The following is a 576,716-nucleotide window of genomic DNA, read 5'->3' as shown; positions in this document are numbered from 1 at the left end:
AGCAGGGCCACCTTCATCGACAAGGACAAGAACATACCGATAGAGGAGAGGACAGTGGCGGGAGACGCCAGCGAATCAGCCATCTTGAAATTCCTCGAAGCTTTAATTGGAAATGTGGCACAGAAGAGAGAACTAAAACCCAAGGTAACTAAGATGTTATAATTGCTTCTTAAACGTCATACATGACATCCAATAAGCGGTTTACGAGGTAGTGGCGCAGTAAGTAAATCTCTTGAGTGCATAATGATGTCGTTGACAGTGGCCAACTGGTTTTTCATCGTTTATAGGGATGTTACCGAGATCTTGAAATGAACATCTTTCCTTGGTTTATCGATAAGAGTACAAGGTATGAACTGAGTGTCATTTTGATTGTCGTATTCGTGTTTGACAGATGACAGATAGGAGTGAGAGCATAGAATGTTATACTCATTGCCACTTGGATCATAATGAGATACATATTTATTCATGAAAAGCAATGCGGTCCAAACATGTTACTATTTGGTGTGTATTGTGATCTAGGAGAAATCATGGGGTAGATTTTTTTCTAAGACTAGCCAAGTGGGGTTGGGGTTCTAGCAGGAATATGCTACACACCAAAAAATCTGCGTAATATTAGTGGCCTAGCAAACGTTTTTTCAACTTTTCTCCTTCTATTATCATTTTTCCAGATTTGTGAGATACCTTTCAACTCCAACAACAAGTTCCAACTCTCCATTCACAAGCTAGTTGGCGGTAGAAACCTTCTGGTCATCAAAGGGGCTCCCGAAAGGATCATTATGAGGTGCAAGAAATATCTGAGCAACGATAGAACGGTGGAACTCGACGATGACCTTGCAGATGAACTGTTGGAGGCGATTTTGAACCTTGGTAGGAAAGGAGAGAGGGTTTTAGCCTTCGCTGACTATTATTTGCCAGAAACTTATGGTGCCGATTATGTTTTCAATGCGGAAAAGCAGAATTTTCCGGTGGAAGGTAGGTAAAATATCTACGTAATAATGTAGGGTTTTCCAATAGGAATGATACAGTTTAAAATGAAACACTGTGCTTTATTTTTTACATTTCTTATGTTATTCGTGTTCATTAGATTATGGCATTTATGCATGAAAATATACACGCTTCAACAAGGTTTAGAAATGCACGTGCACAAGAAAAGATTGATTTGATATTAGTGATTTAAAAAAAAACATATTCATGGGTTTCATATCGTTCACTACAAATAAATATTCCTCATACAACAACATGGAGAATTTAAACAAAAAATATGATCCGAACGGCTCATCTAGATATGCTAACCGACAACAACGACATCACAATAAATCTCATCTCCCATAAACAGTTCTGCAGTCTTCAACACATTCCCCAAACCATTCCAACGGTTTACAATCGTAACTAATGAAGTAAAATCGTGTCAATTAGCTTAATAAGCCGTAAACTCCCCGTACAGAGCGCATCAAAGCCCGTGCGCATCCTCTTCTTGCCAGTTAATTAAATTTCCATTGTGAATCCTGGCCTGTGGCATTGCGATAATCCTCCGGCCGTTTGGGCATGTCGTAATGAAGACCAAGGCGAAGGAAGAAAACTTTCGACTTCTATGGCCCGACAAAGAAACAGTCTGACCCTACGGTTAGGTGGGGAGAATGAGGGTTACTTTCCACGCGACAAGGGGGTGATTTGTTAAGGGAAGGAAACAGTGGTGGTATGTCGCTAAACTGCTATTTCCAGGTCTTGCGTGAGTTATTTAAAAGCGATGAGAGTGGCGTTGAATCCTCTTGATTTAAAGGAGGGTAGGAAGATGAATGGCTTGAACGACTCCTAGCTCTGTCTGGAGGTCACAGGGTTTGTGTTTCGTGCTTTGGGGTTGAGGAAATGAGTTTGTCTAGTTATCAGAGTATTTTGGTTTTTAGATAGTTCAATTTCATAGACAATTTCGTAGTTATTCGGTAGAATCAAGAATATAATGGGGACAAGGATGCTGCCCTGGGGTATCTCATACAAGATTTCTGTGTATATCGTAATTTATTTTTTAAGCTTCCTTTAACGGTAGCTACATACGAATTTTTATATGATAGTAAAATATTTATAAACGTCTGTTCATAATGTTGAAGTTTTTTTTTGTCCTGCCTTGACGCGGCATAAATTCAAAATGTAAAGTAAAACTTTCGATCATTACTTAAGTTAGTTATCAATGGTATAATTGCAATTATTTTGAGTTGCACTGCCACGAATTGAATACACTTCCTGCTCTCTTCACGAATTTAACACAATTATTTTATCAACGTAGACAAAAGTTTTTTTTTGGGAAGCCGATTAATGAAGATTCGATAAACTGGTATAATCAACACAAAAAAGTAGGACTACAAAAAACACCCTGTTTCTCTAAAACGAAACGTTAGTACATATTTGTAGGACTTTTTTTCTTAAAACTATCCAAGTAGTCTCTCATTTTAGGGAAACCCTTTATATGTAGTAGAATGGTTTAATAAAATCATTCATCATTCTAAAGGTTCACTCTTCACTGAATAAAAGTGCCTAGTTGAGAGAAATTCTCCACATTGAAAGAGGAATTCAAAATTAATGTGTATTTTCATGAAAATCAGTGGTGTAACAACTTCTGCTTTAAAAATGTCTAGTTACGTGCTTGTAAAGACGGCACTGGTAGGTCAAAAACAAAGTGTCCATCAAAAAACTTTCTACCACGCTGAAAATTCGGGGCCAAAAAATTTTATCCAAAGATATTTAGCCGTTTGACAAATATTACAAATCTTTTCACGAATATCTTTGATGGCACAAATTTTGCTTCGATTCTTTATCGTCTCCACTCTGAATATTCTCAAAAAATCACACCATCAAAAACTTCATGGACACTCCACACCCATCTCATATCCCTTTTGAAGGTTACAGATTCGTCGGTTTCCTCTCAATGATGGACCCTCCCAGATTCACCGTACCGGAAGCGGTCCGTATGTGTAAAGAAGCCGGTATCCGGGTGATCATGGTGACCGGCGATCACCCAGTGACAGCCGAAGCTATAGCGAAAAAAGTTGGTATAATATCCGAAGACAGCATCGTCCACACGGACATACTGAAGGGAGACAACGACTCTATGACCAGGGTCAAGCACCACATAATTGCTGGAGTGGTGACCGGAAACGATCTGAGGGAGATGACAGACCACGAGCTGGAGATGGCGCTCGTCAAGTGATTAAGGAAGGTGATTTTGATGAGGACAAGAGGATTAAGTCGGGTTGTTACAGGTACAGAGAGTTGATCTTCGCCAGGACGAGTCCCCAGCAGAAGCTGAAGATTGTGGAGGCTTTGCAGAAGCAGAAACTCATTGTGGCGGTGACTGGTGATGGTGTCAATGATTCTCCTGCCTTGAAGAAGGCTGATATAGGTAAGGTATTCTTCTTTTTTCTTCCATATAGACTTTAAGTATTCCATCGATCATGCCTCTGTTTGGGGCGTAAATTGTTACTACATCTCTTCCTTGTATGGAGGATACTCCTACTTCCTAGAGGTGATCTATCTTTGGCAGCTTTCTAGATTCTATCCTACCCCATTCGATCTTTCTGTTGGTTATCCACTCATTGATGTTTTGCACTTCACACATTCTTTTTAGGTCTTCACTTCTTTCTGTATTGTTCAAAGTTTTTCGGCAATTTTAGGAAGAACTCTCGCTTCCGCTGATTCTAACATACTTCTTGCCTTAGATGTCTCGACCATGTAGGACATGATCTATCGTATGGTGGTCTAATATATTATTGCCTTTGTCTTCATGTTCAGATGTTTATTCCTCCAGATCGTGTTGTTGTGTTGTTCTTGTGATCGGAGAGCTTTATATTCTAGGTATGCCTTCCTTTTTTCTTCGCACTTTGTTTGTATTATTTTTTGAAACCCCGGTTGGTGGTGTGATTTTTTCTCCTGGATCCCAGTGCCTCCCTGGCTGTTTTCTCAACTTTACCTTTGAGCTAATCTCCCAACACTCGTCTATACTACTATATAATGATATTGGGTCTGTAGTGATTTTCTTTGTCAACCTTTGCTGATACAGGTGTTTTGTAGACACAGGTTCACCATCAACTAGTCGTTATCTTTTACTGATGTTTATTGAATCCTTGGTTGAATCCAGGTAAATCAGTTCTCCCTATTCTTGCATTGAAATTCCTATTACAACAGATTCTTCTGCTACTATTTGCTCTAAAAGTTCCGTTTGTTGTCATAGAATTCTTCTCTCTCTTCTTTTGGTTTGCATTCTTCTGGGCAATACAGAGAGATGATGTTGATTTTCTGTGTCCCGTTCTTAGTTTGATTTTAAGGAACAGATAAGTAGTGGAGGTATTTTATGAGTAGATGATGTTGAAGCTGTAGTACTCTGTTAGATAGTTAGTTAGTTAGTTAGTAATCTCCAGGAAATAGCTAAACTAAATTGAATCTTTTTGAAATATAATTGTTTTTAAGGAAACTTTGAAATGAATGGGCTAGCCATGCCAAACCCTGTAGAATAACAGTAAAATAAATCCAATGAGGATTATATTCATTTTCTCCAAAAAGTTCAATGAATCTGTTGGTCAAATACTTTAAGCTTGAATTCTACGTTCGCATATTGACTATCAATGAAACAAATTACCCAGAAAAAAAGCTATTCGAGCGATGTACCCATAAGAACGAAGATCCCCATCTGCGTGGTCCAGTTTAATAGGAATTTATCCTTCGTTTGAGAGCGTAACCGATGCAAATTCATTCGATAAACATAATTCCTTTATTGCCATTTGAAATCCGTGTTATTGTTCGAGTCTAAGCCGCAATCTCTCAATGAATGAGATTGCTATTGCACAGCCTTGCTAGATCGGAAGATACATGTGATGTGTGGGGCCATTCGTTGCAAGAAAAACTAAGCGCTCTTGTAGGATGATTAAGTATAGGAGGTTTTTGTTCGTTATATCGATCTATATCGTTTAAGGTTGTGGATCAGGTTTGGGTTCTTGTTTTTACGCTGACTCGTATGAATTTATATATTATGCTGGTTTTATTGTCGCATCTGATCCTGTTCAACATAAAGAATAATTTCTATGAGAATAGGGTAACCTTGAAAATTTTCAGAACTAATGGGAATAATTGAAGTAGAAAGGATAAAAAAAAATACTCTATTTTAAGTCAAAATTGAGATTAATGATATTTTCAATGAAAGTTGGGAATACAGCTAGGGATTCATCAAACCAAGCAGCTTGATATTTTAACAAACTACTTGACGTGAAAATCAAGCTCGTGAAAAATTACATACTTGAGCTTGACTTGATTTTAGATATTTATTGCTTGACTTGATATCAAGCTAATTGATAATACTTGAGGTTGATATGCACACGTCGCACACAATATATTTCTGCAATCTCGTGCGCGCTTACACTAAATAAGGGGATTCCTCGAGCGCCAAGAGACTGAAGCATTCGCCAGTGTGACTTTATTAGTAGTTTTCTCACATTTCTATGAAATCTATTGGTAGATTTTAGTAGTTTCAGAATAGTTATTTATAAAACAAGTGCAGAAGGCATTGATATTCTTCCACGAGTTCAAAATTCAAAAACGAGCCACGAAGTGGCGAGTTTTGGAATGAATGAGTGGTAGAATGAGCCTTTTGTACGAGTATTATACATTATTTTCTCTAATTCATTGCATTTTAATTGAAATTAATGAAATATTTTCATAAATATCATTTATTGATTTTTGCATTGAAAAATGTTGGTTGGCAGAACTGATTTCTTCAAGGCAAATTGATGAATTGACAGATAAAGCCGTGGCGGAAAGTTCGGAATACCAACATATAATAATGAAATATAACCATGAAAACTGTGCGTTTCTGATATATTCTCGCACGATTTTGTTCTACAAGATGTGGAAGAATGAACGGAATAACCATAGAATTAGAGAAATATTTTTCCGAACTTTATCAAAATGACCAAAGATTTTCTATCAACGCCAACATGTTCAGCTCCTGTTGAAAGACAATTTTCCAGAACTGCTCTTGAGTTACAAAACCCCGCAATAGGTTAGGCGACAAATCTATAAGATGCGTCATGTGTCTTAGATCCAGGATGGAAAATTATGAAATCAAACGAAGCCTGGAGGTTTCTCGATATCAAGAAACTTTATTTTTTTATTACTTTCTATTTTGTTATGATTTATAGTGATTTAATTTATGTTTCTATTTCAAAAAAGTAGATATTTTCAGTTCTTTATACAATAAGTTCAATAAATTAAAGTGTTTTTTGCAAGGTTCCTTCTCATTTCATCATTTTTTTATTGATGTGACACTACACAATAAAACTGCTGAAAATCAAGTACCTTGATATGATTCAAGTACTTGTAAATGAATACTTGACTTGATTTGAGATTGAAAAACTACTACTTGACTTGAGCTTGACTTGAAATCAAGTCAAGCTTAAGCCAAGTAGCTTGAAAATCAAGCCAAGCCGTGAATCCCTAAATACAGCAAAATACCATGTCGTCTGAAACACAAATTAGGAAAGAGTAGATGTATTCATCTATCGTAGAAGGGAATTTTAAAGTCTTGTCCTGAGATACTATAAGAACTTTTAATTTTCATCTCAAAGAGTAGATTGCTCAGAAAATCATCCCTACATTATTAAAACTTCAATATTTTCCATATTTAGGTATAGCAATGGGCATAGCAGGCTCGGACGTGGCCAAAAACGCAGCCGACATGATCCTTCTCGATGACAATTTCTCCTCGATCGTCACAGGCATCGAAGAAGGCCGTTTGATCTTCGACAACCTCAAGAAGAGCATAGCCTACGTGCTGACCTCCAACGTACCAGAGATCGTGCCGTTCATTGTCTTGGTGGGGTTCAATCTGCCACAATCCTTGACTGTTATGGCTATAGTACTCATCGATATTGGTGAGAGAACGAAAAATGTTTGTTGTTTATCTAGAAATTTTGTACAACTTTTGTTTCCGCCGTTTTGCAATAGATGGCTGTAGCGGTAAATGGTAGTCGAGATAAACAGATCGTAGATGTCATACAATAAGCTAAGGTATTTGTTAACATAACACCATCGTAATATAAGTCGATTTGTGTCTGCATCATAAAGTTATTTTCGATTAAACATGTCAGCTTACGAGCCAAATTCTCCTCATTTGCGGGAGGTTTTAATTTTCTGCTGTAATATGGAGAAATCTGCGGCTGAGGCTCATCGAATGTTCTCAAATGTCTATGGTGAAGCCGCTAAAAGTGAAAGAACGTGCCGAGAGTGGTTTCAACGCTTCAAGAACGGTGATTCTGACGTCGAAGACCAGAGAGAAGGAGTTTGAAGAAGCAGAACTGGAGGCATTACTTGATTACGACTCGTGTCGAACGCAACAAGAATTGGCAGGATCATTGGGAGTCTGAACGTCTGAAAGTCATGGGAATGATTCAGAAACAAGGAAGAAGACTGAAGACGAAAAATGGGTTCATTACGATAATCCTAAGCGCAGAAAATCATGGGGATATCCCGGTCATGCTTCCACGTTGACGGCCAAGCCGAATATTCACGGTTCCAAGAGCATGCTCAGTATTTGGTTGGACCAGCACGGCGTAGTGTATTATGAGTAGTGGAAACCGCCTAAAACAATCACAGGCGATCGTTTTCGAACGCAATTAATGCGTTTGAGCCGAGTATTGAAAGACAAACGACCGCAATACAACGAGAGACATGATAAAGTGCTTTTACAGCATGACAATGCTCGACCCCATGTTGCGAAAGTGATCAAGACATACTTGGAAACGTTGAAATGGGAAGTCTTACCCCACCCGCCGTATTCTCCAGACGTTGCTCCTCTGACGATCACTTGTTTCGATCAATGGCACACGACCTGAGTGAACAGCACTTCCGGTCTTATGAAGAAGTAAAAAATTGGATGGATTCGTGGATCGCTTCAAAAGATGACCAATTTTTTTCGACGCGGGATTCGTACAAGCTTTCGCAGTATTCAAACGGTGACAAGCAATAACAATCGAACACGAAGCCACCATAGAATACGACATGAAACGGCACGTCAGAGGTCTATTTATGGCGCACCAGGTATCTGGATTTTCTCCCCGACATATTTATGAATAATTACACTATGAATTTACGAGTTTGAGAATGTAGGTGCACAGCAAACCGTTCGGTAAATTTCTGTCATAATTTACCGGTTTTGACAACCTCTTAATTAATTTCTAGTACGTGGGGTGGTTGAGGAATGTTAAATGGTAGCCACCCTGCGTAAAAATGTTCCTTTTACTGGAAACGCAGGTGAGAGACCTTGATGTAAATGTGGGTGTTTGAATTCCCATCGAAGAAACCCATGAGTGGTGGAATAAATCAGTTAGGATTCGATATGGACGGTGACTTTATGAGAGCAGCCCCTAATTGATCATTTGTAACTATCCCACCCAATACGTCATGAGCACGCCCACTTAGGAACGTATTTCCGCTAACATAAAAGACGATTCCAAGGCATCCTATCATCTGGTATTCTTTAGGTTCCCTCCGCATAACTATAAATTTTGTGCAAATCGTTTTAAAAAACTTCAAGGGCTTCGAAAACAACACGTGTTGCGGGTGTTCCAATTCCCATCAAAGAAACCCATGAGTGAAAGAATTAATCAGACAAAATTCGATATGGTCAGTCTTAATTGATTATTTGTAGCTACACCACCCCATATATCAAAGCCACAACCATTTAGGAAGATGTTTCTACTAATAAAAACGACAGGTCTTAACTAGCCGATACTCGGAAGGTGGTCCTAACGATTGGTGTTATTCAGGGTTCTGTTCTACATTCCGCATAATTATAAATTTTGTGCAGATCGATCTGAAAATAGGTATTTCAAGAAATTTGATTATAAAAGTGGATTTCATGGTTATAATTCTTTCGAAAATGAAGAAATTCATTTGGTTTTTCTTACGCCGATTACCACTGATTTTTTCCTGATATTATATATCGTAGAAAATTGCAAATAATTGCTTAGAGCTTTCATATAAGTCTGCTGGAAGTAATGATGCATGATTAAGTGACGAATAAACTGAAAGAATAAGAGCTTAGATAATCAAATTGAAGCATATCAACGATGTTACGAACACAAAAATTAATATTTTATTAATCAGAGCTCAACTTGTGATGGAAGTGGCTACTGTTCTCCAATTCTGAACTATCTTATGATCAAACGATTCTTCAGATCAGTTTTATTCACAACAAATTCAATAAAATCGTTGATATATCGTAGAATCAGTTAAATTCAAATTGAAAATATGTCGACGACATTATTTGGTGTTTTTTTTAACAGGTACCGATCTATGGCCAGCCATCAGCCTTGCCTACGAAAAACCAGAGGCGGACATCATGAAAAGATGTCCAAGAAACCCAGTGGAAGATCGTCTGATAAACACCCGTCTTATCTACCTTGCATACGGTCAGATAGGCTTCATACAAAGCGTTGGAGCCTTCATCGTATATTTCTTCATCATGGCTCAACACGGCTTCTTTTACGATAGGCTCATCGGTAAGTTCTGCCCGGCATGCGGAGTCCCCCAAGGTACTGATCTTGGTTCGATACACTTCACCTACCCCTCTATTTGCAGGCATACGTGTTCTCTGGGACTCCGAAACAATCAACGACCTCCAAGACTCTTACGGAGAAGAATGGACCTATCCGGAACGTATGTACCTCCAAAGAAAATGCGTTGCCGGCTTCTTCGTTTCCATAGTGATGACCCAGACCACCGACCTGTTGATTTGCAAGACCAGGAAGCTGTCCCTGTTTCAGCAGGGGATGTCGAACAGGCCCCTGAATTACTCCATCTGTTTCGCTATGGCTGTCATGCTGGTTTCCGTGTACTGTCCAGGAGTGAGGGATTTCTTCCAGTTTGAACCTGTGGACTACTGGCCGTATGTCCTCACGTTGCCTTTCGTGTTGATCATTTTCTGCTATGATGAAGGTAGGAAATGGCTTATAAGGAGAAATCCGTACGGGTTTGCAGCCAGAGAAACTTACTACTGATATTTTAAGTCTGGATAGGTTTAATAAAGATTTTTTTATCGGATGTATGCTTTTGCAACTGGCAACAACTTAGAAGTTTCCGAAAACTTTTTTGGTTATCTCTTAAAATATTTCACATTCTATTGGAACACCCTCCGAATGCAGGGGTCTCTTAATTACACTGCTTAACAATTCTCAAGAAAATTGCGTATCATATTGGCAAGTTTGAGAAGGTCCAAGGAAGTCTTCTCTATCAATTAGTGAAGATTTAGAACTGGATTACCCAGAAGTGATAAGAAGATAAGCCAATGCAGTGTAGAAGGTACTAACAAGGCAGTAACCTCTTAATAGGGTCAAAATAACTGGAAGCTTAGCTCATGGCAGCTGCCACGAATCTTGTAGCTTATGCAGGTCCAGATATATTTCTTCCAAATAATGTCTAAGCTTCCATTCCTGAACTACTGCCCTGTATTCTTCTTTCCAAAAACCACATATGGGTTAAGTTCCAGCGACTGTTACCCTTGATGTCCTTTTTGCAAGTTCATCGGCCTCTTCATAGACTTGATAATCATAGCTAATTCACTTTGTTGACTTTACCAAGATGCTTTATGGCACCAAGACACTCTCAGGTTAATAAAATATTTCACAATATAATTCTAAGTACCACAGCGTTGAAATGTGCCTTGAACATCGTTGAATAATTCAATTGTCATAAAACTCTTCCTACATATCTTGATAAAACGACTCGCGAAGCTAGATCCTTATTCATAGTTGATTTAAACATGAAATAAAACATAATGGAGTCTATCTTTTATATCCTGTGAAATTGTTATTGATGTTGGACATAAAAAGCTTACCATATAGAAGAACATCAGAAATGAACCCTTTCATACCTGAAAAGAAAAACGGTATAAGTTTATTTGACAGAATTTTATAAAAGTAAAAATATCGAAAGTACCAACATCTAGATCTTCCTATTTGTAACCGAATTCAGTTGTCTTTATGGCTTGAAGCAATTACTAATCACCAACGCATGGTTAATCGTAATTTGCAAAGAACCTCTGCAAATTAGCATCAAGTACGTTAATTGATCTGTCTCATCCATTAAAATTGCGAGTTTAACAGCATATTCAATCCTCTTGAGTGTGTATTATAATAGAACGATCAACTAGTTAAGTTGTCTGAGATGTGCATTAATGACTGTTATGGAAAAAAGAAGAAAATTGCAAGCTTACACCACGGTTGTTAATAATGGATTAATCTTTGAGAGAGCACAGAGGAAACTTGTTCATTTTCCAAATTGGTTCTCAGCCTTTAAGCTCAAATCTTGATGTTTTAAAAATGAAGTGTTGTGAATATTTATTTGAAACAATCCCTTTTCTTTTACCTCCCTAACCTACCAAATATTCCTCAAGGAGAAAATCGAAAAATAACCCTCCTATATAAGTTGACTACCTGTCGATAGAGTTCACGAATGTTTCTGGAACATCTCATGCCATTCCATATTTCATTTCGTTTCCTTTATAGGACCGTATATAAGCTAGTAAACGGACCCCAAATATAGGGTTCATTTCCTCCCCCTTCACATAAAGGGTGTTGGGCTTTGAGATCAAGGAGTTTTCATCATTTTCCACTTTCCGCTTTCAGGGAAAATCAGAACTTTATTATGATATTGCGCAACAGGACGAAAGAATCGAAAGTACGATTCTTGACGTTTTTATTCTGTGGAAAGTTTGCACGGCCAAGTCTAGGGTTTTCGAATAAACGTGGTAGCCATTTAGGAAAAGCTAGAAATGCCAGGAGATTCAATATATATCAGGTTGAGATTTTGTGTATTTATTTAGGTCAACCATTCCAAGCTTTGTACGAAATTTCGTGTAGATAGCCTCATCAGAACCATGCGAGCAGAATATTGAAAAATACCTAATATTTAAGAAGAATATCGAAAAAAAACCTAGGATTTCAGTGGTAACCGATCCGATCCGGTTGAAAATTTGATTTTTCACAAAGAATAACAATGCCAAGCTTTGTATTGAATATCGTGTAGATAGCGTCATCAAAACCATAAAATATTCAAGTGGAATATCGAAAAAAACAATATTGAACAAAAACATAATATTTCAGTGGTAAAAGATCTGATCTGATTGAAATTCCGCTTGGTCATAAAGACTAACAATGCCAAGCTCAGTACTGAATTTCGTGTAGATAGCGTCATCAAAATCATCGAAAATCCAAGCAGAATATTGAAAAAACCTAATATTTATGCAGAATATCGAAAAACAATCTAATATTTCAGTGGTAACAGATCTGATGTTGAAATTCTGCTTCTCCATAAAGAATAACAATGCCAAGCTTTGTATTGAATTTTGTGTAGATAGTGTCATCAAAACCATAGCAAATTCAAGCAGAATATCGAAAAAAATCAATATTGAAGCAGAATATCGAAAATACAACCTAAAATTTTTGTGAGCACAGCTCCACCTAAATGATGTTTTGCGTGCATATAAAATAACCATTTCAAGCTTTATATGACGTTTTATGTGGATGGTATAATCAGAACCATATAAAATTCAAGCAGAATATGGAAAAACAACCAATATTGAAACAGAATATCGAGAAAAAACCTAATTTTTCAGTTCTAACAGATCCGATTGAGTGAAAATTTTGCGATTATGTATAGAACAACTATTCCAAGCTTTTGTTTGAATGGCATCGTCAGAACTCGAGCAGAATATTGAAAAAAAAGGAAATAACTGAGGAGCTTTTGAGCTTTCGTTCATTCATGTGTTGATTACATATTTAGATACCACATACGCCCTTTGTGGTCTGAAGAGGCACAATTTGTGTATGAATCAACGATCTTTTGAATTCATGTCAGTGCTTCTCTCTGTTTTTTCTGGATTTTTTCGGTTTTGTGGAATTTGTGTGTCAAGCACGATTTTGATGAAACATAGCTAACAAAAAAACCTTTCTTCAGTGTTGAATTATTACCCCATCGATTATAAGAATTATACCCGAAGGTTCTGCAAGCTTTTACAGTCTTCGTCCTTGTCAAAGATACCCCATTATACACCATTTAACACAATTTTCCAAGAAAACCGACCAACAAAATGGCACATCTCACAAACCATCAACATCGTGTTCCAGCCAATTTCTACCCATTCAAAACTGCAGAAGACAGACCTCTGTACGATTTCCTGTTCTGTTCCCAGCCTTATGGCGGTAATGAAAGGGTACACAGACGTGTATGCATATCTTTATGCCCAATGTAATTGCTAGAACGTCGTCAGTGTGAGTGAAGAATTGCGAGATGAAAAGTAAATTCGCGGCGGCCTTCTTTGATGCTATTCAGCTCACCTGAGGGGCCCAGTATGTTCAATTTTCAGTGTAAATGGCCCGAGAAACATGCCTTAATGCTAGAATGACATTCATTATTTCATTGTGGCTCTGTGTGCTCTGGTCCTCCGATTCGGATAGAGTGAAATGTGGTGGGGGAAATGCGTATTCGGTGTTTGTTGGTTGGAAGTATGGAAATTAATGTAGTTTGTAGCGTGATATATATTAGTTAGCCTTTTTATGTTCTGGTTTTTTTAGAATAGGAACTAAATGCCTGTAATTTCCTAGTTTGCGATAAAAAATGAGGAAAGTGGCCACGTGAGCACAGAATTATGGGTATGCAATGAAACAAAATTAATTTTCATGAATTTGTGGAAATTAATTTTGTTTTATCTCAACTGAGGAACCAATATTGACATGTCCCTGTAATAAATCGAAAACAGATGACGCAGATGCCCATCAAAATTCCCAAATGTAGCTATAAAGAGTTGTTGCGGTCCACAACAATAACATTTATTGTTTACCATACAAATTTTTGAGCACCGTTTTACAGTTGGTGAATATTATTGTGAACAGTATTTTGATAGGTACACCTGCTAAACTTCGGTCCACAGATGAACGAAAATTGGATCTCGGTTTGCTCAATGATCTGTGACGATTTTAGGATATTCTAGATCAGTTATGTCTAAGATGTCATGAATTACTGTTGTGGCTATTCAGATAGAACTGACCAGACTTCTTGAAGTACTTGAAGTACTGTTTGGTACTTCACTTCCTCCTCATCGTTTTCTATGGAGCTCACGTCAAATGTCATTCCCGTGGAAATAAAGCAATTTTAGTATTATTTTCTACAGATGTTCCTAAATTGTGGGTACGAAAAAAATGACTGATTCCTCGGATCATTTTAAGAAAAAGTCCTATAAACATGGGCTCGCAAACGCTTTGTTTTCAAGATACAGGATGTTGAAGTTTGATTTTTCTTCTCATAGCCTCTTCCCTTCACAAGATATTTAACTTAAATTCTGCATAGATATTCCAATTTGAAGTTCATCATGAGATATGTTAATTTTTAATGCAAATCTACAGGGTGATATTTTTTCTGGAACAGTGCCCGATTCTCCAGAATTTTTTTTAGGTGGATCACTGGTAGTTTACAAAAAAGTAAGAAGAAACTTAGGTCCAGTACTACACTTTTTGGATTCTTGTCGTGTCTTGATTTTTGATCTTGATCCAAATTATTATAAAGATCCAGTTAGTAAGCTGTAATGGATAAATCAATTACAAGTTTTCGTACTTATTTATCCAATATGTAACGAAAATTAATGAAAATTCGATAAACTGGTATAATCGTCACAAAAATGTAGGGCTACAAGAAACACCCTGTATCTCGAAAACAAAGCGTTTGCGAGCCCATGTTTATGGAACTTTTCTTTCTTAGAATTATCCGAGGTTTCTCCCATTTTCTTTGTACCTCCAATTCAGGGAACACCCTGTATGACAAACCTAAGGAATCGTCTTTGTTGAGGGTGTTTTTTTAGAGCTATAGGACTTTAAATTGCAATAAAACAACGATGGATTATTCGATTGACATGAATTTTATTTATCTGCAAGATAATCTTGTGGCATTACATTTTGAATATGATTTCTGGCATATGACCGCCACGGCTGGCTCGGATGTAGTCCAATCTGGACGTCCAATTTTCGATGACTTTTTCCAACATTTATGGCTGTATATCGACAATAACACGGCGAATGTCTTCCAAATGGTCAAGGGTTTGTGGCTTATCCGCATAGACCAATGACTTTACATAGCCCCACAGAAAGTAGTCTAGCGGTGTTAAATCACAAGATCTTGGAGGCCAATTCACAGGTCCAAATCGTGAAATTAGGCGGTCACCAAACGCGTCTTTAAATAAATCGATTGTGGCACGAGCTGTGTGACATGTTGCGCAGTCTTGTTGGAACCACAGCTCCTGGACATCATGGTTGTTCAATTCAGGAATGAAAAAGTTAGTAATCATGGCTCTATACCGATCACCATTGACTGTAACGTTCTGGCCATCATCGTTTTTGAAGAACTAAGGACCAATGATTCCACCAGCCCATAAAGCGCACCAAACAGTCAGTTTTTCTGGATGTAACGGTGTTTCGACATACACTTGAGGATTAGCTTCACTCCAAATGCGGCAGTTTTGTTTGTTGACGTAGCCATTCAACCAGAAGTGCGCTTCATCACTAAACAAAATAAAATGGACGTAGTGCGCACGTATTCCGCACAGAACCATTATTTTCGAAATAAAATTGCACAATTCGCAAGCGTTGTTCAGGCGTGAGTCTATTCATGATGAATTGCCAAACCAAACTGAGAATAAATCACTTGACAGCTGTTAAATCGGTCTCCATCTTGAACAGTAATGCCAACTTAAAGTTATATACCTCGAAAAAAAACTCCCTATATTTCGAATATTTTTGACCAGAATGTAATAATAAAATATTGTGTAAAATTAGCAGTGTTTCATTAAATAGAGCCACCAATGGACAAAAAAGAAAGTACCGAAAACCCGAGTCTCCAGTATAATCTCAAATTAAATCTAATCAATGGACCCACCAGTAATTTTAGACATCTAATAATAGTCTCAAAAGAATATCTGCTTCGACCAAACCCGTTTAATGAACCCATAGGTACCAAAGCAAAACAATGCTATCATTCCAATTATGAAACACATCGCAGTAACAATCGTACCTAGCTTCTGTTTAATTGCTAGAGGTGGAACACCCTCAAATTAACTGCAAACAGTTCAGATAACAGTACCAGCTGAATTAGAGACAACCATTGTTCTTCAGATAGATATAAAAGAGGTTTGAAACTTTGTGTGTACCTACCTACTTATAGAGGTAAGAACACAGGTTGAGGTGAAGCATCAACTAGGCATGAGAACTTTCGTTTTCATTGGCGATTGTTTTGGAAGAGAAGATATTCGCACAGAAGATGTTGCCTTCAAGAATGGTACGCAATTAGTTTTTGTTTTTGAGAGGTGGTACCTCGAACAGATAGTGTTATGTTTTCTTCAAGATGTCTGGAATTTTCGATGAGGTTCGACTCTCTGAAGACAAATCCTTCTTTATTTCTGAACAAACCAAAATACCTAAAAACTTCAGGATAGGTTTGCATCTCAAATTGATTGATTGAGCTAGTTAATGACATCATCCTCAGAGTAATAAACATAGATAGAGGGAGCGTATGTCATTTCCGGTAAGCAAATTTTGTCCCCAACATGAACTATCAAATTTGACATGAAGCGCGCGGAAATGAAAACATATCAGTGATACGATATTTCACTCAATTCGCGAGTTTCTCCACGAAGAACTCACTTCTTATGTCCAAAAGTGAATCAAAGTTTCATATCAACTCAGAATATATTGAAATAAATACCTAAATATATCAGAAATTCAGGAAACAAACTTCAAGCGCGCCAAACGACGTGAAACAACCGATAACAATAGGGGAGCAAAAGTTGCCAAACCTTGGATTTCAGGAGGTAGATACAGAAAATAATAAATATTCTGCTTATTATAAATTCGACAATTAGGAAGAATATCGGATTTTAAATATTCAAATCTGCATATTTTAACGGGAATCACTCAAATAAATATATTTCATTCAATATAATACACATTCATGATCATATAGTAAAATTTTGAATTTGAAAATATATCACAATCCGACAACGTAATTCAACCATATTGGGGACTTGTGGAAATTTCGTATACTCTCTCTATCTATGTTTATTACTCTATACCAGAATCCGAATAGGGGTCTCGTAAATATGTCGTTTGAAATGTTGTTTTCCTAATAACAAAATCCCATCAAAAGATGGAATTACGCATTTAGAATCAGTATAACAATTTCTGAAGCTTTTTACAAAATTATATCGGAAAAAACTCAAACTTCAATGACACAAGATTAGATCGAGTGAGAAACTCCAAGAAGAATTTCTGAAGAAAAAATTAATATTTTAGTGACAATATGTCTCTTCAAGTTTAATGAAAATTTTAAATTTCATTTAGATATGTAAAATAATTGACTGGACTGCTAATGCTGAATATTTGGAGGATCGTCTGCAATGTCTTCAAGTGCACAATAGGCGCTTAAAAGCTTCGACACAAAGTCCCTGAATCAAAAATTGAAGTATTGATTATTGATTAAAGTTTTGCGATATCTACATCGGCTAAATCACAAATTTATTATTGACGTTATTCTTCATGTAAAGCTCTAAGGTGTTCATCTCTGGACCAATTGGGCCATTCCCTATCGCATGTGGAGTTGGTTAGCATTATGGAAATGGCGAAATTCTTTATGGTTCCATAGAGCCAGCATGCACTGAGTTCACATCAGAACACATGTGAATAACCCGAGTCCATTCTTTTGCTTGTACACACAACCTCCAGTTGGAATTTAGTCAGTTACATGTAGGCGGGATTTGTAAAAGGAACAATTCAGAAGGCATTCCAACGCTTTTATCTCGACTAAACGGTTCAGATCACATTTGGCGACAAACATGCTGTAATTTTCTCAAAAAACTATTTTCTAGAAAGAATATGGTTGATAAAATCTATGGTTTTAATGGCAACACTGTGTATAATTTTTTGACGTTTCTTATGTCATTTGAGTTCAGGAGGTTATGTCATTATGGAAAGATGCACGCTTCAACAATTCATTGAATTGTTTTATAGAAATCAGTGCTCATTTGGGAATATTGAAAATGAGTACTGAGCCATACTTGGTACTACTTTCAAATTTTTCAGCAAAACGACGAATTGTGAGTCAATTTTCTGAATAATGTCGTCCTTGAATTATTCCTAAATTTCTCTCAGTATTCACAAATGAATAATCTTGTTTAAACAATTAAACAATTTCTAAACGTCGTTGAAACTTTCATTTTTCCATGATTAATCTAACCTAACCTACTGAACACAAATGACATTAGAAATGTCAAAAAATCACATTATAACCATTGCAAATTGTATCATTTTAATGGAAAATCCCTTCAGAGAAAATTTACAATCACGTTTAGCCTAACTTATGTCCTATGCTCTAAAGAAATATACAAGAATCATCATACCAATCAAATGTAAACAGTTTAACAACCTCCCAGGATCGAAATTGATTAAATTATGCGCCAAAATACTAAATATATAAATAATACCTTATTATTTCATCAAAGTCGGAGCATCGTCTAAAAATAACTTAAAATCAACTTCTGTCCGTATTATATCTCAATGTTACATCCTTTAATAGTAGCAACATTCATCAAGAAATGACAGACCAGTACAAATTATACATTATTTATGATTAAACGCTATGTATAATTCATTCGTTTTGAAATTATTACCAGCCAAGCATCGTATGGTATCAACACCAGCTTTTATTGAACACATAAAGGATTATGTTGTTATTTTATTCAGGAGTGCAACAATAGAAGATTTATTGGAAGATCTCAACACACAGAGAGAGGTTGTATAAGATTCACGTTTTGTGGAGAAGTTGACGTTGAGAATTGTTTTATGGAATTTGGATTTCATAGACAATATCGCTGTTATTTGGTTGAATTGAGAATATAATGGGGACAAGGATGGTGCCCTGGGGTATCTCATAAAATTCGAAAAATCGGTGACCCCAAATTTCTGTTGGCTGGTTTAATTTATGGGTGTAGTTTTTCTACTAAATTTTGAACCCCTCATCAACCTGTGCATCTAATGAATACCTTCAAAAAACTGTTGTTATTACACGCTGGGAACTTCAACGTTATCTATTATTTCCATTGTTTCAATTCCAACAGACCCAATTGGTACAAAGACTATCCTCTGTACCATCCGATTGCTAACTGCAAAAGCACCGAATCCAACAATTATTGAATTAAAACTTACATACCTCCCAGTTCCTGAAGAGGAGTGGTGTGCTATACTCTCAGGAATCGAGAAACAACGGTACATAGGTAAAGCTGATGATTCGAAAAGCTTATGAATAAGGAATGAAATAATGAGTGTTCGCAGAAGAAGTACCGTTCAGCTTTATCCTCCTATAAGTTGTTTCATAAATCATTCATTGGGAATAGAAATGCGAATTTTGATAGTGCCTTCTTCTGGGTTTCCGTAGCAGGCAGTAGAATTCGCTTAGTGAGTGTTGAATATACATGAAGAAGGATGGGTTCAGTGTGTTTTATTTGTCTGCAGCCAGAAAACTGGAGAATCAAATCTTTTTGTTCTTATAAAGACTGGGTTCAAGTGAAGGACCAAAAAAATTGAGAATCGTATGATTCCAGTATTTTTCAAGATAGTTTCCGGTTGTAATATGGGACTTTTTCAGACTGTATTACATCAAATATGGTTGTCAATTCTTGGTTGAGGGTCTTCCCTGATTCATCTTGTCTTTCTTCATTTTAGTTTCCAGCAAACATTCAAAATCCATCAGTAATATGTTGGCTTGTTTCGTTCGTTGGACATCCATATCGATCCTTTATGATATGTTTGCAGTAGTTTTTCGTTGATCTTGAGTGGCTAGAAGATAATCTTCTATTTCTGGATACATTCCAGTTGATGTGAGCCAATAGGTTGACGCTGCAAAATCTACATGATTCTGATTCACCTCGTTGAAATGTCCCTCATGTAGGGATTTCTCTCCTCCTCTTTGAAGTTTTTCTTTTCTAGAACTAGATACTATCTCAAAAGAACACTGGTCTTTTAGAACACATAATTTTAAGATATACTGACTCTTCTTGAAAAATGCTTACTGTTATCCTTTCAATCTATCGTGTTATAAACCTATTAGCTATCAAAAATACTATTAAAAACACTGTAAGGTAAGATTTTTTTCTGAAAGTTTTGCCCCCCGAGTCTACATCTCGTGTAAGCTTAGAGTAGAATTTTCAGTATCTCAATTTAAAATTTCCGCTCATAAAATTCGTATCAAACCATAGTGAACAATTTTGGTTTTCATGTGTTGTGGAAATACAACTCCCATTACCAGAGTATCTTTCTAATGTTATATTAAATTATTTATCGAATAATTAAGATAAGAGGATACATTCTATTTTGTTTTTTTAATACTAAAATGACAGTTTGTGCTTATCTTACAAACTGTGACGTCACTCGCTCCAAATTGCGTTCAATATTACGTCAACTTGATTATTTTAATTAATGAAATTGCTTTTTAACTGGAAAAACATTCCTGTCGAAATGTTGGCACAACAATTGAAAACCGAAATCGTCGAACTCGAATCCCTGTTCCATTAATACCAACATCTCGAAAAGAAAAATCTATTAGTGAACCAACTTCCTGTACTTCCCCAGCAAATGTAATAGTTTTTTAAATCGAGGTGTCTTGCTTCAGCTAATGGGCCAATTAATTTCAAAAACTCATCAATTATTTCGATGTACATGTGCTCGAGGCGCACTTCAGTATTATTAAAATTAATAGGCGTACTTTTCTTGCTCTCTGATGATTTAACTGTCTGTCTGCCTCACAGGTAAGAGGCCATCTGACGAAGAGAGATTATTCGGTTGTTTTTCGAAGTCAAACGACTAGCGGTATGTTTTTTAAGAGCAGATCAACGCAAAAAAAAGTGGTTCAAAAAACAAGAATTTTTTGCACCAGTGCAAGTTTCATAACTTCATTTTTAGTTATTAACATTTCGAATACTCGAATTTTGACAGATACAATATAGCAAACAATTTTCATACCAAATTTCCCACAAGAAGATCTCAAAAAGTTAGAAGTATTAAAACTTCATAACGGGTTGAAAAAATTCTCGAATTGAATGATTCAAAATGTTTATTACCAAAAATACTGAACCAATACATTGAATCACAAAGTACTTTACAAAATAAATTAACATTTTTCAGTCAATCTGCCCCATATATGGTGAAGAAAATAGGGGTATGTATTTTCGGTGAAGGCAAAGTCAAAACTCAGATAGTTCGTGTTATTTTTGTATATCTCCCTAGCTCAAACATAGTCGGGGGGTAAACAAGAAGAAATGTCAATCTCTTGTGCAAATAACACCCTGGGTCGCTTTGGTTTTCAGGGTTTACGTCACCAAGAATGCACATTTGTTGACCTTAGGGGATATTGAGATTTTTATTTGATCTATTCACACTTCACCAAGCACTTAAGTCGAACAATATGATAGTTTTTGTTCTAAGTATTAATTTATTGTGACTTTTTTCATCTATCGTTTGAATCTCACTAGCTGTATTAGTTTTATATTGTTTATATTAGAATAATTAACCTGCATATTAAAATTTCAACGTCTTTATTTTTTTTCCTTCCTAAAAATCGTTTCTCAGAATCCCTTGATGGGATTGAATCCAAACTTTCTGAATTATATTACAAAATATATCGTTTTAGACCCTCTTCTTTATATCCTAATCCAGGCAGTTTCGTTTTATGTATTTTCAGGCCTATTTCCTGTTTGTTCCTGAAGGATATGCCTTGAGCTATAATCCTGAAAAAATTGGAGGGGTGGAAGTTCACAGGGAGAATTGGTAGTTGATTCATTTCAACGAGGAAATTCAATAACGTCCCTCTGCAAATAACCCAGTTTTTCTATTAGCTTTACGATTTAACTTGAAACGTGATGGTTTTGAAGATGAATTATTAAAAGGAGAAAAGCATTGACTTCTCATAGTAATAAACATAGATAGAGGGTGCATATGTCATTTTCAGTAAGCAAATTTTGTCCCCAATATGAACTATCAAAGTTGACATGAAGCGCGCGGAAATGAAAACATATCAGTGATACGATATTTCACTCGATTCGCGAGTTTCTCCACAAAGAACGCACTTCTTATGTCCCATAGTGAATCAACGTTTCATATTAACTCAAAATACATTGAGATGAATACCTAAATATATAAGAAATTCAGAAAACAAACTTCAAACGCGCGCCAAACGACGTGAAGCAACAGATGACACTAGGAGAGCAAAAGTTGCCAAACATTGGATTTCAGCAGGTAGATACAGAAAATAATAAATATTCTGCTTGTTATTAATTCGACAATTAGGAAAGATATCGGATTCCAAATATTCAAATTTGCATATTTGATTGGAAATCACTCAAATAGATATATTTCATTCAATATAATATACATTCATAACGATATAGTAAAATTGTGGATTTGAAAATATATCACAACCCAACAACGTAATCCAACCATGTTGGGGACAAGTAAAAATTGCGTATACTTCCTCTATCTATGTTTATTACTGTATTTTTCAACCAATTATTCTAGTATTAACATGTTTCGCTCAAGAATCGTTTGTCTGCATATCATTATTAGTCTAATTTCCCGTACGTCCGGTTTTAAAAGCAATATGAACCACATATGTCTTTCAGCATCAACAAATCTATTTTTTTCCTCTTCAAACCTTTATGTTTATTTGTCCAGACCTATTTTTATGTCTTGAACGCCCTAATGTCCCACCGTTTCGAAATATTAACAAATCTTCATGCATTATCTGACCATCAGCAGCTGTATTTCAAGATTTAATTGTAGAAAAAACCAACGCAGAATCAGATAAGGTCAAAGGCATCTTACAATATTCAATAAGCGTGAACAGAAACGTTATTATTACTAGGAACAAAAAACTCATTGATTGATTATGAAATCTGTGAGACGTTACGTTACATGTAACAGAACCTCTAGGATGAATGAGCGATTCTTATCGTCTAAATTATACCCGGTGGCCAAAATACCTCCTCCGAAAAAGGATAGGAGTAATTTATCATAAACTGAAACAGAATTACATAATGAAATTTAGACGATTTTAAATAGTTGATATTGTTTATGTTTGAGGAATTCTTTGGAGTGGAAAAATGAAGCCGGGAGAATATAATTGAATGTTTTGATTTATATGCTGGAGTTATTCAGTGTGCAGTTATTGGTCCAATAAATACTAACTGACGAAGAAACTGCAACACCTAGAAGGAGCTGTTTGAATTTAAATTTTTTTTTGGTGAAACATAATTAGTATAGCAAGGAGTAAATGATTGAATTTGGAGAAAAAAATCGTGAAGGTTTTTTCATGTAAACAATTTTTGTTACTTAAATATTGTAGTCATTTTTTGCAAGTTTTTTTAAATTTTACAACGAGGAGATCCAAAGTCGATGTTTAGTTGTTGTTAAAATACCTAGAGCTAGTGAATTTGAAAGAGGACGAATTATTGGTCTACGAGAGAAGGGGTTGTGTCATTTCGAGAAATCGCTAACCGTACGAACAGAAATCCAACTACTGCTATGAGATGTTGTCAAGCATGGCTTGATAATGCCCAAAATCGAAGAAGAGTTAGCACCGGATGTCGAAGGGGCACAAATGAAGTTCAGGATCAACGTCTAAGACTTATGGCCATTAGAGACCGATTTGCGACAACTCGATCTTTCGCTGATGAGTGGTTAGAAAAACAAGGCCACTCTATAACTGTCCGAACGGTTTACCGCCGGATAAGGTCTTTTGGACCCCATCTTGTGTTACCTCTGAAGGTTGAGCATCGCCGGCAACGATTACAGTGGTGCAGAGAACGTCAACATTGGAATGTGGAATGGCATCAGGTCGTCTTTTCTGATGAATCTCGATTCTCCTTGGGTGCACATGATGGCCGAAGAAGGGTTAGACGACGTCGGGGAGAAGGACGTGAACCTCAGTTTGATGTTGAGCGTCATGTACACCGGACAGTAGGCGTTATGGTATGGGGTGCTATTGCACATGCAAGTAGGTCATCTTTAGACTTCATTCGAGTTAACAGGACAGAACTGCGTTACCTTCTAAAAATAGTGGAGCCATATGTTCTCCCGTACCTTAACCGGTTCGAAAATTCAATATTTCAGCAAGATAATGCCAGACCTCATGTTGCCAGAGTTAGTTTAAACTTTTTTGAAGTGACCCATGTGAATCTTTTGCCATGGCCGCCCAGATATCCCGATCTGTCGCTCATAGAGTATGTTTGGGACATCATGGGTAGAAGGCTCGGAAATTTACCCCAGCCCCCACTTTGACGGCTCTGAGACATTATGTGTAGGTAGCTTGGGATAGCATCCCTCAAGAAGAAATACACCATCTTATTGCATCAATGCCGAGACATGTTGGGGAGTGTATAGATAATCGCGGTGGACAAACACATTATTAACAAATTTATTAAAAAAAAATTGTGAACCCTTCATTTTTGTCTCCAAATTTCATTTACTCATTGCTATACTATCTATGTTTTACCAAAAAAAAAAAATTTAAATTTAAACAGCTTCCTCTGGGCGTTGGAGTTTCTTGGTCAGTCAGCTGGAGTTATTCAGTGTGCAGTTATTGGTCTAATAATATTGTACAGGGACTGGCGCACAGTAGGTTCAAACTCCAGCTGGGTTACAATTATTCACTGAACAATTTAACACTGAACAATATCATATTTTCATCGAACAGCATCCGCAAATGCTCCTGCATCTTTCTAATACACGAATCCCTTGTATTATTGACAATGATTGATAATAATCCCACCTCAACTCCTACAATTCTTTGTTAGAGGCCGTCACGCCAACTTTCATAGGGTTTTCAACAAGTGCCTAGACGGCCTAACACGCCGGTTCGAGTATTTGTTTTATCTTAACATTCTTGTATTCTTCATTCGCAGAATAACGGAGAACCAGTTTCCCAAATGCCATTCGCAACATTGATTTCATCTTGACGACATCTCACGAAAATCCTGATCGGACGACGTTGTTCTTTATCTTCTACAAAAAAAAACATTGTGGCTTGTAAAGGTGGTTTCACATGTGGTGCAACGCACTGAAGACGTCTAGGTTTCAGCTTCAAGCTGCTTTTATACAGTATTATTAGGAATTAGCCAAAGAGACGTAAAATATGTATTGTTCATTAGAAATTATTGTATTGTCTTCAATTTTCTGCCAAAGAAAAAAATTCAGCTATCCTTTTCGAATCCTTGTTCCTTTCTCAGCAAAATGTTCATCAAAATCAAAAAAGGGAGCAAAATATAAGAACAGAATAATAAATATGTAATTCCTTGTAACGGGTGTTTTTTTTTCGGGGTATATCACTTTAAGTTGGCATTACTGTTCAAGATGGAGACCGATTTAACAGCTGTCAAGTGATTTATTCTCAGTTTGGTTTGGCAATTCATCATGAATAGACTCAAGCCTGAACAACGCTTGCGAATAGTGCAATTTTATTTCGAAAATAATGGTTCTGTGCGGAATACGTATCGCGCACTACGTCCATTTTATTTTGTTTAGCGATGAAGCTCACTTCTGGTTGAATGGCTACGTCAACAAACAAAACTGCCGCATTTGGAGTGAAGCTAATCCTCAAGTGTATGTCGACATACCGTTACATCCAGAAAAAATGACTGTTTTGTGCGCTTTATGGGCTGGTGGAATCATTGGTCCGTACTTCTTCAAAAACGATGATGGCCAGAACGTTACAGTCAATGGTGATCGGTATAGAGCCATGATTACTAACCTTTTCATTCCTGAATTGAACAACCATGATGTCCAGGAGCTGTGGTTCCAACAAGACGGCGCAACATGTCACACAGCTCGTGCCACAATCGATTAATTGAAAGACATGTTTGGTGACCGCCCAATTTCACGTTTTGGACCTGTGAATTGGCCTCCAAGATCTTGTGATTTAACACCGCTAGACTAGTTTCTGTGGGGCTATGTAAAATCATTGGTCTATGCGGATATGCCACAAACCCTTGACCACTTGGAAAACAACATTCGCCGTGTTATTGCCGATATACGGCCACAAATGTTGGAAAAAGTAATCGAAAATTGGACGTCCAGATTGGACTACATCGGAGCCAGCCGTGGCGGTCATATGCCAGAAATCATATTTACAATGTAATGCCACAAGATTATCTTGCGGATAAATAAAATTCATGTCAATCGAATAATCCGTCGTTGTTTTATTGCAATTTAAAGTTCTATAGCTCTAAAAAAACACCCTTCATAAGAACAGAATCATAAATATGTAATTCCTTATAGTATCAAGTTGTAGAAGAATAAATCCAAACTCAATTCTCACCCTGATCAAAGAAAACTTCTTAACACTAGATCGTCCATACACAGCATGTCTCTAGATCCACCCCTTTGATATTTAAATAACTTAAGGGGATCATATATTCCTTCGTTGGGTGGATAAATTCATTATTCTGAGAGTAAATCGGATTTGAATTATTCAAGCTGCTGAAAATTAATACACGTTCTTGCTTATCACCATAGAATAGACAGCGTTGATGTGGTTAGAAACACTTCTTGGAGGGAGATCTGTATTTTCAACTCAATCCAAATTGGGAGAAAGATTCATATAATTTTCAAAACGATAAGAGTTTCTTGTGAAATTCATTGGTGGTAACCATAAATGAATCTCGATTCAAAATTCCCTCCTGAATTCACTAATGGTTTCTATAAGCAGCGTGAAGAATCTTAAAAATGACATATAGGTAGCCAGTTCCAGCTCAAGATGACTCATAGATTCTTTAGGTGTTAGTGTTTGGTCTGATACTGTTTTAATGACTTTGGGAAATACCAACAGTGATCTCGAGGTACCTGTTGCATCTTTATCCTTTGTAGAGGGCAATAAACTTATATAATTTGATTGTCTTGGTATTTATTTCACGTAATGGTACATTTTATTCACGAGAATTCTAGCAACTCAGGCTCGACATAGCGAATTTTTCTTTTTTCTTTCTTAAGTTGGCTCCATAGAGTAATAAATATAGATAGAGGAAGTAAAAAAACACCCTTTATTATTTGATAGTGAAGATCTATTTTTGCGTCAGCAGGGTCAGTTGCAATACCACACGAATCAAATGGATACGAATCTAGGTAGTGCAACATAAGTCAGAAATCAATAAACTATAAATTAACGTAATTCTATCTTTCTCTAGTTGGCATTATCTCTCGCTCTGGTGTCCGGTTTCGAACTGAATGCGGCATAGAATTGAAACAAGACCATAACGTGGAATGTCACTCAAATTTCGATGTTCGGTCATGTACAATCGTTCTCGTGATGTTAACAGTCATATTTGCAGTATAATGATTCCCATAATTGGAAACATAATACAATAGACATGAAAATCGAAGTTATTCGATACTTCACGTACAGCTCCATTACGAATTGACTTTATCTGTATCTGAATATGGGATAACCGATTATGCCTGCTGTCTCAATGGGGATATTTTTTCCAAATGTCATTTCACGGAATTATTGATGCTTTTTTCATTGTTTTCGTATGTTGTTTTGAGTCAATTCCTTGCTTGAATGTGAATTCTGATTGTTACGTTTTTTGTTCACAAATTGGCAACAACGCCTAATAGGCTCAAAGCAAACAAAAAAAAACTCGGAAATTTTTGAATACACGAGTATTCTATTCTAAGCACAAGTTATAAGATAATTTATGAATGTATTCGGTAATCTGGTCCCAACAGCTCAAATTTTCACACCAGTTTCAGTATTGCTGATCAGAAAGTGCTTCACGAGGATCCCAAAGTACTTTATATTAGCAGACTGTGACTGCAAAATTTTCAGCACTGAAGCACTCAGTACTGAATTTTAAAAATTTCAATGATTTGTTGAAGCTTCTATTGATCCTTTTGGGAATCGTTTATTTTTTACTTGTCAAAAGTCAAAAAATGCCCAGCTAGCGAGCTATTTAAAATGAAACCTGATTGGAAAATCTTTTAGATGCACTGTAGTATTAGACTAGGGATTCACCAAGCAAGTAGCTTGACATTTTAAAAAAATCGTTATAACTCCTGAATTATTCGTCACAGACCCCTCAAACAAAAATTTTTTTCAAACTTCAAATTCTGATCTAAAACATATTGAGGTAACAAGGGCGTAGCTTACGTCCAGAAGAAGTTGCAGCCTCGGGAACATTATAAATTTTTTTCTCGAAAATTTCAGATTTTTACATTATTTCTGAAATAATGTACTGATCGCCCAACTGCAAGCATTTTCGTTATCTACATAGTCGAATCAATCAATAAAATAATACAATATTTCCATGAAGGAACTTTTATTTTCCAAAAAATTTTACGAAAATTTTTGAACGAAAAATTTTTCAGGTGAGATCGAAATTCGGCTAATCAGAGATCGTCAGTTATGGCACCGCTCACCGATTCTCCGTAGAGCTCCCAGTTTCAAAGAAATTTGAACTCGAAATTTGGGAAAAAATTGAATTTGCCTCTAAAAATCGTTATATCTCCTGGATCATTCGTCACAGACCATTCAAATGAAAACGTTTCCAAACTTCAAGTTCCGCTCTAAAACATAGTGAGGTTTCAAGTGCGTAGCCCATGTCTAGAAGAAGTGGCAGCTTCGGGAAAATTATCAATTTTTTCTTTAAAAATTACAGATTTTTGCCGATAATTTATGTAATAATGTACTGATCGCCCAACTGTAAGCATTTTGGTAATCTACATAGTCGAATCAATCAATAAAATGATATAATATTCCCTTGAAGGAACTTTTATTTTTCAGAAAATTTTCTAAGGGTTAGGTATAGAAAATTTTACGAAAATTTTCGGACAAAAAATTTTTCAGGTGAGATCGAAATTCGGCTAATCAGAGATCGTCAGTTATGGCACCGCTCACCGATTCTTCGTAGAGCTCCCAGTTTCAAAGAAATTTGAACTCGAAATTTGGGAAAAAATTGAATTTGCCTCTAAAAATCGTTATATCTCCTGAATCATTCGTCACAGACCATTCAAATAAAAACGTTTCCAAACTTCAAGTTCCGCTCTAAAACATAGTGAGGTTTCAAGTGCGTAGCCCATGTCTAGAAGAAGTGGCAGCTTCGGGAAAATTATCAATTTTTTCTTTAAAAATGACAGATTTTTGCCGATAATTTATGTAATAATGTACTGATCGCCCAACTGTAAGCATTTTCGTAATCTACATAGTCGAATCAATCAATAAAATGATATAATATTCCCTTGAAGGAACTTTTATTTTTCAGAAAATTTTCTAAGGGTTAGGTATAGAAAATTTTACGAAAATTTTTGGACAAAAAATTTTTCAGGTGAGATCGAAATTCGGCTAATCAGAGATCGTCAATTATGGCACTGCTCACCGATTTTTCGTAGAGCTCCCAGTTTTAAAGAAATTTGAACTCGTAATTTGGGAAAAAATTGAATTTGCCTCTAAAAATCGTTATATCTCCTGAATCATTCGTCACAGACCATTCAAATAAAAACGTTTCCAAACTTCAAGTTCCGCTCTAAAACATAGTGAGGTTTTAAGTGCGTAGCCCATGTCTAGAAGAAGTGGCAGCTTCGGGAAAATTATCAATTTTTTCTTTAAAAATTACAGATTTTTGCCTATAATTTATGTAATAATGTACTGATCGCCCAACTGTAAGCATTTTCGTAATCTACATAGTCGAATCAATCAATAAAATGATATAATATTCTCATGAAGGAACTTTTATTTTTCAGAAAATTTTCTAAGGGTCAGGTATAGAAAATTTTACAAAAATTTTTGGACGAAAAATTTTTCAGGTGAGATCGAAATTCGGCTAATCAGAGATCGTCAATTATGGCACTGCTCACCGATTTTTCGTATAGCCCCCAGTTTTAAAGAAATTTGAACTCGAAATTTGGGAAAAAATTGAATTTGCCTCTAAAAATCGTTATATCTCCTGAATCATTCGTCACAGACCATTCAAATAAAAACGTTTCCAAACTTCAAGTTCCGCTCTAAAACATAGTGAGGTTTTAAGTGCGTAGCCCATGTCTAGAAGAAGTGGCAGCTTCGGGAAAATTATCAATTTTTTCTTTAAAAATTACAGATTTTTGCCTATAATTTATGTAATAATTTACTGATCGCCCAACTGTAAGCATTTTCGTAATCTACATAGTCGAATCAATCAATAAAATGATATAATATTCTCATGAAGGAACTTTTATTTTTCAGAAAATTTTCTAAGGGTCAGGTATAGAAAATTTTACAAAAATTTTTGGACGAAAAATTTTTCAGGTGAGATCGAAATTCGGCTAATCAGAGATCGTCAATTATGGCACTGCTCACCGATTTTTCGTATAGCCCCCAGTTTTAAAGAAATTTGAACTCGAAATTTGGGAAAAAATTGAATTTGCCTCTAAAAATCGTTATATCTCCTGAATCATTCGTCACAAACCATTCAAATAAAAACGTTTCCAAACTTCAAGTTCCGCTCTAAAACATAGTGAGGTTTCGAGTGCGTAGCCCATGTCTAGAAGAAGTGGCAGCTTCGGGAAAATTATCAATTTTTTCTTTAAAAATTACAGATGTTTGCCTATAATTTATGTAATAATGTACCGATCGCCCAACTGTAAGCATTTTCGAAATCTACATAGTCGAATCAATCAATAAAATGATACAATATTCCCTTGAAGGAACTTTTATTTTTCAGAAAATTTTCTAAGGGTTAGGTATAGAAAATTTTACGAAAATTTTTGGACAAAAATTTTTCAGGTGAGATCGAAATTCGGCTAATCAGAGATCGTCAATTATGGCACTGCTCACCGATTTTTCGTAGAGCTCCCAGTTTTAAAGAAATTTGAACTCGAAATTTGGGAAAAAATTGAATTTGCCTCTAAAAATCGTTATATCTCCTGAATCATTCGTCACAGACCATTCAATTAAAGACGTTTCCAAACTTCAAGTTCCGCTCTAAAACATAGTGAGGTTTCAAGTGCGTAGCCCATGTCTAGAAGAAGTGGCAGCTTCGGGAAAATTATCAATTTTTTCTTTAAAAATTACAGATTTTTGCCTATAATTTATGTAATAATGTACTGATCGCCCAACAGTAAGCATTTTCGAAATCTACATAGTCGAATCAATCAATAAAATGATACAATATTCCCTTGAAGGAACTTTTATTTTTCAGAAAATTTTCTAAGGGTTAGGTATAGAAAATTTTACGAAAATTTTTGGACAAAAATTTTTCAGGTGAGATCGAAATTCGGCTAATCAGAGATCGTCAATTATGGCACTGCTCACCGATTTTTCGTAGAGCTCCCAGTTTTAAAGAAATTTGAACTCGAAATTTGGGAAAAAATTGAATTTGCCTCTAAAAATCGTTATATCTCCTGAATCATTCGTCACAGACCATTCAATTAAAAACGTTTCCAAACTTCAAGTTCCGCTCTAAAACATAGTGAGGTTTTAAGGGCGTAGCCCATGTCTAGAAGAAGTGGCAGCTTCGGGAAAATTATCAATTTTTTCTTTAAAAATTACAGATTTTTGCCTATAATTTATGTAATAATTTACTGATCGCCCAACTGTAAGCATTTTCGTAATCTACATAGTCGAATCAATCAATAAAATGATATAATATTCTCATGAAGGAACTTTTATTTTTCAGAAAATTTTCTAAGGGTCAGGTATAGAAAATTTTACAAAAATTTTTGGACGAAAAATTTTTCAGGTGAGATCGAAATTCGGCTAATCAGAGATCGTCAATTATGGCACTGCTCACCGATTTTTCGTATAGCCCCCAGTTTTAAAGAAATTTGAACTCGAAATTTGGGAAAAAATTGAATTTGCCTCTAAAAATCGTTATATCTCCTGGATCATTCGTCACAAACCATTCAAATAAAAACGTTTCCAAACTTCAAGTTCTGCTCTAAAACATAGTGAGGTTTCGAGTGCGTAGCCCATGTCTAGAAGAAGTGGCAGCTTCGGGAAAATTATCAATTTTTTCTTTAAAAATTACAGATGTTTGCCTATAATTTATGTAATAATGTACCGATCGCCCAACTGTAAGCATTTTCGAAATCTACATAGTCGAATCAATCAATAAAATGATACAATATTCCCTTGAAGGAACTTTTATTTTTCAGAAAATTTTCTAAGGGTTAGGTATAGAAAATTTTACGAAAATTTTTGGACAAAAAATTTTTCAGGTGAGATCGAAATTCGGCTAATCAGAGATCGTCAATTATGGCACTGCTCACCGATTTTTCGTAGAGCTCCCAGTTTTAAAGAAATTTGAACTCGAAATTTGGGAAAAAATTGAATTTGCCTCTAAAAATCGTTATATCTCCTGAATCATTCGTCACAGACCATTCAATTAAAGACGTTTCCAAACTTCAAGTTCCGCTCTAAAACATAGTGAGGTTTCAAGTGCGTAGCCCATGTCTAGAAGAAGTGGCAGCTTCGGGAAAATTATCAATTTTTTCTTTAAAAATTACAGATTTTTGCCTATAATTTATGTAATAATGTACTGATCGCCCAACAGTAAGCATTTTCGAAATCTACATAGTCGAATCAATCAATAAAATGATACAATATTGCCTTGAAGGAACTTTTATTTTTCAGAAAATTTTCTAAGGGTTAGGTATAGAAAATTTTACGAAAATTTTTGGACAAAAAATTTTTCAGGTGAGATCGAAATTCGGCTAATCAGAGATCGTCAATTATGGCACTGCTCACCGATTTTTCGTAGAGCTCCCAGTTTTAAAGAAATTTGAACTCGAAATTTGGGAAAAAATTGAATTTGCCTCTAAAAATCGTTATATCTCCTGAATCATTCGTCACAGACCATTCAATTAAAGACGTTTCCAAACTTCAAGTTCCGCTCTAAAACATAGTGAGGTTTCAAGTGCGTAACCCATGTCTAGAAGAAGTGGCAGCTTCGGGAAAATTATAAATTTTTTCTTTAAAAATTACAGATTTTTGCCTATAATTTATGTAATAATGTACTGATCGCCCAACAGTAAGCATTTTCGAAATCTACATAGTCGAATCAATCAATAAAATGATACAATATTGCCTTGAAGGAACTTTTATTTTTCAGAAAATTTTCTAAGGGTTAGGTATAGAAAATTTTACGAAAATTTTTGGACAAAAAAATTTTCAGGTGAGATCGAAATTCGGCTAATCAGAGATCGTCAATTATGGCACTGCTCACCGATTTTTCGTAGAGCTCCCAGTTTTAAAGAAATTTGAACTCGAAATTTGGGAAAAAATTGAATTTGCCTCTAAAAATCGTTATATCTCCTGAATCATTCGTCACAGACCATTCAATTAAAAACGTTTCCAAACTTCAAGTTCCGCTCTAAAACATAGTGAGGTTTCAAGTGCGTAGCCCATGTCTAGAAGAAGTGGCAGCTTCGGGAAAATTATCAATTTTTTCTTTAAAAGTTACAGATTTTTCCCTATAATTTATGTAATAATGTACTGATCGCCGAACTGTAAGCATTTTCGTAATCTACATAGTCGAATCAATCAATAAAATGATACAATATTTCCTTGAGGGAACTTTTATTTTTCAGAAAATTTTCTAAGGGTTAGGTATAGAAAATTTTACGAAAATTTTTGGACAAAAAATTTTTCAGATGAGATCGAAATTCGGCTAATCAGAGATCGTCAATTATGGCACCGCTCACCGATTCTTCGTAGAGCTCCCAGTTTTAAAAGAAATTTGAACTAGAAATTTGGGAAAAAATTGAATTTGCCTCTAAAAATCTTTATATCTCCCGAATTATTCGTCACAGACCCCTCAAATACAAACGTCTTTCAAACTTCAAGTTCCGCTCTGGAACATAGTAAAGTTTCAAGTGCGTAGCCCATGTCCAGAAGAAGCGGCAGCTTCGGGAAAAGTATCAATTTTTTCTTTGAAAATTTCAGGTTTTTGCCTATAATTTATGAAATAATGTACTGATCGCCCAACTGCAAGCATTCTCGTAATCTACATAGTCGAATCAATCAATAAAATGATACAATATTCCCATGAAGAAACTTTTATTTTTCAAAAAATTTTCTAAGGGTTAGGTATGGAAAATTTTACGAAAATTTTTCAGGTAAGATCGAAATTCAACTAATTAGAGATCGTCAATTCTGGCACCGCTCACCGATTCTTCTTAGAGCTCACGGTTGTGAACTCGAAATTTGGGGAAAAATTGAATTGACTTGAAAACAAGTCAAGCTCGAACCAAGTAGCTCGAAAATCAAGTCAAGCCGTGAATCCCTAAATTAAACACTTTTCTTATTAAAATGACCCCCAACAATCAGTATCTCATTCTGAAACACACTGAAAATGGACAAAATGATCCACTCATTAATTGAAAGATAATTCTCCCCCACCAAATATTCAAAAGTTATAACTTTCTCCTCAACATAATTGTTTTCGTTAGACGATGAACATACCGATAAAATTCAGCATCAACATGAAGCTCATACAGGTACCAGTACAATCTAGGTGGTCTGTCAGAACAATTCCCTAAATTATATACGTTTTAATGATTCCCCAGTAAAATATAGTAATCTCCTCTTTCAGAGAGTACTTTTCATTAGATAATAAAATTAAAGACCATCTCACGCGATGAGATTAAAGCGTTTCACTTGAAAAATGTTTTAGGCTTGCAGTGGATGTGAAATTTATATCTTTTACGATAATTGTGTTCCAAGTCTTATAAATACATGAATTACAGTGTTGACAGTTATCAGATTAGGAGTAAGATGCCTCTAAGTTTTTCTCAAAACTTGTCCAAATAAAGTCATGCAGTTTATAACGGTTCTTTGATGAACCTGAATTAGTTGTTTATATGTTGAGTGAAAGATGTAGATTTCGAAATTAAAACAGGATCAAATTAAATTAATATGGTGAGTTTTACTGCTTCTGTAGTCTAGGAATCGCTTTCCTACTAATGAATTTTTTTGAAAACTAGTTTAGATTTAGTTAAGATTGAAACGGTTAAAACTATGAAATTCACATGTTGGTTCATCAGTTTCTGTCATCTTAGAGGATATTTCAAGAAGGGATTCATCAAGTTCTTGAAAAATTACATACTTGAGCTTGACTTGACTTGATTTTAGATGTTTATTGCTTGACTTGATATCAAGCTACTTGATATAACTTGAGCTTGATATGCACGCGTCGCACTGCATATATTTCTGCAATCCCGTGCTAAATAAGGGGATTCCTCGAGCGCCGAGAGACTGAAGCATTCGCCAGTGTGATTTTATTAGTAGTTTTCTCACATTTCTATGAAATCTAATGGAATGGAAGTTTCAGAAATATCTTCCCAAACTTGGACAAAATGTCCAAGGATTTTTTATCAACGCCAGCATCTTCAGCTCCTGTTAAAAGACAATTTTCCAGAGCTGCTCTTCCAGTTACAAAAACTCGCAATAGGTTAGGTGCCAAATCTATAAGATGCCTCATGTGTCTTAGATCCTGGATAAAAAATTGTGGATTCAAACAAAGCCTGGAGGTTTCTCAATATTAAGAAACTTCTTTTTTTTATTATTTTTTATTTCGTTGCGATAAATAGTGATTGAATTTATGTTTATATTTCAAAAAAGGTTTATATTTTCTTGATTTTTGCCCTACAGAGCAAGCTAGAATCATAAACAACAAACTAAAACACATTCTTGATAAGATTGAATTAAAAATCTCCAAGAACTGATCCAATGATCCTGTCAGTCATCAAAATTTTGATTTATTGTATATTTCATCTTTGAAATACTTCCTTATTTGAACACAATGAGCCATCAAGTTGGCAATAAATCTTCTTGCCATTATATGATGTGTGAAAATGGACAAGCTTAACGAGACAAACGCGATTTATTTTGCATATAAATATGCCTAGGAAGGAAGTTGTCATACCCACATGTTTACATGATCTGTTATGTCGGGTATATAGGGTGAAGAATAGAATTATGGGGTCATATCCCGGCTACGTGGGTGAAAGATGAATTATTTCATTATAAGTCTACATTTAATACTATACTACTACGCAAAAAGTAGGGACATGCAAACAGGCAAACTAAAGTGGAACCCCTAGAGTTATAACCATAGATAGAGGGAGTACACGCAATTTTTACATGTCCCCAACATGGTTAGATTACGTTGTCGGTTTGGGATATATTTTCAAATTCACAATTTTACTATATCGTTATGAATGTATATTATATTGAATGAAATATATTTATTTGAAGGATTCCCGATTAAATATGCAAATTTGAATATTTGGAATCCGATATTTCTCCTAATTGTCGAATTTTTAATAAGCAGAATATTTAATATTTTCTGTATCTACCTGCTGAAATCCAAGGTTTGGCAACTTTTGCTCTCCTAGTGTCATCGGTTGTTTCACGTCGTTAATATGAAATGTTGATTCACTATGGGACAAAAGAAATGCGTTCTTTGTGGAGAAACTTACAAATTGAGTGAAATATCGTATCAATGATATGTTTTCTTTTCCGCGCTTCATGTCAAATTTGATAGTTCATGTTGGGGACAAAATTTGCTTACTGAAAACGACATATGCTCCCTCTATCTATGTTTATTACTCTGAGGTGGAACCAAACACTTCTAGAGCATCTTTATCTTGTTTAATTTCTTTCCGAAATATATTAAGACAACAAGTTACTATCCAAAACATAATTTATGAAACAGGAAATAAATAATCCAGCTCCCAAAAAAAGTTGAATCAATTTGTTTCGAATGAAATGATCTTGAGAGAGAATTTATGCTCATTCTGGTTTACCATTTCCGTTTAGATATTTTCATAAGCTATTCCATCAATTATCTAGACGTATCCTGTTCAGAAATAGGTAGTCCAGAAGTAGTTATATCAAGAGGTGTTACTAGACACTGCCGGATAAGTATGAAGCTAATTACACTTGTAGAAGCTACTGGAAAATTGCCTATACCATTAAATTTATGGTAGCGTTTCTGTTGAAGAATTGTATTAACATTATCAATTATATGTATTCTCAGCTCTGATGAAGGGTAATCGAAAGAAGTGAAGGAAATAGACGAACGCCAAGTCCATATATTGCTTGTTTCATACCTTTTCTAAAGGGTGTTTTTTTTAGAGCTATAGAACTTTAAATTGCAATAAAACAACGATGGATTATTCGATTGACATGAATTTTATTTATCAGCAAGATAATCTTGTGGCATTACATTTTAAATATTATTTCTGGAATATGACCGCCACGGCTGGCTCGGATGTAGTCCAATCTGGACGTCCAATTTTCGATGACTTTTTCCAACATTTGTGGCCGTATATCGGCAATAACACGGCGAATGTTGTCTTCCGAATGGTCAAGGGTTTGTGGCTTATCCGCATAGACCAATGACTTTACCTAGCCCCACAGAAAGTAGTCTAGCGGTGTTAAATCACAAGATCTTGGAGGCCAATTCACAGGTCCAAAACGTGAAATTAGGCGGTCAACAAACGTGTCTTTCAATAAATCGATTGTGGCACGAGCTGTGTGACATGTTGCGCCGTCTTGTTGGAACCACAGCTCCTGGACATCATGGTTGTTCAATTCAGGAATGAAAAAGTTAGTAATCATGGCTCTATACCGATCACCATTGACTGTAATGTTCTGGCCATCATCGTTTTTGAAGAAGTACGGACCAATGATTCCACCAGCCCATAAAGCGTACCAAACAGTCAGATTTTCTGGATGTAACGGTGTTTCGACATATACTTGAGGATTAGCTTCACTTCAAATGCGGCAGTTTTGTTTGTTGACGTAGCCATTCAACCAGAAGTGTGCTTCATCGCTAAACAAAATAAAATGAACGTAGTGCGCGATACGTATTCCGCACAGAACCATTATTTTCGAAATGAAATGGCACTATTTGCAAAGCGTTGTTCAGGCGTGAGTCCATTCATGATGAATTGCCAAACCAAACTGAGAATTAATCACTTGACAGCTGTTAAATCGGTCGCATCTTGAACAGTAATGCCAACTTAAAGTTATATACCTCGAAAAAAAAACACCCTTTACTAGTTTTGGTTTCATTCAAAATAAGAAACTTCTCGTTCACCCTTTGTCATAAATCTATGAAAATCATGGTCAAATTGAACGAATTGAGCTTTCAGCTGTTTGACCACCCAGTTTATTCACCGGATCTGGCCCCTATAGTGATTACTCTCAAGAACCTCTTAGGAATGCCCCAGGGATATTTGTCTATAATGAAGAAGGTTCTAAACATAACATAATCACCTGAAAAAGTGACCCCTATATTTGTAAGATCATACTTCATCATTATAAACTGACGTTAATTAAATCGAAAATTTTAGAGGTTTGCGAAAAAAAAACATTTCCAATGCCAAATCAAAAGCACCTCCTCATATCGATAAAAACAATAAATTTGGGATTAATTAAATTAATAAGGAGCCATCACAGATGCCCGATGATTACCAGCTTCCCACTTATCAAGAAAAAAACCTACCAATCTGACCCACTGCTCTCCATATGGCAGTTAATCATGTCCATCAAAGAAATCAAACCAAATATTGACACAAACCTTTTTTTTTTTCAATGCACCAACATCCCAAACCGATAATCAGAGTGCCTCTATTCTCACATTTCTCAATCTATAATGGAGCGATAAATCTTCCTATTCAACTGTATACCATGGCCAACGGATTATTATGCCTTTTGATGGGTAGAAATTTATTTAATCAGGATCTAGAGGCCACTTTGGTAAATTATAGATCTCTAATATTAGTGGATTACTGTGAGATCTTACCCTACAGCCTCGAGAACATCTGAAACCGTTAGAGTGCTGCAGATAGCTGAGCAGTTTGTTTCCGATCTTATCAAATAATGAATTTATGTAGTTTTAAATGGGCAGCAGAGATTCTGGACAATAAAAAAGGGTAAATAGCTTGCCACGGTGATCTTAAGGTCATTTGAGTTTGAGTATTATTCTTGGATGGTTTGAATTATTCACTCCAGCGAATTCCAGTGTAAACTGCAATTTCTGTGATCGATTATGACTTTCGCGCCAAAAAGCTGGTTGACATGTGTCATATTGTGACGTGAATAATCAGCATAGAGTATTAAACATTGATAGAGGGAGTATACGCAAGTTTGACATGTCCCCAACATGGTTAGATTACGTTGTCGGATTGTGATATATTTTCAAATCCACAATTTTACTATATTGTTATGAATGTGTATTATATTGAATGAAATATATTTATTTGAGTGAGTTCCGATAAAATATGCAAATTTGAATATTAAGAATCCGATATTTTTTCTTATTGTCGAATTCATAATAAGCAGAATATATATTATTATCTGTATCTACCTGTTGAAATCCAAGGTTTGGCAACTTTTGCTCTCCTAGTGTCATTTGTTGTTTCACATCGTTTGACGCGCTTGAAGTTTGTTTTCCGAAATTCTGATATAATTAGGTATTTATTTCAATACATTTTGAGTTAATATGAAACGTTGATTCACAATGGGACATAAGAAGTGCGTTCTTTGTGTAGAAACTCGCGAATTGAGTGAAATATCGTATCACTGATATGTTTTCATTTCCGCACGCTTCATCGCTTCATGTCAAATCTGATTGTTCATGAAGGGGACAAAATTTGCTTACCGAAAATGACATATGCTCCCTCTATCTATGTTTATTACTCTGAGAATGAAACAAACGAGATCTCAGTGATTTCCTTTTTTATGGATAAATCAAAATAGTTCAATACTGCATAGTTTCTTTTGTCTCTAGAACACGTTCCACAAATTTCAAAGGTTAAAATGTTAAAAATCTAGATAAGAACATTATAAAACACGTGTTTCTTTCATTATCGAATATTTTATTCTTCAAAGGAAACCTCTGGATATTGGAAAAAATTCCAAATATTATGGCATTAACCCCAGTCTTTAGCATTCCAGACACGTGAAAAACAATGACGTTGGGTATTTTTCGGAGATTTCCTGAAAACCATAGAAGATAATTCAATCACACATTTCTTCGAGGAGGGAGAGAAACCCCTCATTTCTATTGGATAACGAATGACATTTCTGTCTGAAGAGCAAACATTATTATAAGTGGCGCACAACCCTTAGGGTAGAGGGATACCATAAGGTCTTCAATTCTTATCGACATAAATCAATGAGTTAACCTCTCTTTATGAGCCAAGCAAAGTTTTTTATTATAAACGCACGTGACTAAACATGTGACGTTTAATAATTGGCAGATTTCTTGCCTTGAAAATTGATGATACCATAAAGAGTGTTTCAGAATGAGATGCTGATCTTCAAGGGAGAGAATCCAGAGGTGATTAGGAGATTCGAGTTTTTTATTAAGTTCGTCTGAATGCAGATCGTTTACAACGAATTGTTAGATGTTTATTACATATTTATTGAACGAAATTGAATTGTAATTAGTGGCATAATTGTGTAGGAAATGTTTTCATAATTTGATCAAGCCCAGCTTGAAGTAACTTTCATGCTTCGTTCAATTGAAATCTAAAGAGAGTAAAAAGTTCTGTTCTTTTAAAAATAATTTAAATTCGACTTACGACTGCTGAGTGTTCAAGGACACAACTTCTTCAGCTATACAATCTAAAATTATCTCACAAGACGATAAAATAAAATGCGAAGATCGTGTCTGCGAATGTGCCAAAAGTCACTACATATAATGGTCGAATTAACAACTAAATTTGCATTACTATCTAGTTTGAATTAATGTGGAATAAGTTCAATGGGCATTTCTGTAGCATCCAATAACAACTTACAACTAACAAGTAAAAGGCTTTCCAGTAAGAATAACACAATTTGAAATAGCAACAGTGTTTATTTTTCCTTGACATTTCTTATATCAGTTGTGTTCAGTAGGTTAAGTCATTTAATTTTGGAAATATACGCAGTTCAACAGCTCTCAGAAATTGTTGAATTGTTTCATCAAAATTAGTACTCTTTTGTGAATATTTTTTTGGTATATTATTATTCAAAATAAATATTGATGATGCTATACTTGTGATAGAGTGAGCATATATCATTTTCAGTAGGCAAATTTTGTCCCAATATGAACAATCAAATTTGACATGAAGCGCGCGGAAATGAAAATATATCAATGATACGATATTTCACTCAATTCGCGAGTTTCTCCGCGAAGAATGCACTTCTTATGTGCCATGGTGAATCAACGTTTCATATTAACTCAAAATATATTGAGATGAAAACCTCAATATATCAGAAATTCAGAAAACAAACTTAAAGCGCGCCAAACGACGTGAAACAACCGATGACACTAGGAGAGCAAAAATTGCCAAACCTTGGATTTCAGCAGGTAGATACAGAAAATAATAAATATTCTGCTTATTATAAATTCGACAATTAGGAAAAATATCGTATTCCAAATATTCAAATTTGCATATTTAATCGGGAATCACTCAAATAAATATATTTCATTCAATATAATATACATTCATAACGATATAGTAAAATTGTGGAGATGAAAATATATCACAATCCGACAACGTAATCTAATCATGTTGGGGGACATGTAAAAATTGCGCATAGACTGAGTAACAAAGAGGATTCTTCTCTGAACTCAATTATCTTGTATGTATCCTCTTATGGAGCTAAAAAGAAACCAATAGTAGTACTATTTGTCTGCTAAAAGTTAAATAATACAATATTTTGGCTTTAGTCACTTCGAGTCACACCAAAAACCATCAAGAATTATTTATCATCCACCATATCCACCGGACCTAACTCCCATCGACTAATTCGACCTCGAAGATTAATCGTTCAACAAAAAACCATCGACATATCAAAAACAACCCCAAAAAAACGCTAATCACCTCAAACATATGGCTCCAATCGTTCTAATTCCTGAACTCACCAATTCATTGTGCTTTTTTCATAACAACCTCACGCTGTTTTCGAGGAACCACCCCCCTACAAATCATCTCAACATGTGTGAATCACCCTGGACACCGTCTAATAACCTGTGTGTACCCCAAATGTGGATTCGCATTTATTTCCACGTTGGCATTGAACTGCATCGATGCGTGTACGGAACGCAGCCCTATAAGATTACACAGGGGAGGAAGATGATTTGAAGGGCATAGAAATTAATCAGAAGAACAATCCTGACACGTCATAGGGTGCTGGGCGCGTTGAGAGAAAATAGGGATATCCATATATGGGAGAAAAAAGATTTTCCAGAAATTATGCAACTGTGTGTTTAGAGGAAATTCGAACTTGAAATTTGGGATAAAATGAATTTCCCTCCAAAAATCGTTATATCTCCTAAATTATTCGTTACAGACCTCTCAAATTAAAACGTTTTTCAAACATCAAGTTCTGATTTAAAACATATTGAGGTTTCAAGGGCGTAGCTTATGTTCAGAAGAAGTGGCAGCCTCGCGAAAATTATCGAATTTTTTTTTTCTTTTTCAGATTTATACCTATAATTCATTAAATAATGGATTAATCGCACAACCGCAAGCATTTTCGTGATCTACGTAATCGAATGAATAAATAAAAAGGTACAATATTTCCATGAGGGAGTTTTTAACAACACTAGGATAGAATTTCATGAAAAGGGTATTATGATACTATAACTATAGCCATGGCGTTCAGTTGGCTGATATCGTTCTCCATCGTTAATGGTATAGGTACCTTCCTCCTTACAATTAAATAAACATCCAATGATTTAAATTGAAATCATTTTTTTTCATTATTGAAATCAAATTTTTCATTGTAAAACGTTCAAAATAGAAATCACTTAGTTGATAACACTTTAAAATCGTATAAGATTCACTGGAACCAGCTCGTCTCTTACACAGATTTCAAGTTGATTTCAACTAGTTAATCAAGTTTTTAAACGAGCGTAATATCTTACATTTTTTTCCTCATCTGATCACGGTTGTAACGAGAGCAATCGAATACATCTATCCTCTTTTTTCCAAACGGCATTCTACTCGATTGGTATTTTATCGCTTCGAGCGAATTGAGAGCACAGTCATTCTACGTTTTATATACTACCCAAGTGTGTAGCGATTTTTTTGGTCCAAATAGACCAATTTTCCGAGTGAAAATCTACCGGAAACAGCCGTATCAATCAATTTAATTTTGTACGTTTTGATCGTCGCATTAGCTCCGCTAGTTTTTGGGTAGGTTCCAAACAATTCGATTTACTCGATGGAATTGTTAGATAATTTATTACACTGAGGGACATATTCAACTGAAGAAAGCACCAAAAAACTGGACAATTTCCTCAAATTCGATATTAGGCCAATTGAAAACCCCCGGTCTGATGCACAGATGGCGGTGCTAGTATTAAATCCATATGATTTTTAGTTAGTACCAACCTTCAAACGATACGTGTCAAAATTTGACAGCAGTCCGATCATTAGTTTGGGAGATATTGCGTTGTGAGTGTAGCTACTTTTGTTATTTGATAAAAGATGGAAAAAAAGAATTTCGTGTGCTGATAAAATATTGTTTGTTGAAGGGAAAAAATACAGTTAAAGCAACATCTTGGCTTGAAGAAGAGTTTCCGAGGTCTACACCAGGAAAATCAACAATAATTTATTGCTATGCTAAGTTTGAACGTGGTGAAATGAGCACCGAAGACGGCGAACGCAGTGGACGCCCAAAAGAGGCTGTCACCGAAGAAAAAATCAAAAAAGTTCACAAAATAAATTTGAATGACCGTAAAGTGAAGTTGATCGAGATAGCAGACATTTTGAAGATATCATCTGAACGTGTACATCATATCATTCACAAATATTTGTACATGAGAAAGCTGTGTGCAAAATGGGTGCCGCGCGAGCTCACAATCGATCAAAAGCAACAACGTGTTAATGATACTGAGCAGTGTTTGAAGCTGTTTAAGTGCAATGAATTTTTGCGTCGATATGTGACAATGGATGAAACATGGCTCCAACATTTCACTTCGTAGTCCAATCGACAGTCAGCTGAGTGGACTACAAACAATGAACCGAATCCAAAGCGAGGAAAAAAACAAATGGCAAAATTGCATGAAATGGGGGTTCGAATTGTTTTTGCATCCACCGTATTCACCAGATCTGACCCCCAGCGACTTTTCCCTGTTCTCAGACCTCAAAAGAATGTTGCTGGAAAAAAAATTAAGCGCCAATGAAGAAGTAATCACCGAATCTGAGGCCTATTTTGAAGCGAAAGACAAATCGTACTACAAAAATGGTATCGAAAAGTTGGAACATCGCTATAATCGCTGTATCACCCTCGAAGGCAACTATGTTAAATAATAAAATCGAATTTTGCCAAAAAAATGTGTTTCACTATTGTAGACCGGGGACTTTTCAATTGGCCTGTTATGTACGCTGTTGACATTCCACTTGAAATTCTTCAAAACCAGGAAAAAGCATGACAGCATGAAATTCACCTCTATCATCTCATGCATGACTTTCATAATGAATTCAACATTTTTCTTCGTCCCGATTATAGGCTATACGCAGAGTCTCGTGTTCAAAGCTTACACATCAATCAATTTACTATAATTATCATAATACCGCTACCCCAAACGTACAACAATTTACCTAAACGTTCCTTTACCAAAGCTATCAATCAAAGCTACCATCAATAATGAAAGGAATTTTGTGTCTTTATCAAATGGTCAGTAATTACCGATCTACCTGTATGATTTCGATATAAATAGTTGAGTTAGAGGCTAATTGATCGAATAGGAGATTGTTTTTCAATATACATACATGAAACTCACGCCTACGTGTTCGTATACAGAGTTGATCATTTTACACGAATGAGTATAAGAGAACGAGGATAACAATTTTAAATAACAAATTTCCATACAAAGGGTAAAAATTCGTGAAAAATGGTATCCAACAAGGGTCGGTTTGAGGTCCATTTATTTTCGATCTAGGGCCGTCCAAAGCGACCAAAATCGCAAACATCAGCTGGCAAGGTTGTAGCATTCGAATTTCGGGTAGTGCAAGGTATATTGGCTATCATCAACAGTGAATATTTCATATCATCATTGGATCCATTGAGAGCATAAATTAAGAAATAGCCTCCTTAAATGCAAAAGGAAAAATTCTCCTTCACCAAGACAATGCTCCTTGTCACAAATCGATGAAAATTATGGTAATATTGAACGAACTAGGTTATTCTCCAGGTCAGCCATCCAATGATTACTAGCTTTTTGCAGACCTACAGGGAAAAATTTTGGCTCTTATGAAAAAGTGATCACCGAGGTTAGGTTAAGTTAGCCAATTCCGAAAAAAAAGAGGAGTTTTCCTACAGAAAAGGTATTGAAGAGCGTTGTAGTACTTGTATCACAGTTGAAGATGACTATGTAGACGAATAAAGTTGAATGTTTAAGAAAAATGCTTTTTCACTGGCTGGGCCCGGAACTTATTGAACAAAGTGTTAAACGAAGAACTCTAGTGTCAAGAAACTCATAATTATCCAGTATGAGGTGCAGATTCATACTTCAGTCGTATATTCTTTTTCCTCCTTTGATTTTGTTCAGAAATAAACATCTAGACTGAGCATCTTCATTACGTGTTCATTAGTTGCTTTACTATCAATAATGTATGACTGAACGGTAATAAAATGTTAATGAAAAACATTTATTCCCATTCGTAGTATCTATACTTCTTCTTACTATATGTAACTAGGATTTCTTTTTCTTCAGCAGTAATTGATTGAGCTGTCATAATCTCCAGACAACTTCATTAGCTTGGCAGACGAAGGCTTCTTCAAAATTCGAAATGGTATAGAATTATTTCGAAATGGAAGAAGATTAAATAATGTGTGTTTTCGAACTCTGAGTATTTAACTTAAATAGTCAGATAAATCATCAATTTTTAACTAATTACAAGCTGATATTTCTTCATGAATGTGTTTGTTTGTCGAGAAATAACCTCTTTTATATCAATTTTTTAATTGTTGTGGTGTTATTGTTTTTTATGGTTTGATGTTCATTTCTTTGCGTCTGTTTTTTTATGGTTGCGAATATTTTTATCATAATTTGAGTATTTGGCCCTCACCTTGTGAATTATTGTAGTGTAATAAAATCCCAGATAACGGATGTAACTTGAAAACGGTAAGTTCTTTTTTTGGGATCTCTTCATCTGAAGCTTGAAGTGTGCTACGTTCAGGCATCAGGCCTTAAAATCATTGGCATCTGCTCAAATCGAGTTTGCTTGCTTATTTCACGGTCTATATTCTTTTTGTAAGCCTCGCTCAAAATATAATCTTGCCGTCTGACATAATAAGTCATTTTTTTCGGTTCATTCAGCGATGATTTTTTTGTGAAACTATCAGGATAAAAAGTTCTCATTTGTTTCACGATGTCATAGAGATAATTGCAGAAAATTCACGGTTGATCGACTTCTACTGTCGGAGGTTTCTTATGGGTGGTTATTTACTGTTAGGTGCCTATGATTTTGGGACCTACTTTAGGTATGTAGGTCTTCAGGAAGGAGCAGATTTAATCGGAGGATCTTCTCGATAGTTTGAGGCAGAATATAAAAATTTGATATGAATATTGCATAGGGATTCATCAAGCCAAATAAAATTGATATTTTAACTACCTACTTGACTTGAAAATCAAGCTCGTGAAAAATTACATACTTGAGCTTGACTTGACTTGATTTTAGATATTTATTGCTTGACTTGATATCAAGCTACTTGATATTACTTGAGCTTGATATGCACGCGTCGCACGGCATATATTTCTGCAAACTCGTGCTCGCTTAGACTTAATAAGGGGATTCCTCGAGCGCCGAGAGACTGAAGCATTCGCCAGTATGACTTTTTTAGTTTTCTCACATTTCTATGAAATCTATTGGTAGATTTTGGTAGTTTCAGAATAGTTATTTATAATACAAGTGCAGAAGGCATTGATATTCTTCCACGAGTTCAAAATTCAAAAACGAGCCACGAAGTGGCGAGTTTTGGAATGAACGAGTGGTAGAATGAGCCTTCTGTACGAGTATTATACATTATTTTCTCTAATTCATTGCATTTTCATTGAAATTAATGAAATATTTCCATAAATATAATTTAGTACTTTTTGCATTGAAAAATGTTGGTTGGCAGAACTGATTTCTTTAAGGCAAATTGATGAATTGACAGATAAAGCCGTGGCGGAAAGTTCGGTGTGCCAACATAGAATAATAAAATATAACCATGAAAACTGTGCGTTTCTGATATATTCTCGCACGATTTTGTTCTACAAGATGTGGAAGAATGAACGGAATAACCACAGAATTAGAGAAATATCATTCCAAACTTGGCCAAAATGGCCAAGTATTCTTTATCAACGCCAGCATCTTCAGCTCCTGTTGAAAGACAATTTTTCAGAACTGCTCTTACAGTTACAAAAACTGGCAATAGGTTAGGCGACAAATCTATAAGATGCCTCATGTGTCTTCGATCCTGGATGGAAAATTATGAAATCAAACAAAGGCTGGAGGTTTCTCAATATTAGAAAACTTTATTTTTTTATTTTTTTTATCTAGTTATGATTTATAGTGATTTAATTTATGTTTTCATTTCAAAAGGGTTGATATTTTCGGTTTTTTTATACAATAAGTTTAATAAATAAAAGTATTTTTTGCAAGGTTCGTTCTCATTTCATCATTGTTCCTATTGATGTGACAGTACACAATAAAACTGCTTAAAATCAAGTAGCTTGTTATGATTCAAGTACTCGACAAATAAATACTTGAGTTGAGATTGAAAAACCACTACTCAAGTAGCTTGAAAATCAAGCCAAGCAGCGAATCCCCACTACTACTCAATAAATATTCTCAATTGTGCTTGCATTTCTTTATTGTACTGGCTCTTCGCTATCGTTTAAAGAAAAATTCAATTTCTAATTTGTCTACAAAACGACAAAAAGTGAATTGATTAACTGAATAATGTCGTATATGTATTTTTCTCAAATCTCTCAGTTTTCTCAAAAGGGTTCTGGTTTTGACAATTTAACAATTTCTAAACGTTGTTGTAGAGTGTATCTTTCCATGATTAGATTGTATAATCTACCGAACACAAATGACATAAGAAATGTCAAAAAATAATGCCATTTATACTCCTTTAATTCAAAAATAAAACTAACATACTACTGACTGGCCATATTTCATTATTATTTAATCTTTAGAATACTAAAAATTGAAAAGTTCGCCATATCTTTCCCCTGTAATTATTCCATTGTTTCCCTAGTAATTACCCAGCCTTCTTCCATAGCTCGGACTAAGCATTTTCGTCTCGAATTCCAGTGTGAATTCCCCCTAACCACTAAAGGTCTGACCGACCGCTAGATTTTTAGTTTCCCGGCAGTGCAGATCGATAAATATCCAGATACAGTTAATGAATAAATAATGTAAAATGTTTCGAAAACGACAGTCTCTACGGCAAGACCGGTACACAACTAAATTATTTGACGTGCATCGGTGAAAAATAGATAGCAGCGTATGAGAGAAAGAATTGGTTCGAACTTGATCTTCATCTGCCAAGTGTGAATAAATTTTTAGACTCGTTCTGTATAGCGGAAGTCTTTACTGCATGTAGGATGTGTTGAAATACATCCAAGATAGAATCGGATATCGCTTGATCAAGATTATTTTTTATGGTTTTGATGTTTCATCAACAGAAATAATGAGGATGCATTTTTTAAACTTTCGCAATTTTAAACTTCAGAAACGATATGATGGCAACTTTTCGAATTAGTTCACAAAATCACGAGCCCAAAACAAAATATTATGAACGAAATTGTCAAAAAGCAATAAGCTGCAATAAAACCACAAGAAAACTGCAGGAATATATTCGACTACATCAATTCACGATATCAAATGAACATAGCTACCTTGCTTAGTCAATAACAAAGAAAGTAACTTTATTTTATAAGTATTAAATAATGACAGTTGTCAAAATTTTTCCCCTAAAAATAATGGTTTTGCCATAGAGTAATAAACATAGATAGAGGGACTATACGCAATTTTTACATGTCCCCAACATGGTTAGATTACGTTGTCGGATTGTGATATATTTTAAAATCCACAAGTTTACTATATCGTTATGAATGTATATTATATTGAATGAAATATATTTATTTGAGTGATTCCCGATTGAATATGCAAATTTGAATATTTGGAATCCGATATTTTTCCTAATTGTCGAATTTATAATAAGCAGAACATTTATTATTTTCTGTATCTACCTGCTGAAATCCAAGGTTTGGCAACTTTTGCTCTTCTAGTGTCATCGGTTGTTTCACGTCGTTTGGCGCGCTTGAAGTTTGTTTTCTGTATTTCTGATATTTTAAGGTATTTATTTCAATATATTTTGAGTTGATATGAAACTTTGATTCACTATGGTACATAAGAAGTGCGTTCTTTGTGGAGAAACTCGCGAATTGAGTGAAATATCGTATCACTGATATGTTTTCATTTCCGCGCGCTTCATGTCAAATTTGATAGTTCATGTTGGGGACAAAATTTGCTTACTAAAAATGACATATGCTCCTTCTATCTATGTTTATTACTCTGAGGTTTTTGCCAGCATGAGTCTTGCCCCTAAAAAAGTGAGGTTGCTCTAGTTTTTTGCCAATATGAACCACTCGAATAAAATAGTCAACTAAAAGTGAACTGACGTGAATTTTTTTTCTAACACATCAAGTTTCCAACCACATAAGGCATTGCTGAATTCAAACTCTCAACAGGGGTCTTCAGTCAATGTTGAATTCCATCCGAGACCGAATCTGAACAGTCCAAATCTAGTATTCTCCTCAGGTTTTGCAATTTTAGTAATTTTACGTTAGGTTTACAACTTATGCCATTTTGCAGGTTGATCCATCAGCAAACTCATTTTTATGGCAACTGGGTTGTCGCTCCTCGTGTCTTTACAGCTATTACCTTTTTATCCCAGTAATCGACGTCATATAACTTAGTTTTATTTCGAACGTTTATACCGGCATTATATCTTCTACAACCAACATTTACGATCATAAAATTTGAAGAGGATTATATCGAATTATTTGCCAATTCTTCAGGAGATTTGATCTGTTGGACCGTTATGTTGGAGTCGTATAACGATTCTATTGATACTCGATACTAAAAACATGGTAATTTCGAGTGCTTGACTTGTTTGAATAAATTTTTCAGGGAATTATTTTATTAGTCAAGGTTTTTGAACTTTAAATTTCAATTTATACTTTTTCAACCTTTAAAATCGATGGATTGGATGAAGATCAATGTAAGTTGAAGTTCATACGAAAGTTGTTTGAACTAACACAATATTCATTTAGTTTTTGCTGTGAATATTTCAACTCTTTCTTACTGTTATATAAGTCAATAACGAAACAATTAAAAAGTTTGTTCAAGGGTAGTTTCTAATTTTTTTGTCGCATCTTTCTGGCACAACTCTAGGTACTCTATACTCACGCGGAGTTTGTACATCTTCAGTCTAGTTTGTTGATAGTTGTATCAAATTTGTTTTCGCCCAATGAAGCAAAAAATGTTGAAAAATTCCTCGAAAAAAATATTAAAATCGATATATTTTAAAAGAAAATATCATATTTTTTGTTTCATTGACCAATTCTTAGCACTCTTTTTCAAATAGTACTTCAAATGAATTCCATTCTGTTATGTATTATTGTGACTATATCAACAACCTATAAAGTTGAGATTTACAAGCGAATCATAATTTAATTCGATAATGAATGGGGTTACTTCAAAATTACTGTCACTTTGATAGACAGTGAGATGAAGAAAGGGATCTCTGATGCTGTATCAGGTTACGAATTTACGTGATTGTTTCAACGTATACAAACAAGAAAGATGAGCTTTCAATACTAATGTGAGGTCATTGAATTGTAGTTTACGCAACCGAAAATTAAAAAAAAAATGAGAACGTTCAAAATTATGGATGAAATGTGGAATTAGGTGAAAATTATCACAGTAAACTGAAGAAAAATGATGAAAAATTTTAAAAAAGATAAGGAGTTGGTTTACGTTTTTCCTAAAACATGTTACCAACATTTTTTTTGTTTGAACTTCAATATAGATTTGGATGAGTTTTTTATATGATCCTTCATTTTATGATCAATACATGCACTTCTCTATTTATTGAAGACGAAAAATTTTTCATCATTTTGAGAATACATAAGTACATACTTTGAAAATATTTGTTGTAATTTTTCTTCATTTCCATCTTCAACTTTATAACATTTGAAGTCATTTAAAATGGTTTGTTATTATTGTTATTTGATATTCTATGTTGCATAAATAAATGTTTGATACATTGACCTTTCTATAGATGTATTTGAACATCATCTTTTATTGATGATTTTATTCTTCCAACAATTTACGAGTATAACAATGCAGAAACATACAGCTTGAAAATTTGTTCGAAATTTTTATATGAAACAGGGATATGTACCTACATCGATCTATTTCAAAATACCTATATATTTCTGCAATTCAAAGGATACTTAAATTAGGTATTATTGCTTTTGATCTCCTCAACTCCTTTACGCTGTATCTAGATTTTTGTGAAAAAGATTATATCTCTTTGTTTATCATGAATTAAAATAATAATAATATTGACCAAATAGCAAGTAGCTATCGAAATATATATAAAAAATTTTGCCATTCCTGCCAAAACTAAAATTCACACCGAAAATTCGTTTTTACGTAAAATCGAAAAAATTTACCTCGTCATCATCTATTTCTCCACCAGAAACCCTCAGAATCGGAGTCCAACAGTCGAAGAATCCTGTAAAGTCAAGTTCAAGTCGAAAAACAACACCAACACAATTCAAAACTGCGATCGTACTTTTCGCGCCAGGCGACTATACCACCTGATCTGACGATGTTCACTACACGATATTCGAAACGTGAATGTCTAAATTCACCGGCAAAGCTACACCGGGTCCCTAATGCAACTCTGAGAATACGCTTCACACACACTGACATACTCTCAGGACCGTAGTGGCTGGAATTCCACCGCAGGGGCTGAAAAAACTGAACCTGGACCCTCAAGGATGATTCTTTTAGAAGTTTACCGGCTTAATTTTAAGTTTGTCGTCAGACAATGCGAACTACTCCAAAAAAGGATGATAATAACTAATGAAATCTGAAGATATTTGTGTAGTCACATCTTTGAAAGTCTAAAGCTTAATTAATAGCTTCTTATGTGGTTTGAGGTTAGGTTAGGTTAGAATATCGGTTTTTATTGAATTCAATACTTTTCATTTAATCTTTCATGGCAAATCCATCACCTTTTTTGTACCTGAATTAATATGAATACTTAGCACCATTTGTAGAACTTTCAGAAAGGGAGCCAAATAAACCAAAATACCAAATTGAAAATGATTAAATCAATTGCAAGACTTCAACATATGTATCGGCAGCATGAAGCAACGTATCAAAAGCCATATCAATAAGATACTAAAGAAAGAAAACAAACTGCTTAGAGCTGCAGTAAATATGCCTAGGTTTGTAGGAAATCAACGAATCAACAAATACCTAGAATGGCAACATTTCACGCCGAGAAGATTTTTAAAAAAACAAGTCAACATCCGAATGACGAGCTGAAAAGACTAGTTGACTACAACCACGAAGAAGATGTGATAAGGATGCCAAATCAGGATACCATGAATTGAGTAAAACTCAATTTCAAACCAAATTTAAGTGACTCTTTTATGGAACACATAGGTTAACAACAAAACCTCACGATAAAGATCATCGTAGACTTACAAATTGAGATTCACAGCATGGCTTGATTTTCAAGCTACTTGGCTTGACTTGATTTCAAGTCAAGTAGTAGTTTTTCAATCTCAAGTCAAGTATTTGTTTATCAAGTACTTGAATCATATCAAGCCACTTGATTTTCAGAAACTTTGAAAAATACTTTTTTCGGCAACTGTCCGGGAAGTGCTCACTTCCAGGACACTTTTTCTCTGAGAAAGTAGCATTTCCCGGCCTAGTCCGGAAAGTACGTACTTCCCGGACTAGGCCGGAAAAGAATCATAGAATCCATAGCAACCGAGATAACGGCTGACAGTTCATATGAAATTAGTTGTCAAAAATTTGCATGTTTTTTGATCGCAATCGCAATAAAATATGGAAAGCAGCAGCGATAGTGTTATTTTACATGGTTGCCGAAAAAATATTGTACGCAACACGCCCGAAAATGGTTTTTTTGGACTCACAGACTTCCAGGACTCGCTTACGCTCGTCCTGGAATTTAGTCTATTCGTCCAAAAAAAACCGGACTTGTTACGTAAATTACTATTATTTATTGAACTAATTGTAAAAAAGAACCGAAAATATCAACTTTTTTGAAATAGAAATATAAATTAAATCAATATAAATCAACAACAAAATGAGAAATAATAAAAAATGAGGTTTTTTATATTGAGAAACCTCCAGGCTTTGTTTGATCTCAGAATTTTTCATCCAGGATCTAAGACACATGAGGCATCTCATAAATTTGTCGCCTATCCTATCGCGGGTTTTGTAACTTTAAGAGCAGCTGTGGAAAATTGTCTTTCAACAGCAGCTGAAGATGCTGGCATTGATAACAAATCATCAGCCATATCGGCCAAATTTGGAAAGATATTTCTGAAACTACCAAAATCTACCAATAGATTTCATAGAAATGTGAGAAAACTACTAATAAACTCACACTGGCGTATCCTTCACTCTCTCGGCGCTTGAAGAATCCCCTTATTTAGTCTGAGCGCACACGAGAAATATAAGCTGTGCGACGCGTGCATATCAAGCTCAATTAATATCAATTAGCTTGATATCAAGTCAAGCAATAAATATCTAAAATCAAGTCAAGTCAAGCTCAAATATGTAATTTTTCAAGAGCTTGATTTTCAAGTCAAGTAGTTGGTTAAAATGTCAAGCTACTTGGCTTGATGAATCTCTACTCACGACAGAGATCGTGATAGAGTTATAAACAAAAAGAGTCAAAATGTTAATAGGGAAATAGATGCCCGAGACTTTGAAAGCAGCAGGCTAAGTTTAGTCCCAAACTGTTCGTCCTTTCCTAAGGCACTTCATCCATGGGGATCCTCCCTGCTTCACCAACAACAAAAAACCATCCGAGACCAAATCCCTTTTTGAAAAGAAGTCTTCAGCATAGGAATTCCCAAAAGCCACCCCTGCACATCTCGTGTCGACACTCACTACATGCAATATCTTCCCTGTTCGACTCTGTCTAACGCGATTCCATCTCTGTCTCACCGATCTTCCTCCGCATCTTCAGCAAAATAGCACGCTCGTTGAACAGACCGGAAGAAAGGAGAAAACAAACGAAGATCTTGGGTCTAAACCGTTGAGGAACGTGGTACTAATTAGGAGTCTCGTTTGCAATTAATTTTTTCAATTCGTTTTTCCTAACGCACTTTACAAATCGAGCACAGCTTCGGTACTAGATGAAATGGTGCCTGATGCTTGTATTACGTCATTTGGTGGAACCCTAGGCCGACACTTGGATGGTTTGGCTAATGGATAGTTTATGGGCTTGTAGGGAAGTTTCGAGATGATCTGATTAATGGATTGCGAGTTATAGTGGTTATGAGTGACGAGAAACTTTCTATGCTATCACACTGTGGTTTGACACTATTTTTCTCAAAAAAGTCTTAATATGATTTCCAATGTCTATATTCTATCATCACCTTCTAGCTCTATTATATTTAAACCAACCTCAAAACTATCTCAGTCTCTATAGCACAAGATACGCACAGTTGACAGTATAACAGACCAATTGAAAAGTCCCCGGTCTACCATAGTAAAATACATTTTTTGGCAAAATTCGATTTTATTATTCAACATAGTTGCCTTCGAGGGCGATACAGCGATTATAGCGATCTTCCAACTTTTCGATACCATTTTTATAGTACGATTTGTCTTTCGCTTCAAAATAGACATCAGTTTCTGCGATTACTTCTTCATTGGCGCAAATTTTTTTTCCAGCGAGCATTCTTTTGAGGTCTGAGAACAGAAAAAAGTGGCTTGAGGCCAGATCTGGCGAATACGGTGGATGCAGAAGCAATTCGAAGCCCAATTCACGCAATTTTGCCATTGTTTTCATTGATTTGTGACACGGCGCATTGCCTTAATAAAACAGCACCTTTTTTTTCTTCGAATGGGGCCGTTTTTGAACGATTTCATCCTTTAAACCATCCAATAACTCTATATAATAACCGCTGTTGATGGTCTGGCCCTTTTAGAGGTAATCAATGAATATTATAGCTTGCGCATCCAAGAATACTGTTGCCATAACCTTGCCAGCTTACTGTTGTGTTTCTCCTCGCTTTGGATTCGGTTAATCGTGCGCAGTCCACTGTGCTGACTGTCGATTGGACTCCGAAATGAAATTATGGAGCCATGTTTCATCCATTGTCACATATCAACGCAAAAATTTAGGTTTATTGCACTTAAACAGCTCCAAACACTGCTCAGAATCATTAACATGTTGTTGCTTTTCATAGATTGTGAGCTCACGTGGCGCCCATTTTGCACATAGCTTTCTCATGTACAAATATTCGTGAATGATATGATGTACTCGTTCAGATAATATCTTCACACTGTCTGCTATCTCGATCAACTTAACTTTACGGCCATTCAAAATTATTTTGTGAACTTTTTTGCTTTTTTCGTCGGTGACAGCCTCTTTTGGGCGTCCACTGCGTTCGCCTTCTCCGGTGCTAATTTCACCACGTTTAAACTTAGCATACCAATCAATAATGGTTGATTTTTCCTGGTGCAGACCCCGGAAACTCTTGATCAAGTCAAGATTTTGCTTCAACTGTATTTTTTCCCTTCAAAAGGCAATATTTTTTCAGCACACGAAATTTTTTTTCTATCTTTTTTCAAATAATAAAAGTAGCTACACTCACAACGCAATATCTCATAAACTAATGGTAGGACTGCTGTCAAATTTTGACACATATCCTCTGAAGGTTGGTACTAACTAAAAATCATATGGATTTAATACTATCACCGCCATCTGTGCATCAGACCAAGGAACTTTTCAATTGCCCTAATATAGTACAATAATTTACTATTGTCATACTTATTGGAAAACCAATGATGCTATCAATACTGATACTTCAAGAAAACTGAATTCAATGATATTTTCATATTTCATATTCATTTTTTTCATATTCCATATAATAAGGAAAAAACTGATATAAAACAACCAACGGCTGTGCTAAAATGATTCATTGATATTCTCGAATCAAATTGAGATCATTTTCCAGTACTCTACGCATTACCTAAACGAAAATAATTGAAACCAAAATTAGAAACTGTTCATTTATTGAGTCACTATTATGTAAAACAAGTCCTAGTAACTTGTCAGTAAACTTTGCTAGTCAACAGCTGAAATTGAACTGAAAAAAAAATCAACGTGTATACAGCAGAATGAGTATTACTTCTAGCGGAAGACCTCATGAACGGCATCCATCTCCAATCTGAAAAAAACTTGAGAATATCTAGTCTAGTTTTCTTGATGTTCCATAAGCACTAACTCTCACAAACTTTTGGTTTTGGTTCTGACAACTTCGAACATAGAGCACCAGAAAAATCATTCAGGCATCGGTTCTGGATACTTTGATCGAACTCATCGTTGAGGATAATAGTTGGAACGAAACGCAATTTTGGGCTTAAATCATGTGTCCTTTCTCCAAGAGCTGCAAGAAGGTCACCCCCTCTGCTTCCTTCATAGCAAGATGTTAAGGTCTTCCAGTCGTAGCCATTTTGTTCAGCACACTATAAAGAAAGAAGGAGATTTTAGGTAAATGGACAATAATGCCAATAATGTGGAGAATCTTGGAATCATATATCAAGACTTCTCTGTCGTCCTGGGATTGCTATAGTACTATAAAGCAATTGTCTAGAGGCAACAACGTGACTCTCCTGTGAGTGCCAGAGCCCTGTGGTTCCGTTAGCAATGAAAATCCAATAAACTTACACCAAAGCCATCAAGGGTAAGTTTGCTGGACCTGAACCTATCTGTGGGTTTGATGAAGTACACAAGTGAAGGGTGGCAATTCAGCATTGAAAACTGAGAAGCAAATAGACTATCTGGAGCACAACTCCCAGACTTGGCAAGCAAACAGATTTTGTGCAAATTTTTTCTCTCCTATGTCAAGGAGCTTCTGCAGCTGCGATGAGCAGAGCTTCAGTTCTTAATACGACTGCTGACAAGACACTATTGATACAGATATCGTTTGTACCAAATGCACCTGCAGGTTCTGCAAATATGAGGAAGAAACAGACGAGCACGTAGAATTGGCTTGTATAATCACCACACACTCTACGCAAGCCAATTTTTATTCTCACTATGTGATAGCTTAGGCTCCTAAGTGACCTAGACAAAATATTCTTAGGACTGATTGAGCAAGGTACAAAAACTGAAGATCAAAAACGGCTGAGCTCCTGTCAATTGACCACGATAATATAATGTAATCTACCTTTGTGGGTTGTTTGAATTTCTGCCTTGAAGAAGTAAAATTGAAGATATCTACTCATATCAAACAATTCAAGGTTCGAAAGCAACTAGTTTAATCCTTTCTTCTGTACCCTGCTTAATAATTCCCAAGGAGATCATACTGTCAAATCTGGCAATATCTGTTGGTAGCCTTGGCCATCGCTTCTTGAAGAGTTAGAACTGGCTTGCTTGAAAGTTTGCTTTTTGATTCTGGACAAGATATTGCCATGTTCGACTCGCATAGTCAGAAAGTTTCATCTGCAACCTGGCCCATGATAGAGAAACTACTTATACAAACAGTAATCAGAGGAATCACTCAATTCAGAGCTCCCTATGTCGAATTGATGTCATATAGTATTTTTTCCAGGCATTCTGAAAGGTCCATGTTCAGTAGGTGGTACCGTCGATACCTTTGCAAGCTCATCAGCTCACTCATTGCCTTCGATACCACTTTGCCTTGGCATCCATAGCGTAGTCACATTGTTGCCTATAGCCAAATGTTTTATGGTATTATGGCACTACCAGGTCAACAAAGAGCATTGACAATCTTGTTGTTGTAGCTTAAAACGTTAACCAGAGGGTCGCAAATAAAATTTAAAATGAAAATATTTAATTTCCCCATATGGTTATGGAATATGTGAAGGTTGGGCTATGTGTATCGTTAAGCACCATCTACACGATGTATAAGGAAAGAAATCTATAGACTGTGTTGAGGGTAGTTTCAACGCTTTTGAGTTGGCACTCACCGTTTTGATTCCATCGGCGTCTGAAGGGTCTGGAAGAGTCATGGCGCAGTTGACCAATTTAGCGTCATTGTCCTGTCCTTTCCTTTGGCTCAAGGCACACGCTTGGTACTTGTTACCTCTGCATTCGTCTGAACCATGTTGACATCTGAAGCTCCATTCACCTGAAGGAGACTGGGATTGCTGGAAGGAAACCTTCATCTTAATATGATGTCGAAAATTCTATTCAGTCTACTCTTGAGAAGAGAATATAGTTTTTGGAGCTTTTGCTGCCATTCGATAGATGTCATCTCATATTACACGATGTTCACGAGTTCCACACAAATTTTTAATTTATTTCTAACAAAGGAAAGAAGGAATTGATTTCCTTTGTTGGTCTATCATTTTTGTGAGATAACCCACTTCTGAAGGTAAAGACGAATACAAATCTTCGATTGGTTAAATTATTTTATGAGGAAATTCTTTCTTTCAGAACTGGTGTATTGTGAAAAGCCTACGTTTCCAAATATAACACTTTGTCTACTCGATATGCAACAAATAATACAAAGATTGTATCGCCATATAAACTAGGCATCACACAATACAGAAAACGTGTTTTTTGTTTAGTTGGGACCTAATTACAATTATAATTTTAGAACATTTAATGCTATTGTATAAAAAGATCAGAGTGGCTCGGATTACCCATAATCTCACCATTTCAAAGTTTTTTCAAGAAAAAAGCGTCACTTTTTTAAATGATTTCCTGTTCAAAAAAAATTACTCACCGTTGCTTTGCCGTAAGGAACCAAATCCAACAAAATCCTATCCTTGAAGAACTCATAGTTGGGGTACAACTCATTAGCTATAAAATTTATACTATCAGGACAAAGGCTCTCATAATAAACAGAAACTTTGACTTGTTGCTGTAAAAAAAATAAAATTATTTATCACTTCTCTAATAATTATCAAATCGATTTGGAGTCATTATATGGTGATTCATTTGAATTGTTTGATTAATCTAATCACCAAGCTCATAAAAATGGTTCTTAGAAACATAATAATACATCGATAACGATTTCTTGGGTTTTCTGTAGAAATTCACAGTTCAAAAAGTTTATCTCTTTGCATTTGAAATATCAGATATCTTTTCTTACGTAGAAATGCGAATAACACAAAAGATTATGAAGTGTTTTTCTATAATAATACTGAAGTAAATGATGGATCACCATTTGATAAAAATATATCACTATTCCAAGTGGATTTCTCAATTTTGAAAATGAAAAAAATATTCAAAGTTTTTTCAATAATTTCAGAAAAGTACAGAAAGTTCTCTCATCGAAAAATTAGATCTAATCAATTTCAAAAATACAAAAGAAATCGCAAACTCTATAAAACAATATACGCTTCACATAAGAATATACACCTATACAATTATAGCAACATCATTAAAATTTTTGAAAGATATAGTAATAAAAATATCAAGAATCAGGAATCACAAGCGTTTGATAAATGAATAAATATACAGTGTGACTCATAATTCACCGCAAAACATTCCGAGAACAACAAAGACAATACAGGAAGGGTTGGTATTCAAATATTAAAACACGCGAAATCTGCATATACACAATGAACAAAATCAAAACAAACCCAAATCAAATAAATAAAATATTGTCTATACTCACCTTTTGGCAACTGGCACATCCCAAAAATATCACAGCAAAAATCGAACTCAGTAAAAACTTGTTGGAACCCATAATTATTCAAAGTTGAACGTCAAGTCAGAATTTCAAACTAAATTGTCAATTTTGAAAGCGGTAACAAAAAAAATGAACTCATTCAATCTTATCGCCGAATTATATGGATTACTTTCTTAATCTAATAGCACCATAGATAAGGTAGTATGTGGGACTTGTTAATACGGTGCTTAGCAATACGAGTAATGTGAAATTGTTATTGTGAAAGAGATCGTTGAGTTGAAATGGAAAGGATTTCTCTAGATCGAAACCAAATTGCTCGAAATATAAATGTATATATATCTATAACATGAGACTGAGTGTTATCAGGGTTTGAGCATTCCCAAATGCAGCCAAACTCTGATTACAACATAGGCGTATCTAATGAAAGGGTATAAGGTTACAGAAAAAAAACTTATTAGAAAAATCTGCCTAGAATTTTACGAAAGGATGTCATCTAAGTATTCATAACTGCACCAATTAATTAACGTGCATATTTCTCAAAATTTGTTTGCGTTAAATTGGCTTCGAGATCAAATATTAAATACAGAGTTGTTCCGCCACTGTGGTCAGCTGCTGGAAGAGGAAAACCTTGAATGTATAAACAGGTACTCATGGAATGAGTCTGATACCAGCAATTATACATTTCCGATTACTAAATGGGAAAAATTACTTTAAGATATGAAGACGAAGATAAAACCCATTATTAACATACCAACGTTACAATTTTATACCTATGGTTGAATTTTTAATATAAAATTGGTGGATTCACTATGGGGCAGATCTCAAAATATCGCATCCACCAAAAACAACACATATCACTTTTTCACCGAAAATATTGCATATCATCAATGTGGATCTACATACCTCGAAACTGATTCATTTTATCTACTCACAGTACCAGACAAAACCATTAGATGAAAAGAAACATGTGTTTTTTTTCATTTACATCTCATACAACATATTTCATGTCCAGATTCATTCGAAACAACAAATTCAAAAAACCGACTTGTGTTGATTTTTGTGTGTTTTGTTGAGATTTATTTTATGTAAATATGCAGGATTATTTCAGTTCTTTCGGAGCCTTTAATACTAATCTAGTAATTCTCAGTTATATTATGTAAGGATGCTCGAAATTACAACGGAAACAAAAATATATCCCTTTTTTTTTAGAGAAAAGGAATTGTTGCCATGGATCTTCACGATTTTGGTTCTCACTTTCTTTTTAACAGCTTCACTTATGATAGACCAATATTACCGATTTTGGAATCGAAGAGGAGTGAAACAAAAATACACATTCCTATTCACAGATGATATGACAATGAGGTTGCTTAAAAAACAATCTTTCGGTGATATGTTGACAGATATATACTATAGGTTTTCCGGAACAAGGTGAATATAACTCCAAAATCAAATCAAGAAAAAAGAAATGGTAATGCAACCAGTAAAATAAAAGATACTACTACTAGAAAATATTCTAAAGAATTTTAAATGTGATTTTATATTTTTGGCTTCAATTCAATGCTTTATAAAAAGTGTTACATCTTCGACGACAGGCATTAAAAAAAAAATTTACTTTGTCCCCAAAATAATATACCCTTTAAAACACATCAATTGGTCCTAGTCTATACGGTCACGTAGAGCTAGTTGTCTCGATGCTGTGTAGTACACCTTGATGTTTTTCACATCCTCTACCTCCTTATATCAATTAATTTTAGTGTATTACAGGTACATCGGATTTTACCAGTTCCACAAACCGATATTGCTGGTGAAAGATCCGCATCTGATTAGGAATCTATGTATTACAAATTATCGCATTTTTAGAGATCATACAAGGATTTTACCATTCAGATGTGATCCTTTTTGGAACAAGACAATATTCGCTCTTAAAGGTGAACATTTTAGTTTTTTAGTCATTGTCGATACTATCTCTTGTGAATTAGTTTCGATTTTTTATCAGTTAGGAGATAAACAGAAATTATTTCAATGAAAACAAAAAATACGAAAGAATAAATGGTTAGCATCCAATGCGAATGTTTTAAAGGATTTTCTAATAGAAATGTAGAATTTGAAATGATTATAATGGCAATACTATTTATTATTTTATGTTTATCAATTATGGAAAGATACACGCTTCAACAACGTCTTGAGTTCCCCAAACTTTTGAAGAGCAGTATGTATAAAATTAACATTTAACTAAGGAGGTTTCATTTCACTGGTGTGAAATATATAAGTATATGTTTAAAACTGAGAAATAACACAGATTTATTTCTTGCCTTTCTCTTTTCAGGTAAAAAATGGAAAAAAGCCCGTCAACAGCTCATGCCCTTATTCAATGGGAGAAACATGAGAAACATGTACGAAACTACAAGGTCATATGCCTATGACTTCACCAACTCTTTGGTGCCGATTCAAACCAAGGTCCTCGAAGCTGATTTTAAGGAACTTTTCTCAAAGTTTTCAACAGAACTGACTGCTAGGGTGGTCTACGACATACACAACAAGTCGTTCAAAAACGTCAGCACCTCATTTTACACGAAACTTCGAGATTCGAACGAAAATTTTGGTGCCAGGAGGTTCATAAGGATTTTTCTGAGTCAAATGTGCCCCTGCATTGGGAAGGTAATGAAAATTTCAGGAGAAAAAGTCCAAAGACAACTGATCCTGAATACTATATGTTCTTGTTGACTGTTAGCTAACCTTACCAACTGTTGCAGCTCCTGAACGTGAGCATCTTCAGCACAGACCTGAGTATCTTCTTCAGTAAGGTAACCCACAACATCATGCGACACAGAGAGCGTTTTGGAATCGAAAAAATGGACCTGATCTCCCTTCTGATGAATACAAGAAACAGAGAAGGACGCAGGGATTTTATGCGCTTCATTGGCGAGACTGATCCTGAAGAGGTCGAGGAAGATATGACAGAAGCCGATGAAGATTTGACAGAAGAAACCATAGTGGCACACGCCATGACTTTTTTCTATGCCGGGTTTGACGTTATTTCGACAGTGTTGTCATTTTTATTCTATGAACTAGCCTTGAATCCCGATATCCAGAGAAGACTGTTGAAAGACCTGGATGCTTGGAGGAGTGCAGACAACATTGATCCATACAAATCTTTATTTGGTATACAATATCTTAGTATGGTAATATCAGGTAAAGATTTACTATCAAACGGTCAAAATCTACGTTATCGAATCAATTGATAGAATGTTATTAAATTTTCATGTAGGAACTTTTAATTTTTCGTCAAAAAATTTTTTTCAAGGTCTTGGATATGGAAAATTCGTGCATAATTTTTCGATAAAAAAAATTTTTCGGGCAAGATCGAAATTCGGATAATTAGGGATCGTTGATTTAAACATCGCTTACCGATACTTCGTAGATCTCACAGTTTATGAACATTTGAACTAGAATCTCAGTAAAATTTCCAATTTGTAACTCTCTAGAGCATCCGAAACCATTTTAAGAAATCATCCTGAAACACGTCGATTTTTGATTTTAATTCACCGTATTTTAAAATAATTATCTAATATACAGGGTGAATTACTTTCGAGTAATGACGTCACCGTCATTTTTTTTAAATGGAACACCTCCATTTTGTCTCAATTTTCCGATTACTCTAGCTGAGCTGATTCCAAAAATGTATCACATGTTGATTCCATTTGGTACAGGGTGGACAAAAATATAATAGTTTTGTGTGTGCTCATAAAGTAACGCGTAACATTCTTTATTAGTTAATTTAACAATATTATCAAAAAAACTTATTGTCTAACCGCAATTGGTTTGAATGTAACACCCTGTAGTTTGTTACATTTTTAGATTAATAAAAATTAGCTGTTTCCAAACATGTTTGGTACTTGTGGTTTAGCAGACAGAATATGAAAGAATTATTTCTTAGTTTTATACATTTTCATTAATCTAAAAATGTAACAAACTACAGGGTGTTACATTCAAACCAATTGCCGCTAGACAATAAGTATTTTTGATAATATTGTTAATTTAACTAATGAAGAATGTTACTCGTTACTTTATGAGCACACACAAAACTGTTGTATTTTTGTCCACCCTGTACCAATTGGAATCAACATGTGATACATTTTTGGAATCAGCTCAGCTAGAGTAATCGGAAAATTGAGACAAAATGGGGGTGTTCTATTTGAAAAAATGACGGTGACGTCATTACTCTGAAGTAATTCACCCTGTATATTAGATAATTATTTTAAAATACGGTAAATTGAAATCAAAAATCGACGTGTTTCAGGATTTTTTCTTTAAATGGTGTGTTTAGCTAAAAATGAATTTGTTCCATACTTCACGGACACAGTATATACCGTGTATGTATATCTTCATATTCTTCCAGAAACCTTGAGAAAATGGCCACCCTGCTACTTCACAGAGAGATGCTGCAACGAAACTTGGATTATAAAAAAGAGGTGGGCAAACGAGAGAAATGCTTGGTTGCTAGATGGCGACGCTGTATGGATTCCAATCTGGGCAATACACCGCGACCCTAAACACTGGTGGCAACCGGAAGTGTTCGATCCTGAACGTTTTTCCCCTAACAGCCATAAAACCATAGAACCTGGCACCTTCATTCCTTTCGGTGTTGGTCCAAGAACATGCTTGGGAGATAAATACTCGTTAAGTCAGATTAAAATAGTCGTTAGCGAAATTTTGGCACTGTTCGAGGTCGTTCCAACCAACAAAACTCCCAAAACCATAGAGCTGAACCATAGAACCCTGAATTTATCTCCCAAAGATGGCCTCTGGTTGGGACTCAAAAAGAGATTTATGTAAATGGTTGAAAACTATGGTAGTTTTCATTTTATATATTTCGATATATCTTTTATTTTTGTATTTGTTATGTTAGTAGTAAGCTATGAACAATTAATAATCGAGTTGTTGATAATTAAATGGATCATATCTTTGATTTTTTGTTTAATATTTTCCACAGTGCCTACAAGTCTGCAAATTCACGAATTGCATTAAAAATATTATCAACTTCTCATGAACCAAAATAATATTCAAAATCTCATGGTATCAAGAGATTTTCCTACCAAATTCTGAACCTTAAAAAATGAAAGAGGAAATTTGAAAAATTCAAAACCTCATATACACACACACACTGGCTCCCTGGAAAAGCTGAATTTTCTATGGGACACTCTGTGCACCAAAATAATGCCCATACCCATACGTGCTTGAAAAATGATCAAGAATCCGATATTATTTTTTAATTTGCCGATAAAAAAACAACTATTAAAACTAATGAAGGAGCCACCTGACGAGATTTATTTTATAATATCTAAGTAGACTTGACTGCAATCAGAATTTACAAAATTCTGTCATTTATATGATCTTGGATGCTTTACATTTCTGATAAAATACATTTTATGACTTTGGACAATTTTTCAAACGTATGATACTGGAATATTTTTAGGAGCCTTAAAAAGTTCCTTACCTTATCATATTCTTTCTCACCTTCATATTCTATAAAAAAAGTAGAAACATATGTTGAGTAGGTACTCATTTTCAGGATGTTGAACAATTTCTCCTTCAATGACCTCTAATAACAAGTGCCTAATTCATCGATGTTTGTATCGAGAGTATCACTGAAAAAAATCGTTACCTAAGTCTCTCAAAATAATTAAGTAGAATCAGAATATTTTCGAATTCAGTAGAGTTTCTTACATTATCATGTCCATCTTGTTTTTGCCTTCTTCTTATAGTCTCTCAAAAAGGAAGACCAGTAAGAATTCACGACTTCTGTTCCAACATAATACAAATTCTCATCAGCTGTTACTTCTGAAAATTATAAATATTGATAAAAAACTTCTCGAGATTCAATCATTCAATACCAGAATAGTTATTTATAATACAAGTGCAGAAGGCATTGATATTCTTCCACGAGTTCAAAATTCAAAAACGAGCCACGAAGTGGCGAGTTTTGGAATGAACGAGTGGTAGAATGAGCCTTCTGTACGAGTATTATACATTATTTTCTCTAATTCATTGCATTTTCATTGAAATTAATGAAATATTTCCATAAATATAATTTAGTGATTTTTGCATTGAAAAATGTTGGTTGGCAGAACTGATTTCTTTAAGGCAATTTGATGAATTGACAGATAAAGCCGTAGCGGAAAGTTCGGAGTGCCAACATAGAATAATAAAATATAACCATGAAAACTGTGCGTTTCTGATATATTCTCGCACGATTTTGTTCTACAAGATGTGGAAGAATGAACGGAATAACCACAGAATTAGAGAAATACCTATTCATAAAGAAATATTAGTTATTTGCCGGAAACAAAAGAAAAACATCGATATTTGTCAAGAAGATAGTCACAGAGGATTCTATATCCTTTTAGGATGCGCACAGATGTGAAATTTTCCAGCATTAGAAGATTTAGATTAATTTTATTTCAATTTTTACATTCATGTGATATAAATGATGAACAATTCGAGTAAAATTTCCAAATCTCCAAATGTTTAGGTAGAAACTGTCAAATAATCATCAAAGTAGGTAAAAATTTGATATTTTCAATTAATTTCGTGAAGAATAATAAGGAAAATTAACCGAAGAATGTAATTGAGACTAATAAGTATTCGAGTTATATGAAAATAATCACTTATACTTACGTTTTTGTTCGAAAAATCCTCACAATTTACCACAATAATATTCATCACTTGCTTGAAAACAAAGTACAAACTTCTCGATCACAAATTCAAGTAATTCGCGTAAACAAACATCTGATGAGGTAACTTTGCAAGAATCGTTCAAATGCATCCTGATAAAAATTGATCTGGCGAATACGGTGGATGCAGAAACAATTCGAAGCCCAGAATCCACCGTATTCGCCAGATCTGACCTCCAGCGACTTTTTCCTGTTCTCAGAACTCAAAAAAATGTTCGCTGGGAAGAAATTTAGCGCCAATGAAGGAGTAATCGCCGGAACTGAGGCCTGATTTGAAGCGGAAGACAAATCGTATTACAAAAATGGTATCGAAAAGTTCGAAGATCGCTATAATCGCTGTATCGTCCACGAAGGCAACTATGTTGAGTAATAAAATCGAATTTTGCCAAAAAAATGTGTTTTACTATGGTAGACCAGAGACTTTTCAATTGGCCTATAATCTTGAAAATTTCAGAGTTGATTCGAATCTCGAATGTCGAGTTTGATTTCGTTGATAGATGAAATCTAATTATGGGTTCCGTAAATATAAAAAAAAACTTATTTATTCCGCTTTAACAGCTCCTATCATCGTTTATCATCAACTATGCGTTGTTTATTGTGATCAGTGGTAAGTAAGCGCGGCAAAGTTTCCTTATGGACAAATGGACACACAAAATAGTGGATACACTTCATTTTTTGAAGCTTAGTAGGAAAAAGCAAGTGATTATCTTCTCAGAAAACCAATTATAGGAAATAATGAATACTGGTAACAGTTCGTAGATCCCAACACCATGCATAATATTTTTTTCTAACGACATTCCTAATTGCATTAGAATTAGAAATACCCTTGAACCTAATGCTATTCTGCAGTTGAATGTTATTGACACTGACATTAGCTAGTACAATGCACTCTTGCATTATCTAAGCTAGCAGATAAATTTGTAAAAAAAAATCATTAAGTAAATTCAAGTTTCTCTATTTGCTATGGAAAAATTGCTAAAAATTAATCTTCATCAGATTCTGTTTTTTCGCATATCAAAAATTCAACAGTCGTTTTTCTAGGATTCAATGAACTTAAAAATCCTACAACTTGTACGACCTTGTATCTAGCGTTGTAAACAAAATTAGGATGTATTAGTCCTGCATACCCGCTGCATCTGGTAATGTGTCTGATTTGAGATGAAAAAAAAGTATAAATTTTTCCCCTCTTTTCAGAGCAACACCAGTACTCGTTTTTCAGTCCTGTTGTCTAGATGTAGAACACAATTTTATTTGATTTAACTATTTTTGTCTTTTAATTCAGTGAACGGAGAATTTTAGTACTCGTGTTTCTTGTCTTTTTATATTTTATACCTTGATTTGGTGAGTTTTTCGAATGGAAGAATTATTTATTTATCCACTAAGAGATCCATAATTAACAAATGTTACATAGGACATGAATCGATATAAAAAATGTCTTCTTTTTGTGTTTTCATTATTTCTATATATTTTTTTCATTTTATGACACTTTGGTTTTGAATTTTTGGAAATTCATTCATCATAAAATGCTTTTTGAATCTGATACTGATATTCACATTTTTTCATTATAATTCTCTTCTATCTCTCTAATCAATTTATTACACAGGAAAAAATTGATGTTGCCTATAAATTATTTTGAATTTTTCAGCTCTTTTATGAGAAGAACATCACAGAACAAACAAAATGAGTAATGTACCAGTTGCTGTTTCGATTATTTTTTCAACACTCATCCTTTATTATTATAACTACACATATTGGAGAAGAAATCGTGTAAAACAGAGATTTCCTCAGGTTCCTATTTTTGGTGACAATTATCGACATTTTTTCGGAAAAAGCCCTTATCATAAAGTTTTGGAGGCGCTTTATTGGAAATTTCCAACAGCAAGGTAATGTAGTTAGATAAACAGATTATAATATACAATTTGTTAGGCATTTTCGAACGTTATCTTCGTCATTTATTTTGTTAAATGTTAATTTTTTTCCTTATATTTTAGAAGGTTCATTCTTTTTTGTTATTCCGTTTATTTTTTATCTTAACATTTTTGTAGGTGGTGTTTTTGTTTTTGTTTTATCAAATTTCCCTAATTCTCTTTTTTTTGCAGATATACAGGGTTCTACCAGTATATGCAACCTGGTCTGATGATCAGAGATATGAAACTGGTAAGAAAAGTTTGTGTGGAGGATTTTGACACATTCAAGGATCGCAAATCTTTTCTACCTAGATCAGCTGATCCGTTATGGAACAAAAACTTATTTGCTCTCCAAGGTAAGGTATATTTATCCTAGCAATGAAATGACATCATAAAGCTTTTTTCAGCATCGTTGCCAGACGATGTGGATTTTTTCCTAGTTTTACCATAAAAACCAACACAAAAATTTGCACGCTATGAATTTTGTATTTAATTGTATTGAAATTTAATTTTATTGCGTACTGTTATAATTTGAATTACAGACAGAATAACTAATCGACAATGTAGTGAATTGATTGTAATAGTAGAATGAGCAAATATCTCTAGATTTGTGAAATAACAAGAGAATTTTTGGTTGGCACCAAGATCTAACTAGGTGGGGCGTCACTGATATCATTTGTGCCGACTATCCCTTGGCTTATATAAAGACACAGACCCTTGATAGAACACTTCTTAGTTCTCCCGAAGGATATCTAAAAGCTAGGGCTCCTTAGGAGCCTTCAAATATGCCAACACTACAGAAGATCTCCTTAGGACTGATTGGCAGAATATAATATCAAAAATGGTCGGAATTCTGAATGCCTGAACCCTAGCCAACCTACCACGATAATATAATCTAACTTTGTGGTCGATCGTCTAGAAAGCAGTATTTTAGAAATACAGCCAATTTGGTCCTTTGTTTTGCGCCCTTCTTAATAATTACAAAGAAGATCATAATGGCAAAACTGGAAAAATTTATGGCAGCCTTGGTCATCACTTCTTAAGAAGATAGAACTGTCTTCGGGTCATAAATGTGTTCTTCTTGGTTGTGGAATTTGCAAAATACGTGTTAATAAGTATGTTGTACATTCTAAAACTATGAAGCACACTTTATGTACTTCCAGAGCTCCCATAGCAAAATTGATGCCTTGTAGTAATCTTCTGCAGGCTCTCTGAAGCCCATGTTAAGTTGGTGTTACTATCAATCTCTTTTTCGCAAGTTTATCAGCTTGTACATTGCCTTCTTGTCTTGACCTCCATAACAGAGTCACTTTGTTGCCTATAGCCAAAGATTTATGGTATAACGGTACTCCAAATCTATGTTGCTCGAATCATTTTTGTTCACTCGCTATTCGTACATTACAAGATAATTGATTCAACATTATTACTCTTTTTTCGTACCTTACAGGTGATCAATGGAGACAAATGCGTAACACACTGTCATATTCATTCACTGCAAATAATATGGGAGTAATGAGATCTAGTCTACCTTTGTGGTCGATAGTCTAGAAAGCAGTATTTTAGAAATACAGCCAATTTGGTTCTTTGTTTTGCGCCCTTCTTAATAATTCCAAAGAAGATCATAATGGCAAATCTGGAAAAATTTATGGCAGCCTTGCTCATCATCTTAAGAAGATAGAACTGTCTTCAGGTCATAATGTGTTCTTATTAGTTTTGGAATTTGCGAAATACGTGTAAACAAGTATTTCTCATATTTCCAGAACTAAGAAGCACACTTTAATGTGCTTCCAGAGCTCCCAGATCAAAATTGATGCCTTGTAGTAATCTTCTCTAGGCCCTCTGAAGACCATGTACAGTAGGTGTTACTATCGATCTCTTTTTCGCAAGTTCATCAGCTTGTACATTGCCTTCTTGTCTTGACATCCATAACGGAGTCAGTTTGTTGCCTCTAGCCAAAGGTTTTATGCTATAACGGCACTGCAACTCTATGTTGTTCGAATCATCTCTCTTTACTCGCTATTCATACATTACAAGATAATTGATTCAACATTATTACTCCTTTTTCATACCTTATAGGTGACAAATGGAGACAAATGCGCACCACACTGTCATATTCATTCATTGCAAACAATATGGAAGTAATATGGGATCTGGTCTACCTTTGTGGTCGATAGTCTAGAAAGCAGTATTTTAGAAATACAGCCAATTTGGTTCTTTGTTTTGCGCCCTTCTTAATAATTCCAAAGAAGATCATAATGGCGAATCTGGAAAAGTTTATGACAGCCTTGGTCATCACTTCTTGAGAAGATAGAACTGTCTTCAGGTCATAATGTGTTCTTCTTGGTTGTGGAATTTGCAAAATACGTGTTAACAAGTATGTTGTAGATTGCATAACTATGAAGCACACTTTTATGTGCTTCCAGAGCTCCCATAGCAAAATTGATGCCTTGTAGTAATCTTCTCCAGGTTCTCTAAAGCCCATGTAAAGTTGGTGTTACTATCAATCTCTTTTTCGCGAGTTTATCAGCTTGTACATTGCCTTCTTGCCTTGACCTCCATAGCAGAGTCACTTTGTTGCCTATAGCCAAAGGTTTTATGCTATAACGGCACTCCAAATCTATGTTGTTCGAATCATCCTTCTTTACTCGCTATTCATACATTACAAGATAATTGATTCTTACTCTTATTCTTTTTTCGTACCTTACAGGTGACAAATGGAGACAAATGCGCAACACACTGTCATATTCATTCACTGCTAACAATATGGAAGTAATATGGGATCTAGTCAACAATACCGCTGACCGATTCTGCAACCATCTGTTGAGGAATACAGTGAATGACGAAATAGAAGTTAAGTTCAAAGATATCTTCACCAGATTCGCTACTGATGTTATAGGAACCACCGCATTTGGTTATGAAGTGGATTCTATGGGCCATCCCAATAATGAATTTTACAAAAACGGATGCCAGGCAATGTTATCAAACAATTTCTGGAGAAACTTCAAATTGCAACTGTGCTTAATTTTGCCGATTTTAGGAAAAGTGAGTTGAGAATTTTTCATGTTTTCACATTATAGTTCTATACTTTATATTTTATTATTTTTTTCTTTTCATACAAAATAGATAGTGTAGCAAGGAGTAAATGATTGAAATTTGGAGAAAACAACAAAGGGTTTACAATTTTTGATAAAATTTGTTAATAATGTGTTTGTCCACCGCGATTATCTATACACTCCCCCAACACGTCTTGGCATTGATGCAATAAGATAAGATGGTCTATTTCTTCTTGAGGAATACTATCCCAAGCTACCTGTACTTCATGTCTCAGAGCCGCCAGTCCATGGGGGCTGGGGTAAATTTCCAAGCCTTCTACCCATGATGTTCCAAACATACTCTATGGGCGAAAGATTTACATGGGTCGCTTCGAAAAAGTTCAAGCTAACTCTGGCAACATGAGGTCGGGGGGCATTATCTTACTGAAATATTGGATTTTCGAGCCGGTTAAGGGGAGGGAGAACATTTGGCTCCACTATTTCTTGGAGGTTATGCAGCGCTGTCATGTTACCTCGAATAAAGACTAAGGGTAACCTACTTGCGCCTCATACCATAATGCTTACCATCCGGTGTACATGACGCTCAACATCAAACTGAGGTTCACGTCTTTCTCCCAGACGTCGTCTAACCCTTCTTCGGCCATCATGCGCACCCAAGGAGAAACGAGATTCATCAAAAAGGACGACCTAATGACATTCCATATTCCAATTTTGACGTTCTCTGCACCACTGTAATCGTTGCCGAGGTAACACAAGATGGGGTCGATAATTCTTCAGTCCAAAAGACCTAATCCGACGGTAAACCATTCAGATAGTTGCAGGATGGCCTTGATCTCCTAACCATTCTTCAGCCAAAAATCGAGTTGTCGCAAATCGGTCTCTATGTCCATAAGTCTTAGACGCCGATCTTGAACTTCATATGTGCCCCTGCGACGTCCGGTGCCTACTCTTCTTCGATTTTGGACATTATCAAACCACGCTTGACAACATCTCATAACAGTAGTTGGATTTCTGTTCGTACAGTTAGCGATTTCTCGAAATGACAACCCCGCCTCCCATAGACCAATAATTCGACCTCTTTCAAATTCACTTAGCTGGCGATGAATTCCGCGTACACGTGCTCTAGGCATTTCAACAATAACTAAACATTGACTTTGCATCTCCTCGAACAGCTGGTTTGTTGTGAAATTTTAAAAAAATTGAAGAAAACGACTAAAATATTTAAGTAACAAAAAACCTTCATGATTTTTTCTTCAAATTCAATCATTTACTCCTTGCTATACTACCTATGTTTTACCAAAAAAAAAAAAAATAAAATTTGAACAACTCCTTCTGGGTGTTGCAGTTTCTTCGTCAGTTGTTTCTACATCGTTTTCTGTGGAGCTCAAAAGTTTAGGGTACCATTGACCGTGGCTCATCCTGTATATATTTCTCTACCGTATAAATAAAAAAAAATTTCTCAAAGTTTCAATTTCTCTTATTTTGTTGACCACAGAATAAAATTTCTCTGAATTACTAATGTGTCATCTTTCAGATCTTCAAAGCGCACATTTTCGATAAAGAAGTTAGCCGATACTTCAGAAGTCTCATCTGGGGAATAATAGATCGTCGTGAAGAAAATGATATTGAACGAGCGGATATGCTGCAGCTTCTTGTGCGGCGAATACCGGAAACACACTTCGATAATGATGATATAACGTCTCAGGCTCTAGTTTTCTTCTTGGGAGGCTTTGAAACGGTCTCCAGCGCTCTCTGCTTCATGGCATATGAGTTGGCACTCAATCCAGATATACAAGAAAGGCTGTACAAAGAAATAAATGACTTTAGGGAGACCCATAAACGTGAGATAACATATGAAGATACAAAAGGAATGAGGTATCTTGAAATGGTATTCAATGGTGAGTTAGAAACTTTTTATTCTGAGACATTAGAAGAAAAACTCTGACGACAAGTTTTATCATTTTGTGGTGCCAAAAGTAAACGTAAAAAAAACACACTTACAAAGAGAATGTCGATCAAATTTTCATCTCAATATAATGCTAGGATGTGTGGAATACAAAATCATTTCAATGTCCTCCGTGTGATCTCTTATAAGACTTGTGATGTTATTGTATCAACTGAACCTTATAAGGATGTAGATGCAAATCCAGATGCAGAATAAGCCATAACGTGCCGTAAGGGAAGCCCAAATGCTGTGCGCATCGAGAAATTGATAAATTCCAGTCTAACGTGCATTTTGATGATGTATGGGCCGTGAGACATCAGTAACAGATCCATTCTCTTCGAATTTTTTCACTGTCTTCTTTTGTCGTAATGCACGAAATGTACTTGTTACAGAATCATTTTTTTTTTGTTTTTTTGTTACTCTTCAACAGCAGATAAGCGATTCTTATTGTTGAATGGCTAACCTTCAACTAAACATATGACTATTCGGATAACAGTTTATAATCCCAGTTCTTTTTTATTGCGTCGCTTATTGTTGAAAACGTATTTAATTCCTCCTAGTTCAGTTAAGGGTCTATTCGATGGGACAGGCCCTCGGAGTAATAAACATAGATAGAGGAGGCTTATGTAATTTTCAGTAAGCAAATTTTGTCCCCAACATGTCAAATTTGACATGAAGCGCGCGGAAATGAAAACATATCAGTGATACGATATTTCACTCAATCTGCGAGTTTCTCCACAAAGAACGCACTTCTTATATCCCATAGTGAATCAACGTTTCATAGTAACTCAAAATATATTGAAATAAATACCTAAATATATCAGAAATTCAGAAAACAAACTTCAAGTGCGCCAAACGACGTGAAACAACCGATGACACTAGGAGAGCAAAAGTTGCCAAACCTTGGATTTCAGCAGGTAGCTACAGAAAATAATAAATATTCTGCTTATTATAAATTCGAAAATTAGGAAAAATATCTGATTCCAAATATTCAAACTTGAATATTTAATTGAATATTACTCAAATAAATATATTTCATTCAATATAATATACATTCTTAACGATATAGTAAAACTGTGGATTTGAAAATATATCACAAACCGACAACGTAATCTAACCATGTTGGGGACATGTAAAAATTTCGTATACTTCCTTAATTTTAAGTTTATTACTCTATGGACAGGCCCAACATTCTGAACCTTTTCCTGATTACCAATTCATCGCAGAATAGCCTCCTGAATGTTTGACATATCTTCACCAAACAACCTGCCAAACCAAAATTGAAAGTATAACCATCGACTAAAACTTCTCTCTGCTTTACAGAAACCCTAAGAAAATGGCCACCACTGTTGAATATGGATAGAATGTGCGTCGAGCCATACACCATCAAACCCGAAAAACCAGGAGAAGAAACAGTTCACCTAGAAGAGTCTACCCTAATTTGGATCCCGATATGGGCTATACATCATGATCCCGAACACTGGCCTAACCCTGAAGTCTTTGACCCGGAAAGATTCAGAGATAATACTAGAACACCAAACGGTTTCATTCCATTCGGGCTAGGCAATAGGGGATGTCTTGGCTTCAGATTTGCAACTATGGAGATCAAACTCCTCTTCATCCACCTCCTCACATCGTTTAAAATCGAGCGTTCATCCAAAAGCCAAGTCCCTTTTGTACCAGTGGTTCACAGTTTCAGCTTGACCAGCGAAGATGGCTTCTGCTTCAAGCTGGTAAAAAGACAAAAACCGAATGCATCAACTACTTGCCATACCATGGCAAAAAACTATGTACGTAACCGTAACCAAATGTCTTTTGAAACAGGACCTATCTCAGGGAAGTGTTCATTCAAGCTTCCATTTATGAAATTCGACCCCCCAAGGAATTTAAGATTTTTAATGCATATGGCTCCAAATCCAAGTACGATTATTCCTACCCAAAGAGCAGAGACTCAAAAGCCAGCAAAGTCCGAAAACCAATTGCCAAGGCAGGGAGCACTTGACTCGAAGAAAAAGACCGAAACGTTTGAGGATTCTAAGTGCCCAAAGTCAAGTGGGGAGACACAAAGCACTACGAAAAAGACTCAAACGTCGAAGGATTCTGAGTGTCCTAAGTCAAATGGGGAGACACAAAGCATTAGGAAAAAGACTCAAACGTCTGAACGTTCTGAGTGCGCAAAGTCAAGTTGGGATACACAAAGAACTACAAGAGAGACTCAAACGTCGGAGGATTCTGAGTACGCAATGCCAAGAAGGGCGACACTTGACATGGATAAGATTCCAATGCCAGAGATGTCCCAGAACCTAAAAAAGGAGACTGATAAATCAAGCAGCGGGCCCCCAGTGTTAGAAGAAATCGATGATTCCGACGATTGGTCAGAAGAGACCGATTAATATTTGCCTATTTGATGTTTAAAGTTTATATTATTTAGTTTTCATGACTTTTGTGACTGTATTTTTTATAGAAAGGTATTATCTTATCATGTAATATCAAACTGGATTTTGGTATTATGGATAGATATCATTAATAAATAATACTTTCATTGGATGAATTGTTTCATTTTAAAATATATAAAATATTCATATCAATATTGATCAATTTTTTTTCATGAATTAAACTCAATTCAGTATTTCGCTGAAGTCAAAACCTGATCTGTGACAAGCCATGAAAGCGCAGAAAGAAACTGTAACTGATCACTATTTAGAAAATTCCTTATCGAAAAGTTTTCCATCTGAATTTTCTGCAAAATTGCAATATTTTTCGTCAAATTTTATTCTGAATATCTTCTGGCAACTTTTCTTGGCACACAACTCTTGCAGATCTAAGATATCTCCACCATCATTGACCATTGTCACACAATGGTCACTGTACAAGTTTGGATTTTTGAGAATGATCTAGTAATTTTCTCAGGTATTACAGAAAAGAAGTGAATACCACAAGGCTGAACTATGCAGTACCTCTTTCTGAGGGGTATAAAGAGTCTTTTATGTGTACAGGTTCCACCAAATTCTCAACAAAAGACATTCTGTAATATAGTCTTTATTCACTCCTTCGTAACATCAAATTATACAATTCATCTGATCATTAAATTATTTTTATTTAATCTACAATGCTACATAATATATATTATCCATAGAGTTGTCCAAGGGAGTAGCTAAGTCGTTACCAATGTTTGGAAATTCTAGTAGCTAGTTCAAAACATCTGTACATTCCTCATCCAATTCACAGCAAAGAAGCTATTAAAAAAAAAAACCTGAATTAGAATTGTTTCAACGGTTCTAAAATTTTCAACTATAGATAATGACTTTTCTATGGTTCTTCAGAATTGGATGGTATTTTACTCACCTTCTCTTAGAGTTCTCTCCGCTTGAGAAAAACAATTGCCCAAGAAGAATAGTGACCAATGCGATTTTGAGAGTGTCATACCAACAACTACCATTATTTTCGGCATTTTTTATTGTTTTACTTTGCATTCTTTCTTGTGGAGCTGCATTAAAGTTTTTAGTATATTTCCCCAGATTCAAAGATGTTTCTAAAACTCAAAAATTAGCATTCTCTCATCCAAGATATTCAATATCGAATGTACGTACTTCTGTAGTCCCTAAACTGATTAATCGTAGAATCATATCTGCTAACTATACCCTTAATTATAACCTCTTTGTCATTTGTACTTTTATTGGGTGTAGCTATGGATCTTTGGTGACTCAATCTCTCCATTGTCACAAGATACCTATTTCCGTTACCTGAAAAAACTTATATTTGAGTATCAATATAAATCTGCATCTCTATATTCGAAAATATCTTCTGTGAAATGTAAGGAACGTACTCCCTTAACACCCTGTATAGAAAAAATAACCTAGTGTGCATTTCGAGTACTTACTGAAATTCCTTCGGCTGCTAGTCTTGACTAGATTCCTAATATTCTGACCATCTTGAACTTCAAGATCTAAAATCCTATCATTCTGTATTTGTCGTATGTTCTTTACTTTTCTGTCATTAATGTACAATCTTTCTGTGTTTCTCCTAGAAGCAGTTACACTATTTCGTTTGTTTTCCAGCCTGGTCATCGTACTAGAGTTCTGACGCTGTCTACTGTCATTACCAAACTCCCTTAACCTTTCAGAACTTCTTCGATTATTAAGAGACCTGGTTGATGTTGACTTAATTACTGGTTCAGACCTAAGATAAGTAACAGCTCTATAATCTGATCTTGCCTTCGTAACATCGACTGATCTTGTAAAGTGGTTTTCTTCAAGTTTTGGAGCTCGAATACCGTTGAACCTCACATCAGCTTTTGCAACTTGAGGGTCAATTGATCTTAATGCTCTGTTTGTATCAGATCTCAATTGTCTTACATCAATTGATCTAGGGGCACGATTAACATGTATTCTAGAATCTCTTTGATCATCTGCACGATTTATAATAGATCTCACCTTTCTATTTTCAACTGATCTCTCTCGAATTTGGTCTGATCTAGATGAACGTCTATATGCTGATCTTGCAGAATTATTTTCATTAAGCCTTGAAGCTCTAATACCATTGGACCTCACATCGAATCTTGCAACTTCTGGAGAAACTGATCTTACAGCTCTATTTGTGTTAGATCTCATTTCCCTTGTCTCGATTGATCTAGTGTCACGATTGAAGTCTATTATAGAATCTCTTTGATCGTCTGATCTAGCAGCACGATTTACAGTGGATCTTACCATTCGATTTTCAACTGATCTCTCTCGTGTTTGATCTGATCTAGATGAGCGTCTATCTACTGATCTTGCAGAACGATTTTCATTAAGCCTTGATGCTCGAATATCATTGGACCTCGTACCGGATCTTGCAATTTGAGTATCAACTGATTTTACTTCTCTATTTGTATCAGATCTCACTTGTCTTGCATCAGTTGATCTAGTGCCACGATTAAAATTCATTCTAGAATCTCTTTGATCGAATGATCTAGCAGCACGATTTACAGTTGATCTAGCCACTCGATCCTCAACTGATCTCTCTCGAATTTGGTCTGATCTAGATGAACGTCTATCCACTGATCTTGCAGAACGATTTTCATTAAACCTTGAAGCTCGAAGATCATTGGACCTCACATCGGATCTTGCAACTTGTGGATCAACTAATCTTACTACTCTATTCGTATCAGATCTCACTTGTCTTGCATCAATTGATCTAGAGGCACGTTTAAAATTCATTCTAGAATCTCTTTGATCGACTGATCTAGCAGCACGATTTACACTTGATCTAGCCACTCGATCCTCAACTGATCTCCCTCGAGTTTGATCTGATCTAGATGAACGTCTATCAACTGATCTTGCAGAACGATTTTCATTAAACCTTGATGCTCGAATTTCATCGGACCTCACATCGGATCTTGCAACTTGTAGATCAACTGATCTTACTAATCTATTTGTATCAGACCTCACCTGTCTTGCATCAGTTGATCTAGAGGCACGATTAAAATTCATTCTAGAATCTCTTTGATCGACTGATCTAGGAGCACGATTTACAGTTGATCTAGCCACTCGATTATCAACTGATCTCCCTCGAGTTTGATCTGATCTAGATGAACGTCTATCTACTGATCTTGCAGAACGATTTTCATTAAACCTTGAAGCTCGAAGATCATTGGACCTCACATCGGACCTTGCAACTTGTGGATCAACTAATCTTACTTCTCTATTTGTATCAGATCTCACTTGTCTTGCATCAGTTGATCTAGTGCCACGATTAAAATTCATTCTAGAATCTCTTTGATCGAATGATCTAGTAGCACGATTTACACTTGATCTAGCCACTCGATCCTCAACTGATCTCCCTCGAGTTTGATCTGATCTAGATAAACGTCTATCTACTGATCTTGCAGAACGATTTTCATTAAACCTCGAAGCTTGAAGATCATTGGACCTCACATCGGATCTTGCAACTTGTGGATCAACTAATCTTACTTCTCTATTCGTATCAGATCTCACTTGTCTTGCATCAGTTGATCTAGTGCCACGATTAAAATTCATTCTAGAATCTCTTTGATCGACTGATCTAGCAGCACGATTTACAGTTGATCTAGCCACTCGATCCTCAACTGATCTCTCTCGAATTTGGTCTGATCTAGATGAACGTCTATCCACTGATCTTGCAGAACGATTTTCATTAAACCTTGAAGCTCGAAGATCATTGGACCTCACATCGGATCTTGCAACTTGTGGATCAACTAATCTTACTTCTCTATTCGTATCAGATCTCACTTGTCTTGCATTAATTGTTCTAGAGGCACGATTAAAATCCATTCTAGAATCTCTTCGATCGTCTGATCTAGCAGCACGAGTTTCAGTGAATCTCACCAATCGATTTTCAACTGATCGCCTTCGAATATCTTCTGGACTTAGTGCAGACCTGATTTGCTTGGTGTAATCTGATCTTGAGGTACGTCTTTCGCCTAACCTCACAAATCGTTCATCGGACTGTATTACTCTATTTTTATTGGATATTGAATATCTGCTGAGGTCATTCCTAACTTCTCTCATTCTGCTAATATCTCTTGTAATAAATCTTTCGTTACTATTTCGTCTATCCTGAAGAGTTCTTCCAGATTCCTTTGGGTTCTTTTCCAGTCTATTCTGTTGGAGTCTTCTTTCTGGAGTTGCTCCGTCTCGACTAGAATCAATCTTTCGGAGAACATCACAAGTAGATCCAAGCATTTTTTTGCTGCAGGAACCAAAGTTTCCATCATCTTCTGAAATGAAACCTTGACCTTCAGAAAGGACTAATAAGATCATCAGCAATCCAGAGAAACCTTTCACTATCACTTTCGGATACATGGTGGAGGAAACTTAAAAATTTTGCCGTTTTGAAAATGCCTTGTATGGTTCTTCGGTGTAATAATGTTTGCGTGGTGGACAACGAGGCTGTCTGAGGAAACTGAGAGATATTCACGTCTTTTATACCCCTTGTCCGACTTGCAATTTCGCACTTGGGTGGATATAATTGTGCCTGATTCGATTTTAAGATGGCAGTTTGTTACCCATAATTCAATTCCTGGGACATAGTGGAAAGTATCAATGAAAATTGGGATTTATTTCAGAATGAACCGCATACACTTGTCATAAAAATCATTGGACGCTTTTCTGTTCAGTTCAATACCGTTCCAAATGTGAAATTAGGTATAAATACAACTATATATCTCCCAGAACCTGTCTCCATATATCTCTTCTCTATTTTCTCATCCCTCTAATTCTTTATTGTGTTTCTTTTCGAGTTATTGTGCTTCTCATTGAATTTTTGATGTGTTTCATAAATTATGTTCAAAGTGAAACTCATCTAGTAAAGAGCTAAGGATCTAAAAGCTTTGGATCTTCTTTCAATATCCCTAATTTGTTCGGGCAGTATATCCAAGCGTTTCACATAGCTGTGGAGAGTGTCCTAGCTGATAAGAAGTGGCCATTATTCAATAAATAACTAGGTCCTTTGAGGTTCCATTACAGAAAACCTAACTTCGTTTCACACCTCAACTATTTTTGCCTTCATTCATAAAATGTATGACGTCAATAAGGAGAGGAAATCAATACAGTTCCTTCTATTTCCATATGTAAATAAATATGGCAACACTGTGTATTATTTTTTGACAGTTATAATGTCATTTGTGTTCAATAGGTTATGGTATGTGATTATAGAATATGGTTTAGAAATTGTTTATGAATTATTTTATTATAATCAGTGCCCATTTTTTGAATACTGAGAGAAATGTAAAAAAATAATACACATGCCATAAAAATCATCTCAAATTGTATTATTCCTATTGGAAAACCCTGTATATTCAAATATTCTATTGGTAAGAAGATGTTAAAAGTTCCTTTCAGCCAGAAGGTATAAGTTAAATGATCTTTAATATCAATTCTGCAAGTCTAAGACCCTTTCAGAATATGAAATATTACTAGTAGATCTTTCAGTAAGAACTCATTTCAGCTAGGAATGTTACACAAAAATAGGGAAACTTCAGCCACTTCATGCAGTTTTTCATCTTCAACTAAAAAAATCTCATTTACTTTTAGAGAGTACGGAACTTGTAGTTAATAATTCGATACTTTCAGAGGTAATTTTTACATCACTTGCGTCTCTTTATTCACTTATATCTCACATCAGCAGCCTCACCATCAAGGTGAAGCTTATGCATAAGAAATAAAACTCACAGATGTATACAAAACTTTTATTTCGAGTATAAAAACAATCATCAATAATACAATAAATATAAATAGTTCTAAATTACGTGTTTTACTTATCCTCTCACGATTCAAGATAAAAAACTTAAGGTACAGGTTCCAATTCGAACATAAATTATTATCACTAAGCGGAAGAGATCAACAATACAATTTTCCTCGTCAAATCTGCAAAAAACTGTCAGATACTCGGAAAATTTAACAATATGACTAGAATACAACGTAAGGAAATCTCGGTCTATCATTGTAAAGCTCTCAAAGAAGCCAAAATCTGATCCAACTCATTCTTATAAGCGATCAACTGTTGCTGTCTCTCTGCGCACTGTTCACAGTTTCTGTTCATGACGCTTTTTTGCGCCAAACTGTTCACTATAGCTCTCAATCGATGCTCCCTCTCCTCGTACTTCTTCTCCATAGCAGCTAGCTGAAACAAAAAGGTAGGTAAGACAACGCCAAATTATAAAAAAAACACATACTTTCTTCTGCAGTGATCCAACATTAGTGTCTGAAATCACATTCCTTCTACAAAATACTGTTCTGTCGACTGATGTCATTTGGTCATTCAGATGATCTCTTTCGACAGTCACTATAGCTAATTCTTCTTTGGTACAGGCTAGCTGCGTCTGGAGGGTATTTATTGACAACTGCTGAAGCTCTAACTGCTCCCTTAGAGGCTGCAGGTTCTGTATGTATTGCGCTATTTCACGCTCGTGTGCTTCTTGAAGAGCATTGAGCTGTTGAGAAAAATATTCTGTTACAATTACCATAACCAAACCATTGCTAATTTACCGACATCTACAACAACTTAGAAAACATTTTTGGAAGCTCAAATTAACACAAGAAAAGGAGTCTTGGTAGAAATAAAATTAGCTTATAACCTCCACAGAAGTGTGTACTCTTCGTCAGTGAAAGTAATTTGGGAATCAGATGAGTAGTTTTAGAGATAAGTGAAAACATGCAAACACTATTCATTTTGCAATTAGCCAAAAACTAGAGAAGACAAAATACTCACATCGTGTATCCTTTTCTTCTTCAAATTCTGGTAATCCACCTCTATCCGAAAAAGCTGCTGCTTGACCTTATCAAAATCCGTCTTCGTAGAATCAAGGTCATCCTTCGAAGTGATGTCAATGTTAGATTCCGTAGGCGATTTGGTCCTAACTACCACCATCTTTTCGGAAAAATTCCGAAAATCCTTCTTTTCAGTTATGTTCTTCAAGCTTCCCTCTCTTTCTTTCTGCAGCCTTCTGTTGGTCTTCCTTATCTCTTCCATTTCCCTTTGCAACTTCATTATGGCCTTCTCTTTACCAGACAAGTCCGCTTGAAGGCCTCTTATTGTCGCCAACAAGTGGGACTCACTCTTGCCGTCGTTAGCCTTGGCACTCGTCTTCACAGCAATTACTTTTGGAGGTTTTGTAACTACAGTGTCTGTTTGGGTGGACACTGTAGTTGTTTCTTTCTCTGCAACATCTTCGAGAGGAGCGGTCTGCGTATACATATCAAAACTATTGTTCTTCTTCTTCAGCTGATCCTTAAGGTCGTTGACGTGAAGCTCCAGATCTTCGATGTGATTCTCGTATTTGGCTTTCATCTGGTTGAACTTCTCTTGTATGTCAGCGAAGACCTGTGAAGATTCCTTCTCTTTGTTTAGTAGATCCTGCTCCAGGGTTTTTATCCGATCTTCCAGCAGCTTTCTGGCGGTCAGGTTGGTATCACTGGACTCGTTTTTTGCCGCCATTATCAAAGCTGACACAGAATCAGGGTGTTTCCTAGCAATGATCCTCTCCATCTCCTTGATCTGCCGATTCAGATCCTGTATGCACTTGGCATCTGCCTGATTCTGGGTTTTGAGGCTCTTAGTCTGGATCTTCTCTATGTCCAGCAGCTTGTTCAAGCTCATCTCGGTCTCCAGCAGCTTGTCCCTCTGTCTCTGAACGTTGGTCAGCTCGTGTTTGTATTTAGCCAAGGAGGTGTCTACCTCGGCCATTCGCTTTTCCAGATTTTGGTTCTGTTTGAGAAGGTCATCTTGGGAGTTTTTGAGGAGGACGTGCGTTTGGGTGAGAGAGTCTAGTTGGAGTTGTAAGGCTGTGTTTATCTCTTTGGCGTCTTTCAGTTCGTCCAGTGCTTTTTCGAGGTCGACTGCAACGTCTGGGGTTCTCACCGAGGCTGCCAATTTAGTTTCTTTGAGAGCTTGCCTCGTCTTTTCCAGTTCACTCTGAAACAGAAGGAATTTTCGTTACATCAAGAATAAAGGTGGATATCTACTATCGAAAACTAGTTTGATAAGGCCCAAAATTGAAGAATAGTAGGCACCGGACATAGAAGGGGCACAAATGAAGTTCAAGATCGACGTCTAAGACTTATGGCCATTAAAGACCGATTTGCGACAACTCGATCTTGGGCTGATGAGTGGTTAAGGGAACAAGGCCATCCTGTAACTGTCCGAACGGTTGACCGCAGCATTATCGACTCCATCTTGTATTACCTCTGACGGTTGAGCTTCGCCGGCAACGATTACAGTGGTGCAGAGAAAGTCAACACTGGAATGTAAAATGGCATCAGGTCGTCTTTTCTGATGAATCTCGATTCTCCTTGGGTGCACATGATGACCGGAGAAGAGTTAGACGACGTCGGGGAGAAAGGCGTGAACCTCAGTTTGATGTTGAGCGTCATGTACACCGGACAGTAGGCGTTTTGGTATGGGATGCTATTGCACCTGCTAGTAGGTCACCATTAGTCTTTATTCGAGGTAACATGATAGCGCTGCGTTACCTTCATGAAATAGTGGAGCCATATGTTCTCCCTTATCTTAACCGGCTCGAGAATACAAAATTTCAGCAAGATAATGCCCGACCTCATGTTGCCAGAGTTAGTTTGAACTTTTTCGAAGCGACCCATGTGAATTTCTTGCAATGGCCGCCCAGATCCCCCGATCTTTCGCTCATAGAGCATGTTTGGGACATCATGGGTAGAAAGTTTGGAAATTTAACCCACCCTTCACGGATTTTAGCGGTTCTGAGACATGAAGTACAGGTAGCTTGGGATAGTATTCCTCAAAAAGAAATAAACCATCTCATTGCATCAATGCCGAGACGTGTTGGGGAGTGTATAGATAATCGCGGTGGACAAACACATTATTAACAAATATATTGAAAAAATTGTAAACCCTTCGTTTTTCTCTCCAAATTTCAATCATTTACTCCTTGCTATACTATCTATGTTTTACCGAAAAAATTAAAAATTTAAACAGCTCCTTCTGGGTGTTTCAGTTTCTTTGTCAGTTAGTATATTATAGTTGAATCATCTTTGAATGATTGATTTAAAATATTTTCATCAAATGGAATCCCAATTTTTATAGGAATTAATGATGTCTAGAAAAAGTGGAGTAGACAAGTTGAGTTGTAAGACTATTACGCACTTCTTACACACGCGCTCTTTTGCGGCACGTGAGTCTCCTTTTCTTCTTACAATCTGAATCACCTGCTACCTTTTACAATTTGAACAATTCTGCTAATCTACTGATTAAATTTTTTTGTCTTTTCACCGACAGAATTTCATTCTGGATTGAATGAACAGATTAGCGTAAGAAATTCGCATTGGTAGAAACGAACAGCGAATATTCAGATTATGGTCCAAAAACCAGTTTTAAACAAACATATAAATCAACGGGTCGTTCAGAATTAAAAAAAAAACAACGGGAAAAATTTTCTCTTTCCCGTACTGCGTTATGGCGTTCTGTAGATCATAAATAATGCTAAAGGTCCAATTAGGAAGCAACAATATCCTTCTCGAGGATCCATCTGCACGACTTTAACCCAGATCCAGAAATGGACTAAGGGCAAATTCAATATTTTCAACAATTCGATATTTTTTACTCTAAGAACGGCGAATAAAAAAAATTCAAAGAAAACATTAACTTGGCGATCGGAGCTTTTGAGCGTTAATTCATTAATGCGCCTATTGCGCCCTTTGCGACTACAGAACTGTATAAGTGCTGTTCCTTGATTGTTGTTTAGAAAAATCTAAAAAGAAACGTTGGTACAGGACGAAACTTTTTGGTTTCTTGTAGTTTTGTCCTATCTGCTACGGAATTCGAGAAAAAAATTCAAACAATTCCCTAGTCATCCTTAGAGAAATTCAAATTATTATAAAGAAGTCAGTAGGCTGTGATGAATAAATTAATTATAAACTTTGCTACTTATTTACCCAATGTGTAGCGAAGATTAATAAAGATTCGATAAACTGGTACAATCAACACAAAAAGTAGGACTACAAGAAACACCCTGTATCTCGAAAACAAACGTTTGAGGTCTCATGTTTATAGAACTTTTTTCCTTAAAAACATTCAAAGGATCTCTTATTTTATGTCAAGAATATTTTTTGAATAAAAACAAGTTGGAGTATTTAATATTTGGTCCTTCGAGCCGGATCTGAACCAGAATTACTTACCCTGTATATATTTACTGTACCCCTAGTCAAATTTTGCCAAATTACAAATTTTTTCGCAGTAGTCGAGAACCGAACCTACCCTGAAAATTTCAATATTCCAGGTTGTTTCTTTCGAGAGTTATCGTGTTTACGGCCAGACAGAATTGAAATCAATCATTGTTGAATCAAATCTGCACAATCAAAAAAAAAAAAACTAATGATGTGTTATCAGGACGTAATTTTTAAATAACTACCATTCTGAGCAATCCCAATAAGTACGGTCCTGTTTTATAGGTCCAGTTCACAGCTTCATCAGAGCGATATCGATCAATACATCGTGAAAAAAAAACTAGATCGGGAACTTACACCAATACAGATTAACCTCTCATAAACGCCTTCTTGAGAAGATACTTATACATATCCAACTTAAGAACTTTGAATATTTCAGCGACAACAGATGCAATCAATTTAAAATTTTGCACGTAGATTTATAATAAATTATTATATAGAATATAATTTAAAATGCCCGCTTCTCTGCTCCAGAACTTTTTGTGGATCTCTGGTAGTTTACAAAAATGTAAAAAGAAACTTTTGGTCCAGTAATACATTTTTTGGTTTCTTGTAGTTTTGTTGTATCTGCTACCGATTTTGAGAAAAAAATTTCAAACAATTCTCTAGTTATCCTCAGGAAAATTCAAATTATTATAAAGATACAGTTAGTAAGATCTTATAAATGACTTAATTATAAGTTCTAGTACTTATTTCTACTCAATCTGTAGCGAAGATTAATAAAGATTCGATAAGCTGGTATAATCATCACAAAAAAGTAGGACTACAAGAAACACCCTGTAGGTACCTTGAAAACAAAGCGTTTGCGGGCCCATGTTTATAGGACTTTTTTTCTTAATAATCCAAGGAATCTCTCATTTTCCTTTGTACCTTCAATTTAGAAACACCCTGTATAGAAAATGCCAACAAAAAAGTGAAAAAGGCTCTTTAACAAACAAGACTGATCTTATATTCAACATTATGATGATACAATTCCAGCAAAGCCTATTTGCCAGTCAATTTTTTGCCCCACTTCCGATATTTGCATCTTATTCAATCTGAAAACTGTTCTATTTCCATAAAATAAGGAACTCTTAATCTGTGACATCTTTACGACAATACATGACTGAAATAGGGTCGTCAAATAGAACGAAATAAAAAAATTGGATTTAATTTTAAAGCGTTTTGATGTTTTATTGTCAGAATGTGGAGCACGACATGCAATGCAGATAAGGGTTATTTGAGATTCACGCTGTGTAGTTGGTATGCGTGGATTTAATGTATGTGATGAAGCGTGCTCAAGAAATAACGAGAAATTGTTTCTTGAGTCGCGAGTAAATAGACTGAAATTGTATGCAACTTCTTATCGAACAAATTTTTTTATCTGAGGTACAAGAGAACGTCATTAGGTTTCTTTGCAATTTGTCTGGACAAAATATGCGGAGGCAAATGGATTTTGTATTCATCATAAAATATATACAGTTTTTTTCCTAACTATAGTACGAAACTCTGAAAGATGATCCGTTAGATAGTTTTAAATAAAATTCCTATGAATATATGTCTGGAGTTGCTTCGTTTCTGAAGAATTTCTGAGTATCAATGAAATAATATGTTTATTTCATTGTGAAGTGGAAGATATGCCATCAACGATGGTTACGGTTGCAGCACTGTATACTTTTCATGAAATTTGTCATCAACAATTCGCACATTTGTGGCTATATGTCTTTGATAAATTCACGAATTCCATCTTTAAGGTATTTCACGTGGCCCCAAAGAAAAAATTCTGAATTATTCTCAATAATAAACCTTAGAAATCGTTAAACAGAATATCTAACTCCTAAAATTTTCACACTTCAATTCAATTATAGAAAAATTGGCAATGCACTCAGAGTAATAAATATAGATAGACGGAGCATATGTCATTTGCAGTAAGCAAATTTTGTCCCCAACATTAACTATCAAATTTGACATGAAGCGCGCGGAAATGAAAACATATCAGTGATACAAAATTTCACTCAATTCGCGAGTTTCTCCACAAAGAACGCATTTCTTATGCCCATAGTGAATCAACGTTTCATATTAACTCAAAATTTATTGGAATAAATACCTAAATATATCAGAAATTCAGATGACAAACTTCAGGCGCGTTAAACGACGTGAAACAACCGATGACACTAAGAGAGCAAAAATTGCCAAACCTTGGATTTCAGCAGGTAGATACAGAAAAAAATAAATATTCTGCTTATTATAAATTCGACAATTAGGAAAAATGTCGGATTCCAAATATTCAAATTTCTATATTTAATCGGGAATCACTCAAATAAATATATTACATTCAATATAATATACATTCATAACGATATAGTAAAATTGTGGATTTGAAAATATATCACAATCCGGCAACATAATCTAACCATGTTGGGGACATGTAGAAATTGCGTATACTCCCTCTATCTATGTTTATTACTCTATGGCAACGCATTTTCATAAAATCGAGAACATATAGAGCTACGAAAATTCTGAATACAACATTTTTCACCACAGAGTCATTACTGTCAAATTTTCGGTGTTTTGAAGTTTTTTCCGCCTATTAAACAAAATATTTTATTTAAAAATGTGGAAAAACTACTAGCTTGACTTCGCTAAGGTTAAAATTAAGACCTTTATTATTATTAAATGATAATCCAGTGTAAAATTCGGAGTATTTACGAACCTCCAACATTCCAAAATGTGAACTACAAAAATTCAGGGCAATTTAACACATTTTTCCACCAAAAACCCAACTAACAAAAAAAACCAACAGTCATAAAGGAGACCACACACACCACCCCCTTCCTAAAGATCCCCATAGACACCCACACCAACCCGGCCCTACCTTTCCGTACGTCCCTCGTACCGTGCAGCGGTCGAAAAAAAAACAAACAAAAACAACAGCGGTACTACACCCACAAGTACCAGAATCTCCGTGTTCCGTTGGTTTCCCGTTTCCAGGTCAGGACCGCCGCTATAAAAAGCGGAGTCGCACCAACTGCGCCAAAAGTCCAAAGACCGCCGAACAACAATGTGGCGACTGACCTTGACGCTGGCGCTCCTAGCGATTGCGACGCCAGGCGTCCATCCGAGGAACCTTGCCAATCCGGCGTCCCAGCTGCATCCCGACGTCGACCTGTTGATGGACTTCGCCGCCAGACCAACCCCCAAAAGTGTGGACCAGACGATGGACGAAGGACCTTTCGAAAAAGTGACATACAACAATAGCCAGGTCTGGAAGGCTTGCAACGAAGACGACAAATTCCTGGTCGAGCTGAACGGGCTAAGGAGGGAGAACAGTAAGTTTTTGACATATTCCCGGGGTTCCCCATGGGTCTTTTTTGGGTCTCGTACAATTCAACCCTTAAACAAAATCATCCTCTTTTGGGGAAATAACTTTAGTAATCGATAGAATGTTAAATTTCAAGATGAAAATGTCCTATAAATATAGTTCGTCAACCGCTTCGTTACCAAGTTACAGGGTGTTCTAGTTTCCAAGGTTTTTCAATTTTTCTTCAGAAGTGTTGTTGTTTTCGGGATAGAGGGATCAAACTTGAAGCATGTCTTACTCTTTGGTGTCAGAACGGGATGGTAGTCAGAATTGTTGTCAGAACCTAGAGAATGATACCTTTTCCAAGGTTACTATCTTAAAATATTTTTGTTACCATTTTTCAATTTTCAAGAAAAAAATACTTGTGAAAAGAGGTCTGCAAACCTATTGTTCAAACTCTGAATGACTCTAATTCGAACCGAATATCTTGGAGATTATCGAAAAAACGAAGAAAACCAATATCAATAATTTTTCGTATATTTTTTTCAACAAACTTTTGCAGGTAATTGAAATTTTTTCTTTCACAATTCCAAATGTTCATAAACGAAAATAACAAACTATTTTGAGCGTAGAGCACCAACGTTGAGAACATTGAACGAGATTAGTGCTTTTTTCAGTAGCCAAACAAATCACATTTCTTTTACGATAGTAGACTATATTTAATCGCATGATTATGATCTGTTCCAAAAAGTAACGCCAATTTTTCATCACAAAAATAAACGTCATTCTGCATCTACGTTTCTAGTATAGATAATTGAAGGTAGGAAGTTCAATAGATACAAAATACAAACCATTGCTTGGACCTATTTAGCATCAATAAATCTTTCGACCTTACCATGATATGATTTTAATTATACACTAATAATAGTTATTTTGTATCTATTGAGCTCCCTGAAGAACTTAATTAACAATGTGGAAATGTAATTCAATATTGTAACTAGTAATTTGTATAATTGATATCCACAAATTGTTTTAAAATGAAAACAAATATTCTACAAGTCAAGATCACAGTTAATAAGCACCCAAAAATAAGTTCGATTATTTCTAATCCACTGAAACTAATAAAAGTGGGCCAAAATAGCGTAATTTTTTTTTTGATCTGATCTTTAAACTTTTTTTCCACTATTAGTTCCCCATCTACATATGACAAGATAGCACAAACGAAGCTCCTTAGCAGGCATTTCATATTTCCGTATGATTTTTAATTGATCATGGAAAATCCTTGAGAAAATGCTATGTATCTTGAATATAGAAATTTTCTGCTTACTACAAGGCCAGCGTTAGACTAGGACAATATTTGATGTGTAACTGCTTCGTTATACAGCCTGTCATTCACTGAGAATTTCGAAAATTTTCAGGGTAGAGTGCATGAAATTTTTTTCGGGACAATTCTTGAGGTTTATTTTTTCTTAAATATACTGAATATCGAATACCACTCAAGATCATATTTGAAGAGGTAAAATTTTATCACTTGTGGATCCTATTATGTACCTACATAAAAGAATAAATCAAACAAAGCTTTTGTCCACCAAACAGGCTTCAAATTCACTTGACTCAATAATAAATGGTAAAGTTTAATGTAAACATGTTATTTCTAGTGATCGCCATGTGGGGTGGTAATCTAACATGTTTAGACATAATGGTGAGAGCACAACACATCAAAGAGGTGAGTGAATCTTTTGCCAGACACAACGTCGACTACAGAATCCTCATCGAAGACCTACAAAAAGCTATAGACGAAGAAAATCCTCCCCTTGAAACACTAGAGTTGGACAATCGCCAAGGTGAGTTCCCAAAATTCGAATATATCTTTCTTCAATTCGAGAATATTATAGTAATTATTTCGATTTTCATTTTAGTGAAAACTTACTGATTTTCAGGAGAAATATTAAATTCTGACAAGGAGAAGAGAAATGGAAAACTCCTTTACTATTACCCATTCTACTGGGGTTTGTAAATTGTATGTTAATTATCAAAAGAACTATCCTGGGAGAAAATAAATGATTCTTTCTTTCTCAAAAATGCAAACGCTTTGATAACGATATGTCATTTGTTAAGTTGGTATGTCTGTTGAGAAAATCTGGCATGATTTTCATAGCCTATTAGTTTAGAAGTTTATCAGGTTTTTGTTTTATTGTCAGTTTCCTATAACAAAGACCCAAAAGTTCTAACCAAAATTGCCAACTCCAACATAGTAAATACCAACCTAGTAAATGAATATTAAGCGTGTATGTATTTTTGAAAGCTACAGTCTCATTTGTTTTTTGGACAAAGAAGTAAAGCACAATCATTAGGGAAAGCATAAATCCTGTTATTAAAACGCACTCGCAACAAATATTTATAGTTCACTTACTTCAACTAGTCAAATCCTTTGCACAATGAACCCCTTCATAGCTTGTTTTCACTTCCTTTCTAATGGAATCAATAGAGTCTCAACGTCCCTAAGAATATCAAAATGAATATTTTAATGTCTGTTTCATAGCTTGTTTGGATTAGATTTCACCCTGTATGATCTTCAATATTCGAATCGGTACACTCATTACCATATAAAACTTTTCACACTCATTATTATGCAAACAATGTACAAGAACACAATTTGCATACAAAATACCTATATCAACCTCAACACATGTAACCTATATACAACCAGAAAACAACATTGTAAGACTTATCTACACATCTAAATATGACAAAGCATCAATTACGCTTTATTCCAACATTTTCAATTCATAAATAATACAGAATCACAGTCCATTTTTTGTGCCCAACACCACATCCTAACCTTACATAACCCGAAAATCGAAGGATATTTTAAGGAATTTTCTCATCCAGGCCACAGACTGACCTGGCAGGCCTACCACCGCCTCAACGACATCAATGGCTACCTAGATTACCTCGCAGAAACCTATCCACAACTCTGCACTGTCAAGACCATAGGTTTTTCAGTACAACGTAGACCGATCAAACTCCTCAGGATCTCAAACGGTAACCAAGGCAACAAAGCTGTGTGGATAGACGGTGGAGTTCACGCAAGAGAGTGGATATCCCCGGCTACAGTAACCTTCATCATTAACCAGATCGTGCTGAGCTATGATAACGATCCTCTTCTTGAGTCTACCGATTGGTACATCACACCAGTGGTCAATCCAGATGGTTATGAGTACTCCCACAATGTGGATAGGCTATGGAGGAAGAATAGAAGAGGTTCTGGGTATTGCGCAGGCACAGACTTGAATAGAAACTTTGGGTGAGAATATTTTCATTTCACTTTCACATAGCTGACACTTATGTCAGCTACTTCTTAAATAAATGACACTTATGTTACTTTATAATCTCAAGGCATGGATGGGGTGGACAAGGAGCTTCAGGCAATCCTTGTACAGAAACTTACAGAGGACCATCTGCTTTCTCTGAACCAGAAACACAAGCTATAAGAAACTTCATAAGTCAAACTAGGGTACCTTGGAAAGCATACATTTCCTTCCATTCCTACGGCCAATATATTCTATATCCGTGGGGACATGATACATCTTTGCCTACTGACTATAGAGATCTGGATAGAGTGGGACAAAAGGCAGTAGCCGTAAGTATAAAATATTGCCTACAAGACACCAAATTGCTAACACTCAACTTTACAGGCTATCCAACAGGCCGGAGGTCCAAGATACTCTTTAGGATCCTCAGGAAGACTATTATACCCGGCTTCAGGGGGCTCAGATGACTGGGCCAAAGGAAAGATGGGAATAAAATACTCCTACACGTTGGAATTGAGAGATAGCGGAAGATATGGCTTTGTCCTACCTGCTGCTTATATTCAACCAACAGCCAAAGAAGCCTATGCAGCTGTTAGGGCCATAGTATCTGAAGCATGAAATATGTTAAACTGAATTTATAACCCAGGGTTGAATAATTTTTTCATTGGTGATACATAATTTCGTTAAATAGGCATAGTTATTTATTGTTATTTATTATTGTAATTATATATGTAATATTATGTATTAAGAATATCGATATTTGAGAGAATAAATTATCTAAATAATAGTTTAAATTGCTGCTTGTGAAAACAAAAATTAGTATAGAACGAAGTGAGAGAATGGTTAGGTTAGATAGATCAAATCACCATAAAAAATGTTTAAACTTGTCTCACCTTCACATCGTCCATATTTTTTTTAAGTCGACTATTATCGGCCTCCAATACTTGAATGAGGCTATCTTTGAGGTCCATTTGTTTAGTTTCCAATTGTCTTCTTCTCGTCTCAATATCTAGTTGATATTCTACTTCTTTATTCCTATTTAGTGAAAAATTAGTTTCACTTCTGCTTTGTATCAGTTTGTTCGATGCTATCTTAGAAATGGATTCATCATCGTCTTTGATTGTATTTGAAAAGTTTTGACTGGAACTACCAAAGTTTTTGTTGATATTCCTTTCTGAGAAGCTTTGTTTAATGGTTATATTTTGGACGGTAGGTAAAGGTATATTTTGTTCTATTGAAGGAGTAGAATCTGAAGAATCAATTCTGCTGTCATCAGAAAAATCTTCAGTATAAAATACATCTCTCTCATGATTTGAATGTGTTCTCTGCTGATCAATTTCATCAGGATGTGTGTCTAAGGGTAAAGGACTAACACTTTTTGGCGTAGGTGTCGAATTCTGAGAACCAGAAGAAATCTCAGAAATGTTCTGAGACGTCTTGGATCTTTGACTAAGTTGTTCAAAACTCTTTGAACTCTCTATATATATCCTTTCAGCTTCCTTCATCAACTCGTCAACACTTCTTTCTCCCAACTTGGCATCGAAAGGTCCTAACGGACTTTGTGCAGCCACCCTATTAATCTCTTCTATTATACTACCTACGTCCACATCTTCATCATTTGCCTCATTATTTCCTTTAAAACCTTCAGCTTCTCTCTCCAGAATATCCATCAATGAAGTGCTAGATGCATTGAATTCTTCCCCTACATAAACAGATTTATCTGGTTCTTCACCTTGGGCAGTTTTGTCTTTTACCCACCAGAAATTTGATGATTTCATTTCCATAGTGCTATCGATTATACAAGGTGTTGGCAACCCTTGTGATTAACACCTCGGAAAGTTTAATTGAAAAATCATTCAAACGGAATAGCAGAATGTTTGTTTATTTTAACTCTAGGTTTGGTTGCTTGCAATTTGACATTTAGAAGAGTTTTGCGCTACTTGCTACAGTACCTAATTATCACATCGAAGAAATTGTATAAGAAATTTCTGTTTCTCGTGAAATAGTGAAGTAGAATTTTTTTTAAATATTTTATCTCAATATATTCTTGGAATAAAATCGAAATTAAATTATATTTGACGGTAGATGTTGGCCGTGAGTGAGAATAAAAACATATATGGTGTTCTATGAAAATATTGTGTCAAAATCAAATTGACATAGAACATAGAAGTGCACCGAATTTGACACAACACTCAAAATATATATTGTGAAAGTTTTTAGTGAATAATATTTACTACATTGTTTTTAGATTGATTATTTCAATTACTTGTGAGGTATAATGGAATCCGGAAATTCATCTGAAAAATCATTTAAAGAAAAACAAGCTGAAAGACTGAAACGCCTTAAAAATCTACATAAACTTAGACAACAGGCTCGAACACACAATCACCAAGAAGTTGTGGCAGAAGATGCAAGAAACAAGTTGCCGAACAATTGGGAGAGTAGCAAAAAGCGAGCTGAATGGATACTGAATGATGAAAAAGCCAGAGAAGAAGCGAAAGAACGTGGTGAGGATTATGATAGAACAAAATTACTTCAAGTAACTGCTCTGGAAGCTGAAAGACTAGAACGCAAAAAAAAGAAGAAAAACCCAGATCAAGGTTTCTCTGATTTTGAGTCGGCAACCGTAAGACAATATCAGCGGTTGGTGAAAAATTTACCACCCAAAGACATGGAACGTTACGAAGAACAAAAAGAAAAATATGGTGATGCTTTCTATGCTGGCCCTAATACCATAATACAAGGTTTGCAAGAAGATAGACCAGAAGCTATAGACAATATGGTAAAGGATTTAGAAAAACAGATAAATAAAAGGAACAAATACTCCAGAAAGAGGAAACATAATGAAGATGCTGATATTGATTATATTAACGAAAAGAATGCCAAGTTTAATTCGAAATTGGAAAGATTCTATGGAGAGCACACTGCGGAAATTAAGCAGAATTTAGAAAGAGGCACAGCTGTTTGAATGAATTATTTTAGGTTGTGGCCTGTTGAGAATCAACATAAGTTCAGCATCATGAATACTGTATGATCATCTTGTTATAAGAAATGTAAATAAATAATGTAAATATTTTTGAATTGAAGACAATTCAATGAATTTACCAAGTAATGACATTATTAGATTATCAATTTTAAATATTTTTGATTCTACAAAATACAAAGTTTCATTAAACAATTAAAAGGACAGATTTTGTATCAATAAAATGTTTAGAGTATTAACTAGGTTTTAATTTCTTGTTATTATTTTTATACAGGTCATATTTATTTAAATTATATTTCAGATTGTTAGTATTTCCCATCATCTTGGTATATTGAATTTCGTCTTTTCTGATTCATCATTTGTGATAGCTTCAACGATGTCAATTGCAGTCTTAAAGCAGGCGTTCCTATAACAATTGATATATATCCTGAAATATGTATGTGGAGCCCACAACAAGTCTTACAGTGGAACGTTAAGTATATCAAACCTGCCAAAAGAGTTGTTCCTCCATCAACAATAAATCTCTGCTAAAATTTATTAGAAAACCATACCGAGAACGAATGTGCAATCTGTTTGCTTCTAGTTTTTCTTAAAAATTCAAAAAATTAAACTTAGTAGATTTTGCCTGTAAGCCATCTATACACAATTCACTGAACTTATTTTTGGCGCAGCAAACTACGAATAGAATCCTGTGACGTTAGGTCCCTACAAATCATTGGTTGGGGCTACTTTTCCTAGATGGCGCCACATAGTTTATTCCTATAAATATAAATTGGTGTATGTTGTTTATGTAAGCGCATCCGCCCATTAATTATAATAGACTGGATAATGTTACCTATTGATGCAAATTGCACGGTAAGAAGTCCACATATTAATTGAATTATTTGTATATATAACTTATCTTAGTTTATTTCTTTTTTGAATCTTATTGAGAACAACTTACGAAATGAATAATAGAATTACTAACAAATAATCACTAGAGCAAATGTTCCTGTTCTTTTACCGAATAATTCTTATTGGGATATTGTACTTATGTGCTTGAAGATTGAAGAATTACAGCAGCAGATTCTCAATTTTAATTTAAGTTCTCTTGAATTAACAGAACAATGGTACCCTTGGCTGATTTTGCGGCCTGCTGAAGAAATATACATTTTTTTTTCAGAAAACCAATTTATTCACACTAAAAATATAGAAACATAATCTGATGGGAATGTGTACAATTCGGAAATTAATCAAAACAGCCTTCTACCCCTTGACTGTTATTTTATTGCTTTCTTATAAAAAAATTAATATGACATTTGATGGAAAAGTGTTGGTAAAAAGCATATCATGAAACAAAGTTTTAATTCATGATATAAAATGAAACATTTCATATTATGAAATTAAAAATTTTTTCTATAAGTAAGAAATATTCTCTCGACAGTTCTATATCTAATAACAAATCGTCAAATTGAATTAGCATTGATTTTATCATATTCCAATTATCTATTAGCGAAATGTAGATCTGTTTCTGTACTTCCCCTTCTTATATGAAATAACTTTGTTGCAAAACAAATTATATTAATAATAACATTGAAATGAAAAGCAGCAACTCCTCAAGTTTTGCAGAAGTTTGAAGGTTTACCACAACTTCACTTCACCAGTGGCGCATGAAAGAAATGGCTTATATTAAAAAGAGATGGTGGTAAAGGGCCAGTGGCGGCTCGTTAAAGGGTCCAAAGTTTATACAGGTTTCCATACTACCTGATATATTTTCGCCACAAAGTCTGTAATTTTCGGTTTTTGAGCCGTAAATGGTCTCAAACGATGAAGTTCGGCCCACTGATGAACTTGAAACTTTCAGTATTAGTGGCCGTTCAAAATTGTTTTTTCTTTTGTTTATTTCAAAACTGCACGATCGATTGAAGATTATATTTACATTTGAATGTATAACTACGATTTCAAGCCTTCCTTGACCAAAAAATATCAATATCCAGCTTCGTGCAGAATTTCCAGCTGGTCAAATGGTTTTCCTGCTAATTTCAAAACTACTGAATCAGCAGAGATCAAACTGTGCATTTAGATTTAGAATAGGAGTTTCAAGCTTCATGCAATCTTTCATTTCAATCGCATCACCCGAACCATAGAAAAGTCAAAAAGAATATCGAAACACGTAGAAAGCACTGACGTGAAGCGGGATCTTTTGAGCGCTCATTCTTTATACAATATGTGATCTCCAAGGACGCAATTGGCGCATGAATTACGATCAGTGAGTCGGACATTCGATTTCAAAATTCGAAAATTACAGATATCGAGTGGAAGCGAATGTTCAACCTTGATGGGAAATTCCATGTGCCTCCCCTGTCGAGACGTCACTGTTAAGGCGAATGGAGGGAATCGAGCACTCTCTTTCTGATTCTGCAGGTTTCGAACGCAAATTGCTTGAGCTTCCTTCCAGTTGACGGTTGTGTACATATAGGTTGTCTTTGCCAAAAATACATTCTGAAAATGAATAAAATGCTGTTCAGTGTCATTTTTGTGGCTTTCACCATTTCGTATGGTAAGTTTTTGGATAAATATTTACAATTTTGGGTTTCTCGAACGTTTGTTGACTAACAAGAAATAGATAGAAAAGTTAACAATGATGTAAACGCTTTTTTTAAGGCATGATTCATGGGATATTGGAGAAAGATCAATTTTCATTGTTCAGTTCGCTTTTATTTAATTGAATTATTTAATTTGATTTATTTCATTATTATCCCCATGCAAATTGAATCATTTGTAATTGTAAGGTTGATGTAATGTTTTATTGTTGATGTCAAGGATATTATTATGACCTTTCTCACGTGAATTAAGGCCCTTTGGCCTAGGTCAACTTTAAAATCAATATTCCATTCGTTGTGGAAGGGCGTTGAATATTTTTCGAAAAGACAGTCGGAAAATTATCATTTCCCAAATATCAAAGTTGATCCTTACAGAATATCACATGATAAGGAGTTTCAATTAATTTAATTTGGCCTGGTTATTGTTTTTGTTCAAATTAATATCTATCTTCTGTTGGAATTTTGCATTGTTTGTTTCTCATAATAGAAATTAAAATTTTTTATTTGAATATAATTATTTCGGTCATTTCATTGATTATCACTTAGACCATTCAAATATTACTGTATTGATTGAATCATCTTTAATTACACCTGTTGAAGGCTTTCACTTTCAAAACTTGTTTAATAATCATTCATTTCAGGTGAATTTTCTAATTGGTCTTCGCATAAATCCAAGATTGACACTAATAATGATAATCATAACGAACAACAATCTAAGTATTGTCGTAAGCTAGAATTTTTATTCTTTACATAAGAACATTTTCTCTTCATCTGAAATGGTGAAATTAGTTCATCTACGCCTTCTTAAAATTCAATACAGAATGCACGTACAGAAGAAAGCTACACATGTTTACCAAATACTTTTGAAATCAATCCCTGGAATTTCCACTTGTACAGTCATAGTTTATACAAGATTGCAATAACATCAAGATTAATTAATGCAAATGAAGGTTGCTAGAAGGATAATAGGAAATAATTGAATTGATGATATATTTTTTTGACGATTATATAACTCCTTTGTTGCTCTACTCGAATTCTACGTATTGAGTTGAAAATGATCGCGAAAAAATTGGTTAATCACCTTGCCGAACATAGAGTATCGTTAATTGGGAAGTTCACCTTCGATCGTTTGGTCTTCTAGTCTGATTTTATGCACCAATGAAATTTTTATTGTAAACACAATTTTGAGGATGTAATTTCGATGTTTTGCTTTCAGGTAATTGCTTGGAGTGTTATACCTGTGATTCCAGCCAGACTGGCCTCTGCAATTTTGGCATTGCATCCTTTGTGATGCCCACTGTGGATTGTGATAAACAGATAGGGGATAGTAACCCCCTTACAAACTGGATTCCAAAACAGTGTGTGAAACTCACTGCTAAAGGTAATAAAATAATCAAATCCTATGATAAAGTCGCCTTTTTGAAGTGGTAGTTTTGCAAAGAAAATAAAGTCGGCCGGAGCCATATCAGGGAATATGGTGGTCTTCGTAGGATTTGTTGATTTTTGACCAAAATAGTAGTACGAAATAATATTTTTATCCAAGAATCTTGTCTTTTTAAAACAATTACGTAATTTCATCATTTCAACAGACGAAATTCCATTCACAGTGCAAAATTTAGGACAAATTTTGGTTAGGAAGGTAGATACTGTTATAAAAATCTCAAAAGTCACGTTACGAGTCTTAAAAGTACTCATCAGATATTTATTCCATGATTCCTTGTGTAAAATTTATTATTTATTCAGGAAAAACAAAATTCTAAACCAAATTCGATAATGTTTTGAAAAATATAAAAAATTCGAAAACCAACCATCCACAATTTGAGAATCAGTTGCAAAATAGTGGAGCTAAATTTCGTGAAGATCGTAACACTGAGACGAAACAATAAATTTAATGTAAAATTTCGATATCTGAAATCAAACCTTTCAAATATTCATATATGATTTTTCCTTCAGAGTAATAAACATAGATAGAGGGAGCATAATATGTCATTTTCAGTAAGCAAATTTTGTCCCCAACATGAACTATCAAATTTGACACGAAGTGCGCGAAATGAAAACATATCAGTGATACGATATTTTACACAATTCGCGAGTTTCTCCAAAAAGAACGCACTTCTTATGTCGCATTGGGAATCAACGTTTCATATTAACTCAAAATATATTGAGATGAATACCTAAATATAACAAAAATTCAGAAAACAAACTTCAAGAGCGCCAAACGACGTGAAACAACCGATGACACTAGGAGAGCAAAAGTTGCCAAACCTTGGATTTCAGCAGGTGGATACAGATAATAATAAATATTCTGCTGATTATAAATTCAACAATTAGGAAAATATCTAAATATTCAAATTTGTATATTTAATCGGGTATCACTCAAATAAATATATTTCATTCAATATAATATACATTCATAACGATGTAATAAAATTGTGGATTTAATAATATAATCCGACAACGTAATCTAACCATGTGGGGGACATATAAAAATTGCGTATAATCCTTCTATCTACGTTTATTACTTTATGGTTGGGACTATCATGTCACTCTATGTTTTCATGGCATTCCACAGAAAAGGAATATTTTCTTCGAATTTGGGTTCAGACAACTGAATCAAGTACCTACCTCTATTGAAACAAAAATTTCACGAAAAATATTCCATTGAAAAGAATCAACCGCAATTATTATTTTAGATACACTAATATTGTCTTGCTATTGGTAAACTTTGTATTATTACTTGGATATGGAATGACTCATTTTAATTACTGTAACCATGAACGGAACATAACATATTCGTATAGGCTGAAAATAAGTCATTCACTCCACAATACTATTCATTATCAAGAAATGCTTAGCAATCGGAAACATGATACCTATTCAGGATATGATTAATCTTTCTCAAACTTATCACAAATTCGAGACATAGAAATAATTTTTCGTTGGTCATCAAATTTGGTAAAAAACGTTAACAATGTTCTTTTAATCTGCTGAATAAGGATTATGGAACAATGAAACTGTTTCATTTCAAGCTGTTACTTTGCATTGGGTTTTATGAGGTTGTGAAAAACAAACGCTTGATCTTAATATAACATCATTATCTTTCGCTTCTTTTTGATCTTGGAGTGATGAACTAATATACAGGGTCATTCACGAAAGGTTAATCATAACGCGTATCTGATGAACTAAATAGAACACAGTTCTGAAAGTAAACTTTTTGGGTAAAATACAGGGATCTCAAGATTTTGTTCAATAACTTACAGGAACATACTGTATGATTTTTATGAATCGGGTTGTTTGTACGAACAGTTTTTTATGAAAGCAGAAAACGTACGAATTTGAAAATTCCATAGAGTAATAGACGTAGATAGAGAGATATACGTAATTTTTACATGTTCCCAACATAGTTAGATTATGTTGTCGGATTTTGATATATTTTCAAATCACATTTTACTATATCATTATGAATGTATATTATATTGAATGAAATATATTTATTTGAATGATTCCAGATTAAATATGCAAATTTGAATATTTGGAATCCGATATTTTTCCTAATTGTCGAATTTATAATAAGCAGAATATTTATTATTTTCTGTATCTACCTGCTGAAATCCAAGGTTTGGCAACTTTTGCTCTCCTAGTGTCATCGGTTGTTTCACGTCGTTTGGCGCACTTGAAGTGTGTTTTTTGAATTTCTGATATATTTAGGTATTTATTTCAATATATTTTGAGTTAATACGAAACGCACGTCCTATGGGACATAAGAAGTGCGTTCTTTGTAAAGAAACTCTCGAATTGAGTGAAATATCGTATCACTGATATGTTTTCATTTCCGCGCGCTTCTTGTCAAATTTGATAGTTCATGTTGGGGAAAAAATTTGCTTATTGAAAATGACATATATATGCTTCCTCTATCTATGTTTATTACTCTGAGGAAAATTCAAACTCGAATACAAAGCCATCTGTGACGATTCTTGAAAAATTGTTTTTACTAAACTTTTGTATTTTTCACCGTAGAATACTAATCTAAAATAAAAACAGGGTTTCCCCCTTGAAATTTCAAAGTTGAAATTAAATAGGAGAGGTTCTGGATAAGTGTACTTTCCCCTCAAAACATTAAAAAATGTGAAGTTTGGAGTGTTTTTCACATTTTTTTCTCCCTTTTCAGATGCCGAAGGAAAAGAATATGTAGCAAGGGGATGCATTCCTTATTCAGGAGGTGCATGCGATGTCATAATGAGCACTTTGGGATTCTTCAGCAAGATTGGTGGAGGTGCCAAAGACCTACACTGCTACCCCTGCGATGGTGACAAATGCAATTCTTCCATCTCAGTTCAGCCAAGTATTGCTGCAACCCTGATTCTCAGTATTCTTTTCTGCATTTTTAAGCTTTAAACGCCTACTTCCACGTCGTTCATTCGATTCAAGAATATACTCTTTGTTCGAATTATTTTGTATAGCTTCAAGTAGTTTTAAACCTTGATTAAAATGTTTTACTTTGTTAATTTTATGTTTTCGGCGACTTTCGTACTACTCAGTCTTTACTATACTGAAATTTAAGTTTTTTAGGTTAGGTGAGGTTAAGTTATGAAATTCGTTTTGAATGTATTTTTAATAAATGGCTAATGGCAGGTGTAAACACGAAAAATTAATATACATATATCAATGTTAGAGTTCATAATGCTTTTAGTTAAGAAGAGAACGTTTCTATATATCTGTAGTTTTTATACTGTTCATGGAAATTTTATATTTTTAGATTATGTGACTCGGTCTTGCTTCAGGGAAATTCGCCTTTAAATCGAAATTTATGTATTAATAATTTGTCACCATCCTTAGAAGCATGTTTTTTATTTCAACATTGACTAAATGTGTTTTTTGTGAAATCCTTTTCATATACGAATAAAATATAAATATTATCCCCGACTATCTGTATGTTGAATATTTATAAATTTTATGTTAACTTTGTATGCATTTTGAATACTTTAATTAGCTATTGTCAACCTCGATTCCATTTTGTTACCTATTGCGTGAAGATTTCATATTGATTTTTTTCTGAACAGCCAATTTTTTTTTGTAGATACTTCATGTTCGATACCATTTCAGCTGAATTTTGTATCATATGACTTAGGTATCATATCAACTTTTTTTTATGATATAAACAGCACCAACTATTTATTTTTGTATAAATTAATTTTTTCAATAAATGTGATTGTACGAACGATTTTTTTTAATTATTTTCAGGAAAAATGGAAGAACTGAGTTATATTCGATCATTTAAGTTCACTTTCTTTATTTTGTGGACTAAACTGGAAAACTTATAGTAATTTTTATAATAATAATAAAATAAAATTTTATATATAAAATTTATAATAATAATAAAATAAAATAAGAGTTGAAATGTGATAAGCTCAAAAAGCATTTTTACGTGATCCATAAATTTTAAAGGTTGAAATAAATTCTTTATTCAAATGAAAATTCATAACTATATTAGTGTTAGGTCTTTTCGGTAAACAATATTGTATTCAGTATCATCATAGCAATAAATTATTTCAATTTCATGATCATGTATTGCGAAATTTACTAGAAATAGACTACACATTCAAAACTAACAATTTTTGGAGGCTTAAAATTTGTTTGCAGAAATTTAAAACAGGAAATAATAAATTAAAGTGATTGAAGCCGATAATAAGAGTATTTAAAACAAAAACACATTTTTTTTATTTTTGTGTGCTTGAATACGTTAATCTCGGAAACAACTGAACATTTTCGGTTCAGTTTTTGACAGATATTGAGCTCAGCAACATTTAGATATCAGAGGAAAAAAATATTTCTTTCTTTCCTCTGAGATTTGAACTTTGTTTCATTGAAATCCGATCGAAGTGGAAAAAGTTACTATAATTCAAAGACAGTCTTCCTGTTGAACGATATTAGGGGTGAAAACAACTCATAAATAAAACCATAAAGAGTCACATTGGGGTGAGTTTCTAATAAATGAATTCCCTAGGAGCCTTTGGCGCCACAAAGTCCAGGATGACGTAAGCAGCGTCGGTTTCAACAACAAAGGGGGAAGTTTTGTAGGGTAAGAATTCACCATAAAAGTTGATTTGATTGCTGGGAGGTTTTAGGTGGAATCGAACGAAGTAAAAAAAAAATAATTGCATCGGCCGGGAATCGAACCCGGGCCGCCCGCGTGGCAGGCGAGCATTCTACCACTGAACCACCGATGCTACAAATAAATTAGTTTGAAATTTAACACTTCAATGCCTAGGTACAACAACCAAAAATGAAAACAAAGGCAGAAATTTGAAGAGTGATAGAATTCGTAAAAATTCGCATATCAATTTTTGTTAGACTATACTTAATACAGTTTTTCTAACACAAACATCTTAGTCTGTGATATTCTATGAATAAGTATATAGAATGACGTGATATTTTCAACCACAGAACACTAAAAATACACCAGGATCCATAGAATACAATGTGTTTATGAATCTTATTATTTAACACAATGGCATACATCACTTTCTTGGAACAACTTTTTTTAGGAAACGAAAAGCATAAGAAATTGAAGCTTGAAAAGTTCTCTTTAGAAGCCTATAGAATATCTATTAGCGACAGTGTAGAAATCAAGAAAAAAGTCCTTGAATGCATTATTGTGAATTTGGTGGATGCGCATGTTTATTGAGCAAATTCTAAAGTGGTTTAACCGTTTTGGGTGTCATGAATTCGTTGTCTAGTGAGGGGATCTCAGAATCCCCTGATACTAGAAAAATATTCGAATAATTCTTTATATAATCAATGCAAAGTGTATACGATTAATTTTATTAGACATCAAAGGTCCCATACAGAAAGTTCAACCCCTTCGAACATATTGGATGTACAACTTTGCGGCTGAGGCTCATTGAATGCTCTCAAATACCTTTGGTGAGTCCACTTTTAGTGAAAGAACGTGCCGAAAGTAGTTTCAACGCTTCAAGAACGGTAATTTTGACGTCGAAGACCAGTATGGAGAGAGAAGGTTTTAGGAAATGCGGAATTGAAGGCATTACTTGATCAAGACTCGTGTCAAACGCAACTAGAATTGGCAGGATCATTGGGAGTGGCGCAACAAGCCATTTCACAACGCTTGAAAATCATGAGAATGATTCAGAAACAAGGAAATTGGGTGCCATACGTGTTGAAGCCGAGAGATGTCGAACGGCGTTTGTTTGCTTATGAACAGCTGCTTGCAAGGCAAAGATGGAGGGGATTTATGCATAGCATTGTGACTGGAGTCGAGAAATGGGTTCATTACGATAATCCCAAGCGCAGAAAATCATGGGGATATTCCGGCCATACTTCCACGTCGACAGCCAAACCAAATATTCACGGTTCCAAAGTCATGCTCAGTATTTGGTGGGACCAGATTGGCGTAGTGTATTATGAGTTGATAAAACCTACTGAAACAATCACAGGTGAACATTATCGAACGCAATAATGCGTTTGAGCCGAGCAATGAAAGACAAACAGCCTTAATACAATGATAGACATGATAAAGTAATTTTACAGAATGACAATGCTCGACCCCATGTTGCGAAAATGAAGAAGTGAAAAATTGGATCGATTCGTGGATCGCTTCAAAAGATGCCCAGTTTTTCAACGCAGGATTCGTGCACTCCCCAAAAGAGAAAGTAATGGCCAGCGTGGACAATACTTTGAATCATAATTATATAACCAGTTTTTCACAATAAAGCCTCGAATTTCGGAAAAAACGGAGAAAGCATAGTTGCACGCTTATGTAATTAATAACATAAATTAGAACTCTTCTTGAAATAATGGGCTAGATCGAAAACATCATACTGTGAAGTGCTGATTGAAGGACGACGAAGCATAGTATCAAAACCATTGGCAGATGAGCGTTTTCAATTTTCCTCGCAACCTAGCGGAAGCGCTAATTTTTACATTTTCTCCCACTTCCGTTGCTTTTTATTACTTCTAACACGTCTCTGTATTCCTGACCTCCAGTTAAAACTTTTGGCATTTGCAGCTACCTACTCTACCGCGTCCCTGATGATGGTTTTGTTGCTTTTGTTTGTTTTACCGGTTTACGTCACACAATCACTTGACATTGAAATTATTCCCACTTAACTGACCAGGATTATGCTAATGTGTTTTTTTTTTTGGCGTTTGGTTGGACTCATTGAAGCTTATCTTTGGTGGGCGTACGTAACAAGTAGGGATTCATCAAGCCAAGTAGCTTGACATTTTAACCAACTACTTGACTTGAAAATCAAACTCGTGAAAAATTACATACCTGAGCTTGGCTTGATTGGTTTTAGATATTTTTTGCTTGACTTGATATCAAGATACTTGTTTTTACTTGAGCTTGATATGCACGCGTCGCTCGGCATATATTTCTGCATTTTCGTGCGAGCTTAGACTAAATAAGGGGATTCCTCGAGCGCCGAGAGACTGAAGCATTCGCCATTGTGACTTTATTAGTAAATTTTTCACATTTCTATGAAATCTTTTGGTAGTTTCAGAATAGTTATTTATAATACAAGTGCAGAAGGCATTCATATTCTTCCACGAGTTCAAAATTCAAAAACGAGCCACGAAGTGGCGAGTTTTTGAAAGAACGAGTGGTAGAATGAGCCTTCTGTACGAGTATTATACATTATTTTCTCTAATTTATTGCATTTTTATTGAAATCAATGAAATATTTCCATGAATATCATTTAGTGATTTTTGCATTGAAAAATGTTGGTTGGCAGAACTGATTTCTTTGAGGCAAATTGATGAATTGACAGATAAAGCCGTGGCGGAAAGTTCGGAGTACCAACATATAATGATAAAATATAACCATGAAAACTGTGCGTTTCTGATATATTCTCGCACGATTTTGTTCTACAAGATGTGGAAGAATGAACGGAATAACCACAGAATTAGAGAAATATCTTTTCAAACTTGGGCAAAATGGCCAAGGATTTTTTTATCAACGCCAGCATCTTCAGCTCCTGATGAAAGACAATTTTCCAGAGCTGCTCTTACAGTTACAAAAACTCTCAATAGGTTAGGCGACAAATCTGTAAGATGCCTCATGTGTCTTAGATCCGGGATGGAAAATTATGAAATCAAACAAAGCCTGGAGGTTCATCAATATTGAAAAACTTAATTTTTATTATTTTGTTATGATTTATAGTGATTCAATTTATGTTTTTATTTCAAAAAAGTTGATATTTTCGGTTGCTTCCAATTAGTTCAATGGATACAACTGCTTTTTGCAAGGTTCCTTCTCATTTCATCATTTTTTGATTGATGTGACACTACACAATAAAACTGCTTGAAATCAAGTAGCTTGATATGATTCAAGTACTTGATAAATACATACTTGACTTGAGATTGAAAAACCACTTTTTAACTTGAGCTTGACTTGGAATCAAGTCAAGCTCAAGCCAAGTAGCTTGAAAATCAAGCCAAGCCGTGAATCCCTAGTAACAAGCAACTCAATATTTTTCTCGTTAGAACCAAACTTCAAAAGATGTGTGCCGACAGTTCGGAACATATAATATGAATCAAGGTATTGGAGTATGGAAGGTAGAGATAAGGAGAATAATCTCTTGTGGTAAAAGTGTTGAGAAAGTGACAAGCGGATGTGGGCTATTAGAAGCTGCTAGTGTAGCTAAAGCTAAAGGATATATTTTTATTCTGTGGAAAAATCTAACGGTGTTAATATTAATATTTGAATTATCTGAATTTCACAGATTATCATAGATAGACACTTCGTTGATTTATTTGTTGATTCTAATGAAATAGAGGTGCCTGTAGAATGTTTTTGGTTCATGCTAAATAGCACTTGTAATAAAAAAGTTATGGGAACATTTATTTTACGTCATTTGAGCTTATAAGGTTGCGGTTTTCACCAAATTAATTCTCTCAAAACTAAAATGCAGCACCAGCTTTTATTGGCTTTTGTTCAACATCGAATAAGTCTGGACTAAAAGTAAACAGACCGATTAAAAATAAACAGAAATCATTCATAATGACATTAGATAGAAGAGTTCTTTCTCTATGATCAAATGAATTGGAAAGAAGACTGGGCTGAACCATAAATAAATGCCATATAGGAAGTGGCGACAGCAAGTCTGACAAGGGGTGTGCTGAAATCGATAGCACTGGACTACTGGAGTCCTAGGAAATAGGACAGGAGAAGGGAATAATGTTTATGATACTTTCAAAAATACAGGGGAACCCCATAAAAGGAAGCTAATAATTTAAAACTAAAGTTTACCAAAAAATATATATCCAATATAAACATCAAGAATATCAATATTTGATTTAACAAAAAAAAAATTGGAATTTCTTCAAATTATACCCATAAGGAGTTTCAAACTTTCAGGTGCGTATGATTTCAGATATTTTCTTCATGGCTCTTAAAGTTTTTGAGATATTAGATCAAACTTTAACATCGAAGATTCACACCATCTAGTATGCCAAGTAATTGTAAAAATCTGCAGGGAGATATTTTTTCAAAGGTCTTTCAACAATTTATTGCTACGTATAATTTTAAGAAAAAAATTAATGAATATTCAAGCTTGTCGATACTTTATGACTAAAAATCTCGAATTTGGAAAATGTGAACAGGAAAAAGCTTTCAAGGAGATCTCAGAGGAAAATGATTCTAGAATTTCCGATAAATATCCTTGCAATAAGCATTTTTATCTTTCTTATAACGTATCGGCAAGATTATTGTGCTTGTATATATCAACGTTGAATATTTATCAGTTAATTAGCGAATGCGTCTGCCTGGTAAACAAGTGTTCTATAATATAAACCAATTTCTTTGGAATTTTCCTTCAAACTACTTGCCCTAATGAATTGTTTGCATTCGAAGATTTGCAATGAGAAATTCTCATAAAAAACAAAGAAACTTTTTGAATGCATTCGAAATGTACCTTCATGTTTCATATTTACCATCAGAATCTTTTTTGAAAAACTTTCAAGGATTCAATAAGTAGGTACACTTACTTGATATTTCAAAAGTTGGCAAAATCTACTGTTGATTTGATTGCTATTAGGTGTAGTAAAAAGAAATCCATTATTTTTTCAATAGATGGCTTTAGTTATCTGCATCTCGTGTTGTATAAGTCCGATCAGGTTCCACTAGATGGCGTAAGAAAGATGAGATTTCGTACTACAAAAACTTTTTTGACAGTTTTGTGATTAGATGCATCAGTTTAGTTTTAGCGAGCGTCAAATATGCACACTAGCAAAGAGAAAATACGTTATATTTACAGTTTTTTTTTTCGATAAAGGTGAAAATTCAAGCCAGGTGGCTGAAAATGTAAATAGTTTTTATGGTCCTGTTACTGTAACACGCAATTTTGGTTTCGTCGATTCCGTTCCATTAATTTCGTCAAAGATGCACCATGCACTGAAAGGCCAATTGTCGAAAATGTCCATAAAATCATGGACATTGTCGTCATGACCATCATGTAAGCACTGTTTCGATTGCCCAAGAGCTAAAGATTGCACGGAAACCGTTTGGAATCATTTGTATAACGCTTAAGAAGCTCGATGTATAGGTACCACACGAGTTAACTCAAAAAACCTTTCATTCGACCCATTTTTGAAGCGGTTACGACAACGTCAAGCGAAAACGGTCGTGGTCGAAACGCGGTGAGCCAGTGGAAAAGGTGGCCGAGCTAGGATTGACGCCCAGAAAGGTTTTGCTGTGTATTTGGTGGGAAAGGCAGAGAATTATCAATTATGAGCTGCTTCCCTACGGCACAACTGTTAACTCGGAACTGTACTGTCAACAATTGGACCGTCTGAAGGAAGCAATCGCCCAGAGGCCACATACATCGATAGTGACTAGCCAGAAGCTCCGGGAGCTTGTTTGGGAGGTTCTTATGCATCCACCAGTTCTGACCTGGCATCAAGTGATTACCATCTGCTCCTGTTCATGGTGAACAATTTTGCTGGTGAAAAATTCGCTTCAACAGAGGCATGTGGAAATCGACTAGGTACGATGACTTCTATTAGAGAGACATAATGATACATTTGACCTAAATAACAACTAATGAGTTTTGTTCATTCAATGAACAAATATTGGCTTTATGTTGATCAGTTTATTATTTGTTCTGTTTGAAACATTTATTGAATTAATAGTATATTGTTTTATTAGAATTAATAGTGTGATTTTTTGTGGAGGCTGTTTAAGTAATTTTGTTGATAAATATTAGGTTGACATTTACCTATTTGCTCTTAATCTTTTGTGGATTAAAAAAATATTATGGAGACTTTGATAAGTATAATTCAGGCGTCGATTATGAACTTTCCCAATGCCTTTGGCTTAGCAAGTAATCCAGAAAGAAGTCAGCTTCTACACCTTATATTTACCCTTGATGATTTACAATAAGAGTATCATAATTATTTTCCTCACAATTATAGATCACTGCTTGAGTGCTTGGAGACAGTAAAGATCCTAAATCATCGTTCTAATTTCAGGGTTAACTACTCTGTCTACCAAACATTTGGATGCTCAATGACAACAACGCAACATTTTCAATTCACAACTCGTTATTTTTTCCACAAGTTATTCTAGAGAACAATGTAACATCCTCTATACTCTTCGATCCATCTGTTAACCTCCAAGGTCACCTCCCAAAATAAAACAACATAGCATCGGACGAACTTGATCTGTGAATGATCAGTTTTTAAGCGAACATCGACTAGGAAAACGCTACAGCAAGTTTTTTTTATGGTTTCGGTAGCAGATGCCAAAAATTTAACCAATAGATCGAAGATTGGGATCATTTGAAATTCAAGTAAAGTATCGAAAATAAAATAGGAAAGCAATGACATGAAGTTAGGAACTATTGAGCAATTGGAGCCCACATAACTGTACAGGGTGTTCCACCATTGACGCTATGTGTTATTATGGCTATCAATGACTCATCTCATCTTGAACACCTAGAGAGTTTCAGAGATTAATCAAACACTCAGTACTAACCTCTATTCTCCTAATATTCACTTTCAAAATCTCATTAAAATGAATTTATTAATTTCGAAGTTATTAAGTTTTTCCAATTTATGGAAAATTTTGTTTGTCCCTTGTTTTTCTCTGAATGGTTCAAAGTTTCAATATTGCTACCTAGATTTCTTCATTATTATTTCATTCATAATAGGGGTTCTATTGGTCTTCTTGTTTCTTAATAAATAATAAGAAGATTATTCAAAAAAAAGTTCATTATAAATATCTATACTATAATGTAACATTTCGAAATTGATGAAAATATCTATCTGTCCAGCTCCTTATACTTATACTTTTTTATTACTAAAATAAGGAGATAAAATTCAGAAGAATATTTGAAAAATGAATCTAATACAGAAGCACAAATTTTGAATTTTCTGTTTTTATATTGAACTTTAAACTTTATCTACTTCCCAATTCTCATGAAAAGGGTTATATATTTTCGATAATATTTATAATACATTTTTAATTATTTTCTTTGTTCTGTATAGCAATAACGGCTAGATAAATTTCAAGATATGAAGCATCATTTGATCCATCTTAATGATGGGAGTGTCATGAGTTATGGAATTCCAAGACTAGCGGTCGCGAATCAAAAACCAGGGGCGGATTAAGGCCTTTATCATTTGACCTAATGTCGGACACTTCAAAGGATTCAAAAGAAATATCTAGGGTGAATTATGAATTGAAATATTTACTTGAGCCAAAAATAAGGATAGTTTGTCATACAAATGTTTCTGGAATTTTCATCCCCTATCAAGATAGACCCTTTCAAAGGATAGAACAATTCAATATTTTTTATTTTTTTTTTCTCATGAACTAATAGAAGTATCGGGACTAAATTTTGCAGAAATGATAACATTTCTTATGAAGGGTTGAAATCTCTAGATCTTTGCAGTGTTTTCCTCAGAACTTTTCGAAGGATATAGAGATACTAGAACATAGTTGGCACCAGTGCACATCTCGTTTTGTCTCAAATTTTTTAGGTAATGTTCATTTTAGTCCAAAAAGCAATAGATTCCGAGTAAACTCAAAAAGGAATCTTTTTATGAATCACCTTGTATACCAATGTACGCTGTAAAAAAATATTTCGTAAGTAGGTAACAACTTCAAATGTTTAATAACTATATAATAACTAGTAATCAATAAAACTTCTACATACATCAATTAAAAGGAAATTATACCTAATTACAAAACACTGCAATTCTTTCACAATTTCCTCATATCTCAAATTGTCAAATCATTGTAAAAAGCCTCTTCACAAAAAGAAAACAATAGGTTTGGTGTCTATTAGATAAAATTTTCATGTTATATAGGGTTTGGAAAAAAGAATTATAAAAAAATTCAACATTCTGTCACTTTTATCAATATAAAAAGGATTTCTACGAATTTAGGAACGTGAAAATTTCTTAAAATTATTTCCCTAGATTATATCGAAGGTTTCTCATTGATAATAATAGAACAAAGATGATCAAAAATTGAAAAACAAAAAGATTCGTTGAGAAACGGCCAGCGTTGGACCAGGTCAGCATCTGGATAGGTGAACGTTATGATTTCAATATTTTCCGTAGTTCCTTTGTATTCTTCGAACTAAGCAATACCAATAATCTGACTCATATAATCTGAATATATCAGTTACGAAAGGATTCCTTTCAGAGGTCATTATGATTCAACCAGATCAGAACCAATATTGTATATTAATGATAAGGATAGGATTTGAAAACAAAACCTCGTTTGCATTAATAGGTTTTTGGATAAATAAACCAAGTAAGAAAACTACTTATCGATTGAATTGAAACTTAGCAACGGGCTAAAATTGCATCAGTTCTCTTTGAAATGTTCGTACCAACATAAACAATGATTTATTTATGTAACTTTTTTGAGAAAAAACTCCAAGGTGAAAAGTGACAAACGACAAAACTCGAAAATAACTTTGGCATTGGATAGAACAACTCTTTTCATGAAAAAAAATTCCTATGAGCACATATCCTAACATGCTTCGTTTTCGAGATAATGGGTGTTAAAGTTTGAAAAAAAAAACAGTTTTACCTATAACTCTAGTATTATTATATTCATTGTTTTAATTTTTAGGTATTGAAGTCTTGATGTCTTGAAGTGTCTCCTTCCAAACTTTTCTAGTGGCGAAGATATAAGGGATGATCCTATTCTTATTGAAAATCTACACCACTCTTTTTTCTAAAAAATAGTTTCATTTCTGAAATCAAAACAGCTTCATCAAAAATAGTTTTCTTGAAGTATTTTCATAGAATTTACCATTTTCGAGAAAATCGAGAACAAAGCAAATACTATCCACGAAAATCTACAAAAATTAATTGATTTTAAAATTTTCAATGAGAAAAGGACTGTCTCTCCTCTATATCTACGCCACTGGATAATTTTGGTGGAGACAATTACCTAATTAATTTATCGAGACTTCAATAGCTAATTTTTCGACGTATATAACTTTAAGTTGGCATTACTGTTCAAGATGGCGACCGATTTAATAGCTGTCGAGTGATTTATTCTCAGTTTGGTTTGGCAAGTCATTATGAATAGACTCACGCCTGAACAACGCTTGCAAATAGTGCAATTTTATTTCGAAAATAATGGTTCTGTGCGGAATACGTATCGCGCACTACGTCCATTTTATTTTGTTTAGCGATGAAGCGCACTTCTGGTTGAATGGCTACGTCAACAAACAAAACTGCCGCATTTGGAGTGAAGCTAATCCTCAAGTGTATGTCGAAACACCGTTACATCCAGAAAAACTGACTGTTTGGTGCGCTTTATGGGCTGGTGGAATCATTGGTCCGTACTTCTTCAAAAACGATGATGGCCAGAACGTTACATTCAATGGTGATCGGTATAGAGCCATGATTACTAACTTTTTCGTTCCTGAATTGAACAACCATGATGTCCAGGAGCTGTGTTTTCAACAAGACGGCGCAATATGTCACACAGCTCGTGCCACAATTGATTTATTGAAAGACACGTTTGATGACCGCCTAATTTCACGTTTTGGACCTGTGAATTGGCCTCCAAGATCTTGCGATTTAACACCGCTAGACTACTTTCTGTGGGGCTATGTAAAGTCATTGGAGTATGCGGATAAGCCACAAACCCTTGACCATTTGGAAGACAACATTCGCCGTGTAATTGCCGATATACGGCCACAAATGTTGGAAAAAGTCATCGAAAATTGGACGTCCAGATTGGACTACATCCGAGCCAGCCGTGGCGGTCATATGCCAGAAATCATATTTAAAATGTAATGCCACAAGATTATCTTGCGGATAAATAAAATTCATGTCATTCGAATAATCCATCGTTGTTTTATTGCAATTTAAAGTTCTATAGCTTCAAAAAAAACACCCTTCAATACTATCTCAAAAACGAAACTTGTAAGGATATATGTTTATAAGAATTTTTCTCATGTAAAGAGTTGCTCTAACCGACGTCAAAGTTATTGCACTAAAATCTGGACCACCCTGTACAATCCTCGATGTCTTATGAAGTAGGTAACGTCACCTCTAAACATTCGCCAAGTTCTTACATAATTCAGGATGTGACATTTTGCTTTCACACCTTTATTCATCTTGTGCTGAGTCAAAAGTTATTACTCTACTAATCGCCTAGGTAAGCTTCAATTGAAGTAATTCAACCTACTTTGAAATACCAAAATGCATCAATTCAAACACCCAAGAAGTATCCAAGTCTCGACTCACCGAGATAAAATTTTGTTGAATATGTAATTTCATTATTATTGTAACGTAAGCAAGCAATTGTTGTAAATTAGATTTCACCAGTTTCAAGTGAGTTTCACTTGATAAAATCTACAAAAGCAGGTCAGTATGTTGCTGAGTTCTTATTAGGGAAAACCAGATTGGTAATTTTTCAAAATGTAGGTATATTGATACAGAATGTATCTCAAAGATCGAATTTTGTTCATTATTCGGTATATCGATTATTACAGATATATTTGTCAAATCATAAAGAAATATTGTTGTGATCATATAGGGAATATACAGGTCGGTATTGAATATATATAAAGGGTATTGAATATATATAAAGGGTGTTGAATATGAAAAAAATGTTTAGAATTAACACAACTATCACCTAACAAAGTTTCTCATAGAGGTTGTAGAACACTATGGATCTATCCTGATTTTGTACGAAGATATTATTAGACATTAATACAAATATAACGCACTATGACAAACCCGTGATCAAATTCAATTCTGACCGTTCGTTCGTCAGTCCGTCTGTAAACACGATAACTCTCGAATGAAAAACAATTTCAATCTTCATGCAAAATTTCAGGTTGACGCTTATCAGATCCATTTAACATTTAAGTTGAATTTCGAAAATAGATTCTAAATTTACAGTCACAACAGATCTGATCGAGTTAAAATTTTTCTTGTAAAAGAAGCTGTAACAACAATTCCAAATCGAGTTATTAAGAGTAATTGAGTAATTATTTTCGTAACAGAAGATGAGACTAGACTGATATTTAGTTGTACCTATATGCAGGGAAAATATTTACTAAATTTCATCAATAATAATAATGACATCATAATAAGTAACATATCTGTCGACATTGAGAATTAAGGATTATAGGAACTCATAGTAAGTTTTGCTGGCAAATCGTATCAATTATGCACAAATGTTGAATCAGCCAATAATTCAGGAAGAATATTGAATTTATTTATGTTATCAGGAAAACAATAATTTTTCCCATTAACGTACTCAACCGCAGCATTCTAGATCCGAACCTACACTGAAAATTTCAAGAATCTAGAGTCTAGACCTTTCCGTCCTAGAATTATAACTTTAAGGGGTGAACAGGCAGAACGTCATCAGTGACGTCATTAGAGTATCAAATCTCATAATTTGGAACCATCGTCAATTCAAACTTTGAAAAACTACAATTGAAAAGTCCCCGGTCTGATGCACAGATGGTGGTGCTAATATCAAATCCATATGATTTTTAGTTAGTACCAACCTTCAAAAGATACGTATCAAAATTTGACAGCAGTCCCATCATTAGTTTGTGAGATATTGCGTTGTGAGTGTAGCTATTTTTGTTATTTGAAAAAAGATAAAAACAAAAGGATTTCGTGTGCTGATAAAATATTGCTTTTTGAAAGGAAAAAATACAATTGAAGCAGAATCTTGGCTTGATGAAGAGTTTCCGGGGTCTGCACCAGGAAAATCAACCATCATTGATTGGTATGCTAAGTTTAAACGTGGTGAAATGAGCACTGAAAACAGCGAATGCAGCCCGAAAGAGGTTGACACCGACGAAAAAATCAAAAAAGTTTATAAAGTAATTTTGAAGTTGATCGAGAAAGCATACATTGTGAAGATATCATCTAAACGTTTACATCATTTCATTCACGAATATTTGTACATGAAAAAGCTGTGTGAAAATGGGTGCCGCGCGAGTTCACAATCGATCAAAAGCAACAACGTGTTAATGATTCTGAGCATTGTTTGAAGCTGTTTAAGTGCAATAAACCTGAATTTTTGCGGCGATATGTAACAATAGATGAAACATGGCTCCATCATTTCACTCCAGAGCCCAATCGACAGTCAGCTGAGTGGACTGCACACGATGAATCGAATCCAAAGCGAGGAAAAACACAACAGTCTGCTGGCAAGGTTATGGCATCAGTATTCTGGGATGCGCAAGCTATAATATTCATAGGTTACATCCAAAAGGGCCAGACCATCGACAACGATTATTATGTAGCATATTGGATCGTTTGAAGGATGAAATCGTTAAAAAATGACCCATTTGAAGAAAAAAAGATGCTGTTTCATCAAGACAATGCGCGGTGTCCCAAATCAATGAGAACAATGGCAAAAAAACATGAATTGAGCTTCGAATTGCTTCTGCATCCCCCGTATTCACCAGATCTGGCCCCCAGCGGCTTTTTCCTGTTCTCAGACCTCAAAAGAATGCTCGCTGGAAAGGAATTTAGCGCCAATAAAGAAGTAATCGCCGAAACTGAGGCCTATATTGAAGCGAAAGACAAATCGTACTACAAAAATGGTATCGAAAAGTTGGAAGATCGCTATAATCGCTGTATCGCCCTCGAAGGCATCTATGTTGAATAATAAAATCGAATTTTCCAAAAAAATATGTTTTACTATGGTAGACCGGGGGCCTTCAAATTGGCCTTTTACAACGTCACGAAATAACGCTGAGTCTGGGAAACGAGAGCTCTGATCATCGGTTTGTTGGGCTAGATCCGCCACTGGTTCCCCCCACGTCGATTCCCCTCGTTCTCCTTCTCCCTACCAGAACAACAGACTTCCAAGCGAGCTGTTTTGAACACTAAGCGAAGTAGTAACTGTGAATCAAAAGAAGACGCAGTTTTCCTATTTTAAAATCAACAATTAATTCAAAAATGGCCAAATTCTTGTGTGCTTTCGCTGTTTTGGCTCTGTTGGCAGTTACCGGTAAGTGTGGAATTTTTCTTCTTCAAATTTTCATCACTGTGAAATAACAAACACGAAATTTGTGATGCGTTCCAATTTTTTTTTTTTTTCATTCTGAAGGCGATCATTGCATCTCAGTCATTTCATCGTTTTTGAGCAATTTCTTCAAATTATCGTGTTTCTCTTTAGCGTCTGGTTAGGCGGATGACGTGTTGTTTTAAAAATAAACCATGACCGTTGAATTCATTATACATGTTGCCTACATCCCACATTCATCTCAACTTTATGGTTTAACATTTCGAAACTATCGTAGAAACCTGAACTATACAGGTATGGTTAGAAAAATTGATAGTTTCCAAGTATTTCTTTTCTTTTGAGTCGGTTCTTTGTGCCAATTCAAAATTTTGTTTTGCTTTTAGTCGATTTGCACAGTAGTTTCACACCGATAAAACATTAATAGCAAAAAAATTCTGTTCTGCCGTATTAATACGATGCGCCAATTGAAATTTTGTTTTGCCAATAACTCAAAAACAACTCATTTAATCGAAGTGAAACTAAAAAAACTTAAAGAGAATTTTGTGAACGTTCCACCAGAAGATTAAAAAAAAATTTAAAAGTTCGATATCTCAGAAATTATCCACTACATTGAGATGAAATTTTGCGTCAACATACATAGAATGCTTCGGAAAAAATAAACATATCGCATTTTCTATGAACATTTATCTGGTAATCATTGAAACATTTCCCAATTAGATGTCATTTCAACATAAGGAAAATTATAAACCAACAAGTAAATTTGGCATGCTGTATATACAGTGGTTAGCTGCTTCCGCCTGCAATAACAACAGGAAATGTATTTCATATTGAAACTTATTATTATTCTATCTGTTGTACATTATCTACTCGGCAATCACGTGATTATTTTAACCACGCCTGAGGGGTTTTCCCCTTACAACAGACTTCCATAAAAGTAATTCATTTGGTAGGGTGTGCCTTATACTGAATGCCATGTTTTGAACTTTGGTTGATGAACCGTGCCTTTGGAGCCACATGACCTAGTTGGGTTATTAAAAATAACACAATAAAATGAATGGCGTACACTTCGGAATCATTATTTGAAAATAGATACGAATATCGATGGTTTTCTAAACAATCTTACAATTAATTCATTCTAGCCCAAGAATTTTAGGTTTTTACCTAAGACTAAATTATATACGGTTTACCCACCTTATAATTTGCTTGATAACCTTGGGCCTTGGCTATATTTGCAATAATTGCATTTGTTATTTCATGATAATTAAGTACGTCATTTTAAAAATTGTTCAATGTTCAAATTGTTCAAATTGACGGTGTTATATCTTATATCTGTATCTGTATTGAGCTCAAGCGACGCGCCACTGGTTTCTTAGGGGTAAAGAACAATTTGCGTTGTTGTAATTTTTACCTAGAATCAATTTTTGACGAGTTTTCCAATGATTGGTGTTGGTGAAGTATCTGTATAAATGTGTAATTTAGCAGCAATTATTTTGGTATAAAAAACATTTCACTCGATAAGTCTCAGACCTAACCAATAAGAATTCTACTTTTTCATCAACACCTTCAAGAATGATTCATATACTCCAACGCTTCTATAACTTTCCAATACCTTTTTCGTAGAGATTTGTCTTTGCTTTCGAAATGGGCTTTAATCTAGATATTCACTTCTTCATAAGAAATTTTTTTCGTGGACTGCAGTTGTTGATAGAACAGAGTCTGAATAACACTTATTATCAAAAAAGTCTTTTCGAATTTTACTTTATGATTTCAAATTTTTCAAGAAAGATTCATGCGATATAAAGGGTGTTTTTTTTTAGAGCTATAGAACTTTAAATTGCAATAAAACAACGATGGATTATTCGATTGACATGAATTTTATTTATCCGCAAGATAATCTTGTGGCATTACATTTTGAATATGATTTCTGGCATATGACCGCCACGGCTGGCTCGGATGTAGTCCAATCTGGACGTCCAATTTTCGATGACTTTTTCCAACATTTGTGGCCGTATATCGGCAATAACACGGCGAATGTGTCTTCCAAAAGGTCAACGGTTTGTGGCTTATCCGCACAGACCAATGACTTTACATGGCCCCACAGAAAATAGTCTAGAGGTGTTAAATCACAAGATCTTGGAGGCCAATTCACAGGTTCAAAACGTGAAATTAGGCGGTCACCAAACGTGTCTTTCAATAAATCGATTGTGGCACGAGCTGTGTGACATGTTGCGTCGTCTTGTTGGAACCACAGTTCCTGGACATCATGGTTGTTCAATTCAGGAATGAAAAAGTTAGTAATCATGGCTCTATACCAATCATCATTGACTGTAACGTTCTGGCCATCATCGTTTTTGAAGAAGTACGGACCAATGATTCCACCAGCCCATAAAGCGCACCAAACAGTCAGTTTTTCTGGATGTTACAGTGTTTCGACATACACTTGAGGATTAGCTTCACTCCAAATGCGGCAGTTTTGTTTGTTGACATAGCCATTCAACCAGAAGTGCGCTTCATCGCTAAACAAAATAAAATGGACGTAGTGCGTGATACGTATTCCGCACAGAACCATTATTTTCGAAATAAAATTGCACTATTTGCAAGCGTTTTTCAGGCGTGAGTCTATTCATGATGAAATGCCAAACCAAACTGAGAATAAATCACTTGACAGCTGTTAAATCGATCGCCATCTTGAACAGTAATGCCAACTTAAAGTTATATACCTCGAAAAAAAACACCCGTTATAAAAATTTTAATGTTAACTGAAAAATGATCAAGTGTTCCAATTGTTATAACAATAATTATTTAACTAATTCCTTGAACTCATTTTATTAATGAATTATTCATTCGAACCCATATCGGTCAGAATTGAAGAAATAAAACATTTCATTCACTGATCATTAAAAACGTTCAACCGAGTTAAAAGAGGCAACTTTAAAAATAGAACACTATAAACCATTCGTTTCAGTAATAACCAATATTCCGTGTGTTTAACGAAATACCATTCTAAATAAATAGACGGTAAGTTGTTAATTTAACATTTAGAATTTAAACATGAAAAAATCTATTTTACGTCGTCATCCTAATTTACAAAAATTAGTTATGCTTTTTTTCGTTTCCAAGCACAATCATCGCTCGAATATTCGTTCAAGTGATGCATAACCTTCCTACTATAAAAATTGAATGACAACTGTCATCTAATTCACTAAGCCCAGCAAAGTATGCAATTTTTTTAAACAAGAAAATTATACCTTGAAAAACACGAGTTTCCAAATTATATTCAATTACCTAATACAATAATATGTTGTTATTGATGAGTAAATGTTATTTCAATCAATTCTCAAGTGCTTGAATAACAAGGTTTAAGTTTATGTGAAATTCATCGTGACCAACCCAATCGTTTAAGACCATTTTCTGCTCAAAGTTCATTTCATTAGTTCACAACATTTCTTGAATCTTTCCAAATTATTCAGTGTTGGTTTGGAAAACATAAAAATGTTTATTATTTGCTTAAAATTTTCTCAGATAAAGATTCAAATAAAAAAGTGAAATTTAAGAGGCCATCAAAATTCCAACATGGCTTCCGTTACGTCATTTGGATATGTGAGCAATTGAGAGTTTGTTTTATTATGATTCAACTTTTTTTTTCCATTTCTTATTGAATAATAATTTATGATATTGTGAAGATTATTTTCATCTATAACATTCTTAAGTAGGTATATTTTTATTTAAAATGCTTTATGTTGTCATTAACCTTCCAAAGGAATTTATTCAAACTCACAAAGTAACTAGCATATTTTCTTGTAGAAAATGTCGAAATTCATAGGAAAACACTAAAAACAAAGGAACGTAAATGCAAATAACACATGTTATCGAAAAAATGACGTAATCGATAGTTCGTCCGATTCAGTTCCTTTATCATCACGTGATAATAAGTTTGAATTATTCCAGCTTCACTATTGTGTTTTCATTTGTTCTCTTTAAATTCCTAAACAATCTAGTTTTCGTAAAACCTAAAACTTTATGATAAAAAAAAAAAGCTTTTATGCTTTTACGTTCATTCAACGATCATTCTAACATAATCTTTAAAAGAGTTTTCTTGAATCATCTGTGCAGTGGTGTTCAATAAATATATCACAATAGATTACTCATAAAGTTAACTATTTTTCTTCTTCACATCAAATCGTAGTCTTCTAAGTTGTTTCTTGATCTAAGGAGTAGTTTCTGTTCAGTAGGAATTTCGAAAATTCATTCCCCAAAGACGTTTTGGTTTTCGTGATATTATAGGAACCAGTTTTGCACTTTTTTGAAGGCCCATTTCTCAAATGAATAAACGACAAATACGTTTATGATGCGATCTCAGAGTAATAAACATAGATAGAGACAGCATAATGTCATTTTCGAAAGCATATTTTGTCCCCAACATAAACTATCAAATTTGACATGAAGCGCGCGGAAATGAAAACATATCAGTGATACGATATTTCATTCAATTCGCGAGTTTCTCCACAAAGAACGCACTTCTCATGTCCCATAGTGAATCAAAGTTTCATATTAACTCAAAATATTTTGAAATAAATAAGTATATCAGAAATTCAAAAAATAAACTTCAAGCGCGCCAAACGACGTGAAACAACCGATGACATTAGAAGAACAAAAGTTGTCAAACCTTGGATTTCAGCAGGTAGATGCAGAAAATAATAAATATTCTGCATATAATAAATTTGACAATTAGGGAAATATCGGATTCCAAATGTTCAAATTTGCATATTTAATCGGGAATCATTCAAATGAATATATTTCATTCAATATAATATACATTCATAACGATATAGTAAAATTGTGGATTTGAAAATATATCACAATCCGACAACGTAATCTAACCATGTTGGGAACATGTAAAAATTGCTTATACTCCCTCTATCTATGTTCATTACTCTATCGATGCGATCTACAATTGACTATTTGACAATTATGTATTTCCTGAGCTATCTTGAATTTTATAAATGTCAAAATGTTATCATTGAAAAACCAACTTGTTGCTTTTGCTGGCTTGCATGTTTTATCGCTGTAAAACCAGCTTTTGGGAACTTCCTCACTAAAAAAGGAAGTAGGTATTAAAATAGTCTTTCCAATCTGGTTTATGCAAAAAAAAATTATAGCATTGTTTGGCGTAATCATTATAACAGCGGTTGGATTTCAATCTTGTATCTGGAATATTTTTCCGATTTAATTTTAGGCCAGTTTAAATATAAACTGCAGTGTTGCCACGTTGAGCTTGTGAAACTATCGTTAAAACTTAAAACTATGAGAACGAGGAAATTTCGACATTAGACGTTATCAATTTTATACCTCAAGTTTCCTTTAAATACTTGAACTCCTTTACCTAGACTATGAAAGAATCATAGAATTTTTAAATTTCAGCCGAGGCAATCAAATGTTACGAGTGTCCATTGGGGTGCACTGGAGACGATAAGTCCAAATGGAATACTCAAGACTGCGGAAATTCAACACCAGATAACCAGAAAACGTGCCTGAAACAAGTAATCCAACTCCAAGGTAAGAAAAAGAAATCATTTCTATACAAATTCTTCACCATAGAACTTGTACCATAGAACATCAAAAATTGTATATTCTTCTTTAATTAGTTTGGTCGTAGCCCTACAGTTTTTTTACATGATTTGTATAAATTCATTCCCATAAAATCTGAGTTTCTTGGGTGTATAGGAGTATTAGATACAGCTGAAGTCGGGTACAAGTTGTATTCAGCTTTCTCCAATAAGCGCAGTTCATTGAACTTTATTTTATCGATTGAAAGCAGATATCTCCTTGGGCGACAACACTTGCAAAATATTGATTATTTTTCAAGTCATTTAATTATGTCTTCGGAAGAAAAACTCATAGAGTAGTTATTCAGTTTGAATATTACCCAAATTCTTGATATCTTTTCAAATTTTTGAAATATTTTTTTTTAGTAATACTTTTTTGAATAATCTAAATAATTGGATAAAAAATTATTATTGCATTAGGCGTACAACTTCGCTTCAGCCGCTTTTTCCAAGATTCGAGGCTTTATTGTAAAAAAAAACTGGTTAAACATTTATGATTCAAAGTATTGTCCATCGCTGGCCACTACTTTCTCCCATCTTACAGGCAGCGTTCCCGCCATGTAAAAACTGGTCATCTTTTGAATCGATCTAATTTTTACTTATTCATAAGACAGCAAGTGCTGGTCAGCCAGGCCGTGTGCCGCTGATCGAAACAAGTGATAGTCCGAGAGACCAACGTCTGAAGAATACGGCAGGTGGGGTAGGACTTCCTATTTCAACGTCTCCAAGTATGTCTTGACCATTTTCGCAACATGGGGTCGAGCATTGTCATGCTGTAAAATCACTTTATTATGTCTCTCGTTGTGTTGCGGCAGTTTTTCAATGCTCGGCTCAAACGAATTAATTGTGTTCGATAACGATCGCCTGTGAATGTTTCAGTCGGTTTTAATAACTCATAATACACTTCGCCGAGCTGGTCCCACCAAATACTGAGTATGACCTTGGAACCGTGAATATTCGGTTTGGCCATCGATGTGGAAGCATGGCCGGGATATCCCCATGATTTTCTGGGCTTGAGATTATCGTAATGAACCCATTTTTCGTCTCCAGTCACAATGCGATGCAGAAATCCCTTCCATCTTTGTCTTGCAAGCAGCTGTTCCCAACCAAACAAACGCCGTTCAACATCTCTCGGCTTCAGCTCGTATGGCACCCAAGTTCCTTGTTTCTGAATCATTCCCATAACTTTCAGGCGTTTTGAAATGGCCTGTTGCGTCACTGCGAATGATCCTGCTAATTCTTGTTGCGTTTGACAAGAGTCTTCATCAAGTAAGGCCTTCAAATCGCCATTTTTGAAGCGTTTGAAACCACGCTGGCCACTTTATTTCACTAATAGTGGCCTAACCTTAGGTATTTGAGAGCATTCAATGATCCTCAACCGCAGATTCCTTCATATTAAAGCAGAAAATTAAAACATCTCGCAAATGACGAGAATTTGGCTCGTAAGCTGACATGTTTAATCGAGAATAACTTTAAGATGCAGACAAAAATCGACAAATATTTCGATGGCTTTATGTTTACAAATACCTAAGCTTATTGTATGAAAAAACGAGAGCAAAGTTGTACATCTAATATTTAATAAACCAACAAATATTTATAATTTTGTATATTTTTTGAATTATTCAGACTAACAATGGAATAAGTTTTCCATGTATGCATTATATAATCTAATTCGTCAGATTAAATTCTAGAAGTTTTTGGAACACCCTGTATATTCGAAGAACTGTATATTGAAATAAACTTAAAATTGTGTTTTTTTTTTACAGCAGGTGGAACCAGAGTGGTACGCAAGTGTGCCCTTATTCCAGCTGGCAAAAAATACGAATGCGTTGATGCCCCCACAGAAAAAACTACCTCTTGTGAAACCTGCACATCAGACTTGTGTAATTCAGCAGGATCAGTCACCTTCAGCTTCTTGGCGGTGGCCACTGTTGTCCTTCCATTCTTGGCGACAAGATTGTACTAATTTAAGTGTTTCTTTAAACTATATGTAACAAAATTACAAATGTACACAATAAATTTCATTTCAGAAGCTGCTTCAAAATTTGTATGTCTTTCTTTTTCTGTTTACTTATTTATGTATTTGAAATAGGGTTAATAGATTTATATATTAAGTAATTGTTTTGTTATTCTTTGTTGCGTTGAATTTACCTGAATCAAGTCTTCCCACAGGATGAAATTGTGTGCTCATCTGTCAAATCAATGTTATTTCCATGAAGCAGATAAAGACTGAGTTGTTTTCTACGATTTCAATTTATCAATTTTTTGCTGGAAGCACTTTCCTATATAATATTGTTTGGAAATGGCGGAAGCACTAATGATTCTATATATTATTTTCCAACCTGTTCGTTTATGGAGAAAATACTCCAGGAAAAAATTATTTATCCAGCAGCTATAATATCTATTTGCTTGTGATTCCATATAAAAATGTTTTTGAACAATTATGCCTTAGGTTAAAAGATGTGCAAGCCTTCAAAAGCTTCTTCTAATTCATACTAAAATATTGAGTGTCCAAATGATAAAGCGCTCTATTCGAGAACTGTGCGCTAAAAAAATAACAAGATCCCAACTAGAAAGACCAAAATTTTATCTCTGTTGGAAATTATAGACTTTTGGTTTGTTAATAGGATTTGATGACTCAACAGACATACAACCAAAGTTGTTCAGCATGTCTAAAAAGTATTCAAAGAACAAATATTCCATTTCATTGAGGAAATGATCACTAAGACACCTTCTACCTTCTTAAGACGGCGAAGAAATCCCACCAATTTGAATTAGGCAAGTTTAGGGTTTTAGCGCATCCACCATAAAATACAAATGAGCAAATTTTCTCATTCCATTTATTTATATTCAAATATTGACAATTGTGGGGAGAGAAACAAAAAAATATGGCAATAAACTGATTACCATATTCGATGCAGATGATCTAACAAATAAAAAAAATGAGTAAACTAATGGGATAGGTAGAAACTCAGGATACAGTAATGACAATAACTCATTTCTCAATTCTGAAGGTCACAAATTACATAATACAACTAAAATCCAACATGCATATTCTTCCGAAAAATGCATAAATCGTTTCCAAAATGGCTTCTATTCGTACCTCAGAGTAATAAATATAGATAGAGGGAGTATATGTTATTTTCAGTAAGCAAATTTTGTCCCCAACATGATTTGACATGAAGCGCGTGAAAATGAAAACATATCAGTAATACGATATTTCACTCAATTCGCGAGTATCTCTACAAAGAATGCACTTCTTTTCTTATGTCCCATAGTGAATCAACGTTTTATATCAACTCTTCTAAAAACAAACTTCAAGCGCGTCAAACGACGTAAAACAACCGATGACACTAGGAGAGCAAAAGTTGCCAAACCTTGGATTTCAGCAGGTTGATACAGAAAATAATAAATATTCGGATTTCAAATATTCAAATTTGCATTTTTAATCGGAATCACTCAAATAAATATTTCATTCAATATAAAATACATTCCTAACGATATAGGTAAACTGTGGATTTGAAAATATATCACAATCCGACAACGTAATCTCAACATGTTGAGATCATGTAAAAATTGCGTTTACTCCCTCTATCTATGTTTATTACTCTATGATACGTGACAACATTTCGGAACATAGAAATGAGTCTGAATAGAGATATTGGAGTATGGACGTAGAGATACGGAGAATAGTCTATATTTATTACTCTATGATTCGTACGAATCCTTCGGCGCATCCGTCAAAAACAGGGACTTCACCTATTATTATCATTCAGAAAACGTTTTCCAATCGTTGCGCCACTGTCAGCCCTGATAATTCCAATTGTTCTGCTCCTTATAAATCACAATCACTTATTAATACCCTCAAAGCTATAGCCAAGCTCAGGCTAACTCTTCCTTGTCTTTTGCTTGTTAATTCTTCTTAGAGCATCTTCGCACGTATTTAACCCACTGACAAATCTGTTCAATTTTGAATTTTCTGGATTTTAAGGCAAGATTTCGATTGCAATGCCAACTCCTTGTTCTCTCAGACTCTCAGTATGCACCGACTGCCCTATTCCCTTATTTATCCTTGAAACAAACACCAGACTTCCAGGTAAATATCATAAATAATACTTTTTCATTAAAAAAATTCGAAAATATTCCGGAGCGCATCCGCCAATTTTGAATTTAATATTTTTCAGCGGAAACTACTATCACCACCCTGGAATCCCTTCACAAACAATCGTTTACAGTACAGTTCTTATAAATATATCACAAATCGACAACGTAATCTACCCATGTTGGGGACATTTGAAAATTTAATACTCTACGATTCGTACGAATCCTCCGGCGCATCCGCCAAAAACGGGGACTTCACCGATTATCATCCGGAAAACGATCCCCAATCGTTGCGCCACTGTCAGCGCCGATAATTCCAATTGTTCTGCTCCTAATAAATCGGAAATACCGAAACAATCCAAAGCTCATAACGAACACAATCACTTATTAATACCCTCAAAGCTGTAACTTCGTGCAGCATCGTGTGCCACTGGTACAACCAAGACTTATTTTAAGCACAGCATTTCCCCCCACCAACGTCCAGAGCGAATCTGAGCCATGAAGCAGCAGGATAGCTGAGAATTCCCCCTTTTTAAAGCCATTCCTGGCCAAACATCGGAAACCAAGTCTCTCCGAAAGATGACAAGGTAGAAGTCCTTTCTCACCCTAGCTTCCTGGTGTAAAAAAAAAGAGGTGCGCGTCTTGTGCTTCTGCTGACAGTGTTGTGCATCTTACCAGAAGGTATAGCGAAATTTTTTCCTGCCTTACAGACAGATTGACTTTGGTTTTGAGAGCGTGAAAAACGTGTTGAAAGTTGTGACGCTATGTACAACTAAAAATAAGTTGTACATTTAATAATAAACTAGATGGTAGTGATCTGAAACACTATTTTGCCATTAAGCGCACTCTGCATATTGAATTTTTAAAATAGATTCAGCTACCTTGTCACCGGCGCTAGTAAAAAAAACATCCAAGATATTATTGTCCGGTATTTTTCAAAAAAATTCTCATTTTCGATAAAAAAAATGTCTATTTGATTTCAAGTTTTTAGTCCCTTCGAACATCGATTAAAAACTGCTTAGTTTTCTAAAGCTGTAAAAACAACTCGAGCTCAAAATCAAGTAGCCTTTGTTTTTCGTTGCTAAGCAACATAAGATTGAACAGAATGAAACATTCTGGTTCGCGAATTTGTCATAAGTATTTGCTTAAAAATTTAACAACGACAGTAATTCTCAGGTAGATTAATTCACTGAGACAAAAAACTTCGTGAATCTATCATTTTTCAATAACATAATCCCAAATCAATATTTCTGCCACTAAGAAATGTTTGAATCAACCTAATTTCCAAAAATCAATTTTTCTGCCATTAACAAAAGTTTGAATTAATCTAATTTAATCACAACAATATGTTTTGCTACTTGGCAACGAAGAAATAAGGGTTTTCTACTGTTTTTACCTGTTTATCATACACAAAAACACAAGAACTTTTTTCATTGGGTAAACTTTTTCACGAAAACTTTATAGCTTAAAAATATAACGAGTCAACATACCTTAGTATGTTCAAAACGATACATATGTATTATGCAATTATTCCTGAAAGAGTTTAAATTTTTTCGATATCTTGACTTCAAGCCTTTGAAATTGGATTAGGATCTAGAGGTAGAAGATTGTCATTTTCATACAACAAACTCCCAATATGAACACAAGAAATGTTTTCGTAGATTGAATTTCTGTTTATTTATTTTCAAAGTTACATTTCGATAATGTAAGTGTACCCATACCAATTACAAACAACGGTTTATACATAAAAAAAATTATTATAAATCCATATAATAAGTTTCACGGTGTGAGTTTTGAAGCCAAGGAAATTAATTTCTAATTAGATTTTCAATAATTTATAACTATTGCTGCCAAATACAGTTTTTGAGCTAGGGGTATCAATTTTATATATCCAACAATTTATGTGCCGCATTTCTTGTGAACAGCTGTAAGAGTTCACAAAAAAATCACTAAAAAGCAAACGGATATTTATTTTTAATAGATTTTTCTCTTCTTGATATGTATTCCAATTTGTAATCTGCAAAAACTGCAATTTTTCCCTGAACAATTTCAAAAATTCAATACCTAGATACTGAAAATGATCAATCAAATCTCTGAAATCTCGAAAGTTTTCTAAGTAAATACAAGCCCTTCATTGAATCCATTCAATGAAATGGAGTTCAAAATACTCGATGTGTTTGTTATGACATTGGGAATTATGAAAATTGAGGTCTTCTCCTAATTAACACTTGGCATACAGTTTAATTATTAATACAACCAATTAAACTCAGTTTCATAACGAAAATATTCAGGGTTTGGATCATGCTATATTAGAAACTTCATTTTATTCCATTCAATTCATTACATACTGCAACTTTTTCACGTTTTTCACGCATTTTCATTTTAATTTTTGATCTGAGAGTGTAACTGAATTTTTGCATTTTTGATTCATCACAAATTAACCTTTTCTAGTTTTATAATTCATTAATAATGGAGGATAATGTACTGGATGATTACCTGCTGAATTTAGCCAAAAGGTATATGTACAGGACGTTTCTTTCTAAATGTTGCCATTTGAATGAAAAATTGAGGTTTCCAATTTTTTCGATAATTTCAGAATAGAGGAAATACTTCAAACAGGATTTCATTTTTTTGGTGTCTGAGGTAACTTTTTGAAAAATCCCAAAAATACAGGGTGATTCTCCGGTATGGCCTAGTACACGTTTATGGAGAACTCATCATAATTTTGAGCTGAAAATTTGCATATTGGGGTTTGAGACAATAATCTTTCTCCCTAAAATATTTTCAGATCTCTACAACTTCCGGTTATACCGGAAACAGACTACTACTTCCTTATTTCAAATGGTGCACCCAGTATATTATTGCATCATTAGATAGCTTTTTTGACGACAATTTCCGCAATATGCCATACCTTAGGTAAAAACTCAACGGTTCATGAGTGAATGGGATTCTTATGAAAAAAATGGTGTCGATGAGGACTCACATTTTTTTCGAATTTTTCGGTAGAAAAAGCTTTTTTCGAAATTTTTTTTTCTTTTTCGATTTTGCAGATACGTAGTATTAAAAGACTGTTTGCGGTTTGGATTAAAAATGTACAGGGTGTTCACAAGAAGGTCATAAACTTGGAAAACTCAAATTCATCAAAACTCTAGGTTTTCAAATTAAAACCTATATTTTTTGTTATTTCAGTCGATTTTACGTACAAAAATAGTGAGGGGTTACTTGAGCAAACCCTATACCTTATCGAGAGAGAACCTTAAATGAGAAAAAACCGTTGAATCGACTGAAATAATACAAAATATGGGCTCTAATTTGAAAATCTTCAATTTTGATGAATTTGAGTTATCCAAGTTCATGATCTTCTTATAAACACCCTGTAAATTTTTAGTCCAAACCGCAAACATTCTTATAATACTACGTATTTGCAGAATCGAAACAGAAAATTTTTTTTTCGAGAAAAGCTTTTTCTACCGAAAAATTAAAAAAAATGTGAGTCCGCATCGCCACCATTTTTTTCATAAGAATTCCATTAACTCATGAACCATTGAGTTTTTACCCAAGGTAAGACATTTTGCCGAAATTGTCGTCAAAAAGCTATCGTTGTAGAGATCTGAAAATATTTTAGGGAGAAAGATAATTGTCTCAAACCCCAAACTTGCAAATTTTCAGCTCAAAATTATGATTAGTTTTCCATAAACGTCCATTAGGCCATTGCGGTGAATCACCCTGTATTTCTGAAATTATTCTAGATAAGCTATCAATGCTTCAAAAAAATTCGCAAGAAATTTTCGAAAACCAGTTATTTCAAATTATTATCTCAATTCCGAGAGAAATCGTTGATTCGTTAAATATTTTTGTGAATTTGTTAGAAATCCTAAAAATCATCGCATTAACGATTCAAATGGCAAATTATGGGTTGTGCAAAATTTTCTTTGCCATTTTAAACCGTCCTAAGAAACATGAAGTAAGATATAAGAAGTTTTATAGAGTCACATCCATCAATCATGAGAAGACATCATTAATTAAAGTCTTAAAAGTTTAGGGATATAAAGAGTATAAAAAATAGAATTCCTACTAAATTTTTCGAGCAATTTAATTTATTTTATAGGAAAAAAATATCACCAAGTCGAAAAGTATAGCACCTCTTTCAAAATAATTAATCATCACAAATAAATTATCATCATATTTGTTGAACCTTGTTCATCAATTTTTCGAGATAAAAAATTCATATCTGAAAATTCTTACAAACTTCAATTGCTTTGAAAATCACGGAATAAGTGAATATCTATAGATTTCCATATCTTGCGATGTTTTTTTTCAAAATGGTAAGGAAACTATCGCCCCACCCTGTATACATCGAAGGTAAATAATTTTCAGAGCTCAGGCTAACTCTTCCTTGTCTTTTGCTAGTTAATTCTTCTTAGAACATCTTCGCACGTATTTAACCCACTGACAAATCTGTTCAATGTTCAATTTTGAATTTTCTAGATTTTAATTCACGTAATTTCTAGAATTATGGCTCCCATAGCAACAACGATGATTTCCCAACCAACGAATTTTGGTACGAACAGAAAGAGGCAAGATTTCAATTGCAATGCCAACTCCTTGTTGTCTCAGTATGCACCGACTGCCCTATTCCCTTATTTACCCTTGGAACAAACTCCCGACTTCCAGGTAAAGATCATAAATAATAATTTTTCATTAAAAAATTTCGAAAATATTCCAGAGCGCATCCGCCAATTTTGAATTTAATATTTTTCAGCAGAAACTTCTATCACCACCCTGGAATCCCTTTACAAACAATCGTTTCCAGTACAGCCCTTATAACTCCTATTCTAACAACAACAGCGTGCAGGATTCTGTAGCAGATATCAGCGAACAACTTGCAGACTTGAGCATTTTGGACAGAAGACCTTTAAAAAGACCTCCGCCATCTTACCTGTGCCATCTATGTTTCCAAAAGGGACACTACATCAAAGATTGTCCTAAGGTAACTTAATTCAAAATAATTCAACATAATACCGCCCAATTCTCTGGAATAAAAAAACGATTTTATCAAAGTTCAAGAATTTCAATCTCTAAAATATTGATTTATTTTCTTTATCGATTGTGATAATACCTTGTTAAACTTGAAAACATCCATTGATAGGCTGAATGGCTGCATCGTCATCATTCTTGGTATCGTGACCAAATGCGAAGAAATTCTATATCGAAGCGATATTGTCGATATAAACAAATGCAGACAGGACGTTCTGAATTGATAAGACGAAAATTCCACGTTGGTTTTGCCACGTTCTTTCAACGCTGCATTCTTTTCCCATTGACGATTTTTGGAAATACTTCTGTGGTCCGCTCCAATATTTATTTCGACAGTTGGTGAATGGATTCGTTTGAATGCACTCAACTGGATTTATTTATTTCCTAATGTAAACAGAGAACACAACACCACTTCAAATAACATTTCTCATCGTTCAGTTTGATTTATCACCTACAACATCATCGAATAATAAATTAATGCATTCGATTGCCATGATAAAGGGGACATAGAATTTAATTTTCAAAGATTTAATTGACTGACGTTCCATTTAATTCTATTGTTCAATTTGAATAATTATATGGTATTTGGTTGTTCCCTATTCAGAAAATTGTAGGAAAATAAATGCCTAGAAAAAAGAAAGGGACTAAGCGAGTAGAGGTACCTTAAAATCTTCATGAGAATAACTTTGAGCCAGAAATTAAACTTTTGCTTCTTTAGGCCCGACCAAAAGAAGAAGGTAAAACTCCATACCAAGGAAGAAAACGATGTTTTGGAGAATATAAATGTCCGAAATGTAAAAGAAAGTGGATGTCAGGAAATTCCTGGTCAAACATGGGACAAGAATGTATAAAATGTCATATAAACGTATACCCTCATAAGCAAGTGAGTAAAATAATGTTATGTTTCTATGTTAAATAGTTTTCCATGAAATTATTCTTTTTTTTTTTCATTTCCTCCATTTCAAAATCGTTCGTAAGTCACTTCACTACTTGTTAGTTGTTTCTTTTCTTGTAAGCATTTTTTTGAAAACTTCATAATTTACAGAGGCCACTGGAAAAACCTGACGGACTCGACGTTTCTGATCAATCGAAGGTACATCCTCAGCATCTTTGTCAAAAGTGCAAAGAATTAGGTTATTACTGCAGGAAGGTACAATGATGAACGAAATTCTGAAAGTTCCATTCATTCATTAAGTATTATAATCTATTATTTTTTATTTATTCATGTTTCACGCCAAAGTACTTAATTATTTTTATATTTTGTTGGTATTTTATATATATTTTATGTTGTGAATGTTCTGTTGCAACCTAGATATATTGTTTAATTACGTGTCATATTTTTTTAATTTATAATTTTCCTCTTTTTTTTATAAATATGAGAATTTTCAGAGATTTATATATTTTCAGCCGAAGTTTAAGATAGGTTATAGATGTTGTACAAGATGTATATATTAGCTACAGAAATATTACGCTATTTGTTATAATTTTTTTCCTCAAAAAATCCTGTTATGTTATAAATATATACGTATTCGATGATGTAACTATAATAATAAATGAATACAGATGTTTTAGTTCAATTTTATTCATAATGATAGCTGCCCGCCCCAGCTTCCCAAGTTCTGTCAGGCCCCCCAAAATACATGATTTGAAGTGTCAAATCAAATGATTGTTCGTTCGATCGAAGGAAAAAGGAAAGTCGTTTTTCTTTACATAAACTATACAATCTCAATTAAAAAGATGTATTTTAACTATTTAAAAATTTCAGGCATTATTAATAATCACAATATTCGATACGGCAAAAATTTCAGTATTAATATTATGATTGTCCGAAATTACTCCAAGGCCTCAAAATCTAAAATCAATGAAATTAAAATTCTTGTCTATGGTAAGTTATAAATTTCAAATGCTGGCTGCTCACTATGTATAGTAAAGAACACCTAATGCAAAAGAAGATGAAAATTCGACAACCACTGAAAAATCTCGGCTCAAGATTGGTGCATCTGACAGCTTTGGTGGTCACGTGATCTGTCATATTTGACTTTTGTTTTGAATAGTCCATATTCGATTTTTAAATTATAAAACTGAAAAGTGATTGAAAAAATGTCCCTTTCTGAGAGAGGTACTAAATAAATAAGTTCAAATTAGCTTGGCTTTGTAGAATGGGTGTACTTTTACTTTCAGGCCATTGATTGCAGATCATTTTGGCCAAACTTCAAGTAGCATTTTAAAACTATTTATGAAGCTAGATGGAATGAGCTTTAGACATTAAAAATTTTTCTTTGAACTCTCTGTAATCACGTAAAAGTAGTATTAGATTATATTAATTTCCTTCCAAAGTATATGAATTATGTATAACATAACATTTGTAGAGAGTTCAGAGGATGTGGAGTCCCTAGTGAACACATTAAATATTGAAGGAGCAACTTTAACTGAAGGTAATATTTCGTTGACTACAACAGATCTGCAGAGATTAGCTGAATTATCACAAGAGCTCAGTTTTAACAACAGTATGGAAACAGAAGGTTAGTTGAAATTTTTATTCAATAAAAAATGCTGAAATTATAAGGACCTATGCGATTATTGATATAAATATAATTTTAAGATACTGAAGTGATAATTGACGATACAGAACATATTGAGGAAGAGATAGTTGAAACTGAAATAGGAGCAGAAGAAGTTGAGATAGAGACAGAAAGGCAGCCTAGTCCAGAAGAAATTTTACCAGACATTAAAGGCAAAAGTATTGTCCCACCCTTGAGACCTCTAACCATCGCTCCTAAACCCACCAAAATTACTCTCAAACCACTTCAAAGTGGACAGCAATTACTTTTTGTCCAAGGTATTTTATCTAACAAATTGTTTTTTTTTTGAATGAAATAAAAATATAAAATGCTTTTATAGGTCAGAATCTTACAACTAGCTCCGGTCAGACAGTTAAACTATTGTCCCCTCAAGGTCAGGAAATAAATTTAGCCAATCTTCAATTAGGTAGGCCAATAAAGCCTGCAAGTACTTTAAAAACAATTACCGCCACTTCTGCAGGTAACATCTCTGTGGTCCCACAAAAACAGTTATTTGTCAGAAAGGTAGTATCACCAAGTGGTTCAACTAAAAACATAGTTAAACCACTTTACAGTACTAAAACGCAGGAGCAGCATTTTATGGTCGTGCAAAAGGCAGAACCTAACTCGACTACAACACATGTGAGTGTGATATTTCTTGAAAGTCTCTTTTTTGACCCGAATCGAATTATTTCAGGTGAAACTAGTTCCAAATACTTCAAATCTGACTCCCATTGGCCCCACAAAAACCATTACATTACAACAAGCCCAAGAAATGGGGCTTTTAACCAATGCGAAATACGTTCCGCAAACTCCGCCAAAAGCGACCCTGGTTTTGAACAAAGGGGGCACGAAAACTTTGAAACTAGTATCACAGGTGCCTGGACAAACTCATCAGCTGATGACTAATGTGGGTGGTAACGTAAAAGCTCTGACTTTGAGCCCGGTGAGTATACATTATGGTAAGATAAAAATTATTTTGATTCCTGCGAATTATTCAGGTTAAATCTCCCACGAAAATTTTGCCCGCCCAGAAAGGTACACAACATATCATTTACAAGAAACCGAGTGTGGCGCAATCCATCTTGCCTCAAGCGCAAGTCATACAGGTGGCCGGAGCTCAAACCCTGAACGCGGGGCAGCTTCACCAAATCAATATACCAGGAAAAGGGGTAAACTGCTGGACGTTAAGATTGAAACTAATAATATCATCGTTATTTGTTATTTTCTTCAGGTTCAGTACATAAAATTTGTGCCATCGACTACTGTTGCCCCATCGCCTACGACAACTGTCACAGTTAGTACTGCCAACACGAAACCTAATCTTTCCCTGCATACTACCCCGGGAGGAAGTCTTGTCTTCTCAGAATTGGGTGTAAGGCATATTTTCTTGATTTTATGAGTAAAATTAGGGTTCAAGGTTACCAACCTATGAGTGTCACTAAACGATCTAAAAATAATGTGTATGAACACAAATTTTTCAATTAAATCTTAGGAATGGATTCTAAGATATCGAAATCTTCATTAAACTATTTTACAACTGTTTCTATATTCGATTTTGATCAGATGGCTGTTTTTCAATTATTGGAATCAAAAAAAAAAAAATTCATTATTTCAAAATAGTTCAGACAATGCTGTTTTCAGACGTCTTCCAACCATACGAACCAGAAGAATGTTAAGCCTGTGGTTATAAATAAGCCGGTTACAGTTAACACCCAAGTAGTCATGCTGCCTTATTTATCGACCACCCACACCAATGCTGCTCCTGCGAAGTTGGCAATACCGAAACAGAGCCCCAAGTCCTCATCTAATCCTTCTGGTGCTACCTCTGCTTCGGGTTCTGACAGGTAGATAAAAAATTTTATGTGCATAATATTCCATCTGATTCGAGGAGTTTAATAATAGTATATTCTAAAACAAGTTGTAGAATGGACACCTATTCCAACACGAATGCGAAATTCGAAAACGATCAACGAAGGAGTGAGTTTTCGAACGCATGACTGTTGGAATTGCCTTCCGCAACGAGTATTAGACGATATTTTCTCTTTTTCAGTCAAGTTTTGTGAGATATTGTCGAAATTCAATGAAAAATTCAGATCATATATCCTAGTGACTTTTGTATTGTACCTTGGCAGTTGGTGTGACTGTTACGAAAATTGACAGATTACCGAATTTGAATATGAATTGTATGTTTGGAATTTTGACATAATTCACAATCATGCATTAAATTTGTGAATTATGTCTGACGAAATGGATTTAATACCACCAGAATTGAGAGAAATTGCAAATATTGCACTATATCCAAATTATATTAAATTGACGTTTGTTGAAAGGACCCCGCACGTTTTATATGGGAAATGGGTTTCCGTGATCTGGCTGAATTTTTGATATGTTGTAGTTCTTGATAAACTGATCAGAAGTGTTCATAGCCACAAAGCTCAAAAATGGACAGTTTTCGAGACATGGAGCTTTGAAAATGAATGTTTTGCAATTTTTGGGGTTTTTGCTCATCAATCAGGGAGCTCCCATTTCTGGTTGGGATGGAATTTGGATGTTCCGCGGCCAGAACCCGACTGAGAAATGATCTTCCATGGTTATATTAGGCACCGCCATCGATAATTTTTTAATACACTGCTCCACATTGGCTATGAAATGAGATACAAAATCCAAGATCTTCCATACATCTTTTCATGCCACAAGATGACGCCAGAATAATTCACATGACCGAGAAACGACATATTGTGAGATTTTTTTAAGAGAGACCATAATAACTGAATCCTCATATAACTGATGTTCAATAATATCAAATATGTTAGCCAAAATGTTCATAACCAGGCACTTCGAGATGTAATGGGGGAAAATGGGAAAATCATAATCATATATCAGGGATCACAATTGTGATCACTATTGATGTCATTTACATATGATATGTGATTTGTTATGATTATGATTTTCCCATTTTCCCCCATTACATCTCGAAGTGCCTGGTTATGAACATTTTGGCTAACATATTTGATATTATTGAACATCAGTTATATGAGGATTCAGTTATTATGGTCTCTCTTAAAAAAATTTCACAATATGTCGTTTCTCGGTCATGTGAATTATTCTGGCGTCATCTTGTGGCATGAAAAGATGTATGGAAGATCTTGGATTTTGTATCTCATTTCATAGCCAATGTGGAGCAGTGTATAAAAAATTATGGATGGTGGTGCCTAATATAACCATGGAAGATCATTTCTCAGTCGGGTTCTGGCCGCCGAACATCCAAATTCCATCCCAACCAGAAATGAGAGCTCCCTGATTGATGAGCAAAAACCCCGAAAATTGCAAAAAATTCATTTTCAAAGCTCCATATCTCGAAAACTGTCCATTTTTGAGCTTTGTGGCTATGGACACTTCTGATCAGTTTATCTACAACAAGAACTACAACATATAAAAAATTCAGCCAAATTCACGGAAACCCATTTCCCATATAAAACGTCGGGGTCCTTTGATAGGATTAGAAGTATAGACAACCATAAAACGAAAAATATAACTGAAAACTAAGCTGTAATTACAGCATTACTGTAATGAACTAATTACAATACTGAAAAGAGAAAATGATATAACAGTGGATACGGCAAGAATTTTAAAATTGTAATGAGAAAAACCACTTATTTAAAATTTTTATTGTTATCTCTCTTAGATCTCAAAACTCAGGTGATACCCCACCCGACAGTAATGGAATGAGGACTAGAAAGCCTTGCAACTGTACGAAATCTCAATGTTTGAAACTCTACTGCGATTGCTTCGCAAACGGAGAGTTTTGTTATCAATGTAAATGCATGTTCTGTTTCAACAACTTAGAGAACGAAGAATATAGACAAAGAGCTATAAAAGCTTGTTTGGAGAGGAACCCAAATGCTTTCAGGCCGAAAATTGGAAAAGCCAAAGATATGGGGGACGTCTCCATCAGAAAGCACACGAAAGGATGTAACTGCAAAAGGTCTGGTTGTTTAAAGAATTACTGCGAATGCTATGAGGTAGGTTGGGGAGAGACTTGCTACCATTTTATGTTTTAATAATTACATGCACAAATGCATCTATATTGAATAAAAGACTCCAGTTCTCTTTCACTGTGTTTTACACAAAAGTCGATAGGTTATGGGCCCAGAACTCTTCTGAGTTCTGAGGGAAATAAATGTACAGACGATTTTTAATTAAAAGATCCATTTGAAATCTCCCTATGTGTGATCGAAATATTTTTTCAGGCGAAGATAGCATGCTCCAGTAATTGTAAATGCGTAGGCTGTCGCAACATCGAGGAATCCTTGGAAAGGAAGAACTTGAGAAGTGTAATAAATAACGGGGTATCGATGGCTCCAATGGAAAGGATAGTGCCGAAGGTTAATAACACCGTGCCTTTACCGAAACCCAAAAGTTCAAATACAAGGTGAAATACTTTTGAGTCAACCCCTTCAAACTCGTCTTTACAAGTTTTCTATTTCAGTCGGCAAGCAGTGAATTTCATAACAGACGATGTAATTGAGGCAACTTGTCAATGTCTACTTTCGGTCGCTGATAAAGGAACTGAAAATATGCAGGATGTGGAAACGACAACTAGGGAAATTATCCAAGAGTTCGGAAGGTGTCTTAATGAAATAATCGAACATTCGACAAATAGAAGTCCTTGAATTATTGTTAAAACCTCAATAATTTTGTATAGTACAATTGAACTAGTTTTTAAGTGTAAATTGTTTTAAATATAATTTTTCAAAAAAAAAAAAAAGATACAGAACAAGATTTGGACGGATATGTTGAATTATTTTTAATTATAACCCAAATTTTTATCGAAACTTGTTTATATGTATTTTTCTTGCGTTTAAAAGGTGTATTGCAAAAACGGAAATTTTTGGGTGGATTATTTATTATTAAATTGATTTTTTATCTTGATTTTATTTTACTTTTCATTGTAATAATTTTTTTGATTGTCAATGTTTTTATCATATTTGTCTGATATTCCAGAATAAAGTATGTATTTGGAAAGATGTTCATTTTGGTGTGGTTGGTTAGTTAGAAATAAATATTTTCATTTCAAACAAAAAAAATTTCCTATTTCCTTTGGGAAAACATCTATTGAATGAATGGCACAACAAAAACTTTATTACTCATTTTATGATAAAGTATAAAAAGAAAACTTCAATCATACATAAATATATTTTTTCTTCAATTCCTCCAACTTATAAGAAATTAGGGGATATGAACTTTTTCCCATAAAAACAAACTAAAACATCTGTAACAAAAACATCAAATCGTACTTAGTCCTTCTACAGTAGGATAATTTATCAAGCATTCAAGAACAAAGTTTAATCAGAGGCAGTCAATATTTGTCTGATATCTTTCGATTTCAACCGTTTTGGTTCGATCTACGATGCACTCCATTTCTATGACGAATTAAATAAGCTTCTTTTGAGAAACTTTTGGAACATAAATCACACTTGTAAACCAAGTTATTTATGTGAGTTCGAACATGCTTGATAAAATCCGTTCTGCTACTAAATTTTAAACTACTATCACATAAACAAGTAAATAAACCATCATTTTTCTGATAGTGGACCCACTGGTGTGATGTCAAATAACTCTTTGCTGAGAAAGCCTTGTCACACATGCTGCATTGATAAGGTGTCTCTCCTGTATGTTGCCTCTTATGGGTGTTAAGACTAGATTTTTGTGAGAAATATTTTTCACAAATATCACATTTGAAAGGTCTCTCCCCGGTGTGGGTTCTCAGATGTACCTACAAGTTATTTAAAGTCGTTGAGTTAGTTCATCCAAATAGTATCTTAAAGCTCACTTCCAAATAATACTTCCTTGTGAAGTTTGCTCCGCATTCATTGCAAATATAGGGTTTGTTCGAAGAGTGAGACTTCAAATGAACGTATAGGCTTGAAGTGGATGCAAGCATTTTTCCACAATACGAGCAGGTTTTAGATAGTTTCTCTTGTTTGGTATCTGATTGCTCTTTTGTTTTTTTTACATTTTGATATTCATTCACCTAAAAGATATGTTAGAGTTGGAATTTGATTAATTATTTGCCTTCTCACCTCAGTCGATTCAATTTCCTCGTTATATACTTCAATTTCTATAGGATGAACATCTATTTCCTCTTTAATTATAACTTTTCCATTTCTACTCGACCCTTTTTTTGAATTATCTACATAATAATTTGAGCTGATATTTGCATAATGCTGAGACATGATGAAAAACACTTTTGTTTTCAAGAATCTCTCTTTAATTCATTATTAATTATTAATAGAGAGAGATAATAATAAATATTTATAATAAAAAACCTCCGTTGGTATAATTAATTATAAAGTATTAAATCACAGAATAGCTTCTTAAATATCCGAAAATGACACAAGGAAATAACAAGTTATAATCCGAATTTTTCAAATTACTATTCAGTTTTTATAAAATTCAATTTATTATTTAATAATATTAATATTTTCATTTCGTTGATTTCGGATTTAAATTCAAATTCATTCTTTATTTTCCAAATGTTAACGTTTCGTCCTAATTTGTTCTCTTTGAATTTTCAATATTTTTTTGAAAATTAACACGTAAATTCTGCTTATGTTTAAAAAAATTCAAAAATTCTTTTAATATTTAGTGTTGAAGACAATGGTATTTTTACTTTAGGTTGGCAACATTTATCTTTTTATTTCAATTTTATGGCCGGTGATGCGAATGGCGGGAGACGCAACGACTTCATTGTTATTTCTAATAGGACAAATTAATGGAAAGGAGTTCTGAAAAGATTAAAGTGACCTCTTTATAAACTTATAGTTCAGAACTAATTCATATTTGGTGCCATATTTCGACAATATGGGTGACAAGGGGGAAACAGGTTGGTTTTATTTAAGCACAAGAATCACTAATTTATGCATGTATCTATTTTGTTTATGTTAATCTTTTGTCTTTGAAAACGAACAGAAGCGTTTGATGATGCGGTTGAAGAAAGAGTCATAAACGAAGAATACAAAATTTGGAAAAAGAACACTCCATTCCTGTATGATTTGGTAATGACACATGCCTTGGAATGGCCATCATTGACTGCTCAATGGTTACCTGATGTTACAAGACCAGAAGGAAAAGATCATTCAATCCACAGGCTTATTTTGGGCACACATACGTCAGATGAACAGAATCACCTCTTGATAGCTAGCGTGCAGTTGCCAAATGAAGATGCTCAATTTGATGCTGCTCATTATGACAATGAAAAGGGGGAATTTGGTGGTTTTGGCTCAGTTTCTGGTAAAATCGAGATTGAAATCAAAATTAATCATGAAGGAGAAGTGAACAGAGCACGTTTCATGCCCCAAAACCCTTGCGTAATTGCAACAAAAACTCCCTCAAGTGATGTACTAGGTATGATGATATTGCTTCTTCGTTAGCGAGTCGAATTATTTAAATGAGTCATTTTTAGTATTTGACTACACTAAACATCCAAGTAAACCAGATCCCAATGGCGAATGTCACCCTGATTTACGCCTGAGGGGACACCAAAAAGAAGGATATGGTCTTTCGTGGAATCCTAATTTGAATGGTTATTTGCTCTCTGCCAGTGATGATCACACTATTTGTTTATGGGATATTAACGCAACCCCAAAAGAAAACAGAGTTATTGATGCTAAAACCATATTTACTGGACATACGGCTGTTGTAGAGGATGTAGCATGGCATCTATTGCATGAAAGCTTGTTTGGTTCTGTTGCTGATGATCAGAAATTAATGATTTGGGATACTAGAAGCAATCATACAAGTAAACCGAGTCATACCGTAGATGCACATACTGCAGAAGTGAGTTTAATTCTCTTGTTGGTAATTTCTGTTATTTATTACATTTCTTTTAGGTCAACTGTCTGAGTTTCAATCCCTACTCCGAATTTATCCTATCAACAGGAAGCGCAGACAAAACCGTGGCATTGTGGGATCTCCGAAATCTAAAACTGAAATTGCACAGCTTCGAATCGCACAAAGATGAAATTTTCCAAGTCCAGTGGTCCCCGCACAATGAAACAATTCTGGCGTCGTCGGGAACTGACAGAAGGTTACATGTGTGGGATCTTAGCAAAATTGGCGAAGAACAAAGTCCGGAAGACTGTGAGGATGGTCCTCCGGAACTATTGTTCATTCACGGTGGACACACAGCAAAAATTTCTGGTAAGTGTCTTTCCTAAGTTTGAATTAGGTTTTTGGCGAAGTCGTTTCTTAATTTGGTTTTTTTTTTTTTACAGATTTTAGTTGGAATCCTAATGAACCTTGGGTTATTTGTTCTGTATCAGAAGATAACATAATGCAGGTTTGGCAAATGGCGGAAAATATTTATAATGATGAAGAAATGGAGCCCCAAGCTATGGACATGGATGCTCAAGCGATATAAATATGATTTCCAACCATTTTTCTTGTTGATTTTTCACCATGTTTGTATTTTTATGGTTCTAATATTATTTATACTTCAAGTAAATATTTGCGTTAATTTTCCAACGTCTTTTTTATTCGCGGTTTATTTATAATAAGTCTTTAAGAAATGAATTTAAAACCACACTGTGGTTTACATTGAATGTAATGTCTCTGTTTCTTTTCAAACTGTTCTGTCATTTTTTTTTGTTAATATTCTGAAATGAGATAAATCGATTAAAGCAACTTTTGGCTAGTAAGTGTCTTATAATATATTTTATTACACAAAACCAACAGTTTCATTTATTTTGGGCCTGTGAAATTTCTTTTCAATCCTTCCCAGCATTTGTAGTAATCGGCATCCAGTTTTTGGCAAGTTTTTGATCCCCATTCAGTAACGGCTAAACTCAGACAGCTTTCGAACATAAAACCCTACAAAAAGTGATTAGTAGAGGAGAATTATTTTTTTTTTGTGTTCTCACTTGAGATCCTTCGGCAACTCTGGTGGGCTTAAGTTCTTCCTTGCTGGCTTTTTGGAAACAGTTGATATCTGGACCGTGAGGTGTCATAATGCTATGCAATGTAGCGCCCCCTGGAAGAAATCCACCTTCTTTTGCCTCGTATTTTCCATCAATCAACCCCATGAACTCTGACATGCAGTTTCGGTGATAATAAGGCGGTCTGAATGTATTCTCTTGGACAGACCATCGGGGTGGGAAAATTACAAAGTCTGCTATTGCTGTACCTGGTTTATCCGATTGGCAAGTTAGGACTGTGAAAATTGAAGGGTCCTGAAGATAACAAATGCAGAAAATATTCAATCTTCCTCAAAAACAAGGGTAAAACTGTGTTTTTAATGTTTGTCTTATGAAATGTCTGTAATCTGTTACCACACCTGGAGTGTGGTGAAAATCCACTGGATGATTCAGAGATATATGAGTTTTTATCGATAGGAGCCATATCAGAGGAATATGATGATTCCTCAAGGTTTGTTAAATTTTTTGATCAGAAGTGGGGAAAAACCTCTGAAACAAACTAATAGATGATGATCGAACTCTGCATGCGTATAAGGGACAAAAAAATCCATTTGAGCGGGCTTTTTGAGTGATTAATTATTTCAATTCAAACTTTGATATTATAATTAATTAAACTCTATGATTTGGACACAGATCAATCTAAGTCACAGAATATTGGAGCATAGAAACGCTAGGCTCCGATGCAAGCTCAGACATACGTTGAATCGATTTTCAAAAGTAATTTAAAAATGAAAACTTACACAATGATCAAACGAGACCGAATTGATGACCATAAAATTCTTCAAGTCGTATTTGTAAGGCACGTAATTTCCGTGCCATGCTACCACGTCAAAAGGGCTATGGTTTTGAGTACAAACGAATAATTTTCTTTGATATTTGGCCACGATCTCGAATTCTTCTTGAATGTCTTCGTATTTCGCTACAGGTGTGAGGAAGTCTCGGGGGTTTGCCAAACCGTTGGCACCTATGGGACCCAGGTCCGGAAGAGTGAAATGTTTGCCAAACACTTCGAGGATATAGCCTCTGCTGGGTTCAGAAAGCAGAATTTGGAAACGCATTCCCTGTTGGATTACGCATATTTCGTTTGGTGACACTTGTAGCCTTCCAAATTCGGTTTTGATCACCAATTTCCCTTGTTGGGGAACTGAAAACCAAGGAATATAAGAATTCTACGATTTATATATTAGAGTTCTGTGGTTCACACTACAGAATGCTTAAAACAGAAATCTATGATTATTCAACCTAGAAAACAGAATCAAATCTATGACTACTTACTACTTTCTCTGGTTCGAAAAAAATTCTGTTTGAAATCAACCTACCTATCAAAAAATCCCCATCTGAATTATAAAAGGCTCTATTCTTCATGGAAACGTTGCAAGAATAAACGTGGATCGCTAAACCCAATTTCGATTTAGGATTCCCAGCTCCACAAATCGTGTTGATTCCTTCAACGAAATCGGTTTTTTTGGCAGGAAAATCAAACGGCATCCATCGCATCTGAAAATAAATGTACCTTCGTAGAATGGTAATCGAAGAGTAGGTATACAAGTACATTACCTGATTTGGATTTGGTTCTACATCATCCCAATTCGATTCGAAATTTTCCTTATGGAATTTTTTGAATGGTTTGTGTCCTATAGAAGGTAGAATTCGGTAAAGCCAAGTGCGTCTATTTTCAGTCCTAGGCGCTGTGAATGCACTCCCTGAAAGTTGCTCAGCGTAGAGACCGTAAGGGCAGGTTTGAGGGCTATTTTGACCCTTTGGTAAGGAATTTGGGCATCGCGGATCTTCTGTCGAAAATTCGGATCCAAATCCCGACAAATACTTGAAAATATTCAAAATTGAGAATCACAGAAAGAAAAGAGTTGGCGGAATAAATTTGAATTCAATGATTTTGCACAGAAATAATAATTCATAGAATGAGCGCGATTTGTATTCTGTGTACCATACAACCATAGAAGAATAATAAAAAAAATTAAGTATTTCCCCGAAGAAATTTAGGAATACTTACTCTGAATTCGTCCATATCAGAAGACATTCCACAATATTATAATCGAATTTCTGAATTTTGTTTACGGACTAATGATAAATGGTTGCAACACAAGAGCAATAGTTGATATTCGGAAAATATGAACGTATTTATCTATTCGTTTAATGAGTTGATAAATTTCGAAAATACATTGTTATGGCGAAACAGTCTTAGCGCTAGCAATAATAACATATTCTTTAAATCACTTTCATAACAAAGATTGTCTGGAATGAGCCAAGTACGGGGGCTTTTCAATAAATTTTGATCTCAATGTGCGAAGTTATAAAATTTCGTGTAATTTGATACGCGAAGTAAAACCCTATGATGAGGTATATTAATCTAACCTTTTTTTAATCAACTATAAAGAAAATCTGAAAGATCATTCATTAATTTCAAGAAATAACATGTGAATAAATGGCAACTCAAAGTTAAAAACGAAAATTTATGATCACTGAATTTGTTTTATACTTTCAACAGTCTTTATGACTAGATACATTCATATTATTTAAAGTCAAATCAAACTTCGAATTTGAATTAATTAATTTATTTTTTGTCTACAAAAATAACTTCAACTTAAAATTAAATTATCGGGTATTGTACTCAATAAAAAAATTTCAACAAAAATAATTATTCTGGTATGAACAAAACAATTTTTCAGTATTTGTCGATCGATTTATTAAAGAAAAACTGCACTTTTTACAAACAAAGAGTGTTTATAATGTAAAACATCCAGTATTTATATCGGAATCGGTAAATAATGAAAAAGCAGGAGAAATGTGAAAAATTTTTTAATTAATAATTCCACAAACACAATATATGGGGGCTTCGCTCCAAAATTCATCGAAAAAAAAAAAAAAAAAGAACCAGCCTAAGAGATTTAAAATTCACGTCTCTACCACCTCTCATTCCTTTACCAAACTCATTCAACCTTGGAGAGAAGCTAATTTTCAACAAACAGAGCACAGTTAATAAATAATTTTCAACTATTTGGAGACAAAAAATAATAGAGACTATAATCGAGAAATTCGGTTTTTCGATTTTTTTTTTCAAAGGGGAGAGGAGTCAAATTCATCAATAAATCATAGTCTGAAACAAAATAAAAAATTGAAAAAATGCTCTTTATATTGAACACTGAGTATAACTAGAGGGGGTAATACATGCATTTATTCATATGTCCTACCATTTAGTTTACAGCAATTTGGTCACTGTTCGCCAAAAATTTCAGTACAATGGCAATCAAAAAAACAAAATTTTTACCACTTTTCATAAAAACACCGACAAATTCCTCTCAAAAACGGTCAACAGTTTATTTTTTTTTAATAACCGATTCGGTCCAACGATTCAAGGAAAAAACAGATTTATTGTTGTTCTTTACGTTCAATCGTTTTACCGAACCGTTCGTCTATATTTTGAAAGGAAAATGGGGGGTTTGCTGTATCGTTTCAGAAGGCGAGCTAAGCTCATCCTTCTCCAATTTTTTTTTTTTTGTACAATATACTTGTTAACGAATAGGATATACCTAAGCAGCTTAAAATGATATTGCGATTGACAAATACATGAATTACAAGAAATAATCGGGTGTCCTGCGCGTAACGTGGGGCTCTCCGCGTCTTGGGGCTGGATCGAATTGTAAACTGAAAAAGAGACAAAAAAATTTTACTAATCGACAATAATGAAGAATTTTAAAGGTATGCCTTCAAAACACCGCATCTTATTACCTTCTTCTTTCTCTTTTCTTAAGATATAGTCTTGTTTCTATTCATAGTACTTTGAGCATTGAATCTCTTTTACCATTTTAGATAAAATAAATGTAAACCGACAGAAATATTCAACTAGTTGAAGGTTGCAATTTCATTTTTTATTTAAAATAATCTGGCAGCCATGAAAAATTTGAGGTTTTACTTGTTAAAATCAAAATAATCAGATATATTTCTTGAAGATTAAGTCAATTACGATATTGTTTATGGTAGTAATTCTTTAATTTTTGTGTTTTTCTTCGAGTTTTGAAGCTGCCGTTATGTCTAAGTGCTACAAAGTGAAAATTATAGACAACTGAGTGATTTCTAGGTAGCATTATTGGATCATTCCGATTAATTGCTAATCGTCTTAACTGTAACCAATCTTATGTAGTTTGCTGTTATCAAACACGGTGTAGAGAAGTTTCAGAACGTCGTTGAAGATAACAACAGACAAATCTTTGAATAATGGCATTACGACACCAATTCCCGAAAACAAACTCAATATCAGGTTTAGAAATTAAGGACATCCTGTAACCCTTCATATTGGGTGTCCCAAATTTTTTGGTTAATTAGGGGATCTCAGAATCCCTTTGAGCTAAAAAAAAATTAAATGGCGTGAAATTAAAAGTTCTCATAACTTCTTCATTACTGTTGCTATAAACATGTAACAAAAATATTCTACAGGCACTTTTTTCATTGGTGTAATGTAGTTAATTTTATTTATCATTTCATCAATCATTTTGAATTCCCAATCTTTACTCAAGAAAAGTGCTTACTTGAGAGCTTTTTCTCACAAATTGAGTGAATTCAAAATTTAGGTTTACTTTTGAGAAAAGCAGTGGCGTACCAATTTTTTCTTAATAATGTCGTCACATGCTAGTATGTAAGCCACTGGTAGGACAAAAAATACATCTTCCATCCCAAATCTTGCTACTAGGTACGCTTGAAATTGAGGCCTATAAAATTCCATTAAAATATTTCCAACCGTTTGGGAAAAAATTAATAATCTAATTTCTTCTTATCAAATTTTGGGAACGAAGGATTTTCCCAAATTTAGTAAATTTAAACTGCACCACCCTGTATATGCTCACAGTTCTGTGGTCCCCAAGGAAGCAATGAATGAAAGAACGCCCCAAAAGCTCCTGAAGCCAAGTCAGTACTTTTCTTGAATTTTGGTATTTATTTTTCAGTTCCACTTGATCTCTGTCAATTGACCTGAACTTGAATCTCTGTCAATTGACCAAGAACTTGAATTTCTATCAATTGACCAAAACTTGAATCTCTGCCAAATTACCAAAACTTGAATCTCTGTCAATTGACCAAGAACTTGAATCTCTGTCAATTGACCAAAATTTGAATCTGTCAATTAAGCAAAAACTTGAATCTTTATCAATTGAACAAAACTTGAATCTCTGTCAATTGACCAAGAACTTTAATCTCTGTCAATTGCCAAAACTTGAATCTCTGTCAATTGACCAAAATTTGAATCTGTCAATTAAGCAAAAACTTGAATCTTTATCAATTGAACAAAACTTGAATCTCTGTCAATTGACCAAAATTTGAATCTGTAAATTAAGCAAAAACTTCAATCTTTATCAATTAAACAAAACTTGGATCTCTGCCAATTGACCAAAACTTGAATCTCTGTCAATTGACCAAGAACTTGAATCTCTGTATTGACCAAAACTTGAATCTCTGTCAATTGACCAAGAACTTGAATCTCTGTCAATTGCCAAAACTTGAATCTGTCAATTGACTAAAATTTGAATCTGTCAATTAAGCAAAAACTTGAATCTTTATCAATTGAACTAAACTTGAATCTCTGCCAATCGACCAAAACTTGAATCTCTGTCAATTGACCAAGAACTTGAATCTCTTTATTGACCAAAACTTGAATCTGTCAATTGACCAAGAACTTGAATCTCTTTATTGACCAAAACTTGAATCTGTCAATTGACCAAGAACTTGAATCTCTTTATTGACCAAAACTTGAATCTGTCAATTGAAGAACTTGAATCTCTGTATTGACCAAAACTTGAATCTGTCAATTGACCAAAATTTGATTCTGTCAATTAAGCAAGAACTGGAATCTTTGTCAATTGACCTAAACTTGAATCTCTGTCGATCGACCAAGAACTTGAATCTCTGTCAATTGAATTTTTTAGGATGGATTCAGTTCGAATCGAGAAGAAGTATTCAGAATCAAACTCAAATCGGTACTTACAATGAATACTTTAGAGCGTCGTCAAGCTCCATTATGGCAGCTTGGTTACCACACCTATAACAGTAGTTGGGAGCAGAGAAGATGGTGACAACATTCCTGTCGTGACACCAATTGTAACCTTCCATCACCAACTGATGGGCCCTAGACACTAACGTCAATCCATTGGTGTGATTGAACGTCTCCGAGATGTCTTGGCCGAAGGTGTAACCTGCTCCTCTGGGAGAAATGCCCCAGCCGCCGCGATCGTCAGGGTCGGACCATAGAAGATCGCACATAGGGCCCTCGTGAGGAACCTAGGAAAAAAAATATTCCCTACAGAATTTCCAGAATATCAATCTCGAAATTGCGAATATCCCACTCCGTTATCTTCTTTCGGAATCATTGAAGTCTTGAATTTGTATGAATTTCATTAAATATTAAACGCATCACACTCCCGATGGTTATTTTTGCGAATCCAAGTAATTCTTTTTCAAAAGTCTGTAAAACAAACCCATTGAAATAAAACATTTTAAAAATAAGATCTTTTGTTTGAAATCCCCAATATTAGTAACAAATTATCTTTATTTAACAACAAATCGATCACTAGGTCAAACATAAGAAAAATCTCCCAATATACGTCCTATGAGTTTCATTTCTCAATATGAGAATATAATTTATTCATTCAAACAAACAGATAAAAAAGATAAGATTACAATGGTGTTTTTCGATCTAAAAAATTTGATAATGATCACTAAAAGTTCTTCGTGACAAAACTATAAAATTTGAACAAATAATATATAATTTAACTTGGATAATATAAAATTTTCAATCACTAAAACTCAACCAAAAATTAAAATTGTATAACCATAAAAAGAAGTCAATTTTGACATTCAGCCATTAACAGAGAAAGTTAACCTCTAACCAAAACGTTATTTGGTTGCAGTCATCATGTGTATGTTTTAGTACCTAAATACTGAATAAAAATTTAAAATTTGAATTTATCTCTTTTTCGTAACTTTTTGTCGACATTTTTAAAAAATGTAGTTGCTGTAAAAATTAAACGTACTTCTTGTAAACGATCTAACGCCCTAATGTGGTCCAAGGTGTCGATGCTAGGACTTAAACCTCCATGCAAACAGAAAATTTGACTATCAACTAGTGCAGTGAGGGGCAGATAATCGAATAGGTCTGTGAAAAATTTCCAAACATTTGCATTTCCATATTTCCTTAGACACTCATCGTAGAACCCATAAACTTGGGTAATCTGCCTAGATTCGTGATTTCCTCTTAGGATCGTTATCCGTTCCTTATAACGCACTTTAAGGGCCACCAGAAGCGTCACTGTTTCCACTGAATAATAACCACGGTCCACATAGTCACCCATGAACAGGTAATTTGTATCGGGGCTTCTTCCTCCTATTCTGAATAATTCCATCAAATCGTGAAATTGACCATGCACATCTCCACATACTGTAACGGGACATTTTACTTCTTGAACATTTGATTCTTTTGAAAGAATTTCTTTAGCCTGTAAAAAATAATTATTGATATATTAGACATTATCAACAATTAACACAGAAAATTATTCAGAAATAATTGATTCATAGAAAACAATCGAAATTTGGAGTTACAACTGACAATTAACAAGGAAGAAATGTTGGCATTTCGAAATATTTTTAGATTACACGTATATTTTCATTCAAATTATGGAGGGAATTGAGGATTGAGCCTTGTGAAAAAATTCGATAATTTAAATCAACTTGTCATTTGAATATCGAATTGGCAATAACTTACACCATTCCACTGAACCCACAAAATTGGGCCTCTTAGATTAAAAAACTAGTCATAATTCATGGTCAATCATTAACAAAAATTCCTAACTACTATTACTAATCGTGAAGTGAGGATATCAGTTGATCCTGGAACCTTCAAAACGGGTTTCTACGTAATATTCAAAGTGAAAAAGGACGTTAATGACTCACGATTAAAGGTCCACCAAAACGAAAAATCAACTAGGAATCACGAGTATTTTCGATTTTTAGGCTGAATAACAGAAAAATCTACTAATAAAATGATATAAAAATAATTACCTTATCACAAAGTGTTTTTACTTGACTCTCGGATAACTGTTTGCAGTTATTGAGTTGTTCAATCCATTGGTCCAACTCTTTGCATGTCGCTTTCTCGTCCATGATAAGTGATTTCTTGTTCAATATGAAAAATAAGTTACAAATAAATTATGAGGGAACTTTAATATAGTTGGGTGTGTATTTCGACATAGAGGCCGTCTAAGAAATATCTTGAATCACAATACCACAAACACTCCAAAATGGCGGTGATCTAATGGGAGTGTGCGCATGCTTATAGGAAAAACGATGTGTTGTAGAAGTGGGTCAGCGCGGAAATTTCAAATTTCCCTTTTACTCCATTTTCACGCTTCGGGGGTTTTACTTACGTTTATTTCATCTTGATCGGAGATCTCCTTGGTTATTGTGTTGATCGGCGGTCGTAATATTTTTGGGGCTGCCGTCTTCATCTTGAATTCTGACAGAAAACAGATATGACATTCGTGGAATCGCCCCTAATTTTTTTTTTGGTTATTCTTGATAAAAAACCTTGTAGATTCTATTATATTAGTTGAATACTAATTATTTTTTCGTCAGTTATTTATTGAAATTTTTCTCCAAAGTCGATTCAATTCCAGGAATACGAAGGATTTCGAAGTTTTTTGATAGATGTTTTTTATTGTTAGATATTCTGTGATTATTTAATCACACAAGATATATTTTTCTGAATTATGTGATCTTCTGAATCTAGCCGTCGACTTTAGTGAAAGTGTTAAAAAGTTAAATTAAGGAAAGAATTGCTGGAAAATTTCAATTAACCAAAGTTAATAAAGTAGAATCCAGCAATCTTCAATCTTTTGTTAACATTTTTCCAATTACTGCAAATAGTTTCTGAATTCTATGACTTTTCTCAATATTCATAGAAATTTAGTTGTCAGATTTGGGAAACAGCACTTTATAATCAAATTAGGAAATATAGAATGAAATAATGGCTTTTAAAACGTAACTAGAATTTATTTAATAATAATGTTAACATGGGTTTTCACTAACATTAGATTCTTTGTATGTCGACCTTGATGGGGGATGTGTTCTTCGTTTTGCATAATTGTTATCAAGCAATTTCTGTCCAATACTAATATCCCTACCATCTACAGATTCAAACAATTCAATACCAGGGACAGGGGAACCCTCACGATCCTCTAATTGTCTTTTTCCATTAGAGTAGTTCTTTATTTTAGCTCCAAGTTTCTCCCACTGGGCCACATGGGTCCATTCTTCAAAGTTATCCACAGCTTCTTCACTCCACTTGTCTCCAACAGGTTCTATGAATACAAAGTTTAGGAGACAAATGAAAGGAAAAAAGACCAAATGAACTCACCAACACCATCTAAATAACACTCAATAGCCTGAAAATGCAACCTCAAAAAATCTGTCCTCAATTCCATGATATTTCCGAATGACACAAAATCAGTATCTCCATAATCGACATAATGTAATTCAGCTTCTTTCTTGACATTATTGACACTCACAACTTCAGCCCTGTACCTGAATAATAAAAGTTCAGCTTAATTCAATAAAATTCAAAAAATTTTCTGAATTCTACTCACCATTTCTTATCATATTTAAAAATAGCAGCAACTAAGTTGCCTTTTTTAATTGTATTCAAGAAATGCAAAGACTTGTTCTCATAATCGTTGTAAAATTCAGTCATATCTTCAACAAGCCGATCCAATTCTGTTGCTTTGGGGCCAACTATTTGTACCCAAAATTTTGAAGGATCAACTAACGCAGAAACATAAACTTGAAATGGAGTATCTGAAATATATTTCCTGGTAAAAATGCCTTTTTTTTTTTAAATGAACCTACCTACGACATCAGATAAGCTTTCTCTCCTTCCTGTGCCATACTCTGAAGTACCTGTACTTTTGTTTGATGCAGATTTTGGAGGTGCCCTAGGCTCACGTTTCGCTAAGGTCATATCTAATACTTTTTGTAGATCCATCAATTGTTGTATCTTTTCCTGTATGAGACCCTTGGCAGAACATATCTCTTGCAATGTACCTAGAAATATAATAATAAATGTAGTTGTGGCCATTGACCTGATTAGAAATATAATTTATTGTGAAAATTCACTTTGAAATTAAATCAATAATAAAAGTTGAATATTATGCTGGATTTATTTTAGCGGAAGACTCAGTCATACATAGTGTACATATTGATTTCAGAACCAAGAAATTACCTTGTAGTATCACCTTTGAAACTGAGTTGTCACCTGAGTCTTGGCTGATAGTGATTTTTGCACCTGAAATATTTTTTATTTCGTTAATGTTATCCCCATGACGTCCAATAATTTTCGAAGTAACTCCTCTAGGAATGTATATAATTTCTGTTTCAATTGCAGGTTGATTTTCTGAAGAACATTTTAAATGATTAATGTAGGATATTTCTTACAAGTAGGGAAAGTCCCAAAATTGTATTTATGAATATCATACCTATAAATTCCTTGATGATGCTTTTCGCAAAATAGCAGGCCTCAACTGTTCCTCTGATAACACAAATTTTTTCACCTCCACTTTGTCTGAAACTTATCCTAGTTCCTGATGTAAATTCAACTTGCTTGATGTTAGATCCATTTTTACCTATAACATTATTGATCACTTGTCTTGGAATTTGGAACTCCACAGTTGTGAAATTAGCCGTTTTCATTAATGTATCTTCCTCATCCTTGGGCCAATATTTTCGTATAATGTATAGGGAAATTCCACAAAGTGAGAGTCCTAAAACTGTAGCTAAGCTCTTGTAGGTCTGCCTGAAATGCATATATAGATTTGAGTATTTGAACAATTGGCATTTGTAATGGGGGTCATAATTATTTTTAAAACGAATTATGCTATATAATGTATTATGAAATAGGATTAAATAATAACGAATTTAGTGTTAAAACACTCACATATTGAATTTCGTCATTGAAGGAGCTACATTTAGATGTTAAATGATGCTGTTCAGATCTGATTTTTATAGATATCTGTTTTTTAAATTTTTTATTAGATTTTTTTCGTGTAAAAAAACATAACCACAAATCTAGAGTAAGTTTTCTATTTATTTCTCATAGAATTATCTGTTTTATCTGGACAGGATTGTCAAATTGAAGGTTGCGAATTTCAATGAGCTTAATCCTAACTTTAATTTTGGATATAATTTGAGAGCCGGAAAATCAGATTAAACTAATCTTTTTAGCCGCGTATTCAAATTTCACCAGAATTCAATTACATTGTTTTGAAATGTTTTATAATATCAAAAGAAATTTTTAATTCCGTGAAATATATCGATAGGGGTAATTTTTTCAACAATTAATTTCCAAAATATTAGTTATTATTCTCATTTAGAGATAAATTGACCAATCAAAAAACGGAGAAAAACGAGATTGAACTTCGGATAATTCTATGCTTTTGACAAGCTTAAAAATGTTCTATGTTGGTGCCATCTTTCCAAACTCATTTCCCAACCTAGCATCGTGAACATTCTTTCTATTTCGTGTTTGGTTGAAGACGGTTGTCTGCTGTTAAAGGCATAGCTCCCAATTAGGTTTCAAAAATGTCTGAAACTCTTCAGTTGAAAGGTACCCTGTTGGGGCACAGTGGATGGGTTACCCAAATCGCCACAAACCCTAAATATCCCGATATCATCTTGTCTTCGTCAAGAGGTAAGGTTTCTAAATATTTCATATTAATCTCTTAATATTTTATTGATCGCTCATTCTTCGAGCGATAAATGCATGATTTTCATTTGTGTGTACCACCTTTTTCGTTTTCGATCACATAGTTTTGGCGTTTTCTTGGATATCACGTAATTAATGAATATTTTCAGACAAGACTTTGATCGTATGGAAGTTGACACGTGACGAAACTCAATACGGTATCCCCCAGAAGCGTCTTTATGGTCACTCCCATTTCATCTCCGATGTTGTTTTATCCAGTGATGGTAACTACGCTCTTTCTGGCTCATGGGACAAAACTTTGAGGCTGTGGGATTTAGCTGCTGGAAAATCTACAAGAAGATTCGAGGATCACACAAAGGTTGGAAAAGATATTATATTTGATTAGATAGATTAACCTTTCTCTTTAAAACAGCAAGAAGATTTTTTTTTTTTAATAATGTTGGTCATCATGCATCGACTGAAGAATTCCTTTGGCCCCCACGTTAATGATCCTAGGAGATCAGTGTGGATGGCTTAATCCGTATGAGGATTTGGTATGTAGCTAATGACAATTATGATTGATGGAGAAATATTGAAGTGTATGGATGCCTTTAGATTTATCTATGGTGTTAAATGACATTTAGATATTATCATGTTCAATGAACTGTCAGAGTTTTTATGATCTATTTAGAAATAATTGAATTGAGAAATATATAGCGTATTTGACTGGCTGCACCAATACGAATTAATTCGAATTTTTGTAGAGCAAAATGAACTAATTAGCTTGAATTAATTCGCACTGGTGCAGCCAGTCAAGTTCGCTCTTAGATGTATATTTCATGATATTTAGCATTCATTTTCTATGAATTTTTAGAATTGTTTTGGTCCATTTAAAACGTGAATTTAAGATTCCATTGTTGATTTGGACTTTATTGGCTTTCTACCTTTCAAAATTTATAACTCTTTTTTCTATTTTAGGATGTTTTGAGCGTTGCTTTCTCCGTTGACAACAGACAAATTGTCTCCGGTTCACGTGACAAGACCATCAAATTGTGGAACACCCTTGCTGAGTGCAAATACACAATTCAAGAAGATGGTCACTCCGATTGGGTATCCTGTGTTAGATTCTCTCCTAACCACTCCAACCCTATTATTGTATCTGCTGGTTGGGATCGCACTGTTAAGGTAAGCAAATTAGATATAATTTTTTTTAACCCTTCTCAAAAGCACCTGTTTGCGTCTTCTAAATGACTAAATGGGCCGTCAACGAGAAGGAGATTGAGTGGTGAATCCTGGGTGAGAAGCAATCTAGCAACTTCATTTGTTTCCTCAATCTGGTTTCGTACAATAATTATAAAAATTTATCTGCAATTGTCAACAAGACTTAAGGAAAAAAATTTCTTATTCATTTTCATGCATTATTAGTTTCACTTTACTGTTATGTTATGTTAAGGAAAAAAGATATGATTTTGAATTTGAAATTCTCAATTAATATGTTCCTTTTTTTCACATAAAGTGTGATGAACAAACATTGTTTCTAATTCCAAGAGACTTGATTGACTGCTTTGCTAAAAATTATATTCTATGAGAAATGTAAGGTTTTCTATTGAAAAATATGCAATTTAAATTGGTTATAACAACAACTCTATATTTTGTGACATTTCTTATGTCATTTGTGTCCAGAGATATGAAATGTCAAAAAAAGTACAGTGTTGCCATTATAACCAATTTTAATTTAAGTATTTCTTAGTAGTGCCCAAAAGCTTTCAACAATCTGAAAATTTATTTGAACCCTTCTCAAAAGCACCTGTTTTTGTCTTCTAAATGATTTGATGGGCCGTCAACGAGAAGGAGATTGAGTGGTGAATCCTGGGTGAGAAGCAATCTAGCAACTTCATTTGTTTCCTCAATCTGGTTTCGTACAAATTAATTCAGTGTTGCGATTTATTGGATGGACAACCATTGTTTCTACTTCCAAGAAACTTATTTGACTGCATTGCTTAAAATTATATTTTATGAGAAATGTAAGATTTCTATTGAAAAAGAAGCAATTTGAATTGGTTATAATGACAACTCTATGTTGTTTTGTGACATTTCTTATGTCATTTGTGTTAAGAGAGAAGAAATGTCAAAAAAAGTACATTGTTGCCATTCTAAACAATTTGAATTTTAGTATTTTTTAGTAGTGCACAAAAGCTTTCAAAGATCTGAAAATTTATTTGAACCCTTCTCAAAAGCACCTGTTTTTGTCTTCTAAATGACTTGATAGGCCGTCAACGAGAAGGAGATTAAGTGGTGAATCCTGGGTGAGAAGCAATCTAGCAACTTCATTTGTTTCCTCAATCTGGTTTCGTACAAATTAATTCAGTGTTGCCGTTTATTGGTCCAAATCGAAAACTCAACATTTTTAAATGATCGACGATTTGATGATTTTGTCATAAAGCGTAGTTTTCAAAACTTCAATTTGTATTTTTATTGCCTTTAGGTATGGAATTTGACCAACTGCAGGCTAAAGATTAACCATTATGGACACCATGGTTATCTTAACACCGTAACCGTTTCTCCTGATGGTAGCCTTTGCGCTAGCGGTGGTAAAGACTGCAAAGCCATGTTGTGGGATTTGAATGATGGAAAACATTTACATACTTTGGAACACAATGACATCATCACTGCCTTGTGTTTCTCACCTAACAGGTAATTATATTCCATCCTTTTAATTATAATTTCGATAGGTTTCTTAAATGATGTAAACAACTTTAACTTCTTGATATATCTATGAGAGGTTAGCGGATATGGGACTGATTATTCCGTTCAAAACTAATATTTTGTAAGTTTGAAGACTTCGTGGTGTTTATTTTTGATTTTTTTTCTAGATACTGGTTGTGTGCTGCTTACGGTCCATCCATCAAAATCTGGGACTTGGAAAGCAAGGAATTAGTTGAAGAACTGAAACCCGAAGTAGTTTCTCAGACGAGCAAAGCTGAACCCCCTCAATGTTTGTCTTTGGCTTGGTCCACTGACGGACAGACACTCTTTGCTGGTTATTCTGATAATATTATCAGAGTATGGCAAGTCAGCATCTCCCATTAAGTTTGTGATTTTATAAATAAGACCAAATAAAGTGGAGTTTTATTCCATTTACGATTTTTTTCTTGTCAATTTATTTCATTTGAATGTATATATGTAAGAGCTGTGAGTAGAATAAAATGCTATATTTTTTTTAAGAAATCATAAGTTTATTTTGAAAGCTAGACAAAAACTGGAGGTTGACATTTCCAAGTTGTGACTGTTAATGATGGGTTGTCTTGATAATTTGTACAAGCTTTTTCCCATTCAATCTCAGTTGGACAGAATATTGCTTTTGATCGTAGCTTTCCTTTGACTGCTTCAAAATCCTGAATAATTACAGAATTTCACTGTTCCTTTTTAATATCTTGGAAGATAAATGATTTGATTCTTATAAAAATTCATTTTTGAATGAAATAAAGACAAATATAATTACCACTGTCAAGATGTAAAATTTACTTCTAGTTTCCAGTTTTGTCAAAACTATTGTAAATATTAAAATGTGGAAATTAATTTTGTTGTTATTTCATTCAATATCTTGAAACCTTAACATACATTCAATAAGGCCTTGTTTCTCCTCTTTACGTCGGTTATGCTAAATGATTCATCAGTTACCAAATTCACTTTGAATTTTTCATCCTTGCTTGACCTACAATCAGGAAATAAGTAATTGGATAAGATTATGCATTTTTCTTACTTCTGCGTCAAAATTATTTCCACTTTCTCCTCTTGTACTTTAAATTTCCGAATAATTTCCTCGATTTCAGGAAGAGGCATTTTGAATTGAAGTGTTTGTATCCAAAATCCTCAATTTATTTTCTACCGTGGTTTTTAAAATAAATATAGCATTCTATGGTTTGAACACGACGACCCTATCAATTGCGTTTTGATAATAATCGTTATTATGCATTTTTGAATGAATAGAATATGGAATAGTAAATGTGAACTCTTATTTGGCTCATTCACAATTTTATCGCACACATTCTTTCCTTCTTGACTATTTGATATCGCATCTCGATGCTTTATGTCAAATAATTAGGTCAAGTGTCAAAATTATACCCGCGTTTAAAACCTGAAACGAAATTTGAATTTATGTTATGGGCTGATGTTCAGCCAGGATGGCAGGAACTTTTAAGGATTGCGCAACGAAAATTAAGAAACCACCGGAACCAACATGTCCTCTATCATCAGACCCGAAAGTAACCAAGGATCAAATAATATGCTGGCAAAAACTTCACCCCAAGCAGCCCCTAGACTATCATTCCATAGTTTTAGACAGGCCTCTCGATCTTTCTGAACGTCTCGTGAGTTTTTATTTAATATTGAATATATTAAAATGTTTGAAAAAAAACGCCTTACAAAGTTGAATTGAAATAGATCATAGAATAATATGATTTTAATTGTACCGTGGTGATGAAGTTGGCATATATCTTTTCTCTTTCTAAAATTGTCCTTTTCTCGCAAGGATTTCTATCATTTCATTTCTCATTCTTGAGCAACTCACTCTACGGTTTGATCTTTGCCGGTTTTTAACTTACTAGTTATTGCTAGTTTTTTACTAGTTATTGTGTATACATTTTCAATTTCATACAAATCATGTGAGTATAAGTAGGCAGTTTATGGGAAAGTTTATTAAAATTTTCCTTGTTCTTCGCTATTTTATATAATGTAAGCTCTCCATGTGATATTTTATCGGTATCTTGGATCAAGAAAATGGGATATGAAGGTATTCAATAGGAGGAAAGGTGGGCGATATCCATTAGAATTTTCCATCTAAGTACTATTATGTAAGGCAATAGAATCAGGTGATACACGTAACTCAGTAAAAGTAAATACGTGGAAAAATGTGGATTAAACAATATTACGTATAATATATAAGATTAGATATGCAAGTTCTGTATGAGGTCCTATATTGTTGAATTTTAATTTAGAACAGCTGAAAACTGGACCCTTGGTTGACGCCATTTTCTCAGCGCAAACGAGGCCTAACGGAAGTTCACGAATTTTTCCGCCCTTTACGTGAAAATTTCGATTTTCAATAGAAATCCTGAAACGAATACCGGCGTTGCAATAAACAAACAAAAAATTGCGCGTCTATGTTTTAAAATAGATCTGCAAGCTGTCAAGTTCAATGCAGGGGGTTGAAGAAGTTTTTATATAACGTCTTTAAAATTAGAACCTGCGTTCTCTCTACCGGGATCTAGAAGTCGTTGAACCTGTGTCAGACAGTTGCAACGGACGTTGTCAGTTTGATTAGCTATTCACAAAAAGTTAGGTTAAACGTTAAGGTATTTTCTTAATTTGCATGAAATTCGTTCATTAGATAATGGCTCCTCCATCATACTCTGAACTTGGAAAGAGGTCCCGCGATGTTTTTGGTAGAGGCTACCATTTTGGTCTCATTAAATTGGACGTTAAGACCAAAACCGCAGCTGGAGTCGAGTTCAACACTAGTGGGTCATCGAATCAAGAATCTGGTAAGGTCAGTGGATCTCTAGAGACCAAATACAAGGTGAAGGAATATGGTATGACCTTCACTGAAAGATGGAATACAGATAACACTTTGACAACTGGAATTGAAGTTAAAGATCAGATCGCCCAAGGCTTGAAGATCGCTCTAGAAGGAAATTTCTCCCCACAAACTGGGTAAGAATACGTATTTATCGTATTGTGCCAGTTGAGGCTTGAGAAAAAGAATTTTTGGTATTGTCATAGACTAAATTATGTCTGAAATTTTGGATTGTTTTAATCATTTTAAATACCAGATATTCGTACTTCAGGATTTAAAAATGTTGTTTTATAAAATATGAATCATTTTGGATTTCCAGAAGCAAATCTGGCTCCCTAAAGACAGCTTTTCAAAACGATTTTGTCGCTTTGAACACAGACACCGACTTGAATGTAAATGGCCCCATTATTCAAGCTTCTGCCGTCGTTGGACATCAGGGCTGGTTGGCTGGATACCAAACAGCCTTCGATACAGCCAAATCAAAATTGACAAAGAATAACTTTGCTTTAGGATTTTCCACAGCCGATTTCATCCTTCACACAAATGTGTAAGTGCATTTTATTGAATTTCAAGTTTTTCCTCCCCTTTCTTTATCCTAAGAAAATTCCACAATGTTTTTGGGTTTGCTCTTTGAATACCTCCTTTACTTTCGATTGGATTGATAAACTTAACTGTTTATTCTTTGGTTTGCTCTTTTGTCACTTATGAACTCAGTAAAAATATCAGTTCCTCTATTTATTAATAGATGACGCTTTGTACTAAAAATTGGCGTACCCTCTATGAATCAGTTGAAGAATTAATGCATGTTGTCACTGAAAACTTCTCTTTTTCTTTTTACAATGAAGGAGGGTAAAGCAAGTTTTATTTAATTTTTTTCTCGAATTGAATTTAATAACATCTTACAGAAGCCTAAGAGTGTCCCCTAACGTAATTCCCTAGAAACTGACCCAAATTTTTGTTCCCATATTCATATGACAGTGATCACAGTGACGATGGACAAGAATTTGGTGGTGCCATCTACCAGAAGATCAACAATCGTCTTGAGACCGGTGTGAACCTTGCCTGGTCCGCAGGCAGCAATAATACCAAATTTGGCATCGGTGCCAAATACGACCTCGACTTGGACGCCAGTCTTAGGGCTAAGATCAACAACCAAAGCCAAATCGGTCTTGGTTATCAACAAAGATTGCGGGATGGTAAGATTTTTTTATACTATAAATGCTTTTCAGCAGAATTTTCGCGCGTTTGCTCCAAGGGAACAAATTTTGTATAAATACCAGTAATTTTTCGAATTTCGGGCTTTAAATGATTGGGTTGGACTCACTGATGTATAATTTTAGGTCAAAAAAGATTCTCTAGAGACTTGAAAATTTAAGGGAGATTTTAGGGTCAGAATAAGACGTTTAAGTTCGTTTTTGGGCGAAAAATAACACGTGAGACTTGAACAAGCGCTCAAAAGCTCGATGCTTGTGACTGAATCGAAAATATCATTTTCTTGAGTATCTTTTCTTTAATGACTTCAAAAATGAACTGAATAGTTTTTGCATGTACTTTGTCACATTAATTTCCATTTTATGTGTGTTGGCATGGAAATAAAACAGTTATGATCTTTTGCAGGAATTACACTGACATTGTCCACTTTAATTGACGGTAAAAATTTCAATAATGGAGGTCACAAGATTGGTCTAGCCTTAGAGTTGGAAGCCTAAATCTCCTGATTCCATTTAAGATAAAATTTCACCTATATTAAAAAAAAAAAACTGTTAGAATTCACAAAACAGATATATGAGCCTGCTGTATATTGTAGACATATTGTTCCGTTCATCGAACATATTAGTATTAAAGAAGATGGTATGGCATGGATTTTTTCCTTGGTTCTTTCAATAATCATTGAAAATTCTGGATTATTTGTGGCTTTGGACCTCTGTTTTTTTGTTATTCATTGGATTCGGGGTCCGGAATACAACTTTTTTTGGCAAATTTTATTACTTGTCTTCGATAAGCTGCAAGTAGGTATTGGTTGTACATGTATTTTTTTTTAAGTACATTGAAAGAGAGGACGTCTTGAACACTGCAATGTATTGTACTATAAGTGAAAATATATGATTTACTTTTATTGTTTATTTCATTTAACCTTGATCCTTAATTTTAATCATTGAAAGCTAATTTCCTAAATGGACAACCTTGACCTGATAAAATTCAAGGTTACACGTAAAATGTGATAAGTGTGCACTCTGGGATTAAATTGAGTATTAAAATTGAAATATTAAATATAGTTTGTATCAACCAGGTCGACCTTGGCCCATGTACGTTCAGGGTCAAGCAAAATCTAAGATTTTCAGATAATTATGAAAACGATGCAGATTATTTGTTCGATATTTATATTGGATGAAATTTTCTTTATGATTCGGTGGTGCCATCTAGGAGAAGTAGTTCAAACATAGTTATGATGAGAAGGTACAAATCACAGGATTCTATACCAGTTAGGCTGCTGAAATAATTAGTTCAGTAAAATGCGGATAGATGGCTTGCAGCCAATTTCTTGACTGATTTACTCGAAATATCTCAAAACTGAAGTCTTTCAGAAGCAAAATTATTGCAGATTAGAATTCGCCTTTTCAAGCCATTTTCACGAAATTCAGCAAGATTTTTTTCAAAAAAATGAACCGATCGAATTTGAACTTTTTGTTTTTCCGATCAGAAAAATTTCTCTACAAGTTTAAAGCACTATCATTTTACAAAATTCGCAATATCTCAGCTTCTAGAGGTCTTAGGAAAAAATCGAAGGTAGGTTAGTATCCAGTATAAAAACCTCCATGATACTAAATTTTGAAAGTATTCTGCGGCAAATTCCTTATTTTTTGAACGCTAGATATCTTGGTTCACACTTCTACTAGGATTTATCTGAAGACAAATATGTATAAGCGTCGAGATGTCCTCTGATACCAAATTTTGAAGCAAATCTGGCCATAATTTCTCCTAGAAAATTTTTTCAAATCAGATTTTTCAGTCGTGCCATCTAGGAGGAGTAGCCCGAACTCAGTTATGCTGAAAAGTACAAATTACAGGATTCTATACTAGTTGAACCTCGAAAATAATTAGTTCAGTAAAATGCGGATAGATGGCTTGTAGCCGAATTCTCGACTGATTTACTCGAAATATCTCAAAATTGGAACTTTTCAGAAGTGAACTGATTGCAGATTTGTATTCGCCGTGGTCGAATGCTCCTTCTAACAAATTTTCAGTTCAAAAAAATTTTTTGCACGAAATTTATCGACCGATCGAATTTGAACTTTTTATGGTTTATTTAAAGGGTTTCGAGGATGTAGATTCCGATCAGAGAAATTTTCTACACCTTAAAAGCACAGTTTTCACACAACTGGAAAGTCTCAGTTGAGGGGTCGGAATATCATTTTACAAGCCTCAGATTTATGCCACCAGAGGGCATGCCAAACCCTCTTTAAATTTCCCCACCAAATTCGAAATAACTCAGTTTTGGGGGCTTCTAGCGAGGAACTGATTGCAAATATGAATGCAGCATGAAAAATTCTTCATAACATCAAATTTTGAAGTCGATCCGAAGCAAAAACTTTTTTTGGCGAAAAAATATCCAAGGTAATAAATAGTCTTGGTTTTTCCGATAAAATCGACCGATCAAATTCGAACATTTTATGATTGTTTCAGATAGTTTCAAGATCGTAGATGCCGAATTTGGCATCGATTTTCACCAGAAAAATTTTTCTACGCCGCAAAAGCACTTTTTACACACAAATGAAATGTCTTATACCCATTTACAAGCCTCAGAAATTGGGCATCAGAGCAAACCGCCTTGAAAATTCCTTTCACAAAATTCAAAATATTTCGGAATTGAGACGTTTTAGAAGCAAATTATTTGCAGAGAACTAATCGGCATGGTTGAATGCTCCTTACAAATTTTCAGGCCAAAAAATGTTTTCACCAAATTTATCCAAGGTTGTCTTGGTTTTTTCGTAAAAATTGATCGATCGATTTGAACTCCGCGTGAGCCTAGAGCACAGTTGTACCTACGTAACAGCTTTAACAAATTTTGAATATCTCTCCAGGTGGACTTTTTAAACGAAGAATTCTCGCTGCTTTCTTGGTAGTCTGCACATCCTGTACATCGAAGTTTAATATAAAGAAATAGAACGGAACCTCCGTCTCAAAGGGGTAGGTACAATCAAGCACTGAACAGAATGGAAATCGATACAGAAACATTATATTATACTCATCTAATTACTCATATCGAAAGATAACCATGGAAACCCAGATTTCATATAATAATGTCATGCGAAATTTACCGATAAAAAGAATGTCGTGATGCTTGGTAGTTTGGCCAAATTTATAGTATAATTTCGAATGGGTCTCATGTTACAACATTTGCTATTGATAAAGAGGACAATTCCTAGTTGGTTTACCAGTCAAGATGGTGATTCGAAGAAGGAATAAAAGATGCGTTCCGTTCATCTTTGATGAGGGGTGTTATGAGCCACCGTCACCCTGTATCACCAAAGAGGATCTGTGGCACAGGCATCTCAAATCTTCGGAGAGGCTGTTCAATCATCAGACCTTGGCCAGTGCCAGGAAGAGTGTTTACTATGAGCCAGACCCGTGAGTACAATTTGGATTTTTGCGCGCTTGTTTTCTGTCTGTTGTAATTTTCGAAATTTGATGAAGAATCAGAGGTCCAAATCAATTCTGACCGCCAAGAATTGGGTGTCTTAAATTCGTTGTCTATAGTGAAGGGATCTTAGAATCCCTTTGAGCTAGAAAAAAATGAATGACACATTTCAAGGCTCGATTTTTGAGAGTATTAATTTGGTGAAAACCGCAACCTTATAAATTTAACTGTTTTCAAGTTATAGAAAAAAAATGGAATTTGGCTTGAATAAAAAGTTCTCATAACTTTTTTGTTATTGGTGCTATAAGCATGAACCGAAACATTCTACAGGCACTTTTTCTAGTAGAATCAATTTGTGTTTTATTGTAAGTATTTTTAAAATTATAATACAAAACTTGTGTTTTTTTAAACGTGAACAACAAAAATTTCTATGACCAATGAAATCGTTTTTTTCCCTTTTCACAAATATAACATGGTACATAAATGTCTGATTAACCAAGTACCTATCTATGATAATCTGTGAACTTCTTTTAATTCAAATTCGTTGACCACCAAGAGGGGTCTGGATTTAACACCGTTAGATTTTTTCGTTTGGTCACTTTTAAAGAAAAACATTTATCGATTTGAAAATAATGAAGTGTTGAAAAAATCTAACGGTGTTGAATCCGGAGACCTTGGAGCAATGTCAAAAAATAATACAGTGTCGCAGTTTCAACCATTTCAAATAGGGATTCATCAAGCCTAAGCTTGACATTTTAACCAAATAACTAGACTTGAAAATCAAGCTCGTGAAAAATTACATACTTGAGCTTGACTTGACTTAAGATTTTTATTGCTTGACTTAATATCTAGCTACTTGAATTTCTGCAATCTCGTGCGCGTTAAGAATAAATAAGGGGATTCCTTGAGCGCCGAGAGACTGAAGCATTCGCCAGTGTGACTTTATTAGTAGTTTTCCCGCATATTGGTAGATTTTGGGAGTGTCAGAAATATCTTTCCAAACTTGGCCGAAATGGCCAAGCGACTTGGAATCAAGTCAAGCTCAAGCCAAGTAGCTTGAAAATCAAGCTAAGCCGTGAATCCAACCATTTCAAACTGTATCATTCCTATTGAAAACTCCTTTATGTTTTCATGTCATGTCACTTTGTAGGTTGATTGAGTAGTTGCAATATATTCAGTAAGGTTGAAGATTCATCCGATATATCGTGAAACAATTACATGCAAAAAATTTGAACAACCGCCAAAATGCTTATAACTTCACGTCAGTGCCTTCCCCATTTTTTCTCATAAATTTTTGCAGCAATCTGATACCTCGAGATGACTTGGACTATATCTTGGCTTCCACCTATCTGCACAACGAACACTCCTTCACAGAACCTATCGATTCTCTGCTCCAGGCCGAGACTCTGGCCGATGATACCTTCAGGAGGCTGAGAAACACCATAGACATACACCCGCAGCAACAGCTTCAAGACGTGTTCGCTGCCAAGGCTACTTCTGGAAAGTTTCTCACCGCTGGTTCCGCCACTGACGATACCAAAAAACCGGAATGTATACCTTATAAATATCACGAGGTGAGCCTCCATAACCTCAGAACCAAATTATATGATCCATTAAACATCTTGGTACTTTTAACAGCAACCAGAAATGCCTAAAAACGGCAGTGTTGATAGAAGTTGTATTATGATGTCACACCCAGATGGAAAGTTCGTCGCGAAAAAATGCCTTGTCCTATTCTATGATTCGTTAAAGATAGACTCGTCGACAAAAACACGTTGGCATAATCTATGATTCGTGTTTCATCATAGATTTTTTGTGACAATCTATTGGTTTGGATGATGTAACATATAGGTTTTATGTCTCGTTAAAGATTCGAATATCGATTAAAGCTTATATTATAACAAGAATATGCGGTTTTTTGCAATCACTGATTAGTTGGATAGCATAGAATACTGAATAATCCTTTTATAATCTATGATTTATTATAAGCGTATTTTTGCGACGAATTTTCCATTTGGCTGTGACGTCATAACACAAATTTCCCCATTCATTAGTTTTGTACTGATCTGAATGATGAAATTAATGATTTCATCGACTTTTTCGCTGTATATTGATTTCTTTTAGTCTCATCCCGTTCTGATTGGTGGAATAACTAACTATAAACATCCGATGAATATCAAACTGATGAATTCATCTCACCATGCTCCTCAAACCAATGCTGGATACTCAAGGCAAGATGCTGATGGTACTTTCTTCCAGTACTGATTCTTCTTAAAAGCAGTTGTAGAGGTCACCAAGGAATTTTGTGAATATATATTAATATTTTCCTGATTTAAGTAAATATGTAACATGAGAAGTATATACTGCTATAGATGATTTTCTGATCGATTGGAAAATTGTAGATTTTTTCATTGAAATTGTACGATAGATTTTTTTTCTTTCCAATGAATACCGCTTATTTTGGACAATTAGGTATATTGTTGGATGTCTTTATGTCTAAATAAATATATATGAATAGAAGTGTACTTGTTTGCGCAAAATTTTGTTGGTTTTTCAAATTCAAGCTGAAATTTTCCACAAAAAATATTAAATCACTCGCAAGTGGACTTGAAATGAATGTGTCAATTGAGTTTGATAAAGGGCGAAATCGGTCCAATGGTTGAGGGAATGACTACAGGAAATTTTTGATTATTCTGAAAATATCTAAATGATGGAAATGGAACTCAATAGTTAGATGCAAAATGATACTCGTTTATTTATGATTGCTTTAAAGATCTTCGAATTCAAAATTTTCACTCGCAAAATGCGTTCCAGAACATTCCGAATAACCCTTTTTCATGTCTGTCTGTTTGTCAGCAAATCCCTGTAACACCCTTAAGTTATGCTGGGTGTTCCTAAATTGGAAGTACAAACAGGACAGAGTCCTTAGATTATTTTAAGAAAAAAAAAGTTCTATAAAAATTGACCCGCAAAAGCTTTGTTATCAAGATACAGGGTGTTAAAGTTTGTTTTTTTTTCTCATAGCACCTGCCCTCATAAGATTTTCAACTTAAATTTGGCATTGATATTCTCAATCCTACAGTCGATAAATTTTCTCTACTCTATTCCAATTTGAAGATTTCATATTGTGATGAGCTATTTTCGAAAGCAAATCTACAGGGTGATATTATTTTGGAATATTGCCCGCTTCTTTCATACAGCATTTTTTTTTTTTTTTGTTGACCACTGGAAGTTTAGAAAAATTTAAATATGAACTTTGATCCAGTACTATACTTTTTGGTGTCTTGTAGTTTTGTCGCAGTTTGAATGCAAATCTACAGGGTGGTATTTTTTTCTGAAACAGCAGACTTCCTTCTTCCAGAACACTTTTTTTGGTGGGTCAGTGGTAGTTTACAAAAATGTAAAAAGAAACTTTGGTCTAGTACTACACTTTAGGTTTTTTGTAGTTTTGTCGTATCTGCTACCGATTTCGAGAAAAGAATTCAAACATTTCTCTGGTAATCCTCAGGAAAATCCAAATTATTATAAAGATCCAGTTACTAAGCTGTGATGAATAAATTAATTATAAGTTTTGGTACTTATTTACCCAATCTGTAGTGAAGATTAATGAAGATTCGATAAACTGGTATAATCATCACAAAAAAGTAGGAGTACGAGAAACACCCTGTATCTCGAAAACAAAGCGTTTGAAGGCTCTTGTTTGTACGACTTTTTTTCTCAAAATTACCCAAAGAATCTCTCATTTACCTTTGTACCTCCAATTTAGGAACACCCTGTAAAATTCTCAACCGATTTTGATCAAATTTGGTATGGGATATCTGGTTGGGTCATAAATGCTTTTATAGGAGTTTAATTGAAAAAAAGAAGATTTTTTCAAGGTATTGAATGAAACGCTCTCATTTTATCGTCTTTTTATTCACAAAGCTACACATAGGAAATAATATAGCAATAAATAACTTTGATCAGTAATAGCTAATCCATATAAAAATGAAAAACTATGCCAACAACTGGATAGGGGATATGTGATCGAAAATTCAGAAAATACAGACATGTTTTCCAATTTCCATAAGTACTTGTAAATGCATTACATCTGGCCTATATATGATTATAAAACTAACAAAACTGTCGAAATACTAGTTACTGTCCAGGAATATTTACATTCAAAATGGAATGCCAGAATATAACATTCCGATACACTAAATATATAGGCGATGAGAAAAAATCCATTCGCCTTCCAGTAACAGTAGAAAAAACATCGATTGCAGCCAATCGCATCCCTTGCTTAATAGCTAAAATACAAATATATGTATATACTTGTAAAATATATAAGTATAATGTATAAGAGGCTTAATATTAAATTTCGAATATTTGGTTAGGTTGTAAAAATTATAGAAAATATGCTCGGGTTCAGTTTTTTGGCAGTTTACATACACTTTCATACCCTTGAAGGTAATGCAACCATTCATAACAATACCAGATATCATCTATCTATAATACAATGAGCGTTCAGTATATCGATAATTACTACAAAAAAAAAATTACACCAACTATATATGGAAATGAACAATTCGAACCTGCTGCGAGTGAAATATCGAAAACAATCACAAAATCGAAGAGTTGCAATAAATAAATACATTTAAATAAATATAATTCACAATTCAATCTTCAATATATCAAAAATCTATAAATGCACAATAATAAAAAACTTAATAATTAAAGAGAGAGTACCTAATATTCCCACATTGTTGAATTTTCGATTGAGGTATCTCCTAGGCGGAAACAACCGTTTTTGCTGGCGGTTAAGTAACTTCCGCTGGTGTTCTTTATAGCTAGTCTGGTTGGTTCGCGAAGTTCCAAGTAGAAGCCTTCTGGTGTGTCAGAATCTGCGACAACACCTTCGCTGTCAGCGTGCCAATATTTGTTGTTTTGTCCTGGAAAACCAAATTTGAAATTCAATAATAAATTTTTAGGAATGACATGCTTTCTGCGGCTGAGGCTCATCGAATGCTCTCAAATACCTATGGTGAGGCCGATATTAGTGAAAGAACGTGGTTTCAACGCTTCAAGAACGGTGATTTTGACGTCGAAGAAGCATGTCGGTGGGAGAAAGAAGATTTTTGAAGATGCAGAATTGGAGGCATTACTTGATCAAGACTCGTGTCAAACGCAAGAAGAATTGGCAGGATCATTGGGGGTGACGCAAAAAGCCATTTCAAAACGCCTGAAAGTCATGGAAATGATTCAGAAACAAGGAAATTGGGTGCCGTGCCAGTTGAAGCCGAGAAATGTTGAATGGCGTTTGTTTGAGCTGCTTGCAAGGCAAAGACGGAAGGGATTTCTGCATAGCATTGTGACTGGATACGAAAAATGGGTTCATTACGATAATCCCAAGCGTAGAAAATATATTATATATTCACGGTTCCAAGGTCATGCTTAGTATTTGGTGGGAAAAGCTCGGCGTAGTGTATTACGAGTTGTTAAAACCGACTTAATCAATCACAGGTGATTGTTATGAACGCAAATAATGCGTTTGAGCCGAGCATTGAAAAACAAACGGCCGCAATACAACGGGAGACATGATAAAGTGATTTTACAGCATGACAATGTGGTCAAGACATATTTACAACGTTGAAATGGGAAGTCCTACCCCACTCGCCGTATTCTCCAGACGTTTCTCCCTCGGACTATCACTTGTTTCGATCAATGACACACGACCTGGCTGACCAGCACTGTCATATGAAGAAGTAAAAATGGGATCGATTCGTGGATCGCTTCAAAAGATGACCAGTTTTTTCAACGCGGGATTCGTACGCTGCCCGAAAGATGGGAGAAAGTAGTGGCCAGCGATGGACAATACTTTGAATCATTATTGAATAACCAGTTGCGAAAGCAAAGTTGCAGTTCTGGCCACAAAAATCACCGCAGAGTCTAGCAGAAACCCCATATGAGAGAAGTTAAGTTACCTCGCAAGCAACTAGATATAGAAGGAACTGGAAAAATTGAAACAAGAGGCGTAAAGAATAAATTTCGGTCTTCTATTGAGCATAGGCATCTAAATCTTTCATTTATAGTAGGTATATTTTGACATCTCTTCCTTGCAAAAGAGTTTCATAAAGTTTTACCGAAAGATGTGGATCATCAAGACATGGAGTGCTATACACCAGAACAACACCACCAATTGGATCTTCTTGGACACCAAAAGCATCTGAAGTCACCAATCAAGCTCCAGCACAATTCCAGAATTAACAAAGACATCAAACTCACCCTTGAAGTAGATAACTCCCTTCTCTGCTCTCTCGACCTGAATGGTCTCATATGTGGCCTTGTTGCATTCCAACTTGGGGTTGCTGGCAGACTTGTAACCAACGAAGCCTTGCTCACACTTAAGTACAAGAATGGGTCTGTTGACTAGGTAGAAGAAGTACTTGCAGTTGTCGTCCACCACATCTGAAGTGGCGTAGAGATGTCCTGACCTTTTGGTGATGACATATCTGCCATTGTTGGCCCTGAAGGCCACAGACCCATCACCTTGCCAGGCAAGGTCGAAGAGGGCGTTTGAAGACCTTTAAGGGAAGATTAATCAATTATTAAGCTGTCCACATATGATGAGACCTCAATGGTGGTCACCAAAATCTGTACTGTACCTTTTGTCGCCAGCAGCTTGAATTCCACCACCAGCTTCAAGGGTCCAATACTTGTCCTGCATGGTTCTGATGTACCATCTCTTCGTGGTCCAATCGAACTCCAGTTGGAAGGTTTCATGGTCGGATATTTCATCTTGGTTGGCGGTGACATCGACACCTGAAACGTAACAGTGAGAAATTCAATATAAACTCAAGGCACGATCGAAAAAAAAATGATGTATGTTGGGAGATGTAATGTATCAACCTGTTTGGTGTTGATTTTCATTCCTATTTGTGCGTCGTACTTTGAAATGATGATACTCACAACTTGAGTTACCATACCTTTGTTTCCTGTGTCTGTTAATGATTCTGTACACGTTGTAGAAAGGAAGTAAAATTGTTGTGTTGTGAATCCTACGCATTTTTTACGTATGATATATCGTATTGTATTTCAATTAAGAGATTGGATTAGATCATGTTTATAAATTGTTTACTTGATTATAGCTGCAGAATATATTATACATTTTGGCTTCTGGAACTCATTTTTCAGGTTTTTTCGTCATTATGTTTTCATTTAACGCAAGTACTTCACTCTAGGTAATTCCTAAATTAATGGAAACCTTGGATTTTACACCGATAATATTGAAATTTGTCCAGACAAACATACCGATGCAACAAGCAATTGATATTCAATCAGAACTGTTATTTGTGCAAAGGCAACAAAGGATTCGAATGTTGTGTCTACAGAGCGTATACCAGATTGCCAGGGCAATATCCTGGTCAGACCATAACTCGAGTGATTCTTGGAACGCTTTGGTTTGGCCATTATTCATTCAATATCTTATACAGGGTGTCAATTGTCAAATGGTATAGTGAATTGAGAAAACTTCTACGGACGTATCTTGCTTCTAAATTGGTGGTACAAATGAAAATGAATCATTTTAAGAAAACAAAAATCCTAAAAATATGCCTCCCCAGAGGTTTTGTTTTGAAGATACAAGGTGTTGAAGTAAAAATTTGTTATCATATTAACTTCCTTCGCAAGTTATTTAACTTAAATTTGGCATGGATATTCCAATATGAAGTTTTTATCATGTCATATGCTAATTTTGAATGCAAATCACAGGGTGCTATTTTTTCAGGAATTCTTTCACCCAGAACTTTTTTGGTGGACCACTGGTAGTTTATAAAAATGTAAAAAAATTTTTGGTACAGTACATAAAGTAATATACATAGACAGAGGGAGTATACGCAATTTTTACATGTCCCCAACATGGTTAGATTATGTTGTTGGATTGTGATATATTTTCAAATCCACAATTTTACTATATCGTTATGAATGTATATTATATTGAGTGAAATATATATATATATTTGAGTGATTCCCGATTAAATATGCAAATTTGAATATTTGGAAACCGATATTTTTCCTAATTGTCGAATTTATAATAAGCAGAATATTTTATTATTTTATATATCTACTTGCTGAAATCCAAGGTTTGGCAACTTTTGCTCTCCTAGTGTCATCGGTTGTTTCACGTCGTTTGGCGCGCTTGAAGTTTGTTTTCTGAATTTCTGATATATTTGATATGAAACGTTGATTCACTATGGGACATAAGAGTGCGTTCTTCGTGGAGAAACTCGCGAATTGAGTGAAATATCGTATCACTGATATGTTTTAATTTCCGCGCGCTTCATGTCAAATTTGATAGTTCATGTTGGGGACAGAATTTGCTTACTGAAAATGACATATGCTCCCTCTTTCTATGTTTACTACTCTGAGGTCCAGTAATAAATACACTTTTTGATTTCTTGTAATTTTGTTGTTTCTGCTACCGATTTCGAGAAAAAATTTCAATAAATTCTCTAGTAATCCTTAGGAAAATTCAAATTATTATAAAGATCCGGTTAGTAAGCTGTGATTAATGAATTAATTATAAGTTTTGGTACTTATTTACGCAAAATGTAGCGAATATTAATAAAGATTTGATAAACTGGAAGGACTACAAAAAAAAACTCTCCAACACAAAGCGTTTGCGGGCACATGTTTATAAGACATTTTTATTTCTTGAAATTTTTCGAAATTGGGAATCTCTCAATTCCCTTTAACCTACTTCAAATTCAGGAACACCATGTATAATATTTTCAGATAGGTATAGTGAAAATGTCATGAATAAAATGACGTCCGCCAAAAATAGACATACCAACCTAATAAATCGATATTCATAGCAACACCCCAACAAAAAAAAAAAAAAGCATCCCTAATACTTTACGTCTAGCATATAAATATATACATAGTGAGTCCTATCCCTAGGATCTTCGTGTTAAGATACCACACCCCCTATTTTCTATTTTAACTTTCGTTTTCAGTCGGCTGTATTTTGGTAGCTGCGCGCTTGGTCGGCACGTTCGTACGAAGAGGGGGCGGAAACAGTGGCGTGCGGAGGGTTTTATGAATGGGAGTCCTTGCATTTCCATTAACCCTGATCTGTCTGGATCGATATATGTGCGCCCTACAAGGTCTGATTGTTGCAGCGAGCCATAGTAACACCCACACTCTTGCATTTCGGTGGAGCTGGCGGGGTATACCAGTGAACCCAAAAAGTTGGGAGGTATCAACAAATTGGTTTTTAACTCAGAGTGATGCGAAAGACCACAACCTTTTTTTTTCAAACATAACTGCATTGTAATTCTTGTATCATAGAAGCTCTAGGTCAGAACATTACGTCTTCAAAGGTTCCTAGGTAACATCTATTAGACCAATTGAGAAGTCCCCGGTCTGATGCACAAATGGCGGGGCTAGTATTAAATCCATATGATTTCTAGTTAGTACCAACCTTCAGATGATACGTGTTAAAATTTGACAGCAGTCCGACCATTAGTTTGTGAGATATTGCGTTGTGAGTGTAGATAGCTTTTGTTATTTGAAAAAAAAAAGAAAAAAAAAAAAGAATTACGTTTGCTGATAAAATATTGCATTTTTAAGGGAGAAAAATACAGGTGAAGCAAAATCTTGGCTTGATGAAGAGTTTCCGAGGTCTGCACCAGAAAATCATCATTGCTAAGTTTGAACGTGGTGAAATGAGCACCGAAGACGGCGAACACAGTGGACGCCCAAAAGAGGCTGTCACCGACGAAAAAATCAAAAAAGTTCACAAAATAATTTTGAATGAACGTAAAGTGGAGTTAATCGAAAAAACACACATTGTGAAGATAACATCTGAACGTGTACGTCATATCATTCACGAATATTAGTACATGAGAAAGCTGTGTGCAAAATGGGTGCCGCGCGAGCTCACAATCGATCAAAAGCAACAACGCGTTGATGATTCTGAGCACTGTTTGAAGCTGTTTAAGTGCAATAAACCTGAATTTTTGCGTCGATATGTGACAGTGGATGAAAAATGGCTCCATCATTTCACTCCGGAGTCCAATCGACAGTCAGCTGAGTGGAATGGATACGATGAACCAAATCCAAAGCGAGGAAAACACAACAGTCAGCTGGCAAGGTTCTAGCATCAGTATTCTGGGATACGCAAGATATAATACTCATTGATTACCTCCAAAAGAGCCAGACCATCAACAGCAATTATATTATAGCATTATTGTATCGTTTAAAGGATGAAATCGTTAAAAAACGGTCCCATTCGAGGAAAAAAGGTGCTGTTTCATCAAGACAATGCCCAGTACCACAAATCAATGAAAATAATGGCAAAATTGCATGAATTGGGCTTCGACTTGCTTCTGCATCCACCGTATTCACCAGATCTGGCCCCCAGCGACTTTTTCCTGTTCTCAGGCCTCAAAAGAATGGTCGCTGGAAAGAAATTCAGCTCCAATGAAGAAGTAATCACCGAAACTGAGGCCTATTTTGAAGCGAAAGACAAATCGTACTACAAAAATGGTATCGAAAAGTTGTAAGATCGCTATAATCGCTGTATCGCCCTCGAAGGCAACTATGTTGAATAATAAAATCGAATTTTGCCAAAAAAAATGTGTTTCACTATGGTAGACCGGGGACTTTTCAATTGGCTTGTTAGGATCATTTCAAATCGAACAACACTTCATTCTAATCCCATTGAAATTATTAAAAAAGTTTGCAGACATCTGAGCAGATCATATGAGCGTTAAATATTGATGACGGTTTTTAAGCTGAAAATATGCAGTCATTTCTAACCCCCTTAAGAGAATTGAGACAAAACCTTCAAAGCAGAACCCACAACGAAAAAACTGACTGAAAAACCAGCAAACCTACAACTCGTCCAATTAACATTTTTGGGACCGCTGAACCGATGCAAAACCCTCACATCTTTCCACCGGTAACCCCCCCCTCTATTCGCTTTCCGCTAAACGCACATCCGGAACATCCAAGGGCTTAAATTCAATTTCACTTTTGTAAAGCCCGGACTACACACAGCTATAGGAAATGAAATTGTCCAATTTCGTTCTTGTTTTCGTTGAGTGCATCGCTACATGGCAGAGAAATCGTGATTTTTAGTTGCCTCATGCTGTATCTGGAATTGAAGTCGCCCTTTTTTGATTCCCCCTTGATAATAGCTCAATAGATGGCGTATTGGATTTGGTCAGTTTTCTTACTTACTTACCCTCCTAAGGTTTAGACTACATGATGTTATTTTGGATGGGGTGATTCATCAAGTCCCTTCAATTTATTCCCTATTCGATAAATCTGACATAAGTAATGTAAGAATTCTAGTCCAGGCAGAATTAGTTAAATTGTTCGGTTACCACTACCTAATAATGATTTTTTAAAATTTTTGAACCATTCCTGTGCTGTTTTATCATTAGCTTTACAACTTTGCTTCAGCCGTTTTGCAATAGATAGCTGTAGCGGTAAGTGTTAGTCGAAATAAATAGATAGTAAATGTCATACAATAAGCTAAGGTATTTGTAAAAATAAAGCCATCGAAATATTAGTCGATTTGCGTCTACATCATAAAGTTATTTTCGATTAAACATGTCAGCTTACTAGTAAAATTCTCGTAATTTGCGGGAGGTTTTAATTTTCTGATTTAATATGAAGAAATCTGCGGCTGAGGCTCTTCGAATGCTCTCAAATACCTATGGAGAGGTCGCTATTGGTGAAAGAACGCGCCGAGAGTGGTTTCAACGCTTCAAGAACGATGATTTTGACGTCGAAGACCAGCATGGCGGTGGAAGAGAGAAGGTTTTCGAAGATGCAGAATTGGAGGCAATACTTGACCAAGACTTGTGTCAAACGCAACAAGAATTAGCAGAATCATTGGGGGTGACGCAAAAAGCCATTTCGAAACGCCTGAGTGTCATGGAAATGATTCAGAAACAAGGAAATTGGTTACCGTACGAGTTGAGGCCGATAGATATTGAACGGTGTTTGTTTGATACTGAACAGCTGCTTGCAAGGCAAAGACGGCAGGGATTTCTGAATCACATTGTGACTGAAGACAAAAAATGGGGTCATTACGATAATCTCAAGCGCTGAAAATCATGGGGATATATCAGCCATGCTTCCACGTCGAGAGCCAAACCGAATATTCACGGTTCCAAAATTATGCTCAGAATTTGATGGGATCAGCACAGCGTAGTGTATTATGAGTTGTTCAAAAATTGGATCGATTCGTGGATCGCTTCAAAAGAAGACTAGTTTTTTCAACGCCTGATTCGTACGCTGCCCGAAAGATGAGAGAAAGTAGTGGCCAGCGATGGACAATACTTTAAATCATAAATGTAAAACCAGTTTTTTACAATAAAGCCTCACATTTCGGAAAAAAAACGACGGAATCAAAGTATGCCTTTGTATTTACATCATTATCTCCAGATATATGAATAGCTTACTTTAGATGTCATAAATAATTTTTTTTATCTACGATCAACATGTGAAAACTTACAAAGGTTTTATTTCGCTTGTGGGTTTTGCACTTCAAATCCATAAAATATCTTTTCTGTAGAAATATTAGTCTTCACTTCAAAAATAGGCTTCAAAATCGGCAATCACTTCTTCATTGAAGTCAAATTTCCTTCCCTGGAGCATTCTTTTGGTGTCTGCCAAAAACCAGTAATCAATGGGGGTCAGATCTGGATAATAAGCTGGGTATTCAAGCAGTTGGAAGCGCAATTCATTCAATTTGACCATGCTTTGAATCGATTTTTAAGAAGGAGCATTGTATTCGTGAAAGAGAATATTTTTCTTGCATTTGAAGATGTTTTTTCTTAATTGTCAGCATTGGTACCACCTTTTAACTGTTGATTTCGAAGGAGAAGAGTATGAATAACACTTACCAAGTCATTGCTTTGCATGCAAAGTGTTTCTTCCATAAAAATAGCGTTTTTCCCACTTTTCAAACCAAAAATTTACATTCAAAGACAATCACCTAGCTGCCCTATTGTTAGTCAGTCTATCAGATTGTCTATGCAAAACTACCTGTTCCATGAAACAAGTTTTTGAATATTCAACACCGAATTTGAGATGAGCAGGATTTGCTTCTTCCACACAAATACAATTATTCTACGGAGGTATAAAAACCCGACAAATCCAGCAATTATCTTTACAGTTATCATCTCGAGCTAAAAAGTAATCTTCTCGAAACAACAGGAAATGTCAAGTTGCCTATCAATTTATCTCCTCATTACTTTCTCTAATCTCCAGTGAGTTTGAGCGCTGAATATCGATGATAATGACATTATCTACCATATGGTAGTTCAATTGAAACAGCTGCAGAATGGGCTATTCAAGCATGGAAGTGATACGGTTCTCTTATAGTAAGGTCAAGATTAGGACAGTTTTAAAAATCTGGACCGATATGTTGTTCTTATCTTGTGACCACCTATATTGCGCGATCTGACATTTGGGATAATTTATCGTGGATAAATACGCACTTAAAAAGATATAAAATTCGTGTGGTAGGTTTATATTTGGACCACCAAAATACAAGAGGGTGTCTAATAAAATCAATGATCTCCCTTGGTTAAGGCTTGTTAGTTTATTCAAGTGTCAGATGACAGTGTTAGTTTATCTATTGCTTGCCTTATCTCAGTTTCTATATTTACAGGATAAATTAATATTTCAGGGTGATGTGCATGATGTTACTGTTAGATATAGATGTAGATGTTGCTTAGATTCAGATCAGCCATGTTTCAGCGATTTACTTTTAATGCTGTCACAGTTTTTCATAGCGTTCAAATTTTCTTTTAATTACAATTCTTTATACGAATTGAAGATAGAGTTTCACTTATTGAAGTGTTTTTCTAATTCACTTTAGTTAACTATTGTTTATATTTGGCGTTTTTACATTTTTGTAAATATGATTATCAAATACTGCCACTGTGTTATGCAATTCTTCGTTGAATAAACTTGAATTGAATTAACGCCTCTTATACAAGATGTTTCTTATGACTATACAGTAATAATATACGTCCGGAGCTATATACGCTGTTATATATGAGTATATCTCCGAAAGGACGTCAAATCATTTGTAAAATGAAACCAAACGATCTCAATACTCTTCTCGAACGTGTATATAAGTCGTTGGCTCGCCCTGTATCTCCACGGAATCGAGAACAATGCCCACTTTTCTCTCTAGTCTATAGCCGAACAAATAAATACATGCTTCTAAGTCGGTAGGGGATATTCCAGCAACTTGACGTCCGACCATATGGTATCGGCAAGTCTTGAAACGGAGTGCACCCAAGTGTTCAACGTCCCTGGCAGTCTCGGGACCTCTTGTAGTCTGGCTATTGAATTACCAGAGAGCCCGTGACCTTGAGCAAGGAATGAGGTTGACAACCAACTAGGTGAATATCAAGCTGTACCCAACTGGAATTCAACGCTGTTAGAGGATGTGTTTAGGTTTTAAATACGTAGAAATGTCGATAGAGGAAGCTTTGTGATTACTTTTGGGGTGAAAAAACAAAATAGGATTTGAATTGAGCGCTAATTGCGCTAAATATATACCTATAGCGCTTAAAACTCTCCTGACTTCACTCAGTGCTTTCCCAAATTTTTTTTTTAGATATTTGGCTTGAATGTTCTATGGTGTTGATGAATTTATCTTGTACGTATTGTTTTTAGAGTTATTGGAACAACTATATTTTCCAGTTATATTTTAGTAAGATTTCCATAACAAACGGTGAAAATATGACATCTAATATTATTTATAGATTTCGTAACTTCCAATTATAAGAAATCCGTTTAGGTCTTTTAAGTAGCCTTGTGATAAATCCAAGGATAATCGGATTTGTTAACTAATTGACTAATCGACTGTGTGAGAAATAATCTTTACCGAATTTAGAAATACTGTGCAGGCTGTTTACTAGAGGACAATATTTCAATTGGAAAATTGAAAGATTGATAAAACTGATAGAATTTCGATAAAAGCATCGACTTCGAGTAAGGAGTTGAATCGAGCTGTGAACGTAACTTCATATATACAGGGTGATTCACCGCGATAGCCTATTAGATGTTTATGGAGACTAATTATAATTTTGTGCTGAAAATTTGCATATTTTGGTTTGAGACAAACTGAGACTCCCTAAAATATTTTCAGACCTCTACAACTTCCGGTTATACCGGAAACAGACTACTACTTTCTCATTTCAAATGGCTCATCCAGCATATTATTGCAACATTAGTTAGCTTATTTCATGACAATTTTAGTAATACCCATAACTTGGGTAAAAACTCACAATTTGAAAGCAGTCCAACCATTAGTTTGTGAGATATTGCGTTGTGAGTGTAGCTGCTTTTTTAATTGAAGAAAGATGAAAAAAAAAAAAAGAATTTCGTGCGCTGAAAAAATATTGCTTTTTGAAGGGAAAAATACAGTTGAAGCAAAATCTTGGTTTGATGAAGAGTTTCCGGGGTCTGCATCAGGAAAATCAACTATCATTGATTGGTATGCTAAGTTTAAACGGGGTGAAATGAGCACCAAAGACGGCGAACGCAGTGGACTCCCAAAAGAGGCTGTCACCGACGAAAAATCAAAAAAGTTCACAAAATAATTTTGAATGACCGTAAACTGAAGTTGATCGAGATAGCAGACATTGTGAAGATATCATCTGAACGTGTACATCATATCGTTCACGAATATTTGTACATGAGAAAGCAGTGTGTAAAATGGGCGACGCGCGAGCTCACAATCGATCAAAAGCAAGAACGTGTTAATGATTCTGAGCAGTGTTTGGAGCTGTTTAAGTGCATTAAACCTGAATTGAATGTGACAATGGATGAAACATAGCTCCATCATTGCACTCCAGAGACCAATCGACAGTCAGCTGAGTGGACTGCACATGATGAACCGAAATCAAAGCGAGGAGAAGCACAACAGTCTGCTGGCAAGGTTATGGCATAAGTATTCTGGGATGCGCATGGTATAACATTCATTGGTTTCCTCCAAAAGGGCAAGACCATCAACAGCGATTAGTATACAGCATTATTGGATCGTTTAGAGAATGAAATCGTTAAAAAACGGCCCCATTTGAAGGAAAAAAAAGGTGCTGTTTCATCAAGACGATGCGCCGTGTCACAAATCAATGAAAACTATGGCAAAATTGCATGAATTTGTCTTCGAATTGCTTCTGCATCCACCGTATTCAGCCCCCAGCGACTTTTTCCTGTTCTCAGACCTCGAAAGAATGCTCGCTGGAAAGAAATTTAGTTCCAATGATGAAGTAATCGCCGAAGCTTAGGCCTATTTTGAAGCGAAAGACAAATCGTATTACAAAAATGGTATTGAAAAGTTGGAAGATCGCTGTATCGCCCTCGAAGGCAACTATATTGAATAATAAAATCGAATTTTGCTAAAAAAATGTGTTTTACTATTGAAGACCGGGTACTTTTCAATCGGCCTGTTACTAGAGCCAAACGGTTTCTCCCGAAGAATTTATCCAAGCTGTCTCTCGCGGTAAACTCAATCGGCTACGTTCCGTTACCGGCCTCTGAGATGTAAATCGTCCCGAACATAAAGCTCTTCTAGTTCGACCGGCATGGGACAAAAATCATTCCGGCTGCTGTCGCTTTGCAGATGTTGCCCGACCACGTTGCATTTAATTGCTCAGAGCCATATGCAATGCTGTTCTACACATTATGCTCGGCCTGCTCCTCGCTGACGACGCCTTGAAAGGTACCAACCTAGAGGTGCACTTGCGGTTTTTTTAATTGATTAGTTTTTACTGTTAGAATCTTTTCGCGAAAGCGATAGCTGAAAGAAGTATCGCGTTCTAACGTTATTTATGTCTTTGTCTGATTCTTCTTGGTTATTCTTGAATTGGTTCGTGAACAGATTGCTCTAATCGTCAACATAAGAGGCCTATTGACAATTCCACGGTCTACCATAGTGAAACACATTTTTTTTTGGCAAAATTCGATTTTATTATTCGACATAGTTGCCTTCGAGGGCGATACAGCGATTATAGCGATCTTCCAACTTATCGATACCATTTTTGTAGTACGATTTGTCTTTCGCTTCAAAATAGGCCTCAGTTTCGGCGATTACTTCTTCATTGGCGCTGAATTTCTTTTCAGCTAGCATTCTTTTGAGGTCTGAGAACAGGAAAAAGTTGCTGGGGGCCAGATCTGGCGAATACGGTGGATGCAGAAGCAATTCGAAGCCAAATCATGCAATATTGCCATTGTTTTCATTGTTTTGTGACACGACGAATTGTCTTGAAGAAACAGCACCCTTTTGTCATCAAATGGGGCCTATTTCAACGATTTCATTCTTTAAACGATCCAATAACGCTATATAATAATCGCTGTTGATGGTCTGGCCCTTTTGGAGGTAATCAGTGAATATGATCTTGCGTTTCCCAGAATACTGATGCCATAACCTTGGCAGCTGACTGTAGTGTTTTTCCTCGCTTTGGATTCGGTTCATCGTGTGCAGTCCACTCAGCTGACTGTCGATTGGATTCCGGAGTTAAATGATGGAGCCATGTATCATCAATTGTCATATATCGACGCAAAAATCCAGGTTTATTGCACTTAAACATCTTCAAACACTGCTCAGAATCATTAACACGTTGTTGCTTTTGATCGATTGTGAGCTCACGCGGCACCCATTTTGCACGCAGCTTTCTCATGTACATTACAAATCGCAAAGCGATTTTTCCTCACGTGATCATTTCAGCCGGCTCACTTCGTTCCAATAGCTTCAATAATTTTATCATTCGAGAATCAATTTAAAATTGAGAAAATTAAAATTCCGAATCAAATATGTATTCCAAACGTCTAAAAAACACGAATTAAATAAATCAGAAGCTTTTGCAGGATTATTACTGAAGTTATGTCTCTAATTCTCTTGACCCATAGAAAGTGAATCTAACTATCCATTGACTGATGAAGTCACTGTTAGCATTCTTGCAATATAACGGATGTCATTAATCTTTCTTGTTAGTCGTAAAGCTAGGAACGATCGAGAATTTCTACTGAAAAATCGACATTATCCTCAATTTGCAGCGATTAAACCATAAAGCAAGGTGTGTTTTCACAGAATCGATGAATGGCCGATGAAACAACTGAAGAACAGACTTTAGCAGAGTGACGTCGAAGGTTCTCCTTCACACCACAAACAGACGCCGCTTTCGGCAGCTCTACGCTCCATTTTCGGCAATTTTGCGAGAAATAAGGCGTCCATACACTCTCCGATAAACCTTCCGACAAATCCGAGCCTCCACCCTTACCCAATCGATAATTCAAACTTACCCTGTTTAACTGATACGAAGCGGGCGTTGAGAGCAGCTACAAAGCTGGCCTGTGGCAGTGAGTCCTCAAGGCTGAAGAGTTCGTCTTTGGTGACGGTGTTAGAGCGGGTCTTTAGGACGGCTTTGGAGCCAATAGGGCTCAAATAGGCACCGGTTCTATCCCTAAGGGCTAGTTGTCCGCTGTGGTATTCGGCAGAGAAAAGGCAGTCTTGGGTGCAAGAGTCTATCAGTTTACCTGAGAGGGAAATGAGAGAGTATAAGCAAATATTCCAGGAAAAGTTTACCAAATTTTTGCTTATGTTATTGTATTTCCTGATTTGGCTTTACTAAGGCACACAATAGATTTTCGAGTTGAAAATGCAAATTTGTATTGGAATATGTTATTTCACTGTAAGAATAAGTGAAGTCTTATGTTATCCTCAATTCATGCTTATGTTATTTTATTTCACGAATTTGCCTTCAGTGACGTATACCCTGGATTATCAACTCGTAGAATATTGCAAACGTATACATACTTCCATGGGAGTATGATTTTTCACGTCAACTACAGTAAAGCCTTATGTTATTATATTGCATTATTCTTGCTTATTATTATTCTGGCACTAGTGAGTGCCAATTTTCAGTGAATAGTGTGAAGTACATTAAGTTTAATATTATTCTGATTCATGCTTATGTTATTTAATTGAATTTGTATTTAGTGAGAGACACACTAGAGTATCAAGTCGTAAAGCAATGAAAACGTATACTTTCATTGAAATAAGATATTTCACATTAGCAGTAAACTCTGTGTTACTCTATTGCATAACACAGGATGCAGTGAGCGCCAATTTTCAATGGACTCTATTAATGCAGTGCAAAAAAAGCCAAGTACAGTCTTATGTTATTCTCAATTTATGCTTATGTTATTCAACTGCACGATTTTGACTTTTGTGAAATATCTGGCATAATTGAAAACAGCAATTTTCGACCAACTCTGTTATTGCATTGTAAGAAAGTACATTAAAGACTTATGTTATTTTCAATTTATGCTTATTTTATTCTAACTCAGGCCATAATGATTATATTTTATTTCTATGTAGAAAAGCTCAGAATTTCGTTTATTTTATCTTATACTTATGTTATTTTATTGCATTTAATGAGGAATTATCTCATTCTTTGTGATGAAAATGAAATGATTCTGTCACAGCGTCAGCAAGAAAGACAAGTTCAGTTGACTCTTATGCTTATGTTATTTCGATCTTATGCTTATGTCATTCCAAGCCTGTGCTTATTGTATTCTAATTCATGACAAACGATCATCGGGCCTTAATGATCATAGTTTATTTCAATTTAAAAAAATCAAATCACTATTTTGTTAATTTTATCTTATACTTATATTATTTATTTCATTTCATAAGCGATTATCTCGTTATTAAGTATGAAAAAACACCTATTTTCAATTAAATGATTCTGTTACAGCGTCTACAAGATTGAACAAGTTCAGTTAACTCTCACGCTGATGTTACTCCAAGCTTATGCTTATGTTATTCTACCCCTTATCCGCATAAAGCGACACAATTCAAACGAAAAAAATCCTACTTACCAGAAAGTGAGAGGTACTTGTTATTGCACGTGTGGATGGCGTATTTGCCGGATTCCTCTAACCTAAATTCCAGGGTGAAGAGGGTATCCTCTCCCCAGGGGATGTTGGCGTCGACGTGGATTTCGTCGAGGTTTTCTGAGAGGTGAGCGAATCGTTTCCTTCCAACGGATCTCAAGTTCATCTGCAACAAAAACGGGAGATCGTGAGCGAATGTTACGTTTTGAAATCGAAAATGAAGCGCTGCCAATAAACTCAACCGCCTCTCGGTTGTCATTACGGTTCAACGGTTCCACGGAAATAACAAATCTGCACGACGTGTATATCGAACTCTAAAGGGGCCCACACGCGGTGGGGTCAACCGGAGGGTTTGGTCTATCGGTTCTCGAAAAAACGCTGTTAGGAAATGAACAAGGACAATTGTGAGTTAGGGTATTTTCTGGAACCTTTTCAGCTTTATTATTTACGGGTTCATTACTAATAAGTTTCATGAAGAAAAAAATGATTTTTTCAGAAAAAATTCCATAGAGTTTAGTCTCGAATACTAAAAATATCATCATGACAAAGCACGAAGGTTGGCCTTGTAGTATACAGAAAACAGATTATACAGGGTGTTTTTTTCAATTTCAGGCAAACATTTGAAGATACATGGTTATCCATTTTGTGGTTACGAAAATAGAACATACTTTCATTAATTTATTAGGTTAGGTAAGGTTAGGGTGTTTTTCTCAATTTCAGGCAAACATTTGAAGATACATGGTTATCCATTTTGTGGTTACGAAAATAGAACATACTTTCATTAATTTATTAGGTTAGGTAAGGTTAGGGTGTTTTTCTCAATTTCAGGCAAACATTTGAAGATACATGGTTATCCATTTTATGGTTACGAAAATAGAACATACTTTCATTAATTTATTAGGTTAGGTAAGGTTAGGGTGTTTTTCTCAATTTCAGGCAAACATTTGAAGATAATAATAATGGTTATCCATTTTGTGGTTACGAAAATAGAACATACTTTCATTAATTTATTAGGTTAGGTAAGGTTAGGGTGTTTTTCTCAATTTCAGGCAAACATTTGAAGATACATGGTTATCCATTTTGTGGTTACGAAAACAGAACATACTTTCATTAATTCATTAGGTTTACAACTTTGCTTTCGCCGTTTTGCAATAGATGGCTTTAGCGGTAAGTGGTAGTCGAAAAAAGAGATCGTAGATGTCATACAATAAGCTCAGGTATTTTTAAACATAATGCCATCGAAATATTAGTCGATTTGTGTCTGCATCATAAAGTTATACTCGATTGAACATGTCATCTTAAGAGCCAAATTATCGTCATTTTGCGGGAGGTTTTTGCTTTAATATGAAAAACTCTGAGGCTGAGGCTCATCGAATGCTCTAAAATACCTATGGCGAAGCCGCTCTTAGTGAAAGAACGTGCCGAGAGTGGTTTCAACGCTTCAAGAACGATGATTTTGACGTCGAAGACCAGCATGGCGGTGGAAGAGAGAAGGTTTTCGAAGATGCAGAATTGGAGGCATTACTGAATCAAGACTCGTGTCAAACGCAACAACAATTGACAGGATCATTGGGAGTGGCGCAACAAGCCATTTCAAAACGACTGAAAGTTATGGGAATGATTTAGAAACAAGGAAATTGGGTGCCGTACGAGTTGAAGCCGAGAGATGTTGAACGGCGTTTGTTTGCTTGTGAACAGCTGCTTGCAAGGCAAAGACGGAAGGGATTTCTGCATCGCATTGTGACTGGAGACGAGAAATGGGTTCATTACGATAATCCCAAGCGTAGAAAATCATAGGGATATCCCGGCCATGTTTCCACGTCGACTGCCAAACCGAATATTCACGGTTTCAAGGTCATGCTCAGTATTTGGTGGGACCAGCTCGTAGTAGTGTATTATGAGTTGTTGAAATCGACTGAAACAATCAGAGGCGATCGTTATCGAACGCATTTGATGTGTTTGAGTCAAACTTTGAGAGACAAACGGCTGCAATACAACGAGATACATGATAAAGTGATTTTCAGCATGACTTTTCTCGATCACAAGTTGCGTAAGTGGTCAAGACATACTTGGAAACATTGAAATGGGAAGTCTTACCCCACCCCTCGTATTCTCCAGAAGTTGCTCCCTCGGACTATCATTTGTTTCGATCAATGGTACACGGCACACCAGTTTTTTTTTACAACAAAAAACGGCGGAAGCAAAGTTGTATGTCTATGTAACAAAATCGATAGTTATACTAGACTCGACTTCCAAGCTTCGAGAACCCCATCCAAAAAGGTTAAAGGCTAAAATTCAAAGCATCAAATCGAAAAAAAAAATTTCTCCAAAAATTCGACTTTTTTCGAAACTGACCTGAGGTCTTGCCGCTAGGTGGACATGCCAGAATTCGCTCTCTCCAGGAACTTTGGCAGTGCACGTCAACTTGTCTGAGGAGGCCCCCAGGAAGTAACCGCGAACTACGTTCCTCAGGGCCCATCTACCGGTACCATCTTCAGCGACCGTGATCTGGAACTTGCTACCTGGTTCCTTCTCCTCGCTCTCGCAGGTCACGTTGCCAAAGGAATCGACTGCAAGGTATTTGTCCAGGTGGGACCTCAAGTAGATCATGCCTGGAAGAAATATACGATAAGAATATGACAACTCTCATGTGAATTTTTTGAGTAAAGTAACCTAAGCAAAAAAATCGAGTGGTGTTAAATCCGGTAACTTTGCCGGCCAGGGTATAATACCTGCATTAGGTAGGAGTAGGACCAAATTTACTTGAAATCGTCATCAAAGCATCTGCAAGTATTTTTCAGTTCAGTTCAGTGCACTCACATTCCTAATTTCTGATAATGAAAATGATAAATGTGGAAAAATAGGTAGAAAGAAAAGTCAACAACCGTGACTAATAACATTAGTACCTCTGGAATTACCAAAGTATTATCTGGTTTTCTGCGGTTACTCATATCTATTTCATTACAGCTTTCTAGATTGACAGGATGCAAATCAAATCAAATATATTTTCAACCAATAGTCTGTACAAAATTTTATAATTATAATAAACTAAATTAGATTAAAATTTCCATGGACAGGCGAGAATCACCTAGGCAATGCCTGTTTTGTGTCCTTCTCACCCGTCTGTAATGGAGTGAAAATAATAGTACAGACCTGTGCAAAAAACAAAAAGTACTCCTTAGTGCACCCAAAAACATAGTAAACGAGATCATGAACAGCGATGAGGAGGAGACGAACAACAATAACAACATTAAAAAAAAAACAAAAATTCAAATGGGAAGGTGAAAATAACATGTTCAACGGCAAATGCAAACACACCACGACTTCATCTAGTAGATATCAAAATCAGAACCATACTCGCCTATATATTCCTTAATTTTTCTCTTGAATTCTTCGATCCTACTGATATTTTTTAATCGAATTGGGAGTAGATTATAATGCTCGATAATAACCTGAAGATTGACAGTTTTAATTTGTTTGTGTTATTATCACGATGACAAGGATTTCTTGTGGAAAGTGATTGTCAATATCACGAAGACTATTAACGTCAACCACAGTTTCGTTATAAACGGTACAGAATAATTGAAATATAATAAGATGAGTTCATATCTTTTTCATGAGTTATCAGTGAATCCCAAAAACCCTACGACGAATAATATTAGGCCAATTGAAAAGTCCCCGGTCCGATGCACAGATGGCGGTGCTAGTATTAAATCCATATGATTTTTAGTTAGTACCAACCTTCAAACGATACGTGTCAGAATTTGACAACAGTCCGACCATTGGTTTGTGAGATAGTGCGTTGTGAGGGTAGCTACTTTTGTTATTTGAAAAAAGAAGGAAACAAATTTCGTGTGCTGATAAAATATTGCTTTTAGAAGGGAAAATATACAGACGAAGCAAAATCTTGTCTTGATGAAGAGTTTTCGAGGTCAGCACCAGGAAAATCAACCATCATTGATTGGTATGCTAAGTTTGAACGTGGTGAAATGAGCACCGAAGACAGCGAACGCAGTGGACGCCCAAAAGAGGCTGTCACCGACGAAAAACTCAAAAAGTTCACAAAATAATTTTGAATGACCGAAAAATGAAGTTGATCGAGATAGCAGACATTGTGAAGAAATCATCTGAGCGTGTACATCATATCATTCACGAATATTTGTACATGAGAAAGCTGTGCGCAAAATGGGAACCGCCGAGCTCACAATCGATCAAAAGCAACAACGTGTTAATGATTTTGAGCAGTGTTTGAAGCTGTTTAAGTGCAAAAAACCTGAATTTTTGCTTCGATATGTGACAATGGATGAAACATGGCTCCAACATTTCACTCCGGAGTCCAATCGACAGTCAGCTGAGTGGACTGCACACGATGAACCGAAAACATAACAGTCAGCTGGCAAGGTTATGGGATCAGCATTCTGGGATGCGCAAGGTATAATATTAATTGATTACCTCCAAAAGTGCCAGACCATCAACGGCGACTATTATATAGCGTTATTGGATCGTTTAAAGGATGAAATCGTTAAAAAACGGCCCCATTTGAAGAGAAAAAGGGTGCTGTGTCATCAAAACAATGCGCCGTGTCACAAATCAATGAAAACAATGGCAAAATTGCATGAATTGGGCTTCGAATTGCTTCTGCATCCACCGTATTCGCCAGATCTGGCCCCCCAGCGACTTTTTCCTGTTCTCAGACCTCAAAAGAATGCTCGCTGGAAAGAAATTTAGCGCCAATGAAGAAGTAATCGTCGAAACAGTGGTCTATATTGAAGAGAAAGACAAATCATACTAAAAAAATGGTATCGAAAAGTTGGAAGATCGTTATAATCGCTGTATCGCCCTCGAAGGCAACTATGTTGATTAATAATAGAATTTTGCCGAAAAAATGTGTTTTACTATGGTAGACCGGGAACTTTTCAATTGGCCTTTTAAATAATTTCATCAAACCCGAAACAATTTAATCTATTATTGCACCTTAAATTATCTAATTTCGCAGCAATTTTTGCTAACCTTTTCCTTCGCCAATCTTCACGCTAAAGGTTGCATTCTACTGCCGAGATGGAAACCACGAAAGCGTAGCCGTGACATTTATTGCCCTGAATTCACTATTTTCTATTCTGGAGCTGGTCTTCGTGAATTCGAATTACTAATGCCATAAGAAAATAACACGTTCGCGTTGTAAAAGTTAACAATGAATAGGCCACGATGACCTGTTCAACGATTTACAGGAATGCGAAATATCGTAGCTTTTTTTGTTGCAACGGTTGGTAGTCGTGGAATGATGAGTAATCCGTTCAAGAGTGATTGGATTGTTTGTGTACTAACCAAATTCTCTTAATAACACAATTTTAGTATTCACATGTTCCAAAAGTTTCAAAGAGAATCAACGACATGGAAAAATATGTAGCTGATTTACATTTCGCCCAGTGTATGGTAGAATTCAGGGTGTAGATTGTAGATTCAAGGGGAGTTTCATTGATGCACTGCTACTTTTTTTTTTATTATGCCTCCCATCAGAGCTGTTTTCGCCACAAGTCATTGCAGTCTACAGCTATTCTTCCAGTTCCAGTGTTCTGATGAACTCTAGTATCTGGAATGGCTGCAAGGAGCTTACTTGCTCACTTCTACAAGTCTCTTGTCCAAAGCATTTTTTGCGTTAGCTAGCTATGGCGAGGCATTCCGTCACCAGGTGATCCGGAGTTTCTTCTTCTTCCCCACAGAATCTGCACTCGACATTTTCTGCTATACTCATTCTAATGAGGTGCTTCCTTTGGTGGCAAAGCTCTGAAGGTATCCAGTGAGGAGGTGTAACATATTCTTGCTAAGATCCAGATACTTCTTAGATCTTGCAGTATTAAAGTTTCTTTGAAACTTTTTGGAATGATCCAACTCAGGTAGGTTTCGTCAAAGTGTTCCTCTTTTGGTTTTTTCCTTCACCTGAAACTCTTTCTTGTAGATACATTTACTTATACCACAGAAAGGTTCTGGGACAATGAAAGGAGTTCATGCTCCTTTTCCGGCATGTGTGTTGGCCTCTTCATTTCCTTCAATTCCTGAGTGACCGGAAACCCAGATCTTGTTATTCTTGCCTATTTCGTTGAGTTTTTTCAGTACTCCAATAAGAATGCTCTGATTGCATCCTGACCGTCAGAATGTTCTTACTACGTTTATTTCCACTTATCTTTCGATTGTAAGTATCTTTGGAGAGCGGTTTGACCATAGTGAAGGTGTATACAGGGTGTATATGAAGGATCGAATTGGCTAGAAAGCAGTTTTTCAGAATTACAGATCTGACAACGTCTATGAAGGTCTTGGCTATCACTTTGTGAGGATTTAGAACTGGATTGCTCAGACGTGTATTAGTACTAGACATTTGCGCAGTATGTGTTCAGTTGATTCCATGTCCGACCCTTAGAGTCTACAATTTCATCTGTCGAGGTAGTTATACCTACAGTGCCCAATCCTAAGTCCTACAATAATTAGAGTCTTAGATGCTGGTAGTTGCTGAACTTCTTTGTGTAGGTGAAAATTCCTCGAAAATATTTGCTTCAGCAAGTCTTAGTGTGTTCTTGAACAGGGATATTTTGTTTCTGGCCTCCTAACGCTGAATTGCTGCACTATAGTACCTTTTTCAAGCACATAGAGAGGTGCAGGTGTTCTTTATGCAATTTCATTGCCTTCAACACCACTATAACACTGTTGATGGTTTTATCTTCGCCAAGATAGTTAATGAACAATATACCATGCAAGTCTTAAAATACTGATGCCATAGATTTTCCAGCTGAAGTTTGAGATTCTGGACGTTTTGGACGGTTTTCACCAACTGCTTTACATTCAGCTGATGCTCTGTTTGACTCATAAGTGTAGTGATGAATCCAGGCAAGGCTAACCCCAATTCGAGCCTACATACTCTTATGTCTTTGCTTTCCTCTAATTTTAATCCATATGTATGCCAAATGATCGACTTGTTTTCCAGTTGATTAACTAAAGTCCTAGCCTGTCATTAGCAACAGCTTGAAAAGTGTTTCGAAATCAAGTATTGTCAAGATTTTATTAATTATATTTGCATCAATTGGTAGTATATGCATTATTGTGCGGAAATTTTAGCTATTGGCAAAGCGGCACAGCAAAGGCATCACTGTTTAGGTATATTCTGATACTCAATTTGTAAATTTAACAGTACATACATCAGATACAATTGAAGAATAAAGCTAGAATGGAGGAAGGTACTCACTTTCACCATTACTGGTAGGTTCTGGTTCCAGGGTCCATATCTGCTTCTTCTTCAAAGAGGTGCCGTTGGCGTTGATCTTGAAACCGAAAGTTTCAGCTGTCAGGTAGCGAAACTTTGAGTTTATCAGACCAATCGTCCAGCATCCCTTCTGTTGGTTTTGGGTGATGATGTCACCACAACCATTAAATTCTCCGTTTGAATGTCCGTTGGTACCGTTCATTATGGATACGTAGTTGAGCTGGAAAAAACAAAATTGAGATTAATTTTTTTTGCTACAGAACAATTAATGTATTCATATTTTGAGCGGACCTCAAACGATAAGGTTCTAACCACAGCAGACGAATTCGTGATTGAATTTGAAATTGAGCATCCCTAACTATGTTTCCTTGTTATTTTCCCTAGGGGGTGAGCAACAACTCAATGCTAAGTAGATTATTCTTGAAGTAGAAAGTATGTCTATTCATCTTTGCCAATTACTGTAGAAACTTTGGTATAATATTTGATTGCAGATCGAGGTTTTTGGAACACGTATATTGACTTGTAAAGCAGCACTGAGGTTGATAAAACAATTTAACATTTTTTAATAGTGTTTCTTTCAATGATGAATAGCATAACCTACTGAACACAAGTGACATAAGAAATGCCGAAAACAAATACACGGCGTTGCCATAACCATTTTAAATGATATCATTCCTATTGAAAAACCCTAAGAGTAATAAACATAGATAGAGGGAGCATATGTCATTTTCAGTAAGCAAATTTTGTCCCCAACATGAACTATCAAATTTGACATGAAGCGCGCGGAACTGAAAACATATCAGTGATAAGATATTTCACTCAATTCTTGAGTTTCTCCACAAAGAACGCTCTTCTTATGTCCCATAGTGAAGCAAGTTTCATGTTAACTCCAAATATATTGAAATAAATACCTAAATATATCAGAAATTCAGAAAACAAACTTCAAGCGCGCCAAACGACGTGAAACAACCGATGACACTAGGAGAGCAAAAGTTGCCAAACCTTGGATTTTAGCAGGTAGATACAGAAAATAATAAATATTCTGCATACTATAAATTCGACAATTAGGAAAAATATCGGATTCCAAATATTCGAATTTGCATATTAATCCGGAATCTTCCAAATAAATATATTTCATTCAATATAATATACATTCATAACGATATAGTGAAATTGTGGATTTGAAAATATATCACAATCCGACAACGTAATCTAACCATGTTGGGGACATGTAAAAATTGCGTACACGCCCTCTATCTATGTTTATTACTCTATGGAAAAACCCCTTATTTTTGACGCACGAATGAAGAATCTTTGTCGGCAAATTTTAAATTATCTCCTCTTTCTCTCCATTACACCAAAAACAATGGACCACTTATAAAATTCCGCTACATAGCAGGTGCTTTGTAGCTGCTTTAATAATTTTAATTGATTGAAATAGCTTACTGATCGAATATAATAGCAATAATTAATCTAACTGTCGCCAATTCAAATTTTTACCAATTCAGCGCTGAAGTAAAAATTGATGCTTCATTCTAATAGCCATTCAAGAATTTCCCACACAAAGAAGCTCTTAATTAGGTACCTCAATTTTTCCACGAAAATAAACGGAATTACTAACTGAATACAGCCTGACCAAAACAACCTATCAGTGCGAAAGTATATTCAAAAGCCTCGGGAATGTTGGGTATCGAATACTGCTTTGAATTCATCGAGTATAAACTATAAACCAACTGTATCGAATATGGAAAAAGACAACTATAAATCTTGGATTTGAACGTCGGTTTCATTATTCGCATGTCAAGATACAAGTGTAAAATAACGGTATTTGGTGTTCTTTGTCCCAGAGAAATAACGGATCTAAATTTAGAGGAGCCATACGGACAAAATTCAACATCTGCATACCAAAGTTGCGAAGATTCGAATCGAGATACCAAGAGATTCATTTGATAGAATTCGATTGCTTTTTGTGCATCTTCCAATAATATAATTTGGTTAAAAATGTCTCAATTTGCTGGGAGAATAAAACATTTCGAAAATATGAGAACAACTTCTTTGAAAATCTATACAGCAACTATAACTCTATAAAAGGTTAGACTTGTATCTCTTCTCCAACTAGAGATATGAAGCACTGTTGAATATATCGAAAAATAGAAAAAAAGTCTTTCAAAAACCTTTCTATAGATCTAAAAATGCAATAGATTTGTATAGCACAATAGGAAGAATTACAGAAACTATTGGTAGTCAAAAGAAAGGAAAAAATTAAAAAATCTATGCCATGATCTTTTCCAATAAATTCAGTTCTGTAAAAAGCTATCAAAAATTAATTCTGCAATCAGATTACCTTGGATTCGGGGAAAAATATTCTGTTTATCTCGCATACAATCATATTTTTTTCAGGTGATGAAGCGATTTTCACAGACAACAATCTGAATCATAACATTAATGACACCTCTGTCATGAAGACATGGAAGCTTTCAAAGTATAGAATTTCTTCTACTTCATTTCTAATTCTTCTTCTTGATAAAACTCTCAAATTAAATATCATTCTGCAAGGTTCCATCACAAACAATCTAATAACAGAGATGAACAATTTTGATTGAATGAGATGTTTTTAAAATACGAGTGCGTTTTCATGTTTTGACCTACGCTGTGCTTGCAAATCCTTGGATTAATTTATCAATAAACCCATCTCAAAACGCCATCTGCGTCTGGTTTGTAAGCATGTACATGCTCACGTACAAACTAACATTCTTAGAAGATCAATTTATCCTCTCATTCAATCATAAATCATCAGATAGGTTATTAAACTTGCCTCTATCACGAGATTCATTTCTTGTTCATAACAGTACAACCTACACCAACATATTTATGTTTACCAACTTCCATATTTTGATATTAATCGTTGATTCATATGGAAGTTGATAAACTTCTTTCCTTATTTTAGTTTATCAGAAAAGGAGTAACCACTGAGGTTATCTTTGGGAGTGTTGACATTAATGTTATCGTTTCAGTGTTCTTATTGTTGACCAATAATTCTATCAGTTAAATCTATGACTCTTGGCATCGAGTTGCATTGAAGAAAAACCTATAGTTTGAAAGGATTTATCAACTGAACTTTATCATACAATGGCAAACAATGATGAATTGGCTCTGGTTTTTTATTACAGTAAGAACTTTGCAGATTTTACACAAAGGATTATTAACAATTTCAAAATAAGCGTAACATACCGTTGAATAACAGTTACAAGTAACATTTTCTGTTGAATTCTCAGCACTTCATACTTTCGGCGATTCATCCTTTAATTAAAATTATTCATATCGAGCTGTAGTGAAGTATTCTATAGAACTGCTATTATTACAGGGTATAATTTTGTTATTATCATAGAACATTTAACAGTAAACTTTTAGGATAGGTTACTTCAAGTACAAGCGAAGTTGGTGATAATGAGTGACTCAAACATGGAACAATGAACGTAGCAACTACATAAAGAACAATCTATGTACCTAAAATAACTGTTGGAATTGTGGTATATTCAGTTGGACCGGGACGTATCAATAAAATTAACTAGTTGTTGAAGTTTTTTCGTATTAAGTGAGGAGCATGTATTTGAATAATTGATGATTAGCAATTTCTAGAGAGGTTCTGAAAGATTTTGGTACGAAATAATTTGAGATTGGCGATAGAACTCCTATGAAGTATGAAATGACAGGCCAATTGAAAAGTCCCCGATCTACCACAGTAAAGCACATTTTTTTGGCAAAATCCATTTTATTATTCAACCTTCGAGAGCGATACAACGATTATAGCGATCTTCCAACTTTTCGATACCTTTTTTTTAGTACGATTTGTCTTTCGCTTAAAATAGGCCTCAGTTTCGGCGATTACTTCTTCCTTGGCGTTAAATTTCTTTCCAGCGAGCATTCTTTTGAAGACTGAGAACAGGAAAAAGTCGCTGGGGGCCAGATCTGGCGGATACGGTGAGTGCAGAAGCAATTAGAAGCCCAATTCATGCTATTTTGCCCTTGTTTCCATTGATTTGTGACACGGTGCATTGTCTTGATGAAACAGCACCTCTTTTTTCTTCAAATGAGGCCGTTTCCAACGATTTCATCATTTAAACGATCCAATTATGCTATATTATAATCACTGTTGATGGTCTGGCCCTTTTGGAGTTTATCAATGAATATTATACCTTGCGCAACCCAGAATACTGATGCCATAACCTTGCCAGCTGACTGTTGTGTTTTTCCTCGCTTTGAATTCGGTTCATCGTGTGCAGTCCACTCAGCTGGCTGTCGATTGGACTCCGGAGTGAAATAATAAAGCCATGTTTCATCCATTGTCACATATTGACACAAAAATTCAGGTTTAATTACTTAAACAGCTTCAAACACTGCTCAGAATCATTAACACGTTGTTGCTTTTGATCGATTGTGAGCTCACGCGGCGCCCATTTTGCATACAGCTTTCTCATGTCCAAATATTCGTGAATGATTGGATGTACATGTTCAGATGATATCTCCACAATGTCTGGTATCTTGATCAACTTCACTTTACGGTCATTCAAAATTATTTTTCAAACTTTTTGGATTTATTCGTCGGTGACAGCCTCTTTTGGGCGTCCACTGCGTTCGCCGTCTTCGGTGCTCATTTCACCACGTTCAAACTTATCATACTAATCAATTATGGTTCATTTTCCTGGTGCAGACCCCGGAAACTCTTCATCACGCCAAGATTTTGCTTCAACTGTATTTTTTCCCTCCAAAAAGCAATATTTTATCAGCACACGAAATTTTTTTTTTTCATCTTTTTTCAAATAACAAAAGTAGCTACACTCACAACGCAATATCTCACAAACTAATCGTCGGAGTACTGTCAAATTTTGACACTTATCGTTTGAAGGTTGGTACTAACTAAAAATCATATGGATTTAATACTAGCACCGCCATCTGTGCATCAGACCGGGGACTTTCCAATTGGCCTAATACCTCAAGATGTTTGGAAGCAATCTCTAACCTAGATCAGCTTCTTGACCGCATCTTATTAAAACTGATAGCGATTTGCGTTGGTGTGAAAGGATCAGGTTCCGTATTAGAACTAGGCAGATTTCCTGCCTTGTTTTTTCTGCAAGGATGACCATCGCTATTCTACACGAGCTACTACGCTGTGATAAAATCGCAATTAAAATCGCTACAGCGATTCTTCCCTTCACCCATTGGCTCACTTAACGGAAAATCACAAGATCCGTTCGATATTTTGCCGTCCAGTGAATCTCCACATAAATTTTGGTTTTCGTGAATGTGAATGTGCCTTGCACCGATGATTATTGAATCTTTCATTAGGTCTGATCCGATTCTGTGCTCAACGGACCAAGTTTATTGATGTACATATTTTCGTAAATGAATTTGTTATTAGTGGAGAGATTAATTTGGTTTTCAGATAGTTTTTCATTAGTGATTTTCACTGGATTGCTTCCATAAGTAATTTTGATTTGGATCAAATGACCGTGAACTTGAGAACTTACATTGCTGGAAGCATTTCTTTAGATTTAGCATAAAAATATTAGAAAAACACTGACGTGAAATAAGAAACTTCATTCATGCTTCAATTGTGCCTTTGGAGGCTACATAACTTTATATGAGTGAATTATATAGGAAGTTTTTAATGACAAAAATAAAAAACTCCTCACTAATTTTTTTTCGATATTCTGCTTGAATTTCAAAGGTTCTGATGACGCTCTTGAAGTTACACAATATACGAAATCTATAAATAATTATGAATCTATAGATAATATAGCTGTTCCAATAACTCCACAAGCAATAGGTGAAGAGAATACCTAATAATTAGATTAATTTTGTTATCTATCAATCAATATAAATTATGTGTGTTCGGTTTGTTTTATTATCGATATATGAAAATGAACACGAAACTGTCAGGGTAGGTTCAAATTTAGGACTATTTTATATGAAATAACCATTTCAAGCTACGTGCAGAATATCAAGCTGAAAAAAGGAAAAGTTACTTTTGCATAGGCCATTAAATTTGATCTCTACGATTTTTGTTGCTGTAGATATACAATGTAATTTGCGAATACCTTTATATTACGTTTTACTAGCATTCAAAACGAAAGATTTTGCATTTGCTGCACAAAACCATGTAGTATTATACTGGACAGTAGCAGAACACCGTGCAAAATCAATGGCCACAGTTGAGAACATAGAGTAATAAACATAGATAGAAGGAGTATACGCAATTTTTACATGTCCCCAACATGGTTAGGTTAGGTTGTCGGATTGTGGTATATTTTCAAATCCACAATTTTACTATATCGTTATGAATGTATATTATATTGAATGAAATATATTTATTTGAGTGATTCCCGATTAAATATGCAAATATGAATATTTGGAATCCGGTATTTTTTCTAATTCTCGAATTTATAATAAACAGAATATTTATTATTACATATGTGTATCTACCTGCTGAAATCCAAGGTTTGACAACTTTTGCTCTCCAAGTGTCATCAGTTGTTTCACGTCGTTTGGCGCGCTTGAAGTTTGTTTTATGAATTCCTGATATATTTACGTCTTTACTTCAATATATTTTGAGTTAATATGAAACGTTGATTCATTATGGGGCATAAGAAGTGCGTTCTTCGTGGAGAAACTCGCGAATTGAGTGAAATATCGTATCACTGAAATGTTTTCATTTCCGCGCGCTTCAAGTCAAATTTGTAAGTTCATGTTGGGGTCAAAATTTGCTTACTGAAAATGACATATGCTCCCTCTATCTATGTTTATTACTTTGAGGTGCAGAATGATCAGCACAGAAACAGACCAATAAAATTGGAGCTTTGAAAATTCGTTACTATGGAAACGCAGGAAATATACCTACTGTCAACGAATGCCATTTTGAAATTAATCAATTCGACATGCTGCAATTAGAATCAATATCTAGTTAAAGTTCCCAGGAACTAGATGCATAAAATCATGCACAAATCGTTTGACACTGCTTGGAAACGATCAAACAGTTCCTGCGGAACTTCATCTTCCTGCTGTTAACGATTCCCAATTTCGAGAAACGTCACAACTACTTCCTCAAACCTATTAACTACAGCATTTAACAAAATCAGACGCATTTCCCATCGCTTTCACACCAATTATCTCATCGTCTTAACGGATATCCAATCCAGATTTCAAAAAAACATCCAAATTATCACTTTTTCCACTAAAAAGTACGTGAAACGGAAGTAGAGATGAATTTCGTGTAGATTTTCGATATTTTCCGGTTTGTTGAACATACTATATGGCTGCAACTAATGGTGCCATTGATTCCTTGCCGATGACCTTGGATCGGATGTCGTTAACCTTCAGACAGAGACCCTGCATACGTGTAAGGAGACCTAGAGCACATCTCCGAGAGCGATGTAGACCGTCGCTAAATATAGAAAAAACATATTTGGTGCACTTGAAAATTCAGACGAGCTCAGGAGGTCGTTGAGTGTGGCGCCTCTCTTAATGGATGCTGTTGAGTGTTTGAGGGTAGTCGAGATTTTGGATTTTTTACCCTAAGGCTTTTTATTCCGTCTTTTTACGCAAAATTTCAGCTATGTTACATGAAAAAAACCACAATATAGTATTGACCTGATGGAAATTTATTTTTAATAGAAATTGAATGACTCTTCCACTCTTTAATTATTTAATTCACATTTTATTGCTTCACAGTAGCTTCTTCAGATTTAATATTACTAATAACTGATTTTTTGCCTGAATTAATCTCACTTATACAGAGCCTACATAAATTGGAAGTAAACACGAAAATTACAGAGTCCTCGGATCATTTTAAGATAAAAAAGTCCTATAAATATGGGCTTCATTTTCGAGATACAGGGTGTTAAAGTTCGTTTTTTTTCTAATTTTTTTTCTCATGGCATGTTCCCTCCACAAGATATTAAACTCAAATTTGGCATAGATCCAATTTGAAGTTGTCAACATGTGACATGCTAATTTTGAATGCAAATCTACAGGGTGATATTTTTTCTGGAACAATTACCGTTTATTTCCTCCAAAACTATTTTTTTGGTGGATCATTAAAATTTTGTCCCCAACATGAACTATCAAATTTGACATGAAGCTCGCGGAAATAAAAACATATCACTGATACGTTATTCTACTCAATTCGCGAGTCTCCACAAAGAACGCACTTCTTATGTTCCATAGTGAATCAACGTTTCATATTAACTCAAAATATATTGAGATGAATACCTAAATATATCAGAAATTCAGAAAATAAACTTCAAGCGCGCCAAACGAAGTGAAACAACCGATGACACTATGAGAGCAAAAGTTGTCAAACCTTGGATTTCAGCAGATACAGAAAATAATAAATAATCTGCTTGTTATAACATTGACAATTAGGCAAAATATCGGACTCCAAATATTCCAATTTGCATATTTAATCGAGAATCACTCAAAAAAATATATTTTATTCAATATGATATACATTCATGAAGATATAGTAAAATTGTGGATCTGAAAATATATCACAATCCGACAACGGAATCTAACCATGTTGGGGACATGTAAAAATTGCGTATACTCCCTTTATCTATGTTTATTACTCTATGGTATATGAACTCATAAAAATATAATTGAATCAGATGGTTCAGCATCTAACTTGAGGAAATTCTTTAAACTGTTTCTGAAATATCACGCAAAGGCGTAAACTTAGAAACATTTTTTCTCGAGCAGTTCCAAAGAATAATAAACCCAAAAAGGAAGCTCAAAATATGCCATTTCGCATAACTGATGTTCACATGACAGGCAGGAATTTCTCATCTAACGATTCCATTTCAAGCTTGCCAACATTTTTCTTCCTACTGGCTGAGCTCTTGTTTCCCATTTATGGAACGAACAACTTGTATGATGGCTTGTGGTTATAATAGACATTTTCAGCAATACTACATAGCCACGAGAGTGGAAGATAATCAGGTAATCTTAGCAATAGGATGTCTTCAATTGCCTTCGTCAATTCTTTGAGTATACGTTTAGAACAGCAAAATTACATGTTATTGATATGTCATGAGAGAGAACGGTTAACGACTTTTTGTAACTTCATCAGTCTCCATTGGAATGAAATGACGTATGTTAAAAAGTGTTCAATCTATCTCTTGGTATGTTTTATTAAGTCGCCAGTAGTAAGAAACAGCAAATTGCCTATATGGTGAGAAATGAAGGACATCGAGGATGTTTTTAATATTTTTATCTGATTGCGTTCGATAATGATCGCCTGTGATTGTTTCAGTTGGTTTTAACAACTCATAATACAATACGACGAGATGGCCGAGAAGGTGCTTCACGAAGTGCTTTAGTTTTAGGAACTGTGACTGCAACATTTTCATCATTTTTGTAGGGAATTTCAAAGTTGTTGAAGCATGTATCGTCCCACTTTTATCGATGGTGTAGTTTTAACTTATCAAATGTCAAAAGATGACAGCTGCCCAAAATGAAATCTATGGGAAAACTCTTTATACAGATTGTTCTGATTTGTTTCCGACAAACTGAAATGGGTGATAGATCACATCATTTTAAGCAAAAAAGTTCCTATGAACATGAGTCCGGAAATGCTTCGTTTCCGAGATACAGGGTGTCAAAATTGAAAAAATATTTCGCGTTTTCTTTAATATCTTTCGACTGATTCCAAATAATTGCATGAGAGTTGGTACATAGGGTTTTTTAAGGTGAGAAATTCAAATTTGTGGTCGATTTGGTTGTATTTTCTAGAGGGCGCCACTGGCAATAATTTCGTCCCCTTTAAACAGTTGCAACTTTTCTGTGCTACCCTGTACGTCATTCTGGACTGAAAAAATCGATTCCCCTGACTTTTCTAGTTAAAAAAGGTATACCTCATTTAAGTTGCTAGGGGCAACCGTTTAAGAGAAAAACGCATTTAAAGCCAAATCCAAACAACAATTACATAGTATACCACTTTTACTTATTAGTGGGCAATAGAAAATCCGCATGCATTTCGCCTTAGAAATTTTCAAAATGAATTTAAATTAAATATTTGAATAGGAATAATTTCATGAAAGGATTTCGAAGCAGTCAAAACATATTAAAGAAAACGCGAATTATTTTTTCAACTTTAACACCCTGTATCTCGGAAACGAAGCATTTCCGGACCCATGTTCATAGGAACATTTTTGCTTAAAATGATGTGATCTATCACCCATTTCAGTTTGTCGGAAACAAATCAGAACACCCTGTATATTGACTTTATGGTCTGCACTATTCTGAAGAATTGTGATGAACTCAAGAATCTTGGGAGTTGCCCAAAGGTACTCATTATAAGTACTCCGCTGCGTGGTAGATAAGTACTGCAAATAAGAGGAGGAAAACCCATCTTGTTATTATTAATAAGCTATTGTCATTCGTTACACGTGGGTCTGTACCTTTCTCAACTCGAAGAATAAGCAATAAATAACCCCTAGACTGAGACATGTCATGCTCATTGTTCGTATGCTAATCAAGACCATTTCCTGTCTGTACCACACCGGAAACTCTAGCTCCGAAGTGCCAATTTTTAGTGAATAACCCAAGAGGAATAGATTTCTCACGTTAAAATCGAAATTATATCATTCCCGATAATTTTCTACATGAGTAATATATCACAATGGAGAGACTTTTACAGTTTTAATGGTGAATTCTGGCCGTTATTAAGGGCAATCAAGAATTTGGTGTTAATAATTAGACGGTTCGTTATCTATCTTCTGGATCTTATTAATTTCTCACTGATTTTACTGTTTTGAGTGAGAAAATATTCATTCATTTGCGAAGAATTTTCAATCAATTGAATATAAGAATTCAACAAAACGTTGGACACTAAATTAGCATATTATAAACCTTTAAGTCATGCATAAACAGGAGAGCCTTAAAGACACTTGTACACATGTGTCATATGCTATTTTTTATAACTAGGTACCTCACAACTGCAATAACAATTTTGAAAATTCATTTAAGACAAGGATATTATTCCAATTGTTGTTGGCAAGCTTATTTGACAGTTCTCAGAACAAATAATTTCAAGATGATTGTTCTACAAAATGTTGAAGTTAGCCCAAGATACTGAATCGAAATTTTCACCAGAAGAATCCAGAAATTCGTGTTAGGTATATAGAATTATGAATAGTTAATGCCATGGATAGAAAAGAAATCTGGAGTTTCAAAATGAGAAGATGGATTTTTTTGTAACCTAGCAAGACTAGTTTCAATTCATAAAACAAGAATTATTAGGCAGACATGATAAAAACAATAAATTTCAAAGGTTTAGACCGCTACTTGACAACATGACGATATAGAAAGCGAAAAAATTATCCAATAAGTAAAAAGTCGATCCTTTCATGCTTCCTGGTTTACCTGACACTTTTGTTTCATTTTCAATCAAAAATATTTACAGTAAAAAAGTACCATATCAAAATCTGTTCTTCGAGCTCTCCTTTATAGGTACTTTTCAATAGGGTTTTACCAAAACAATGAGGTATCAATCATATGACTTTTTTAAAACATCCTTGAATAAGAAGCAGACTAATTATTTCAATTGATGGTTATCAAATTGGCAATTAAAATAGGCCAGTATATCCACGCCACTGCCAATAATATATACACTAAACAAAAAACAATACATACCGAACGTCAACAAAAATACGAGGTACACATATTGTGGCACCTAGAATGTTTGTATTTCTTGTTATTTTCATAAATTTCTGTATTAGAATTTAGTAATTTGTATTGACTTTTATGTTCATCAAGGGTTTTGCATTTAGTGCACAAATTCATCGTAGTTTTTATCATTTAGGGGGACAATACCTGAAATAATCATTTAAGTAATTGTTGCTTCATACCTGAATTATTTTTTTGCCAGCAATACAAAACAAAGCAATCACGTCATACAAAAATGGGAACTGAAATTTGGTCAGTTATTATTGTATTTACATTTGTTTTGAATGGTTTTCAACTTTTAAAATTGATCTCAGTATCTGTTTCTCTAGTTGAGAGGTTCACTGCAATCGATATTTCATGAAATTTCACTTGAAAAGTTTTCAAAATATCTGGAAAGAGCTTTTACGTACTTCATTGTCCAGGAAGTGTTCAAACTCAATGGGAAACTTGGTAATTTTTCCTTTGATCTATTGTATAGGCTGTTAAAATTGGTGGAAATGATAAGTTTACCAATATCCGGAAATTGTTGACATTCTTTCAAGCCGGCAACCTAACACTTTCAGCGATAAAAGCTGATTCATAGATATCATTCAAAACGGCGCCAGGACCTCATACAGCTTTGGGTTTCCACCCAAAGGAATTCCAAATGAATCACCAGCATCAAGAAAATAGCTCAACTCAAAGGTCCTACCTGTTCGGAAAAATCGATAATTCCTTCGGGATGCACAAAGCCGGCAAATCACAAGTGCTTGGAGAATTCCAGACCACTGAGAAAAACCACAGTTCAGTTCGATAATACGTCGAATTCTTTCCCAAAGAAGACGTCGACTTCCGTTATGTACTCTTCTCGCAATCTTCGATAATTTTTTTTTTGTGGTCGGGCCCGGTTCTATGGTTGGTTGGTACACGACGTCACGGAAACGCGCTTGTCGACTGATAGGATTTGCCGGTGTCTGTGGCTTTTATAGCAGGGTGGGGATGGCGCAGGATTTGAAGTCCCGTTCACACGAGAAAACTGTTGTGTGGGGGTTGAAAATAGGGTTGTTATCGATGGTTCGGCTGTCAGGGACGTAGGTGGAGTTGGAGATGGATAAAGTGAAGGATTTTGAGTGAGAAATTCGAGGCTTTATTGAAGGAATGTTATTGTTTGAGAGGTTTATATTTAATTTTTGAATGAAATGTGTGAAATGTCAAATATATGAAAAATTTTTGAAAACAATCATATCTCATTAACGAATATTACCTGTTGGTATCAATTTATCTTAGAAAAATCGTTGTGATTTTTTTATTAGAGCCTAAATCGAATATTCAAATAGTAAATTTCATTAAGAGTCGAGAAAATAGGCTTTTTTCGTGTAATGAACGATATTTTTTATTGTATTAGTTGTACAACTTTGCTTCAGCCGTTTTGCAATAGATAGCTGTAGCGGTAAGTGGTAGTCGAAATAAATAGATTGTAGATGTCATACAATAAGCTTAGGTATTTGTTAACATAAAGCTATCGAAATTTTAGTCGATTTGTGGACGCATCATAAAGTTATTCTCGATTAAACATGTCAGCTTACGTCCAAATTCTCGTCATTTGCGGGGGGTTTTAATTTTCTGCTTTAAAATGAAGAAATCTGCGGCTGAGGCTCATCGAATGCTCTCAAATACCTATGGTGAGGCCAGTTTTAGTAGAAGAACGTGGCGAGAGTTGTTTAAATGCTTCAAGAACGGTGATTTTGACGTCGAAGACCAGCATGGCGGTGGTAGAGAGAATGTTTTCGAAGATGCAGAATTGGAGGCGTTACTTTATCAAGACTCTTGTCAAACACAACAATAATTGGCAGGATCATTGGGGGTGAAGCAAAAAGCCATTTTAAAAAGCCTAAATCATGGGAATGATTCAGAAACAAGGAAATTGGGTGCCGTACGAGTTGAAGCCGAGATATGTTGAACGGCGTTTGTTTGCTTGTGAACAGCTGCTTGCAAAGCAAAGATGGAAGGGATTTCTGCATCGCATTGTGACTGGAGACGAAAAATAGGTTCATTACGATAATCGCAAGCGTAGAAAATCATGGGGATATCCCGGCCATGCTTCCGCGTCGACGGCCAAACCGAATATTTACGGTTTTAAGGGCATGCAAGGTTAAAACCAACTGAAACAATCTCAGGCGATCGTTATCGAACTCAATCCATGCGTTTGAGCAGTGCATTGAAAGACAAACGGCCGCAATACAACGAGATACATCATAAAGTGATTTCACAGCATGACAATTCTCGACCTTATGTTGCGAAAATGGTCAAGATATACTTGGAAACGTTGAAATGGGAAGTCCTGCCCCATCCACCGTATTCTCCAGACGTTGCTCCTTCGGACTATCACTTGTTTCGATCAATGGCATACGGCCTGGCTGACTAGCACTTCCGGTCTTATGAGGAAGTAAAAAATTAGATCGATTCGTGGATCGCTTCAAAAGATGACCAGTTTTTTCAACGCGGGATTCGTACGCTGCCCGGAAGATGGGAGAAAGTAGTGGCCAGCGATGGACAATACTTTGAAACATAAATGTACAACTAGTTTTTCACAATAAAGCTTCCAATTTTGAAAAAAAAAAGGCGGAAATGGAGTTATACGCATATGTACAAGTAGATAGCTAATTACAGTAGAGATCCTAAAATTTGAGAACGGATTTCGTTATCAGTGAGTTGATCCTTATGGTTTAGGACCATCCCCGGTAGAAATTCATAAAAATAAAGACGAAATGATACCTATATATTATTTTTTTCATGTTTTTCGTGTTGCTTCCATTGACGGTCACATTTGCAATAGGTGGATGCGCTTTTACAATCTAGAATCTAGATAGACGTAGTTCAAACATCAAATCAGCTATCAGCACAAGGAAAAAGACGAAAACCTCATTGGTAAAATTCATGAACATAAAAAACAAATGGAGTACGCCAGAATGAAGGTATCGTTTGTTCTGCAAACTGAATAATTGCCTTTTTATGTAAATTCTGCCAATTCCACATGCAGAAAAAAACAGAGCATGTTGAAGAACCATAATACACCCATGTCTAGCGTTCATCGAAGCATCGATAAATGGTCTGATAAATTCTGAAACAGTTCTTTAACACTTGTAGTGGGAGAGTTGAATTTTAATTTGTTAAAATTGGGATTTATAATTGGGAGTATTAACCGATTTTAAATGGAGAAATTTAATGATTTGCTATCTAGAATCATCATTTTGACTGATGTACCGCTTTCGTTTGATCCAATCAGAAGAATTTTTTTAATGTACACTGGACGAAAATAAATTAGACCGTATTGTAGAGTGCTAGGCCAAAAATGAAGTATTTTGTCAAGGACAAAAAAAGCCGCCTTTGGTAATTAGTACAATTTTTTTATGGTACCTAGTGCTTCGTATATTATTAGTGGAATTGACATTCATTTACACCTCAGAGTAAAAAACATAAATATAGGAAGCATATGTCATTTTCAGTAAGCAAATTTTGTCCCCAACATGAACTATCAAATTTAACATGAAGCGCGCGGAAATGAAAACATATCAGTGATACGATATTTCACTCAATTCGCTTGTTTCTCCACTAAAAACGCACATCTTATGTCCCATAGTGAATCAATTTCATATTAACTCAAAATATATAGAAATAAATACCAAAATATATCAGAAATTCAGAAAACAATCTACAAGCGCGCCAAACGACGTGAAACAACCGATGACACTAGGAGAGCAAAACTTGCCAAACCTTGGATTTCAGCAGGTGGATACAGAAAATAATAAATATTCTGCTCATTATGAATTCGACAATTAGGAAAAATATCGGATTCCAAATATTCAAATTTGCATATTCAATTGGGAATCACTCAAACAAATATATTTCATTCAATAAAATATCCATTCATAACGATATAGTAAAATTGTGGATTCGAAAATATATCACAATCCGACAACGTAATCTAACCATGTTAGGGACATAAAAAAATTGCGTATACTTCCTCTATCTATGTTCATTACTCTATGATCAACACCAAACATAAGTCTGCCAAACTGACGTCTGCCTACTTTCTGCAAATTGGAGATTGCAGATTGGAGCAACATTCAGATTTTTTTTCATTGGAATCGGACGAAAATTCAAACAGTTATTGTCAATTTGTAGTAGAATCTCACGCAGGTGAATTCGCGGGCAAAAATCGCTCAACCCAAACGTTATTAACTCGTTTAAGCGAAAAAATACAAGCATTACATCGCTTCGAACATCCCTTCCATATATACAGTGTTGCCAGACGTCGACCACCCTCCGTACACCGTTGCCACATAGTCGACCACCCAATCGCGGCGTTAAAAACACCAAACAAGTTGACTAAAATTTATTGGGAGGATACCATACATGTTCGTGGATGAAATCAAATATATCGGTACATTTCTTCGTTGTTCCGGTCTAATGCCCAGTTGGCTTCCTTCCTCGGCAATTAACTTCTTCAAGGCATGTTCTCCGCCGCCGCTGACCGAACACGTTCCGCCACTCCTGGCCAGTATCCTGAAGAGAGAGAAATTATGGTTGTTAATTTTTCAAACGCTCATTATCTACGATTGTTAAATTTAATGAGAGGCTTCTGCCGTTGCCCAAACTCCGTACGCCCGTTTTGGAGATGGAATATTGGTTGTAGCGTTCGCCGTGTGGTTGGGGTACGCTTTGCGGCATGTTTGGTGATCTGTTGGAGGTTCAAGAATTGGCCCGAAGACTTTGCCATGGGTTCCGGAGGACATGGAGGCTATTAGGGAAATGGTAATGATGGCCTACTGACAGAACTATTATTGTTAATAGCTTTTTACGGGTAATTAAGAAGAAACATTCATCAAATATATAGAGACAGAGGTAAAATTCTGGTGAGAATAATTTAGAGGATGGTGCTCTGATTTCTAGACAGATGCACTCAAATTTGATTCCTTTATGCTCAACTGTAAGTCCCTTAAGATCCTAAAAAACCTTGGCCTGAGGACCAAGGATAATCTCTGGCTCGTTGAGGATATGAAAGTACTTTAGGTTGGATATTAACTTCATTCTTTTTCTCTTCACTTCAGCCTTTTTCCTTTAGCGTCTCTCCTAGTGAAGATTGTCGATAACCATGACAAATTCGTCCTTCTTTGGGCGGTGTGCACCAACGTTTGAACATTCATCATTGTCCAGTCTCTTTTATTCTTCATCCAGGAGTGTTGTCTCCTTCCTGGTTCTTGGTTTCCCTCTATTTTGCCCTTTATGATCAACTGGGGCAATTGCTACTGATCAGCCCTCAACATGTGTTGGTTTTCTGCCTTTTAAAAGACGTGGCTACCACCTTCGCATTCAACACTTTATCTGTCCATGAAATCTTGAGCATTCTGCGTAACATCCTCATTTCAAATGCTTCGATCCGCCTCAGAGTTGCCAACTTGAATGTCCAGGTTTTCATCCCATAGGAAAGAACAGCATATAAACATTCGATGTCATAGTTTCACGTTACTTGGAAGCCTCTTCATCAGCCCAAATGATGATATGGCATACTCTACTCTTGATCTTATTTCGATGTCTGAGTCTAGTCTGTCCACCATTCCAAGTCTTTGTTTTGTTGACCTGTTCTAAGCCTTGGCCCTCTAGAACCATGGAGGCTTTTGTGTTATTATATATATATCTGCCCATTTTTCGAGTTTTGCATGACGACTGCTTTTGCTATGCCTCCTGCAGACCTGAGAGTTTGAGAAGCTGACAATGAACCTCTTAGCGATTGTGTTACATTTTATGTTCAACTTATACTGAGGTATTAAGTTAGAGACTCTAGGTTTTGATAGTTAGTTTCCAGTAGAACTGTCTCAAGCTTCCTTTGAGTGAAGGTATAACAATGGATGAATAATATCTTGTTACAGCATCTATCATTAGTTTCTTCTCTATTTCCTGACAAATTGTCAAAAGAAGTTTGACAATATTAGTGGTAAGCCCAGAAGGCTTTCAATTGCAAGTTCAGATCTCCAAAATGACATGCCTTAAACATCCGTGTAGATCTTAATAGAGTTTTAAGCCATTTTAAAGAGTTGTTTCAAGTCTTAGAACACGATTGAATCCTTTGTGTGACCATATTCCGTTTTGTTGTTGTCGGTATGAGACCAATATTTGGAATAAATTAGCTCATCTCATGGAAACCTATACTCACTATCATTGATCCCAGTAGAGTTCATACTGTCCAAACAAACTGAAGACGAATCATCAATATCTTTCCTATGAACCGGTAAATTCCTGATTTCTCTCAGAGTTGCGAAAATTTTCCGGTCATTTTCTTCGCTATTATACACACTATCCATCATTTTCGAATGTCTTGACGCTAATCTTGTCATCGCGTTCTTGGTTTCTCTTGGAAAAGTCACTGATTCCCCGTTTAGCAGATTGTGGGATAATGTACCTAAAATTAAGGAAAATTCAGACATCATACAACATGCAACAATTGGAAATTCTGAGACACCTTGTATATCTGATTGAGTAGAGGTATTTATTTACCATGAAAAGTATTATGGGGCCTCTCATATTCGTCCTTTATGTATCTATCGCTTTTACCACCCCTCTGACGATCATGCAGTGTTTCAACTTTTTTTTTATCCAGTAAATTGTCGAACTTTTTCACCTTATCCTTGACAAACTCCGAAGTTATTATGCTCCTGGTTCCAGCCCTGCTCCAAACATCTTCGTTCGCATGATCCAGGTTTTTGCAGACCTGAAAAATGGTGGACGTGGAAATATAAATATTTTTTTCTAGATATAATCTAATGATGTTTGCCCTTACCAAGGTACCATCAGGTCTCTGGACCAGATTCTTCCTATATTCTTCATACGTCCCATGACTTTCCACAGAACACACAGGCAGCTTATTCTTTCCAGAAAGGATCAGTTTGGACTGCTCGATGTTGATCTGATCGAACTTTTTGCTTGTCCTTCTGGCTAACTATAATTCACAGGTAAATTTGGTCTAATTATCTGGACAATAAAACACTTACAGCTTCATCGTACTCCGGCGGCTTGTTCTCAGAGAGAACATTCTGGAAGTTCTTGTGTCGTAAAGAGTCAAACAACTTCTTTTGGTTCCTCATAAGCCCAGATTCATACGAGTGCAACAACTCAGGACTTGTCTTCATTACGTCTCTAACCATCTGCGTTCTGAGATGAAAACTTGGCAACGCCCTTCTAGGCTGTTCCAGTTTTTCGTTTTTGTTTGGTTTTGATCCTAGAGTGTCACGGTAAAGTATTCCAGGGTTTTTTGAAGACGGATTGAGTCTGAATGGTTTCCTCTTGAAACGTTTCAGAGGGTCTCTTTGGACTTGGTGAAGTGGCTCTTCTTCTTTCACCTTTGAAATAGATAACAACTTAGGCTTGGCAGTAGAACTACACTACTCTAGTAGCAGGTTTCTGGTAGGTACCAGAAACTTCAGTGTCTGAAGATGAACTTGTAATAAAACATCTCCAAATACCAAGTTTTTGATAGTAGAAACATAGAAAGTATTTTCACTCACATCATTATCCTTGACCACTCTTTCAACTGTACGGTTGCAATGGTGTACTGGACAATTCTTAATCTCTTCCTCAACCTCCTTTTCATCTTCTTCGTTGATTTTCTCTATGTTCGACCTAGCATAATCCCCACCACTTCTTCCCTCGTTGACGTACAAGAAGGTGGCACCTTCTTTTGTACCACCGGCGGTACCATCATTCCTCCAGGTCCCTACATCAGGAAAAACATCAGAGGAGTCTGTCAAAGATCTTTCACTGCTGTATCTTTCGCTAGGCAGGTAACTTCTTCTAGAGTTTAGACGCTTGTTGGTCATCTCTGGCGCAGAGGAGTATTTCTTGACACCGAGATCTCCGAGAAGGTTCTTCATGAGCGTATGGTCCGGTATGTTCTTGCCAAGGACTATCTCGTTTCTCATCCTCCTTCTTGGTGGAGTTTTTCGGTACTTCTCCCAGTTTTTCTGCATGATGTGAGGATCGTTGATGTAAAGGTTGATGGTGGTTTGGCATGGTTGTGACGGTGTTTGGGGGTTGCCGCTTCCAACTCTGTCCTTGCGATTGCCAGATAAGCTGGAAGAAGAAGATTGACCACTGAGTGAGCAAACATCGAAGTATACTAGAACTTGTCACGCAGAAAGTAGGAACTGTAATAAATGATGACTTCCATTAAATCTACATGAAGATCACATAGTGTTGAGAAACATTTATTTTCGAAGAATAAAGACCAGAAACGTGTAATTATACTGTACTTGTAACTGAAGTTGATAAAGCGAAGGGCAACTATTATCAGAAGTATACAGTTTTTGATTTTCTTGCCCTGTATTGCATTCTGATGCTGGCGATGTTTTAACTGTTCTTGATAGCTGAATAAATTACGTGTAACTTCAATCTTTCTACTTACTGAGTCTTTGGTATGAAAGTTTTGCCTTATATTAGGTGTACAACTTTGCTTCCGCCGTTTTGAAATAGATGGCTGTATCGCTAAGTGATAGTCGAAATAAAAAGATCGTAGCTGTCATATAATAAGCTCAGGATCGCCATCGAAATATCAGTCGATTTGTGTCTGCATCATGAAGTTATTCTGGATTAAACATGTCAGCTTACGAACCAAATTCTCGTCATTTGCGGGAGGTTTTGATTTTCTGCTTTAATATGAAGAAATCTGCGGCTGAGACTCATCGAATGCTCTCAAATACCTATGGTGAGGCCGCTATTAGTGAAAGAACGTGTTGAGAGTGGTTTCAACGCTTCAAGAACGGTAGTTTTGAGGTCGAAGACCAGCATGGCGGTGGAAGAGAGAAGGTTTTCGAAGATGCAGAATTGGAAGGATCATTGGGAGTGATGCAATAAGCCATTTCAAAATGCCTGAAAGTCATGGGAATGATTCAGAAACAAGGAAATTGGGTGCTGTACGAGTTGAAGCCGAGAAATGTTGAACGACGTTTGTCTGCTTGTGAACAGCTGCTTGCAAGGCAAAGACGGGAGGGATTTTTCATCGCATTGTGACTGGGGATGAAAAATAGGTTCTTACGATAAACCCAAGCGCAGAAAATCATGGAGATATCAAGACCATGCTTCCACGTCGACGGCCAAACCGAATATTCACGGTTCTAAGTTCATGCTCAGTATTTGGCAGTACCCGGCAGCGTAGGTTATTATGAGTTGTTAAAACCGACAGAAACATAAATCGAAAGGAAAGGAATCGAAGCCACCAACCATGCTTTTATTATTGTGGAAGCTGTTTCGTTTTGTTAAGGAAATTATTCTGAAATATCGTAAATGACATTTTGTTGAAAATATAGTTCTATGTTTTCATAGCTTATCACTTCAGAGGTTGATTGAGTAACAATTGGATTAGTTGATGCAACATTCTGCAAAAAAAGTTGTATTTGAACAATCACGCAAAAACTTCTTGACTTCACGTGAAATCTAAAATTACGCATTAGTTCAATCTGGGTTAGCATGCTTGAGAGCCTCCGAATTATATTCTTACTTAATATTGATGATATTCTCAATTTCCTCAGACTTCAAACTCCTATAATCAGTGGAAAATCTACGTTCTTTTCCACGAACAAAAGAGGGGTTTCCACCCAAATTTTCAACAATATTTCGACGTTGCAACAATTTTTTTTTGGTCTCGTCCATATTCCTATAAAATAAATTTATGTATTACTGGAATCTTCAAACGAAACCTTGATAGGTAATACCCAATATTGTACATCCTTATGTTTTATCTTTCAAGCCTTCGTGTAAACGATCAAACACATCGAAATTTTTGACATATATTTTTCTTGCCAATTAGAAACTTCAAATTTTCGACTGATGTTAACACAGAATGTTATAGAATGACGTTTGCGCCATAACATAAAATAATATTCTCCAAAAATTAGCTGGTTCACCATAGGATGCTGATGCCAGCACTCTTCGTACTGCAGCTTTGGCCTTGGCTTTTTCTGCTGCTGAATACTGTTGTTCTGTTTGGTCAAATAATGCTCATGTTCATAAAATTGATGCAAAGCTTAACGTTTCTATGAGAATTATCAGTGGAGCTATTAGATCTACACCTTCACATTGGTTACCAATGCTATCACATATACTTCCGCCTCATATTCGTTGACAGGTTGCAGTCAAGACATCTTGAACTTATTTCCAATTGTATCTTACCTCCCAGATACTACAACTCTCAGATTAAAATTAGTAAAGCTTTATGGATTAATGATTAATGAATCTAATGAAAGTGACAAGGAAATTTGGCGTTCGGAATGAAGTTCTTGTACTCTCTTCAGCAAAAGTCTGATCGTTGATCCTTTGGAGAAAGTTCCAGGTTCCAAGCTTCCTAGGAAAATTTGGTGTACTTTAAATCTACTTAGGATTGGTCATGGTCGTTGCAATAGTATGCTCTCAAATGACTTTCTATTGAAAGCCCACAATGTAAGTGTGGAGTAGAGGAAACCATTGACCACTTGGTGAATACTTGTCCAATTTATAAATTTCAAGGTGATTTCCAAGCTATCCATTCAGTTTCAGAAAGGGTCCCTAAATTCAAAACAATATAATGGAAACTATAACACTTATTACTCCTTTTTGGTTGTTTTTTTTATTGTTTTCAGATTTAGTTATAGCAAACGCGTCTTCAACTTATGGTGAAAAGGAAGGATGGAAAAGATTGGATGAAGAAGATACCCTTCAATTTTTTTGTATTTGCTCTTTCTCGAAAGAATATATTTCATTCTCCATCTTGGACTTCTACTGAAGCAATAATCGAGAGTTAAAGGCATTATCGAATTAAGGTCTTGAGAGTGTTTGAACTTGTTCTTTCTCAAGGCTTATGAATTCATTTAAACTGCAAGGAACTGATTTTATTATAACATAGATGTGAATAAATCAATCTTCTTCCTATAATTTATCATCATCATGAACTTGAAGTAAGTGTGGAATTTAGAATTCAGGAAGAATATCATCGTTGCATAGATTCTTTCCTTGGCAGAAATAACACGTTCTAGAATTCTTTCCTCCACAAGGATCAGTACCATTGGTACATCCTCTAAGCCACCAATCTTTAATTATTAATTGATTAAAAACGCCTCTAAGCTTTTCGACGTATAGCCGAGCAAAGCAAGTTTTTCCTCTGCATGTCATTGATGTTGATGATGCAGTTCTACAAGAACTGGAAGAGGAAGTCGATTCACACCATATGCATGTACGTGGTTGATCCGGTGGTGGTATTACTCCCTTTTTTTTACACTTCTTAGATATTCCTATGGAAAATATCAGATTAAATTTTATTTGATTGAGAAATGCACTGTTTGATGTCAAGTGTTTGCTAGCTCATAGTACAGTTACCTTTAGAATCTACACTGAAAATTTAATAAAGTTTTTGAGTTATTCCTTAGGAAAGTTACAAATGCATAAGAGAGTAACACTTCTTGGCTTTCTTTAGCGTCTTGTTTTCAGACAGAAGATCTGCTTTTTTAAGGACATTTATATATACAACTGCAAATCTTTCTGGTGAGGAATAAAGAATGTGAACATCGAAGAAATACTGTTAAATGGTAGAAAGATATACAGAGCATCTAGGACAGGTACCATGTATTCAAGTGTCTTCAAGGCTTAAATACTTGAAATGGAAAGATACAGAAATGTGACATAGCAATCCATTCTGATAGTTAAGCTGTTATTAAAGCAACTAGCTCCTATGTCAAGAGATCAAAGTTGATATGGGAGTGCCGAAGGAAAATCAATTAATAATAAGGCCTTTTTGATCTGGGTTCCTGCTTAATTGAGAACCAAAGGAGAGCAACAGGCTAGTACCTTGTCAGAAAAGATGAACGAAGACCTTAAACTGACCCAGGATCTTTGTGTGGTATAGGAAAATGCAACTTTAAGGTAAAGTATTGGAAGAAGGAGAAAACCAAAGAGATCTCCACTGCAAATTCAACACTGCAAGGTCCAAAAAGTATTTGGATCTCAGTATGATTATGCTACATCTCCACCAGATGGAAGATGGTCTAACAAGAAACTGATGAGTGCAGATGTCCCTTCATTTGCAAACCAAAGCGAAAGAAGGTTTGGACCCTAAATTTGTCATACTTTAACCTACTGGAGCTAAATTTCTGGAACTTGAAGGCGAGTTGTAGAAGATGAAATAATTATGGTGGGCATAGAAGACCTTAAGGTAATGTTACGGATAGTTTTCAAGATGTTGAAGGAATGATTTTTTATGTTTCTCACTATTGAATTTAATCGATGGACTTACCTACATCGATGCAGAATAGTATGACAAAAATCAGCAGTATTGTAGCGGAAAACCTCATTTTTTCATGAAAATTTTTGAGATATGCTTAACTGTCCATACTTATAGACTCGAGCTAATATATCCATTAAAAAAATGCCAATTAAAGCAATTGAAAATAATGAAGAAAGAAGTTGAAGATAAAAGTTTAACTCGTATAATTATTGCAGTAATAAGGATCATATCTTCCCTACTTTCACTAGTTTCCTTTAATGTAGCATTTCGTTTATTGATAAGTGAGGTTGGAACCAGTTGAAATGATTCAATTGGAGAAAACAGTAAACTTATTCATATACCATTTATTATTATTGTTGATGTTCAAATTTCTTAACATTTTTCGGAATCAACTTTTTCTCTAATTGCTAATAAGGTTATTTTGGAAGAAATAACTTATTTACATCAAATTTTCAAGATGGAATTTTGACCATGAGAAATTAATAGTAAGTTGCAAGGGCAATATAATTGCATTTATCCTTGTCATTGCAAGTTCTGCATTCTCTGGCAGGCCTGCCTTCACAAAGATTTTCTGTGGAGTTGGTGCAAGATCTATACCACCAAGCTTTTGGCATATCGTTTCCAAAGATGCCCTTATTGTGTTCGACGTACAGCAAAGCATAGCAAGTTCTCCCTTGACATGACTGATTTATTGACACTCCTCTTCTGCAGTTGCTGTTCTGGTCAGTTGTCGTGCACTTAAGGCAGGTGCGGACGTCATCATCGTCGTCTTCCTCTTCGTCATCTTCCTCGGCATAGCCTTTATGGAACAGTGCCAAAAATTATATTCAAGAATGTCAATCAATATCTCGAAATTTTAGTATCGACTGTTCTAAATAAATAGAATGTATTTTGAGCATCTTGGACTTAGCTGAGATGATTTTGACATCTTCTGTTGAGTGAGGAAGATTGTAGAATCCCTTACTTTCAGGAATAGATAATTCAGATTTGCAATCTAAGATTTTCATTTTCAATCAGTTAATTTTTAGAATTGAGTTGTCTACTGACGGGTGTTTTTTTCGAGGTATATAACTTTAAGTTCGCATTACTGTTCAAGATGTCGGCCGATTTAACAGCTGTCAAGTGATTTATTCTCAGTTTAGTTTGGCAATTCATCATGAATAGACTCACGCCTGAACAACGCTTGCAAATAGTGCAATTTTATTTCGAAAATAATGGTTCTGTGCGGAATACGTATCGCGCACTACGCCCATTTTATTTTGTTTAGCGATGAAGCGCACTTCTGGTTGAATGGCTACGTCAACAAACAAAACTGCCGCATTTGGAGTGAAGCTAATCCTCGAGTGTATGTCGAAACACCGTTACATCCAGAAAAACTGACTGTTTGGTGCGCTTTATGGGCTGGTGGAATCATTGGTCCGTACTTCTTCAAAAACAATGATGGCCAGAACGTTACAGTCAATGGTGATCGGTATAAAGCCAGGATTACTAACTTCTTCATTTCAGAATTGAACAACCATGATGTCCAGGAGCTGTGGTTCCAACAAGACGTCGCAACATGTCACACAGCTCGCCCCACAATCGATTTATTGAAAGACACGTTTGGTGACCGCCTAATTTCACGTTTTGGACCTGTGAATTGGCCTCCAAGATCTTGTGATTTACAACTGATAGACTACTTTCTTTACTTTACTGTGGGGCTATGTAAAGTCATTGGTCTATGCGGATAAGCCACAAACCTTTGACCATTTGGAAGACAAGATTCGCCGTGTTATTGCCGATATACGGCCACAAATGTTGGAAAAAGGCATCGAAAATTGGACGTCCAGATTGGACTACATCCGAGCCAGCCGTGGCGGTCATATGCCAGAAATCATATCTAAAATGTAATGCCACAAGATTATCTTGCGGATGAATAAAATTCATGTCAATCGAATAATCCATCGTTGTTCTATTGCAATTTAAAGTTCTAAAGCTCTAAAAAAACACCCTTTACTATTGTTTGAAATAATAATAGTTGTTGGTTTTGAAATAAATGATTTAAGTTCAGTTATCAATCTTTGTTGGTTTTCCATGTTGATGTTTTATTGATTTTATCAATATGTTGTATTCATTTTCATCATCATTTCCTGATGAGATCAGATTTTGCAAGAAACAAATATTGAAGAAGTAGCGTTATGTATAAATGGACAAAATCATCTCAGCATTCTCATTAAGTATCTACTCAATATTAATGGGTGTTTCCCTAAAATTTCCCCACCCTTTCTTATGTAAAAGCCTAGTGGTGAAGAAAAAAGTTTTTACTCAATATTGATACCAGAGCTGAAGGTAGTAGTGCAATAATTCCCCAGCAAGTTCAAAAATCAACATATTGAAAATTCTGCATTAGTAATTTTCAACATGTCAACATATGCCGATATCATTGAAAATTCATAAAAATCTGAACAACAATTGTGATATATAAACTTTTTTAATACCCAAAATACAACCATCGAATGAAGTTTCAAATATTGACTCACCTTGATATGTGCTGAATATTAGAGCAAAAAGCAAAAATAACGGAAGATATTTCATTTTTAGTGGTAATAGGAGGTATGTATACAATGGGAAATGAACGATATTTATAAGGAAGGAATTAACATATCACCACTCATAAAAAATTGGAAAATGAAGAAAACGATAAAATTATCAGAAATGGCTTTATTTCACATCATAATTAGGATAATTTTTACTGTCCCACATATTTTTTACTTAATGATACCCAACATGAATTATTTATCGATAAGAGGAGTCACATGTTGAGCGAATTTTAACCATCAGAATAATAAAACTTATTCTGTCACATCAAACACAAATTAATTCATATTCTATCTGATTCCATTCTGATTCAATGATCGATTCAGATACCTAAATCGAAATATATTTAAGCAATAGTAATGTTCACTCTCAACAATTGGCATGAAAATATTAACAAAACGACTCAACTCGACGTAACTTTTGACATTTTCAATGATTCATATGTATCTTTCTCTGATCCACTACCCTCCAATAAAGCAAGGATTTCAGCGAAACTCTTTCCCTTAGTTTCAGGTAAGAAAATACTTATAAACACCAAGTGGATAATACCTATACATCCACAAAACCAAAAAACACCACTGAAACCTATAAGCACTTTCAAATGTGGAAACAAGAATGAGAAAAGAAATGCAAAAGAGAAACAACTAACAGTTGTTACTGATGATGCTATAGCTTTAGTTTCGTTCGTGAATAATTCACCTAAAAGAGTCCAAGGTATGGTACACAAACCAAAGTTGTACCCAATGATGAAACCGATAACGCATAAGATTGGTAGGTACCACAAAGCAGAAACATCACCTCCATTGTGCTTTATGTAGAAATAAAAACCTAGAGGGAAAAGAGATAAAGCACATAACGTGTTAGATACCATCAGAAGGATCCTTCTGCCTAACTTATCAGCTAAACAAGAGGATAGCACCACTGACAGTACTTGAATCACTGCTACAATTGTGGTGGAGGTAGATGATGATATTGTACTTCCAGAAGCTATGAAAATGTCATCCATATATGCTAAGATAGCAGATATACCCACAAGTTGTTGTAAAATAACTATGGTTGTGGTTAGTGTTATGGCTCTTCTAAATGCAGTATTGCCAAACAGAGAAGATATAGAAATATCGGTCTTTGATTTGCTCAGAGTTTCTTCGATAAAAGCTAGTTCTTTTTCCTCAAAGGTGTTTCTCAATTTCATCAGGCTCTCTTTGGCTTGAATGTCTCTGCCTTTGGCGAAGTAATAATATGGACTTTCTGGTATGAACATACCGAAAAAAATCAAGAATAGTACTATAGGTACAATCATTATAATACTCAGCGTTTGTAAACTCACAAGAGGACCAACAACATAATTAAACAATAGTCCTAAAGAATAGAATATTCCAATGAAACCAGCCAAAAAGCCGCGTATCGTTGTTTCTGATATTTCACCAACATACATAGGTACTACAGTATATACACCTCCAGCACTTATACCGGTCAAGACTCTTGCTATGTAAAAATGTGAAGTTTCAGTTGCAAATATGATTATCAAATTTGACAGAACCATTGGTAATGCGAATACCATCAATGTTGTCTTCCTTCCTAGCAAGTTTGAACTGAATCCAGCCAGTGGAGGTCCAAATAGGGCGCCCAAGCTGAGCAAAGAGGCAATCAATGATTCTTCCATAGGTGTCACAGCATGATCCAAGGGAGATTCTTCTGGTGTCTTCAGTGTTATCAATGCTGATGAGGACCATGAGTACACGTTGCCAGTAGCAAAGGCTAGTAGGTTAACTGAAAAAAATTAATGAGCAATTGCAAAGGACAACAAAATAAAATAAATTGGGCGAAAGGTAAGGTAATCTCGATGGTGAAATACAAATAAATATAATATAATATAATAATATAATAAATAGATAATATAATAAATAACGGGTGTTTTTTTCGAGGTATATAACTTTAAGTTGGCATTACTGTTCAAGATGGGGACCGATTTAACAGCTGTCAAGTGATTTATTCTCGTTTGGTTTGGCAATTCATCTTGAATAGACTCACGCCTGAACAACGCTTGCAAATAGTGCAATTTTATTTCGAAAATAATGGTTCTGTGCGGAATACGTATCGCGCACTACGTCATTTTATTTTGTTTAGCGATGAAGCGCACTTCTGGTTGAATGGCTACGTCAACAAACAAAACTGCCGCATTTGGAGTGAAGCTAATCCTCAAGATTATGTCGAAATACCGTTACATCCAGAAAAACTGACTGTTTGGTGCGCTTTATGGGCTGGTGGAATCATTGATCCGTACTTCTTCAAAAACGATGATGGCCAGAACGTTACAGTCAATGGTGATCGGTATAGAGCCATGATTACTAACTTTTTCATTCCTGAATTGAACAACCATGATGTCTAGGAGCTGTGGTTCCAACAAGACGGAGCAACATGTCACACAGCTCGTGCCACAATCGATTTATTGAAAGACACGTTTGGTGACCGCCTAATTTCACGTTTTGGATCTGTGAATTGGCCTCCAAGATCTTGTGATTTAACACCGCTAGACTACTTTCTGTGGGGCTATGTAAAGTCATTAGTCTATGCGGATAAGCCACAAACCCTTGACCATTTGGAAGACAACATTCGCCGAGTTATTGCCGATATACGGCCATAAATGTTGGAAAAAGTCATCGAAAATTGGACGTCCAGATTGGACTACATCCGAGCCAGCCGTGGCGGTCGTATGCCAGAAATCATATTTAAAATGTAATGCCACAAGATTATCTTGCGGATAAATAAAATTCATGTCAATCGAATAATCCATTGTTGTTTTATTGCAATTTAACGTTGTATAGCTCTAAAAAAAACACCCTTTACAAATAAATACAAATTGATCAAGCTGACAACAATGACAACATCATTTAAATTATGTACTCACCAGTGCAAACTGCAAGGATTAATCGTAGGTTGAAATTGTTGAACATTTCAACAACTTTAAAAATAAAAAAATCTACGAAAAATTCTACCAAATAAGTCAATGTGTACTTCTATTTCATGAATATGTAGAAGTATGTTAATTCCTCTACTTCTTTTTGTGTTCACTTTGAAGATTAGTTTGTATCATAAATATGGATCAATTTCTTGACCTGTTGATATTATGAGGTTTATGTGAAAATCAAATATTGATATAATTGAACCACTTTTGTCTAAGACTTGAATAAATTGCATTAATGTATTTATTTCGACAGTGATATGTACTGAAGATCAAAGAGATTATAATATACGCTCAGGAGTATTAACTCATTTATTGCATTTTCAGTCCTATTATATACAATGTGATTCAACTTTTAACTAACAAGGTAAGATGGCTTCTTGCTAGCCCGATAGATAGCGTCTTATGCTGCACAATTATCTGAGGAATGGCACTGGTTGGAACATAAATAAAATTACTCTACGGCAGAGTCTCCACTATGGAGATGGAAGGTGTATATGGCAGGAACCATACTGAAAATAAAGAGAAGTCAACCTAAAAAACGAATCTTTGTATTATCTATGAGATTCTACTCAATATTTCATCAAAGAAAATCATTCAATATTATTTATTTTTAATTACCAGTCTTCATCTACGCCTATGTCTTTAACAGGCACTTTGACAGCGACGCCTACTCTAAGGCCTATTGTGTAAAATCGATACAAAATTTTCAACATTTCATCAGACACGTGGTTCAGAAGATAATCTAACCAATATCAATAAATGTTTTCATAATCGAAGATTTATAATTACATGCAGGTAGATTACTAATTTTCATTATTGAGATAATGTTAGAGATGTCTTGTCATAAATTTCGTTGTTTCCCCTTAACTTCATTCGATAAATTTGTTCCATAATAAACACAATACAAAATTCTCATACGATAATAAGATATAATTTCAACATTTTGAGGTGAATAATAAGTTACCTAATTTTTTTATTTTTTGAACAAATTATTAATTTTAGGGAATGATCAGTTAATTTTTCATTGAAATGTTTTAAATCAGAATAAGCTAATTGAATGACGAACTAATTCACAAGAATAATTGCGTCTGACTCATTATTATCATTATCATCATATAAAACAGTAGCATAGCTAAAAAAATTTGTCAACAATAAATATATCCAAAAATATAAAAAATTAATTCTTGAAGGCCCCTACAATCCAATTTCGAAATCAAATATTTGCTTTTTTGATATTTTGATCCCTTTCACGTATTTTCAGGACAAATAGAGACAGTTGGATTAAATAACAATATCATATATTAAGTAGGATGACAATAAATTTCAATGTATGTAATCATTTCGAAATTTTCAAAAATGAGATGAAGGACTGTATTTGCTTGAAAACTGGGTCTTAGTATCACTGTGCTGCCATGGGAATCAAAAATATCAAGCTCATAGTATCAGCATGCACTGGTAAGTAAAAATTTTCATTATGAATAATTTAGAGATAAATTCACTACTACTTATGCAATTTTATCTGTTGGATCAATCCTTTTTGAAGAAAAATTGGAAATAAAAGGGCATCACCAATAAAGCTCAATTAAATATGTGAAGTTGACCTTGATTCAAATTGATCTCTCCTAAACATAATCTTTGGAGCATCCTGTACATAGCTGAGGGTTCTCCTCTTGTTTTTGTAGTAACAAGTTGAACTTAGATGATTTTTTTGGTAGCAGAAGCAGCAAATAACAAGGCTCCATTTACTTAGTTAATTTAGTTTTCTTATCTTTTCACACCACAAACTTCAAAATTGTTTGTTTAAAGCATTCCTCAACGAAATCTTTGACTCTTGTGAAATTGTCTTGTTCTTAAAGTTCTTTGGAACTCTTTATAACAATATTCTTTTCATTTTAGTAAACCTACTGGCTTTCGCAATCGGAAACGTGTACGCATGGTCTTCCACAGCGTTGGTAACACTGAAAAGCCCTGATCCTGAAGTGAATCCACTAGGAAGACCAGTTACAGTCTTGGAAGAATCATGGATAGCCTCCTTAGTAAGTCTTGGAGCATCCTGTGGTCCATTGTTGTCTGGATTCTTAGCAGGCAAACTTGGAAGAAAGGTTACACTTTTAGCCTTCTCATTTCCGATGTTGGTTGCTCAGATAATCCTTGCTTTTGCTTCAACCCCAGCAGTATTTTACGTAGCAAGGTTCATGTCAGGTCTAGGGGTAGGTTGTGGCTACACAGTTATCCCTATGTACATTGGTGAGATATCAGAAACGAGAATTAGAGGTGTGCTAGGTTGCATCTTGAGCTTATTCAACGCTCTAGGTTTTTTGTACGTCATTGCTATAGGTCCTTTCGTTAGTATCAAGATCCTCAGTATTCTCCTGATGTTACCCGTGTTGTGCTTCCTAATATTCTTCGGTTGTTTTGTACCAGAATCTCCTCATTATTACATATCCAAAGGTCAATACAACGAAGCGGAAGAAAGTTTAAAAAAATTGAGAAGCAAAGACAATTCAAACTTGAAAGAATTGGAAGATATGAAAGAAACTGTAGAGAGATACGGAGGTAAGAAAACATCTTTTTTGAAATCTCTCAAAAGTCGAAGCTTCAGAAAAGGGATCATAATAACAACAACGTTGATGATCTTCCAACAATTTGTAGGTATAACTTTTATCCAGAGTTACATGGAGTTGATCTTTATAGCTTCTGGTAGCACAATGTCTTCTTCTGGTTCAGCTGTTATTATTGGAGTAATCCAGGTCTTAGGAGTACTTGTGAGTGCTTCTCTTGTAGATAGATGGGGAAGGAGAATGTTGCTCATTTTATCGAGTTTCTTCTGCGCTGTACCTCTTTTCACGCTTGGTCTTTTCTTCTACCTGAAGAACATTCAAGACGTGAACCACCTATGGTGGCTTCCAGTGTCCAGTTTAGGTGTTTATATCATCGGTTATTGCTCAGGGATTTGTACCCTTCCATGGGCTTTGGTTGGCGAGTTGTTCTCCAGCGAAACTAAATCTTTAGCTGCCACCTTTTCTGCCATAGTCAACCTTTTTCTGGCTTTTGTTGTGATGTTAGCTGTTCCGATATTCAAGGAGATGGTGGGTTTTGAAGGAGTCTTTTGGTTTTTCTCTGCGAGTTCTTTAGTATGTGCTCTGTTTGTGTTATGTTACGTACCAGAGACTAAAGGGAAAACTTTCCAAGAGATTTTAACGATGTTAGGAGAAAAATGAAGTTATATTTGGTTATAGTTTATGGTACTAGTTATCTGAAGTTGTTCTTCAGGAAAAGTCATATCTTACTAGTAGGTAATTTAAATAGATATGGATGAATGTTAGAAAAAACTCATAGGTGATATGATATCGAATATTTCGATTGTAAATAAAAGAATGTTTTAGATTTGGTTTATTAATTTTGATAATAAACTTTTGTGAATCACAGGAAGCTTGAAATTCGGTTGAATATTTTCGATGATGTTTCCAGTGAGACTTTTCCTCAGTTATAACAGGAAATAAAATAAAAACATACCTACAAATCTATAATTTAACTAAAAAATAGGAAAAAAACAGTAACAGCTGGCTGAAATAAATTATCACAAAATTGCACGAAAATACGGAAGATGAGCTGGGAGTGAACCCATCATTGCAAGCTGTGCTTTTGCTACCAACACAAGAAGCATAAGCCATCAGATGTGGGATGGTGTTTTGTTCCATAACACCTTGGAATAAGTGTGACCATGGTCCCTTGGCATAGATGAGGACATCATCACCTCCATGGGTTTCCACAACAGTCTTGTATAGTCCTGGATACTGGTAGTCCATGTCTGGAACGACAATGCAGATTAAATACAATAAGAGGGTCAAAATGATTTCAAGTAGGTTGTAAAGCTACTCAACAACTGCATCCTTTTGTTGTTATTATTAGGTAATTTTCAAAATTTTGATTGCACAAACGCAAAGGGTTGGTCCAGTGGGTAGGACACCTTACTGCTAAGTCGAAGGAATGAACAGTGTTACATCTGAAGTGGTGCTGGGATACAGCAACAAAGCCTACATATTATACAACCGGTACTTCTAGCTCTAAGCTTCTGAGAGGTTCATGAGAGTGATGATAGAAAACATTGAAACAAACCAGTAGTCTTCTGATAGAGTGACTTAGCTTCACTGGCTAATAAATTGTGGATAGTAGCTTTACATAACATAGTAGCATTCAATTTGATCTTGAGTGCGTGATATGATTTTCAGAGATGATAATGGAGCATGGTACATTCTTCTTTCCTTACCTATATTGTCAGCAGTAAAATTATAGAGAGTTCCATTATTGGTGACCTTGAATCCAGGGCCATTAGCATATGTCAAAACTGGAACAGGTCCAGCTATTGGAAGGACATCGCTGAAATTGCTCAGTTTCAAGATATCTTGCCCTCTTTCTGGGTATCCTCCAATGTTCATGGTATGAGCATGGTCTGCAGTCACCACAATCAAGGTGTCATCTTCTTTGGTAAGCTCGGTAGCCCTTCGTATTGCCTTTGCAAATTCAACAGTTTCGTCCAGTGCTTTGCCAGCCTTATTGAAGTGGTGAGCTTGGTCAATCATGCCACCTTCAACGAAGAGGAAATAACCTTTAGGACTTTTGCTGAGGATTTTGATGGCAGCTTCTGTCATCTCTTCTAGGGTAGGATCCATTTCTGGATCCCTGTCTACGTGGTATTTACACATGTCGTTTTCAAAGAGACCTAGAAATTTGAATTGTATTTGGTAAGGGTTTTGAGAGAAGGCATTGATATATCAACAAGTTTATTGTTTTTTCAATAAGAGCTGAAGATTTATAAATGACATATGGGAGGTATGAGAGCCAACATGGGGTGTTCACGTTGAAACAACGCCATCAATTAGTATAAAGGCATGTATTATGTTCAAAACAATCTTTTTTAAAGTCTTGTTATCCCTTACCAAGCAAATAATCGATGGTATCATTGATTTTCAACAGCTGTTTCCTGTTCCAGACGTACTGGTAGTTCTTTTTCTCCTCAGCCTTCCTTTTTTGCCACTCTTCTATCAAGTTTCTACCATCTGCACGTTTTCCAACTTTTCCCTCATCATCTTTTACGTCCTTAGGAATCATTTTGTTACGCCCACCGCCCATAATAACGTGGAAATTTGATCCAACCTCATTTTCTATTAGTTGTCTTGCTATGTCTTGACAGTTTGAAGGATATTTCCAGTGATTGGCTGCGTCAGCATCTGATTCCCATTCTTTGTGTGCTGTATGGGAGAATAGCCCTGAAAAAGAGACAGTTTGAGGATAGTATTCATCAAAATAATGAAGAAATGCCAAAAAGTCTAATAATTCTCTAAAACCAAGAGGAAAACGAGCTAATAATTCAATACATAATAAAAAAAAACTTTGAAGTTATTGAACTAACCTAGAAAGACCAAAACAATCTTGAAATAAAGAGATGAAAACTTGAACGACAAAAAAACATAGTGGTGTTCCCCCAAGGACCTATTCGGAGCTTACTTTTATTCACGTGAAATCAGAAATCAAAGATCTTTGAAGAATATCTTACCTGCAGGAGAAGCATGTGTAACCCTTGTAGTAGTTACAAGTCCTGTCCATTTTCCAGCTTTTTGAGACCAAGCAGCTATAGATGGCACCTGGTTCTCAGGTAATAAGGAACCTGCACAATCACCAATCTTGACAGCACCAGTTAGACCTGATGTGTACCTATTGGCTTTCACTCCTGCAAGATAGGCAGTGGCAGTAGATGTTGATTCTGACACCATTCTGTCTAAGCAATAAGTCTGAAAAGAAAATTGTTTCCAAATTTATTTCTGGTGTGAAAAATTTGATGTTTTTTGTCCTCCTCACCTTAGAAACACCTGTGTATGGAAACTTTTCGAAGGACAGTTGGTATGATTCACCACCTGCGTAGATCCTTGCGGCAGTAACAGTTGGTACAGACATACCATCGCCCAAGAAAAGGATCACATTTTTGGCAACGTCTGAAAAAAACGGAGAGATTAAAATAGAAGGGAAAATAACAATGTTTAACTGAATGTAAAAAATACATAGGAGTACAACTTTGCTTCTGCCGTTTCTTCCGAAATTCGAGGCTTTATTGTAAAAAACTGGTTATATATTTATGATTCAAAGTATTGTCCATCGTTGGCCACTACTTTCTCCCATCTTTCGGGCAGCGTACGAATTCCGCGTTGAAAAAACTGGTCATCTTTTGAAACGATCCACGAATCGATCCAATTTTGTAAATATTCATAATACCGGAAGTGCTGGTCAGCCAGGCCGTGTGCCATCGATCAAAACAAGTGATCTATTTATTTACACTACCACTTACCGCTACAGCCACCTATTGCAAAACGGCGGAAGCAAAGTTGTACACCTAATAGGTATCAATATAACATATACCTAAAGAGCATTATAAATGATTTTAATTTTTTTTTAAGTATTCTATTCATGTTATACGTTGAAAATTAGTGCAAAAAAATCCATCGAATCAAATAACTGTTTTTCGAATGATGGTAAAGAATATGTTTTTTCTTCAATTGGCAATCATGGAAAATTACTCACTCGTGTTAGGTTTCCTAAGTTTGGCTTTCTCAAGGAAATTTTGTGCTATATCATACCAGTAGTCAGCTGTTTTTTCTCTGGAATTAACATTAGAGTCTTGGTGAACAGTTGGGTTCTTGCCATTTGGAACTGTAAAATAATATTTCACTTAATATTTATAAAATTCAGAGAATCGAAAATAATTCAGATTTGTTTTTTTGGTATAAGTTGTTGAGTTGTGTTCATTATTTTTTAGAAAAAATAATGTTATCAATTTTGTTTTCATTGAGAGTAGGTATAGTTAGTCTAGATTAGAATATTAATATTCATCAATTTAATTAATCACTAGGTCTTGGTGATAGCCTAAAATACAGAGGCCATTTGACTCATATTTTCACTATATAGTTTCCTTACATTGTTATATTTTTAATCCACTTTAATCCAAGATAGGTTATCATTATTCAATTATCATATATCAGACTAGTTCATTAGTGCTCAATTCTTTTTTTCGATATGATTATATTCATTAATCGTTCCCAGGTTCATGAATAATGCATAATATATGTGAGAGGAAATTCCATTATTCAAAAGTTTTCATCATTTAGTAATCTCCTCATCAAAATTACAATTAATTTTCTTCATTATAATCACGTCATCTTAATCAATATTCAGAATAATTACAATTATGGATAGTAATGATTTATTCTAGAAGAAGTAATTTTACGATGATCTCAAAAACGAATAAAACTAATTATCATTAAGAGAATATGTAGGTACATAACTGAAATTAAGAGGTTCTATAAGTTTTGTGAGTATCCTTTTATTTTTCTGCTAATTTCAAAATTACATACCTGATCGAGATAAAAATTCGTATATGGATGAAACATAACAATATCAAACTGATCACTTGAACTGAACATGGAATTTCGAAAAAAAATTATCCAATATTTGCGTGACTACAAAAACGACGAAATTGAGATTTCTGGTGATATGAAATTACAATTTCAAACTTCATTTAGAATTTCAAGCAGACATCATCAGAACCATAGAAAATTCAAGAAGAATATTGGAAAAAATACTAATATTTTCGTAATAACAAAATAAAAAATAACAATTTCAAGCTTTTTGCAAAATTTGCGTCATCAGAATCATAGAAAATTGAAGAAGAATATCGAAAATAAAATGAGGAAAGCACTCACGTGAAGTTAGGTGAAGTGGCGCATGAATGAACGAACGCTCAAAAGCTTCTCACTTCACATCAATGTTTTCCTCATTTTATTTTCACATAGAATAGTATGATTGATGTCCTATATTTTTACGCAAAATGTTATAAATATCCCTATTATATTTGGTTCTTTCTAACGGGTGTTTTTTTTTGAGGTATATAACTTTAAGTTGGCATTACTGTTCAAGATGGCGACCGATTCAACAGCTGTCAAGTGATTTATTCTAAGTTTTGTTTGACAATTCATCATGAAAAGACTCACGCCTGAACAACGCTTGCAAATAGTGCAATTTTATTTCGAAAATAATGGTTCTGTGCGGAATATGTATCGCGCACTACGTCCATTAGCGATGAAGCGCACTTCTGGTTGAATGGCTACGTCAACAAACAAAACTGCCGCATTTGGAGTGAAGCTAATCCTCAAGTGTATGTCGAAACACCCAGACAAACTGACTGTTAGGTGCGCTTTATGGGCTGGTGGAATCATTGGTCCGTACTTCTTCAAAAACGATGATGGCCAGAACGTGACAGTCAATGGTGATCGGTATAAAGCCATGATTTTTAACTTTTTCATTCCTGAATTGAACAACCATGATGTCCAGGAGCTGTGGTTCCAACAAGACGGCGCAACATGTCACACAGCTCTTGCCACAATCGATTTATTGAAAGACACGTTTGGTGACTGCCTAATTTCACGTTTTGGACCTGTGAATTGGCCTCCAAGATCTTGTGATTTAACACCGCTAGACTACTTTCTGTGGGGCTATGTAAAGTCATTGGTCTATGCGGATAAGCTACAAACCCTTGACCATTTGGAAGACAACATTCGCCGTGTTATTGCCGATATACGGCCACAAATGTTGGAAAAATTCATCGAAAATTGGACGTCCAGATTGGACTACATCCGAGCCAGCCGTGGCGGTCATATGCCAGAAATCATATTTGAAATGTAGTGCCACAAGATTATCTTGCGGATAAATAAAATTCATGTCGATCGAATAATCCATCGTTGTTTTAGTGCAGTTTAAAGTTCTATAGCTTCAAAAAAAAACACTCTTTATGTCTATGAATCGTTTGGTACCATTTTTTCAAATGTTAATTCGTCACTAAAATGGGTATTAACATTGAATTTTCGATATTGATGAGCGTAAATGGATATAAGTAAATTCAAATATTAGCACTCATTATCTTACGTCTGCTACAATGTGACCCTATTCTATATTTCGAAAGTTATTAAGCTTACACAACAACAAATATATATCTAATGACCACCTGCTTGAATTTGCATGAATGAACAGCGTAACAATTTATGATTCCAAATAAATTTATTAGTAACACGAATACAAATATATCGAGAGTAGATATCTGTTTCATTTGAATAATTCATTTATCTGAAATAGAAAGGATCTTTGAATACTAAGTGAGTGGATGAAGATCTTATAATCGCTCGTTTACTCAAACCAAAATCCCACCTTGAGTTTGGTGCATTTAATGCAGAATTTTTATAGCAACTTAAGTACAATTCTGCAATCAGCACGTGGGTTCTTGAAGATCCGCAATTTTGAAATACGTACAGTAGGCCATACTTATGAGATCAGATAATAGATTCGATGGAAAAACCAACAATGTTGCGAATTTTAAGTGATTTAATTTATACTGGCTGTTTCGCAAAATATCTATCTTAAATCATTGAGAAGAAGACAGATACGAGAATTTATTGAATTCTTTTAAGGAAATGTGAAATCCAGCTCAAACTCAAGGTCTTAAGTCAGCTATTTGAGTTGAGTGATGATGAATGTTGGTTGAACACTTGAAGATATACCTACGAAAAAAAATTGTAACTTAATTTGAAAGAGTCAATGATTTGTTGACTGAACTAAAAATTATATGATCGATAACATTCTTCGTTTCAACATGGATAAGCTGATATTCGATACGTTTTAAATAGTGTCAGACACGTTTAAGCTTGAGTTGTTTTCAATAATGAATGATGAAATTGAAAAAAAAATGAGAAGTCATTGAGAACTGCTGATAGTGAGAACTTGAAATCATGAAATAACAGTGGTTTGCATGCAAACTGAATTAATCAATTAAACCAGCGATAATTGAAATTTTATGATATTTGTGGTTTATTTATTATTCAAAACAAAAAATGAAGGTCTCTGGAATTTCCATCACATAGAACATGAACAACATTATCAGAAAAATGTAATTATCCTTTCTAAAAGGATCTATAAAACTGAATTTTGCGAGCTGGTCTTGAGAAAACAGCGTTTTGACCTAATGAAAGTGGTTTTAAATGATTGGATTCTTCCCACTCATGAAGAATTTGAGGTCAAAATCAATTATGTCCGTCCGATAACTCGAGTGGATAGTTGGGGTCTGAATATCTTGATTTAGTTCGTTAATGGACAAAATCCTTTCTATGGTTCTGGACTTATAAGGCCAATTGAAAAGTCCAGGGTTTGATGCACAGATGGCGGTGCTAGTATTGAATCCATAAAATTTTTAGTTAGTACCTACCAACTTTCAAACGATACGTGTCAAAATTTGACAGCAGTCCGACCAATAGTTTGTGAGATATTTCGTTGTGAGTGTAGCTACTTTTGTTATTTGAAAAAAGATGGAAAAAAAGAATTTCGTGTGTTTTTTGAAGGGAAAAATATAGTTGAAGCAAAATCTTGGTTGATGAAGAGTTTCCGGGGTCTGCAGCAGTAAAATCAACTATCATTGATTGGTTTAAACGTGGTGAAATGAGCACCGAAGACGGCGAACGCAGTGGACGTCCAGAAGAGGCTGTCACCAACGAAAAAATCGAAAAAGATCACGAAATAATTTTGAACGACCGTAAAGTGGAGTTGATCGATATAGCAGACATTGTCAAGATATCATCTGAACGTGTACATCATATCATTCCTGAATATTTGTACATGAGAAAGCTGTGTGCAAAATGGGTGCCGCGCGAGCTCACAATCGATCAAAAGCAACAATGTGTTAATTAGTCTTAGCAGTGTTTGAAGCTATTTAAGTGCAATAAACCTGAATTTTTGCGTCGATATGTAACAATGGATAAAACATGGCTCCATCATTTCACTCCGGAGTCCAATCGACAGTCACTTGAGTGGACTGCACACGATGAACCAAAGCGGGGAAAAACACAACAGTCAGCTGGCAAGGTTGTGGCATCAGTATTCTGGGATGCGCAAGGTATAATATGCATTGATTACCTCCAAAAGGGACAGACTATCAACTGCGATTATTATATAGCGTTATTGGTTCGTTTAAAGGATGAAATCATTAAAAAGCGGCCTCATTTGAAGAAAAAAAGGTGCTGTTTCTTCAAGACAATGCGCCGTGTCACAAATCAATGAAAACAATGGCAAAATTGAATGAATTTGGTTTCGAATTGCTTCTGCATCCACCGTAATCGCCAGATCTGGTCCCCAGCGACTTTTTCCTGTTCTCAGACCTCAAAAGAATGCTCACTGGATAGAAATTTAGCGCCAATGAAGAAGTAATCGCCGGAACTGAGGTTTATTGAGAAGCGAAAGACAAATCGTACAACAAAAATGGTATCGAAAAGTTGGAAGATCGCTATAATTGCTGTATCGCCCTCGAGGGCAACTATGTTGAATAATAAAATCGAATTTTGCCAAAAAAAATGTGTTTTACTATGGTAGACCGGGGATTTTTCAATTGGCCTGTTAGAACCTGGTCATTTGAATTGCCCTGTATATTATTCATATAGGTTTCACACACTCCCATATCATTGTTGAAGAAAGTAGGTAGCTACAGGTAAAAATCATCCCTTAATTTTTTCTAAGAAATCGAAGGTCCTACGATCCTTAGGGCAATTCTTTGAAACCATTCAATTTAACGAGGTCTGATGGACCTTGTAATAAACGGAGGTAAATTGGTCTACCACAATTCATTATGGTTTCTTGGAATAGAGGGCTGACTGTTACCTTTTCAAAGGGACCAACATTTTAGAAGGTTGATTAAGTTTTAAGCTAAACGATTCTCAAGTAGGTATAAGCCAAGTTGAAAATAGATTTAAAATCTACGTATTCTGGAACCAAAAGAAGAACTAGTTTAAATCTCTTATATCACATGGAATTGAGCAAGGTCAAATTATGTAAAAATATGGTTATTTCAAGGAAAAAAATTCAATTCTTGACATATTTTTATGAAAGTTCGCGATTCAAATCTAAGATCAGAGCTGGAATTCAGTCGTAAATTTACCTACTTAGTAGTTGTAACATCGGTTTTTTTTTTAACAATTTCATTTTTTTGAAAAATGTTCGTGTGTATAAAGGGCATTATTTCAACTAGTTTTTCGAAGATTCAGCTCATTAGCTGTTCTATGTGAAAGAAAAATTGAATTTGTATGATTTGGAAGTAGAGCTGCATTGGACGAAATCGGTATCCGGATGGGTGACCGTTTGGTTTTTACTAAACAGGAGATTTCTGTCATAAATGAGCAGATGAACAAAGCTGCAGACTTCACGTCAACATTTTTTTAAAATTTTTGTATTATTCTTGGATTAAACCAATAGATTTATGTATCTGAAAAGTGGACAGTTGAATTTTCCCGCTTAATAAAACAGTGCCAGTTTTCTGGTTTATTATTTTCGATGAAAGCCTTTGAAACCACTAAAGAAAAAAAATTATGTTTTAATCACCCTAAAGATATTACTTATATTTTGTTATAAATAAATAAATTTATTGAATCCTGTGGCGTGTACAATACAATGAATTTTTGTAAAGGAGCATCAATAAATTATCTATCTAAAATATGATTTATTATTTTCCGTTTTATAACAGAACACCTCAATTTGTGTGAAAAAAATATTTGCTAAATGAATATCACGTTACGCTTTTTGAAACCAGGCCTTCTCATTTCGAAAAACGAATAAAATAATCAAAAATTTTTAACTCTGAAACTATTGACGCTATTGACTCAAGTATGTAGTTAAAAAAAGTGTATTCAGTGACATCAAAATAACGCATGATTTAAATTTCACTATTATATTCTACAAAGAATTACATTTTTTCAATATTATTATTTATTCTTTAATTTTTTACCCTTCAAAATTAATGGATTTGCTTGGAAAGCTAGTAGCAATGACGCTATAAAGTTAGCAAACTTTTTCACCAAATTTAATTCAAATAGCTTTTACAATTCTCGCGAAAAACTCTGAAAGGCCGAAAGACAATTTTTCGGAACGTAAACTGTGGATTTTCGAAAGATTAGAAGAATTTTTTCTCAAGTCATTTTCAAAGGTTCGTTGTTATGATAAATGAAATGATAACATCCATTAAGTTTAATTTTTTTCAATATTTTTTTAAAATTACTATGGTATTGATGGAAGCAATTTTAATTCATTTTTTTTTCTTAAAGCAGCAACCTCCAAATCTGAATAAAATTCGCACCTCCCACAAAATAAACTTGAAGTAAAAAAAAAATTATAAAAATAAAAATTTTAATTTTAATTTTCATTCAATATTTTTTTAAAATTACTACGGTTTCGATGGAAGCAATTTTAATTCATTTTGTTTTTCAAGCAGCAACCTCCAAATTTGAATAAAATTTGCACCTTCCACAAAATAAACTTGAAGTAAAAAAAAAATTATAAAAATATAAATTTTTAATTTTAATTTTCATTCAATATTTTTTTGAAATTACTACGGTATCGATGGAAGCAATTTTAATTCTTTTTTTTTTCAAGCAGCAAGCTCCAAATCTGAATAAAATTCGCACCTCCCACAAAATAAACTTGAAGTAAAAAAAAAATTATAAAAATAAAAAAAAAAAAATTCCTCCCAAAACCTTCTGAGAGAAACTCACCCCTAATAGCGGCAAAGGAGCACGTGGGCTCCAGCAGCACCAAACACGCAAGGATCAGAAAAGCACAACACACCCTCATATCGTCCACAATTCATTGCCACTGAGCGTAGCGTGGATTTTAAATTTCGTGCGAGTGAAACTCCAGGCCCTCAGGGTACCATTTCATCCAAACCTGTTTCACGCTCCAGAACTGTTACAGACACTCAACCAATATAAATGCTCTATGCAAATACTCTCTCATTATAATACCTTGAATAGACATGAGGAGAACGAAAAAATTTATCAGTTAGCTAATTGGTTTAACTGAGAATTATGAACGCTCACTAACTGCAGGAAGGTCGCATGTGCTGCTGTTGGTCCTTCGAGCCGGATATAAAAGGGACCTTTGATTACACATGGAGTTGGTCGCGATTCGAGCTCGGGGATTTCTATTGTTTGTCGCGGATTCACGCAGAGTCACAATTGGAAGATAGATGGAGTGAAGGAACAGTAATTCCATCGTAAATTAGGAACGAGTGGTGAAATTACCGTGTTGTAGATGTACAGAGCAGGTCGACGATCGTACTCAATCTGAATGGCGTCAGTTAACTGAACTTTACGCTTTACGCAAAGAGTTTGTGAAGAAATATTGCAAATTTTAGGGAGGTTCATTATTTTATTTAACTTGATATTTAAGTTGATTTATAGCAAACCTTCAAATGAGGAAAGCGCTCATTCATTCATCCGACAATTGTGCCCTTGGAGACTACAGAACTGTTTACAGAAAAGGGATTCATCAAGCCAAGTAGCATTTTAAATTTTTAACCAACTATTTGACTTGAAAATCAAGCCCGTGAAAAATTACATACCTGAGCTTGAATTGACTTGATTTTAGATATTCATTGCTTGACTTGATATCAAGCAACTTGATATTGCGTCGTACGGTGTATATTTCTGCAATCTCGTGCGCGCTTAGACTAAATAAAGGACTTCCTCGAGATTGAAGCATTCGCCAGTGTGACTTTATTAGTAGTTTTCTCACATTTCTATGAAATCTATTGGTATATTTTGGTAGTTTCAGTAATATATTTTCAAACCTGGCCAAAATGGCCAAGGATTTTTTATCAATGCCAGCATTTTCAGCTCCTGTTGAAAAACAATTTTTCAGAGCTGCTCTTACAGTTACAAAAACCCGCAATAGGTTAGGCTACAAATCTATAAGATGCCTCATGTATCTCAGATCCTGGAATCAAACAAAGCCCGGAGGATTCTCAATATTAAGAAACTTTAATTTTTATTATTTTTTATTTTGTTATGATTTATAGTGATTTAATTTATGTTTCTATTCCAAAAAAGGTGATATTTTCGTTCTTTCATGCAATGAGTTTAATAAATGAAAGAGTTTTTTGCAGGGTTCCTTCTCAATTTATAATTTTTTTTCTCTAATTCTGTGGTTATTCCGTTCATTCTTCCACATCTTTTAGAACAAAATCGTGCGAGAATATATCAGAAACGCACAGTTTTCATAGTTATATTTTATTATTATATGTTGGTACTCCGAACTTTCCGCCACGGCTTTACCTGTCAATTCATCAATTTGCCTTAAAAAAATCAGTTCTGCCAACCGACATTTTTCAATGCAAAAATCACTAAATGATATTTATGGAAATATTTCATTAATTTCAATATGAATGCAATGAATTAGAGAAAATAATGTATAATACTCGTACAGAAGGCTCATTCTACCACTCGTTCATTCATTGAATTTTGAACTCGTGGAAGAATATCAATGCCTTCTGCACTTGTATCATAATAGTTATTTATAATACAAGTGCAGAAGGCATTGGTATTCTTCCACGAGTTCAAAATTCAAAAACGAGCCACGAAGTGGCGAGTTTTGGAATGAACGAGTGGTAGAATGAGCCTTCTGTACGAGTATTATACATTATTTTCTCTAATTCATTGCATTTTCATTGAAATTAATGAAATATTTCCATAAATATATTTTAGTGATTTTTGCATTGAACAATGTTGGTTGGCAGAACTGATTTCATTAAGGCAAATTGATGAATTGACAGATAAAGCCGTGGCGGAAAGTTCGGAGTACCAACATAGAATAATAAAATATAACCATGAAAACTGTGCGTTTCTGATATATTCTCGCACGATTTTGTTCTACAAGATGTGGAAGAATGAACGGAATAACCACAGAATTAGAGAAATAACTATTATTGATATGACACTACACAATAAAACTGCAAAAAATCAAGTAGCTTGATAGGATTCAAGTACTTGATAAATAAATACTTGAGTTGACTTGAGATTGAAAAACTACTACTTGACTTGAGCTTGACTTAAAATCAAGTCTGGCACAAGTCAAGGCTTCATTAGAACTAAATGTTGTTTGAGAATACACAGGGTGTAACAAAAATATTTAAACGACCCTGTTGTTTATTCAATTTCCAGATTGCATGGAATAAATGAATTGTTTGTATGCTCAATAAAACCGTTTTTGAGATATTTCCAATATTCATGAATGGAAGGATATGTGAAAAACCTAATGATAAGCGATTTTCAGTCTTCAAAATTCACATAGTCGACTTGGAATCTTAGAGACCGAGTTGTTATAATTTCAGTTATAATATAAAGAATATTATAATTTCAAATTTGAAACAATCTTTGATAAAAATTCTTCTCTTAAAGAGCTGATCCGTCCCTGTTCAAAATGGGGTTATGATCATTATGACAGATATTTTACCCGCTAACCTAAATTTCGCTAAAGTTTAACCGAAACTGTGGTTCATGGTTCATTCAAGCATTTTCAGATATTAGTTAAATAAAACGAAAATTCACAGAAATCATGGCATCCAACGGAGACAAACCAAAGGTATATATAATTTTCCTTCTTATTGCAAAGCACCTTATCATAATTTGAATTTTTTAGTCGAATCAATCAGCTGATAATAAAGAGAAAAAAAGGAAAGAATCCATCCTAGATCTTTCCAAATATTTGGAAAAGAGTATCCGTGTAAAATTTGCTGGTGGTAGAGAGGCCAGTGGTGTCTTGAAAGGTTACGACCCTCTTTTGAATTTGGTTTTGGACAATACATTGGAATATCTGCGAGATCCTGAAGATCCTTATAAGTTAACCGAAGATACTAGAAATTTGGGGTTAGTGGTGTGCAGAGGTACAAGTGTAGTGTTGATTTGTCCAATGGATGGTATGGAATCCATACAGAATCCTTTCATTACGCAGGATTAATTATTTTTTATATACGAAGAAAAGACAACTACCATTAGTCAAGGACTGAACATGGCTACTAGTAATATACGAAAATAATACGTGATATTCAATCTATATGAGAATTTTGTAATTCTATCATGATTTATGGTAATTATGAAAGAAATCATTTAGGCTACATACACTAATATGAAGATCGGTAGTATGTATATCAATTCCATCTCATGTAAGCAATATTCTCCTGATTCTTCCTTTTGTACTCATACTAAATAAAAAAAAGTTTTTTTTTCATTAATTTTCTCTTGATACACTCTATTGTGCATGTGAAAATTTTATTTGGTGATACTTGAATGATTTGCAAGTTGAATCAGTTGCAACGAAGTTAATATTGAATCAAATTTCATTATTAATATTGACGGTCGTGTAGAGATTTGAAATCTTTAGGCCTTTTATAATTTTTCCGCCAACTTTAGTTCTGAAATACCAGGAAAATATTTACAATGCGCATCCACCAATTTAGTTGATAAACATTCAGGTTACTGGATAAATAATGATTCTGATTCATGTTAGATAATACTCTGAATTTAGTGAAATCATTTCCTCAAAATACATTTTATTTTGAAAAATTTTAAAAAGAACGTAAGACCACTTTGAAAAAAATTGTTTTTCCATACTTGACATTAATGACATTGACTTTTATTTATATCTGTGGACTGTGGCTTTCATTGCGACAACTGTCATAATAAATCTAACAGTTACCGAGGTAACGGGTTCTGGTTCAGTTCGCCGTGTAAGCTGAACTCGTAAACATCTTATTCAACTTCCAACAATCAAAATTTTATCACGTCTGAAAATGGCAAACATGAGACAGATTCCCTTAACCTGCAGTGGACATACACGGCCCGTGGTCCATCTAGATTTCAGTGGTATCACCCCCTGTTCATATTTCTTGATATCAGCATGCAAAGGTGAGTCCGATGTACCTCAAACATAATTGTACCACAACCAACCTTGGCCTGATTATTCATTTCAAAGAAACCCTTCGGTGATGTAGCCTTTAAAATCCGACAAAGGTCACTTGGTTGAGTTGTTCTTCCTGTTTTTTTCAAGTATAAACTCAATGACAATTGGAATGTTTGTTGAATATTTTTTTCCACTTCCTAATCGGTCTCAATGAAATTTGTCCACTTCCTAACTTATTGATCTCATGACAAAATCAGATACTTTCTTAATTGAATTTGAGGGATTTCACACATTTATGTTTCACGTGAGATATCTTCGAGGTATTCTTATGATTTCCAAATGGAAATGTATTTAGGTTATGAACCTACTTTTACTAGTTGACTAAAAGAAACCAAAAGATGTTTTGTTCGTAGGAAGGTTTGTTATTCATTCGTAAACCTACTTACTTGGAATTTGAAATGCACAAAATTATTTACATATGACCAATCAAGAATTGGGAGGGCATTTTGTTAAATTGGGAAATGCAAAATAAGATGACAACAACAAAAAGGTTCACATATTGTTGGTGATGTAGAATAAGGAAATCTAATATGTAAAATTCACTTATCGCCTCTATAGCTTTTTCAAATGAAATTTGGTTAGTAGCTAAAGAAGAAGCTGTACCCCATATGACGAAAATAAAATTCGTGTATTTTTATCTCTTTGTAAGATATGTAAGGCAGGTTTCACGCACCTTGGTCTTGGATCTTTGTTGATTTGAGTTTGTTTGATATCTAGGTGGGACCAAAAGTGAAATGAAATTAAATTGAAAACAGAATGATCATGACAAAACTATACAAAATTTTGTGGAACGCAAAAATTAAGAATTTTTCTAGTGGTCATTATATCATGTCCTCATTAAGTTACAAATATACATATATTTTGTTAGTCCACCTGACCATCGTAGTCCAAGAGGACCCTAGGTGCATTGAAAACCTTGAGATGTGGATCTGATAAGATTTAATTCAAAGTGGAGTGTTGTTTTGTTAAGAATAACAATCTTCAATCCCGATATTGAATAGAATATTCATAATTAATATTAATATTATAATTAACGGTATCCAAGCGAACCATTGAATTAATTTGACAGCTATTCAAATTCGGAACATAGAAATTCTGTAATCTTAATCTTGCTTCATGCAGCTATCGAACCAGAATCAATTAACAATCTTATAGCCGAACAACATTACAAAAACATTGGATTAGTGCAAATAAGTTAATTTGCAGATGGAAAACCCATGCTCAGGCAAGGGGATACTGGGGATTGGATCGGAACTTTTGAAGGTCACAAAGGTGCCGTTTGGGGCGTGGCTTTGAACACCGACGCCACAAAAGCGGCGACAGGCGCCGCAGATTTCACATGCAAAGTATGGGATGCCGTATCTGGCGACGAACTTCATTCCTTCCAACACAATCATATCGTTAAAAGTGTCAATTTTTCCAAGGATAGCAACTACCTAGTAACAGGCAGTAACGAGAAACTTGTCAGGGTGTTCGATCTGACCAATCCGGAAGCAGGTAAGTCTAAGAGGGCGTTCCATTTGTCGCGACTCGCTAGACAGATGGCAGCACCTGGCTCATAGCTGATGGTAGCACTTACACAGTGTTTTTTTCCAGCTCCTGAAGTATATACCGGCCACACCTCTGGAATTAAACACGTTCAGTTCTTCAGAAATGACACACATCTGATTTCTTGCGCAGATGATAAAACCCTCAGGGTATGGAATAGAGCCACAGGAAGTGTGAGTATGAGATCTATATTTAAATCAATATATCGTCAAGGTACTGCCAAAGCTTCTGTCCCAGTTTTCACTATGGAAGATAATATAAGATAAAGAACAATGTTTCATGTTGACTTTTTGATCCATACTTTTGAGAAGCAGTAAAAACCTTCAAGTCACTGTTGAATGTGATCATATCTCAAGAACAAGAAAATTAACAAGATTGAATAAAAAAAATATAAATTGTATTAAAGAAAAACACATTTTTACCCCTTTATCCACTAATAAACTAGAAATTTCAATTGAGAATGATCTTGAAGATTTGGAACATAGCTTAATTTTCGAACGGAAAGATAAGAAATGACACTAAAAATATTCCATCAGTACACTAGATCTGACAATTAATTTCCTCAATGTTAAAGGAGGTCCAAAAGATCGAGTTTCCATCTGTACCAGGCAGCCTTGAAGTGTCACGTGACGGCACTGTCATCACAGTAACCCATTCCAACCACGTGGTGTTCTTGGATGCAGAACACCTTAATAAAATCAGGGAATTCCAATTACCTACATCTGTGAATTCAGCCTCCCTACATCCAGATAAAAGCATATTTGTGTCTGGTGGTGACGATCTCAAAGTATACAAATTCGATTATACGACAGGTAGTGAAATAGGTGAGCAAATGACATATCATGCTATTTGACAACTAACTAACTCACATAGTTCTATGATTGAGAATGACAGAATAAGGAGACTTAATGTTGCTCTAGAAAAATGATGAAAAAAGAGATGAATCTCAAAGAACAGGCCTTAAACTAACCATTTAGATGTTAACATTTGTAAAATATTTTTATCCTCTTTCTAGAATCCTTCAAAGGCCACTTTGGCCCAGTGCACTGCGTGAAGTTTTCCCCAGATGGTGAACTCTATGCTTCTGGATCTGAAGACGGCACTTTGAGGTTATGGCAGACAACAGTCGGAAAGACCTATGGCTTATGGAAATGTTTGGATGGCTCTCAGGTTAACAACGACTCGCTTTCAGTTATGAAAGAAGTACAAGCCATGTAAATAACCTTTTTTACCTGTTTGTCTCATGGTGTGATCTATGAAGATGTTCATAAAAAAAATGGGAGAAATGCAAATTTTTTGAGAGAACTAGGCTAAGCGAATGGGAAATTGATCTATTTTATGGTACTGGTTTTGTATGGTTTTCACTGCTGAAAATTGATTTGTTTGTTAATATTGATAGTTTTTTCATGAAATTGATAGTGAAAATGTTTTATTTATTCTTTCGATTTGTTTTCGTACCCAATGTGTCAAGATCACACTGTCGATAAATATCATGTGATGAAATATTCGATTGTAATTTTTAATCTGTAAGTAATTTTGAAGTCTGACATTATTAGTAGTGCTTCCCATAATTAGATGAGAAGTAGACTTATGTATTAACGACATTTTTCTTATGTTTTCAATTTTTTTATTTTGTGTTTGAAGAAAAACAGAATAAATTTTTGTGATTTTACTCTTGATCATATTGAATTTACCAGAGAAATTTTACAACTGCAGTTGACGGACCACTGATTGTAGTGTTGATAGAAGAAGAAAAGTAGTTCTGATTTCACCCATTTTAGTTCATTTGATTTCCTGTTAATAGTTGCCGAATAGTTATGTTTTCTTAAGATTCTGGATCTCTGGTTTATCTTAAAATGTTATGGGGTATAATTTTAAATGTTTTATTGAAATTGGGAAAAAGAGAAACAATTTGGATGTCTTTTTTGAGGTTATCAGTGGGAAAGGTGGGTTTAATATTCCAATTGTCTTCGATTATAAAATACCTATATTTACATAAAATGGATATATTTAATTTATCATTACACTTATACAAGAAAGTATTACCAACTACAATATATGAAAATAACTTATGTAAAATACACTTATTTAATTTCTTATGATTTTCTGTCTCGATACCTAAAAGTTTCAGAATCATTGATACAAAAAAATCCTTTACAAAATATCAATTCACAATATTGAATGGTATAAAATTGTATATCACAGTAGGACATAAGCATAAATTAAAGCAGTTCCTAAGATCTAGTAAGAATAACTTGCATATTTTATGCATTTCTCGTGCTAAATTGAGCACTTTTAATTGTGACAATGAAATCAGTCTTGATTGTGGATTTGAGAACAAAATAAAGCTGTCAAGCCTCCACACAACATTAGCACGAAAATTTGAAATAACAACACCAAGCAGAACCTTTTTCATACACCAAAAGCAGTGGCGCCGCTATAGGGGGGGTTTGTATCTAAATTTTTGGTGCCCACCCACGAATTATCGCATGAGCAAAAAAAAACAACGTGAATTTAACTTAAACAACATGGATCTGGAAATATTAGTGCCCCCTATTCTCGAAAGCTGGCGTCGCCACTGACCAAAGGAAATGATGATAATAATTTTATTTTTTTGAAATAATGAACTGATTTCATGAAATTCATATATTTATAGTGGTTGAGTCAGAAGATAACAAAATTCAAGAAAAGGAAAAAAAAAGAGATAATAGATAAAATGTTAATACAGATTATCAATTTGGAAGGCGTGAAAAAATCAACTATTTATTTCTTTGAGTTGAACACTTCCATCTGAGCATTAAATATAGCTGTAGGTCCTTTTAAAGTGGGCAGTTGAACAAAATTGGTCATCTATACGATTGAAAATATGACTAGTTTAAATATTCAAATAAAATTCGGTTTTTTGTTCCTTCGACTGCTGATAGCGCAGTAGCTGAAAATGGCAGTTTCCAAAATACTTGAACGATAAATCACAAAAAATCTCATCGTTTTTTACCATCAACTTTCACTGAAGAACTGAGAAAGAGAGCTTATTCTTAAAGTGAATAATTCCTTCTACGACTAAATACAAAATATATTTTTATTCAGAAAAATATTCATCAAATATTATATTGCTGATTTCTCGACTATACTATTATGGTCACTTACAACTTCTGATATAATTTTCCGCTTACAATTGTAATTGTTGATGGTATATTATACTGGGTTTGTTCAAAGAATCTTCATTTTCGTCTTCGTCTTGTTGTGTACTCATTACCAATTGTGCCAGCAATGGGATAATCTTTTCTTGTGGGGATTCTAGTCTTCCAGAACTCACCAACAGAAGACGGATTTCAAATGTTTGAGCTGATGTACATCAAAATGGTCAGGGACAATATGGAAACCAAGATTTTGTCGAATATTCTTGCGTTTGCTCGAGAACTGCTTGGAGATGTTTCTCCAAGTTCTGTACCTTCGATATTACTAGTACATCCCATCCAGAACGGAGCTGATAACTTGGGTTCTTCATGGGCAACCCTCATGTATTGGTCGTTGAATTTCCAGAACTTTTTCCCCTTGAAGAAATAAGTTTTACCTGTGAAAATAATAAATTAATAATAGTGTCGAATTTCCCAACAATTTTAGATCATTAGTAAAAAAATGTCGCATATTTATGTGGTGACTTCTCAAAAACCCGTAGGGTGGCGCCACACACTGCGCAATACTAGGGATATTAGGCCAACTGAAAAGTCCCCGGTCTGATGCACAGATGGCGGTGCTAGTATTAAATCCATAAGGTTTTTAGTTAGTACCAACCTTCAAACGACACTTGTCAAAATTTAACAGCAGTTGAGTTAGTTTGTGAGATATTGCGTTGTGACTGTAGCTACTTTTGTTATTTGAAAAATGATGGAAAAAAATTTTCGTGTGCTGATAAAATATTGCTTTCTGAAGGGAAAAATACAGTTCAAGCAAAATCTTGGCTTGACGAAAAGTTTCCCGGGTCTGCACCAGGAAAATCAACCATCATTGATTGGTATGCTAGGTTTAAACGTGGTAAAATGAGCACTGAAGACGGCGAACGCAGTGGATGCCCAAAAGAGACTGTCACCGGCGAAAAAATCGAAAAAGTTCACAAAATAATTTTTGTTTACCGTGAAGTGAAGTTGATCGAAATAGCAGACATTGTGAAGATATCATCTGAACGTGTACATCATATCTTTTCACGAATATTTGTACATGAGAAAGCTGTGTGCAAAATGGGCTCCGCGCGAGCTCACAATCGATCAAAAGCAACAGCGTGTTAATGATTCTGAGCAGTGTTTGAAGCTGTTTAAGTGCAATAAACCTGAATTTTTGCGTCGATATGTGACAATGGATGAAACATGGCTCTATCATTTCACTCCGGAGACCAAATATATCCTTATTGGATCGTTTGAAGGATGAAATCGTTAAAAAACGGCCACATTTGAAGAAAAAAAGGGACTGTTTCATCAAGACAATGCGCCGTATCACAAATCAATCAAAACAATGTCAAAATTGCATGAATTGAGCTTCGAATTGCTTCTGCATCCACCGTATTCGCCAGATCTGGCCCCCAGCGACTTTTTCCTGTTCTCAGACCTCGAAGGAATGCTCTCTGGAAAAAAAATTTAGCCCCAATAAAGAAGTAATCGCCGAAACTGAGTCCTGTTTTGAAGCGAAAGACAAATCGTACTACAAAAATGGTATCGAAAAGTTGGAAGATTGTTATAATCGCTGTATCGCCTTCGAAGGCAACTATGTTGAATAATAAAATCGAATTTTGTCAAAAAAATATGTTTTACTTTGGTAGACCGGGGACTTTTCTTCATTTGGCCTGTTATCTTCAAAATAAGGAAACTTACCATCCTTCCACTGGAACACAGCGTCGATATCTGGATCTATTCCCTTCCACATAGACATATCTCTAGGGTAATCCAATTCAACCTTTGCGGAATCTTCATCGAAACTGAAAAATAAAAAGATTTTATTGCTAGAAAGTCTTGGAGAATTCCATTGTCAAGTTGAATTCTACTTTTGATCAACTAACGAAGATATCTACTGCAGTCTTACTCTTTAAAACAATTTTGTTCTTTTCTGGCTCATGACTATTACCCAGGCCATATCGTCGTAAAGAAGAAGAAGAAGAAAACACTTACCGCCAGTACATATTTCCGCTGTAGAAATAAGTTTGTCCATTGTGACCCCAGACCATAGCAGCGTTTATCTTGTCCAGTTGGGATGGTAGTCCCAAGTCTGTCAACGGTCTTGGATAACCTCTCTCTAACCTGTTGCCACTGAATAAGTAGTATTGTTTGCCGATGAAGAAGACGATCTTGTTGTCTGGCCGTTCGTATACCGCATCAACATGGGTCAGATTGTGAGGAAGCTCTTTGAAGAGTCTGGTAATCTCGGCTGGATATCCTTCCATCAGTCCTTTTTCTCCGATTCTCCAGAAATACTGGAAACAAAGTTTCGAAAATATAGGAGTAATTTCAAAAGGAAGTTTAGATGTAAAAAAGCAATTAAAAGAAATATAAACTGTTTGTCCAAAAATTAATAATGAAAATAAACTAATTGGGAATTCATTTCTTAAAAATAGTGCGTCTCACTCCAATGTTGGAGTCAATTCCTCTCCATCTCTCTACACGCTATCTACACATCATCAGATCCTCCTGAGTCCCGACATAATATTAAAGGTGATATAAAGGTGATATTTGGGATTTCGGTTCATTTAACACTGAAAACGTCACAAAATTTTTTTGAAAAATTTTATTCAAGGGGAAGTACAAAAAAAATAATGTCCAATGAGATGGACATCAGGACGATATCATTATAGATTATTATGCAAATGAAAATTTCTGAAGCAATTATTGCTACCTGTCAAGCACAAAAATAGGGTACATTTCTCACAATAAAATTTAGTTTTCAATTTGCAACCTGGATTTTTACATCTGACTGCGTTCTTGAGTTCACTCGCCACAATTGGTAGATGTAGATTTTTCCCTTTTGAAGCAGATGGGGAGGAAACTTGCGAAACAGACATGTGGAAACTGTTTCTGGTTATTATTGATGGTAATTTATTTTCAGTGGCACTCTCCAGGTTCGCAATTTCAAATAGATAATTTGCATAAAAAATCTTGAAATCGAGAAATTTCGAAATTTCTGCAGATCTGTCACCTAATTTTTTTCTATCGTTTCTGTATAGAATCCACGAGTTAGCTACTGCCAAGTCCATTAAATGAAGAATAGTCTTCACTGTCCACTTTTTTGTTCTGGTGCTGATACGATAATAACTTATCATTCTGCCAATCAGATCGATTCCCCCCATGCAGGAATTGTATTTGCTGACTATGTTCGGTCTTGGGATGTTTATGTATTTGGTGTCTTTTTTGGACCATCGCTTACACTCGTCTTGAGGTTCTACTTGTAAAGCCGTAGAAGCAATCAGAACACTTTTCATATCGTACCAATGTACCACCGAAATTTTTCCGTCTGCCCTAACTGACATTTCTGAAGAACCTCGCCCAAGTCTTGCCATTGTCTTTTCAGGTGTTAAATGCACACTCCTGGGAATTCTAGATTTCATTATTGTACCGGTGACTGTCATCTTTTTTTCCAACATGTATTCCAGAAGCGGTATTGTGGTGAAGTATCTGTCAATGAAAATATGCGTTCCTTCTTTCAAGGTTTCAGTTAATCTGATAACAGATGAAGGGCCGATTCCTAGATTTTTAGATTTCTCATGTAAAAAAGTGTTTTTTCCTTGATAAAATAAATCAAATAATTTGACAACTATTGTGTCTAATCCTTCACAATAATATATCTATATGATATATTTCTGTCTTGGAATGATATTCCAATTTTAAATGACAAATTTAATAATCAACCAAAAGAAAATTCAAAATTACTAAAAATGTATCAATTAAGTAAACGGTTAACTAATTAAACAACTACATCAACATAAAGACAGACGTACGTTTCGGAATTTTTGTATTTAATAATACAATTTTTCCTCATCAGTGCCTTATAGTATAACGAAAATTATTAAATTTGCAAACTCACCACGTGTACAATATTCAATCAAACTGCAAGCTAGAAACTACAGACTAACTAAGCGTACTATTTACTCTATTGAGGATTCATAGATAAACATTACTGAAGGTAGTCATAGATTTCTCTCTTGTTATTTTTTGAAATATATATACAAATCGACATTTAACATTGAATAAACACTTTCAGGAATTTTAAATTTATCAATTGGTTGGTAATGACTCTCTAATCAATAAATGATTACATCAAATTATAAAAGTTTAATGAGTCTACTTGATGAAGGATATTTAATATAAATCAAATAATTTGACAACTATTGTGTCTAATCCTTCACAATAATATATCTATATGATATATTTCTGTCTTGGAATGATATTCCAATTTTAAATGACAAATTTAATAATCAACCAAAAGAAAATTCAAAATTACTAAAAATGTATCAATTAAGTAAACGGTTAACTAATTAAACAACTACATCAACATAAAGACAGACGTACGTTTCGGAATTTTTGTATTTAATAATACAATTTTTCCTCATCAGTGCCTTATAGTATAACGAAAATTATTAAATTTGCAAACTCACCACGTGTACAATATTCAATCAAACTGCAAGCTAGAAACTACAGACTAACTAAGCGTACTATTTACTCTATTGAGGATTCATAGATAAACATTACTGAAGGTAGTCATAGATTTCTCTCTTGTTATTTTTTGAAATATATATATACAAATCGACATTTAACATTGAATAAACACTTTCAGGAATTTTAAATTTATCAATTGGTTGGTAATGACTCTCTAATCAATAAATGATTACATCAAATTATAAAAGTTTAATGAGTCTACTTGATGAAGGATATTTAATATAAATCAAATAATTTGACAACTATTGTGTCTAATCCTTCACAATAATATATCTATATGATATATTTCTGTCTTGGAATGATATTCCAATTTTAAATGACAAATTTAATAATCAACCAAAAGAAAATTCAAAATTACTAAAAATGTATCAATTAAGTAAACGGTTAACTAATTAAACAACTACATCAACATAAAGACAGACGTACGTTTCGGAATTTTTGTATTTAATAATACAATTTTTCCTCATCAGTGCCTTATAGTATAACGAAAATTATTAAATTTGCAAACTCACCACGTGTACAATATTCAATCAAACTGCAAGCTAGAAACTACAGACTAACTAAGCGTACTATTTACTCTATTGAGGATTCATAGATAAACATTACTGAAGGTAGTCATAGATTTCTCTCTTGTTATTTTTTGAAATATATATACAAATCGACATTTAACATTGAATAAACACTTTCAGGAATTTTAAATTTATCAATTGGTTGGTAATGACTCTCTAATCAATAAATGATTACATCAAATTATAAAAGTTTAATGAGTCTACTTGATGAAGGATATTTAATATAAATCAAATAATTTGACAACTATTGTGTCTAATCCTTCACAATAATATATCTATATGATATATTTCTGTCTTGGAATGATATTCCAATTTTAAATGACAAATTTAATAATCAACCAAAAGAAAATTCAAAATTACTAAAAATCTTAGTTAGTCTGTAGTTTCTAGCTTGCAGTTTGATTGAATATTGTACACGTGGTGAGTTTGCAAATTTAATAATTTTCGTTATACTATAAGGCACTGATGAGGAAAAATTGTATTATTAAATACAAAAATTCCGAAACGTACGTCTGTCTTTATGTTGATGTAGTTGTTTAATTAGTTAACCGTTTACTTAATTGATACATTTTTAGTAATTTTGAATTTTCTTTTGGTTGATTATTAAATTTGTCATTTAAAATTGGAATATCATTCCAAGACAGAAATATATCATATAGATATATTATTGTGAAGGATTAGACACAATAGTTGTCAAATTATTTGATTTATATTAAATATCCTTCATCAAGTAGACTCATTAAACTTTTATAATTTCCTTGATAAATTTCAAAGTCGAGAATAAGCCCGTCAGGGGTCGCACAAACAAAATTTTTCAGTCCCTCAGGATTAGGCTTACCTCTAATAAATTGCTTCATTCTGCAAACTCCAGTGAAGGGAATCATTTGTTCATCGATGGCACTTCTGAGTATCTCGGTAACATCAAACACCCCTTCCGAATACGATCAATTAGAGGACGAATCTTGTACAAGCGGTCGAGCGTTTTTTCTTGAGGAGTGACATTGTTATCGATCACTACTTTCAGGTTATTCCTAATCAAGAAATATCGATCCCTGGTCATTGCAGTAGCTATTGCACTAACTTAAGTTGTTTTTGCCCAGTACATTCTTACTTGGGGATATTTCAAACATGACATCAAAATTGTAATAGCTATAAACTTTTTAATTTCTGGTAATATCAGATTCATTGATTTTCCCTTCTCTTCCAAAAATTTCACATTCGTGCAATCACAAATATTCTGGAGAATCTCATCATCCAGATACATTTTTAAATAGTCCTGAACTTTCCAATCTCTGCGAGATTCGACGTTGTCAACAGGTTCTTCAAACACGAAGTTTGGTGGAATAAAGTTTTTCAATATTTTCCAATTCATGCGGTTTCTGTTATAAACCCGTTCAGTAGTTATCCTTTCTCTAATCACACTTAGCGGCTCGTCATCAGAATCTTCTTCAGACAAAATGTCCTCAGGAGCGTCCTCAATTTCCTGGATATCTTGCTGAATCTCGAAATCAACTCCATCATTAGAAAAATCATTTAATTCTAAGTCTGAACAGTCGGCATCCAGAAGTTGTTCGATTTTTTCATCGTCTACTCCAAATCTCAGTCGTTTTTTCGTCCCGAAAATCGCTGAAAGAGAAAGTATCGTTATGTGGAAAAAGTTTGAGTATGACCTACTGTCCAACTGGATGGACAGGTACAAAAATTGTCATTTTTTGTTCAATAACACTTGTAGTAAAAAAAAAATGATTTGATTACATTCTTAGAATACTAATGCAGTGACACAAACAAACATCACACATAAAATAGGAAAAAATCAATACTTACAGTCAATAGTTGTAGGACGAAAGGCGGCCATCATGAACAAAATTTTCATAAACAAATAACAGCGCACTGTGGCATAACAGCAAAACAGCTGGGCATGCAACGCGTTCGTAAATTCATCCAATACGTTGGACCGAAGGATTTACTGTCGTAAATTCACTACAATATTAATAATAGGCTTGAATCTGGATGTCCAACATATTGGACATCGGGACTCAGGAGGAGATGATTGGATACCAAACGCTAAGCTTGGCAACATCGTATCGAAACTGCCTAACCTAAAATTCCACTTACCGCTCCCTTGAAGATGAAAACTTCCCTCCTGATGACAGAGATGGCGTCGTAGCTGGTATCGCAGGTGTTGGGTACAGGCTTCGGTGGCTCCCTCTGTGGATGGTGGTGGTGATGGTGCTCGTTCCTAGGGTGATGGTGGGGGGGCCTGGTCGTGGTCCTCTCGGTAGTGGGGCGTACTGGGGGTGGAGCTCTAGTGGTGTGGGTAGGTTTCCTTGGTGCTTTGGTGGGATACTGGGGTTTCTTGGGGTAGCCGGGTTTTTGGGGGTAGTAGGGGTATTTGTTGCCCTTCTTCGGGTCGTAGGGTACGAAAGATGGGTTGATTCCGTTGGGGTAGCGAGGATCGTAGGGTCTCTTCGGTGGGAACCTCTCCGGTGGCCTTTGAAGGGAAATATTGCATTTTTATTAGGTGTACAACTTTGTTTACGCTGTTTCGCAATAGACGACTGTAGCGGTAAGTGGTAGTCGAAATAAATAGATCGTAGATGTCATACAATAAGCTTAGCTATTTGTAAACATAACGCCATCGAAATATTAGTCGATTTGTGTGCATCATAAAGTTATTCTCGATTGAACTTACGAGCCAAATTCTTGTCATTTGCGGGAGGTTTAAATTTTCTGCTCTAATATGAATAAATCTGTGGCTGATGCTCATCGAATGCTCTCAAATTCTATGATGAGGCCACTATTAGTGAAAGAACGTGCCGAAAGTGGTTTCAACGTTTCAAGAACGGTGATTTTGACGTCGAAGATCAGATTGTCGGTGGAAGAGAGAAGGTTTTCGAAGATGCAGATTTGGAGGCATTACTTGATCAAGACTCGTGCCAAACACAACAGGAATTAGCAGGATCATTGGGAGTGACGCAACAAGTCATTTTAAAACTCGTGAAATTCATGGGAATGATTCAGAAACAAGGAAATTGGTTGCCCTACGAGTTGAAGCCGAGAGATATTGGACACAGTTTGTTTGCTAGTGAAGAGCTGCTTGCAAGGCAAGGACGGAAGGGATTTCTGCATCGCATTGTGAATGAAGACGAAAAATGGGTTCATTAAGATAATCCCAGAAGCAGAAAATTATGGGGATATTCGGCCATACTTCCACGTCGACGGCTAAACCGAATATTAATGATTCCAAGGTCATGCTCAGTATTTGGTGGGACTAGCTCGGCATAGTGTATTATGAGTTGTTAAAACCGACTGAAACAATCACAGGCGATTGTTACTGAACGCAATTATTGCGTTTGAGCTGAGCATTGAAAGACAACGGCTGCAATACAACGAGAGTCATGATAAAGTGATTATACTATCTCTTGTTTCAATCAATAGCACACGGCCTGGATGACCAGCACTTCTGGTCTTTTGAAGAAGTATTTTGGATCGCTTCAAAAGATGACTAGTTTTTTCAAAGCGGGATTCGTACGTTGCCCGAAAAATGGAATAAAGTGGTGGCCAGCGACAGACAATACTTTGATTCGTAAATGTATAACCAGTTTTTTACAATTAAACCTCAAATTTCGGAAAAAAAAACGATGGAAGCTAAGTTGTACGCCTATGTATAATTGTGTAAGTTGAGGTAATTGTGTCTCACTGAATAATTCATATGTTTAATTTTTGAATTTTATCATAGTTATTTGAGGAAAGCAAGTTATCGATTATGTGGTTGCTTAAAAAAATAACCTTAAACAAAATTACCTTGTGGGCCTTGTAGGATGAGTCCTCCAAGTTCGATGTGTTGGTCTTGGGGTAGTTGTAGTGGTTGTAGTTGTGGTAGGTCTCGTCCTATCAGGGTACAATCTTCCCCACAAGCGATTTTCTCTAGTTCCTGCAAAGGAATTAATTCAACAATATACAGGCTGATCGATTTTCTTGTTTTTTCGGTTAATCTTAATTATTTCATTTTGTATGTAATTACAAGTGGTAAGTTCATGTAAACACCTACCGTAGAGGGTTTGTATAGCGTTCCTGTCATCGTCTGGTAGTTCAAAATCGTACCCGTTGTCTTCTATCTCCTTGTACCATGGGTACATCAGAGCAGTATCAACGGAGGAATGGGCCAAACCCAGGGAATGACCAAATTCGTGTGCTGCCACGTTGAAAAAATTCGTTCCTACAGAAAAATAAAAAACATGATGACAACAAAATAAAAGGCAGAATGGAGAAAGATACACTATGAATACAAAATTATAATTCAACTTTTTTATTTTCCTAATTAAAATTTTTTTAATCTTTCTTATTTTAGCTGCATTGAAGGCTATATCCAAAATCTAGACTAGAATAAATTTATAATACATTTTGGTGAGAGGACAAGCTCAAAAATCATCCAATAAATTTGAACGATTAGAATTCCTGCATCCATTTCAATTCCTTATCAGCAAGACTCATATTTTTGTCGTTAAATATAATGCATAGTGTTAATCATCGGATTCTGTATTATCTGCTGTGATGCCCCCTATCAGCAGGTCAAAGAGATAAAAGCGGAAGTCAAATTATGATGCAGTATCAAAAACGCCTACAACATTTGTTTTATTATATAGGACTTAATCAAAACGGGTATAAAAACGACAGATATATTGAGCACGATTCAGCAATAAAGATAATGAATTAGTGGATATGTATGCAACTCGTAAAAATTGTAGTCTAACTCTTTAAAATGGGTAAATATCATAATCGAGAGTAGATGAAAGAAGAAACAATGAGAAAATTAGATCAAAACGAATCTTATTAGTTTCATTTTTATTGAGAAAATTATGATTTTAAATATTGCCAAGGCCTTATAAGAGAAGAGGTGAAGAACACAGAAACTCACCTTCTTCGTTTGGATCGCTGCTCAGTGTCCACGTTTCGTCAGCATCGAAATGTACATCGGTACTTTTTCCACCATTTGGAAAGAAAGCATGTGCCAGAACCACACCTTTCCCATCAAAATCAAAATTATCTCCATGGTCTCGACTGCAAAGAAAAAAAATACAAATGTGGAAGCAAAAACAACATTTTGGCTGTCATATTGACACTTCATTTTTTGACAGTCAGTCCTTCTAACCTAAAAGTGGCGACTGCAGTTTATATAAGATTTTCTTCACACGTTTATACATCAAGTTTTTCATTCAGTTGAATCTTTTCTATTTATTGGAATCTACATCTATCGCATGAAATTGCTAGTTCTCTTAATTCAGTTTGAGTAGTAATTTGAGGGAATATCGAAAATAAAACTGCATCATGAAGTATAATTCACACAGAAATAAAACAGTGGCATTTTTTACGATTTCAACTCAAATATCTAGGTGTTTATTAGAAAAACTCTAAAATGATATTAATTTTCCAGGTAAACAATTCAATGCTTTCCTTCTTCCACCTGGCATTTGGTAGTCAACTGATAGAAAGCTTGTCTGCCCTGATACTTCGTGACAGATCTTTGTTATTACATATAAGAGTTAGTAAACATGTAAATCAGACAAGAATAAAAAGTCTGTTCAGACTGGATGCCTGGTCTCTCAGAAATCAAAGGAAACGAAAAGGCTTATGCACTTTCCAGAAAGAAAAGGAATGAGCCACAAAGCTCTGGTAGACCTGTTGTCGAAGATCTCTATAAAATATAGCCATATAAGCTGTCGTAGCTTTACCCAGGAATTGAACATCGATCATAAAAACATTTTCAACCATTTCCATTGAAAAACAGATCAATTTTTGGGTGCCATACGTTCTGACGCAAAAAACCTCGTTGACTGAATGAATCGCATCAAAATCTATCTAAATTCTGAAGCGCTTGGTGACTGGAGATGGAAAATGGGTCACTTATGAAAATGTCAAGTGACAGAAAGCTAACGAAGAGGCCCAGACCATGACCAAGCCAGGTTTCCCGACCAGGAAGGTGTTTGGTAGGATTGACAGGACTCTACCATCAGCATAGGGACAAGAGCTTCTTCGAGAGTCATTATGGAATTGAATTCTCGTTGTCAACAAGTTATCGAACAGAATTTCGCATACTTGACCAAAACTGAATGATTGTGACACTTTTTATGAAGCATTGAAATACCCAACCTTATAGATTTTAATGTGAAAGATAATCCCTCAACAGTAACCACTGGCAAACAAGCAGTGTTACACCCTCTCTAGCTTTCTTGGGCGGCTATAGAACTTTCTAGGGTTGACATTCCTCACATCTAACCCTCCCTAGGCTTAGCCCATGTTTATGCTATGTTTCCACACACAATCCAACACTGAATAATAGAACACTTAACTACTACTTCTCCCGGCAAACACACACAACGTAATAATTAACAATTCACGAACTATCACAATTTAATGAAATAATTCTTGACCACCGATGACTTTACTCCTCCTATCGAGTAAATAATTAAATACCTGGGCCGGAATAGCCTAAACTGAAACGTAAGGACCAATCTAATCGATGCATGTTCTGAATTCCCAGATACACAGAAAGCGGATAATAATTCATAAGACAGTTCTCTGAAGCGTGCAACACATGTTTTTTTCAGCGTATCAGAAACCACAGGGCACTCCCTAGTCACGACATCTATTGTTTATTTTATTAAGCTAGTGGTTTGGAGTCTTCACTGCCCATGTTTGCATGGAGAATTGGATATGGGGGAGAAATACCGCTAGTTCATCATTTTTAGATCATCCTGCTTATTGTTTCTTGAGTTTATGGAATATCTTCGCACTTTCGGCGATGTGAGGAATTACAGTTGAACTCGACTATAGAGCCATCTGTGACGATTCGTGAAAAAATGTTCTTATAACACTTTTGTATTTTTGCTATGGAATATGAATCTACAATAAAAATATGCGTTTCTATTTCATTCCAAATATGATCCCCCATACTCCCCACAAGGAAGAGGTTTTGGCATCTATCGACTTCCCCTCCAAAACTATCAAACCTTTTATACGAAACAGTAAGAGGTTTTTGAATGATTCAACTTAAGAAATCACCCGGTATAGACGAAAGGTTGGCTTAGTCCATATTGGCTCCCTGATTTCATCGGTCCTAACAGACCTTACCTATCCTAAAAAAACCTTCATTACGATACAAAGTAGAAGAGAAGATTGGGAAAAGGAGTCCACAATCCCAGTTCTTAAAGAGAATACCATCAATTGGTACACAAATGGTTCTAAAACCACGACAGGGACTAGCGTTTGAGTATTCGGGATTGATACCAAATGCTCAATATCGTTAGGCCGTGTCTTTCAGGCAGATATACTTTAAATAGAAAGATGTGTTGAAATAAAACTAGCAAGAAACTATCAGAAATGTGATATAACTATATATTCTGATAGTCAGGCTGCAATCAAAGCATTGAGCTCACATATCATCGATTCTTAGATGGTATTGGAGTGCCCAAGAAAACTCAAAGAAATAAACAAGAATAACAAGGTCTTTTTAGTCTGGGTTCCAGGCAACTCGGGAATTAGAGGGAATGAAGAGGCCAACACACTTGCCAGAAAAGGAACACAAACTCCTTTCATCGGCCCGGAACCTTTCTGTGGCGTAGACAAATGTACCTACAAGAAAGAGAAGGAAAAAACTGGAAGAGAAACACTCTGGCGGAAACTTCTTGGTTTGGTTCACCCCAAAAAATTTTTCGAAACTTTCACTCTGCGAGATACAAGAAGTATCTGGATCTTAGTAAAAATATACTACATCTCCTCACTGGATTCCTCACAGGGCATTGTCGCCTTAGGAAACACCTCATGAGAATGGGTCTAACAGAAAATGACGATTGCAGATTCTGTAGGAAGGAGGAAGAAACTCCGGATCACCTGGTGACGTAATGCCTCGTCATCACTAGCCAACGCAAAACCTGCTTTGGACAACAAACTTTTAGAAGTGAGGAATCAGCCTCCTTGAAGGCATCCCAGATATTGGAGTTTATCAGAACTCTGGAACTGGAAGGCGAGCTGTAGATCACGTTATGGAGAGAACATCTCTGATGGGAGGCACAATAGACGCAGTGAAACGGAACCTCCTCAATTAAATCTAAACCTAACCTAACCTAACCCAACCCTATTATTTGAACTTCATCATCCGATACAGTTATCAATTTTTCCAACTACTAAAACAACGAATATGAGATGTAGAGTCTACCTCATTTAAATTTCATCATTTTCAAGATATGCTAATTTATCGAGTTCTGTACTCGAATTGTTTCCCCAAAGATCTATGTAAATATGTTCATCCACTTCTTCATTTACATCTAGAGCGGAAACATCAGAGGGTATCTCTCTATCTCCTCTAATACGCCAATTTCTTTGTGGGACAAATTGAAAAATAAAACCGACAAAACTCCGGCCAAACTGCAATATATAAGGTAGCTCGATGAATTCACCGAATCAGAATTCAGATTCTAACCAGCAATTGAATGAGAATAAATTCGAAGGGGCAACCGGAAGTTCGGGAAGTTTTTTTGATGTTGGCGGATCCTGCGAAATATGTGTTTTCGAGGGAATCACTGTCGAGAGGAGGTGATATTGCTTTTTCGGCAAGTTGAGAGGTCCTGAATATTGAGAAGTATAATCTGTGGTATGACAGGATGTCGAAATATTATATGCTTTCCGCTTTTTTGTGCTATTTCGTATTGTTACAAGACAAATAAATATCGTGAACATGAAATAATGAATTAATTGAACACAATTTCAGAGCCTGAGGGAACGAAACTTCTTCATTAACAGTCGATGAAGAAAAATGTTGATTTATTTTTTTTCTTGCTGTTGTTAAGAATAATCTAGAGGGTATGTGGCTTCAACAAGACGGTGCCACTTGCCACACAACCACCTTACAATCGAACTATTGAAAACAAAAGGACCAGGCAGCCTAATGGAAAAATTGTCACCGGTTGATTTTTCTGATTTTTTTTGTATATTGCAGAATATGACTACCTAAACGTCTAAAGTCAGTCTAAGGATCCAACTCAATTCTATGACTAGTTTTCAAGTAAAGTAATAAATTTAGACTGGTTTTTAATGAAAATTATTGTTACATACGGGGTGAGTCAAACATTATCCAAAATTCATAATTCACCCTGTAATTGAAAAAGTTGTGCTGCAACCACAGAAATAAAATTTAGCACAATTCTCCGTTGAGGGACTGTGATCATTAGTGCAAAGTTTCATCACAATCGGGTGAGTACTTGCGGAGATTCAGGTCATTTTGTGTCAAAATCGATTAATTTTTTTCTATGCTTGTGATGCTGCAACCACAGAAATAAAATTTCGCACAATTCTCCGTTGAGGGACTGTGATCATCAGTGCAAAGTTTCATCACAATCGGATGAGTACTTGCGGAGATCAAGGCCATTTTGTTTCAAAATCGAGTAATTTTTTTCTATGGTTGTGATGCCACCACATAAATGAAATTTGTTACTTTTAGTTCGAGAACACTATTGTTACATGTTAAACAGTATTGGCTCTGCTATGACTAGTTTTTGAGATACACAGGGTAATATATTAAGAGGGGCTACCGTTTTCACAAAAGTGGTCAAAAACTTGTATACATTGAAAATTTCATACAAAATAACGGCAACAATAAGTAAACGCCAACGTGTCTCTGAATGAAATTTTCATTTTCTACAACTCTTTGACAACTCTTGTAATATTATATTAGCCTGTGTACCTCAAAAACTGATCATAGCAAAGCTGATACTGTCAATACTTCAACATTAATACTATCACTAAACTATCATAGATGGAGCTATAAAACGAAAGATTCCTATCTTACCTATAAAAATAAATGAGTATATCAGCCCTGTTACTGTCAACCTCCGTGAAGGTCAGCCTGGAGTGTCTGGACCACACTCCAAAAGCTCTTGCAATCATCCTTCGGACCTCGTAGAAATCCAGTCCATTCAATCTCTTGGTCCTCAAACTGTAAGGGAAAACGAGTTAGTTTATTAGATTCCCAGAAAAGCAGAACAAATAAGATCGAGTTACAAAAGTAACCCTAGAATCTGTGAAAACTTTTCGAGGAGCTTTTCCGTTCAGTTGTTTATCCCACTGATCTGTCTTAGTCGAGTTTTGTAGGCAGCATGCATATTTTAGAGGGTGATGCGATATACGGGGTGTTTCTGTGGTGGTGGCATACAATTCGATGGGAAAATTTGGTCGGTGATTCAATTTTGTTGTTGTAATGTTTCTTGTTGTTCTTTTAGGCAACCGTAGTTAGATCATCCTAATGAAGTGGCCAACATAGTTTCGAACATAGATGTACATAACCATAATTTAACTATTAAGGAATATATCAAATATAAATCTGCTGTAATAGTTGTGAATAAATAACCTCCAAAATATTGATAAAAAAATATGGATTCATCTCAATGTAAAGAAGTTGATCTTCAATTTCTGTTTTGTATCAGTTCAAATGATGGACAAAGCTAAGGGAGGCTTAATCCGACAATGGGTTGTTAGCTGACAATGATGGTGATGATCATTTTAAATGTAAAGTTAACCAGAAGAAGCCACAGGTTCAGCGATACAATTATTATTAACAATGACACATTATGCGGTAATAATTTCGTTTTATTTTATTTGATAACGAACTCCCATCAAGTCTGGACCAAATCCAATGAACATGCAAGATACATCATTGAAAATAATGAAGCGAAAAATAGCGAAGAGAATCGAGATAATGAAAATAAGAAAATTACCCGCACGAACCAATAAAAATATGAGATATTCAATTTACTTTCGATCGAAAATTCCATCATTTCACAGATTGTTAACTCTCAAACTGAATTTCCCACTATCGAAGGGCTCTTATCGAAAACCAATCGATTATGATTGCACAGGGGGTTCCGAAACTCGTAAAATCTACGATTCCATGGTAATTATGACACCTAAGGGAGCTAATCTAATACCCTTAATTGAAAATTAATTGATACAACGTTGAAGCAACTCATAGTTGAATGGAAAACCGTCGGTAATAGAAACATTCCAATTTCCACTGAGGTAGAACCTCAATACCAGAAATAGAATTACATGGTGTACAAGCCTAATTGAGTTATTTTAGAGTGGTAGTGAAGCCAAACCTTCACGGTTTGCAAAAGCGATTAGTTGACAACGTTGTGTCATACGCATTGTTGGGCTTTGGTGCTGTAAAACTCGATTCCTATAAGTATTGATCTTAATGATACACAAAGGCAATTAGAACTCGGTTCTGTCCGTCCGTACACTGAGGGAAATCCATATTTTTTTTATTAATAAAGCACTTATTTGGAGGTTATTCATTCACAACTATTACGGTAGATTTATATTTAATATATTCATTAATAGTTAAATTATGCATTCAAAAAAGTTTATTAATAGAGGATAAAATATCTGCTTACAAGGTATTTGATAATATTTAATATATTTCGGTTATAAATAATTTATATGAACTTACGTTATCTCTAAAATAACACAAATTCAGTGTCAACAAATTTTAAACTGGTAGTTAAGAAACATTTGCTATTTATGAATAAACTCTTACAAGAATTCAATAATTTATTCACTCAGAATATAGGATTTATTAATAATTAACAAACTAACATAATTCTATCTATCCAATCTGTGGAAAAGTTTGAGGACACATCTCTCAAAGAGAAGCGCATCTCCTTGAAGGATCAACTCTATGCTCCGAAATCTTCCAAAGATTGGCACTAACGAGAAACAAGTATTATGGAACTGGTGGTGCCATCTGGACATATTGAGTGGCATATTACTCAAAACGTTTCACTTCAATTCTTTACACAATTGTAAAACAACTCTTAGACACTCCCTCTTTGAAATGTCATCAGAACGGGGTAAAAAAATCTATGGCTAAAAAAACACGCGGAGGGCAGAACTCGCCAGAATATACGGATACACCCTTATAATCCTGATGACAGGAAGCGAAGTAGGCATCCTCCTTCAACCAAGTAGCTTCAAAACTGTAATCAAAATCACCTCACATTGACGATACAATATTCTAGCAACTTCAGCCCATCAAGGAAACGCCATCTTCAGGACCGTAGGGGGCGCCACTGTTGTTGACAGGATGCAGATGCCCTACCGGTCGCTCACTCAAGGAGGTTGTGACGGAGAGTGATACACATCACACCCAGGTTGAGTGAGTCACCGACAGAACAGGTTATGGGCCCTGTCGAAGATATCAAATTGAGGTTTACAGGGGTATAAATATAAATCAGTAGATATTTAGGGGATTTAGGGCACAGATGGGGTAAGGAGAAGGTGAGAGGAGCGCCCTCTTGCGAGTATTTGAAGGAACCATAGAGTAATAAACATAGATAGAGGGCGTATACGCAATGTTCACATGTCCCCAATATGGTTAGATTAAGTTGTCGGATTGTGATATATTCTCAAATCCACAATTTTACTATATCGTTATGAATTTATATTATATTGAATGAAATATATTTATTTGAGTGATTCCCGATTAAATATTCAAATTTGAATATTTGGAATGCGATATTCGTCCTAATTGTCGAATTTATAATAAGCAGAATATTTATTATTTTCTGTATCTACCTGCTGAAATCCAAGGTTTGGAAACTTTTGCTCTCCTAGTGTCATCGGTGGTTTCACGCCGTTTGGCGCGCTTGAAGTTTGTTTTTGAATTCCTGATATATTCAGGTCTTTATTTCAATACATTTTGAGTTAAAATGAAACGTTGATTCACTATGGGACATAAGAAGTGCGTTCTTTGTGGAGAAACTCGCGAATTGAGTGAAATATCTTATCACTGATATGTTTTCATTTCGGCGAGCATCATGTCAAATTTGATAGTTCATGTTGGGGACAAAATTTGATTACTGGAAATGACATATGCTCCCTCTATCTATGTTTATTACTCTGAGGAAGGAACTAAATGATGTTAAGCGTATTGGAATTTACAAAAAAACAATATTAACATTTTAAATCATCTGGTAAGCATTTTTCAGAAATTCAGGGGCTTGATCCTTTACATAATGATTATTTTCAGGACAAATCTCAAATCGGTTGGCGCCATCTATCGTCGTATCTCCTCCATAGACTCCTTATTTTATTAATTTCAACTTGTCTTAGTGGATATTTCCGATGTTTTGAGAGTTCTCAATCCTGATTCGCATATATCAATTGAAATGATCAGTTTTCTCCTAGATTCCTATATCCTACAATCCTGTAAACGTACCTTAACTGCAGAAAATTCAAGGGAAGCTATAATTTTTTTCCTTTGGACGATTCTAAAGTTCCGAAACCGTAGTAGCATTTCGACTATTCAATATATTCATTTCGCAGTTTCAATCTGCTAAATCCAAAAGTTGAAATACTTGTCGTTAAAAATTTGATTGTTCATAAAACAATACATTGTTCTCTTTACGATTGAATTGAATGTCATGCACGTTTCCATTGTGGAATTTTATGGAGGAAGAGATTCAGCATTGGTATCTTTCTGGACAAAACAAAAACAATGTTACGTTTTCGTCTTGTTCTACCAAAAATTCGACTACTTTTTGTGTTTTTAGAGGGTGAGTCATATTTTTTTTGGGACAATTTCTTCCGTTGTATTCGTTTTGGTGAAAAAATGGGAGCATTGGATGGAGCGATGAAAATTACTTATCGAAACACAAAAAATCGAACCGTTTTCGAGATATTTCAGTTTTTATAGTCTCATGATGCCAGCAGATTCATTCATCGCGAAATTCATCGATAATCATTGAAGTTGTCCCAAAAAAGCATGACTCACCCTCTAAAAACACCCTAAATAATAATATCAGAAATGTTAAAGTGTAAAAGAATGTATTTTAACAACATACATTTATGCACGAAATTTCAATCTGGTGACATTCACTGTTTAGAAGTTATACGCAGAAATTTCTTTAATTTTATCAACTTTGGAAGGATATATCTCCCTCAATATGCATTTTGGGCCATTAGTTCATTCATGAAACTATACTTATTTTTCAATGTACTATCACCCCCAGAAAGCTCGATACACATTTTTGGCTCACAGTGTATGTAGGTCTAAAGATCAAGGGAAAAAAGATATTATTAGATTTTAACACAATGGTCAAGTAAGACTATACGATTTAATTGAGCATTCTACATCATATTCGACGCTCAATTCACAAATTGTTTCCTTTTCCTGACAATAAATCACACAGAAATGAAAATCCACTTGATAACTTCATAAATATCACTAAGAATAACAACATACAAAATACGAGTACCTAAATATCGGTTTTCCACGAAAACCACCTAGTGAAACTCTCATTTCCTTCGAGTTAGACGTCGTAACTCCAAAAATCGCTAGAATAATTCCCTTATTTCCCCTTTAAGGACAAATCTTGGGAAAATATTCACTGTTTATTCACAACATAAATATTTTTCGCTCCAAAGCCTACTGTCGTAACGAAAAGATGTACACAACCAATTGGATTGAAACAAATTAGATTCCCCTTTCGATTTCCCTCGTAATTTTCCGCTTTCCCGATGAATTCGACGGTAAAGTTGAACATCTCCGAGTTGATATTTTCGCGAGATGAGAATGACAGTTGGAAACGTTGCTCAGAGGCCGAGGAAAAAAGATTGACGAGGATGTCCTCATTATTTGTTTCGAGGAATCGACTTGGCTCCTTGTTATTGTTTTTGATAATTCTTCGTTATCGAGAGGAGATTGCAAGGCTAGAATCTCGGCTAGAGCAATTTTTTTATTATCACAAAGAATAATAAAAAAAAAGGAACCAATTAATATTATCTGTTTGGTCCAGATTTCGTTTCAATAACTTAGGCGTCGGATAGAATAGGTAACTTTTTTCATGAAAAAAAGTTCATATAAACATATATGCTAACAAGCTTCATTTTCGAGATACAGGTGTTAAACTTTGAAATTATTACATTCATTGTCTCAATTATTAGGTATTGAAGTCTTGATAATGTAATGTTTCGTTTTAGGTAAGTGTCTCCTGCCAAAATTATTTAGTGGCGTAGATATAGCGGTGCCATGATCCTTTTTCTATTAAAAATCTACATCACTGTTTTTTTTCGAGAACATTTTCTTATTTCTGAAATCAACATAGCTTCTCTTGAATTATTTTCATAGAATGTACCATTTTCGAAATAATCGAGTACAAAGCAAATACTTTCCACAAAACTCTACCAGAATTAAATTTTCAAATTGAGTGATAAATGATAGTAAAAAAAATGAGGTAGTGTATTATAGCGCTATTAGATGGCATTTAATTGTATATACACTATGTCTGTGTGTGTGTAACATTCTTTATTAGTTAAATTAACAATATTATCAAAAATACTTATTGTCTAGCGGCAATTGGTTTGAATGTAACACCCTGTAGTTTGTTACATTTTTAGATTAATAAAAATGTATAAAAATAAAAAATAATTTCTTTTATATTCTGTCTGCTAGACCACAAGTACCAAAAATATTTGGAAACAGCTAATTTTTATTATTCTAAAAATGTAACAAACTACAGGGTGTTACATTCAAACCAATTGCCGCTATACAATAAGTATTTTTGATAATATTGTTAATTTAACTAATAAAGAATGTTACGCGTTACTTTATGAGCACACACAAAATTATTGTTTTTTTGTCCATCCTGCACCAAATGGAATCAAGATGTGATACATTTTTGGAATCAACTCAGCTAGTGTAATCGGAAAATTGAGACAAAATGGGGGTGTTCAATAAAAAAAATGACGGTGACGTCAATACTCGAAAGTAATTCACCCTGTATATTAGATTATTATTTTAAAATACGGTAAATTAAAATAAAAATCGATGTGCTTCAGGATTATTTCTTAAAATGGTCTGTTTAGCTAAAAATGAATTTGTTCCATACTTTACGGACACAGTGTATGTGAAAGACACTCAAACAATAGAATAAAAGCGTTATAATACAATAATAATAAAACACCAATTTCTGTACTTTCATTTATCACTAATGTAAAAATTTGAAAAATTAATTTTTGTAGATTTTTGAGGGTAGTATTTGCATTGTAATCGATTAACTAGAACATTCTATGAGAAAATGTGATTCAAGAGACCTTTTTTTCAGTGAAGCTCTGTTGATTTCCAAAATAAAAAAAAGAAAAGGGTCATCGCAGCCCTAAATCTATGTCACTGCATAAGTTTGTCAGGATACACTTACCTTATTCGGAACATTACATTATCAAGACTTCAATACCAAAAAATTGAGACAATGAATTCAATAATAGTGAAGTTATAAGTAAAAAACTGTTTTTTTGCAAACTTTAACACCCTGTACCTCGAAAACGAAGTTTCTTAGATAAATATCCATAAGAATTATTTTCTTGAAAGGATTTGTTCTATCCGACGCCGAAGTTATTGCACTAAAATCTGGACCACCCTGTATAACACTCCATGGAAACGCGGGAAGTTTTACGGATTGTCCGACCTCTGTTTAGCCCTAAGAGCCCACTCCGTTGTTTGTTCGCAAAAACCCGAATTTCCAAACAAAACAAAACACGCCATTCATCCCTCCCAAAAACCCCAACAAGACCGAGTATCAAAATACCCCTCTTAAAACCTCCACATTTTTTTTTGCCGGACCCAGTTGAAAAGTTGGAATTAATACGGCCACCTCGAGAAAAACTTTTCCCAAGCCCTCTGACAACTTTCTCTAGCGCACTAAATGAGCATAGATAATGAAAAATTCCTTAAACTGGCGTAGACTCCAAAATGTCAACTTTACACGGATGTTTGAAATTCATGAGATTATAACGATCCCCAAGATATAGTGCAACAAAGTTAAATTATTTGGGGATTCTGGCCCTGGCGGGTCTTGGGGAGAATATTTCGTCCGGATATTGAGGTACAAGTCGTAACTTGTGCTGAAGCTTTGGGGTTAGGTTAGGGATCTTGCGTCAATACGTATCAGAAAACAAGACTTTATCAACGTCATTACATTTTTTGATTTTCAAGGTTCACTTTGAAAATTTACGTATGAAATTCTGCTTCTGCATAACAAAAGTAGTAGTTTGAAAACTTTGAATAATGGATTTCCACAGGGATCAGTTTTTTCTCCCATACTTTTCAATTTATAACGGGTGTTTTTTTCGAGGTATATAACTTTAAGTTGGCATTACTGTTCAAGATGGCGACCGATTTAACAGCTGTCAAGTGATTTATTCTCAGTTTGGTTTGGCAATTCATCATGAATAGACTCACGCCTGAACAACGCTTGCAAATAGTGCAATTTCATTTCGAAAATAATGGTTCTGTGCGGAATACGTATCGCGCACTACGTCCATTAGCGATGAAGCGCACTTCTGGTTGAATGGCTACGTCAACAAACAAAACTGCCGCATTTAGAGAGAAGCTAATCCTCAAGTGTATGTCGAAACACCGTTACATCCAGAAAAACTGACTGTTTGGTGCGCTTTATGGGCTGGTGGAATCATTGGTCCGTACTTCTTCAAAAACGATGATGGCCAGAACGTTACAGTCAATGATGATCGGTATAGAGCCATGATTACTAACTTTTTCATTCCTGAATTGAACACCCATGATGTCCAGGAGCTGTGGTTCCAACAAGACGGCGCAACATGTCACACAGCTCGTGCCACAATCGATTTATTGAAAGACCGCCTAATTTCACGTTTTGAACCTGTGAATTGGCCTCCAAGATCTTGTGATTAAATTTAACACTTCTAGACTACTTTCTGTGGGGCTATGTAAAGTCATTGGTCTATGCGGATAAGCCACAAACCCTCGACCATTTGGAAGACAACATTCGCCGTGTTATTGCCGATATACGGCCACAAATGTTGGAAAAAGTCATCGAAAATTGGACGTCCAGATTGGACTACATCCGAGCCAGCCTTGGCCGTCATATGCCAGAAATCATATTTAAAATGTGATGCCACAAGATTATCTTGCGGGTAAATAAAATTCATGTCAATCGAATAATCCATCGTTGTTTTATTGCAATTTAATGTTCTATAGCTCTGAAAAAATACCCTTTACTTGTATGACAGCCCTGTTACCTTATCTGAGAAAATCATTATTTTGATCTCGGAATTATTGAAAATTCTTGAAGATCTAAAAATTATGGAAAATTATTTTTTTGAGTGGCGTTTATGCCCTAATCGAAATAAAACAAAAGTTTCTTGTTTTCATTTGAATAAGAAACAAAAATATAGAAAATTGAAATCAACTTTCAAGTTTAAATTATTTCATTACGATACCAAACATCGTAAAAAGGCATTCTCCAGACTAAAATCAAGAGTATAAAAATATAGTTCACAATGCAGTATGAAATAAAATAAAATCATCTTTGAATTTTTTTTATTCGAGGCGTAATATTTAGAACGAGATCGTCCATCCAAGTAATGGATGTTTCGTGCTATATTGGTGGAAACTACTCAACACTACAGTTGAGGAAAACATAGGAATGAACGTCTTCAATTACAATCGATAGATAAGGAAACCCTAGAAGAAATTTATTTCTCATATGTCACAGGTTTAGATGAAGGCGGTAGCTCTTGCAATCGAAGAGTATTGCCGGTTTTAGTCGAGCCAGTTTAAGGAAAAAAAGTGTAGCTGGTAGCTTCAAATACCTTAAAATTTCAGTACACATTAGATGCATTATTTCCTCAGAGTAATAAACATAGATAGAGGGAGCATATGTCATTTTCAATAAGCAAATTTTGTCCCTAACATGAACTATCAAATTTGACATGAAGCGTGCGGAAATGAAAATATATCAGTGATACGATATTTCACTCAATTCGCGAGGTTATCCACAAAGAACGCACTTCTTATGTCCCATAGTGAATCAACGTTTCATATTAACTCAAAATATATTGAATTAAATATTTAAATATATCAGAAATTCAGAAAACAAACTTCAAGCGCGCCAAACGACGTGAAACAACCGATGACACTAGGAGAGCAAAAGTTACCAAACCTTGGATTTCAGCAGGTAGATAAAGAAAATATTAAATATTCTGGTTATTGTAAATTCGACAATTAGGAAAAATATCGGTTTCCAAATATTCAAATTTGCATATTTAATGGGGAATCACTCAAATAAATATATTTCATTCGATATAATATACATTCATAATGATATAGTAAAATTGTGGATTTGAAAATATATCAGAATCTGACAACGTAATCTAACCATGTTGGGGACATGTAAAAATTGCGTGTACTCTCTCTATCTATATTTATTACTCTATGATTATTCCTGAAATTTCTCAAAAATTATACTGGAAATAATAAGCCAGAAAAAATAATAAATACCTATTGTCTTGAAATCTTTTTGAAAAAAATGTAAATTCGGAAAATTATAAGTATTTAGTGAAAATATCTCTACTCGTGATGTTTAGAAATTCATCTCCATATATTTAAACTATTATATTTCATTGCTCGAATTTAAAATCCACTAGAGATAGAATTTTTCCGGAAAAATTTCAACATTGCTATATGAAAGTTTTTTATAAGGCAATTTTGCCTTTTGACACTTTTGGAAAAAATCTTATGAGTGAAATTGCCGAAAAGTAATAAACTTATATAAATAAGTTAATAATAAATATATATAAAATTTCATTGCTTGAAACTCGCGACGCTTTGGTAACTTTTTGACTAAAAAAAGAAAAAGGGAAATAATTGAGCCTTATAAATCTAGTTTTTTTTTTAGTGTTGAAATTTGTGATAAATTTTTATGTTAAATATAAAGAGCAGCTGTATTTTCTGAACTGAAAGGCGTACGTTGTTGCCAACATAGTAGATCAATTTTTCCACTCAGCTTACATAAAAAAAAAAACTTGAACATTCTCGGAATATCGAGGTTGGATCCTAAAAAAAAATTTCCTTCCTAAAATCACGAGAATATTCACCTTAAATCGTTGGGAAAGCAAGTTTGCATCAGCGCTTTGTATATTTTCAAAGGAATTTTTCGGGAGCTCTAACTCCAACGCAACATAGAGAATACCTCCGTTTTTACCGTTGAAAAAACTTGCGACGTAACTTTGTTCCATTTAAAGCTGAAATTCCATTATCGTTCAAGAATTCACTAATATAATACTATAATTTGGACGTCATAAAACGAACCTCATTGAAAAGGAATATATCGACTAACATTTCATTTGAGAGTCACAGGATTATCGTCAATTATATTCAATCATGGCAATAAACGCTGTTATATTTAACAATCGGTTATAAATAAACTTACAAATATACGAACAATGACAACAACTTATACCAATTTGTGTAACTTGTAGTTTGTGATTATGACATTTGCACCTATAAATGAGGAACATTTCTAATTTTGTCAATATACTGGCTGTTTCTCCGATCAACTGACGAAACAGTAGTTGGGAGAATTTTTGTAGTTTTTTATTTGATTTTTGGATTCTCGATATTACAAGTAGTAAACTTTTAAAATTTCAGTTGTTGGAAAATGTTTTTTCGAAAGCTTCCAAATATTCATTATTAGAAATAATAAACTAAAATCAAACTATCATATAAAATATGGTAGTGAATTGTTTGGTGAAAGGTTGATTATTATAATCAATAATATAATTATTTCAAGTAGCTAAAATTTATATATGAAATTCACGAAAATCATTGAAACATTCAAATAAACTCAAATTGGTTTAACTGGAAAACTTCTAAAAGCTTGCACCAGTTATTTGAAGGATGAAAGCTCAAAGATCATACTAAGCGAAAACTTCTGAAAGCTAACAACAGAAATTTATAAAATGTAGAGCTCAAAGATAATACAAAAAATATCATCGTAAAATTTTACAATGGGTGATTTTGGGTTGATGAGAATACGATTCGATATGTAGAGCTAAATATTGCTCAGAAATAGGTTCAAATAGAATAGAAACATGTTAATTATTAAAATAAAGTAAGTACAAAATATCCCAGATTATTTAAGCCACTGAAAGACTCACTTTTTGTTGAAGGTAAAATCAGGTCAATTTAAAAGGCCATAATATTTAAATATCACAAAAATTCCCAACTTAACATAACGAATAATCAAAAATTTTCCGAAATTTTGTTTCGACCCAATTTTCCCGGTCCGAGAAAAACCCCAATTTCTACTCAATAAATTAAGATCAATGGGCGTAAAATCAGGTCAATTCAAAGGCCACAACATTCAAACAGCACGTATACAAAAATTCCCAACTTAACAAAACAAATATTAAAAAAAATTTTTTTTTCATCAAAATTTTCCCGGGCCTACAAAATCTCCAAATTTCACTGAAAAACCACAAAACAACTCAAAAAAATTAAAAAACGTACCATCTCCAAGCAGACCAACAATACCGGACACGTTTTCGAATGCATCTCACTCATACCAGCCACCAACTTGTCACCATGGAAGATCGTCGGAAAATACTAAATTTCCTCCGCGGCTCCGGCTTATATAGCGAGCCGACGCACGCGCACCTGCCCCTCACACCCTCCCCGTTAGATTGATAAAAATCCAGATGTCACTTAGAGTCCAAGGGTTCACTCTCCAACAATATTGAAGTGATAGTTGTGGAGCTTATTGATTTAGAGATTCACTTAATAATTCCGATGAAGAAGACGAGGAGGTATGCAGTGGCATCTCTCCGGATATGGCCCAGAGGGGGGTGTTCTCGAGTATCGTTTTCATGCATTTATACGCCCACGTGTTTTACAGCCAGCCTGAATTTGATAAGGAGGCGATGATAGTCGGTCACATTTCGTTTGGATTGAATGATTGTGATTGGAAACGTTGAAAACGTGAAAAACACGTTGCGTTTGAGCGAACGTTCATTCATGCGTCAATTGAACCCTTGGAGATCGCAGAACTCTATATGTATAACAGGCCAATTGCAAAGTTCTCGGTCTACCATAGTGAAACACATTTTTTTGCCAAAATTCTATTTTATTATTCAACATAGTTGCCTTCGAGGGCGATACAGCGATTATAGCGATCTTCCAACTTTTCGATAACATTTTTTAGTAGGATTTGTCTTTCGCTTCAAAATAGGCCTCAGTTCGGCGATTACTTCTTCATTGGCGCTGAATTTCTTTCCAACGAGCATTTTTTTGAGGTTTGAGAACAGTAAAAAGTCGCTGAGGGCCAGATCTGGCGGATACGGTGGTTGCAGAAGCAATTCGAAGCCCAATTCATGCAATTTTGCCATTGTTTTCATTGATTTATGACACGGCGCATGGTCTTGATGAGACAGAGCCTTTTTTCTCTTCAAATGGGGCCGTTTTTTAACGATTTCATTCTTTAAACGATCCAATAACGCTGTATAATAATCGCTGTTGATGGCCTGGCCCTTTTGGAGGTAATCCATGAATATTATACCTTGAGCATCCCAGAATACTGATGCCATAACCTTGCCAGCTGACTGTTGTGTTTTTCCTCGATTTGGATTCGGATCATCGTGTGCAGTCCACTCAGCTGACTGTCGATTGGACTCCGGAGTAAAAATATGGAGCCATGTTTCATCCATTGTCACATATGGACGCAACAATTCAGGTTTATTGCACTTAAACAGCTTCAAACACTGCTCAGAATCATTAATACGTTGTTGCTTTTGATCGATTGTGAGCTCGCGTGGCACCCATTTTGCACACAGCTTTCTCATGTACAAATATTCGTGAATGATATGATGTACACGTTGAGATGATATCTTCACAATGTCTGCTATCTCGATCAACTTCACTTTACGGTCATTCAAAATTATTTTGTGAACCTTTTTGATTTTTTCGTCGGTAACAGCCTCTTTTGGGCGTCCACTGCGTTCGCAGTCTTCGGTGCTTATTTCACCACGTTCAAACTGATCATACAATCAATGATGGTTGATTTTCCTGGTACATACCCCGGAAAGTCTTCATCAAGCCAAGATTTTGCTTCATCTGTATTTTTTCTCTTCAAAAAGCAAAATTTTATCTTTTTTCCAATAACAAAAGTAGCTTCACTCACAAAGCAATATCTCACAAACTAATGATCGGACTGCTGTCAAATTTTGACACGTATCGTTTGAAGGTTGGTACTAACTAAAAATCATATGGATTCAATACTAGCACCGCCATCTGAGAATCAGACCGGGGACTTGACATTTGGCAAGTAGAAACTAGGCCTTTACTCAGAATTGTACGCTATTTGATTCAACAAGGCACCTAATTTTTAATACGAGAAAAATATAAATAATAAAATGTAAATAATAAAACTATAGCGATTTTCTTTCGAAAGTTGTCACGTTTATGGATTCTATAATTAGGGCAGAAGGTAATTATCAAAAAAAAACTACAAATCATAGCTATAACCCCCAATTTTAATCCTAATCAGTCGCACCAAAAAAAAAAAAAAGAAAAGCAGCAAATTCCAACAACTGTCGCATCCTGTCAATCGGCGCCACTTGTTGCGTAATCGACCGTCCGTCCAACATTTACAAATTTCAAAACCCTGTAATCATTGCACGGGACACTCTGTCCGAGCTACTCGTGATTCCCATTCCGCCAAACAATTGAATCAATTTCGGCGTTCAAAACGTCGAGAGAGCGCGTCCTAACCTATCAAGCCTATCAATAATAAATTTCGCCATTCACAATATTTTCGCTCTCCGGGAATTCCAACATGAACATGTGACACTCTTAAAATCTGTACAATGATTGGGAATCGGTGCGTTGTCAGTGACATGTCCCACTCGTCGTTTTATGCTTATGTTTTTCCGGCGGTCTGAAAGGCGGCATTCCTTTCAGGAACGGGGATTGATAAATGGGATGCGATTTGTACCTGACGTGAAGGACCTTTTCTTTTCGCGGTAAATTAATTCGTTTTTGAATTGTCTCTGTCGACCGGGATGAAACCGCATTGTCGTGTTTTTCTATGCGAGCGGTTTACTGGGAGGACGCAGAAGGACTGCGGAACGTATCGTATGTTGCGTGTATATACTGAATGGTTTAACAATATGAAATATACTGTTTGAAATTGTTATAATGGCAATATTGTGTACCATCTTCTGACATTTCCTATGTATTTTGTGTTTCGGTTTATGGGTTATGCAATTTCTACAGAATACATTCATGTACACGCAAAATTTCAACATGGTCTCTGCAATAGTACCTTTTTTCGATATTCTTTTTGAATTCTTGAAACCAAAGCGAAAAGAAAAAGTATGATAAGTTTAAACATGGCGAAATGAGTACCTAAGACGGCGAACGCAGTGGACGTCCAAAAGAGGATGTCATCGACGAAAAAATCAAAAAGTTCACAAAATAATTTTGAATGACCCTAAAGTGAAGTTGATCGGGATAGCAGACATTGTGAAGATATCATCTGAACGTGTACATCATATCATTCACGAATATTTGTACATGAGAAAGCTGTGTGCAAAATGGGTGCCGCGCGAGCTCACAATCGATCAGAAGTAACACATGTAAATGATTCAGAGCAGTGTTTGAACCTGTTTAAGAGCAATAAAATTGAATTTTTGCGTCGATATGTGATAATGGATGAAACATGGCTCCATCATTTCACTCTGGAATCCAATCGACTGTCAGCTGAGTGGACTGCACACGATGAATCTAATCCAAAGCGAAGAAAAACACAACAGTCAGCTGGCAAGGTTATGTCATTAGTATTCTGGGATGCGCACTGTATAATATTCATTGATTACCTCCAAAAGGGACAGACCATCAACAGCGATCATTATATAGCGTTATTGGATCGTTAAAAGGATGAACTCGTTAAAAAACGGCCCCATTCGAAGAAAAAAAGGGGCTGTTTTTCAACTCGATGCGCCGTATCACAAATCAATGAAAATAATGGCAAAATTGCATGAATTGCTTCTGAATCCACCGTATTCGCCAGATCTGACCCCCGGCGAATTTTTCCTGTTCTCAGACTTCAAAAGAATGCACGCTGGAAAGAAATTTAGTCCCAATGAATAAGTAATCGCCGGAACTGAGGTCTATTTTGAAGCGAAAAACAAATCGTACTACAAAAATGGTATCGAAAAGTTGTAAGATCGCTATAATCGCTGTATCGCCCTCGAAGGAAACTATGTTGAATAATAAAATTGAATTTTGTCAAAAAAATGTGTCTTACTATGGAAGACCGGGGAATTTTCAATTGGTCTGTTATAGGCCAATTCGTTCGGGGAATAAACGCCCAAACCCGAGCCGAGACTGATCTTCAAGCTTCCTTGATCACTTGACCTTGACCATCTACCCGACGTCTTAAGCCCACCCTCCACGTCTCCCGTCCTTACACCTCTCTCACACTTCCTCCAATCAGATCGGTAAAAGATAAAGTATTTTTTAATAGAATCATCAATATTCAATATCCTCCTCTCGTCATAGCAAAATTCTTCCGACATAATTCGTTTAAAGGGGCATTATATTCAGATTTGACGTGATACGAAATTTATTGAGTTATAAGAAATCCTTGAGGGCGAGCCGAACAAAATGGAATTGAATTTCTGGCTTGAGCATTGGCTCCGAGATCTGGTCCTTCGATTCCGGATCAATCCGGCGTACGTACCGTATACGGATCTATGGTTCGGGCGGACGAGCCGTCGTTGATGGTCCGTTTCGTTCTCGTAGTATAGGAGAGGAATTAAATTATTTATGGTGGAAGAGATCGGATGCAGACATAGAAAAATGCAGAAAAAAACTTTACAACCATAGAAGTTTGTCTGGGTCATGAAGAATGTAGGGAGAAAACTGGTGTTTACACCATGTTTCTATGGTGTTCGTCCACGTACAATTAATGTAACGGGTGTTTTTTCGAGGTATATAACTTTAAGTTGGCATTACTGTTCAAGATGGCTACCGATTTAACAGCTGTCAAGTGATTTATTCTTAGTTTGGTTTGGCAATTCATCATGAATAGACTCACGCCTGAACAAAACTTGCAAATAGTTCAATTTTATTTCGAAAATAATGCTTCTGTGCGGAATACGTATCGCGCACTACGTCCATTTTATTTTGTTCAGCGATGAAGCGCACTTCTGCTTGAATGGCTTCGTCAACAAACAAAACTGCCGCATTTGGAGTGAAGCTAATCCTCAAGTGTATGTCGAAACACCGTTACATCCAGAAAAACTGACTGTTTGGTGCGCTTTATGGGCTGGTGGAATAATTGGTCCGTCGGTACTTCTTCAAAAACGATGATGGCCAGAACGTTACAGTCAATGGTGATCGGTATAGAGTCATGATTACTAACTTTTTCATTCCTGAATTGGACAACCATGATGTCCAGGAGCTATGGTTCCAACAAGACAGCGCAAATGTCACACAGCTCGTGCCACAATCGATTTATTAAAAGACACGTTTGGTGACCGCCTAATTTCACGTTTTGGACCTGTGAATTTGCCTCCAAGATCTTGTGATTTAACACCGCTAGATTACTTTCTGTGGGGTTATGTAAAGTAATTGGTCTATGCGGATAAGCCACAAACCCTTGACCATTTGGAAGACAACATTCGCCGTGTTATTGCCAATATACGGCCACAAATGTTGGAAAAAGTCATCGAGAATTGGACGTCCTGATTGGACTACATCCGAGCCAGCCGTGGCGGTCATATGCCAGAAATCATATTTAAAATGTAATGCCACAAGATTATCTTGCGGATAAATAAAATTCATGTCAATCGAATAATCCATCGTTGTTTTATTGCAATTTAAAGTTCTATAGCTCTAAAAAAAAACACCCTTTATAATCGAGAATCACTGAAATAAATATATTTCATTCAATATAATATAAATTCATAACGACATAGTGGAATTGTGGATTTGAAAATATATCACAATCCGACAACGTAATCTAACCATGTTGGGGACATGTAAAAATTGCGTATACTCCCTCTATCTATGTTTATTACTCTACGACAATCATCGATATTTCTGACAAGTGTATTCCTAAAAGCCCCAATTCTCATGTCCTGACTGACAGCTAACTGAAATCCTATATATCGTACCGTCAGGAATTTCCTGAAGCATATTTTATTCATTCACATCCGAAGTGTAAAATTATCTGGAATCAGTACAATGAAATGCATAAACCTATGGATTAAATCCACAGGAACGTATCTGTTGAAATACGAGCTTGTTCGAATGCTCACGGGGATACTTCGCTGTATTCTTTAGGGCCATAGGGGCGTTTGTCGAAGCGTATCAATTTCCATTAGGAAGTTGAGCCCTTGTAAGAATCTCTAAACGAAAATTTATACTTCATATTTCGAAGGTTAACATCAGGAAACACAGTTTTCAGGTTTTTTTTGTGTAAAAGTTCTTCCTTAGTCGTTCCAAAAATTACAAATCGATAGAATTGAAACACTATACTCGTAGTTGATTATACAGGGTGTTCTTAAATTGGAGATACAAACGAAAATGACAGGTCCGCAAACGATTTGTCTTCGAAATACAGGGCGTTAAATTTTGATTTTTTTCTCATATCACCTTCCCTTCACAAGATTATCAACTCAAATTTGTCATAGATGTTTCAATTTGAAGTTTTCATCATGTGATATACTAATTTTGAATGCAAATCTATAGAGTGATATTTTTTCTGGGGCAGTGTCCGCTTCTTTCCTCTAAAACATTTTTGGTGGACCACTGGTAGTTTAGAAAAATGTAGAAAGAAAATTTGGTTCAGGCTACATTTTTTGTTTTTTTTGTAGTTTTGTCGTATCTGCTATTGATTTCGAGGAAAATATTCCAAACAATTCTCTAGTAATCGTCAGGAAAATCCAAATAAATTGGAAGATCCAGTTAATAAGCTGTGATGAATAAATTAACTTTGAGTTTTGGTAATTATTTACCCAATCTATAGCGGAAATTGATGAAGATTCGATAAGCTGGTTTAATCATCACAAAAAAGTAGGACCTCGAGAAACACCCTGTATCTCGAAAACAAAGCGTTTGCAACCTCATATTTATAGGACTTTTTTTTTAAGAGTTACTCAAGGAATCTCATTTTAATTTATATCCCCAGTTTAGGAACATCCTGTATATTAGGAATTCAATTCTTTTAATTCCTAACTGAAACAAGTTTTATACTTTCTATGTTTGTACTATTAAAAAATTATAGTTATTTATTATAAAGGGTGTTTTTTTTCGAGGTATATAACTTCAAGTTGGCATCACTGTTCAAGGTTTAACAGCTGTCACCGGATTTTTATCGAAACTCAAGGAATATTTACATTAATATCGTTTAGTGATTTTTGCATTGGAAAATGTTGGTTGACAGAACTGTTTCCTGTATCACAAATTTGACAGATTATAGATAAATCCGTGGCAGGAGAGTTCCGAGTACCAACTTATAATAATGAAATATAACCATAAAATATGTCTGTGAAACTGAGATATTCCCGCACGTTCTACAAGATTTGCCACAGATAGTAGCAGTAGATAGTATTCAGCAATAATTTTTTCCTCGCAAAGTTGTGGAAAAGTGTTCTTTCACATTCTAGAGACACTTCTCCAACATTGTCAGTTAATTGAACCACTCAGTAAGATGAAAAACACATCTTTGTGTTAATTAGAACCTCCCAATTTTTCTTCCAAAGCGTCATTATCGAAAATAACACCCCAAAATTGAACGGAGATCCCTAGAACCAACAAAAAGACAACCCAGCTTAATTGAAAAAAAAAAAAATCCTCCAACGTTGAGTACTCATTTTCGCGATAATAAAATTGACGATGTTTATAACCATTGCGTCGACACTGGAGCAACCCCAAATGGATTCAAACTGGCCCAGAAGATTTCCCTTATAATGGCCAAAATAACTCGAGAAGGGGTTGAAAAAGAAAATATAAATATGATTACGATATTAACCCTACCCTTGAGCCTTTTCATTCCGGGCCGTATCGAAGCCATAATCAATCAAACTATTGTTCCGTTTCCATAAAAAATGGCACGAAGAGTTGATTAGATTTACGTAATAAACATTTTGGTCGCGGAATGAGCAATAACCTTCAAAAGTAATTGACATTTAGGATATATCAACCCTGCCAAACTGTATCGTAAAAGGGTGAGCTCAGTTACCCAATCGTTGTTGGCTACGGTGATCGAATAGGGTGGAGAGGGGGAAGGGGTGGGGGTAATCTCCGGTCTATTCTCAAGAATATCGAGAGATTATTGAGGTTGAGTTTCATCTGCGATTCACTAATGGATAAAATTTATTGGAATTGAATTTGATGTCCTGGGAGGGGTTTATTATTTTTTATGATGAAACTTCAGGGATGTTCGGAAATATTTTCAACCCCCGTTTTACGAAGTTATCGTAGTTCGAATTTGGGGTGTACGAAAGCCGAATGAAAAAATTTCAGTCCTTGTTCAGTACTATATTTCCTTATGAAACAAAGAGGGATTATTTGTTCTCTTTTTTACACGCAAAATTTCAACTCTGAAATTTGCAATTTTTGTTTTTCTACATAGGCGTACAATTTTTTTTTCCGGAATTCGAGGCTTTGTCGTAAAAAACTGATCATCTTTTGAAGCGATCCACGAATCGGTGCGATTTTTTACTTCTTCATAAAACCGGAAGTGCTGGTCAGCCAGGCCGTGTGCCATCGATCGAAACAAGTGATGGTTCGAGAAAGCAACGTGTGGAGAATCCGGCGGGTGGGGTAGGTCTTCCTATTTCAACATTTCCAAAAATGTCTTGACTACTTGCGCAATATGGGGTCGAGCATTGTCATGATGTTAAAACACTTCATCATGTCTCTCGTTTGTCTTTCAATGCTCGACTCAAACGCATTGATTGAGTTCGATAACGTTCGCCTGTGATTGTTTCAGTCGATTTTAACAACTTATAATATGCTATGCTGAGCTGGCCCCACCAAATACTGAGCATGATCTTGGAACCGTGAATATTCGGTTTGGCCGTCGACGTGGAAGTATAGCCGGGATATCCACATGATTTACAGCACTTGAGATTATCATAAAGAACCCATTATTCGTCTAAAGTCCCAATGCGATGCAGAAATCTTTTCCGTCTTCGCCTTGCATGCAGCTGTTCAAAGCAAACCAACGCCGTTCAACATCTATCGGCTTCAATTCGTACGGCACCCAATTTCCTTGTTTCTAAATCATTTCTATTACTTTCAGGCATTTTGAAATGGCTTTTTGCGTCACTCCCAATAATCCTTCCTATTCTTGTTGCGTTTGACACGAGTCTGGATCAAGTAACGCCTCCAATTCTGCATCTCCGAAAACCTTCTCTTTTCTACCGCCATGCTGGTCTTCAAACGTCAAAATCACCGTTTTTGAAGCGTTCAAGCTACTCTCGGCACGTTTTTTCACTAATAGCGGCCAACCATAGGTATTTGAGAGCGTTCGATGAGCCTCATCCGCAAATTTCTTCATATAGAAGCAAAAAATTAACACCTTTTGCAAATACGAGAATTTGGCTCGTAAACTGACATATTCAATCGAGAATAACTTTTTGATGTAGACCTAAATTGACTAATATTTCGATGGCGTTATGTTTACAAATACCTAAGCTTATTGTATGACATCTACGATCTATTTATTTCGAATACCACTTACCGCTACAGTCATCTATTGCAAAATGGCGGAAGCAATGTTGTAGACCTAATCTAAAAAAAATTGACAACATATACTCCTTTTTCCTTTATAACATATCTTTATGACATATTCGATTCTTCTGTTACGAAATACAATTCCAATAGTGACAAAATATTAATAACCAAAAAAAAATTGTGGTAAATTTTTTTATATTTATATCGAAAAAACCTTCATGAAGTAGACTCAATTAACTTTTTCAATTCACGATGTGATTTCTGAAATCTTATTATTTCGAGAAAAGAGATCAGGCTTCCTTGAAGAATTCTCTCGAAGTCTTATAGTATCGAGAAGCTCTCAGAGATAATCGAATTTGGGACACCCTGTAGTCTGTACAATGTTATATCCTAGTCAACTGGAGAAGTTTTATTTTCAGATAATACATGAAATGGTATGCCTATGATTCCATTATTTGACGTGGAATAATTATGAAAACTAGATATTTTTCTCAACAGGTGACATAACTGTCACCTGTCAAACACGACAACTACTCCAACATCCAACACACCTCATCTCTGGTCGAATCCACACCTCAATCCAGAACATCTTCGAGTGGGGATGGAATTAATTAATTCCGATAGAAACACGATCAAAACAATGCGTAAACCTACCCCCTGTCATCCCCCCACTCCTGACCACCTCACCGGTTGACCGCCATTGGCTCACTAATCGCCAGCACATCCACTTGCCAAATCAAACGGAGAAACGTTGACGTCACCATCTAATCGAGTAGGTGTCCTTTTCAATGGGCCCCCACCCATTGTTACCCCGCACTTCATCTCTCGAGCACTGACGTGGCACTCAGACCACAGAAATACTCGTGACTGGGCTGCCCGAAGCCACCGAGCCAGGGATGGGGTTGTAGGATTCAGGGGGATTCCCCTAATCAGGATAGGTGAGATGATGACATTCGAGTAAGGATTTGGACTCAAAGAAGGCAGAGAGTTGTTTATGTTTTATGAATAGAGTTGTTGTTATTCTATGATTGTAAGGGGCATAGAGTGTGGGGAGGATGGAAAATATGGCCTGTGCGAGAATTGGTGCTTCTTTGTATAATTAAGAGATGCTTTCAATTGGAAGGTGCTTTCTGATTACAATAGAAAGGCTCCAACTGTATTTCATGAGAAGTATTCACATTCAGATGGGGTTGTTTTATCCTTCGATATTTCTTTTCTGAGGTCCTTAAGGTCAAAAGATAATCATCATAATTCCACAGTATATACTGTCAAAAGTATACGAAAACATCGACCTTAGTCTGAGTGGAGTAAATCATAATCTTGATAAAGATGAAAGAATTCTTAGAGGAACCTTGAAGAAAATGTGAATACTTGTCCCTTTGGGGTTCTTTTCAAGATAATCTTGAGCAGACATAGAGTCAGCTGAGGTTTCTACCTGCAAAACAGAGGTTTCTTAAGGCATGTATAGTCTCAATTTAGGCTTATATACCTTCATTCCAAAGCTCTCTCTTATTTTGATCGAAATGTGTATCAAATGGAAAACTTGTTCTATTGATCATACAATTCACAGCATTTCGACGGTCATTTTTATTGTAGGAAGAGTGTCGAAATCATAATAATATCTGACTTTAAGGTCAATTGTACCTTACATCAGAGCTGTCCTCACCACTGCATCAGCTTGAGCTCTCCTTCCAGTTCCAGAGTTCTAAGGCACCACAGTATCTGGAAAGGTTTCAAGGAAGTTCACTCCTACCAGTTTCTCGTGCAAAGCATATTTTTGTATTGGCTTGCTGTGGCAATTCATTTCGCAATCAGCTGATCAGGATTTTCTTCTTCCTCTCAACAGAATCTGCACTCGCCAGTTTCTGATAACTATACTATCATCAGATGCTTCTTGATGCGACAGTGAGCCAATGAGGAGATGTAGAATGTTCTTGAAACGTTCCATATACTTCTTGGGTCTTACAGTATCAGCGTTTCTGGAATGATCCAACCCTAGAAGATTCCATAAGAGTGTTTCTCCTTCTCTCGAAACTCTTTCTTTTAGGTGCACTGGCAGTGAAAGACTTTAGACCTGCTTTTCTGGTAAGAAGATTGGTCCCTTCATATTCCTAAGTTGTCGAAGTTTGCTTACGATAAGCTTATAGAATTGGTTACTTGGATTATAAAAGTGTAACAGTGAATCTTCTCAAAGATAAATGTCCATATTGTGAGAGGCGTAATTTTTCCAGTCATGGGAATTTCACAAATTCAATATTCTTCTTCTTCTGTTATCCTCAATCAACTCTCCACGAAAGAAAAAGGAGAATGTTTTTCTGTAGGGGTCTCGAAGAGGTAATCATTATGAAAATTTTTTAGGTATTTTCGAATGGGTAATAAGGTCATAACTCCACATGACGTCCAAACGATCTACCATTATGACCCTTCGATACCTGGAAGGATAGACACTCCAAGGTATGAAAAATATGAATCCACCCCTGACTGTCAAGCTGCCGAGACGGCTCAGATAGGGTCGCCGGAGCACTAATCTCTTCAGACTCTTGAGTGTGCCATCCATGAAGCCTGCGTCAACTCTATTGTCTCCGAAAAGAAGCCGCAGCAGAAGATTTCTTGACAAAGTATGTGCACGTTTGAATTTAGTAAGGGATTTTTACGATATACTCCACTTTGTATTCAGGGACCTAGGGTTTCAATCCGCCACTGGAGTTTTTACGTTTTCGGAGAATCTGAATCTCATTGCCTCGACGAATTGCAGTTTATCCAGATGAATATCCGGGAATTTTTGAGGAGGCGTTCGTCGGTTTGACCTTGGATGAGTTGAGAGATGCTTATTGTTGATGAAGGGTTATCTGATAGGAATTATACCGTTGGAAATAACTGAATAATGGATTAATTAATAAATTGCAAGCATTCAAATTATCATAAGGGAACTTTTGATTATTGTGAAAAAAAAATTCCAAGGATCGGGCATGGAAAATTTTACTAACATTTTTCGATATAAAAATTTTCGGCCGAGATTCGGCTAATTAAGGATTGTCAATTCTAACACTGTCCACCGATTTTTCGTAGTCCTAAAGTTTATGAAAATTTTGAACTCCAAATTTCGGAAAAACCGTAAAAATTCAATTTCTACACAAAAATCGTTATATCTTCTGACATAGTGGCCACAGCCCCCTCAAACAAAATTGTTTTTTGAAGATCGAGCTCTGATCTAGAACATATCGAGGTTTCAAATCCGTATCTTGTTTCAAGAAGAATTGGCAGCCTAGAGAAATTTATCAAAAATTTGTTGAATATTTCAGTTTTCAGCCTATAATTTATGAAATAGTGGATCAATCTCTGAACAGCAGGCATTTTCGTAATCTACTTTATCGAATCACTTATTGTCGCTCAGATAGATATAGGCGAACGTACCAATTCCAAAAATTTTCTTCGAAACTTCGACACTGAGAGATCTAAGACTATCTGAATCTAAGCAAGAATATGCTACACCTCCTCACTGGACCCCTAACACGACATTGTCGCCTAAGGAAGCACTTCATGAAAATAGAAACTCCGCATAACCTGGTGACGGAAAGCCTCGCCATCACTAGCCAATGCAAAATCAGCTTTGGACAAGAAACTTGTGGAAGTGAGGAATTAGCTTCCTTGAAGCAATCTCAGATACTAGAGATCATTAGAACTCATTACTACTGGAAAGCGAGGAGCTGTAGATGTCGAGAATAGCTCTGATGGGGGCAAAACAGCATTTTAGCTACAATGAAACCCCCTTCAAATCTAATCTATTGTTCTCAATGGTGATCGGTATAGAGCCATGATTACTAACTTTTTCATTCCTGAATTGAACAACCATGATGTCCAGGAGCTGTGGTTCCAACAAGACGGCGCAACATGTCACACAGCTCGTGCCACAATCGATTTTTTGAAAGACACGTTTGGTGACCGCCTAATTTCACGTTTTGGACCTGTGAATTGGCCTCCAAGATCTTGTGATTTAACACCGCTAGACTACTTTCTGTGGGGCTATGTAAAGTCATTGGTCTATGCGGATAAGCCACAAACCCTTGACCATTTGGAAGACAACATTCGCCGTGTTATTGCCGATGTACGGCCACAAATGTTGGGAAAAGTCATCGAAAATTGGACGTCCAGATTGGACTACATCCGAGCCAGCCGTGACGGTCATATGCCAGAAGTCATATTTAAAATGTAATGCCACAAGATTATCTTGCGGATAAATAACATTCATGTCAATCGAATAATCCATCGTTGTTTTATTGCAATTTAAAGTTCTATAGCTCTTAAAAAAAAACACCCTTTACATAAACACTGACGTCTACGATATGAAGTTTGCAGCATCCTAACAGGTAACGTAAGATCAAGTCGACTAATCCAGAGCAAGAACGCACTCCCAGCATCCCCGAAACTTCTCCAAATTCTCCAGGACACACGTAACGAACAAATATTGCCGTGTGCGACATCTAATGGACCGTTTCAACCCCCCGTCGTAAACAACCAACCCTCACCCCTTTGCGCCCCCAAAACCCCTATCCAGACGTGTATTAGCAGTTGCCTTACTGCGATTTTTCCGTCATCCGCGACTTGATGTGATTTATCCAGGTTTCTCTCTCGGGCCATTTTCATCTCGAGGCATTTTCGTCCAACGCTGAGGGGTAGGAGGAGGAGACAGTAAGTGCCTGGTGGCGAACGGTGGAGATCTGACGTCTTCCGTTCGCAGTCGAGACGTCAATTCTGCTGCTGTCGAAACGTTAAAAGCCTAGGTGTAGTCGGGATCTTCCCGATACCGGCGTGAAGAGAGCAGTTGGAAGGGAATTCTTCTATATATGTTTTGCTGGATGTGGATGGAATAGTTGTATAGGGTGTTTTTTTCGAGGTATATAACTTCATGTTGGCATTACTGTTCGAGATGGCGACCGATTCAACAGTTGTCAAGTGATTTATTCTCAGTTTGGTTTGGCAATTCATCATGAATAGACTCACGTCTGAACAACGCTTGCAAAAAGTGCAATTTTATTTCGAAAATAATGGTTCTGTGCGGAATACGTATCGCGCACTACGTCCATTTTATTTTGTTTAGCGGTGAAGCGCACTTCTGGTTGAATGGCTACGTCAACAAACAAAACTGCCGCATTTGGAGTGAAGCTGATCCTCAAGTGTATGTCGAAACACCTTTACATCCAGAAAAACTGACTGTTTGGTGCGCTTTATGGGCTGGTGGAATCATTGGTCCGTACTTCTTCAAAAACGATGATGGCCAGAACGTTACAGTCAAGGGTGATCGGTATTGAGCCATGATTACTAACTTTTTCATTCCTGAATTGAACAACCATGATGTCTAGGAGCTGTGGTTCCAACAAGACAGCGCAACATGTCACACAGCTCGTGCCACAATCGATTTATTGAAAGACACGTTTGGTGACCGCCTAATTTCACGTTTTGGACCTGTGAATTGGCCTCCAAGATCTTGTGATTTAACACCGCTACACTACTTTCTGTGTGGCTATGTAAAGTCATTGGTCTATGCGGATAAGCCACAAACCCTTGACCATTTGGAAGACAACATTCGCCGTGTTATTGCCGATATACGGCCACAAATGTTGGAAAAAGTCATCGAAAATTGAAACTTCAGATTGGACTACATCCGAGCCAGCCGTGGCGGTCATATGCCAGAAATCATATTTAAAATGTTATGCCACAAGATTATCTTGCGGATAAATAAAATTCATGTCAATCGAATAATCCATCGCTGTTTTATTGCAATTTAAAGTTCTATAGCTCTAAAAAAAAACCCTTTATTATGGAATTTCGAAACTTCAATGTAGACACCTGAAAGGCGGAAAGTTATTAGTAACACTTTTCTCTCCTTCCAGCGCGAGAAGAAAACGGCAGACGAACCATCCAACTGCGCCAAGCCAAAAGACTCCGTTAATGGCCCAGATAGATCGTAGCCTGTCAATCGAACGTTCAGAGGCGCCAAGTTAAACTTTCGGAATCGAAGCTCTCAAAGCCAATTTCACACATCAATCGACCGGATCCAAGAATGTCGGAAGCGGTAATGCAAAGGTAAACCGATAATTATTCAAGTAACATACTGCCTCCTTGATGAAAGGACCAATTGATGGTTCAAGTTTCAGTGTGGGAACCAGCCAACTTCGCCGGATGGCATTAGATGTATCGGGACCGTTTTAATTCGATCAGAATGCGGCGACACTTCGTTATCTGTCACTCGATCGAACGTCGAACGTCAAAGGGTTAAGGATACCACCCATTAGAAGCGTTGAGATTGGGTATTAGGGGTTTAAAGGGAGTTGGAAGACGTTGGGCAGTTCGGAAACTGAGTTTCCGGTGTTTTTTTGACGAAAATGCAACTACATCAAAAAGGTTACGATAATTAATCATTTGAAGGATTAAATAATGGTTCAAGGTCTGTGTAATTAATTTCACAGCATTCAGAAAATTTTTCAATTCAGAAAAAACAACCTCTCCGAGCGGGACTCGAACCCGCAACCTCCGAATTACTAGTTCGATGCTCTAGCCACTGAGCCATCGAGGAAGCTGCAGATTCTTCGCAAAGGGGAACCGCTTATCCTAAGAAGAAAAAATAATTCCGTAAAATTAATTTAATATTTGAAGTAGTGCCCATTTTTAGCTACAGCTTTTTACTAACTTTCTGGTAGAGTTCGAATACCGTTACGGTATTCCCTTTGAAGCTATCCACGAATCAAGCCATTGTTTGATGTCTTCATATGAGTAGAACTTCTGATGAACCAGACCATGTGCGATCGATCAGAACAAGTAATAATCTGACGGTGCAATATCTGGGTAATACGGAGGGTGAGGTAGGACGTCCCACTTGAGCGTTTCCAGATAGGTATCAATGGATTTAGCAACGTAAGGCCGAACGTTGTCATGCTGTAAAATGAATAGCTGGTCCCACCAAATACTGAGCACGACCTTTGAAATGTGAATATTCGATTTGGCCGTCGACGTGGAAGTATGGCTGGAATATCCCCATGATTTTCTGCGCTTGGGATTATCGTAATGTACCCATTTTTCATATCCAGTCACAATGCGATGCAGAAATCCCTTTCGTCTTTGCCTTGCAAGCAGCTGTTCACAAGGCAAACAAACGCCGTTCAACGTCTCTCGGCTTCAACTCGTACGGCACCCAATTTCCTTGTTTCTGAATCATTCCCATGACTTTCAGGCGTTTTGAAATGGCTTGTTGCGTCGCTCCCAATGATCCTGCCAATTCTTGTTGCTTTTGACACGAGTCTCGATCAAGTAATGCCTCCAATTCTGCTTATTCTTCTCTCTTCCACCGCCATACTGGTCTTCCTCGTCAACATCAACGTTTTGGATCTTGAAAATTTTTGAATTTCAAAATTTTGGATTTTGAAAATTTTTACATCTTGAAAATTTTTGAATTTCAAAATTTTGGATTTTGAAACTTTTTGGATCTTGAAAAATTTTGAATTTCAAAATTTTGGATTTTGAAAATTTTTGGATCTTGAAAATTTTGGATTTTTGAAAATTTTTGAATTTCAAAATTTTGGATTTTGAAAATTTTTGGATTTCGAAAATTTTTGGATTTTGAAAATTTTTGAATTTCAAAATTTTGGATTTTGAAAATTTTTGGACTCTGAAAATTCTTGGATTTTGAAAATTCTTGGATTTTGAAAATTTTTGGATTCTGAAAATTTTTGAATTTCAAAATTTTGGATTTTGAACATTTTTGGATTTTGAAAATTTTTGGATTTTGAAAATTTTTGGATTTTGAAAATTTTTGGATTTTGAAAATTTTTGAATTTCAAAATTTTGGATTTTGAAAATTTTTGGATTTTGAAATTGGATTTTGAAAATTTTTGGATCTTGAAAATTTTGGATTTTTGAAAATTTTTGAATTTCAAAATTTTGGATTTTGAAAATTTTTGGATTTTGTAAATTTTTGGATATTGAAAATTTTTTCACTGATAGCTGCCTCACCATAGGTGTTTGAGAGCTTTCGACGAGCCTCAACCGCAGATTTCTTCATATTAAAGCAGAAAATTAAAACCTCCTGCAAATGACGAGAATTTGGCTCGTAAGCTGACATGTTCAATCGAGAATAACTTTATGATGCAGACCCAAATCGATTAGTATTTCGATGGCGTTATTTTAACAAATACCTAAGCTTATTTTATGACATCTACGATCTATTTATTTCGACTACCACTTACCGCTACCCCTATTTATTTTAAAACGGCGAAAGCAATGTTGTACATCTAATATTTAGCTAGTAAGATTAAATTTTTGAGTAGGAAATTTATATTTTGGTCGATAAAGATATTTTCATTTTCTTATTTTTGGCTTGTATCAGTGCTAACATCAATTGATCAGATTCTAGAAAACTAGAGCTGATACAAAAAAGCACTTGACGTTTGAAATTAGGACATTTCAAATCAGTTGTTTAATTTTCGGCACCAAATTCTTATTTCATTCTGTTGACCAACACACTTGCGCACTTTGGACCAAAGTGAATGACACTAAATCTCTTTGTAACAGACGCCTTCCGCTAATTTCGTTCTGTGTGAAAATTATGATTTAAAGTCCCTTAGAAGACAAAATTGGCAGGAAATTTTTATTGATTATGCGGAATATCCCTTTGTTTGGTCTAGACTAGACTGTATTCAGTCTCAACTTTCAATAAAGATCCAGAAACTGCGATAAATTAATCCAAGATCATTATTGCGTGTGAAAACTCGGGCCAATTGGAACGTGAAATGAGATTATTCATTTTCCACCATGCCCTCTGATAATTCAAATGCTTCTCGTGATCGCAATGAACGAATTTAATGAAGGTATTTTTCGCATAGAATACGCTCATTTTGCTCTGCTATAATACGTCAGTCTATAAGACCTAGTCCTGAGGCACATATGGCTCCCCCAGCTTCAAGAAATGCTTTCAAAGCTCAGAATAATAAACATAGATAGAGGGAGCATATGTCATTTTCAGTGAGCAAATTTTGTCCCCAACAAGAACTATCAAATTTGACATGGAGCGCGCGGAAATGAAAACATATCAGTGGTACGATATTTCACTTAATTCGCGAGTTTCTCCACAAAGAACGCATTTCTTATGTCCGATAGTGAATCAAAGTTTTATATTAACTCAAAATATATTGAAATAAATACCTAAATATATCAGAAATTCAGAAAACAAACTTCAAGCGAGCCAAACGACGTGAAACAACCGATGACACTAGTAGAGCAAAAGTTGCCAAACTTCGGATTTCAGCCGGTAGATACAGAAAATAATAAATATTCTGCTTATTATAAATTCGACAATTAGGAAAAATATCGGATTCCAAATATTCAAATTTGCATATTTAATCGGGAATCACCCAAATAAATAAGTTTCATTCAAAATGATATACATTCATAGCGATATAGTAAAATTGTAGATTTGAAAATATATCACAATCCGACAACGTAATCTAACCATGGTGGGGACATGTAAAAATTGCGTATACTCCCCCTATCGATGTTTATTACTCTATGGACGAAATAAACGAGATTCACTACTGTTCTCGATCATTACAGCCTGTTTATCTTCATTATACTTCCCAGATTTTTAAAAGATGACGTGAATGAACTGTACGGTCACTTGAGGGTCGATTCATATTATCCGACACGTATCGCTTCAGACACCAAGCGGATCGTTTACGACAAATATCATTCGATGCGTTTCATATGAAATAATTCATATTGTCCGTCATCGATCGTGTCATTCGTCATCCGTTCCGTTCAGTATTCTTCGAGAGAATATTTTGTCTCATGTCTTATGGGCAGACTCTGTATGAACATGTCGGAACGTGTCTGAACAGATGATGTGAATTAGCAGACAGTTGCGCTTAGTTTTGGAACATGTTATTTTCGTTGGTAATGGATTCCGAAAAATTAATATATTTAGTGCGTGAGCAGGAAATCCTAAAGAACATATTGTATCATGATACTAACGAAAAGAAAAAATTTGGAGGGCAGTTATCGACTAATTGAAACAAGCTGGTTCTGTTTTTGAATATCGGGTGTACACTAAATCTTCTTACTGACTTTTCTCTTGTTTCATCTTCATCCAGTAATACTGCAATAGCACATAGTTTTTTACGTGAGAGTTTTAACATTTTTTCGCACCCCAATTTACCTACTGCCTGAATCAAACTGAAACGCTCCTTGAATGAGTATATGAACGCGCTCTCCGTTCCGACAATCGATTCGCTTCGTGTCTGAAACGATACGTGTCGTCTACGGTACGTGTCGGTCAAGTAAGTTGTATGACGCCAACCTCCAATCTCACTCGCCAGTTATTAAAATCGAACGCCAATCTAACCAACAACTAACGACACTTCTATACCTACCAACCTTAAAATAATGAACCATTGTCGTTAAATCAATCGGAATAAAAAAAAATACCTGTAGGTATTTAAAATCGTCGTTAATTCAACTGGTAATGATCCAGATACGTAGGGAAAAATCCACGGGAACGCCGGGGGCAAAGTTCGACGTCGCCCTGCAGGACTGAACGAGTTCTGTAAACAGGGTGCTCGAAGCGCTCCACATGACTGGATTTTCGCATGAATATTGCATAATGAACTAGGCAGTACGCGATTATGTCCATAGACTGCTCGAAATTAATAGGACTTCAGAATCCCCCGCGTGATACGTGATTTAGAAATTATTAAAATCCGATAGAGAGGAGGCTGAGAAGTGCAGATGGAGCGGAAAACGTCGATGGCGGTTGGCGCGAAGCTCTGTGTCATGCGCTTGTGACGTTTAGATTTGTCGTTTCTGCTGCGCGATTCTGTGCGGTTACTGTCTTGACAAAAAATTAACAGGCTCTGTGTTTGTTTGTTATTCGCAAGAATAACTGGATTCCAATTGAATTTTCTTGAAGTAGGATGACACAACTATCAATTACTGTCAATCTTACCTAACCTAACCTCACCAACCCTCAAAACAACGATTTGAATAAGGGTAAAAAAGTTTCTGAATATCCTACAAGTGATTATTGGTTCTTTCATCATATGCCAGAATGAGAATATTACCTAATCCTTCAGATGAGAATGACTGAGGCTCAAATCTGGAAAGCGCAGAGCCCACTGAAGCTGCAAGTATAAACAATCACATGGCCTGAAAAAACCTTTTGGACAACTGCGCTTGGGCGACGTTACGTTTGATTACGTTTGTTGTAACACCATCTTGCCCTAACCGAAAGATCTCTGGATGATTATCTCCACCGAATTCCTCAATTTTCCAGGGTCACTCTTAGAGTGATGCCGACCTCTTCAAAAAACTAAGACCCAATGATTCTAATACACGAGACAACACACAAAACTGTGACTTTTGGGCTGTGGAAAAGTATTTGGCGAAGTTTGTCGAGGTGGTCGATTGTCCAGTATCTCAATTTTCCTTATTAACACTCCCTGAGAGTGAGCTCCATCGCTCGTTTAAAAAAACACAGTCGAAGAAATTTGGATCACTCATCAAAAGTCCCATGGTGGCAATTCCAAATGATCATATTGTATGACTACACGTCATAAAATTAGAGCAGCAGACTGGTCGATAGTTGACCTTAGTCTGGAGATGTTTTCAGGTTCAACAACTCTTGCGATGAAAAACAGTTCGTCTTCCCACTCAATGCAGAACCCATTGTTATGAGTTTGTGAATTCAGTCATTTTGTCCACATGGTCTCTTCCACCTCTTCCCACTTTTCTCACAAATTGTTGATATTTCAAGAGACTGTCCTACTGGACTAAACATTAATAGATAAAATTCAGACGAAGAGCTCTAGATAACCTACAACTATCAAGATCAACTGTCTTTCAGGCCTTATCAAATCTAAGTTGGGATAGGGCTTGAAACTTATGTATATCCCACTGCAACAGTTGTTCCAACTGGATGTTTAACGATGATATGCGAAAATTAACTTTCTACTTCCAACGTCAACAATCATTCTAACCTAAGTTAACAACCCAAAAGTTACAACAAAGGTTGCGATAAAAATCGCATGAACCTACTAGCTACTTTCGAGACCTTTTTAGAACCATCACACTGCATACATGAGCTTAGAAGGGTAGAAACGAAGATCTTAAAGAGAATTTCGGGGGCAACATTGAGGTATAGACAGGCCAGCAAGTCAATAAGAGAAAGGTAAACAGGATGTTGTCAAGTGGAGCAGGCAAAGAAGGAGGGAATGGAGAGACCACGTTGATGAATGGCGTCAGATAGAATTGCATACATCTGCAAACATGAACGTCCCAATGGGAAAAGAAAATCTGGACTCCCACTGAAGAGATGGGGACAAAGTTAGTTTTCCTCATCAGACTGCTAGTTGTTTCATCTGGACATTCAAAGACAAATTTGCCAGGGGCAACTCTCAACTGCCAACGTTAGCTCTCAACCTAATGTTAATAGATAAATTTTAGCCGAAGAGGTCTAGATCACCTACACCTATCAAGATCACTTGTCTTTCTAGCCTAAATAAAGCTAAGACATCTACCCGAAAGTTGGGATCTAGCTTGAAACTTATGTATAAAGAAACATCCCACTGCAACAGTTGTTCAAACTTGTTGTTTAAAGATGCATTGCAAGAAGAAACCTTCTGCTTCCATCGTCAACTATCAACAACAACAAAGGTTGAGATAAAGCTTTCATGAACCAGTTATGGACTTTCAAAACCTATTTAGAACCATCGTACCGCATACAGAAGCTTAGAACAATAGAAATGAAGATCTTGAGGTAAATTTCGGGGGTAACATTGAGAGATAGACAGATTAGCAAGTCAATAAGAGAAGGGTAAGATATAGTGGACCCAATGGAAAAAGAAATCCTAGACACCCATTGAAGAGATGGGGACAAAGTTTGTTTTTCTCATCTACTGAACAGAAGCCAAGGTCTAGCAAACAGGGTGAATTCCCTAGCTTGAGGAAATGGAGAAGAAAACACTGCATACAGTTGTTCCTACTTGTAGTTTAAAGACGAATTGCAAAAGGTAACCTTCAACTATCAACGTCAACTATCATTCTAATCCAACCTAACTCAAGTTAACAACCTGAGAGTTGCAAGAAAGGTTGAAATATGGCTGCCATGAACCCCAACGATTTTTGAAGAGTATTCAGAACCATCAGACTGCTTCTAGTTGTTCCACCTGGACATTCTTAGATACATTTGCCAGGGGTAACTCTCAACGTCAACTGTCAACCTAACTCGAGAGGATCTTCATGGACCTAGTGGAGAGTTTTGAAACTTTCTCGAACTCATCAAACTGCATGCATAATTCCATTCGGCTGGAAGCCGACACCGTCGAGCCCAAAGGTTTCCCTTCAGCCCTCTCTACCCCGTAGTCGGGCGCGAGGCGTCAGCAGAAGGGGCCAGAGAGAGCACCCCCTAAATGACTGCGAAATAAAACTGAGATTGAACATTAAGTGAATTAGTTATGAAGCGGGGACTTGCTAATATCTGGTAATAGCTCACGGCTGACGGAGGAAATGGATTTACACTACGGAGATGGCGGCGACAAGGTTGCAGCGAGAGGTCTTCCAGATCTGCCACCTCTTCTCCGGCCACCTGATCTTATTAGATCAGGTAATTCTGCGGACTGGAGTTCCGACGCGTGTTCAGACAGATTCGGTTCATAAACGAAGTATATGGGTGTTATGTCTTCGTTCAGTGATTGTGCACATGTATATAATTGATTATAGTTGACATTCATTTGTTTTTTATTATTTATTTATCATAATAACGGGTGTTTTTTTTTTTCGAGGTATATAACTTTTAGTTGGCATTATTGTTCAAGATGGCGACCGATTTAACAGCTGTCAAGTGATTTATTCTTAGTTTGGTTTGGCAATTCATCATGAATAGACTCACGCCTGAACAACGCTTGCAAATAGTGCAATTTCATTTCGAAAATAATGGTTCTGTGCAAAATACGTATCGCGCACTACGTCCATTTTATTTTGTTTAGCGATGAAGCTCACTTCTGGTTGAATGGCTACGCCAACAAACAAAACTGCCGCATTTGGAGTGAAGCTAATCCTCAAGTGTATGTCGAAACACCGTTACATCCAGAAAAACTGACTGTTTGGTGCGCTTTATGAGCTGGTGGAATCTTTGGTCCGTACTTCTTCAAAAACGATGATGGCCAGAACGTTACAGTCGATGGTGATCGGTATATAGCCATGATTACTAACTTTTTCTGAATTGAACAACCATGATGTCCAAGAGCTGTGGTTCCAACAAGACGGCGCAACATGTCACAAAGCTCGTGCCACAATCGATTTATTGAAAGACACGTTTGGTGACCGCCTAATTTCACGTTTTGGACCTGTGAATTGGCCTCCAAGCTCTTGTGATTTAACACCGCTAGACTACTTTCTTTGCGGATAAGCCACAAACCCTTGACCATTTGGAAGACAACATTCGCTGTGTTATTGCCGATATACGGCCAAAAATGTTGGAAAAAGTCATCGGAAATTGGACGTCCAGATTGGACTACATCCGAGCCAGCCGTGGCGGTCATATGCCAGAATAGTTATTTATAATACAAGTGCAGAAGGCATTGATATTCTTCCACGAGTTCAAAATTCAAAAACGAGCCACGAAGTGGCGAGTTTTGGAATGAACGAGTGGTAGAATGATCCTTCTGTACGAGTATTATACATTATTTTCTCTAATTCATTGCATTTTCATTGAAATTAATGAAATATTTCCATAAATATATTTTAGTGATTTTTGCATTGAAAAATGTTGGTTGGCAGAACTGATTTCTTTAAGGCAAATTGATGAATTGACAGATGAAGCCGTGGCGGAAAGTTCGGAGTACCAACATAGAATAATCAAATATAACCATGAAAACTGTGCGTTCCTGATATATTCTCGCACGATTTTGTTCTACAAGATGTGGAAGAATGAACGGAATAACCACAGAATTAGAGAAATCATATTTAAAATGTAATGCCACAAGATTATCTTGCGGATGAATAAAATTCATGTCAATCGAATAATCCATCGTTGTTTTATTGCAATTTAAAGTTCTATAGCTCTAAAAAAAATACCCTTTACAAACATGAGTACCCCAAAACTCGACATTTCAAGTAGGATTAACATAAACAACAAATTCCAAGCGTTTTAGTAGCGGTCTAGTCGGTTTTCCACCTACTGTTTCGCCTACAACAACGGTAGGCATTTTCAAAGGTTTGTACTTACGTAGTAGATCGTTAACCGATACTCTGAACTGATGCTGGTACTCTGAATAAGATATTTCAACTGCTAGCTGATTTAGTCCAAGTGCGTTTATGATTTTTGAATGTGGGAAATCATTCAATAAAAAAAAAATCTCAACTGTTAGTTTTCAACTTACCATAAAAAATTCTTTCTTATCAGCAATACTAATGAAGAATTATTGAATATGATATCGAATGAATTGAAACATTTCAACATCGATCAAATCAAGAAACAAAAACACTTTTCGACAGAATTCCTATGTTTCTACAATAGGCCAATATGTTATTTGATAGTTTTTCGATTTCTCTCAAATTATTCACTGAAAATCATTGCTCACGCACAATTGATATTTTCCATTCCCATAAATACCCTCAAAGAAATTGTAATCAAAGAGGAGACCGCCAAAATTCAATGTCAAACAACGTGACGTCATCAGTGACGTCATAAAAATTAGGGGAAATTGAATTTCAATCGACAAATTTCTGCCATTCCTATTGTGAAATTTTAATTGTGCGTCATTTTTTCTAGAAATTATTAGAGCATAAGTGCTTCTGCCTATTTATAAATCGAAAACAAGTCCATAACGATTGATTGAAAATTTTTCACGCGATAAAAATTATTGAATACATGTGAGCCCGGGTAGCTCAGTCGGTAGAGCATTGGACTTTTAATCCAAGGGTCCAGGGTTCAAGTCCCTGCTCGGGCGCAATATTTTTTCTTCATAATTCATGTAAATAACTCACCTCCAAGTCAGATTCAGATAAGGCCACTTCTCCCCTTGCAGTGTGAACCGTTTCCGCCTGCCGGATGTTTGATAAACCTTATCTGGAAGGCCGCATCGCGGCGTACGTAATAATTTGATGGTGGCGCCATCTAACTGTCCAGTAACGGGAATGCCTGCGAACTGCTGCAGATCACTCAAACTAGTCCGTATCGATTCTTCGGTCCTTAATGCGAAAGCGCCATCTTTCGCTTTCGGTAAGTACCCGAACCGCATTAGATAACTTTGCTGTAAAGAAAATAGGGATTAATGATTTAATACAGATTTCTGTTCGGGAAAATGTTCAGTTTTTTTGAAATGTTGATAGATGGCCCTCTACACATAAATCGATAAAATTCGTATTTGTATTCATTAGATTCATTTAATACAATTATAATGATTACATTTTTTACTTTATGTGTGTGTAATTCATTTAAAACATGCTATTATCAAAAAAAATTGTTGTTATATAATTCAACAGGGTATAGGTTAATTGTTATTAAGCTCTTTCTTATATGAACAAAAGCAGACGCCTATTTGGACTGTCTCCAACTATTGTGTGTAAAGACAGTGTGAGTGTATTATAAAATGCTCTAATGTAGGTATACAAACAAGAAACTACTACTTTTTCTTGTTTTTACTCGAATTGAAAAAAATTTCAGTGTTGGAAAAAAGTTAGTAAATTCGATGAAAACAAAACATGAAACATTCTTATAAAATCTCATACATAAAATATGAAGAATACATGATTTGAAAACATTTCATATTGCTTCGATAAAAATTATCGGATATCTGAAGCTGTTCATAGTGAAATTGGAATACAAACATGAGAAACATCATAGAATATTCTGGGATGATATATTTTCTTAAGAAAAAAAACACTGAAAACAATCTTAAAAATTCGTAGAAAAAAAAAACAAAAAATTGCCCCGGGTGAGGATCGAACTCACGACCTTAAGATTATGAGACTTACGCGCTGCCTACTGCGCTACCGAGGCTGTGCTATTTAAGTGAATTTGCGCAAATATAGGTCATATTTGCAAGGAAGTTCCAAGTATACTTTAGGTATATTTCAATCCTTTTACTTTTAGTTAGAAATTGGAACGAAAAAAGTATTAACTTATTATTTAGCAAATGACTATCAAACTAGCTCTACAGGTTAAGGTGTGCATATCACATATAAAAAACTTGATAAACTATCCAAAATATCGATGTAAAATCTTAGCCTTGAACGCCCCGCAACTAACCTCAAAATCATCTTCTCTAACAATCTTATATATCATAGAAATATGTCAACAGATCAAACAAACAACAACATCGAATTTTTTCACGCACAATTCCGAAAAATACAAACGCCCTATCTTAATCGTGCCAATTTAGATAAGCGAGGTTATCTACCAACCTCTCAGCGATGCATCTGCAAGATGCAATGTACCGCAAACAATTCTCCTCAATTTAAGCGACTCGAGTTGAATCACCAATTTCAATACGCCTACTGCTACACGCCACTCCGAACAGTGGCATAATCCCCAATTGAAGGACCAGCGGCTAGAGGATGATGAGGAAATGCAAATGGGATCGAATGTGCGGTCGGTTTCAAAACGAAAATTATGTAATTAAACGATCGTCGCAGGAAGCCTTGATCTCCGATAAACGGAATCGGGCGACCTTTGCCATCCATGGCTGTGACAAGTTCCAATAAAAATCGGCACACATATACGTGCCTCCTAAATTGACAGAGGATGAGTCAACGCAGTGGAGTGGCCGATAAAGATGTTCCACTTTGGGAGTTTTATCTATTTTGGGTGGGATTCGGAAGATGTGAGACGAGTGTAGGTCGAATTTGGAGCATTTTGGCCGCGTCGGAAGCTGATTTATTGAACTCAAGCCCGCATGTTGATTTTGCTCTATTTGAACGGTTCTGGAGGAAAACAGCTGATATCGTCCCAGAAAAATAACACCCTGTATAGTAGCAATAGAAGTTGTTATATCCTCTAAAGTCTACTTATCCAAGAGATAAAATTCGAATTGGTAATATCCCGAACATGACTCCAGAAAAATATCAAGTATGCTATATTTTTGGAATGGGATTGTTGAGATTAATCGAAATATGTAGAAATATACAGGGCATCCCATTTCAAAGAGAAATTTTCAATGCGATATCTCATCAGATATTAGTTTGCGGAAAATTCAATTTTAGTATGTATTAAGAATAGAGAACGGTAAGGACATTTTACCGATCGAAGACAATAGTTATTACTGTTTGAGATCGGTACTCCTTAACATTCGAGATACTTATAGCGTTTTGTTTTTATTTAAACAACACAATAAGTATCCAAAAATTTAAAATAGTCATTCGTGGCCTTATTTTCAGTGCTTTTGTTATTTGAAAAAAAATGGAAAATAAAGAATTTCGTGTACTGATAAAATATTGCTTTTTGAAAGGAAAAAATACAGTTGAAGCAAAATCTTGGCTTGATGAAGAGTATCCGGGGTCTGCACCAGGAAAATCAACCATCATTGATTGCTATGCTAAGTTTAAACGTGGTGAAATGAGCACTGAAGACGGCGAACGCAGTGGACACCCAAAAGAGGCTGTCACCGACGAAAAAATCAAAAAAGTTCGCAAAATAATTTTGAATGACCGTGAGGTGAAGTTGATTGAGATAGCAGACATTGTGAATATATCATCTGAACGTGTACATCATATCATTCACGAATATTTGTACATGAGAAAGCTGTGTGCAAAATGGGTGCCGCGCGAGCTCACAATCGATCAAAAGCAACAACATGTTAATGATTCTGAGCAGTGTTTGAAGCTGTTTAAGTGCAATAAACCTGAATTTTTGCGTCGATATGTGACAATGGATGAAACATGGCTCCATCATTTCACTCCGGACTCCAACCGACAGACAGCTGAGTGGACTGCACATAATGAACCGAATCCAAAGGGAGGAAAAACACAACAGTCAGCTGGCAAGGTTATGGCACCAGTTTTCTGAGATGCGCATATAATATTCATTGATTACCTCCAAAAGGGCCAGATCATCAACAGCGATTATTATATAGCGTTATTGGATCGTTTGAAAGATGAAATCGTTAAAAAACGGCCCCATTTGAAAAGAAGGTGATGTTTCATCAAGACAATGCGCCGTGTCACAAATCGATGAAAACAATGGCAAAATTGCATGAATTGAGCTTCGAATTGCTTCTGCATCCACCGTATTCGCCATATCTGGCCCCCAGCGAATTTTTCCTGTTATCAGACCTCAAAATTATGCTCGCTGGAAAGAAATTTAGCGCCAATGAAGAAGTAATCGCCGAAACTGAGGCCTATTTCTAATCGAAAAACAAATCGTACTAAAAAAATTGTATCGAAAAGTTGGAAGATTCGATAATCCCTGTATCGCCCTCGAAAGCAACTATGTTGAATAATAAAATCGAATTTTGCCAAAAAAAAATGGTATGACCGGGAACTTTTCAATTGGACTGTTATGTAACGCTGATAGCTATGGAGTTGCGGTTTTCTCCAATGAGTCTCTCATGAAAATTGACCCTCATACACCGACATTTGTTTCCGTTTATCTACTCCAGAAATAGGACTTCCCCTTCAAAAGTGTCCATTTTGGGCCATCCTAAACAAGAAAGTACCAATAATGAATAACAAAAAAGTCGATCTGTATAAAATAAACCATGAGATATTTTCACTTTATAACAGACAAACCAATGAATAAAAGATGAAAATTTCCATTCATCGCTCAAACAACAAGGCCAAAAGGACTCCAAACAACATAATAGAATCCATAACCGGCAACCGCGAATGCATAGTTCACCCTGTGACCCCCAGATGTCGCTCAACCCGTCAATAACCCCCCGTGTCGAATTATCCTCGATTTTCAGAGGGGAGCCGACGCACGCCAATGCAGTTGGACAAAGACGCACGGCGCCACAATGGTGGCATTTCCGTTGTTCATCTCGCCTTCGCTAAATTTCAATGTTGAGAGGATCTCGGCTGGAGGCAAAACAAACAACGGATGTTTGCTAAGGATTCCGACACATATTGCCGTTGCACGTCGATTTTACGACCGTTTTTATCGACCGAACGGTTCTGAACGGTTCAAGGTGGGTGGAACGGTTTGAAACTGTTTTATACTGAGCGAAACTGAAAAAAATCGAGATAAACGCAGGGCAGTGGCCATAGTTGACTCTGATAACCTATGCAACATTTGAATTGAGTTGATTACTCAAAAATAAAGTCTCCTTTTCCGTGAGAAGTTTCCTTTACGAATGAAATGTGTTCCTTAAACCAATTTTAAGCTTTGAAGGAAAAGATTCCATGTTCGGCCATGTTCTATGACTGCTAAATATAACCTAGGTCTCTTCTGTCAATTACATTCGTTTACTTTCACTATATACACAGACTATTATCAATTTTTCTTCTTTTTGTCAGAAAAATTTCAACTTCTATGATATCTTACCCATTGCAAGCAATAAATCACTAGTTATCACAATAGCCAACCCTAGGAAACCTAACAATTACAAATAAAACGAATATTTCTTCAAAAGACTTCAAGCTATTTCTATGGAACTGCAGCGCCACTTTCATTTTAAACAAAAGGAGCCCTATCGCATGGATTATGGAACTAGCTTTAAACAATATTAAAAACAATTCGAGCACAGAAAACATACTATAGTTGACTGATAATCTGCTACTTTTGAATTGTGTTAGTTTTGATCAGCTTTGATGTACTCCAAAACTGTCGCTTTTGGTACCAAAATGAAGGACAGCTAACAAATTTAAAATAAGCTTTCAAATATCTTACGCAATCGAACAGTTTCGGTGCAAATACTGTAATTTAAACTTCAACTACATAGGCAGACAACTTTGCTTCCGCCTTTTTTTTCCAGAAAATCCAGGCTTCATTGTAAAAAGCTGGTTATACATTTATGATTCAAAGTATTGTCCATCGCTGGTCACTCCTTTCTCCCATCTTTCGGGCAGCGTACGAATCCCGCGTTTAAAAAACTGGTCATCTTTTGAAGCGATCCACGAATCGATTCAATTTTTTACTTATTCATAAGACCGGAAATGCTAGTCAGCCAGGCCGTGAGCCATCGATCGAAACAAGTGATAGTCAGAGGGAGCAACGTCTGGAGAATATGGCGGCTGGGGTAAGACTTTCCAATTCAACGATTCCAAGTATGTCTGGACCACTTTCGCAACATGGGCTCGCGCATCGTCATGCTGTAAAATCACTTTATCATGTCTCTTGCTGCATTGCGGCCGTTTGTCTTTCAATACTCGGCTCAAACGCATTAATTGCGTTCGATAACGATCGCCTGTGATCGTTAAGTCCATCGAAACCAGGCAGTTTCCAAACTGTCAACCATCGAATTTAAATGAAAACTTGAAAAGTAAACGGCACCAATGTTTTTCAGTAAAAACACCAAGAATTTAACTCAAGTGATTGAACACCACACGTTAAAACATTAAAATCTCGAAAGTTTCTCAAACACCACATCTAGTTTACCAGATTTCATCGCTTTAATGTTGGTAGACGAGGTAAACGAACGATAAAACAAATAATTCTTCAACTTTCGCGCGAGCGCCGTTTATTTTGATTGGTCTTCAGGGCTGAAAGGAAACACAAATTTGAATCGGGCGAGCTGTGCAAAGCGAGCGTGACAACGTTTTAAAATAGCCGATGATTTACAGTGGCGCGGGCTTGTGTGCGGCGGCACAGGGCTCATTGTTTCGGTTTCCTTTAACGTCGTTACGGTAGGTTACGTCCGTCTGCAAATATTTTCACGGCACGATGAACCGGAGGTCGTTTACTTCTCGAACACACCCTGTATTAATCTGCGGTCCGTAATCTGTGGTCTTAGATCTGCGATCTATGCGAGGATGTTCTGTGTTCTTCTAATTCTCTGGAACAGCATCGTTTAGATTAGATGGCAAGTTTTAATAAGGCCTACTGGGTACTAGGATTAGTGCAGTGGGCTTCTGTTTAACTTTTGCTTGAGCGTTTTATATCAAATAATTGAATAAATTTGTGGAGGAAATGAAGTAAGGCTTCCAAAAAACGTTATTACTTATTTTTGCATCACGATTTCTGTGTTATATGTCAAACTGCCATCTGATTTGATTGTGCATCTATGAAACTCTGTGTTCAGCAATTTTTAGGTTAAATGTCAAAGTGACGTCTCATTCATCAATAGAAAAACGTGAGATAGTTATTAATTACTTTGGCACATAACTTGAATGAAAATTTTATGTTATCTTCCGATGAAGAAGCAATGAAACTAAATTTCTATAACAAATAAGCGAATCTCCTCCGTCCTTGACTAATATAGTTGCTGAAGATCGTCTTTAGCCTTGTTTAGTGTAATCTTCTTCATTTTCTAGGTTCAGATAAGCTGCAATCTGCCTATTGTACCACTTATTTTATTGGCTCCTACAGAAATATTCTATTTTTTATATCTAGACTGGCGCTTGTCAAACATCAGGGTTGGAGCCATAAGGACACTAAAATTTTATCTTGACAACCACAAAATGTTGTCGTCATAGATTGGAAGAATACTTCCGAATGAAGTTGTTAAAGATTATCCTTCAGTCTACAATAAAAACACGTTAACTATCTTTATATTTGTATGAAGCAATAAGGAAACAGAGGCAAACGCTAATCATAACAAGAGCTTTTCGAAGATAATCAAAGCATTGTTCCAGGTAATAAGGGACCACTTTAACATTCCCCTAGGGATTTTATTCGACTTCTCTTTATCCAGCATCCTGTTGGTACTAAACCCACATCACATATCCCCTCTTCTAAGTCTTCCGGTACCTTCTGTTATCGTTTGAGGCACCAAACAATGGAGACCTACCACTTTGTTGAATTTAATTCCTGAATATTGGCAATTATGAACAAATTTATTCATGCCAGCAGATAGATTCTATGATTGACTGTCAAAAGAATGAAATTTTGAACTTTATACAGGGTGAATAAGAGTGAAGTTTGTCGTACATATTCACGAACACCCTATATGTTGACACTAATATGTATAATTCAATTACTTGTATGCACAGCGTATATCAAATTTCACGACCTTTTCTTATCATAAAGTACCGCCTGTATTTTTCGCGTATCACTATTTCCATGTTATTACCATCGTTAAAATAATAAAAATAATTTTGACCCATTAGCGGAATTAATTTTTGGTACGATAACAAGACATTTCGAATAATTTATGACACAATTAATTCTTACAAGACGAGAGTCAAACAATTGTAAATTTACACAACAATGGTCATTTTTATGGCTTCATTTTAAAAGAGTAGGTGGTGACTATTCAAGAGGTAGAAATACGAGAAGAATGCTGACGTGAAATTAGTAAAATTCGTGAGCTTGTTCATTCAGATACTGACCTCGCCCAATATTGACCTTGTGGGAAGCAGAAGGAGGCATAATAAGAACATTACTCATATAAAAAAGGGTTTCGTTTTAAATAGCCCGCTATCTGGACGGCTATTGCTTTTGAAGCATTCTTCTTTTGACATTTGACAAGCAAAAACTGCGCCATTATCAAAAATGGAACGATACACGATTCTACAAACATCCAAGACCTGATGTGATATGCTTATAATAGTACATAGGGATACATCAAGCCAAGTAGCTTGACATTTTAACCAACTATTTGACTTGAAAATCAAGATCGCCAGTGTGACTTTATTAGTAGTTTTCCCACATTTCTATGAAATCTATTGGTAGATTTTGGTGGTTTCAGAAATATCTTTCCAAACTTGGCCGAAATGGCCAAGGATTTTTTATCAACGCAGGCACCTTCTACTTCTGTTGAAAGACAATTTTCCAGAGCTGCTCTTATAGTTACAAAAACCCGCAATAGGTTAGGCGACAAATCTATAAGATGCCTCATGTATCTAAGTTCCTGAATGGAAAATTATGAAATCAAACAAAGCCTGGAGGTTTCTCAATATTCAGAAACTTTATTTTTCTATTATTCTTCATTTTGTTATGATTTATATTGATTTTATTTATGTTTCTCTCTCGATATTTTCGGTTCTTTCATACAAGTTTAATAAATAAAAGTGTTTTTTGCAAGGTTCCTTCTCAATTCATCATTATTTTATCGATGTGACACTACACAATAAAACTGCTGAAAATCAAGAAGCTAGACATCATTCAAGTACTTGATAAATAAATACTTGACTTGAAATCAAGTCAAGCTCAAGCCAAGTAGCTTGAAAATCAAGCCAAGCTGTGAATCCCTAATAATAGACCAAGGTCCTTTGCATTTGATTTAAAACGAAAACTTTTCACTAAGTTTATTCAGAAAAATTGCTGGAAACCCATGTTTCCTTTTCAAAATTGCATGAAGAAATTTGTGCCAAAACTTTCGAGACATATTTTATTTCATTAAATGTCTCAAATGCTATAAACCTTCAGGTCGATCGTTAAACAAGGGACACACAGTACATCTACACGATCACTCAATTTCCCCAGAGCATACACAGCACAATTCCATATCCATATCGATTCAACCGAACGAACACTAATCCCCATATTGCATACACGGCCAGGTCTCGGGTCATAGAGCCTAATAAATAACTTATCTTTGTGACACAGAGCAGCTTCGAGTTTTATTTCAGGTCGTCCCGACACCCAGAACAAGATAGGAATTCGCGTGTATTTCGAAATAAGATCGTAAATAAATCCGAGGTTGCCATTTGTCGTCCAATAAGATTGATATTCTCGGAGAATTTCAGGCTAGAGAGCCGAACCCTGGATATACCTTGCACGTAAATTAAGAACGAAAACCTACGAATGATCCATTTGTTCGGTGGCTTCGGACAGCTGTTAGATGGTGAGGTTAGGTTAGGTTAGGTTAGGGTCGAGTGGCGATAAATTATCGGTTTTTGAATATTTTATCATCGAATAATATAACTACAGGTTGTTCTACAAGCTCTTAACCAAGAACCAGGCTGAAAGAAATACCATAGGTGCAACTCTCAGAGTAATAAACACAGATAGAGGGAGCATATGTCATTTTCAGTAAGCTAATTTTGCCCCCAACATGAAGTATCAAATTTGACATGAAGCGCGCGGAAATGAAAACATATCAGTGATAAGATATTTCACTCAATTCGCGAATTTCTCCACAAAGAACGCACTTCTTATGTCCCATAGGGAATCAACGTTTCATATCAACTCAAAATATATTGAAATAAATACCTAAATATATCAGAAATTCAGAAAACAAACTTCAAACGCGCCAAACGACGTGAAACAACCGATGACACTAGGAGAGCAAAAGTTGCCAAACCTTGGATTTCAGCAGGTGGATACAGAAAATAATAAATATTCTACTTATTATAAATTCGACAGTTAGGAAAAATATCGGATTCCAAATATTCAAATTTGCATATTTAATCGGGAATCACTCAAATAAATCTATTTCATTCAATATGATATACATTCATAACGATATAGTAAAATTTGGATTTGAAAATATATCACAATCCGACAACGTAATTTAACCATGTTGGGGAAAACAAAACAAAAATTGCGTATACTCCCTCTATCTATGTTTATTCCTCTATGGTGCAACTTAATCCAACTATTACTAGTTTTCGAGATACAGGATGTCGAAGTTGGAAAATGGCTTTTCTTTGAAGCAATATATTTGTCTCGCAAAAGTGTTCATTCAAGATGTTTTTCTACGACAAATGTTACTTTAAAGAAATGTAATTTTCCAACTACAACATCCTGTCTCTCGAAAACTAGTCATAGACTATCTTCTTCAGGAGGTCATATTTTGTAAAATATGAAAAATTGTCACCGGCCACTTTTTCTGAATTTCTCGTATCGAAATGTTCATCGAAAGATATTCTATGGTTCACAGAGTCATCATTTAAAAAAACAGAATACATACAAAAAAAAAGAAACATCGTTCTGCTCGACCCTAAACCAATCAATAATTTATTCCTGTTCGTATCAGACAGAGACACACTGTATATCTACCATCCCGAACACAACAATACCAATCCCAAATATAATTCCGAGAAAAATTTCGTAGGTAGATGCATCTCCTATCCACGTTATTTATTGCAGCAGATATCAAAAATCATAAAAGAACATCCATAACTCTCCACCAATGACCTCTTGTTTGACCCTGTGGCATTCACTGGACAATAATAGCATTTAATGAAATATGAGGGATGAAACTGGCGAGTAGACAACTCGGATTTCAGTGGGGTAAAATGACAGCGGCAGTCAAATTGATTTATAACGATGTGAGACATAAGAACGAGGTCAAATACTTTAACACCCAACACCACAAACATTCTTCTATTCATCGTATATCGAAAGAATGATTGTTGTATGTCAGTCAACAAGTAGTGTTGGACACACTGTATAATATAAACAATAAGGCTTAACAGTTTCACTAGACAATCCCACTCAGAAGAAGAGAGAGTTAATTTTTGACACATGGAGTGATGAAAACAACTCTGTAAGAAATGAATAATCAAATTACAAACAAATTCCCATCAGTAAAAAGCAGAAAACACGTCTACATGAGAATATTTTCTATTGCAACATCCATACCGACTCAATGATGTCTAAATCTATGAGTAACATATTTCGAAACCTCTTCAATTTGACTCATATACCGCTTATTGTAGTTCACGTACGATAAAAGCTAGTCAGTTGGTCTCCTTAAAAAAAACATGTATCAATACCATTATTGATCAAACTCACATTAGTAAATGCGGAAAACGACTCACCTACTTGAATAATCAGTGTAATTTGATGATTGTCCTATTTGGGATCATTGAGAGGAGATTGTGAAATGTAGGTTCCCTTCTGTGATTATCGTGTTCAATTGAAGTAATTGCCTTTGAAAGAACTCCTACCAAGTTCACGAAAGCAGTAATTGTATACCGACTGCAGGTTTCACGAAACTTCAACTGACCTATAAACTTGTCGATTTCAATTTGACATCTTTGATGGATCCACAAATGAATACATGTACATAGAAATGATTCGAATCTGACAATTACAACAATAACATTTTTGTGATCTCACTGTCAGAGTCGTCGAACTACACTTTCAATAGACAGATTGTCAAATCTGACAAGCAAAGGAATCTACTTTTCTAATGCTAGATTTTTCTATGGAGAACCTAAAGGCTTGATATTCACAAGTCACAGTCATCCAAACTTTTGACTTCATTTGTGAAATATCAACATTCGTCTTTCATCTTAAACTACCCAAATTTCTATATTTATTCCTTTTACCAGTATGAAATCTGTCACAAACTCTTTTCTATAGATTATGTGTTAAGAGCATAGAAGAGTCAGTATTGAATTGGTTTATTTTAGACCGTGGATCTTTTTGCACGAAGAATTATTTGACGACAGGTCTATGGTTCCCAGTCACTGACAAAAAAGCTATAGAAAACGAACCTTAACCCTAATTTCACGCCAAACTGACAACCTATGTGAAAACTATCTATTGAATGAAGTCCAATAATGCTGCTCCGAATCCTTGGCACCCTTATGGCTAGCACCAGTTCCAGCGTACACTGGAAGAAGTACGTTAGCGGATATGCAGCCTCAGCAACCAACATCCTATGCACTTACCCCTTCATCAAAATTGGATGGAGGCAAATCATTCTAGACGTAAATACTACAAACGCAACCAAGAAAGTCTTAAACGAAAGCAACAGGTTGATGTACCGAGGCGTCATGCCTACAATGATCCACAAATCCTCTAACATATCTATTATGTATGGCATCCATAGTCAAGTTTTTGGCTTGTCCACTCGTCACTCTATGACTCCACTGCAAGCCAACATCATAGGGGGTCTTACCACTGGTACAATTCACACGTTTATCATGCCTTTCGAGAGACTACAAACAATCCTGGTGAACGAGAAGTTCGACAAGGTTTACAAGAACAGCTTCGATGCTCTCCTGAAAGTCTACAAGGAGACTGGTATCAAGGAATTCTACAGAGGCTTCACGGTGTCATACCTGAGGAACGTAGCAGCCCAATCATCTTTCTTTGTGTGCAAGTACAAGTTTGACAGACGCACAGAAATAATCAAAATACCGGTCTTGAGAAACTTAGCCTATTTCTTTGAAGGTGGTCTTCTAAGTGGTTTATCTTACGCGTTTTTTTATCCCCTGATAGCGTTAAGGGTTACAATGCAGAAGGATATTGGCGGACCCTTTAGGACTATAAGGGAAACAGCGAAGGAAATGTACGCTAAGAATAAGTTGCGTTCATTTTACAGAGGCGTACATGTCTCGATTTTTAGGGCGTTTGTTGGTGGTGGTATTGTAAATAGTTCTTATGAGTTTTATATGACAAGTTTGAATAGGATTTTTGACTGAATTGAGGTGGATCGTATATACTGTGAGGATCAAGATAATAGGGGAAATATTAAGATAGTTTTTATTTCTGGATTGCTGTTTTTATTCAGTTGATACCTTAGAAGTACTGTACATTTTTAAGTATTCGAATAATTTGAAAATTCAAATTATGTAGAATAAAATCTGGTGCATTTATGAGTTAATGTTCTCACTTAGCCTCATCTGCTCGCTCAGCCCTCTCAAAGCTGGCTGATGATTCATTGGAACGAATATCCAATATTAAAACTTTCAAGGAAAAAACATTCCAACAAACCATAAGAATTTTCATAAAGAACTTTTCTTTTGAACCATTGGAGCTATTTGGATGGCATTTGGTACAAAATGGATTGCTATATGCCATTGATCCTCCAAGCTCTGGAACAGAAGACTATATTTACAGGGTGATGCTTGTTTTTTTAGACGTTTTCGCCAGTTCGTGTGACTTACATCTTCAGCTGAGACGAGCTGCCACAAACTATCGTGGCTCAGTAGATCTAGCTTTTAATTGAAAATAATCGACTTTGGACTAAACTCTGAGATAGCAGGAAAAACACTATTGCGTTAAATTCGCTGTATATGTCAGACATTCACAATTGAAACATAATAACATAATCCAAATGGCTATCCTGGACTTTCTACACTGGTACCCTCAATAAAAATTGTCAGATCTATCAGACGTACAATGTCAGTTCTCCTAATGGTTTTAGAGTGCAGTGACCCAGTGAAAAGACATAAACACATCTAGGTAATCACACATATACTTGGCTGGGCAATGAGTGATTAAACAAACATAGCATGCATAATGCATTTCCATTATCTTTTATCTTGTTTTCCATTGAAATTCCGTACAGACATTTCCTCCATACATAGCAACGATTGTCGATACAGGGTGCGAGTATCATTAAAGTTTTAAAGTTTGAAGCATCACTACTTAAGTCTTATAGGTTCTGGCTATAAATTTCACAGCGTGAGGCTTCGATTCGCGGTTATGTTTCGACATTAAATACGCTTGGATATCTGCGTTATATCAAAATTAACGGTTTTATTCTTTCTTTAATTAAATTCTTCAGTTTTCGATCTAGATACAGGCTGATTAATTTATCTTGGTAACCTAAGTTTACCGAAATCGCCATAATGTTTTGTATTCTATAGGGTGTTTTTTTTTCGAGGTATATAGCTTTAAGTTGCCATTACTGTTCAAGATGGCGACCGATTTAACAGGTGTCAAGTGATTTATTCTCAGTTTGGTTTGGCAATTCATCATGAATAGACTCACGCCTGAACAATGCTTGCAAATAGTGCAATTTTATTTCGAAAATAATGGTTCTGTGCGTAATACGTATCGCGCACTACGTCCATTTTATTTTGTTTAGCGATGAAGCGCACTTCTGGTTGAATGACTACGTCAACAAACAAAACTGCCGCGCATTTGGAGTGAAGCTAAACCTCAAGTGTATGTCGAAACACCGTTACATCCAGAAAACTGACTGTTTGGTACGCTTAATGGGCTGGTGGAATCATTGGTCCGTACTTCTTCAAGAACGATGATGGCCAGAACGTTACAGTCAATGGTGATCGGTATAGAGCCATGATTACTAGCTTTTTCATTTCTGAATTGAACAACCATGATGAACAGAAGCTGTGGTTCCAACAAGACAGCGCAACATGTCACACAGCTCGTGCCACAATGGATTTATTGAAAGACACGTTTGGTGACCGCCTAATTTCACGTTTTGGACCTGTGAATTGGCCTCCAAGATCTTGTGATTTAACACCGCTAGACTACTTTCTGTGGGGCTATGTAAAGTCATTGGTTTATGCGAATAAGCCACAAACCCTTGACCATTTGGAAGACAACATTCGCCGTGTTATTGCCGATATACGGCCACAAATGTTGGAAAAAGTCATCGAAAATTGGACGTCCAGATTGGACTACATCCGAGCCAACCCTGGCCAGAAATCATATTTAAAATGTAATGCCACAGGATTATCTTGCGAATAAACAAAATTCATGTCAATAGAATAATCCATGGTTGTTTTATTGCAATTTAAAGTTCTATAGCTCTAAAAAAATACCCTTTATAAACGATGCAAACATCTGCAAAAAGTAGCGTAAATTCGAAAGAGCTAAAATTTCTTTGGAGCCATTTCTGGGCCAATCCGAATACCTATACCAAATTCAATCAATATAGAACCAATAGTCCAAGAGATATTGACATCAGAACGAACTCTAGATATAAAACAGCTGAAATGAAGATGCTCATACAAAATTTCATTGAAATCGGAAAGGAATTGAAGAAGTTAAGGCTACAAACAGGATTTGCAGAAAAACCTATCTCTACCTTTGTTTCTGAAGCGAGAATTATACCTTAACCAACGATCTCTAGACTCTAGACAGTCTAGGCAATATAATAATGATAGATCAGGCATATTTCGTGATCTTTTTGATTGTTACCAAATCATAGATGTATTAACCTAATCCAGCATAACCTAACATATCACCTATCAGAATTTTATGTTCCTAGGCTTGAAACATAAGGTGCTGAGCTCCTAGACGTTTCTAGAAGCTACCTCTGAAAATGTTAAAGCCTCCGAAAGAAAAATGCTTTCATAGAAATCTCTAAAAGGCTTTAGAAGGAACAACATCTCTATTTCCTACTTCAGTATATCCAACCTGCATAGAAGTGAAATGGATTTGGGTTGTTTCCAATTCTAACTCATATCTTCTTCACCATCAACAATAACATCAATTTAAGAAGACATAGAGCACATCTCCACGCTTATATCACATAAAATCTCGATGCAACATAACAAAGCAATTCTTTAAACGTAATCACCATCACCTCGCCTTCCATTAACGTATTTCATATCGCAATTCAGGATCGCCAACTTCTAGAACGTTAACCTCAGGAGGATTGTCAAACATCCAATAAATATTTTACACCTGCACCTCTGGATCGTTAAATGTTGCCTTCAGGACGTCTGTCCAGCACATTAGGACAGGTTGACATGGCACTTGGGATGAAATAATGGTCTCAATGGTAGACACTAGACGGGCCCGCAAAAAGCATCTTCGTGGGTCTATGAACCCCCGACATTCTAGCAGATCACTGAACTGGCCTCTCGTGCCCAATAAAATATGCAGGGGGTAAATTTAGATCGCGATAATTTTGCAGTAATCGCCTGTATACATGTCGGTTTGGGAGAATAGAAAATTTGGCACAGAGGTTTTGTCTAATTGGTTTTTCACTTGAGGTTTCACGTACACCACCAGAAGGTATCTTTAGAGGTTCTCAGGTAGTAGAAACGATATGTACCCCACTTCACACAATAAGTTCCCTACCCTGTCAGAGCCATAACATTTTTTTCTCGTTAGTATCAAGCAATGATCTGTTAAATTTATAGCTAGATGTGTGCTTGAGCAATCATGTAAAGTAGACTGTGTAGAACATTGACTCTAGCCTTGATGTGAGTAAGGTTGAGAAGGAGAGCATACAGAATCATTGGGAGTGACTCAACAAGCCATTTCAAAACGCCTTAAAGTCATAGGAATGATTCAGAAACAAGGAAATTGTGTGCCGTACAGTTGAAGCCGAGAGATGTTGAACGGCGTTTGTTTGCTTGTGAACAGCTGCTTGCAAGTCAAAGACGGAAGGGATTTCTGCATTGCATTGTGACTAGAGACGAAAAATGGGATCATTACAATAATCCCAATCGCAGAAAATCAGGCCATACTTCCACGTCGACAGCCAAACCGAATATTCACGGTTCCAAAGTCTTGCTCAGGTTTTGGTAGGACCAGCTCGGCGTTGTGTATTATGAGTTGCTTAAACCGACTGAAACAATCACAGGCGATCGTAATCGAACGCAATTATTGCGTTTGTATCGAGCATTGAAAGACAAAGGCAGCAATACAACTAGATACATGAGAAATTGATTTTACAGCATGGCAATGCTCGACCCCATGTTGCGAAAGTTGTCGAGAAATACTTGGAAACGTTGAAATGGGAAGTAATACCCCACCCGTCGTATTCTCCAGACGTTGCTCTCTCGGACTTTCACTTGTTTCAATCAATAGCACAAGGCCTGGCTGACCAACACTTCCGGTCTTATGAAGAAGGAAGAATTTGGATCGATTCGTGGATCGCTTCAAAAGATGACTAGTTTTTTCAACGCGGGATTCGTACGCTGCCTGAAAGTAGTGGGAGAAAGTAGTGTCTAGCGATGGACAATACTTTGAATGATACATATATAACCAGTGTTTTACAATAAAGCATCAAATTTAGGGAAAAAACGGAAGCAGAGTTTTAAGCCTGTGCATTTTGTGTCTTCGGTCAGCTGATGCAGACCTCATGCGTTTCGCTCAAGACTAAAAACGAGATTCGCGTTTGATAAAACACTGTTTTTTATGGGAAAAATTACTGTGCAAGCAAAGTTATGGCTTGATAAGTCTTATTCAAACTCTACTCCATCGACAATAAAGTTTAAAAAAACGAATAACTCTTTTGGCCCTCAGTGGTTATAGGCTTTCTACAGACCTCAAAAGATTGCTCCAGAGAAATGAATTTGGCTCTAATGAAGAGGTTAAAACCTATTTCGAAAGCAAAGACGAATCTTTGTACAGAAAAGGTTTTAAAGAATTAGAGGAGTTTTGGAGTACATATAATACCCTTGAAGGATTGTTGTCCCACTTTGTCAGAACACTGATAAAGCGATTTCTCTACCTTCAAGTCCGGCCGTCCATACCCCCCTTTAAAATCGAATTTCTGCCGACCTGTCGATGAATGATTCAACAGCTGATTTACGGGCAACTTGATCAATAGATTGAGCATCGGATGTACATGCCTGTATCCGTATTTAGCACTCTATCATCGGGATTTGACATCCTACGTTCTGTTTTCACGTCTCGTTCTGCGTCTGGTTCGGTTTTCGATTTAGATTAGTGTATTATTAATACACTCGCACTGCGAGGTCAGTGATCTGTGCAAGGGATGTGGGTATTACCTGTTGCAACTTTCGTTTCTGCGTATGAAACGCTTTCTGTGATTTGTCACTTGCGGTTTCGTCTAGTCCGGATTCTACTGAAAAAATCGTCATGTAGGCAACGTTGTAAAATTGACAGATGATAAGGAATATTAGCTGAGAGTTATTTCGGTAATGGAAAAATGTTCAACTACTCAACTAACACTTCACTCAATAAATCCTGAACCTAACATGTAAAAAAACATTTTTTTTTTCTTAAAAATTCTACTTTATTCGCCAATATGGCTACCTTCAATAGTGATACATGTACTTCAAGGATCTTCTAACTTTTCAATACCTTTTCTGTGTCTCTGCTTTCGAAATAGGCTTCAACCTAGGCAATCACTTCTTCGTTAGTGCCCAATTTTTCCCTGGAGCATTCTTTTGAGATCTCCAAAGAGCCAATAATCACTGGAGGCCAGATCTAATGCCATCGAAATATAAGACGATTTGTGTCTGCATCATGAAGTTATTCTCGATTAAACATATATCAGCTTACGAGCCAAATTCTCGTAATTTGCGAGAGGTTTTAATTTTCTGCTCTAATATGGAGAAATCTACGGCTAAGGTTCATCGAATGCTCTCATATACTTATGGTGAGGCCGCTATTAGTGAAAGAACGTGCCCAGAGTGGTTTCAACGCTTCAAGAACGGTGATTTTGACGTCGAAGACCAGCATGGCATTGGAAGAGAGAACATTTTCGAAAATTGAAGGCATAACATGATCGAGACGAGTGTCAAACACAACAAGAATCGCCAGAATCATTGGAAGTGACGCAACAAGCAATTTCAAAACGCCTGAAAGTCATGTAAATGATTCAGAAACAAGGAAATTGGGTGCCGTACGAGTTGAGGTCGAGAGATGTTGAACGGCGTTTGTTTGCTTGTGAACAGATGCTTGCCAGGCTATGACGGAAGGGATTTCTGCATCGCATTGTGACTGGAGACGAAAAATGGGTTCATTACGATAATCCCAAGGGTAGAAAATCATGGGGATATCCCGGCCATGCTTCCACCTCGACGGTAAACCAAATATCCATGGTTCTAAGGACATAAACAGTATTTGGTGGGACCAGCTCGGCATAGTGTATAATGAGTTTTCAAAACCGACTGAAACAAATACAGGCGATCGTTATCGAAAGCAAATTATGCGTTCGAGCGAGAGACATGATAAAGTGATTTTACAGCATGACAATGCTCGACACCATGTTGCGAAAGTGGTCAAGACATACTTGAAAGCGTTGAAAAGAGATAATAATAATAATAATTTGGTCTTTATTTCAAATCAAATTCAGCATTTTGATAGTGAAGTGAAACCTACCCCACCTGCTGTATTCTCCAGACGTTGCTCCCCCAGACCAACACTTGTGTCGATCAATGGCACACGACCTGGCTGACCAGCACTTCCGATCTTATGAAGAAGTAAAAAATTGGATTGATTCGTGGATCGCTTCAAAAGATGACCAGTATTTTCAACGCTGGATTCGTACGCTGCCCGAAAGATGGAAGATAGTAGTGGCCAGCGATGGACAATAATTTGAATCATAAATGTATAACCAGTTTTTACGATAAAGCCTCGAATTTCGGAAAAAAACGGCGGAAGCAAAGTTGTATGGACTTTTTTAACAAATTAACAGCTAATAGGTAAGGTATCTAAGCTAGATATCTACTTTTCTATATCTAAGACACTTGACAAGTGACAAGGCATTATGATTCATTCTTATTGATATACTTCTCAGATTCTCAATCGAGATTATGTTGACAAATCTTAACAGTACTGATAACATCAAATATTCTAATCAATTTGAAATCTGATCCAAACCAGAATCCAGCATTTCAGCCATACAATCCTCAAATACTTGTGGGTAGTTGGGTCATCTAAAAATAGTGGACGCTGGATGGCGTATTATTTAAGTAATGCAACAGTTTCCGGAAAGTTACCTAGTACAATGCCCGACCACTGCAGATTTCAGGTTTCTCAGCGAGGACCATATTCAGCAGAACAAGATTGAAGAATAACACTCAATTTCTCTGCTCTGTTGCAACTAAAGAGACTGCGATATCCAGGCTGTTTGAGGTTGGAACATATGCTCCTTCAATGAGGATTACGATCTGTATTACGTTGATTTCATGTTTGGTAAAGGTTGTAAGTTGTTGATATTCAGGGTGTTGAGAAAAAAAATGTGAGAAAAGGAGAAGAAATATTTGACATATGGTGTGGTTCATAGCTTCAAAGTATGATTTCTTACAACAAAAATATAAGAAAAAAGAAATAAAATAAGAAAAGAAATGAGAACAACACTGATCTGAAGTTAAGAGCTTTTCCGTACTTGTAAAATAAAAGAAAAACATTTAAATTATTCAGTATGACACATTTTTTTTTATTTGAAAGGTAACATTATGCCTAAATTGGGCAAATGGCTCCTTCGTCATAGCATTTCCCTGAAAATTTCGTTCAAATTGTGTATCCAACGATCTAGAGTTTTTTAATGGTTCGATGGCAAGAATCTTTGACATCTGACACATAAACGGAGTGTGAAACATAGTGTAAAAATTGAAATTTATTCCTAGAGTATAAACATAGATAGAGCGAGTATACGCAATTTTTACATGTCCCCAACATGGTTAGATTTACGTTGTCGGATTGTGATATATTTTCAAATCCACAATTTTACTATATCGTTATGAATGTATATTATATTGAATGAAATATATTTATTTGAGTAATTCCCGATTAAATATGCAAATTTGAATATTTGGAATTCGATATTTTTCCTAATTGTCCAATTTATAATAAGTAGAATATTTATTATTTTCTGTATCTACCTGCTGAAATCCAAGGTTTGGTAACTTTTGCTCTTCTAATGTCATCGGGTGTTTCACGTCGTTTGGCGCGCTTGAAGTTTGTTTTCTGAATTTCTGATCTATTTAGGTATTTATTTCAATAAATTTAGAGTCAATATGAAACGTTGATTCACTATGGGACATAAGAAGTGCGTTCTTTGTGGAGAAACTCGCATATTGATTGTAATATCGTATCACTAATATGTTTTCATTTCCGCGCGCTTTATGTCAAATTTGATGTTCATGTTGGGAACAAAATTTGCTTTCTGAAAATGACGACTATAACTGAAAGAGCGCGTCAATAATGTTCTGAAATTTTCCATCGATATTATCTGAAATATTTATGCAATTTTGCAACCCAATCGATTTCCACAAGGAAAAACCATCTTCTTACTCCATCGATCAAATTTTTCCATAGTTGGGATTTCTATAAATCGACCAATCAACGTCATACAAACGGATATCCATATAGGTCGTCTTGGTTACCCCGAAATGCAGATTTCTCGGACCACGTCTTCTGAAAAGGAAACGGAAGCTGGACACGAAAATATCAGTAACCACATCATAGGATACGGCGTCTTCTACAGGAAGCAGAATTACAGTCTTGCATTTTAATCGACGTATTTTCGGAGAACTGTAAAATAGGACTGGATATGACTTTTAACTGTTCTTTTTTCTATTGTTCTGTTTTGACCGAATATGCATTGGTGATGACGTCTGTTCGAGTGAGTAATCTTGATAGATACCCACTAAAAATAGGTAGGAATAGGTACCTGCTGTTTTGAGTTATTTGGTTGCATCCGGAGTTTGTGTTGAATGGGAGATTTTCTAGTCTGGAAATAATCGCATTGAAATTCTGGAGATTGAATTTTGAACTGTTCTAATTTTGAATCCAACGCTAGAATTCTATCTTGAAAATATTGAAAATCAATTGAAAAAACAGTGCTGAGCAGAATCAATTCTGAGCAGTGTTTGAAGCTGTTTAAGTGCAATAAACCTGAATTTTTGCGTTGATAAGTGACAATGGATGTAACATGGCTCCATCATTTCACTCCGGAGTCTAATCGACAGTCCGCTGATTAAACTGCACACGATGAACCAAATCCAAAGCGAGATAAAACACAACAGTCAGCTGGCAAGGTTATGCCATCAGTATTCTGGGATGCGCAAGGTATAACATTCATTGATTACCCCCTAAAGGGCCAGACCATCAGCAGCGATTATTATATAGCGTTATTGGATCGTTTGAAGAATGAAATCTTTGAAAAACGGCCCCATTTGAAGAAAAAAAGGTGCTGTTTCATCAAGACAATGCTTCGTGTCACAAATCAATGAAAACAATCACAAAATTGAATGAATTGGGCTTCGAATTGCTTCTGCATCCACTGTATTCGCCAGATCTGGCCCCCAGCGACTTTTTCATGTTCTCAGACCTCAAAACAATGCTCGCTGGAAAGAAATTTAGCGCCAATGAAGAAGTAATCGCCGAAACTGAAGCGAAAGACAAATCGTACTAGAAAAATGGTATCGAAAAGTTGGAAGATCGCTATAATCGCTGTATCGACCTTAAAGGCAACTATGTTGAATAATAAAATCGAATTTTGCCAAAAAAAATGTGTTTTACTATGGTAGACCGGAGGCTTTTCAAATGGCCTGTAAGATGCGAAATCTCAACCCAATCTTCTTGAATTTTCTCTGGTATAGCTCGAAACATTTATTTTGATCAAATCAAATGTCTGCATATCAACAACATCAGTCACAATACATCAACAGGTAGGTATCAGACAACAAAAACATTGTCTATTCCTTCTCGTATTACCAAATTCAAATCTTCCCATAGTTCTTCTAGGAATCCTGACGCTTCAGAAGCCATGACCATATCTTTTTTTGGTCCGTGAATCATGTCTGTTCATCCAATATGATTCGTGCGAATGCAGATTTATTTTTAAACATATATATTAGTTCATTCAAGGACATTCTGGCTAACGAATCGTATTCGAAGAAAATGAAGGCCTTAAAAAACGTTTAATCGTTTTGTAGGTCGTTGAGAATAGACAAAATAAATGGTAAAATTCATGTGAATTATTTCAGCTGCTTGGTTCTATTTTGTTGTGAGAATTTGCTAGTTGATTTATGCGCTGAATATGACTAATTTGAGTTACTGTTAATTTTTTATTCGAAGGAAAGAGACCTTCAATTTTTCAAGGAAAAACATCAATCAGACTAGAAGTTATTCGCTTTTTTGTTTTGTTCTCTGCTTGACACAAATTATTTTTGAAGTTATTCGATATTATTCTGTAGTGAGATAATTTTCGAAAGAAAAGATCAAGAAATTTAAAATTTACACAGTACACGGTAAACTTGAGACTACTAATCGGTGTTTTTTTTTGAGCTATAGAACTTTAAATTGCAATAAAACAACGATGGATTATTCGATTGACATGAATTTTATTTATCCGCAAGATAATCTTGTGGCATTACATTTTAAATATGATTTCTGGCATATGACCGCCACGGCTGGCTCGGATGTAGTCCAATCTGGACGTCCAAATTTCCAACATTTGTATATCGGCAATAACACGGCGAATGTTGTCTTCCAAATAGTCAAGGGTTTGTGGCTTATCCGCATTGACCAATGACTTCACTTAGCCCCACAGAAAGAGGTCTAGCGGTGTTAAATCACAAGATCTTGGAGGCCAATTCACAGGTCCAAAACGTGAAATTAGGCGGTCACCAAACGTGTCTTTCAATGAATTAATTGTGGCACGAGCTGTGTGACATGTTGCGCCGTCTTGTTGGAACCACAGCTCCTGGACATCATGATTGTTCAATTCAAGAATGAAAAAGTTAGTAATCAAGGCTCTATACCGATCACCATTGACTGTAACGTTCTGGCCATCATCGTTTTTGAAGAAGTACGGACCAATGATTCCACCAGCCCATAAAGCGCATCAAACAGTCAGTTTTTCTGCATGTAACGGTGTTTCGACATACAATTGAGGTTTAGCTCCACTCCAAATGCGCGGCAGTTTTGTTTGTTGACGTAGCCATTCAACCAGAAGTGCGCTTCATCGCTAAACAAAATAAAATGGACGTAGTGCGCGATACGTATTCCGCACAGAACCATTATTTTCGAAATAAAATTGCACTATTTGCAAGCGTTGTTCAGGCGTGAGTCTATTCATGATGAATTGCCAAACCAAACTGAGAATAAATCACTTGACAGCTGTTAAATCGATCGCCATCTTGAACAGTAATGGAAACTTAAAGTTATATTCCTCGAAAAAAAAACACCCTTGACTTAACTTGGCTTGACTTGAAATCACGTAAAGTTCAAGCCAAGTAGCTTGAAAATCAAGCCAAGCCGTGAATCCTTAATTGTCACATATCGAAGCAAAAAATCCTGTTGATTCGGCTTGAACAGCTCCAACGTTTGGCATTGAAGATGCGTTTTTGCTTTTGATCAGCGATAGATCAATTTTTTTACTCTTTCTAAAGGAATGCAGAGATAGAGCTAAAAAACCCATAAAACCGCTGAGACTGAAAGCATCAATAGAAATAACAATGAAAAACTATGTCGAAAAACCAGTTCCATTAATTACGAAAACTAGCAGCTTATGAAACATGTAATGTGAGCATTACTAATACCATCTTCATCTTTGAACTTTCCCTGATGGCGCCATTGTCTTAAGTCACCGTCTACTCAGTTGCCAGCTCAGTTGATTGAAAAATATATCTTACGAGATGTTTAGAATTGAAAACACAAATATAGATACTACTAGTCCACAAATGGGAAGCTGGGCCAATTCATCACAATGTCATAGAGAACACCGCTATCTTAGATCACCAGAAATATCTCTACGCACTTGCATAATAATAATAACAGATAGCCCCATTCTATTTTTTTTAAGTAGAAAACGTTCACGAGAAGATTTATATCGATGTGATTCATTTTGGTTCTAATCAACCGTGCTCGAATTATTTTGAACAGCCAGATAAGATACCCGTATCTCTTGAAATATGTTATATTGTATTTCCTTCCTTGAGTGTCTTGTTACAATAAATTAGAGTTGTACGTTATGTAATTTTAATACGCTTCCTTGTTTACGTTTCGGTTATCTTGACTACTCCAAATGTAAGTCATGACGATATTGCCTTTGCAGATGCACAATGTCAACAGAAATGTGGAAAATGTAGAACGTGTGCACACTTGAAATGTAATTGAGAAGTGGTAGTTTTACGACACTATCAATGTGAAACTGTGCACCAAGCTTGAAATTGTTATTTTATACATAAACGCAAAGTTTCAACTCGGTTGGATCTATTGTCACTGATATGTTAGGTTTTTATTTCAATATTATGCCTGAATTTTCTACGTTTCTCTCTTTTATTGGAAAACCATATATCTGAACGTTTAATATTAGGTGTACAACTTTGCTTCCGCCGTTTTGCAATAGATAGCTGTAGCGGTAAGTGGTAGTGGAAATAAATGAATCGTAGATGTCATCAATAAACTTATTTATTTGTAAATATAACGCCATCGAAACATCAGTCGATTTATGTCTGCATCATAAAGTTATTCTCGATTGAACATGTCAGCTTACGAGCCATATTCTTGTCAATTGCAGGAGGTTTTAATTTGAGGAAATCTGCGCCTGATGCTCACCGAATGCTCTCAAATACGTATGGTGAGACGGCTATTAGTGAAAGAACGTATCGAGAGTGGTTTCAATGCTTCAAGAACGATGATTTTGACGTCGAAGACCAGCATGGCGGTGGAAAAGAGAAGGTTTTCGAAGATGCAGAATTAGAGGCATTACTTGATCAAGACTCGTGTCAAACGCAACAAGAATTGGCAGGATCATTGGGGGTGACGCAACAAGCCATTTCGAAACGCCTGAAAGTCATGGGAATGATTCAGAAACATGGAAATTGGGTGCCGTACGAGTTGAAGCCGAAAGATGTTGAACGGCGTTTGTTTGCTTGTGAATATCTGCTTGCAAGGCAAAGACGGGAGGGATTTCTGCATCGCATTGTGACAAGAGATGAAAAAAGAGTTCATAACGATAATCCCAAGCTCAGAAAATCATGATGATATCCCGGCCATGCTTCAACGTCAGTATTAAATCAGTTGTTCTCGATCAATTCTAGTGATCAATAGTTTTTCTTTCGTTTGATTTTATACACTCGATCGCTATGCAACTCGAAACACTCAATTTGACCCAAGAGGAATGTGCCCAAGCGGTAGTTTTGCGAGAAGAAGGGCGGACATACACAAGAATTGCAGAAAGGTTTGGAGTTTCCCATACAAGTGTGTCCAGAATGTTGCAGTGATTCAGGGAGACAGGTATGAATGTCCGAAGACCAGGACAGGGTAGACCACGGGTAACAACTGCCATTCAAGAACGTTACTTGAGAGTTTCTTCGTTGAGACAACGGTTTGCAACCGCTCGCCTCCTTCAACATCAGCTTGAGCAAACTCATGGGGTGCACTCAGACAATAAGAAATCGCCTTAGAGAATATGATTTAAGGCCTCGTGTCGCGGCAAGAGGCCCAGCTCTTACCCCAGCCCATCGAAGGGCGCGTTTGGATTTTGCGAGAGAGCATATCCATTGGGAAGAGGCTGATTGGGAAAGAGTTCTCTTCACAGATGAGTCTAGATTCTGCCTCTACCATTGTGATCGAAGTTCCCTTGTATACAGACGTCCACATGAAAGATATGCTCAGTGCAATTTCCTGAATACTACTGGTTTCAGGGAAGGATCGATTATGGTATGGGGTGAAATATCTTTGACTGCTCGCACAGACCTAGTGGTATTTGATAACGGAGCTATGAATGCTGATAGGTATATAAGGAACATTCTTGAAGAGCATGTAGTGCCATTTGCCCCATACATTGGTGAAAATTTCATTTTTATGGACGATAATGCCAGACCCCATCGTGCGCGCATCGTTCGGGAGTACCTTGAAGAGGTTGAAGTCTCTCGAATGGAATGGCCAGCAAGAAGTCCAGATCTCAATCCGATTGAGCAGGTTTGGGACAACCTCAATAGAAGGCTAAGAAGTTCAGAAAATCATCAGAACATTTTAAGATCACTCATTTTGAGTATGAACCGTCGTTGCCGAGCTGTAATTAACGCAAGGGGTGGAAATACCAAGTATTAAATCACTTATCAGCATTCCAGTATTTTGAAAATTGTTTATTTCTCTTCTTTCACATAAGATTCGGTGAAATCTTGAATTTTTCTTCCATTTAACGTGTCTTGTTTCGTTCAAAACCTTCCCGAGAGAACATAAAAAATAAGTTATAAAGTCAATGTAGAGTTAACTTTCATTGAAATTGAAAATTGAGATTTTCTCGAATGTGCCAAAAAAATTGAAATTTGTCAAATATTTCTCTCATATCGATGTCCAACCTATATTTCTCTTTTTTTTTCCACTAAATAGTCAAACAAACCTTGTAATTCTAATAATTTTTCGATTGAATGAAATTATTGTTCGAGGAAGAAGTCAAACACAACTTTTACGAGTTTCTAATTGTAGACAGATGTATAGCGTGTTGCCGTAACATTGGAATGACTTATTGTAGAGCTATTTTAGGAAAATATGGGAACCTACGTTGTGGGTGATCTAGTTCCAGAAATGAATCATCGGTTAAACTCAAGCGTAAACAATATTCTGCTTTTTTGGGTCCCTGTTGTTGCAATATGGTAGAAAAAGGTTCAGCGTTACAGCGATGGTCTCTTGCAAAGCCAGAAACTTCAAGGAAATGTGAATATAACACTAACTATAATAGTTGGATACCTGCAGATATTTTACAAGCAAAAAGTTGTGTTATCAACCTTATGCTTATGCAGGGACTTTTTTATTTTATTTGTTAATAATTAATTTATTGAGGTATTGTAGACGAATATGATGGTGGTACCAATTACGGTTCAGTTGGTACTGGTACCCTTGTATCGTGTAAAAAAATTCACCCTCAATTTAATCTACTATATGACGAATTTTTCCCAGAGTATCCAGAAATGACCACTGATTTAACAATTTCTGAACGTTATTGAAGCGTCTATCTTCCCACCTCAGAGTAATAAACATAGATAGAGGAAGCATAAGTCATTTTCAGTAAACAAATGTTGTCCCCAACATGAACTTTTAAATTTGACAAGAAGCGCGCGGAAATGAAAACATATCAGAGATACGATATTTCACTCAATTCGCGAGTTTCTCCACAAAGAACGCACATCTTATGTCCTATAGTGAATCAACGTTTCATATTAACTCAAAATATATTGAAATAAATACCTAAATATATCAGAAATTCAAAAAACAAACTTCAAGCGCGCCAAACGACGTGAAACAACCGATGACACTAGGAGAGCAAAAGTTGCCAAACCTTGGATTTCAGCAGGTAGATACAGAAAATAATAAGTATTCTGTTTATTAAAAATTCGACAATTAGGAAAACTATCGGATTCCAAATATTCAAATTTGAATATTTGAACGGAATCACTCAAATAAATTTATTTCATTCAATATAATATACATTCATAACGATATAGTAAAATTGTGGATTTTAAAATATGTCACAATCCGACAACGTAATCTTACCATGTTGGGAACATGTAAAAATTGCGTATACTCCCTCTATCTATGTTTATTACTCTATGCGTTATACTTACAGTGAGGTTAGGTTCTTTATTGAACAGTTCCAGTCTCGAACCCTTCTTTGGGCAAAAACGCCGCCGTTTGAAGTCGTAAACCTCGCCGACAAGGTATTTTGACCCTCCACACAGCGTTTAATCTATAAATCGCCATTAAATTCAATAAAGTTATTGTCGCCCGACAACGAAATGAATACGAGTTCAATGTGATTTTAATCTGAAATACAGGAAACGTCCAATTTTCTCCCGCCGATGTTGTTTTGTTTGTTTGGCACAAAGAGACAAAAACGAAACAAGGTTGGTATACGTCAAGGCGAACCGTGATGTATTAAAATGTGAAAATAAGCTGGCGTCAACGTATGCAAATCCAGTCGATTTGTTGTTTTGATGAGGGAGAAAAGAAACGGTGAGATTTGTACACATCAGGGATTATTATGCGCCTCAATACGAAGTGTCGACACGAATTAATGAAGTCTTCTTTATATTTCCACATAAATACAACTTTGCTTCCGCCTTTTTTTCCAAAATTCGAGGTTTTATTATATAATTCAAAGTATTGTCCATCGCTGGCCACTACTTTCTTACATCTTTCGGACAGCGTACGAATTCCTCGTTGGTCTTCTTTTGAAGCGTTCCACGAATCGATCCATTTTTTTACTTCTTCATAAGACCGAAAGTGCTGGAAAACCAGGCCGTGTGTTATTGATCGAAACAAGTGAGAGTCTGAGGGAGCAACGTCTGGAAAATATGGCGTATGGGGTAGGACTTCCCATTTCAACGTTTCCAAGTATGTCTTGACCAATTTCGCAGCATGGGTATATTCCCATGATTTTCTGCGCTTGGGATTGTCGTTATGCAGCCATTTTTCGTCTTCAGTCACAATGCGATGCAGAAATTCCTTCCGTTTTTGCCGTCTTGAAGCGTTGAAACCACTCTCTTCACGTTCTTTCACTAATAGCGGCCACACCATAGGTAATGAGAACATTCGATGAGCCTCAGCCGCAGATTTCTTCAAATTAAAGCAGAAATTTGAAACCTCCCGCAAATAACGAGAATGTGGCTCGTAAACTGACATGTTCAATCGAGAAAAACTCCATGATGCAGACATAAATCGACTGATATTTCGATGGCGTTATGTTAACAAATACCTAAGCTTATTGTATGACATCTTCGATCTATTTATTTCGATTAACACTTACCGCTAAAGCCATCTATTGCAAAACCTTGAAACGACTCTCGGTACGTTCTTTCACTGATAGCGGCCTCACTATAGATTTTTTAGAGCCCAAGTCCCAGATTTCTTCATATTGAAGCAGAAAACACGTTTGGTGACCGCCTAATTTCACGTTTTGGACCTGTGAATTGGCCTCCAATGTCTTGTGATTTAACACCGCTAGACTACTTTCTGTGGGGCTATGTAAAGTCATTGGTCTATGCAGATAAGCCACAAACCCTTGACCATTTGGAAGACAACATTCGCCGTGTTATTGCCGATATACGGCCACAAATGTTGGAAAAAGTCATCGAAAATTGGACGTCCAGATTGGACTACATCCGAGCCAGCCGTGGCGGTCATATGCCAGAAATCATATTTAAAATGTAATGCCACAAGATTATCTTGCGGATAAATAAAATTCATGTCAATGGAATAATCCATCGGTGTTTTATTGCAATTTAAAGTTCTATAGCTCTAAAAAAACACCCTTTATAATCTACTTATAATTCGCCTTTAATAAATTGATAAATATCTTTTGCAGTCACTAAAAAACACCAAATAAAGATCTTTGCACAAATGACGTGAATGCTGAAGACCCCATCTCGTGATCAATAGAATGAGTAGTATCTTTGTAATGATTCATCTGATCAAAATCCAGAGTGGCGGTGGTTCCGGTTGCAGCAATCTCGATTTTTCCATTATTATTTCGGATTATTTCGCTTTGGAAAACAATAAAAATTCCGATAAAAATGTTTTGCGGTTAGAATCATACGAAGACCGCAGGTTCACAACGATTTAATTGAAGCTTGCCGACAGTGCTGATTATACAGATTTGGTCGGTCGATAATGAGAGTAGCGTGAAAAAAAAAATTAACCTGATGAAAGCCATCAGCCAAACACGTGTCAAGGCTCTCTAAACCCATCACTGGATTTTTTAGTATTTTTTGATGCTTATTTTCCTGATCTGTAGCAATAATTCATAAAGATTCGATAAACTAGCAAAATGACTACAAAAAACACTCTTGAAAACAAAGCGTTTGACAGATTCTTTTTTGGAGAATTAATGAGTTCTCAGGTAGTAATAAACAAAATATAGTCAATCCTCAAATCGGAAAATTATTGGAAAGTGCGTTGGTGTCTTTGTTCCAATTGATTCCAATTGTAACCTGATGAAGGCGAAATTAGTTTGACGAAATGTAGCTCTAGTCTTTCATTCAGTTCCTAAAAACGAAATATATCATCTGGTTATGAGCCTAGACGATTCCACTAACCATTCATCAGCAATATCATATTTAGAAGCAAAACGATCTCGTAGAGTTAGTTGTCTGAAACGCCTATCCTTTCTCTTTGTGCTACTCCTCGAAAATGATCTTCTCCTTCTTCCTCTACCTCCTTCTGTCCACCCAAAAAGTTATTGGAACTATTCTGATAATGAAGTGACTGGAAAACTGGATAACCGATATTAAATCCATCAGTTGACTACTCCGAATCAGTCTATTTTGAAATGAAGAAACATTTCCATAAAAGGAAGAAGAAAATGTTTTTTCCCGAACTAGTTTAGAACCAGTTCTATCCATATGAAAAGGTTGTTACACTAATTAAGAGACACAGGAGTTCAATCAAAATATGTGAGAGGAGAGCAAGAAGGTCAACATTTCACTTTTTCTTACATTCATCATGTACGAATTTACGTTACAAAACTTACAAACGATTGAAAAATCGTTCGATCGCACGTGGTATCGAACTCGATTGATTATTGACGTATAAAACAGTTTGTTTGCGTGAGAAAACAGCTGTTTTTCGAGTTGATATAAACGAATAGTGAATAGTATTTCAGAAACAGATAAACCACGATGGTTGAGGTCAACGAGCGCATCGAAAGTATTGCACTATAACCAAACAAAGCGCGTTCTCTTTGTCTTTGTTTGTCGGCGAGATCAATTAAACAATTTCACCCTCCGCAGCTGTTGTAGACTATGTGATTCAGATGATAACGCTCATAGATGGAATTTTATTTCGTAACTTTGTGGTTTATTAATTCCAATGATGAATCTGCGGAATCCACCGAAAAAAATTTATGAAAGCGTTTCAGTGAACGCTCGTTCATTCGTGCTTCAATTTCACCCTTGGAGACCACATAACTGTATGCACTTATTTTTGAGTGTATAACACAATGTCGAGGTTTTTTCATCTTCTCCAACGGTTGGATTTTTCTGGAATTATTTAACCTGATTCAAGATAAATATGTTTTGTACATGGTGTTCTTTAATTGGAGGTACAAAGGAACATGAGGGAATCCTTGGATATTTTTATATGAAAAAAAAGTCCTATAACATGGGTTTGCAAACGGTTTGTTTAGAGATACAGGGTGTTTGTTGTAGTCCTTCTTTTTTGTGATGAATTATACCAGTTTATTTATTTCTTTATTAATCTTCGCTACAAATGGGTTAAGTAAGCACCAAAACATAATTGATTCATTCATCACGGCTTATTAGGCCAATTGAAAAGTCTCCGGTTTGATGCACTGATGGTGGTGCTAGTATTCAATCCATATGATTTTTAGTTAGTACCAACCTTCAAACGATACGTGTCAAAATTTGACAGCAGTCTGACCATTAGTTTGTGCGATATTGCGTTGTGAGTGTAGCTACTTTTGTTATTTGAAAAAAGATGAAAAAAAAAGAATTTCGAGTGCTGATGAAATATTGCTTTTTGAAGGGAAAAAATACAGTTGAAGCAGAACCTCGGCTTAATGAAGATTTTCCGGGGTCTGCACCAGGAAAATCAACCATCATTGATTGGTATGCTAAGTTAAAACCTGGTGAAATGAGCACCGAAGACGGCAAACGCAGTGGACGCTCAAAAGAGGCTGTCACCGACGAAAAAATCAAAGAAGTTCACAAAAAATTTTGAATGACCGTAAAGTGAAGTTGATCGAGATAGCAGACATTGTGAAGGTATTATCTGAACGTGTACATTATATCATTCACGAAAATTTGTACATGAAAAAGCTGTGTGCAAAATGGGTGCCGCTGGAGCTCCAAATCGATCAAAAGCAACAACGTGTTAATGATTCTGAGCAGTTTTTGAAGCTGTTCAAGTGCAATAAACCTGAATTTTTGCGTTGATATGTGACAATGGATGAAACATGGCTCCATCATTTCACTCCAGAGTCCAATCCACAATAAGCTGAGTGGACTGCACACGATGAACCGAATCCAAATCGAGGAAAAACACAACAGTCAGCTGGCAAGATTGTGGCATCAGTATTCTGGAATGCGCAAGGTATAATATTCATTGATTACCCTTAAAAAGGTCAGACCATCAACAGCGATTCTTATAAAGCGGTATTGGATAGTTTAAAGGATGGAATCATTAAAAAACGGCCGAATTTGAAGAAAAAAAGGTGCTGTTTCTTCAAGCCAATGCGCCTTATCACAAATCAATAAAAACAATGCCAAAATTGCATGAATTGAGTTTCGAATTGCTTCTGCATCCACCGTATTTTCCAGATCTGGCCCCCAGCGACTTTTTCCTGTTCTCAGACCTGCAGTAGTACGAAAACCATTTTGCAATTCCTGCACATTCCGAGACCAGGTTTTTCCCTTGAAAACTCACCTAAAACGTCCACACTGTATCGAATAGTCTGAAATCAGAACCACAACCGGAAAAGGTGAGGTAAAACAGAAGTTATCGACCATCAGAAGATCTATTTTCTCCAAAGCCAATCTCCTACTCTAAGATTGAATGTGAGTAAGCTCTACTCTTAAGCAGGAAATGGTCTTATCAGCTTGTGAACGTGTGCCAATTCTCTACTTTGCATTTCATTAATAACAACGTGGAATGGATCAGCTATCAACGGAGCTAAAACCAAATACTATAATCCATGTTTTATTTATAACACTTGTTCCATTCATATTCATGGCGGTGCCTACATCTGCTTAACATTGTATATATTTCACACCCACCAAACACTCCTAGTATCTTCACTACAACAAGGAATCGAATTGATTGCATCAATGATCTTTCTTGTTTTTAGATTGGAAGGTTCTATACTTTATTGTTGGAATTGGAATAGTTGGGAAATATAGTCTAGTTTTACGTTGTTTTCTTTTCTGTTATTATTAGGTTGGCAGACATAGGTATATCTCGGGTATATGTGAAATTACACAGAAGTATGGATGAATGTCACAGACTATTCAAGAATTTTATGGTTTTTGTGCGATTATTCTGACATTTCACGCAGAAACCAAATTGTATCTACGTTTCAGAGTGATGATCATAGATAGAGGAAGCATATGTCATTTTCAGTTAGCAAATTTGTACCCAACATGAACTGTCGAATTTGACATGAAGCACGCGGAAATGAAAACATATCAGTGATACGATATTTCACTCAATTCGCGAGTTTCTCCACAAAGAACGCATTTCTTATGTCCCATAGTGAATCAACGTTTCATATGAACTCACAATATATTGAAATAAGTACGTAAATGTATCAGAAACTCAGAAAACAAACTTCAAGCGCGCCAAGCGACGTGAAACAACCAATGACACTAGGAGAGCAAAAGTTGCCAAACCTTGGATTTCAGCTGATAGATACAGAAAAAAATAAATATTCTGCTTATTATAAATTCAAAAATTAGCAAAATTATCGGATTCCGAATACAAATTTGCATATTTAATCGGGAATCACTCAAATAAATATATTTCATTCAAAATAATATACATTCATAACGATATAGTAAAATTATGGATTTGAAAATTTGTCATGATCCGACAACGTAATCTAACCATGTTGGGGACATGTAAAAATTGCGTATACTCCCTCTATCTATGGTTATTACTCGATGGATATTTCATAGTTACTTATTTTCCTATAAGGGTCTATTTAAAATTATCAGGAATCGTAGAATTCTTTTAAATAATGTCATGTCAGATAAAATGTCACCTGCTCAAATTTTGTCTTACTAAAAATAGTCTCTCATAAACACTTAGCTTATGAAAAAAAAATCTTATGATATTTTTATTGAATGAAATTGAGTTTTGGAACAAAAAGAAATCATACTCTTAGATGTGGACCAGTCTGTATATTCTCTGGGAATTTTCCAATAATAGCACTCTCGTGCTTCATTGTTTCAGGAATGTTTTTGTGTCGGTAATTTTTTTTCTGCGATAATTAATAAAGCTTCATTTACATCATAACTATGCCACCAATCCCTTTGTACACGTTTAATTAATTGAAAACACAGAATAGCCTTTTATCTCCGCACCTTGAGGTCATGTTGTTGGAATGCATAAATTACTACTAGTAAAGTTCCGTGACAGTGATTACAGAATATGAGAAATATCGTTTCGAAATTCGCGGCTACATCAATTGGTGAGAAATACACGAAAGAACTAATGAAGCTTTTGTATACGTTGAATTAATATGAGGTTTCCAGAAAACGTGGTTATTTATGGTTCAATTGTGTAATTTATTTTTGTGTTAAACGTCTATCCAACACCTGATTTGAATATGATTCTATGAAGATCTAAACTCACCAATTTTTGTGTTTATTGTCGAAGTGACGTCTCTTTCATTCATAGAAAATGGCGAAATATTTTGTTATTCCTTGGCAATAGCACTTTTATTTTTTAGGTAAACTTCATTTTCTTTTCTGCTGAAGATCTATCAAACTGAATTTTTGTATGGCCCATTTTTTCGATGGCATAGAAGTTCTGTGATCTATATGAATCATTGTGGTGTTATTTCACAATCAATTATATGTGCCAAGTTTCAATTCGAATCCATATTTTTCGAGTTATCAGATAACAAAATTTTGGGTAGCTATAACACCGAAATTATTAGACAGTTCATCCATCAAGAAAGTCAACGGCAAATTATTACATTTTGAGACACTTCTCATGATAATAGTTCTGCATTTTCATTTACCCACATAAAATTCAATCCGTCACAGCGAACAGAAAATTAATTGAAGTATACGAAGAAATACACGATTTGCAAAATAAAGCAATTCAAAAGCTCTTGCGACAATGAGATGAATTGATATAAAGTATTATTTCTGTTTAAAATGGTTGCCTTTATCAGCATCTGTTCAGGATTCTATTCCAGGAAATAGATAAATTTTTTCAATTTTTTTTTAAACTGTTTCCTCTTCCTGGGCATTCGAGAATGATCTGTTGTATCTTAGGGTACGAAAGCACTGCAAATTTTGCAGTATCATCAATATATTAACCTGAAAAAATATTATATACAGGGTGTTCCTAAATTGTAGGTACAAAGGAAAAGGAGAGATTCCTTGAATATTCAAAAAAAGTCCTATAATCAACGCTTTGTTCTTTAGATACAGGCTGTTTGTTGTAGTACAACTTTTTTGTGATTATTATACCAGTTTATCGAATCTTTATCAACCTTCTCTACAGATTGGGTAAATAAGTACCAAAACTTATCATTAATTTATTCACCACATCTTACCAACTGGATCTTTATAATAATCTGGATTATCCTGAGGATTACTAGAGAATTGTTTGAATTTTTTTTCTCGAAAAGCAGATACGACAAAACTACAGAAAACAAAAAACAGTAGTACTGGACCAAAGTTTCTCTTCACATTTTCCTAAACTACCAGTGGTCTACCAAAAAAAAGTCCTGGAGGAAAGAAGCGGACACTATTCCAGCAAAAATATCATCCTGTAGATTTGCATTCAAAATATCACATAATGAAAACTTCAAATTGGAATATCTATGCCGAATTCAAGTCGAATATCTTGTGAAGGGAAGGTGCTATGAAAAAAAAAACTTGAGAAAAATCAAACTTCAACACTCTGTATCTCGAAAACATGTTTCTAGGACTTTTTTCTTGAAATAATCCGAAAATTTTGTCATTTTCGTTTGTACCTCCAATTTAGGAACACCCTGTAGTAGGTTTCAAACTATAGGCTGTTCGAGAAAGTTTGAGATCCTAAGTTACAAGACCCATACTAAATTTAACAATTCTTGTTGTATGCAATGAATAAAATTAATCTTAAGATTTGTACATGTGCAGGACAATAACTACATCGAGAAACATAAAAAATCTATTCAGACACCCTCCAATTATTTAATTTATAGAATGCATTGGTGAATTTTTGAGCAATAATTATCGAGACACATTGTGTACCTAATAAAAAGCTCATTCTAAATTTTTTAAAATTACTATTGCTTCTGTTTTTGTATTGCTTCACTGCCACGAACCGCCACTGGTCTACAATCAGAAAATCGTAGGAAAAATACCATTGGTATCAAGTATTTTCCAGACGACTGCAGAAGTTGCGAAAGTCTTTGGAAATTTCCAATCTATCGAATTCTAACCAACCCTAAATTATGATTTATTACATCTTACTGTCACCTTTACCACTAGGATTTCTCAACAACGAAATGTCTACTTGCATAAATCATGAAAAGTCACACTTTACAATACTTATAGAACTGCATGCCATATCGCAACTTTGAATTCTTGCAGGTTATGCATTTTTGTAGCGAGGAAAAGTAAAATCCTCATTCGTGATGTTGAAAGTCTACAGAGTTGGACTAGGTTGTTTGGTCCTATGGGAAATTCGAGTGAGTGGATTTTCCGAGTTGTGTACTATCCTTTATACATTTTCAGTGTGTAAATATTATTCAAAGAGCCTCCTATACATATGCATGTGTAGACACTTATGATTAGAAAAAGGTGTCAAGTTGATTGTCGAAGGAAAGGGTGTTTTTTTAGAGCTACAGAACTTTGAATTGCTATAAAACAACGATGGATTATTCGATTGACATGAATTTTATTTATCCGCGAGATAATCTTGTGGCATTACATTTTAAATATGATTTCTGGCATATGACCGCCACGGCTGGCTCGGATGTAATCCAATCTGGACGTCCAATTTTCGATGACTTTTTCCAACATTTGTGGCCGTATATCGGCAATAACAAGGCGGATATTGTCTTCCAAATGGTCAAGGGTTTGTGGCTTATCCGCATAGAACAATGACTTTACATAGCCCCACAGAAAGTAGTCTAGCGGTGTTAAATCACAAGATCTTGGAGGCCAATTCACAGGTCCAAAACGTGAAATTAGGCGGTTACCAAACGTGTCTTTCAATAAATCGATTGTGGCAAGAGCTGTGTGACATGTTGCGCCGTCTTGTTGGAACCACAGCTCCTGGACATCATGGTTGTTCAATTCAGGAATGAAAAAGTTAGTAATCATGGCTCTATACCGATCACCATTGACTGTAACGTTCTGGCCATCATCGTTTTTGAAGAAGTACGGACCAATGATTCCACCAGCTCATAAAGCGCACCAAACAGTCAGTTTTTCTGGATGTAACGGTGTTTCGACATACACTTGAGGATTAGCTTCACTCCAAATGCGGCAGTTTTGTTTGTTGACGTAGCCATTCAACCAGAAGTGCGCTTCATCGTTAAACAAAATAAAATGGACGTAGTGCGCGATACGTATTCCGCACAGAACCATTATTTTCGAAATAAAATTGCACTATTTGCAAGCGTTGTTCAGGCGTGAGTCTATTCATGATGAATTGCCAAACCAAACTGAGAATAAATCACTTGACAACTGTTAAATCGGTCGCCATCTTGAACAGTAATGCCAACTTAAAGTTATATACCTCGAAAAAAAAAATACCCTATATATGGGGGATGGAAATCCTCAAAGATTGCGAAGAATAAATTGAGGGAAACTTTCAAAAATAAAATAGACATATCAGATAAAATATGTGTAGGGAAAAGTGTCAAAGAGAAATCTGTTAGTATATACTATTATTACCGAAGAGGAAAACAGCAATGTCTCTGACTATTCACGTAATATAATAGATGGTTTTAGAGAGGCTAGCGAGAAAAGGAATGATGCTTCAGGTAGACTTCAACATATGTTTAATAATTGCATAAACTGCAACATAACTATAAACATACAAAAAATGAATATAATAAGCGTTCCTTATATGTATCTAATAATATATTCAATAAATGTATGTTTCTGATGTGAATTGCTTTAAAGAGCACCTATCTATATAAAAACCAGCCGAGATAAATATTGACGCTCTAGGACAGAACAGTTTATAAAGGAATAAGTTGGATTCCAAATGAGATTATCGAAAGTTCCAAACCACATGCCTGCCAGTGTATATTCAGATTCCTCTTGGTATAATAATCTCAAGCAGATCCCATAAAAATCATCATTATCTCTTAAATATAGCGTGATATGCAGCGAAGGTTGAGAGAATACTTAAACGCCAGTTAAACCTATGACTTTGAGTGCACAAAGGAAGAAATTCTCGCATGCATCACCTTCACATTTACCATAACACTCTAGTCCAAGAGCCACATAAAAGCGCAAATAGAGTGTTTTGGTTTTTCCGATTGTCATTGATCCTGAATAAGGAGATTCACATCGATTGTCTTTGAATCTAATAGCAAGAAACTGTGAAATCTCACCGTGAAACCTTTTCTCACGAGGTGTAAAACCTTCTGACAAGTTGTGGAATTTTCCAGATAGGAATGATACAATTTTAAATGGTTATAATGGCAATACTGTGCATAATTTTTTGATATTTCTTATTTCTTCTACATTGGGAATCATCTCGAATAGATTTATTAGGCAAATTGAAAAGTCCCCGGTCTGATGCACAGATGGCGGTGCTGGTATTAAATCCATATGATTTCAAATTAGTACCAACCTTCAAAAGATACGTTTCAAAATTTGACAGCAGTCCGACCATTAGTGAACGCAGTGAACGTCCAAAGAGGCTGTCACCTAAGAAAAATCAAAAAAGTTCACAAAATAATTTTGAATAACCGTAAAGTGAAGTTGATCGAGATAGCAGACATTGTGAAGATATCATCAGAACGTGTACACCATATCATTCACGAATATTTGTACATGAGAAAGCTGTGTGCAAAATGGGTGCCGCGCGAGCTCACAATCGATCAAAAGCAACAACGTGTTAATGATTCTGAGCAGCGTTTGAAGCTATTTAAGTGCAATAAACCTGAATTTTGCATCGATATGTGACAATGGATGAAACATGGCTCATTTCACTCTGGAATCCAACCAACAGTCAGCTGAGTGGACTGCACACGATGAACCGAATCCAAAGCGAGGAAAAGCACAACAGTCAGCTGGCAAGATTATGGGATCAGTATTCTGGGATGCGCGAGTTATGATATTCATTGATTACCTCCAAAAGTGCCAGACCATCAACTGCGATTATTATATAGCGTTATTGGATCGTTAAAGGATGAAATCATTAAAAAACGGCGCCATTTGAAGAAAAAAGAGGTGCTGTTTCATCAAGACAATGCGCTGTGTCACAAATCAATGAAAACAATGGCAAAATTGCATGAATTGGGCTTCGAATTGCCTCTGCATCCACCGTATTCGCCAGATCTGGCCCCCAGCGACTTTTTCCTGTTCTCAGACCTCAAAAGAATGCTCGCTGGAATGAAATTTAGCGTCAATGAAGAAATAATCGCCGAAACTTAGGCCTATTTCGAAGCGAAAGACAAATCGTACTACAAAAATGGTATCGAAAAGTTGGAAGATCGCTATAATCGCTGTATCGCCCTCGAAGGCAACTATGTTGAATAATAAAATCGAATTTTGCCGAAAAAATGGGTTTTACTATGATAGACCGGGGACTTTTCAATTGGCCTGTTATCGTAGTACCTCCCAGAGAAAACCAACTTCAGAAAACCAATCACCAGCATCAAATTATTGCACAAATTAAATTTGCCAACCGGAAACGCCATGTGATATGTAGGACATTGATATATATGTTTCGGCAAGATGATTCACTCAACTTATTTATGCTCAATTTGGTAGCAGACCAATTAATGAAGGCTAGTTATAAAATCAGTTAACACATGGATGATGCATAAAGACGTCTCAATCTTGTTGAGTTTACCGAGCGTATATGAAACTCAAAGCTGCACCATTTATTGATACCATCTTTCAAGGATGCAAAACACTGCAAAATCTGCAGGAAAAGTATTTATTTAATTTATATTGAAGTATATCTCAGTTCATCAAAAGTGAATGAAAGAGTGGCCAGTGTAAACCTCTTGGTTTTATACTGTTTGTACTTGTTGTATCGCTTAGCTTGAGATGCCATCTGTTGAGCGAATACAATGATCAATGTAGAGACTACTGCAAAAGAGATTCTTTCAGAAATTGAAAGATGCCTTGAAAAATATTCACCAAATTCACTTAAAAGTATCAGATGGTCTGATACTCAAGTGAAATAAAAGAAGAAAAGCACTGCACGAAGTCAAGTTCTTTTGGAAGCTACTTCAAATTTGTATTCTAGTCATTTTTCGAATTTTAACTTGCTTCCAGTTAATTTCAAGTATCCATTCAATTACTTATGTTTCAACTGTTGGATTATTCCGAATAGTTTTCAAAATAAAATAGAAATATACATAATAGCTACTTTAAATTACTGTATATGATTTTTAATGGATTCGGTCCTTACTTGGCGGAAATTCATTATAAATAAAATAAAACGAAGTAACATAGTGGAAATTACTTCGTTTTATTTTATGTATATGATTTTGTTAATTTCCACGTCATCTCTTCGTATGAATTCAATATTTAACATAGAAGTTAATTTAAGTGTGGTTCCGTTTAACCCTTAACAAATTTATGCTTTTTAATGAAGGCCCAAATGACTGTTTCCTGCTTCTTCATTGATTTCTCTAGAGCTTACTCATATGTATTCCCCGAAACCAGCGGTGCTCAAACGGTTCTCGAAAGATTTGTGCAGTGGTCTCAAAACAATTTAGTCATTAAAGTTGGTGATTCTGTGTACAGTGTTGTTTTGATGAAATTCTGAATATCCTATAAATAATATACTTATAGGGCTTTCCAATTGGAATGATAAAATTTTAAATGGTTATAATGGCAAAACTGTGTATCATTTTTTGACATTTCTTATGTCACTGGCGTTCAGTATGTTATGTCATTTAATCCTGGAAAAAAACAAGCTTCAAGAACGTGTAGAAATTGGTAAATACGTAAATACTGAGAGATATTTAAAAATAATTTATGGACGAGATTATTCAGTTATTTGAGCAGAATTTCAAAATGTGATGAAATTAAACACGAAACTATTGAAACACCCTGATAAAGTTAATGTGTGCAATTCATGCTTGTGAAGCGATTGGTCTACATTTCTTTGAAGAAAATGGTTGTAAGGTAACAATCAATGGAGAAGAATACAGAAGAATATTGTTGAGAATAATCTGGAGGATATTTGGTTTCAAGCCAAATTTCTTTTGGACAAAGTCTGCTTTATTGAAATTGCACTTGATTCTCAAACAAACTCAGGTGGAGTCTTGCTTCATTGACTCAGCATAAATCAAAATTTAGCATTATTGAACATTCACAACACTATTGAAAAATTATCTGAGAAACAAAAATACATATAGTTACAAATTGCTGATAAATCAATATGTTTTCTCTTTGCATGTAATAAGATATAATTACTGTTTTAAACGGCTTCAATTTCCATAATTGCATAAATAGTTATGCAAAATCTGTCCTAATAGATTTCCACCTTCAACGTTGCCACATTGTCTACAATAATCCGAGACAGGCAGGAGTTAAATGCAAACCAATATAATCGGAAAAAACATTGCCGTCAAAGTTATCAGGGAATTTCTTCAACCGCCAATTTGATGACAAGTATGTATATAACGCAACTATACGTATGGATCCGGTTGGTTGAATTGATTTCTACCTATATGCCTCATACATAATTTGCAAGTCGTTTCCGTTCAGATCCGTTAGCTTTGCGATTTAATTGACGTTGAAGTTTCGGTCAAACGTCATCGAAAAAGCTGACTAACACAATCATGAATGAAAAGAGTACGAGACTAGAATTAATATCGAAATTTCTTCGTCGAATTGTGTTGATAAGATCTGAAGAGAAATTTTTCGTTGTTCAAGATGGTATCACTTGTGAAATATAGATTTTGAGTTATCGAATGATAGTGAGGGGATTTGTTGGTAATAAAACAATAAAAAAGTCGCTGGGGGCCAGATCTGGTGAATACGGTGAATGCAGAAGCAATTCGAAGCCCAATTCATGCAATTTTTCCATTGAATTTCCATCCAAAAATCGTTATATCTCCTAAATTATTCGTCACAGACCACTCAAATACAAACGTTTTTTGAACATCGGGGTCTGATCTGAAAGATAGTGAGGTTTCAAGGACGTAGCTTACGTCCAGGAGAAGTTATCTACATAGTCGAATCAATCAATGAAATGGTACAACAGTCCCATGAAGGAGCTTTTATTTTTTTTCAATTTTCTAAGGGAAAATTTTACGAAAATTTTTCGGAAAAAAAATTCGGCTAATCAGGGATCGTCAATTATGGCACCGCTCACCGATTTTGCGTAGACCTCACAGTTTCGAGTAAATTCGAACTCGAAAATAATGTTGATTTGTTTCTTTTGATTCTGGATATTGTATTTAGAACAGGAGAATGTAAAATTTCAGAAAGAATTTCATCTTTTAGTTGTTGCAGAGTATGACATACAAACTTGCTTAAGCTGCATACTTCTGCCAAATGAATAACAACTATTGTACAAGCTTTATAAAAAATTTTTGATGCATAAATCGAATTGAATTCTCCTCAACGTTCAGTTAATTCAATTCGAAAGTTCCATATTAAAATCAATTCGCAGATTTGCAAACGCATGTATAGTTTGTGAAAGGCAATCTTGCTACTGACATACATAATTCATCGAGCCATATGTCCATATTAATCAACAACAATTTTAAGCCTAATCCAGAGAATGAATTGTTAATTTGTCGACTACAAACTTGCTAACTATTCTTCACGCTATGCAAATTCGTTAAAACGGTTTCAAAATTCCATGCACTCAGGAAATGAATACAGTATTGTCCGAATGATTCACTCCGAGAGGTAGAAAAAAGGTGTGTTGTTGAAACGCTTTGTGTTCGTGTTGTATTAAAGTTCGATTTTGGAGTAACCCACCCTAAATTTGGTCTCATGCTACCCTCTCATTAGTTGAGTTCATATGGTTATAAGTGTGTGTACATAATTTACTCCTCGCCCACGTGACGTTGGTTCAGGTTTCGTTCGTTTGAATAATCGAGTTGTCGAGGGAAGAACCGTAGTGTATAGGGTGATCGATGACACATTTAAAAGTTTCTTTTGAAGGTGGAGATAGACGTTGAATAAATTGGGAAAAGCTGCGGTGTGAACTCGGCTTGTTCATTTATAAGTGACATTTTTTCCCGATGAAAAGTTATATACTAACTGACAAAGAAACTGCAACACCCAGAAGGAGCTGTTTAAATTTTAATTTTTTTTTGGTGAAATATACATAATATAGCAAGGAGTAAATTATTGGAATTTGGAGAAAAAACGAAGGGTTCACAATTTTTTTTAATAAATTTGTTAATAATGTGTTTGTCCATCGCGATTATCTATACACTCCCCAACACGTCTCGGCATTGATGCAATAAGATGGTATATTTCTTCTTGAGGGATACTATCCCATGCTACCTGTACTTCATGTCTCAGAGCCTCCAAAGTCCCTGGAGGCTGGGATAAATTTCCAAGCCTTCTACCCATGATGTCCCAAACATGCTCCATGGGCGAAAGATCGGGGGATCTGGGCGGCCATGGCAAAAGATTCACATTGCTCGCTTCGAAAAAGTTTAAACTAACTCTGGCAACATGAGGTCGGACATTATCTTGCTGAAATATTGAATTCTCGAGCCCTTTAAAGTGAGAGAGAACATATGGCTAGACTATTTCTTGAAGGTAACGCAGGGCTGTCATGTTACCTCGAATAAAGACTAAAGTTGACCTTCTTGCATGTTCAATAGCACCCCATACTATAAAGCCTACTGTCCGGTGTACATGACGCTCAACATCAAACTGAGGTTCACGTCTTTCTCCCTGACGTCGTCTACCCTTCTTCGGCCATCATGTGCACCCAAGGAGAATCGAGATTCATCAGGAAAGACGACCTGATGCCATTCCACATTCCAATGTTGACATTCTCTGCACCACTGTAATCGTTGCCGGCGATGCTCAACCGTCAAAGGTAACACAAGATGGGGTCGATAATGCTGAAGTCCAAAAGACCTTATCTGGCGGTAAACCGTTCGGACAGTTACAGGATGGCCTTGTTCTCCTAGCCACTCATCAGCCAAAGATCGAGTTGTCGCAAATCGGTCTCTAATGGCCATAAGTCTTAGACGTCGATCTTGAACTTCATTTGTGCCCCTTTGACGTCCGGTGCCTACTCTTCTTCTATTTCGGGCATTATCAAACCACGCTTGACACATCTCATAACAGTAGTTGGATTTCTGTTCGTACGGTTAGCGATTTCTCGAAATGACAACCCCGCCTCCCGTAGACCAATAATTCGACCTCTTTCAAGTTCACTTTGCTGGCGATAAATTATGCGTACACGTGCTCTAGGCATTTTAACAACAACTAAATATCGACTTTGGATCTCCTCGAAAAGCTGGCTTGTTGTGAAATTCAAAAAACTTTCAAAAAACGACTACAATATTTAACTAACAAAAATTGTTCACATGAAAAAAACCTTCACTATTTTTTACTTCAAATTCAATAATTTAATAATAATAATAATAATGTTTATTGCTATACTATCTATGTTTTACCAAAAAAAATTTAAATTTAAAAACCCGCAGTGTGTTGCAGTTTCTTTGTCAGTTGGTATATATGGAATTGGAAGAGATGTGGTTCCAGCAAGATGGTGCAACAAGCCACAGAAAAAGACCTGTTTTGGGTTTATTGCAAGAAAAAATTTCCAGGACGAGTTGTTTCTCGTTTTGGCGATATGAACTGGCCACCAAGATCTTGTGATTAATTGCCGTTGGATTTTTGTGGGGTTATGAAGGTTCCCATTTACTGTATCTTTCTCTCTGATTTGAATGAACTCAAAACCACCATTACCTTTTTAATCCACAAATAGTAACGCATGAATGAGGTTATGTTGCATTCATAACAACTATGCACGCTCCAACGTTAATTCAATACTGTAAACTTAATGCAATATTGCATCTAATGTCTGACCTCTATCAGTAAGCCTCAACATTCAATCAGAGACTGATGGAACTCAAGATTCAATTACACACAGAACGAACAACATTACTCGAATCCTGTTTCTTCAATCTCTAAGATTATCGGGTAATATAAACTCAAGACTAGTTCCTTGGTGATGTTTGTGGCAATGTTGATTTGCCATATTTGTAGGAGATGCATCTTATCCATTGTGTTTAGTGAGAGGGATCAATAAAGGTTAATGCTGCAACGTTTCGTTTGAGAACGGTTCTAGATAATAGTTGCTTTCAAACAACTAAAGACGAAAGTAGTTTTAAGGTGAACGGCAAGGTGATTTGATTGCCCTATGCTGAATTCTGTTGCTTAGTGGCAACCCTGGAGATTTTGCTAAATTGTATATTTTTTCCAGAATCTCCTTAATTATTCGTGAAAACTCTTAATAAGGTTTGACCCATAGAGTAATAAACATAGATAGAAGACGTATACGCAATTTTTCCATGTCCCCAACATGGTGAGATAACGTTGTCGGATTGTGATATATTTTCAAATCCACAATTTTACTATATCGTTATGAATGTATATCATATTGAATGAAATATATTTGAGTCATTCTCAATTAAATATGCAAATTTGAATATTTGGAATTCGATATTTTTCCTAATTGTCGAATTTATAATAAGCAGAATATTTATTATTTTCTGTAACTACCTGCTGAAGTCCAAGGTTTGGCAACTTTTGCTCCCCTAGTGTCATCGATTGTTTCACATCGTTTGGCGCGCTTGAAGTTTGTTTTCTGAAATTCTGATATATTTAGATATTTATTTCAATATTTTTTTATTTGAAAAGAAGCATTAATTCACAATGGGACATTAGAAGTGCCTTCTTCGTGGAGAAATAGCGAATTGAGTGAAATATCGTATCACTGATATGTTTTCATTTCCGCGCGCTTCATGTCAAATTTGATAGTTTATGTTGGGGACAAAATTTGCTTACTCAAAATGACATATGCTCCCTCTATCTATGTTTATCACTCTGAGGTTTGAACCAAGAGATTTTTTCCGAATTCAGATTGAAATTCACTTATCATGTCATTGCTTTGCTTGAACTGTATTTTTTCGAAACTCTTTTCCATTCATTTTTCAAGAAACAGCGTTTTTAACTCAACGTTCAATACCTCGATCCAGATTTAACAGTTCTATCGAGAAAAAAGGTGATATGCCACTGGCAGTCCAATATGTGCGCTAGGCCTGGTACTTATTGGATTACGTGTTTATTATTAGAACCAAATATTGAATTATCAGCTTGAATCAATGAAAATGCAATTATCTCATTCGCTACAAAGGTAAACAAGATAAATTCATCTGTTTGAAATGATATTCAATTTATCAGGACTTGTTGGTAAATGTCTTTCGATAAATACGAGAAGACTAGTAATTTGCTAGTGTTCCTGCTTCGTAATTCTCAAAAATCATGTTTCAATGTCGATGTTCTTGAAAAAAATGAACTCCTCCTAAATATTTCACCTCAAAACTGACTCTCAAGCTCAAAAATCTGATACATAAAACATCAAAGCTGACAATAAAAGAGAATAAGAAAGAGAAACTATAAAACACATCAAATAACACATCGAAGGTATGATATGATAATACTAAAGGGAATATTCTTTAATTTGCTCACTCATTTCAAAAGATTATACTTTGACTACATATTAAACAGAATAACCAAAGAAATTCAAGACCAGAATTGAATAAAACACTGCTCTTTCTACAGAAGCACTGAGCGCCTAACTTTCAGCATTCAATATTATAAATTCCGGTTTCGGAAAGAAAAAGATAAAAAGTCAGTAATAGAAACGATAATGATTCAATTTGCAACAACATTTCCGCAAACATGAACTTTGAGCTTGAGTAAAAAAGAAACACAAAAGCAATGCAACAAACTTGAAATGCAAGTCAACACACTATAAATAAATTTAGATAGAGCGATGACCATGAGATAGGTGGTCGAAGTAGTAAAACTCACGGAAGGGAGTTGCCCTGTCCATGTCACGTGTTAATATTAAATGGATAAATTCAGAATCCTTTCTAAGAAACCCGATTGTACAAAGCAATCACTTTCTTACAAGAGAGATAACCTTCCAGATGAAGAGTTCCATACCGTATAGGGATTACGAAACATTTGATTTAATCCTCTTATTTATATGCTTCGAGTCTTTGAACTATTGACTCGACCACGATTGGAGGCTGCCATGAAATGAGACAGCTGAAGAAGGGGTCCATTGTTTTCTGTTGGGCTTGTTTCTGATGTTTATCACGGGATTTGGTTTGGTACTTTCGTTGATGAAACTTTTGAGAAATAGGAATATTTAAAACATTTACTGTAATTGAGATTGTCAAACAATTTTGGTCACAAGAATTACAGTACCCCTAATAGAGATCTAGTAAAGACATAAAGGGTGTTTTTTTTAGAGCTATAGAATTTTAAATTGTAATGAAACAACGATGGATTATTCGATTGTCATGAATTTTATTTATCCGCAAGATAATCTTGTGGCATTACATTTTAAATATGATTTCTGGCATATGACCGCCACGGCTGGCTCGGATGTTGTCCAATCTGGACGTCCAATTTTCGATGACTTTTTCCAACATTTGTGGCCGTATATCGGCAATAACACGTCGAATGTTGTCTTCCAAATGGTTAAGGGTTTGTGGCTTATCCGCATAGACCAATGACTTTACAAAGCCCCACAGAAAGTAGTCTAGCGGTGTTGAATCACAAGATCTTGGAGGCCAATTCACAGGTCCAAAACGTGAAATTAGGAGGTCACCAAACGTGTCTTTCAATAAATCGATTGTGGCACGAGCTGTGTGACATGTTACGCCGTCTTGTTGGAACCACAGCTCCTGGACATCATGGTTGTTCAATTGAGAAATGAAAAAGTTAGTAATCATGGCTCTATACCGATCACCATTGACTGTAACGTTCTGGCCATCATCGTTTTTGAAGAAGTACGGACCAATGATTCCACCAGCCCATAAAGCGCACCAAACAGTCAGTTTTTTCTGGATGTAACGGTGTTTCGACATACACTTGAGGATTAGCTTCACTCCAAATGCTGCAGTTTTGTTTGTTGACGTAGGCATTTAACCAGAAGTTCGCTTCATCGCTAAACAAAATAAAATGGACGTAGTGCGCGATACGTATTCCGCACAGAACCATTATTTTCGAAATAAAATTGCACTATTTGCAAGCGTTGTTCAGGCGTGTTCATGATGAATTGCCAAACCAAACTGAGAATAAATCGTTTGACAGCTGTTAAATCGGGCGGCATCTTGAACAGTAATGCCAACTTAAAGTTATATACCTCGAAAAAAACACCCGTTACTTTGATCCACAGCAAGGGACTCTGCTGTTCAAAGTACATATAATGATTTGAATTGAATGAATGAATGAAAATAAAATGAACGATGCATAAAACAAGGATATAAAAGCCACCACTCGTTCAAAAAACATCATCTAAACTTTCCCAAACTAGCTTTCCATAGGTCAGCAGTCATCCAGCAACAAAAACAAGACTAGTTTCACGCTGACATGTAGGCAGATGCACCTATCTATCAATATCTGACATGACTCATTTTTACGGCATCATTATTCCGTTGGAAATAACCGGACACAAAAAAGCTCACGCTTTGTTCAGGACTGCAGTATTCTATCAGTAGGCGCTGACATTTTGGCAGTTAACGCCAAGGCACGTTCTTCACCAAAACAAAGCTATGATTTATTTTTAGGTTGCATCATACATCTGGATATGAAATATATTTCTGCTCCGATATGGAGCATCCTAGAGAATTTCTTTGAGAAAAGTTATATATGAGTTTTCGAGGATTTAAATGATTTTCGAAGTGATTTATTTAGTGGTTTGTTTGTTGTTCTTTCATGCATAGGAATGAGTACAGTTTGACGTTTTTCTGTGTCGTAAATAAAGTTGAATTATCTTATAGTGACATAGAGGACTTTTGACATATGTAGCTTGACGTATTTTGTCACGAAAATTTTCGAAATTTCTATCAGTAACAAATTGGTGAATGCGCGAATTATTTTTAGTTTTTTGTCTAGATTTTTCTCAATCTTCAGGACTTTAATATCCAGATATATCTGGTAGTTAGCTATGACTATAGTCTGTTGACACCGATTCAGTTTTATAACTTCTATCGACTCAAAAAGATGATTCTGGAGTAAATAGGTATCCAACGTAGTCAGATTTAAAAAACTCCATTATTGATAACACCTTGATCATATTCCTCCAAGTATATTTTCGAAAAATCTTCGTCCTACATTTGTCGAAAAACCAAGAAACATTATCTTGATTTTAAACAAACTTTCTCTACTCCTAATTTTATCAGACAATGAAAGCTGTTTAAAACGCATATGTAACATTTCCACAACCCCAAAACAAAGAAGAATGACAAATGTCAATCCAATTCTTAATTCCAAAGTTTATCCATACTGGAAATCGCAATTCTCAACTGGGCAAAAGTCGTGAAATTCATGTCAGCTGTTCATAACAGAAGCAACCTACTTCTGTACATGTAATGAAGCAGTAAAAATTGTGTTTGTAACATGCGATAATTTCATACAAAAAATGGATGCCTGTGATAAGGAAAAAGTAGAATAACACATGATAGTTATTGCTATAACAAGAATTTATGGCAGTTTTTGTGCTCTTGCAAAAAATGTTCATAACGTTTCTTAGGCTAGGTTATAAAACCTCAAGTGCCATAGAGAGAGGCTTTATATTCGAGTTTTATACAGGGTTATACTTTGGTTTTGTTGAATAAAAAAGCCTTATTATTTATCAGGGTGTCCTAAAAGGAGGTTCTAAGGAAAATGAGAGATTCCTTGGATAATTAAAAAAGATGTCCTGTTAACATGAGCTTGCAAACGTTTTGATTTTGTAATACAGGGTGTTTCTTGTAATCTTTCGTTATAGATTGGGTCAATAAGTACCAAAACTTATAACTAATTTGTTCATTATAGCTTACTAACTGGATCTCAATATTAATTTGGATTTTCCTGCAAATAACTTGAGAATTGTATGAAATTTTTTTTTCGAAATCGGTAGCAGATACGACAAAACTACAAGAAACTAAAAAGTGTAGAACTGGACCAAAGTTTCTTTTCACATTTTTCTAAACTACCAGTGGTCTACCAAAAAAAGTTCTGGAGAAAAGAAAAAATTTCACCCTGTAGATTTGCATTGAAAATAAGCATATCACACGGTAAAAATTTTAAATTGGATTATCTACCTATGTCAAATTCAAGTTGAATATTTTGTGAAGGGAAGGTTCTATGAGAAAAAGCAGTCTTTAGCACCCTGTACCTCGAAAACAAAGACTTTGCGGCCCATGTTTATATAGGACTTCTTTCCTAAAATGACCCGAGAAATCTGTCATTTCCATTTGTACCTCCAATTTAGGAACACCCTGTATTTCGAAACAAAAGCGTAATTTTTGATTTGACCTCGGATTTGACAAATTGTAGTAGGGACATAGGTACATGTATACCTTATCAGAGCAAGATCAATTATTAGGCTCTAACATTTTCAACATACAGAATGACAACAATAATAATAATTGACACAAATCCTGTAAAAAAGTGATACGAATTGAGTGAGATTGAATATGCCCAATAAAAAACAATTGGAACAAGGTTGATGGCTATTATTTATTTAAACAACTTGAGTCACTATTATTTACGAACGTTACTTTGAAGCCTAAAGGATAATCATCAAAAATAACACATTTTTGAAGAGCATTCTTAAATTATTTGCCTGTCAATCTCAGTAAATATTCAACAAAATTTATGGCAATTTTCACAGGAAGGTGAAGCACAACTTGGAGCAACATTCAACTTTTAATTCATCAAAATCGAACGAAAACAAGCGAAGTTATTGCCTTTTAAACATAGTCGCGCACACCCTACTTAAGTCATGCTAAACGCGCTCAATCAAAAACCAATCCAACCTCTAAAAACTCACCACTCTATCATCTATATATTCCCTTTTAATCCTCAAAGGAGCCGGAGACGCCACCGCCAATAAGCACACCACAAAAACGGCGAAACAGCAAAATCTGCCGCACCAAACATCACTGCAACAAAGCCACATTTTTCTAACCCCGTATTATCGGCGCCGATCCAAAAAGCGCATTTTCCGAGAGATAAGAAAACACCCGCGTTTTCCCGGACAGCAGAACGCACTCACAGATTCTGACAGGACGTGGAGAACAACGGTGGTTGAACTGAGGATGCTGCTGGCATGATAAGATTAGGGCAGCGAGAGAGTAGGCTGCGGTGTCACCGGCCGAGCGTATTTGTGTGTAAAAGCACCGGGGACAAAGCTCGTATCGTGCGTGCGTACCACCGCCTTCGAACGCAGTCGACAGCGGAGTGAAAATCCGAAATGGGAGCCGAGACACCGAACGCAAGGACCAGGACCGCTTGATGGGGCCTCGGCGCTGAGTTTCTACAACTCTGCGCGTATGTCCGTACGGCCGATCCGATATTCCACGGATAATGAACCCCCGGGCCTCGCTGACCACTGTGTCCCATCCTTTTAATTTGGTCTAATTGGTGTTTGCGAGCGGCGCTTCCATTGACTTGGTGGATTTGCATAGCTTGAATCTGTTTGAAGGATGAAGTATATAAATAGTTAAAGGTATATTGCTGGATGAGCGTCTATAGATTGCAGTTAAGATCTATAGATTTTATAGTCCATAGGTTTGTATAATCATAAAATAACTACAGAGATCCATTGGCCCTATGAAAATCTTGAGCTTTACAAAGTCTTAAGATAAAGAACTATAGACGCTGAATTCCATTGAGAAGATGTATGTTCTGAAGTATACATTAGTCTTCATAGTCGTAAAACAACTATAACATTCATTGACTGGATAAAGATCTATAAGCTATATAGTCTACGGAAAAAGTTCTATTCATACCGTATAGACCGTAGAGGATGCTCAAATAAGCCTACAGTTCATTGGAAGTCCATATAGTCTATAAATAAAGATCTATAGGCTTTATAGTTCATGGATGAAGATCTATGCACTCCATAATTGATTGATCTTCATAACTATAAATTAACTATTGAGATCTATTGACTGGATTGATATCGATACGCTACAAGATCTATAGACAAAACTCTTTAGACTCCATAATAGAAGATCTATGTACATCATAATCTATTGATCTTTATAGCCGTGAAAAAACAACAGAGATTCATTGACAGGAAATACATTATAATCTATATAGCTTCTAGACAAAGATCTATAGACTCTATAGTCCATAAATGAGGATCTATGGACTATATAGTCCATAGATGAGGATCTATGTACTCTATAGTCCATAGATGAATATCTATGGACACTAAAGACATAGATCTTCATCTATGGACTCTATAGTCCATTGATCTCCATAATCGTCAAGTTACTACTGAGATTCATTGAGTGGATAATAATTTTATTTATTATCATCAGGATAGAAGAACATAATATACAATTTTCAATTATATTTTAATGGCCTGAGCTAAGGATCCCCACCTGTAGAACTCCATAGTTGAAGATCTGTAGCCTCTTTAATATCTAGACATTTATAATCCATATTATATTTAGAGTACACCTTTATATTTTGACTGGCAAATTTACCAGTTGAAAATGTTGTAATCGAAAAATGTCTACAAACAAATGCCTTTATCAGTTCAAGATAGTAGGAGGTCCTGTCTAGAAATGGAAATAACTGATATTAGTAATTTTAGAAATACCAAGGGCAATCTATGTTTACTCTGATAATGATCGACCTGGCAGAACTTGAATCTACAATCGCTCATCTCTTTTATCTACTTCAAAATATATGTTTAAGTGAATATATCAAACGTATATTGACATCTCGAAATTTTTCTGTAATATCTATTCTTATTTCAGTATAGTTGTATATTTCACCTCAACAATGAGCTATGTGTCTCTATGAGTACCTAATAAAAAATGCAAAATCGACCTTGACCCAAATTACTGAAATCGATTAAAAACCTGACAACTTGGCAACCCTGCTCGTGAATGAACTCGTGGAAATATTGAAGAAAATGAAGCAAAAAGCACTCTCGGTTTCCTCAATTCACATTGCAGGCACGATACGTCGAGTGCAGCGAATGCAAGCAATTTTCTACGATTATGACTAGCCACTTTCCTTGTTGCTTCGTTTATTTGTTGCAACGTTGACGTTGAACGAACTTGGCGTCCCGACGGGGGTATTGAGCCCACCAGGGCGTCCCGATCGACGTCCGCCATAAATCTCGCAGACGTAGTCTAGGAAACATCGACGCTTAGAAACGTGTTAGTAAACATAAGCCATGTGGCTATAAATATCGGTATGTGGCGTACATACTAACGTTTTCAATCATGGGGAAGGAATATTTTACCGAAATTCGGCCCGTCTAGAAAGAAAAATGAGGGTTTTATGTAGTCGGTATAGTGCTTTATGAATAGTAGATCTGGCAACGCTGCTTTGGGTAAACAGAAGGTAATTTATTCGAATAGCATCACTTCACTTGAAGTTTTCACAGTATTTTTTAAAAAGAAAGGCAACACAGCATCTTAAAACTTCTAACTTCTACTACAACCACTTCTTCGATGAAACCCCAATCAATTAAAGTATTTAGGGTATGGCGTTTTTGTGGGGATTACTAAAACACTGATGTACGACAGACGATAACTTTTTTGTGGTATAGCATTTGGAAACATTCTTGAACACTCTGCTGAATCAACTCGTCATCACCAATTAACTCCTTGAACTCTCCTTTTCCCAGTTTTATACCTGGGTTACAGACATTAATTAAATTGAAAATACTATCAAAAATACTAATTGTCTAGCGGCAATTGGTTTGAATGTAACACCCGGTAGTTTGTTACATTTTTAGATTGATAAAAATGAGCTGTTTCCAAACATGTTTGGTACTTGTGGTCTAGCAGACAGAATATGAAAGAAATTATTTGTTATTTTTATACAATTTTATAAATCTAAAAATGTAACAAATTACAGGGTGTTACATTCAAACCAATTGCCGCTAGACAATTAGTATTTTTGATAATATTGTTAATTTAACTAATAAAGAGTGTTACGCGTTACTTTATGAGCACACACAAAACTATTGTATTTTTGAACACCCTGTACCAATTGGAATCAACATGTGATACATATTTGGAATCAGCTCAGCTAGAGTAATCGAAGAATTGAGACAAAATGGGGGAGTTCCATTCGAAAAAAATGACGGTGACGTCATTTCTCGAAAGTAATTCACCCTGCATATTAGATTATTATTTTAAAATACGGTAAATTAAATTAAAAAATCGACGTGTTTCAGGATTATTTCTTAAAATGGTCTGTTTAGCTAAAAATGAATTTGTTCCAAACTTTACGGACACAGTATATATAGGGTTTTTCAATAGGAATAATTCAATTTCAAATAGCAAGTGTTATAATGGCAACACTGAACACAAATGACGTAAGTATTGTCAAAAAATAATACACAGCATTGCCATCAAAATCATTTTGAATTGTATCATCCTATTGAAAACTAAAAGTTCAACTCGTGAAGAGCATAAAATCAAACAGTTTTCAGCGTAGATCAATATCTGACGGCCCGATGTGGACAAAGTATTATTATTTATGTATTTTTTGCAATTTTTTATTCCGTATAAATTCCAAGGTTTCGCTGTAACTGTTTTCAACAAGATACTGAAGTTCACGTAATTTTTCCATTAAAGAAAAAACATTCGGTTGCTGGAATAACGGTTTTTTCCCATTTTATACGAAAAAGCCAACAAAAATGCATTGTACTTGACTTGTTTAAACATAAAAATCGAAGTTTTTCGTTTAAAATTCAATTTACCTTAAAAAAAAATAATATCCAACTTAACGTAACCTTGTTTTTCAACCAGTGCAATTTAACGTCGAATTTATCGACTGGATTCTTATATTATACCTTTCCTGGTTGCCATAGGAATCGGACCCTTCAATATCAACGAGATAAACTCGATTTGTCGTAATTAGTGAGTACATAATTGTCTTTATCTCGTCTTATTTGTAAAATACGAAAGATAAATAATACCAGACGGAGGTTTTCTACCATCCACAGAAGAAAAATTGTTGTGGTTTCAATTAGAGCTCTATAAATTTCAAGGACGAATATGATGTTCAACAATGGAATGTTTTTATTCTTTAAAACGCCACGGTCACGGTCTGTTGATGGAAAAGATAACATAGTTACTGAAGTATTAGTAGAATATGATTGCGATGAATTAAATAAGTGCAGATCAGGCAAGATTCACTGAAAATGAGAATGATGAAGATTTTCCAGATTCAAGTTCAATAACTTTGGCGTTGGATAGAACAACTAAATGACAAAAAAACTGCAACACCCTGAAGGAGCTGTTTAAATTTTATTTTGTTTTGGCAAAACATAGATAGTATAGCAAGGAGTAAAAGATTGAATTTGGAGAAAAAAATCGTGAAGGTTTTTTCATGTAAACAATTTTTGTTACTTGAATATTGTAGTCGTTTTTTGAATTTAACAACAAACCAGCTGATCGAGGAGATCCAAAGTCGATGTTTAGTTGTTGTTTAAATGCCTAGAGCACGTGTTGCAAGGAATTTATCGCCAGCTAAGTGAATTTGAAAGAGGTCGAATTATTGGTCTACGGGAGGCGGGGTTGTCATTTCGAGAAATCGCTAACCGTACGAACAGAAATCCATCTACTGTTATGAGATGTTGTCAAGCGTGGTTTGATAATGCCCAAAATCGAAGAAGAGTAGACACCAGACGTCGAAGGGGCACAAATGAAGTTCAAGATCGACGTCTAAGACTTATGGCCATTAGAGACCGATTTGCGACAATTCGATCTTTGGCTGATGAGTGGTTAGGAGAACAAGGGCATCCTGTAACTGTCTGAACGGTTTACCGTCTGAGAAGGTCTTTGGGCTGCAGCATTATCGACCCCATCTTGTGTTATCTTTGACGGTTGAGCATCGCCGGCAACGATTACAGTGGTGCAGAGAACATCAACATTGGAATGTGGAATGGCATTAGGTCGTCTTTTCTGATGAATCTTGATTCTCCTAGGGTGCATATGATGGCCGAAGAAGGGTTAGACGACGTCGGGGGGAAAGACCTGAACCTCAGTTTGTGTTGAGTGTCATGTACACCGGACAGTAGGCATTATGGTATGGGGTGCTATTGCACATGCAAGTAGGTCACCTTTAGTCTTTATTCGAGGTTACATGACAGCGCTGCGTTACCTTCAAGAAATAGTGGAGCCATATGTTCTCCCTTACCTTAACCGGCTGGAGAATCCAATATTTCACCAAGATAATGCTCGACCTCATGTTGCCAGAGTTAGTTTAAACTTTTTCGAAGCCACCCATGTGAATCTTTTGCCATGGCTGCCCAGATCCCCCGATCTTTCGCCCATAGAGCATGTTTGGGACATCATGGGTAGAAGGCTTTTAAATTTACCCCAACCTCCACGGACTTTGGCGGCTCTGAGACATGAAGTACAGGTAGCTTGGGATAGTATCCCTCAAGAAGAAATAGACCATCTTATTGCAACAATGCCGAGACGTGTTGGAGAGTGTATAGATAATCGCGGTGGACAAACACATTATTAACAAAATTATTAAAAAAAATTGTAAACCCTTCATTTTTTTCTCCAAATTTCAATCAAATACTCCTTGCTAAACTATCTATGTTTTACCAAAAAAAAAATTTAATTCAAACAGCTCCTTCTGGGTGTTGCAGTTTCTTTGTCAGTTAGTATATGTTTATATGAACTTTTTTTCATGACAAGACTTGTTCTATCCGACGCCAAACTTATTGAACTAAAATCTGGACCCCCCTGTATATAACCTAAACTTACACTATTTGCTGCCTGCTGCCTCAGAAAATTCAAGCAGAATATAGATAAAATGAGAAAAGAACTGAAATAAAGTCGAACTTTTGTTCATTCTTCCCAATTAATCATACAACTTTTTTTCTTCATATTAGTCAAACAATGGGTGCTTAGACGATCAGACGAAACAATGAAAATGGTTTCAACGCCATCCTATGAACGCCATAAGTCATCTACATACAAGTTTGTTTGTAAGCTAGAAACGCACGTGTGTTAATTGTAATGCATTCAACTGTTTTATAAATGGAACAACTGCATTATCATTAACATCCATGGCATCCAATGGACAGTTGATTGAACCCTTATTCTATCATGTCAACAACGAATTAAAACATTTACGGTTTTATGATGGTTGAATTATATTTGATAGACTTTATATTGTTTTGATTGGAGATATGGACAGAATGCAGTGTGTATCTCAGTAGTTAGTATCTGCTCTTGGTTAATCGTTTAATGTAGGTACTTATGTATTTTAATCGATTTTGACTCGAAACAGGAATAGAAAGTGCACTATTCTCGAAAAAATGTTTTTATCTTGAAAGGAATCACTAAATATCGCTATTCAAAGCTTCCATTAATATTTCAAGTCTTTCGCAAGTATGAATCTGCTTCAAAACATAACATTTTCGATGAAATTCATTGAACCTTGAACCATTCATTCCAATAAATATTTTATTTGTAAGTTTTGGTGTATTAACTTGAATCATGACAATTCTGTTTCAAATAGTTTTTCGTGATTAGAAGGGTTTCCAATAAGAGGTTTCATTTTGGTATCAGAAAAAAAGAGTATATTTCAAGAGAAATCTATGGATGTTTATTTCATTGTGAAGAGGAAGGTATGCTATTATTGGCATTCGCACATTTGCGGCTTATTTCCTCGATAACTTCAAGAATTCCATCTTTAAGGTCTTGAATCGATTGTGGAGCATTGGTATAGACCTCAATTTTCACGTGGTACTAAAGAAAAATGTCTAAAGAAGTTAAATCACAAGATCTCAGTGCCCAATTGTGATCATCTTTTCGAGAAATAACACGGTCAGGAAACTTTTCTAGCAAAATTTCGATTATTTTGTTGTTTTTGTGCCACATAGTGCCGTCTTGTTGAATATAAACGTCGTCCACTTGTAATGATGATGGTGGAATGCCTAATTCCCAAGCTCGTCAACACTACTGGCTACAGCATCAATATTCTCAGTTACTCTTAAGCGACGCAAACGGTTTCGATTCTTCACATCACTAACTTGTCCCGACAACTGAAATTTTTCCCATAAGTTCCACTATTGCTGACCGAGAAGGTGCTCCAGGACTTCCACCATTTTTTTAATGAATCTTATCAATTTCACTGCTTTGTTGAAGCTTGTATCGTCCCATTTTTAGTAATGGCGTAGTTTTTACTTGTCAAATGTCGAAAAGTGAAAGCTTCAAAAGTGACAGGTGCCCACAAAGCAGGCTATTCAAAATGAAACCTCTTTTTGGAAAACATTGTGCCTTGAAAAAGTAAATTTTAATTCATTGTTCTGTTTACGAAAACCATACAGTTTGTATGCACAATGAACTTTTCAATGAGGCTGAGTAGAAAGTGTTTTTGCCAATTTTTTTTGAGTTGCCGACTTGCCAATAGATGGCGTTAGTAATCCAGAACGGTTGCCAATAGATGGCAGAACGCTCCATCATGCAAAAAAGTATTTAGCAATCTGATTTAAAGTCAGATGTCTAAAACTCTTCTTTACTCTTATCTTTTCTGCATACCTTATTGAATAACAATTCATCAAATACTATAAAATCATAAGATCATCTCCATGAAACAAACGCAGATCCAGTAGAAATTGTGTGTGAAAGTGCAAATGTGCAAGTTCAGTATTGCAAACAATTGAAACAGTGAAGTTTTTGTTATAAATTGGTGATAGACAAATGCTTTGAACTTTTTCTAATTCCCTTTCAACTTCCCACACTACAGAATTGTTCTTTCCAGCTGTAATTAATAATTTTAAAAAAATATTCCACAGGGTGTTCCTAAATTGGAGGTTAAAGTTCATGTCATATACTAATTTCGAATAGATGTCTACAGGGTGATATTTTTCTAGAACATTACTCGCTTCTTTCCTCCAGGCCTTTTTTTTTGTGGACCACTGGTAGTTCAGAAAAATGTAAAAAGAAACTTTGGTCCAGTACTACACTTTTTGTTTTCTTGTAGTTTGTCGTTTCTGCTACCGATTTCGAGAAAAATATTCCAAACAATTCCTTAGTAATTCTCAGGAAAATCAAAATTATTATAAAGATCCAGTTAGTAAGCTGTGTTGAATAAATTAATCATAAGTTTTGGTACTTATTTACCCAATCTGTAACGAAGATTAATGAAGATTACTGGCATAATCATCACAAAAAACAGGACTACAAGAAACACCCTGTATCTCGAAAACAAAGCGTTTGTTTATAAGAATTTTTTCCTGGAAATTACCCAAGTAATCTCTCATATTCCTTAGAACCTTCATTAAGGAACACCCTATATATTGTAAAATCAATAATTTCCTATTTCTGCCGAAAAAAAAATAGATCCTAATTATGTTAGTAGCAATGGACTAAAAAAAAACACAAAAATTAAACTTTCTGATATATTTAATCTATTCCACACTAAAATTCATATAAAATATCTGGATATCTACAGATATATAGGCACACACGAGTATGTAATATACATGTAAAAAATATACACTATTTTTAATATCAATACTGTTGAATTAATCCTATTATACAGTACAGTCTATTCGAATTTGTACGAAAGTAGAGCTCTGTCGAACAGGAAACTTGAATAGAAGTAGAAATAATAGGTTTTTAAAGCCTTCTCAGAAAATATAACGATAAAAATATTTAAACTGGTTTGGGGTTTTGAGCTCAGTTTGTGATGCCCATTTTCATTTGATGTTGGTATGGAGTATGTACAAAATTTTATGGATTTTTTTGTAATGAAATTCTATGGGATATATACAAACATATTTTTGTTTCAAGGATAATTTTTGTGAAAAGATTCTCAACATACGCCAAGAAATATGTAAAAGTCCGAAAAAAGGACTATAACAAACATAACAAATGGACACTGAAGTTTGTGGTTTTCTAATTAGTTAGCAATTAACTAATTTATAATACTTTTCGAATTCTTCGAGGCTGATATTTTATCTTTCAAACCTTTCTTCTGTTCGATCAAAAATTCATCTCTCAAAACGTACGTTCTGTTAAAGAACTTAAAATTCTTATTTCATCGTGCCTATTTTCCCAAAATAATATAAGGCAAATAGGCAGAATCAGTGAATTTATAATTTTAACAAGTTTTGGAAAAAAGGATGATGTCAATTCAAATAATAAACTTTTTTTCGGTGAAGTACATTGTGCCTTTTTTCTTATAATTACTTGAAATCCTTTGTGCCCTTTTCGTGATATTATTGGACAAATGAGGAAAATTAACTTGAAAAGGAAATCAGAAATAAGGAAAAAAAGAAAAGTGGCATGGCAGTCGGTAGAAAATCTAGAAATGTATAAACAAGGAATTATAGAGGATGAAAAAGGCACTGAAAAAAGGTATGGTGTTTTGCCTTCGAACTAATTTGGCATTCAAATGGCTTTGAATTTAATAAAAACGGTACAATGTAGAAGAGTCATTTGGTGGAATCTCTGACAAGATGAGGAGTGTAAAAAGTGGCATATTTCTTAAGATTGAGGAATCTTTTGTTGCTTGGTGCTTTTCTTCACAGCGCTTCTTCGGCCTTTTTCGTAATATTATTAACGTTATGCAGATAATTAGATGCCTAAGTCAGAGAAACTAATCGGAAACAAGGAAAAAAGTAAGATTATTTCACGGCAGAAAATCTAGGACTGAATATATGAAAAAAGGCTCGAAAAAAAATAATGCTGTAGTATAATTTAAGACCTTGAAACTTCTGAAAATTTTCTTCAGCAGTCGTAGGCAAAACGTTAAGTGAAAACCTGATTAGATCACGTCTAGGAACAATAGAAAACTCTGTTTTAAAATGTTGTTTTTCTTTTTAGAAATCGCAGATACAGGAGAGCCATTTGTCGAAATTAAATTTTAGGCAAGATATAGGTCTCCAAAAATGGAGCATTGTTGGTCCTTATTATGAAAGGTTAACCAAATTGGAAGTTAAGAAAAATATGAATAATTTGGCGAGTTTCTAGAATGTTTCAGCAATGTTATCTAAAACACCAATCAGAGCGAATCACGTCACATTTAAGTATAACCCTTAGACATACTTAGTAGAACATTCTATTCTATGTCTACCCTATGTGGTGTAGCTTTTGAATTTTTTTTTGGCTTTCTTCGTTGAAGTACCCAATGAAAGGTTATGGGAAAGTTTACTTAGCCGTTACTTAAAATGCTCGCTCAGCTGTCACACATCTCCTTCATAGTAAACGTCATCTGTTAGCTTGTTAAAAGTTTACAGCATTCAGCAAATACAACAGTTGGAAGAATTTCCACTGAACGAATATGATCAGTGAGCGCCAAGATCTATATATTAGACAGGTTGCCTCGTAACTTTCAAGTTGATAGGGGATACCGGTTGACGTCACGAATGGTTGACGCTGATTGGTTGCAAGTTACGAGGCGACGTCTAATCTATAGACCTTGGCCAATGGTGATACGGATACCGGATGACGTGTTAGTCCCACTCTTTAAACTTTAGGATCTTAGAGCGCTCAGGGGATCAGATTTGCAACTGCTCTTTTTGCTGAACTCAGCCATTGGCTATTGTCAGTTCATCTCAACAGCGAGTTAATTGCCGCAGTAAGGTTTTTTAGGAGATAGTAATTCCCGTATTGCTGGAGAGGATTTCCTAACCTATTCCATCTTTATTTTTTCCCTCAAATCATCTAAAAATCCGAATAAACTGCACTACTATAAATGGGCTAGGATCTGAATCTCACTTGGTAATTTGTTACTACTACTCGTATTATCCGTACTAGAACTACCACTAACTGTTACTATAACCGGACTACGTTCGTCTGTCTGTACAATCGTCACTAAGTTATCCTCCTTGTCTGTCTCAAAACTGCCACCGCAGTCTTCCAGTATCAACTTATACCGGTTGGTCTCTTGTTCCGTCTTCGTTCCTTCCAGGTTGACTTCTTCCTGCGCCTCTCTGAGGATGCTCACCACCTCCACATTGTTGTCGTTGGCCCTCTCGGAGACTGTCAGCGATGGATCTCTGGTGTGGACTGAAATTGAGTCTGCTATTGAGCCCAATTGGGCTTGAGACCTGTAGGATGGTGGACAGCTGTATTCTGACCATGTTGCGTCGTTTCTTGTCGACGCTTGATCCCTTAAAACGAAGATTTTCGATTAGAATGAGGAAGAAAACTTATCAGAAGTGGTTAAAATTGTTGTGATTCTATACACGCCCGTAGGAGGGTGCCACACGCTGTGCAATACTCGGGAGAAAGCACTGCTAGCTGTATATACCAAACCGTTCATTGTTGATGTTTCCACTATGCAAATGTGGTGGTGCATAAGACAGGGACCAACATAAATATTGGCTGAGTAACCTTCGCCAAAGAAATACGTGACATTACTCAAACTAGGAAAGACAGTTTCTATAATAGAAAACCTTCATATATTGTTGCCTGTATAATTGTATCAATAAAGAAGAAATAAAATCAATTTTTCAAATATTTATGAACAAAATATAAACATAAAAAAACTTTAAGGTTTGCTGTCCTGAAAGAGGCATCAAAAAGGCTTATCTGTATGTCATTATAACAGACCATAGAGTAATAAACATAGATAGAGGGAGTATACGCAATTTTTTCATGTCTCCAACATGGTTAGATTACGTTGTCGGATTGTGACAAATTTTCAAATCTACGATTTTACTATATCATTATGAATGTATATTATATTGAATGAAATATATTTATTTGAGTTATTCCCGATTAAATATGCAAATTTGAATATTTGGAATACTATTTTTTTCCTAATTGTCAAATTTATATTTATTATTTTCTGTATCTACCTGCTGAAATCCAAGGTTTGGTAACTTTTGCTCTCCTAGTGTCATCGGTTGTTTACTGTCATTTGACGCGCTCTAAGTTTATATTCTGAATTTGTGATATATTTAGGTATTTATGTCAATATATTTTGAGTTAATATGAAACGTTCATTCATTATAGGACATAAAAAGTGCGTTCATTGTGGAGAAACTCGCAAATTGAGTGAAATATCGTATCACTGATGTGTTTTCATTTCCGCGCGCTTCATGTCAAATTTGATAGTTCATGTTGGAGACAAAATTTGCTTACTGAAAATGACATATGCTCCCTCTTTCTATGTTTAATACACTGAGTAACAGCCACACGATTCAAATCTTTCACTTTTATTAATATATTCTCTGATTATACAAAAAAAAAAACATTTGAATTCGTAAAAGCAATGTTCATATTTCAAAAATCAAAGAAATAATAAACTATACCTTAAATAACGGGTTAAACTATGTTAAACATTTGACCTATAAATTTCTATAAGCTAAAAATAGAAAAATAAAATAGGAAAAATTAATATTGTGGAAACTATACAACATGAAATCATTCAATTAAAATGTACAGATTGAAATTGCTATTTTCAGGTCGAAACAATTGACCATTGTTTAAAGTGTGCAGCATCGTTTATAGTAGACAAGATATTTAACTAACCTACTTGAAACTTTGAAAGCGGAACATCTGCATGCAAATAGTCGGTGCAAGAGCTCAAACAAGGCAAATTCGATATTTGTATAATGATGGAGTTTGCAAGCTAATCGCAAACGCCAAAGGAAAGATTCTAGGATTCGAAGAGAAAGACACGGATTAATATGAAACAATGCTTACAGATAGTAATCAGTGCTAGATTTATCTGACAATAAGGTTTTCTTTTATGTTCGTAGAGTCTTTTCTTTATCGACCGAGCAGATTATCGACCATTACTTATGTATATTGATGAGTACTTTATTCTGAACAAAGGAAGCTTTATAGTCTAGCAGGATAATCTTTTGTATATGACAATATACTGACATGTACACATGTCTTCCTGTAGATCATGTACGTAGAAGGTAATTCTATTATTTTGAAACTGATAATGTTTATCTACTATCTTCTAGTTGTTAATATTGTGTACTCAAATTGGGAATATAGGTTACAATGTCATTAGAAATGGATAACGATTGTAAGTAATGATATTTTGCGTCATGAAACCAAAAAAAATTTTGCAATCGTCAACAAGCAAATAATGATAATTTCAGGAAAAGGGTTAAAGTTATCCTATTCGAATTACGTTTTCTGCAGGTGATGGCTGAATGGTAACATTTGAATCATGCTCATTTGAAGAACGTATCCAGGAAAGGAGTTTGAATTGTGTCAAAGTCGTCAAAAGAATCGTATTTGGTCTACAACAATATAACATTTCTTGACAATATCTGATGCCTCTAGCTAAGGACCCTCTATCTTGCAGACAGAAACCTTAGCTACACATGTAAAGGGTGTTTTTTTTAGAGCTATAGTACTTTAAATTGCAATAAAACAACGATGGATTATTCGATTGACATGAATTTTATTTATCCGCAAGATCATCTTGTGGCATAACATTTTAAATATGATTTCTGGCATATGACCGCCACGGCTGGCTCGGATGTAGTCCAATCTGGACGTCCAATTTTCGATGACTTTTTCCAATTTTTGTGGTCGTATATCGGCAATAACACGGCGAATGTTGTCTTCCAAATAGTCAAGGGTTTGTGGCTTATCCGCATAGACCAATGACTTTATATAGCCCCTCAGAAAGTAGTCTAGCAGTGTTAAATCACAAGATCTTGGAGGCCAATTCACAGGTCCAAAACGTGAAATTAGGTGGTCACCAAACGTGTCTTTCAATAAATCGATTGTGGCACGAGCTGTGTGACATGTTGCGCCGTCTTTTTGGAACCACAGCTCCTGGACATCATGATTGTTCAATTCATGAATGAAAAAGTTAGTATTCATCGCTCTATACCGATCACCTTTGACTGTAACGTTCTGGCCATCATCGTTTTTGAAGAAGTACGGACCAATTATTCCACCAGCTCATAAAGCGCACCAAACAGTCAGTTTTTCTGGATGTAATGGTGTTTCGACATACACTTGAGGATTAGCTTCACTCCAAATGCGGCAGTTTTGTTTGTTGACGTAGCCATTCAACCAGAAGTGCGCTTCATCGCCAAACAAAATAAAATGGACGTAATGCGCGATACGTATTCCGCACAGAATCATTATTTTCGAAATAAAATTGCATTATTTGCAAGCGTTGTTCAGGCGTGTGTCTATTCATGATGAATTCCCAAACCAAACTGAGAATAAATCACTTGACAGCTGTTAAATCGGTCGCCATCTTGAACACTAATGCCAACTTAAAGTTATATACCTCGAAAAAAACACCCTATATGTGTGTTGAGGAGTATCTTAAAAGGACAGTCAGGTCATACTAGGAACTGAAAGCATATAACCAAAAGTCTTCGATGGCCTGAGTAGTACAGGACAGACCAAATAAGAGAAATTTGAAGAAAGCCTATCTAGGAGTGAATGAACAATAGCTACTCTTAATCTTACCTAATCCACAATCAAGACTCAGGTTGGAAATGGGTATCATCGGTTAGTAAGGAACAGATCAGAATAGATAAAATGAAGAAAACCTGTGTAGGAGTGGATGAACAATGTCTGATGAAGAGGAAGAGAATCAACAATCTATATTTACCTTATCAAACTCCCAGAATGACTCCTGTAGGTGGGTGGTGGAGCCACAGCGTTCTGAGCACCAGACTGTATCTGCGGTGTGCCTCCTCTATCTATCAGCAGCAACCTCAACCTATATTCTTGCATCGAAGCCTGATAAGTAGGGGGAGGTGGCCTGTATTGGAACTCAGGGTACATCATAGCAGCGTAAGGATGGTGAGGTCGACCATAGGTTGGTGGTAGCCTTGGGACGAACCTCCTCGTACAGACGTCCACAGATTCCAAAGATCCTATTCCTAGCATGGTCCTGCATGATGTTGCGTTCTGTGATGCTAGTCGCCAGGCTATTCCACTAATTGTCACTAATACTATTCCAATTCCTGGAAGTGATGTTTGTTGAAATAGGGATACAAGAAGCTTTTTAGACGCATTATGGTGAAGGGGATTATGAACTTCATGTTCTTAAAGAAGTAGAACCGAAGATCTGGTAAAGACTCTTCTTCTTGAGCTAGCCTTGGTAGTTGCAACGTTCATATTAGCTATAAGGGTTTAGGCATTCTCAAGAACGAATGCCTTTATTGACAGCATATGATTAAAGTTGAGCTAGGTAGATAGATCTACGGTGCATGCTAGAATTTTCTAAGGCATCAACGGTATTCTGTCAGAGAAAAACTTATTGGAGTGTTTTCTCTGAGTGAATTTCTCTGGAATTCCTTTACTAGCAAGCTAAGAGGAAGTATTTGATCAAACTCTATATTTGTTTTCTTTCTCTCTTCCAGATATTCGAGTAAATCTTTATAGGCTTATCCAGCTCTAGAAAATACACCACCAATCTATATTCTATTTTCAAAGATCGATAATATTGTTTTTTTACCCAAGTTGTGCAAGAATAAGAAGTAATTTTTATTGAGAACTTACCGATCATCAACAAAGCTATCGTAAAATGGTCTCTGCCAGCAGGCCTCATGGTGCCCAAAGCAGTTCCTACTAAAACACAGCCTACTGCTACTAATGCCACTGATGCTAGCAGCCATTTTAGAGATCCAGGTTTCCAAGTCAACACGCCACAGCAACTTTTTGGGGTTTCTTCAGAAAAGTGATCTCTGTAAAAACAACACAGTCAGAATGGATAATCAACAATGAGATTAATTTGCAAGGTATTATAAAAACAAAATGATGGCAAGAGTATTATGTGAAAAGAAACTTTGGTCCAGTACTACACTTTTTGGTTTTTCGTTGTTTTGTCGTATCTACCACCGATTTCTAGAAAAAAATTTCAAACAATTCTCTAGTAATCCTCAGGAAAATCCAAATTATTATAAAGATTCAGTTAGTAAGCTGTGATTAATGAGTCGATTATAAATGTTGGTACTTATTAACCCAATTTGTAGTGAAGATTAATAAAGATTCGAAAAATTGGTAAAAAAGTGAGAATACAAAAAACACTCTTTATTTCGAAACAAAGCGTTTGCGAGTCCATGTTTATAGGACTTTTTTCCTTAAAATTATCCAGGAAGTCTCTCATTTTCCTTTGTATCTCGAATTCAGGAACACCCTGTATAAGTTCGTCTACAAGCTCTGTTTTGCATCATTCAAAATGTAAAATTCACCTAAGGAAGCCTCAATTTTGGCGAAACAATTGTTGTTAACATTAAAATATTTGTAGAAATGATTTTGTTTTTTTTTTTATTTGATAATGAATTTCCATCTAGTCAGGATTTTTAGAGGATTTTTTATTAAAACGCAGAATTTAGAAGAATAACATAAAAACTGAAAACAAATATTAAACACCTGAAAAGATTGACAAGCACAGTAAAGCGCGAAAATAATGTCAAGATCTTCAAACACTACTCAGTCATATGTAACTTGACCCCCCTTGGCAGATACGACCCCATACGCCACTGACCCAACCAAGCCAACAATTTCCATTTCAAAAATACAAAAACGAATCTCGCCAATTAAACCCAAATTAAGCCAATCATCTGAAAGTAACTTGACTGTCCCTTAAGACGTACGCCCTCTCATCACTACCTAAGCCACTGACCCCACCAAGTCAACAATCTCCATTTCAAGAATACAAAAACGAATATATCCAATTAAATCCAAATTAAGCCAATAACCTGCAAGTAACTTGACCCCCCTTAAGTCACGCGTCCCCTCTCGTCCCCCCCTACGCCACTGACCCTACTAAACCCACAATATCCATTAAAAAAATACAAAAACGAATATCCCCAATTAAACCCAAATTAAGTCAATCACCTGTAAGTATGTTGACCCCCCTTAACACATACGCCCCCCCTTGGTCACTACCTACGCCACTGACCCCACCAAACCTACAATTTCCATTTAAAAAAATACAAAAACGAATGTCTCCAATTGAACCCAAACATCTAAAAGTAACTTGCCCCCCCTTAAGACATAAGCCCCCTTAGTCTCTACCTACGCCACTGACCCAACCAAACCTACAATTTCCATTTCAAAAACTCCAAAAACGAATCTCGCCAATTAAACCCGAATTTTTTATACAGCACGAACATTTTTTCGCGAACCCCTAATCCATCTATATATTTATGATTCATGAGAAGTGCATCGAATATATGTCCAGAGGCTCCATCTCTCGTGGCCTTAATATGGTCAACGAATGATTTCGGACCTACGTACCTACGTACGCTTGGTTCAGCGACTCCTGCACGAAGGAAGGATTCTAAAGACTCATGTCGACAGGCGTGAGAACTAAATCCCATTCTTGGGCCTCAGGTAGAGAGCCACGACAAGATAGCGTCCGTTCTTTTTTTTTTCTTTTCGTTCCTTGTGATATCGAAGAAGGCCTATGAGTCACGAAGCTGTTAGTTAGATTGATCTTGATCGAAAACGCGGTATGTTTTATGAGCGTTTGGATAACGCATAAGATTTCGATGGTATTTTAAGTAATTATGTGTGAATTGTACCTTAAGTGAGCATAAAATGGGAACACCCTGTAGCTGGGAGTGTTTTTGAAACTTTTTGTGCAAGTTTTTCGAAGAGTATTATGAAATGTGAAATACATAGGTGTACAACTTTGCTTCCGTTGTTTTTTTCCGAAATTCAAGGCTTTATTGTGAAAAATTTATAAAACATTTATGATTCAAAGTATTGTCCATCGCTGGCCACTACTTTCTCCCATTTTTCGGACTGAGTACGAATCCCGCGTTGAAAAAACTGATCATCTTTTGAGGCGATCCACGAATCAATCTAATTTTTACTTCTTCATAAGACCGGAAGTGCTAATCAGCCAGGCCATGTGCCATTGACCGAAACAAGTGATAGTCCGAGGGAGCAACGTCTGCAGAATACGGCGGGTGGGGTAGGATTTCCCATTTCAACGTTTCCAAGTATGTCTTGACCACTTTCGCAACATGGGGTCGAGCATTGTCATGCTGTAATATCACTTAATGATGTCTCTCGTTGTATTGCGGCCGTTTGTCTTTCAATGCTCGGCTCGAACGCATTAATTGCGTGCGATAACGATCGCCTGTGATTGTTCAAGTCGGTTTCAACAATTCATAATACACTACGCCGAGCTGGTTGCACAAAATACTGAGCATGACCTTGGAACCGTGAATATTCGGTTTGGCCATCGACGTGGAAGCATGTCCGGGATATCCCCATGATTTTCTGCGTCTGGGGTTATCGTAATGAACCCATTTTTCGTCTCCAGTCACAATGGTATTCAGAAATCCCTTCCGTCTTTACATTGCAAGCGCTATTCAAAAGCACACAAACGCCGTTCAACATATCTCGGCTTCAACTCTTACGGCATCCCTTTCCTTGCTTCTGAATCATTCCTATGACTTTCAGGCGTTTTGAAATGGCTTGTTGCGTCACTCCCAATAATCCTGTCAATTCTTGTTGCGTTTGACACGAGTCTTGATCAAGTAATGCCTCCAATTCTGCTTCTTCGAAAACCTTCTTTCTTCCACCGCCATGCTGATCTTCGACGTAAAAATCACCGTTCTTGAAGCGTTGAAAACATGAATTATAAACATAGGTTGAGCCTAAACATTGATTAGTTAATCAATGTTTATTTTTTTGAACGGTGTAACTAGGCCTAAGGATGATATAACATTCTCAACGTTTCAGCTCAGTTTATTCCATTTGCCATACTAAATTCAAGAGAGACCCTTCATTGAGATGAACTGACAAAATGAAGCACTGTAATCAAAGTACATAAATGGCATTGTGGTGGCTCTTTACTAGCTCGAGAGATGGCGTTGAATACTAAGCAATTCTTGAAAGAACGGCACCGCTCCGAACATAAACGTCAAAGTCACCATACTCCATTATGGAGGTGTATATGGCAGGGGCCACTGATTATTTCATCATTGGCTAACTAAACGACTGAGAAAATCTCAAGAAACTCCGTAAGTTGTGATTTCTTGACACTTGTTACTATCTGCTGTACACAATTTAATTCTTGTTCGCTTTTTTCGTGACCTTGAATCAACATCAATCGAGCATGTAGGTGTGTTTCGCCTCAAAACCACTAACAATATAACTTAATCTGGTCCACGATCACAGAATAAACTAGGAAATCGATTCCACTTTCGAATCAGCAACTAACTTGATCATCTACTACGAAAGTTGCTCTCCGATCGACATCATCAACAAAAATACAAGAGGTATAGAGGGTCACGTGAAAATTTCACCTTCTTCGATATGCAGATTATCTCCAGGAGACAGGTAATCATAGTTATCTCAACATCATCAACGTTCAATTATACATAGTGTGAAATTTAATGTGAGAAAGAGATTATATATTTTTCAAGCAAATGATATTAATTGCTTTGACAGTGAAAGTGAGAGGTTATTGATCGTTAAGATGGAGGCTGGGGCTAGGAAAGTGCATCATTTGAGATTTCCAACATTGCATACAAAGGGGAATGATTTATGAGTTAACATGCGTTAGTCTAAATGGGGATTGTTTGAGCACTTGTGCGTCACTTGGCTTCGACTTTCAGTTATTGAATTACATGGTTCTATCCCCTGGACCTTTTACAGAACTTGAATTAGTAATCGACTCTTCTCTATTCTGATACTAGTACAGAGTTCACCAATAAGAGCTTTCATTTTTATATTTTGAGAGAAACCTTAGAGTAATAAACATAGATAGAGGGAGCATAAGTCATTTTCAGTAAGCAAATTTCGTCCCCAACATGAACTATCAAATTTGACAGGAAGCGCGCGGAAATGAAAACATATCAGTGATATGATATTTCACACAATTCACGAGTTTCTCCACAAAGAACGCACTTCTTATGTTCTATAGTGAATCAACGTTTCATATTCACTCAAAATATATTGAAATAAATACCTAAATATATCAGAAATTCAGAAAACAACCTTCCAGCGCGCCAAACGACGTGAAACAACGGATGACACTAGGAGAGCAAAAGTTGCCAAACCTTGGATTTCAGCAGGTAGATACAGAAAATAATAAATATTCTGCTTATTATAAATTCGACAATTAGGAAAAATATCGGATTCCAAATATTCAAATTTGCATATTCAATCGGGAATCACTCAAATAAATATGTCATTCAATATAATATACATTCATAACGATATAGTAAAATTGTGGATTTGAAAATATATCACAATCCGACAACGTAATCTAACTATGTTGGGGACATGTAAAAATTGAGTATACTCCCTTGATCTATGTTTATTACTCTATGAGAGAAACCAATCTACCAAGACCAATTCACACATTTGCAAAGCTATATGTATATTCCATGATGAAATAAATACTGCATAATATCGAACATGGATCTGATATTAGCAAATATAAGTGTGCAACAACAATCTTATTTGGAGTGACAAACTGAAGGCTACACCAACAAAAAGTAAAAGGATCCACACAGCAACAAAGCAAACTTCAAAAATTTCTTAAGGTCAGACCGAGGGGGTAACCACTTCCGAAATCGATGTAATTCTGAAACACGAAATCCCGAAATCATCATCCGAAATCCCGAAATCGCCACCGAAATCACGAAATCATCTCCGAAATCCCGAAATCGCTACCGAAATCACGAAATCGCTGTCGAAATCCCGAAATCGCTACCGAAATCCCGCAATCGCTGTCGAAATCTCGCAATCGCTGTCAAAATCTCGCAATCGCCGCGCCGTCGAAATCACATTTCTCGCAATCAATGGAGTGTGCGCACAGCATAGGCACTGACCTATTCCATCTCGCGCGTGCGTGCTATCGATGCTCTACGTTCGTTATACCCAGTATTTTATATTCAAGTCAGGTTATAGTTTTACCGCGATTTTCGAGTGAATAAAGTACTTTTTCAGAAAAAGTGTGTGAATTAATGATAAAATAAGTATTGAAAATTCCTCATTTCAAATGAGTCTATCGATTAAATAGAACTAATGCATCAAATGATTGCCTGTATCAAAAATGAAATTCACAAATACGAATGTCGAGCAAATAGTTCGCAGGGTATTTCCATACTTTATATACAGAGTTTTTCAAAATTCAGAAATAAGATTTTTGGGGTTACCTATATTCTTCAGGTCAAAATAAGTCGCAATTTCTGTTACCGAGTTTCGTCACCAATATACAGAGCGTTGAAGATTTCATTCTGTTTTGAATAGTTTCAAAGATATTTTATTTAAAAGCTAGCATACATTCGAGCATGCGTTTTAGGATTTACATCCAGTTTGCCGAGTGATTTCGACGAGGATTTCGATAACGTGCATAGGAAGGGAAAGTTTTTTTCGTCCACTGAACTTTTTTGTGGTGCGCTGCTGGGGATTCTGAAATACAAAATAATTTTTTTTTTATACATTTCTTGTTCCCTGTAATTTTTGCCTTTCTGTGAAGGTTATTGGGAATCATTTATTTATTGAATTCTGTTTATGATCTTGATTGCAGGTTTCCTTACATATTACCTGAAAAATAAAAAATCTAACGGAACTTGAGTTTTAATGAAAGCGAGAATGAAATTATCTGTATATCGGTAACGAACATCTCGATATACATCTCAGCTAGCATCTCAGTGGTATCGAAATATTTGCTGACATGTGTTTATGGACATAGTCTACTTCGAGGTCTACTTTTTTCCTTGAAATATTGATGATGAATTTCGAGACATATCAATACAGAGTGTTCTTTAATTGGAGGTTCAAACGAAAATGACAGATTTCTTGAATCATTTTAGGAAAAAATGGTCCATAAATATAGGCCCGTAAACGCTTTGTTTTCGAGATACAGGGTGTTAAAGTTAAATTTTTTCAAGTTTTCTTATAGCACCCCCCTTTCACAAGATATACAGGGTGTTCCATAATATATGCGCAGGACTTGAGGATGTGATAGCTCGACAAAAATATGAAAAATAGTTTTTATTAACTTACCCTCAAAAATGCACCATTTTCGAGATACAGGTTGTTGAAAATGAAAAAAATCGTTTTTTGCGAATATTTTCGGAACCTTTTATCGTACAGAAACCAGCTTCAGTAAGCATTGTTCACGAGTTCGATTGTTCAGTTGTTCAGAAAATAATTTTGAATTGTTAACCTGTAGTTTTTGACGTTTCAAAAAAAGTTTAACAGCAAAGACCATGTTATTCAATATAAAAGTTGATTTTTCTCGAAAACGGCCGACTAGCGTATGACTAACGTAACCAAATATGTAAATGTCGATTACAAAATCAAAAAGACTGCTTAACTCAGGATAGAAGGATTTCCTTATATTTTTTATAGAATGTATCTGTTTTTGTTAGGAATATTTATATATAAAATTTCAACATTTTTAGGAATCATTAAAAAAAAATGAGCTTGTCACCTTTCAGTAATGGTGATGATAAAGTCTTTTTTCATACCTCCAATATTTTCAAGTAATAAAAAGTTTCTCGCAAAAATCATTCGAAATCCCTTGAAATCACCATGATTTCCGAAGTCGATGTAACTTTTTCACTTTTTGAGTGATTACTCGCTTGGTTTTTCCTTTCAATAAATAAATATTGAAATTAATAATTTTCTAAATTATATAATTACCAGTACCAAGAAATCATTTCTGATCATCCGAAATCACCCGAAATCCTCCGAAATCGCTCGAAATCCTCCGAAATCGCCCGAAATCGCCCGAAATCCTTCGAAATCGTGCGAAATCCCCCGAAATCCTTCGAAATCGTGCGAAATCGCCCGAAATCCTCGGAAATCATCATGATTTCCGAAATCGATGTAATTTTTTCACGGAGTGATTACCCCCTCGGGTCAGACTTTACGTCACTAAACCTGAATGCAGATTCTGTCACAAATAAGGGAGTCAAGAATCGAGGAAAATATTATAGAAAACTCTGCTTAATCAATAATAATAATAAATCAGATGCATCGATGCAACAGATAATAATTTATATTTCACTGTTGATAATTAGAGTCAATATAATTCATAACTTCATTTATTATTTACTTTGAAGAAACCTTACAACTTCGAAATGAATGAATTTATTTGAATGAGATTTTGAGAGTGGGTACTAGAAGAATGAAGGTCAACACTGACGTTTTGATAATCATCGAAAACTCTACTGAGTGGTTAAAATGATTCCATGTTGACTTATTCAAACATTAATATTGGTGTTATTCCAAATGGCACATCCCATATTTTATTTTTTCATTTGATAGAGAATTTTCGGAAGATAATGAAATGTGCTACCCAATAAATAAATGAAATACAGGGTATGTCATTTGGAATAAGCCTGACGTTTGAATGAATTCTCTCGTTTCGAACACCCAATAGAGTTCTCAGTGATTATCAAAAAGTCAGTACTTTCATCTGTTCTTCTAAGATTCACTTTCAAAATTTTATTTGAATGAATTCATTAACTTTGAAGTCATCAGGCTTTCCCAAATACCCTTCAATTCATAAAAAATCGAATTATCTCAAAAACCTCAAGTTTTGAGTATATGAATCTTCGAACATACTTTGGTTCATTTATTTCATGCAATCTGAAAATTGGAAAAAAAACAGATTGCTTTATAAGAAATGATATGTTTGGTCATTTGCTCTCTTTTGATTCACCCTGTGTATTTCCAAATAATTTAATAGTGTTTCGGAAAAATTCAGAATATTTCAGAGCTTAACCGTATTATATCATTTGTGGAACACCCTGTATATACAATATGTATTGACACATCGTATAGATAAGGAACATGGTTTAATCGTCCGATTGACTATAAAGCTTTAAAATTACTCTAGTCATAGCAGAACTTCAAAGGCCATCGAAATTAAACAAAAGATCCAAGCCTACTTCGCGATATCGTGTTCACCTGTCCGAATAATCCTCTCAAGTCGGCAATAAAGAGCGCTGCTTTCCCAATCGAGCTTAACGGTCCACTCCCACGATTATCTCAACCGTGGATATCATTCAATATTTAAAACGGATCCGATGAAGCCAGTCGTTGAGCAGCGAAGTAAGGCGTGTTTTCTTCATCTTCAATGCCGAAAGAGAAAGTGATGAAGGTTTTTATAGCGTCGATTCGAAATGAGCAGGATTTGCGGTAATGACTTCGGAAGATTTGATTTTTGAATGCCCTTCGTATATTGGCGATAAAGGTACAAGGACTGACCAATAAGTAATGGCTTGTTATTTGTCTCAATACATTATGACAGATTAATATCTGAAAAAGAATAAGTTTCTTTTGGCTGTGGGGTTACTAATGTTATTCTTTGAATTCCCTTTCAATATTCCCTCACAACATACAGATGTTTAACCTATGTCTCAAACGTTTTGGCGCAAATTTCAAATGTATGAACAAATTTCAAAAATTCTACTGTCGAGTCGTCTTGGAAAGGCACAGTCGTTCAATGATTTGTCATTTTAATTACAAGTAATTACAAAGTAATGGCTTATAAACTGAAGCTTAAAGAAAAGTTTATAATTTAGTTGGGCAGATGCCTAAAGCTGAATAGTTTGTCTCTTTGAAAATCAAACGATACATCGTACAATAGCAAAATGTAAGGTTCAACATACCTAAATCTCTCAAAACGTTGAAGATCTATAATGTTTAGTGAACATAGAGCAAATCAGTAAATCTAAAGTACCTAAAATAAAATCGAAAAGTATATTAAGGTGTTGCGGCCTTTCCAAGGATATAATTTCCAGAGAACTGAGGTGAAGAGGTGTAGAATATCCCAAGAGAAAGAACTGTCCAAAATATACGCCAAATCAGTAATCGAATACCTAGAAGTTGTCGTGCTTTAGCATTCATTTTGCTATTAACAGAGTCATTGTCATAGTCATTTTTTTGTTTATAATACCTTCAATTAAACTTGTTCTGAAAAATTGCTGTAAAAACGCGTTTTCCCTTCAAAACTGCATGGAGAAATTTGTGCCAAAACATTCGAGACATACGTTACTTGAAATATTTCCTTTATTTGTCTCCGTGATACACAGGACATTTATTTGAAAATGGTATACAAAATATTTGTGAAAATGTTGTATTTGTATTCTTAAAGCAAACATAATGTGGCGGCTTCTCATAAAGCCCACATCACGCTGTCCCAAAAATAATATACCGATAAAATTTATGTCAACTTTTTATAACAGCTCATCTATAGCTCAGAGCTATATCTATATATATCTATATATCTATAGCTATAGATAGCTCACCGCTATCGGCGGTGTCTCTGTTCTAATTCCTTCTTTTGTGTCATTATCGACCAATATTTGAGGATGACTCAAAGTCAGGCGAGACTAATTTTTGATGGTTCAATTGCTAGTTGACTTATTTTTATGGATGCACTTAGAATTTACAACTTGAGTACCTCAATGGACCCTTTTACCGACACTTGAAACCAAATGGCTCTACAGAACTCTTCGTACTTTATGACAGAGATAGGTGTGAGTACAATATTGAAGTTGAAGAGGTAGGTAAAAATTCCATATGAAGCTTCATCAAGAAAAGTTTCGAAAACAATTGTACCAATGATTAATATTTCGACAACTCAAAAACTATTCGACAGATCCTCCAGAAAAAAATTTTGAAAATGATCTAACCACAAGATTTCATCAACTTTTTCTATTTTTTAAGGTAGAGCTTCGCTAGAAATTATACCTATACATCTGAATTCCTAACTGAATAATGTCATCTATGAATTCTTCTCAAATTTCTATCACTATTCACAAATGAGCAGCGATTTTGAATATTTCGATGAAACAATTTCTGAAAGTTGTCGAAGCTTATATCTCTCCATGATCAAATGATATAACCTACATAACATAAAAAAAATATTAGGTGTATAACATTGCTTCCGCCGTTTTGCAATACATGTATGTAGCAGTAAGTGATAGTCGAAATAAATAGATCGTAGATGTCATACAATAAGCTTAGGTATTTGTAAACATAACGCCATCGAAAAATTAGTCGATTTGTGTCTGCATCATAAAGTTATTCTCAATTAAACATGTCAGCTTACGAGCCAAATTTTCGTCATTTTTGGGAGGTTTTAATTTTCTGCTTCAATATGAAGAAATATGCATTTGAGACTCATCGAATGCTCTCGATACCTATAGTGAGGCCGCTATTAGTGGAAGAAGTGAAGTGAAGTGAGAGAAGGTTTTCGAAGATGCAGAATTGGTGGCATTACTTGATCAAGACTCGTGTCAAACGCAACAAGAATTGGCAGGATCATCATTGGTAACAAGCCTTTCAAAACGCCTGAAAGTTATGATTCAGAAACAAAGAAATTGGGTGCCGTACTAGTTGAAAGGTGTTTGTTTGTTTGTGAACAGCTGCTTGCAGGGCAAATACAAAAGGGATTTCTGCATCGCATTGTGCCTGGAGACAAAAAATGGGTTCATTACGATAAAACCAAGCGCAGAAAATCATGGGGATATCCCGGCCATGCTTCCACGTCGACGGCCATAACAAATATTCACGGTGCCAAGGTCATGCTCAGTATTTGGTGAGACCTGCTCGGAATAGTGTATTATGAGTTTTTAAAACCAACTGAAACAATCACAGGCGATCGGTATCGAACGCAATTGATGCGTTTGAGCCGAGCATTGAAAGACAAACGACAGCAATAAAACGAGAGACATGATAAAGTGATTTTACAGCATGACAATGCTCGACGCCATGTTGCGAAAGTGGTCCAGACTTACTTGGAAACGTTGAAATGGGAAATCCTACCCTACCCGCCGTATTCTCCAGACGTTTCTCCCTCGGACTATCACTTGTTTCGATCAATGGCACATAGCCTGGCTGACCAGCACTTCCGGTCTTATGAAGAAGTAAGAAAATGGATCGATTCATGGATCGCTTCAAAAAATTACCAGTTTTTTCAACGCGAGATTCGTACACTGCCCGAAAGATGGGAGAAGGTAGTGGCCAGCGATGGAGAATACTTTGAATCATAAATGTATAACCAGTTTTTTACAATAAAGTCTCGAATTTCGGAAAAAAACGACAGAAGCAGAGTTGTATGCCTAATGTGAAAAATTCCAGGGACGTATTAAAAAAAATTCCCCGAAGGCTCCCAAACGCCTCGAAAACATCAAAGCCAGCATACGTATAATATCAATTCCTTTATCTGAAACGGTCTAAAACCGCAACCGCAATGGATCCAAAGAGACGGGCACCATCACAGTGTTAGATAAATTAAAATACGGTTATTTGATGATAATCAATTTTGTCTAGATGCACGCCATCGGTGATGTTGGTTCTTTGTTATGGGCCGTAATTAAGGAATATTATACTTATGCACGTCTATCATTTCGAAGGCTTCGTTACACGACGGACCTGTTTTTCGTGTGTTCCTACCATTACGTTCATCTGAGGTTGTTTCGAGATAACTATGGCTATTTATTTCTCATTTGAAAGACTTTGATGTCAGATCGCCGGATGGATGGAAAGTAGCACTTGAGGAGGGGATATCGGCCGATGGATTTTGTTTCTTTTATTGTACTGAAATGCATTGAAATTAGAACATCCAGTAACAAAGGATGTATCTGGCAATTTTGGTTGAAATAAATTGACTTTTCGTGTACGATATGTGGGTTAGTAAATATACGAAGTATAGGAATTATACAGTTTGAATTGGTTATAATGGCAACACTGTGCGGTATTTTTTGACGTTTCTTATGTCATTAGTATTTATGCCATTCAATCATTTATATGATTGAATGACATGTATCTTCCTAGATACACGCTTCAATGACGTATAGAAATTCTTGAATTGTTATATCAGAATAGCGAAATACATTTGAAAGTCATAAAAACCGCATTTTCAGCCTTTGAAAAGACTTTTTGTACAATATTTTTATGTAAAACTTAATTCAATGAAAAGGAAATATCAGTTCGAAAAGTTATATTATGCAAATTATATTATATATTCAAGGTTATATTATAAAATATGACCTTGAAATCTGTGTGAAACTAAGATATTTTGTTATTTGGTTCTACCCCAGGGTAACAAACATAGATAGAAGGAGCATATGTCATTCTCAGTGAGCAAATTTTGTCATCAACTTTCAAATTAGACATGAAGCGCGCCGAAATGAAAACATATCAGTAATACGATATTTCACTCAATTCGCGAGTTTCTCCACAAAGAGCGCACTTCTTATGTCCCATAGTGAATCAACTCAACTTCATATCAACTCAAAATATATGTATTGAAATAAATACCTAAATAAATCAGAAATTCCGAAAACAAACTTCAAGCGCGCCAAACGACGTGGAACAACCCATGACACTAGGAGAGCAAAAGTTGCCAAACCTTGGACTTCAGCAGATAGATACAGAAAATAAAAAATATTCTGCTGATTATAAATTCGAAAATTAGGAAAAATATCGGATTTCGAATATCCAAATTTAAATATTTTATCGGAAATCACTCAAATAAATATATTTCATTCAAAATAATATACATTAATAACGATATAGTAAAATTGTGGATTTGAAAATATATCACAATCTGACAACGTAATCTAACCATGTTGGGGACATATAAAAATTGCGTATACTTCCTTTATCTATGTTTATTACTCTATGGGAATGGGTTCTACAAGGTATATGAACGGATTTGCCACAGAACTAGATGAAAAACACTCCTCCTGAAACACTTCCCTCTCAGACGCCACGATCAGATTTCCTTTAGACTATTTTTAGAGGACGCTTAAAATATTCTTAGAAAATAATTGATGCATATTTCGTTTCCATATTCCCGTGAGCCATAAAATTACAAAATTGTCGTTCTATCTCCCGTTGAGACATTTGTAACGATGTGAGCGGCATAGTTTTCACCGTTATCTTAGGAGAAAAGCTAGCACAGTTGGTAAGATCACAGAGATATCTCGCAATGCCAGTAACCAGAGATGTAATAACGCAGTTAATTGAGATTGTCGCCTCAATTGACATTCTTTCGAATCGTGGTGTGAAGAGAACGAATGCACTGTTATTATTATTTATTATGGAAATAGTTATGAGGTTTGCTCCTATAGATGCATTGAGATAAGACTGTGGACCAAAAGTAATGAGGCTGTAATTTCAAATATACGCGCGTTCTAAATATCGATGCGTGTTTGTTTAGTCCGTTGGTACACCTGTTGTGACAGGTGACATTAGATTTGTAAGGTTAAGTTAGGCTAGATGGCAGTATTAAAGAATCCAAGAACTAAGAGAATAATAGATATTTGTTGAAAGGATTTTAATTTCAACATTGTGATTAATAAGTTTTTTCAATGAAATAGCAGTATGAAATACAGCAATCATATGGAATTACGTCATTTGTAAGAGAAGGGTTTCCAATAAGAGGTTTCAATTTGATTCTAAAAAAAAAACGAGTATATTTTAAGAGGAATCAATGGATGTTTATTAGGCCGATTGAAAAGTCCTCGGTATGATGCACAAATGGAGGTACTAGTATTAAATCCATATGATTTTTAGTTAGTACCAACCTTCAAACGATACGTGTCAAAATTTGACAGCAGTCCGACCGTTGGTTTGTGAGATATTGCGTTATGAGTGTAGCTACTTCTGTTATTTGAAAAAAAAAAATGGAAAAAAAGAATTTCGTGTGCTGATAAAATATTACTTTTCAAATGGAAAAAATACAGTTGAAGCCAAATCTTGGCTTGATGAAGAGTTTCCGGGATCTGCAACAGGAAAATCAAACATCATTGATTGGTATGCTAAGTTTAAACGTGGTGAAATGAGCACCGAAAACGGCGCATGCAGTGGACGCCCAAAAGAGGCTGCCACCGACGAAAAAATCAAAAAAGTCCACAAAATCATTTTGAATGACCATAAAGTGAAGTTGATCGAGATAGCAGACATTGTGAAGATATCTTCTGAACGTGTACATCATATCATTCAAGAATATTTGTACATGAGAAAGCTGTGTGCAAAATGAGGGCCGCGCGAGCTCACAATCGATCAAAAGCATCAACGTGTTAATGATTCTGGGCAGAGTTTGAAGCTGTTTAAAATGCAATAAACCTGAATTTTTGCGTCGATATGTGACAATGGATGAAACATGGCTCCATAATTTCACTCCGGAGTCCAATCGACAGTCAGCTGTGTGGACTGCGCACGATGAACCTAATCCAAAGCGAGGAAAAACACAACAGTCAGCTGGCAAGGTTATGGCATCAGTATCGTTTCATTTTTAGTAATGGCATAGTTTTTAATTATTAAATGTCAAAAGATGACAGCATCAAAAGTGACACCTCTTATTGAAAAACCCTTTATATTTTGTTAATTTTCCTTTTGTTAAGGGAAAAATTAGAATTGTGTGTTGGATAAAAAAAGTGACGTTATTTGCCTTAAAAGTTGAGTTTAATGGCAAACTGAATAAGATTTTTTCGGAAATGTTAGACGTATTTCTTCATCACAAGCGGATTTCCGAAACTTGTCATCTGAAAGCCTATTGCAGCGTTTGTCGTTGCGATAAAAATTGTTATCAGCCAACATTCACAAGAAATTTCAGTTTTAAGTTGGCCAATTCACGGAAAATAACTGGTATTATGGAGAAATAAAACGTGGTTTTTATATCGCGATAATATACACACTGCCATCGTTTCATCATAGTTCATTTGGTCTAGAAAGTAACGGCATATAATCACTTAAGATGCTCGCTCAGTTGTCACAACTGTCCTTCATACTGAACGTCATTTGAATTGTCATTTAGTTTTTTAATAGTAGTCCATTTTGTCAGTTTATCTCAAGTGTGTTTTGGGATTTTTACAATGGATGGAAATAGCTAACAAAGAATTTTGCATTTAGAATGGAATTTTGTATGACAGAGCACGGAAAAAACCAGATTTGTGCATTTAACAGAATTATATGGGATTTCTAGCATAAAACTCAAATAAGCTTATCAAAGTTATTTCCCGTGAAGTGATTCACATATCATGTTTCTACTTTCATAGCCCAAAATACCTGTTTTCAGTCGATATTTGATATAAAAAAGAATTTGCCGCCACCATAGAGTAATAAACATAGAAAGAGGGAATATACGCGATTTTTACATGTCCCCAACATGGTTAGATTACGTTGGCGGATTGTGATATATTTTCATATACACAATTTTACTATATCATTATAAATTTATATTATATTGAATAAAATATATTTATTTGTGTTATTCCTGATTAAATATGCAAATATGAATATTTGGAATCCGATATTTTTCCTAATTGTCTAATTTATATTAAGCAGAATATTCATCATTTTCTGTATCAACCTACTGAAATCCAAGGTTTGGCAACTTTTGCTCTCCTAGTGCCATCGGTTGTTTCACTTCGTTTGGCTCACTTGAAGTTTGTTTTCTGAATTTCTGATATATTTAGGTATTTATTTCAACATATTCCGAGTTAATATGAAACGTTGATTCACTATGGGACATAATAAGAGCGTTCTTTGTGGAGAAACTCGCGAATTGAGTGAAATATCGTATCACTGATATGTTTTCATATCCGCGCGCTTCATGTCAAATTTGATAAATCATGTTGGGGACAAAATTTGCTTACTGAAAATGACATATGCTCCCTCTATCTATGTTTATAACTCTGAGGCCGCCACTAACTGAAAATGTATAAAATTATTGCATTTGCATTCAAAGGCGGTACAATAAATTCGAATAAGAATACATGATTCATCATTAATTAACCTATTTTCATCACTTTTGGAAATAATAGCAAGTATATCAATCCTATAGACTCTCAAGAAACCATACAAGAGCCAAAAATTTTGTCCATACACAAAAAACGTTGTAATTCCTAACCTAGCAAGGCGAATGACATCAAATTCGTGTCACCTGTTTATAACAGGCGTACCAACCTACGAAATAAATTCAGACATCTGTATTCATGATACGAGCAGTTTTGTTCAATGTAGAACTCCCCTTGCTACATGAAGTAAATACATGGGTAACGTTTTCTAGGGCAACCAACTTGAACGCAATTATAGACTATAGTGACAATAGCAGCACTAGGTGATGAAGTTTGGTCTCCATACCTCTTTTTACAGTCTTGCACACAGAAGTTTAGTTACGATTAAAATCGAATTTTGGGTATATGTACGCTTTTTTTTTATTTTGTTCCTTAAACTACGTTTAAAAAACGTTTTGGTGATTAGATTATGCCTTGGACCAACGGTGGGTTCCACAAAACTTTGATCGACTAGTTGATAGTGGTTTAAATTGTACTGATCTGTATATTGATCTTGATCAACACGATCATAAAAGTTTTATGGTTTCCACTTAAGTTCGACTAGGAACTGATTTGAAGCATGTGGTTGAATAATTAAGTTGCCTTTTATATTTCGGAAATGGATATGAAAACACACATTTGAACGACTCTTCCATGAGTTCAAACCAATTTTCAAAACAAACAAAAATTTCACCATGAATAAGCTCAAAAACATGCATTTTGAAGGCAGCAGCTGCCTTTTCCACCTATCCTGAAGAGGGTTTACCACCATGTGGTTTTTCGCGTATCAGTCAAACTTCTGTACCTATTCATTTCTCCTCTGGCGCAACAAACTTTGTACATTCACTTCATCTTCTTTCTTTTATCGAAGCAAATAAGTAGAGGACAGCAGTGTACGGCGACTTTCACGAAATAATAATTCAACTTCTTTTGTAATGATTTTTAGTAGATTTTTTACGGATATTTCAAAAATATAGCAGTGCTTTGTACAAAGTACAGATCATCATTTTTGTCAGTATTTGGGGGACCAGCTCGGCGTAGTGTATTATTAGTTGTTAAAACCGACTGAAACAATCACAGGCGATCGTTATAGAACGCAATTAATGCGTTTGAGCCGAGCATTGCATGACAAACGGCTGCAATACAACAAGAGACATGATAAAGTGTTTTAACATCATGACAATGCTCGACTCCACGTTGCGAAAGTGGTTAAGACATACTTGGAAACGTTGAAACGTATTCTCCAGACGTTGACCCTTCGGACTATCACGTGTTCTGATCAATGGCACACGGCCTGGCTGACCGGCACTTCCGGTCTTATGAAGAAGTAAAAAATTGGATCGATTCACGGATCGCTTCAAGAGATGACCAGTTTTTTCAACGCGGGATTCGTACTCTGCCCGAAAAATGGGAGAAAGTAGTGGCCAGCGATGGACAATACTTTGAATCGTAAATGTATAACCAGTTTTTTACAATAAAGCCTCGAATTCCGGAAAAACGCCGGTAGCAAAGTTGTACGCCTATGGATATCATTTTGAATTTGATCATCATGTTTGAATATTTATCTCCGAAGACTTTTGACTTAATGGTAAGCGGAAGACCTGGTTTCTAGTCCACTAATTTTATTTTCATTTATTCAACCACTTCATTCGATTTAAAAAAATTGAAGCAACGCATTGGTAATGACTGTGTATATGTTAGAATAGAATAGAAGAATAGCCCCAAAATTCTTAATAAAATTTCGTTAGAAATAATCAGCTATAAAGATCTATGAAGAGCCTGATCTGCGAAGATTTCAAAACAGGAGTTGAATTCATCTTTCTCTAATTCTGTGGTTATTCCGTTCATTCTTCCACATCTTGTAGAACAAAATCGTGCGAGAATATATCAGAAACGCAAAGTTTTCATGGTTATATTTTATTATTCTATGTTGGTACTCCGAACTTTCCGCCACGGCTTTATCTGTCAATTCATCAATTTGCCTTAAAGAAATCAGTTCTGCCAACCAACATTTTTCAATGTAAAAATCACTAAAATATATTCATTGAAATATTTCATTAATTTCAATGAAAATGCAATGAATTAGAGAATAGTTATTTATAATACAAGTGCAGAAGGCATTGATATTCTTCCACGAGTTCAAAATTCAAAAACGAGCCACGAAGTGGCGAGTTTTGGAATGAACGAGTGGTAGAATGAGCCTTCTGTACGAGTATTATAAATTATTTTCTCTAATTCATTGCATTTTCATTGAAATTAATGAAATATTTCCATAAATATATTTTAGTGATTTTTGCATTGAGAAATGTTGGTTAGCAGAACTGATTTCTTTAAGGCAAATTGATGAATTGACAGATAAAGCCGTGGCGGAAAGTTCGGAGTACCAACATAGAATAATAAAATATAACCATGAAAACTGTGCGTTTCTGATATATTCTCGCACGATTTTGTTCTACAAGATGTGGAAGAATGAACGGAATAACCACAGAATTAGAGAAAATAATGTATAATACTCGTACAGAAGGCTCATTCTACCACTCGTTCATTCCAAAACTCGCCACTTCGTGGCTCGTTTTTGAATTTTGAACTCGTGGAAGAATATCAATGCCTTCTGCACTTGTATTATAAATAACTATTAGCATTCCTTTTTGTCGTAGAGCTTGTAGAACAGCCTGTATAATAAACCAAAAACAACACATCGGGTAAACTCCTACTTAAAGAACCGCATGTGCTGAAAATCAATTGATCAAATAAACAGATGAAACATCTGAGCCAGAATGATCAAGTAACTTCTTGTGTTCTGTTTGAAGTTCAACATTTTGATCAGCCACCCACTTCACATATATAACTGGTTGGTAGTAAACAGATTTCGATGACAACCGCACTGTCGCTTTCTATATCATGTGGGAATAGTGTTATCCGGTTTTGGAGAGTCCCCTTTCCGCTTGCTTCTATTTATAACTGTTAAATTTAAAGGTGGTTCGAACTCACGCTATTTCCTACACGAAAAAAAAAATCAGTTCTCCGATGTCGTTAAAATGGTTTCGCTGCAGAGTAGTGGGAGAAAATGTTCGTATTTTGACGTTTCTGGTCGAAATATTTGACATGTACTAAGGAAAATGCACAGATTAATCTATGGGAAAATGTTTTCTCTAATTCTGTGGTTATTCCGTTCATTCTTCCACATCTTGTAGAACAAAATCGTGCGAGAATATATCAGAAACGCACAGTTTTCATGGTTATATTTTATTATCCTATGTTGGCACTCCGAACTTTCCGCCACGGCTTTATCTGTCAATTCATCAATTGCCTTAAAGAAATCAGTTCTGCCAACCAACATTTTTCAATGCAAAAATCACTAAATGATATTTATGGAAATGTTTCATTAATTTCAATAAGAATGCAATGAATTAGAGAAAATAATGTATAATACTCGTACAGAAGGCTCATTCTACCACTCGTTCATTCCAAAACTCGCCACTTCGTGGCTCGTTTTTGAATTTTGAACTAGTGGAAGAATATCAATGCCTTCTGCACTTGTATTATAAATAACTATTCTTCGATATCGATCATAAGACCCCTCAAATTTTACAGTTTGAGATATTTCCTAGTAATAAATCAAGAATCATCAGAATTTTGAGTATGGAAAATGTCTTATTTATCTCGGAAATGGGTCTAACCATTTTTGTAGATTTGTAGATAGATAACTGCAAAATTCAGAATGGAAATATGTGGTATCAGCACGATGGTGTACCACCACACAGAAAGAGACAAGTAGCAGCTTGTTTAAATGAAAAATTTCCGAATATATTGATAGGTCAAGGTGGACTAATGACGTGGCCACCTAGTCCACTGGTTCTCAATCCGATAGATTTTTATTTATAAGGACATATAAAGCAGCTTGTCTATCATGTTGAAATCATATCTTTTCAACAATCACTTGATATGATTCAGGAAATAATGTTCAGAATACGTATTTTGTGCTTCATTGACTAATCTGCTGTACATTTTTAAAATATCAAGTACTCGTAGTACCATACAATATCTTTCCAATTTGCGTGGAATGTTCTGTTAATGATTACCATCAATTGAATATGAATTACCTATAGCAACAAGCATTCTAACAATTATCAGTGACTGATCAATTATGTGGAAATTGATTCACTGACTTTAATTGGTATTAGCTTTAACAATTCCAAAGTGTATCAATCCAACTTCTGGCTTTTCCTTGATTAAAACGCAGACAAAGGCTATTATAACATTTCCTAGAGAAACAACTCAAGTATATTCAAGAAAGAGAATGATGTAATAGTCGATTGTTCCACTAATAAGTTTTGATTTAATTTTCATATAAACAAGCAGTCATCATGCAAGAAAGAAGAACAAATTGGTCAAGACCGTGTGCGTTATGTACTAGAAGTACTATTGTTTAAACTCAGTGGAACTGTGATCATGAAAGTATCTAAACGGCTAGATAATAGAAGGAAAGCAATTCAATTGTTCACGAAAATATGAATAATTTTAATTGTTCGAACATTGTTTGGGAAGTTTCAATAACTACTTGAATTTTTTAGGGGGAAAGTTTGCATATTTTTTGTTTACGTTTAGGAAATGTGATCTTGATTGATTTAATTCAATAAAAAGGGTTTTCCAATAGGAATTATAAAATTTGTAATGGTTATATTGGAAACAGTGTGTATTATTTTTGACATTTCTTATGTCATTTTTGTTCAGTAGGTTATGCCATTTAAGTATGGAAAGGTAAAGGCTTTAACAACGTTTAGAAATTGTTGAATTGTTTAATCAAAAGTTGATGTTGAAACCTATATCGAAAGAAAATATGAAACTTTCTATAGTAAAGTGATTGTAAAGTTAGAGGAACGTTGTTGACGAATAAAGTCGAATTTTTAATAATAAATGTGTTTTTACTGCTCAGGCCCCGCACTTGGTGAGTGAAGTGTTATTTGCAGCATTTCTTCTGACCGAAAACGAGTGCTTCAAAGTGATCATTTGAGTTATGATGAAAAAAAGTCGACCAGCGCCTTATCAGGAGAATATGGTGCATTTTCAATAGGATTTGTAGCTTTTGGCCAGAAATTCATCATCGTGGTGCCAAATCCATGAGTTTTGGGTTCCACTTGTCTGGTCATTTTTGACAAATTTTATTTTCTGTCGTTTTCATAGAATAATAAACTTTGATAGAGGGAGTATACGCAATTTTTACATGTCACCAACATGGTTAGATTATGTTTTCGGTTTGTGATATAATTTCAAATTCACAATTTTACTATATCGTAAAGAATGTATATCATATTGAATGAAATATATTTATTTGAGTGATTCTCGATTGAATATGCAAATTTGAATATTTGGAATCCGATATTTTTCCTAATTGTCCGAATCTATAATAAGAAGAATATTTATTATTTTCTATCTGTAGAATCCAAGGTTTGGCAACTTTTGCTCTCCTAGTGTCATCGGTTGTTTCACGTCCTTTGGCGCGCTTGGAGTTTGTTTACTGAATTTCTAATATATTTAAGTACTTATTTCAATATATTTGGAGTCAATATGAAACGTTGATTCACTATGGGATATAAGGAATGCGTTCTTTATGAAGAAACTCGCGAATTGGGTGAAATATCGTATCACTGATATGTTTTCATCTCCGCGCGCTTCATGTCAAATTTGATAGTTCATGTTGGGGACAAAATTTGCCTACTGAAAATAATATGCTCTCTCTATCTATGTTGTTATTCACTCTGAGGTCACTTTAGAACATTTTAAAATTGCAAAACTGTTTGGGATGACCAAATGCAGCATCGTAAACAAACAAAATGACGCCAAAACTTCACATGAACATGGAAGACATTAGGTATATAAAAATAATTTTGAAACTTAAATGGACAAATCAAGTTTGGAAACAAACAACATGACAAAGCAACCTATTATTGTTCGAATTACGCAATCAGCTGTCACAGAAATTACATTTCTTTCATCAAACAGAAAATCATAAACCATCAAACGAACATAAAGTATACATTAAAATTCACGTAAAATGTAACAATAAAGAACGACAAAGTAAGCTTACTCCGCTCATAAAAAACAAAACTGTCAACGTCACATGAATAGGCGTTACCAACCGAAAAAACACTGAATAACGTCTTAAGCCGTGTGAACCTAATCTATTCTTATTCTTCACTTGATCTCAAGACCGTATATTAAACCTGATCTCAGATTTCTGCTACGATTTTTCAAACCACGATAGATTGTCCACCCACAGGGCTGCAATTCTTCAAGCCACCCTCTTTGTTTGACTGTTGAGGGCGGTGGACAGATGTGCCCTGAAAAGAAAAAACGGAGATATACGGTTCCTTTATGAGCCAATTTCTAATATTGTGCCGGTTGCTAAAATCGAAACATTTCTACACCATTTCTAGCTACCTGCGTCCGGCTAGTTAGGGTGGCGAGGGTGGTATCCCTGCATGTGCTTTCGATATTACCCAGAGGGGTTGGGGTTTTTGAAATTCCGATAAAGCTATCGTCGGTCTAGCCATTGTGACCATGAAAATGTTACCTGGGGCTGCAAACACAAGGGATCGTATAAATATATCACCTTGTACTAAACGAATTGGCTGATACATGGATGTACCGAAGTAATTGTAAAATTCGATCCAATTTCTATCATCAGCGGAAGCGGAAACCCCTAGATCAGTTTGTGTACGCCCGTATCTAACTACAACCTCTTTGTAGAAAAGTTGAAAAGAGATAATTCTTTCAAAATGAGGGGTGACATAATTTTAGGTTAGCCCGCAATGTTTATTAGACAGCTGTCAATAAGTGAGCGTACGTCGAATTTTGATTTGATTTATTACGATTAATTACTGTTATGTTGGTATTTGAAGAACAAAGAAACGACAAATCGATGTAAAACAAAGAACAAATCTAATAACAACTACTTGTGAGGTCTTAATCTACATAATGGTTGATCGGTAGTTGTAATACCTACAAATTTTCGAAGAACTTATAATAGGATCATAAAAATTCTTTTATAACCCACTAGTAACATTTCAAGAATTGAATAAAGCGTTTACAATAAAAAGAAACATGAAGAAATCAATTATTGTCGTTAATTAAACCAAGGTTGGTTGAAATAATATAACTACTTCACGTGCTTGTTAAATGAACCAATCAGGAGATCGAGTCAAGTTTGGGTTAGCTATAATTAAACTTGACTCTTGATTCTGATTGAACTGTCAAGTTCGGTGTTTTTTTCAGAGTAATAAACATATATAGAGGGAGCATATGTCATTTCCACTAATCAAATTTTGTCCCCAACATGAATTATCAAATTTGACATGAAGCGCGCGGAAATGAAAACATATCAGTGATACGATATTTCACTCAATTCGCGAGTTTCTCCACAAAGAACGCACATTTCCCATAGTGAATCTACGTTTCATATTTACCCAAAATATTTTGAAATGAATAGTGAATACCTAAATACATATATCAGAAATTCAGAAAACAAACTTCAAGCGCGCCAAACGACGTGAAACAACCGATGACACTAGGAGAGCAAAACTTGCCAAACCTTGGATTTCAGCAGTTATATTCTGCTTATTAAAATTTCGACAATTTGGAAAAATATCGGATTCCAAATATTCAAATTTCCATAAAAAATGGGGAATCATTAAAATAAATATATTTCATTCAATATAGAATACATTCATAACGATGTAGTAAAATTGTGGTCTGTGGATTAGAAAATATGTCACAATCCGACAACGTAATCTAACCATGTTGGGGACATGTAAAAATTGCTTATACTCCCTCTATCTATGTTTATTACTCTATGGTTTTTTTCAGATGTGTGTATGTGACAGTTCAACGAAAAATATTTTTCCTTCATTTCAGATAACTAAAAACACATCCGAAAAATTCACGAAAGAGAAATGAGAATAAAAAAAATAATACTATCTGTATGTATACATCAAGATGAGTAATTTCGCAAATGGCTACAATGTAAAATTGTTAGACAAGTTTTTGATAAACAAAAACAAGAAAATTTCAGATATATTTTGATAAGATATACCAAAGGTATTTCTGTAAAAATTGTCACATATATTAAAAATAAATAAGATTCGAGAACTTCTTTCAGAACACATTCAAACCTCAGTAAATTCACCAAAAACAACAAAGATGCTTTATGAAAATATGATAAATCAGGAGTTTATAAGTTGATGATTGTCAAAAAATATATATTGGACAAACAGGAAGATCAATGCAATGATTTCGCAAAGGCTAAGGCACTTCGACAATCAATCACAACTTGCCTTTCATCTTAGAACAGGGTTGGAATACAATTGGTCCATAAAGGTTCGAAAGCATTCGAAAGAAAGTGAAAAATTATAATTATTTTATTGATTATTTAATTGAGTCGATTCGGAATTTAAACAAACAATTTTGTGGAAACTATTCCACATGAAGGACTGAAATTAAAAACGTTATTATTAAAATATTCCTTGCTATTATCAGATCGATAAGTATCAGGCAATTTTTCAGGAATCCACTAGAAAATAAAGTGAGTGAGTTGATTCGAAATTATTCAAATCAAATCACTGTGTATTACTTGGAATTACAACCATGTTTAATCAAACATTTCTATAGAGATTGCAGATTGTAGCTTTCACGATTTAATTTTCGTGGAGAAAGTTAGCCAATCAAATAATCCACCGATATTAATAATAATCAAGACATAACTTATTTCTTTAATAAGTTTCCTAATAACCAGGCAAAATCGTATATTCAGTGGACTTTTCCAATATTTTTAGAGCCTTTCAATTCCGCAATAGATATTCTTTGCTAATTCTTCTTCAAGGTTTAGTGTCGTAAATGTATTACAAAGCGAATGTTTGGTAGTCCAATGAATTATTCCATTTAATTACTTCATGCTAGCGTTTTGCATACAAATGATTGTTTTAAGTGCTTCCAAATGGATTGGGTATCATTGTTAGAACTGCTTTATCTGAACTTTTTTGGGCAACTATTGATAAATTAGTAATAAGTGTTATTGGGTTTACTTATATAGCTTTCGTGGATTGGCCTGATACATCAAGGTCTCTTGTGTGTGAATTTTCTGGGAAATAAGCCACCTGCGGAATTTTAATTTTTCGAATGAATCCTTTTCTGGAAAATGACCTTTCTTCTTGTTTGCATTTCAACGACTTCGAATGAACTTGAATATATGCAGGTATAATCTCCTTAGTTACGTATCCAATATTTGGTGGAATTCCTTCAAAAACTTTACACAAAGGATTATTAATTCAACATCAATCAGTCTAATGTACATAATCCACAATATTAGGCCAATTGAAAAGTCTCCGGTCTGATGCACAGATGGCAGTGCTAGTATTAAATCCACATGATTTTTAGTTAGTATCAACCTTCAAACGATACGTGTCAAAATTTGACAGCAGTCCTACTATTAGTTTGTGAGATATTGCGTTATGAGTAAAGCTACTTTTGTTATTTGAAAAAAGAGGAAAAAAGAATTTAGTGTGCTGATAAAATATTGCTTTTTGAAGGGAAAAATTGAAGCTGTCACCGAAGGAAAAATTCACAAAATAATTTTGAATGACCGTAAAGTGAAGTTGACCGAGATAGTAGACATTGTGAAGATATCATCTGAACGTGTAGATCAAATCGTTCACGAATATTTTTACATGAGAAAGCTGTGTGTAAAATGGGTGCCGCGCGAGCTCACAATCGATCAAAAGCAACAACGTGTTAATGATTCTGAGCACTGTTTAAGTGCAATAAACCTGAATTTTTGCGTCGATATGTGACAATGGATGAAACATGGATCCATCATTTCACTCCGGTGTCCAATCGACAGTCAGCTGAGTGTTCACACGATGAACCGAATGCAAAGCGAGGATAAACACAACAGTCAGCAGGCAAGGTTATGGCATCAGTATTCTGGGATGCGCAAGGTATAATATTCATTGATAACCTCCAAAAGGAAAGAACGATTATTATATAGCGTTATTGGATCGTTTGAAGGATGAAATCGTAAAAACGACCCCATTTGAACAAAAAAAGTGCTGTTTCATCAAGACAATGCGCCGTGTCACAAATCAATTAAAACAATGTCAAAATTGCATAAAATGGGTTTCGAATTGCTTCTGAATCCACCGTATTCGCCAGATCTGGCCCCCAGCGACTTTTTCCTTTTCTCAGACCTCAAAAGAATGCTTGCTGGAAAGAAATTCAGCGCCAATGAAGAAGTAATCGCCGAACCTGAGGCCTATTTTGAAGCGAAAGACAAATCGTACTACGAAAATGGTATCGAAAAGTTGGAAGATCGCTATAATCGCTGTATCGCCCTCGAAGGCAACTATATTGAATAATAAAATCGAATATTGCCAAAAAAATGTGGTTTACTATGGCAGACCGGGGACTTTTCAATTGGCCTGTTACTTTTACTTCAACGCTACTTCAACTTTTCAGTGCCTTTTCTGTAGAAAGATTCGTATTTCATTTCGAAATATAGGCTTCAACCTCGACAATTTCAGCCTTCAAAATATAAAAAATATTTGAATTGGGAAGTTCAATGCTGTAACTGTTTTTTGGGCCAAATGTTTAACCATAACTTCTTATAGTTGAAGAGAAAAACTTTAAACTGCCTTTTATTAGATTCTACCAAAAAGCAATCTCTGGTAACTTCAGCGGAGGTTACATCCAGAGGATATCGAATATAAACGATAAAAAACCGCAACTTATAACAATTACCAAATTCTCCCATGAATCCAACCAAGGCTCCGGTGTAAAAAATCAATAGTTTTGTTCTCGTGTATGTAAATATTACGAAATTCTGAGGTTAGTAGTCTTCAAGGCTGGTAAACTCCCAGGTACGTTAATTCGCGTAAAAAAAGAAAATCATTCATCCATTTCATTCAGAGAATCAATCTTCTTCTCCACAATCCACTTTTGAAGAGTGTGAAAAAACCATCTAAGTGTTCTTTTATTACGTCTAATCTTCTGTGAAGGTCAGATTTTCAATGGTTTCTGTCGTTTTTTTTTTCGTGACGAGATAAATAAGTACATTTCAACTCCAGAAGAATTGCTCTAGGGTTCCAATAATATGTTAGAGTAAAGTCTAAAAATACTGCAAATTATTGAGCTAAGACTCCGACAAAAGTAGTAGGTATATTATAATTATACAAATAATTAAATAAACCTCTTAAAGCAAGCGCGAAGTGTTTGACGTAGCAAAGACAATTAACCACTTGAATCATACGCTTTTTTTGAGCGCTCGTTCCTTGAACAGATAAAACTTCAGCAACCTTTAGGAATTGCCTCGATATGTGACAATGGATGGAACATGGCTAAATAATTTCACTCCGGAGTCCAATCGACAGTCAGATAAGTAGACTGCACACGATGAACGGAATCCAAAGCGAGAAAAAAAACAACAGTCAGCTGGCAAGGTTATGGCATCAGTATTCTGGGATACGCAAGGTATAATTTTCATTGATTACCTCCAAAAGGGCCAGAACATCAACAGCGATTGTTATATAGCGTTATTGGATCGTTAAAAGGATGAAATCGTTAAAAAACGGCCCCATTTGAAGAGAAAAAAGGTGCTGTTTCATCAAGAGAATGAGCCGTGTCACAAATCAATTAAAACAATGCCAAAATTGCATGAATTGGGCTTCGAATTGGTTCTGCATCCACCGTATTCACCAGATCTGACCCCCAGCGACTTTTTCTTGCTCTCAGACCCCAAATGAATGCTCGCTGGAAAGAAATTTAGAGCCAATAAAGAAGTACTCGCCGAAACTGAGGCCTTTTTTAAGCGAAAGACAAATCGTACTACAAAAATGGTATCGAAAAGTTGGAAGATGGCTTTAATCGATGTATCGCCCTCAAAGGCAATTATTTTGAATAATAAAATCGAATTTGCCAAAAAAATGTGTTTTGCTATGGTAGACTAGGGACTTTTCAATTGACCTGTTATTCCCAAATGGGCGATGGTTTCGAAAACAATTTCTAAACGTTGTTGAACCGTGTATCTTTCCATAATTGAATGACATAACCTATTGAACACAAATGAAAATGATAAGAAATTTCAAAAAATAATAAACCTATTGGAAAATTCTTTATGAACGCCACATTTTCACCAACTTCCACAAATGACACTTATGGATCTAGTGTTGCCATAAAAACCATTTTGAATTGTATAAATCATATTGGAAAACCCGAGGGAAAACCATACATATTTGAAAGTATACCATCAATATTCAAGAGGATTTTAACATCATTCGAAAAATTCCGAATAAACTTATACAGAAAGAGTTCGTCAAACTCTAATATTTATCATCAACAGACTGTTGCATTTGATACGATTTCAAAGGAAACTAGCTAATAAAAATATTCCTAAGCACTCCTTTGAAACGCATAGATCCAAAGTCATTAGGAATCGTCAGCTGTTCAAAAATAGGGCTTCTTTTAGATTTCCGTATTCAATACCTACGTCTAGACTAGGATAAAACTGGTATGCTACAATAATGAGAACTCTTTCGAGCGTTAAGCTTTTGTGCGCTACGTCCTACGCTCTTTCAACAAAGAAGATACCAAATACATTCATCGGTGAACATTATCAGCGGTTCTTTGTTGATATTTTATGAATATTAATCAACATCGGTGTTTTTTGTTGTAATTCGTTAGTGTTCGAGCCTACCAACTCGATCTTAGTGTACTTTGATACTTTTTTCGATTTTTAAGTTTGATTTCTTTGAATCGCACCAAATGTGAGGTTATTATTAACGAAAGTACGAAAATTACAATAGTTATATCATTATATGTTCTCTAATTCTTACAAAGCCAAATTTCATTTGAGAGTATCTATATTATTGTCTGTAGTTCTGGTTCTTGCATGAAAACGATCTGTTGAATAATAGACTCCTTTATAACCCTATCTAGTTGCTGAATACCTATGGGATTCTTCCTATGTTGATGTTGCATACGAAATTCAATGGAATTTATGAATCATAATGAAGCCACTGGTCCAACGACTCCAACGTGTTCTAGATGATATATTGTAATTTTTTACTCTTACTTTATGGAAACTAGAGAAACGTCCTTGACTAATTTTTATCCTCTTAAGGAAATTTTTGGATTAGATGGAAATGTTTTCTTGATATCGTTTGAGTTTTCTCTTACATTATATCTACTAACAGTTCAAGAGAACATATTCATTTCTAGTAGCAATTATACTGAAGATACTGCAAGTTCTGGTTTGTAATTTCATCGTAGAATATCTTAAATTATTAATAAAAACGTTTAGCTAAATAAAAAAAACTCATTGAAGAGTGTCGAGCTTCTATGGACTACATCCTACTCTCATTCGACAAAGAAGATACAAAATCTATTCATAGTTGATCATTATCGGCAGTTCTTTGTTGATATATTATGAATATCAATCAATATCGGTGCTTTTCTGTTGAAATTCCGTGTTCAAGCCTACCAACTCGATCTTAGTGTACTTTGTTACATTTTTCGCTTTCTAAGTTTAATTTCTACGAATCGCACCAAATGTGAGGTTATTAATAACGAAAGTACGAAAATTACAATATTTATATCATTATATATTCTCTAATTCTAACAAAGCCATATTATCATTTGAGTGTATCAATATTATTGTCTGTAGTTCTGGTTCTTGCATGAAAACGATCTGTTGAATAATAGACTCCTTTATAACCCTATTAAGTTGCTCAATACTGTATGGGATTCTTAATATGTTGATGTTGCATACGAAATTCAATGGAATGTATTAATCATAATGAAGCCACTAGTCCGACGTGTTCTAGATGATATATTGTTATTTTTTTACTCTTACTTTATGTAAACTAGAGAAACGTCCTTGAATAATTTTATCATCTTAATGGATTTGTTGAATTGAATGGAAATGTCCGCTTGATATAGTTTAAGTTTCCAGAAAAATTCTTTTTTTAGTATACCTACAATAGTTGGTATCGATGAGCCAAAAATGTTCACTACATTTCAAATATTCCCTTCCAATCCTTCACGGTTAACTTTCCAAGAAATGCAGAACTCGAAAATTGGGTGAAAATTTATCCACCCACTAATCAAGGGCATGCTCTAACAGAACAAATAAAACTTGAAAGAAAAACAATTTAGAACACCTCACAAAACCATTCAGCTCAAAAACCTTATCCTACAACTCCAATGGCTGAAATCCAGGAAATCAAACTGTCAAAAAATCATTATGAAACCACAAAGATTATGACCTCAAAACCTTACTTCAGACATCTCTATCACCTTCCTTAAGAGCGTACAACCTGCCTACAACTCTACGTAACAAAATCACCAAAAACCCAAAACACTCCCAAATGAACTCACCTACTGAACTGTCCAACAGGCAGAGCATACCTAAATCCAGAACTGTTCTCTGGTACATTTCGCACTATGGGAATTTGGCCGGAAATCACATTAGAAGGAGGATAGGACACATGCGGGACACCGCTGTTAGACACTGTACTCTGCAGAGCAGTCCTAGGCCTTGGATGAGGCATCAAACCGGGTCCAACACTTGGAGCAGGCACCAAGCTGCCCAAAATCTGCTGAGAGGGTATCAGAAGAGGCTGAGGGACCATCCCCAAATGAGGTATAGTCCTTAAAGGTGGAGGAATCGGCGCCACTTGACTCCTTTGCAAGGTGTTAGGGTGAGTAGTGTAAGGTGGTGGTAAATGGCTGTCCAAAATATCTGGAAGGGTTGAAGAACTGGAATTTTGCAAGCTTGTTTCTCCTGTGGTTGGTCTGGATTGTACAGGATTAGCCCTGCGGTTGTGCCTCCTCTCTCTCCTCTCCCTACGTCTCCTCTCCTTGTTGTTACCCACATCTCCATAACCTAAGGAACTGTCATCAGTCTGAGCCTCCGTTGACGTGAAGGTTCTTTGTGCAACAGTCCTACTTGGCAAATAAACATTTGACACCGTTTCGTTCGCAGAAGAACTAATAACATGCGTGGGAGACTGTTCTACAGTTACTTGACAACTCGTTATAGATGTTCTACACACACCGACCGAGGTACCACCTGAATTTCTATCAGTACCTGAACCACTTAGCGGCATTATCTGAACGTTCGAAACATTCTTCGCAGTCTGATTATTCAAACATTCGATAGTAGGCACTGAAGACATCACATTCATAGGTACAGCCCTGTAGAAGTTGACGTTGACGTTACTCACGTTATCCCTCGTTTGGTTCGCATCGGTACCAAGTGTGGTACCGGCATAATTAGGTCTTGCGACGGTCTGATCTCTAGGGGTTAACGAGGATGGCACGCCACTCAGTCTTGGGGTACCGCTCCAGCTGGGTTCGGCGTAGGTACCACCTTTCACCGCGGTACCGTGAACATTGTTGGTCAAACTCATGTGTTGTGGTACCTTAGTAGTCGGTTCCGATGCATTTCTGCAGTGGATCGGCAGGATGGTACCGTTGGTACCCTTCCTGGTCGTCGACGAGGGTACCGACGTCTGTCTTGGATGGCACGGCAGGCCTACCACGTTTATAAAGCTCAGGTTCCCCAAAGAATTGGACTTGTTGAACTGATAGGGCCGAGTGGTACTTCTGAGTGAGGTACCATCGTTGTTGTGGCGGCTTGTAACGAGTGCGTTCTGATCTGGGGGTACCGGTAGGGGTCTGAACTGGTTGTGGGCGTCGGTCAGGGTTGACTGGCCGGTTTTGGGGTTGGTACCGATTCCGACATGCATGTCACTGTCACTGATAACCACGAAAACATTACAGCTCTGGCAACTCCGCACGCGCGCACCTCTTGGATCGCTTCAACTGACTGAGCGACTTGGGCGAATGATCGGCTCGGCGTTCAACCTACTTGCGCTGGAATTAGACGCTGGTCACGTGACAGAATGGCGGGGACCGATTGGCGACGGGTACCCTAGCTTTAGACTTTCAGTTGGATGAGATATACGGGATGTAGGTCTGCTTGGCTCGGTGCTGTTTGGCTAGTTGGTTTCGTCCAGCATCTTTTACCTGAAGACGATGGGTTCTCTATTGATACACACAAGTGATAGAAAGCGATGCACTTTGTGTAAACACCGTGAAATGGGTCTTTTATATTGGGAATGTTGTATTCTGCGAAATTTGAAATCGGGTACCGTGCAGAATATGCAGGTTCTGGTTTGTGATTTCAGATTATAATCGAAATTGATTCCTCGGTTATCATTTGGTGAAACATAATTTCAATATTAATAAAATAACTTGACTTCACTGATATTCTGTTTTCCGACTTCATATTTTGATGGGACACCTTGTATATGAATATTTCTCATTTTTTTCGAGATTTAATTCATTTTATGTCCATTGATCGTAATTAAGACATATGTGGGGGTGTCCAATTTAAAAAACGCCTACTATCTTCTATATATCTGAAACAATAATCAATTTCTAATTAAATGGGACACCTTATATATTGATATTTTTCATTTATTTCGAGATTCAAATAATTGTAACTTTCATAAAAATGCACTTTGTGTAAACACCGTGAACTGGGTCTTTTATATTGGGAATGTTGTATTCTGCGAAATTTGAACTCGGACCGTGCAGAATATGCAGGTTCTGGTTTGTGATTTCAGATTATAATCGAAATTGATTCTTGGGTTATCATTTGGTGGAACATAATTTCAATATCTCAAAAATGTCATCCGTTTCAAAGATATTCAGTTTTCCGACTTCATATTTTTATGGGACACCTTGTATATGAATATTTCTAATTTTTTTCGAGATTTAATTCATTTTATGTCCACTGATAATAATTAAGACATATGTGGGGGGGTCCAATTTAAAAAACGCCTAATATCTTCTATATCACTAAAACAATAATCAATTTCTAATTAAATGGGACACCTTATATATTGATATTTTTCATTTATTTCGAGATTCAATTAATTGTAACTTTCATAAGAATGCACTTTGTGTAAACACCGTGAAATGGGTTTTTTATATGGGGAATGTTGTATTCTGCGAAATTTGAACTCGGGTACCGTGCAGAATATGCAGGTTCTGGTTTGTGATTTCAGATTATAATCGAAATTGATTCTTGGGTTATCATTTGGGGGAACATAATTTCAATATCTCAAAAATGTCATCCGTTTCAAAGATATTCAGTTTTCCGACTTCATATTGTTATGGGACACCTTGTATATGAATATATTTCATTTTTTCCAGATTTAATTCATTTTATGTCCATTGATCATAATTAAGTCATAATATCCTCTATATCTCTAAAAAAATAATTAATTTCTAATTAAATGGGACACCTTATATATTAATATTTTTCATTTATTTCGAGATTCAATTAATTTTGTGTTCACTATATGATTGTAATTATATCATATATAGGGTGTCCCATTTAAGAAACATTTACTCTCCTCTGTATCTCTAAAGAGGTCATTGATTTCTATGATCTGTCATGAGTTGCATATGAACCATAAAAATCATAAAAAAGGTTTAGAATTTTCCGAATATCTAAAATAGAATCCAAAATATGTACAATATGTCGAGATATTTGAAAGAGTAATTTTTCAGAAACACCCTGTAACTCGAGTTCACAGATAAAAATCAGTGAATCACATAGAGGATAGAACTATCATAGATTTCTTTTCTACCTGACTAATGAACTTAGAATCAAGAATACTGTACGTTCGTGGTTCATCCATATTCTATTCTATATTCTGAGCATAGACGTATAATTATTATATGTCTATGATTCTGAGTTGACATCCGATTTAACCTTAAACTGTTTTTGAATTTCAACAGTCGCTGTTATTACATATAGACGTAATTTTTTGTGTTACAATAACGTTATATGAAATTTTTCAATTGTATACAAATTTTGAGAAATATAGAAAAATGAAGTGTGACATATGTGGAATTTCCGACAAAAAATACAAATGTCCTGTTTGTCTGATAAATTAGTAAGTATCAATAAAACTAAATTAATTCGATTTGTTCTTGCTGTGAATATTATTTAATGTTCATCTTATTTCTAGTTGTTCAAAAGAATGTTTTGGAAAACATAAGGAGAAATGCAGTAAGGAAATCAGTGAATCAAAAGGTCCTGAATTGAAGAAACCTCGTGTTTCTGTTTCTGCCCCAAAAGAAAGTATTAACTTGGAAGTACCTGATGAAAAATTAGAATTGTTAGGTAAGTTATTCGAAATCTCAAGTCATGCAGCTTAGGTAACTTCACATTATTGAGCTTTGATATTTATAAGCGTTTATTTTCAGGTCAGTCTGAAGAACTCAAAGATTTGCTTAAAAATCAACATCTACGAAAATTGCTCAAAATTGTTGATGGAAGTAAAGATCCTGAAAAAATTATGCAAATGGCAATGTTAGAGCCTTTATTCGTAGAATACGTAGATGTTTGTATGAGTTTAGTTAATGAAGAATCCTCGTAAGCAGATATGGATTTCACCAAAAACTGAATACCCTAAAGAAGAGAAGATTGAAAAGAAAACACTTGAGGAAGTCTTGAATATATCATATGATGTTTCTCGATTTCAAAAGGTTAATCGGAAGTTGTTAGATTTGTTGCAGAAAATTTGTGCCGAGTATCCATTAAAATGGATTCTGATGACGATGCTTCAAATTTTGGGAGATGTGTTTTAAGAATGAATAAATAATATTAAAATAAGATTCTGATCATTATTCTGAATTTTAATTTTTTTTTTATCCTGTAATAATTTGATAGGGATGTCAAATTCCATTTTTTTTTCAAATTATATCAATTTTTGTTGAAATATAAATATTTAAATATACACTGCTGCTATTATTTTTCTTCTTATTCTTTAACCACGATAGTGCTATGGTTCCGCTCAAGCAGGTACCCAGATTTGCTATTCAATCCATCTAATAACTCCAATTTTTCTACCAAAAAGCAAACTCTATTTTTGGACAAAATAAAAAAACTTGGTGAGATATTACGTTTTTATTCCTTGAGTAATTCAGTACTTGAATTTATAAAATACAACACATTTTTAATGAAAAGTTCATGTTAACTTCTCTAAAACAAAAAGCAACTCAAAAAGTGAGTTTCACAAATCTGAAAAACATTGAATCAATATAAAAATATCAGAATAAAACTAACAAAGAGTATAAACAAAATAATATGAGGATTATTCATAAAAAAATACTGAATAATATCACAATCACTTATTTTCAAGAGAAAAATCTCTTAGCATCAATATAAATATTTATTAAAACTCGTAGTCCCAGTTGCTGACCTCTTTACGTGGAATCTCCTCTTGAATTTCGAAAGAGTCAAAATGAGTGGGGTCAAAGGAATCCCTCAATAGTGGAATCAGTATCTTTGGGGCAGGTAGAGAGAGAGATTTTAGTCCATTCCAATCAAAATCTTGGAACCACCTGCGAAAAATTTATGTTACTCTACTAACACTACTCCAATGATTATATTTAATTCATTATAAAATGGGATATATTCAGATTAACAGCATCGAATATGAATAATAGGCAATTTTAATTTAATTTCAGGGAAACAGCATTGAAATAATTATCATTTTCAAGAAATTACTCATTGGAAATTGATTTAATTATTTATATAATAATAATAATAGTTTATTGTGACATAAACATAAATCGCAGAGGCTGAAGCCTGTACGCGATGAAAGTGATTTTCACTATTTATTAATTATATTCTGAATACAAAAGAAGTGCTATACTTTTATGAATTGAATATGACTGTAGCTATCAGGTTAGAGGAAAATCACATAGAACTATAGGATAACTTACCGATGAGTCTTTATTTCATTCATATCACGGTATCCAATCCTTTTAGAAGGCTCTCTAACGCAAAGCTTTTTTACCAAATCTTCAGAGCTAGAACCTCTGATTATTCCAGAAAAAAATACCTGCTCTACACCACCCAAGATAGCATCATACACTTGAAGTCGGTTTTCTTCACCAAAAAGCAACCTGAACAGTTAGAAATATCTACATGAATTCAATGAATTCGAAATTCAGTTCAAAATATGAGAAATTTTATGTGAATTCGTAATTAAAGTCATCTTATCAATGTTTAATATGCCAAAAAGTCTAAAAAATGAACCTACACTCAAACAAAAATGGGAATCATTATATAACTGATTTGGCATAACTCTAAAAGCACCATATTGTGCCAAAGAATTCTTATCAGAGATTTAAATATTATCAAAATGATATATAACGTTTGAGGGGACAACCAAATTCAAGAAACAGATTTTAAAACCATTTTTAGCCGATAATTCAACAAACCCTATTGAGCAGCCATCACATTTTCCTGATATGACTCCTAGTGACTTTTTTCAAATTCGCGCCAAGTACTGAAAAAATTCCCAATAATTTTTTGGAAATTATACTCACTCTCCGGTCACAAGTTCATAAATGAGTACTCCCAATGTCCAAAAATCCACACCGTGATCGGCACCAGTGTTGAGAACATTTTCAGGGGTGAAATAGGGATAAGTTCCGCAAAATGAGTAACTTTTACCAGTGTATCCTACATATTTGGAGAGTCCCAGATCCGTCAATTTGATATAACCATTTCTGTCAATAACAAGATTCTCGGGTTTCAAATCCCTGGTGAAGACAAAATAAATGAGAATTTATGAAATTGTAAACCAAAAAGGTTTTGCAATATTTTTCACATTCTCTTATCTTTTACCTGTACATGATTTGCCGGTTGTGCAAATACTCTAAAGCCTCAACCACACACGCGCAGATGAAACGTGCAACATCTTCGTCAAAATAAATGTATCTGCCTAAGATCCTCATAATGTCTCCACCCAAACAAACCTCAGAAAGGAAGTACACGTATCTATCATCCCGAAAGGTTCTATAACATCTGAAAAAGAAAAAAATCACTTCAAGTTACAATGTTCTGTGGATATCCCTTCACATAGAAGATTATCTATGTTCGTATTAGGACATAAAATTATGGATGTTCTTTTTACCTTGTAATGAAAGGACTTTTTATGGTCATCAGTAACTCCCTTTCATTGAGTGAATGATCCTGTTGATTTCGTCTGACCATACCTGCTTTTTCGATCTTCTTTAAGGCGAAACTGACATTAGATGCTTTTGTGTATCTGACCAGTGATACTGTTCCATAAGAACCAGTTCCAATGATTGTTACAGGATCGAGATCTTCCAGTTCTATGTTGCCATATTCTGAAAATATCTCAGAATCTTTGAAAAATTAATTTTATGAAGCAGTTTCATAAATATTAATTTCAAATCGAATACTTATTGGGTGAATATAATTTTTTGTCTTTACCTTCATCTTCTACGATTTCCCCAACGTTCTTTTTTTTCTGACAATTCACTTCATCATTGTCCTTGAATTCAGACAACACATCTTTTCGAATTCTGATGCATTCCGATCCTGGAAAGAACGCAGACAATTCGCCTTCGATTCCATCATCGAAACAATCACCTTTTTTAAAAATCTTAACTATTTTTCTCCCTATTTTCTTTGCATCTGGAATAAGTTGGTGAGTTTAAATTGATGTTGAGTTGAAATATCTAGAGATAATAATTATATTTAGTTTAAGACATTAAAGGAGACGTGAACTTGAAATTAGTCAACCAGTAATGTTTGTAGACATTAAATTATCCAGACGGAGAGTTTGTCGCAAAAAAACGTCTATGAGCAATCATAGAATTTGCAAGGTATTTTTCGCAACATGAAAAATCCTCTTGACATATTCTATGCTTCTTAAGCGTTTTTTTGCGACATACTTTTCGTCTGGTCGTGACATCATAATTCAACGTCTACCAACAATAACAATAATGACTTCTACATCTGCGAGGTCTTAATATATTATTTATGTATAATAATGGTTCAAGTGAAATTGTAAATATGCTCACCAATCTCACCTGATTCCTTCTCAATTAGTTTCAAATGGCCGCTTGAAACTATTTGTATATTATCTGTCGTCAATGGAATTATATCATCGGTGTCAAAATAAGCTACTTCCAGCTCCTCTTCTATTTTATCTAGCATTTCTTCAGAGTAATTCCGAAACATAGCTATCGATCTGAGGAACTTTTTGTTTTTGGGAACATAGTTCATTTTTCTTACAGCAAGTTTGAAATCGTATCTATTAAGCTGCCACACTATACATTCTGTTTCCGCTGAAACAATATTTTATATCGAATAATAGTTTTGTATCATTATAATCTAATATAGTTTCATGAAAGAATCAACAAATCCCACTGAACAACCTTGTTGTATATTGGGAAAAAAACTTAAATATAGCATAAAATTAAGGAATTTTGTCATGATATGGTAATATTAATTAATGTTTTTCAGTAATCAAATATTGAATACACCTAATTGAAGAATTGAACAGTGTTTTTCTTGTTTTCCCTGCACATGCATATATAATTTCTGTTATTCATTTTAGACGATTCACAAGTTTTGTAATCAAGTGTCAATATTTAAGAGAAATCAATACAATATAGGTAATTGTTGTATTATATTCATTTATCATTTACTTCTTCGTACTCAACTAATTAGATTATTATTAGTCTATAAACGATAAATAAGTAAATATATGTGGAATGTTTGAATGAATAGATATCACTAATAACAAAATTAACTATGAATTTATTAAAAATAAATTCAAAGAATATTTGTGCGAAATTAATAAGAAATTATTTGAACTATTCGCTTTTAGGTACAAAAATAAAGCGTGAATTGAAGTTGACACATGAATTTATCTGTCAAATTGCAGTATCATACTTTTATTTGTTTATTTTTGTATAGGTACACGATGTAAATATTCAAAAGCCCGGTGCAGATCGGAATGATCAATTTCAGTCAAAAATTTTAAAAGTTCTGTTCTTTATGTAGTAGTAAAAATGTTATTACCTTCAAAGTTTATAATATCAACATTACAATAAATTTACTTATATGAACGAATTAATCGATTTACCTGTCATTGTGGCGGATCTATACAATTTCGCCAATATTTCCTGTTCCCCATATACTGCACCAACATACAAATATTCTTTTTGCCCCACATCGTTCGTTATAGATGCTTTTCCTTTGACAAGAACATATAAGAACATATATCACTAAAACAATAATCAATTTCTAATTAAATGGGACACCTTATATATTGATATTTTTTATTTATTTCGAGATTCAATTAATTGTAACTTTCATAAGAATGCACTTTGTGTAAACACCGTGAAATGGGTTTTTTATATTGGGAATGTTGTATTCTGCGAAATTTGAACTCGGGGACCGTGCAGAATATGCAGGTTCTGGTTTGTGATTTCAGATTATAATCGAAATTGATTCTTGGGTAATCATTTGGTGGAACATAATTTCAATATCTCAAAAATGTCATCCGTTTCAAAGATATTCAGTTTTCCGACTTCATATTTTTATGGGACACCTTGTATATGAATATTTCTCATTTTTTTCGAGATTTAATTCATTTTATGTCCATTGATCGTAATTAAGTCATAATATCTGTGACGTGTCGACCTTGAGTAAGCCGGTCACAAGGCTAAATTCGGCTCGCGACTACACTCAGTGAAGATGGGAGTGAGTTCTTCAAAATTAGATGGAAGGTAATAATGGGCGCCAGGTAGAGATATGCCTGTCTTAAGAATAACTTGCGTACTCCTCTACCAGAGTAGCAGTAAAACAAATCACTCAAGTCAAACGTTTAATAAAATTAAAATTTATGCAGTGGTTGATAATAAAAAAATAAAAAAAAAGGAATTCTCAAAGTTACCAAGAGCCAGAAGGGCTTCCCAAAAACTTTACCTAATACTAACAAATACCAGAAGGGCTTCCTATAACCTATAATACCTAACCTAATCCTGACAACAGAATCCTTAATTAGCCTACACTTGGCTAAGGCTTAACCTAAAACTTCAGTACCTCAGTACCAAAACTAAACGTAAACGGAGTTCAACAAACTCCAAATATACCAGATACTAAACCAGAAAAATAACCAAGTAAACAAGAAGATTGACCTAAACCACAAATCCAGAAGGAATATACAAATACAGTGGTTGTAATAACTGGCTGGTATAAAATAGCAGGTTGAATAAAGTGATAATAAATCCCAGTCACAAATCCTGAAGGGATACACAAGTATTATAGTTGTTAAAATAAATGGCCAGTTAGTGAAGTGCACCTCACCGCAAACTGTTTACAATTTCGACAGTAAATAATGAGCATGAAACAACCTTTATTCAATATATTTCAATCTAACTATCAATGGATAGAAAATTAATAATAAAGCCGTTAACTCCTATTCAAATAACTGATTTACTATCAGTACACTAAATCGTTACTTCAAAAATTAAATCTCAGTACAATACTCATTAAAGCCAGTGCAAGCACCGGTTACCTGATACAAAATCAATATTGAAGGTTGACAGCAAATCTAAACGGTGGGGTCTCTAAACGTAGAATGTACCATCTACTCGAGCTACACCATATGTCAGCAATATACTATGTACTCGAACTGTACCATGTATCAGAATGTATCATACATCAGAACTGCACCAGAAATTCACCAGAAAATAAGTACCATAACCTCAAACCATACCATATACCAGACTCCAGAACTCCTGAACGTAATCAGTCACTAGGACTCTTCAAATTCAACCAGACACCAGGATTCTCAATAATATCCAGGCACTAGGATTCCAAACAGTGATCCAGGCACTAGGATTATTCAATTCAACCAGGCACTAGGATTGCCAAAAATATCCAGGCACTAGGATTCTTCAACAATATCCAGGTACTAGGATTCTTCAAAGATATCCAGGCACTAGGATTCCAAATCCAACCAGGCACTAGGACCCTAATAAAATACTATAAGATATTGTTCACAAAATGAAACGGAATTTATACCTCTCAGTTCTTGTTCGAGGGAAAAGGATCTTCTTGATATTCTTCGTGTTCAACAGGTGTTCGAACTTATCAGCGGGAAGCGAATCCTAATAAAATAGAAATCTCAGATAATGACACAAGATATAGGAATTATATCATACCTCTCAGATCTTCAGAGTAAAATTCAATACCAGAGATGGGCCTTGTGGAAGAAAACTTTCTAATCACGTATAAAACGTATTTCCCAAAATTATTTACAATACCATAAACCATACAGGGAATTACCCAAATTGAAGAAATAATCGCCTATAACAAGGATGATTCTAGATCATATATTCTTCAATCAGGCAAATTTTCTTTCCAAAAAAACTTCTCTCAAAATTATCTCCAATCGCCGATAACCTCTATTTCTGACAATCATTCATAACCACAGAATCTACCAGTTGTCAAACGAAACTTCCCACACAGAAGAAAAGTAATACAAGAAATCCAGAAATTATAAAATATTTCCCCACGGTAATAATAATCGACCTCATTTATCCGGAAATAAGTGTTCCACAATAAATTGAAATTTATATTAATACGGAACATTCCGAGTTGAATCAACAATCAACTTCCAGAGGGCGTACTACCAACCGAAATATCCAATGGTGTAAATCGAACCGTTACATATCCTCTATATCTCTAAAAAAATAATTAATTTCTAATCAAATGGGACACCTTATATATTAATATTTTTCATTTATTTCGAGATTCAATTAATTTTGTGTTCACTATATGATTGTAATTATATCATATATAGGGTGTCCCATTTAAGAAACATTTACTCTCATCTGTATCTCTAAAGAGGTCATTGATTTCTATGATCTGTCATGAGTTCCATATGAACCATAAAAACCATAAGGTTTAGAATTTTCCGAATATCTAAAACAGAATCCAAAATATGTATGTCGAGATATTTGAGACAGTAATTTTTCAGAAACACCCTGTAACTCGAGTTCACAGATAAAAATTAGTTAATCACATAGAGGATAGAACTATCATAGATTTCTTTTCTACCTGACTAATGAACTTAGAATAAAGAATACTGTACGTTCGTGGTTCATCCATATTCTATTCTATATTCTGAGCATAGACCTATAATTATTATATATCTATGATTCTGACTCTGAGTTGACATCCGATTTAACCTCTAACCTTAAACTGTTTTTGAATTTCAACAGTCGCTGTTATTACATATAGACGTAATTTTTTGTGTTACAATAACGTTATATTAAATTTTTCAATTGTATACAAATTTTGAGAAATATAGAAAAATGAAGTGTGACATATGTGGAATTTCCGACAAAAAATACAAATGTCCTGTTTGTCTGATAAATTAGTAAGTATCAATAAAACTAAATTAATTCGATTTGTTCTTGCTGTGAATATTATTTAATGTTTATCTTATTTCTAGTTGCTCAAAAGAATGTTTTGGAAAACATAAGGAGAAATGCAGTAAGGAAATCAGTAAATCAAAAGGTCCTGAATTGAAGAAACCTCGTGTTTCTGTTTCTGCCCCAAAAGAAACTATTTACTCCGAAGTACCTGATGAAAAATTAGAATTGTTGGGTAAGTTATTCGAAATCTTGAGTCATGCAGCTTAGGTAACTTCACATTATTGAGCTTTGATATTTATAAGCGTTTATTTTCAGGTCAGTCTGAAGAACTCAAAGATTTGCTTAAAAATCAACACCTACAAAAACTGCTCAAAATTGTTGATGGAAGTAAAGATCCTGAAAAAATGATGCAAATGGCAATGTTAGAGCCTTTATTCGTAGAATACGTAGATGTTTGTATGAGTTTAGGTAATGAAGAATCCTCGTAAGCAGATATGGATTTAACCAAAAACTGAATACCCTATAGAAGAGGAGATTGAAAAGAAAACACTTGAGGAAGTCTTGAATATATCATATGATGTTTCTCGATTTCAAAAGGTTAATCGGAAGTTAGATTTGTTGCAAAAAATTTGTGCCGAGTATCCATTAAAATGGATTCTGATGTCGATGCTTCAAATTTTGGGAGATGTGTTTTAAGAATGAATAAATTATATTAAAATAAGATTCTGATCATTATTCTGAATTTTAATTGTTTTTTTATTTATAATTTTTTAATTATTTTTTATTCTTGACGAATACAAGATGGCCGTTACGTGTAAAAAGTGTTCTAAAACTATTAGTCGTAATGATGATTCAATAGCATGCTAGGATAGTTCTCACTTGTTTCATATTCAGTGTGTCAACCTTACTGTAGAGAATTTGGAAACAATGAAAAAATCGGGAACTTCTAAGATATGGTTGTGTGATGGTTGTTCATTAGTGGACATAACCTCTAAAACTGATATGTCGAATAAAATATCGACAAATACTCAGATTTCTTATGAAGACCTTCTCAAAAACATTGAAATTATTGTTGTTCATTCTTTCAAAACACTATTTCTGCCCGCCGTAGAAGAACTGAAAATTGAAATAGGAAATCTTCAAGATCAGGTTTCGAGTCTCAAAGCTGAAAATTCCAAACTGAAAAGTATTAAACATCAAGAAACTAAAACACAGACGAAAGTTAAAACATACAATGAGGTAATCAAAGCAAATATTGATCAGAATAGTAGGAACAATTCTTCAACGAGTATTTCTAAAGTCGAGAAAATTAAAAAACCTCAACAAGACCAATTACCGTCTAATTCAAAATTGGCCGAAACGAAAGACAGTACTAATTCTTGTCCGAGTACAAGCGAGTCACAAAAAATCAAGGAAGACGAATTCATTACTGTGAGAAACAAAAAACCTAGACGAATTGATAGAAGCATTGTAGGTAGTGGAAAGCCTGATGGAATGTCAATAAAAGGAGCCCTGAAGTATGGATATTTACACGTATGTAAATTAGAACCCAGTTTGCAACCCGAAATACTGGTCAAACATCTTAACACCAAGGGTTTCAATGACATAATATGTGAAAAATTAGAATCTAAAAGACCAAAAGAATACTCATCTTTCAAGATAACAGTACCTGCACAAAATTTCGAAGATCTCAAGAAACCTGAATTATGGCCAGAAGGAAGTAGAATCAACCATTTTTTATTCCGTCTCAACAGGAGCAAAACATTAAATCTAAAGAAAACTTCATAATTATTCATCAGAATGTTCAATCTTTGAGAAATTCTATTTTAAGGTTAGAACAATTCATAAATAATAATAACGCATGCCTTGTTGCAGTCACAGAACACTGGCAAAGTACTGCCGAACTCGAAGTACTTACTATCCGTGGTTTCAAGTTAGCATCCAAATACTGTAGACCGATTAATTGTCATGGTGGATGCGCTATTTATTGCAAAGATGAAATAATTTTCAAAGAGCGTTCAGATCTGGTAAAGGCCAGCATCCCTTATGTGTTCGAGTGTTCTGCGATAGAAGCACAATTAAACAACAAAAAAGTTATAATAATTTCAATATATCGACCCAACAGTTATCCCAGATGTGATATAAACTTATTTTTTGAACAAATTCACCACCTTCTTCAAAACCTCACTGATTCAAATAGTCAATATATTATAGCTGGTGACTTTAATGTGAATGTACTTTTAAATAACTCGGAAACACAAAAATTTTTGTCAATTCTTCAAGGCTTCGGCGCTAATCTCACAGTTCATGAAGCAACTCGAATAACATCAAACTCAGCTACCTGCATTGACAATTTCATAACTAATTTGAACAACTACGATGTCGCTGTCCTACCATCGCATATTTCAGATCATACTGCCCAAATATTCTCTTTTCCTGTTGGAAAAGCGCATTCCAAATCCGTCAGAAAGCAAATTCGTCTAATAAATAACTCAACAGTTAAAACTTTTCTGGAACTTCTTTCTGTTGAAAATTGGGATGATCTTTCTATCTACCAGAATATCGTTGATATTGATCTCATGTGGGACATGTTTTTCAGTAAGTACAAGACCATATTCGATACTGCTTTTCCACTTGTCGTCATGAAGAGCGAATCATCTCGGGAGAAATATGTGGATAAATCGCCTGAGGTTCAAGAAATCAAGAAAAGATTGGATTGCTTGTACACAATTTCTCAATCTCGCCCAGAAATGAACCATATTTACCAGATAACAAAGAAATCATATGATGAGTGCATCAAATTGAATAAGAGAAAATTCCTGAGAGAAAAAATCGATAATTCCAGTAATAAATCAAAGATGGTTTGGAAAGTGATCAACCAAGTTATTGGCAGGAAATACAAAAATGATTTCAAGATGCCAAGGTCGGATGGACCACAAGAACTCGCCGATGCTTTCAATAGGCAATTTATCGATGTCCCCACCTCACTGAATACCCAATCTTCCTTTTGCAGTTCAGGGGATTCAAACCCTAGATCTATTCGATATAACGAGAGGTCATTCTTCCTTTTTGAAATAACAGCAGATGAGGTCATCAGGACTGCGAAGGCTATGGAAAATAAGGGATCTTTTGGATATGACGAAATACCGATGACAGTGATCAAGAGATCTATTGAAATTGTTGCTAAACCGGTGGCTCACATAATGTATATAGCATTCAGAGATGGTATCTTCCCAAGGTCTCTGAAGGTAGCAGTAGTGAAGCCTCTCTTCAAGAAGGGAAATACAGACGATCTCGGTAATTATCGTCCGATAAGTCTGCTGACTTCTTTTTCTAAATTATTTGAGAAAGTTCTGGTGAGTAGGCTTTTGAACTTTTTCCATAAATTTCACCTTTTCTCCAAATTTCAACATGGATTCCTTAAAACAAGGAGCACGGAAACCGCATTATTTGAACTGTCAAGATCAATTCTCCATGCTTTGGAATGTGGCGAAGTTCCAGTGGGGCTCTTTCTTGATTTCTCTAGAGCTTTTGACTGCGTCAGTCACAAAATATTGTTGGATAAACTCAACAGCTTCGGCATCAGAAATAAACAGCTAGATTTGATGAAGAGCTATTTGGAGGATCGAGTCCAAAGGGTATCTATTGAGATTGATGGTGCTGTCTTTGTTTCTTGCGATGAGATACTGAGTAGTGGTGTACCTCAGGGGAGTATAGCTGGACCCTTACTTTTTTTGGTCTATATAAACGACTTGCCGGAATGCATTTTGATCGAGGATTTCATGTCGTTGAACCCGAATGATCTGATGGTAACAAAGACAGAAGAAAATAAAGATATAGTCATGTATGCGGATGATACAAATTTGGTGGTAGCAGCTTCCAACGTATCTGAAGTGGTAGGTTTGACTAGGAATAAATTTTGTAAGATCGCATATTGGTGCCGAAGAAATCAAATCAGCTTAAATCTGAACAAGACTGAATGTGTGATATTCTGCACCTCACACAGCAAGATAAAAAACCCAGAAACAGTTGATCTTATGGGACAAAATGTTGAACTTAGTCACCGTACTAATTTTCTGGGAATCACAGTGGATGAACATCTGAACTGGTATGATCATATTGATACTCTCCAAAGAAAACTAAATTCTGTCCTTTATGCTATTCGAATATTGGTGCAGCATGCTGACTTGGAACTGCTAAAAACAGTGTATTTTTCTAATTTCCAGTCAATAATGAGTTATGGAATCATTGTGTGGGGAAACAGTTCTGATATCTCTAGAATATTCGTAGTTCAAATAAGAGCGCTAAGAACTATGCTACGTTTATCCTCCAAAACATCCTGCCGTGGAATATTCAGAAGAGAAGGCATCCTCACAATAACTGCATTGTATATATTTCGTTGTCTTACATTTTTAAGAACTAACTTCCTTTATTTCGAAAAATATCTCAATTCAAATATGACCAGGCGCATCTACTCATACCATCTTCCGAAGTGCTCTCTCACTCTATCACAGAGAAATGTCGAATACATGTGCCTTACTTTGTTCAACAAATTGCCCAAAAATTATCAAGTCCTAACTACTGTAAAAAATTTCAAGAAAGAAGTTCGTAAACTACTTACTGACCTTGAACCATATTCTTTAGATGATTATTTAAATTATAAGTTTCCTGTATAGACATCACTATATGTAATCAATTGTATTATTTTCTGTTAGCTTCCTTATGCTTGACTTGTTTTCTTTTCTGAGTGTAAATTTTGATTATGAAAATAAATATGATTATTATTATTATTATTATTATCCTGTAATAATTTGATAGGGATGTCAAATTCCAGTTTTTTTTCAAATTATATCAATTTTTGTTGAAATATAAATATTTAAATATACAATGCTGCTATTATTATTCTTCTTATACTACCAACCGAAATATCCAATGGTGTAAATCGAACCGTTACAAATCCCCCCTTACTTTAAAAAAAAAAAATTTTACCAAAAGGGTCAAAATTTTTTTTTCTGCCAGCAACTTCAAAAAGCCAAATACGGTAAACCAAATAACGACAATACTTCAATGAATCCTAAAGAAACGACACCAGCAAAACTCCAATACCGACACAACCAAAACCAGAATTGTCACACTTGAATTAACTTCAAAAGTCCAATATCTCCAAAGTGAAACGGAGATGGATAATATAGCCTGTTGCTATCGTGGATCTGACGATACAAAAGATGTTAAGCTTATGTCAGCCACTAGATGGGGGTAGTGACCACCCTAGTAAATTTATGCTCAAGGCAAGGGTTAACCATCCTTTAACCCAAAGCAAAAACAAAACAGCCAAAATTAGTCCGACAAGTGTTCATCAGTCAGTTGATCCGGTGGATGAGCCTTTAAGTCTTTTATATGCCAGACTCCCTGGTATTTACCATCCTCACTCTGCAGTTTATAGGTCCAAGGGGATACCCGTGCGGAAACCAAGAAAGGTCCAACATACTTCGGTGCCAGCTTAGCTGTAAAATATTTAGCGGCGTCCGAAAGTACCTGATTTCTTCTCCACACCAACTGGTTAACAGTGTATTGGACATCCCGACGTCGAAGATTGTAAGTTCGACTATTAGCCTCGTACGCTCTCGCTAACTTAGTCTTAACGTCACCATATATTCTCTCGAAAGCTTTTTCCCGGTCCTTAGTCAAGGCAGACCTGTCGAAACTGATCTGATCAGGGCAGGTATTTTCACCCTTACACGAAACTTCCCTTCCAAAAACAATAAAACTTGGAGAGTAACCGGTGACTTCGTGCTTTGAGGAACGAATAGCTAACCCAACCTGGTTTAACTGTTTATCCCAACCTCTCTGATCTTCTGACAGGTAGGACCTCAACATGGTTTTTATAACCCTATTAATTCTTTCGACCGGATTAGCTTGGGGATGGTATAGTGCGGTATACTGAATGGTGACATTATAAGATTGTAAGAATTTAACAAATTCTTTAGACCGGAACTGTACGCCATTATCGACAATGATGGAATTGGGACACCCAAAGACAGGAAAGACATGTGTATCCAGTATTTTTACAATGGCTGATGCAGTAGCCGTACGCAGTGGAAAAAGAAGAGGGAACTTGCTGAAACAATCCGCGACGACAAAAATATATTGGTTACCGGAGCGAGATCGAGGTAAAGGACCAACCAAATCCGCAGACAGAAGCTCGAATGGTCGAGAAATTGAGACCTGTTTGGAGAGCATGAGGCCAGCAGGCTTCTCCTGGCTTGGTTTGATGGCATGACAGGTTCTGCAGCAGCGAATAAACGAAGCCACGTCATATCGCATCTTTGGCCAGTAATACCGTTGTGCCAACTTACTATAAGTTTTGAAAACTCCTACATGTAGTAAAGACTCATGGACCTGCCTAATTAAAGATTTTCTTTGAGGACGAGGAACAACTTCTCTCCAGTAATCCGAGTCAGAGGCCAGTTCAGGAATTCGAGGTGTCACATTCTTGAAAAGCTTACCCTGAATGATTTGCCAGGATGGGAACCGGTGAGGGGCATGAGTCACTTTTCCTAGAAGTTTGTCATACCACCAATCCGAGGAACGACTCTGAGGAGTATCAACAGTATCGATGATAGGTACCGCCCTAGACAAGGTATCAGGTACGATGTTATCCTTACCTTTACGATGGATAATGGTATAGTCATACTGTTGGAGCCTGATAGCCCACCGGGCCAATCTTCCAGAAGGTGAATTCAGTCGATCCAGCCAGAGCAAACTAGCGTGATCGGTGATAACAGAGAAATGTGACCCTTCAATATACGGTCGCAGTTTCTCAATCGCCCATAGAACGGCAAGGCATTCACGTTCCGTGGTGGTGTAATTGCGTTCTAACCGGGTTAAAGACCTAGAAAGATAGCATATCACCTTTTCTTCATCCTCTTGTTGCTGAGTCAAGACAGCACCAATCCCATAACCGGAAGCATCACACTGAATGGTGAACGACCTCGAAAAATCCGGACAAGACAAAACAGGGGCACTAATCAAACATTCCTTCAACCTAATCAAAGCCTCATCACATTGGGAACTCCATCTGAAGGACCGATTTTTCTTGAGTAGCTCCGTCAAGGGAGCAGTCAGATCCGCAAAGTTTGGTACGAATCTCCGGTACCATGAAGCCAAACCCAGTATACGTCGAACCTCCGAAACAGAAGTGGGGACTGGTATGTTCAAAATAGCCTGAACCTTCGCCGGATCCATTCTTAGACCTTTTGAATCCACTACATAACCTAGATACAAGAGTTCCGGTAGACAAAAATGACACTTCTTCTTTGAAACCGTTAAATTAGCTGCTTGGAGGCGGTTAAAGACCTCCTTTAGTACCTCTACATGCTTCTCAAAGGTATCAGTAATTATGATTATGTCATCTAAATAGACAAACACATATGGTTCCAAATCCGGACCAAGAACTCTGTCAACCAAACGCTGGAAGGTAGCCGGACTATTAGACAGTCCCATAGGCAGACGGAGGAATTGAAACAGACCTCTATTGGGTACTGTGAACGCAGTTAAAGGTCGAGAGGATGCTTCTAAGGGCACTTGAAAATAAGCCGACTTAATGTCCATAGAGGACAAGAACTTGGCGTTGCGGAGCCGATCCAAGGTAGAATTTATATAGGGGAGAGGATACGCATCTTTTTCTGTGACGGCATTCAATTTCCTGTAATCAACGCAGAATCGGTACGAGCCATCCTTCTTTTTAACAAGAAGAATCGGGGATGACCAGGGGCTGGTCGAAGGTTCGACAATGCCCTGCTCCAGTAAGTTGTCTAACTCTGCATCAATATGACCCTGCATTACCGGACTCACAGGATAATACCTCTGCTTAATGGGACGACACGAGGTTTTGATCTCATGTTCCACCAGTTTAGTACATCCTAACTCGTCACCCATGTTTTGAAAAGCCTCCTGCACAACCTCATTCAGTATCCTAGATTGCTCAGGGGTAAGGTGTTCCTCTGATGCAATCGCATCCACAGATACATCGGCATCTCGTTGAAATACCCATTTCCCACAACGAAGATCCGGTACGACACCAAACTTCCTCCAAAAATCAATGCCTAGGATTAAAGAGTGCGGCAACTCAGGAACTACTAAGGCTGAAATCATCTTAACTTTATTTTCAAGCTTAATCGGTAAATCCACCGAACCGATACTCGAACAACTTTGTCCATTAGCGACTCTACAAGAAACAACATTATCGACATTAATACTAAGATTCAATTTCTTCAACATTGTCCATCCAGGACCTCCAATAATCGTGCATGAAGCACCTGAATCTAAAAGACCTAACAACTTAACATCAAAAACAGAAACACACAAATATGGACGTTCATCATTTTGTGCATGCGCCAACACATAATCCAACAGAGCTTTTTGGTGCAAAGGTAAACGATCACGGGCAGAGAAACGAGGGAAGGCACACATACTGCCATTAGAGGTCTTCCCCTTCAGTTTTCCGACGGCTTACACTTAGGACAGGTCCGAACAGTGGAACCTGGACGACCACACTTGAAACAGTGCTTATTTTTGGTCATCTTACAATCTCTAGCAGCATGACCAGGTTGCTTACAATTCCAGCAAGTCAATACTGCACTTACCTCAGCCGGAGAGGTACTTACATCAGCAGAAGAAGTACTCACATCAACAGAAGAGGCAGAAGGTTGTTCTGCATATACGTATGCTAAATCAGGTTCCATCAGAGAGCTCCTATTTCGGGGAGGAGGTACGAAGGATTCGATGGATTCCTTGCGAGCCTCGAGTTGTCTTCCGATATCCAACAGTTGCGAAATCGAGGTGATGTTAGTCAAACCTAACTGACTCTGGTAAAAGGGTGAGATATTACGAAGAAGGATTCTCAGTCGAGCTTCCTCATTGACTGGTACAGTAAGACGTTTGAACATAGTGTCCATCATTGCCAGATACAAACCGATGCCTTCATCAGGGCCCTGCGTTCGCCGTTTAATCTCATCGAAAAGTTTCTCGTTATAATTGGGAGCAAGAAACTGTTTTCTCAATTCATCAACTAACTGAGACCACGTTGACAAGGTAGACCGGACAGATCGGAACCAGATAAGAGCCTTACCCACAAATAAATCGCTAGCAGACAAGAACAACTGCTCCTCTGTAACGTTCCGGGAAATACATAATTCCTCAACATTTTCAAGGAAAGAACTCGGGGAACATTTAGAATTATCTCCACTAAATTTGGTAATATTCCATTTTGCTACTGATACTGAAGGTATCTTACATTGAGGAGCCGAAGCTGTAGCAGTGGTCCGGTGAACTATATCACTAACTGTGACATCATCCGATTCAGATTCCGAATCAGATATACCAGCTGTATCCATCAGCATGCTCAACTCCAGAGGTGACTGAGTTTGCAGCGATAATCTCCGATATTTCCTAGCTCGCGATCCTAATTCCGCCTGTAATTCAATTATTTTCGCTAAATATCCTGACCGGAGGACCTGTTCTTCTTCTGAGAGCGCTTGAGATCTTTCCGCTCGCTTAAATAAATGTACCAAGCGTGTAGATGTCTTAAGAAAAGATGGACTCTTTTCATCACCCGAAAATTCTAATAATTCTCTTTCAAAGAATGCAATTGAGCTTTCTATCGCCTTTGAGTCATCTTCGAACCGATATGGATATGGTGGATATTTGGTTGTAATTCCAGATTTTTCTAACCTCAAATAACCTCTAAGACTCTTTCTCATCTCAACAACCGTACTCACGTCACCTACACCTCTAATAGCCAATTCATAACCTAATTCATCTTTGTCGAGACGATTCACGTCCATTCGACCCTCCATACTTAACAAAATACTAAAAGCCCAATCTTACCTAACCTCAAATATACAAAATATTGGCCGCGCCAATAAATACAACGGAAATCGACACTACAGAAAGAATTTATAACAAGGTAGCTTTGAAAACTAACGGAATACGAAAAATATCAATAATAACGACAAGACCGATCAACCACTGCAAGTCAGATAGAATAGACTCTTGGGCCCCACGTTGGGCGCCAATTTGTGACGTGTCGACCTTGAGTAAGCCGGTCACAAGGCTAAATTCGGCTCGCGACTACACTCAGTGAAGATGGGAGTGAGTTCTTCAAAATTAGATGGAAGGTAATAATGGGCGCCAGGTAGAGATATGCCTGTCTTAAGAATAACTTGCGTACTCCTCTACCAGAGTAGCAGTAAAACAAATCACTCAAGTCAAACGTTTAATAAAATTAAAATTTATGCAGTGGTTGATAATAAAAAAATAAAAAAAAAGGAATTCTCAAAGTTACCAAGAGCCAGAAGGGCTTCCCAAAAACTTTACCTAATACTAACAAATACCAGAAGGGCTTCCTATAACCTATAATACCTAACCTAATCCTGACAACAGAATCCTTAATTAGCCTACACTTGGCTAAGGCTTAACCTAAAACTTCAGTACCTCAGTACCAAAACTAAACGTAAACGGAGTTCAACAAACTCCAAATATACCAGATACTAAACCAGAAAAATAACCAAGTAAACAAGAAGATTGACCTAAACCACAAATCCAGAAGGAATATACAAATACAGTGGTTGTAATAACTGGCTGGTATAAAATAGCAGGTTGAATAAAGTGATAATAAATCCCAGTCACAAATCCTGAAGGGATACACAAGTATTATAGTTGTTAAAATAAATGGCCAGTTAGTGAAGTGCACCTCACCGCAAACTGTTTACAATTTCGACAGTAAATAATGAGCATGAAACAACCTTTATTCAATATATTTCAATCTAACTATCAATGGATAGAAAATTAATAATAAAGCCGTTAACTCCTATTCAAATAACTGATTTACTATCAGTACACTAAATCGTTACTTCAAAAATTAAATCTCAGTACAATACTCATTAAAGCCAGTGCAAGCACCGGTTACCTGATACAAAATCAATATTGAAGGTTGACAGCAAATCTAAACGGTGGGGTCTCTAAACGTAGAATGTACCATCTACTCGAGCTACACCATATGTCAGCAATATACTATGTACTCGAACTGTACCATGTATCAGAATGTATCATACATCAGAACTGCACCAGAAATTCACCAGAAAATAAGTACCATAACCTCAAACCATACCATATACCAGACTCCAGAACTCCTGAACGTAATCAGTCACTAGGACTCTTCAAATTCAACCAGACACCAGGATTCTCAATAATATCCAGGCACTAGGATTCCAAACAGTGATCCAGGCACTAGGATTATTCAATTCAACCAGGCACTAGGATTGCCAAAAATATCCAGGCACTAGGATTCTTCAACAATATCCAGGTACTAGGATTCTTCAAAGATATCCAGGCACTAGGATTCCAAATCCAACCAGGCACTAGGACCCTAATAAAATACTATAAGATATTGTTCACAAAATGAAACGGAATTTATACCTCTCAGTTCTTGTTCGAGGGAAAAGGATCTTCTTGATATTCTTCGTGTTCAACAGGTGTTCGAACTTATCAGCGGGAAGCGAATCCTAATAAAATAGAAATCTCAGATAATGACACAAGATATAGGAATTATATCATACCTCTCAGATCTTCAGAGTAAAATTCAATACCAGAGATGGGCCTTGTGGAAGAAAACTTTCTAATCACGTATAAAACGTATTTCCCAAAATTATTTACAATACCATAAACCATACAGGGAATTACCCAAATTGAAGAAATAATCGCCTATAACAAGGATGATTCTAGATCATATATTCTTCAATCAGGCAAATTTTCTTTCCAAAAAAACTTCTCTCAAAATTATCTCCAATCGCCGATAACCTCTATTTCTGACAATCATTCATAACCACAGAATCTACCAGTTGTCAAACGAAACTTCCCACACAGAAGAAAAGTAATACAAGAAATCCAGAAATTATAAAATATTTCCCCACGGTAATAATAATCGACCTCATTTATCCGGAAATAAGTGTTCCACAATAAATTGAAATTTATATTAATACGGAACATTCCGAGTTGAATCAACAATCAACTTCCAGAGGGCGTACTACCAACCGAAATATCCAATGGTGTAAATCGAACCGTTACATATCCTCTATATCTCTAAAAAAATAATTAATTTCTAATCAAATGGGACACCTTATATATTAATATTTTTCATTTATTTCGAGATTCAATTAATTTTGTGTTCACTATATGATTGTAATTATATCATATATAGGGTGTCCCATTTAAGAAACATTTACTCTCATCTGTATCTCTAAAGAGGTCATTGATTTCTATGATCTGTCATGAGTTCCATATGAACCATAAAAACCATAAGGTTTAGAATTTTCCGAATATCTAAAACAGAATCCAAAATATGTATGTCGAGATATTTGAGACAGTAATTTTTCAGAAACACCCTGTAACTCGAGTTCACAGATAAAAATTAGTTAATCACATAGAGGATAGAACTATCATAGATTTCTTTTCTACCTGACTAATGAACTTAGAATAAAGAATACTGTACGTTCGTGGTTCATCCATATTCTATTCTATATTCTGAGCATAGACCTATAATTATTATATATCTATGATTCTGACTCTGAGTTGACATCCGATTTAACCTCTAACCTTAAACTGTTTTTGAATTTCAACAGTCGCTGTTATTACATATAGACGTAATTTTTTGTGTTACAATAACGTTATATTAAATTTTTCAATTGTATACAAATTTTGAGAAATATAGAAAAATGAAGTGTGACATATGTGGAATTTCCGACAAAAAATACAAATGTCCTGTTTGTCTGATAAATTAGTAAGTATCAATAAAACTAAATTAATTCGATTTGTTCTTGCTGTGAATATTATTTAATGTTTATCTTATTTCTAGTTGTTCAAAAGAATGTTTTGGAAAACATAAGGAGAAATGCAGTAAGGAAATCAGTAAATCAAAAGGTCCTGAATTGAAGAAACCTCGTGTTTCTGTTTCTGCCCCAAAAGAAACTATTTACTCCGAAGTACCTGATGAAAAATTAGAATTGTTGGGTAAGTTATTCGAAATCTTGAGTCATGCAGCTTAGGTAACTTCACATTATTGAGCTTTGATATTTATAAGCGTTTATTTTCAGGTCAGTCTGAAGAACTCAAAGATTTGCTTAAAAATCAACACCTACAAAAACTGCTCAAAATTGTTGATGGAAGTAAAGATCCTGAAAAAATGATGCAAATGGCAATGTTAGAGCCTTTATTCGTAGAATACGTAGATGTTTGTATGAGTTTAGGTAATGAAGAATCCTCGTAAGCAGATATGGATTTAACCAAAAACTGAATACCCTATAGAAGAGGAGATTGAAAAGAAAACACTTGAGGAAGTCTTGAATATATCATATGATGTTTCTCGATTTCAAAAGGTTAATCGGAAGTTAGATTTGTTGCAAAAAATTTGTGCCGAGTATCCATTAAAATGGATTCTGATGTCGATGCTTCAAATTTTGGGAGATGTGTTTTAAGAATGAATAAATTATATTAAAATAAGATTCTGATCATTATTCTGAATTTTAATTGTTTTTTTATCCTGTAATAATTTGATAGGGATGTCAAATTCCAGTTTTTTTTCAAATTATATCAATTTTTGTTGAAATATAAATATTTAAATATACAATGCTGCTATTATTATTCTTCTTATTCTTTAACCACGATAGTGCTATGGTTCCGCTCAAGCAGGTACCCAGATTTGCTGTTCAATCTATCTAATAACTCCAATTTTTCTACCAAAAAGCAAACTCTATTTTTGGACAAAATAAAAAAACTTGGTAAGATATTACGTTTTTATTCCTTGAGTAATTCAGTACTTGAATTTATAAAAAATTATAAAATACAACACATTTTTAATGAAAAGTTCATGTTAACTTCTCTAAAACAAAAAGCAACTCAAAAAGTGAGTTTCACAAATCTGAAAAACATTGAATCAATATAAAAATATCAGAATAAAACTAACAAAGAGTATAAACAAAATAATATGAGGATTATTCATAAAAAAAATACTGAATAATATCACAATCACTTATTTTCAAGAGAAAAATCTCTTAGCATCAATATAAATATTTATTAAAACTCGTAGTCCCAGTTGCTGACCTCTTTACGTGGAATCTCCTCTTGAATTTCGAAAGAGTCAAAATGAGTGGGGTCAAAGGAATCCCTCAATAGTGGAATCAGTATCTTTGGGGCAGGTAGAGAGAGAGATTTTAATCCATTCCAATCAAAATCTTGGAACCACCTACGAAAAATTTATGTTACTTCACTAACACTATTCCAATTCTTATAATTAATTAATTGCAAATGAAATATATTCAGATTAACAGCATTGAATATGAATAATAGGTAATAAACTTCTTTCAGGGATACAGCATCAAAATAATAATTATCATTTTCAAGAAATTGATTTAATTATTTATATGAAAGTGAAATGTAACTTTCATTTTCACTATTCATTAATTATATTCTGAATACAAAAGAAGTGCTATACTTTTATGAATTGAATATGACTGTAGCTATCAGGTTAGAGGAAAATCACATAGAACTATAGGATAACTTACCGATGAGTCTTTATTTCATTCATATCACGGTATCCAATCCTTTTAGAAGGCTCTCTAACGCAAAGCTTTTTTACCAAATCTTCAGAGCTAGAACCTCTGATTATTCCAGAAAAAAATACCTGCTCTACACCACCCAAGATAGCATCATACACTTGAAGTCGGTTTTCTTCACCAAAAAGCAACCTGAACAGTTAGAAATATCTACATGAATTCAATGAATTCGAAATTCAGTTCAAAATATGAGAAATTTTATGTGAATTCGTAATTAAAGTCATCTTATCAATGTTTAATATGCCAAAAAGTCTAAAAAATGAACCTACACTCAAACAAAAATGGGAATCATTATATAACTGATTTGGCATAACTCTAAAAGCACCATATTGTGCCAAAGAATTCTTATCAGAGATTTAAATATTATCAAAATGATATATAACGTTTGAGGGGACAACCAAATTCAAGAAACAGATTTTAAAACCATTTTTAGCCGATAATTCAACAAACCCTATTGAGCAGCCATCACATTTTCCTGATATGACTCCTAGTGACTTTTTTCAAATTCGCGCCAAGTACTGAAAAAATTCCCAATAATTTTTTGGAAATTATACTCACTCTCCGGTCACAAGTTCATAAATGAGTACTCCCAATGTCCAAAAATCCACACCGTGATCGGCACCAGTGTTGAGAACATTTTCAGGGGTGAAATAGGGATAAGTTCCGCAAAATGAGTAACTTTTACCAGTGTATCCTACATATTTGGAGAGTCCCAGATCCGTCAATTTGATATAACCATTTCTGTCAATAACAAGATTCTCGGGTTTCAAATCCCTGGTGAAGACAAAATAAATGAGAATTTATGAAATTGTAAACCAAAAAGGTTTTGCAATATTTTTCACATTCTCTTATCTTTTACCTGTACATGATTTGCCGGTTGTGCAAATACTCTAAAGCCTCAACCACACACGCGCAGATGAAACGTGCAACATCTTCGTCAAAATAAATGTATCTGCCTAAGATCCTCATAATGTCTCCACCCAAACAAACCTCAGAAAGGAAGTACACGTATCTATCATCCCGAAAGGTTCTATAACATCTGAAAAAGAAAAAAATCACTTCAAGTTACAATGTTCTGTGGATATCCCTTCACATAGAAGATTATCTATGTTCGTATTAGGACATAAAATTATGGATGTTCTTTTTACCTTGTAATGAAAGGACTTTTTATGGTCATCAGTAACTCCCTTTCATTGAGTGAATGATCCTGTTGATTTCGTCTGACCATACCTGCTTTTTCGATCTTCTTTAAGGCGAAACTGACATTAGATGCTTTTGTGTATCTGACCAGTGATACTGTTCCATAAGAACCAGTTCCAATGATTGTTACAGGATCGAGATCTTCCAGTTCTATGTTGCCATATTCTGAAAATATCTCAGAATCTTTGAAAAATTAATTTTATGAAGCAGTTTCATAAATATTAATTTCAAATCGAATACTTATTGGGTGAATATAATTTTTTGTCTTTACCTTCATCTTCTACGATTTCCCCAACGTTCTTTTTTTTCTGACAATTCACTTCATCATTGTCCTTGAATTCAGACAACACATCTTTTCGAATTCTGATGCATTCCGATCCTGGAAAGAACGCAGACAATTCGCCTTCGATTCCATCATCGAAACAATCACCTTTTTTAAAAATCTTAACTATTTTTCTCCCTATTTTCTTTGCATCTGGAATAAGTTGGTGAGTTTAAATTGATGTTGAGTTGAAATATCTAGAGATAATAATTATATTTAGTTTAAGACATTAAAGGAGACGTGAACTTGAAATTAGTCAACCAGTAATGTTTGTAGACATTAAATTATCCAGACGGAGAGTTTGTCGCAAAAAAACGTCTATGAGCAATCATAGAATTTGCAAGGTATTTTTCGCAACATGAAAAATCCTCTTGACATATTCTATGCTTCTTAAGCGTTTTTTTGCGACATACTTTTCGTCTGGTCGTGACATCATAATTCAACGTCTACCAACAATAACAATAATGACTTCTACATCTGCGAGGTCTTAATATATTATTTATGTATAATAATGGTTCAAGTGAAATTGTAAATATGCTCACCAATCTCACCTGATTCCTTCTCAATTAGTTTCAAATGGCCGCTTGAAACTATTTGTATATTATCTGTCGTCAATGGAATTATATCATCGGTGTCAAAATAAGCTACTTCCAGCTCCTCTTCTATTTTATCTAGCATTTCTTCAGAGTAATTCCGAAACATAGCTATCGATCTGAGGAACTTTTTGTTTTTGGGAACATAGTTCATTTTTCTTACAGCAAGTTTGAAATCGTATCTATTAAGCTGCCACACTATACATTCTGTTTCCGCTGAAACAATATTTTATATCGAATAATAGTTTTGTATCATTATAATCTAATATAGTTTCATGAAAGAATCAACAAATCCCACTGAACAACCTTGTTGTATATTGGGAAAAAAACTTAAATATAGCATAAAATTAAGGAATTTTGTCATGATATGGTAATATTAATTAATGTTTTTCAGTAATCAAATATTGAATACACCTAATTGAAGAATTGAACAGTGTTTTTCTTGTTTTCCCTGCACATGCATATATAATTTCTGTTATTCATTTTAGACGATTCACAAGTTTTGTAATCAAGTGTCAATATTTAAGAGAAATCAATACAATATAGGTAATTGTTGTATTATATTCATTTATCATTTACTTCTTCGTACTCAACTAATTAGATTATTATTAGTCTATAAACGATAAATAAGTAAATATATGTGGAATGTTTGAATGAATAGATATCACTAATAACAAAATTAACTATGAATTTATTAAAAATAAATTCAAACAATATTTGTGCGAAATTAATAAGAAATTATTTGAACTATTCGCTTTTAGGTACAAAAATAAAGCGTGAATTGAAGTTGACACATGAATTTATCTGTCAAATTGCAGTATCATACTTTTATTTGTTTATTTTTGTATAGGTACACGATGTAAATATTCAAAAGCCCGGTGCAGATCGGAATGATCAATTTCAGTCAAAAATTTTAAAAGTTCTGTTCTTTATGTAGTAGTAAAAATGTTATTACCTTCAAAGTTTATAATATCAACTTTACAATAAATTTACTTATATGAACGAATTAATCGATTTACCTGTCATTGTGGCGGATCTATACAATTTCGCCAATATTTCCTGTTCCCCATATACTGCACCAACATACAAATATTCTTTTTGCCCCACATCGTTCGTTATAGATGCTTTTCCTTTGACAAGAACATATAAGTTTTGGGGGGCATCCTCGGGGGTCATTATAACTTGTTTCGAGGAATATTTAGTCCTTGTCATAAAATGTACAAAAGCGTCTAAAAATCTCCGATCATAATATTTGAAAAACCTCGATCTTGCCCTCAGTGCCTTCCTGACAAATCTACGCTCTTCTTCCATGCTTAAATGTATCAAACTCAACATTCGTTATCTACACTTTGTCAACACGCCACTGCATTTGACTCCACAACAATCAGTAATGGTCATCAACATGAAACCACCCTTGAGATTGGCAGGTATTTTTCTGACTGCCATTCAGCCTCTTTCAAAACAGATACAATGATCTGAGTCGCAACACTTTCTGCGCATGTTTACCGCACTTAACTACTCAGAAAATATGCTGTGAATTAACCCTCGAGTCGACAAAGGCAGCTGGGGGTAAAGAAATAGAGATATACGAATTGTATATCTACAATACCATGAGAAGAACTGATTTTTACGTACCAAAAATGAAATATCACCAGTATTCTAATCGATCGAATGTATCAACAGAAAAATAAAAAATAAATGTTGAAGAAATATTAAAAGTTGAGGATAATAAATAAAATATCTGATATAAATGTTCCAACTGAAGCGATTGTGAGGGATTGAATATAAATATAACTATCGAGCAGGAAAGTATTGATGAGAAATAAAACTGGTACAAAATGCAATTATCTTAACACATAAACACAGTTGTTTACAAATACTACCAGAAAAAGAGGGAAAAAATTAGACGAAAATTCATACAAGGTATACAGCACAAAATGATTTCATTTCCATTGGGAATAAGATACTTTTATTTACATAAATAATATACAAAGACAATAACCAAACAGATAATTTATTCAGAATAGAAAAGATTTAACAAAATGCACAATGTTATATTTTTTTCTACGTTTAAATGTAAAAGGGTAACTCTAAACCCGCCGAAAGCTATTACTAGACCTCCAGATCATAATAGTAATTTACGTAACAAGTCCGGAAAATAGTGTTTTTTTGGACGAATAGACAAAATTCCAGGACGAGCGTATAAGCGAGTCCTGGAAGTCTGTGAGTCCAAAAAAACCATTTTCGGGCGTGTTGCGTACAATATTTTTTCGGCAACCATGTAAAATAACACTATCGCTGCTGCTTTCCATATTTTATTGCGATTGCGATCAAAAAACATGCAAATTTTTGACAACTAATTTCATATGAACTGTCAGCCGTTATCTCGGTTGCTATGAATTCTATGATTCTTTTCCGGCCTAGTCCGGGAAGTACGTACTTTCCGCACTAGGCCGGGAAATGCTACTTTCTCAGAGAAAAAGCGTCCTGGAAGTGAGCACTTCCCGGACGGTTGCCGAAAAAAACCTTTTTTTTACTTGGAATAACTGTATTGTGATTCATTTTATCGATATACCTGGCGAAATCTGGCGGATAATTTCTGAAACATTCAATTTGAAAAAAAAATTTCATTTGAAAGTTGTCTTTGTGACCGGCCGGTAATGAGTGAATTTGAACATGAATTATTCATCATCAGTCACTCTAACCTTATCATTTAAGATCATTTTCAATTTAAAATTCAACTATAATTAGGGTTATTTGGACTAAATGACAAGATCATATTTCATGGAACATGATGCATGCAATATCATCGGAAATATCCTGATTACGGTCCTGTTCAAAAAATGCTTTATTTTTCTAGGAAACTGTTGTATGTATATATTATTAAGGAAAACTATAGTTAATTCGTTATTCGCTCTTTAATTGAGCCTTAAAAATCCCTGGATGAAACTCTAATGCCAGAAAGCTTAATGTGGAGTAAAATATATAGACTATTTGACATATATTTGAAATCCTTTTAAATTATTCAGTCATGTTTATTAAGCAGATAACAATTGTTTAGTTTCCATTTGCATAAATATTTAAAAAAAATTGGTATTCAAAATTGTAAAATTCAATTCATAGGCCAAAAAATGGTTTAGTTTCCATTAGCATAAATATTTTAAAAAAATTGATATTCAAAATTGTAAAATTCAATTCATAGGCCAAAAAATTGTTTAGTTTCCATTTGCATGAATATTTAAAAAAAATTGGTATTCAAAATTGTAAAATTCAATTCATAGGCCAATAAATTCCTAAATTGGAGATACAAATTAAAGATTCCTTGGATTTTAATCCTATAAACCTGGACCCGCAAAAGCTTTGTTTTCGAAATACAGTGTGTTTCTTGTAGTTGTATTTTTTGTGATCATTATACCAGTTTATCAAATCTTTTTCAATCTTCGCTGCAGATTGGGTAAACAAGTACCAAAATTTATAATTAATTTATTCATCACAGCATCTTTATGAATTTTTTTTTGAAAATTTGGATTTTCCTGGGGATTACTAAAGAATTGTTTGATTTTTTTCTCGAAATCGGTAGATATTACGACTAAACTACACAAAATCAAAAAGTGTAGTACTAGACCAAAATTTTTTTTACGTTTTTCTAAACTACCAGTGGTCCACCAAAAAAGAGTTCTGGAGGAAAGAAGCAGGCAATGTTCCAGAATTACTTTTATTAATTACTCATACTACAGCATCTGGTTTGAGGTTAAAATTCAATGTTGTTTTAAATTCTCTTCAAATTTTCAATCATCTTTCTATAAGGAAAATGGAACTATTCAGACTCAAAATCACCTGCATGTCTAAATTAACAGCAAACACTGAACCCAAAAAAAAATTGACAAATGTGGTTATTTCAAATTGAAGTCATCAAAAATTTCGCCCAATTCAGTTCATGATAAAATACTTTAAATTCAATGTTGTTTTAAACAAGAATGAATTCTTCGAGACTTTAGAACTTTTTACAAGTTTGATATAATATTTTTTTAAATTAATGTTTATCATCATCCAAGATGTGATTGTTATATGTGGAAGTAAAAACAAATAAAACTCATAAAAATTTTTAACATTTTGTTATTGAAATAACAAACATTATTTTACTATATCTTAAACCATCCTTCTGAGGAGCTCGTTAATTCTGTCTTCCCTATTACCGAAGTCTCCACCTTCAACATAGTGGTTTGTCTTCCTACGCCATCCACCAGTTGGGGTATTTAGCTGAAAAAAAAAAAAATTACACCATGAAGCTCAAAAAGAATTCATCAACAGAAAATGCCTCAATGATATTTAACGTACCTTGAAGGGCCATAAGAAATTTGAGGCAAATTTGAACTTAGGTCCAACGGTGAAAATTTCATGGACAAGATCTTCGACGCAGATGATATTGGATTTGCTTAGTCTGTTCTCAATGATTTCGTTACTGGTGATTGGAATTCTCTGACCATTGACTTTGGCGAATCCTCTTTTGTAGATCAGTTCTTTAACTGATTTTAGGTTGGGATAACCCCAGGTAATGTAGGGCTCGCATATTCTCAACATGTTGATGGTGGCTTTGTTAAGTTTCACGAAGACACCATTGTTGATTTGCAACAGACGGAAAAGTTTCAATACTTTCCTGACTTTAGGGGCTACTTTGTTGATACTGAAATCATAAATTAATGAATATTCTCAAGTTAAACTATAAAATACCAACTTACCCCCTAATCCTAATTACGAATGCCAATTTAGCTTCACCAGGTACATAATAATTACCACGGTTCTTTGCTTGTCTGACCAACCTGACTTCTTCTCTTTCTTTGAGTTTATACTCTTTCATATATTGTTCGGCTCTTTGGAAGATTTCCTTGCGTTTCTTCACTTGGACAGCTTTCTTCTTGATGGCACTTTGAACCTTAATGGTCCTAGCTAAATCACGTCTTTTACGTTGTTTCAAGACGGATTCGGGAACAACTGGTAGTTGCTTTTTAGTCTTACTTTTTTCAACTCTGAAACAAACATTTTAACTTTGAAAATGAACAAAACAAATTGGAATAAACAAAATGAGCGATCTGTTCGGTCAACGACTGCTTAAAAATAAAGATTTAGATGATAGAGATTCAATCGGACACGTGTTATACGACTATGTGCATATGGCAGAATCGAGAAAATGTACAATTACTTCCCAGGCATCTAACAATGTTTGAACATTTTGTTTAATAAACCATATCAATTAAGCAAAAATACTCACGTTGGCGCCATTTTAATTTAACTCTCGACTTCGAGATGAAAATGAAAAACACGCCGACCGCAGCTAACCTTAAAACGATATAGCACTCACAGAAGTTTCCTAAAAAAGACCGAACACCTTAGAAATATAGAAATGTCAAATGTGTCTATAGAATTTAAAAAAATGTTTCGTAAAATTCGTTCAGTCGTAAATATTAATTTTTTCTAAAAAAAGCTTAATGAAAGCAAGTGAACTCTTCACTGGTGTAATAGATTATGTGGGAAATATATTATTATAAAGATAATATATTCCCAACACTAAAGAGACCTCGAAATTTTAATAATTCCAACAATGTTGACAATACTCAATTGTGTGTTCTCAATTCATATTCGAATTTTGTGAACAATAAATTTGCAAACCTGTGATAAATAAATTAAAAATATTTCAAAGTTCAGTAAGATCCCGTTTTACCCTATTTGTCTATGGTCTCTGCTCTGAGGTTTTTTCTTGTAGGTTAGAAAAACGTAACCAAATATCAGAAATGACAACCTTTGTTGAATATTTTAATTTTAATGTTCACAAATGCTTCTTATGATAAAATAAAATGCCAAATTTGAATTTTGATTTAGGTTTCCATAAAAAAAATAAAAGATAGCAAACTATAAATAACTATGAATAAATCCATGGATTCAGATCAGTCGACGCCAATGAATGGACATTGCAAAAATATTGAAATAAATCATATTCCAAACATATTAAAAGTAGAGGATAGCAATAAAATATCTAATATTAACGTTCCTACTGCAAGCGAATGGAGGGGGATTCAAAATGTAACTGTTAAACAAGAACCTATTTGTGAGGAACAAAATGAGAAAGAGCATCAACCTGGTACAGACTATGAAATTATTAAAAAAAGAATGGATCCGTATTATCCTACTTCCAATAAATCAAATCAGCATTATGTTATTTTGTTACAGCTCCTTCACAAGATCAACCCAAAATAAAAAGGAAAAGATTAGATGAAGATATTGTGGAAAGTTCAATACAAAACAATTTCATTTCCATTAAGAATGAAATTCAAGGAATTGAAATAGAACATTCTTCTATTAAAAAAGAATGTGAAATAATATATGAAATATCTGATGATGAAACCATTAAGGAAACTGATGGAAAAGAGTGAGTGTTATGAACAAATTTCATTAATAATAACGAAAAAACTATGAATATAATAAAAGAAGGATGGTGGTCTATATGGTTATATAGAGAGCTCATGAGAACAACCTTTGTTCTAGTCGGAGCCTGGTTTTCTTGGATGTCAACCTGTTTACCTGTTATCTGAAGAGAAAAAAAATATATATATATTTATATAATACTGACTTGCTATTCTATTTCTATGTTTCTTTTTTTTAGGCACTGTTGTTTAAAATATTGGTCACCAACTTTTTGCCATCTTTGCCAAACTAACATCGATACAACTATAGACGATCATAATCAAAAATTTCACAAGGTAAGTCATAAACTTTGTCTCATTTTAGAACTATATGGTTAATTCAATTAGAATAATTGAGGCCCTTAATTTATTCCTTACAATTTACAGAAGGGAATTTTTTTTCAATGTCCCTATTGTGATTCACTCCAGTTAGCAAGAAATAGATTACCTAATGAATTGAAAAAACACAGGAAAATCCTCTCTATCAAATGCCATTATTGTGAAGAAACTTATCACAATTGGATAAAAATAATAGCTCATATAGATGAGAAACACCCAGATAAGGTATGACTTTTTTTTTTTGGAAATTTACTCAATTTTTCTGTTTTTTTTTTTTAAAGGTTACTACGCAATGCAATATCTGTTCTTATGAGGCAATTTCCTTTCAAACTTTAATCAATCACAAGCTGTGCTGCCATAAAGGTGAATCATTAATAATCAATTGTAAGTTTTGCAATTTTTCCACTGTAAGATATTCACTTCTAAAAATTCACATGGAAGTCAAACACAAAGAGAATACATCAAAATCCGAAACTGGCCCAAAGGTAATGAACAAAAAAATGTCCTATCGTTATTTCAGAAGAAAAAAAAAGGAGTTTTAATGATTGAAATGTATAGAATTGGATATAGAAAATATTTCATTAGATTTTTAGCTTGGTTTACTTATTTTCAATATTAACGCTTTTAATTTCAGTATTGGAGAATCGTTTCCAGGAAATCGCAAAAACCCCTCAAAAAACCTGAGCCAAGAAGTCCTTGGAGATTGCACAGTCGTCCATTAGAAATATCTGAGATAAAAGGCCCTTGGAGATGGGATTGCGAAGAATTGAATAATACCACAACAGAAAGTAAAAGTCCCCAAAAACAAGTCGCAGTTATTAGAAATAATGATAAAAATGTCGATTATCAAAACGTTAAAGTTAAACAAGAAATAATTTACATGGAAGAAGATGAAACATGTTGTCAACTTGGTGAAAATGGATATGTTGAAGAGAGAGTTGGTATGTATTGTTGTTTTTTCACATCGAACAAGATTGGAGCCTGAGGTATATTCGACATTATAAGAAATTAAATGAATTCCGCAGCATTCAGACAGTTTTTCAATTCTGAAAAAAGTACGCCCTCGAGCGGGACTCGAACCAGCAACCTCCGAATAACTAGTCCGGCTCTCAAACCACTAAGCAACCGGAGGTTACGGGTTCGAGTCCCGCTCGAGGAGGTACTTTTTCCAGAATTGAAAAATTGCCTGAAAGCCGTGAAATTAATTTCATTTATAAACACACACATGTTTAACTATTATTCACGTATTATAAGAAATATTTATTTTCATTCTCATTAGTGAAGATTTTAGCCTTGAATTTTCTTGTTCGATAAATGAAATATCAACATTTTCGGAACAAATAAGCATTCAGTCTGCCTCCATACTATCTAAACTGCTATTATAAAAGGCCTTGAATGAGTGTGTTATTTTAGGTTCTCCCCAAAGTGAACCAAAAATAAAGAGGGAAAAATTGGAAGATGATGAGGTAATCGACAATTTAGTTATGATCAAGTGTGAAATTCCTGAAGAAGTTGAAGTCAAAATGGAAGATGTAAATTCTTCGGATGCAAGAGAAGAACAGTTTTTGGGACTAATTGACCAAGCTGAGGGAATTAAGGAAGAACTAACCGATGACGCAGATAGCCCAACAGCAGAAGACAAGTGAGTTACCTTAAATTTTTAACTGGTACTTTATTTTAACCTGTAAATTTTTTTTTCAGATTTTTTTGCATGAAATATATACGTCTAAATATTTGCCGTCTGTGCGATTGTCCTGTCTATACAAAGTTAGACAAGCATATAGAAACTCATCATAAGGTAGGTTACACCGAAAATACTTTCCATATCTTATTCATTAATATTTCAGATAGGAATATTCTTTCACTGCCCCTTCTGCGATGGTTCCCAGAAATTTTCTAAAAAAGTACAAACAGCTGAATTGAAAAAACACCAAAAACTTCATTCCGTGAATTGTCAGTTTTGCGGAGAGACCTTTCGCTATTGGGAAGAAGTTACAGCTCATATAGATGAAAAGCATCAAGATGAGGTAATTATGAATTTTTTATTTTAAGGACTTTTTTGTTGTGTTTAAATTAGTGAATTTCGTTATTTTTTTTTATAGGTTAGCAAGTGTTGTAGCATTTGTGATTACAAGGCTAGTTCCTATCACAAATTAATAAATCACTTATTATACCTACATAAAGGAGAAACATTGATATATTATTGTGAATTTTGTGATTTTGTCACGTTTCAACCGTCGCTGCTCCAATTTCATGCAGAGGTGAAACACCAGGCGAGTCCACTGAAAATTGAACTTGTTGAAGAGGTAATGTATATTGAATAGTAAATAATAGTATCAGACTTTTTTTTACAAATGTATTTCTTAATTCAAACTGTTTTTCAGAATACTTGATGATATTTTCTTCCCAACTTCGATCCCAGAATAGGAATTTAGTCGAATTCTAAGGCCACAGAAGTAAGAGGAATTTATAGAGTGCACAATTGTATTATTTAAAAAAAAACGGACGAAAGTCAGTTTTAGACTGAAGAAATTGAATTGTTTTATCCACCTTTAATTGTCTTTCCATCAGTTATAATTCCTGTAATTGTAATGAAATTGGTGTAGTCACAAATATTTATTCTATACAAGAAAGGAGACAGAAAAAATAATAAAGTACTTCACAAAATTTGTTTCAATAATTTATTAACATTTTTAACTGAATTCTAAGAATGAAATTCTACAGCCAAACTGGATGATGTGGTATTATAAAATAGGCATGTTTGTCTGTGTAAAATAATAGCAGGTTTTATGATTTTTTTCCAAGCCTTTCGCCGAATACCTTCAACATTGTTAGTATTATTATGTTACTAAATCAATTTTAGTTGGGGATATGAAAGAAAACGTGCAGAAAAACAAGTGTACAAAGAGGTTTTATTTACTTGTATTCGGAGTTGTCAAAATGTATTCTGATCACCAATTTAGGCGATTTTCAGATCAAGAAGGAAAGTAGCAAAAATACGTTATAATTAATCATAGAAAATGTCTACATGGGGACAAAAGTTTGTCGCAAAAAAATGCTTTACATTTTCTATGCTTTCTCATAGACGTTTTTTTGAGACGAACTTTTGTCACCAGAACCATTTCGTATTATTCATTATTTGTAATGGGTTTTTTCGGGATAACTTTAGCTGTATTTTCATGGAGATCAGCTGACTTTACCCATTTACAAGTTTGATTATAGATGTCGCAATCTACTCTTAAATCGCCGATGTACAAAAAAAAAATTAGAAATCTCATTCTGTGATGTAGGAATATGTCTATTATATCCGAAAAAAACCTAATTCCATCAATACACCCAAGTTTTAAGGCACTTTTTTTATCTACTTTGAATCTATCGCGAAAAAACGCTCATAGGTGTTATGGCGTCCGCCCATGACGTAACGGTTAAGTAAACCTTCCCATAACATTAATTAAGTATTTTATATGTTTGTTGAACGAAGAAAGTTAATAATACATAACTTATTTCTTGTGATAAAATGAATTCCAAAGTTTACAAGTGGTGTATGGTCCCTATGTGTAAAAACACATCAATAACAACACCTAACAAATTGTTTCTTTACGTTCCAAATAAGAAAATAATGAGAGATAAGTGGCTGGAGCTTGCAGGGCGAAACCCAGCAGAAATAGTTTCGAATTCACCAGTTTATTTTTGTGAAGACCATTTTGATGTAAGTGTTTAATTTTTCAATATATTAATTTTTTTGGCAATAGGTCTGTAACTCAAAATCCTTGTTGGGTTAATAATTAGCTCTTTATTAATAATAAGTAATCATAAGTATTCAATATACAAATCAAAATGCACTCATTTTATAATAAAAGAAAACATTGAAAAAAAAAATCGTGACATACGAAACAAACAGAAATCAAATATTCTCAACTAGTTATTTTTTTTTTAAGCTACCAAATGATATGGAAAATTATATGGAGTATCGTGTAATGGGGTTCGTATCACAAGTACGTAAGAAACCAGGTTGCATTCCTACAAAATTTGCATGCCAAACATACAAAAATAATCAAAGCCTATCCGATACTATAGAACCACAAAATATATGTAATAAACGTAAGGTAACGGCTCTAGAAAAATGTGAAAAGCAATCAGAAGAAAATTGTATGTTCAGAAAACATTTAAAAACAGAAGAAATAGCATCTGGAAGTTCAGGTAAATATTTTTCAAGATTTAAGCTAGGTATCTGCCCTAAATAATTCTTGTTTCATTTCTGATGATACTCCAATTTTTATTTTTATCACTTAACTACGATAAAACAATCAAATAATACAAGAATCAATCAAAACGCCAATAATAACAAAACTTCAAAACGACACAAAATAGGGTTATACCATAGATAAAGAAAAAGTATAGAATGTTATAAAAGTCTCAAATCATTACATCAACACGGACGCCAAAGCATTTTTTTACGACGATGTCAGACAAAAGTTTGAATAAAAAAAAACGCCTTTCCAAAGAATATTATAGTCTGTGATTCATAAGCGTTTTTTTGCGAAACGACATAATTTTCATCCAGAGGCAACAATAGTTGAAGTTTTCATTTCGATATATTTCTTGTTATTTGATTAATTTTTTTTGAGAAAGATCCCTTTCTGCAGAAGTAACTATGCATCCACAAAAAACGGAGATTATAATAGTTGTTTTCGTTTGCCTAAAAATAAAGAAATAAAGCTTTTATGGATAAAATCTATCCAGCAAAAAAATGTTATTACTAGTGCTTTGTTCGAAACATTTTGAAGCGAGAGATATAATTAAGCATCAAAAATTTAAGACTGGATGGAACTATCATTTGTGTAGCTCCTACATATAAAGAAGGCGTTGTTCCAAAATTTTTTTTAAATTCATCCACACACCTGTTAAAATCAAAAACAATTGTGTGTATAAATAATAATAAAAAAGCAAAAGCAGTTCATTTTCTGATTACCGAAACCTTACAGTTGAACCAGAAATAATATATACGGAAGAGAGTAAAACAGATTGTAAATATGGGGAAGACTCTCAAAACATTGGTACGTTTTCTTGTTTCATATAAAATTAATATAGTTTTATTGTGAAGTGTATTGTTAAAGGTTCTCCCAAATGTGAACCAAAAATAAAGAAGGAAAAATTGGATGACATTGAAGATATCAAGGAAAATGTATCAAAAAATAATTTCATATTTATAAAAAGTGAAATTCCTGAGGAAGTTGGACTCAAGGAGGAAGATGAATATTCTTTGGTTGAACAGTTATTGGAACTAGTTAATCAAACTGAGACAGTTAAGGAAGAATTAGCAGATGCCTCTGATGATACAATAAAAAAAGAAAAGCAAGTTTGAAATTAAGAGGGTGAATAAATTTGTCCCTAATTCTTTACTGGTACATATTTTCAATATTATTTTTGTACAAAATATATCTAATTCTATAATATTTCAGGAGGGACTATTTCTTGACAGTTTCTACTGAAAAAGATTCATGGGATTTAAAAAAAAATTGTCATCTGAAATATCAAAACTCAAGAAGTATTTCTGCGTGAATTGTCAGTTAACAGAGAGTATATGGCTTGTTTGAACAAAATGCATCAAAATAAGGTAATTTTTTTTTTAATTTGTTTAAATGAGTCTCATTCAATGTTTGATTATTTTTTGTTGTATTTTCATAGGTAAGCGAACGCTGTTGCTTTTGTGGTTGCCAAACTATTTTTAATCCAAAGTTAATAAATCCGTATTGATCGCACATGATAGAAAAATATTGGACTATAATTATTGATTTTGTGATTTTGTTACTTGGTTGAAACACTTCACGCTACAAGAAAAATGTGCTATTTGTGTGTGTCTGTATTATTTTAAGATTTTATAGACTGAAAAAACTGATATTAGTAAGTTGAGTTATATTCAAAATATTTTTATAAACAGAAAAAGTATCTTGTGAATAATAAAGTATTTTAACGAATTTCAAGCACTTCTTGTCATTAATATTAAAACCACTGTATAAAGAAAAGAATCTATTCTTTATAAAATGATTATTTCTATGATATACAGTTTATCAAATCCCTGTACAGGATTACACTCAATGATGGCATCTAGGAAGACTATCTCAAAAAGATGGCTTAAATTTTAAGATTTTTTCAAAAAAACTGGCATAATTCGAATGTCGTCAGTTCTGTATAAGGCGTTGATCATATTTTATGCGTTATTTGAGAGGCTTTTAGATCGTAGATGCGGAAATAGGCTTTGGTTCTAAGCAGAAAACCGTTTTTACGTATTAAACCCCATTTTTTTTCTGCGAAATTGGGTATATCTCAGTTTTGAGCTGTGTTAGGAAAAAACTGATTGCTGGTTAGAATTCAGCATGGAAAATTTTTCCAAGGTAAGGAAGGTTTGAAGCTGATCCGAAATTTTTGAATGAACTAGACATGATGACAAATTTTCAAAACTATCCTATATTTTTCAGAAAGGAATATTATTCACAAGAACTAACATCTTTCTGCAGATAGTAAAGTTTTGGTCAAAAAAATTAGATTTGAGTTTTCAGATTTAAAACGCGAGGAAGTGTCATGGCGGCGGTAGTGACGTCAATCCGTAGTAGTAGCACAGATTACTAGTTAGTCTGTGGTAGTAGCAAACGAATATTTAAATTAGGTCTATGTAGTGGACCATGCGGCCAAAAAAAAACGTAAACACTGGACGTTCATTTAATAATTTTATGTAGAAATATGAATTTCAAAACTTACAAGATTTGTGGGGTTCCTCAGTGTAAAAACACAAGTTTAAAAACTCCAGAGAAGTTATTTGTTTCGGTTCCACAAAACAGAGACATGCGAGTAAAATGGCTTCAACTTGCAAAGCGAGATTTAACTGGAATAACGACGGCAACTCGTCTTCATTTTTGTGAAGATCATTTCGATGTGCGTATTCACTTTGTAGATTCTTTTTAAATATCTTGTTTGAGGTCTAAGTTTATATAAGAAACAATATTCCTTAGGGTTATCTTGCACTGGCACCAGTGGCACAACAATTGTCTTTATAGGTATTTCATTGAAATTTCAGATGCCAAATGATATGGAGAATTATATGCAATATCATGTGATGGGTTCTGTACACCAGGTACGTATGAAACGTGAGTGCTTGCCTACAAAATTTCATTGTCAATCAGATCAAAAAAACACAACATCTGATGCAGAACAGAGAATGAACTTGCTTGAAGAATTTGAAAAAGAAATGGAAGAGAGAACAGCCGCTGCAAAACGGGTGGAGTTTGGAGATAATTTACCTGGTTGTTCAGGTAGGTGGTATCTAATTATTTCAATGAAACAACATTTTCATACATTAAAAATTTATATTGATTAGGTCAACTTGATGTGATCTTGTGCTGTTGTACTTAAGTATTCATTTCGATATATATTTATTTTGGTTTGATTAACATTTTTTTGAGATATAACTTTAAGAAGATGGTAAGAAAATGTTCTGCCCCTTTCGGCAGAAGTAACTATGCATCCACAAAAAATGAAGGTTGTATTAGTTGTTTTCGTTTGCCAAAAAAAAATCAAATCAAAAAACAGTTTTATTGTAAAGTGTTTTGTTTAAGGTTCTCACCAATGTGAACCAAAAATAAAAAAGCAAAAATCGGACAATAATGAAGAAATCATGGAAAATGTATCAAAAAATAATTTCAATCTTATACAAAGTGAAGTTCCTGAAGAAGCTGTAGCCAAGGAAGAAGATGAATATGATTTGGTTGAACAGTTATATCAACTACTTAATCAATCAGAAACATTTCAGGAAGAACTAATAGATGCATCTCAAATAACAAAAGACAAAACAAGTTGAAATTAAAAGAAGGGTGTGGAGTTGCCACTTTTAAAAAAAAATATATCATCTGAAATATCGACCCTCAAAAGGAATTTCTGCGTGAATTGTCAGTTTTCAGAGAGTATATGGCTCATTCAGATAAAATACATCAAAATGAGGTAATTATGACATTTGTTTAAATGGGTCTTATTCAATTTATGATTATTTTTTGTTGTTTTTTGTAGGTTAGCGAATGATGTTGCTTTTGTGGTTGTCATACTATTTCTAACCCAGAGTTAATAAATCACCCACATGATGGAAAAATATTGGGCAATAATTCTGGATCTTGTGGTTTTGTCACTTGGTTGAAACACTTCACACTACAAGAAGAATGTGATGTTTGTGTGTGTCTGTATTGTTTTTAGATTTTTATAGGCTGAAAATTTTAATAAGCCATATTATATTTATATATTTTTTTGTAATGAAGTCAGTTGTATTCGAAATATTTTTATAAACAGAAGTAACTTGTGAATAATAAAGAATTTATACAAATTTTAAGACTGATTTTTGACTGTCGAGTACCTTTATTTATGGATATGAAAGTATAAGAGTTTAGTTTATGGTACTTTTTGGAAGATCATATGTTTGAAACACTGAATTATGTACAGAGTGATCGACTACAACCAATTGAGGCAGATTAGATCACCGTTAATACAATTTATGCATCAGGTGTTTCTGTTCCTGAAAAATAGAAATTTAATACGTGAAATTTTTCTACTTAGGAAACCTGCAACAAATACATACGTTGAAATTCATCAAAAAATTCGAGGAGATTCTTCAGCTAATCTGCTGGACTAATAAAACTGTTGTAATTGCAGGTGACTTCAATATTAACCTTTTAGATAAATCTCACAAGAACACAATCTGCTTTGTGGAATTGTTAAACTCATATGGACTGAACGTTAGCATAGATGTACCAACAAGATCAACATTGGTTACAAAAACTTGTATAGACAACATTCTGATCAATCAATCAAACTTTACATCACAAATAATAAGAACACATATTTCTGACCACGATACAGCACAACTACTGACTCTTCAGGAAGAAATAGAACAAACAAAGGAATATCAATATAAAAGAAACATTACAGCCAATAACATCCAAGATTTAATCGAAAGACTGACGCTTTTAGATTGGAATGCTGTATATAAAATTCCAGAGAAGGAAGTAGATCAGCAATGGAGAACTTTCACAAATATGTTCAAAACAGAATTAGATTATGCTTGTCCGATAAGAAAAAATAAAACCACTGCTAGAAGACAACAAAAGCCAATCAATGATAATATTACAAAATGCAAGACCAGACTTGACATATTACACACTTGTAAAACATTCAATCCAGTCTTTATGGGAGCATACAAGGAGGTAAAAAAGGAATATGACAAAATGCTTCGAGATGAGAAAAGAGAAAGATATAAGCAGCAAATCCTTCAGTCTGATAACAAGATGAAAACACTATGGCAAACTGTAGCAAAAATCAAAAACAACACGAAAATCAACAAAGAGATTCCTGGAAATCCTTTAGAGATAGCAAATAATTTCAATCGTCATTTTGCAACAGCAGCTGAAGAAAAAATAAAACAGAACCAAAACATTCCATTTCAGAATGATATCACACGCAACAGTAACAATTTCAAATTTCGCCTGATAACTGAAGAAGAAACTCTCAAGATAATAGGAAAATTAAAAAACAAAAATAGTTCTGGAATTGACGACATTCCAATGTGCACAGTTAAAGCCTGTATGAGTCAGATAGCTACTCCATTAACATACCTTGTGAATAACTCCATGAAGCATGGTGTATTTCCTGAATTGCTCAAAAAAGCACTCATAAAACCAATCTACAAAAAGGGTAAAGAGAATGAACCGGAAAACTATAGGCCAATCAGCCTACTACCAGCATTCTCAAAAATATTAGAGCTGGCAATAAGTGAACAACTCGTAGATTTTCTTATAAATGAAGAAATTTTAAGTTCCACTCAACATGGATATGTGAAAGGAAAATCAACAACAACAGCAACATTCCAGTTCATTACTGATGTACTGAATGCATTGGAGGATTCCAAAGTGGTAATCGCCTTACTGCTGGACTTATCTAAGGCCTTTGATACCTTGTTTCACAAATATATCCTAAATAAGTTGGACAGTTACGGAATAAGAGGAAAAGAGAAGGAGTGGTTTAGGTCATATCTGTCAAATCGAAGACAACAAGTAATTATAGATGGTAATGGCACGAGAACTTTATCCGAGGAGGCATTGATTCAATTTGGAGTTCCCCAGGGAAGTATACTGGGACCGATACTTTTCATCATCTTCATCAACGACCTGATGAGTGTACTACGTTCTGATCCGAATACATCCATGGTAAACTATGCCGATGACACAAGTTTTATATTGAAGGCGGACATCTTGCCCCAGATTGCAGACTTAGTACAGAGTATTCTCCAACAGGCTAATCACTGGTTTCAATCAAACAATTTATGTTTAAATGTAGAAAAAACATGTGCTATAATTATTAAAACCACACATGCAAACTTTCAAACACCTTCTCACATTCAGCTAAATGACAGTAAACTTGATCTTCAGACCTCAGGACGATTTCTTGGGTTAACTATAGATGAGAACTTGAACTGGGATGAACATATTACAGGCCTGTGTACAAAACTGGGATCCATTTGTTATTCATTGGGTGTTTTACGAAGCTATCTTGACTCATCGTCTATGAGAGTTGTCTACCAGGCAACCTTTGAAGCCAAAATAAGGTATGGTATTATGTTTTATGGTAGTGGTAATAACATGAAGCAAGTGCTAAAGATGCAAAAAAGAGCTATTCGAACAATAATGAGAATGCCATGCAGAGAAACATGCAGGGGCATATTTAGGAAACATGGACTACTTACAGCCATAGCGATACACATCCAAGAATGCTTGATATTTGTGTTCAAAAATAGAAACTGTTTCGAAACCAAAACCTCTACAAAATATGACACAAGAACAACTCAACTAAAATATCCAATACATAAGCTTTCACTCACAGAGAAAGGACCAGAATACAGGTGTATAAAATACTATAATAGACTTTCAAACCAGATGAGAGACATAACCAACCTCAAACTATTCAAGAAGGAAGTCTATAAGTTGCTGCTTCAGATTGAACCATATACAGTGGAAGAATTCCTGGTACATAATATTTGATATAAAATAGACTAAAGATTATTATCTGACACTGTTTCACTTCAGGTAGACAATGTATTTGTACATGAACCTACTTTATTTGAAATAAAGCTCATTATTATTATTATTATTATTAATTATATCATTGTATAAAAATTCCTTATACAGTGATTATATTCAAAAGAAACATCAGCCCTCACTTACGATTTTTCTCTTCTTTATCCCGAACAGTGTGATACTTAGAGGTGCATTAGGAAGAAACCGATGGTAGGTTAGCATTCAGAATCGAAAATTCTCCATGATATCATATTTTGAAGGTCCTTCACGTCTAATTTTTTTTTCAAAAAAAACTTACATAACGCAAGATATCTCGATTCATAGTTCTCTGAAGAATTACCTTATTGCAAATCGGTATTAAGCAACGGGATTTCCTCATGATATCAAATTTTGAAACAGATCTGGATATAAATTCTCTTAGAAAAATTTTTCTAATCATCCATTCGAATTTTTATCTAGGATTATACTCTAGCCATCTAGGAAGAGTAGCCTAAACCTGGTTTAGGTGAGGATGTATACATTACAGGATTCTATACATGTTTTCCGCAAGAATAATTAGTTTGGTAAAATGCGGATAGATGGCTTATAGATTATAGATGCCTACAGTAACATAATAAAGTCACTATATTGATTTCCACTGATTAAAATTTTAGCAGATCCGGTCATGAACTGTCTTAGTTAAAAATTCTGTATCAAACCATTAGAAATTTTTTCTAGGATTATACAGTAGCTTATCTAGTCACTGTAATTGTAAATTGAACGCCAGCGCACTCTAACGGCTTATAAATTCATTATGTCTAACAGTGTGATCTTTACCCCCTAGAGGTCGCAACTATATTTCAATTTAATTTTGCATAGATTTCTATCTTGTATTCTCTAGAATTAGGTTAGAATTTGCTGGATTTAAATTTCTTTCTTATTTTGGTTTTATTTGGAAACGCTCATTTATTTTGAATTAAAATGACATATAATCTCCCAAAAACCCATGAGTTTTCTATTATCACATAAAATATTCCTTTGTGGATTGAAGAGATATTCAACCAAAATTATGAGATATTTAAATGTTGCTGAGAAAAATGATGCTGCAAAGGGAATATCTGCTATTCTTTCTAAAGGAGCTTCTAACAGGGTATGATATCCCGTAATATTCAGATTGCTGTGATAATTTAATGATAACATTGATTAATCTCGTTTTTAGAGAGAAGGGTTATCAAAGTACAACAAAATTTATGAGTTTGAAGGAACAGTATTTGGCCAAAGGGCCAAAATGATTATGACATCCGTATCTGGACATCTTTTAAATTTTGCATTTCACCCATCATTTCGCAATTGGCAATCATGTAATGCTGCAGATCTTTTTGATGCTCCTATTCAAGAAATATGCCTAAACGACATGGAGAACATCAAAGTGAGTACATAAATAATTATAAAGTTTACCATAACAAAATTCCCTATTCGCAGAAAACTCTAGAAAGAGAAATAAGAACTTGTGATGGTCTCATATTATGGACAGATTGTGATAGGGAAGGAGAAAATATTGGCTTTGAAATTATAAGAGTATGTAAAGATGTTAAATCAAATATCTCTGTATATCGGGCTAAATTCTCAGAGATAACTGGACCTTCAATTTTTAGAGCCTTGTCAACTCTTGGACAACCAAACAAAAATATCAGTGATGCAGTTGATGTCAGAAAAGAATTAGATTTACGAACTGGTTAGTCTTTTTTATTTATATCATTGCAAGAGTAATTTTGAAATTATTTTGCAGGTGCAGCATTCACCAGATTACAAACACTCCGTCTGCAAAAAGCATTTCCTTCTAAATTATCTGACAAAGTTATCAGTTATGGATCATGCCAATTTCCAACTTTAGGATTTGTTGTTGATCGATATTTATCCATCGAGAATTTTATACCAGAAACTTTTTGGAAAATCAAAAGTATGTTAATGTTTTGAAGATTTCCTATAATTCCTAGATATACCTTCTATTTTTTCAGTGAATCATAAGATTAAAGATATGACAACTGAATTTTTATGGAAGAGAGATCGTTTATTTGATAAGAATGCTTGTGAAGCTATATTAGACATTTGTAAAGAGAGCAATTTAGCTAAAGTTGAGTCAGTAGAAAGTAGAAGCAAAAGTAAATGGCGTCCCCTACCTCTAGATACAGTGGTATGTAATTTTATTCTATATTTCTTTAAAAATTTTCTATATTTAAGTGTATCTGTAGCATTTCTCTTTTGAATATTCTGAGTTTTACAAAAATATCAAGTGTCAGTTTGCAGTATTGAATACATAATTTAGTTTAGTTTTTCAAAAACATTAGGGAATTTGATTCGTAGGAAATGGAGAAAACTATATCGAAGAAACTTAGAATAAATGCTAAAACAGCTATGAGCATAGCTGAGAAGTTATATACCCAGGGTTTTATCAGTTACCCAAGAACAGAAACCAATATATATCCGAAGGAATTAAATTTATCCAACATTGTGGAACAACAAACAAATGATGGTAATTGGGGCCCATTTGCCCAACGTATTTTGAACGAAGGGGGTCCAACTCCTAGAGCTGGAAAAAAGTCAGATCAGGTAATTAATGATGACACTTTTTGAGGAAAGCTACCATTTTCAATTAAATAGAATCTTAACAATTGATTTTTTGACAATATGAACATCTTTTAATCGTCACAAATTCAATTCCAATGGACTTCTATAATCGTTATGCTCAATATTATAATATTAATCCAAGAATTTAATCTCAAAATTATGATTTTCGAGTGCAGAACCATCTTTGTGCACCAATTGTAATCTCACACCGTTCTATGATATTGTACACGCTCAGATGATTTCTTCACAATGTCTGCTATTTCGATTAACTTCACTTTACGGTCATTCAAAACTATTTTGTGAACTTTTTTGATTTTTTCGTTTGTGACAGACTCTTTTGGGCATCCACTGCGTTCGCCGTCTTCGGTGGTCATTTCACCACGTTTAACCTTAGCATCCTATCTATGATGGTTGATTTTCCTGGTGCAGACCCCGGAAACTCTTCATCAAGCAAAGATTTTGCTTCATCCCTATTTTTTCCCATCAAAAAGCAATATTTTATCAGCACACGAAATTCTTTTTTTCCATCTTTTTTCAAATAACAAAAGTAGCTACACTCACAATGCAATATCTCACAAACTAATGGTCGGACTGCTGTCAAATTTTGACACGTTTTGTTTGAAGGTTGGTACTATTTAAAAATCATATGGATTTAATACTAGCTCCGCCATCTGTGCATCAGACCGGGGACTTTTCAATTGGCCTAATAGTTAATAGAAAGGTCGATCAGATAGTAAACTATTACTTAGTTTAGTAATTTTCATATTTGTAGAGATTCCCATTATAATTTTCACTGGTTTAATTTCTGTTTATTGATTTCTTGCTAGGCCCATCCTCCGATTCATCCAACTAAATATGCGCCCGGCCTCAGCGGTCAAGAGAAAGCCGTTTATGAGTACATTGTCCGACATTTTTTGGCATCGGTACATAAAGACGCACAGGGTTTTGAAACGACCGTAACTGTTGATTTAGCCGATGAGAAATTTACAGCTAAAGGATTAGTCATCTTGGAGAAGAATTATTTAGATGTTTACATCTATGAAAAGTGGACTGGCAAGGAGATCAACAATTATCAACAGGGAGAAACTTTCACACCAACAACGTTAGATATGGTAAAGGATTCGTTTTTGTTCATAATACGCTATTTGACAGTATGAAAAATATAAAATGCATCAACCTTAATTTGTCCCAGGCCGAAGGAAATACATCACCTCCCAAATTGTTAACGGAAGCAGAATTGATCGCCTTAATGGATAAACATGGGATTGGTACCGATGCGACACATGCCGAACACATAGATAAAATTCAAACTAGGGAGTACGTGGGTTTACACGAAAATATGTATTTCGTACCAGGGACTCTAGGAATGGGTCTGGTCGAAGGGTGAGATTGTAACATAAAAAATTATACGGGTATTCTAAAATGACTCTTCACCTTCAGCTATAACAATATCGGGTTGGAGGTATCGCTGGCAAAGCCCATTTTGAGGGCGGAATTCGAAAATGACCTCAAGCTCATATGCGATGGTGTCAAGGATGCCGAAGTTGTTAGAAGAGAGCAGGTGGCGAAATACAGAGCGGTATTTCAGACGGTTGAGGATAAGATTCGGGAAATCGACAAAAGTTTAGCTAATCGTTTGGGAGACGCACCGGTTCAAATTCAGCAAGCACCCGGAGCTGTTCAAGATTCCTCGAGACCGGTACTGAAATGTCCGAAATGTGGTGATTTTATGTTTTTCAGGTGAGTTGCCCAAACCAAAAAAAATATGCGATTAAATAATAAAAAAGGCTCTAAAAACCCACATAATTTATACTAATCAAACATTTGATTGTTCTACTACTTGACAGAAATTGATCATATAAATGAAGTGAGAATCATTCATTACTTTAGAAATTCATTTTCTGTTTTTTAGCGGTCGCAAAAAAATGCCTTGAATCATAAAATATGAATACCAAGGCTTTTTTCTTGTGACAAATGCTTATTCTATGACGGATCATAGAATATGACCAATGAAGCCGTTTTTTTGTGACGAATTTTCCGTTTGGATGTGACGTTCATCAAATTCTGTATTCATGAATTATTCAAAAATATACAATTCTATTGTTTAAAATTTAATATTCCTAGTTGGGACAGATTCACTGAATATGTTTTAATAGACAAAAATTTTAAAAGCTCGAATAATTCAAAGCTATTATCGTGTTATTTGTATTTTTGTTTAATGTTTTACCATAAACTCCACATTTTTCACAATAAAATATGATAGTATTCAGAGAGTTTGAACAGATTCATTTTCTCTATCGAAGGGTCATTGAAAACTTAGGGTATTGAAAACAACATTGAATCCTAATCTGAAAAAGATTGCTATAGTAATAATTATAATGAATTAATCCAATCAGAACATCAAATTTCACATTTTACAGAAATCGAAAAACCGGAGCTGGTAAATTTTTAACGTGTGGTGCTTATCCTTCTTGCAAAAATTCAGCTTGGCCATCTGCAGTCATCGAAAGTGTAGAAGTATTGAATGAACACTGTAATAGTGTGAGTATCACTGTTATTTCACAAAATTTGAATTTTGCCAAATGGCATTGGATCACTCAGAGAACATAAAATCTGTGCCTCACATCGAACTTGTTTTTGAAATTCCAGTGCGGGCCAGATACAAAGAAAGTCAAGATGAAATTCAGACAGAATCCTTTGATCGGGGAACCTAATCCGACCATACTTTGTATAGGAGGCTGTGATGTGGGTTTATTAGAATCTCTAGATATTCCTCTATCTTCGGTGAAACGACGTGAGTATCTTTGAATATATAAGATGAAAACATAAAAATTACACAATATTATTTTATGTACAATGCATATCATACTATATCAACATATTACTACTTTTTTCTAAATCGTTTCAGAAGCGAATAGTTCTAATGTCGAACACAATGCAAACGGAAGACAACAAAATACCAATAGACCTTCACAAAATCATAGCAGTGGAAGGCCGAGCAGTAGTTGGCCTTCTCCAATCCTTCAGACACCATCCAATAATACGGTAAGGAGACCCAGTGATGTAACACCTGTTCAACAATATAATAGCCCTGTGATTCAAAATTCGTCCAATTCGGATATAGTCTGCCTATGTGATAATGCCGCCTCGTTATTGACTTGTCAGAATGGACAGAACAAAGGTAATTTCATTTTGAAGTTGGTGATGGTGACTGACAGAAAATAACCTCAAAAATAGAACTGACAGACCGTCATTTGTCAAAAAGTGAGGTTAGTTTCAGTTGAGTCATCATTACCGATGATATTGCTTTCAGTCACAAATGGGATAATGATAACAATATTTCAATTGTGATTTTTATTTTACAGGTAGGAAGTTTTACAAATGTTCGAATAACGCCTGTGGGTTTTTCCTGTGGCAACCTAATAGCTCTGCAGCTTCTACTTCGATGGCTTCGACCAGTATGGACACATCAGGCGCTGTTACAGTTAAGTGTAGATGTAATCAGCCAGCCAAATTATGCACAGTGATGAAACAAAACGAGAACCATGGTAGGAAGTTTTACGCTTGTTCTAAACCGCAATCAGAAAGTTGCAAATTCTTTCAGTGGGCGGATAACGTAAGTTGAACACCTATTCTTATTGCGTAATCCATATTAATGAGGTTAGAGTATTTTTCTATGGCAGAAATTCATATACAATTTTTCAGAGGTCGCAAAAAAATGCCTTGGATATGTATGCCATGATGAATCACAGAATATCAATACCAAGACCTTTTTGTGACAAATGCAGTATTAATATTCTATGACGACTCATAGACTATGACCGCATAAGTCGTTTTTTAGTGACGAACTTTCCGTCTGGATGTGATATATAATTATTTACGAATTTTTTAGTATAATTCTTTTGCAAATATACAATTTTTTTTGTAGTTAGGATAAAATTTGAAATAGCCAAATATCCTAATCGAGTTTTTTTGCTGGCATTCTTGTAGGTTTTACAGCTATCGAATATGATTTATTTCTTTCTAGGTGGAACAAAATACAAATAGCGATTATCCTTCGGATGGAGGTGGTGGGGGAGGTAGTTGGAGGGGGGGAAATAGAGGAAGAGGAGGTGGAACACATAATCCAAGAAATCCTAAACCTAAACCTTACGATAAGAATAATCAACCTAGGGCAAAAAGAAAATGTGGAATATGCGGTCAGGAAGGTATTGAATAATTTAACTATATTTAATATCAATTTGTCTTTATTCATGTCTTCTTTTTCATAAGGAATATAACTTGTTTTTTTTTTCAGGCCATACCAGACAACGGTGCCCTAATTCATAAGTCAATTTTTATATTTTTGTACATTATCTTAAGAATAAATTAATATTTTATTGTTATCTGTTGTCTAATTTCCTCAATTTTTCAATTTCCCTTTGTTGGAGATGACTTTCTGCAGTTGTTTGTGTTAGCTAAAAGAAAAAAATTGTAATACTAAAAAGATTTTTTTTTCATTCAAGTTGATATCGATCATTAAAAGTTTAGTTTCACATTTCGAATATCAAGCTAATGGTAAAAATATATTTACATTCTTTATTTGAAAAATATGCAGAATTGAAGCATAATCTCAAAAGTAATTTAATTAGTTTTCTCAAGTTTTTCCACTGCTATTGTCTCGGTACTAAGAGAAATTTCATCATTTTGTGCAGGTGATTCAATTTTCAATAAAGCAGAGTTTTGTTTTTCTTTCGTTTTTTTATGTTTTCTAGACCTTAAATGAATATTCCATTGTTCTTTTCCTACAAATACTCTATCACAAATTTTGCATTTATACGTGAGGAAATCTACATTGGCAGTAGACACTTTTTCTAAATTGGGTAATCTCTCGTGAGGGCAAGGTGTGCCTAACAAATATGAATCCACAATATCACTTGCTTTGCCGAACACATTCTCAGTCCATGCTGAAACATCTGTAGCGTCTAAACCGTAAATGGGTGGTACAGTTCTATCGTTTCTAGCCAAGAATCTATTATTTATCCACTTGACCTGTTTTCTTGAATATCTTCTTGTTGCTATTTTCAACATTTCGGTACCTTCTTGTAATCTTTCCTGTCCTAATTCTTCATTCCTTTGAGATTCTGGAAGTGTAAGAAAGGAATGAAATTCTTTGAATCCAATAGACTGTAGCATTCCTTTTGTGTAATCTGGATTTTGGAAATGTCTCTGAAATTTCAGGAGTTCTTCTATCAGTCCCTCCTTCATCATTTCATCTACTCGTTTGTTAAGTCTTTCATCTAGTACTGCTTGACTACATTGTACCCAGAAAATTAATGAGTTAGGGTAACGTAGGCCACCACATGTTTTAGAACCACCTTTTGAATTGTGCTGTTCGTCCAAAATATCACTGAGTTTTCTACTTTTATCGTGAAACACTTCTAGAGATCGCAGTATTTTTCTTCTATTATTAGGATGTAACCTTCTTGCCATTTCAGGATCTAATAATGTTAATTTCTTATGCAGTTCTGGACTAGGTAAATGATTAAATTCTTCGTTGAATACTTCAGAAGATGGTCTCTTGAGGTTTTCTCCACAGTTGTCCACTAATATATTCCATAACAATGCTTCTATATAATAGTTGGTTCCTCCAACTACTATAGGAAGTTTATTTTTGGAAAACAAATCGTCAATAATTCCTTTTGCTTTATTCCTATATTCTATAACTGTGTAAGTTTCTTCTGGTTTGAGGATGTCAATTAGATGATGAGGAGCAATTTGCTGTTCTTCTTTGGTTACTTTTGCAGAAATTATATCGAGGCCTTTATAAATTTGCATAGAATCAGCACTAATTATTTCACCGCCAAACTTTTTAGCTAATTCAAGCGATAATTTAGTTTTACCTGATCCAGTTGCTCCTAATATAACAACTAGAGGTAATTTAGACACCATTGCGAATACTTCTTTTCAATACAAATGCTAGTAATTATTCTTTTTATAGGTAGAACCATATATTCCTTTTGAAAATACCTGTTGAAGACAAATATCAACTAAACAAAATAAGTGAGGTTGACATACCACCTATAAAATAATTCTATGATTGATACGTTTGAACTATTTCAGAATTCCATAAAACCTATTAGGTGTCCTAAAGGAAAATATGTATTTTGTAGGTTTTTGATTCGAAATATGAATAATATAAAAAAAATAAAATAAAATCCTACTATTTGAGAAAACCTTAAACTTAATTTGAAGTAATGACAAATAAAAAGAGTTATGTAGGTCTTGTGAAATTAATAAAAATACAAAAGCATCTATAATTCATACCATATTCAGGAGAATTTCAAATTTAACTTTGAAGAGATTATTTTCTTCTTGTAACTCCTGTATCTGTTTCTTTAATTTTTGATTAGTCTTGAATAAAGAAGCATCCTGTCCAGATTCTACAAAATTATGGATATTACTTTTGAAAATACATAAATAATGTTTTGTACCTGGAATCCATTCACCGTTTTGAAATCTCAAATTATTATTTCCCAATTGTAATAATACAGTGCGATTATCTAATACTAAATCATTGCGTTCTTCATCATGAATGAAATTAGTACGTCCCTTTCGACTTGGCGTTTTTTTCGGAGAAAACTTTTTTCGAAAGAAAGGCATTACTTTATTATAGGTTTAGTTTGATATACATAGCTAAAAACATATACAACCCGTTGAATACGTATTTCACTTTGAAAGATAATCTCAATTTAATAATTGTTTGTATTTATTTTTACCCGTTGTCATGGTAACGAAGCAGCCGTGGCCTACAGAACAGGTTACGTTTTCCTCCATCATTTTTATTCAAATATTAATTCAAATAATGCTTTATTAAGAGAGAAATCATTCGATTTGTAGTAATTTATTTATGATTCAAAATTTTTTGGAAGTACATAACTGTAAAATAAGCTAAAATTCATCTATTTTATTGACAGTTACCGTTATCTATGACTCTACTATGCCTACTTTCTAATCTATGATATTTTTACAATCTTATTTTTCACATCCACAGAGACAGATTCCTTAACATATATTTTTTTTTTCTGATTGTGTACATCCCCATTTTAACGAATATTGTTTTGAAATATGATCAAATAAAACCGTTATTTCATTACTCGAGCGAATCTGATTCAATCTTATCACCTTTAGTGTTTCACAATGTGAGCTAGAATGAGTTCAAGTAGTGAATTTAGTGAACCTAGTGATGAATCCGATGAATCTTCTTCAACAATGGACTCATTGAGCGATATTGAGGGAAAACCTATTTTTAAATTTCAGTCTCCTTTGAGACTTACAAAAAGTGTGGACATTTCACAAAAATCTTCTTGGTCTGATAGCTCTAATAGTGATGGCTTTCTCGGTTGTTCCAAGAGGAACAAGAAGAAAAAACTACCTCCAATTGGCATATTTTGGGATATTGAAAACTGCCAGGTACCTAAGTTCAAGAGTGCCTCAGCTATTGTACAAAGAATTAGAACATTTTTTCTTCAAAGTTATCGTGAAGCCGAATTTATAGTAGTTTGTGATGTTAAAAAAGAACACCCTCAGATTATTCAGGAATTACACGATTCTCAGGTAAGTAAAACTATTGTGATTTTTTCAACATTATTCCATTCTAATTTAGTTCTATCAAGTTCCAAATGAGAGAAGTTGATTAATTTTCATTTCAGGTTAATGTGATACATGTATCATCGATCTCTAAAAATGCTGCTGATGAGAAATTAAGACAATCACTAAGACGTTTTGCAGAAGTTCATCGACCCCCATGTGCAGTGGTTTTGATATCGGGGGATGTTAACTTTGCAGCTGATCTCAGTGACTTGAGGTATAGGAGAAAAATACGGGTGATATTACTTCATAATGCAAATGCAGCGGATGCTTTGATTTTATGTGCTAATGAACATTTCCTTTATACTGAACTAATCGAAGATTTACCAAGGCACAAAAGAGAAAAGGTAAACATTTCATATTACTAACAACTTCAAACCTTTTGAGTCGAAATTTGGGAAGAAATAGCTTTAATACAATTTTAACCATTAGCCTGTAATCCTTGTTCCTTGTTGCTTCTCACCTAACCTATAAATAGTTCTCGTAGGATTTTTGAATAGAAACATTTTTTGTAAAGGTATTTAGGCCTGGTTGTCAAAATATAGAATTAACTACAGTTATATTATTATTATACCAAAGATCAAAAATTTATTGGTTGAATAAATAAACATTTTAAAAATTCCATATTGTGTGTTCCAAAATGAACGTTTTATTGGTAGTAATGTAAAAAATTTAAATAAAACTGGTTTAGAATTATTCTAAAGTAGGGATCACTCATTGAGTTGTTTAATTTATAATAAATTTTGGAGTAGCAAGGGCATTTTTCTAAAAATTGAAAACTTAGGTAGGTTTATTTGTTAGGACAGTGTTTTAGATAGCTTACTAGGTATTTTCAGAGCAGAAAGATTAGCGCTTATCATCCACAGAAAGTCAAGATACGTCCTCTAAAACAGATTGATACATTGCAAAGATTATATTTATATAGGTATTATCAATCAATAAGGCATTATAACTTTTCTTACTGTATAAAGCTTAAATTTAACCTCTTTTCTAATTTGGTGTTGTTTTCATTTGTAACAAACTTCATCCCAATCTTTTGGCGTGCATTGAATATTACCTGCTTTATTTGCAAACAGAAATATATGAATTCCAATTAATACTAATAATAATATTTGGCAGAAGCCTTTTTTCCACAATTATTTCTCCTCTCTTATGATTCGCAAACGAATCAACATAAAAGCTTGTAGTCCAAATTTCCATTTTTAACAATAAGGCTATTTGACAAATTTTCAATTCGCCTAAATTTTTCCCGATAAAATAGAAATCAAAAGGTGAAAAAACTCATAATTTAATAAAACTCATTGCAGATATTACTTTGATTCGTTAAATTCTTACTATAGCCATCTACTTGAGGTAAGAATTCCGTTCAAGTTCCAAAATATCTATAATATTACTTCAAATTGACGTCATCATAAGTTCGCCCAATCCGAGTCTAAGATATGCAGTTGCCAATATATGCGACAATATTTTTCATACTGTCGAATAGCCTATTTGTAATGTGCTTAATTTTCTGAATTAATCTTTTTGCTGTTGAAAGAATTGGAACGTAGAATGGTACTTAATGAGAAAAGCTTGGTTGCCAATCTGGCAACTAGGTGAGGGTATTCTACTTTCGTTCTATCTGCAATTCTGCGGAATGCTTGCAGGTGCTACCTGACGAAGTGGCCATTTTAGAGATAACCAATTTGCCTTTGAACTATAATTTCGGAAAGATAAAGGCACGTCTCAAATGTCTTACGGATAATTGTGGTGGAAGGGTGGAAGATATTCATCCGGACGGTAGAGCAACCGTCAGATTTTCGACATTAGACTTTGCAATCAGGTGAGTTTGTTTGATGTCTCCCACCTCATCTGTAGCAATTTTGTTTGGCATCTATCTTAGGAAGGTGCCTCAACACAGAAGAATTTCGAAATTCTTAGCTCTGTGAGCATGCTCGGTTGGTCCAGAGGTTAGGATCCCGTACTTCTAAGCCGGAGGCTTGAAAGAAATTTTTTTGATTATGAGGGACCGTCCAACCATTCGCTATTGGGTGAACAATCAATAGTGCTGTGCCTGAAGTGGCGCTGGGACACAGTAACAAAGCCTACACAGAACATAACCGCTTATTCTAAATCGTACAAGCTGTAAAATTCTGAGAGGTCCCACAGAGCCCTAGGATAGTCGGGGTAGAAAACATTACACTAATGCCACTTTTACAAGGTTGTCAAATCTCGGAGGAGTGGGTTTAACCTACCCTAACCCTGCTGTTACTAAGATTTTAGATAGGTTTGTTCTATCCTACACTAATTAGTGTAATTATTTCATCAATTGTTATCACGTGAAATGTACTCAAAACGGCGAATAACAATTTTTTGCTTCATTTCAATTGGAAACAATGGATGAAAAATAAACATTTATTCGATATTATGTTGGTATTTCCAGTGGCGGCTGACGTCTTAAGAGTTGCAAAAAGTATCTTTCAAGATTAAGCATTAATCAAAAACTACAAATTGAACGAAATGAACGGCCTTTGTTCAACTAACGTCTTTTAAATGGTTTCAAATTTTTATTGCTTCAACTTAAGTATTGCCTTTCAAATGCGCCGCCACTGGCTTTGACTGCAGATTGCAGAATAACCTCAACGTCATTTGACAAATACACAACTATGTCGAAAAACGAAAAGTAGGCCTATTTTAAAAGAAAGGGATATACGGTGGTTTTTCAATATTATACAGGGTGGTCCAGGCAGAAAATCCAGGAGACGAAAAATAATATGAATTTGCTTCATTCGGGAAATGTTTCGTCTACAAAGAGAAAGACAAAATTTTCATGCACTTTTGATCTACTTTAACGTGAATTTCTCGGTTTTAGCTGAGCTATGAAAGGATCTTTCATACGCACGGGCGTAATAATTATATAAGTTACTTTTTTTTTAATTATACATATTTTGTCTGAAAAAAGGGCCTAAAACTTAATTTGTAGACATTTCGGTTTTTATATGTGTTTTTAGGATACTGAATCGTCTTTATTTTTTAGTATTACCAACAGTTTCTATATGAAATATGTGATGAAAAAAAAAATTAATAAAAAAAAAACATGAACTTGGTAGGATAATTGCAAAACCAATTAATAGAGCTGAATTTTAACACATTTCTCAAAATAATCTCGTTGTTTAAAATCCAAACGTGAATAAACAGTGAATCCGCACATTGACGTATTTTTATCAACATATGAGTGGCACAAAAAAAAAGTTTTCACACTGAATCGTAACAGTAATCTTCCAGTTGCTAGTTCAACTGCTGGAATGAAAATCGTGAATTAAGAAAAGTTTTTAGTGATCGCCTTTTTAACAGTGAGAATGGCGCATTACAATAAGCCTTATGAAAGGAGTTCCAGGTAACTATAACTCTCTGGATTTTTGTAATACAACGAACCAGAAAGTAGAGATTGGGAATTTTCTTTATGTGGAAATTGGTCCGCCATTTTCATTTGCTAATTTCGTTTGAGATTTCATATTGAACATTGTTTAGTCCAACAAAGTCCTTTCAACATAACACTCTCCAACAGATAATAAACACTTAGTCAACAAATGATGATTATCAAATGAACAAACTCCAAATATTAGAAACAAAATTTGTTTCCTCAAATTACTTTTTTTTTACTCAATATTCTAATTTGAATCTGTCAAGTGATTTTTATTATTTTATTTGTTTCTTGCCAAAAAGATAGTTTGGTTAACTTTTCAATATTATTTGGTGTGACTTTATTTTTTTTTTGATTATTTCAATTTTTAGGGCACAAAAACGTATAAACGGAGAAGATGTATACGGAAACAAAATTCAAGCATCTGCTCCATCTATCAGGAATTTCCTAGGTAAAATTAATTCACTTCAAGGGCAGAAGCTTTTGAAATTAATTCACTCAGTTTAACATATTTTTTGAAATTTTTTGAGAATGGGGTGTTATTTCAAAATTTGCTGATGTTTCAGGGAGAAAAACAAAAAACGATAATTTAAATTACACAACAGTACCTGGTTTTTATCCTGCTAACCAACTGGACATGTCTCATATAAATACACCATGGAGGGTAAGTCAATTTAAGGGAAAATTTATTTTAAAGGGTTGAATACATCATTTTGTAACTTTATTTGTGGTTATTCTCATTAGTTTTCAATCGTTGTGATTTATCCCTTTTCTTTTTCTTTTTTTTAGGCAAATTACCAGCTACCACCACCGGGTTTCACACAACAAGACCAAAATCAGGCTGCAGCCAGTATACTCTGGAGACAAGTAAGATATTTGAAAAAATATGGGCTTGTTCAACAAACTCTTGACTTGGTGTAATGTTCAAAGATTAAATCCACCTTAAGTGTCAAGAGTTTATTGAACTACTCTTTTCAATACACTTTTAGGTTATCTAAAGCAAATTAGGTTAAGTCAAATATGTCAGTTTTTATTGACAGATATTTATTTTTAACCTCACTTCTTTGTATTTCCTAATCCTCGAAGAGTATTGCATCTTCTCCTTTTCAAATTATTAACCATGATGACTGACATAAGGCCGAATATGACATTTTGGGGTAGAGTTCGGAATGGAAACTTTCTTTGAGCTCCTTCAGGCTGTGTGATCACTTACTTAAGAAGCATTTCTGATTTGACCGAAAGATTTATGTTGATTTACTTGTTTTCGAACAATTCCCTATATTCAGGCATTATTTCAGTGTGATCGACAGTTGCCCAGGGAAGGTGGGGAAGGCAACTATTTCCGTCCTATTCAAGGAGCACAAAGTATGTTAAGCAATCCAGAACCAAACTTCGATATGCGTATAGCTGATATCAGATCTGGCAACTCGGACTTACAGTTGCTCAATGTTCCTAACCGTAGCCAGAAAATGAATACAGATTCTGAGGTCAGCGATGATTCTAGGGTGAGTACACTATAAATATCTATTTTATATATCAGCAATACCCGATACCACGAATGCTATTCAAAGAAAAAGATATTCAACGAAACCATCCTAGAAAGTAGTTCAAATAATTCACTTTCCACTCTATTTTTTTTCTTTTTTTCTAAATTTCAAGTTTTCGTTATATTATTTATGAATAAATTGTTTTAGGCTGCCAACGATAACTCAAAACCTCACAGTATAGTTGATAAGCAACCAGTCGATTTAATCATATCAAACTTAGATTCTTCAATAGGATTGTCAGATCTAAGACGTTTATTGACTAATATGCTCAAGGAATATGCAATGGTGAGCTTGAAAAAAAATTGATTTTACTACTACTTAGAATACGGATAGAAATACCACAAGAACAATATTAACGGTCCTTTTTCAGATTTATAGTTTAAAAATTGCAACTCAAGCAGATGGATCAACTTGTGCAAATATCAGGGTATCTAGTCAACAAGAGGCACAATTTGCAATATCTCAGCTTCACAGACAAAAACTAGGACAGAAAAGAATCGTCATATCATATGCTCAGAACAATGTCTCCGATCCTGAACATTTGAAAGCACTCATCGTCAACATTTTACAGGTAATATAGATTTAGAAGGTTTGAGTTTCCTGCATAAAAACCTTTATTTCAAAATTATATCGTCATTCATAGAAACCATGCAATTCACTGAAACTAACCTAACATAACCAAAAAATACGTCATTTCTTGACATGATCTGAATATTGGTGAACCATGTGGTCATTCTTTTGCAGGAAGCACCAGACAAATGTATGGCCCTTTTCAAATTCATGGCTTTACTTGAATCGAGATACCATTGCACTCTATCGGTATCGGAGGTAAACAAGTTGAAAGATGTTTGCAAAATCACAGAGGAGCAAGGCTGTCGTATAATCTCTCTTACGCAAGAAGTTAAAGCATCTCCACCTCCAAATTTGAACAAGGTATTTTAGTGTCAATTATTTTTTTGTAGTTCGTATAATAGTAGTAATTATATCCATTCAGATTATTTTATCGTATTGTACGGTACACTGTCCCAATGGGTTACAATCAGGTGGATGGTGTGAAATCAACACAATTCAATCTCCGAATTTGATGACGTCGCTTAAATTCTTCACCAAGCAGTTGTATAGTTTACTGGACACCCATATGGGTGCACTGCCTTTTTTGAGGTAAGTTTTCATGGTTTCGATTCTTCAAACTGTGACTGCAAACTTTTCACCATTTTTGTAGTGTTCTGTTGTAGTTCCAGTTTTAGTAATGGCGTAGTTTTAGCTTGTCAAATGTCAAAATATGACAGCTTCAAAAGTGACAGCTGCCCAGATAGGGGGCTATTCAAAATGAAACCTCTTATTGGAAAACCTTGTATCATTGTATATTAGGCAGTCGGTATGTAACTTTTTGAATTTTAGCTTTCAAGCTTGTTACGAGCAAACATTCCATCTTCCACTTCCTGTCGATGAAAGTGGTGTGCCTTTAGAACACTTTGTTATGTGCGTTCCTAACATAACCATCAAACAAGTTGGCCCGAACAAGACCATCAAGATAATTAAAAGGGAGAATAAGAAAGCTTTGAACGATGAAGGTAATCATTTTAGATTGTGTCCTACCAATCAGTTGAGTTTTTGCATGCTCTAATTTTGTTCAAATATCTGAAGTACATTTCAAGGTCAAAATCAATTCTGTACAGAACGTGCTAGAAACTTGAAAATCATTAGGAATTCTTTACAGAGACATTCCTGAAGGGCGTTCCTCCTTCTCTTGCTCCTAACATCTATTTGTTGTGTCGTGAAGTTGTTGATTTGCTACGTACTATGGATAAATGTCAACTGCCATTAGCCAAATTTATCCCTGCTTATCATCATCACTTCGGAAGACAATGTCGAGTGGCCCATTACGGCCATACAAAATTGGTGGATTTGTTCGAATCTATGTCACATATTGTGCAGGTAGGTGTTCTTATAAATAAACAATTTCAAGTAGTTCAAGAAGTAAAGCTTTCAGTATTGACATTCAATAACTTGCCGTTTTAAGGTTAGGTGAGGTTAGGTTTTGAAGTCATTCATGTTTTTTCTTTGACAGATAATAGGAGATGGCACACGCAGATTGATTACCTTATCACACTCTGCTCAGATGAGAAGATTCACATCTGATTTACTGAAAGTATTGAAGGTGCAGCCTTGCAAGCAGATAACGATTTTAGAATTCCCCATAGCTTACGAGAAAGTTATCAGCAAGCCCTTCTCACCAATAGACTACGGATTGTGCACTTTCGAAGACTTAATAGGAGAACTGCCTGAGAATACTATAGTTATTAGTCACAAAGACGATGTAATCACTATTGCTGTTCCCAAAAGAGAACAGACGCCTAAAGAAATCGCAAAAACTAAAGAGTTTTCAGTTGAGGTAAGTCGAATATCGAGTAGAAAGTTGTATAGCTTTAAGCAACTCAAATTTCATCCAAACGAAGAAAAATGTCAAAGAAAAATTGAATGAGGTTCACCAATATAATGAACTTTGTAGGTTGTTGAACTGTTGAGACATTCTCCGTATTGTACCATCATTTTTCACAAATTTGTACCTGCCTATCACCATCACTTCGGATATCAATGCAAAGTATCAGATTATGGTTTTACGAAATTAATTGAATTATTCGAAGCCATACCAGATGTCGTGAAGGTATAAGAAATGCTAGAACTTTTAAAAAAATAAATAACATCAAAACTAACGTTGAAAACAGAAACAATCGATTAACAAACTTAACGCAACAATGTAGTGCTTCGTCCCTTGAGTTTTTTGTATTTTGTATCGTTTCGTAGATGGTTTCCAGTTTGTATCCTTCGTCTGATCGAATTTCGTTTCAGATTATAGAGTTATCGGATGGAGAAAGAGCGGTTTGCTTAACATTACCCAAAATGTTGAAGGTGCTTGGTTCACAATTGTTGTCGATGATTAAAAATTCCAGCCTATCCAGTATTTCCCTAGAAGATCTCTCAGTTCTGTATCTGAAAGAGTTCGGATATCCATTCAAGCCGGAAGCATACGAATGCGAAACAGTCGAGCAGGTTATATCCAATTTACCAGAATATGTTCAGGTAAATATTTTCTTCTACAAAAGAATTGAAACTTGAATTGGAAAATATAGTTTGACAGTTGACAAGTTTAATGACATTTGTGCTGTTAAATTGTAATAATGACATTTGTCTTGTTAGGTTATAATAGTGACATTTTTCTTGTATAGGTTATAATAAATGGCAACATTGCAAAATATTTAAATATAGTTTCCTAAATTTTACAGTTCCTATTGGAAATTTTGAATATTTTCTCAATAAAACCCCATCTATATGAATTTCTAGAGTGCAACTAATTTGTTACAGCTTCTACAAACTTCAATAGGCTCCTACATTATTCCAGTAGAACAAGATCCTATTCAAATGTACAAAATTAGGGTATTGGCTATACTTTTAGAACCACCCTATTGTAAAGAAGCTTCTTTCTTCAAGATTGAATACCACAACAAATACAATAGCCACCTGACAGTTGAAAACTTGAATGAACTGAAAAATGTATTATCGGTAAGTGAACTGATATTTAGAAAGCAGTTGCAAAATAGTTTCATGAGGATTGTATCATCAGAAGATAATTTTTTTTTAATTCTATATCTCTGAATCAATTTGTCAGGTTTCACTGAAATTTAGTGCTTATATGTAAAGTTCATCGATAAATTGAAAAAAATAACGAATTTTTTTAAATTTCTCTCAGTATTCACAACGTCATTGAAGAGTAAATCTTTCCTTATTGAATGGCATAACCTATTGAACACAAATGACATAACAAATGTCACCATGGCTACAGTGTTTCCATTACAACCATTTCAAAGTGCATTATTTATTTTAAAATCGATCTCATTAACTTGATTGTTACAGATCTCTTATTCGAATAATAAAAACTACATATCCTTGACTAGACAATATGTCTTGGCCGCTCAGTTATACCAAGTTTTATACAATAATGGTGGTCAGATTTTCTACAATGATTTAGAAAGATGTCTTTTCGCTTGTTACGGTAACGAAATCAAATTGGAAGACTACAATATACATTCACCAAGTGATCTGATGAGATATTTCAATTTCTTAATTTTTATAAGAGGTAGTGGACCTAACACTCTCATCAGTTTCAATAAAATACTCACAGGTATGAAATATTTGTAGTATTACGTGAGAAAGATAGTTTCACAATTTTTTTTCGTCAGATCAAGTACCTCTTCCTACTCCTTTAAAAGAAGTTAAACCAATCAGAAGAGAGGAGGAACGTGGCTGTAAATGGTTACCGATAGGTCATAACGCCCCTCAAAGAAAAATAGCTCCTCCCAAACCTGATACTCCGCCTTCTCCTGTAAATATTCGAGTCGTTCATTGTTGAATTTCTTTTCATACCTTTTTTTTTAGGGAACTACTTTGTTTTGGAATTCTCCCAATGCCAATGGGAGCAGTAAAATTACAGTGAGTATTATTTGATTTGTCCTTAAAATAATTACAATACCTGTAAGTTACGTTTTACATGAACAATCACTCGATATTTTTCTTATTGATTGAAGTATAGGGTGTTTTTTTTCGAGGTATATAACTTTAAGTTGGCATTACTGTTCAATATGGCGACCGATTTAACAGCTGTCAAGTGATTTATTCTCAGTTTGGTTTGCCAATTCATCATGAATAGACTCACGCCTGAACAACGCTTGCAAATAGTGCAATTTTATTTCGAAAATAATGGTTCTGTGCGGAATACGTATCGCGCACTACGTCCATTTTATTTTGTTTAGCGATGAAGCGCACTTCTGGTTGAATGGCTAAGTCAAAAAACAAAACTGCCGCATTTGGAGTGAAGCTAATCCTCAAGTGTATGTCGAAACACCGTTACATCTAGAAAAACTGACTATTTGGTGCGCTTCATGGGCTGGTGGAATCATTGGTCCGTACTTCTTCAAAAACGATGATGGCCAGAACGTTACAGTCAATGGTGATCGGTATAGAGCCATGATTACTAACTTTTTCATTCCTGAATTGAACAACCATGATGTCCAGGAGCTGTGGTCCCAACAAGACGGCGCAACATGTCACACAGCTCTTGTCACAATCGATTTATTGAAAGACACGTTTGGTGACCGCCTAATTTCACGTTTTGGACCTGTGAATTGGCCTCCAAGATCTTGTGATTTAACACCGCTAGACTACTTTCTGTGGGGCTATGTAAAGTCATTGGTCTATGCGGATAAGCCACAAACTCTTGACCATTTGGAAGACAACATTTGTCGTGTTATTGCCGATATACGGCCACAAATGTTGGAAAAAGTCATCGAAAATTGGACGTCCAGATTGGACTACATCCGAGCCAGCCGTGGTGGTCATATGCCAGAAATCATATTCAAAATGTAATGCCACAAGATTATCTTGCGGATAAATAAAATTTATGTCAGTCGAATAATCCATCGTTGTTTTATTGCAATTTAAAGTTCTATAGCTCTAAAAAAAACACCCTCTTCAATGAGAATTAGGTTATGTTAGGTTAGCTTTGTTTATCTTGATCAATTTTTATGAACATTAAAAATTTCAGGACTTTTCAATCCGAATGCCCTTGTTCCAAACTCCAAGATTACTTGAGAGGGATATCAAAGACCTGGTGTCTCCTGCTCATCAGTTGTATTCTTCAGATAATAATCCGTGGACTGTTCGAAATTGTATTTTTCAAAGTTTTTCCGCTCCAGATGCCACCGAGCTACCTTTACCTGATAAACTTATATCCAGAGGTAAGTACCATAAGCCAAAATAGGGTTTTGAAATTTTTAGAAAATTTTCTAAATCGTTTTTTTCATTCAAGGAGTTATATCTGATGACTCAAACGACTCTGGCGTTAACACGAAATTGGACATTTCTCCAAGCGACATGGATAATATGGGTTCGTCTCTTACGAAAAATCTTGATGGTAAGGATAACTACCTTAACTGTCAGTCCCATTCTTTTCACTTTTAGTTGAATAAATTGCACTGACATGAACTTAGCTGTCAGCATTACCATAGAATATCTACAGTTATTCTTCTTTTTATCTTAGGGAAATTCTGGGAGCTAGGTTCACACCGTCAGTGAAATCGAAATAAACCGGAGGTGAAAAGAATTAGCTTTAGAATATTACAATTCTTCCAGTTGCTGGAAGGAACGAATTCTTTTCACTTTCAGTTAAATAAATTGCATTGACATGAACTTAGCTGTCAGCATTACCATAGAATATCAACAGTTATTCTTCTTTTTATCTTAGGGAAATTCTGGGAGCTAGGTTCACACCGTCAGTGAAATCGAAATAAACCGGAGGTGAAAAGAATTAGCTTTAGAATATTACAATTCTTCCAGTTGCTGGAAGGAACGAATTCTTTTCACTTTCAGTTAAATAAATTGCATTGACATGAACTTAGCTGTCAGCATTACCATAGAATATCAACAGTTATTCTTCTTTTTATCTTAGGGAAATTCTGGGAGCTAGGTTCACACCGTCAGTGAAATCGAAATAAACCGGAGGTGAAAAGAATTAGCTTTAGAATATTACAATTCTTCCAGTTGCTGGAAGGAACGAATTCTTTTCACTTTCAGTTAAATAAATTGCATTGACATGAACTTAGCTGTCAGCATTACCATAGAATATCAACAGTTATTCTTCTTTTTATCTTAGGGAAAATCTGGGAGCTAGGTTCACACTGTCAGTGAAATCGAAATAAACCGGAGGTGAAAAGAATTAGCTTTAGAATATTACAATTCTTCCAGTTGCTGGAAGGAACGAATTCTTTTCACTTTCAGTTAAATAAATTGCATTGACATGAACTTAGCTGTCAGCATTACCATAGAATATCAACAGTTATTCTTCTTTTTATCTTAGGGAAATTCTGGGAGCTAGGTTCACACCGTCAGTGAAATCGAAATAAACCGGAGGTGAAAAGAATTAGCTTTAGAATATTACAATTCTTCCAGTTGCTGGAAGGAACGAATTCTTTTCACTTTCAGTTAAATAAATTGCATTGACATGAACTTAGCTGCCAGCATTACCATAGAATATCAACAGTTATTCTTCTTTTTATCTTAGGGAAATTCTGGGAGCTAGGTTCACACTGTCAGTGAAATCGAAATAAACCGGAGGTGAAAAGAATTAGCTTTAGAATATTACAATTCTTCCAGTTGATGGAAGGAACGAATGTCAAAGGAGACTGCCTCGAGAAAATAAAGAGAGTTTGGCAGCGAAACGTAATTTCCTACGCTGATGGTTTCTATGCGAAGGTGAGCATAAACTGATATTCTCACCGGTAGGAATTTCGGCGAATTATGTGATTTTTAAAGAGGTTTAAACTGTGCCTGCCCTGTACAATTTCACTTTTCCGAGATGAATTTAAATCGTCTTTCATATTTTTAGGCGGAAAGCCACTATGTGTGCTTTAATTTACGGTTTCAACTAGACCAAACTCCAAAACTAGTCTTAGTGTGATTTTTGTTATTATTTTACTGTGTGATTTTACTCCCTTGTAATCCAGTGAATTGCATTTTATTTGAAGATCATTTTGAAACGACAAATTTTCGTGTGAACTTCATTTGATGAATGAATTTTGTTGAGCAGGAGATGAAGTGAGAGAGAACTCTTTCTGTGAATATCTTCATACAAGCCTTTTTATTATTCAAGACCTTAACTTAATTTATAACGAGGGGCCTAGATCTAAGGAGAAATGATATAATTTCAAGACTCAAAACGGTTGAATCTAAAAATTTACATTACTCTTCTAAGATCGTTCAGGAAAACTCAAACGTTTCTTGTTTTCAAAAACTTTAAGAGAATTGTTATTAATCTTGCCTTTTCATCAATACATATTTTTTTGTGCTGATACAAAAGTCCTAATCGTGAAGTTGTTCAGAGAAAAAGATTATAAATTGGAGGGATAAATTTTACATAAAATATTCTTATTCCTCCTCATTTTTTTTTGGCTCAGTCCTTCTCAACTATCTTCATTCTAACTGTTATTCTTGCTACAAATTTATTGATTGTAGCTTATTATTGTTTACTGTCCAACATGAAATAAAATGAAGATAACAATTATATACATAATGTTAACTGAATATTTATGTAAATATGTTAAGAATTGCCTAATGTTGACATTGAAATCTGAATTAAATCTGTGTGCAATACTGAAAAAACCTCAAATATTGCAATAGTTATTATAAACCCTTGTTCCAAAATGATCTTGTGTAAAGACTATTTATTTGTAAAATCTGAAGCATTCCTACTTTGTTAAATGTAATTTGTGATGAGTATTGTTATTGTTCTTAATTTTTTTGCTCTATTATGTGTTCTTTATGTTCCTCGTCGGTGGCAATGAAAAATAAGTACTATATGTTCCAAATGTCAACTATCGTAAGATCAGGTTAGTCTTAATCATTTCAGCATTTTTATAAATTCATTTTCCTAAATAATTTTTTTATGAGAAATGTGACAATTAATTTATCAAGTAGTATATAGGAATAGAAGAAATTTTTATCTGTAATTAATATTTTTTAACAAAAACAGTACCCAATAATTTTTGTAAAATGTTATTAAATGCATTTTTCTACTTTCAATTTGTGTTTCTTATTTTCCTATAGAATCTTTCAATGGGAGAATAAAATCAGCGATAAACGAAAAAATTTATTGATCTAAAATGGTCAAACCCTATTCGATATCATTGATTCTTCCCCATTTAAGTCTAGACTTGGTTATCTCCAATTTCAACCAAGAAGGTACGTAGGGTTTGCTCCAGGGCTCAGCGTTCGGGAATGGAATTGGTTTCGGTGGAGCTTTGAATGGATGTACATTTTTCAATTTCCGCTGTAGAAATTCTTTATTTATTTGTTGGGGATCTCTATACTTATCCATGTAGAGGTTGAATGGTTGACGTAGAGGGAACCATGCTTGGGGCTTTATATAGGCAGGATTGAAGTCATACTCAAATATTGGTTCCTTCATTCCTAATTTTTCATGATAAAATTCTTTCAGCGATTTGTCCCAGTGTGATTGAAAGAATGCAAGACCTGCTGGTGTCATATAATCTTGATGGCTTCTATAAAACTCTAGAGTGGAAAATGTTCTTGCTTGTAAATCGTAATTACTAACATTGTCAGGTTTCAATTGTGAGAAATCTATTTTTTTATCCTGTTTATATAAAACAACTGCAAACCTGTGATACCCTGTACCTTTAGGGGGAAATGGTTGTAAATACTCGAAGATAGTCTCACCCTTTTCAATGTTAGATTCTGGAATATTACCAATAAACCAATGTACATATTCTTTATCGTTATCAGTAAAATGTCCATCAAGATTTGTCAAGAGTAATGTCCATAAAGTATCTTTTTCGCATGAATATTTCACAATTGGTTTCTTTTTAGCATCTTCTGGTTTTATGGTATTACCAAAATATACTGGATATAGAACATCATCAGAAGAAAATGTAACATCTAATGCAACTTTAGGATAAAAATAAGCATAACCGTAAAGGTGCTCAAATATGCCATAATGGTCGGCAATTCTTTTCAAATGTTGTGGTGCTATTGTTACTGACCATTCCTTATAAGCTTCATCCAAATCAATCATAAGTCTTCTATTTCTAGATTCCTTTTCCATGTTTGCATTTGAACGTACTTTTTTCAAAAATTCTACTTGTTCTTGTTTTGTTTTTCCATCAATTTTATTTAGTGGAAATCCTATATCAATACGTTTATTCAGTTCAGGATCTTTGTAATTGTATTCTGTAATAAAAGGAGCACAGCATTAGATACAAAGATTTGAAATGAATGAATTCGATCACCTTCCAATCTTTGATCTATAGATCGAGCTATGCCAGGGGGCTTTCCTCTCATATGATGACCATACCTTACAGGACCAAATTCTAGACCAATGGTACTACTTTTTAATAGAAAATTATGAAAACGGAAATACTTCAAAGAAGATAAACTCATTTTTAAAATGAATATTACAAAGTTACGTTTCTATTATATATTTGAAATAGTTTATTAGTTATTTAATTCTGAGGTTAATAAGGATCCTAATGTCATCAATAGAATGTCTTTTGAGCTAATTTGGTAGTTCGTTTAGTTTTGGACCTACTCTTCAAGCTATTTTAATATATTATACTCTATTTTTGTGGAAGATGATGATGAAGATCTAATTATGCGTTTATCTCTTTCATCAATAAAATATGAAAATTAAGAAATCTCCAATTAACATTCGAATTGAAACAAATTGTATTTGGTTTTCTTTATTTCTGTGATTTGCACACTCTGGCAACGTCCTGGAAAATTTGAATTTAATTTGAAGCCTAGCCGTCTTTTCTATGTCGCTTATATATATTTGAAGTAACCGTTTTTTGTTCTGAGTTTCCAAGTTTTTAATTTTTTATAATTGTTTTTTAACTAATACAAGGAGAGTGATTTTCGAACAATATTTACTGAAGGTAGCATCGTCGAATTGTCATTATTACATCATGTTATATTTTTGAAATGCCTTTGGTATTTATTATTATTGTATTATTTTTATAGGTAGTAACTTCGTTTGGGTAATATGTCGAGAATTCCCAAATTTGAAAGTAAATTGAAGGGACCTAGAGCGAGAGATGATCTTCCAGAATTACCAAATATAAAGAAAAATATTAGACCTATTTTGAGACGCTCCAAGTCCTATGACAATCTCAGCCATGCAGTTACGAAGTCAGTAGCATCTGTAGTTTCTTCTATGAGGAAACCTTTAGCTAATTTTTCCAATATAAAAAATACATCTAATGCAGTGTCACAGTTGAAATTTGGTAAAACTCAAACAGAGGACACAGTCCCTGAGCTACCTAAAATAAATAAGAGACCAGCCAAAATTAACATTAGGCGATCAAAATCATTCAGTGATATTAGGGTTAATCGCAATTTTCCTGCAACACTAAATTCTGTTAAACCAAATATTTTTCCAAAAGTTGGTGTTAAAGCCCCACCTAAAACGGCCACTTCTACAAATAGAACAAATATTACAAAACCTGTTATAAAACCTAATGTAGCATCAAAATCAGGAGTTAAAAGACAAGGGGAAAATTGTGAATCAGGAATAAAAAATAAGGTGGCTAAGAAAACTAAAGTACCTGATTGGGATTATAAAACTAGATTCATTTTACTACAAGAGAAATATTGTAGTTTACAGGAAGATTATAAAATTGCAGAAAAATGTGTTGAAGGTGAGTTGGTATATCTGAATTATGTTGTATCTCCTCTATACATTTGAGATTACAAATGATATTCAATAATCATTAAAAAATTATTTTAGATGCTAAAAGTGGCTTTCAATCTAAAATTTCTGAATTGGAGGAATCGGAAAAGAGTTTGAGGGACCAAGTGAATAAATTGACAGCAGTAAATGAAGAAATTAGTAAATTCAAAGAAGATTTAATCAGTAAATATGAATCAAAAAGTACAGAATTGGAGAAGTTGAAAGAAGAAACTTCTGTTATTCAGCAAAAATATGACCATTTTTATCAGGAAACCCAGAAACTTACAAAAGAAAGAGATCATCTTTTGAATGAAGTCCTTAATGGTGAAAAATTGAGACGCAAGTTGCATAATTGCATTCAAGATCTCAAAGGTATGTGAAAGTGGCAAGAAAATTTTCCCAAGTCATGTTCGTTTAGCTTTATTTAAATAAATGATTCAATTTGATTGGTTCTTTCAATTTGTTTCATAATAATTAATCGGTTTACAAAGTTTGTGTTATTTGAGTTTAAAATTTAGTCGATATAAAGTCGCATTCATCTGCAATTAAAGTTATGTTTTACAGGAAATATCAGAGTATTTTGCCGTCTGAGGCCAGCCTTGAACGAACTTGAAAGGATTAATCAGTGTAATTTCAATTTTGCTAATGGTAATTGGATGGAAATATCTAAACCAAGGGGAAGTATCGCACCAGGCGGTAATCTCAAAAGTAATGAAACACAAGAATTCACATTCGATAAAGTATTCAATCAAGATGCGACCCAAGAAGAGATTTTCGAGGAACTATCACAACTCGTACAGTCTGCAATGGATGGCTATCATGTTTGTGTTTTCGCCTATGGACAGACTGGTTCTGGTAAAACTTATACCATGCAGGGTGAATCAGATCCTATGGAACGTCTAGGTATTTATATTCGTCTTATTTCTCATCAAATCACTTCGTCTTTTTCATATGAAAAATGACATTCAAAGTAAGTATTTCTATGTTCATGAATGTGTTCTATGTGCAGGAATGATACCAAGATCTGTGCAATTGATTTTTGAGAAGAAGGAACAAATGGCGAAAATGGGTTGGTCTTTTACAATCCAAGCAAGTTTCCTGGAGATATATAACGAGAATATAAGAGATCTTTTGAATATGAAAGGTGGAAAGTCTTTAGATATCCGATATAATGAAGGAAAAGGCACCACCGTTTCTAACTTGACAGTCGTACCGATTTCATCTGCCGAGGAACTTCTTACATATATGTATAAGTCTCAACAAAATAGGTGAGTGTTTTTATTTGAACAGGATGGAATTTTTCCGTTACTGATGTTTTCTGCAATAAATACAATAACTATATTAAACAAGGTTCTCTTATCTTGTAGAAAGAATTAGGTTAGTTGAGGTTAGGTTAGCGAAATTGCAATATTCTTGTGGAAGTTGAATAGTTATACAGATTAACTATTTTTTAGGTCTACAGCCGTCACAAATTTCAATGAACACAGCTCCAGATCTCACTCGATCACGAAAATTTACATAGAAGGACGCTATCAAGACTCGGATGATGTTTATGTGGGTTCGGTGAGTTTGGTAGATCTAGCTGGTTCAGAAAGTGCCAAATCAGTGTCCACCGAACGTTTAGCCGAAACTAAAAATATAAATAAGAGCTTGTCGAGTTTAGGAAATGTAATGATGGCCTTATATAAGAAGGAAACACATATTCCGTATAGAAATTCGAAATTGACGTTCTTGTTACAATCTTCTCTGGGAGGAAATTGTAAATGTTTGATGATTGTCAACATTTCACCTATCGCTGATTCTTTTAATGAGTCCATTAGTGCTTTGAGATTCGCTGCCAAAGTGAAAGAGGTTAAAATTGCTTCGAATAAAAACAAACTAGTGACCCCAATCAAGTAATTTATAAATATTGGTTTAAGGAAAATTGTTGATAATCGGTCATTTTATGTTTGACTTAGAAGTTTAGTTTATTAGAGAAATGGTCGGACCAGTCGATTCTAGTTTACAATTTTAAGTCTTATTTGTATTATCGATAGTCAAGTTAGACAATATTATTTCGATATGATGGACTGAACAAGGATGAAAAGTATTTCCCATTAACTAAAATGGACTCGTCTTTATATTTCCCTTGTTATCTTATTCCCCCTTCTCCATTTTTTTTTGGATCAACTCTTATCTCTGAATGATGCATGATCTACCTTTATTTGAGGCGTGTAAGAATTAAAAAATTTTACTATTAGCTTAACCCCCAAGGACTTGGATGTTCTAAGTCTCTGGGAGGGGAATTAGTCGTTCTCTTTACATCGTTAAATTTGCACAATTTGTGCCTTTTTATCTTTACGAGTTACGTTTAACAATTAACTATTAACAAATATTTTAATTTTTATCGTATGCTGTCATGTTAAAAAAAACTAGAATTTTTTTGAACTATATGCCTATAGTCCTTTAATTTTGATCCCAAAGAATGATTTTCTAAAGAATTAATTCGATAGTGTGCTAACTACACTGAAGTTTTTAATCCGCAATACTATTAGTACTTTGTAAATATCAATATATGTTTTGTATATATTTCATTTTTATTATTCATCTGTTAGAGATCAGTTCTTAACATAATCGAGAATGGCTTTAGCCATTTCGAATTATTTATAGTCATTAATTACCAGTGTTTGATGAATGTACTAACATTTTTTTAGTGTCTGTAAAATATGTTATCCTAAAAAAATAAATAACTCAGTAGTTTTACTACATAGAATATTTTTTCTTGTACTTTTTTTCCTCATCCTATCAGTACTTCGCACTATTATCTATCAATTCTTTCATGAAAACGAAAATGCTGTTTTGATAGAGGAATCAAGAATTCAGTATTTTTTTTCGAATTTCTTCATTTTTGCGGATAACTGAATAGATTTTGCAGGATCTGAAGAAGGTAGACTAGAAATATTCTCATTTCACAGATAATGCGATAAAATTGAGAAGGAAAAAACTTTTTTTCAATGAAAATTTATTCAAACACGATCATGAAACCAATATTTTTTGAGTTCATTCTCATCAAAAATGTATAAAAAGTTCACAACAAAAGAAGGTTGATACACAACAACTTCATGATATGAGATCAAGAAAATAACAAATATTATATGTACTTATATCTACAACTTAAAAATACTGATAAAATTATTCAAATAATAAAACGAAGAATTAAATCCATAAAATGTCTATATATAATGCATGTTTGCTGAAGTTTAATATTCTGATGGAGTAAAATGAAACTTTTTACAATGTAAAAACGGTGAAAATGGAATTAAAGTTTTGATAAGTTTTAAAACTAATATCACAAAAACCCATAAAATACTAAAAATTTATCCCCATACAGGGTGAATCGGATCCTGCTAAGCACCTTGATATTTTGCATGCTACCTCTGACAAATGACAGTATTGAAAGAAGAATTTCTATGATTGTGCAGGAATGATACCTTTAGAATAAAGAATAACTTATTCTTTATTCTAAGATGATACCATCACCAAGATCTGTGACCACCTTCTATGATAGATCTTTTTAATATGAAAGGTGGAAAGTCATCGATATTCGATACAATTCAGAAAGGAACACAATTTTGTCTAATTGACAGAACTTCTTCTTTATATGTGTAAGACTCAACAAAATAGTTTAGTGCTTTGGTTTGAACAGAACTGAATTTTGTAAAGCTGTAGATTGGAAACATTTACCAATTACCATCCCTACTGCAACAACAAGTACTTTATTGATAAGAATCAATTGGCCATCGACCGAGGTCCTTCAGCCATGTACAATTAAAAAGAAAATAGAAAATATATAAACATAAATACTATGAGTTCTATGAATAGTAAGTTTGTATTATCGATAGCTAAGTTAGACAATATTATTTCGATATGATGGACTGAAGAAGGATAAAAAATATTTCCAATCCCCAACTTAAAAATACTGATTATTTTTTTCCTTTGAATATATACTTGAATAAGAAACCGAATGTCTATATATTATCAATGTTTTTTGAATTTTAATATTTTGATGATGTATAAAATGAAACTTTTTACAATGTAAAAACGGAGAAAATGGAATTACAGGTTAAATAATTTTTTTTAAAAACTAATATCACAAAAACACATAAAATACTTTGAGAATAAAAACTTAATATAATTTTATCACATCTACCTTTTGTGAGTGAACCAATCGGTTCTAGCTTGTCGATTAGACTCAAAAAAATACTAAATCAATCGAAAAGTATTTTTTCGGTGTAATCAAACAAGGTGTCCTAATATAAAATAACGTTACCTCTATTAGATTATTAGCTTGGAACTTATTGCTTAAGATCTATTTCTAGAAAGCCTCTCAAAAGTTCTCAATAACACTAAGCATCTAACAAACTCCTGGTTTTAAGAATTTTTATCATTCTTACAGGTCGTTTTGGGTTCTGTACAATTTCTTCTTTTGAAGGTCATATTCTGCACTTATCATAACTGTACTCCTTGTAATTTTTCTGCAATAAATTATATCAATTAGGTATCGCTCAAATTTTTTGATAAATATCGCTAGTCAATAAGAAAACCAATATTAGACCAATTGAAAAGTCCCCTGTCTGATGCACAGATGGCGGTGCTAGTAATAAATAAATATGATTTTTAGTTAGTAGTCCGACCATTAGTTTGTTATATATTGCCTTGTGGGTCTAGCTACTTTTGTTATTTGAAAAAAGAATTTCGCGTCAGCTGAGTGGACTGCACACGATGAACCGAATCCAAAGCGAGGAAAAACACAACAGTCAACTGGCAAGGTTATGGCATCAGTATTCTGGGATGCGCAAGGTACAATATTCATTGATTACCTCCAAAAGTCCAGACCATCAACAGCGATTATTAAATAGCGTTATTGGATCGTTTAAAGGATGAAATCGTTAAAAAACGTCCCCATTTGAAGAAAAAAAGGTACTGTTTCATCAAGACAAAGCGCCGTGTCACAAATCAATGAAAAGAATGGCAAAATTGCATGAATTGGGCTTAGAATTGCTTCTGCATTCACCGTATTCGGCAGATCTGGTCCCCAGCGACTTTTTCCTGTACTCAGACTTCAAAAGAATGCTCGCTGGAAAGAAATTTAGCACCAATGAAGAAGTAATCGCCGAAACTGAGGCCTATTTTGAAGCGAAAGACAAACCGTACTACAAAAATGGTATCGAAAAGTTGGAAGATCGTTATAATCGCTGTATCGCCCTAGAAGACAACTATGTTGAATAATAAAATCGAATTTTGCCAAAAACATGTGTTTTACTATGGTAGACCGGGGATTTTTCAATTGGCCTGTTAGTCTATAAGAAAAGCAATAGATCCTCATTGGATAGCTCCATGATTTACTCATACTCACTTCAAAAATTGTGGCAGAAACACATTCCAACCATTCACAGCCTGTCTGAAGGTGAGGTGGAGCTCGAATGTTGGTGGTATCGAAGGGTCGCACTTTATGCTACAGATTTTCCTCTTTTCATCTTTCAATTCGAATTCGATGTAGAGTATGCACCCCCTCAGTCCACAAGGCTCTAACTCCGCCATTTGGAACACCCTCTTGGCGATGTCCAGTGTTAGGCCGTGAGGCAGAAGGATCTCTTCAAGGAAATTTTCCTTCCTTGCTAACCTTAGCTCGTCCTCCAATCGCTTGGAAAGCGTTTCTACAATTGCCACCTCTTCAGAGCATCCGTATTGACCGTATTCTGTAAAAAAAATAATAATAATTAAAATATAAATATATTATACAGGGTTAGAACTATTTAGAGGGGCACTACAGGGATATCGAAAACCGTTAGAAATACAGGGTGGCTTAAATTACAAAAAAGTTGCGTTATTTAGGGATTAGTGTGTTGGTGTTAACAGATCCAAAATATCTCCAATGGTTCCCGAGATATTTCGAAAAAACAAAAAAAAAATACGAATTCAACAATGTATCACACTCTACAAAAATATCGAGTCCAGCTACGCAAATTTGAACTTCCCCTTTATTTTTTTGTTTAAGTAGTAGGCTGGTGCCAGAATTGTCAAATAACGCTGATATATGATTTTACAACTCTAATAGAAAATTAGAAAAAATATATATATGAAAATATTAATTCAGAAAAACATAAATCAATTTTATGTAGGTACCTTACTTTCTATCTATGTACTATACCTTACTTTCTATCATTGTTATCTTTATTTAAACACATAAACAAAAAAAAGCAAAAAAAAGAAAGAATTGAAAATTCAAAGGAAAATGAATGGAAAAATTTGACTTTCAGTTTCCTATTTCAGTTATGTAAATTTCCAAGGTGTTCTAGAAGTAATGATTCCTAATTTCCAATCATTCAAGGTTAACTGATCCAAAAATCAGAAAAAATCCAGAAAAAATATTATCCTGTAGATTTGCATTTAAAATTAGCATATCACATGATGAAAACTTTAAATTGGAATATCTATGTCAAATTGAAGTTGAATATCTTTTGAAATGAAGGAGCCATGAGAAAAAACTTGAAAAATAATCAAATGTCAACACCCTGTATCTCGAAAACCAAAGCGTTTGCGAGCCCATATTTATAGGACTTTTTTCTTGAAATGATTCGAAGAATCTGTCATTTTCATTTGAACCTCCAATTTAGAAACACCCTGTATATGCGTATATCCAATTCTGTGGCCTCCAAAATGGCCCCAAGACGCAGTATGCGTATTTTCGATGACTTGAGATATTCTATGCAGAAAATAATAAACCACGGAGTAAAATTTGCAGTGTTTTTAGAACTCTTGATAAAACTCAAAGCAAAATCCTCTGATAACTCGGTACGAACCGCATAGAAGTGAAACTACTCTGTTGCTAAGCGCACCAGTAGAGGTTAAAGCAGGTCATCATCGAGTCGAAAGTAACGCTCTGTTCCAATCCGAAACAGAAACTACCTTTATGAAAATCTGCTCGCTTCCATTTGCTAGTTATTATTTATATCACCTACGGAATCGGCTCTATTGAACACTGTTGGCAAAGTTTCATAAGTTACAACAATTACCCAGTGTTGAGAAAGACTTTTCCGTGTTCTGGGGTACAATTCTGTGACGTATAGGTTGGTCAAACTGATAGCTTTCAACTCGAATTTTAAAAGAAGTTGAATGAGTTTGTGGATTGACTGGAAACCTTACGTGAATGGCTTTGAATAGAAGGGAATTAACTTGGCGTAATCGTATAATGAAAATTGTCCGACTACCATCGGTTTACTACTCTATTCACGTTTGATTACATAATGAAATTAAATATTTCGAATCATAAAGATTCACGTCGGATCTATGGAACAGATCGATGGTTCTTCTGTGGATCTATGGTTCTAAAAGGATTGGTAGTTTTATTAATTGACAGATACTTATTGCTTGAAACATTTCTGATGGATTAATAATTGAAAACTGTACAAATATTGCAATTATTAGATGGCCATGCCAGTGCCATACCTACAACTTTTTTTCTCGTTAGTATCAAGCTTCAAAAGAGTCAATAATTCGGAACATAGAGTTAAGTCTGGATTGAGATATTGGATACTGCATTTCTTGTTTGAAATGAGGATGAAAACCAGTTTTTTGATTGGAAAAAATGCTGAATAAGCAAAGCAATGACTTGATAATGTGTTATTCAGATTCTGCTCCATCGATAACAATGGTTGAAAGTTGACTTAAAGTTAGGCTCTAATGAAGAGGTGGATTGTAGAAGTTGAATCTTACTTCGAAAGCAAAGACTACAGAAAAGTATTGAAAAGTTCTAGGAGTACATGTTGAAGATGAGAATATTGATGAATAGAGTCGAATATCTAAAAAATGTGGTTTTATCTACAAGAAAGACGATATTTGCTTGATGTGTGTAATTATTCATGGTAAGAAGACGCAACATTAGTTGTCAATTTATAAAAATAAACATCGATTCCATCAGAAATGTGCAAATTTGAACGCAAAATGTTTTTCGATATCTGAAGGTATAAATTGAAAGTTGAAAAATCAAATTTTCCAAGCATGCATTTGTTATTTCTATACGCTTTTTCGTTACCTCCAGAATATCGTTCTAATAAAGTAATGAATGCTATTCTGTTGAGAGAATCTTTCCTTTCTATATTTTCATGGTGTGTCACTTTGTAGGATAATTCAAGTTATTGCAGACCAGGACGTTTTGACCTAAGATTTGCTTTCAAGGCTGGTTAAAAAAAATATATATTTTCATAATAAAGATCGCAAAGAAGAACGAATACAAGAGAAGGCACTTAGGTAAGTCAGCATATTTTTTCCAACGATCCAACGTAGGTTTGTCAGTCATTATAATAGATCGAAATCGCCTCTGGCATTGACCAAATTTGGCTTATCTGGAGAGAAGATCGACTCCGTAAAAACGAACAAAAGCCTTAGTCTGTCCGTAAGGTGTATCAATTTGAAATAACGATATTTATTGCTGACATTGAGAGGAGTTTCGCAACCGCAAAACCTCGGTGACAGTTCTATCCTTCGGCAGATTTGCATTCGACTGTTTAATCGTGTGGATCTGTCAGGTCATCAAGGTTAAATCTTGTATGGGAGGAGACGAAACTGTTAAGACAACCGTTTTCTACTTCTATAGTCTATATGAGGCGATGCGATATGTGGGGTTTAGACACCAGAAGAACAGTTAGAAAACGTCGCGTTTATACTATGTGACATAAAAAATGCAACACCGAGAAGGCGTTGAAGTTTTTCGGCCAAACTTGACAGATATGCTGAAGAGGGAACATCACCCCGTGACATTCTCGTAATTTGTCAATATTTGCCCAGAAGAGGAGGGACAAAATGATGTACGGTGGTGCCAGAACGATTGAATGATCGGTAGAAATTAGGAATATTACAATAGTTCCAACTATCGTCGAAAGGAAGTACTTTACCGAGTCTTTTTGAAATTTTTCACAAAATTAGGGTTTGGCCTCTTTTGTAACGTATTTTTTTAACGAATATATTCAAAATACATCACTGCGAAAAACGAAAAGTTACCAAAATTATTATTATTTTCTTCATTCGCTAATAAAAAATATTGAAATACTACAATTTGGATGATTGTTCGAAAAAATTATGTCGAAACCCTATAAAAATTGTTTGTAATAAGAACTATCTTTAATTTCTTTTTGAATTGAGCATTTACGTAGAGGTTTTTCCTCTTAAGAAAAAGTTACCATATAGCGAATTTATATTCATAATTAGTTTTACTTAATGTGACTGCAACATTTTCACAATTTTTGTAGTGAATTTTAACAATTTAAGTGCTTTGTTGAAGCTTGTTTCATTCCATTTTCAGTAATGGCGTAATTTTTTACTTATCAAGTGTCAGAATATGACATCTCCAAAAGTGACGCGGGCTATTTAAAATCAAACCTTCTATTGGAAACCCCTTTATTTGATTTTACCTTTTACATCGATAAAAAAGCTGTATCGTTTTTACTGCAATATAAAAACCAGCCATATCACAAAATTAAAATGAATACGTTTCTGATTTTGTCTGAGATATCTCAGTTCTGTTAAATGTTATTCTTACTACGCATATTTTAAATCGTTTCCGTTTTTTATTGATAATTCGAAAGCTATTTGGAATGATGCATAGAGTAATAAACATATATACAGGAATTATACGCAATTTTTACATGTCCCCAACATGGTTAGATTACGTTGTTGGATTGTGATATATTTTCAAATCCACTCATTATAAATGTATATTCTATTGAATGCAATATATTTATTTGAGTGATCTCCGATTAAATATGCAAATTTGAATATTTGGAATCCAATATTTTTCCTAATTGTCGAATTTATAATAAGCAGAATATTTATTATTTTCTGTATCTACCTGCTGAAATCCAAGGTTTGGCAACTTTTGCTCTCCTAGTGTCATCGGTTGTTTCACGTCGTTTGGCGCGCTTGAAGTTTGTTTTCTGAATTTCTGATATATTTAGGTATTTATTTCAATATATTTCGAGTTAATATGAAACGTTGATTCACTATGGGACATAAGAAGTGCGTTCTTTGTGTAGAAACTTGCGAATTGAGTGAAATATCGTATCACTGAATCACTGATATGTTTTCATTTCCGCACGCTTCATGTCAAATTTGATAGTTCATTTGAGGACAAAATTTGCTTAATGAAAATGACATATGCTCCCTCTATATATGTTCATTACTCTGAGAGATATGTCATTTCTGTTAAATGTTATTCTTGCTACGCATATTTTAAATTCTTTCCGGTTTTTTTTAATTTCTAATTCGAAAACTATTTGGAATGATGCAACAGTTGAAACAGAAAGTCGAATTCAATACTAAATGATATCAGAAAAAAAAACGAAATAAATTATTTTAATTTCCTGTAAAACCAGGAGTCCCAAAAATGTTTCAGATGAAAATTATCGAACGATATCTCGATTTTATAATTTTAAATAGGCTCATTTCTCGAGAAACGTCTAACTCGGGACAGGCTGAATACACATCAGGAAAAGTACGATTATCTTTCGATCAACAGCAACCCAATAATTCAATTAGCGTTCAACATGGCAACTTTCCAACGATGCTATCTCGAATTCTCCAAGTTGTTTACCGCGAAAATAAGCAAGATCCAAAACGGTTGATGCCTCTTTCTCCTCCGATATACGCTATATCGAAAAGTTAAAATGATAAAAAAATACGGTATTACTATCTATCGAAAACAGGAACATATAAAAGTCTGAGCAATTATTTTTCTATTCGCTCGTTTATACAGCAAAACTGACCGTATCTGTTTATGAAAATACGATAAATAATTAAGTGTGGACTATTTTTAGCGATATACAGAGCTGCGATGATGACCTTCGCCGAGGCACACACTGAATAATATCGTATTGATGAAATTAAAATAATTGTTCGATTGAATTTCGCAATGATTATTAGCTGTAAATATTAATCTTACTTGGACGATAACGACTATTTCTGGGGTAAACAATATGCAAATGAACCCTTTATACTTGAAAATAGACCTTCTATGTCCATTTTCGTTTCGAAAATTACGCTAATTTCGTATTTTGAGTTATTTTTATGCATCAGCTCGTTTCTTGTACAGGGTGGGCAAATTTCGATGTTTTAGCACTACAACTGAGGTGATGGACAAAATCTGATACCCCATTCTCGGTCTCTTTTTCTGAGAATCTAACAAGGGTAGTATTCATTTTTGGTCACCTTCTTTTGTTTTCGAGTTATAAGCGAAAATTGGAAAAATGGCGATATGGAAAAACATTTATATCTCCGCTTATACTGATGATAGAGCTCTGAAATTAAAACATCTTACAGGCACTTTTTTACGTAGAATCCAGTGGCGTGCTCGACTTTTCAAAAGGATTTTTAATTACGAAGCTATGACCCAAAGTTATGTTTTTTTCAAATGGGAACACTAGATTTCTGTGCCACTTTTTGAAAGCTTAATTTTTCCTGATTTCAAAAATATATAACATTGTATGGTTTGTATCAATATGAATAATAGAAAATGGTCAAAAACCTTTTTTTTATCTAAGAGTCCCAATATTTATATGGTTTCAACTGTTGAGGAGCACAGAAAAATTGAGTTTTCTATAACAAGAGCAGTGTCCTTCCGTCAATCTGATTATTTCTATGCTTTTCACTAATTTCTACAAAAAAAAAGTTCAAAGGACCAGGCCTAAAAGAAAAAATTGTCCCGGTTAATTTTTCTGAATTTTTTGTATTTTGTGGAATATGACCTCCTGAACGAGAAAGTCTATTGGTCCAACTCAATCCTATGACTATTTTTCGAGATACAGGGTGTCGAAGTTGGAAAATGGCATTTATTTAAAGTAACATTTCTCTAAGGAAAACATCTTGAATGAAACATTTTAGCACGACAAATATTGCTTACCCATAAGGCAATAATTTCAGACTGGTTTTTAATAAAAATTATTGGGTGATAGAGAGCGAGTCAAACATTATTCAAAATGAAATTAGTTTAGTTCATAATTCACCCTGTAATTGAAATAATCATCAGTGGAATTTTCTAATTTTTGTTATTACTCTTAATTCGAGTGCACTATTATAATGTCAATCAAATTTGGCTTTGCTATGACCAGTTTTTGAGATACACAGGGTAATATATTGAGAGAGGCAATCATTTTACAAAAGTTGTATAGATACAATAAAAATTTCTTACAGAGTAACGGTGAGAGACACGTTACTTATTGTTATTTTGTCATTGTACAATGGAAGACATTGTACAGGGTGTTCGAAATTCGATGCTCATCGAGAGCATATCAAGAACTATAAGACTAAGAGAAAAATCTTCCAATGACCCTGATCTTTTTTTGAAATAATAAGATATCAAAAAGCAGATCAAAGATATCTTGATTCATTCTGGAGTTACAGGGCGTTTCTAGAAAAATAACTTTCGAATATTTCGCTATATCTACGATCTGTTATGAGTTTCATATGGACCATAAAAATAACTGAAAAAAACTTCGTGGAATTTTTTGAATATCTCGAACAAAAACCTAGATAGTTATAGCGAACAATTTGAAACAGTCATTTTTCAGTAGCTTGAAAACGAATCAAGATATCTATGATCGGCTTTCTGATATCTTATTATTTCGAAAAAAGATATCGGGGTTCTTTGAAGATTTTTCTATGATTCTTATAGTTCTTGAGATGCTCTCAGTTAGCATCGAATTTAGGACACCCTGTACAATGTCTTTCGTTGTACAATGACAAAATAACAATAAGTAAACGCCAACGTGTCTCTTATCGTTACTCTGAGTGAAATTTTCATTTGATACAACTTTTTGACAACTTTTGTAATAACAGTGGCCTCTCTTAAAATATTACCCTGTGTGTCTCAAAAACTGGTCATAGCAAAGCCAATACTTTTTGACATTATATTAGTGTACTCGAACTAAGAATGACAAAAAATTGGAAAATTCCACGAAGGCCTTTCTCAATTACAGTGAATTATGAACTAAACCAATTTCATTTTGAATACTTAATGTTTGACAATAATTTTAATTAAGAACCAGTATGAAATAATTACCTTATGGGTAAGTAATATTTGTCGCGCAAAAGAGATTAATTCAAGATGTTTACCTAAAATAAATGAAATTTTAAGATTAAAAATTCATCGCCTGCCGTTCAGAGGTTTTTTTGGAAACTATAAAAGCTTTTTGTATAAAATTCGTTACAAAATATTAGTTATACCGTCCTTCTAGTTCGAGAACAAGATCCCTCAATTTTAAAGGCAAAAATCCAGGAAAAATTCGAGAAATGCATGAATAACGAAATTGGGAAAATATACCTAGGATACCTAGGAAGAAACTGAACACATACTATAATAATTTTGATAGCATATCAATTGAAATTTTGTGATTTTCCGAAAATATAAATTTTTGTACGTGTCGAGATATTTAGTAAGTAAAATTTGCAGTGTTTTCAGTGAACATTTTGACAACCCACAATATACCACAAAACTTCGTTCGATTAGCCTTCCATCTTAAAATATTTTAAAACTCAGAATAAATGGATAAGATATAACAGATTCAATATACAGTATAGCGAATATTGTTAATAACTGGTAGATTTCTGCAATTGATATTGAAATCTTAAGTGAAACATCGAAAAACAGGACTCTGCAATATACTGCTGCATAGAAATTGATATCGAAGTTTCAACTGTCGACTTGTCATCGACTTGTTCAAACTTGTAAGAGAATAGGAACTCTATGTTAAAATTCACAAATTATCAGCAACAACATGTAAGAAGTTAGCGAACAAATAAAGTGATAATAAAGCGAAAATAGTTACTCAAACTTTTTCTAAAATCAAATGTGATTATCACGAACGAATTTTTCTTTAGAGTGTCTTCAAATCTCTTACCTTCTTTCTCTGTGAACCTCACATCATTAGTGAGCGCTATTACTTCCATGACGAATTTTCAGTAGTTGAAAATGAAAAAAATGGAAGCCGACGTGTGCTACAAGTTGATCATCAGTTTCTCTGCGTGAGCTACGTCTACCATCTACGAATGCACTGTCAAAACTGTATTTCAAAATCAGCTGTTCTTTATTTTTATAAAACCGGCTACCCCACCACGCGTTCGCCGGCCGGCGCTTTTCGTCCGCAACGTTGCCGCGTCTACGTTTTCGTCGGAGTCGAGGTTCTAGACTGGCTGGCGATGTTTCAGGGTCACTTGGTATGTTAGAACGCTCGGGATTAATAATTTTATAATGGGTACTTGGGTTTGGAGCTCTCGTTTTTGTTGTTATAGGTCAGGTACTTGGGTATTAGCACCTCTTTTGTGATGGTTGGTTGGTTGGGTGTAAATTGGTTTTTGGGTTTTTGACAACTTGACAAGAATGGAGGTAGGTGTCAATTGGGGATTATATTATTGCCTATCGGCGTTTGTTGACAGTTGAGGTTATATTTCTATAGATGGATGGTTGCTGTTGTTGAAGTTTTTCATAAAAAGAAGAATAGATAAGTCTACACATGATTTCTTTTCAGATTTTGAGGGATAAACCCAAGTTCGTAATTATGAGGTACAGAAGGAGAATGTGAATAAAATACATAGACGTACAACTTTGCTTCCACCGTTTTTTTCCAAAATTCCAGGCTTTATTGTAAAAAACTGGTTATATATTTATGATTCAAAGTATTGTCCATCGCTGGCCACTACTTTCTCCCATCTTTTGGACAGCGTACGAATCCCGCGTTGAAAAAACTGGTCATCTCTCGAAACGATCCACGAATCGATCCAATTTTTTACTTCTTCATAAGACCGGAACTGCTGGTCAGCCAGGCCGTGTGCCATTGTTCAAAACAAGTGACAGTCCGAGGGAGTAACGTCTGGAGAATACGGCGAGTTGGGTAGGACTTCCCATTTCAACATCTCCAATTATGTCTCGACCACTTTCGCAACATGGGGTCTAACATTGTCATGCTGTAAAACAACTTTATCATGTCTCTCGTTGTATTGCGGTCGTTTGTCTTTCAATGCTCGGCTCAAACGCATTAATTGCGTTCGATAACGATTGCCTGTGATTGTTTCAGTAGGTTTTAACAACTCATAATACACTACGCCGAGCTGGTCCCAACCAAATACAACATAATATGTTATATATTTGAAATCAGGGAAAAAAGAGCTAGTCAAACAGTGACGGCTCGTGCCCTCGAGATGTGGGTCGGCCACACATCGGAAACAAATATATTTGAGAAAATGAATTCCGTAATACCATTCAGCGTATTTGAATTGCCGAAGATAGCATTGTCCGAGTACAAAATTTGTAATTCACGTTTGAGTTTATCCTTATCGAAAAAGTTTCTGTAATTATCGATCAAAGATTTGAAAGGTATTTCCGGAAAATTACGAACGTATATATCAAATTTATTAAAATTCATTAGTTCCAAAAAATGAAGTGATGAAATGTCTTTAAACCTTATTTCAATTTGAGTTATAATTAAATCCAGAATTTCACAAAAAAGCCGTTTCATTGAGGAATTATCCGTGAGCTGAATTTCGGAATCTATTTTACGTTTTCGACGTCTAGCACTCGGTGGCATTACTTCTGGGAGTTTTTCTACTTCTGAATATAAGCGAATGAAATACTCATCTTCTGTGCGAAATTTTTTCAGAGTCGATAATAAAGAAGTGATTCTGGCGTTGCAATAAGTTATATTTGATAACTTATGCTGGATTATAGAAAAAACGGGATCTGTGTATGTAAAAATCAAATTAAAAGAGTGGAGAATGAACAAAAATTCGAAATCATTCAACATTTTCTTCAGACCGGTAGCTTCACGTATTGTAATATCATCCCATTCATCTAAATTGTCGTTGATATGATCAAATACTTCAATTAATTCTTCTCTCTTATCGAATATTGTTTTTACAGCGCGAGATTTGAAATTCCAACAAGTTTCCGAGCTAGAGGGTAATCTTTTTTTGCAAATTTCGTCTAGAATATTAGTGCGTTTACTTGATTTAGTGAAAAACGTTGCTGCTTGACGCTCTGCAATAGGATAACCGGCCAGCCGACCCTGTGTATTGGGAAGCGACCTAACATCGAGTTGTTGTGCCGTTCTACTGAGTGGTCGTATTCTGGGCGTATGTCGTAGTATCTTTTCCTTTACGTAGCGCTCTCGGTAGCGCTGGTTCCGCCATCGGCTCTTGGCCGACCTAACGTGATGAGATGCTTTCAGTGACATTCCAGGAGTTGCAATTGTATAATTGTAACATTTGTGTTACATTTCAGACCTAATGTTACGGTGTTACGTACAATTCTGGAATAACTTGTTTGGGGTGATGTTACGAAAAGTAACCATTTACGATTGTGGTTTGTTACAATTTATGAAAGGAAATAACAACGCTGGATGCTTTGGAAATCGAATATTAGGTGGGTCCGAAAGAAAATATTGGCCGGTATAAGTTATATTTTCCTGTTCTGAGTGGAAATATTCATTACCGAGGGAATTTGGATATCGAAATCGATAACCCCGATTGAGTTTGAATGAATTGAATATCTAGAATTATTTTCTATTTCCCGATAATTTTTGGGTCGGCCCGGCCGACCCTGCCGACCCTGACGAGCCGTCACTGTAGTCAAATATAGAAAAATATACAGGGTATTCCATTTGAAAAAATGAAGTTGCTATCAATACGTTGCCCATTCTGTATATATTTCGGTTTGTGAAATCATTTAGAAAAACACTAGTCGATTTTGTGAAACTTTTGTAAAAAAAAATTTTTGTACCTTTTTTAGTAACAAAGTTGAAGGGGGGATCAAATTATGGTGAAAAACCCGGTACACCTAATATAAAAATGTAGAACAAAATAGTATAATGCTGGTTTTGTCTGAAATATCAATATTTTAAGCAAGATGAATCTTAATAAACAACATAAATTAACTTATTTACATTGGATCCATGAATTGTCAATACATCGAGTAGAAAATAATCGCTCAAAAACCGCATTAGATATATCGTAAAGGTAATCATACAACCTAATAGTTGTGCGTTAATCGTTCAACTTGCGACGTTGCCAATATACTGGACTTAGTGCCTACAGCTGAAGCAAACAGAATCCGAAAGAGACGACCTATAGGCACTCAAATTTACTGCAACAACCTTTCTATGCCAATCGAGTTGAAACCAATCAAGTTGGCAATACCTGTTAGAACGACTTCTAAGTCAGAGGAAGGAAACAATTATTTCCCCTATGGATTTATTCCATTTGAATATGTTTTGCGCCATAAAATATCGCATCTAGAAAGCAATTACCGAACCTGTTCCTTCAGGTCGGAGAGCCAGAAAAATGAAGTGTATCGCGCTGTATCGCGATTTCCTGTGGATAGACGTGGCAACGGCGCGGACACAAAGCGAGTCCTCTTGTTTCAGCTTTGGCAAAGCCTACGTGATTTTACACTCATTCGAACTTATCCAGTGTACTTAATAAGAATAGAATACTGTTCTTTGTTCGAATTGTTGACGATTAAACTGTATTTATGGGTGTATAAATATTGTTTCTTTTTAATTCGGAGCTGATAACACTTATCCTTTCCTGTTGAAAACAACTAGACTTCAAATAGACAGATAGTATTTTATAGCGTATGTTTTATGCTTTCGAAAAAGGAAGAACTGATAATGTGCACAAACATTTATGTGAAATGATAGATTATACAATTATATTGTGTTTACCGGTACTGATGTTCCGAAAAACATTGCTTTTTTGAGAATTTGCTGGTTGGATGGTTCAACAACCAAATTTTTCCCAATATGTCTAGTGAGAGGATCTCAGGATTCCTTTGAGTTAGAAAAAAATATATGGCACATTTTTGGGCACGATTTTTGAGAGAATTAATTTGGTGTGAACCATATCCTTATGAAGTCAACTGTTTTCAAGCTATAAGAGAAAATTGGAAAATGGCGTGAAATGAAAAGGTCTCATAACTTTTTTAATACTGATTCTATTAACATGAAACAAAAACATTTTAAAGTCACTAATTTCAGTAGAATTCATTGGTGTTATCATTCTCTTTTTGTTGAAATTAGTGCAGAAGTTATAATACAAACTTGTGTTTTTTTTTCTAATGTGAACCATACCTAAAATTTTCTATTACAAATAAAATATTCTCCTTTCCAAAAATATAAAACATGATATATGAATTTCTTATAAATCTACATAGGCTACATTTCTTTTTGCTTCCGCCGTTTTTTCCCGAAACTCGAGGCTTTATTATAAAAACTTGTTATACCTTTATGATTCAAAGTATTGTCTATCGCTGGCCACTACTTTCTTCCATATTTCGTACAGCGTACGAATCTCGTATTGAAAAAACTGGTCATCTTTTGAAGCGATCTACGAATCCATCCAATTTTTCACTTCATAAGACCGGAAGTGCTGGTCAACCAGGTCGTGTGCCATTAATCGATACAAGTGATTGTCCGAGGGAGTAACGTCTGGAGAATATACGGCAGGTGGGGTAGGACTTCCCATTTAAACGTTTCCAATTATGTCTTGACCACTTTCGCAAATTGGGGTCGAGCATTGTCATGCTGTAAAACTACTTTATCATGCATCTCGTTGTATTGCAGTCGTTTGTCTTTCAATGCTCGGCTCGAACGCATTAATTTCGTTCGATAACGATCGCTTGTGATTGTTTCAGTCGGTTTTAACAAGTCATAATACACTACGTCGAGCTGATCCCACCATATACTGAGCATAACCTTGAAACTGTGAATATTCGGTTTGGCCGTCGACTTGAAAGTATGGCCGGGATATCCCCATGGTTTCTGTGTTTGAGATTATCGTAAAGACCCATTTTTCGACTCCAGTCACAATGCGATCAAGAAATCCTTTCCATCTTTGCCTTGCAAGTAGCTGTTCATAAGCAAACAAACGCCGTTCAACATCTCTCGGCTTCAACTCGTACGGCACTCAATTTCCTTGTTTCTGAATCATTCCCAAGACATTCAGGTTGGTTGAAATGCTTTGTTGCATCACTTTCAATGATCCTGCCAATTCTTGTTGCGTTTGACACGAGTCTTGATCAAGTAATGCCTCCAATTCTGCTTCTTCGAAAACCTTTTCTCTTCCACCGTCTTGCTGGTCTTTGACGACAAAACCATCGTTCTTGGAGCGTTGAAACCACTCTCGGCCCGTTCTTCCACTAAAAACGGCCTCACCATAGATTTTTAAGAGCATTTGATGAGCCTCAGCCTCAGATTTCTTGATCGTCATGAAATCTTGCATTTTAATTTCTATCAGTCTATTAATTCTTTTCTAAATTTCAGTTTGTTCGGACTCTTCCAATTATCGAGTAAACAAGTTTTCATTCTGTATTACTCACGAACCATGAAACAGATTTCGCCCATTAACGAACTCAACCGAGATATTCGAATCCCAAATATACCCTGAAAATTTCAAGTATCTAGCACATTCCATTCAAGAGTTATCATGTAGACGGCGACCAGCCGGACGGACAGAATTGATAGTAGCCTCCTATTCCCAAACATTCGAGACTGTTCTCTGAAAATTAGAGCCGTTCCCTGGAAAAAGAGCGGAAAAACCTAGAAAATTATAAGTATTTTCTTGGAGAATATCCTAATGTAGAAGATGTTCCTAATCCCAAACAATTTTTCAAGAATAAATGCATGATAATGATGATTCGTTATTTCACCGTCTTGAATATTTACTGAAATAATTCGATTTTACAGGTCAGATATCACGAATATGACTCAGAGACATTCGAATGATAAGAAAATAATGGAAAAACAATAAGGTTTACCATTGAATGCTTTGTTCCGTAAAACTGAAGTTTAGTTTCTAAGGAGGGATATTATGTTTTTATTCCCATCAGTTTCTACAATTGGAGAATCGTTATTATGATTCATTCGCTTTTATCATGTTATATAGAATACGGTTTCAATTTGACATGATATTCCAATTTAATTCACCACAAATAATGATCAGTTTTGGAAGTTTTATAGAGTTTGAAATATGAACTTGATAGATGGAAATTGTTATACCTTGTAAGTTTTTCGGGTGAAAATTTCTATTAGTTGGAAACCGTACAATTCGAATCGAATATTGGTTCAGCGAATTTATGATCAGGAGTTGGATAACTAGTTAACTAGATCTTCACTAAAACACGAAGGCTTGTGCCAAATTTTGTGAAAATCCTTCGATTAGAATCTCCATCTGAAAAGTACGATATCTTAGAAATTATTCGCCATAAAATGTGTTTAAGATTTTATGTAAACAGATTGAGTATCAAAAATAGTTTTTTCCAATTTTGATATACAAGGCGGTCCAGATGTCCTGGGTTTGAAGCTGTTTAAGTGCAATAAACCTAAATTTTTGGGTCGATATGTGACAATGAATGAAACATGTCTCCATCATTTCACTCCGGAGTCCAATCGACAGTCAGCTGAGTGGACTGCGCACGATGAACCGAATCCAAAGCGAGGAAAAACACAACAGTCAGTTGGCAAGATTATGGCTTAGTATTCTGGGATGCGCAAGGTATAATTTTCATTGATTACCTCCAAAAGGGCCAGACCATCAACAGCGATTATTATATAGCATTATTTGATCGTTTAAAGAATGAATTCGTTAGAAAAAGGCTCCATTTGAAGAAAAAAAAGGTGGTGTTTCATCAAGACAATACGTCGTGTCACAAATCAATGAAAACAAAGGCAAAATTGCATGAATTGGGCTTCGAATTGCCTATGCATCCACCGTATTCGCCAGATCTGGCCCTCAGCGACTTTTTCCTGTTCTCAAACCTCAAAAGAATGCTCGCTGGAAAGAAATTTAGCGCCAATGAAAAAGTAATCGCCGAAACTGAGGCTTATTTTGAAGCGAAAGACAAATCGTACTACAAAAATGGTATCGAAAAGTTGGAAGATCGCTATAATCGCTGTATCGTCCTCGAAGGCAACTATGTTGAATAATAAAATCGAATTTTGCCAAAAAAAATATGTTTTACTATGGTAGACCGGGGACTTTTCGATTGGCCTGTTACTTTCGTCAGTTTTCCCGATGTATATCCATACAAAGTTGTCTAAAATATAATTCTGCTTGAATGAAGAAGTGATAGCCGAGGTTGAAGCCTATTTCGCAAGATGGGACGAATATTTCTACAGACAAAGTGTTAAAAAGTTTCGAATGTGTTTTTACTGGATGGGCCGGTAACCTATTGATTGACAGAATGAAAGACCGAAAGAAAGTACTTTAGGAGAATGATTTTAGTTGCGAAGGACTAGGATACATAGTTCCACACTTATGGGCTGCAGAAAATTCTTATGTCTCTTGAAATAAAAGCATTATGGGTCAATCTGAAACCTCCGATGCTGCTACCGCTCTTGAAGTCTGCACCCAAATGACTGGTAGATCTTCGGAAGAACCAGAAGCAGTTTTCTCGGTCGCGTAGCACGGTAGCTGATTACAGACCTGTTCTGGTCTAAACCACACCATCGAGCGAGCGCCCAACTCTTCTTCGTGGGGTTCCACTTCATTACATAAACCGCTTGTTAAATATAAATTCGTGGAAATACAACCGCACAGCGCTTGATGCGGTTCCAAAGGCGCAAGACCTACTTCTATTTTATGCTCTCTTATTCTCTCCACGATTTTCATTAGAAAGAACAGGCCTATAGCTAGAGAGTCGACCGCAACTTTGGATCGAGCTCTCGAGTTTCTTCATGTTGCTGATTATACGAGATTGACTAGAAGATCTTTGAAAGACTTGCTTATAAATTTAGTTAACTAAAATCTTCTTCTTTTTCTTCTCGAAAATGTCCAACTATGGGTCACAATCAGTGCCCTTGCCAGTTACTGTTACTACAGCTGGAATAACCTAAAAACCATGGAGTAATAAATAATAAATATAGATAGAGGAAGTACCTATACGCAATTTTTTCATGTCCCCAACATGGTTAGATTACGTTGTCGGATTGTGATATATTTTCAAATCCACAATTTTACTATATCGTTATGAATGTATATTATATTGAATGAAATATATTTATTTGAGTGATTCCCGATTAAATATGCAAATTTGAATATTTGGAATCCGATATTTTTCCTAATTGTCGAATTTATAATGAGCAGAATATTTATTATTTTCTGTATCTACCAGCTGAAATCCAAGGTTTGACAACTTTTGCTCTCCTAGTGTCATCGGTTGTTTCACATCGTTTGGCGCGCTTTAAATTTGTTTTCTGTATTTCTGATATGTTGAGGTATTTATTTCAATATATTTTGAGTTAATATGAAACGTTGATTCACTATGGGGCATAAGAAGTGTGTTCTTTGTAGAGAAACTCGCGAATTGAGTGAAATATTATATCACTGATATTTTTTCATTTCCGCGCTTCATGACAAATTTGATAGTTCATGTTGGGGACGAAATTTGCTTACTGAAAATGACATATGCCCCCTCTAGCTAACCTATCCTAACCTGACCAAACCACCTCTGGTGGTTGAGACTTGATAGTTTGTTCAAGTGTCACATGGCACCTCTATACAGGGTGTTCCTAAATTGGAAGTACAGGGGGGTTGTAGTCAACTTTTTTGTGTTTATAGAATCTTCGCTACAGATTGCTTAATAAGTACCGAAACTTATAATTAATTTATTCATCACAGCTTACTAACTGGATCTTTACAAAAATTTGGATTTTCCCGAAGATAACTAGAGAATTGTTTGAATTTTTTTTCTCGAAATCAGCCGCAGATACGACAAAACTACAAGAAACTAAAAAGTGTAGTAGTGCACCAAAGTTTATCTTCACATTTTTCTGAACTACCAATGATAACCAAAAAAAAATCCTTGGAGGAAAGAAGCGGGCACTTTTGAAAATCACCCTGTATGTTTGCATTCAAAATTAGCATAGCACATGATGAAAACTTTGAATTGGAATATCAATGCCAAAATTAAGGTTTACGGAAGGTGGTATGAGAAAGAAACTTGAAAAAATCAAAATTTAAAAATTTTGCATCGAGTTCTGTGCAAAAAAACTGCTTTGAAAAATATGGGGTGTCCCATTTAAGAAACACCAATTCTCCTGTATATCTCTAAAAGGAAATTGATTGCTATGATTTGTCGAGTTTGAAATTGTCTGTGCAAAAAAACTGCTTTGAAAAATATGCGGTGTCCCATTTGAGAAACACCAATTCTCCTGTATATCTCTAAAAGGGAAATTGATTGCTATGATTTGTTATGAATTTCATATAGATAGACCATAAAAATTGCTGCAAAAAGCGTTTAAGAATTTTTTGAATATCCCGAACAGAAAACATGATATGTATAGGTACCGAAATATTTGAAACAGTCATTTGTCAGAAACGCCCTATAACTCGAGAACAAATCAAGATATCTATGATCTACTTTCGGAGATCTAATTATTTGGAGAGAAGGGATCGGGTGTTTCAAGAAAAAATGTGTCTTTACTGGTTAGGCCAGGAACTTATAAAGTGGAGTGTTAAGGAGAACAAAATTTTGAACGTCCATATTTACGGAACCCCTAGTCGGATAATTCTCTTTAACAAACTCAACCGCAGCCTTCAAGATCCGAACCTACTCTGAAAATTTCAAGATTCTAAGTCTTCCCTTTCTAGACTTATCGAGTTTACGGCCGGGCGGACGAACAGAATTAAATTTGAATAAAGCCTCAACAGAATTACAGTCACTGCGACTAAACCGATACAACACTCGACAAAAAAAAAAATAGAATTATTATCAGGACCGTTCGAAAATAGGCTGAAGTCGTAAAATCGATGATCTACAGCCTCTCCGACGACGATGAAGAAGAAGAAGAAGAAGAGGTACCGGTCCACCACGGATAGATCGACGATGAGAGTACAGTCCAGGTCAATTCAATTTCCTCCCGGCGTGGAGTTTAGAAAAGCCACTAGTTCAAGCCGAAGCGTGACTTGCACCGTGACAAGCCCGAAGTACAAATAAAAACAAGTTCTTCAACCGGTTTGTCTTGGTGCTGCAAGACCGTATGTGTACCGATGCCCTAAGGCGACCATCGACGTTGAAACAGGTGGATTCGGCTTTTTTTGGGGAGTTGAGGATTTTTTCGACTATCTTCCTCGTCTTAATTTCTACCAATCTCAAACGCTCAATTTTTTGAATTAATAGTATATTATTCAACGAGCGGTAATGTGGGTCATAACTCACGCAGATGAAGTTTACAGCTGTAAGCTGTAATTCATCAAGTGAGTTATGACCATTACCGCAAGTTGAATACTATACTTTATCTACAACTATATCAATAAATACTAAGAAAAAAAATACAGACTTAGAATATAGACAGAAGGAACGGGAAATAAACATATGTGCTCGATCCCGAGTACAAGAGAGATGGAAACTTAGTGCCACCAATCACAATCGAACTAGCTTCGGCTAGCTCGAATCCATTACGGAGAGCAGATATAGAACTTTATTGAAAAACCTTAATAATTGACTATAAAAATGCATTAAAATATACTAAAAAACATTCCCTGTAAATGATGACTTAATGATCTTACTGCTACACCAATCTTGAAAATTTTTTCAAACTCCTTCATTTTTTTCCGGGCGAGTAATTCTGTATGGTAACATTAGCTGTTTGTCTTTTGGAAATGTATACCTATATAATATTTCATCTTCACTATCTGAATTAATCGTTTTCAGAAAAACATTCACTATAATTAGATATCAAATTAATTTGAAAACGTCCAAATTATTAAAGTGACATTCCGTAGGACATTCCTCCCCTCAATAACAATAATGGAATGTTCCCTTTCGGCCAATCGAATAGAAGCAGAGAAGTATAGAAGCACAAATCCATATTTTTCTGTTTATTATAGTGAGTTATGGTAGTGAGTTATTATAACTCACGATGTTTGTTAATAGATACTATTAATTGCTCAAAAGCAGTTGAATAATGAATATATAATTCAATAGGAGTAGATAAAAATGTTTTTTACACGAAAAAACTGTATGACACCAGCTGTCAGCAGATTTTTCGAGATTACTCACGGCAAAACTTGATAGCTGTTGTCACCAAAACTTATAATAACTTTGATAACAAGTAATTTAATTATGGTCTAATGGAATAGTCTTGGCAAATACCAATTTTAATTTTTCCTGTGAAAAAAAATTTTTCCTGTGAAGAAAATGGAAAAAACACAAATCAAACTACAAGCATTTATGCAGGTTATAGAGTAATAATCATAGATAGAGGAAGCATTGGCAATTTTTACACGTCCCTAAGATGGTTAGATTACGTTGTCGGATTGTGATATATTTTCAAATCCACAATTTTACTATATCGTTATGAATGTATATCATATTGAATGAAATATATTTATTTGAGATATTCCTGATTAAATATGCAAATTTGAATATTTGGAATCCTATATTTTTCCTATTTGTCGAATTTATAATAAGCAGAATATTTATTAGTTTCTGTATCTACCTGCGGAAATCCAAGGTTTGGCAACTTTTGCTCTCCAAGTGTCATCGGTTGTTTCACGTCGTTTGGCGCGCTTGAAGTTTATTTTCTGAATTTCTGATATATTTAGGTATTTATTTCAATATATTCTGAGTTAATATGAAACGTTGATTCACTATGGGACATAAGAAGTGCGTTATTTGTGGAGAAACTCGCGAATTGAGTGAAATATCGCATCATTGATATGTTTTCATTTCCGCGCGCTTCATGTCAAATTTGATAGTTCATGTTGGGGACAAAATTTGCTTACTGAAAATGACATATGCTCCCTCTATCTAGGTTTATTACTCTGAGGTGCAATGTTTTGTTAGCTAATTGCACATTTCAATAATGAGTAATCATTCATATTGATTTGAAAATTTATACAACAATCCAAACGAACATAATTAATTACAACTCATGAAATGTAAAATTTAGTTATCGAAACATCCAATTTTAGTTTCTTTCTGTGCTCTTCGGAAGTCACAGACTACTCATTTCAGTTAGAAATTGCGGTTTTTCTTCATTTCAAGTTCTTCGATAACTCTTAAAGTATTCATTTTAGGTATAGGGTTTGCTTAAGTTACCTCGACTCTTTTTATACGTTGAATCGACTGAAAAAATAAAAAATGTAGTTTCTAATTTGAAAATCTTGAGTTTTGATGAATTTAAGTTGTTCAAGTTCCTGATCTTCCCATAAACATCTGGTACATCTTTGGTCCAAACCGCAAACAGTCCACATATTGACAGGATCGAAGATGGTAAAGGTTTTTGGAAAAAAACTTTGTCTGCAGAAATATTCAAAAAATTCCTTGTCGCCTCTACTTTTTTCATAAGAAGCCCATTAACTCATAAAGATCATTGTCTGAAACCCAAACATGCAAATTTTCAGCACAAAATTATGATCAGTTTTCCATAAAAGTCTAATAGGCCATCGCGGTGATATTTCAAGTTTCTAGACAAGTATTTTCGTTCAAGAGCTTTCTTGTTTCAGGCCGGAAAGAATTGAATTTAACCACGGACTATTCATCAGTCAAACCTTATCCTAAAGTTTTGAAAAATGCATACATCGAGAAAAAATGATATAGTGCAGAGTGCTTTGTTCGTGGAACGAGCGCTCGAAAACCTTACACTGAATTAAGGTTGTAGACTACTTTGCGCTGAAACTGCAATTCCGCTAGATGGAGCTACCCGAAAATTTTTGGTAGATTTGTACCTGACACACCCATTCTACTTGAAGAAACCGCCTGTTTGGTATTTATTGCCCCTGATGAAATATTAACCAAAACAGTACAAAGTAGCAAAAGCTCAAACAATGCATCTCAAAAAAAAAAAGCAAAAAAGTTCCGAATCCTAGCAGTATAGCTCCATTATTTTCAATCTCCATGGTTCGGCTCACGATAAACCTATCGTGATGTAAGTGAGATAAAACGTTATAATAGAACTTGTTTGAGATGGAAACTGTGGTGTATCACTTTTCAGTTTTTTTCTATCTCTAAGCACCCCCTTCAGGTGTACAGGTTCTTTGGGACACTCGGGTTCTTCAGTTTAGAGGATGGATAACATTAGACTGCGTTGGTTTTTATTACATTATTTCTAATATGAATTATTCAAGAATGAATTGAGTCTCAATGGATGGGAAATAAAATAATTTAAAAATCGAATAGAAAAAATTGTACAAATCTTGTCCCAACAAAGTAAAATACATCGTGAAATGTTTTTATAATTCATAAGCAAATAATTAAATACACTGCGCAAAAATTAAATTAACGCACATTCTGAAAATCTCAATTTTGATGGAAGTTAACTTTACATTGACTCTATAACTTATTTTTTATGTTCTCTCGGGAAGGTTTTGAACGAAACAAGACACATTAAATGGAAGAAAAATTCAGGATTTCACCGAATCCTATGTGAAAGAAGAGAAATAAACAATTTTCAAAATACTGGAATGCTGATAAGTGATTTAATACTTGGTATTTCCACCCCTTGCGTTAATTACAGCTCGGTAACGACGGTTCATACTCAAAATGAGTGATCTTAAAATGTTCTGATCTAATCCTTCCCAGATTTCTCTGAGTTGGATTCCTAAGGCATTAAGAGTAGCTGGATGATTTTCTGAACTTCTCAGCCATCCCTTTTTAAGATTTTTCAGTAATGCAACTCTTCTTCAGTACAGATGATGGATTACATAGACTGAGGTTTTTTCATTGCATTATTTTCAGAATTATTCCAGAAAGAATTGAGCCCCCATGAGATGAAAAATAAAATATGTAATTACAAATCAAATTAAGAAATTGTAGATCTCTTGTTCCAACAAAGTAGAACACATCGTAAAATGTTTTTATGGTTCACAAAACAAATAATAAAACTTATTATCAGATAAATGCAAGAAGAGTCTTACCGAATTGCGAAACATTTTTATTTGACACATCGGATAGCCATTATAGTTGCAAAAATTCAAATTGAAGATCACCATTTAAGATATTTCAGTTGCGTAACTTTTAATAGCCAAGCTATATTAATATGATAATTAATTCTATTATTCGCTTGAGTGGATATAGAACGAGAAAACATGGTGCATTGCTCAAACAAAATCTATTAGATTATATAGTTTGTTTCTTCATTAATAATTTGATTTATTATGAACTTTTCACTTTTATCAGGGAACACGTTGTTGAAGTTATTTATTGATAAGTAAAGTAGGAACTGGAAACGAAATGTAAATTGAATAGAAAAGGTGTTTTAGGAAGAGAATTTTTCAGGTGAGATCGAAATTCGGCTAATCAGAAATCGTCAATTTATTCCCATTATTCCCATGAAGGAACTTTTATTTTTCAAAAAATTTCCTAAGGGTTAGAGGTATAGAAAAAATCACGAAAATTTCTGGACAAAAAATTTTTCAGGTGAGATCGAAATTCGGCTAATCAGAAATCGTCAATTTATTCCCATTATTCCCATGAAGGAACTTTTATTTTTCAAAAAATTTCCTAAGGGTTAGAGGTATAGAAAAAATCACGAAAATTTCTGGACAAAAAATTTTTCAGGTGAGATCGAAATTCGGCTAATCAGAAATCGTCAATTTATTCCCATTATTCCCATGAAGGAACTTTTATTTTTCAAAAAATTTCCTAAGGGTTAGAGGTATAGAAAAAATCACGAAAATTTCTGGACAAAAAATTTTTCAGGTGATATCGAAATTCGGCTAATCAGAGATCGTCAATTATGGCACCGCTCATCAATTCTTCGTAGAGCTTCTGGTTTTGAGGAAATTTGAACTCGAAATTTGGGAAAAAATTGAATTTGCCTCTAAAAATCGTTATATCTCCTGAATTATTCTTCACAGACCCCTCAAATAAAAACGTTTTTCAAACTTCAAGTTCCGCTCTATAACATAGTGAGGTTTCAAGTGCGTAGCCCATGTACAGAAGAAGTGGAAGCTTCAGGAAAATTATCAATTTTTTTTTGAAAATTTCAGATTTTCGCCTATAATTTATGAAATAATGTACTGATCGCCCAACTGCATGCATTTTCGTAATCTACATAATCGAATCAATCGATAAAATGATACAATATTCCCATGAAGGAACTTTTATTTTTCATAAAATTTTCTAAGGGTTAGGTATAGAAATTTTTACGAAAATTTTTGGACAAAAAATTTTTCAGGTGAGATCGAAATTCGGCTAATCAGAGATCGTCAATCATGGCACAGCTAACCGATTCTTCGTAAAGCTCCCGGTTTTGAGGAAATTTGAACTCGAAAATTGGGAAAAAATTGAATTTGCCTCTAAAAATCGTTATATCTCCTGAATTATTCGTCACAGACCCCTCAAATAAAAACGTTTTTCAAACTTCAAGTTCCGCTCTAAAACATAGTGAGGTTTCAATTGAGTAGCCCACGTCCAGAAGAAGTGGAAGCTTCAGGAAAATTATCAATTTTTTTGTTGAAAATTTCAGATTTTCGCCTATAATTTATGAAATAATGTACTGATCGCCCAACTGCATGCATTTTCGTAATCTACATAATCGAATCAATCGATAAAATGATACAATATTCCCATGAAGGAACTTTTAATTTTTTGAAAATTTTCCAAGGGTTAGGTATAGAAATTTTTACGAAAATTTTTGGACAAAAAATTTTCCAGTTGAGATTGAAATTCGGCTAATCAGAGATAGTCAATCATGTCACCGCTAACCGATTCTTCGTAAAGCTCCCGGTTTTGAGGAAATTTGAACTCGAAAATTGGGAAAAAATTGAATTTGCCTCTAAAAATCGTTATATCTCCTGAATTATTCGACACAGACCCCTCAAATACAAACGTTTTTCAAACTTCAAGTTCCGCTCTAAAACATAGTGAGGTTTCAATTGAGTAGCCCACGTCCAGAAGAAGTGGAAGCTTCAGGAAAATTATCAATTTTTTTTTTGGAAATTTCAGATTTTCGCCTATAATTTATGAAATAATGTACTGATCGCCCAACTGCAAGCATTTTCGTAATCTACATAGTCGAATCAATCGATAAAATGATACAATATTCCCATGAAGGAACTTTTAATTTTTTGAAAATTTTCCAAGGGTTAGGTATAGAAAATTTTACGAAAATTTTTGGACAAAAAATTTTCCAGTTGAGATTGAAATTCGACTAATCAGAGATAGTCAATCATGGCACCGCTAACCGATTCTTCGTAAAGCTCCCGGTTTTGAGGAAATTTGAACTCGAAAATTGGGTAAAAATTGAATTTGCCTCTAAAAATCGTTATATCTCCTGAATTATTCGTCACAGACCCCTCAAATAAAAACGTTTTTCAAACTTCAAGTTCCGCTCTAAAACATAGTGAGGTTTCAATTGAGTAGCCCACGTCCAGAAGAAGTGGAAGCTTCAGGAAAATTATCAATTTTTTTTTTGAAAATTTCAGATTTTCGCCTATAATTTATGAAATAATGTACTGATCGCCCAACTGCATGCATTTTCGTAATCTACATAATCGAATCAATCGATAAAATGATACAATATTCCCATGAAGGAACTTTTAATTTTTTGAAAATTTTCCAAGGGTTAGGTATAGAAAATTTTACGATAATTTTTGGACAAAAAATTTTCCAGGTGAGATCTAAATTCGGCTAATAAGAGATCGTCAATTATGGCACCGCTTACTGATTCTTCGTAGAGCTCCCGGTTTTGAGGAAATTTGAACTCGAAAATTGGGAAAAAATTGAATTTGCCTATAAAAATCGTTATATCTCCTGAATTATTCGTCACAGACCCCTCAAATACAAACGTTTTTCAAACTTCAAGTTCCGCTCTAAAACATAGTGAGGTTTCAATTGAGTAGCCCACGTCCAGAAGAAGTGGAAGCTTCAGGAAAATTATCAATTTTTTTTTTGAAAATTTCAGATTTTCGCCTATAATTTATGAAATAATGTACTGATCGCCCAACTGCATGCATTTTCGTAATCTACATAATCGAATCAATCGATAAAATGATACAATATTCCCATGAAGGAACTTTTAATTTTTTGAAAATTTTCCAAGGGTTAGGTATAGAAATTTTTACGAAAATTTTTGGACAAAAAATTTTCCAGTTGAGATTGAAATTCGGCTAATCAGAGATAGTCAATCATGGCACCGCTAACCGATTCTTCGTAAAGCTCCCGGTTTTGAGGAAATTTGAACTCGAAAATTGGGAAAAAATTGAATTTGCCTCTAAAAATCGTTATATCTCCTGAATTATTCGTCACAGACCCCTCAAATAAAAACGTTTTTCAAACTTCAAGTTCCGCTCTAAAACATAGTGAGGTTTCAATTGAGTAGCCCACGTCCAGAAGAAGTGGAAGCTTCAGGAAAATTATCAATTTTTTTTTTGAAAATTTCAGATTTTCGCCTATAATTTATGAAATAATGTACTGATCGCCCAACTGCAAGCATTTTCGTAATCTACATAGTCGAATCAATCGATAAAATGATACAATATTCCCATGAAGGAACTTTTAATTTTTTGAAAATTTTCCAAGGGTTAGGTATAGAAAATTTTACGATAATTTTTGGACAAAAAATTTTCCAGGTGAGATCTAAATTCGGCTAATCAGAGATCGTCAATTATGGCACCGCTTACTGATTCTTCGTAAAGCTCCCGGTTTTGAGGAAATTTGAACTCGAAAATTGGGAAAAAATTGAATTTGCCTCTAAAAATCGTTATATCTCCTGAATTATTCGTCACAGACCCCTCAAATAAAAACGTTTTTCAAACTTCAAGTTCCGCTCTAAAACATAGTGAGGTTTCAATTGAGTAGCCCACGTCCAGAAGAAGTGGAAGCTTCAGGAAAATTATCAATTTTTTTTTTGAAAATTTCAGATTTTCGCCTATAATTTATGAAATAATGTACTGATCGCCCAACTGCAAGCATTTTCGTAATCTACATAGTCGAATCAATCGATAAAATGATACAATATTCCCATGAAGGAACTTTTAATTTTTTGAAAATTTTCCAAGGGTTAGGTATAGAAAATTTTACAATAATTTTTGGACAAAAAATTTTCCAGGTGAGATCTAAATTCGGCTAATCAGAGATCGTCAATTATGGCACCGCTTACTGATTCTTCGTAAAGCTCCCGGTTTTGAGGAAATTTGAACTCGAAAATTGGGAAAAAATTGAATTTGCCTCTAAAAATCGTTATATCTCCTGAATTATTCGTCAGAGACCCCTCAAATACAAACGTTTTTCAAACTTCAAGTTCCGCTCTAAAACATAGTGAGGTTTCAATTGAGTAGCCCACGTCCAGAAGAAGTGGAAGCTTCAGGAAAATTATCAATTTTTTTTTTGAAAATTTCAGATTTTCGCCTATAATTTATGAAATAATGTACTGATCGCCCAACTGCATGCATTTTCGTAATCTACATAATCGAATCAATCGATAAAATGATACAATATTCCCATGAAGGAACTTTTAATTTTTTGAAAATTTTCCAAGGGTTAGGTATAGAAAATTTTACGAAAATTTTTGGACAAAAAATTTTCCAGTTGAGATTGAAATTCGGCTAATCAGAGATAGTCAATCATGGCACCGCTAACCGATTCTTCGTAAAGCTCCCGGTTTTGAGGAAATTTGAACTCGAAAATTGGGAAAAAATTGAATTTGCCTCTAAAAATCGTTATATCTCCTGAATTATTCGTCACAGACCCCTCAAATACAAACGTTTTTCAAACTTCAAGTTCCGCTCTAAAACATAGTGAGGTTTCAATTGAGTAGCCCACGTCCAGAAGAAGTGGAAGCTTCAGGAAAATTATCAATTTTTTTTTTGAAAATTTCAGATTTTCGCCTATAATTTATGAAATAATGTACTGATCGCCCAACTGCAAGCATTTTCGTAATCTACATAGTCGAATCAATCGATAAAATGATACAATATTCCCATGAAGGAACTTTTAATTTTTTGAAAATTTTCCAAGGGTTAGGTATAGAAAATTTTACGAAAATTTTTGGACAAAAAATTTTCCAGTTGAGATTGAAATTCGGCTAATCAGAGATAGTCAATCATGGCACCGCTAACCGATTCTTCGTAAAGCTCCCGGTTTTGAGGAAATTTGAACTCGAAAATTGGGTAAAAATTGAATTTGCCTCTAAAAATCGTTATATCTCCTGAATTATTCGTCACAGACCCCTCAAATAAAAACGTTTTTCAAACTTCAAGTTCCGCTCTATAACATAGTGAGGTTTGAAGTGCGAAGCCCACATCCAGAAAAAGTGGCAGCTTCGGGAAACCTATCAATTTTTTCTTTGAAAATTTCATATTTTTACTTATAATTTCTGAAATAATGTACTGATCGCTCAGCGGCAAGCATTTTCGTGATCTTCATAATCGAATCAATCAATAAAATGATATAATAATTTCCCATTACAATAAAGCCTGGACGGCGGAGGCAAAGTTGTACGCTAATGTATAATAATGTTAAATATCGTTCTTTTTCGTTAGAGAAAACGCTAATGACAACAAAATACCATAAAAAGAATAAAAGATCAAACATTAATTCCAATTCGCAGCCTTTCTCTCTCTCGCTATACGTATGATTAAGAACTGAAATATACAGTTCATCTAGAATGCAACGGAGCGTACTGAACAAAATTAAATGTCGATTCGCTAAAACTAGGTTATCACGATATCACAATAATATCAAGTGGACTAATCGTGCTCTTCACATACAATTAACCAGTCCGTTTTCCTCTTTTCAGTCGGCACATCCGTTGCAATAAGATATATTGTCAATTGTTTCATCGCTCTTTTGTTTCATGGCTAATCACCATTCGCACGGACGTACATTGATTTCGTTTCTGTTCAATTCGATGGTTCGATCTGACGGGTGACGTTTGACGTTGACAGTTAGTGACAGTTAGGTTAGGTTGAATTATAGGAGACTTCAGGATGAGAAGCTTGATATCTCGAAATATGCATTGAAATTCGAAACAACCATTTATTTCATATCTGATTTGACATTTAGATAAGTTTGTGTTAAAATTCCATCTCTCAAATGGAGACAAATAAAGGGTGTTTTTTTTCGAGGTATATAACTTTAAGTTGGCATTACTGTTCAAGATGGCGACCGATTTAACAGCTGTCAAGTGATTTATTCTCAGTTTGGTTTGGTAATTCATCATGAATAGACTCACGCCTGAACAAAGCTTGCAAAAAGTGCAATTTTATTTCGAAAATAATGGTTCTGTGCGGAATACGTATCGCGCACTACGTCCATTTTATTTTGTTTAGCGATGAAGCGCACTTCTGGTTGAATGGCTACGTCAACAAACAAAACTGCCGCATTTGGAGTGAAGCTAATCCTCAAGTGTAAGTCGAAACACCGTTACATCCAGAAAAACTGACTGTTTGGTGCGCTTTATGGGCTGGTGGAATCATTGGTCCGTACTTCTTCAAAAACGTTGATGGCCAGAACGTTACAGTCAATGGTGATCGGTATAGAGCCATGATTACTAACTTTTTCATTCCTGAATTGAACAACCATGATGTCCAGGAGCTGTGGTTTCAACAAGACGGCGCAACATGTCACACAGCTCGTGCCACAATCGATTTATTGAAAGACACGTTTTGTGACCGCCTAATTTCACGTTTTGGACCTGTGAATCGGCCTCCAAGATCTTGTGATTTAACACCGCTAGACTACTTTCTGTGGGGCTATGTAAAGTCATTGGTCTATGCGGATAAGCCACAAACCCTTGACCATTTGGAAGACAACATTCGCCGTGTTATTGCCGATATACGGCCACAAATGTTGGAATAAGTCATCGAAAATTGGACGTCCAGATTGGACTACATCCGAGCCAGCCGTGGCTGTCATATGCCAGAAATCATATTCAAAATGTAATGCCACAAGATTATCTTTCGTTGTTTTATTGCAATTTAAAGTTCTATAGCTCTAAAAAAAATACCCTTTACATACTGTTGAGAATTGATTCTGGGTGAATAATTATAATACACTGAGGTTGTGAACAGAGTGATCATCTTTCTGATGTGTATTTCTTACTAGGTTGAAATATTACTGAATAGTTACGAGTATTAATAATAAAAGAAGAAGAGCAGCCCAGCAAACACTGGGAGGTAACTGTGAAGTACCATGGAAGTAACTTTGCAACTAAAAGCTCGCATGCGATGTATTAAAAACATTGCCTCCCGCTCGCATTTGCAGCGAAATGTCCGCGACATCATGTACGCATTTCAAGTCGTTGTGTTGTTCAAATTGAGACATGAAAAAATATCCCCAAAAAAACATCCATTTGTTGTCACTTTTATGGAAGTTTTTGAGTCAATAAATGTCTTTTTAATAACCACATTGGGTCGTTTCATGCGAGGTCTCTTTGATATCTCTATATTCCATTCCCTTTTTCACCACACATAGAGAACATTATATCAATTTCAATAGGAAGTTCGATTATGATTTCATTAGGATATCATTATTAGACTTCTCAATACTATTCTTTTTTTCACTACACATAGAGTACACATACTGACTTCCATATAAGATAAAATTTTGAACTTAATAAAACTTTTGGGACAGCGTGACGACTTGGTCGATGGTGGGGTTTAATCAGGCCTCAATCTGCCTACTCCTGATTTACCTCGGGATAACTATAACGGGACATCCGCTAACTAGTTCTCCATCTGCCTACTCCTAGTTAATGGGAAAAATAAATGGTTTTCTAACTAGGCCACTACCTGCCTATCCTCGGCTTATGTGCGTTTAAGATGCTTACTTCGAGGCTTAAGTAGATTGTTGCGCCCTCTGTTGGGGGAAGCGTTAACCTGGTTGGCAGCGCCACCATGACCGTAACGCAGGAATCTGTAATCCCCACAAAACATTACTTTTGTGATATTCATAAAAAAGTCCCTTTGGCACTATACAGTGTGTTTCCAAATTGTATGTATGACTTTGTACAAGATATTCTACCCATTGAATAAATGATATTTAATATAGGTCAAATGCCTTGTATTGTTCAAATTCGGACAAGGATTCCTATATAGAATATCATTTATTTGATGTGTAGAATATCTTGTACAAAGTCATACATACAATTTGGAAACACACTGTAAAGTGCCAAAGGGACTATTTTATGAATATCACAAAAGTAATCCTGTAGAAATTTGTACATACAATTTGGAAATGGGAAATGAAGTAATGAAACATCCATATAATAAATAATTATTCAATCTTATATAAAAAAACAAACGTCACAAAAAAGTGAAATTATCTCTCATAAAATAATAAAATTAACAAACAGAGCCGGTCTTCATTTGACCACTTATAAAAAAATACTATATATATTTTAATTTATTGGTTTTTTGGTGATATAGCTATATCACCAGCCACATGGCAGACACCAACGCACAAATAAAACTGAAAAAACGGGAAGCCTATAGCTATTGTAGTTTTCGAAATATCGCTCGATCAGCCAGAAAACGGACCAAGTGAATACGTAATTTGTATTTTGTTGCAAAAATGCTTCTATTAGGATCACGTTCTGGTTTCACCGACGACCTCTCGGATTGCTCTGAATCGTTTGTTTTTGTTTATTACATCCAGATGAAGGAGAATAAATAAATATTCGTCGGACTCTTTGAGGGCTGGATATTTCAGTGCCACAGATGGATAATTGAAAATAATAATTATTATTTTCAACAATCCAATCAATTTGCACATTAATGTGCAAAGTATTACTATTACATTCACCAGAATAAACAGCCACATTGGGAACATAAAGTGACCCACTCAAAAAGGATTTGAAATATCATCCAATTCATGTTAACATTGTGTAGTTCTCAAAAAGACTTCGTTGCGAAGTCGCTCGATGGTAAACTTTTTAACTACTAATTTACCACTTTCTATGGGGATGGCATTGTGGTTATTTATTAATATCCTCAAATTATTATCACTGCATCTTCGAATTGTTGTTAACAAAGCAATGTCGCAAAATAAATATGTTTAGAACAAGTATGCGTAATCGCAATGAAGATATCTGTCAATGTGCAATTTGAGACTTCGCGAAACTGCCAAGTGATGTAACGTGTTTGCTGGGAGAAGGGATTGATATTCTTTCACTTGTTAAAAAATTTAAAAACGATCCACAAAGTGAACGAGTGCTACAGAAAAAGCCTTTCCTTTCCTTTTCCATTATTTTCTCTAATTCACTGAATCTTTATAGAAATCAATGGAATATTTCCATAAATATCGTTTAGTGAATTGTCCCTTTAAAAGTTTTTTCAAAGTTAGTGAGCACATCAGTGTTTTAGACATCTCAATCAAAATGATCTGACACTAACATCTAGGGATTCACAGTTTGACTTGATATTCAAGCTAACTGACTTGATTTTCAAGCTACTCGACTTCGGCTTGACTTGAAATGAACTCAAGTTCAAGTCAAGTTGAGTATTTGATAAATAAATACTTGACTTGACATGGAAAACTACTTTCGACTTGAATTCGAGTTGATTTCAAGTCAAGCTTAAGTCAAGTAGTTTGAATATCAAGTCAAGCCTTGAATCCCTACTAACATCTGTCAGAAATCACTCCAGAAATAGACATATGAAAATGAGCGTCAAAGTAGACTCGAGAAAAGTCTAGTGTAAAAACGGCTTAACATTTAGGCAACGGAAGAGAGTGAAAAGAACAGTTTACGTATTTGCTCTGTGAGCCCGTGTATGACACACCCATGTTTCGAAGTCAACGATAATAACCCCCGTATATCTCCAAGTATCATTACCCGCTTCCATTTTTGGTTTCTATGAAAATTAAAATAATCAACATGTTGCCGTTGAGAAGGAAAGGAACGCAATATAACCGAGTATAATTCATTGCACGTCCAGCGATTGTGTTTCACAGCCGTGATCTTTAACAATAACTAATAAATAATGGTGAATTACTATGAATTAGAATCTGAAAAAATTAAGGCTTGGTACATACGGACGATTTTCAAGGAGTCCCAGGCAAAACGCAATTATCGTACGTTACTAATTATCGTAATGGCCTACATGAAAAAGATAATTAGCTCGGCAACGTCGAAAAAATCGTTGGAACTGTATCGAGAATTTAGGACGAGTTTGCGGCGCTCCTGGTTGATGTTGATCGTTAGATTTCTTTTGCTCCGTTGGCTAGCGTGATTTGTTAGTTTGTCAATTGGAATACGCGTCCTTGAGAGGGGCTGTTTGATACGAAAATATGGGTTTTCAAGGTCGAAGTAATCGAAGTTGATATTATAATCTATGGTTTACGGTACATCTTTATTCAGATCTATGAGATGCATTTCGTATTTCGTAATGATTAGCCATAGAGTAATAAACATAGATAGAGGGAGTATGCGCAATTTTTACATGTCCCCAACATGGTTAGATTACGTTGTCGGATTGTGATATATTTTCAAATCCACAATTTTACCATATCATTATGAATGTATATTATATTGAATGGAATATATTTATTTGAGTGATTCCTGATTGAAAATGCAAATTTGAATATTTGGAATCCGATATTTTTTCTAATTGTAGAATTTATAATAAGCAGAATATTTATTATTTTCTGCATCTATCTGCTGAAATCCAAGGTTTGGCAACTTTTGCTCTCCTAGTGTTATCGGTTGTTTCACGTCGTTTGGCGCGCTTGAAGTTCATTTTCTGAATTTCTGATATATTTAGGTATTTATTTCAATATATTTTGAGTTAATATGAAACGTTGATTCACTATGGAACATAAGAAGTGAGTTCTTTGTGGAGAAATTCGCGAAATTATTGAAATAGCGTATCACTGATATGTTATCATTTCCGCGCGCTTCATGTCAAATCAGATAGTTCATGTTGGGGACAAAATTTGCTTACTGAAAATGATAAATGCTCCCTCTATGTTTATTACTCTGAGAAATTACCACATTAATGGCCAGTTGCACCATTTGCCTAAATATTGATTAAAATTTAAACATCGATTAATTTCTGATTTCTCTTAAGAAATCAGAAAGTAATCAATGTTTAGGCAAATGGTGCAACTGGCCCTAAGGGTCAATTGCACCATTCAAAAATAAACGCTGTTTACGTAATCAATGTTTAGTACTAATCGATGATTATAATTTCTACCGATAATAATCGATGTTTAGCTAAATAGGAGATATGTTTGGCAACATTTCAAAATATCGACGGTGATCATAGAGAAATTAGAAATTTCATTTTTCTAGTATAATGTTCTCTGTTCTTGTAGTGACAAAGTTAACATAAATTATAAATCATTATTATAAATTGTCATGTCATGTTTAAATTTTCAATCAATGTTTAGGCAAATGGTACAACTGGCCATTGAAGTTCTATGAAACTCAAAACGTCAATCATAGAAACTTCATTACCAATTTCAACATCCCTCATAATATAATACATTATATACATAATATTTAGGTATCAATATCGAATAAAAAAACCGTTTCGCAGACATAAGTTTGAGTTTGTCAAATCTCTTTCGATTCCTACTCATATTTCCAATCCACTATGCGTCTTCTTCGAGCGGAGTAGGTCTAATGATCAGGTCAGATCAACGAACCCCGCTCTATGGGCGGAGTGGAACGAGCAGCGCGACACACTGGCAGAGTAGATCAGCGGGATCAGATCGCGAGGAGTAGATGGATCCGAAAGAGTGATTTACTACGGTGGGTGCGGGTCATCGTTACAGAACAACGGAACACTGATCCACACAGCTGGACTGTATACAGGGCGATTCGAAATTCAGCATATAGATTTCAGGGGCGTATTTTCAGGTCAAAATGAGATTTTAACCATTCGTTACTTAAGAGCGTTTACGTTTCAAGATTATTTTAGTTTTTTCTTTATGGCTCCTTCAGTTTTAAACTTAGAATAAATTAGAAATATAGGTTCATTAGGTTTCTTATTTTTTCAGGGAAACTTAATTTAGATCACAAACCAAATACGTACATAGAGTTTTTTGTTTTCACTGTGATAATAAGTTCCTACTTTTTGTTACAAATTTCAATTGAATGCTCCCATAGAGTAATAAACATAGGTAGAGGGAGTATACGCAATGTCCCTAACATGGTTAGATTACGTTGTCGGATTGTGATATATTTTCAAATCCACAATTTTACTATATCGTTATGAATGTATATTATATTGAATGAAATAAATTTATTTGAGTGATTCCCGATTGAATATGCAAATTTGAATATTTGAAATTCGATATTTTTCCTAATTGTCGAATTTATAATAAGCAGAATATTCATTATTTTCTGTATCTACCTGCTGAAATCAAAGGTTTGGCAACTTTTGCTCTCCTAGTGTCATGGGTTGTTTCACGTCGTTTGGCACGCTCGAAGTTTGTTTTCTGAATTTCTGATATATCTAGGTATTTATTTCAATATATTTTGGGTTGATATGAAACTTCGATTTAGTATGGGACATAAGAAGTGCGTTCTTTGTGGAGAAACTCGCGAATTGAGTGAAATATCGTATCACTGATGCGTTTGCGTTTGATATAGGTCGGTTGTGATTGTTGCACTCGATTTTAAGAACTCATAATACACTACGCCGAGCTGGTCCCACCAAAAACTAAGCATGACCTTGGAAACGTGAATATTCGGTTTGGCCGTCGACGTGAAAGCATGACCGGGATATCCCCATGATTTTCTGAGTCTGGAGATTATGTAATGAATTTAAGTTGAATATCTTAAGAAGGAAAGGTGCTATGAGAGAACAATTCGAAGAATAAATAAAACTTTATCATCCTGTACCTCGAAAATAAATATAATATTGAATATAAGACTATTTTCTTAAAATGAATCTGTAATTTCGCCATTTCCATTCGTACCTCCAATCTAGGAACATCCTGTACATGCGAAACCTCGATTTCAATTTACGGACGTGCCCAAAACCCTTCTCCTTGCCCCCCTACCTCTTGTGTGACCCCCCTCTTCCCCCCCCCCTTGGATGTCAAGTAATTGATGGGCACCGTTTGCAGTTTACGAATTGAACAGCGTGAACGCCTCGTGCACACATTATTGCAGATATAATTCCTCATCTGTTGATTCGAAACTGGCGACTTTGTATTGGCATTGTGGCGTGGACAATTAAGGCAGTTAGTAGAAGGACTAATGCGACTAATTTACATCGTTAGTACTTGGACTAGATACTCTTTATTGGCCGATTATGTGGGGGATATCGTACGGAGGATCTGCCTTTCGGAATTAATCTTGAAAATAAAAATTAAATGAGCTGTAAAATCTCTGCCACAATTGTTGTAGCACAATGTTTCCTCTCTTGGCCTACTGGTATATAGGCGTACAACTTTGCTTCAGCCGTTTTTTCTGAAATTCGAAATTCGGAAGTGCTGGTCAGCCAGACCGTTTGCCATTGATCGAAACAAGTGATAGTCCGAGGAAGCAACTTCTGGAGAATACGGCAGGTGGGGTAGAACTTCCCATTTCGAAGTTTCCAAGTATGTATGTCTTGACCACTTTCGCAACATGGGGTCGAGCATTGCCAAACTGTAAAATCACTTTATCATATCTCTCTTGTATTGCGGCCGTTTGTCTTTCAATGCTCGGCTCAAAAGCATTAATTGCGTTCGATAACGATCGCCTGTGATTGTTTTAGTCGATTTTAACTATACATAATACACTATGCCTAGCTAATCCCATCAAACACTGAGCATGACCTTGGAACTGCGAATATTCGGTTTGGCAGTCGACGTAGAAGCATGGTCGAGGTATCCTCATGATTTTCTGCGCTTGGTATTATCGGAATGAACCCTTTTTTTGTCTCCAGTCACAATGCGATGCAGAAATCCCTTCCGTTTTTGCCTTGTAAGCAGCTGTTCATAAGCAAACTAACGCCGTTCAACATCTCTTGGCTTCAACTCGTACGGCAACCAATTTCCTTGTTTCTGAATCATTCTCATAACTTTCAGGCGTTTTGAAATGGCTTGTTGAGCCACTCCCAATGATCCTGCCAATTCTTGTTGCGTTTGACACGAGTCTTGATCAAGTAATGCCTCCAATTCTGCATCTTCGAGAACCTCTCTTCCACCGCCATGCTAGTCTTCGACGTCAAAATTACCGTTCTTGAAGCGTTGAACCCACTCTCGGCACGTCTTTCACTGATAGCGGCCTCATCATAGGTAATTGAGAGTATTCGATGAGCCTCAGCCGATTTCTTAATCTCAAAGCAGAAAATTGACACCTCCCGCAAATGACGATAATTTTGCTTGTAAGCTGACATGTTTAATCCACAATAACTTTACGATGCAGACACGAATTACCACCAATATAACGATGGCGTTTTAACAAATACCTAAGCTTATTGTATGACATCTACGATCTATTTATTTCGACTACCACTTACTGCTACAGCCATCTATTGCAAAACGGCGGGAGCAAAGGTGTACAACTAAAAGGCCAAAATCGATCTTGCAACTCTATTGTCTCTAGAGAAGTCCTAAATTATGCCTGCAAAGCGCATAAACTATACTCAAAAAAAGGTGAATTCATATGGAATCTCTAATATCCCAACGTGAGTATCTATACCCTTCATGTGGAAAAGCTGAATTTTGTATCAAACTATCAAAGGTCCAAACAATAAATACCTACACCAAATTTTATTGAAACGGGATCATATTTGTAGAAGAAGGTTATAAGAGTGTGCAGACACATAGACCGACAGACTTGCTCAGGATGCTTTGAAATGCATTTGCAACTGAAAATCCCTTTATCTCATTTACCCCTAGAAATCCTGAGCAATAATAATGTTTGAACTTGCTGATGAATCTACTAGTTGTCCCAGAATAAAATATGTACAATGTTTTAACGTTTGAATTTGAATCAAAGATGTGCAATCGTCGAATATAATAGTCTAGAAGTGAACTAAGAACGACAAACTAACAATCATTATCAAATGATAACGATTCTCATATCTCATTAATAAATATCTAAATGGGACATTCGACGCTAATGAATGATAATTGAATTATTGTACCTTATGTGATTATATCATGGATATTTACGTGACACACTACATGTTTATGCCTTTTAAGAATGAAGACATCAATTTACAAGTTGGCCTTGCGATTTTACTCAAATAATTACCAATTTTTCGAGAACCTTTACTGATTCTAATTGAATACTTTTGAAATCGTTTGAATATTTGAAAATGTGGTAAACGAAATGAAAAATCGATTCATGATCATATAATATAATTACCAATTCCCACATTAGCGGTTGTATGTCCCCATAACTTTTAACAAAAATTTCATCTTTAAAGTCTCGGAACGATTGTGGAGCATTGGCATAGATCTTATCTTTCACGTTGCTCCAAAGAAAAAAGTCTAAAGGTGTTAAATCACAAGATCTCGGTGGCCAATTGTGATTGCCTCTTCGAGAAATAACATGGTATCTTCTAAATTTTTTTGTGGAATGCCTAATTCCCAAGATCAACGAGAAATTATGACAAATCTGGGTTTTCGTCAACACTACTGGCTACAGCAGTAATATTCTGTGTTGTTCTTGAGCGACGCACAAGTTTTCGATGCTTCACAACACTAACTTGTGTCAACAGTTCAAATTTCTCTACCAGTTTCACTATTTCCGGTCGACAAGTTTTGTCAACTATGACTGCAAAATTTTCATAATTTTTGTGGTAAATTTGAACAATTTCAGTGCGTTGTTGAAGCTACTATCACTCCATTTTTCATAATAGCATAGTTTTTACTCGTTAAATATCTGAAGTTGACAGTTTCAAAAGTCGCAGCAGTCTAGATTGCAGGTTATTCAAAATGAAACCTCTTATTGGAAAACCTTCTAACGGGTGTTTTTTTTCGAGGTCTATAACTTTAAGTTGGCATTACTGTTCAAGATGGCGACCGATTTAAGAGCTGTCAAGTGATTTATTCTCAGTTTAGTTTGGCAATTCATCATGAATAGACTCACGCCTGAACGACGCTTGCAAATAGTGCAATTTCATTTCGAAAATAATGGTTCTGTGCGGAATACGTATCGCGCACTACGTCCAGTTTATTTTGTTTAGCGATGAAGCGCACTTCTGGTTGAATGGCTACGTCAACAAACAAAACTGCCGCATTTGGAGTGAAGCTAATCCTCAAGTGTATGTCGAAACACCGTTACATCCAGAAAAACTGACTGTTTGGTGCGCTTTATGGGCTGGTGGAATCATTGGTCCGTACTTCTTCGAAAACGATGATGGCCAGAACGTTACAGTCAATGGTGATCGGTATAGAGCCATTATTACAAACTTTTTCATTCCTGAATTGAACAACCATGATGTCCAGGAGCTGTGGTTCCAACAAGACGGCGCAACATCTCACACAGCTCGTGCCACAATCGATTTATTGAAAGACACGTTTGGTGACCGCCTAATTTCACGTTTTGGATCTGTGAATTGGCCTCAAAGATCTCGTGCTTTAACACCGCTAGACTACTTTCTGTGGGGCTATGTAAAGTCATTGGTCTATGCGGATAAGCCACAAACCCTCGACCATTTGGAAGACAACATTCGCCGTGTTATTGCCGATATACGGCCACAAATGTTGGAAAAAGTCATCGAAAATTGGACGTCCAGATTGGACTACATCCGAGCCAGCCGTGGCGGTCAAATGCCAGAAATCATATTTAAAATGTAATGCCACAAGATTATCTTGCGGATGAATAAAATTCATGTCAATCGAATAATCCATCGTTGTTTTATTGCAATTTAAAGTTCTATAGCTCTAAAAAAAAACACCCTTTATATTTGAAAAGTCATTACTCCGAAACTATAAGACTTTGCGGTGAAAAATATCGTATTCAGCATCATCTTAGCAATACATGTCATCAATTAGTTGATTATGCGTTTGTTAAGTTTACGAGAAATATGTGTTTTTTCAAATTTAATTCATTATTATCGATGTTCTGCGTTAACTGAGGCGATGACGAACCATAGAGCAAAATTTGCCGTGTTCTTCTTCTTTTTTTAATAAACACAATCGATGTTTTCGGACCTGTTCCAATCATTATCTCTTCGTTCCGCCTGCCATATCGAGTCGTCTTCGCTTATAAAACCAGCAAAACGGGAGAGAGAAATGGAGGAGAAACTGGTTTGTAACCTCAAGAGCGACACAATCGACCCCAGAGTGAACTCCACAGAAAGCATTATCAAAGATTGCTTCAACATGAATCCGACCTCGGCTGGTAATGGAACGATGTCGAAGTTCTAGATCGATTCGAATTTATGATTGTTGTACTCATTTGATGCAGTGGGTGTATCATTTATTCTGCGATAGCTTTCGAATAAAACTCCGTTTGCGAGCTCACGTTTCGCGTTATTTTAAGCGAGGAAATCTGTCGAAATGGGGATATTCGACACGAAAATGAGAGGAATAACAGGACAATTGAAAAGTCCCCGTCTACCATGGTAAAACACTTTTTTTTTGGAGAATTTGATTTTATTATTCAACATAGTTGTCTTCGAGGGCTATACAGCGATTATAGCGATCTTCCAACTTTTCGATACAATTTTTGTAGTACGATTTGTCTTTCGCTTCAGAATAGGCCTCAGTTTCGGCGATTACTGCTTCATTGGCGCTGAATTTCTTTTCAACGAGCATTCTTTTGAGGTCTGAGAACACGGCGCATTGTCTTGATGAAACAGCACCTTTATTTCTTCAAATGGGACCGTTTTTTTTAATATTTCATCCTTAAAAAGATCCAATAACGCTACATAATAATCGCTGTTGATAGTCTGGCCCTTTTGGAGGTAATCAATGAATATTATACCTTGCACATCCCAGAATAGTTATGCCATAACCTTGCCAGCTGTCTGTTGTGTTTTTCCTTGCTTTGGATTCGGTTAATCATGAGCAGTCCACTCAGCTGACTGTCGATTGGACTCCGGAGTGAAATGATGGAGTCATGTTTTATCCATTGTCACATATCAACGCAAAAATTCAGGTTTATTGCACTTAAACAGCTTCAAATACTGCTCAGAATCATTAACACGTTGTTGATTTTGATTGTGAGCTCGCGCGACACCCATTTCGCACACATCTTTCTCATGTACAAATATTCGTGGATGATATGATGTACACGTTCAGATGATATCTTCACAAGGTCTGCTATCCCGATCAACTTCACTTTACGTATATTCAAAATTATTTTGTTAACTTTTTTGATTTTTTCGTCGGTGACTGTCTCTTTTGGGCGTCCACTGCGTTCGCCGTATTCGGTGCTCATTTCACCACGTTTAAACTTAGCATACCAATGAATGATGGTTGATTTTCCTGGTGCAGACCCCGCAAAATCTTCACCAAGCCAAGATTTTGCTTCAACTGTATTTTTTCCCTTCAAAAAGCAATATTTTATCAGCTCACGAAATTCTTTTTTTTCCATCTTTTTTTTAAATAACAAAAGTACCTACACTCACAATGCAATATCTCACAAATTAATGGTAGGACTGCTGTCAAATTTTGACACGTATCGTTTGAAGGTTGGTACTAACTAAAAATCGTATGGATTTAATACTAGCACCGCCATCTGTGCATCAGACTGGGGACTTTTCAATTGGCCTAATAGTGCGACCTTAAGGCCCAACGAGTAAAATTTCAAATTTTAACAGATTCTTTCGTTCTGTATTTCCCAAAACTCAATTTTTCGAAACGATAAACCAAAAATCATCATAATAAGGTGGCACACCCCGTATCAGGAATTTCTCAACCCAAAATGGATTTCCATAGTCTCTGCTACTGTCTAGTGTGGGCGAAGGCAATAACTTTTGATGAAATGTGCTGAAATATCACGAAACTGCCTCTTCAGCTTGCGTGCTCCGGACATATAATAAGTTACGTTTGCACCTTTCGATTACAATCATTATTTTAATTGCTTATATCGTGATTTCAATTTCGCTACTCCTAAAAAGGAGCTATTGCCCAACACAATTTGTTCTTCGATTTTTACAACGATTTATAGCCTTGAGCGTAACGAAATAAACGTATAGTTATTGTGTTTGGCAATCGGAATATTTAATATGAAAGGGATTTTTCTAATCTAGGACTGATTTTATTCTTCTTTCGCGTCTTTTCTGGGTTGCTAATTCCGTTAGTTGAGATATCATAGAGTAATAAACATACATAGAGGAAGTATATGCAATTTTTACATGTCCCCAATATGATCCGTTGTCGGATTTTGATATATTTTCAAATCGACAATTTTACTATATCCTTTTGAGTGTGAAGGGTGTTTTTTTAGAGCTATAGAACTTTATATTGCAATAAAACAACGATGGATTATTCGATTGACATGAATTTTATTTATCCGCAAGATAATCTTGTGGCATTACATTTTAAATATGATTTCTGGCATATGACCGCCACTGCTGGTTCGGATGTAGTCCAATCTGGACGTCCAATTTTCGATGACTTTTTCCAACTTTTGTGACTGTAGATAGGCAATAAAACGGCGAATGTTGTCTTCCAAATGGTCAAGGGTTTGTGGCTTATCCGCATAGACCAATGACTCTATATAATCCCACAGAAAGTAGTCTAGCGGTGTTAAATCACAAGATCTTGGAGGCCAATTCACAGGTCCAAAACGTGAAATTAGGTCACCAAACGTGTCTTTCAATAAATCGATTGTGGCACGAACTGCGTGACATGTTGCGCCGTCTTGTTGGAACCACAGCTCCTAGACGTCATGGTTATTCAATTCAGGAATGAAAAAGTTATTAATCATGGCTCTATACCGATCACCATTGACTGTAACGTTCTGGCCATCATTTTCCCAAAAAAATGTGTTTTACTGTGGTAGACCGGGGACTTTTCAATTGGCCTGTTACATCAGACCTTTTTCGTGCCTATTTTGCTGAGTCAAACCACTGAAAATATCTAAATTGAATCACAGTTATTCAATTTCTACTTTTCAATTATACGAACAACAATTGTTTCGCTACACAGTAGCTTCTTTAATAGAATAACTGTCATTTAATTTCAATTCAAATGAATTTCTATTGGGTAAATAGCGAGTGAATCTACTAAAGTAATGTTCACTATTCGAAACACTTGAAATCACATAATTCATAAGTCGAATCAGAATGAAATATAATTACTGAAACAACCTGGCTAGTCACCTAATTTATCTTGCTTTAAACCTATAAAAGGCATGAAATAATCATGCTTTTATAAGAAGATAACTTTAATTCGAATGATATTCGAAAGTTTTAGTACCGTGAAACGAGTCACCCTGTACATTCTCCACGTCTAGGGCCTAACGAATTTCCCTTCCACCCTGGTACATAGTTGGACATAGCAACAAAGCGCACATGGCGAAGAATCAATATCAGCTGCTAGTCGCGTCTGCGCCCAAACTTTAACCTTGGCCTTGGCAAAGAACGAGTTTTTGTCAATTGTGATTATGTAATTCGATGAGCTAAACAATCGACAATTAACTGCAAAAACAGGCTTCGGATTCGTCCGTGCAGCTCCGTTAATCGCTTCTCAAAGTCGAAAGGGTCAGCACTTGTAAGGAAACTTGTCTGGATTATCGGTTATGCCAGTTCAAACATGTAATTAGTTTGATCATCTGGTCTCTGTCTCGCTTCGGGATTATTCCTTATACAATTCGTCATTTGAATCTAGTCACCTAGTTTCAACGCGTTTCGAGTTTCACTGTCAAATTCGTGTTTGGAGGTTAGGTGAGGTTAGGTCAGATTCATATTGAAGTAAGGCTATTATTAATTCGTATTTGTGTGAACCTTGCAATTGTTATTCAATATTCAAACGTAAAATCTCAACTCAGCAGGATTTGTTGCTACTGAAATATTGAGAATTTTGTTTTCGATATTCTTCTCGAATTTGATCTGGTTTTGGTTGAGCGATCAACATGATATGTATCTTTGCATAAAGCTTGAAATTGAAAGGGTATTTTTTGAAGATGTTATCTTTCAACATTTGACAAGTACAAACAGGCTTCAACAACGCTTTGGGATCGTTAAAATTCACTACAAAAAATCTACGCAAAACTAAAGCACGATTTGGTCGTCGTGAAGCTTCTTCTCGGTTATCAATTTGGAAAAATTTTGAGCTGTTAGGCAAGTTCCAACTTTTCGATGCCATTTTTGTAGTACGATTTGTCTTTCGCTTCAAAATAGGCCTCAGTATCGGCTATAACTTCTTTATTGGCGCTAAATTTCTTTCCAGCGAGCATTCTCTTGAGGTCTGAGAACAGAAATAAGTCGCTGGGGGCCAGATCTGGAGAATACGGTGGATACAGAAGCAATTCGAAGCATAATTCATGCAATTTTGCAATTGTTTTCATTGATTTGTGACACGGTGCATTGTCTTGATGAAACACTACCATTTTTTTTTCTGATCGAGTCGTTTTTTAACGATTTCATCCTTCAACGATCCAATAACGCTATATAACAATCGCTGTTGATGGTTTGGCCCTTTTGGAGGTAACCAATGAATATTATACATTGCGCATCCCAGAATACAGATGCCATAACCTTGCCAGCTGACTGTTGTGTTTTTCCTTGCTCTGGATTCGATTCATCATGTGCAGTCCACTCAGCTGACTGTCGATTGGACTCCGGAGTGAAAACTTGTAGCCATGTTACATCCATTGTCACATATCGACGCAAAACTTCAGGTTTATTGCACTCAAACAGTTTCAAACACTGCTCAGAATCATTGACACGTTGTTGCTTTCGATCGATTGTGAGCTCGAGTGGCACCCATTTTGCACAAAACTTTCTCATTTACAAATAGTCGTGAATGATATGATGTACACGTTCAGATGATATTTTCACAATATCTGCCATCTCGATCAACTTCACTTTACGGTCATTCAAAATTATTTTTTGATCCTTTTTGATTTTTTCGTCGGTGACAGCCTCTTTTGGGCGTCCACTGCGTTCGCCGTCATCGGTGCTCATTTCACCACGTTTAAACTTAGCATACCAATCAATGATGGTTGATTTTCCTGGTGTAGACCCCGGAAACTCTTCATCAAGCCAAGATTTTGCTTCAACTGTATTTTTCCCTTCAAAAAGCAATGTTTTATCAGCACACGAAATTCTTTTTTTCCATCTTTTTTCAAATAACAAAAGTAGCTACACTAACAACGCAATATCTCACATACTAATGGTCGGACTGGCTGTCAAATTTTGACACGTATCGTTTTAAGGTTGTTGCTAACTGAAAATCATATGGATTTAATACTAGCACCGCCATCTGAGCATCAGACCGGGGACTTTTCAATTGGCCTAATACATGTGCGAAATGTCATGGAAATTTTCATGATTCATGATGAATATCAAAATTAATCCTCTTGAATCATAATCACATCTCATGACGTGACGCCAAGTCAGTAATCTCAATTTTTTTTGCAAAATATCTGTTGTTGTTTTTCTTATTGTTTCTTATGTTAATTTTCTCTAATTCTGTGGTTATTCCGTTCATTCTTCCACATCTTGTAGAACAAAATCGTGCGAGAATATATCAGAAACGCACAGTTTTCATGGTTATATTTTATTATTCTATGTTGGTACTCCGAACTTTCCGCCATGGCTTTATCTGTCAACTCATCAATTTGCCTTAAAGAAATCAGTTCTGCCAACCAACATTTTTCAATGCAAAAATCACTAAAATATATTTATGGAAATATTTCCTTAATTTCAATGAAAATGCAATGAATTAGAGAAAATAATGTATAATACTCGTACAGAAGGCTCATTCTACCACTCGTTCATTCCAAAACTCGCCACTTCGTGGCTCGTTTTTGAATTTTGAACTCGTGGAAGAATATCAATGCCTTCTGCACTTGTATTATAAATAATTATTCTGCTTTCTGTTTGAATAATACCCATCAATCTGTCAAAGTTATGACCAGCCTACTTTCTGAGTCATTTTCAAACCCAATTTCAGTCCTTAGTTGTGTCTTTCGAATTAACCAGTATCCACAGAATCTCTATAGACGTGAAAATTAAATCAGTCTCAATATGGTCCCTACCTCGAATTTCAATTTAGCCACGGAAATTGAAAGCTTCGTTGTCGTAAGCAGCTAACAGCCAACTCCTGAACTCTCATTTCGTTTATGACTACAGGAAATGATGAAATGAAATGTGCGTGAACAGAGATAAGTCATTATACTCTCTCGCGGCAGAAAGAAATTTTTCCATTTTATCTTCGCCAAACGGAATTAATTTCTTTTTGGCCGTCTTTCTTGCTACAAAGATCGAATTGAAAAAAAATATAATTATTATTTCGGCCGGAGGGACTGGGAAACTGGGAAATGATTTCCATTTCAATTGAACCAATATTTAATAACAGGCCAATTGAAAAGTCCCCGGTCTACCATAGTAAAACACATTTTTTTTTGGCAAAATTCGATTTTATCATTCAACATAGTTGCCTTCGAGGGCGATGCAGCGATTATAGCGATCTTCCAACTTTTCGATACCATTTTTGTAGTACGATTTGTCTTTCGCTTCAAAATAGGCCTCAGTTTCGGCGATTACTTCTTCGTTGGCGCTAAATTTCTTTCCTGCGAGGATTCTTTTGAGGTCTGAGAACAGGAGAAAGGCGCTGGGGGCCAGATCTGGCGAATACGGTGGATGCGGTGGCAATTCAAAGCCCAATTTTGCCATTGTTTTCATTGATTTGTGACACGGCGCATTGTCTTGATGAAACAGCACCATTTTTTTTCTAATAGAGCCGTTTTTTAACGATTTCATCCTTCAACAATCCAATAACACTATATATAATAATCGCTGTTGATGGCCTGGCCCTTTTGGAGGTAATCAATGAATATTATACCTTGTGCATACCAAAATACTGATGCCGTAACCTTGCCAGCTGACTGTTGTATTTTCCTCGCTTTGGATTCGGTTCATCGTGTGCAGTCCACTCAGCTGACTGTCGATTGGACTCCGGAGTGAAATGATGGAGCCATGTTTCATCCAATGTCCAATATCGACGCAAAAATTCAGGTTTATTGCACTAATTCAGCTGCAAACACTGCTCAAAATCATTAACACGTTGTTGCTTTTGATCGATTGTGAGCTCGCACGGCACCCATTTTGCACACAGCTTTCTCATGTACAAATATTCTTGAATGATTTGATGTACACGTTCAGATGATATCTTCACAATGTCTGCTATCTCGATCAACTTCACTTTACGGTCATTCAAAATTATTTTGAGAACTTATTTTATTTTTTGTCGGTGACAGCCTCTTTTGGGCGTCCACTGCGTTCGCCGTCTTGGTTGCTCATTTCACCACGTTCAAACTTAGCATACCAATCAATGATGGTTGATTTTCCTGGTGCAGACCCCGGAAACTCTTCATCAAGCCAAGATTTTGCTTCAACTGCGACTTCTAATAAATAATAAAATCCTCTTGAACTATTCGAAAAAAGGAAATCATTCATTGTCGAGGAATTCATCAAATTAAACAGAAGCGATACGTAAGTAAGTGGCAGTTTAAAAGAATGTACTTCAGCGATACCAACGGAATGCCCTGTATGTACATGCAACCATTCGAAACTGCAAACATGAGCGACGATAGATAAAAAACAAGACAAACATTTTTCTGCAATCTGAACCAGCGGGCGGACGGAAATAATAACAAACTTCCTTCTTGTAGAACAAGAGAGATAAGATAATCATAATAGCGACTCGTAAATTACGGCCAACGTACATTTACAAGAATCTTTAGGAAGGAAGAAAAAAAATGGGCACGACTAGGCACAGACCGATATGGTAACTAAACATTCATTGTCATTTAAATTGGCCACAGATGCAGTTGGCTGGATGCCAGCAGCTCAGATTCTATGGTGGATCGATGGTGGACGGGCCCAATGATGTATTGGAATTCATACAAGGAGTTTTCATGAAAACTTTCAATAGTAATTGGACTAAAACTGCTTGTTAGGAGAGTCTGGTGCTGATACGCGGTTGGCAACGTAGACGATATGTTGTGGAACGTATACACGTCCATATTTATCATAGAAATTTCGCTGTCATTTATATTCTGTAGATAGTTAATGAGCTAGATGACATTGTTAAAAGATACAAGAACTTTAGTATTAAGTAAAAATAGATTTTAGAAATAAGAAAGCAATCAGATAAACTGTCTAGTTCTCTAACTATTTATGTCAAAATCATGGAAAAAAGTAATTGATGTGAATATCTGAAATGTCACCAATAAAAGTACAATAAAAGTGGGCCCAAATTTGATCCATGAGGAACGCCCGAGGTTTGAAAAAATGATCTTATCCCCTTATATCGAACGTAGTGCTCTCCATTCACCTTATCCAGGCAGTTTTCTTAGTAACGGGTGTTTTTTTTCGAGGTATATAATTTTAAGTTAGCATTACTGTTCAAGATGGCGACCGATTTGACAGCTGTCAAGTGATTTATTCTCAGTTTGGTTTGGCAATTCATCATGAATAGACTCACGCCTGAACAACGCTTGCAAATGATGCAATTTCATTTCGAAAATAATGGTTCTGTGCGGAATACGTATCGCGCACTACGTCCATTTTAGTTTGTTTAGCGATGAAGTGCACTTCTGGTTGAATGGCTACGTCAACAAACAAAACTGCCACATTTGGAGTGAAGCTAATCCTCAAGTGTATGTCGAAACACCGTTACATACAGAAAAACTGACTGTTTGGTGCGCTTTATGGGCTGGTGGAATCATTGGTCCGTACTTCTTCGAAAACGATGATGGCTAGAACGTTACAGTCAATGGTGATCGGTATAGAGCCATGATTACAAACTTTTTCATTCCTGAACTGAACATCCATGATGTCCAGGAGCTGTGGTTCCAACAAGACGGCGCAACATGTCACACAGCTCGTACCACAATCGATTTATTGAAAGACACGTTTGGTGACCGCCTAATTTCACGTTTTGGACCTGTGAATTGGCCTCCAAGATCTTGTGATTTAACACCGCTAGACTACTTTCTGTGGGGCTATGTAAAGTCATTGGTCTATGCGGATAAGCCACAAACCCTTGACCATTTGGAAGACAACATTCGCCGTGTTATTGCCGATATACGGCCAAAAATGTTGAAAAAAGTCATCGAAAATTGGACGTCCAGATTGGACTACATCCGAGCAAGCCGTGGCGGTCATATGCCAGAAATCATATTTAAAATGTAATGCCACAAGATTATCTTGCGGATAAATAAAATTCATGTCAATCGAATAATCCATCGTTGTTTTTTGCAATTTAAAGTTCTATATCTCTAAAAAAAACACCCTGTATAATAGTCTCATTCAAATTTTACAACTCAAACCGATACCCCAAAAAACAATCACCGTTCCCTTTTATACGAACAAACAGAAACAATGGAGGCCGATCATCCTAATGAATAAATTGGGACCAATTAGTATGACAGTCAGAGCTGGCAACTTGAAGAATATAAATCCGTAGATGCTCGACCGTAGCCACGCGGCAAGAATACCAAACACCCTGGTTTCGTTAAGAAGAGCGCGCTCTGTCGGGTTCCGTTCAGATGTGCCCTGGCCATTCATCCTACTTACGACCGGAAAGTTTGTACAAGAACACTGCGAAATAAGTCGACTCATGCATCATTGAATGTTGGGAAGATTTCTTTCGCTTTCCACCACCGCCGCTCCAAGATTGTGAATCATTCTTTTGTAATGAAGTACGGCCAGGCCTGGGAGAGAAAAAAAACGGCTCTGGAGATGGCTGGGTCAACACGGATCCCTCAGGGGGCTGGGGGTTGAAGCAAGGGATGTTTCGAATGAAAAAGGGCCACTTGAAGGGAATACAGTTAACCGGGAAGAGATTCGTGAATGTTGGGAGGGATACAAGTTGCGGCAGAAAGTTTTCGAAAGGTAGATTCCGATTCAGAAGAGATCATTCCACAACAACCTTTCGCTGTTTGGTAGAAAATTAAAAGTATTGTGCCTGAAGAGGCGATGGGACACAGTAACAAGGCCTACAGAGACAACAATCTGACTCTTAACTCCTAACTCGCACAAGCTCTAAGCTTCTGAAAGGTCTCAGAGAGATCTAGGAGATTCAGGATAGAAATATAAACATAAACATAAACAAACATATACTCCAACTACTGAGGCTCACCAAATATGCTACTGAAGGCTTTCTGAACAGATAAGCCACAGAACTAGAAATACTAGATGTTGAGAGAGCCTGATATTAATGACTAGTTTACAAGATGAAGATGACAAGCTATACTATGAAAACCTAGAGAATAATGAGAAACTACCTGAGCGACAGTAATTTCTACGTTAAAACAGATGACGCAGTATCTTGCAACAGACAAATAGAATCAGGAGGCCCCAAGAGTCTATTCTACGACCGTTAGTAATCATGGCTCTATACCGATCACCATTGACTGTAACGTTCTGGCCATCATCGTTTTTGAAGGAGTACGGACCAATGATTCCACCAGCCCATAAAGCACACCAAACAGTCAGTTTTTCTGTATGTAACGGTGTTTCGACATACACTTGAGGATTAGCTTCACTCCAAATGTGGCAGTTTTGTTTGTTGACGTAGCCATTCAACCAGAAGTGCGCTTCATCGCTAAACAAAATAAAATGGACGTAGTGCGCGATACGTATTCCGCACAGAACCATTATTTTCGAAATGAAATTGCATTATTTTCAAGCGTTGTTCAGGCGTGAGTCTATTCATGCTGAATTTTCAAACCAAACTGAGAATAAATTACTTGACAACTGTTAAATCAGGCGCCATCTTGAACAGTAATGCCAACTTAAAGTTATATACCTCGAAAAAAAAACACCCGTTATATTATATTGAATGAAATATATTTATTTGAGTGATTCACGATTAAATATGCAAATTTGATTATTTGGAAATCGATATTTTTCCTAATTGTCGAATTTATAATGAGCAGTATATTTATTATTTTCTGTATCTACCTGCTGAAATCCTAGGTTTGGCATCATTTGCTCTCCCAGTGTCATCGGTTGTTTCACGTCGTTTGGCGCGCTTGATGTTTGTTTTCTGAATTTCTGATATATTTAGGTATTCATTTCAATATATTTCGAGTTTATATGAAACGTTGATTCACTATGGGACATAAGAAGTGCGTTCTTTGTGGAGAAACTCGCGAATTGAGTGAAATATCGTATCACTGATATGTTTTCATTTCCGCGCCCTCTATGTAAAATTTGATAGTTCATGTTGGGGACAACATTTTCTTACTGAAAATGACATAAGCTCCCTCTATCTATTTTCATAACTCTGAGATTCTGAATCTGTGTAAAATATCTCGATACCTCAATTCTATCCACAGTTTTGGAGTTTTGCGAAAAAGTCATATTTTCCTCGAATCAGCTGTAACACCCCTGTATAAACCATGTCGATCGAAAAGTTTCATATTTGCATCACCCAGTTTTCCTTATACATCCTCTTCACTTGCTTCGCAAACATCCTACTTCCTCAAGTGTGTAACATGAAGATCAAATTCGGCGACATCGGAAGTGAGGGTAGATTTCGGTAATCCAAGTCGGTGAAGAGGACAGGAGGGGGGTGCATGAATAAGTAAACGGGCGGAACGTGTGAACCGAACACAGGATATCTTACGAAATATTATCTCGACTTTTTGGGGAATTCCTTGGCATATTCGTTTCACCGAAATCTGGTAAGGTTCTGGTTGACGAAATACGAAGGGAAAGGTGAATTTTGCGGGTGGTGGAGATTTCTTCGCTATTTCTAGAATTACAGCAAATGCAAGTTGTTGGAGAAGTGTAGAAAACCTACAATTCCACAATGGACTAGTTTAGTGATGTTGATAATACTATATTTGACACGATAGAATTAAAATATAGAGCAAAACTGATAAATCAGTGAACAAATTTTGAAAATCCATCAATAAATGACTGAGAAATAGATTATTTAAATTTAAGTATTTTAGCGCGGAACGTCTTTGGTCTGTGACGTCACGGCTCTTGCCTGTGACCGCTACACCATAAATTACGTTTAAATACTTAGCCGCGCCAAGGCTCACGCGCCGTTTGTAGTTGTACAGTGTAGTTTTAACTCGAGTTTTGTTTTTATGTCACCATAATGGAAGAAGGCTTCGTGAAAGGACAAAGTGCAATTTGCCTAAAATAGATATATTCGCAGTGATGGAGTTTTTTTCTTCAAATCCATCTTATGTCAGTGCAGAAAGAAAAGGAGTTAAACTTTTCAATTAAGTATCTACTTTTGAGTTTGCTTCATCATGGTTCAACTTATAACGATGATTTATTTAAAGAACGTTTCATAAACAGTTTGTAGTTGAGTACTGGTTGTTGGAGTCTATCAATGGCAAAACATATTTATGTGAGGAGTAAAAAGTAAAAAGAGAAAAAAGTAATTTATATGTATGTATATAGTAAGTTATTTCAGCCATCGTGTAACGAACAAAACACGACACGAACGGCACAAGTGATTGTACACCAATGAATTCGTAAGCACTCTGCGAATACCAGTCGTCTAGTGTGTGACGTCACGACACTTACACGTACTATGAAATTATTCTTCCAAGCGCAACTTCAAAGTCCCATAACTTTTTCATTTCTTTAGATATTTCAATGATTCTTCCACATTTTTGTTCCATTTTACTTAAATTTTTAGAATTAATCCTTAACAAAAAAATTAAAAATAGTCTATTCCACAAATAAATACATGACATCAGTTAAGATCACTCTGGGAGGAAGAACAAACCTTCTATGAGTTGTCAAAAAATCTGTGTTCGAAATTTTTGCGACATTGATAACAAACACTATTCGATGCTTCAGTATAGGTTATATTGAACATCTCTACATTTTAGTGTTCATATAGTAAGATCAAGTGTGAAACTTATTAGAATGTTTTAATCACCAGAACGTTGCTCTTAGAAAGTGTTTTATAATTGATGAGCCACTTGCTAAACAGTGTTCTGCGAACTTACAATATAAACAAATATTCCTATAAAATTGTAAATATTTCACTAAAATTTGTATTGCTCCAACACCAGGTGTTGCGAATTGAAACTCGAACATTGTGCCTTACCTTTCTTCGCTGTCAACTTTGTGACCACATCGATTTGAATATCAAATCACCTGAAGATGAATGAATGAATAAGCTGATGAAACACATGCTTTGTTCAACGATACAACTGGTAAAGGGCATAGGGGTTGTAGAATTTATGGGATGTCATAAGCGTAATCACCATATCGTGAAAACTCTAAGTGCTGGTGCAATTATTTTGAGTGTCAATTGAACAGATGCTGACATACTTACATTCAAATGAGGGTGATGGATGGACCCTCAAACGGATCAAGTTTATTCGAGTAGAATGAGCTTTCAAGATTTCGTGTTGTTCAATGCACAAAAATAATAGGTTTAGTCAAAATGTATAATCAAAATCTAGACGTACAGGGTGAAGTGTTTTGAATTTTCATATTAGTGACATCGAGTAGATCAACTAGAACTTTACAACTGTTTTTTGATGCCTTGGTCCCATGATTTCGTGATAGGTTCCATCCCAATTCTACTTTATACTTTATTATTTTCGTATCCTAAGCATCTGCACAGACATTTGTACATAAAAACCAGCAGGAACATGTAAAAGTAGTACACAAATTCCAAACTCCTCATTCCAATGAAAATGAAGGCTTTCTCTATCATTTTGATGTTGAGGAATTTGTCGAAGTTCTATCAATTTGGGAGGTGCAAATGAGGGGACCGACTATCTTGTCGAAAATTTTGACAACTGACCTAATAATCAATCATTTCAGTTGACGTTTGATTCGTTGAAATCAATTTGAAAAACGTTTCAAGTTTTATTCGTCTATAGAAACACCAATTCACTTTTTGTTGAAAAGAAAAGAATCAGGAAGTCAGCGACCCGTTCCAAAAAAGAGTCTGAAACTGAATGGATAGCTTGGAAACCACCCTAGAAGTTATAAATTGAAAAACTATCCACCAAATGGCCAATGGTTTCTTCTATGCCACACTCAAATAGTTGTCTTTCAATAAAATGTCATTTGGAGACAATCATGGACAAGATTGATACCTGTAACTTTCTCTGAAGGATCAACGATAAGACTTTTTAACCGACTTTTGTTCAAGACATTACAAGAACTCCTTTCCGAACGCCAAATACCTTGTCATCTTCATTAGATGTAAGGAAATTATTAATCCATGAAGTTTTACGTGACTTTAATCTGGCACTTCTAGTATAGTATATGTGATGGCATTGGTAACCAATGTAAAGGTGTAGGTCTGATAGTTCCACTGATATTTATCATGGAAACAAGAAGCTGTGCATCTATTCAATGAACAAGAATACTATTAACCCAAAGAGAACAATAGTATTCAGCAGCAGAAAACACCAAGGAGAAAGCTGTCCTACGAAGAGTGCTGGCACCAAAACCAGTTAATATTTGAAGAATATTATCCCTCGACTTCAATTCCATATGCAAATTTTCCTAGGGGACCTTGAAATCCAAAGAAGAATCAAACTTAACTCCAAGATGGGTAATTTTGATACCAATGAGCCGAAATGTGAAATGGAATAAGGATAAAAAAGAATGAACTACAATTCCACAACCTTATATACCACTACAAGAAAAAATGGGTGGTGGGGATCACCAAGATTGGCACTTGAGAAACATTATGTTGTATTACCTACGAAGAAAATATAAAATAACATTAGATATTCTGTTTGCTAAAGGAATCAAATTCCTCTCTAAAATCATCCATAAGTATCCCTCAAGTCTCCAATTTTTCTCTGCTGAACATGATAGAATATCCTTCAGTAGTAGGGGTCACTGAACACCAGAACTAAAGGATCAAAATAAATCCCGATTGATCTTAGCGACTCCGTCGAGATAGAAAATAGATATATCACATTTTGTTTGACTGTTTACTGTCTTCCACACTGAAGTAAACAGAAGGCGATTGTTTGTGAAGAGCGTGTGAAGATATTTATGTATGTAATGCGATTAAAGAGACTTGGTGGCAATTTTGTGCCCTAGAAAAGATAAATAAATTTGTTTCCCCATGTCGCTCGAACTCATAAATACAGATTTTCTCATTATGAAAAGCGATAGGGCGTAGAGAAAGTTTTCATTTCAGTTTTTCCGGGAAGATTGGAAGATACAGGGTGTTTCCTAACTACTGTACGAGACATCGGACGGTGATTAGCTAGATGGTTAAAAAAAATCTTAAGTGTCTTTGGCTAGAGTTGCTTCGTTTTTGAGGTACAGGTTGTAAGTTAAAAAAAAGTATTTATGAAATATCATAAATGTTCTACTGTTATCAGATGTGTCAAGCGTGGTTTGATAATGTTCAAAATCGAAGAAGAGTAGGCACCGGACATTGAAGGGGTACAAATGAAGTTCAAGATCGACGTCTAAGACTTATGACCATTAGAGACCGATTTGCAATGAGTTGATCTTTTGCTGATAAATGGTTAGAAGAACAAGGCCATCTTTAAACTGTCCTAACGGTTTATCGCTGAATAAGGTCTTTTGGACTGCAGTATTATCGACCCCATCTTGTGTTACCTCTGGCGGTTGAGCATCGCCGGCAACGATTACAGTAGTTCAGAGAACGTCAACATTAGAATGTGGAATGGCATCAGGTCATCTTTTCTGATGAATCTCGATTCTCCGAGGATGCACTTGATGACCGAAGAAGGGTTAGACGACGTCGGGGAGTAAGACGTGAACCTCAGTTTGATGTTGAGCGTCTTGTACTCCGGACAGTAGGCGTAATGGTATGGGGTGCTATTGCACATACAAGAAGGTCACTTTTAGTCTTCATTCGAAGTAACATGATAGCGCTGCCTTAACTTCAAGAAATAGTGGAGCCATATGTTTTCCCTTACCTTAACCGGCTCGAGAATTCAATATTTCAGCGAGATATTGCCTGACCTCATGTTGCCAGTGTTAGTTTGAACTTTTTCAAAGAGACCCACGTGAATCTTTTGCCATGGCCGCCCAGATCCCCCGATCTTTCGCCCGTAGAGCATGTTTGGGACATCATTGGTAGAAGGCTTGGAAATTTACCCCACTTTGGCGGCTTTGAGACATGAAGTACAGATAGCTTGGGATAGTATCCTTCAAGAAGAAATAGACCATCTTATTGCATCAATGCCGAGACTTGTTGGAGAGTGTATAAATAATCACGGTGGAAAAACACATTATTAACAAATTTATCAAAAAAAAAAAGTGTAAACCCTTCGTTTTTTCTCCAAATTTTATTCATTGACTCTGTTGCGTCAAGTGAATTCACGCAAACTTTACGGGCAGTTGAATATTCAGAAAGACGCATTTAGATCGAAAAACCAACCCCAGCAGGTACAGCGAGGGCTAAAAATAGAACAAGAGCATTGGCGCCACGTTGGCGCTACATATGGTCATCCTGAAGTCAGATCTTAGGGCAAGGAACGAAGACGTGGACCAATCAGGGACTTGGATTGCGCTTTGGTATGCAAAATTCAAAGCGACACATAAGATCCCCAGGAAATTGGGGCACCATATTCAGTACGCTCGTAGCTGTTACCTTGTAAACATATAACTTGTACAGCCAAATTCAATATATTAGTTAAGACATCCGGTGTTTCATTATGCTATGCCAATTTAATAGAATCAAGTCGACTCAATTTTCAACAAAAACAGACTCCTTCCTATACTATCTATGTTATATCGAAAAAAAAATAAAATTTAAACAGTTCCTTCTGGATGTTGCAGTTTCTTTGTCAGTTAGTATATATCACAAAATTTGCAATATATTTCAATTGCTATCAAGATTTTGTCTAAAATCGACCATAACCAACATCTTTTCTTCGCGTTTTCTTGCCAACCTCGTTTCCCAGCTAAATTTCGAAAATAGGCACTTTTCACGGAACCTTCCGAGCGAGCACAAAGGAGAAGAAAGAAGGGCGTATTTATAGGGGGGGCCGGCTTTGGATTCGGCTGTGCAATTGCTCAGAAGAATTTCCGAGTTATGGCATTGCCCGGACGGGGTCAGCATGGAGTAATTTAAACTTGGGCTGATGGCACTGGAAAATTGAATTTCGTATCTGATCGCCTGACTTTCGGAATATTTTATGGTGGACGAGAGAGCGGTGCATGAATCGTTCTCTGCTTTATTATTGGAATTGTCGTAAAAACCTTATCGTTGCCTGCTGATGTACCAAATTGGAGGGGGTAGAAGGGGTGGGGATGATGGGATTTTAGTGCTGAGGGTGGTTTCGATTAGGGGAGGGAGGATGATCCTTTGGGCTTTTTGAAGCTGGTATTTATTTGTGGTATTTATACAGGGTGTTCTCCAATTGGGGGTACAGAGGAAAATGAGAGATTCCTTTGATAATCTTAAGAAAAAAAGGGTTATAAACACGGACAAGCAGAGGCTTTGTTTTCAAGATATAGGGTGTTATTTGTAGTCTTACTATTTTTTTTTTGATGATTATACAAGTTTATCGAATCTTTGTTCATTTTGCCAATATATTGGGTATTGGTTTTTTACATGGTAAGATTACGTTGTCGGATTGTGAATTGTGATATATTTTCAAATCTACAATTTTACTATATCATTATGAATGTATATTATATTGAATGAAATATATTTATTTGAGCGATTCCCGATTAAATATGCAAATTTGAATATTTGGAATCAGATATTTTCCTAATGGACTAGTTTTCATTTTTTTGTTAAGGATTAATTCTGAAATTTAGTAAAATGAAACAAAAATGTGGAAGAATCATTGAAATATCTCTAGAAATGAAAAAGTTATGGGACTTTGAAGTTGCGCTTGGAAGAATAATTTCATAGTACGTGTAAGTGTCGTGACGTCACACACTAGACGACTGGTATTCGCAGAGTGCTTACGAATTCATTGGTGTACAATCACTTGTGCCGTTCGTGTCGTGTTGTGTTCGTTACACGATGGCTGAAATAACTTACTATATACATACATATAAATTACTTTTTTCTCTTTTTACTTTTACTCCTCACATAAATATGTTTTGCCATTGATAGACTTCAACAACCAGTACTCAACTACAAACTGTTTATGGAATGTTTTTTAAATAAATCATCGTTACAAGTTGAATCATGATGTAGCAAACTCAAAAGTAGATACTTACTTGAAAAGTTTAACTCCTTTTATTTCTGCACTGACATAAGATGGATTTGAAGAAAAAAACTCCATCACTGCGAATATATCTATTTTAGGCAAATTTTCACTTTGTCCTTTCACGAAGCCTTCTTCCATTATGGTGACATAAAAACAAAACTCGAGTGAAAACTACACTGTACAACTACAAACGGCGCGAGAGCCTTGGCGCGGCTAAGTATTTAAACGTAATTTACATTAACGTGTAGCGATCTCAGGCAAGAGCGGTGACGTCACAGACCAAAGACGTTCCGCGCTAAAATACGTGAATTTAAATAATATATTTCTCAGTCATTTATTGATGGATTTTCAAAATTTTTTCACCGATTTATCAGTTTTGCTCTATATTTTAATTCCATCGTGTCAAATATAGTATTATCAACATCACTAAACTAGTCCATTGTCGAATTTATAATAAGCAGAATATTTATTATTTTCTGTATCTACCTGCTGAAATCCAAGGTTTGGCAACTTTTGCTCTCCTAGTGTCATCGGTTGTTTCACGTCGTTTGGCGCGCTTGAAATTCGTTCTCTGAATTTCTGATATATTCATGTATTCATCTCAATATATTTTGAGTTAATATGAAACATTGGTTCACTATTGGACATAAGAAGTGCGTTCTTCGTGGATAAACTCGTGAATTGAGTGAAATATCATAACACTGATATGTTTTAATTTCCGCGCGCTTCATGTCAAATTTGATAGTTCATGTTGGGGACAAAATTTGCTTTCTGAAAATGACATATGCTCCCTCTATCTATGTTTATTACTCTAAAGGTTAAATCAATAATGAACAACTTTTGACAGAGCAAATATTCAATTCCTTAAGCAGTTGAATAGCTCGCAAAAATCTGATATTCGACTCGAGTAGGTATAGGTTGACAATGGACTCCAATGATTTAATAAAAAAGTAACGTAGGAATTGAAAAAAAAATTTTTCAACTCCTTGGGCCGCTGAGGAGCTCGCAAAATTCTGACTCGAATTAGTGAGACCAACCCTGTACGATCATAATATTCCACATAATTCTCTACGTTACGCCATTGATGTGTAGTGAATGGATTTATACTGTAGGGTCGTTTTACTTTTCTCATTCGACCGATCTAGCTCCCGTATGTATAAAATGTCAGCTGATTCCTTTGTTGGACTATGGTTACTCACTTTAATTGATATGTTAATATGTTGGTAGTAAATACATCGGGAGCAACATATTTACTCAGATTTATTGAATAGATCCACTTAGATGAATGAAGGTAAGGAGAAAGGGTTATAAATTCCCTCTTGGTACTTTATTGAACGATCCTTCTTTGTAGGGAGCACAAAGAAGATTGAATGGTTTATTAGAACGTTAGGTCACATATTATTTCCTCTATTTGCTCCCGAACAAAATGATTGTTGTTTGTTCAGTTCTTTGGTTCGAGTTTCTGTGACAAGAATCTCTAAGAAAGTCAACTTGTTTCAAGAAAGAACCACAAATAGAGTTGAGAAAAAATTGATATGAACAGAATTTTTAGAGATACATATTTTGAATTTACAAGAAAAAATGTTCTATACTGGTTGAGCCTCATTCTTATTGGGTGGAGGGCTATAAAAAAAGATTTAGTATCACCATTGAGAAATAAACATAGAAAGTATACGCAATTTCTACATGTCCCCAACATGGTTAGATTACGTTGTCGGATTGTGATATATATTCAACTATGTAGTGGCAGAGAGGACAGGAATGCCAGTGATGATTGTGATATATTTTTAAATCCACAATTTTATCATACTATATCGTTATGAATGTATATTATATTGAATGAAATATATTTATTTGATGATTCCCGATTAAATATACAAATTTGAATATTTGGAATCCGATATTTTTCCTAATTGTCGAATTTATAATAAGTAGAATATTTATTATTTCCTGTATCTACCTGCGGAAATCCACGATTTGGCAACTTTTGCTCGCCTAATGTCAGTTGTTTCACGCCGTTTGGCGCGCTTGAAGTTTGTTTTCGGAATTTCTGATATATTTAGGTATTTATTTCGATATATTTCCAGTTAATTTGAAACGTTGATTCACTATGGGACATAAGAAGTGCGTTCTTTGTGGAGAAACTCGCGAATTGAATGAAATATCGTTTCACTGATATGTTTTCATTTCCGCGCGCTTCATGTCAATAGGGACAGAATATTCTTGCTGAAAATGACATATGCTCTCTCTATCTATGTTTATTACTCTGAGAGTATCACAAAATTATCATTTGAAATGAACTTAATCAGAATAACAACAATTGCACTATCAATATGAATCTTATAGAAATTGTTAAGTATGGTTAGAATTTGAGATTGATTCAGATTATTCTTTGTTAAATTGTATTCAATCACCTTGCAACTACGTAAAACTACATTTTTGCTCACAGAGCTTTTTGATACTTGTAACTCGTCGAAAATGTAATTTCAAAATGTGTATTGGAAAACATTGATTTTCAGAGGATCTGTATTCTAAAGCAGTATAGTTTTTTGGTATTTAATTCCTCATAATTGAATGCTGCTTGTCCTGAAACGAAAGTTCATTAACTTGGATTCTCAAAGTGAGATCTTCATTTCACGATGACAAAAAACGTCGTCCGAGATTTTCAAAGTTGCTGTTCCAGAGTGAGAAGAAGTTGTATCCTGCCTTAGTATCTTAATTTCACGACAGTTTTTATTTCATGAAGTTTGAAATTACTTGAGCTGGCCCACATAAATCATCATTAATTAAGTGGTGTCAAGAGTTGAGTAAGGAAGCGCTGAGATATATCCCAAAGCTTGCTGCCTAGCAACTAATGAAAAATAAGGGAAAAGAAAACGAAGGTAATCTCGTCAACATGGAGAACGTTTTATTTCAGGAAAATGGGTTGTTTCTACGAAAATATCGAATTTCTCGGATCTTCACACAAGAGCATAAAAAACACCTTAATATCTAACAATTTTATGATAACTTTGCTCTCAAGTTCTATGCTCGAGTGATACATAAATACTCATAGAGTAATAAATATAGATAGAGGAAGTATACGCAATTTTTACATGTCCCCAACATGGTTAGATTACGTTGTCGGATTGTGATATATTTTCAAATCTACAATTTTACTATATCGTTATGATTGTATATTATATTGAATGAAATATATTTATTTAAGTGATTCCCGATTAAATATGCAAATTTGAATATTTGAAATCCGATATGCTTCCTAATTGTCGAATTTATAATAAGTAGAATATTTATTATTTTCTGTATCTACCTGCTGAAAACCAAGGTTTGGCAACTTTTGCTCTCCTAGTGTCATCGGTTGTTTCACGTCGTTTGGCGCGCTTGAAGTTTGTTTTCTGAATTTCTAATATATTTAGGTATTTATTTCAATATATTTTGAGTTAATATGAAACGTTGATTCACTATGGGACATAAGAAGTGCGTTCTTTTTGGAGACTCTCGCGAATTGAGTGAAATATCGTATTACTGATATGTTTTCATTTCCGCGCACTTCATGTCAAATTTGATAGTTCATGTTGGGGACAAAATTTGCTTACTGAAATTATCTATGTTTATTACTCTGAGACAGAAGGCTTTTCAATGATTTTTTGAATCTCAAATTAAGTTTTGATTTTTTTCGATAGGTGGACATTTTAAATTCACATAAATGTTGAATTATATGAAGATAATGCAGAGTTTATTAATCAAACACAGTTGAACTAACTTACTATACAGGATCTAAGTCGAAGTGATACCAGTGACAGCAGGATCGAAAGTGAAAGTTAGAGCGACAGTACCTTGGTACTGGCTCTGTAGATTAGGCACGTGATTGATTCTAACAATTATAGCGTCAGCATTATGTGCTTAGGATTATATAGTCTCAGTTTTACATGGGATTAGTATCAAACTATGAATTTCTAACATAAATATGTTCCAACAAAAAGCAATCAAAAGAGTGAAAGTCACAAAATCATTAAAAATAATGGAAAAATTGAATGATTTGTGCTTCTAACTGCTTGATCACCCAGCTCATTCTCCAGAACTGGCCTCTAATTATTATTGGCGTTTTGCAGACCTCAAAAGAATGATCCAGAGAAAGAAATTGGGCTTTTATGAAGAAGTTATTGCCAAAGATGAAGTCTATTTTGTAGCTAAAGACGAATCTAACTAGAGAAAAGTATTGAGCAGTTAGAGGAGTTTTGGAGTTCACGTATCACTCTTGAAGGTGACTTTATTGATGTATAGAGATGAAAATGTTTTTACTGGATATGCCCCTGACTTAATGAGTGAAGTGTGAATCTCATACAACCCCTCACAAATAGATTGAGTTGAAAAATAGTTTGTGTTACAAATATGCGAGTAATGTTTGGGAAAAAGGGTTTTAACTGGTTAGGGTAGACACTTAGTAAGTGAAGTGTTATGGTGCTGCCAATAAGTACGAAAATAAAATTTATACTGTCAAATAACACGTTTTCTTAGAGCCTTGTATTCCTCCACCGAATCAGTAAAATTTTACTCGACCACATCTGAATGATCTAGATCCAGAACCCAATTAGTTCGTCAAATTCCTCCAGCATCCAAACCTCCCCGAATATCACTAATGTTTTCGCTCCACTCAGAATCACTTTCTCTTTGAACCTGATGACGTCTAATGGGACGTGTTCCGAACTTATGTGTCAGGAAGTTGGCTGTACGGCCTGGGTTTTTGTCCCTCGAGAATGCCGAAAAGGGCCCTATCTCGATTAGGAGAACCGGGATCCGAAACTTGATTTCAATTAAGACTTGGTGAATCTCCCGAATATTCCACGCAAGGGTGGAACATCTGATCGGCCGATGGGGCGGTTTTGGGGCCTCTTTGTCCATCACCGGCGGAGGCATTCAAGTCTTCCGCTGTTACGCGATAACGGCGTAATTGGATTGGGCAAGGGGACAATGGGCTCTGGCAGTTGCACACACGCGTGGAAAATATGACCCAGGCCGGTTTTGGAAGGACCCGTCTATATAAATTGCGAATTTCGGTTTATATGCAAGCTCTTGATTTTTACGATAATGGATGGATTCGTTCGCGTCGTTAAACGTAGGATGAAAGGAAGTCCGGGGGTCGTGGAACTTTGTCTTGTGGGAACCCCTCGATTGATAGCGTTCTGGTGTGGAATGAAGTATCGCGTTATGGTGTGATGAGTTTGTCTAGATGCAGGGGGTGGTTTTTTTTTACAGTTGGACAGGTAGCGTCAGTTTTTACCGCTACATTTTCCTGAGGCTGATTTAACTGTGCCAAAATTGTTCTGTTAGATGGCGAAACTCCGTGATCTAAGAGAAAAAAAATGGCTGGAGAACTCGTAAAGAACAATGATTTTTCGGATCATTTTATTGAAAATGTTCAGATTAGTAGTTGATGGGGTTGTTATTTCAAAGAAACTTGTGAGGTACACGCATGAACAATTTAAAAAAAAATTGAAAAATCGAAGTCATTGATAGTTTTTCACGAGTAGCAATATATATTTTCCATTTCTTCGAAGATTTGAAAGTTTTATCATCGAAAATAATAAAGCACAATCTGCGAAGGATTATTATTTCTATATGTATCATTCAAACTGATTTCTTCACAAATAACGGTATTTTTTTGCTGCACAAGAAGTTTGAAAGGTTATTGCCTATGGTTTGACAGTTGAAAATGCCAAACTGTGTTGACATTTCTGTTCAGTGAGGTTCATGGAGTAATAAACATAAATAGAGCAATTTTTAAATGTCCCCAACATGGTTAGATTACGTTGTCGGATTGTGATATATTTTTAAATCCACAATTTTACTATATCGTTATGAATGTATATTATTTTGAAAGGAATATATTTATTTCAGTGATTCCCGATCAAATATGCAAGTTTGAAAACATATTTGGGATCCGATATTTTTCCTAATTGCCAAATTTATAATAAGTAGAATATTTATTATTTTCTGCTTCTTCCTGCTGAAATCCAAGGTTTGGCAACTTTTGCTCTCCTAGTGTCATCGGTTGTTTCACGTCGTTTGGCGCGCTTGAAGTTTGTTTTCTGAATTTCTGACATATTTAGGTATTTATTTCAAAATATTTTGAGTTGATGTGAAACGTTGATCAACTATGGAACATAAGAAGTGCGTTCTTTGTGGAGAAACTCGCGAATTGAGTGAAATATCGTATCACTGATATGTTTTCATTTCCGCGCGCTTCATGTCAAATTTGATAGTTCATGTTGGGGACAAATTTACGTCCTGATGATGATATATGCTCTCTCTATCTATGTTTAATACTCTGAAGTTTCATGACATAAATAACCCAATGGGCTTCGAGGACGAAGTCGACGCATGACTGAACGAGCTCTCGAAAGCTCCCGATGTCGCGTCAGCGTTTTCCTCATTTTTTATCCAGTGTAGTCCGTCTCTAACCAAACATATCTCCACCCCCAACACCTTCTCCCTTGACACACCCCAAAGCAGGAAATTCTAAAGGCAACCTTTCCAAAACCCCTCTACCTCCCCCTGTAATGAGCTCAAACAAAATAACCCGCTATTGAAAAGCGAATTCACGTGCTTCTCAAATATTCCCATATGTTCTTCGACAAAGGGACAACCTGCGAATCTGAGAGTCGAGTAAATACGGGAAGCCTTTGAAAAAGAGAGAAGCATGAAGGGTGGCAGAAATTCCTTTTCAACCGGGAGTAGTTGACCCATATTTATTGAAAAGAGAGAAAAGAATGGTTGGAAGTCACAAAGACGGACGAACGTATAAAAAGAAGCGAGACGAGATGGAAAAAAGGTTGTGCAATATACAGCGGGTAACTGTAATTAAGGGTTGCTTTGGGGTTGGGTTGAGTGAATGGACAGCTGATCATCAAAAAGGGGGTTGGTTGATAATGTATTTTTGTCGTGATGTTGATATTGTGTAAAGTTTGAATGGCGACTTTGTACATATTTCTTATTTTAATTTTGGTATTGTATCCAACCCTTTTGGATTGTTATTTTTAATATGGATTGTTTATCTATTGCTGAATATGTAAATATTTTGAAAACTTACTACAAAAATAATGATTCTGTAGTAAGTACGTTTCGACATTATAGTCTGAACGTAATCGTCCAATTGATAAGATAGTGTAAAGATTGGATCTGTTGCTCATGTATTAAGACCCATACATCATCGAATTCCTCGCCCGACTGTAAATATTGTAGCTGTAAGCGAAGATGTTGAAAAAGATCAAAAATTATCCATTCCTCGGCACTCACAACATTTGGTCTTCTCTTACAGGAAGCTATGGGGTATTTTGCATCTGGAATTGCATTTCCAACCTTGTAAGGTTCAGTTGATACAAGAATTGAATCCAGCTGACCATGGAAGGCCGAAGATATGCTGGTTGGGTGATTGAACAACAACGTTTGGAAGACGAGTTTTCTTATCGAATTTTCTTCAGAAAAGAAGCACTTTTTGCATTCGTTGGCTATGTAAACAAGCAAAATTGTCGTATATGGGACAGTGACAATCCTCATGTAAGTGCTGAGAGACCATTACATCTACAAAAAGTGCAATGAATGGTGTGCAATTTGGTCTGGTGGACAGAATGGCATGTACTTCTTTAAAAATGATCTCAAATTTTCAATTTTAATCGCTACAGCTAAATGATTACTGATTTTTTGGCCTGAATGTAAGGATATGGAATGGAAAGAGATATGGTTCTAGAAAGCTGGTGCAGATTTAGATTAGATTTAATTAAGGAGGTTCTGTTTCACTGCGACCTAATGGTCTATTGTGCCCCCCATCAGAACTATTCTCTCCATAACGTGATCTACAGCTCGCCTTCCAGTTCCAGGATTCTAATGAACTCCAGTTTCTGAGATGGTTTCAAGGAGAGGCTAATTCCTCACTTCTACAAGTTTCTTGTCCAGAGAAGATTCTGCGTTGGCTAGTGATGGCGAGTCATTCTGTCACCAGGTGATCCGAAGTTTCTTTCTCCTCTTCTCAGAATCTGCACTCGCATTTTCTGCTAGACCCATTCTCATGAGGTGTTTCCTAAGGCTACCACGCCCTGTGAGAAATCTAGTGTAGTATATTTTTACTAAGATCCAGATACTTCTTGGTTCTTGCAAAGTCAAAGTTTCGAAGAAACTTTTTCGAGTAATCCAAACCAGGAAGATTCCGTCAGACTGTTTCTCTTTCGTTTTCTTCCTTCTTCTGAAACTCTTTCTTGTAAGTATATTTGTCTACTCCACGGAAAGGTTCCGAGCCAATGAAAGGAGTTTGTGCTTCTTTTCTGGCAAGTGTGTTGGTCTCTTCATTCCCTCTTATTCCAGAGTGGCCGGAACCCAAACTAAAAAGATCTTGGTATTCTTGCCTATTTCATTGAGTTTTCTTCGGCATTCCAATACCATCTAAAAATCGATGATATGTGAGCTCAGTGCTTTGATTGCAGCCTGACTATTAGAATGTATAGCTATGGTGCAACAAGGCACTACCTTTTTTGACCCTATTATAAAAAAATCCTAGGACGCGTAATTCTTGTTTGGTCGATATTAATTGGCCACCAAGATCTTGTGATTTATCGCCTTTGGATTTTTTTGTGGGGTTATGCCGAGGATCTTGTTTATGTCAATAATCATCTGACTGTTGCCGATTTGAAAATCACCATCCTTCAAATTATTGCGGAGATATTGCCAGAAATGTGTCGGTGAGTCTTCGAAAATTAACCCACAAGGATCGAGTCATGTAAGAGATCACGCGAAGGACATTTAAATGATGTTGTATTCCACAAATAATGGCAAAGTCCTAGCATTATATCGGAATAAAATTTGATCGATAACCCAAATGGAAGCATGTTTTATTTACGTCTACTTTCGGAACTGCAAACAAATAACTATTTATATTTAAATTCGAACGTTGAAAGAAGATATTAACGGAAAAACTTCATGTACGAAAACTGAATAATGACCCCATTTCAAAACATAAAAACAACTATACTCCCACTTCCAGTTCAATACTTAATCATTTAAAACCGTAACTCCACTGATTCTTTGTCAGTGTCATCAGACTAATGGAAACGATACGCTTCTCTGGGTGACCTCCATAAACATTAATATTTTCGGGCGGAGTACAAAACTTACAATTCCCCGAAAATAAAGTTCCATTCGGCCAGATTGATGAGCACTCTCTGTTAGCATAATAACACACTAAAGGAACGAAGAAGAACATTAGCGTTCCAAATAAGTGCGCCAGTTTCCCAATAAACGATGACGATAAGGCAGCCGAACGCTATCCGCGAGCGAAGGACCATAACTATCTCAATCGTTCCCCCTCCGGGCCGTTTTTTCCCCAGTGGCAACATAATTAGAGCCTGGGGTGGTTATATCGCAACAATGTTTCCGTTTTTTGTTTCCCTCTTTGTTGTGTTTCCTGTTCGACGTCCATCTACCTTTTACGGAGTCATTGTTGATATATACCATTCTTTTTTATTCGATGCGTCGGGTGAACTGGCGAGGATATTCTGCAGACTGTGGGAGTCGATAACAGTAAACAGTTTTTTTGAATGGGAGGGGGGCTGTTTTGGGGATGTAAAATATCAGGATTTTGTTATAAAAGGCGATGGGATGTTTGGAATTTTTTTTTGAAGTGCTTTAATGGCGGAAATTACGTGAATATTTTGATTTTTTAGGAACTATGGCTATAATACTTAATAGAGTACATATTTATTTAATTTATTTATTAAAAGTACATCCAACAGTTCGAGGTCAGATAAACACTCATGGGGGGTTAGGTTAGCCTAGGTAAACACGTAAAATGTGTGATAATTCCATGGATTTGTGTAACTAGAGTTGACTCATGGGGGGTTACCCTACGAATTTTCATGAAAATTTTTGTTTTTGAATTGTTACTTACATTTTTTTAAATTTCTTCTAATCAATGGGGATTTTGTCTCCCCCTCTTTGCGCCCAAAATTTTATGAGCTTTTCCAAAATTTTAAACGCTTTTATACCAGCGCATTCACCAGTTTGTAGGTCTTCTGTATTAACATTTCTAAATATTAATAGAATTTAATTAGAATAACTACATGTAAAAGTTTTCTCCTCATTTCAAAATTTATAATTGACCACCCAGCTCATTCTTCAGATATGGCTCCCAGTTATTACTGGCTTCTTGTAGACCTAGCAAGAAATTATAAGAAATATGATCTAGCGATACATTCTCATGGTCAGGCTACAATCTAAGCACTGAGCTCACATATCATCGATTCTAAGATGGTATTGGAGTGCCGGAGAAAACTCAATGGAATAGACAAGAATAACTAGGTCTTTCTAGTCTGGGTTCCCGGTCACTCGGGAATTAAAGGGAATGAAGAGGCCAACACACTTGCCAGAAAAAGAACACAAACACCATTCATCGACTTGGAACCTTTCTGTGGTATAGGCAAATGTACCTACAAGAAAGAGCTTCAGGAGAAAAAAAAACCGAAAGAGAAACACTCTGGTGGAATCTTCCTGGTTTGGATTACTCCAAAAAGTTTCTTCGAAACTTTGACACTGCGAGATCCAAGAAGTGTCTGGATCTTAGCAAGAATATACTACATCTCCTGACTTGATTCCTCACAGGCCATTGTCGCCTTAGGAAACACATCATGAGAATGGTTCTAGCAGAAAATGACGACTGCAGATTCTGTGGGGAGGAGGAAGAAACTCCGGATCACCTGGTAACGTACTGCCTCGCCATCACTAGCTAACGCAAAATCTGCTTTGGACAAGAACCTTGTAGAAGTGAGGAATTAGCCTCCTTGAAGCCATCCGAGATACTGGAGTTCATTAAAACACTGGAACTGGAAGGCGAGCTGTAGCTCACCTTATGGAGAGAATAGTTCTGGTCGCAGTGTAACGAAATCTCCTAAATTGAATCTATCTATCTATGCAAGCGTTTCAAAGCTTCTAAGCTGCTCACACAAATATTGTTGTTTATCTAATTTAGTTATATCCTTGAGAGACCATATTTGGAATGAAGAGATCAGCAGATGAACGAAAGTAGAAGATGTAATAGGTAGGAGAGTGGAAATGAAATAGGCCTGGGTAGGACACGTAGCTCGGCAGAAAGACGATCGATGGACTAAGAGAATTGTACATTGAAGACCACGAGAACATAAACGAAGTGTAGGAAGACCACCAAAACGATAGTTAGATGACATCAAATCAAAGGACGTACGATGTAGCCACCAGTTTGCTCAAGGTAGAGGAAATTGGAGAATTCAAGAGGAGGTCTATGTCCAGGAATGGATGCAGACAGGCTGTTGAAGAAGGTTTTGTCTCCTACAAAGCCAGCGTCGGACGAGATCGGTATCTGAATGGGCGATCGCTCTAGTAACCAACCCTTCCAGGAATTCGATACTTCTGGGTACAATCCGGGTGCAAACGTACATTTTAGTCTGATGACACTGACAAAGAATCAGTGGAGTTACGGTTTTAAATGATTAAGTATTGAACTAGAAGTGGGAGTACAGTTGTTTTTATGTTTTGAAATGGAGTCATCATTCAGTTTTCGTACACGAAGTTTTTCTGTCAAATGAAGGGTGTTTTTTTTAGAGATATAGAACTTTAAATTGCAATAAAACAACAATGGATTATTCGATTGACATGAATTTTATTTATCCGCAAGATAATCTTGTGGCATATACTTTAAATATGATTTCTGGCATATGTCCGCCACGGCTGGCTCGGATGTAGTCCAATCTGGACGTCCAATTTTCGATGACTTTTTCCAACATTTGTGGCCGTATATCGGCAATAACACGGCGAATGTTGTCTTCCAAATGGTCAAGGGTTTGTGGCTTATCCGCATAGATCGATGACTTTACATAGCCCCACAGAAAGTAGTCTAGCGGTGTTAAATCACAAGATCTTGGAGGCCAATTCACAGGTCCAAAACTTGAAATTAGGCGGTCACCAAACGTGTCTTTCAATAAATCGATTGTGGCACGAGCTGTGTGACATGTTGCGCCGTCTTGTTGGAACCACAGCTCCTGGACATCATGGTTGTTGAATTCAGGAATCAAAAAGTTAGTAAACAACCCTTCCAGGAATTCGATACTTCTGGGTACACTCCGACTACAAACTTACATTTTTTCCTCTCCCATTCTTCCCGATATCTGATCGAACCCGCCGGAAACCGGAAGTCTTCGCGTGTCAGCATTTCCCGGCGACGTGTCGTTCTATTTGTTATGCGACGACGCTGCCGAGGCCCCCCCATGCAGAATCCGTGAAAACCTCTCGTATAATTATGCACCGTAGCGATTCCGGATTCTCGGGGCCTATCCGGGGATTTGGACGCAATCTAAAAAAAATCGTATTCTGCGTGGGCGCCGCCCCGGAAAATATATGCATCGAAATCATACTTTTGTATTTTTTCTAAACGCATGACAGATCGTCGGTTTCACGGGTGGCAAGGTCTCACCTCGCGTCGGCCCCGTTTGTTTGAACAGGAACGGACTATATCTGTGGGGGATATTATTATGCAAATTCGCGGATTATACGACTTGCCGGTACGTTGAGTTTGGTGTGTGTGTGTGTGTGCTGGATTTAGGCTTGGGTGGTTCGTGATTGAACTGGTTCAGAGGAACACAGATAGCGGATCTATCAGATGATGTATGGGAATTGGGTCAACTGCGATCGCCATTATAGTTCCCTCCTTCTTTTCGTTTGCTACCTCTTTCAACTCGGTTGGAACTTTCAATTTCCTCGGTAGCTCAGAGGAAGAGCACTGGACTAGTAATTCGAAGGTAGCGGGTTCGAGTCCTTCTCGAGGAGTTGCTTTTTTTCTTGTAATTATCACTTCAGTTACTTCTGAAAAATTGTTCACTGAGGAACATTAAAATTGGGTCAACTACGTTGTCCATTATTATACACTCGTTCTCAATTTGCTACCTCTTTCAACTCGACTTACTTTAGTTCCTAGGATACCTTATAAATTATGACCCACACTATGTTGATCGTAGTTCACTAGCTAAGTTAGTTCATTCAGATATCCAGCTTCTACGGATCTTTCTTATGTGTCCGATTGTGCCCCTCACTAAAATTCATTCAATAGTTTACGGGCCTAAGGGTAGTCCCATAATCCAAATTTGGAGAAAAACCGTTATATCTCCTGAAATATTGCCTATAGCCCCCTCAAATAAAAACGTTTTTTATAGATCGAGATATGATCTAAAACATATCGAGGTTTCAAGTCTGTATCCTGCCTCAAGGAGAATTGATAGCGAGAATATTATCAAAATTTTTTTGAAAATTTCAGTTTTAAGTTTATAAATCCTGAAATAATGGACTAATTGGTTAACTACAGCTTTTTTTGCGATCTACGTCATCATATCGATCGAAAGAATGGTTCAAACTTCCCATGTAGGAACTTATAATTTTCCGTTTTTTTCAAGGGTTAATTATTGAAAATTTTAATGAAATTTTTCGAACAAAAAATTTTCGGGTGAGTACGGAATTCGGCTCATTGGGTATGGTTTATTGTAACTTCGCTTACTGATTTTTCGTAGAGCTTACAGTTTATGAGAATTTTCAACTCGAAATTTTGAAAAAAACCGTAAAAATTGAATTTCAACACAAAAACCTTAATATCTCCTCCAATATTGGTCATAGCTCCCTCAAACACAAACGTTTTTTGAAGATCAAGTTGTGATCTAAAACATTTCGAGGTTCCAAGTCCATATCTTGCCTCAAAGAGAATTGACAGCCTCGAGAATATTATCAAAATATTTTTAAAAATTTCTGTTTACAGTCTATAAATCCTGAAATAATGGAATAATCCGCGATCTACGTCATCGTATCAATCGAACGATTAGTATAAAATTCCCATGTAGGAACTTTCAATTTTTGGTTTTTTTTATTCAAGTAAGTATTGAAAATTTTAGTGTAATTTTTCGAACAAAGAATTTGCGGGTGAATACGAAATTCGGCTCTACACCAAAGAGTTGACAATTGGAAAATGAATTGAATAGTCATTGTAGAATTTTCAAAGACTTGCTCATATTTTAGCTTTGTTTAAAATTTGCACAGCATCCTAGCAAAGCTGAAACGACACCGTATATGTATAGTGGGTAGGTGTGTGGAAATTAGATTCAGTCAAGCATAATTAATGCTATTTATTGTTGATAATATTATTAAGATGCAATAAAAAGAGTGATTTATCTATTTCTACAAATAGATACATTACAGCGGCAAACAACCTTTTCATGTTCGTATCAGGTAAATATAAATAAAATTGTTTGTTCACCAAGGGCGTTACAGAGAAGATAAGATTAGAGATAAGAGTTTGGGTGCAACATCTTCCTACATCCAAGTCGATCGGAAAGCAAACGAATTTTTATTCTACGTTGCTATGCAAAAGTACTGGAAAACTTCGACTCATTCAGTAAAAATAATTTTTTAAGACTTTCTCTTTGAAGTGCAGCGATTTATTTCAGGCAGTTATTGAAGTCTCAAACCATAGATAAGAGGTTTCATTTTTAATAGCCCGCTATTTGGACAGCTGTCGATTTTGACGCTGTCATATTTTGACATTTGACAAGTAAAAACTAGGTTATTACTAAGAATACACGCTTCAACAACACAATGAAATCGTTGAAATTCACTGCAAAAATGGGGAAAAAAATGAAACCTCTTATTGGAAAATCCTTTACCTTGCTTTCACATTCTTCCTATTTAAAATAGTAGGCTGGGATATTTTCATAAAGCGTATAAGTAAACGCTTTATGCAATTACCTCAGAATCGCTGTAGAACCGATTCTAGAGGTTTATTATAAAAGAAAACAGACTGAAAACGTTCATTAACGTCGAATAAAAAAATCAAATCTTACGTTTTGTGAGCTTTGCCCGAACACATAACCTGCTGTTAATGAAAAAGTTAATGAAATATGGAATGCGAGTGTATATTTCAAGATACATATATCCACATTTACAGGGGTAGAATGGGTATAATAAGGGGAGAGAAGAGTATATTGCATTGCGTGACAATTTATGACTGGCAAAAAGGGAGAATCAGGACAAATGCGAGATTACAACAGGGATATTTTTTGATATATCTTGTTATTTACACGAAGACAAAGGTTATGGGTTATCATTGCAAATAATAAACTTTGGGAATTGTTCAAGCTGAGGATTTTTATGTTACCTTCACTGTTATTTCCAAAGTTTACGGAATCAGGTAGTTGGCAATTTTCGAGACTGTGATTTTTATTGTTTATTGAGATCTGAAATTTATGTACGTTTTTTGCAGTATCTCAATTGAAAAATTATAACAGAAAAAAACTATTTAACAACATGCTTGAAGAAAAATAAATGAATGGTATGGTTTGCCTACAAATTTCCCTTGAATCCTAACTACTTTATTTCTGGTGCATTATCAGAAGCTGCATTGATGGACAAATAATATAACGTCAATATTTGCTTGCAGTTTTGTGAACCAGTTTTCAGAAGTATTTATTGAATTGAGAAGAAAGAATTGAGAAATAACATCATGGCATGAAGACAATTTGTCAATTCCGGAAAAAGTATCTCCTCGCGCGGGACTCGAACCCTTAAGACCTCAAGTGCCCCACGTTGGGTGCCAAAATTATGTGTAACCTCTTTGTTACAACTCAAAATGCCCGAGAACAGTCGTTTGTTTTGAGTCGTGGTTCTGATCTCTGAATTCACCAAATGGAAGGGACAGAAACCCAGGTCGATCAAACACCTCTTATATTTAGACAAGTATTTCACAATCTGAATCTTTAAAATATCTGGTATCAGAAAAATTTATATACAATATTTTACAAAATGGAAATATATACAAATGAATCCGAAATTTATAAGAATAAAGAATGTAGTTTTTCAAATTTTTTTAACATCAATCAAGAACTTAGTGAAGAAAACAATACCAGAAAAAAACCCTTTTTTGAGGGTTTTATGAATATAATAAAGGAAAACAACTATCGATAACATTCAAAGAAACCAGGAATATAAATGATATGACAGTTTCAGTGTATCGGGTACACATGCACGAAGATACGCATTGGCGTACGCCCAGATTTTCATCAACTGTCTTTTTCATTGGAATATATTCAATTTGAAATATAGCTTGTTACAAAATAAATTGTTTAGAATTCTCGTAACTTCCAAACGAAAACTAATCAGACCTATGTTCATAACAAAAAAATATTCAGAATTATTGCAACTATCTTTTGTCAAAGTTTGTCTAAAACTTGTAGAACATCCTGTATTACAGCTGAAAAGATATGACTCATTTACGAGTGAAGATGTCCGTCCATCTGTCGAGGAAACACCCTGTACAGGCCGTTAGAAACGCTCGATGGCAGTATATGTTTCCCTTTCCTTTGCTTTGGGATATAAATGCACTCTGTTCACTGTTGCTAACTGCACTTTTACGTATAGAGTACACAGCTGGCCTAGCAACAACGTCGATATCATTAAGCTCGACGCTGCAACCAATAGCAACACGGTTCTCGTCCCAAATATATCAGCTACAGAGGCGGACCACCCCTCGGGAAAGTACTCAAATTCACGTTTGCTCAAGGTGAGAGAGAAAAACTATCAATCAAAATGATTGCTTGGCTTGTTTGAAGTAAAGAAAAAACTGCAGTTGAAGGTTTCGAGTTTGAAATTGATGTTTGTTTTATTGGAACACACTGAATACATTGGGCTAGATTATATTGTTAGAAGGAGGATAAATTACTGCAATTTGTTGCTTCAGATGCAGATGAGTGTGTTTTAGATTCGTGTTTATTCCTTTTGATGATTGATTTATGGATTGAGATTATTGGAAGGTGATGTGGCGTTTGGGAATCGAATTGGAATTTTTGTTGGTTGATGACAAAGGAACGTCATTAGAATTGCATTAGAAAATAAGCTATTCTTTTCTCTTCAAATAAGCTCTACTTAGTTGAGTTTAGGAATTGAACTTTGTTAGGCTAATAATTTTCTAGTAAATATTTTATGTACCAAGAAATATGAAGGATAGAAAGGAATACTTAAGGTGAAAATAATTCTACTTCTATCTACCTTTGCACAATGAACTTTTAACTTTTTGCAATTTTCTAAGGGTTAGGTATGGAAAATTTTACGGAAATTTTTTGACAAGAAATTTTTCAGGTGAGATAGGAATTCGGCTAATCAGAGATCGTCAATTCTGGCACCGCTCACCGATTTTGCGTAGACCTCACAGTTTTGAGGAAATTCGAACTCGAAATTTGGGAAAAAATTGAATTTCCATCCAAAAATCGTTATATCTCCTGAATTATTCGTCACAGACCCCTCAAATAAAAACGTTTTTTGAACATCGGGTTCTGATCTGCAACATAGTGAGGTTTCAAAGGCGTAGCTCACATCCAGAAGGAGTTGCAGCCTCGGGAATTTCATCCATTTTTTCTTCGGAAAATTTCAGATTTTTTCATTTCTGAAATAATGTACTAATCGCCAAACTGCAAGCTTTTTCGTGATATAAATACATAGTCGAATCAATCAACAAAATGGTACAAAAGTCCCATGAAGAATTTTTTAAAATTTCAACTCGAAATTTGTAAAAAAACAACAAAAATATAATCGTTACTTGAATCTTTATATTTCCTAAAAAATTTGCCACTGCAGAATTTCCATATTTAGTTGTTTTTTATAGATCAAGCATTGATCTAAAAGATATCGAAGTTTCAAGTGTGTATCTTGCCTCAAGAAGTGTAGACATCCTCAAGAAAATTATCAATTTTTTTTGAAAATTTTCATTTCACAGTAAATAATTTCTGAAATGAAAGTTTATCATGGCTGAGATATGATTTCGTACAAAATCTATAAAAACCTCATAAGCTCCCTCGAGCAAAAAATTAATGAAAATTGTTCCCTTTTTTTTCATATATACGTCAACAAAATCCACCCTATATATAAATTTACAAATATCTCCATCTCGCATAGCTCTGCATGCCCGAAACAAAAAAAAAGCGTATGTTGAACAAACAATCCATCAAAGGTTTCGGAACATATGACATATTCTGAAAATAAATGGTATTAAGAGTAGCGTATAAAAAATGCTTTGAAGTCGACTGCGATCCACTCCAACTTTTTAATCATGTTTGTTTGTTGACTTTACGCTTCAAAGGGAGACCAGAATCGATTCCTACTATCTGTATTTTTCTGCATCTCGACGATGTACGATCACTCTTGCATGAAAAATTCAGAACCCTCATCTAATTTGACCGATATTATCAGGTTTGCCTCCAGCTAGCCATATCTGGCTTCTCGATCAGTTTTTCAGCTTCAATATGGTGGATTTCGAATATTAATTCATTTCATTTCGTAAATACGTATCTATCTTTCTTTTGAGAGAATTGAACTTTTCATTATATCTATTTGAAAGCACTTTACCCCGTATGTTCCTAAATTAGAGATTCAAACGAAAATTACAGATTCGTCGGATCATTTTAAGAAAAAAAGTCCTATAAACATGGGCTCGCAAACGCTTAGTTTTCTAGATAGTTAGTTTTGAAGTTTGATTTTGTTCAAAATTTTTTTTTCATAGCACCTTCCCTTCACAATATATCCAACTTAGATTTGGCATTGATATTCCACTTTAGCGTTTTCATCATATATGCTAATTTTCAATGAAAAACCAACAGGGTGATATTTTTTCTGGTACAACGCTCGTTTCTTTCGTTCTGAATTATTTTTGGTGGACCACTGGGGTTTGAAAAAATGGGAAGAGAAACTTTGATCCAGTACTACACTTTTTGATTTCTTGTAGTTTTGTCGTATCTGCTACCGATTTCGAGAAAAAAAAAATCCAAACAATTCTCTAGTAATCTTCAGGAAAATCCAAATCATCATAAAGATCCAGTAAGCAAACTGTGATGAGTAAATTAATTAATTATAGGTTTTTTCATTTGTTCACCCAATCTGTAGCGAAGATCAATAAAGATTCTATAAACTGGTGTAATCATCACAAAAAAGTAGGACTACAAGAAACACATCACATCAGTCCTTTACTCATTTTTAAGAGATCAGTTTTGACAGGTTTTGGATTGTTGTTATGTCGATTTTCATTCTTACTAGATAGTATTTTAGGAGTTGGTTGTTAGCGGTTCAAATAATGAATATTAGTTTGCAAGGGTCTCAAAATGAAACTAGCGCATGCACCAATTTGTAAAGTAAAACGTAAGTCAACAGTAATGGCTTTATGAAATGGCTCGTTGCGTCACTCCAATGATCCTGTCAATTGTTCTTGCGTTTGACACGAGTCTTCATCAAGTATTGCCTCCAATTCTGCATCTTCGAAAACCTTCTCTCTTCCACGGCCATGCTGGTCAAAAATCACCTTTCTTGAAGCGTTGAAACCACCCTCGGCATGTTCTTTCACTAATAACGGCCTCACCATAGGTATTTTAGACCATTCGATGAGCCTCAGCCATAGATTTTTCCATATTAAAGAAATTAAAACTTCTGCAAATGACGAAAATTTGACTCGTAAGTTGACATGTTTAATCGAGAATAACTTTACATAGCCCCACAGAAAGTAGTCTAGCGGTGTTAAATCACAAGATCTAGGAGGCCAATTTACAGGTCCAAAACGGGAAATTAGGCGGTCACCAAACGTGTCTTTTAATAAATTGATTGTGGCATGAGCTGTGTGACATATTGCGCAGTCTTGTTGGAACCACAGTTCCTGGACATCATGGTTGTTCAATTCAGAAATGAAAAAGTTAGTAATCATGGCTCTATACCGATCACCATTGACTGTAACGTTCTGGCCATCATCGTTTTTGAAGAAGTATGGACCAATGATTCCACCAGCCCATAAAGCGCACCAAACAGTCAGTTTTTCTGGATGTAATGGTGTTTCGACATACACTTGAGGATTAGCTTCACTCCAAATGCGGCAGTTTTGTTTGTTGACGTAGCCATTCAACCAGAAGTGCGCTTCATCGCTAAACAAAATAAAATGGACGTAGTGCGCGATACGTATTCCGCACAGAACCATTATTTTCGAAATAAAATAGCACTATTTGCAAGCGTTGTTCAGGCGTGGGTCTATTTATGATGAATCGCCAAACCAAACTGAGAATAAATCACTTGACAGCTGTCAAATCGGTCGCCATCTTGAACAGTAATTCCAACCTAAAGTTATATACCTCGAAAAAAAAACACCCGTTACGATCAATTGCATCTATTGCGAAACGGCTGAAGCAGAGTTGTACACCTAATAATTTCCTGAAGAATAGTATAAAGCATTCGACAAATGCTGAATGATTCATTCATCGCCTGCCTTTCCACAGTCGACCTTCACCCTACAAAAAAACATAAAATTCCTAGAATATCCCCCTTCATTCTCCTATTCAGTATTATCAAACCCCTCGTGAGCACCTACCTTCAGTATTGCGGATCCTCCGATAAAGTTTCTGCACCGTAAAAAGTCAAAAGGTGGTAACGCTACCTTCCCAACTACTAACTTATGTACAAGTATGTATTTGTGAACAGCTGACGTGGCGGATCAAAGCATTGACGGCCGAATTGTAGGGTTCTAAAATTCAGGGGCGGGGGGGCCAAACGTCGATATAAAACGCGCAGATGTGACGAAATCACCACCCGTGCAACTGTGTCTCAACAGAATATTTACAGGATGAGCGATTAGGTTCCCTGAGGATTTCGACCGTTGTTACGACTATGGTTTTTTTATGAATGCTGCGCTTGTTGATGGATTACGTTTTATGCTTTCAGTCTTCATACTCCCGCTGAGTTAAATTATTAATATTTTTAAATGAGTTACACTGCTGTCAATAGGTTACGGGCCCACATAATAGAAATACATTTTTCTTCATCTTCAATAGTGATACATAGGTAGATTTATTTTTGCCTTCGTTAGAGCCGATTCTATTTCTTTGGAGCATTCTTTTAATGTCTGCAAAAAGTTAGAAATCCCTGGAGGCCAGATCTGGAAGAAAAGGTGGGTGGTCAAGCAGTTGGAAGCGAAATTCGTTCAATTTGACCATGGTTTTCATTGATTTGTGATAAGGTGCATTGTCAATAATCGAAACTTTTTTTTTATACATTTTTCGAACAACCACCAATGTAGCGTCTCTCAACCTTTTGATATCTTGATCCTAACTAGGGATTCATCAAGTCAAGTAGCTTGACATTTTAACCCACCACTTGACTTGAAAATCAAGCTAGTGATAACATACATTACATACATTTTTTTACATATATTTTCGGTTCTTTTATAACGGGTGTTTTTTTTCGAGGTATATAACTTTAAGTTGGCATTACTGTTCAAGATGGCGACCGATTCAACAGCCGTCAAGTGATTTATTCTCAGTTTGGTTTGGCAATCCATCATGAATACACTCACGCCTGAACAACGCTTGCAAATGGTGCAATTTCATCTCGAAAATAATGGTTCTGTGCGGAATACGTATCGCGCACTACGTCCATTTTATCGTTTAGCGATGAAGCGCACTTCTGGTTAAATGGCTACGTCAACAAACAAAACTACCGCATTTGGAATGAAGCTAATCCTCAAGTGTATGTCGAAACACCGTTACATCCAGAAAAACTGACTGTTTGGTGCGCTTTATGGGCTGGTGGAATCATTGGTCCATACTTCTTCAAAAACGATGATGGCCAGAACGTTACAGTCAATGGTGATCGGTATAGAGCCATGATTACTTACTTTTTCATTCCTGAATTAAACAACCATGATGTCCAGGAGCTGTGGTTCCAACAAGACGGCGCAACATGTCACACAGCTCGTGTCACAATCGATTTATTGAAAGACACGTTTGGTGACCGCCTAATTTCACGTTTTGGACCTGTGAATTGGCCTCCAAGATCTTGTGATTTAACACCGCTAGACTACTTTCTGTGGGGCTATGTAAAGTCATTGGTATGCGGATAAGCCACAAACCCTTGACCATTTGGAAGACAATATTCGCCGTGTTATTGCTGATATACGGCCACAAATGTTGGAAAAAGTCTTCGAAAATTGGACGTCCAGATTGGACTACATCCGAGCCAGCCGTGGCGGTCATATGCCAGAAAACATATTTAAAGTGTAATGCCACAAGATTATCTTGCGGATAAATAAAATCCATGTCAATCGAATGAGCCATCGTTGTTTTATTGCCATTTAAAGTTCTATAGATCTAAAATAAACACCCTTCACAATAAGTTCGATAAATAAAAGTGTTTTTTGCAATTTTTATTGATGTGACAATACACAATAAAACTGCTGAAAATCAAGTAGCTTGATATGATTCAAGTACTTGATAAATAAATACTTGACTTGAGCTAGACTTGAAATCAAGTCAAGCTCAAGCCAAGTAGCTCGAAAATCAAGCCAAGCCGTGAATCCCTAATCCTAACCTTTACTTTCTCTCCCAGAAAGCTTGGTACATGTTTTTGACTCACCCTGTATATCTAATTACAGTTTCAGAACGTTGACTTGTTGAATTCGAAGCAGTGTCTTGTAACCCTCTATTTCTAAATAGATTAAGCTGTTTGGGTTACAGGGTTCCAAAAAAAAAAAAACGGACAAACATTGCACGCAATCAAAAAATTACCGTCCACCAGTATTTTCGATATTATATATAAAACACCAAATGCATTGGAAAATGTCTTCTTTTGTACCCAACTGTATTTATGTCCCAGGATAATAAGAGGTTGTCAACTGAATTGATTGTGATTGATTAGCCTCTCTCTTCGTTGTATTACTTTAAAAAGTATTTATTATCAACCCACCTATTCCGCCACTATTTGATGCATTTAATGGAAAAACACAAAATGAATCCATTTCATTGTTAACAAAACGACTATGAAATTACTGTTTTCCTTCAGTTCAATTTTCTAAAGCATTATATAGAGCATATCGGTTAATGCAACCCTTTCTTTCGATACAATCAATTCAATCAATGTCGAACCCCATTATAAATAATATATAATGAGAGTGAGTTATCAACAAATGAAAAATATCGATTGACAGACAACACCTAACCTTGGTTCTGGTTTCTATCGAAGAATGAGGTAAAAACTGTTGATTTTGCCAGTTTCTTTTTTTTTTATTATTAGGTGGGATTTGTAACTGCATCTCGAAGTTATTTTCGATTGAACATGTCAACTTACGAGCCAAATTCTCCTCATTTGCTGGAGGTTTTAATGTTCTGCGTTAATATGAAGATATCTGCGGCTGTGGCTCATCGAGTGCTCTCAAATACCAATGGTGAGGCCGTTATTAGTGAAAGAACGGGACGAGAGTGGTTTCAAAGCTTTAAGAACAGTGATTTTAACGCAGAATTTGAGGCATTACTTGATCAAAACTCGTGTCAAACGCAAGAAGAATTGGCAGGATCATTGGGAGTGACGCAACAAGCCATTTCAAAATGTCTGAAAGTCATGGGAATGAGAAACAAGGAAATTGTACGAGTTGAAGCCGAGGGGTGTTGAACGGCGTTTGTTTGCTTGTGAACAGCGGCTTGCAAGGCAGAAACGGAAGGGATTTCTGCATCGCATTGTGATTGGAGACGAGAAATGGATCCATTACGATAATTCCAAGGGCAGGAAATCATGGGGATATCCCGACCATGCTTCCTAGTCGACAGCCAAAACGAATATTCACGGTTTCAAGATCATGCTCAGTATTTAGTAGGACCAGCTCGGCGTAGTGTATTATGAGTTGTTAAAACCGACTGAAACAGTCACAGGCAATAGTTATCGAACGCAATTAATACGTTCGAGCCAAGAGACATGATGAAGTGATTTTACAGCATGATAATGCTCGACCCCATGTTGCGAAAGTGGTCAAGACATACTTGGAAACGTTAAAATGGGAAGTCCTACCCCACCCGCCGTATTCTCCAGATGCTGCTCCCTCGGAGTATCACTTGTTTCGATCAATGGCACACGGCCTGGCAAACCAGCACTTCCGGTCTTAGAAGAAGTAAAAAATTGTATCGATTCGTAGATCGCTTCAAAAGATGACCAGTTTTTTCAACGCGGGATTCGTACGCTGCTCGAAAGATGGGAGAAAGTAGTGGCCAGCGATGAACAATACTTTGAATCATAAATGTATAACCAGTTTTTTACAATAAAGCCTAGAATTTCGGTAAAAAAACGGTGGAAGTAAAATTGCACGTCTATGTAAATATCTAGGGTGTTATTCCTCTCAACTGGTTGAATGAAAAAATAAATGATACGCCACTGAGATATTTCGATCTAAAAATAATTTTTGAATTCCTCTCTCAATTGGTGATAAAAAATCTATATTATCATTTTTTCGCCGTTTTCATGAAAAAAAAATCATTTTAACTGTGATAGATTATCAAGAACTACTTTATAATCAAGAGGGATTTCCATCACTTGGCTTTCCGCATATCAGTCAAACACAAGGTAAGATGTTTCATTGTTTTTCATAAAAATGAGACACAAATTGAACGAGCAATTCTGAAATGATTTCCAGTTTGGAATATCTCAGTAGCGTAACATAAATTTGGCACAATGGAAATAAATAATTTTTACCACATTAAGACCACATCTAACTACTTAAAGAACATAGAAAAGGAATGCTCATTGTTAGAATTTCTTCGCAAAACTAGAGTTTCTTTATCTAACCTCATTCAAAGGAGAAAATTCCACCTGAATCCATACCTCATAAAAAAACATCGAAACCAGTACACCTCTGCGAGCCTAATGATTATTTAAACCGTACTTTCAACATCACAATAGCATGGACTGCATAATGTTCCTATGATTTAACAATGGCATTGTTCTATTTATCTATCGCCACATATTTTTTTGTGAGATAATTATTAATTATATCCTTCTTTCGAACAATGCTCTTCGCATTGTGCCTGGTCAGCATGGTAGGTACGTTCAATCAACACCAATTCACGATCGCTAGTTTCATAAACAATGTAGCTTCTTCAGGGGGCTAAATGAGCGGATCGACACAGAAAAATGTGCGTATGAGCGATTTCTAACCATCAAAATTGAAGTCAGGACATTAAGGTATTTTATTTCGGATATACAGACATCTATGTTGGGCTTCGCGGCTTCCATTTCACAGATGACATCTCTAAATTCAACACAAAATATAGATATGCCATACCTAACCCATCAAAATTAATTCAACACAAAATATAGAGACGCCATACCCTCAGAGTAATAAACATAGATAGAGGGAGTATATGTCATTTTCAGTAAGAAAACTTTATCCCCAACATGAACTATCAAATTTGACATGAAGCGCGAAGAAATGAAAATATATCAGTTATACGATATTTAACTCAATTCGCGAGTTTCTCCACAAAGAATGCACTTCTTATGTCCCATAGTGAATCAACGTTTCATATTAACTCAAAATATATTGAGATGATTACCTAAATTTATCAGAAATTCAGAAAACAAACTTCAAGCGCGCCAAACGACGTGAAACAACCGATGACACTAGGAGAGCAAAGATTGGATTTCAGCAGGTAGATACAAAAAATAATAGATATTCTGCTTATTATAAATTTGATAATTATGAAAAATATCGGATTCCAAATATTCACATTTGGATTTTTAATCGGGAATGCCTCAAATAAATATATTTTATTCAATATAATATACATTCATTACAATATAATGAAATTGTGGATTTGAAAATATATCAAAATCCGACAACGCAATCTAACCATGTTGAGGACATGTAAAAATTGCATATACTCACTCTATCTATATCTAATACTCTATGGCCATACCTAACCTAACCATCAAAATTGATGCCAGGAGATTAGGGTATTGTATCTTCAATATATAGCGACATCTACATTGAGCTTTGCGACGTTTGACAGATGACGTCGAAGTACGTTCCAATATACCACATACACCTGAACATGAGAGATTACTTGGATCATTTTAAGAAAAAAGTCTTATAAATATGGACCCGCAAACGCTTTGTTTTCGAGATACAGGGTGTTTCTTCTAGTCCTATATTTTTGTTATAATTATATCAATTTATTGAATCTTTATTAATCTTCGCAACAGATTGGGGAATAAGTTCCAAAACTTATAATTAATTTATTTATCGATGCTTACTAATTGGATCTTTATAATAATTTGTATTTTCCTGAGTATTACCAAAAGAATTGTTTGAAATTTTCTTTCCGAAATCAGTAGCCGATACGATAAAACTACAAGAAACCAAAAAGTGTAGTACTGGTCCAAAGTTTCCCTTTACATTTTTCTAAACTATGAGTGGCCCACCAAAAAAAAAAAAAAAAATCTGGAAGAAAGAAGTGGGAACTGTTTTAGAAAAAATATCACCCTGTAGGTTTGCATTCGAAATTAGCATATCAAATGATGAAAACCTCAAATTGAGATATCTATGCCAAATTTGAGTTGAATATCTTGTGAAGGGAAGGTGTATGAAAAAACAATGTTTGAAAAAAAATTCGAAATTAAACACCTTGTATCTTTAAATTGAAGCGTTTGCGGCCCATCTTTTTATTTCGAATTATGCAAAGAATCCAGCTATTTGTTTTGTTTGTACTTCCAATTTAGAGTTTTCTATTTTTAAACTAGTGGATTTAGATCGGGGTTTAGATTGAATTAGAAGATAAAAATTGATTTCTAATTAAATCTAACTGGTGATACAGTTTCCAAGAAAATAAATATCCGTATAAAATATCAATAAATCGAGAGAAATCTCAATACGAACGGATAAAAAAGGAACAACAAAAAATAACCAGGCATTTCGCTTTCCCTCTCGCACCTTCAAAATACACCATAGAGCAATAAAATAATCTGATTTATTATCATTTCTCCCAACGTTTATTGACAAACGGAATTTATCATTACCTTCATGTGTCTCTCGAATGTAAACAAATTGTAAAAATAAAAAACTAGTAAAAAGTAATTTGATCATCGGTCTAGAAACGATAGTATTTCTACATACACTTCGATATTTACGCTCTTTAAAATGAAATATAGGTACCATATGTTTTTACGAGCCTTTACAGTAGTTAAGTGTAACGCTGCTTCTGTTCTCATATGATAGTTAAAGTAATAGATGCGCAATTAGCTTCTAAGTGATATTAATTTATGCGCTTATATGAGGCTGCCGACAGGAGAGTATTCAGAAGCTCATCTCATCTCAAATTTGTACAATAAAAGATGCTATTTGAAATTTTACACCTTTGATTCTTCGTGGAAGATTTGGGATTATTGGTATTTAATTTTATGTGGATAATTTTTAGGAAATTAGTTTTTATTGTTCATTTCACACAAAATGATAATATATATAGGTACTAACTAACAAATAAACTGCAACACCCAGAAGGAGCTGCTTGAATTAACATTTTTTTTTTGGTATAGATAGTATACCAAGGAGTAAATGATTGAAATTTGAAAAAAAACGAAGGGTTTACGAATTTTTTTATAAATTTGGTAGTAATGTATTTGTCCACCGCGATTATCTATACACTCCCCAACACGTCACGAAATTGATGCAATAAGATGGTATATTATGATGGTTGATTTTCCTGGTGCAGACCACGGAAACTCTTCATCAAGCCAAGATTTTGCTTCAACTGTATTTTTTCCCCTCAAAAAGTGTTTTATTAGCACACGGAATCCTTTTTTTCCAGCTTTATCCAACTGACAAAAGTAGCTACACTCACAACGCAATATCTCACGAACTAATGGTCGGACAGCTGTCAAATTTTGACACGTATCGTTTGAAGGTTGGTACTAACTAAAAATCAGATGGATTTAATAGTAGCACCGCCATCTGTGCATCAGACCAAGGACTTTTCAATTGTCCTAATATACCATGTCCATCACGATTAATTCTCAACAAACATTCCAAATTGTACCCATATGTGCCATATATGACGAGAACACATATTATTAATTTTTTTATCACCATTCACCATAAAAAAAAAATCAAACCCCTCTCTCCCATCCTGCCCAATTTATCTCTCCAAACGTTCTATTCAATTGGACACCAAGCAACGATGACTGGTGTTAAGCTCATCACAACAGACATGTTTTTCTTTGAAAGCATATCATTTATAATAACACACCAGAAAAGATTCGAACTACCACGGAGAACGTGAATTCATCTCTGAATAATATTAATTGAATGTGACGTTTAGTTATTCTTTGATGCATGAGACCTTCATTCATGTCATTCGTTGAGATTATACATCTGGGTGTTGCAGCACCGGAGGATTCTTCTTTGAACTCTGTTTCACTCAAAGGTTCGGATATCACGCTCTTAAATTAAATGCGAGAGAGTGTCAGGTGTAGTGTTCTATTGGAGCTATTTTTGTTCTTCCATCTACTCGGCGAGGATGTACGTTTTTTGATGAACAGCCATAATTGAAAATTGTGGCTGTTATACTCTCTCTGTATCTGTGCTCTCGTGATTCTGCGATGAAAGCGAGAATAGGGTTACATAAAGAGGTGGGGTTCTGAGCTTGGCAAGGAAGAAATTCGAAGATGTATAAAAAAAGTTTATAAGTGAATAAAACACCCAGAAGGGGCTGTTTAAATTTTATTTTTTTTTTATGAAACATAGATAGTATAGCAAGAAGTAAATGATTGAATTTGAAGAAAAAAATCGTGAAGTTTTTTTCATGTAAACATTTTTTGTTACTTAAATATTGTTGTCGTTTTTTGCAAGTTTTTTAGATTTCACAACAAACCAGCTGTTCGAGGAGATCCAAAGTCGATATTGTTAAAATGCCTAGAGCACATGTACGCGGAATTTATCTCCAGCTAAGTGAATTTGAAAGAGGTCGAATTATTGGTCTACGGGAGGCGAGGTTGTCATTTCGACAAATCGCTAACCGTACGAACAGAAATCCAACTACTGTTATGGGATGTTATCAAGCGTGGTTTGATAATGCCCAAAATCGAAGAAGTGTAGGCATCGGACGTCGAAGTGGCACTAATGAAGATCAAGATCGACGTGTAAGACTTATGGCCATTAGAGACCGATTTGCGACAACACGATTTTTGGCTGATGAGTGGTTAGGAGAACAAGGCCATCCTGTAACTGTCCGAACGGTTTACCACCGGATAAGATCTTTTGGACTGCAGCATTATGGACCCCATTATGTGTTACCTCTGACGGTTGAGCATCGCCGGCAACGATTACAGTGGTGCAGAGAACTTCAACATTGGAATGTGGAATGGCATCAGGTCGTCTTTTCTGATGAATCTCGATTCTCTTTGGGTGCACATGATGGACGAAGAAGGGTTAGACTCCGTCGGGGAGAAAGACGTGAACCTCAGTTTGATGTTGAGCGTCATATACACCGGACAGTAGGCGTTTTGGTATGGGGTGCTATTGCACATGCAAGTAGGTCACCTTTAGTCTTTATTCGAGGTGACATGACAACGCTGCGTTACCTTAAAGAAATAATGGAGCCATATGTTCTCCCTCACCTTAACCGGCTCGAGAATCCAATATTTCAGCAAGATAATGCCCGACCTCATGTTGCCAGAGTTAGTTTCAACTTTTTCGAAGCGACCCATGTGAATCTTTTGCCATAGCCGCCCAGATCCCCCGATCTTTCTCCCATAGAGCATATTTGGGACATCATGGGTAACAGGTTTGGAAATTTACCCCAGCTCCCACGGACTTTGGCGGCTCTGAGACATGAAGTACAAGTAGGTTGGGGCAGTATCCCTCAAGAAGAAGCATTGATTGGTATGCTAAGTTTGAATGTGGTGAAATGAGCACCGAAGACGGCGGACGCAGTGGACGCCTAAAAGAGGCTGTCACTAATAAAAAAATCAAAAAAGTTCACAAAATATTTTCGAATGACCGTGAAGTGAAGTTGATCGAGATAGCAGACATTGTGAAGATATCATCTGAACGTTGTATATCATAGGATTGACGAATATTTGTACATAAGAAATCTGTGTACGAAATGGGTGACGCGTGAGATCACAGTCGATCAAAAGCAACAACGTGTTAATGATTCTGCGCAATATTTGAAGCTTTTTAAGTGCAATAAACCTGAATTTTTGCGTCGATATGTGACAATGGATGAAACATGGCTCCATCATCCATCATCCACGATAGTCAGCTGGGTGGACTGCACACGATGAACCGAATCCAAAGCGAGGACAAACACAATGGTCAGCTGGCAAGGTTATGGCAATAGTATTCTGGGATGCGCAAGGTATAATATTCATTGATTACCTCCAAAAGGACCAGACCATCAACAGCGATCAATATATAGCGTTATTGGATCGTTTGAAGGATGAAATCGTAGAAAACGGCCCCATTTGAACAAAATATTTCATCAACACAATTCACCGTGTCACAAATCAATGAAAACAATGGCAAAATTGCATGAATTGGGCTTCGATTTGATTCTGCATCCACCGTATTCGCCAGATCTGGCTCTCAGCGACTTTTTCCTGTTCTCAAACTTCAAAAGAATGCTCGCTGGAAAGAAATTTAGCGCCAATGAAGAAGTAATCGCCGAAACTGAGGCCTATTCTGAAGCAAAAGACAAATCGTACTACAAAAATGGTATCGAAAAGTTGGAAGATCGCAATAATCGCTGTATCCCCCTCGAAAGCAACTATGTTGAATAATAAAATCGAATTTTGTCAAAAAAATGTGTTTTAGTATGGTAGACCGGAGACTTTTCAATCAGCTTCTTATTATACAGATTTTATAATTCAATTCACGTCTTTTTCACGTTCTTGTTGTTGCCCTTATGGCAAATACAATCGATCTGATTGCCGGCAATCACTGACAAACGAGGTCATCCCAAATTAAATCGGAAAAAAAAATTATTAGCTGTTATTGCGATGGAATAGCAGGGTCCTTTGGGGATGAGCCTTTACGTTCATTAGTCCTGAAAAAAAAATAGCGCAATTACTGTCGTGGAACCGATACCAGATGAGAATAATTAGTCTCAATTGGGAACGTTTCAAATTGTAAATATGAGCTCCACGCGAATATAGGGGGCTGAAAGAACAACTGATGTAAATTGGACTGTATGTGCTTCATAAGTGGGGAAACAGCATCCCAGTTGGTCCAGTGAACACGCAAATAGCTACAAGGTCGTCCAGGACCGAGTCGACAGATTGCACGGATTTTCATGTAACAGGCCAACTGAGAAGCCCCCGGTCTACCATAGTAAAACACATTTTTTTTTTCGCAAAATTGGATTTTATTATTGAACATAGTTCCTTCGAAGGCGATACAGCGATTATGGCGTATTAGTTTTTTCGAAATATCTCGGGAACCATTGGAGATATTTTGGATCTGTTAACACGAACACACTAATCCCTAAATAACGCAACTTTTTTGTAATTTAAGCCACCCTGTATTTCTAACGGTTTTCGATATCCCTGTAGTGCCCCTCTAAATAGTTCTAACCCTGTATACCTTATACATTTATATTTTAATTGAATTTTTTTACAGAATACGGTCGAAACGGATGCTCTGAAGAGGTGGCAATTGTAGAAACGCTTTCCAAGCGATTGGAGGACGAGCTAAGGTTAGCAAGGAAGGAAAATTTCCTTGAAGAGATCCTTCTGCCTCACGGCCTTACACTGGACATCGCCAAGAGGTGTTCCAAATGGCGGAGTTAGAGCCTTGTGGACTGAGGGGTTGCATCCTCTACATCGAATTCGAATTGAAAGATGAAAAGAGGAAAATCTGTAGCATAAAGTGCGACCTTTCGATACCACCAACATTCGAGCTTCACCTCATCTTCAGACAGGCTGTGAATGGTTGGAATGTGTTTCTGCCACAATTTTTGAAGTGAGTATGAGTAAATCAAGGAGCTACCCAATGAGGATCCATTGCTTTTCTTATAGACTAACAGGCCAATTGAAAAATCCCCGGTCTACCATAGTAAAACACCTTTTTTTTCGACAAAATTCTATTTTATTATTCAACATAGTTGCCTTCGAGGGCGATACAGCGATTATAGCGATCTTCCAACTTTTCGATACCATCTTTGTAGTACGATTTGTCTTTCACTTCAAAATAGGCCTCAGTTTCGATGATTACTTCTTCATTGGCGCTAAATTTTTTTCCAGCGAGCATTCTTTTGAGGTCTGTGAACAGGAAAAAGTCGCTGGAGGCCAGATCTGGCGATTACGGTGGATGCAGAAGCAATTCGAAGCCCAATTCATGCAATTTTGCCATTGTTTTCATTGATTTGTGACACGGCGCATTGTCTTGATGAAACAGCACCTTTTTTTCTTCAAATGGGGCCGTTTTTTAACGATTTCCTCCTTTAAAAGATCCAATAACGCTATATAATAATCGCCCAAAATCATATGGATTTAATACTAGCACTGCCATCTCTGCATCAGACCGGGAACTTTTCAATTGGCCTAATAGATACGCATTCAGGTTTTTTTTTCTCGATATGGAATGGATTAGACACCATCATTTTCCGTATTTAGTAGGGATTCATCAAGCCAAGAAGCTTGAAATTTTAACCAACTATTTGACTTGAAAATCAAGCTCGTGAAAAATTACATACTTGAGCTTGACTTGAGTTGATTTAAGATATTTATTGCTTGACTTGATATCAAGCTACTTGATATTACTTGAGCTTGATACACACGCTTCGCACGGTATATATTTTTGCAATCTCGTGCGCGCTTAGACTGAATAAGGGGATTCCTCAAGCGCCGAGAGACTGAAGCATTCGCCAGTGTGACTTTAGTAGTAGTTTTCTCACATTTCTATGAAATCTATGGGTAGATTTTGGTAGTTTCAGAAATATTTTGGCTAAAATGGCCAAGGATTTTTTATCAACGCCAGCATCTTCAGCTCCTGTTGAAAGACAATTTTCCCGAGCTGCCCTTACAGTTACAGAAACCTGCGATAGGTTAGGCAACAAATCTATACATTGCCTCATGTGTCTTAGATCCTGGATGGAAAAACAAAGCCCGGAGGTTTTTCAATATTAAGTAGGTAGATTTTGGTAGTTTTAGAAATATATTTTCAAACTTGGCCAAAATGGCCCAGGATTTATTATCAACGCAAGCATGTCCAGCTCCTGGTGACAATTTTCCAGAGCTGATCTTACAGTTACAAAAACCCGCAATAGGTTAGGCGACAAATCTATAAGATGGCTCATGTGTCTTAGATCCTGGATGAAAAATTATGAAATCAAACAAAACCTGGAGGTTTCTCAAACCATCTTTTGTAAAGTCACTGAATCAGTTCAAAAAAGAAATTAAAAATATGCAATTATCGAAATTTTTTCATTCAGAGAATAAAGGATATTTCTCTGATTCTTCAGTTTGTTTGTTTGTACTTTTTTTGACTTCAACATGCTTTTTGATTAATTTGTTTTTAACCTCTTTGTATTGTCTCACAGGATCAATAAATTATGTTATGTTTAATTATGATCGACGTGGTTATCTCTTATTTTCGCAATTTTCAGCAATATTTTAATTGAAAAACATCGTTTGAATGACCTAATATTGATTTATTTTGAGTAGTTAATTGACTTGGTTGTTATTTGGTGGAAATCTATTTAATTGATGTTGAATACGAGATATTTCAATTTCCACTTTTCTATCACGTACAAACCAATCATTTGCTACACAGTAGCTTTTCAGATTTATTACATTCAGAAAAAATTTATTTCATCAGTTACTCAATACATCTTGAATTCAACAACAATAATTATACATCGCTTTCACTTCAAATGATCTGTTTATAGAACATCACATATTTAACGTCAAACAACTAAACTTACTGATGGACAAATTTCATACACCATACAGGATAATTCAAAATTCCAGGTCATAACTTTATGGAGTGGTAGTTTTAGTTAAAATAATAAGTTCTTCCAAGTGAAATTTTTTTCTAATTCAAACCCCTTCAGAGGTACAGGCTGTTGTCCCTTTCTTTTTATAAATTCAGAGCCATTTCCTGCTTTTTCCGACTTTCCTCCACAAAAATGGAAATCTTATTTTTTGAATCTGGAATTTTTTCACAAGTTTATAAACTCTCCTGGACTTGAGAAAACAAAATGAAGTGGAAATGATTCATTTTCACCTATAATTTGCAAATTTTCGAATCGCCAGGACTCTTGGAATACACGGCGAACATTTATCAGTGAAATTGTGGAAAATCGATTGAAACCAGTAAAAGTTTCCACTCAGGTTTATTATTTCCACTTCGCTTCTTACCCATTATCGTTTCCTCTACTCTTAACGAGCTTTAAAAAAAGTTATAAAAGTGCTGACTAATATCAAAAACGTTTTTTCCCTAGGTGAAAAAGTTTTTATTGATTCATACTTTGGGATGGAAAAGTAGGAGTTTATAGAAGTTAAAAATTCAATATCCTCGTATCAAACAAATTGCTAGATGGAATATTAAATTTCAGGGAGAAAGTATGAGAAGATTGCAGAATTGATGAAAAGTTCAACACACTGAAAAATTTATTGTCTGGCGTTGGACCTTGTAGAAAAAAATACAGGCGCCTATTATTTCAGATATTTCTATTTCGAGAACTAAGGTATAAAGTGTTTTCCAATAAGAGATCCACCCATCAGCTTACTTATCTTAGAATAATTGACAAAGACTTCACATTTTCAACCCTCTAAATAGAGTTTTTTTTTCGAGGTATATAACTATAAGTTGGCATTGCTGTTCAAGACGGCGACCAATTTAACAGCTGTTAAGTGATTTATTCTCAGTTTGGTTTGGCAATTCATCATGAATAGACTCACTCCTGAAAAACGCTTGTAAATAGTGCCCAAAATGAGATTGCCGTTGTTCCCGATTTTCATAAGCGAATTTTGTTTAGCGATGAAGCGCACTTCTGGTTGAATGGCTACGTCAACAAACAAAACTGGCGTATTTGGAGTGAAGTTAATCCTCAAGTGTATGTCGAAACACCGTTACATCCAGAAAAACTGACTGTTTGGTGCGCTTTATGGGCTGGTGGAATCATTGCTCCGTACTTCTTCAAAAACGATGATGGCCAGAACAGTCAATGGTGATCGGTATAGAGCCATGATTACTAACTTTTTCATTCCTGAATTGAACAACCATGATGTCCAGGAGCTGTGCTTCCAATAAGACGGCGCAACATGTCACAGGGCTCGTGCCACAATCGATTTATTGAAAGACACGTTTGGTGACCGCCTAATTTCACATTTTGGACCTGTGAATTGGTCTCCAAGATCTTGTGATTTAACACCGCTAGACTACTTTCTGTGGGGCTATGTAAAGTCATTGGTCTATGCGGATAAGCCACAAACCTCGACAAACCCTTGACAATTTGGAAGACAACATTCGCCGTGTTATTGCCGATATACGGCCACAAATGTTGGAAAAAGTCATCGAAAATTGGATATTCAGATTGGACTACATCCGAGCCAGCTGTGGCGGTCATATGCCAGAAATCATATATAAAATGTAATGCCGCAAGATTATCTTGCGGATAAATAAAATTCATGTCAATCGAATAGTCCATCGTTGTTTTATTGCAATTTAAAGTTCTATAGCTCTAAAAAAAAACACCCTTTAGAATCAGCTCAAAAAACTGCTGTTCCCTTGCGAGTCCCTAAAGTTATGTTATATTACATAAGTTATAACCAATTAATCTCAGAATAATAGATTTCAATTCGTCCGTTAATGACATCGAAGCAATCCCATGTAACTGAACTTCCTCTCCGTTCCATCATTATCAAAATGAATAAACCATCAAAATGGGACAATTCATCTGTTGGGATAAATCCCAATAAATCTGATTTATCACCGCATTTGCCCCTCAGCAAATCCCGACTGGTCTGCAGACATCTATCCGAGATCGGTGGACCATAAAAGGAATCCCGAATTATTGTTATTTCAAACGAATTTCTAAGAAATCGTTCTGGGGCAACCTCGGTGAGACTTTACTGTTAGATTTCTACCTGCTCTCGGGTTTATAGCTGGCGACGAGACTTGTTCCTCCAGATATTACATAATGGAACCACCCCCCTGTATCTCACACGTGCAGGACAGGTTATCCTTTTGTTTCAGGGGAAGAGGCAGGTATATCGGAGGTGGAGTTTTCGACGTTTTCGTATACGAGATGGGTAAAGTTGAGATTTCCGTTGTGGAAGGCAAGTCGAGTTTTGACACGCAACATTTTGGATTCCTCATCGTAGGATTCGTTTCTTGATTGGCTTTTTGACTACCTGCTATTTACATGGGTTGGTTGAAATGAATAACCACTTAAATGATTTATGCTGTTGATGTGAGTCACTCCGGTAATCCTTGGGAAGGATATACCAGGCTGAGAATCTGAAAAAATTTAATTGAGGTCAATTTTTATTAGGTGTATAACTTTGCTTCCGCCGTTTTGCAATAGATGGCTGTAGCGATTAGTGGTAGATCGTAGAAGTCGAAAAATAAGCTTAGGTATTCATAAACATAACGCCATCGAAATATTAGTCGATTTGTGTCTGCATCATAAAGTTATTCTCGATTGAACATGTCAGCTTTATTGAAACGATGTTATTCTGTAGGATTTATTCAATTAAAAGTATCTAGGTTCTGACACAAAAGATTCTTATTACATTAATTAATTTGACAGTTGATTAGTTTTTGTTCCAAAGTTTACTCTATGTGATATACTATATCTAACACTTGAGAACATCTTCAACAAGCTTACGAGCCAAATTTTCTTCATTTGCGGGATTTTTAAATTTTCTGCTTCAATATGAAGAGATCTACGGCTGAGGCTCATCGAATGCTCTCAAATACCCATGGTGAGGCCGCTTTTAGTGAAAGAACGTGTTGAGAGTGGTTTCAACGCTTCAAAAATGGTGATTTTGATGTCGAAGACCAGTATGGCGGTGAAAAAGAGAAGGTTTTCGAAGATGCAGAATTGGAGGCTTTACTTGATCAAGACTCGTGTCACATGAAACAAGAATTGGCAGGATCATTGGGAGTGACGCAACCAGCCATTTTAAAAGGCCTGAAAGTCATGGAAATGATTCAGAAACAAGGAAATTGGGTGCTGTACGAGTTGAAGTCAAGATATGTTGAACGGCGTTCATTTGTTTTTGAGTTGCTTGCAAAGCAAGGACGGAATCGATTTCTGCATCGCATTGTGACTGGAGACGAAAAATGGGTTCAATACTATAATCCCAAGCGTAGAAAATCATGGGGATATCCCGGTCATGCTTCCACGTCGACGGCCAAACCGAATATTCACAGTTCAATGCTCATGCTTAGTATTTGGTGGAACTAGCTCGGCGTAGTGTATTATGAGTTGTTAAAACCGACTGAAACAATCACAGGCGATCGTTATCGAACGCAATTAATGCGTTTGAGCCGAGCATTGAAAGACAAACTGCCACAATTCAACGAGAGACATGATGAAGTGATTTTACAGCATAACAATGTTCGATCCCATGTTGCGAAAGTGGTCAAGAAATGGGAAGTCCTAACCCACCCGCCTTATTCTCCAGACGTTGCTCCCTCGGACTATCACTTGTTTCGATTGATGGCCTGGCTGACTAGCACTTCCGGTCTTATGAAGAAGTAAAAAATTGGCTTGATTCGTGGATCGCTTCAAAAGATGACCAGTTTTTTCAGCGATGGACGATACTTTGAATCATAGATGTAGAGCCAGTTTTTTACAATAAAGCCTCGAATTTCGGAAAAAAAACGGCAGAAGCAGAGTTGTACGCCTATGTACAATTGCATCATTCTGAAATTACTAAATTTTTTCTTTAGTTGGCAACAAAAGAATTAATATGATCTCAATGTTCAAAGATGTTCACGAAGTTACAAAAGAAACTGCAAAACATCTTGAGGTCAATTTCTCCATCGGTAGACATGAAAACAGCTTTTGGAAAGAGAAATTCTTTCAATGTTGATGTAACAGAAATAAAAACTCCAGTGAAATTTTGTTGACAAATCATTTCAACTCTGCACAAAATCGTGTTGAAGTAGAGAATACATCTGATAAGTATCGTTCATAAAGTTCAAATCAAATCAAATCAAATTTATTTAACAAATCATTACAAAACAATAGGTAACAATTAATAGTCAATGAAAAGAAAAAATAGTGAAACTAACAGAATAGTATAAAAAGAAAAATTGAATAATTATTTTACTTCAATTCATCTGACAGATATTCATCAACCGAGTAATAACACTTGGAGATCAGAAAGTACTTCAGGCGTTTTCCATAGCATCTATCCATTCAACTGGTATTTACTTTTCCTGCTCACAAATAATCATATTTTTAATTTTAAGAATCAAAAACTAATGAATTCAATGAGAACTGATGTGCAGAGGCATCACTCTAAGCCAAACATCGAAATGAAGCTACACTTGACCCAATTTTCCGAAAAAAAAAACTGAAACCTCCATTCCCTTCAAGCAACTCCAATTTGGTTAATTAGAAGCTTGAAGCACGTGCTTAGAACTGAGCCCGAAATGAACATCAAACTTCTAGGCGAGGAGTAAAAGCGACTCACCTGATCACCAGAATTTCAACCAACCCCAAATTACCCTCGGAGTAATTATACCTATTATTCCATAAATACTACGTTGATCCCCTTATGCTGATAATGATTATGGCACGTTTCAATAGCTTGGGCTGTCATCAGAGACGGATAAAATTGATACACAGATTGTTTACGCTCACGGGCTTGTATTTGGTGGGATTTCTCTGCTATAAACGTTCTAAAAAATATACTTTACGATGTACAGGTCTTGGTTAACAACTATCCTACGGATTCAACTATAATTTAACCAATTATAGTTATCAAGAATTGGCGATAGTGTTTTTGCAATACTAATATCTAATTTACTGAATATAATAAAGGAATGAACATTTTTTTGACTCGATCTTCAAAATTTCTGCTTTGGACAATCGAACTTTGACTATAGTGTATTTAACTGGTGTTAACGTCACTATTGCCAAATGGACCTAACTTCAGTTTTCCCATTACTTCAATGCCGTATTTACTTGTTAATAACAATAAAGAGTTTAATCTCTCACGTAACTATTGTTTCATTTGTCGATGACTATAGTGTTTCTCAAAATTGTTGAACTATTAATGACTATAGTATACAATGTTTTTCTGACTGATATTATCCAACTATGTTCAGGATTTGAAAACTAATATTGTCTAATCTTAATCTGATCACCTTATTAGTCATCAGTCATTGGCTATAGTGTTTCTACAACTTATTGCACTATCAATATAATGTAGTGTTTGAAGTTCAATCTCACTGAAAACATTTGTTTTTCAGGATGGAGCTTTGGTATAGGATTTTGTTCAATATAAATTCGACTAAAGTCAACCTTAATCTGAAAATTATTATATAGCTATAGCATTTTTCTACATAGACTATAGTGTCCCTCTGGTCATCATTACTTATGGTGAATTTCCTGCATTCCTATTTTATAATTACAATATAATCATCGTTCTTACCTAGTTTTGAAGTGATGACTATAGTGTTCCTATAACAATATTATTAATATTTTACTGTTTATGATAGTGCAGGAGAGGTAAATTCTTCTTTTTTCAATTGAATCTAAATTTGACTATAGTCGACTTAACTACGGCTATAATTATCTATAGTGTCATTAGGAAGTGACTATAGTGTTTCTATAGTGTTGAAATTTCAAAATTACGAACGATGTATCAAAAATTATAATCAGAAATCGTAATCCAGCTTTATCAGCGCATTAATAAGAGAAATTACCATCGGTCTAACTTCATATTCCTTCTATCTACCTCGCCCACTAGTAATACAGCAGTAACGAAGAACAAGCTCTGTGGTGTACCGTAGTATTGAACTTTGGAGACACTGGACAGGAGTTTCTAGGCCGGTCGCATCCAATAGAAAAGAAAGTCAATCACTGCTTATACTTATGCATTTTGTAAAAGACTAATGAGAAAGGAGCGTCTAACCGAGCGGTCTGAAGGATGCCACACACTCTAGGTCTTGTAGGTCGAAAGGTGTACGAGAAACTTTGTTCTGGTTATTGGAGATGGAAGTGGTTGAAGTTGATTTTAGATTGTCTTGGATCTAGAAAAGTGTATCGACGAATTTTTCATGTTGTTCCTAAGCTACCACAACATTTGAGTTTTGGATAGAATGATTAATTTAAATTTGTCAAGAAATTGAACTCCTTAACATAGATAAAGATGTATCTATCCAAATAGTCGATATATTTTTAACGTGAGAGTGAAAGTGTGACTCACTTAGAATAAACATAGATAGAGGGAGCATATGTCATTTTCAGTAAGCAAATTTTGTCCCCAACATGAACTATCAAATTTGACATATCAGTGATAAGATATTTCACTCAATTTGCGAGTTTCTCCACATGGAACGCACCTAAATATATCAGAAATTCAGAAAAAAACTTCAAGCACGCCAAACGACGTGAAACAACCGATAACACTAGGAGAGCAAAAGTTGCCAAATCTTGGATTTCAGCAGGTAGGTACAGAAAATAATAAATATTCTGCTTATTATAAATTCGACAATTAGGAAAATATCGGATTCCAAATATTTAAATTAGCATATTTAATCGGGAATCACTGAAATAAATAAATTTCATTCAGTATAATATACATTCATAATGATATAGTAAAATTGTGGATTTGAAAATATATCACAATCCGACAACGTAATCTAACCATGTTGGGGACATGTAAGAAATTGCGTATACTCTCTTTATCTATGTTTATTATTCTATGGTGACTCAGTATTTGTGTGGAAGCACTGTGCATTATTTTTTGACAATTTTAATGTCATTTGTGTTAGTATAGTGAGTCAATTAATTGAATAATGTCGTCCATGAATTTCTTTCAGCATTCACAAATGAACACTGATTTTGATGAACAATTTAACAATTTCTAAATGTTATTGAAGCATGTATCTTTCCATGATGAAATGGCACAACCTTCTGAACACAAATGGTATAAGAAATGCCAAAAAATAAACCACAGTGTTGCCCTCGATTTTCTATTCAAATCTGCGTATTTTAAAACGGATACTCTACTCGTTGAACCGATTATTCCTTCCACATCGAATAATTCGATATCCAACCACCAAAGTCCCCACCACACTGATCGTCCGGCAAACCCGACCGTGCGACCCACCTTTAGCGATTATGATCTTGCCTCTCCGTCTTGTAGTTTTATAGATGAGATCTGTTTCAGGTTTTATTGCTCCTCTATACGGCAGAACCGGTTCTGGCCTTGGTCACTACTGTATTACTCGACTCGAGCGAAGAAGTAGGTCCTCTTTGTTCTTTTTAACTCGGCCCGGAGGCTCGAACCTCGCTGCATCCTCCTCTTGTTTGATTACTTTTTTTCTTGTGTTACATGCATTTTTAATTGCCTCATTTACATTCGACAACGTCCAACGTTGTTTACCGAATACTCTGCGTTTGTGGAGCGACTCTTTGCAAGTTGTGTACAGTTCGAGTTTTACAATGGGTTCGCTGAAATCGGGGGTTGGACGGTTTGGCTGACTTCTATGTGACCTTTAGTGGAGTGGGTGGAGGGCTTTAATTTTTAATTTTGATTTTCGTCACGAATTTTGAGCAAGGAATGGTCTTAGACTATGAAATTCGACTCACTGATGACGTATAAGCCCTTAAAATTGCTTCTGTTTGTCCGGTTAGTCATATACTCGGTAACTTCTGAAAGGAAGGACTCAAAAAGTTGAAATTTGCTGGGTAGGTTTGGATCTTGAATCCCGCAATTGAGCTCATTAATGAGCTGGATCTGACTAGGGGTTTCGTAAATATGGCCGTTCTAAAATTTGTTCTCCTGTTAATTTTGAAACTACAGATTTCAAGAAGTGTGCTAAATGTCATGTTTATCAAATACAGAAAAAAATGTCAGTGACCACAAAACTGAGGAGCTTGAGATTAAGGAGAACAAAGAAAAAAAAATGACGAAAGCACTGAAGTGAATTCATGAGCTTTGGGTCCCTCCTTTTTCAGTATTAATGAATTGGTGAACATAGATATTGATCGAAATCACAGAGTAATAAACATAGATAGAGGAAGTATACGCATTTTTTACATGTCCCCAACATGGTTAGATTACGTTGGCGGATTGTGATAAATTTTCAAATCTATAATTTTACTTTATTGTTATGAATATATATTATATTGAATGAAATAAATTCATTTGAGTGATTCCCGATTAAATATGCAAATTTGAATATTTGGAATCAGAAATTCTTTCTAATGGTCGAATTTATTATAAGCAGAATATCTATTATTTACTGTATCTATCTGCTGAAATCCAAGGTTTGGCATCTTTTGCTCTGCTAGTGTCATAGGTTGTTTAACGTCGTTTGTCACGCTTGAAGTTTGTTTTCTGATATTCTGATATATTTAGGTATTTATTTGAATATATTTTGAGTTAATATGAAACGTTGATTTACTATTGGACATAAGAAGTGCGGTCTTCGTGGAGAAACTCGCGAATTGATTGAAATATCGTATCACTGATATGTTTTCATTTCCACGCGCTCTATGTCAAATTTGATAGTTCATGTTGGGGACAATATTTGCTTACTCAAAATCACATATGCTCCCTTTATCTATGTTTATTTCTCTGAGATCCTTACCTACCTATTATAGGTATTGGTTTTTATACTCACTTTTAATCTATATTAACTCAATTATGTATTTCTATAATAATAACCATTTCCAATCAATAAATATCTACTTTACATAAACCCTGCATCAACTTTTATCGATAAAGAAAACTTTTGAATATGTATAAGCCAAAAAAAAAAGCTCACTTCATTGTGAACCTCCTCTAAGAAAAACCTATCAGTGTCTTCCATAAATAACACAAGAGCATCGCCTATCGACATCTTCTTGCCCTTCCTCTCCAGCATGGGATTTAGAAATCAGGGAGCTTCTGTTATAAATCATGGCATCAGCGTAAAAAAAATAATTACACGTTCTATCTATATTAATGAAGAGCAGATTCAAATTTATAATCTGTCCGATAGCAATCTATGGAGATGCTTCGTTTCGAGTAGGCTTGTTTTTACGACCGGTGTACCAGTATGGTTATGGTAATAACCAAACCGGTCCTGTCGAAAAACAATAAAACGTTTCTCAATTTGAGGCTTTGCAACGCCCCGGGTCCTATATAGGAAGTCTGGTAAACTCGAGGATGTTGCACGAAGAAGACATCCAGGGTGTCCCACATAAAACTTTCCAGCTGAATGTTTCGATTAATGTGAGGTTTTGAGAAAGTTATAAAAACAATTTGAGGGAGGGCATTGATTTACAAGTTCACTTGTTCTGTAACTTTGAAATCTCAGAATTTTTTGATCGTATTTCCGGGAATTGAATAGAAAATCCTTCAAAATTATGTATTATTGCTGCTCAATGTTTTTCAAAGAGCAGAGTAATTGCTTGATAAGTGTTTCCAGCAACAACGCATCATCGGTTTGGAACGCTGTTCGGAGCTGTTTGAGTAGAAAAGATTTTTTCATCATTTGCACTCCTGAGTTGAAAAGAGCGTCAGTTGAGTAGAAAGCAGTGGGTGAAAGCCGTCCAAAGAGAATAAAATCTCAAACATCAACTGGCAAGGTTATGGCATCCGTATATTGGGACGTGCAAAACATATAATAAATTGAATAAATTGATTGATTGATAAAAGAAAAAAAAAAGTTCATTGACTATCTTGACAAAGGTCAAAAATTCAGAGTAATAAACATGTATGTCATTTTCAGTAAGCAAATTTTGTCCCCAACTATCAAAATTGACATGAAGCGCGCGAAAATTGAAACATATTAATGTATTAATGATACGATATTTCACACAATTCGCGAGTTTCTCCACAAAGAACCCACTTCTCATGTCTCAATCTCATAGTGAATCAACGTTTCATATTAACTTCAAATATATTGAAATGAATACCTTAATATAACAGAAATTCAGAAAACAAACTTCAAGGACGCCAAACGACGTGAAACAACCGATGACACTAGGAGAGCAAAAGTTGCCAAACCATGGATTTCAGCAGGTAAAAACAAACCATAACAAATATTCTGCTTATTATAAATTCGCCAATTGCACTCAATGCAATTATCAGTGTTGACTTGAATGGGTGAAATTGGTTCATATGACACAAAATGACAAAATTTGATTGGTTGTTAGAACTATCAAAAAATTTTCATTGAAATATAAACATTTTGAGAGAAACAGTAAACAATACGAACCAGTTTTCCAAAAATTGTCAACTACCGGATGGTGGTAGTATTTAAAGTTTCCTGATTGCATATAATACCGGCAATTGGAGGACGGCAAAGTATATAAAATATTCCAGGTACTTGAGAATAATTATTTTCAATTTATAAATGAATGTGCGTGAATTATTGTGGTTACCAGCCAGTTACAGTGATAACCGTAGCATTTCCGGATAAACTTGATTTCCGTATCTTATACGAGGTAGATATACACTTAACTTCTCAAGCAATGTCCGTATTATATTGTTAGTGTTGAATATATGCAATTTTGCGTCATTCAGTTTCCTTGCCTGAGGCTGATACAATTAAAAATGCAATATAATGTGACTACCACTTTTTTCTTTTTTGATCGATTATTCACCGAACAGATCGCTCTATCGTTTCGTCTGTATATTAAGAATTTTGAGCCATTATTTTATAGTTGATGGTTTCAACTATTGAGTAATCAACATAGATAAAGGAATTATACGCAATTTTTACATGTCCCTAACACGATTGAGTTTGACAACTTTATTCCGAATAAATTTTGAAATTTCACGTTTTGGCAATGCGTATGTTCGAAGTACAAATGCGCTAATCGAAGAAAAATTCCCAGGAATACAACATACAGTCACAAAAATATTTGAGGAATAATTATGGATTTCTCGGCTAATGACCATAGCATACCAGTCGATGCCTTCATTCAAAGTAAAAAAAAATATGGATTTCTGCTGCGAACGAGAATATTAATTGAATGAACATAGGAGCTTAGAAGAATTGACGATGATACTATGAGGTGTGTGAATAAGTCTTTCCCGTTTTTTTTAAGAGATGGCGCCTCCAATACTGTGCGAGTATTTAATGGTTACATATGTCATAATCAAAGCTTATTCATCTGTCAACAATTCCACACTAACACATTAGTTAAAATTTTTTCGCATCATAAATTTTTGAAATCGTGAAAATGTCGAAATTTGAGCCGAGTCGACGTCATTTGCGAGAAGTTTCACTTTATTGGTTCAATTTGAAGAAATCTGCTGCCGAGGCGCATCGGTTGCTTCAGGAAGCTTATGGAGAAGGTTGTGTCGATGATTCAAGTGTTCGCGGATGGTTTCGAC

General features: G+C 35.3%; 48 protein-coding genes, 4 long non-coding RNA genes and 4 other non-coding genes across 86 annotated transcripts in view; 27 read left to right on the top strand and 29 right to left on the bottom strand.

Annotated features, from left to right (window-relative positions):
* LOC123682112 (sodium/potassium-transporting ATPase subunit alpha-B-like) overlaps window positions 1–10,083 on the top strand; it is a 14,665-nt gene extending 4,582 nt beyond the window's left edge. Inside the window, exons 5-11 of the mRNA XM_045620524.1 lie at window positions 1–144; window positions 669–972; window positions 2,895–3,198; window positions 3,255–3,394; window positions 6,669–6,914; window positions 9,327–9,542; window positions 9,622–10,083. The exon at window positions 1–144 is cut by the window's left edge and continues 66 nt beyond it. Coding sequence (XP_045476480.1) covers window positions 1–144; window positions 669–972; window positions 2,895–3,198; window positions 3,255–3,394; window positions 6,669–6,914; window positions 9,327–9,542; window positions 9,622–10,040 — 1,773 coding nt within the window. The 3' untranslated portion in view covers window positions 10,041–10,083. The remainder of the gene's footprint in view (window positions 145–668; window positions 973–2,894; window positions 3,199–3,254; window positions 3,395–6,668; window positions 6,915–9,326; window positions 9,543–9,621) is intronic.
* Window positions 1–52,055, bottom strand: part of LOC123682113 — a 61,108-nt gene extending 9,053 nt beyond the window's left edge. Inside the window, exon 1 of the mRNA XM_045620525.1 lies at window positions 51,842–52,055. Within this exon, the coding sequence (XP_045476481.1) occupies window positions 51,842–51,852 (11 nt within the window). The 5' untranslated portion in view covers window positions 51,853–52,055. The remainder of the gene's footprint in view (window positions 1–51,841) is intronic.
* A 4,394-nt stretch (window positions 52,056–56,449) lies between these two features.
* LOC123682367 (GILT-like protein 1) lies at window positions 56,450–60,405 on the bottom strand. The gene is made up of 4 exons (XM_045620944.1): window positions 60,041–60,405; window positions 59,144–59,281; window positions 58,383–58,562; window positions 56,450–56,915 (listed from the first exon to the last, which is right to left on the bottom strand). Exons 1-4 carry the CDS (start codon window positions 60,110–60,112, stop codon window positions 56,670–56,672), a joined length of 636 nt encoding a protein of 211 aa, XP_045476900.1. The 5' UTR covers window positions 60,113–60,405; the 3' UTR covers window positions 56,450–56,669.
* Window positions 60,406–61,030: 625 nt separating this feature from the next.
* Window positions 61,031–65,024, top strand: LOC123682366 (cytochrome P450 9e2-like). The gene is made up of 6 exons (XM_045620943.1): window positions 61,031–61,211; window positions 61,265–61,483; window positions 61,820–61,983; window positions 62,382–62,713; window positions 62,809–63,247; window positions 64,455–65,024. Exons 1-6 carry the CDS (start codon window positions 61,147–61,149, stop codon window positions 64,889–64,891), a joined length of 1,656 nt encoding a protein of 551 aa, XP_045476899.1. The 5' UTR covers window positions 61,031–61,146; the 3' UTR covers window positions 64,892–65,024.
* A 534-nt stretch (window positions 65,025–65,558) lies between these two features.
* On the bottom strand, window positions 65,559–66,551 carry LOC123682926. Its single transcript, XR_006747913.1, has 3 exons — window positions 66,367–66,551; window positions 65,783–65,896; window positions 65,559–65,703 (listed from the first exon to the last, which is right to left on the bottom strand). It is a non-coding gene; the product is annotated as an uncharacterized LOC123682926 (long non-coding RNA).
* Window positions 66,552–67,968: 1,417 nt separating this feature from the next.
* LOC123682335 (cytochrome P450 9e2-like) lies at window positions 67,969–76,241 on the top strand. Its single transcript, XM_045620901.1, has 6 exons — window positions 67,969–68,130; window positions 68,435–68,672; window positions 68,889–69,052; window positions 71,404–71,738; window positions 73,284–73,647; window positions 75,018–76,241. The coding sequence occupies exons 2-6, from the start codon at window positions 68,470–68,472 to the stop codon at window positions 76,085–76,087; spliced, it is 2,136 nt and encodes a 711-aa protein (XP_045476857.1). The 5' UTR covers window positions 67,969–68,130; window positions 68,435–68,469; the 3' UTR covers window positions 76,088–76,241.
* Window positions 76,242–76,772: 531 nt separating this feature from the next.
* Window positions 76,773–77,437, bottom strand: LOC123682782. The gene is made up of 3 exons (XM_045621563.1): window positions 77,285–77,437; window positions 77,040–77,226; window positions 76,773–76,930 (listed from the first exon to the last, which is right to left on the bottom strand). The coding sequence occupies exons 1-3, from the start codon at window positions 77,409–77,411 to the stop codon at window positions 76,888–76,890; spliced, it is 357 nt and encodes a 118-aa protein (XP_045477519.1). The 5' UTR covers window positions 77,412–77,437; the 3' UTR covers window positions 76,773–76,887.
* Window positions 77,438–77,524: 87 nt separating this feature from the next.
* On the bottom strand, window positions 77,525–80,515 carry LOC123683150. The gene has a single exon (XM_045622050.1). It carries the CDS (start codon window positions 80,513–80,515, stop codon window positions 77,525–77,527), a length of 2,991 nt encoding a protein of 996 aa, XP_045478006.1.
* Window positions 80,516–81,886: 1,371 nt separating this feature from the next.
* LOC123682061 (centrosomal protein of 162 kDa) lies at window positions 81,887–94,911 on the bottom strand. The gene is made up of 4 exons (XM_045620455.1): window positions 93,895–94,911; window positions 82,923–84,125; window positions 82,387–82,644; window positions 81,887–82,334 (listed from the first exon to the last, which is right to left on the bottom strand). The coding sequence occupies exons 1-4, from the start codon at window positions 94,783–94,785 to the stop codon at window positions 82,152–82,154; spliced, it is 2,535 nt and encodes an 844-aa protein (XP_045476411.1). The 5' UTR covers window positions 94,786–94,911; the 3' UTR covers window positions 81,887–82,151.
* Window positions 89,404–93,795, top strand: LOC123682062 (carboxypeptidase B-like). Of its 2 annotated transcripts, XM_045620456.1 has the most exons (6): window positions 89,404–89,715; window positions 91,346–91,531; window positions 91,628–91,696; window positions 92,580–92,994; window positions 93,087–93,330; window positions 93,386–93,795. In XM_045620456.1, exons 1-6 carry the CDS (start codon window positions 89,448–89,450, stop codon window positions 93,617–93,619), a joined length of 1,416 nt encoding a protein of 471 aa, XP_045476412.1. In that variant the 5' UTR covers window positions 89,404–89,447; the 3' UTR covers window positions 93,620–93,795. The 2 variants fall into 2 exon arrangements, with proteins under 2 accessions (XP_045476412.1, XP_045476413.1); XM_045620457.1 differs by lacking the exon at window positions 91,628–91,696.
* Window positions 94,912–95,171: 260 nt separating the features above from the next.
* On the top strand, window positions 95,172–96,223 carry LOC123682627 (pre-mRNA-splicing factor Syf2). The gene has a single exon (XM_045621361.1). The coding sequence runs from the start codon at window positions 95,280–95,282 to the stop codon at window positions 95,967–95,969; it is 690 nt and encodes a 229-aa protein (XP_045477317.1). The 5' UTR covers window positions 95,172–95,279; the 3' UTR covers window positions 95,970–96,223.
* Window positions 96,224–98,370: 2,147 nt separating this feature from the next.
* LOC123682338 lies at window positions 98,371–103,784 on the top strand. The gene is made up of 3 exons (XM_045620903.1): window positions 98,371–98,523; window positions 99,783–99,947; window positions 102,735–103,784. The coding sequence occupies exons 1-3, from the start codon at window positions 98,472–98,474 to the stop codon at window positions 102,959–102,961; spliced, it is 444 nt and encodes a 147-aa protein (XP_045476859.1). The 5' UTR covers window positions 98,371–98,471; the 3' UTR covers window positions 102,962–103,784.
* A 938-nt stretch (window positions 103,785–104,722) lies between these two features.
* Trnag-gcc lies at window positions 104,723–104,793 on the bottom strand. The gene has a single exon. It is a non-coding gene; the product is annotated as a tRNA-Gly (tRNA).
* Window positions 104,794–117,885: 13,092 nt separating this feature from the next.
* Window positions 117,886–125,785, top strand: LOC123682284. The gene is made up of 3 exons (XM_045620831.1): window positions 117,886–118,046; window positions 123,483–123,617; window positions 125,434–125,785. The coding sequence occupies exons 1-3, from the start codon at window positions 117,995–117,997 to the stop codon at window positions 125,631–125,633; spliced, it is 387 nt and encodes a 128-aa protein (XP_045476787.1). The 5' UTR covers window positions 117,886–117,994; the 3' UTR covers window positions 125,634–125,785.
* A 2,464-nt stretch (window positions 125,786–128,249) lies between these two features.
* Window positions 128,250–134,373, top strand: LOC123682353 (zinc finger CCHC domain-containing protein 24-like). 2 transcript variants are annotated; one of them, XM_045620926.1, is made up of 5 exons: window positions 128,250–128,449; window positions 132,280–132,442; window positions 132,534–132,758; window positions 133,524–133,688; window positions 133,851–134,373. In XM_045620926.1, the coding sequence occupies exons 2-5, from the start codon at window positions 132,284–132,286 to the stop codon at window positions 133,962–133,964; spliced, it is 663 nt and encodes a 220-aa protein (XP_045476882.1). In that variant the 5' UTR covers window positions 128,250–128,449; window positions 132,280–132,283; the 3' UTR covers window positions 133,965–134,373. The 2 variants fall into 2 exon arrangements, with proteins under 2 accessions (XP_045476882.1, XP_045476881.1); XM_045620925.1 differs by having other exon boundaries at window positions 128,255–128,449; window positions 132,531–132,758.
* Window positions 132,707–133,283, bottom strand: LOC123682355. The gene is made up of 2 exons (XR_006747813.1): window positions 132,888–133,283; window positions 132,707–132,801 (listed from the first exon to the last, which is right to left on the bottom strand). It is a non-coding gene; the product is annotated as an uncharacterized LOC123682355 (long non-coding RNA).
* Window positions 134,374–134,812: 439 nt separating the features above from the next.
* Window positions 134,813–140,301, top strand: LOC123682344 (protein lin-54 homolog). Of its 4 annotated transcripts, none has more exons than XM_045620913.1 (12): window positions 134,813–134,924; window positions 134,987–135,109; window positions 135,175–135,327; window positions 135,408–135,644; window positions 135,707–136,008; window positions 136,064–136,312; window positions 136,368–136,538; window positions 136,601–136,741; window positions 137,011–137,213; window positions 139,055–139,391; window positions 139,620–139,801; window positions 139,859–140,301. In XM_045620913.1, exons 3-12 carry the CDS (start codon window positions 135,315–135,317, stop codon window positions 140,040–140,042), a joined length of 2,019 nt encoding a protein of 672 aa, XP_045476869.1. In that variant the 5' UTR covers window positions 134,813–134,924; window positions 134,987–135,109; window positions 135,175–135,314; the 3' UTR covers window positions 140,043–140,301. The 4 variants fall into 4 exon arrangements, with proteins under 4 accessions (XP_045476869.1, XP_045476868.1, XP_045476866.1 ...); XM_045620912.1 differs by having other exon boundaries at window positions 134,987–135,327; window positions 135,707–135,793; window positions 135,848–136,008; XM_045620910.1 differs by having other exon boundaries at window positions 134,987–135,327.
* A 159-nt stretch (window positions 140,302–140,460) lies between these two features.
* LOC123682352 (gastrula zinc finger protein XlCGF7.1-like) lies at window positions 140,461–141,718 on the bottom strand. Its single transcript, XM_045620924.1, has 3 exons — window positions 141,453–141,718; window positions 141,203–141,403; window positions 140,461–141,145 (listed from the first exon to the last, which is right to left on the bottom strand). The coding sequence occupies exons 1-3, from the start codon at window positions 141,603–141,605 to the stop codon at window positions 140,756–140,758; spliced, it is 744 nt and encodes a 247-aa protein (XP_045476880.1). The 5' UTR covers window positions 141,606–141,718; the 3' UTR covers window positions 140,461–140,755.
* A 348-nt stretch (window positions 141,719–142,066) lies between these two features.
* LOC123682348 (histone-binding protein RBBP4) lies at window positions 142,067–144,098 on the top strand. Its single transcript, XM_045620917.1, has 5 exons — window positions 142,067–142,255; window positions 142,342–142,776; window positions 142,835–143,208; window positions 143,262–143,571; window positions 143,646–144,098. Exons 1-5 carry the CDS (start codon window positions 142,234–142,236, stop codon window positions 143,789–143,791), a joined length of 1,287 nt encoding a protein of 428 aa, XP_045476873.1. The 5' UTR covers window positions 142,067–142,233; the 3' UTR covers window positions 143,792–144,098.
* Window positions 144,056–146,512, bottom strand: LOC123682347 (homogentisate 1,2-dioxygenase). Its single transcript, XM_045620916.1, has 6 exons — window positions 146,356–146,512; window positions 145,902–146,168; window positions 145,664–145,841; window positions 145,085–145,488; window positions 144,291–144,599; window positions 144,056–144,240 (listed from the first exon to the last, which is right to left on the bottom strand). The coding sequence occupies exons 1-6, from the start codon at window positions 146,380–146,382 to the stop codon at window positions 144,112–144,114; spliced, it is 1,314 nt and encodes a 437-aa protein (XP_045476872.1). The 5' UTR covers window positions 146,383–146,512; the 3' UTR covers window positions 144,056–144,111.
* A 633-nt stretch (window positions 146,513–147,145) lies between these two features.
* On the bottom strand, window positions 147,146–153,060 carry LOC123682350 (serine/threonine-protein phosphatase 2A catalytic subunit alpha isoform). The gene is made up of 5 exons (XM_045620922.1): window positions 152,771–153,060; window positions 152,406–152,519; window positions 151,382–151,843; window positions 150,337–150,629; window positions 147,146–148,007 (listed from the first exon to the last, which is right to left on the bottom strand). The coding sequence occupies exons 1-5, from the start codon at window positions 152,849–152,851 to the stop codon at window positions 147,935–147,937; spliced, it is 1,023 nt and encodes a 340-aa protein (XP_045476878.1). The 5' UTR covers window positions 152,852–153,060; the 3' UTR covers window positions 147,146–147,934.
* Window positions 153,061–153,374: 314 nt separating this feature from the next.
* Window positions 153,375–155,494, bottom strand: LOC123682345 (tudor and KH domain-containing protein homolog). 2 transcript variants are annotated; one of them, XM_045620914.1, is made up of 7 exons: window positions 155,332–155,494; window positions 154,874–155,190; window positions 154,621–154,791; window positions 154,248–154,442; window positions 153,989–154,196; window positions 153,760–153,926; window positions 153,375–153,703 (listed from the first exon to the last, which is right to left on the bottom strand). In XM_045620914.1, exons 1-7 carry the CDS (start codon window positions 155,346–155,348, stop codon window positions 153,411–153,413), a joined length of 1,368 nt encoding a protein of 455 aa, XP_045476870.1. In that variant the 5' UTR covers window positions 155,349–155,494; the 3' UTR covers window positions 153,375–153,410. The 2 variants fall into 2 exon arrangements, with proteins under 2 accessions (XP_045476870.1, XP_045476871.1); XM_045620915.1 differs by having other exon boundaries at window positions 154,621–154,683.
* Window positions 155,495–155,869: 375 nt separating this feature from the next.
* On the top strand, window positions 155,870–159,215 carry LOC123682351 (guanine nucleotide-binding protein subunit beta-like protein). Its single transcript, XM_045620923.1, has 5 exons — window positions 155,870–156,084; window positions 156,249–156,457; window positions 157,057–157,263; window positions 158,564–158,772; window positions 158,952–159,215. Exons 1-5 carry the CDS (start codon window positions 155,976–155,978, stop codon window positions 159,166–159,168), a joined length of 951 nt encoding a protein of 316 aa, XP_045476879.1. The 5' UTR covers window positions 155,870–155,975; the 3' UTR covers window positions 159,169–159,215.
* Window positions 159,216–159,292: 77 nt separating this feature from the next.
* On the bottom strand, window positions 159,293–159,991 carry LOC123682354. Its single transcript, XM_045620928.1, has 3 exons — window positions 159,842–159,991; window positions 159,700–159,793; window positions 159,293–159,473 (listed from the first exon to the last, which is right to left on the bottom strand). Exons 1-3 carry the CDS (start codon window positions 159,919–159,921, stop codon window positions 159,327–159,329), a joined length of 321 nt encoding a protein of 106 aa, XP_045476884.1. The 5' UTR covers window positions 159,922–159,991; the 3' UTR covers window positions 159,293–159,326.
* A 238-nt stretch (window positions 159,992–160,229) lies between these two features.
* On the top strand, window positions 160,230–163,769 carry LOC123682349 (voltage-dependent anion-selective channel-like). Of its 3 annotated transcripts, none has more exons than XM_045620918.1 (5): window positions 160,230–160,448; window positions 161,468–161,790; window positions 161,973–162,200; window positions 162,632–162,849; window positions 163,271–163,769. In XM_045620918.1, exons 1-5 carry the CDS (start codon window positions 160,263–160,265, stop codon window positions 163,360–163,362), a joined length of 1,047 nt encoding a protein of 348 aa, XP_045476874.1. In that variant the 5' UTR covers window positions 160,230–160,262; the 3' UTR covers window positions 163,363–163,769. The 3 variants fall into 3 exon arrangements, with proteins under 3 accessions (XP_045476874.1, XP_045476876.1, XP_045476877.1); XM_045620920.1 differs by having other exon boundaries at window positions 160,248–160,448; window positions 162,641–162,849; XM_045620921.1 differs by lacking the exon at window positions 160,230–160,448 and adding an exon at window positions 160,585–160,742.
* Window positions 163,770–165,935: 2,166 nt separating this feature from the next.
* Window positions 165,936–168,812, top strand: LOC123682089. Its single transcript, XM_045620486.1, has 3 exons — window positions 165,936–166,282; window positions 167,593–167,866; window positions 168,417–168,812. Exons 1-3 carry the CDS (start codon window positions 166,098–166,100, stop codon window positions 168,555–168,557), a joined length of 600 nt encoding a protein of 199 aa, XP_045476442.1. The 5' UTR covers window positions 165,936–166,097; the 3' UTR covers window positions 168,558–168,812.
* A 1,379-nt stretch (window positions 168,813–170,191) lies between these two features.
* Window positions 170,192–206,113, bottom strand: LOC123682160 (protein singed). Of its 3 annotated transcripts, none has more exons than XM_045620610.1 (8): window positions 205,871–206,113; window positions 193,441–193,678; window positions 188,562–188,818; window positions 186,192–186,372; window positions 184,611–184,844; window positions 172,937–173,093; window positions 172,557–172,855; window positions 170,192–171,223 (listed from the first exon to the last, which is right to left on the bottom strand). In XM_045620610.1, exons 2-8 carry the CDS (start codon window positions 193,658–193,660, stop codon window positions 171,021–171,023), a joined length of 1,551 nt encoding a protein of 516 aa, XP_045476566.1. In that variant the 5' UTR covers window positions 193,661–193,678; window positions 205,871–206,113; the 3' UTR covers window positions 170,192–171,020. The 3 variants fall into 3 exon arrangements, with proteins under 3 accessions (XP_045476566.1, XP_045476565.1, XP_045476564.1); XM_045620609.1 differs by lacking the exon at window positions 205,871–206,113 and adding an exon at window positions 196,274–196,306; XM_045620608.1 differs by lacking the exon at window positions 205,871–206,113 and adding an exon at window positions 195,803–196,075.
* A 3,427-nt stretch (window positions 206,114–209,540) lies between these two features.
* LOC123682038 lies at window positions 209,541–215,045 on the bottom strand. Its single transcript, XM_045620427.1, has 8 exons — window positions 214,923–215,045; window positions 214,709–214,864; window positions 212,721–213,285; window positions 212,208–212,555; window positions 211,997–212,155; window positions 211,714–211,927; window positions 211,373–211,618; window positions 209,541–209,724 (listed from the first exon to the last, which is right to left on the bottom strand). Exons 1-8 carry the CDS (start codon window positions 214,934–214,936, stop codon window positions 209,666–209,668), a joined length of 1,761 nt encoding a protein of 586 aa, XP_045476383.1. The 5' UTR covers window positions 214,937–215,045; the 3' UTR covers window positions 209,541–209,665.
* Window positions 215,046–216,062: 1,017 nt separating this feature from the next.
* Window positions 216,063–223,223, bottom strand: LOC123682023 (facilitated trehalose transporter Tret1-like). Its single transcript, XM_045620402.1, has 4 exons — window positions 222,948–223,223; window positions 219,982–221,809; window positions 217,472–218,261; window positions 216,063–216,473 (listed from the first exon to the last, which is right to left on the bottom strand). The coding sequence occupies exons 1-2, from the start codon at window positions 222,991–222,993 to the stop codon at window positions 220,443–220,445; spliced, it is 1,413 nt and encodes a 470-aa protein (XP_045476358.1). The 5' UTR covers window positions 222,994–223,223; the 3' UTR covers window positions 216,063–216,473; window positions 217,472–218,261; window positions 219,982–220,442.
* A 1,082-nt stretch (window positions 223,224–224,305) lies between these two features.
* Window positions 224,306–226,389, top strand: LOC123682024 (facilitated trehalose transporter Tret1-like). The gene is made up of 2 exons (XM_045620403.1): window positions 224,306–224,459; window positions 224,901–226,389. The coding sequence occupies exons 1-2, from the start codon at window positions 224,417–224,419 to the stop codon at window positions 226,223–226,225; spliced, it is 1,368 nt and encodes a 455-aa protein (XP_045476359.1). The 5' UTR covers window positions 224,306–224,416; the 3' UTR covers window positions 226,226–226,389.
* Window positions 226,390–226,517: 128 nt separating this feature from the next.
* On the bottom strand, window positions 226,518–237,036 carry LOC123682022 (alkaline phosphatase-like). 2 transcript variants are annotated; one of them, XM_045620401.1, is made up of 8 exons: window positions 236,882–237,036; window positions 236,633–236,822; window positions 229,581–229,709; window positions 228,864–228,997; window positions 228,562–228,796; window positions 227,945–228,274; window positions 227,275–227,727; window positions 226,518–226,815 (listed from the first exon to the last, which is right to left on the bottom strand). In XM_045620401.1, the coding sequence occupies exons 2-8, from the start codon at window positions 236,709–236,711 to the stop codon at window positions 226,529–226,531; spliced, it is 1,647 nt and encodes a 548-aa protein (XP_045476357.1). In that variant the 5' UTR covers window positions 236,712–236,822; window positions 236,882–237,036; the 3' UTR covers window positions 226,518–226,528. The 2 variants fall into 2 exon arrangements, with proteins under 2 accessions (XP_045476357.1, XP_045476355.1); XM_045620399.1 differs by having other exon boundaries at window positions 236,633–237,035.
* Window positions 237,037–239,336: 2,300 nt separating this feature from the next.
* Window positions 239,337–240,147, top strand: LOC123682012 (U6 snRNA-associated Sm-like protein LSm7). The gene is made up of 2 exons (XM_045620387.1): window positions 239,337–239,498; window positions 239,556–240,147. The coding sequence occupies exons 1-2, from the start codon at window positions 239,472–239,474 to the stop codon at window positions 239,871–239,873; spliced, it is 345 nt and encodes a 114-aa protein (XP_045476343.1). The 5' UTR covers window positions 239,337–239,471; the 3' UTR covers window positions 239,874–240,147.
* Window positions 240,148–240,591: 444 nt separating this feature from the next.
* On the top strand, window positions 240,592–244,095 carry LOC123681637 (serine-threonine kinase receptor-associated protein). The gene is made up of 5 exons (XM_045619862.1): window positions 240,592–240,820; window positions 242,082–242,372; window positions 242,472–242,596; window positions 242,998–243,247; window positions 243,439–244,095. The coding sequence occupies exons 1-5, from the start codon at window positions 240,706–240,708 to the stop codon at window positions 243,639–243,641; spliced, it is 984 nt and encodes a 327-aa protein (XP_045475818.1). The 5' UTR covers window positions 240,592–240,705; the 3' UTR covers window positions 243,642–244,095.
* A 318-nt stretch (window positions 244,096–244,413) lies between these two features.
* LOC123681636 (matrix metalloproteinase-2-like) lies at window positions 244,414–349,153 on the bottom strand. 3 transcript variants are annotated; one of them, XM_045619858.1, is made up of 10 exons: window positions 348,687–349,153; window positions 297,332–297,597; window positions 260,534–260,680; window positions 255,608–255,750; window positions 254,741–254,908; window positions 254,494–254,623; window positions 252,805–253,180; window positions 247,583–247,884; window positions 247,289–247,392; window positions 244,414–245,997 (listed from the first exon to the last, which is right to left on the bottom strand). In XM_045619858.1, exons 1-10 carry the CDS (start codon window positions 348,813–348,815, stop codon window positions 245,756–245,758), a joined length of 2,007 nt encoding a protein of 668 aa, XP_045475814.1. In that variant the 5' UTR covers window positions 348,816–349,153; the 3' UTR covers window positions 244,414–245,755. The 3 variants fall into 3 exon arrangements, with proteins under 3 accessions (XP_045475814.1, XP_045475815.1, XP_045475817.1); XM_045619859.1 differs by lacking the exon at window positions 348,687–349,153 and adding an exon at window positions 308,150–308,357; XM_045619861.1 differs by lacking the exons at window positions 297,332–297,597; window positions 348,687–349,153 and adding an exon at window positions 272,069–272,218.
* On the bottom strand, window positions 251,607–252,746 carry LOC123681638. Its single transcript, XM_045619863.1, has 2 exons — window positions 252,514–252,746; window positions 251,607–252,315 (listed from the first exon to the last, which is right to left on the bottom strand). Exons 1-2 carry the CDS (start codon window positions 252,560–252,562, stop codon window positions 251,771–251,773), a joined length of 594 nt encoding a protein of 197 aa, XP_045475819.1. The 5' UTR covers window positions 252,563–252,746; the 3' UTR covers window positions 251,607–251,770.
* Window positions 287,804–287,876, bottom strand: Trnat-agu. Its single transcript has one exon. It is a non-coding gene; the product is annotated as a tRNA-Thr (tRNA).
* On the top strand, window positions 297,222–297,294 carry Trnak-uuu. Its single transcript has one exon. It is a non-coding gene; the product is annotated as a tRNA-Lys (tRNA).
* Trnam-cau lies at window positions 298,274–298,346 on the bottom strand. Its single transcript has one exon. It is a non-coding gene; the product is annotated as a tRNA-Met (tRNA).
* An 8,093-nt stretch (window positions 349,154–357,246) lies between the features above and the next one.
* LOC123682086 lies at window positions 357,247–396,493 on the bottom strand. The gene is made up of 4 exons (XM_045620482.1): window positions 395,013–396,493; window positions 364,309–364,493; window positions 363,413–363,770; window positions 357,247–359,978 (listed from the first exon to the last, which is right to left on the bottom strand). Exons 1-4 carry the CDS (start codon window positions 396,383–396,385, stop codon window positions 359,555–359,557), a joined length of 2,340 nt encoding a protein of 779 aa, XP_045476438.1. The 5' UTR covers window positions 396,386–396,493; the 3' UTR covers window positions 357,247–359,554.
* Window positions 396,494–398,436: 1,943 nt separating this feature from the next.
* LOC123682116 (zinc finger HIT domain-containing protein 3-like) lies at window positions 398,437–399,454 on the top strand. The gene is made up of 3 exons (XM_045620527.1): window positions 398,437–398,608; window positions 398,684–398,838; window positions 398,922–399,454. Exons 1-3 carry the CDS (start codon window positions 398,544–398,546, stop codon window positions 399,092–399,094), a joined length of 393 nt encoding a protein of 130 aa, XP_045476483.1. The 5' UTR covers window positions 398,437–398,543; the 3' UTR covers window positions 399,095–399,454.
* Window positions 399,455–399,611: 157 nt separating this feature from the next.
* Window positions 399,612–406,765, bottom strand: LOC123683176 (cGMP-dependent protein kinase, isozyme 1-like). 5 transcript variants are annotated; one of them, XM_045622082.1, is made up of 10 exons: window positions 405,717–406,765; window positions 405,577–405,662; window positions 403,631–405,526; window positions 402,561–402,827; window positions 401,968–402,171; window positions 401,645–401,879; window positions 401,356–401,535; window positions 401,055–401,270; window positions 400,446–400,628; window positions 399,612–400,061 (listed from the first exon to the last, which is right to left on the bottom strand). In XM_045622082.1, the coding sequence occupies exons 3-10, from the start codon at window positions 403,764–403,766 to the stop codon at window positions 399,893–399,895; spliced, it is 1,590 nt and encodes a 529-aa protein (XP_045478038.1). In that variant the 5' UTR covers window positions 403,767–405,526; window positions 405,577–405,662; window positions 405,717–406,765; the 3' UTR covers window positions 399,612–399,892. The 5 variants fall into 5 exon arrangements, with proteins under 5 accessions (XP_045478038.1, XP_045478043.1, XP_045478039.1 ...); XM_045622087.1 differs by having other exon boundaries at window positions 401,645–401,861; XM_045622083.1 differs by having other exon boundaries at window positions 399,674–400,061; window positions 403,631–403,772; window positions 405,068–405,526; window positions 405,577–406,765.
* Window positions 406,759–407,669, top strand: LOC123683177 (zinc finger HIT domain-containing protein 3-like). The gene is made up of 3 exons (XM_045622088.1): window positions 406,759–406,936; window positions 407,012–407,166; window positions 407,250–407,669. Exons 1-3 carry the CDS (start codon window positions 406,872–406,874, stop codon window positions 407,420–407,422), a joined length of 393 nt encoding a protein of 130 aa, XP_045478044.1. The 5' UTR covers window positions 406,759–406,871; the 3' UTR covers window positions 407,423–407,669.
* A 9,528-nt stretch (window positions 407,670–417,197) lies between these two features.
* On the bottom strand, window positions 417,198–419,600 carry LOC123682068. 2 transcript variants are annotated; one of them, XR_006747771.1, is made up of 3 exons: window positions 418,553–419,600; window positions 418,413–418,498; window positions 417,198–418,362 (listed from the first exon to the last, which is right to left on the bottom strand). It is a non-coding gene; the product is annotated as an uncharacterized LOC123682068 (long non-coding RNA). The 2 variants fall into 2 exon arrangements; XR_006747770.1 differs by having other exon boundaries at window positions 418,413–419,600.
* A 31-nt stretch (window positions 419,601–419,631) lies between these two features.
* LOC123682067 (zinc finger HIT domain-containing protein 3-like) lies at window positions 419,632–420,611 on the top strand. The gene is made up of 3 exons (XM_045620463.1): window positions 419,632–419,772; window positions 419,848–420,002; window positions 420,086–420,611. Exons 1-3 carry the CDS (start codon window positions 419,708–419,710, stop codon window positions 420,256–420,258), a joined length of 393 nt encoding a protein of 130 aa, XP_045476419.1. The 5' UTR covers window positions 419,632–419,707; the 3' UTR covers window positions 420,259–420,611.
* Window positions 420,612–420,770: 159 nt separating this feature from the next.
* On the bottom strand, window positions 420,771–425,599 carry LOC123682065 (cAMP-dependent protein kinase catalytic subunit beta-like). Of its 3 annotated transcripts, none has more exons than XM_045620460.1 (8): window positions 424,738–425,599; window positions 423,668–423,934; window positions 423,075–423,278; window positions 422,752–422,986; window positions 422,463–422,642; window positions 422,162–422,377; window positions 421,553–421,735; window positions 420,771–421,233 (listed from the first exon to the last, which is right to left on the bottom strand). In XM_045620460.1, exons 1-8 carry the CDS (start codon window positions 425,051–425,053, stop codon window positions 421,065–421,067), a joined length of 1,770 nt encoding a protein of 589 aa, XP_045476416.1. In that variant the 5' UTR covers window positions 425,054–425,599; the 3' UTR covers window positions 420,771–421,064. The 3 variants fall into 3 exon arrangements, with proteins under 3 accessions (XP_045476416.1, XP_045476417.1, XP_045476418.1); XM_045620461.1 differs by having other exon boundaries at window positions 423,677–423,934; window positions 424,738–425,323; XM_045620462.1 differs by having other exon boundaries at window positions 422,752–422,968; window positions 424,738–425,306.
* A 2,219-nt stretch (window positions 425,600–427,818) lies between these two features.
* On the bottom strand, window positions 427,819–429,147 carry LOC123682267 (60S ribosomal protein L7-like). Its single transcript, XM_045620806.1, has 4 exons — window positions 428,988–429,147; window positions 428,458–428,745; window positions 428,057–428,402; window positions 427,819–427,978 (listed from the first exon to the last, which is right to left on the bottom strand). Exons 1-4 carry the CDS (start codon window positions 428,996–428,998, stop codon window positions 427,868–427,870), a joined length of 756 nt encoding a protein of 251 aa, XP_045476762.1. The 5' UTR covers window positions 428,999–429,147; the 3' UTR covers window positions 427,819–427,867.
* A 327-nt stretch (window positions 429,148–429,474) lies between these two features.
* LOC123682266 lies at window positions 429,475–433,182 on the top strand. Its single transcript, XM_045620805.1, has 11 exons — window positions 429,475–429,854; window positions 429,944–430,142; window positions 430,377–430,473; window positions 430,564–430,740; window positions 430,797–431,000; window positions 431,150–431,456; window positions 431,929–432,157; window positions 432,217–432,313; window positions 432,363–432,542; window positions 432,618–432,821; window positions 432,900–433,182. The coding sequence occupies exons 1-11, from the start codon at window positions 429,638–429,640 to the stop codon at window positions 432,906–432,908; spliced, it is 1,920 nt and encodes a 639-aa protein (XP_045476761.1). The 5' UTR covers window positions 429,475–429,637; the 3' UTR covers window positions 432,909–433,182.
* A 733-nt stretch (window positions 433,183–433,915) lies between these two features.
* On the top strand, window positions 433,916–436,493 carry LOC123682509. Of its 2 annotated transcripts, XM_045621153.1 has the most exons (7): window positions 433,917–434,224; window positions 434,454–434,661; window positions 434,698–434,715; window positions 435,501–435,572; window positions 435,633–435,920; window positions 435,978–436,132; window positions 436,204–436,493. In XM_045621153.1, the coding sequence occupies exons 1-5, from the start codon at window positions 434,033–434,035 to the stop codon at window positions 435,878–435,880; spliced, it is 738 nt and encodes a 245-aa protein (XP_045477109.1). In that variant the 5' UTR covers window positions 433,917–434,032; the 3' UTR covers window positions 435,881–435,920; window positions 435,978–436,132; window positions 436,204–436,493. The 2 variants fall into 2 exon arrangements, with proteins under 2 accessions (XP_045477108.1, XP_045477109.1); XM_045621152.1 differs by having other exon boundaries at window positions 433,916–434,224; window positions 434,454–434,715.
* A 517-nt stretch (window positions 436,494–437,010) lies between these two features.
* LOC123682508 lies at window positions 437,011–438,401 on the top strand. The gene is made up of 4 exons (XM_045621151.1): window positions 437,011–437,125; window positions 437,156–437,448; window positions 437,591–437,825; window positions 438,129–438,401. The coding sequence occupies exons 2-4, from the start codon at window positions 437,257–437,259 to the stop codon at window positions 438,368–438,370; spliced, it is 669 nt and encodes a 222-aa protein (XP_045477107.1). The 5' UTR covers window positions 437,011–437,125; window positions 437,156–437,256; the 3' UTR covers window positions 438,371–438,401.
* Window positions 438,402–442,502: 4,101 nt separating this feature from the next.
* LOC123682933 (DNA topoisomerase 3-alpha) lies at window positions 442,503–448,618 on the top strand. Of its 2 annotated transcripts, none has more exons than XM_045621780.1 (15): window positions 442,503–442,755; window positions 442,825–443,034; window positions 443,088–443,340; window positions 443,395–443,565; window positions 443,624–443,799; window positions 443,970–444,215; window positions 445,061–445,345; window positions 445,426–445,616; window positions 445,674–445,973; window positions 446,654–446,774; window positions 446,883–447,027; window positions 447,145–447,414; window positions 447,599–447,849; window positions 448,261–448,441; window positions 448,531–448,618. In XM_045621780.1, the coding sequence occupies exons 1-15, from the start codon at window positions 442,612–442,614 to the stop codon at window positions 448,560–448,562; spliced, it is 2,976 nt and encodes a 991-aa protein (XP_045477736.1). In that variant the 5' UTR covers window positions 442,503–442,611; the 3' UTR covers window positions 448,563–448,618. The 2 variants fall into 2 exon arrangements, with proteins under 2 accessions (XP_045477736.1, XP_045477735.1); XM_045621779.1 differs by having other exon boundaries at window positions 447,142–447,414.
* LOC123682934 (tRNA dimethylallyltransferase) lies at window positions 448,463–450,650 on the bottom strand. 2 transcript variants are annotated; one of them, XR_006747916.1, is made up of 2 exons: window positions 448,807–450,313; window positions 448,463–448,690 (listed from the first exon to the last, which is right to left on the bottom strand). XR_006747916.1 is itself a non-coding variant. In XM_045621782.1 (2 exons), exon 2 carries the CDS (start codon window positions 450,162–450,164, stop codon window positions 448,857–448,859), a length of 1,308 nt encoding a protein of 435 aa, XP_045477738.1. In that variant the 5' UTR covers window positions 450,165–450,242; window positions 450,540–450,650; the 3' UTR covers window positions 448,463–448,856. The 2 variants fall into 2 exon arrangements, 1 of the variants encoding a protein (XP_045477738.1); XM_045621782.1 differs by adding an exon at window positions 450,540–450,650 and having other exon boundaries at window positions 448,463–450,242.
* Window positions 450,651–451,256: 606 nt separating this feature from the next.
* Window positions 451,257–465,446, top strand: LOC123682932 (meiosis regulator and mRNA stability factor 1). Of its 8 annotated transcripts, none has more exons than XR_006747915.1 (24): window positions 451,258–451,829; window positions 451,925–452,209; window positions 453,509–453,684; window positions 455,637–455,716; window positions 455,832–455,929; window positions 456,055–456,132; window positions 456,564–456,770; window positions 456,960–457,097; window positions 457,183–457,383; window positions 457,557–457,745; window positions 457,807–457,973; window positions 458,214–458,386; window positions 458,533–458,750; window positions 458,884–459,207; window positions 459,325–459,480; window positions 459,666–459,896; window positions 460,179–460,376; window positions 460,728–460,995; window positions 461,054–461,196; window positions 461,250–461,303; window positions 462,415–462,607; window positions 462,679–462,783; window positions 463,930–464,120; window positions 464,254–465,446. XR_006747915.1 is itself a non-coding variant. In XM_045621773.1 (24 exons), the coding sequence occupies exons 1-23, from the start codon at window positions 451,425–451,427 to the stop codon at window positions 464,102–464,104; spliced, it is 4,170 nt and encodes a 1,389-aa protein (XP_045477729.1). In that variant the 5' UTR covers window positions 451,258–451,424; the 3' UTR covers window positions 464,105–464,120; window positions 464,254–465,446. The 8 variants fall into 8 exon arrangements, 7 of the variants coding, with proteins under 7 accessions (XP_045477733.1, XP_045477729.1, XP_045477728.1 ...); XM_045621773.1 differs by having other exon boundaries at window positions 464,022–464,120; XM_045621772.1 differs by having other exon boundaries at window positions 464,022–465,446.
* Window positions 465,447–465,500: 54 nt separating this feature from the next.
* On the bottom strand, window positions 465,501–466,916 carry LOC123682935 (39S ribosomal protein L38, mitochondrial). Its single transcript, XM_045621783.1, has 2 exons — window positions 466,670–466,916; window positions 465,501–466,610 (listed from the first exon to the last, which is right to left on the bottom strand). Exons 1-2 carry the CDS (start codon window positions 466,818–466,820, stop codon window positions 465,538–465,540), a joined length of 1,224 nt encoding a protein of 407 aa, XP_045477739.1. The 5' UTR covers window positions 466,821–466,916; the 3' UTR covers window positions 465,501–465,537.
* A 252-nt stretch (window positions 466,917–467,168) lies between these two features.
* LOC123682392 (protein claret segregational-like) lies at window positions 467,169–470,862 on the top strand. Its single transcript, XM_045620990.1, has 6 exons — window positions 467,169–467,314; window positions 467,400–468,076; window positions 468,166–468,480; window positions 468,673–469,011; window positions 469,118–469,376; window positions 469,563–470,862. Exons 2-6 carry the CDS (start codon window positions 467,422–467,424, stop codon window positions 470,005–470,007), a joined length of 2,013 nt encoding a protein of 670 aa, XP_045476946.1. The 5' UTR covers window positions 467,169–467,314; window positions 467,400–467,421; the 3' UTR covers window positions 470,008–470,862.
* An 860-nt stretch (window positions 470,863–471,722) lies between these two features.
* On the bottom strand, window positions 471,723–482,215 carry LOC123682277 (protein scylla-like). The gene is made up of 3 exons (XM_045620826.1): window positions 482,037–482,215; window positions 473,504–473,846; window positions 471,723–472,622 (listed from the first exon to the last, which is right to left on the bottom strand). The coding sequence occupies exons 1-3, from the start codon at window positions 482,083–482,085 to the stop codon at window positions 472,538–472,540; spliced, it is 477 nt and encodes a 158-aa protein (XP_045476782.1). The 5' UTR covers window positions 482,086–482,215; the 3' UTR covers window positions 471,723–472,537.
* A 65,574-nt stretch (window positions 482,216–547,789) lies between these two features.
* Window positions 547,790–563,141, top strand: LOC123682492. Its single transcript, XR_006747823.1, has 2 exons — window positions 547,790–547,917; window positions 562,813–563,141. It is a non-coding gene; the product is annotated as an uncharacterized LOC123682492 (long non-coding RNA).
* Window positions 563,142–576,716: the final 13,575 nt, after the last annotated feature.

This window comes from Harmonia axyridis, chromosome 6 (assembly GCF_914767665.1).
Source record: "Harmonia axyridis chromosome 6, icHarAxyr1.1, whole genome shotgun sequence".
NCBI classification, from domain to species: domain Eukaryota; kingdom Metazoa; phylum Arthropoda; class Insecta; order Coleoptera; family Coccinellidae; genus Harmonia; species Harmonia axyridis.
This window is presented reverse-complemented; position numbering and strand designations above follow the sequence as displayed.

Excerpts from the sequence above, each read along its gene's own strand:
- LOC123682160 (XM_045620608.1), bottom strand. The coding sequence starts at position 195,847 with ATGATTGTATGCGAGATAAACAGAATATTTTTCCCCGAATCCAAG. Across the intron at positions 184,845-186,191 it reads CAAGTACCTCTCACTTTCTG|GTAAACTGATAGACTCTTGC; the intron begins GTAAGTAGGATT and ends TTTCCCTCTCAG. Across the intron at positions 173,094-184,610 it reads CTTCGTATCAGTTAAACAGG|GTGTCGATGTCACCGCCAAC; the intron begins GTAAGTTTGAAT and ends GTTACGTTTCAG.
- LOC123682366 (XM_045620943.1), top strand. The coding sequence starts at position 61,147 with ATGCAGGATTATTTCAGTTCTTTCGGAGCCTTTAATACTAATCTAGTA. Across the intron at positions 61,984-62,381 it reads GACAATATTCGCTCTTAAAG|GTAAAAAATGGAAAAAAGCC; the intron begins GTGAACATTTTA and ends TTCTCTTTTCAG. Across the intron at positions 62,714-62,808 it reads TGTGCCCCTGCATTGGGAAG|CTCCTGAACGTGAGCATCTT; the intron begins GTAATGAAAATT and ends CAACTGTTGCAG.
- LOC123682349 (XM_045620918.1), top strand. The coding sequence starts at position 160,263 with ATGGCAGGAACTTTTAAGGATTGCGCAACGAAAATTAAGAAACCACCG. Across the intron at positions 160,449-161,467 it reads TCGATCTTTCTGAACGTCTC|ATAATGGCTCCTCCATCATA; the intron begins GTGAGTTTTTAT and ends TTCGTTCATTAG. Across the intron at positions 162,850-163,270 it reads TCAACAAAGATTGCGGGATG|GAATTACACTGACATTGTCC; the intron begins GTAAGATTTTTT and ends GATCTTTTGCAG.
- LOC123682347 (XM_045620916.1), bottom strand. The coding sequence starts at position 146,382 with ATGTCTTCTGATATGGACGAATTCAGA. Across the intron at positions 146,169-146,355 it reads CTGATATGGACGAATTCAGA|TATTTGTCGGGATTTGGATC; the intron begins GTAAGTATTCCT and ends AATATTTTCAAG. Across the intron at positions 144,600-145,084 it reads CGGTCTCGTTTGATCATTGT|GACCCTTCAATTTTCACAGT; the intron begins GTAAGTTTTCAT and ends TGTTATCTTCAG.
- LOC123682348 (XM_045620917.1), top strand. The coding sequence starts at position 142,234 with ATGGGTGACAAGGGGGAAACAG. Across the intron at positions 142,256-142,341 it reads GGGTGACAAGGGGGAAACAG|AAGCGTTTGATGATGCGGTT; the intron begins GTTGGTTTTATT and ends GAAAACGAACAG. Across the intron at positions 143,209-143,261 it reads TAGATGCACATACTGCAGAA|GTCAACTGTCTGAGTTTCAA; the intron begins GTGAGTTTAATT and ends CATTTCTTTTAG.
- LOC123682392 (XM_045620990.1), top strand. The coding sequence starts at position 467,422 with ATGTCGAGAATTCCCAAATTTGAAAGTAAATTGAAGGGACCTAGAGCG. Across the intron at positions 468,077-468,165 it reads TGCAGAAAAATGTGTTGAAG|ATGCTAAAAGTGGCTTTCAA; the intron begins GTGAGTTGGTAT and ends AAATTATTTTAG. Across the intron at positions 469,012-469,117 it reads AGATCCTATGGAACGTCTAG|GAATGATACCAAGATCTGTG; the intron begins GTATTTATATTC and ends TTCTATGTGCAG.
- LOC123682065 (XM_045620460.1), bottom strand. The coding sequence starts at position 425,053 with ATGTTGAGTTTGATACATTTAAGCATGGAAGAAGAGCGTAGATTTGTC. Across the intron at positions 423,935-424,737 it reads TAGATCCGCCACAATGACAG|CGGAAACAGAATGTATAGTG; the intron begins GTAAATCGATTA and ends ATATTGTTTCAG. Across the intron at positions 422,378-422,462 it reads AACCGGCAAATCATGTACAG|GGATTTGAAACCCGAGAATC; the intron begins GTAAAAGATAAG and ends TGTCTTCACCAG.
- LOC123683176 (XM_045622082.1), bottom strand. The coding sequence starts at position 403,766 with ATGTTCTTATATGTTCTTGTCAAAGGAAAAGCATCTATAACGAACGAT. Across the intron at positions 402,828-403,630 it reads TAGATCCGCCACAATGACAG|CGGAAACAGAATGTATAGTG; the intron begins GTAAATCGATTA and ends ATATTGTTTCAG. Across the intron at positions 400,629-401,054 it reads TATGAACTTGTGACCGGAGA|GTTGCTTTTTGGTGAAGAAA; the intron begins GTGAGTATAATT and ends CTAACTGTTCAG.
- LOC123682627 (XM_045621361.1), top strand. The coding sequence starts at position 95,280 with ATGGAATCCGGAAATTCATCTGAAAAATCATTTAAAGAAAAACAAGCT.
- LOC123682934 (XM_045621782.1), bottom strand. The coding sequence starts at position 450,164 with ATGGTGTCTAAATTACCTCTAGTTGTTATATTAGGAGCAACTGGATCA.
- LOC123682352 (XM_045620924.1), bottom strand. The coding sequence starts at position 141,605 with ATGTCTCAGCATTATGCAAATATCAGCTCAAATTATTATGTAGATAAT. Across the intron at positions 141,404-141,452 it reads AGGAAATTGAATCGACTGAG|GTGAATGAATATCAAAATGT; the intron begins GTGAGAAGGCAA and ends CATATCTTTTAG. Across the intron at positions 141,146-141,202 it reads CAAGGAAGTATTATTTGGAA|GTACATCTGAGAACCCACAC; the intron begins GTGAGCTTTAAG and ends AATAACTTGTAG.
- LOC123683177 (XM_045622088.1), top strand. The coding sequence starts at position 406,872 with ATGAAGTGTGACATATGTGGAATTTCCGACAAAAAATACAAATGTCCT. Across the intron at positions 406,937-407,011 it reads CCTGTTTGTCTGATAAATTA|TTGCTCAAAAGAATGTTTTG; the intron begins GTAAGTATCAAT and ends TCTTATTTCTAG. Across the intron at positions 407,167-407,249 it reads TGAAAAATTAGAATTGTTGG|GTCAGTCTGAAGAACTCAAA; the intron begins GTAAGTTATTCG and ends GTTTATTTTCAG.
- LOC123682284 (XM_045620831.1), top strand. The coding sequence starts at position 117,995 with ATGGCCAAATTCTTGTGTGCTTTCGCTGTTTTGGCTCTGTTGGCAGTT. Across the intron at positions 118,047-123,482 it reads GGCTCTGTTGGCAGTTACCG|CCGAGGCAATCAAATGTTAC; the intron begins GTAAGTGTGGAA and ends TTTAAATTTCAG. Across the intron at positions 123,618-125,433 it reads ACAAGTAATCCAACTCCAAG|CAGGTGGAACCAGAGTGGTA; the intron begins GTAAGAAAAAGA and ends TTTTTTTTACAG.
- LOC123682267 (XM_045620806.1), bottom strand. Across the intron at positions 428,403-428,457 it reads TTCGTAATTAGGATTAGGGG|TATCAACAAAGTAGCCCCTA; the intron begins GTAAGTTGGTAT and ends TTATGATTTCAG. Across the intron at positions 427,979-428,056 it reads ATTTCTTATGGCCCTTCAAG|CTAAATACCCCAACTGGTGG; the intron begins GTACGTTAAATA and ends TTTTTTTTTCAG.
- LOC123682012 (XM_045620387.1), top strand. The coding sequence starts at position 239,472 with ATGGCATCCAACGGAGACAAACCAAAG. Across the intron at positions 239,499-239,555 it reads CCAACGGAGACAAACCAAAG|TCGAATCAATCAGCTGATAA; the intron begins GTATATATAATT and ends TGAATTTTTTAG.
- LOC123681638 (XM_045619863.1), bottom strand. The coding sequence starts at position 252,562 with ATGAAAATTTTGTTCATGATGGCCGCCTTTCGTCCTACAACTATTGAC. Across the intron at positions 252,316-252,513 it reads TCGTCCTACAACTATTGACT|CGATTTTCGGGACGAAAAAA; the intron begins GTAAGTATTGAT and ends TTTCTCTTTCAG.
- LOC123682345 (XM_045620914.1), bottom strand. Across the intron at positions 154,792-154,873 it reads CATCATCAAGGAATTTATAG|AAAATCAACCTGCAATTGAA; the intron begins GTATGATATTCA and ends AATGTTCTTCAG. Across the intron at positions 154,443-154,620 it reads TTCAAAGGTGATACTACAAG|GTACATTGCAAGAGATATGT; the intron begins GTAATTTCTTGG and ends TTATATTTCTAG.
- LOC123681636 (XM_045619858.1), bottom strand. The coding sequence starts at position 348,815 with ATGTGGCTTTGTTGCAGTGATGTTTGGTGCGGCAGATTTTGCTGTTTC. Across the intron at positions 297,598-348,686 it reads AATATATAGATGATAGAGTG|CAAAGTTATCTAATGCGGTT; the intron begins GTGAGTTTTTAG and ends TTTTCTTTACAG. Across the intron at positions 253,181-254,493 it reads CATCCTACAAGGCCCACAAG|GCCACCGGAGAGGTTCCCAC; the intron begins GTAATTTTGTTT and ends TTCCCTTCAAAG.
- LOC123682353 (XM_045620925.1), top strand. The coding sequence starts at position 132,284 with ATGGCTCCCATAGCAACAACGATGATTTCCCAACCAACGAATTTTGGT. Across the intron at positions 132,443-132,530 it reads AACAAACTCCCGACTTCCAG|CAGAAACTTCTATCACCACC; the intron begins GTAAAGATCATA and ends AATATTTTTCAG. Across the intron at positions 133,689-133,850 it reads ACGTATACCCTCATAAGCAA|AGGCCACTGGAAAAACCTGA; the intron begins GTGAGTAAAATA and ends CATAATTTACAG.
- LOC123682038 (XM_045620427.1), bottom strand. Across the intron at positions 211,928-211,996 it reads AGAGACCTGATGGTACCTTG|GTCTGCAAAAACCTGGATCA; the intron begins GTAAGGGCAAAC and ends ACCATTTTTCAG. Across the intron at positions 211,619-211,713 it reads GCCCCATAATACTTTTCATG|GTACATTATCCCACAATCTG; the intron begins GTAAATAAATAC and ends CCTTAATTTTAG.
- LOC123682782 (XM_045621563.1), bottom strand. The coding sequence starts at position 77,411 with ATGGAGAGATTGAGTCACCAAAGATCCATAGCTACACCCAATAAAAGT. Across the intron at positions 77,227-77,284 it reads TCAGTTTAGGGACTACAGAA|AAACATCTTTGAATCTGGGG; the intron begins GTACGTACATTC and ends TTTGAGTTTTAG. Across the intron at positions 76,931-77,039 it reads GGAGAGAACTCTAAGAGAAG|CTTCTTTGCTGTGAATTGGA; the intron begins GTGAGTAAAATA and ends TTTTTTTAATAG.
- LOC123682022 (XM_045620401.1), bottom strand. The coding sequence starts at position 236,711 with ATGAGGGTGTGTTGTGCTTTTCTGATCCTTGCGTGTTTGGTGCTGCTG. Across the intron at positions 228,797-228,863 it reads CATACACAGGTGTTTCTAAG|ACTTATTGCTTAGACAGAAT; the intron begins GTGAGGAGGACA and ends TTTTCTTTTCAG. Across the intron at positions 228,275-228,561 it reads TACACATGCTTCTCCTGCAG|GGCTATTCTCCCATACAGCA; the intron begins GTAAGATATTCT and ends TCTCTTTTTCAG.
- LOC123681637 (XM_045619862.1), top strand. The coding sequence starts at position 240,706 with ATGGCAAACATGAGACAGATTCCCTTAACCTGCAGTGGACATACACGG. Across the intron at positions 242,373-242,471 it reads TCTGACCAATCCGGAAGCAG|CTCCTGAAGTATATACCGGC; the intron begins GTAAGTCTAAGA and ends GTTTTTTTCCAG. Across the intron at positions 243,248-243,438 it reads TACGACAGGTAGTGAAATAG|AATCCTTCAAAGGCCACTTT; the intron begins GTGAGCAAATGA and ends TCCTCTTTCTAG.
- LOC123682933 (XM_045621779.1), top strand. The coding sequence starts at position 442,612 with ATGAGTTTTCTATTATCACATAAAATATTCCTTTGTGGATTGAAGAGA. Across the intron at positions 443,341-443,394 it reads AGAATTAGATTTACGAACTG|GTGCAGCATTCACCAGATTA; the intron begins GTTAGTCTTTTT and ends ATTATTTTGCAG. Across the intron at positions 444,216-445,060 it reads CTGGAAAAAAGTCAGATCAG|GCCCATCCTCCGATTCATCC; the intron begins GTAATTAATGAT and ends ATTTCTTGCTAG.
- LOC123682351 (XM_045620923.1), top strand. The coding sequence starts at position 155,976 with ATGTCTGAAACTCTTCAGTTGAAAGGTACCCTGTTGGGGCACAGTGGA. Across the intron at positions 156,458-157,056 it reads GATTCGAGGATCACACAAAG|GATGTTTTGAGCGTTGCTTT; the intron begins GTTGGAAAAGAT and ends TTTCTATTTTAG. Across the intron at positions 158,773-158,951 it reads TTGTGTTTCTCACCTAACAG|ATACTGGTTGTGTGCTGCTT; the intron begins GTAATTATATTC and ends TTTTTTTTCTAG.
- LOC123682932 (XM_045621773.1), top strand. The coding sequence starts at position 451,425 with ATGAGTTCAAGTAGTGAATTTAGTGAACCTAGTGATGAATCCGATGAA. Across the intron at positions 451,830-451,924 it reads AGGAATTACACGATTCTCAG|GTTAATGTGATACATGTATC; the intron begins GTAAGTAAAACT and ends TTTTCATTTCAG. Across the intron at positions 458,751-458,883 it reads CTATGTCACATATTGTGCAG|ATAATAGGAGATGGCACACG; the intron begins GTAGGTGTTCTT and ends TTTCTTTGACAG.
- LOC123682367 (XM_045620944.1), bottom strand. The coding sequence starts at position 60,112 with ATGGGTTCCAACAAGTTTTTACTGAGTTCGATTTTTGCTGTGATATTT. Across the intron at positions 58,563-59,143 it reads TTCCTTACGGCAAAGCAACG|CAATCCCAGTCTCCTTCAGG; the intron begins GTGAGTAATTTT and ends GTTTCCTTCCAG. Across the intron at positions 56,916-58,382 it reads ACGCCGATGGAATCAAAACG|TGTGCTGAACAAAATGGCTA; the intron begins GTGAGTGCCAAC and ends CTTTCTTTATAG.
- LOC123682089 (XM_045620486.1), top strand. The coding sequence starts at position 166,098 with ATGGTGATTCGAAGAAGGAATAAAAGATGCGTTCCGTTCATCTTTGAT. Across the intron at positions 166,283-167,592 it reads GTTTACTATGAGCCAGACCC|CAATCTGATACCTCGAGATG; the intron begins GTGAGTACAATT and ends AAATTTTTGCAG. Across the intron at positions 167,867-168,416 it reads TACCTTATAAATATCACGAG|TCTCATCCCGTTCTGATTGG; the intron begins GTGAGCCTCCAT and ends GATTTCTTTTAG.
- LOC123682062 (XM_045620456.1), top strand. The coding sequence starts at position 89,448 with ATGTGGCGACTGACCTTGACGCTGGCGCTCCTAGCGATTGCGACGCCA. Across the intron at positions 89,716-91,345 it reads CGGGCTAAGGAGGGAGAACA|TGATCGCCATGTGGGGTGGT; the intron begins GTAAGTTTTTGA and ends TGTTATTTCTAG. Across the intron at positions 93,331-93,385 it reads TGGGACAAAAGGCAGTAGCC|GCTATCCAACAGGCCGGAGG; the intron begins GTAAGTATAAAA and ends TCAACTTTACAG.
- LOC123682067 (XM_045620463.1), top strand. The coding sequence starts at position 419,708 with ATGAAGTGTGACATATGTGGAATTTCCGACAAAAAATACAAATGTCCT. Across the intron at positions 419,773-419,847 it reads CCTGTTTGTCTGATAAATTA|TTGTTCAAAAGAATGTTTTG; the intron begins GTAAGTATCAAT and ends TCTTATTTCTAG. Across the intron at positions 420,003-420,085 it reads TGAAAAATTAGAATTGTTGG|GTCAGTCTGAAGAACTCAAA; the intron begins GTAAGTTATTCG and ends GTTTATTTTCAG.
- LOC123682935 (XM_045621783.1), bottom strand. The coding sequence starts at position 466,820 with ATGAGTTTATCTTCTTTGAAGTATTTCCGTTTTCATAATTTTCTATTA. Across the intron at positions 466,611-466,669 it reads TATAGATCAAAGATTGGAAG|AATACAATTACAAAGATCCT; the intron begins GTGATCGAATTC and ends CTTTTATTACAG.
- LOC123683150 (XM_045622050.1), bottom strand. The coding sequence starts at position 80,515 with ATGTATCCGAAAGTGATAGTGAAAGGTTTCTCTGGATTGCTGATGATC.
- LOC123682061 (XM_045620455.1), bottom strand. The coding sequence starts at position 94,785 with ATGGAAATGAAATCATCAAATTTCTGGTGGGTAAAAGACAAAACTGCC. Across the intron at positions 82,645-82,922 it reads AGAAGAAAAGGATACACGAT|CTCAATGCTCTTCAAGAAGC; the intron begins GTGAGTATTTTG and ends TTTTCTCAACAG. Across the intron at positions 82,335-82,386 it reads TTGGATCACTGCAGAAGAAA|CTAGCTGCTATGGAGAAGAA; the intron begins GTATGTGTTTTT and ends TTTTTGTTTCAG.
- LOC123682338 (XM_045620903.1), top strand. The coding sequence starts at position 98,472 with ATGAATAAAATGCTGTTCAGTGTCATTTTTGTGGCTTTCACCATTTCG. Across the intron at positions 98,524-99,782 it reads GGCTTTCACCATTTCGTATG|GTAATTGCTTGGAGTGTTAT; the intron begins GTAAGTTTTTGG and ends TTTTGCTTTCAG. Across the intron at positions 99,948-102,734 it reads TGTGAAACTCACTGCTAAAG|ATGCCGAAGGAAAAGAATAT; the intron begins GTAATAAAATAA and ends CTCCCTTTTCAG.
- LOC123682086 (XM_045620482.1), bottom strand. The coding sequence starts at position 396,385 with ATGCATGTCGGAATCGGTACCAACCCCAAAACCGGCCAGTCAACCCTG. Across the intron at positions 363,771-364,308 it reads GATAGCTTTGTTGATGATCG|GAATTGGAATAGTATTAGTG; the intron begins GTAAGTTCTCAA and ends CATCACTTCCAG. Across the intron at positions 359,979-363,412 it reads CATTCTGGGAGTTTGATAAG|GGATCAAGCGTCGACAAGAA; the intron begins GTAAATATAGAT and ends CTTCGTTTTAAG.
- LOC123682335 (XM_045620901.1), top strand. The coding sequence starts at position 68,470 with ATGAGTAATGTACCAGTTGCTGTTTCGATTATTTTTTCAACACTCATC. Across the intron at positions 69,053-71,403 it reads AAACTTATTTGCTCTCCAAG|GTGACAAATGGAGACAAATG; the intron begins GTAAGGTATATT and ends CGTACCTTACAG. Across the intron at positions 71,739-73,283 it reads TTTTGCCGATTTTAGGAAAA|ATCTTCAAAGCGCACATTTT; the intron begins GTGAGTTGAGAA and ends GTCATCTTTCAG.
- LOC123682024 (XM_045620403.1), top strand. The coding sequence starts at position 224,417 with ATGGGAATCAAAAATATCAAGCTCATAGTATCAGCATGCACTG. Across the intron at positions 224,460-224,900 it reads CATAGTATCAGCATGCACTG|TAAACCTACTGGCTTTCGCA; the intron begins GTAAGTAAAAAT and ends TTTTCATTTTAG.
- LOC123682508 (XM_045621151.1), top strand. The coding sequence starts at position 437,257 with ATGAATTTCAAAACTTACAAGATTTGTGGGGTTCCTCAGTGTAAAAAC. Across the intron at positions 437,449-437,590 it reads TTTGTGAAGATCATTTCGAT|ATGCCAAATGATATGGAGAA; the intron begins GTGCGTATTCAC and ends TTGAAATTTCAG. Across the intron at positions 437,826-438,128 it reads TAATTTACCTGGTTGTTCAG|GTTCTCACCAATGTGAACCA; the intron begins GTAGGTGGTATC and ends GTTTTGTTTAAG.
- LOC123682023 (XM_045620402.1), bottom strand. The coding sequence starts at position 222,993 with ATGTTCAACAATTTCAACCTACGATTAATCCTTGCAGTTTGCACTG. Across the intron at positions 221,810-222,947 it reads AATCCTTGCAGTTTGCACTG|TTAACCTACTAGCCTTTGCT; the intron begins GTGAGTACATAA and ends AATTTTTTTCAG.
- LOC123682266 (XM_045620805.1), top strand. The coding sequence starts at position 429,638 with ATGAATAAATCCATGGATTCAGATCAGTCGACGCCAATGAATGGACAT. Across the intron at positions 429,855-429,943 it reads TGAGAAAGAGCATCAACCTG|CTCCTTCACAAGATCAACCC; the intron begins GTACAGACTATG and ends ATTTTGTTACAG. Across the intron at positions 432,543-432,617 it reads ATGAAAAGCATCAAGATGAG|GTTAGCAAGTGTTGTAGCAT; the intron begins GTAATTATGAAT and ends TTTTTTTTATAG.
- LOC123682277 (XM_045620826.1), bottom strand. The coding sequence starts at position 482,085 with ATGGAAGTAATAGCGCTCACTAATGATGTGAGGTTCACAGAGAAAGAA. Across the intron at positions 473,847-482,036 it reads GAGGTTCACAGAGAAAGAAG|AATACGGTCAATACGGATGC; the intron begins GTAAGAGATTTG and ends TTTTTTTTACAG. Across the intron at positions 472,623-473,503 it reads TTTCTGCCACAATTTTTGAA|AAAAATTACAAGGAGTACAG; the intron begins GTGAGTATGAGT and ends AATTTATTGCAG.
- LOC123682354 (XM_045620928.1), bottom strand. The coding sequence starts at position 159,921 with ATGCCTCTTCCTGAAATCGAGGAAATTATTCGGAAATTTAAAGTACAA. Across the intron at positions 159,794-159,841 it reads GAAATAATTTTGACGCAGAA|GTCAAGCAAGGATGAAAAAT; the intron begins GTAAGAAAAATG and ends TCCTGATTGTAG. Across the intron at positions 159,474-159,699 it reads GAAACAAGGCCTTATTGAAT|GATTTTGAAGCAGTCAAAGG; the intron begins GTATGTTAAGGT and ends GTAATTATTCAG.
- LOC123682350 (XM_045620922.1), bottom strand. The coding sequence starts at position 152,851 with ATGAAGACGGCAGCCCCAAAAATATTACGACCGCCGATCAACACAATA. Across the intron at positions 151,844-152,405 it reads TAAAAACACTTTGTGATAAG|GCTAAAGAAATTCTTTCAAA; the intron begins GTAATTATTTTT and ends TATTTTTTACAG. Across the intron at positions 148,008-150,336 it reads GACGCTCTAAAGTATTCATT|TTTACAATTCGATCCAGCCC; the intron begins GTAAGTACCGAT and ends TCTCTTTTTCAG.
- LOC123682116 (XM_045620527.1), top strand. The coding sequence starts at position 398,544 with ATGAAGTGTGACATATGTGGAATTTCCGACAAAAAATACAAATGTCCT. Across the intron at positions 398,609-398,683 it reads CCTGTTTGTCTGATAAATTA|TTGTTCAAAAGAATGTTTTG; the intron begins GTAAGTATCAAT and ends TCTTATTTCTAG. Across the intron at positions 398,839-398,921 it reads TGAAAAATTAGAATTGTTAG|GTCAGTCTGAAGAACTCAAA; the intron begins GTAAGTTATTCG and ends GTTTATTTTCAG.
- LOC123682509 (XM_045621152.1), top strand. The coding sequence starts at position 434,033 with ATGAATTCCAAAGTTTACAAGTGGTGTATGGTCCCTATGTGTAAAAAC. Across the intron at positions 434,225-434,453 it reads TTTGTGAAGACCATTTTGAT|CTACCAAATGATATGGAAAA; the intron begins GTAAGTGTTTAA and ends TTTTTTTTTAAG. Across the intron at positions 435,573-435,632 it reads GGAAGACTCTCAAAACATTG|GTTCTCCCAAATGTGAACCA; the intron begins GTACGTTTTCTT and ends GTATTGTTAAAG.
- LOC123682344 (XM_045620910.1), top strand. The coding sequence starts at position 135,153 with ATGTATAACATAACATTTGTAGAGAGTTCAGAGGATGTGGAGTCCCTA. Across the intron at positions 135,645-135,706 it reads GCAATTACTTTTTGTCCAAG|GTCAGAATCTTACAACTAGC; the intron begins GTATTTTATCTA and ends ATGCTTTTATAG. Across the intron at positions 136,539-136,600 it reads TCAATATACCAGGAAAAGGG|GTTCAGTACATAAAATTTGT; the intron begins GTAAACTGCTGG and ends TATTTTCTTCAG.